The sequence below is a fragment of the Erythrolamprus reginae genome, chromosome 9 (assembly GCF_031021105.1).
Source record: "Erythrolamprus reginae isolate rEryReg1 chromosome 9, rEryReg1.hap1, whole genome shotgun sequence".
NCBI lineage: Eukaryota > Metazoa > Chordata > Lepidosauria > Squamata > Dipsadidae > Erythrolamprus > Erythrolamprus reginae.
Genome location: NC_091958.1, coordinates 27,715,514 through 28,292,229, shown reverse-complemented (window position 1 = coordinate 28,292,229; position 576,716 = coordinate 27,715,514). Strand labels below are relative to the sequence as shown.

The window sequence follows — 576,716 nt, the reverse complement described above, 5'->3', positions numbered from 1 at the left end:
TCGCAGCCGATGAGGTTCGGCTTTCTTCGCTTCTCCTGCTGCTTCCTTTGCTTTTCCGCTGCTGACTAAGGCGACGCCAGCCGGGCAATTGGAAGGGACCCGATAGCCCTTTTCGTCGCCTTTCCTGCCGGGCAAGAGGCAAAGGCGGCGGCGGGGTCCAGCCCTCTAGCCGGCGCCTCGCCAGCTATCCGCCGCTTCTTTCTTCTCCGCCTCGCCTCCACTACTCCCGCCGCCGCCTTTGCTCTCCCCACCGGGAAAGGCGACGAAAAGGGCTATCGGGTACCTTCCAATTGCCCGGCCGGCGTCGCCTTAGTCAGCAGCGGAAAAGCAAAGGAAGCAGCAGGAGAAGCGAAGAAAGCCGATCCTCATCGGCTGCGATCAAGGGCCGCCGCCACCATTCAAGAACTTCTGCGAAAGACGCAGGAGCGGCGGCGACGGCAGAACGCTGCTTGAACCGCCCCCGCCTTCTGCTTAAAACCCTCGGTTCGTGCCTTTCCTGCCCGCCTCCACTCACCCGCGCTTCTGCCACTTCTAGATTTTATTTATTACATATTTTAAAATAAGAAATTAAAAAATTGCCCAGGACAATATAAGACATACCCCCAAAGTAAGACACAGTGGGGCTTTTGGGGGTAAAAAGATAGTAAGACACTGCCTTACTATCGGGGAAACACGGTAGCGCCTGCCATTTGAGCACCAACAATTTGGCCTCTTTGAAAGTCTGAAAGGTCTGCCATTTCTAGAAGGTTATAACCAATTTCCTTAAATTTCTGTAAAAAAAAAGGTAGTTTAAAAAAACATCAAATAACAGAATTTTAAAAAACATTAAAATATGTCAAGTTTTGATTGATTTGAACATGTTCACAAATTATGATGCCAAAAAGTCAAGTGTTTCCATTTTTGTCCACACCCTGTATATTACTACATGTTTATTCTCTTCAATGTCTATGGTGTATTGAACAAAATAAATAAATAAAGTAAAATACTTAATTTGTTTCTTTTCTCTTTTTTTGCGTCAAATTATCAAAAACAGCAGCACAAAAACCAGATTAGGAACACAAGTAAAAATAGGGAAGAAAATGGTACGGGAGCAACTGTTTTAGGGACCCATCGCATGCCTCCTCTGCCAGCCCAAGTGGGACGGGATGGTGACAAGAAAAGCTAACTAGGAAAAGAAGATTGAAGTAGGGGGGCATCCAAGAAAGACAGACTGGAAGCACAATTCATACAATTCCAATAAGGGAGAAAAAATGGGAGGACAACCAAAGACACAACATGGTTATCTATAAATTTCAGTGGTTCATATAGGAAGTCTAAAGAGGTTAATCCAGGATGTTTACAGAGAAATAATGTGGAACTTTAGAACTTTGGGGAAATGAAACTTACAGCCAGCCAGGTTGGTGAAGAATACATTAAACATTAAAAAGACAATTTGCACTTATGTTGAATTAAGATGCATTGATATTTTAACTAAAAAGAAGAAATAATAGTGGCTTAGTGAGATTAGAAAATGCTAACAAGAAGTAACCCCCCCCCCCCCCCCAATCCTCAACTTTGGCTTAGATTCCTTGGAGAAGAGGATTCATGTTTTATCCAACAATGAGCAATAAATATGACAAAAGAATATTTGTTTATTGTGAATAAGATATGAATATTTTCTAGCAACCCCAGAGCTGCAATTGATTTAAATATTTCTTTCTATATACTGTCGGATGTATACTGGTAGCAGCAATGTTTTATATGTACAGTGGTACCTCTACTTAAGAACGCCTCTACTTAAGAACTTTTCTAGATAAGAACTGGGTGTTCAAGATTTTTTTGCCTCTTCTCAAGAACCATTTTCTACTTAAGAACCTGAGCCCGGAAACATTTGAGAGCGACACGAAGGCCCAGCCAGTTTCCTGCCAGTTTCCCTTTAATCCCGGCCATCTGGGCTGCCAGAGGAGCCTTTCAGTGGCACTTAAGGAGGTTTTGGCAGTCCAGAGCAAACAAAGCATTTTCCTTTCTCTGGGTGCTTGGAGAGGGAATAAACCACTTCCAGCGCTCAGAGAAAATAAATGCTCCCTTCGCTCTGGGCAACCGAGGAGTCACCACAGTGAAGGAAAGGCGCCGGCTACAAAGCGAGCGAGCAAGAGGAGAGGGGAGGCCTTCAGCATGGGAAGGAAGAGGCAGCAGGTAGCAGCAGCAGCAGCCAGTGTATGGGAAGCAGTGTATGGGAGGCGGCCTCACACCAGGTGTAAAGGAGGCGCATGTTCCTCCTCGCCGCCTCAGAGACCTTCTTTTTTTTTTTAAGCCTTAAAGTTTTGGATTTTTTTGATTCCCCTCACCTTACCTTCTTCCTTCGGCAGCAAGTCTCTTTCTCCTCCTCCTCCTCCCACCCAAATTCCGAGGTTTTTATTATTTTTCTAATGGGTTTGCATGCATTATTTGCTTTTACATTGATTCCTATGGGAAAAATTGCTTCTACTTAAGAATTAAGTTCTTAAGTAGAGGTAACACTGTATATGAACATTTATATATGTATGTATGTATGTATGTATGTATGTATGTATGTATGTACGTACGTACGTATGCATCCAAGTATGTATGTACATACACAGACACAAATATAAAGCCCAAAAATGGGAGCCATTTTGTGTTCCAAGTTTAGATCTTTGTGATTATAAATTATTATAAATAGTTTTTTGGAAAGGATTATAATATGGAATGCAAGAAATTAGGCAAAGCATTTTTTAAATCTAACTTGGAAAGGCTTTGTTCAGTTTGCTAAAAATTAGAACCAATTAAAACCTGCCAGAACCAATTAAATGTCAGAACTAAGTTGAGAAAGAGATTAGGGGGATGAAGATAAGTGAAAATTTTGAAGGGAGGATCAAAAAAGGAATCAAATATTATCCACAAAGTTTGGCCTTGGTATATGTTTTATAATTTTTTTTCATTTTTACTCAGGTTTTGAATCTTATTATTCTAATCTGTTAATTGCAAATGCTGCAATTTTAAGGGTTGCAGTATCCATAATAAAAAAAATAGTTCACAATATCAGCATTTCAGAAACTTAGAAGCTCTAAATGTTAGTAAAATCAGAAATGCAGAGTTACTAGGCAAGTGCACAACTTCAAGTGAGGCCTGAAGAAATCTGTGCTCCACAGCTTGGCTAACTTACAATTTTCAACTTTCTACCTCTTAATGGCTACCATGTTATTTCTCCAAGAGCTGAACTTTCATGATATCACTCTTGTGTGTTTTCGCCCCGTGTTGCTCATACCAGAAAGGAAGTCCCAAAGGTAGCTGAATAATGGAACCTATTTGATACTGAAGCTATCAATTTTCCATGAACAATAACCCATCACAATATTTCTAGAGAACACAGATAATTTTGATTTAGCAAATTGACCTAGAGCAGTGATGGCGAAGCTATGGTGCGGGTGCCACAGGTAGCACATGGAGCCATATCTGCTGGCATGCGAGCCGTTGCCCTAGTTCAGCTCCAATGTGCATGTGTGTGCCAGCCAGCTGATTTTTTGGTTTGCACAGAGGCTCTTGAAGGAGTTTAGGTGAGATTCCTGAAGCTCTAAAGTGCAAAAAAGCCCCCCAGCACAATGGGCAAACCGGAAGTTTGGAAAATGCACTCCCGGTTTGCCCATTGTGCTGTTTTTTGCACTCTGGGGCTTTCAGGAAACTTCTCTGAACCCTCCGGAGTGCAAAAAACAGCACAATGGCAAACAGGAAGTGTGCTTTTCCGAACTTCCGATTTGACCATTGGAGGATTTTTTTGGCTCCGGGCTTCAGGGAAGCCTCCCTGAGGTGTCCATAGGATGAAACAGCCTATCTGAAGGCTGAAAAACAGCTGGTCAGCACACACATGTGCTGCAGCTGATACAGGGCAAAGTCCTGCGTCCCCTCTGACATGGCTCCATGTGCCACCAGTGGCACGCCTGCCATAGATTCGCTATCATGGCACTAAGGGATTTATTCAAAAATTAAATAATAATAATAATAATTATTATTATTTATTAGATTTGTATGCCACCCCTCTCCACAGACTCGGGGTGGCTCACAACAATAACAATAACAATGTGACAATGTAACAAATCTAATATTTAAAAGAAAGCATCTATTAAAAAAAGCATCTATTTAAAAAAGCATCATTTAAAACCATACAACACAAGCATACCATACATAAAACTATATAAGCCTCAATTCCCCCATTCCTGGCGATACAGGTGGGCGTTCACCGATTTATGAAAGACAAGGAAGGTGGGGGCAGTTCTGATCTCTGGGGGGAGTTGATTCCAGAGGGCCAGGGCCGCCACAGAGAAGGTTCTTCCCCTGGGGCTCACCAGACAACATTGTTTAGTCGATGGGACCCGGAGAAGGCCAACTCTGTGCCGCTGGGATTCGTGCAGCAGAAGGCGGTCCCAGAGGTATTCTGGTCCGATGCCATGTAGGGCTTTATAGGTCATTACCAACACTATGAATTGTGACCGGAAACTGATCAGCAGCCAATGTTGGAGAGACGTGGGTGAATCTAGGAGTAAGAGCCCTCATAGAAGCAACAAATATGAGGAACCCTTGGAAGCTGGCGTGAACCTACATAGCTCTATCTGACAGGCTTACACCTCCTCATTTCTGATTTTATCAACCCAATTTATACATTACAGCCGCTTGTAAATCCACATTTCAAAAATCTCCTAGTCTCTTTCAGTGGCTTTCTGTCAGACCTACTCTCTAGTGCGGAGAGCAGGATAGAAAAGATGTAACATCTGAGAAGTGTCTGATTTTGGTTAGTTATCATCAAACCTTTTTAGAGGATAATTCTACAGCCTTCCTCTGAAGAAGCATATTTTCCTTTGCTTCACTCATATTATTAATTCCTTTTGGTACAAAGATCTCATCTCATCTTTTGGCCAATCTGTCACAGAAATCGAAAAGACAAGGACCCCATTCTTTGCCTTTCAGCATGTGTGAACCACACAATCCTTTGGAGATTACAGCCAGATTGCACTTGATCTAATAACCATATAATGACAGCTTAGTACAGCTTCTCACATTTAAGGTAGGGATAAAATCTTAACCACCTTTATGGAATCTTTATCTTTTATCTAGGATGGTTTCTCAACTTGCTTAATGTTTTTGCAGCTATTAAATCAACACTGTAGTATCTCCACAGCTTAACATTCAGGATCTAATTGTATTTAGTTAATAGTTAAATAACTCTGTAATTTTAACTCCTTCAGGTAAGTTAGATCTTTTGTGTTCTGGCCACAAAATATAACAGACAAACACCTTCAAATACATGGAGGCGGTCATTCAGACTGTCACTGCATGTGAATTGCCAAGCTTCATCTCCTTCTGGATGGCAAAGAAGAAGAAGAAGAAGAAGAAGAAGAAGAAGAAGAAGAAGAAGAAGAAGAAGAAGAAGAAGAAGAAGAAGAAGAAAGTATCTAGGTAGGAACAAAATTGGAAAGAAGGACATGCCCAATTAAGAGGAGCAGGCTACTGAAACCATCCTGCCCTTCAAAGTTATGGTCAACTCTGAGAAGATCAATTAAACTCAAGGATTAAGATGGACTTTAACCAGTTCATTCAAGTAGCAATGCAATGTTACAGCCTCTCACTCCTTTTTTCTTTTCCTTCCCTTCCCTTTCCTTTTCCTTTCCTTCCCTCTCCTCCTCTCCTTTCATTCACTTTTTCCTTTCTTTTCCTTCCCTTCCCTTTCCCTCCCCTCCCCTCTCCTCCTCTCCTCTCACTACTTTTTCCTTTTCTTTCCTTCCCTTCCTTTCTCATTTCCCTTCTCTTTTCTACCCTTCTCTTCCTTCATATGTTCCCCTTCCATGGGTGGCACTTCTATGTCTGCAAACATGGCTTTGTGCATCATTCTTAAGCATGATGTGGCCGAACTTGTCAAATTTTGGCAGCACGCAAAGCATAGAGTCAGCATAAACTGAGGCACATAACATTGGGAATTTTAGATTGCCAATAAATTTGTTCTACATTCCAAATCAGAACATACTTTAAAACAACCTATGACACAGTTCCTAACCACAAGAGTGCAAAGGTTGGGAAGACAAAATTAGAGGCCAAAAATAGAGCTGAACTGAGAAAGGCATGAAATTGGGTGAATTCTGAATCATCAGCATATTTTTCTGCAGAAATCTGTTTGGTGTCAACAGTTTAACCCTGTACAGTATAATACATTTCTCCCCCGATTTATAACACACAAAAGGTATCTCTTTTTTAACCATCTCAAGTTTATCTCTCAGGCTAATCTGGTTTCAGCTTTGTACTAACCACTATTTTAGGAGGAAAAAGAAGGCTTAGGTGCTTTATTGCAGTGAGGAATAGTGGTGGGAGCCTGACTGTTCATCTCCAATGGATGGATAAGTCAAATTGCCAATAAAACCTGGTGTTTTTCACAGAGTGTTGTATTGTCTGACCCAACTTTTGTGCCCAAATCAACAGTTTTGTGGGGAAGCAGGGGACCACAATGTGAATGGAACATCTGGACAAGCAAGTGTCCTCCAGAGGTTTGGGCATTTGGGCTTTTGTCTTCTAATCGTTATTTGACCTTTTTAACCGTTTTTGTTTTGTGTTTTGCGTTATTTGCCTACAGAGATTGCCCATCTCTAAAATGGAAATTGGGCCATCGATTTTCAGTAGAAGGCAGCATGAATTGCCATGAAGGAGATTTGAAGGCTTGATGCAGCCGTGGGAACACATTTGACCCCTCTTGATTTGGTATATTGCATAAAATGAACTTATTGTGGTTTATTCCATTGATCCTGAGAAAACGTGGCTTAGAATTATGAACCTAGCCTGGGTTTGCCTTCCCCTCAAATGAGTGGTTCCAGATGGTGAACAGGAAGATGGACTTTTCAAAGGGTTCTACCCCAATTGTGAAGCATTTGATCCAGTATGATCCAAGTATTTGTTGTTATTATTTACTTCCTTGTCTACCCCTGTGGGTTCCTGGGGGTTGCTCATGTATCTTTTCTTTTATGTACACGGAGAGCATCTGCACCAAAGACAAATTCCTTGTGTGTCCAATCACACTTGGCCAATAAAGATTTCTATTCTATTCTATTATTCTATGGACCATCCAGGCTCAACATTTGGTTGGGTTGCTCCTGCCGCCGTGATATTTGAACACTGAGATATAAATAGTCAATGGAGGAAAAGATTGGTAGCTCTACATTGATTCACAATGTGCCTTCTGTAACTGAATAGGCTACTCTTGGTGTTGCCCTTCAGAGCCCAAACTAAAATGTTTAGCAACACATTCTATTCATTCAGAATAGAATAGAATAGGAGTGCAGTAGGCATGGCAGAACAGAACAGAACAAGGAAGAATGGAGTGGAGTAGAACAGAGCAGAACAGAACAGAACAAGGAAGAATGGAGTGGAGTGGGGTGGAGTGGAACAGAGCAGAACAGAACAGAACAAGGAAGAATGGAGTGGAGTGGGGTGGATTGGAACAGAGCAGAACAGAACAGAACAAGGAAGAATGGAGTGGGGTGGGGTGGAGAGGAGCAGAACAGAACAGAATAGAACAGAACAAGGAAGAATGGAGTGGAGTGGAGTAGAACAGAACGAGGATGAATAGAATGGAGAGGAGTGGAGTAGAACAGAACAGAACAAAACAAAACACAACAAAACAAAACAAGGAAGAGTGGAGTGGAGTAGAGTGGAGTGGAGTGGAGTAGAACAGAACAGAACAGAACAGAATGGGGATGAGTAGAATGGAGTGGAGTGAAGTAGAGTGGAGTAGAACAGAACAGAACAAAGGATGGGATGGGATAGAATAGAATAGGAATGGAATAGCATAGAATAGAATAGAATAGAATAGAATAGAAGAATAGAATAGAAGAGGCATGCAATGTCCTAGAGTGGGAGAAGTGGACAAGTTTATGTCCAGGAGTTGTGGGGTCTGCAGATATTTTCTTAGCCCTCTTTCTAGATCATGCAATGTAGAAATCCTCAAAGAAAGACAGGCTGGTTGGGATTGTTTTTTCTGCAGTGCTAACTATCCTTTGAAGGCTGTACCTGTTCTCAGCACCAGACCGGGACTGAGGCACAAATGACAGACTCAGTAATTCCTTTGTAGAACTGAATCAGCAGATCCTTGGGCATCTCTACATGGAGAACTTCAATGGGTATGCGTGCAACTCTTCCCACTTTTCCTCTTTATGGTAACGACCCAGCAAAGAAACGATTGTCAAAGAAATCGAGGAATTCTTGGGCTGTTTATGAAGGGAGGACATGGCTATTTGGGTGCTTTATCAAATTCTGAGGATGTCTGGACAATGGAAGAGCCATCTGGAGGTTCAATTGGGTCATGGATTCCAGTACGCTATGCCACCAAAAAGGGTCCTATTCATTTGGAATATTGTGTGAAGAACCTGCTTAATTAGAAGCACGGGAGAGCTAAAGGTGCAGATTTCTTTCCTCGTTTTTGATATCTGAAAAATATTAGTACAAATCACAAATCCATCCATTCCTAAGTCAATTTTTAAAAGGGCAGTTACCAAGCGATCCAATCAAGTGACTTGCTTACAATGAGCAATGCCGTTCAATTTATATTACAGCGATATATTACACATTTTCCAGCTTGTCTTCAGTAGCTTTTTCATCTAACTTTAAAATGCATTTTTTAAGATGCATTTTATCTTGGGGAAATAAGAACAAGTTCACCGTTAAATCTAAGGGGCTTTGATTAGAACCAGAACTTCTAGCATCTCAATGCCAGGAGTATTTTAAATGCTAAAGGTGAAACCATTTTGCGCTGCCAAAAAAGCTGTTTCTGGAGGCAAAAAACAAGCCCACTGGATCTCAGCATGGAGGCATTCCACAGTCATTCGGAGTGACGTGCTTTGCGCAGCTGGAATGGCTCCCCAGAGGCTGTGGCCCAGAGTTAGGGATTGTGGTAGAGGTTGGGCTACAGGGGAACAATGGGGCTTTTATGAGGAAGTCAGCTATATGTGGCCTCAAGGGATTATGGGACGAGTAGTTCCTGCGTTTGAAAAATCTGGGACATTTTTCACATACCTCCGTCCTAGGATTTGAGGGTATTCTCCAATATGCTGGAGACGTGCATTGCTAAACAGTTTGACCCTGGTGAGACCTTGGTGAGACTTCCTTTTCAAGACAAGAGTCAAGTCAACATTTAGAACAGTCAGAAATCAGAGACTAAGAAGGAGGAAGAGTAAAGATGAGACAACTGAAGACAGGGGGCAGTGTGAAGACTCACCAGTGTGACCCACAATTCAGTTGTCTGGTTACGCATCTCCCCCCTCCCAAAAAAACACTAGTGTCCTCCATGTACATTGTGTTTTTAATCCTATAAACCCCAGGGAGACTATTGGTGTTTGAATTTGTAGCTCTTGACTATAATAAACACAAATAGTTTTGTAGATCAAGCATTATCTTAAAAGTGATGCTTGTTTCTTTTGCAAAGAATTTTTTTGATGGTAAATTGCTTAATATATCCATCTTTAGAAGTTCATTCAGACACACTGTTGCAAAGAAATTAATCACCCCGTTTTTTTGCAATACAAATTCTGCCTTGTATTTTGTGTCAAAACAATCAGCTGCCTATCCAAATGTTACATGGGTTGCTTGCAATTTTTTCAAGGTATTGATCTATTAGAGGGTTGGAGTTTTTTTTAATCTTCTCTATAGCTCTACTTGGGGAGCAACCATATAATAGAAGTATGGTCTATTTTATTGTCCATATTTCTCATAGGGTTACTGTTGTGGGGACCATAAAAGGTTTGCCACTAAATGAATAAATTAATTGGACACTGTATGGATAGACTTTGTCCATAATGATTTGTCACTAACCAAATCCCTCAGATCTTCTAAAGTTGGTCCCATCACCACTGTAACGGAGTCCCTCCATCTTGCTACTGGTCCCCTTTGTCTCGTTCCTCCCACCTGCCAATCTTCCCAACTTGGTCAATCAGAAAAGAAAGACTCATGGCTCATGGTTAGTCAAAGGTACGTACATTTCATTAAACCACTTCATATGGTTACAGAAGAAGCAAAGAATTCAATTTCATTGAATTGGATTTTCTTCTCTGTCAAAGATCAGAGCAGAAAGACTGGAGAAAAAGGAAAACAAACAATACTCATATTAAAGCAACCAAGGGGGATAAAATGTGCAAAAAAAGAGATATGCTTAAACAATGAAGCAAATTAATGAAGCAAATCAATCAATATTGCAGGAACTGGGCCTGGCTAGTCTAGTGAAGAGAAGGACCAGGAGAGACATGATCTTCCAACGTTCAAGGGGCTGCCACAGAGGGGAGGGGAACCAGGCTATTTTCCAATACCTGAAAGCCAGAAAAGGAACAATGGATGGAAACTAACCAAGGAGAGATTCAACCTGGAAATGAGGAGGAATTTCCTGGCAGTAATCAATGGAATAGAAGTTGCCTTCAGAAGTTGTGGGAGCTTCATCCCTGGAGGCTTTCAAGAAGAGACTGGACTGCCATCTATCAGAAATGGTGTAGTGTTGTGGTTCGCTCGCATCCTGCACAAATAATCATGGACTCTTAGGACGCATAGACGGAGGAGGCGCGTTTCATTTTGGCTTTTAGTTTCATGATCTTCCATCTTGTGTTTGAAAGAACATTCTTGGCTTTCAGAAAAACTCTGAGCTTCAAGATTATTCCTGTGCATCTCTGCTTCTGACTATTTACAGCTGGATAATTATATTTGTGCTTATCTCTCTTTCTGGGACTCTTGCCAGCTGATAATACTCTCCCTGCTCATTACGGCAAAGACATTTATAGACTTTTACTTTATTCAAAAGACTTTCCTTGTAAATATATATTCCCCGTACAAAGTAAACTCTTTATTATCTACACGGTGGTCTGCATTTGATTCCTGTGGGGCTCAGGGCTAGAACATAACATGTAGTCTCCTGCTTGGGCGGGGGTTGGACTAGATGACATACAGGCCCCATCCCACTCAATCTGTTAAATGTCTTTCTCTTCTGTTAGACAGTCATCTCGCCAGAGCTCTGCAGCCTTCATGCCGTCCCACACGCCAAAGAAATTGTAAGGGGAGACACCAGGATTCTTTCCATGGAACTGAACTCCAAACTCAACCCCAACAAGACAGAGTGGCTGTGGGTTCCACCTTCCAGGGACACTTCCATCTGTCTGTTCCCCTGGGGGGGGACTTTTGTAACTTGGTCCGCAACTTGGGCGTCCTCCTCAATCCACAACTGACTTTACAACAGTGTTTCCCAACCTTGGCAACTTGAAGATATTTGGACTTCAACTCCCAGAATTCCCCAGCCAGCAAATGTTGCCAAGGTTGGAAAACACTGCTTTAGAACATCATCTTTCGACTGTGGTGAGGTGGCCGTTTGCCCAGGTTTGCTTGGTGCACCAGTTGTGGCCCTATCTGGAGTCTCTACAAGGAGTCTCTACTCACAGTCGCTCATGCCCTCATCACTTTGAGGTTTAACTACTGCAATGCTCTCTACATGAGGCTACCTTTGAAGAACGTTCAGAAACTGCAAATTGCAGCCATGCGAGCAGTCCTAGACATGCCCATATTTCTCCAGCACTCCACGAACTGCATTGGCTGCCAATTGGTTTCCGGACACAATTCAAACTGTTGGTTATGACCTATAAAGCCCTACATGGTATTGGACCAGAATACTTGCGGGACTACCTTCTGCTGCATGAATCCTAGTGACCAGTCTGGTCCCACAGAATTGGCCTTCTCCAGGTCCCATCAACTAGATAATCTCGTTTGGTGGGGCCTAGGGAAAGAGCCTTTTCTGTGGGGGCTCCGGCCCTCTGGAATCATACTGCCCCTACCTTCCTCGCCTTCCGCAAGAGTCTTAATACTCATTTATGCCACCACTAGACTCTAGCCCCCAGGCCAATGAATGTGTTGAGAATAAGTCATCTGAATGGGAATAGCTGTCTTTTTATGGTTTGGGGTTTTTTTAGATTTTAAATTTAATTAATTGTATTTAAGATGTTATATTTTGTTCTGTTATATGTTGTAAGCCCCCCTGAGTCCTTGGAGAGGGGCGGCATAAAAGTCCAATCATTCAATCAATCAATACAAAAATGTGGAATAGGAACAAACATCACTTGTTATTGCCCCTCCTAGCACCTCCACCACAAGCAGAAAGAGACATTTGGAAAAAGATTTCAAACACCCTGAAAATCAACTGAAAAAACACACCCCAGGGACGACATTTTGCTTCCTTAGATGTCAACGTCACAGATGTTCACATGAGTGCATTTGAGTTCATCCTGGTACTTTCCCTACATAGCAAGGTGAACTATTAAAGAGGAGCCAATCCTTGCATTGTTCTTTGGAAGGCACAGCAGTTACGGCTTCTCTCTTTTGATGTGGAATTACATCACTCAGAAATTAGTCAGGACATTATGAGCTGCATTTTATAACCTCCTCTGCCAAGGACTTTCTTGCTTTCATGTTATTAATTTTTATACTTTGTCTGTAATCTTATACACGCTTGACAAAATTAAATGAAATGAAATGTAATATAATAATATAATGTAATGTAATGTAAGGTAACGTAATGTAACGTAACATGATGTTATGTTGTCATCCTTAATAATATTGGGACTGAAAATCTGGTCCGGCATATGACAGCTTTCTTGATGTGACGAAATATGTTTTTATCTGGTTTTATTGTTGGTTGTTCCTTTTTTGGACTAAGCATGAATTACTAACAACTACTTTGGAAGAGAAATAGAAGACAGTGAAAATCATATATAGAATGTGCTCTCTTGAAACAATAGTCTATTTTCCTTTGCAATGTTTGCTCTGTGGAAACATTAATACTCATTATATAATTAACAATAATTATTAAACTTGTGTGCCATGGACTCTTACCTTCTTAAGATGGATTGAAATAATCAAAGAAATTACATTCAAGTGTAAAAAATTAAAGAAAAATAATAGCTATTTTTTATTTAATGGCTATTAATAAAATAATGATACCATTAATAGTTAATTATTCAGTACCCTCAATGTATTCTGCTTTCAGTACTTATGATTTAATCTCTCTAAGTGTTCAAAATTTTGTTATAATGCTTGTAGAATTTGGAATTGACTGCCTAGAATTCATATGGCAACCTTGTTTATTCCTTTCCCTAATACTATCAAACTAATAGTATCAAATAGTATGAATATAGACCTCACAGCTTATGGATTGTAATTTTTGTAATATTGACAATGCATAATTGATAGATTGGATTTTATCATGGATTTTATCTGTTATTTATAATTTTATCCTACAACTTTTGATTGTGTATCCACTAAGTGTTTTTTATTTGTTTTGGTCTATCACTGTACTAATAAATTTGACTTTGACTTTGATTCATGATTTATTTGTTATATGGCTTGTGTAATTTTGGTTTTGAATTTAAGAATGCCATTGAGTGAGTAATAAGAAAAGTTTATATATGATTGATTTTAAGCATTGTTGTTGTGTTTGTAACTATATATTGTTATATTTTATGGTGGGGAAAATAAAAAAAATTATACGGGGGGGGGCAGGAGAGAAGAACTGAAGTACAGTGATACCTCGTCTTACAAACGCCTCATCATACAAACTTTTCAAGATACAAACCCGGGATTTAAGATATTTTTGCCTCTTCTTACAAACTATTTTCACCTTACAAACCCACCGCCGCAGCTGGGATGCCCCGCCTCCAGACTTCCATTGCCAGCGAAGCACCCGTTTTTGTGCTGCTAGGATTCCCCTGAGACTCCCCTCCATGGGAAACCCTACCTCCGGACTTCCGTGTTTTTGTGATGCTGCAGGGGAATCACAGCAGGGGAATCACAGCAGCGCAAAAATGGGCGCTTCGCTGGCAATGGAAGTCCGTAGGTGGGGTTTCCCAGTGAGGGGAGCCCCAGTGAAATTGCAGCATCGCAAAAACTTGGAAGTCCGTAGGTGGGGTTTCCCATGGAGGGGAGCCTCAGGGGAATCCCAGCAGCACAAAAACGGGCGCTTAGGCTGGCAAAAGGGGTGAATTTTGGGCTTGCACGCATTAATCACTTTTCCATTGATTCCTATGAGAAACATAGTTTTGTCTTACAAACTTTTCACCTTAAGAACCTCGTCCCGGAACCAATTAAGTTTGTAAGACAAGGTATCACTGTATTTTAAACATTTGCACCGGTTTAGTGAGAGAAATAAACTTGCCCAAGTACTGTAGTTTCTTTTAAGCAGAAAGCAATCCCTTAACTATAAATAAAGCTCCACACAAGGTAAAGGTATCCTATACAACATTCCTTGACTGGGTTACCACAACAATTATGTTTACTCTCTTATTCAATAATAAACCCTTAACATAGGAACAAGTGTGAGCTTGACTGGCTAATTAAAAAAAAACCTTCAATTATTTGCAGAGCAGGGTATGGAAGGTCACCACAAAGAGTTGCCCAAGAGTTAAGCCCTGTGCCCATAACTCACAACCTATTGTGTTGCTTGAATTCTTTGAGGTTCCAGCCTTCGTGGCACACATAAATGGGTCACCAGCATGTTTGAGAAGGCTATGAGTTGAGGAATCATAGTTATGTAACTGGGGGCAGGTAACATTTGAAGTGCAATATAAGTATGCCTTTTCTTCCATTGGCCAAACAGACATTCAGCAAACTGCTCACTCCCCATTCCAAATTGTTTTTTTCAGTATAATATTTTTTATTTTTCTCCACCTTAAAGGCATACATACATACAGGGGTGGGCAGCAGGCAGGATGGGGTGGAACGCCGTTCTTCCGGCGGAAATGAAGATGTGTGCACAGCTCCAGCTGATCGGCAGCTGTCACTTCCTGGATTGCTGGTCTCGGCTCGGCTCTCCTTTTTCCCCCTGCTGCTGCTGCTGTATCTGCGCTCCTTGCTTTTTTCCTCTTTCCTCCTTCCTGGCCTCGGACGAGCTTCCCTCCCTCCTGCCCGGCTACCCTCCAGCCTCCTGCACCCGTTCGCCTAGCTACTCAGCCGGAGGTGGGGGGGGTGGCCCAGGAAGGAGAACGCAGGAAACGCGAAGCAAATTGTTGCGAGCGACACTGGTAAGGTTGTAAGTCAGGGAATTAGCAGTTCACTTGAATGATGATGATTGTTCAAGCCACTCGCACCTGGTCACACGGCCGGCAAGCCACTCCTACCCAGTTGCATGACCATTAAGCCATACCCACAAAATAAGCCACACCCATATTGTGGCAGAAAATTTTTTGGCTGCCCATTACTGCATACATACATAACAACACCTATACCTTCAATGAATAACAATATATTTAAGAGAAATACAAATAGGCCCAAATAAGCCATTAGTAGAAAAATACAACATAAATTACAACTATCTAAAAGGCTATAAATGTAAAATAGTTTTGTAGGGTTTTTTTTGCTCTTTCTCTCTTTGATTTTTCTGTATGTGTTATATGTTTATATGTATTCATGTATGTTTTTGTCTTTCATGTTTATTGTATATATTTTATAAAGATTATTTTAAAAAACAATATATTTATGAAGTTTCTTAAATATAAAGATTAATAAAATATCCTAAATCACGTTTCAAATCACTAACTATGCAGTCTGACTAAGAAAAAACAAACTGAAAGAAAACTTTATATAAAAAAAGCTAAAATTAATTTCAATAGCTAATTTTAATCTAAAAAGCGATTGGCTAAGCAAATTTTCTTCATTTTTTAATTCTAATAAGCGTTTCCTTGGGTTCCATTTCAAATCTATTCTAGTTTACACTTATTTATACGTCATATATTTTTCTAATGCTGCCTCTTTTTCTCTTTTTGTCCACCGGGTTCTCTCAATCATATTTCTCATTCCTTTATCTCTTTTACATTAAATTTACATTAACTATTTTATCCATTTTTATTTTCAATCCACTCATAAAATTCCCCAAAATTTTTATAAAACTCTGAATCTTCTCCATCCTTAATTTTCATTGTAAGTCTATTCATTTCTGCACAGTCCATAATCTTTCTTAGTACTTCTCTTTCTGTTGGTAACTTCCAATTTTGTGCATACACAATTCTGGAGGCAGTCACTATGGAAAAATTAAATATATTTCTTCTTTGTTAATGTTTTCTGGCAGGATGCCTAATAAAAATATTTCAGGTTCAATACTTTGTTTCAATATCTTCTCGATCCATGTTTGGACCTCTAACCAATATTTTTGGCTTCAGTGCATGTCCACCACATATGATAAAAGGAGCCAGGTGTAGTATTACATTTCCAAAATTTCATTGATTTATTCTTAAACATTTCTGCTAGTCTCTCTGGTGACATATGCTGCCTATAACACATTTTGTACATATTTTCTTTAAATGCTGTTGCCTCTCCCCATTCCAGATTGTTGGTTTGCCTGGCTCATGGTTATCCACTCTATGCTTATCAATGGTGCCTTCCTCAAGGGACAGAGAATTATGAGAGTTAATGTCTAATTTATTTGGTAAGGGCTAGAAAGTGGTATAAATTCCAAAACTTGTTGGAACTGTTGAAACTACCTTGGGAGTGATAGAAAAAAGTGATAGAACTAAGACGCCTTAAACATGATCTAAGTATAGCCCACAAGATCATATGCTGCAACGTCCTGCCTGTCGGCAACTACTTCAGCTTCAACCACAACAACACAAGAGCACACAACAGATTTAAACTTAATATTAACTGCTCCAAACATGACTGTAAAAAATACGATTTCAGTAACCGAGTTGTTGAAGCGTGGAACTCATTACCGGACTCCGTAGTGTCATCCCCTAACCCCCCAACACTTTAACCTTAGACTATCCATAGTTGACCTCTCCCGATTCCTAAGAGGTCGGTAAGGGGTGTGCATAAGTGCACTAGAGTGCCTTTTGTCCCCTATCCTATTGCTCTCCTATATCTCCTATACCTTTCTTCTATTCGTAGATCTTTTCTTATATTCTTTCATTGATACATTTTATTCCTATATCTTCTCTTCTATTCTTTCTTAGACATATTTTACTATGAGTATATCATCTATAACCTTCATTGTGTATTTTACTACGAGTATATCCTCTATAGCCTTCATTGTGCAATGGACAAAATCAATCAATCAATCATCAATCAAATGCTGAGGGTGCTTGGGAACTGTGAGAATGCATGAGTCACATCTGAAGTTCACTAAGGAGGAAGGAAGTATTTCTCGGAGAATAAAACTTTGCCCTTATGAGTTAGCTGAGGGCCAGGATTTTAATTTCATTTTATTGAAATGAATACTAGTACAGAAGACCCCAAAACTCGATTGATGGATTATGTACTATGAAGTAATAGTTCACTTTTAGGGACCGTTAAGGATAGGTTTTAATTTAATTTAATTCAATTTAATTGACTTCTATGCCGCCGAATCCCAGTGGAACTCAGGGCAGTTTACAACAATAAATAGTACATGTCAGGATTAGCAATACTGGGTGATATTTCATTGTGTTACCATATAAGGTAAAAGGTAGAATGTAAGCATGCTAATGCTGAGTCATTGGGTGTGAACTGCAATGTGATTGGGCCAGAGTATTATAAGATGCAAATCAACTTCACCATGAATCTGTGGTTGTCTGTTGTTGTATGCTGTTGATGGTGGTGGTTGTTAGTTGGCTGGCTGGAGCAGTTTGAGCATGAGTTAGATATTGAGTAGAGTAGTAGCAGTTATATGAAGAAACCTGGATTGTTTAGTATCTACTAGAAACCTGGATTGATTTAGCATCTACTTGTAACCTGGATTGGTTGAGCATGTACTTGTAAGTAAGCTGAATATAGCTGATATAAAAGACTGAAGATATTTTGCACTGAAGAGTAAGCTATTGTTTTCTACAAACTAGTCTTCATTATTTATCTGGTTCATTAAATTGTCACAATATATTCTGATATCTTATCTAGTCCTCCTGTGTTACTCTGCATATATATATATATCCAGACAGTACATTCAATAAACAAAGTCAAATACTATTAGTAAAAGAACAGTAAAAACCATAATAGATCCTAATGAACTATCCAATCAAACCCACATATATATACAGAATCAGTTACAGATTGAGCATGATAAGATGTTATATTCACAGTCCTCAGGCTTGCCAGCAAAGCCAGGTCTTCACAGCCTTTCGGAAAGACAGAAGGGTGGGAACAGTACATAGTTGGTTCCATAAGGTGGGGGCAGCCACAGAGAAGGCTCTCCCCTGCAGGCCCGTCAACCTGCATTGTTTAGTCAACTCTCTGGGAGGTATGTGGCAGGAGATGGTCTTGTAGATAGACTGGTCCAAAGCTATGTAGGACTTTATAGGTAATAACCAACACCTTGAATTGTGGCCAGAGACCAATTGGCAGCTAGTGCAGCAAGCGGAGCATTGGTGTTATTTGGGTGTATCAAAGAACACCCATAACAGCTCGTGCGGCTGCACTCTGGACTATCTGTAGTCTCCGAACACTCTTCAAGGGTAGCCCCACGTAGAGTGTGTTTTCTATGTCCCTTACTTGGTCCTTCAGCTCTTCCAACAGTGACTCACCAAATGTCCACTTTGGAAAACCGGGGTAGCAAGGCCAAAGAAACTGCGCCCTTATCTTTCTCATATCGTGAATGGAACCTGAAGGTTTGGGTTGCTCCCAAGTTCTCAACGTTACCATTCCTAAACAAGGAAGACTGTGAGCGTTTAGCATCTAAGATAAAAGAGAACTGTGGGGTCAACCCAACACCACAAACCAACCAAAGGTAAGTGGCTCCCACAACAAATTCCAGGAAAAAAAGAAGAAGCAAGTATTAACATTCAACAAGCTGGTCTTTTGTAGGACTGTCACCACTGCATCCTGAACAGACCAGGTTCAGCATGTTGAATTCAGTCTTGGCTAAGGTGACCAGATTGTAACATTGCTAAAGAGGGACACCACTGACCGGGGCGGGAGGGAGGTGGGGGGGCATGTATTGATTAAAAATTTGGTGTATATGGAGCAAAAAAAAATTCTTTCTTTTTCTCTCTCTTTCTCCCTCCCTTTCTCTCTCTTTCTTTTTCTCTCCTTTCCTCTCTCTCTCCCTTCCTTCCTCTCTGTCTTTCTCTCCCTCCCTCTTCCTTTCTCTCTCTTTTTCTCTCTCTTTCTCTCTCCTTCCCTCCTTCCCTCCTTCCCCCCTCTCGCTCTCTTTCTCTCTTCCCTTCCTTTCTCTCTCTTCCTCCATCTTTCTTTCTCTCTGTCTTTTCCTTCCTTTCTATCTTTTCTCTCTCTCTCTTCCTTTCTCCCTCTTTTTTCTCTCTCTTTCTCCCTCTGTCTCTATTTCTCTTTCTTTCTCTTTCTCCCTCCTTCCCTCCCTCTTGCTCTGTTTATCTCACCGGAATCTCTCATTTCTCAACATGTGATTCAATTCTCACCAGTTTAATTCTCAGCTAGTTCCAAGGAGGTGATTTAAATGCCCCAATTCCTGAGGCAAAACTCCGACTGGCCAACGCAGCCACCCCATGGCAGGCTTTGCGTGTGAGGAGAAGCAGGCTGAGCACGTGTCCTCTTTCCCAAGACCAGTGTGCGACCGAGGAAGGTGCCCCAGGCACTACTTGAAGGCGCTGCCCCCCAGCCGTGAATGAGCAAGTGATGGTGGTCGGGAAAGAGGGGGCATGGCGACCCAGAGTTGGAGCTCCCTTCTGTCCTGGTCCGGAGGGGGCGAGGAGGAGGGGAGGCTGGCGGCATCGGCATCACATGGACCCCACTCCCATCTTCTCTCCCTCCCCCTGCCTCCATCTCCCCCTCCCTTCCCTTGTAGCCTGAGTGGTAGTGGCAGCAATGCCGGCAGCAGCAGTATCAACCATGACAGCAGGAGCAGTGCACAAAGGGCAGCGCGGGAAGATGGAGGAAGAAGGGGAACTTCCTGAGCTGTGGAGGCTTGTCAAATGCTGCTCAGGGCTGCTTCAGTTTTCTCCTAAAACATCTGGGCGGAGGTCTGTTAATATGGACCTCTGTTAAAATTGGACAAATGATTGAAAAGCGGGACTGTCCCACGGAAAGCGGGACGTTTGGTCACCTTAGTCTTGCCGTATTCTTTTACTAACCCAAAAGTTCTAGTGAAGTTTTGACAAGCTCTACTGAAGAAATGGGAGGGGGAAGAAATGAGGAAAAGAAAATCCCAACGCTCTTCTAGAAATTGTATGGTTGTTGGTTTTTAAAAAAACCCAATGCTGGGTATCTTGCCTTTCCTCAGAAAAACAGCCCTTTGTTTATTCCTTCTGTTCAGGTGGCAACTTGCCCATGTAAACATGATGCTACATAAATACCAGAGATCACTATTTATGATATTTCATAAACTTCCCCAGATTGACAGGACTTGTTACAAATAATAAGGACACTGACCTCATAAATTAGGAACCCATCTAGCGTTTCCTGAGAGAAACATTGGGCGCAGTCCAGCTTAAACAAATAAGAAAATGAAGCCAATGATGAACATGAAGGTGCTCTTTAAAATCTCCAAGCCACAATTCCTCTCCATTTCTTGGAAAGATCTTGGATACACCAAAAATAAACTGTGCAAGAAACCCCAGGGTGCATGTGGAGGAGGGAATGGGGGAAAAGTGTGAGAAAAAAAGTCAAGATGGAAGTTATGGCTGTGTGATTGATGCCCTGGAGGTGGGGCTTCCACCACGTGACCTTGGCCAACATGTTGACTTGTTTGATGGTCCCCAATTGACGTGTGAAGAAGCGAAGGGATTTAAACACAGCCAGCCCACCCAGAATCCATGCTACATCACCTCTATCACAAATGATGTGATATACAGAATAACGGAAGGAACCCTGGAGGTCTTCTTGACCAATCCCCTGCTCAAGCGAGAGACCTTATATCATTCCAGTCAGTCTCTTCTTAAAATACCTCCGTTGATGGAGCATACATAACTTCTAAAGCAGTGATGGCGAACCTCTTTTCCTTGGGTGCCAAAAGAGTGTGTTTGTGCTCTTGTGCATGCACGAGTGCCTACACCCATAATCCAATGCTTGGGGAGGGTGAAAACAGCTTCCCCCACCCCCAGAGGCCCCCTGGAGGCTGGAAACGGCTTGTTTCCCAACTTCTTGTGGGCCCAGTAGGCTCGTGTTTCACCCTCCCCAGGCTCCAAAGGCTTCCCTGGATCCAGGGGAGGGTAAAAACACCCTCTCCCATCCCTCCAGAGGCTCTCTGGAAACCAAAAACACCCTCCCAGGGCCTCTGTGCGAGCCAAAAACCAGCTGGCCGGCACACACATGCATGTTAGAACTGAGGAATGGCAACATCTCGTGTACCAGCAGATACGGCTCCGTGTGGCACATGTGGCACCTGTGCCATAGGTTCATCATCATTGTTCTAAGTCATCTGTCCATGCAGGAGACCCTCCACCATTTCTGACAGATGGCAGTCCAGTCTCTTCTTGAATGCTTCCAGTGATGAAGCTTCCACAACTTCATAGAAACATAGACTTCCAAAGACTTCATAGAAACCTAAACTTCCAAAGGCAACTTCCGTTCCACAGGTTGATTGTTCTTGCTTGTCAGGAAATTTCTCCTTGTTCCTGGGATGAATCTCTCCTTGATCAGTTACTCTCCATTATTCCTTGTCTGCCCTTCAGTTGCTTTGGAAAATAGCTTGGCCCTGTCTTCTCTGTTGGCAGCCCCTCAAATATTGGAAGATTGCTATCCTGTCTCCCCTGGTCCTTCTCTTTGTTAGACTTGCCATTGTTCTTTTCTGATTATGTTGTGGCCCATTTGCATCCTGTGCAACTAGCAATGGATCCAGAGGACCCAGAGGCAGTGATGTCGTGGTACAAGCGGCCTGTGTTCCTGGTACCCGAGCCCGATACCAAAGAGAACGTGGTGTCAGAGGCTGAAGAGCAACCAAGACCTTCTGCATCTCCTGGAATGACTCAGGAGAAGAGGAGGAGCCTCTTCCTGATGCTAGGACTTGCAGGGCCTATAGGAGGCAAGAGTGGTTACTCAGAAGAAGGCTTCCTTGTGAGTAGCACTGCTGGCTACTGGGCCACACCCTCAGGCTGTTAACTTTTGCAGAGCCCCTTTTCCTGAAAGCAACAAAAATACTTGTAGCTTAATCAATATCTAAGCTTGGTTGTTTGATGTGAACAATTTCCCATCAACACTGATTACCTCAAATTATGGAACTTGGGCACAATAAACCCTGGACAGACAATTTGACTGCAAAATTTATTTATTAAATGCATATGCTGGCGTCTTGCAGTCAATGAGTCTTTGTGGCTTGCAAAACATCTTGAAAGAATTGTTAACCTAATCTTGCGAAGTTTTTTTCTCCAGTAATATTGTATTGCAAACTAGGACATATAAAACCTTTGCTAGACCAATTCTCGAATGCAGGTCATCTGTCTGCAACTTGCACTGCATGTTGGACATTAATACAATTGAGCAAGTCCAGAGATATTTCACGAGGAGAGTCTTCCACCCCTCTACTCGCAACCGAAAACCTTACTTATTTATTTTATTTATTTATTTTTATTTATTCAATTTTTATGCTGCCCTTCTCCTTAGACTCAGGGTGGCTTACAACATGTTAGCAATAGCACTTTTTAACAGAGTCGGCATTTTGCCCCCACAGTCTGGGTCCTCATTTCAGAAGAATGGAAGGCTGAGTCAACCTTGAGCCGATGACGAGATTTGAACTACTGACCTACAGATCTACAGTCAGCTTCAGTGGCCTGCAGTACAGCACTCTACCTGCTGCGCCACCCCGGCTCATGCAACCAGACTTGAAATTTTGAGTTTAGACAACTTAGAACTTCGCTGTCTTCTGTCTGTCCTAAGCCTAGTACACAAAATCATCTGCCACAATGCCCTACCTGTCCATGACTACTTCAGCTTCAACTGCAACAATACATGAGCACACAATAGATACAAAGTTCAGCAACAGAGTGCTCAATGCCTGCAATTCACTACCTGACTCTGTGGTTTCTTCCCCAAACCCCCAAAAACTTTAACCTAAGACTGTCTACAGTCGACCTCACCCCATTCCTAAGAGATCTGTAAGGGGTGTACATAAGCGCACCAGCGTGCCTACCATCTCTGTCTTACTGTCCTATTGTCCACATTTAACTGTACTTACTTTGCTTATGTTTATACCTACTGTATACCTGCTATCTTGTACATGTTTGACAAACCTATAAATAAAATAAATAAAAAGAAGGGTTCAAAACCCTGAAACATGAAGTGTTAAAATGAGCAAAGATTAAACACATTAAATGGAGAGGAATCCCTCTTTGCCTGACATTCCTAAGATTTGCACATAACGTCAAATGGCACATTATAAGCTGCCAAGGGCCTGGAGGTCAATGGCTCAGCACCTTAGAAAAGCAGAAAAACATTTAGATTGGTTGACCACAAAGTTATAAGCATATACTTGGCTGGGATCATTGGTCTGCATTGTTTTCACATTAAAATAGACTATTTATGTATTTGATTCGGTTTTGTATATCTGTGGTTCTAACTAAAGATACTTTGCTCAGCTTAAATATTTGCAACTCCTCTAATCCAATTAAGCCCCATGCATCCTACACGGGCAGAGGTTACATCAGGGCATTCGTGCCCCATGTGGGACTCTGAGAATCCGTGAAATACTTTGGATCAAGGGCTGTACTTTTCTTCTTTTGAGTTTTTCAGCCTCCGAGGGCTTCTAAGGAAGAAAATGAAAACTCCACCAATTTAGTTAAATTGTTGGCTGCTGAACTTAGAGTTGAAGAGGTTCTGGAAAAGAAGCCAAGGGTTGTTCAAGGCCGACAATTGCCTGTTTCCAAGGCTCTTCTATACAACCACCTAACTCAGTGTATCTCAAACTGGGGAACTTTAAGATGCTTGGACTTCAACTCCCAGAATTCTCCAGCCAGATGGAGAATTTGCCAACTCTTTCTCATGGTGACTGCTTAGCTCCAAAAACTGGTTTCTGTTGGGGCCCTATGGAGCCTGGACAGGCAGGCAAAGAGTGGCTGGGAGGAGAGGGGCAAGTAAAGGCTTGTGAGTGACATGAATTTGGCAATGCCTCCCCAGTCACCTTGCCATGCTCGCCCAACTGATCATTAGGCTGACCATATTAGTGGTCTGCAGGATTTAAAGTTATGAATTTAGTGGTCCCTGATGTTCAAAAATGTTGGGGACCGCTGGTTTAGATCATGGATGTCAGGGTCCTTTTTAATTCTATTCCGATTAAAAAGCAAAGTCTCTTGAAGCCACGCTGGGCTCCTGATCGTTGCTCAGGAGGTTCTCTGCCAAAAATATGCAGATGGTTCTCACATCCAAGCTTTACTTATAACAGTGATGGTGAACCTATGGCAAGGGTGTCACAGGTGGCACGTGGAGCCATATCTCCTAGCACGTGAACCATTGCCCTAGCTCAGCTCCAACATGCGTGTGGCGGCCAGCTGATTTTTTAGCTTGCACAGAGGCTCTGGGAGGGCGTTTTTAGCTTCTAGAGAGCCTCCAGGGAAGCCTCTGGAGCTTGGGGAGGGCAAAAGGGGAGGGCAAAAGGTCGGGCAGTAGGAAAGGCAAGTAGGATGCTTGGCTGCATAGCTAGAGGTATAACAAGCAGGAAGAGGGAGATTGTGATCCCCTTATATAGAGCGCTGGTGAGACCACATTTGGAGTACTGTGTTCAGTTCTGGAGACCTCACCTACAAAAAGATATTGACAAAATTGAACGGGTCCAAAGACGGGCTACAAGAATGGTGGAAGGTCTGAAGTATAAAACGTATCAGGAAAGACTTAATGAACTCAATCTGTATAGTCTGGAAGACAGAAGGAAAAGGGGGGACATGATCGAAACATTTAAATATGTTAAAGGGTTAAATAGGGTTCAGGAGGGAAGTGTTTTTAACAGGAAAGTGAACACAAGAACAAGGGGACACAATCTGAAGTTAGTTGGGGGAAAGATCAAAGGCAACATGAGAAAGTATTATTTTACTGAAAGAGTAGTAGATCCTTGGAACAAACTTCCAGCAGACGTGGTTGGTAAATCCACAGTAACCGAATTTAAACATGCCTGGGATAAACATATATCCATTGTAAGATAAAATACAGGAAATAGTAAAAGGGCAGACTAGATGGACCATGGGGTCTTTTTCTGCCGTCAGTCTTCTATGTTTCTACGGTATGTTTCTATTATGATCCTGCTATATAGAATGCTGGTGAGACCACAGTTGGAATACTGTGTTCAGTTCTGGAGACCTCACCTACAAAAAGATATTGACAAAATTGAACAGGTCCAAAGACGGGCTACAAGAATGGTGGAAGGTCTTAAGCATAAAACTTATCAGGAAAGACTTAATGAACTCAATCTGTATAGTCTGGAGGACAGAAGGAAAAGGGGGGACATGATCAAAACATTTAAATATGTTAAAGGGTTAAATAAGGTCCAGGAGGGAACTGTTTTTAATAGGAAAGTGAACACAAGAACAAGGGGACACAATCTGAAGTTAGTTGGGGGTAAGATCAAAAGCAACATGAGAAAATATTATTTTACGTAGTAGATCCTTGGAACAAACTTCCAGCAGACGTGGTAGATAAATCCACAGTAACTGAATTTAAACATGCCTGGGATAAACATATATCCATTGTAAGATAAAATACAGGAAATAGTAAAAGGGCCTGGGATAAACATATATACCTCCTAAGATAAAATACAGAAAATAGTATAAGGGCAGACTAGATGGACCATGAGGTCTTTTTCTGCCGTCAGACTTCTATGTTTCTATATACAAATGAAAGCACAGGTCTATGTTTCTAAACAGGAGCCTACTGATCCCACCAGAAGTTGAGAGACAGGCTGTTTCTGGCCTCCAGAGGTTCTCCAGGGGGTGGGGAAAGCTGTTTTCCCCTTCCCCAGGTATTGAATTATGGGTGGGGGCATTCATGCATGTGTGATAGCACATGTTCTTTCAGCACTCAATGAAAAAAAGGTTCACCATCACTGACCTATAAGGTGATAAAAAAGAGTCTGTTTTGGAGTGAACAGCATATAAATGCAACAAATAAATACAAATTATCCTGGGTCCTGCTAGTTAGGAAATAGATGGCAAGCAAAATAAAAGTTGGGCCACAGCTTGAAGTCCAATTCTGCTGCAGCATTTCGTATCCAACATTTCAGCTATGTATTTTGCCATTTGCTATTGTTGCTTCCATCCTTGATTTGGGACCCAAAACTCTCATAGCTTTCCAGAACCATCAAATTCAGATGTCAGCTTGTGCCAACCATTCAAAGAGTAGCAATTTGCAGAGTATACTTAATCCTTGACGTACGGCCATTGTTCATTTAGCAACCATTCAAAGTTACAGCACTTAAAAAGTGGTCATGGAATCTCAATCTGGGCAACTGGAAGACATTTATGACAGTTGCAAGGTGCTGGGGACACATGACCGCCATTTGCAATCTCCCTAGTGGCTTCCTACAAAGTGAACTGGGAACCTGGATTGGGGAAGGTCACAATTGGAATCACGTGATGTCTCCCTCAATGACCGCAGCACAACAGTGGTTGAGGTCATGGGGTGCCCTTCTTAATGCCTTCGCTGTGTGTCAGCATTCCAAATAGCATAAGTGCACCTTCGTGCCTACCGTTCCTGTTCTAATGTCTTTTTTATCTTTTCTATCTCTACTTTATACTTATATTATGTTAAACCTACTACAATACAATGCTATACAGCATTTGTATGACAAAATAAAATAAAATAAAGTAAAGTAAAGTAAAGTAAAATAAAATAAAATAAAATAAATAAAATAAAATAAAATAAAATAAAATAAAATAAAATAATAAAAAAATAAACCTCAATCCAAGTCCGAGGCATGGCCTTCCTCCAAGTTCCAATTTATGAGCAGAGCCATGTTGCAAGGCTGATCCAGCCCAAGGTCCCCTGAAAGAATGTGGAGATGGAGCAGATGCTCCTAGAGCAGGGGTCCCCAAACTTTTTACACAGGGGGCCAGTTCACTGTCCCTCAGACTGTTGGAGGGCCGGACTATAAAAAAAACTATGAACAAATCCCTCTGCACACTGCACATACCTTATTTTAACATAAAAAAACAAAATGGGAATGTACTATTTAGAGGGGGGAAGAAGTCTGAAATTCATACATGTTTATGTTTTGTTTTTAATTTTCTTTTGTTAACATCTGATTGGCTATACAAGGTTTTATTGGTTTATAGAAAAATGTATAAAAATATTTATAGAAAAATATATAAAGAAGGAAGCACTTTGGCATAATGATTAATAACTTAGAAATATAATTGGTGGTGTACTTTTTGAAGGAACATTAAGAAGGGAATTTAATTAAAAGAAAAGTATGTACCTGGATGACAACATTAGAAAAAAAACTTTTGCAACTTTTTTGATGATTGATATTAGTTATTGACAAAATACCACATTTTATTCAGGGAAATAAAATTCAGCCCAGCTCAACGAGGACCGGGTGTTGGTCCCTTGAAGCTGCCACCGCTGCTGCCGCCCACTGCGGAGATCCCTTCACCCGAACGGAGGCGGCGGGCTCAAGGGACCAAGAGCCGGTCTTTCTTGGCGCTGAATTGTTGCAGCCTCAGCCTCCGGGCGAAGGGATCTCCTCAAGCAACGCAGCTCCGCAAAGGACCGGCTCTTGGTCCCTTGAACCCGCCGCTGCCGCCGCCTCCGTTCAGGCGAAGGGATCTCCGCAGTGGGCGGTGGAGGCGGTGGCGGCGGCAGCAGCTTCAAGGGACCAAGAGCCGGTCCTCGTTGAGCTGAGCTTCCTTTGAGGCGGCAGGTGAGCTTTGCAGCTTTGCCCCGAAGGAAGCCAAAGGAAGCTCAGCTCAGGGGCAGGCCTGAAGCAGCCACCGCCACCTACTCCGCCCCACGCTTCGGCCGCGCCAGGGCCAAGTAAGCCGAGGCTAGGCCCGTCGCCCCCGGCTCCAAGCGCGGGGCCTGGGCGGCGGGCAACCATAGGGAGGGCCTCCCCGTCGCCTGGCCAGGACGGTGTGCCCGTTAACAATTTAGTGCGCGGTGGTCCTGATGGCTTGTTTACTGCCCCCTCCAGACGCTCTTGCAGGGCTTCCAGGCTCCCTGCGGGGCAGCGAAGAAGCAAAAGAGCAGCACTCTCCGGTTCTCTCTCTCCCTCTCTTTCTTGCTTTATTTTTCTCTCTCAGTCCCTTTCTATGTCTCCCTCTTTCTCTCTCTCCCTCTCCGCAGCAGACCCCCTCAACACCAAAAGTGCCCAAATGCGCGCAAACCTCACCGGTGCAAAAAAAAAAAAGCAAAAAAGCGGCACTGGAGGGACCAAGACGGTCTGCAACTGAGTGTCTGGAGGAGGAGGCGGAAAGCCAGGGGGCGGGGAGGAAAGCAATTGGCTAATTTCTTTCTCGCCTTTAGGGAGAGGAACTGTTGCTGCTCTGCCATAGGGTGCTTTCCTCCCCGCCCCCTGGCTTTCCTCTTCCTTGCCGCCGCCAGACGCTCAGCAGCAGAGTGGAGGGGAGATTCGGGAACTTAGTATATTATATATGGTAAAATCTTGTACGCTGCTGCGGGCCGGGTAAATAGCCTCAGCGGGCCGTAGTTTGGGGACCGCTGTCCTAGAGGGTCCGTTATCCAAACGTGAAACCTTTTAGTTGCTCAAAGGCTGATAACAGGGGGAAGCCTGGGGGAAAAGGGAAAGTTAAGTACTGTATATTGTTTGTGTGTCAAATTGACAGATTCCTCTTCATTAATTCTGGAACCACTTGTGCGTTCAGCATAGTATATTCTTTGTTAACTAAAGAAAGTGGGACAGGTGACTGTCTTTGCTATGCCAATTTTTATTTTTATTTTTATTATTTTGGCTTTTATTGATTTCATTGTTTTTATTTTTATTTTCCTTCTCTTTCTCTTTTTTTCTTCTTCCTCCCCCCCCTCCTCCTCCTCTCCTCCTCTTCTTCTTCTTCTTCTTCTTCTTCTCTGTCTCTTTTTCTCTCTTCCACCTGATTTCTTTTATCTGCTACCTGGAACAGCAACACATTTGGAAATTTTAGTCTTGCAGGAGATGAAGCCTCTGTTCTTTCCTCTGATGGGATTTTACAAACCCCTGGAGATGAAATTGGCAGCCAGGTTGGGGGTTGACAGGTGATATAACCTGCTGATCTGGGCTATGACATTCATCAAGCCCTTTGATTTGTATTTTAAGGGAGGTGCCCAAAGAGAGGCCCAGGTGTTGCTGGGATCAGATTAAAGGAACAGATACTGTCATCAATTGATAAAAATCGAGAACTTAAGTTTAGCCCAAGAGGCAAGTCAGGCTCTTCACCTGCATGAACGAGACTCAGGTGGCCTCTGAGCATGGATGGGCACAAGGTCTTTTGGCTTTTCTTTAGTGGGCCAACTTTATATTTATTAGATGGACACTTCTTAGACGTGACTTTAAAATTGTGACTGCTATATGGCTATATGGTGATATTCAGTCTTCTGAAAATTAAGAAGATCAAACTATAGAGAGGAAGGAAGGAAGGAAGGAAGGAAGGAAGGAAGGAAGGAAGGAAGGAAGGAAGGAAGAAGGGAGGGAGGGAAAATTGATTTTGGATATCTAGGAAAGATGGTGGATATTTGTAAAAGGTTTTGCTTTTCTCTCCTAGAACCAGTTTTTTTTCCTGTTCTCATTTTGCTAAAGAGCCAAATCATTTGAGAGAGTTAGATTGGGCCTTCTGACAAATGTTTCTCTTGAAATATAAATACAGAGCATGAGTGGGTTCCACTTACCTTCCTTGCCAGTTCGGGGTCACATTGGAAGTGCATGTTTTGTGCTCCTGGGTTAAACTGATCTGTGCATGCACAAAGGGCTATTTTCACGTAAATTTGGCTCCAGTGGATGGATTTCAAGCTGGAGGACTGGTTCGGGGGTGTGTGTGTTCCAGCCGGCCATTGGTGGGTTCAGCGAGTGGAATGGGTGGGTGCAAATTCCTGCTACCGTTTCTAGAGAACCGGCTCAAATCGGCAGGAACCAAGTGCGGGTTGCAGCCCAGACGGGGGGACGGGACAGCAGTGGGGTAGCGAAAACTGAGCTCTCCCACAGAGCCCTCAATTTGCATTGAAAGATGTTGAAAGAAAATGCAGGGCGTCCTGCATAAGCCATGGTCACTGTGTGGTAGTAAAAAATTTGGTAGCTCTTCACTGGCAGGAAACCACCTCTGGTGCAGTGGTCAAGCTGTTTTAAACAGTTTTGTGATCACATCCCTGAGTTCTGTAGTTTACTTAGAGCTTAACTCTTTCGCTACAGTCAGTTTTGATAGCTGGAATGGAACAGTGACAGAATTTGTTGAATGTCAGCCAAGAGAAATGTTTGAAAGCAAAAAAAAAAAAAATCACCCTTGACCACCATGAGGCTTGCAGGTCATCTAGTCCAACCCTCCACCCAGGCAAGAGGCCCTACACCATTTCTTTGACAGACCCAGTCTCTTTTTGAAAGCTTCCAGTGATGAAGCTCTCACAACTTCCAAAGGCAACTTCTGTTCCATGGGTTGATTGTTCTCACTTTGAGGAAATTCCTCCTTATTTCCAGGTTGGAGCTCTCCTTGTTCAGTTTCCATCCACTATTCTTTGTCTGGCCTTCAGGTATTTTTGAAAACAGCCTGAGCCCCTCCTCTCTGTGGCAGCCTCTCAAACATTGGAAGACTGCTATCGTGTCTCCCCTGGTCTTCCCTAGACTAGCCATGCCCAGTTCCTGCAACCATTCATCATATAATTTCAGCCTCCAGTCCTTTAATCATCCTGGTTACTCTTCTCTGCACTTTTTCTAGAGCTTCATCCTCTTTTTTTATAGTGTGGTGACCAAAACGGGGTGCATTACTCTAGGTGTAGTCTTACTAAGGCTATATAGAATGCTTACAACTAGAGGTGTCTGCAGCCTGTAGTTAAAAAATTAAGATGTTGGATCATAACAATGTACCTTTTTAAAATGTGTTGCACCTAAACAACAGAACTAATTCATCATTAGCTGCCATCTTGACTTTTTTGAACAAATGCTGTGGATATTTGTGCTACCTCTGTTCTATAGGTATTTTTTTCTCAAATGTCCTAAAAGCTAAGCAAGAGCAAGAGCACTTATATACCACTTCATAGTGCTTTACAGCCCTCCCTAAGCAATTTACAGAGTCAGCCTCTTGCCCCCAACAATCCGGGTCCTCATTTTACCCATCTCGAACGGATGGAAGTCTGAATCAAGCTTGAGCCGGTGAGGATCGAACTGCTGGCAGTCGGCAAATGTTTCCAGAAAGCAAAGGGTGACAGAGCTCGGTGAACCTTAACAATTCATCTCCAACCACAGGAATCTCCTGAGCATTGTTTATATGCAATCCACAATGGGACATGTTCAGTCTTGCAGGAGGAGTAGACTGACCTTCCCTTTGTAATCGTTTACACTCCTTGGTTTCAAGCGCTCCACCTCAAACTTTCTCATGAGTCAGTTGAAGGAGAAAGAGAAAATAAAATCCAGAGGATATTTACAGGTTCCCAAATGTAGGGCTGGCCCTTTGGAAGGAAAGCAACTTGTCCTGGATCTTAAAAATTGGTTATCCCCACAAAAGGCCTGGGGCCATTGACCGAATGAGATGCCATCTAGATCAGGCCATGGACCCCATTTCCTTGAGCAGGAGTGGGAAATGTTGGCCCCTTTATGACTTGTGGACTTCAACTCCCAGAATTCCTGAACCAGCCATGCTGGCTCAGGAATTCTGGGAATGGAAGTCCACAGGAGATAAAGGGCCCATTGTTTCCACACCTCTCATCCAGAGGTTTTCAGCCCTCTTGACTAACAATTCCAACCACCAAGTAAAGACTTCTTTTATATCAACTATTCTTCTACATATTTTGCGGACAGTGCATTGACTGGGTCAAGTCTTTTTCAAACTACTCTAACAATAATAATACAGAGCAGAATGTATAGTCCAAATCTTCCAATTTCAACAATGCTATTCTCTTTTCATAATCCGTTATCATTTTCCCATTAATTAATTTAAGCATAATAACATTTATTTGTGCCATGTATTTCCCCCCCTACTAAATACTATTATTTAATATTTTAAAATTTTAAAATAATGAGGAATCATTATTCCTCCATAACTTCAATATTTCTAATGTGTAGGATTGCTAATAATGAGCCGAGGTGGTACAGCAGGTAGAGTGCAGTACTGCAGGCCACTAAAACTGACTGTAGATCTGCAGGTCAGCGGTTCAAATCTCATCACCGGCTCAAGGTTGACTCAACCTTTCATCCTTCTGAGGTGGATCAAATGAGGACCAAGATTGCTGGCTCTGAGTTAAAAAGTGCTATTGCTAACATGTTGAAAGCCGCCCTGAGTCTGAGAAGAAGGGCGGCATAAAAAATTGAATAAATAAATACATAAATAAATAAACACCAAATATTAACAATATTTAACCAATCCCGAGAGTTTATCTCAAGGTCCCCACAATTTCCAATCTTTAATATTTTAAATTCACAAGTAAAGATTTCTTTTGTCACCAGCCCCACCTCAGACACCTCCCCATCAAACACACACTCAGCCACAAATGCACACACACACACAGCTCCTGTGACTTAGAAGCCCCGTCAACAAACTGGCAGCCGATCTCAGCCCCCAGCAGCCTCAAAACATCTTCTAATCCAAGGCTGGCTGAGGAATTCTGAGCAATCATGGGCTTTCCCAGATATGCCCATGTCTTGTCAACAGTCCACAGCCTGCACTGGCTGCCGATCAGTTTCCGGTCACAATTCAAAGTGTTGGTTATGACCTATAAAGCCCTACATGGCATCGGACCAGAATACCTTCGAGACTGCCTTCTGCCGCACGAATCCCAGCGACTGATTAGATCCCACAGAGTTGGCTTTCTCCGGGTCCCGTCGACTAAACAATGTTGTCTGGCGAGCCCCAGGGGAAGAGCCTTCTCTGTGCCAGCCCCGGCCCGCTGGAATCAGCTCCCCCCAGAGATTAGAATTGCCCCCACCCTCCTTGCCTTTCGTAAACTCCTGAAAAATCATCTATGTTGCCAGGCATGGGGAAATTAATATACCCCTTAGCTATTATCAGTTATGTATGGTTTGTTTGAGCTGTATGATTATTTTTATAAGGGTTTTTAAAATTGTTTTTAACTATTGGATTTGTATATTGTGTATTGTCCTGTTGTGAGCCACTCTGAGTCCTCAGCGAGGGGCGGCATACAAATCTAAATAATAATAATAATAATAATAATAATAATAATAATAATAATAATAACAACAATGTTGTTATTGTTATTGTTATTGTTATTGTTGTTGTTGTTGTTGTTGTTATTGTTATTGTTATTGTTACTGTTACTGTTATTGTTATTGTTATTAATCCTGGGAGTTAAGGTGCACAAGTCTTAAAGTCACCAAGGTTGGAGACATCTGTATCTTTAATTTAATAAAAAAAGAGGATTGTGAAATGCAGGCAGTCCTGGATATTTCATTTAGTGATGGATCCAAGTTAGAACGGCACTGAACAAAAGGGACGTACGACTGTTTTTCACATTGACGACCTTTCTAGCATCCTCATGATCATGTGATCCACATTCAGATGCTTGGCAACCAGTTCTTATTTAGGACCACTATTGTGTCCTAATGTCACATGATCAGTCTTGGGTTGCTATCGATACGGATAAGGACAGCGCACTGGTAGCGAAAACTGAGCTGCATGCACAGCTTTGCTTCTGCTGGGGGTGCATGCATCCCAGCGAGATTTTGCTTCTGTGCATGCACAGGAAGCAAAATCTCACGAGGGGCCACGCACGCAAGAAAGTCTTTGGCATTTTTTTTTGCTTCTGTGCATTTTTGCTACCCCGCTGCATTCCCCCCCATCCAGGCAATAGCCCACCCCTAATTTTCTACTATATAAAGTGTATGTACACACACGCACGCAAAACTCTTTTAAAATTATACACATTTAAACTCATTTACTGTGATAAGAAAAATATACCCAGAGCCCAGAAGGGAAAAATTTCCACCAAAATTTTGCAACCGGTTCTGCGTACCCGACCGTACTCGTAGGAGCCCACCACTGCCTAGTGGGCGTGGCAGGGGAAGGATACTGCGAAATCCCCATGCCCTCCCCACTTTGGGGCCAGCCAGAGGTGGTATTTGTCGGCTCTCCAAACTACTCAAAATTTTCTCTACCAGTTCTCCAGAACCTGTTGGAACCTGCTGAAATTCACCCCTGCATGCTCATCTGTGCACATCAGGGTGTCTGGGGGGCGTGGCCAAGAGGCGGTAACTGGAACAGTTCAGTGCCTCATTCTTACTGTTGAATCCTATGTAAATAGTTGGTTCCATGAGAAACGCTGTCTGAGCTGGAAACAGGAAGTCGCACCTGATTGGCTCAGACGCTGGCTGCTCTCTTTTGGCGGGAGCCGCAAATGTATAAAAGAGCGGCTTTTCTACAGGTTAAGTCAGACGTGTTCCCGCTGATTGTCACTTCCCTTTTAAGAGCTGAATAAAGGAATCGTCTTTACTTAAGCCTGTCTCTGGACTTTTCACTGGCGACGACGGACGGAAGAACCACGCGTGCAAGATGAACAACCTTCAAATCGGCCGGGCTCCTGAGTTCTTCGATCCGGAGAAATCCTCCTGGGACGCCTACATGGCCAAGTTCAAGATCTTCCTCGAAGCTGCCGGAATAAGGGACGCCGACGCCAAATGAAAGCGGGCAATCTTCCTGAATTACTGCGGCCCAGAAATATTCGATCTCGCCCAGACTCTCACCGATCCGCTTCCAGCCAAATCCGTCGCTTGGGACATCCTGCAAACCAAGCTCGCGAGCCATTTCAAGCCTACGAAACCAGCCGTCGTTTTCCGGCACCAGTTTTCAAGAATGGCCCAGCTCGAATCCGAATCCATTAATCAGTTCGCTACGCGTCTTCAAACGGTGCTTTCAAAATGTAAGTTTGATAGCCCGGAAGCTCGCCTCACTGACGCCTTAATCTTCGGCATGAGAAATGCCAGGGGCCGAAACAAGCTCCTCACCGAGGACGAGCCGTCTCTCCAGGCAGTAATCAAGCTGGCACAAACCGCAGAGGTCGCCGACGCTGCTGCCAAGGAGCTGAAGAAGCACGACAAGCGGGAAGTCATCGCCGAAATTGACTCCACATTTTCCTGCGCAGAGGCTCCAGACGACCTCAGCCCACCAGCCCTCAACGAGGACAGCTGTTTTCTGCTGCAACAGGACCAGCCGAGACAACCCAGATACCCTCGCCCCTTCGCCCCCTGTGCCGGCTGCCGAAGAAACCATCCGCGCCAACGCTGCCCTTTCCGGGACGCCATTTGCCGCCGCTGCAACCGACGCGGCCATATCGCCGAAGCCTGCAGAGCACCCTTGCCTGAGGAATCTTTCTCCACTACTCATCCTCCTCGTTTCCAGACCCAAACACCTCAACCGCGCGAAAACCGGTTTCCTCGGTTTTCCGGCCGCAAGAACTACTCAACCGCTAACCGCGACTACTCAAGAGGTAACAATCAATTTTCCGTAAATAGCACGGCAACAAAAAATGGGGGCAAGATTGTAATCTCACTGCTCCTAAACAACAAGCTATGCTCTATGGAACTTGATACGGGGTCTAAATACACCATTATGCCGTGGGAAAAGCTTATAATGTACATGCCTAGCCTCTCAAAGTCTGACCTTTTACAAACCTCATTGGTAATTAGAGATTTTCAAGGGGGAATAATACCTCTTCTAGGCCAAGTGAATGTACCTATTATGTTTAAGACTGTTAAATGTACCCTTCCTATGATTGTTGTTGCAGGGGCTAGACACTCTCTTCTGGGTTTGGCTTGGATGGAACCATTGGGAATTGAAATTTCTGGTATCTGTACTGTTAACTCTGATAGCATGCCTAACTTCTTACAGGAATTCCCAGAAGTGTTTAGCCCCACCTTGGGATCGTATAAAGGGCCCCCTATCTCCTTTTCTATTGACCCCAAGGTCCCTCCTGTCCGGCTCAAACCACACAGGGTACCCCTCCCGCTCCTTCCCAAGCTTGACCTACAGCTAGATAAGCTCATAAGCCAGGGCATTTTAGTTCCTGTAGAGCAGGGGCCATGGGAAACACCCATAGTCACACCTCTTAAACCGGATGGCTCTTTGAGGGTTTGCGCTGACTATAAATCAACGCTCAACAAAGCCCTCCAACATCACCCTTACCCCATTCCAGTGGTACAACAGCTCCTTCACTCTCTGGGGGAAGGGGAAGTGTTCGCAAAAAAATGAAAATCGATTTAGCCCAAGCTTACCAGCAACTCCCTGTCGATGAACTGACAGCACTCGCACAGACGATTGTCACCCACAGGGGTGCGTTTAAATGTACCAGATTACAATTTGGAGTAAGCATAGCTCCCGGGATTTTTCAAAGCATAATGGAACGTTTGTTGTCAGGAATTAAAGGGACCATTCCCTATTTTGATGACATTTTAATTTCAGGAGAAAACCAAAATCAACTCAACAAAAGAATAAGAGAAGTATTACATAGACTACAAGATAAAGGGTTAAGGATCAAACCTGACAAATGTGTGTGGGGAACCAGCAGTGTAGAATTCTTAGGATATAGAATCGATGGGGAAGGCATCCACCCCACTACTGAAAAATTAAAAGCCATCAGGGAAGCCCCAGAGCCCCAGAATAAAACAGAATTGCAGGCATTCTTAGGCCTTCTAAACTTTTACTCTGTCTTTTTAAAACAGAAGGCAACAGCAGCAGAGCCTCTACACCGGCTACTTCAGAAAGGAACCCTTTGGACATGGGGGAGAACTGAGCACGAAGCCTTTTTGCAAATAAAGCAGTTGTTAACTTCCGCAAGTATAGTAGTCCAGTATAGCACTTTACTACCCGTCAGGCTTACGTGCGATGCGTCCCCATGTGGGGTGGGAGGGGTCTTGGCACATGTGTTGCCAAATAATACAGAGGCCCCAATTGCTTTCTTTTCCAGGACAATGACCAATACTGAGAGAAATTACAGCCAACTAGATAAGGAGGCTCTAGCGTTAGTGGCTGGGGTGAAGAAGTTTCATAATTATCTCTTTGGCAGGAGTTTTGAATTGGTTACCGACCACAAGCCTTTACTAGGCCTCTTAGCCCCCAACAAACCAACTCCCCCATTTATGTCTCCAAGATTAATTAGGTGGGCCTTGTTTCTCTCAGGATACCAGTACGAGCTCATTCACAAAGGGGGTAAAACCATCAACCACGCAGATGGTCTTAGTAGGTGCCCAATGGCAGAGTTAGTAGAGGACCCTGCCCCATCTGCTGATGTTTTAATGATAGAACTCGAAGATAACCCACTAACAACAGCAAGGGAGGTGGCTGCGCACACGCAGCAAGACCCAATTTTGAAAAAGGTGGTAAACTGTGTACTTAAGGGGTGGCAGAATGACTCTGTAGAAACTAACTTAAGTAAATTTAAAACCAAAAGATTGGAATTGTCATATGTTAAAGGTTGCCTGTTGTGGGGTGATAGAGTAATCATTCCTGAAAGTCTAAAGACCAAAGTACTCAAAATGTTACATGTGGGCCACCCTGGTATTGTCAGGATGAAGGGTCTAGCTAGGGGGCACTTATGGTGGCCAGGTCTGGATACTGATATTGAAAAGTGGGTAGCCAAGTGTGATCCATGCCAAGAGTCTCAGCCAAACCCCCCCAAAACAACTCCAGCAGAGTGGGAACAACCTGCAGGGCCTTGGTCCAGGGTCCATATTGATTTTGCAGGGCCAGTGGGGTCACAATATTTGTTAATAGTGGTAGATGCATTTTCCAAGTTGGTGGAAATCATTGCAATGAATAATATAACCACTAGTGCCACAATTAAGGTTCTGCGCCATTTGTTTGCCACCCATGGCTGTCCTGACATCTTAGTGTCAGACAACGGACCCCAATTGACAGCCAGGCAATTTGAATTATTTTTAGATAACTTGGGGGTCAGACATGCTCTCATCTCGCCTTACTCGCCCTGGGCTAACGGGTTGGTAGAACGATACGTTCGGGTTGCAAAAGAAGCATTGTGCAGGTCAGGCCCTGGAGATGTACAACAGCATCTGGACCAATTTTTATTAACACAACATATTACACCAAATTCCCCCACACACATAAGCCCTGTTGAAATACTAATGGGAAGGAAACTTAGATCCTCACTGGATAGATTACACCCAAGGTATTGTACTCCTAATCCTATGTATGTAAATCCTGAAAGACAATTGTACTTGGGTCAAAGTGTGTTTGCAAAGAATTTTGATGGGGGTTTGAATTGGATGAAGGGAACAATTGTACAACAAACTGCTCCTAAAACATATATTGTAAAATTGGAAGATGGTCGAATGTGGAAGCGGCACATTGACCATGTACGAAAGCGCATTGAAGCCTCCCCTGAGTAAACCACTAAAACAGACTCTCCCACTCTAATAGACTGTAATGCGCAACCCGCCTTAATGGACATTCAAATGGACTTATCGAGCCAGGAAGGGTCCTCCAGCGACGCCGAGCCATTTTCGTCCTCAGAGGTCGGTGTTGTGCCTGCCCAATCGACTCAGCGGGCCGGAGCCCAAACTAGGCCTCAGCCGCACTGGGGAAGTACAGGCGAACCGACCTCCACCGTTGGAAGCGAGGACTTAAATGAACTGCGCAGGTCGGAGCGAGCCCTGCGTAGACCGAGCAGATTGGAGGATTTCGTCACGTGGCTTACTTGATTGATGTATTCTGACTAAGGAGGGAGGGGTGTTGAATCCTATGTAAATAGTTGGTTCCATGAGAAACACTGTCTGAGCTGGAAACAGGAAGTCGCACCTGATTGGCTCAGACGCTGGCTGCTCTCTTTTGGCGGGAGCCGCAAATGTATAAAAGAGCGGCTTTTCTCCAGGTAAAGTCAGACGTGTTCCCGCTGATTGTCACTTCCCTTTTAAGAGCTGAATAAAGGAACCGTCTTTACTTAAGCCTGTCTCTGGACTTTTCACTTACATGTTTCGATCCCGCCATCGCAGCCATGCCAGGGGGACATCCTGTGCAGGGGGGTTTTTCTAACTTACTTGGCTGAAGTTCGCTTCCTCTTGCGCCGCGTGGGCATACCTCGTGGGCACGCACAAGTGCTTCACGTGCACCCATGTTCACAGTGCTGAAGACACACACCCCAAAGGCAAAAACAAGAGGGTGACGCATATGCAGTGCAGGAAACATAACTTCTCACATACTCAGAAGAATTTTTTTTTTAAAAAAAATATTAAAAAATGTTTTAATTTTTTTAAATTTTTTTTAATTTTTTAAATTTTTTTTAATTTTTTTAAAGAAAAGATGGTGGTGCCCATGGACCAGCACTGGCCGAAGCGGTTCCACGACATCACCAGCAGGTTGCTATCAGTTCAGCCAAATTGGTCTGAACTGGGGGGAGCCCACCTTTGATCCTATGTGTATGTTGTCTTGCAAAAACAAGGTTTTTTTTCCTTGTCCTCGCTTATTTTTCCTCTCTCTTAAGATGACTTTTTCATCCCTATGTTTGCACTCGGGGTCAAGGGCAGGTCTTGATGCTCAAAAGTCGTTCCTAGAAGGTCTGTGGCTACGGTCATTTTATTCCTGCCTATTACAGATATTCAGGGAGGTCTGTCTGAGAAAGGAGCCCTTGTTTCATAGTCTGGCTGGACGGCACTGTTCAGATTTCACTTCAGCTGGGCAGCCTTTGGAAACTCATAGGAAGAAATGTTTTTGAAGGCTTCCCTCCATGACATTAACCTCTCTCATAGAAACGTAGAAGTTTGACAGCAGAAAAAGACCTCCTGGTCCATCTAGTCTGCCCTTATACTATTTCCTGTATTTTATCTTAGGATGGATATGTGTTTATCCCAGGCATGTTTACATTCAGTTATTGTGGATTTACCAACCACGTCGGCTGGAAGTTTGTTCTTTCAGTAAAATAATATTTTCTCATGTTACTTCTAATCTTTCCCCCAACTAACCTGGTGATTTTGTGTTGTTCAAACAGCACAATTTCTTTAAAATATATTCATAAACTAACAGTTTCCACCACAATTAGTTGGATTGATGTCTTTCTTGCTGTGTTCCTTTTGTCAGAACAAAAATAGCTCAAGAATTAGCCGAATGATGATCAGAATGTGCTCAGAAATGAAGGGGGAAAGCTGTTTTTTCTTTGTATTGCATCATTTATGTACGTATAAATTCAAGAAAGCACCTGGAAGAATGCAAACAAGTTATTATTTGAATCTTGCATATGCAGTTCATTTACGACTGAAAATGTGAATTTGAAGGGAGATGCAATGGGCAAATACAGTGACACAATAGTGTAATTTTTCAACACACAATAAAGCCAGCAAAGAGAGAGAGAGAAACCATTAATTTAAAGCCCATTTGGCTGTTAGTAGCGCATGCAATGATCTTGCTCTGATGATGGGAAGGCACCAAAATTTGGCAAACTCCTCCTCCGCCTCCAAAGGAAGATTCCGCTGTGAGAACTGTGGGATAACCGGGGGTGTCTTTCTTCTAGATCGTCAATCATCAAACATTTTAAATGAACATTTATTCAGAGAAGGCCCTCAGCTCCCTTGCATGGCTCGTTTCAGGTTCCAAACTTTACTGGCACAGCAGTATTGTGATTTGTAACCTATTATAGTCTGATCACTCTTGGAACTCTTTAAGAATGTGTGCAATACAATTTTTATCAGTGGCCCCTTTTGCAGCTTAGATGCAACGTTCCAAACAAATCCATTTTGTGGTTGAAGACTGTGCCATGTTTGATATCTTTAATTTCAAGAAGGAGGAGGCAAGAGCTGATGGGTGAGAAGAAATTGTGCCCTGTGACTTTGCAACATGAACTCATCCCTTTCCCACTGCACTTGGGAGCGATGACATCATGGTGCCCCTACAAAGGGGTGGAGCTTGTCCTATGATGTCATGATGGCCATTTGGCTCTCTGTGGGTAGGAATGGATGCTTTTGTTCATATATGCCGGTGATGGTGAACCTATGGCACAGGTGCCACAGGTGGCACATGGAGCCATATCTGCTGGCACACGAGTCAGCTGATTTTTGGCTCACACAGGCTCTGGGAGGGTGTTTTTGGCTTCCAGAGAGCCTCCGGGGGGATGGGAGAAGGCATTTTTACCCTCCCCTGGCTTCAGGAAACCTTTGGAGCCTGGGGAGGGCAAGACACTAGCCAACTGGGCTCATCAGGAGTTGGGAAATAGGCCATTTCCGACCTCCAAAGGTCCTCCGGGAGGGCGGGGAAAATGGGTATGGGCACTCGCGCATGCACAATAGTGCACGCCCAGACTCTTTTGGCACCCGAGGAAAAAAAGGTTCGCCATCACTGCTGGAGGCCAACAGAGAGTGGCCAATGAAATTTTCAATTTAAAGAGAAGAAAAATGGCATAGGAAACTCATCATGAAATAAATGAAAAGCAATGAAGTGATGAATCCAGGCTCCGCTTCTTGAAATGATTGTAACAACCTGGTGCAAGAGCTTTTATTCCATTGAACTGAATTTTTTTTTTTTCAGTACCGTACTTCTGATGCAGAAAGCATTTCAGAATATTTATGAGCCTTCTATTTGCTCAGAAAGACTAAAAGTACAGAAACTAAACACCAACAATTATGGGAAGTGATAAAACAAAGAAGTGAACAGGTATCACCTTTGGGGCTGGATATTTGCTCATTGGGGATATAGTATTTTGTAGGGCTGGCTCACTGGTTGGCGAGGAATAAATATCATGTGTGAATAATAGTATATTTGTAAGAATTCTCCATGCAGTTTCCTATAAAATACTTCTAGCTAAACTGTCCTTAGAGTTGGACGGTAGAGAATTCAAAATGCAACAGCTATATTTTTCTCCCTAAAATTCTTCCCTTAACCAGCTGAAAGAGATGGATGCCTTTGCCACAGAAAGAGGCAAAAATTTGGGTGGAAAGAGCCCTTTGCTCAGTGTGGATTTTTGGTTTCCGATGACCTTCCCCAACGATTTGCTCCTTGAACTTAGTCTTGGTAAGTATAGGCTGGGGAATGTTAAGACAAATAGGCTGGGGAATTATCTCAAAATTCTGTGTGGTCAATTGACTTTCTCCTACTTTCTTTTTCTTTTGTTTTCTTTTTGCCTCTTTGACACAGCTTTAGACAAATATTCTTGGTGTGCAAAGGATCCCGTTTTGAGGCAGAAAGAAGGACTTTCTACAAAAGCTGGGAGAAACTGTACGATTGGTTGGACAAGAAAAATGAAACAAAACAAGGTAAGTAATATAGAGGTAAATGAGAATGTATAGACAATAGCCTTCTACCGTACGAATCCCAGCGGCCGATAAGGTCCCACAGAGTTGGCCTTCTCCAGGTCCTGTCAACCAAACAATGTTGTTTGGCAGGCCCCAGGGGAAGAGCCTTCTCTGTGGCGGCCCCAGCCCTCTGGAATCAACTCCCCCCAGAGATTAGAACGGCCCCCACCCTCCTTATCTTTCACAAATTACTCAAGACCCACCTTTATCGCCAAGCATTGGGGGAGTTAAGATATTCTTTCCCCCTAAGCCATTACAAGTTATGCATGGTATGTTTGTGTGTATGTTTGGTTTTACTATAAGGGTTTTTAGTCGTTTTATTAATTGGATGGTTACATGCTGTTTTTGTTTTTTGTTTATCATTGTTGTTAGCCACCCCGAGTCTGCGGAGAGGGGCGGCATACAAATCTAATAAATAATAATAAAATAATAATAATATATTTGTTCTGATTCAGGCTAGTCAGATGATAGTTGAATAATTTGCTTCGGACACTTAATGTTCAAACAGTAACACTTCTATTTATTTCTTCTACTTCATTCAGTACAATACACTTCTGTGACGCAGCAGAATTACTTTTGGTTTTTCCCATGATAAACTAGACCATATATCTCTATAATTGCTTCACTGGCTGCTAGGAGGCATACTTTAATTATCTAGCAGATTTCGGCTGATTTGAAAGGCAATAAACTCACAGAATAAAATAAAAACTTCACATTCCACAGCTTTTCTGGCAGCGTCCATATTGGCTGGATGTCAGATTGATGCAAGCAGCTACTGTTTCCGTCCAACTCTGGATGTGATGTAATTAATTAATTAACTAACTACACTCTAAACTGCATCTTAAAATCTCTTCCCAGTAACTTCTTCTGACCTTTTCTGCCCCCTTCTGAATTTTGGATCTAACATCTCAAATCCTGACAGCTGGAAGCATCTGAAAACACATCTGTCTGCAAGCTTTCATTCGAAAGCTCTTCTCCCATTTCAACTTTTTCCTTGCAAAAATTCTCTTCATCTCATATTCAGGTAAATTGACAGGTTCCATTTCACCTTCCCCCTCTGAATCTGAGCATTCCAATGGCTGACAGGGAGCACACACAACAATATTGGAGGAAAGATTTTAGTAATAAGAAGTGAAGGGAGGATTATAATCGATAATTGCCATTGTTTTTGGGATATATTACTACCACTATTATTATTACTCTCAAGCAGGGGTTGCACTTACTGGCCGCTATGGTATGCTCTCCAGTACTGTCGCGGGTGCACACACGTCCGGTAGGTGCACATGCACCCATTGGCATGAGATTTGGCTTCTGCCCATGTGCAGCAAGCAAAATCTCACATGAGGATGCTATTGTGCATGAGATTTTGCCGAGTTTTGGTGATTTCTTTGCTTCTGCACATGCGCAAAAGCAAAAAAATGCGAAATCTTGCAAGCGAGAGCATCCTTGTGTGAGATTTCGCTTGCTGTGCATATGCAGAAGCCAAATCCCATGCAAGAACATCACAGTTTTCGCTACCAGAACCCCGATCCCAGGCGTACAGGCTGCAATCTGCTACTGATTACTATGATGAATGAGAAGTTAAATTTTTGAAGTAGAAAAAGAAACAGTATGTATAACTGCATAAGTTAGACAATGAATACTGAGGTATGAAAGGAGGCTATGACAAAACTGTGATGTTTTTCTCTTTCTGGTTTAAGTATGCAGAATTGTAAGGTGCTGTAATTATATATGCGTATATTTGTGTATATGTGTATAATTCTCTGCTTTGCAAGGCAAAGGCTGCAAGTTCAAATCCCAATGAGGATAGGGCTAGCTGATGAGGCCAGAACAAAGCTGAAATAGTTCTATCCTAGTCTCTTTTAATTTTCAAATTCAGAAAAAAACATGTTACATACATACATACAGATGTAACATATTGTTGCTGATAATGAAAAGAAATATATATACAGTGATACCTCTACTTAAGAACTTAATTCGTTCTGTGACCTGGGTCTCATAGGAATCAGTGTAAAAGCAAATAATGTGCGCAAAACCATTAGGAAAGAAACAAAAGCTCGGAATTTGTGTGGGAGGAGGAGGAAGAAGAGGAGGAGGAGGACAGTCGCTGCTGAAGGAACAAGGTGAGGTGAGGGGAATCAAAAAAATCCAAAACTTTGAGGCTTAAAAAAAAAAGGGACTTTGAGGCATAAGGCGTGAGACTACCTCTCATACACTGGGCCAGAGAGAGAAACCCAAGCAGGCGAGAGGGGGGAACCTCCTGCTCCTTTGACCAAAAGGTGGTTGCTGCTGCTGCTACCTGCTTCCTCTTCCTTCCCATGCTGAAGGGCTTCCCTCTCCTCTCGCTCACTCTCTTTGTAGCCGGTGCCTTTCCTTTACTGTTGTGACTCCTTGGTTTGGCTGAAGCCAAGTTGATCCGGCCAGGGCAAAGCACTTCCTTTAATCTTTCCGCACCCAGACATTCCGGGGGGCAACCTCGTGCCAGGTGTGTGGGGGGTAGCGCGAGGGAGTCACCACAGCAAAGTGGTTTATTCCCTCTCCAAGTGCCCAGAGAAAGGAAAATGCTCCGTTCGCTCTGGGCTGCCCGCTGGCAGAGGTTTATTCCCTCACCAGAGAAAGGAAAATGCTTCTGAATGCCACTGAAAGGCTCCTCTGGCAGCCCAGAAAAGCCCAAGATGGCTGGGATTAAAGGGGGAATGGCAGGAAACTGGCCGGGCCTTTGTGCTGCTCTCAAATTTCCTGGGAAATTTTTCTGGGCTCAGGTTCTTAAGTAGAAAATGGTAAAAAAAATCTTGAACACCCGGTTCTTATCTAGAAAAGTTCTTAAGCAGAGGCATTCTTAGGTAGAGGTACCGCTGTATATGTTTGCTTTTTTCCCTTTTTGTTGTTCTGTTTTTGTTTACTATGTATTGTTTTCTTTTTTGTATATGTCATAAGCATCAGCTTTTTAAAAAACTTTCAATAAAAATCTTTTAAAAAAGAAAGAAGAAAAAAGAAGTACTGCCAAGGTTGAAAGTGTGCTCGGTTCACAAAGAAGAAATGTGGGCGTAATGCCAGGGTTTGGCAAACAGAGAAATTTATGGATTTTCATGTGTAAACAAGAACGAATTCTTTAAAAAATTAAACTAATATAATTCTGAAAAGGCAATAATTTCTGGCTTGCCAAAGAGAGAAGGTGTCCTTTTTACCATCAAAATCCACAGCTGAATTTCTCCCACAACAAAAGTTAACAAAGGTTGCTTTAAATGTAAGGCCAATATATTTATTGAGACAAATTCTACAATTGGTTAAAACAAAGAAATAGCTAATTAAGTGAAATGCAAGGTTCAAAAGATCAATAGTTGATATATTTATCTTTTTAATTGGAATTAGATTTTTCTATGTCTTTTTTTTCTCTTTAAATGTACAGTATTTACAGTAAATATAGACAAACATCTAAAAAAACCCCACCTCCGTATGTGCTCCTGGTGAAAATTGGGATGTAAACCATCCTGGATGTGTGTGTTTTTCTTTTATGTTTGTGTGTTTTCATGTGTTTTGTTTTAAATGATTTTTTTTAAGTGTAAGTCCAATTTAACAAAGAAGGGGAGACTTTCAGGCTTTTGAAGAAATCCTTCCCCTCCCTTCCCTTTTATACAATCATGAGCCATGGTGGCACAGTGGTTAGAATGCAGTACTGCAGGCTATTTCTACTGACTGCTGGCTTGTCAACAGTTTGGCAGTTCGATTCTCATCAGCTCAAGGTTGACTCAGCTTTCCAAGGTGGGTAATGAGGGCCCAAATCAGGGGTAGGCAAAGTTGGCTTTTCTATGACTTATGGACTCCAACTCCCAGAATTCCTGAGCCAATCAGGAATTCTGGGAGTTGAAGTCCACATGTCAGAGAAGAGCCAACTTTGCCTACCCCTGGCCCAGATGATTATTAGGGGCAATATGCTGACTCTATAAACCACTTAGAGAGGGCTGAGAAGCACTGTCAAGCGGTCTATAAGTCTAAATGTTATTGCTATAAACACATTTACTGAACTCAGGGTGCACAACTGGCCCTGGTTTTTTTTAATTTCCAGAAAGTGTGACAGTGTTGGAGTAAAGAAGATGATACAGATCAGGGTTTAACGTTTACCAGTATTGAACTTTCCATTCAGTCTGGATTGGAGCCCTCAAAAATGTTAATTTGTTTGTTTTGAAAACTGGGAATTGTAACCAGACAAAAGGTTACTCCACTACAGATAAGACTGCCTTGATCAATCCATTGGATCCATTTTCTTTTCTAAGCCATGACTATTTCGCCCTAAATTGAGGAAGTCATGTGATTTGATCAGGTTTTGTGTATCCTGTCCCCCCCCGCCACCACCGCCAGCCATGAAAAGACTCTCAGTGCCCACGTCAGAAGAATTAAACAGCTGAGGTAATATCTCCAGGGTTGGAATTGGAAAAAAAAATAAAGTAATAATAATAACAATCCCCCCAACGAGGCCCGACTTTGACAAGGTTGTGGGGCTTATGTGCTCTGCGGGAGATTAGAGCTTTGCCAGAGATTCAACCACAGAGGAAAGGATTCATTAGAGGATCTAGACTGGTGACGGCTAACATCTCTGCAATTGAGTGCCGAAATCAGAGCACACATGTGCCTGCTGGAGCATCGGGACGTGGAAGAGAGCAGCTGTTTGGTGCGTATGTGTGTGGCGGCCAGCTGTTCTTCCAGGTTCCGTCATGCACACATGTGCTGGACAGCTGGTCTGGCGTGCATGCACACCAGCCAGTGCTCTCTTCTATGTTACAGCCTGTATGAGTGCACCAGAACCCAGAAGAGAGCATCTAGCTGGTGCCCACAGAGAGATCTGCGTGCCATAGGTCCACCATGATGGGGATGGATGAAGAGTGTCTTTCCCATAAAGCCCCACATGGCACAGGGGCAGATGACTTGCAGGAGTGCCTTCTGCCCTATCAGTCTCAGCGAGTAGTGAGGTCCCACAGAGTCGGCCTTCTCCAGGTCCCATCAACCAGACAATGTCGCTTGGCAGGGCCTAGGGGAAGAGCCTTCTCTGTGGGGGGGCCCGGCCCTCTGGATTCGTACTCCCCCCACTCTCCTTGCTTTCTGCAAGAGTCTCAAGACTCATTTATGTCATCAGGCCTGGGCCAATTAGATCTTGGCCCCTGGTCAACGAATGATTGTATGATTGCTGTACGAATGCGTGTGATTGATTCTTAATATAATTAGGAATTTTAGATAGCTATGCAGTTTAATTGGATTGATTTTATGGTAATTTACTGTTTTTTATATGTGGTAAGCTGCCCCGAGTCTTCGGAGAGGGGTGGCATAGAAATCGAATAAATAAATAAGTAAATAAACTAAATTGAATTGAATAAATAAATCGAATAAATAAATGGTGAGATGTAAACTACACAAATCCATACCATGTTTTAATTGTTGTCTGGGTCAAGAAGGACCAGGGTGGTTGTTGGATGTCTGATGACACATGGGATACAAGCAGTGAAGGGCTACCAAAATTTTTGCTACCACACTGTGGGCGTGTCTTATGCAGGACACCCTGCATTTTCTTTCAACATCTTTTAGTGCAAATTGGCTGCTCTGGGGTGGAGCTCCATTCTCGCTACCCCACTGCTTCCCCCCCCCCCCGGTCCGGGCAGTAGTCCACCCCTGGATACAAGATTCAGGGCTGCTGACTGAGCAACCGAATATAGCAGCTGCAGGACTCACTGGAAGAAAACGTGTTTAAGATAACTGCATGGTGTTTTTTTAAAATATGTATTTATTGATTTTTTAAAATAATAATAATAATAATAATAATAATAATAATAATAATAATAATAATAATAATAATATTTATTAGATTTGTATGCTGCCCCTCTCCGAGGTGGATCAACATCATATATTTACATTCGTCTCAATATTTTCTACAATTATTTTCTACAATTATATATTTGTGCATATGATATACTATTTCATCTTATTCACATTCCTTTTTTGTATCCATGTGGACCACTTTGTCCAGATTGAATAATAGTCCGAGTCTTTTTAATCATTTAATTCCATAGTTAGTCTTTCCATTTCTGCACATTCGTATATTTTTTTTTATTACTTTCTTATCGTCGGGTATTTGTGAGTTCTTCCATTTTTGCACGTACGCAATTCTTGCAGCTGTTACAATGTGTAGTATTAAGTATCTTACACTTTTAACATATGATCCTCTAATAATACCTAATAAAAAAAGATTCTGGCATGAATTCAATTGTTTGTATCTGTTATTTCTTGTAACCAATTTCTTAATTTCCTCTAGTATTTTTTCACTTGGTTTTTGTTTGGAACATCTGTGTAGTCTGCACCAACTTGTTGCCAAGCAGTTTAGCAACATACCAAACCCCATGGAAGATGTTACCTAGTTTGGTGGATGGAACTGGAAAAGGTGCCAAAAAGGGCAACAAGTGTGATCAAGGAAATGGAGCCCCTCCCTTATGAAACCAGGTTGCAACGCCTTGGTCTCTTTAGCCTTGAAAGACGATGTTTAAGGGGTGACTTGATCGAAGTGTATAAAATCATGCATGGGATAGAAAAGGTGGATAGAGAAAAAATCTCTTCTATATCACACAATACTAGGACGAGGGGGCCCTCCCTCAAGCTCATAGGTAAGAAAGTGAGGACAAATCAAGGGAAATATTTCTTCACCCAGAGGGTCGTTGGTTGATGGAATTCACTTCCAGAAGAGGTTGTGACAGCTGTCAGTCTGGATAGCTTCAAGACAGGATTAGACAGATTCATGGATGCCAAGTGTATTGGTGATTATTGAAACGGATGTCCATGTGCTGCCTCTATGTTGGTTGAGGCAGGCAGGGTTCCCTTGAGTACCATTTGTTGGGGGTCAAGGGAAAGGGAGGGTGTTGCCTTCTCTTTCTGCTCAAGATCCCCATGGACAATTGGTGGGCCACTGTGGGATACAGAATGCTGGACTCGATGGGCTTTGGCCTGATTCAGCAGGGCTCTTCTTATGTTCTTATGTTCTTGTGGTAACAAAACATCCAGGACAGGCAGAGGTTACCAATCCCGCTGCTACTGGTGAGCTGTGCATGCAACTCCACATCTCTGGTGCGCATGCGAGATTTTGGTGATGTTTTTGCTTGAAGAAAAAAATCGCCAAAATCTTGCATGTCCCCTCAACAGATTTTATTTCCTGCACATGCGCAGAAGCAAAATCTCGCTTGGACACGCACGCATGCATGCATACTGGAGAAATGGAGCTGCGCACACAGCTCAATTTAATTACTGGTGCAAAGGCGTTGACTGTACTGGTAGGAACCCACTACTTGTCCAGGAGGCAAGCAGCAAGGTTGGAGGACAAACCTCTGCCTAAACTTCCTCAAATACTGGAAGTCTGCTATCCTGTCTCCCCTGGTCCTTCCCTTCACTAGACTAGCCATGCCCAGTTCTCGCATACAGGGCAGGGGTGGGCAGCAGGCAGGACAGGGTGGAATGCAGTTCCACCAGCGGAAAGGAAGTGTGCAACTCCAGCTGATCGGCAGTTGTCACTTCCTGGATTACTGGTCTCGGCTCGGCTCTCCTTTTTTTCCCTGCTGCTGCTGCTGCATCTGCGCTCTTTGCTTTTTTCCTCTTTCCTCCTTCCTGGCCTCGGACGAGCTTCCCTCTCTCCTGCCCGGCTCCCCTCCAGCCTCCCGCATCCACCTCCTGCCTGAGGTGCAAGCAGAAGGCGTGGGGGGAAGTGGCGCTGGCAGCATTTATGCTTCTGGCAGCACCCATTCGCCCAGCTACCCAGCCTGAGGTGGGGGGGGGGGGTGTGACCCAGGAAGGAGAGCGTGGGAAACGCGAAGCAAATTGTCACCCCAGCGAGGGACAATGGTAAGGTTCTAAGTTGAGGATTTAACAGTTCACTTGAACGATGATGATCGTTTAAGCCACTCCCATCTGATCCCATGACCAGTAAGCCACACCCACAAAATAAGCCACACCCACAATGTGATAGCAAAAACTTTAGCTGCCCATTACAGATACAGGGAAGTATGTTTCATCGTATGTTTCAACCTCTAGTCCCTTCATCATCCTGGTTGCTCTTCTCTGCACTCTTTCTAGAGTCTCAACATCTTTTTTTATAGTCCGGTGACCAAAATTGAATGCAGTATTCTAGGTGCCGTCTAACTAAGACTTTATAGCAGTATCGCGTTGCTCCCCGGTATGTGCCACACTGCGCAGCGGGAGCGAAAATGGAGCTGAGTGCACAGTTCTGCATTGCTAGCATGCGCGCGCACATGTCCTGGTGAGATTTTACTTCTGCACATGCCCAGGAAGCAAAATCTCATGATTTTGCTTGCCTGGCTCCCTAACTCCAAAGCCCAGGAGCTCAGTGGAACTGTAAGCCTGAGCGTTTTCTGCTGCTTGCTAGTCGTTGGAGGCCCTTCAGGAAATGCTTCTAAGCACAGCAGCTGAAATCTGAGCACCAAGCCCAGAATTCCCCACTCATTGTTTGTTTGGGGTTGTGGTTTACAATCACTGACAACCAACAATCTATGGTAAAGTCTGAATGCCATCCCTGTTGATGGATTTTCTTTAGGGGGGGGGGAGAAGGCACCATAATTTCTTCCAATTATCTCAATTTTAGGATTACAGGCGTGGGTGACTCATGGGAAGAGCAGACTATAATATCTTTGTTTGAGTCAATTGTTCGTACCTGAGGAATGCAAAATATTGCATCAATTGGCTACGAGGTCTGCCTGCAAAGAACTGCCAGAATCTGAGGGGGCTTCGTGATAACAGCAAGTACAGCTTTGCACATTCCTGAAAAGAAAATGTGCTACCCCAGTTCTGTATCCTTTGATAATATTTTTTTTTTATTCCATTCTTTTGACAATGACTTCCCACTTTGCAGGAACAAAACTTGGAGGCAGCCTTAAAAATCCAACCAGTGGCTCAAGTTTATACAGTAAAACTCCTGGAATTTAGGATCTGTGAACCTAGAGAACCTACTTCATTTGGAGAGAGAGAGAGAGAGAGAGCGCTGTATATATGCTGTATACAGTGATGGGTAGAACCTGGAACGGGGGTTCCGGTGGTGGCAACAGAGCATGTAGGCTCGCTCCGTTGTCGCTGAGCATGCATGCGCGTGTATGTGCAACCTGAGCGATTCCGGAAAAAAATACCGTTTTTTTGCTTCCGCTCATGCATGGAAGCCAAGAAACTGGAATTTTTTGATCCCGGAAGGAAGTCCAAACCTCGCTGCGGCTCCTAGCGCAGCAGCTGGCAAAAGTGGCCAGCCCAAACTCCGGCTGCACGCCTGCTCTCTCGCACCACAGGAGAGAGATGCCTGCGGTGCAGGAGAGCACAGAGAAGGCCGCGTGGCCAGAGCTCGGTGCCACCCAGCCTGTTCCTCATGCCATGCTCTCAGTGCCCCAGAGCAAGGTAAGGTGGCGGTGTGGCAGAGCAGGTGGTCATGGGGAGCTGCTGCCACAAGAAGCGCGGGGGGCAGGCTGGGCAAAAGGCAGTTGGCAGCTGCAGGAAGCCGCTGCTGCAAGAGGCCTGATGGGTGAGCAGGGAAAAAGGTGGCTGGCACTTTGCAGGCTCTTTCATTGTTACTCTGCGAAGAATGTTTTCCAAGCCCTAAGCCTTTGCAGGGTGTTTTTTTCATTGCTCTAACTTGCTCTGAATAAGTTTCTTTCCAGCCCTAACCAGGTGCTAGTGATGTTTCAGGCTTGCAAGCTCCTTCATTTTTACTCTCTGCTAAGAATGTTTTCCAAGCCTTGTCTTTGTAGGGTTTTTTTTAAGTTCTCTACTTGCTCCAAATGTTTCTTTCCAGCCATAACCAGGTGCTAATAATTTTTCCAGCTCCTACTGGCTTGCAAGCTCTTTCATTGTTACTCTCTGCAAAGAATGTTTTCCAAGCCCTAAGTCTTTGCAAGGTTTTTTTTCATTGATCTTACTTGCTCCTAACCATTACCTTTAAAGTCCTAACCAGGGGATAAAATAATGTACTGAAACTGACCAGACTAAGGATGCTAGCCAGATGAATATCTGGTAAGCAGATTCTTTTCCCTATTTTCCTCCCTAAATCTAAGGTGTGTGAAAGCTGAGTATTTTTTTTAGTAGTTTTAAATAATTTTTAAAAACATTCTGGAGATTGTGATGTCTGTTACTTCTCTGTCTCTATCTCTCTGTCTCTGTCTGTCTGTCTGTCTCTCTCTCTCTGTCTCAAACTGTATCACCCAGAGATGAAGACAAACTATTCAGCATGTACGTAACAAACCATGCCAATCTGTTTGCCATTACCTTATGCTAATTGACATACCCGGCTTTATGAATTACTGTTATTATGGTAGGTGATAAGAGGCACCCTGGGCAGAGTCCAGAAAGAAGAAAGAAAATAATAAGCTTTTCGTTTATAAGGCTGCATAATAAACATTTGTTTGCAATAAATGTTAGCTGAAACAAAGATTCCCACTACAAAAGCTTTATTCTCTTTCCTGCATGTGGGCTCCAATGTTGAATTTAATTTCCTTTTCTATAGAATTTGAAAGCTGTATCTCTCCCCAAACAGCTAATGATTGCAGTTACCCACACCATGGCTGGTATTTTTGTAAACCGGGCTTCACGTGTCAAGCCTCCTGAGGTTTTTGTTTCAAGATAAGATTTGTTTTTAATTATCCTTTGCAAAATTGATGTATCTCTCAAAGGGGAGAGCGTAACCAGGTACTTTTATGTTAGAAAATCCAGAGGCAAAATCAGTATCTTACAAGGAAAATTACTATAAAATGTGTTATTGATGGTATTTGGCACTGACCCAATTGGCTAAAATATATCCAAAACTGAGCCCAAATTGTTGACAGTGTAAAAAAAATAATGGCACCTCCTTCCACATGTGGTGATTATGCTCTGAGACAAAAACATTCTGGATGAAAATCCACAAATGGTTGCAAGAGATGATACAAACAAAGATAGGAGTCTCACCAGAATTCTTCTTATTGGGAATATTCAAAAAGGAGTACAGTAAACCAAAAAAATACTTAATATTACGCATTACAACTGCAGCCAGAATTACCTTCGCCCAATTTTGGAAAAACACAGAACCCACCCCCAGAAAAAGCAATAATCAATAAAATATATAACTGTTCCGAAATGGACAAACTGACAATGGAATTAAGGGGCCAAAAAGATTCCGAGGTATGGGCACGATGGCAGAGATGGATTGAGTTAAGAAATATAGAAATAAGAAAATCAGAAATGATACGTAAAAGCTAGTGAAACACAGGATGTAAGTATGTAAATATTAATGTTTTGAATAAGTATTTTGTGATTGTATGTATTAATGAAATATCTGATGCAGCAATGCAGAAATACTGATTGTATGTAGATATTAGTTTTTCTTTTTTGTTTGTTTCTTTGTCTGTTTTAAAAAATTGTTTGAAAATCAATCAAATTTATTTTTAAAAAAGAAAGAAAGAAAACCTAGAGGCTGCCTTTTCCTATGTCAGCAATGGGAGGAAGAGGGCCAGGGAAAGTGCCCCAGAAGACACAGGGGTCAGTGAGACCTTGGATCTGATAGCTGGTTCCTACCAGAACAGTTGACACCATCGTACCAGTCGCGAAAATTGAACTGTGTGGAAGCAAAATCTTATGAGTGGACGCACACGAAAGAGATTTCAGCGTGCATGCGCAGAAGCAAAAAATCACCAAAATCTCTTTCTCATGCGCAACCCTCATGGGATTTTGCTTCATGCAGTGTGCAGAAGCAAAATCTTGCGGGACGTGCAGAGACCCAAAGCTGTACGAGCGGTTCCAGTTTTGGTAATCACCTATAAAGCCCTACATGGCATCGGAACAGAATACCTATGAGACCGCCTTCTGCCACACGAATCCCAGCGGCCAATTAGGTCCCACAGAGTTGGCCTTCTCCGGGTCCCGCCGACAAAACAATGCCATCTGGTGGGACCCAGGGGAAGAACTCCCCCCAGAGATTCGAACTGCCCCTACCCTCCTCGCCTTCCGTAAAATGTTGAAGACTCACCTTTGCTGCCAGGCGTGGGGGGATTAATCTCCCCCCTCCTTTTTGGCTGACCTTATTATGTTTATTATGTTTTTTTATTTAGTTGGACTGAGTGTGTATGTTTGTGTAGTAGATAAGTTTTTATAATGTATTTTTAAATTAGTTTTTTCAATTTTTTAACATTAGATTTGTATCTATATTGTATTGTTATTGTGTTGTGAGCTGCCCCGAGTCTTTGGAGATGGGCAGCATACAAATCTAATAAATTATTATTAATTATTATTATTGTTGTTGTTGTTGATGATGTTGTTGTTGTTGTTACTACTACTACTACTACTACTACTACTACTACTACTACTACTACTATCGGTCCTTATCCGTACCGGTAGGAGCCTGATACTGCTACTGGCCCTCAACATGTATTGCTCTGCATTCTCCCTTTTCTGGATCTCTTTCTTAACAGCCCTCCTCTCTCTCTCCAGGATCAGACGTGGGGCGAAGGGAACCTGCTGCCCCATTCTTTGGCATGTGCAAATATCCCCTGGGCTTTCAGGCTAGTATAGAAAAAACCAAGATACCAAAGGTGCTTGAACTATGACTCAGGAAGGATGGCTCCTGTCCAATGGTTGCAGATCTGGGGCTCTGTGTGCATGGGAGTTTTGGGAGGGAAATGGGAGGGAGGGAAGGTCAGGGAAGGCGATGGAGATTCGTGGAGCTGCTGGTGGGAATTGGAAGCCAAGCGAATGAGATTCAAAGTCGGTAATTATGTATGATTAATTGACTGAGTAATGATTGCACCTGGTACAGAGACTTTATGAATTTTCATGCCGGAGCATGTGAGTCAAAACAAACCCGGTCAATGTTCCTTAACAAGCCGTTGTTTATTTTGGAATCCCGGGGAGGCAAGGAGGCAGATGCTACCCCTGTCGTTTGTCCATCTTTGGTTTCCTACTTTCACAGGCATTTAAACTGTGAGCAAAAACCAGGCAACGAATGTGCCAAAGAAGAAGTCCTCTATCCAGAGTGAAGAATATCAGTTCCAAACACTTTGGGTGGGGATGACCTTGTCTAAAATGACAAGACCTGGAAGTTTTGTGCACCAGTACAAACTTGAGGTCACCCTCCACAATCCATAACCATGGATTAAATTTGCAGAATTTAATTTCTGAATGCAAACTCAGAGGGGAAAACATTTCCTGTCTGTATTGATGGCAAAATTCCCTGTTCCCGACTCAGCATTTGGAGGCCAACACGTAAGTCAGCTAAGTATTCAGCTTTTGCTATTGATTTATACTACATTGTGGAATCTGCCTTCATGTGAAAAATGGTTCATTTTGATTGGAAATAGTCTCAAATAGTAGAGCCAGGCCTGGAGAATGAAGGAAGCGCCAGAGGACTAGGGAAGGGCATATATAATCTTCCTTTCAAGAAAGGGAAAAAAAAGATAATCCTAGTAATTATTAACAATTAACATTAATTGTTGGAAAGACATAAGAGTAGATAATGAAGCAGGCCAGCTGTAATTAACTCGAAGACAATGCCATGATTGCTAAGAAGTACAAATAAGACATATGACACTAACCTTTCCTTTGATAAGATAACTACTTTAGTGGACTAACAAACTCTTCTGTTTTTTTAAACTGCTTTGGATATAATCTACCACAATACCTTTGACTATCATGACATCATCAGTGGCTCGTTACTGGTTCGGGTGAATCGGTCCGAACAGGGAGGAACCCACCTCTGGTTATAAAGCCCTATGGCATGGGACCAGGTTACTTACGGGACCGCCTCCTGCCGCATGAATCCCAGCAACCAGTCAAGTCCCAGAGAGTTGGCCTTCTACAGGTCCTATCAACTAGACAATGTCGCCTAGTGAGCCCTAGGAGAAGAGCCTTCTCTGTGGGGGGGCGGCCTTCTGGAATCAACTCCCCCTGGAGATTCGTACTGCCCCCACCCTCCTTGCCTTCTATAAGAGTCTAAAGACTCATCTATGCCGCCAAGCTTGGGGTCATTAGATTCTGCCCCCTGGCCGATGAATGTATAGTGGGTTTGTGGATTGAATGGACATGTGTGTATTTTAATTGGCTCTTTAGTATTTAGATGTAACTTTTAGTTAATTAATTCGATTTTGTTGTATATTGTCTTTTTATACATTGTAAGCCATCGCCAGTCCTCGGAGAGGAGTGGCATATAAATCCAATAAAACTTAAATTTAAATTATAAGTTGCTGTAACTTAGTGTCATTAGCAATAGCATTAACACTTAGACTATAAGATGCACCAGTGTGTAAGACGCACCAAGATTTCAAAGGGGTAAGTAAGAAAAAAAGGTTTTGTCCTCCCTGGCCCCCAGGAGCACACTGCAGGCCTCCCAAACCCTCTGCCTACCCTGGCTTCGAGAGGCCAAAAATGGCTGTACTCAGTGTATAAGACGCAGCAACCTTTCCACCCTCTTTTAGGAGAGGAAACAGTGCATCTTATACTCTGAAAAATACGGTATATACCACTCAGGGGCAGGCCACCATTCCTGGCATGGGATTTCCGGGGTTTTTAGCTCCTATGCATGCGCAGAAGCAAAAGGGCCTGGAAATAGACCAGAATAGGTGACTGCTGCTGCTTGCCCTGCTGCTCACTGCCACCCCCCTTGCTTGCCACCGCTCCCCCCGCTGCTCACTGCCCCACCCCCTGCCGCTCCACCATGAGTGGCCGCTCCGCCACCAGAGACCCGTCCACCATCCACTCTGCCACTCCACCCAACCCTCACCTTGCTCCAGAGTGTGACCTCCTGCAGGGGCCCTGAGAAGATGGGCATGGCACAGGGAGCTCACCAGGTAGCCTCGAGCTCCAGCCGCGTGGCCTCTCTGTGCTCTCCCGTGCCGCAGGCATCTCTCTCCTGTGGCGTGGGAGAACAGAGAGCAGGCCACATGGCCGGAGCTTGGGAAGGCCACTTTTGCTGCTGGCCCCAGCTGACACTCTAGTCACCGCAGTGAAATTTGGCTGCTGCGCATGTGCGGCAGCCAAAATCTCACATGTGGGCATCCTTCTGGCAACAAAAATTGCCGGTTTCTTTGCTTCCGCACATGCACGGCATCAAAAACCCTGGAATTGCGCCAGTTTGGCATGCATGGCATGTTCACGCCCGGCGGCAATGGAACTAACCTACATGCTCCATTGCTGCCACTGGAACGGCATTCCCACCGTTCCAGTGGCATATAGCCCATCCCTGATACCTCTTAACAGGGCTTTACAGCCCTCTCTAAGCAGTTTACAGAGCCAAAGTCAGGCCGAAGCCATCATCTGGAGTTAGAGATTTTGGCCTGCCACAGTAAAATAGTATTACGGGAACTGGGAGGATTGGTTGCATGAGAGGGAAAGTTACTAGCCACAACAAATTCCTTTCTTGGAGTCCAAGGTCATCCTTTGTTCTGCACCAGCAGATGTAAGGAGAAGGTTGGTGGAATCCCTGCACTCGGACTGGTCCTCGTGATGAACTTGTGGGGGTGGGGACAAAGGATGAACCTTAACCTGGTGGGGGGGGACTGGAAGGAAGTTAGTATTGGGATGGCAATGGCGTGACTGACATGGCTCTATTAATAAATCCAACCTTGGAGGAGAGAATTTATCTGATTTATTTCTCAGATGCTATTTGGAGCACTGACATTATCCCTCTGTCCATAACTTGAAACGGAAATTACCGCCTTCTAGGAATTGCCTCCAAGTCAAGAGGGCAATGTTTACAGTCAGCCTATTTTCCCCAACAATCTGGGTCCTCATTTTACCAACCTTGGAAGGATGGAAGGCTGAGTCAACCTTGAGCCTGGTGAGATATGAACTGCCAAATTACTGGCAGCCGACAGTCAGCAGAAGTAGCCTGCAGTACTGCATTCTAACCACAGCACTACCACTAAGTGAACTGTTGTAAGTCGGGGACTATTTGTACCTTGGCATTTACAAGGGGCTTTTTTTAAGATAAATTGAACTTGGTTGTGACCTTGCAATCTCTTGCACTTTTTTCCACTGAAGTTGTCCTCTTTCTTATTTCTTGCTCCCAGTTTTTCCATTTGCCAGACAAAATATAAAGCCAGGGTTCATGTTGATTGGGGTGGGAGGGGATGGGGTGTGAGCAGTAATGGGCAGCCAAAATTTTTACTGCCACACTGTGGGTGTGGCTTATTTTGTGGGTGTGGCTTAATGGTCATGTGACTGGGTAGGAGTGGCTTGCCAGCCATGTGATCAGGTGGGAGTGGCTTGAGCGATCATCATCATTCAAGTGAACTGTTAAGTCCTCGATTTACAACCTGACCAATGTTGCTCGCCCCCCCCGCCTCAGGCTGGGTAGTTAGGCGAACAGGTGCTGCCAGAAGCATAAATGCTGCCAGGGCCGCTTCCACCCACACATTCTGCATGCACCTCAGGCGGGAGGTGGCCGCGCAAGGCTGGAGGAGAGCCGGGCAGGAGAGACGGAAGCTCGTCTGAGGCCAGGAAGGAGGAAAGAGGAAAAAAGCAGGAGCACAGATACAGCAGCAGGGGGGAAAAGGTGAGCGAAACCCAGTAATCCAGAAAGTGACAGTCACCAATTAGCTGGAGCTGCGCACGCATCTTCATTTCCACCAATGGAACTGCGTTCCACCCCATCCTGCCTGCTGCCCACCCCTGGGTGTGAGGGACGGGACAGGGAGGGCTCCAAGGACTTGGAGATGTTGTCAAGTCAACTTCACAACATTTGTGGCTCACTTTAACCTCTCTTCTGTTAGAAGTTTCTTCTGCCATGGGTTACTTTCCAGCCTGCAGCCACGAAAGTATTAAATAAATAGATGGGTGTTGAGAGTTTGAAGTGGGTAAAAGCAGCCAGAGGGATAATGGTTTGCTGTATAATTGCAGCGGGGAGAAAAAAATCCACACTCCAAACTAGCAAAGGTGTAAAGTAAACTTAGCTGTCTGAGCCAACTTGGAGATCCTGAGAAAACAATGAATTTGTTCTGCCATTAATCATCACAACAAGCCATTCCAGACAAAATCTATCATGGGAGTCAACAACCCGTAATAATCACTTAATTGCCTGTGGCTGGAGATGAGTCAGAGGTTTTGGGAACAACAACAACACCCCCCAAAAAAACCCTTCAGAAGAGAACCTTTCCAGCCTCAGGTAGGAGCCATGGGGTGGGACTCTCCAGGCTGGAGACCATCCGACTGATAATCTTCACCGTTTGTGGTGAACGCAAACCTCCACACCCATGGCCATGCAGAAATAACTAGGGCATGGGTGTGTGAACTCATGCACCCTCCTCCACTTGAAGCAGGAACGGTCAGTGGTGGAACATCAACCCACCTTTTTTCACTTCCTTCAGCCGGGTGAATTTCAGTTTCCCAGAGGTGGTTGAGGGACAAATATGCCCAAGGCAGTCACTCATACTTCTAATTCCACCTTGCTGCTCCAAAACAAGTTTAACAAGGGCCAAGTCAGCACCTGCTTATCTCTACACCAACCCATAAAAAAAATCCATGGTCGAAGTGAAGCATTCCTCAACAAGCATGCCCTGTGACCTAAAGACCACGTCTCATAGCGGTGGATAGCAAAAATAAAAAACAAAAATCCTCTGATTCCATTTTTTGTAATATGGATCCTGTGAGCCTCAACGGTAAGTGTTGATTTCAAAGAAAATTGAAAAATCAGTTCAAAATACATAAAATGATTTAAAAAAAAGATCTCAAGAGTTTGTCGACCTTAAGTAAGGTCGTCATTCTTATAGGGGGGAAAAATCCAGAGTGTGGAGCACAGACCTCTGGAAAATTATGAGATTTTGCAATCTCAAAAGAGATCAAGTATTTTATTAAACAGCTGAAGTAGTGTAAAAAAATCACACTACAGTGGCACTTGCTGCTGAAAAGATTACCAACCTCTGCTTTGAACTGGGAAGGTGGGTTCAAAGTCTTCAGAGAATCACCCCCCCCCCAAAAAAAAACCCCCTAAGGATCTATCACCAGATACTGGTGGACTATACAATAGAACCTCTGGTCACGACCATAATTCATTCCCTAAGTTTGGCTGCAACCCGATGTGGTCATTGTCAGAAGAGTTTGTGACCTGAGGTCCTATTGTACTGTAAAATATCTTCTGAATCAAGAATATTCTTGTCTATGTAGGAGGGTTATCCGGAAAGTAAGGATACAAGATTTTTTTTTAATACAAAGAATGAAAATATCGTAATAAAACTTACATGGGTTGTAGCAGAAGCTCTGCTAAATAAGCGTCATGGTCTTTATTGCCAAGGGGTCTCAGGAGACTGCCGAAGAGAGGCAGTTGAAGAGAGGTAAGTGTTGGTCCCTGCTATTGAACAGAGAGGATAATATTCATTATTATGTAATATAATAACATAATATTCATCCCCAAACCCTTATAACTTTAACCTTAGACCAGTGATGGAGAATCTTTTTTACCTCGGGTGCCGAAATAGTGTGGGTGCACATTATTGTGCATGCGTGAGAGCCAACACCCATAATTCAATGCCTGGGGAGGGTGAAAACAGCTTCCCCTGCCCCCCGGAGGCCCTCTGGAAGCCGGAAACGGCCTGTTTCCCAACTTCTGATGGGCCCAATAGGCTCGTGTTTTGCCCTTCCCAGGCTCCAAAGGCTTCCCTGGAGCCAAGGGAGGGTAGAAATGCCCTGCTCCACCCCCGGAGGCTCTCTGGAAGCCATAAACGCCCTCCCAGAGCCTCTGTGCAAGCCCAAAATCAGCTGGCCGGCACACACATGCACGCTGGAGCTGAGCTAGGGCAACGGCTTGCGTGCCAGCAGATATGGCTCCACGTGTCACCTGTGGTACCTGTGCCATAGGTTCGCCATCACTGCCTTAGACTGTCTACTGCTGGCCTCACTCCATTGCTAAGAGGTCTCTAAGGAGGCGTGCATAATTGTGCCAAAGTGCCCACTGTCCCTATCCTACAGTCATGTTTATACTTATTTATTTATTCAACTTCTATGCCTCCCAATCCCGGAGGACTTATATCTGTTATCTTACACATGCTTGACAAAAATAAATAAAAATAAATATTGCAGGATCCAATTGGGGTTTGTCACTGGGAGCAGAGATTTTGTCTTCTGAGCTTTCAGACCTGTGTTGGAGCCCATCTTCAGGGACTTCTCTGTGGAGAGGATAATGGATTGGGATTTGGGGTTCTTAGAGATTAATGGAATTGGGAGGGATATTGTAGTTCATATAGTCCAACCCCCCACCCCACCTACCCTACCCAAGCAGGAGACCCTACACCATTTCATACAAATGGCCAACCTATTCTTGAAAGCCTCCAGTGATGAAACTCCCATAATTCCTGAAGATAAGTTCTGTTCCACTGGTTGATAGTTCTCTCTGTCGGGAAATTTTTCCTTATTTCCAGGTTGAATCTCTCCTTGATCATTTTTTATCCATTGTTCCTTGTCTGGCCTTCAGGTGCTTTGGGGAAAAGCTTGACCCCCTTCTTCTCTGTGGCAGCCTTTCAAATATTGGAAGAGTGCTATCATGTCTCTCCTGGTCCTTCTCTTCACTAGACTGGCCAGGTTCAATTCCTGCAACTGTTCTTTCTATGTTTCAACCTAATCATCCTGGTCCTTTGCACTTTTCAACATTTTTTTATAGGTGACCAAAACTAGATGCAGTACTCTAGGTGTGGTCTTACACATAGGTGTACTCTAGGGTCTGTGCACCTATGATTTACTATAATCTATTTAGCCACTTGAACAATTCTACCTACAGTTTGACTATCAATCTTGAACCACAAATATTTTGTGTGTTTGATTTTTAAACATTTTGGGCTTCTATTTGATAAGTGAACTAAGCGTATTTTCCAATGAGTAAATGATGGACTGTGATGAGGACATTGGGTATATTACAAAAGGGCTCCCTCTTCCCCCAGATTGCCATAGCAGTTTTGCTGAATCGCTTCAATATTTTGCAGAAGTCCAGCAGATGTGGCCCAGTTTGCAAAGAGAACTGTGAACCTAAACTTCAATGGTCTAGAATTAGGCAAGAAAACCCCAAAGTCCACATATAAACTGGGTGAACCCAGGCTTAATAGCAGTGACTGTGAGAGGGATCTTGGAGTCTTAGTGGACAGCCAGCTAAACATGAGCCAGCAGTGTGCAGCGGCAGCCAAAAAAGTCAATGCAATCCTAAATTGCATTAAAAGAAGGAGACAATCAAGATCAAGGGAGGTATTAATACCACTCTGTAAAGCCTTAGTAAGACCACACTTAGAGTACTGCATCCACCACACTCTAAAAATGATGCTGAGACTTTAGAAAAGGTGCAGAGGAGAGCAACCAAGATGATAAGGGGACTGTAGGCTAAAACATACAGAGAACGGTTGTAGGAACTGGGCCTGGCTAGTCTAATGAAGAGAAGGACCAGGGAAGACATGATAGCAGGGTTCTAATATTTGAGGGGTTGTCACAGAGAGGTGAGAGGTCAAGCTGTTTTCCAAGGCACCTGAAGGCCAGACAAGGAACAATGGATGGAAGCTTAACATGGAGAGATTCAACCTGGCATAAGGAGGAATTTCTGACAGCGAGAGCAATCAACCAATGGACGAGCTGGCCTTCAGGAGTTGTGGGAGCTTCATCACTGGAGGATTTCAAGAAGAAATCCCATCCCATCCCAAATAAATGTAATGTTCAATAGAGTGTTATATATCCTTAGATTTCTATAAGAACCCTTTTCTTCCTTGTTCTTTTCTTCTTCTTAATCAGACCAAATACAGCCCCCAAAGTCAGCCACCCTCCCCATCTGCACCTTCTTGGCAGTTGCATTTCATGCCCTATAAGTTCTTCTTAGAATAGCCACTGTCTACAAGGATGGGGAGAGCTGTAGCCCAAGGGGCTGGGGAAGACAGAGAAGGTAGTCCTATCATATTTAATACAATAGTAACACAAATTATCCATCCGACTGTACTTAATAGTTGCAGGCTCATTTAGGACCACTGGGCATGTATCCATGCATACCAACTTGCAGCATGGCTGGCACATGTAGTGGCCCATACGTGTCCTGCGCAGCTGAACATGGATGCCAAGGATCGAGAGACGGGTGTGGGTTGGTCCCCTAGGGCAGTGTACATGGCACCCAAGTCTGATAGCAAGGAGGTCAGAGAGGATGTTGGGCAGAGGCTGAAAGCCAACCAGGGCCTGGTGCACCTCCGGAGGTGCCCATGAGTGACTCAGGAGGAGCCTCTTTGATGCTAGAGTATGCATGAGTGTTAGAAGGCACGAGTGGCTGAGCAGGAGGAGGTCTCTGCATGAATACCTCTATAGAACACGTGGCCATGCCTTTTGGCTATTAAGGGTGAGCCTCGTGAACCGTCTTCTGCCGCACGAATCCCAGTGACCGATTAGGTCCCACAGAATTGGCCTTCTCCAGGTCCCATCGACTAAACAATGTCGTCTGGTGGGCCCCAGGGAATGATCCTTCTCTGTGGTGGCCCCAGCCCTCTGGAATCAGCTCCCCCCAAAGATCAGAACTGCCCCCACCCTCCTTGCCTTTTATAAGCTATTGAAGACCCACCTATGTCGTCAGGCATGGAGATATTAAGATACTCCCGGGCTTATATTGTTTATGTAAGGTATGATTGTGTTGCATGGTTTTAATAATGGGTTTTTAGATATCTTTTAATATATTGGATTTGTCACATTGTTTTTTTTGTTGTGAGCCGCTCCGAGTCTACAGAGAGGGGCGGCATACAAATCTAATAAATAATAATAACAGTTAACTTGAATGATGATGATCATTCAAGCCACTCCCACTTGGTCACATGGCCAGAAAGCCACTCCTACCCAGTCACATGACTATTGAGCCACACCCACACTGCCACAGTGTGGCAGTAAAAATCTTTGCTGCCCATTACTGGATAGAACATACACACACGCTTTTGGCACATGAGGAAAAAAAGATTCACTATCAGTGGCCTAGATTTTCTGCACTTTCTGGAGAGGCGTGTGGGGAAACAGAGCCTCATCCATGACACTGTCACATGCACATTGATGCTTCAGACATGGCGATGCCACCTTTGAGTCCTGAGGCTTGGTTCCCCAGCTGTGGAGAACAGCTGCCTTGGAAATGGCCCACTCCCTTTCCCACAGTCAACAAAGCAAGAGCAACCTGGGCAAGGCAAAACCACAGCAACCACAGCAACTGATGGGATCCAAGAATCCACCAAAGGAAAGAATGGCCAAGGAGATAATTTACTCATGGAGCATAAGAGCAGAATTTCACCCAGAGATTTCATTGCTACAACAGGAGTTCTATTGTTTGTTTGTTTGTTTGTTTGTTTGTTTGCTGATCAGATTTCTATGCTGCCCTTCTCCTCAGGGCAGCTCACAGTAAACAAATACAAAACATGAAGAAATTTAATATGAAAATCCTCTAAAGTCCTCAATAATAATAATAATTTAATAATAATTTATTAAATTTGTATGCCGCCGCTCTCCGAAGATTCGGGGCAGCTCACATCACAATAGCAATACAAATACATCAATATTAAAGACTCATTGAAATCTAACTTACGTTGTATTCTAAAACCCCTATATATTAAAAAAAAAACAATTATTCACATTCACCCTATCATTCTTCACTCATAGGCCAGGGTAGATGTTAACATTTCAGTGGCCCCAGGCTTCTCGGCAGAAATGTGTTTTCAAGGCCTTACTGAGAGGGTGGGGGTGGCACGAATCTCCGGGGGGAGTTGATTCCAGAGGGCTGGGGCCACCACAGAGAAGGCTCTTTCCCTAGGCCCCGCCAAATGACATTGCCTGGCTGAAGGGAGCTGGAGAAGGCTGCTGGGATACATAAGGCAGAAGAGGGTCCCATAGGTAATCTGGTCCCATGCCATGTAGAGCTTTACAAGTTTGCAAGTTCATGGGTGTTTCTCCAGCTGCTTTGGTTATAAAGAGTTGTTTCAGTACAAGATGGGCTGCAAATGAATTTAATATATAAATAGCACATACCCAGAGAAACAATGCCCATGGTTTCCTTAAGGATGGCCAGAGGACCAAGGACCTCTAACAAGACTACACTTCCCTTTGGGAAGGATATCAAAACAAGGAAGACTTTATCTCCTCTCCCTTCAAATACATGCTGTAAATAAATAAATAAAATTTTTGAATTTCACCCCAGGTCCGAAGGTGTCCCCCATCCCAGAGTTTCTTAAATAATATTCTGCGGAACACCAGCATTCCCGTTGTGTCTTGGAGATGTTAGACGAGGAATTACCTTGTCCTTCAACATCTCTTGGTAAAAAGCAGGTTTTCAGCAACAGCTACAGCCAAGAACCAATTCTGAAATAAGTTGAACGCTCGACGCCTCTTAGATTTATTTGAACAAATCTCACTCCAGAAGTTGATGAAATATGTCCACAATATGAGAACACCTCCATCCCATTAAGTTTTAGAATTAGCCTCTTAAGTGCAAAGGGAAAGGAAGAATATTGTTCCCCCCTTTTTTGTTTCACCATTCTTACTGTTATTTTTTTTTCTTTTAAAGAAATAGGTATTTGGGAGGAGGGGGAGGAGGAAGAGAGGGAGGGGGCAGACAGACTTTTAAAAAAGGACTTAAAAATGTTTTGTGGTCTTCAAATCTTTAGGAAATCCAGTCAAGGCCAGAATCCAAAGCAGGTAGGAATTTTTTTTAAAACATACTCTTGACAGCCGGCACCTTCAGCTTCTTTCTTATGGGGAAAAATACCAAATTTCTTTTTCATTGATAACCATTATTTCCCCATTTGGAGGAATGGGGAACCTGGAAGTGAGATGCCATGTTCCCCCCCCCCCAAGCTGTTCTGTGTCCTCTTTTGTCCTCTGATGCCAATGATGAGGTTTTACCTACTAAGCTGTGACTAAGAGCCAGCTTAATCCATTTTATAAGGCAGGCATGTCAGGATCCACCCCCCAACCTCCCATATTGCACAGCCTTCAATTCACAGGCTAATTATGTGCTCTGAGAGTGATATGTCCTCCTGCAGTTGCAACCTCAGTGCATAAAAAGGATCTGTCCATAATCCACATTCCCACTGATAATCTCATCACCACGCAGAGGAGGAGGAGGAGGAGGAGGAGGAGGAGGAGGAGGAGGAGGAGGAAGTGAAAGAAGGCAGAAGGGTTCTGTTTCAGTTACAATGATCTTGTTGACCAAATCAGCCCACCTATCCTTGACACTCTCCCAGAAGGAGAGACTAGGAAGAAAAGCAGGAACAACAGTCCCAGCACAATCAAAAATAATTTCTTGTTAAAATACATGGACTGAAAGTCAAGATTTAATGTAAATATATTAGTTAGGAGATTTTGAAAAAAGAGAGATGATTATGATGGCTAGGAGCTAGCGAAGCTATCCATTTAGGAAAGGATTTAGAGGGTGGATGGGAAGTAGGAAGGAAGCAGAGAAAGGGGAGAGAGTGGAGAAAGAATAGAGCAGTAATAAGTCCCTGATATCATTTTGCACTTCCAAGACATCGGTGAGAGATTTGGGTTACCTGAATGCTACCTTAATAATAATAATAATAATAATAATAATAATAATAATAATAATAATAATTACAACAACGACAACAACAACAACAAACAACAACAATAACAACAACAACAATATCATCTATGCTGATTGCTGTTTGTTGGGAGGCAGACACCCCCCCCCCCCCGTTTTCCTCCCCCAAAACTAAGGTGCGTCTTATACTTGAAAAATACGGTACCTGCCTCTGGTTGTCTCTGCTTGTCTCACCAGAGAGGGCAGCTCCAAGTCCCTTCCATTAAGAGGTATCATCTGGTGGAACCCAGCAGTTGTGCCACAATTATATAGATGTATGTGTACTTTAATGGATTTTAGTTTTAAACTGGTTTAGTTTTAACTTCGATTTCTACTGTGTTATGTTATGTACAGTATTTATTTTTTACATTGTAAAACATAAAAAATAAATACATAAGCCTGAGTCTCCGGAGAAGGGCAGCCTAGAAATTGAAATAATTAATAAGTAAGTGATAAAAGGATGAACAAATCCAAAACCACAAAACTTTAACCCAAGTTTAGAATCCTAAAACTTTTATCTATATTGATAGTAAAGTTCTTAAATGCTGTAGAGTAATCGGGTCAACAGACAAGTTGACACTATTTACGACATTTGATAAACTCATAGATGAACTTCTTTCTTCTTTCTTTCTTCTTCTTTTTTATTTTTTATTTTTCTTCTTCTTTCTTTCTCCCCCTTTTTCTCTCTTTTCCTTTCTCTCTCTTTAGCTTTTCCTGTTTATTTTCTTTCCTTATGTAAGCGTGTATTTTGTTTTATAACTGCATACTCTAAATTCACATAGATTTGTACTAATATTTGCATAGTCCTTTTGCTTTCTGTATCCCTTCCCCCATTTACCTTCAATAAAGATGATACTTTATTAAAAAAAATAAGTAAGTAAACAAATAAACAAACTTCTGAAGAACTCCTTTGACCCTGGAGTTTGCAGGTGGAGAGTTGAGTGTTAGTTGATGGTAGTCAAAATTCAGGTGACTGGCAGTATCTTTCCCAAGTAAAAAAATCATCATATCTATTTTTGAAAAAGAAATAGTTTTTATTGAACAGTTTTAAAAACAACATTCAAATGCAAATATATATATCGACACAAAATGTAACCCTTCCCTGGTACAGAGCTGAAGGGATTGGATACTGTAGCCTAGAGGATAATTCTCTGCCTTACAAGGCAAAGGTTGCAGGTTCAAGTCCCAGTGGGTATGGCTAGCTGATGAGGCCAAAATAAGGCCGAAATAGATCTATCCTAGTCTCCCTTAATTTTCAAATTCAGCTTAAACATGTGACACACATACACACACACACACACACACACACACACACACACACACACACACACATATATATATATATATATATATATATATATAAATCAAACATTCAGAAAAATACTACAAGACATAAACGTAACATAACATAACAAAACATATCATCTTATTATATCCGATTAGATCACATCATATCTTTTCAGCTTCTGGCAGGGAAGAAAGCTGCTCCTGGACTTCTGATGTTTAATTTTTAAAACAAAACAAAGCCAAAAATACAAACAAAAAATACCCCAAACCCACAGAACTAAAATATGAATGGAAATATCTCTTGGGTATAGCAGGCAACAATAAACAGAACGTAGAATAATAGAGTTAGAAAGAACCTAAGAGGTCTTCTAGTCCAACCCTCTGCTTGAGCAGGAGACCCTGTATCATTTCAGACAAATGGTTGTCCAATCTCTTCTTAAAAACTTCCAGTGCACATTGGTGGCTCATGTTTAGTTGGTTGTCCACCAAGACTCCAAGATCCCTCTCGCAGTCGCTGTTATTGAGTGTGGTTCCACCCAGTTTATATGTATAACTTTGGTTTCTCTTACCTAGGCGTAGGATTTTATTTTTCTACTTTCTTTAACTTTCTCTCCCGCTTCCCATTTATGAGGATCTGATGTGAACCCCACTCTCCATTGATCGGCAGAGGAAGGACCTGCCCTAGGAAGGTTGAAAAGGGGTGCGGAGTGGCAACCCAAGGCTCTTGTTGGGTCTGCGATTGCCTGATGCATCCAGATAGCAGAGGCAGGTGGGGCGTTGAATGTCCCAATAGGAGGGTGGTGTTGGCAGTCCAGACAAAGCAACACCCCGGCTTAAAAAGAGGACACATCGCGCAGGGAGAAGAAGCCGTGGAAAAGTTTGTACAGAAAGAGGTTAGGTGAGGTAATTGCCCGAGGCAGTTTGAAATTGCAGGTTGCTCTTGATTCTCGTGCAGCCCTTGGCAAAGGCTCAGAAGCAGCCCACGTTTGCACGAAAGTCCAACAGAAGAATCCTCACTCTGTTGGAAAGCCCTCAGGGCCTGCCAGGCCGAGCGTGATCCTCTGTAATCCAGTGGATTACATTCCTTTGCCAGGCTCTGGGAAGGAAGAAGAAGAAGCAACCTTTGTGTGGGTGGTTCACTGAAGGGGATCCAGGGGGATCTCTGGTGGTTTTTTCTCTGGTTGGGGCTTCCTTCAAAGGTTCTCTAAAACAGGGGAGCAGGGAAAGACCATGAAATCAACCCACTCGAAGGGAGGGAAAGGTGGCCAAGCAGCCAGGAGTATCTTTCCGTTGGATAATCCCCTACCCCAAGGCGAATGAGCAAGGGATCCCGTGGGAATTTCCCCAGGGAATGCTTGGAGGTTTGGTCAGCGACCTTTCTGGATGTGTCCTTGGAGGGGTATCAGAGGCTGGGAGGGGGCTTTGCAAAAAAACAACTGCAGGGATTACAGATTACAGATTATTAGAGTTGGAAGGGACCTTGTAGGTCATCTAGTGTAGCTCAAGTAGGAGGGAGAGAGGGCTGGGATTAAAAGAAGAGGGACATGATTTCATGAAGATGTAAACTCAGTTTAGATTGTTCAATGAATTTACTTACTTTCTTATTCGGATTTGTATGCCACCCAACTCCCAAGGGACTCTGGGCATCTTATAATTAAAAACAACAACAACACATACAATGTAATATTAAAACCACTTAAAAACAGTTCAAGACCATTTAAAACCAACAATTAAAAACAATTAAAACAGTTAAAACAACCACGCATGTCATTGATGTCCGGATCCTGATGGTATACTATCAGATCCACGACCCCAAGCCTGCCAGAAAAGCCACGTCTTTACGGCTTTCTGGAAGGCCAATAGGGTTGGGGCAGTCTGGATCTTGGGAGGTAGCAGTTTCCAAAGAGATGGAGCAGTCACAGAGAAGGCCCTCCCCCATGGGCCTGCCAGCCGACACTGTTTAGCTGACAGGACCCGGAGAAGATCAACTCTGTGGACCCTTATCCGTCGCTGGGAGCTATGTGGTAGACGGCAATCTCGAAGACAGTCTGGCCCTAAGCCATGTAGAATTGTACAATTCATTTAAGCACAGGTAGTTCTCGATTTACAAACGCCGCTTAGTGACTGTTCAAAGTTACATCAGACCTCCTGTTGCAATTATGGCAGGTTTATGACTTAGATTTGTAGTTCTAATGGCCACAGTCACATGACCACATTTAAGATTCTCGGCAATCTTTACAATCAATTTCAGTGCTCCAGAGTCATAAGTCATGAGCCACACCCACAGTGTGGTAGTAAAAAATTTGGTAGCCCTTCACTGGTTTCATGGATGCTTTTGAACAAGTGAGATCCATTCTATGACCACTTTGGTTCACCTACAATCAATTCTTCTTGCTCTGTTACCAGCCCAGTTCCATCTCAATTCTTTTTTTTTTTTTAGAATAGAATTCTTTATTGGCCAAGTATGATTGAGTACACAAGGAATTTGTCTTGGTGCAGATGATCTCAGTGTACATAAAAGAAAAGACACAAGAATCAGGAGGTAAAAAACACTTGATAATTGTCATAGGGGTCAAATAAGCAATGAGGAAGCAAACAATATTAATAAAAATCTTAGGATACAAGCAACAAGTTACAGTCATAAGTGGGAGGAAATGGGTGATAGGAATGATGAGAAAAACCTAGTAGTAATAGTACTGCAGACTTAGTAAATAGTTAGACAGTGTTGAGGGAATTATTTGTTTAGCAGAGTGATGGCGTTCAGAAAAATGCTGTTCTTGTGTCTGGTTGTCTTGGTGTGCAGAGTTTTGTAGCAACATTTTGAGGGAAGGAGTTGAAACAGTTTATGTCCAGGGTGCAAGGGGTCAGTAAATATTTTCACTGCCCTCTTTTTGACTGGTGCAGTATACAGGTCCTCAAGGGAAGGCATGTTGGCAGCAATTGTTTTTTCTGCAGTTCTGATTCTCCTCTGAAGTCTGTGTCGGTCTTGTTGGGTTGCAGAACCAAACCAGACAGTTACAGAGGTGCAGATGACAGACTCAGTGATTCCTCTGTAGAATTTTACTCTCCTGATGATATCCTATACTTTTGTTTGTTCTCTATTCCACATGCAGGTCTTTATATCTTATCTTGTGATTCCATGGCTCTTTGTGACACTCATAGGTTTTGTATCAATTGTGGGGTCAGTGTCCATGTTTCACTGGCATATGCTAGAGCAGGTAACAGGGATGGGCTACTGGGGGTTCTCAGGGGTTCAGGAGAATCTCTAGCTAAGAATCTGTGCAGCTCGTAGAACCCCCAAATTCCACTCCCACACGGCCCGTTTTGGATGGAGGTAAGTGCAGGATGTGCATGGAAGCTCAGGGATGGAGAAAAATAGGCCTGGCACAATAGAATTGAATTTATTAAATTTAGACTTCTATGTTTCTATGTTTCTATAAGCCATCAAACTTCTGCCAGACTCTGGGTGGTGTACAACAAGTAAAAAACAATGTAAAACCCCTGAGATAAAAGCATTCATTACTTCTAGGAAGGAGCGGGATGCTATTACTCAACAGCCCCAGGCCTGCCAGCAGCACCAGGTTTTCACGGTTTCCCGGAAGGCCCAGAGGGTGCGGGCGGGACAAATCTCCAGGGGTAGCTGGTTCCAGAGAGCCGGCACCACCACAGAGAAGGCCCTCCCACGTGGTTCTGCTAGTCGGCATTGTTTGGACGATGGAACCCAGAGAAGGCCAACCCTGTGGGCCCTAATAGGTCGCTGGGAGGTATGTGGCAAAAAGCGGTCCTGTAAATAGGCTGGCCCTAAGCCAGAAGTTCAGGAAGGCCAGAAATGGGTTCATTTCTGGCCTCTGAAGCCTGGGGAGGCCATTTTTGCCCTCCTGGAGGCTTGAGGAAAGCCTCTGGAGCCCAGGGAGGGCAAAAATACCCCACTCCCATGATACACACCTATCATGGCAACCCACCCAGCAACTAGGCAAAACGTTTGAAGCCCACCCCTGTGGTAGCACACGGTGATCCAAAAATTTTCTCTTCAGGCACAGGGGGAGGTCATTCTTGAAACTTACACATCGCTTGTCGAACGCCTGCCAGCTCATTTAAAAACAGAGCAAACACATCAGTGTGATGATAGTATAACTTTTTTTTGGCAGGCCCAATTCAGAAGTGATGCAAGTATGGAACCTTCTGAGGCGTTACGACGTCAGTGCATCTGACCATGTTCCAGGTTGAACTTTGGCTGAGATGAAATGTGACGACGTTGTTTGCTCAAAGCTTTACCTCTGCCTCCACAGATAAGCTTTTTGTGTATGATGCACGGGGGGAGGGGGTGATTTAATTTCCATTTCAGGGGAGTGGAGCGAAAAAGACCAATAGTTTCCCCTCTTGCTTTGCCTCCTCATCATACATATCCCCCTGACTGGCTCATTTATGACCCCTGAAGATGGTGGAGGAGCCTCCCTTTTAATATTAAAATCAGACCCTTTGACCCCTTGACATCGATGTCTCCCAACCCTGGCAACTTTAAGATAGATGGAATTCTGGGAGTTGAAATCCACCTGCTTTCAAGTTGCCAAGATTGAGTAACAATCTTCTAGAGAACGGGGATGCTTCACAGGTCTATATTTATTTACTTAAATATTTAAATATTAAATTAAATATTAAATATATTACGGGGAAATATTTACTGACCCCTCACATCCTGGACATAAACTGTTTCAATTCCTACCCTCAAAACATCACTACAGAGCCCTGCACACCAAGACAACTAGACACAAGAACAGTTTTTTCCCCGAACGCCCTCACTCTGCTAAACAAACAATTCCCACAACACTGTCAGACTTATTACTAAATCTGCACTTCTATTTCTACTAGTTTTTCTCCTCATTCCTATCATTCTTTTCCTCCCGCGTAGCACTGTATGTAACTTGTTGCTTGTATCCTAAGATTTATATTAATATTGATTGCTTCTTTATTGCTTATTTGGCCTCTAAGGCAATCATTAAATGCTGTACCATATGATTCTTGACAAATGTATCTTTTTATTTTATGTACGCTGAGAGCATGTGCACCAAGACAAATTCCTTGTGTGTCCAATCACACTTGGCCAATAAATAAAAAATTCTATTCTATTAGGAAGGATGCCATTGTTAGACTAAGTAGCGGCTGATTTTGACCAAAGGAATCAGTTTCTGACAGGAAGAGCAGTCGATAATGGAACAGAAGTTGCCTTCGGAAGTTGTGGGAGCTTCATCACTGGAGGCTTTCAAGAAGAGACTGGAATGCCACCTGTCAGAATGGTGTAGGGTGCACAGACCCCTATCTGCTGGCACATGAGCCGTTGCCCTAGCTCAGCTCCAAGGTGCATGTGTGCTGGTCAACTGATTTTTCGCTTGCACAGAGGCTCTGGGAGGGCGTTTGTGGCTTCCAGAGAGCCTCCAGGACAAGGGTGGGCAATTAATTTTGCCATGGGGCCGCATGAGAAATTGGGATGGTTTTAGAGGGCTGGACCCTGGCCTGACCTAAACACCCAGACCCACTCTACAGACCCCCTAATTGTTTACTTTACGGCAACACGGTGCACCACAGTCCCTGCGCTGGAGTGTTTGTGTGGTTTCTGTGCTCGGCCGCTCTCAGCAGGAGGTCAGGGTCTGCTCCAGTGCGAGGATGAAGGAGCTCAACGCGTCTGCCGGGACTCCTCCGGTCCCTGCTTTCCTGATGAATCCATGAGGAAAGCAGGAAATGGAGGAGACCTGGCAGATACGGTGAGCTCTTTCATCCTTGCACTGGAGCGGATCTTCCAACTTCCACGGACCGGTCACAGACAGCAGGCGGGACAGATGCGACCTGCAGGCCACCCCTTGCCCAGGTCTGCTCCAGGGGGATGGGGGAGGGCATTTTACCCTCCCCCGGCTCCAGGGAAACCTTTGGAGCCTGGGGAAGGTGAAATAAGAGCCAACTGGCTCCACCAGAAGTTGGGAAACAGGCCATTTCCATCGCCAGAGGGCCTCCGGGGGGTCGGGAGAACTTGCTTTCACCCTCCCCAGGCATTGAATTATGGGTGCGGGCACTTGCGCATGTGTGATAGTGCATGCGCATGCTCTTTCAGCACCCGAGGGAAAAAAGGTTCACCATCGCTGGTGTATGGTCTACTTAGGCGGGTGGGTGAGTGGGTGGACTAGATGACCTACAAGGTCCCTTCCAACTCTGTTAATCTGTTAAATCTAAAACTGTTCAAACGGTCAAAACACTTCAGCATGAGCTTCTCTGGAAATGAGGGGAAAAACAGAACCTTTAAACCAGGGGTCCTCAAACTTGGTAACTTTAAGACTTGTGGACTTCAACTCCCAGAATTCTCCAGCCAGCTATGCCCTCCTTGGCCTTCAATCCCATCCCCATGATCGGCTGCATAATGTTTTAAACATTATGCACTCTGCTTTAAACAGTACTGTTGGGCCTTCTAAACTGGTAACAATGGCGATGGACATGTAGAATTCATAAAAAGGCTTTATAGGGAGATTCCAGTTACTGATTAACAAAAGAGCCACTGGGCTCCCTACTTTGACCTTTATTTTCATTTGAGCAAGCAGACCTATCCTGACATTTGTAAATAGTGCATGTTGCAAACCCTTCACTTTGTTGAGTCGTCCCCCCTCTTTTGCTTCAGATCAAAGATGGTTGGGATAGAGTTTAGATGTAGATCAAGGTCAACTCAGCCTTCTGTCCTTCCAAGGTGGTTAAAATGAGGACCCAGACTGTTGAGGGCAACACACTGACACTATAAACCGCTTAGAGAGGGCTGTAAAAAACACAATGAAGCGGTATATAAGTACTATTGAATTGTTATTGTGAAAGCCAGGGTCTGCTTCTATTACACATTTTTTCTGTATCTGCCTTATTTCATCTGAGCCCATACCTGAATTCCGTCCATGGATAAAATATGAAAAACCCTCAGCCATCATCTTTCACAGATCCTCTTGGAACAAATGGAAATAAGGAGCATTTTGCATTCATAATGCCTGGACTAGAATCTCCTACTTTATAAAATTAAGAAGAAATAAATTTATCTTCCAGTTCTAGAGATATACTCAAATGCAAAGCGCAAAGGAAGAAAGGCAGACCCAGAATTCACAGGCGGAGCCAAAATATAATTGAAACTTTTCCAGAGGAGCTCTGAAACTGCAAACAAATTTATTTGTATCTAGAACTAAAGAGAAATTTCCTGGTGGTTGGAATAATTGATCAGAGAATAGAAAAATAGAACACAACAGACAAGTAGAGTAGAGTAGAGTAGAGTAGAGTAGAGTAGAGTAGAGTAGAGTAGAGTAGAGTAGAGTAGACCTTGAAGGTCTACTAGTCCTGCACCCTATTCAAGCAGGAGAACCTATATCAATTCAGATAAGTGAAACAAGATGCCTCCAGCAGTTGATGATGCTCTAATACTGGTATTATACTCCAGCATTTGAGAGGTTCCCACAAAGAGGAGGGAGTTAATTTATTTTCAAAACAGCAGAAGGCAGAACACAAGAAACAATGGATGGAAATTAATCAAAGAGAGAAGCAACCTGGAATTAAGGAATAACATCCTAAAAATGAGGACAATTAACCAGTGGAACAGCTTCCCACCAGAAGTTGTGGGTGCTTCATCAAGAAGAGACTGGACAGTCACTTTTCTGGAATGCTTGAACAGGAGGCTGGACTAGAAGACCTCCAAGGTCCCTCCCAACTCATTTATGCTGTTATTCTTCTATTTCCTTTTGCCAATAAACGGGAGTATGATGATCAGTTGCTATTTATATTCTGCTTCCTGATCAACACAATGTAAAACCCAACGTCTGAATGTGATGGAAGGGCTTCCCTTTCTTCAAAGGAGCACAACTAAGCCTCGAGCATGTTGGGAGAAAAGAGATCTTTGGATCATTTCCCTCTTTTTGGCAGAGGCAAGAGATTATTTATTTGTCTGTGGAACAAAGTCCAGGACCCTGAAGGAGGAACTTCCAGAAACAGAACATCTGGATCCAATAGAAATAGGTCCGTAGCCTCTTCCAACACAGGATGGCCTCTGCAAACCAATTTCAGAAGGTCAAACGGGGAAAAAACCCCAGTGGACTATGGCCTTAACTTTTCTCCTTATCCATGACATCTTGTCCTTTTCAGATTCATCAGAGGGGAAGTTAATCTCTGAGATGTGAGAAAATAGTATCTTGAATGAGATGATCAAACCCATTCCATTCAGATATGACTTAATGGGATTAATCAGAATAGAGCTGGAAGGGACCCTGGAGGTCTTCTAGTCCAGCCCCCTACTCAAGCAGGAGACCCTGCACCATTTTAGACAATTGGCTGTCCAGTCTCTTCTTAAAATCCCTCCGATGTTGGAGCACCCACAATTTCTAGAGACAAGCCGTTCTGTTGGTTAATTGCTCTGTTAAGAAGTTCCTCCTCAATTCCAAGTTGTGTCATGCCATCATTTGAGTTAGAGACTTTGGCCTGCCACAATTAGAGTACTATGGTGGGAATTGGGGAGGGGTGGTTGCATGAGGGGAAAACCAGTCACAACAAATTCCTTCTTGAAGATTCAAGGTCATCCTTTGTTCAGCACCAACTGGAAGTAAAGGAGAGGTCCGTGGACATGCAGAAAACTGGACTGGTTCACACGATGAACTTGTGGGTGTGGGGATGAGGGATGAAACTTAACCTGGGTAGGGAATTGCAGGAAAAGTTAGAATTGGTTTGACTACAGTTCATAACGCACATAGCTCTGTTAATAAATTGGAACTTGAAAGAAGGCCAAGGTTTGGTCTCTGATTTATTTAATTAATTAATTTAATTTACTTTATTTGACTTATATACCGCCCATTTATCGGATGTTTATTATTTATTTATTTATTGGATTTATTGGATTTATTGGATTAACTGGATTTTATTGATTGATTGATTGATTGATTGGACTGTGGGCAGCTTACAACATATTAAAAAAAACAATATACAGTACAAAGCCTGTTCAATCACACCCCCAGTCTCATGTCTCTTCCATTGAAGGATGTTGCATCTCCACACCCAATCCTCCTCGATCCACAGCTGATTTTAGAACAACCATCTTTGGGATGTGGAGAGGGAGACATTTGCCCAGGTCCACCTGGTGCCCCAGTTGCAGCCCTATCTGGACAAAGAGTCTTTGCTCATGGTCACTCATGCCCTTATCACCTCAAGGTTCGACTACTGCAATGATCTCTACGTGGGGCTACATTTGAAGAGCGTTCGGAAACTTCAAATTGTCCAAAATGCAGCCATACGAGCGGTTTTGGGCCTTCCAAGGCATACCCTTATTTCACCATCAATCCGCAGACTGCATTGGCTGCCGATTAGTTTCCGGACACAATTCAAAGTGTTGGTCATGACCTACAAAGCCCACCATGACATCGGACCAGATTACCTCCTGTTGTGATTCAGCTTGAGGCTCCTCAGGGACTGGCTGCGTCTCTGCTGGATCCATGCCCAGAGGAGGAGGACAGTGAACAGGAGGGGGAGGAACAGGCAGACGGGGGAGAGGAAAGTCAGGAAGAGGATGAGGGAGAGCAGCCTGAGAGCCCCGTGGGGGGCTCTCCCCAGCCAGTAGCCTGGACTCATTGGATGAGGAAGCACAGGCTATAATTGACATGAGACAGCGACGTGCAGCTCAGAGACGGGACCAATTAGAGAGGTATTTGCACCACTGAATTGGCAACAGCTGGGTTTGGGTGTGGTTCTCCTCAGCAGGGTTTAAAAGGCAGGCCAGCCCTTGAAGCCATGTGGAGCGTTATCAACTGGAAGTTCTGTGACCCTGCTTCGCTTCTCGGCGTCTCTGATCTTGGCTTGTGGCCTAGAAGTCTGGAAGACTTGGGGGAGGCGTGGGTTTGTTATCTCCAGCATTGTTTTTGACAGCAAGAATCCTGTCTTATTTCATGGCCTTCGTGAAACCTCTGTGAAGTTCCAGCGTGTTCCTGTCTGTAAGAACAGTTTCTGTTACCTGTGTTTGCTTTGAATTATATAAACTGCCTTGGCTTTTTACCAGTGTGTCTGGCTTCTCTTTTTGGTTGGTGTTGGCTTCTGGAGGGACCCAGACAGAACACCTCTGAGACCGCTTTCTGCCGCACAAATCCCAGCATCCGGTCAGGAGAGAGTTGGACTCCTCAGGGTCCCATCAGCCAGACAATGTCAGTTGGCGGGACATAGGGGAAGAGCCTTCTCTGTCGGGGGCCTCTCCCTCTGGAATCAGCTCCCCCCCCCAGAGATTTGCACTGCCCCCAGCCTCCTTGCCTACCGTTCCTGTCCTTCTGTCTTATTATCCTTTTTATCACTTCTTTATATACAGTGGTACCTCTACCTAAGAATGCCTCCACTTAAGAATTTTTCTAGATAAGAACCGGGTGTTCAAAAAAAAATTGCCTCTTCTTAAGAACCATTTTCTACTTAAGAACCCGAGCCCGGAAAAATTTCCCAGGAAATTTGAGAGTGGCACGAAGGCCCAGCCAGTTTCCTGCCATTCCCCCTGGGTGTCTCTCTCTGGCGCAGTGTATGGGAGGCAGCCTTGTGCCGGGTGTACGGGAGGCATGTGCTCCTTCTCGCTGCCTCAGAGTCCCTCTTTTTTTTTAAGCCTTAAAGTTTTGGATTTTTTTGATTCCCCTCCCCTTCTTCCTTCGGCAGCGACTGTCCTCCTTCTCTTCTTCTTCCTCCTCCTCCTCCCACCCAAATTCGGAGCTTTTATTTATTTCCTAATTTGCACGCTTTTACATTGATTCCTATGGGAAAAAATGGCTTCTACTTACAAACTTTTCTACAGAATGAATTAAGTTCGTAAGTAGAGGTACCACTGTACTTTATTATGTTAACACAAACTATGACGCTATACTTGTTTGACAAATAATACATAAATAAATAAATAAAAATGTTTTTTTTCCAGAATTTGTCCAGGCAGATTTTTTTTCTTTTAAATGTACGATCCGGCAGATGCTCACAGTGATCATGTCACAGAGTTTACACTGCTGATGGGGTCGTAGCTTCGCTGCTTCCTTCTTTCTCTTGCAAATGAATGATCAGCTGAAACTCTGCAGGTGAGTCACGAACACCTCAGGTGCAGATCAACAAGGGGAAAGTGTTGGCCTTTGCCAGCCAATGCTGGGATTCTTGATCATAAATGGTAATTGTTTGTATTAATTAGAAACTCCTCGAGGGTGTTATTACATCATTGCATAAATGGGTCGAGAGCATTTGGGGGAGAGACTCTGGTTTTTCTTGTTTCTTTCTTTTCTTGGTTTGAAAAGCTTCAGCGTTCGCAGACACCTGCCTTTGCTCAACTCAGGGCTGAGCCAAACAAAGCTGGCGCTCTCATTTATCCAGTCATTGTTCCCTACAATTCTCTCTAAGGATGTTGAAATGAAAGGCAGACGCTTACATCTAATTTATGATAAAGCATTGTTAATGCTAGCGCTGGTGGAATTCTCTTGTATGGGACTTTGGAGAGGCTATGCAAGAGACGCCAGACGGCCTGACAGGCAGAACGATATGTCGGAGAAAAGAGAGCTGTGGGTGAAGGAAAACGGGCCAAGGTTAGGCAGAACGGAACGGAATAGAATAACAGGAAGGGACCTTGGAGGTCTTCAAGTCCAGCCGCCTCCTCAAGCATGAGAAACTATACTCTTTCAGATAAGTGACTGCCTAATCTCTTTTAAAAACCTCCAGTGATGGAGAGCCCATGATTTCTGGAGGCCAGCTGTTCCACTGGTTAATTGTTCTCACTGTTAGGAAGTTTCTCCTTCATTCCACGTTGTCTCTCTCCTTGATTAGTTTCCAACCGTTGTCCTGCCTTCTGGTGCTTTGACATCCTCTTCTTTGGGGCAGCCTTTCAAATACTGGAATACTGCTATCATGTCACCCCTAATTCTTCTTTGCACTCCTAACAGTGAGGACAATTAACCAGAGGAACAGCTCACCTCCAGAAATCATGGGTGCTCCATGACGGGAGGTTTTTAAGAAAAGACTGGACAGACACTTGTCTGAGATGGTATAGGTCAGGGGTCGGCCTTTGGACCCATTTGCCACAGAAAAGAAAACACCAGGAGCCAAAAATTATTCCCGTGCCTGACTACTTCGTGAGCGGCCACAAACTGGCATATATAGTTGAATTAAAGATTCTGTTTTCTTCTGAAATGTTTCTTTTCTTTGATTTATCCAAGGTTGCTCTACTGGAGGTAAAAAAGCTTAATAAATTGTGCATCAGTGGATATCGCACATTGACAGTTATGATGCATATTTTGAGTGACAGACCACAGCAGAGGGATGAAAGAGCCACATGTGGCTCCAGAGCCGTGGGTTGCTGACCCCTGGTATAGGTTCTCCTGCTTGAGCAGAGGCTTGGACTAGAAGACTTCCAAGATCCTCTTCTCTTCTCTTCTCCTATTCTATCCTATCCTATATTCTATTCTATTCTATCCTATATTCTATTCTATTCTATTCTATCTTCTAACCTATCCTATTCAATTCTATACTATCCCATTCCATTCCATTCTATTTTCTATTCTATTCTATTCTATTCTATTTATTCTATTCTATCTTTGATCCTATTCCATTCCATTCTATTCTCTTTGATTTTATTTTTGTGCTGTGGTCCTCGACTTATTACCACAATTGAGCCCAAGATTTCTGGTGTTGAGATCACATGATCTTGGGACATAGCAACGGTCATAAGCATGAACCAGTTGCCAAGAGTTTGAAGTTTCACTATGTGATCTTGGGGGTGCCTCAAAGGTCGTAACCCACAAGTCACATTTTTCTGAGCCATTGTAACTTTGAACGGTCCCTAGATGAACTGTTTTGTATTTCAGCTTTCATACATGAGGCCTTGGCCCTGAACAGTGCCCATCTCTTGTTATTGTAAATAAATAAATAAGTAAATATTATTTATCTTGTTATTGTAAAGTATAATGACTCCCACCCTCTACCCACGTGGGACATTGCCTTTGAATGAATTTCCTCTCTTTTCATGAAATGGATCAGGGATTGGATTGGGTGGAAAAACGTAGGAGTATTTCTTGCTCCAACATCTATCCATTTTGGTTTGTGTGTGAATGTGTCTTTATGTGTATGCCAAGGGAAGAACTTCCAGCACTCCATTCCCCTTTCTGAGTTTTGGAACTCTGTTTGCCATGTATACAATTTATAATGCACTAATATTAATTTATTATTTCATTAAACAAATGTATATAGCTCCCCAATTCATGCCTAGGACACTCCGGGCGGCTAATGAAGGTTTTTTTAAATCCACTTTAGAGTTTCCAAATGTACAATAATGCACTTGGGGAAAAGGAATCCTCAATCTGAGTCTTGTATTGGTAGTTCTGTGTTAACAAAAACTTCAGAAGAGAAGGATTTAGGGGTAGTGATTTCTGACACTCTCAAAATGGGTGAACAGTGCAGTCAGGCAGTAGGGAAAGTGAGTTGGATGCTTGGCTGTATAGTTAGAGGTATAACAAGCAGGAAGAGGGAGATTGTGATTCCACTGTATAGAGCGCTGGTGAGACCCCATTTGGAACACTGTGTTCAGTTCTGGAGACCTCACCTACAAAAAGATATGGATAAAATTGAACGGGTCCAAAGACAGGCTACAAAAATGGTGGAAGGTCTTAAGCATAAAACTTATCAGGAAAGACTTCATGAACTCAATTTGTACAGTCTGGAGGACAGAAGGGAAAGGGGGGACGTGATTGAAACATTTAAATATGCTAAAGGGTTCAATAAGGTTCAGGAGGGAAGCATTTTTGATAGGAAAGTGAACACAAGAACAAGGGGGCATGATCTGAGGTTAGTTGGGGGAAGATCAGAAGCCACATGAGAAAATATTATTTTACCAAAAGAGTGGTAGATGCTTGGAACAAACTTCCAGCAGACGTGGTTGTTAAATCAGCAGTAACTGAATTTAAACATGCCTGGGATAAACATAGATCCATCCTGGGATAAAATACAGGAAATAGAATAAGGGCAGACTAGGTGGACCAGGAGGTCTTTTTCTGCCATCAATCTTCTATGTTTCTAGAATAGAAATCCACTAAAATGCCTTCATCCAGGTAACCCACCTGATTGAGCACTCAAACCACTTGCAAAGCACCTTTTCTGTTATCAGCAGAAACCCAATTCAGGGATGCTGAGTGAGCGCTTATTTCTGGGAATCCCTGAACTGCAGGGAGATTCCTTCATAATCAGCCTGCAGGGCTCAAAGTCATCCTCCCCATCGCACTGGTACTCATTGGTCCCACCTACAGATGGTTCATCCAAGCAGGCAACATGCCAGGTTCCATCGCAAACCAGAATCCGGCTGCTGCAGTTAGCAACAGGACAAGCCAGTAGCTGTTTGCAGCACCTGGTCTGCCCTTCCTTTAATAAACCCATCAGGTCATTTTAAACAGTAAGGAAGACCAGATAAAATTCAACGGTTCCTTTTTAGTTGAAGGATAACTCAATGGCATAGTTATTCCCAGTGAAGGGCTGCAAAAAAAATTTACTACCGCATTGTGGACCTGGCTTATTGTGTGGGTGTGACTTGATGGTCATGTGACCGGGTAGCAGTGGTTTGGCAATCATGTGACCAGGGGGTGGCTTAAAGATCATGTGACTGGGTGGGAGTGGCTTGTCTACCAAGATCAGTTGTCATATAGGTGCTTGGACTCTTTTTCAGTTGATTAAGAACATAAAAACGTAAGAAGAGCCCTGCGGAATCGGGCCAAAGCCCATCGAATCCAGCGTTCTGTGTCACACAGTGGCCCACCAATTGTCCATGGGGATCTTGAGCAGAAGGAGAAGGCAAGACCCTCCCTTTCCATGGACCCCCAACAAATGGTACAACCAACATAGAGGCGGCACATGGACATCCGTTTCAATAACCACCGATACACTTGGCATCCATGAATCTGTCTAATCCTGCCTTGAGGCTATCAAGGCTGATAGCTGTCACAATCTCTTCTTGAAGTGAATTCCATCAACCAAGGACCTTCTGGGTGAAGAAATATTTCCCTTGATTTGTCCTCACTTTCCTACCTATGAGCTTGAGGGAGGGCCCCCTCTTCCTAGCATTGTGTGATAGAGAAAATAATTTTTCTCCATCCACCTTTTCTATCCCATGCATGATTTTATACACTTCGATCAAGTCACCCCTTAAACGCCGTCTTTCAAGGCTGAAGAGACCGAGGCGTTCCAACCTGGTTTCATAAGGGAGGAGTTCCATTTCCTTGATTATTCTTGTTGCCCTTTTTTTGCATCTTTTCCAGTTCCATTATATCCTTCTTGAGGTGCGGTGACCAGATTAAATCACATTATTTGAATAGCCACAAAAAGGACCAATCATAGACATAATTATTTGTTGAGGAGCAGTCACATTTTAAGGTTTTGTACTGAACCCACAAGGTTTGGTATGATAACAGATTAGGCAAGTAGCTCGATTTTCTTTAATTGCTATAAAAGTTCAGTTCTAGATCATGATAAAAATGATTAAAGTGTTTATGGGTAAAAAAATACTATTTAATTATTTCCTATTTTAAAAGTAATTAAGGATCATACTAAAGTACTAGAGAAGGAAGCACAATAAAAAAAACTATTAAGTATTCAATAAATAGTGCATAAATTTACTATCCCCACTGCGTTGCCCCCCCCCCCCCTACGTAGGGGCAGCAGCCCATTACTGGTTCTTCCAATCAAAGATGACAGTTAGGAATACAGGGAGTTAGTTTGCTGTTACGACAACAACAGAGCCCCAGATTTTTGTTGCTACCGGAGACATTTGTTGATTGAGTTTTCCCCCCAAAAGAGGATTATGTGACTGGCGGGACATTGCAGTCCCTTAATCTCAAAGGCAGAGTTTCTTGAGCTTTTTAATCGCAGGACTCTTCCATGCTTTCTTTCTTTCTTTCTTTCTTTCTTTCTTTCTTTCTTTCTTTCTTTCATTTATTTAATTTGTATGCCGGCCCTCTCCGTAGACTCGGGGCGGCTTACAGCAGTAATAGAAAACAATATACAATGCAAATCTAATATTTAAAAACTAAAAACCCATAATTTAAAAAACATGCACACAACATACCATACATAAACAATATAGGCCTGGGGAAGCTATCTCAGTTCCCCCATGCCTGATGGCAGAGGTGGGTTTTAAGGAGTTTATGAAAGGCAAGGAGGGTGGGGGCAATCCTAATCTCCAGGGGGAGCTGGTTCTAGAGGGTTGGGGCCACCACAGAGAAGGCTCTTCCCCTGGGTCCCACCAGATGACATTGTTTAGTCGACAGGTCCCGGAGAAGGCCAACTCTGTGAGACCTAACTGGTCGCTGGGATTCGTGCAGCAGAAGGTGGTCCCTGAGATAATCTGGTCCGATGCTATGAAGGGCTTTATAGGTCATAACCAACACTTTGTGACCGGAAACTGATCGGCAACCAATGCAGACTGTGGAGTGTTGGTGACACATAGGCATACCTAGGGAAGCTCATGTTTGCTCTTGCAGCTGCATTCTGCACGATCTGAAATTTCCGAACACTCTCCAAAGGTAGCCCCATAGAGAGAGCATTACAGTAGTCGAACCTCGAGGTGATGAGGGCATGAGTGACTGTGAACAGTGACTCCCAGTCCAGATAGGGCTGTAACTGGTGCACCAGGTGAACCTGGGCAAACACCCTCCTCGCCACAGCTGAAAGATGGTTCTCTAATGTAAGCTGTGGATCGAGGAGGACGCCCAAGTTGTGGACCCTCTATGAGGGGGTCAGTAATTCCCCCCCCAGGGTGATGGATGGACAGATGGAATTATCCTTGGGAGGCAAAACCCACAGCCACTATGTCTTATCAGGGTTGAGTCTGTGACTGTTGACACCCCTCCAGACCCCAACAGCCTCCAGGAGATGTACAACTGGGTATCATCAGTGTACTGATGATATCTCACCCCATGCCCCTGGATGATCTCACCCAGCGGATTCATGTAGATATTAAATAGCAGGGGGGAGAGGACCGAACCCTGAGGCACCCCACAAGGGAGAAGCCCAGAGGTCGACCTATGACCCCCCACTAACACTGACTGCGACCAACCGGAGAGGTAAGAGGAGAACCACTGAAGGACTGTGCCTCCCACTCCCAACCCCTCCAGCTGGTGCAGAAGGATACCATGGTCGATAGTATCGAAAGCCGCTGAGAGGTCAAGAAGCACCAGGACAGAGGATAAACCCCTGTCCCAGGCCCGCCAGAGATCATCCATCAACGTGACCAAAGCAGTTTCTGTGCTGTAGCCAGGCCTGAATCCTGACTGTTGAGGGCCTAGATAATTGGCTTCTTCCAAGGACCATTGGAACTGGAGCACCACCGCCTTCTCAACAACCTTCCCCATAAAGGGAAGGTTGGAGACTGGATGATAGTTATTGAGAATGGCTGGGTCCAGGGAAGGCTTCTTGAGGAGGGGGCGCACAAATGCCTCCTTGTAGGGATCTGGAAAGGACCCTCTCCCCAAAGAAGCATTGACAATCTCCTGGACCCAGCTCCGTGTTACCTCCCTGCTGGCCGAAACCAGCCAGGAGGGACACGGATCCAGTAAACAGGTGGTGGAACTCAGAGCTCCAAACTCTTCCCAGACAGGTGGACAAGTGCGGACCCCAGTCACCTCAACTGACTCATTGTCAGTCAACTCTGTTATCCAATCGGAGTCGAGGTCCACCCGGATCTGAGCGACTTTATCAGTGAAAAATGTGTTAAAATCCTCGGCACTACTCTGCAAGGGCTCCCCAACTCCCCCCTGGTTAAGAAGGGAGCGGGTCACCCTAAACAGAGCGGCTGGGTGAGATTCTGCTGATGCAATCAAGGCGGCATGATACGCGCATCTTGCCACCTTGAGCACCACTTCTTAATATGAGCTCTTACAAGTGTTCGATCGGATTCAGATTTAATCTTCCTCCATCGCTTCTCTAGACGTCTCTTCTGGCATTTCAACTCCCGGAGCTCCTCGTTGAACCATGGAGCTCTACGGGGTCTAGTGCCGCGGAGAGGTTGCAATGGCGCAATTCGGTCAAGAACAATGATGGATGTCCCTCCCAAAATGACAACATCCAACAGTCCCATGGGATTGGGCGGCATATATAAGTCAAATAAAATAAACAAATGAATAAATAAATTTATTGCAAAACTGGAAGTTGTTCTGCAATAGAACCAGACCAGTCATATTTGGAGTTTTCTTACGATTGAAGGCCTGGCCAGGACCTCCCAGGCTTTAAATGCCTCTCTCCTGGGTTTATTTCAATGGCATTCGACACCACTATCCTGATTGACATGGTTTAGTTTGATTCTTGCAAATAGCTCAGATGGTGATTGATGGGAAGATATCCAGCTTCATTTGGGAGTTTGCCTCCCCAGAGGGAAGCAGAACAAGTGGAGTGACAATCTGAGAAGAGACTAAAATGTTCCCTTGACTTTTGCAGGGAATGCGTTCCAAGACCAACTGCAAAAGTCAAATTTCCGCAAAGTAGAGATGCGGAAGTAATAACACTATTTTTGGCCATAAACAGTATCGCAGGACATCCCCTAACACTTTAAACCCTTAAATTACAATTTCCTATTCCCTTAACAACCTTTAGATTATTACTCCCCATTATTACTGGTACTCACCATTGATCCTGATAATTATTAACATAATTATTTATTAACAATAATTTGGCAATGATGTATGATGTCACGGGTGGGGAAAACCATGGTGTAGAAAAAAACCCAGCAAAATATTTTTTAATTAATATTTTTTTAAAAACCGTGGTATAGACTTTTCGCGAATGTCGGACCCGCGAAAGTCAAGGGAACAGTGTGGCTAGAAAATAGCAGTGTCTGGTTCTGTGAAGGAGAGATGATTGCATAATAAATGAAGCCTACGCTTGTGCCAGGTTTGTGGTTTTTAATAGATGTATGCATTACATTATTACTGCTGTTCTTTTGTTGGTTGGAAGCAGCCTAGAATTTGATATATAAATGTTAATACACGCTTATATAAATAAATAAAACAAGTGCCTTCTCTGGAAACCACTAAAACAGGGAGACTTTTGTTCAGTGTTCATGGACAGAGGATCAAGAAGAAGAAAACAGGACCATCTCAGAAAAAAAGAGAGAACTTGTTCCATTGGTTAATTGCTTTCACTGTTAGGAACTTTCCTTTTAATTCCAGGTTGCTTGTCTCCTTGATTAGTCTCCATCCATTATTTTTTTTCCTGCCTTCTGCTGCTTTGGAAAATAAGTTGAACCCCCACTTTTTGTGGCAGCCTCTTAAATACTGGAATGCTGCTGTTAGGCTTGGCGTGATCTGTTTTTAACAGTCCGGGGCTGACTTTTAGTTTCTAGATTTGTTTCTAGATATTTGCAGACCTGTTTTTTGATTATATTTCCCAGTATCTTCCCAGGTATTGGCCTTTCTGAATGTCTCCTGTGAGATAATACAAACTCAATTTACAAACCCATGCCCTGCTGATGAACAATGCAGGCCCAGTGACAATCAAGACTGGACTGTGTGCATTAGGAATCAAATTTGGGTCAACATAATCATACATTTCCAGCTTCCAGTCACATCAGCTCAACCGTTGAGGCACAAATCACAATCAAAGAATTCGGTCATACCAAGAGACAGCTCTACTGTTGACAAATTTTCTGTTATATTTATTGAGCTGGGTATATGCTTTGGAGAGTCTTAGAATGGAATGGAATAGAATGGAATAGAATGGAATAGAAATAGAATAGAAATAGAATAGAAATAGAATAGAAATAGAATAGAAATAGAATAGAAATAGAATAGAAATAGAATAGAAATAGAATAGAAATAGAATAGAAATAGAATAGAAATAGAATAGAAATAGAATAGAAATAGAATAGAATAGAATAGAATAGATTGAGTGATTGGACACACAAGGAATTTGTCTTTGGTGCAGATGCTCTCAGCGTACATAAAAGAAAAAATACATTTGTCAAGAATCATGAGATACAACACTTAATGATTGTCATAGGGGTCAAATCAGCAATCAGGAAACAATCAATATTAATAAAAAATCTTAAGGATACAAACAACAAGTTTCAGCCATACAGTCATAAGTTGGAGGAAATGGATGATAGGAATGATGAGAAAAAACTGGTAGTAAGAATAGTGCAGACTTAGTAAATACTTTGACAGTGGTGAGGAAATTATTTGTTTAGCAGAGTGGTGGCATTCGGGGAAAAACTGTTAGTGTCTATTGTCTTGGTGTGCAGTGTTCTGTAGCGACATTTTGAGGGTAGGAGTTGAAACAGTTAAAAGGAGTTGAAAGTTAAATTATTATTATTATTATTATTATTATTATTATTATTATTATTATTATATTATAATTTGAGACTCTCCAATGTATATGTTCCCAGTTTCGAACAAAGCATCTTCTTCAAGGTGAGTTTGTGATGTACTCTTCAGAGCCCAACCTTGGCAATTTTATGACTTGTGGACTTCACCTTCTAGAATTCCTCAGCCAGTGTATGCTGGCTGAGGAATTCTGGGAATTGAAGTCCACAAGTCGCAAAGTTGCCAAGGTTGGAGACCATCCCTATGACTGGGCCACAAGTATCAGTGTAGCTCAGTGAAGGTGAATGAATAAATAAGATGAGCACCCAGAATGAATTGAGGTTCCACTGCTCAGACTGATAGACATGAGAATAACCTTTGCAAAACCTCAAGCAACAATCCCAGTCCAAAGCTTCACTTAGCTACAAGATACATCAAGTTGAGAGGGCTGGGCCAAGATAAATATTTGTCATTCTGTGTAGAAGTATGTCAGGCACCGTGGGCGTGTCACTCAGGCTCAGCTTCAATCCATTAAGAATATTTATTCATCCATAGCACCATAAAAGAAATGCAAAGGCAGCAGAAAATAAGTATACGTAATGCAACAACAAACAAATTAATATTATTATTATTATTTATTAGATTTGTATGCCGCCCCTCTCTGAAGACTCGGAGCGGCTCACAACAAGCAATATACAGAGTACAAATCCAATATTAAAAACAGTATTTAAAACCCTTATAGTAAAAAACAATCATACAACCGAAATAGACCATACATAAATCATAATAGCTGAGGGGTATATCAATTTCCCCATGCCTGGTGACATAGGTGGGTTTTCAGGAGCTTACGAAATGCAAGGAGGGTGGGGGCAGTCCTAATCTCTGGGGAGAGTTGATTCCAGAGGGCCGGGGCTGCCATAGAGAAGGCTCTTCCCCTGGGTCCCGCCAGATGACATTGTTTAGTCAATGAGACCTGGAAAAGGCTGACTCTGTGGGACCTAATCGGTCGCTGGGATTATTTTTTGGAATAAATTTAGAATTAAAAAATCAATTACTTTGGTAGCTAAAGAGATACATTTTAATTGTTCTTTGAGGCACAACGTAGGAAGAATATCTCCAAAGTTTGGGGAAAGGAAAGGGTCACACCTTAAGCCAGTGATGACAAACTTATGGCACCGGTGACCACAGGTGGAATGCGGAGTCATATCTGTTGGCAAGCGAGCCGTTGCCCTAGCTCAGCTCCAACATGCATGTGTGTGCCGGCCAGCTGATTTTTGGCTTGTGCAGAGGCTCTGGAAGGGCATTTTTGTCTTCCAGAGAGTCTCCGGGGGATGGGGGAGGGCGTTTTTATCCTCCCCTGGATCCAGGGAAGCCTTTGGAGCCTGGGGAGGGCGAAACACGAGCCTACTGGGCCCACCAGAGGTTGGGAAACAGGCCGTTTCAGGCCTCCATAGGGCCTCTGGGGGATGGGGGAAGCTGTTTTTGCCCTCCCCAGGCATTGAATTATTTATTTATTATTTATTTATTATTTGGATTTGTATGTCGCCCCTCTCCGAAGACTTGGGGCGGCTCACAGCAAGTAGTACAAATCATAAATAATCCAATCAGTTAAAATATTTAAAGCTTTAAAAAACCCCATATACTAACAGACACACACACAAGCATACCATGTATAAATTAAACATGCCCAGGGGGAGATGATTCAATTCCCCCATGCCTGATGGCAAAGGTGGGTTTTGAGGAGTTTATGGAAGGCAGGAAGAGTAGGGGCAGTTCTAATCTCCGGGGGCAGTTGGTTCCAGAGAGCCGGCGCCGCCACAGAGAAGGCTCTTCCCCTGGGGCCCGCCAACCGACATTGTTTAGTTGACGGGACCCGGAGAAGGCCCACTCTGTGGGACCTAATTGGTCGCTGGGATTCGTGCGGCAGGAGGCGGTCTCGGAGATATTCTGGCCCAATGCCATGAAGGGCTTTAAAGGTCATAACCAACACTTTGAATTGTGACCGGAAATTGATCGGCAGCCAATGCAGACTTATGGGTGTGGACACTCACGCACGCGTGATAGTGTGCACACATGCTCTTTTGGCACCCGAGGAAGAAAAGGCTCAGCAGCCTTCCGTAAACTCCTGAAAACCCACCTATGTCGCCAGGCATGCGGAAATTGATATACAGTGATCCCCCGATCATTGCGAGGGTTCCGTTCCAGAACCCCCCGCAATGATCGGTTTTTCGCGAAGTAGCGTTGCGGAAGTAAAAACACCATCTGCGCATGTGCAGATGGTGTTTTTACTTCCGCAGCGCTAGCGAGGAGCTGAAGATTGGGGTTCCTGGGAAGGGGACTCAGCTGGGAAGCGGCGCTGGGGTTTCCCCACCGCCCACGCAAACTCCTCGCTGCCGCTCGCCCGCCCTTCGCCCGCCCACGCCGCTTGCTCACGCCGCTTCCCAGCTGAGTCCTGAAGCCAATTTGCTTCAGGACTCAGCTGGGAAGTGGCGCGAGCGAACGGCGTGGGCGGGCGAAGGGCGGGCGAGCGGCAGTGAAGAGTTTGCGTGGGCGGTGGGGAAACTCCTTGCTGATGCCCGCCGCTCGCCCTCCCGCCAGCAAGAGGGGGAAGACCCAGGGAAGCCGCCCAGCAGCTGATCTGCCCAGCACCATCTACGCATGCGTGCCCATAGAAAAAAGGGTGCGCATGCGCAGATGGTGTTTTTACTTCCGGGTTGAAAAATCGCCATATAGCCGTTTCACAATGATCGGGATCGCAATACCCGGGGGATCACTGTACCCTTAGCTGTTCCGGTTTATGTATGGTTTGTTTGGCCAGTATGATGGTTTTTTATAAGGTTTTTTAAAAATTGTTTTTAATATTGGATTTGTATACTATGTATTGTTTGTTGTGAGCTGCTCCGAGTCCTTGGAGAAGGGCAGCATACAAATCTAATAAATTATTATTATTATTATTATTATTATTATTATTATTATCATCATCATCATCATCATCATCATCACCGCCTTAAGCCATGCAGATCAGGTGATTCAACTCAGGTTACTAGCATATTGGCAGATATCTGTGACAAATGCATTGATTCCAGAGCCGTTGAAACAACAGCCCATATTTTAACTGGCTGAAATTTGATTTTATTCATTGAGGATGTGCCATGACTCAAAGGCACATGTGTGCCAAAATATGGTGACATCTTCAGATTTAAAAAATTGAAAAAAAATTGAATAATGCAAATTTGGAAAAAAAAGGCACTAGTGCAGATATGGTTCATCAAGTGCGTGCATTCTTGGAAATATGAAATCGTCATAAGAAATCCACAGAGAAAAATAAATCTTCAAAATTTGAAAGTGGCACTGAACCTATGCGAGATTCAATGGTCTCTGTACTCGACTTAACAACTCGCACATTTGTTTTACATTTCACTAGGGAGAACAAGGATGTGGAGATTGTTAGGAGACCTGTTTCACCTAACGACTGCCACAACCTACAACAGCAATGGGTGGGCCCCATTACGGTGTATCTCGAGGATTACATGTATAGTGGTACCTCTACTTACGAACTTAATTCATTCCGTGACCAGGTTCTTAAGTAGAAAAGTTTGTAAGAAGAAGCAATTTTTCCCATAGAAATCAATGTAAAAGAAAATAAGGTGTGCGATTGGGGAAACCACAGGGAGGGTGGAGGCCCTGTTTCCTCCCAGGAGATTCATAGAGAGGCCCCACGGAGGCTTCTCCCTGCCTTTTCCAGCCCTGTTTCCTCCCAGAAGATTCCTAGAGAGGTCCCATGGAGACTTCTCCCCACCTTTTCTGGCCCTGTTTCCTCTCAGAAGATTCCTAGCGAGGCCTCACAGAGGCTTCTCCACGCCTTTTCCGGCCCTGTTTCCTCCCAGGAGATTTCTAGAGAGGCCCCACAGAGGCTTCTCCCCACATTTTCTGGCCCTGTTTCCTCTCAGAAGATTCCTAGCGAGGCCCCACGGAGGCTTCTCCCTGCCTTTTCCGGCCCTGTTTCCTCCCAGGAGATTTCTAGAGAGGCCCCACAGAGGCTTCTCCCCACATTTTCCGACCCTATTTCCTCCCAGGAGATTCCTAGAGGCTTCTCCTTGCCTTTTCCGATTACAGTTTCGGGGGCTCAGGTTTGTAAGTAGAAAATGGTTCTTGAGAAGAGGCAAAAAAATATTGAACACCCGGTTCTTATCTAGAACAGTTCTTAGGTAGAGGACCACTGTACAGTATTTACACTGTACAGTCTGCGGAGAGGGGCGGCATACAAATCTAAATAATAAATAAATAAATAAATAAATTTAGTTCCAGCAGGGAAATGGTGCTGGACAGCAGCTTTTTAGGTGAGTAATTCTGGCATTACAATTCATTGCAATACAATTGGCAATGCAATTAATTTTGAGGGAGGGGTTTTTTAAAAAAAAAAAAACAAAGCATTTTTAAAAATTGAAAATTGAAAGCAAAATTTTCCTGGGCGGTTTACCGACATTTTTAGCATCACACTTTCAAAATTTAAAACTAAATACAGAAGACTACAAATGCAGGAGCTCTAAGCTGCAATGGACATAAAAATATGCAGAAATCAAAAGAATCAACATGTAGATCTATTGCAGTACAGAGAAGTTAGTGTTAAAGTATTCAGGTTTAAATATGAATGGAAGAAGCAGCATAAAAGTGAGGCCCAGTGGACTTCACTGAGGAGTGATTCCATATCTATGAGGACTACTATATCTGTGAGGACACCTTCTTCAGGGAGCAATGAGTCTGTCTTTCTTTCTTTCTTTCTTTCTTTCTTTCCTTCCTTCTTTCCTTCCTTTTTTCTTTTTTCCCCTTCCTTCTTTCCTCCTTCCTTCTTTCTTTCTTTCTTTCTGTCTTTCGTTCTTTCCTTCCTTCCTTCCTTCTTTCTTCCTTTCCTTCCTTCTTCCTTTCCTTCCTTCCTTTTTTCTTTCTTTTTCCTTCCTTCCTTCCTTCCTTCCATTCATTCATTCATTCATTTATTATTATTATTTATTATTTATTCTTTGTCCAATATACAATACATATGAAAGAGAATCGACATTAAGTAATATATAAAAGATAGGAAGTAAAGAGGAAGAGAGGTAGGTGGGAAGGAGAGAATATATATGATAAAAGGGATAAGGAAAGACAATTGGACAGGGGACGAAAGGCACATCAGTGCACTTATGTACGCCCCTTACTGGCCTCTTAGGAACCTGGAGAGGTCAATCATGGAGAGTCTGAGGGAGAAATGTTGGGGGTTGGGGGTTGACACTATTGAGTCCGGTAATGAGTTCCACGCTTCGATGACTCGATTGCTAAAGTCATATTTTTTACAGTCAAGTTTGGAGTGATTAACATTGAGTTTGAAGCTGTTGCATGCTCTTGTGTTGTTGCGGTTGAAGCTGAAGTAGTCGTTGACCGGAAGGACATTACAGCGTATGATCTTGTGGGCAATACTTAAATCATGTTTTAGGCGCCGCAGTTCTAAGCTTTCAAGATCCAGGATAGTTAGTCTGTTTTCGTAGGGTATTCTGTTTTGGGTGGAGGAGTAGAGGGCTCTTCTGGCGAAATATCTTTGGACGTTTTCGAGAGTGTTGATGTCTGAGATGTGGTGAGGGTTCCAGACAGATGAGCTGTATTCGAGGATGGGTCTGGCATAGGTTTTGTAGGCTCTGGTCAGTAGTGTGAGATTGCCAGAGCAGAAGCTACGTAGGATCAGGTTTACAACTCTGGAAGCCTTTTTGGCGATATTGTTGCAGTGGGCTTTAGCACTTAGATCATTTGATATTAGTATTCCGAGGTCTTTTACCGAGTGTGGGTTTGCTGTGAGAATTTGTTTGTTCAGTTCATATATGAGGTTTGGGTTCTTTTTGCTGATGTGGAGGGTAGAGCATTTGTTGGTTGAGATTCGAAGTTGCCAGATGTTAGACCAATCTGAAACATAGTCAAGGTCTTTTTGGAGAGTGAGTGTGTTGTCAGTGGTGTTGAAAAGTTTCACATCATCCGCAAAGAGCACACAGTTGCTTGCGATATTATCGCAGAGGTCGTTGATGTATAGGATGAAAAGAGTAGACCTAGTACGCTGCCTTGGGGAACGCCGCTTTTGACAGGGACAGGGGAGGAAATGGCGCTTCCGATTTTGACAACTTGTTGCCTGTTTGACAGGAATGCAGAAATCCAGTTGTGGAGGAGTCCTGAGATGCCATAGGATTTGAGTTTTAGGAGAAGTTTGTCGTGAACCACTGAGTCAAAGGCTTTGCAGAAGTCGATATAAATTGCATCGATGGATTTTCCTTGATCAAGGTGGGTAGTCCAGATGTTTTTGCAGTGAAGTAGTTGTAGGTTGCAGGATAGTTTCTTTCTGAATCCAAATTGTTTTTTTGATAGTAGGTTATTAGATTCTAAGTAAAGGGTAATTGATCGATTTATGATTGATTCCATGATTTTACAAGGAACGCAGCATAGGGATATTGGCCTGTAGTTGTCAACTAGTGATGGGTCTCCTTTTTTGAAAATGGGGATGACTACTGCTTTTGACCACAGCTTGGGGAGAGTACTGGTCCTGAAGGATTTTTGGAAGAAAATGCTTAAGGGCTCAGCTATGGCAGAAGAAAGTTTTCTTAAGAAGTATGCACAAAGACCATCTGGTCCAACAGATAGGGAAGGTTTGAGATCATGGATTGCTTTTTCAATGTAGTCTATAGTGAAGATGATTTGGGTTAGGTTTTTTAATGAGTTTGGAGTGCGGTTTGCGAAGAGGGGGGATGAGCCATTACTGTTAACAAAAACGGAGCCAAAAAAGGAGTTGAAGAGATTAGCTTTGGATGGGTCATTCATTCATTCATTCATTCATTCATTCATTCATTCATTCATTCATTTATTTATTTATTTATTTATTTATTTATTTATTTATTCGACTTCTATGCCGCCCAGTCCTGACAGACTCAGGGCGGCTTACAAACAATATAAAAAGTACAGTTAACTATAAAAAAGTCATGTACGAATTAAAACAATAACTCCAGTTAAAACCCACAATTCAGCAATCCAATGAAAACATAGGCCTGCCGACAGAGCCAGGTCTTTATAGCCTTTCTGAAGGCCAGCAGGGTGGGAGCAGTACAGACATCGGGGGGAGAATTGGTTCCATAGAGCCGGGGCAGCCACAGAGAAGGCCCTCCCCCATGGCCCCACCAACCTGTATTGCTTAGTTGACAGGACCTGGAGAAGGCCAGTCCTGTGCAATCTTATTGGTCTGGAGATATACGGCAGGAGACGGTCCCGTAAAAAGTCTGGCCCTGAGCCACATAGGACTTTATAGATAATAACCACTGTACCTTGAATTGTGACGGGAAACCAATCGGTAGCCAGTGCAGCTTGCGTAGCATATGTGTTATATGGGTGTACCGAAATGCACCCATGACAGACACCCATGGCAGCATTCTGGACTATTTGCAGTCTCCGAATACTCTTCAAGGGTAGCCCCATGTAGAGCGCATTGCAATAGTCAAGATGGGAGGTGATGAGGGCCTGAGTGACTGTGCGTAGAACCTCCTGATCCAAATAGTGCCACAACTGGTATATCAGGTGAACCTGGGCAAAGGTCCCCCTGGCCACAGCCAAGAGGTGGTGATCAAGGCTCAGCTGTGGATTCAGGACCTTATCTGAGTTGTGGACCTTATCTGAGGGGATCAAAGTCCCTCCTCCAGAATGATGGATGGACAGCTAGAATGGTCCTTAGGAGGAAATGCCCAGAGCCATTCGGTCTTGTCTGGGTTGAGCTTGAGCCTGTTGGCCCCCATCCAGACCCTTACAGCTTCAAGGCACCGGCCCATCACATCCACCACTTCACTGAATTGGCAGGGGGTGGAGATGTATCACTGGATATCATCAGTGTCCTGATGATGTCTCACCCCATGCCCAGCGGCTTCATGTAAATGTTAAATAGTAGGGAGGAGGGAACAGACCCCTGTGGCACCCCACAATATAGGGGCCTAGGGGAGGATGCCTTATCATCCTTTACTGGGCAGGCTCTTATAACCAATTGGAGAAGCATCTTTCATAGGTCTGGTTCACGCAGGTTGCTCTCATTTTCCTCCTCCTGGATTATTTAACAGATTCACACAGTTGGAAAGGACCTTGTAGGTCATCTAGTCCAACCACCCACCCAAGCAAGAGATCCCACATCATTTCTGGCAGAAGGCCGTCCAGGTCGCCAGCTTTACAAATCCTTCAGCTTCTGCTCAAAGCGGTAGATGATAATTCACCCAAAGAAATCCAAGGTTTTTATGAAAAGTATTTTTTAGCTTATGCAGTGGTTCTGCTTTGGATGGGAAGTTCTGGAGAGACTTGCTATCTTATTTACTGATGGTGCCGAATGTGAGAACTGGGAAAGCTTGTCCTTGGTGTAATAGGGAATATTGAGCTGAATATTGAATGAGCCGGGGTGGCACAACAGATAGAGTGCTGTACTGCAGGCCACGGAGATGACTGTAGATCCGTAGGTCAATGGTTCAAATCTCATCACCAGTTCAAGGTTGACTCAGCCCTCCATCCTTCCAAGGTGGGTCAAATGTTGGGGGCAATATGTTGGCTCTGTTAAGAAGTGCTATTGCTAACATGTTGTAAGCCGCCCTGAGTCGGGCACTTCCCAAGCACCTAGGATTGCGTGATGTAGCGGCGAATTATGTGTGCTGATCCCAGTAAATCGGCCTTTTGCAATTGACAGGTGGAGATTTTGTCAATTCCGATGCTTTTCAAATGTCCGCTGAGATCCTTTGGCACTGCGCCCAGCCTGCCAAGTACCCCTAGGACCACTTTCACTGGCTTATGCCAGAGTCGTTGCAGCTCGATTTTTAGATCTTCGTATTTCACTAATTTCTCTAGCTGCTTCTCCTCAATTCTGCTGTCTCCTGGGATTGCAATGGCGATGATCCATACCTTCTTTTTCTCCACAATCAGGATGTCTGGTATGTTATGCTTTAGAATTTGGTCAGTCTGAAGTTGGAAGTCCCACAGTAGTTTTGCTTGCTCATTTTCGACCACTTTTTTGGGCTTATGATCCCACCAGTTCTTTGCCACTGGTAGATGGTAGTTCTGGCACAAGTTCCAGTGGATCATCTGTGCCACAGCATCGTGTCTATGCTTGTGGTCAGTCTGTGTGATCTTTTTGCAGCAGCTGAGTATGTGACCGATTGTTTACAATCGATCACATACTCAGCTGCTGCAGGATGTCTGGCATGTTGTGTTTCAAAATTCGGTTATTATTATTATTATTACTATCATCATCATCATCATCATCATCATCATCATCATCACTGTGGATATTTGAAATGTGAGGAGAGAAATCTCCCCATGATAACAATATTCAGATATTTGAGGGGCTGCCATAGAGAGGAGGGGGCCAAGCTATTTTCCAAAGCACCTGAAGGCCAAACAAGGAATAATGGATGGAAACTGTCCAAGGAGAGATTCATCCTGGAAATAAGGAAGGTTTTTCTGACAGAACAATCAACCAATGGAACAGAACTTGCTGTCAAGTCTGCTTTGCTCAGGATTTAGGAAAGTAAAACTCAGAGTCCATTTTGAAGTTCAAAGGTCACTTTTACTAAATCAGAAGTGAATGCAACCAAAAAAAAGCAAAGTCTGAAGAAAAAGGCGCACAAGATGCCCATGACAAAGTAACCGCAACACCCCCCCCCCCCCTTTGGCAGTCCACACAATCCAAAATGTGCATAAGCATCAGGTGGGTGCATCTTCGGTGGCATGTCATGCTTTTGGAATGCACAGGCTGTCAACCTTGAGTTGGTGATATGGAGGCCTGCTCTGCGCATTTTGTGCTAGGCTGCAATTCCCCCCCCCCGCCTCCCTCTTTCTCATGCAAAATCAAAACTCCTATGGGCTCCTCCAGCTTGCCCCCCCCAAATGCCAAGTGCCTCCCCCACCCCCGTTTCCTTATGACAGCCGATGCAGTGAAGATCGGAAGAAGAACAAGGCAGAGGGGCTGACACTTGCCCTCAGGTGTTGTGGGAGCTCCATCGCTGGAGGCTTTCAAGAAGAGACTGGACTGCCACCTGTCAGAAATGGTGTAAGGCTGTGATGGCAAAGCTATGGCACAGGTGCCACAAGTGGCATGCAGAGCTGTATCTACCAGCACGTGAGCCGTTGCCCTAGCTCAGCTCCAGCACACATGAGCGCCCCAGCCAGCTGATTGTCAGCTTGTGCAGAGACTCTGGGAGGGTGTTTTCAGGGCCTCCAGGGTGGGAGGGGGGCATTTTCGTCCTCCCCAGGCTCCAAAAACGTCTCTGGAGGGTGGGGAGGGTGATAAACAGACATACCAGCTCCACCAGAAGTCAGGAAATGGGGCAGTGGGTGGAAGGAGGTCGTGCGTTCATGCGCAGGGGACAGCACATCATGGGGCCATGCACACATACAGGTGGGATGCAGGGGGCATGGAATTATGTGTGTGGGCATACCTGCGCCTGTGCTTTTGGTACCCGAGGGAAAGAAAGGTTTGCCATCACAGGTGTAGGGTCTCCTGTTTGGGTGGGGGTTTGGACTAGATGACCTATAAGAGAGAGGGCGGACCTTTTTTCCCTCGGGTGGTGAAAGAGCATGCACACATGTTATCGCACATGCGCAAGTGCCCACACCCATAATCCAATGCCTGGGGGAGGCGAAAACAGGTCCCCCACCCCCTGGAGGCCAGAAACGGTCTGTTTTCCAACTTTTGGTGGGTCCAGTAGGCTCGTGTTTCACCCTCTCCAGGCTCCAAAGGCTTCCCTGGAGCTGGAGGAGGGTAAAATAATAATAATAATAATAATAATAATAATAATAATAATAATAATAATAATAATTATTATTATTATTATTATTATTATTATTATTATTATTATTATTATTTATTAGATTTGTATGCCGCCCCTCTCCCTGGAAGCTCTCTGGAAGCCAACAACGCCCTCCCAGAACCTCTGTGCGAGCCCAAAATCAGCTGGCCGGCACACACATGCATGTTGGAGCTGCGCTAGGGCAACGGATCGCATGCCAGCAAATATGGCTCCATGTGCCACCTCTGGCACCCGTACCATGGGTTCGCCATCCCTGGCCTACAAGCTCCCTTCCAACTCTGTTAAACACAAACAATACCTTCCATCATTACAGGTGCATCATCAGTCCTAAGCAAAAACCTGTCATATCTAATACGCCCTGATTACTTTGGAATTAAAACGTGGCACTCAAGTTATGCTCCTGAGCCTGTGAACGGTTTCCAAAGAGAAACTAATTGAAAACTGATTATGCACAGGGACTGAGCTTCTGCAGTTTCGACGCATGGAGGGATTCTGTTCGGGGAAGCTTTTGATTTCAGGTCCAAGGCTTCCCTGGGAATAATTAGGAGATTTTGCAACCATTTGTAATCACTTTGCATGAATTAATAAGGAAAAGCAGACTACTCGCGTTGACGACAGTTCTCATGGCATCGGCCCGAGTGAAATTACTGTCTCTCCTTGCTATGATTCACGCAAGGTGTTGACTCTGGAGAGAATATTTTGATTGACTTGGTTTCTCAATAGCTTCTGAGCATAACAAGGAGGCATCCTGCCAATTCTCTGCCTGAGTGAAACTCCACTCCATTCAGTCGGGTAGGATAAAGGGGAGAAGACTTTCAGGAAGTATATTTTGGCAAAGATCAAGGACACATCCCGAGGAGGATCAATCCCGATATTTGTGAATGTATCACTTAGATCAAGTAGAAGGGAAAGATAATAATTGTTACAATGGGAATTTGGCTATTTGGAGGTGGGGGGCAACCTTCCAGCAGGCCAGCCATGATTAAATGGGACTAGCTAGGACTGGGGTGGCTTTCCTCTCTACTCCAAGCGGAGAAGCTCCATGGAGCTTCTGAAGCAAGAGGATGTCTGGTGTAGCTGGCAAAGGGTAGTGAAACCTGAATGTTATCTTACACTAGCTCATAGAATAGGGGTCACAGCAATTGCCAGACTTCAACTCCTGTGAATATGAATATGAATCCCAGCGACCAGTTAGGTCCCACAGAGTTGGCCTTCTCCGGGTCCTGTCGACTAAACAATGTCGTTTGGTGGGACCCAGGGGAATAGCCTTCTCTGTGGCGGCCCTGACCCTCTAGAACCAACTCCCCCCAGAGATCAGAGTTGCCCCCACTCTCCTTGCCTTTCGTAAGCTCCTTAAAACCCACCTCTGTCGTCAGGCATGGCAGAATTGAGATAATCCCTTCCTCCTAGGCTTATAAAATTTATGCATGGTATGTCTGTATGTATGATTGGTTTCTTAAACTGGGGGGGGGGGGTTACAAATCCAATAAATAAATAAATAAATAAATAAATAAATAAATAAATAAATAAAAGAAAAGAAAATATTGTCTTCTTGCTGTTGTTAGCCGCCCCGCGTCTACGGAGAGGGGCAGCATACAAATCTAATAAACAAACAAACAAACAAGCAAACAAATAAATTCCCCATTTTGGGAGTTGAAGTCCTCCAGGCTTAAAGTTATCAAGGCTGGAGACCCGGTCATGGAACATAGAATAATAGAGTTGGAAGTGACTTCTATTATTTGTTTGCTTGTTTGTTTTAGAATAGAATAGAATAGGATGGGATGGGATGGGATGGGATAGAGTAGAGTAGAGTAGTGTGGGATGGGGTGGGGTGGAGTGAAGTAGAGTGGACTGGAGTGGAATGGAATAGGATGGGATGGGATAGGATGGAGTAGAGTAGAGTAGTGTGGGATGGGATGGGGTGAAGTGGAGTGGAATGGAATGGAATGGAATAGAATAGAAGCTGAAAGGGATCTTGGAGGTCTTCTAATCTAGCCCCCTGGTCAGTCAGGAGAACCTATATCATTTCAGATATGTGGCTATCTAGTCCAGTGATGGAGTGCCCATGATTTCTAGAGGCCAGCTGTTCCACTGATTAATAGTTCTCACTGTTAGGATGTTTCTCCTCAGTTTCAGGTGGCTTCTCTCCTTGATTAGTTTCCAACCACTGTTTCTTGTGGTGCTTTGGAAAATAGGTTGTCCCCTTCATCTTTGTGGCAGCCACGCAAATACTGGAACATTGCCATCCTGCCTTATCACGATAAGACAGGTCTTGGTTACATCATCACCTTCATGGCAGGCCTCCATGTTTTTCTCATGCTGGTTTGGGCATCCTTTGAGATGACTGCAACACAACTAGAAGCTGCCATCTAAAGACTGTAAATGCTGTGAAGAGACTACAGATGAGATATTATGAAGGACCTCTTGACAGTAACAGCCATTGGTCAACAGAATGGGCTTGTTGCATGGATTGACTTCTTCCCTTTTAGTGGAAGCTTTCAAAGAGAGGCTGGCTTATCACCAGTTGGGGCTGGTGTATTGTGATGACTTCTGAAGTGTACAGGAGATTGGATGATGACCTTGTAATTCTATGATTTTTATGACTGATAAGGCTAGGTTACTTAGGCCTAGGCCAGGGGTAGGCAAAGTTGGCTATTCTATGACATGTGGACTTCAACACCCAGAATTCCTGAACTAGCATGATTAGCTCAGGAATTCTGGGAGCTGAAGTCCACAAGTCACAGAAGAGCCAAGTTTGCCTATCTCTGGCCTAGACTGACAAAAGGCAGAGGACACCCCCCCCCCCCGAATTACTGTTCAGTAGCCCTGTTACATCACTTCCCAAGGCTTTGCTTCATGGATTCCATCCATCAGCAGATTCTGCCAATTCTTCCACATATTTTCTTAAATGCTCAGAACATGAGAACAAAATAGCAATAATATTTGATTTATATAATGCTCCATGGTGAATATTGCCACCAACAATCTGGATCCTCATTTTACCCACCTTTTTACCCACAAGGATGGAAGGCCGCGTCAACCTTGAGCCTATTGAGCAAGTTTAGAATGCCTTCTAAAACTTCAACCTGTTATCTCAATGCACAGGGAAAAAATCTAGGGCAGAAAAAGAACAGAATTGAATGGGAATATAATACACTGCTCAAAAAAAAAAAAATAAAGGGAACACTCAAAGAACACATCCCAGATCTGAATGAATGAAATATTGAATACTACATAGTTCAATGTGCACAGCAACATGTGAAATTGATTGTCAATCAGTGTTGCTTCCTAAGTGGACAGTTTGATTTCACAGAAGTTTGATTTACTTGGAGTTATATTGTGTTGTTTAAGCGTTCCCTTTCTTTTTTTTAAGCAGTATATAAGTGTATGGAGATATCTTAATGGAAATTATATTTGGTTGTTTGTCCACTCAGATCAGAGGTCTTCAAACTTGGCAACTTTAAGACTTGTGGACTTCAGCTCCCAGAATTCTCCAGCCAGCTATGCCCTCCCTGGCCTTCAAACTCATCCCCATGATCAGCTGCATAATGTTTTTCTGCCTAAACCCAGATCTTGGCCTTTGAGTTGCCTACCTGGAGATAGGAGTTTCAAAACCATTTTCCAGGTCTTCTGGATGAAGAAGTCTAATAACACCTTGGTAAGTAGTTGTACGATGAAGTCATTGGTTAGGGGTGTTATTTGAATCCCAAACAAAGCCAGATCTATCTGAAGATAAATCTCCTGGGTTGATTAAGGGGCCATTATGGGTAGTTCAACTGACGGGCTCACACCTTACAAACTTGGCAGCTAATTCAAACTTGGCTCTCTGAATCATCAAGAAACCAAGGATAAGACAGGAATTGGTGGTTGCTTATCACAAAGGGGAAAAAAACCAGGAGGAAGGGATTCAAACTGCTTAAAGAGACATGACCTTGGAAATTCGGTAAGAAAAGGAGACTAGACATTCCAATTGTGGTTTCACTTATTGTCTATCTTACCCATAATTCTTGTGTTGAAACTCTTTATTGGATTCTGTATTAACAGTTGAACAGAGTTGGAAGGGGTCTTGTAGGTCTTCTAGTCCAACCCCCCACTCAAGCAGGAGATCCTACACCAGTGATGGCAAATCTTTTTTTCCTCAGGTGCTGAAAAAGCTTGTGTGTGTGTTATTGCACATGTGTGAGTGCCCACACCCATAATTCAATGCCTGGGGAGGATGTAAACAGCTCCCCCCCCCCGGAGGCCCTCTGGAGGCTGGAAATGACCTGTTTTCCAACTTCTGGTGGGCCCAGTAGGCTCATGTTTCACCCTCCCAAGGCTCCAAAGGCTTTCCCCATCCCCCAGAGGCTCTCTGGAAACCAAAAGCGCCCTCCCGGAACCTCTGTGTGCGCCAAAAATCAGCTGGCCGGCATACACATGCACGTTGGAGCTGAGCTAGGGCAATGGCTCACACGCCAGCAGATATGGCTCCATATACCACCTGTGGCACCCGTGCCATAGGTTCACCATCACTGCCCTATACCATTTGAGACAGATGCCTGTCCAGTCTCTTCTTTAAAATCTCCAGTGGTGAAGCTCCCACAACTTCTGAAGGCAACTTCTGTTCCACGGGTTGATTGTTCTGACTGTTGAGTCTCTATGTAAATAGTTGTCTCCATGTAAAAATGGTTACATACTTGCCGGTCCACGCGCGCCTGGATGAGCGGTCCCGCATGGCCCCAGCGCCGGACTCCGCCGCTGATCTCCACCCCCGATCCACTCTGCAGCTGAGAGGCGCGTCCACTCCTTCGCCCTCCCCGGCACCCAGCCGCCTCCACCTCCCAGTAAAGTGCCCGATCTCTTCCTGCAGGAACGGGTGGTGGGGCGCCGCGAAGGGCCGCGCTTGAAGGCCACCACGGCGCCGCAGTGCCAGAAAGTGGCGTGCTTTTTAAATGTGATGCTTTCCTTTCCTGCATCAGCCAGCAAAGCCGGGCAGTCGGCTTTGCTGGCTGGAGAAGCGAGCGATCTGGGGCTGCGTAGTTTTGCGCAGGGGGGACAGGGCAGTCCCCACCGCCTGTGTCAGCAGCGAGGTGTGCTTGCCTTGTGCCGTGGGGGGGGGGAGGCGATGGAGGTCAGGGGTTTTCAAGCAGCCGCCTCCCCCCCACACAGAGATAAGAGAGAGAAAGAAAGAGAGGAACAGAGAGAAAGAAAGAGAGGGACAGAGAGAAAGAAAGAGACAGAGAGAAAGAAAGAGGGACAGAGAGAAAGAAAGAGGGACAGAGAGAAAGAAAGAGACAGAGAGAAAGAAAGAGGGACAGAGAGTAAGAAAGAGAGGGACAGAGAGTAAGAAAGAGAGGGACAGAGAAAGAAAGAGGGACAGAGAGAAAGAAAGAGAGGGACAGAGAGAAAGAAAGAGAGGGACAGAGAGAAAGAAAGAGACAGAGAGAAAGAAAGAAAGAGAGAGAGAGAGTAAGAAAGAGAGGGACAGAGAGAAAGAAAGAGGGACAGAGAGAAAGATAGAGAGGGACAGAGAGAAAGAAAGAGGGACAGAGAAAAAGAAAGAGAGGGACAGAGAAAAGAAAGAGAGGGACAGAGAAAAAGAAAGAGAGGGACAGAGAGAAAGAAAGAGGGACAGAGAAAGGGAGAGAGAGAAAGAGAAAGAAAGGTAGAGAGAAAGAGGCAGAGAGAAAGAGAGTGAGTGAGAGAAAGAGAAGAGAGAGAGAAAAAAGAGAGAGGGGGGAGTGAAAGAGGGAAAGATAGAGAGGGAGAGAGAAAGGAAGAGGAGAGATAGAAAGGGAGAGAGAGAGAAAGGAGGATACAGAGAGAGGGAGAGAGAAAGAGGGAGAGATATAAAGAGAGTGAGTGAGAGAAAGAGAGAAGAGAGAGAAAGAAAGAGAGAGAGAGGACAGAGAGAAAGAGAGTGAACTAGAAAGACAGAAGGACAGAGAGAAAAGGAGAGAGAGAAAGGAGGAGACAGAGAGAGGGAGAGAGAAAGAGTGAGAGATATAAAGAGAGAGAGTGAGAGAAAGAGAGAAGAGAGAGAAAGAAAGAGAGAGAGAGGACAGAGAGAAAGAGAGAGAACCAGAAAGACAGAAGGACAGAGAGAAAGGGAGAGAGAGAGAAAGAGGAAGAATAAATATTAAATATTGTATTTGTTCCCATTTTGTTTTTTACTTTAAATAATGTATGTGCAGTGTGCATAGGGATTTGTTCACACGTTTTTTTAATAGTCCGGCCCTCCAACAGTCTGAGGGACAGTGAACTGGCCCCCTGTGTAAAAAGTTTGGGGACCCCTGCCTAAGAGGGTGTCTGTTGTGGGGAGACAGAGTTATAATTCCTGCAAGTTTGAGAAACAAGGTCTTAAAGTTGTTACATGTGGGGCATCCGGGAATCGTAAGAATGAAACGTTTGGCCAGGGGACACTTATGGTGGCCAGGTTTGGATACTGCAATTGAACATTGGGTAGCCCATTGTGACCCTTGCCAGGAGTCCAGCCCAAACCCCCCCAGAACCACACCAATGGTTTGGGAACAGCCAAAGGGGCCATGGTCAAGAGTCCATATTGATTTTGCGGGCCCAGTGGGGTCACAATACTTCTTAATAGTTGTTGATGCATATTCTAAGTGGGTTGAGATTATTGTCATGAATAACATCACCACGAGTGCTACCATTAAGGCCCTGCGCCATCTCTTTGCCACGCATGGATGTCCTGACTTATTGGTGTCAGATAATGGTCCACAACTGACAGCCAGGCAATTTGAATTGTTTTTGGATCAGTTAGGGGTTAGGCATGCCCTCATTTCACCCTACTCCCCATGAGCTAACGGATTGGCAGAGAGGTATGTGCGCGTGGCAAAAGAAGCCTTGTGCAGGTCAGGTCCTGGGGAGGTGCAAGAACACCTTGATCAATTCTTGTTAACTCAGCACATCACCCCAAACGCTTCAACTCAAAAAAGTCCTGCTGAGATCCTGGTGGGAAGAAAACTGAGATCCCCACTAGATAGATTACATCCTTTGTATTGTACAGATGAAAATATTGTAATAAATCCTGAATGAAATATGTATTTAGGACAAAATGTATATGCTAAAAATTTTGATGGGGGAATGAACTGGCTTAAAGGAACCATTGTACAACAAACAGTGCCAAAGACTTATTTTTTCCGTTTGGACGATGGCCGAGTGTGGAAAAGGCACATCGACCACTTACGAAGGTGCCAAGAGGCCACATCTGTTCCCAACGCTGGAACGACCTATGACACTAACAAGGATTATTCCCCCTCGATAGACTACAGCACACAACCAACTTTAATGGACTTCCAAATTGACAACGTCAACTGGACATTTATAAAAATGCAATTAAACAAAATGAGATTTGGACCAAAATTTGTTAATTTAATAGATACTATATATTCAAAACAAACGACTAAGATAATACTAAATAATAACCAATTACAAACACTTGATATAAATAAGGGAGTTCGTCAAGGGTGTCCTATATCACCATTGCTATTTATTATGACACTTGAAACTTTATTAATTAAAATAAGAGCGAATTCTGAAATAAAAGGTTTAACTATAGGAGGCGAAACTTATAAACTCCAAGCTTTTGCAGATGATTTAACGTTTATAATTGAAGAACCGGTAACAACAGTTCCTTCGTTATTGCAAACTATTGAACAATACGGAAAGGTAGCAGGTTTAAAGATAAATAAAAGCAAAACTTTTTTCTTAACTAAAAATATGAATAAAATACAAGAAACTAAATTAGAAAATATTTTTGGAATAAAAACCGTAAAGAAAGTAAAATATCTAGGAATAAATTTAACAGCGAAAACAATAACATTAAAAAATGATAACTACATAAAATTATTATCAGAAATTAAAAAAGATTTAGAAACGTGGAATAGCCTGAAAATATCATTTTTAGGAAGAATTGCTACAATCAAGATGAATATTTTGCCTAAGGTTTTATTTATTTATTTCTTTTCCAGGTAATTCCAATAAATCCAGGGGGAACTTTTTTTAGAACTTTGACAAACTTAGTTAAAAAATTTATATGGCAAGGGAAAAAAGCAAGGATAAAAATAAACTGTTTAGAAGACAATAAAGAAAGAGGAGGATTTGGTCTTCCAAACTGGAAATTATATTACCAGGCCGCCGCCTTAACATGGATTAAAGATTGGATAACTTTAGAGAATAAAAGGATATTAAATTTAGAAGGACATGATCTCATGTTGGGTTGGCATGCATTCATATGGTATGACAGGGGAAAAAATCACTCATATTTTAAAAGACACACATTAAGGAAGTATTTATTAGAGGTTTGGAAAGACATAAAGAAAAATCACTTCTTAAACGTTCCAGAATGGATAGCCCCCCTAGAAGCAATAACACATCCAAAGTCTATAAAAGACACGAAAATATTTTATAGATATAAAGAACTATTAAATGACCAGATGAAGTTAAAACCTAGGAATAAATTACAAGAAGAAGGAATAATAATAGACTGGTGGCATTATGCCCAGATTCGATCCAGATACCAGAAGGATAAAACTCTTTACATTTTTAATAAAAGTAAGAATTTGCTAAGTAATTTAATTATCACCAATTCAGTAAAAATGATAGGGAAACTATATAAATTTCTTATCGCTCACAAAAATATTGAGTTGACTTTAAAAGATACTATGATAAGATGGTGCAGAAATATAGGTAAGGAAATAGACATAGATACTTGGGAAAAAGTTTGGATTAATAATTGGAAAATGACCAAGTCAGTTTCATTAAAAGAAAACCAAATTAAAATGTTTTATAGATGGCACCTCCCACCAAACAGGATAGCAAAAATGTTTCCTAAAACATCCCCACTATGTTGGAAATGCAAGAAAGATATAGGAACTTATTACCATCAATGGTGGACATGTGGTAAAGCTAAAATCTATTGGAAGATGATTGAGAAGATATTAAAAGAAATATTAAAGCATGATATAGATAATACCCCGGAATTTTACTTATTAGGAATTACCAAACAGACTTATAAGAAAGAAACTCTTTATTTAATCATACACATATTAACCGCGGCTAGAATAATATACGCGCAAAACTGGAAGGGGGAGGAAATCCCCAAGAAAGAAGATGTTATAGCTAAAATATTAGATTGCGCCAAAATGGATATGATGACAAGACGATTAAACGATCAAGAAGACACTAAATTTTATGAAACATGGAATAATGTATATAGATGGTTAGATAAGAAAAAATAAGAGATAGATCTGTTTTTATTTAGGTAATAACAATATTAATATTAGTTCAAATGTATTTGTTGATGACTTTGATATAATAGTTTACTCACAAGCAACATATTAAGAATTTTGTTTTATGTATGTTTAGTAACTGAGATTTGTTTAAATGTTTGATTAGATGATTATATTACACATAAACAACATATTAAGAATTTTTACTTATACCGTGCTAACATTGCATTTAAGATTTGAAAATTTTTTACTAGACTTTTTAACATTTAACAAATGTTTGATTATGTATTCTTTTTTCTATTTGAATGTATACTTTCAAAAGAAGCGGGGAAATACATCCCCATTTTATGTTTAATGTTTGTATGTCTGTATGTCTATAAAAAAAAAAACAAACAGAGAGTAAGAAAGAGAGGGACAGAGAGTAAGAAAGAGAGGGACAGAGAAAGAAAGAGGGACAGAGAGAAAGAAAGAGAGGGACAGAGAGAAAGAAAGAGAGGGACAGAGAGAAAGAAAGAGACAGAGAGAAAGAAAGAGAGACAGAGAGTAAGAAAGAGAGGGACAGAGAGAAAGCACATCGACCACTTACGAAGGTGCCAAGAGGCCACATCTGTTCCCAACGCTGGAACGACCTATGACACTAACAAGGATTATTCCCCCTCGATAGACTACAGCACACAACCAACTTTAATGGACTTCCAAATTGACTCACCGAGCCTGCGGTCTCCCTCCAGCGATGGCGAGCCTTCTTCTTCATCAGAGGTTGGTGTTGTGCCTGCCGACTCAACACTGGGGGCCGGGGTGCTGCCTCGGCCCTGGACAGCCAGTGGAGGTACTAGCGAACCGACCTCCTCTTCGGCCGAGTGCGAGAACTCAACTGAGCTGCGCAGGTCCGAAAGGACTGCACGCAGGCCAAGCCAATTGGAGGACTATGTCACATGGCTTTCAGAGTGAACTGGGGTTTTTTTCTAACTAAGGAGGGAGGGGTGTTGAGTCTCTATGTAAATAGTTGTCTCCATGTAAAAATGGTTAAAAATAGAAGTCACGCCTGATTGGCTAAGACGCTGACAGTTCAGTTTTTGGCGGGAGCCTAAAATGTATAAAAGGAGCGTCTCTCCTCTGTAACAGAGACGCGTTCCAGCTGAAGTCACTTTCACTAGAGCTGAATAAAGGAACCGTCAGTTTACCCCGCTGCCTCCGGACTTTTCACTGACTGTCAGGAAATGTCTCCTTATTTCCAGGTTGAATCCCTTCTTGATCAGTTTCCATCCAGTATTCCCTAGTTGTGTTCTGCATCACACACTTTTTCAGGGTTCCAAATAATAGACCCATAGCTAGCAAGCAGGTTGATTCCTCAAAGAATACTCTTATTGGAATTATCACATTGGCACAAATCTGATGAAAACTGACTCTGAGGGCTCCTGTGGTTTTCACCTATTTAAAGGCAAACATTTTTCACTTTCTCAAAACAATCAGTCACATGATCCAATCATGGCTTCATCTGGTTGCCCGGCAACATCACTCCTCCTTCCTCTGACCAGATGTGAGAATGTTCTTGGTTCCCAAGAGAAAGTATTTTATTTTTCCTACAAAATCCCAACTATCTCAATTCTCCCCCCCTCATCCACCCTTCCTCAGCTCCAGTGTGTCAGCTCTGAACCTCCAAGATGGCTTTGGCCAGGCCAGCTTCAGGGTTGACACACCTGATATTTAAAATAGCCACTGAATCAACCTATTCACAGACTAGACCAAATAAAGCAGAAGAAAATGTGTAGAATGGAATGGAGTGGAGTGGAGTAGAATAGACTGGAAGGGAGCTTGGAGGTCTTCTAGTCCAGCCCTCTGCTCAAGAAATGTGATGGCACACCTATGGCACAGGTGGCATGCGGAGTTATATCGGAAGGCACCTGAGGTGTTGCCCTATGTCAGCTCCCGCGTGCATGCGTGCATTAGCCAGCTGATTTTCAACCTTGGGGAAGTCCATTTTGCCCTCTGGAAGCTTCAGGGATGCTTTCCTGAAGCCCTGGAGTGCAAAAAACCACACAATGGGCAAACCAGAAGTTCGGAAAAACAGACTTCCGGTTTGCCTGTTGTTGTGGTTGGCTCACAGCCAGGCTCTCTGGCCACGGACTTTGAGCTTGATGAGCCAGGGCCCTCTGGGCATGGCCAGCCTGTATGGCTGCCAGGGGAGTCAGAGAGCGAGCCCGAGGAAGAGAGAGAGTCTGGGGGTGAGGAACCTACAGAGGCTATAGATCTCCCAATTGGGAATTGCAGCCCCCAACTGGGGCTTTGTCAGCGTCTGAGGATGAAGAAATAAGGGACCCGATCCTGAATGCTCGGGTCAGAAGAATGAGGGACAGAGAGGAGCAGTTGAGGAAGATCAGGAAAAAGAAGTAAGCACAGCTGTGCATAGTCAGCACTCCCCGAGAGTATGTAACGTTGGAGACTTCGGAAGAGACACAGCCTGTGAAGAGTATTCTGTCTGACAAACTTGGATTAATTACTGGTCAGTTACAGGGTTAAATTTTTGTGATTGACTGTCAGCTGAGAAGCAAGAGTGTAGGAGTCCTTTTCTTATCAATTTGGCCTCACGCCTGGACTTTGGCAAAGGCTGAGACTTTGTTTAATGCAGCATTTGTGAAGGAACAGACATCTCATAAAAATAACTTGGTTTTGTGTAAAAGAACAGTGTGTTTGAGTTTACATTTTGGGGGCTAATAATCGGCTGCTGCTGTGTAGGACAGAATATCTGTTGTGCTGTTTTTTGAGTTCCGGAACTTCCTGAACCCCTGGAGTGTCAAAAACAGCCCAATGGGAAAATCGAACGTTTGGAAAAACAGAAGCCTCTGGAGCTTGGGGAGGGCAAAAAACCCCAGGCCTAACGGGCCAACTAGAGCAGTGTTTCCCAACCTTGGCCACTTGAAGATATCTGGACTTCAACTCCCAGAATTCCCCAGCCAGCATTTGCTGGCTGAGGTATTCTGGGAGTTGAAGTCCAAATATCTTCAAGTTGCCAAAGTTGGGAAACACTGAACTAGAGGTTGGGAAATGGGCTGTTTAAGGCCTCCAGAGGGTCTCTAAGGGGGAGGGGATGTCATTTTTGCCATCCCCAGGCATTGAATTATGGGTATGGGCACTCACGCATGAGCGATAGCATACGCACACACGCTTTTGGCACCACTGGTCTAGTCTGTTCTTTAAAGCATTGTTTCCCAACCTTGGCAACTTGAAGATATCTGGACTTCAACTCCCAGAGTTCCCAGCCAGCATTCTGGGAGTTAAAGTCCAGATATCTTCAAGTTGTCAAGGTTGGGAAACACTGCTTTAAAGCATCCAGTGATGGGTGGGTTCCTCCAGGTTTGGACCGGTTCACCCAAAACGGTAGCCGCCCACTGGTGACAGATTCCATGATATCATGGAATTGTTTCTGTTAGTACCAGTCCATCTTTTTAAAAAGGAAAAAAAAATCCCCAGTTTTTTTTCTTCTTTTTAGCACTCTGCATGCAGTTGTCGTTTTGTTTACAGCTTTTGGGGGGAGGTCTTTTTTATTTTTTCAAATTTTTTGGATTATTTTTATTTTGGGGGGCTGCATGGCTACGTGGTGTGGGAGGAAGTGAACCAGCAGCAAGATAAATTAGAAGCCCCCCCCCTTGGAGCACCCATGATTTCTGGTGGCAAGCTGTTCCACTGGTTAGTTGTCCACATTGTTAGGAAATTTCTCCTTAATTCCAGGTTGCTTCTCTCCTTGATTAGTTTCCAGCCATTGTTTCTGCCCTCTGGTGCTTTGGAGAACAACTTGACCTCTTCTTCTTTGTGGCAGCCCCTTAAATACTAAGGACAGAGGAGGCCCTTGCAACAATGTAGTCCTCCACAATTGACTTCTTTCTGACATCCTTTCCCCTACAATTTTGGTTTCTTCGGCAATGTTTTCAATGTGCGGCCTCTCCTGACCTCCTCTTTCACTGACCCTGCCCTGATGAGCCTCCCAGCGAACATGCCACTTCAGCATCATTCAGCGTTGGCCACCTGGGAGAGGCAAGGCATAATTTTTGTGGCCAGAAAAATGACTTTTTTTGTCTCCAAATCACATACTGATTATGCCACAATGACACAAGATGGGATGATGTCCCCAGGACTTTTTGCATTTACCCTCCAAAAAAAAGATTAAAAAAATTAAAACTTTGCAGAAGTTTAGACTCCTTCAAAGCAAACCAACAAAGAAATTGTTTCAAATCCTTCACACACCTGTTAATGTTTAATGACCCCATGGCTAAATTCTAGATCGATCTAGATCAGTGTTTCCCAATCTTGGCAACTTGAAGATATCTGGACTTCAACTCCCAGAATTCCCCAGCCAGCATTCGCTGGCTGGGGAATTCTGGGAGTTGAAGTCCAAATATCTTCAAGTTGCCAAGGTTGGGAAACACTGATCTAGAAAATATGTATGTATGTATGTATATGTATAAAGCCCTACATGGCATTGGGCCAAATTACTTGCGGGACTGCCTTCTGCTGTGTAAGTCCCAGGAACCAGTTAGGTCCCACAGAGTCAGCCTTCTCCAGGTCCTGTCAGTCAGACTAAGTCATTTGGCAGGGCCTAGGGGAAAAGCCTTCTCTGTGGTGGCCCCGGCCCTCTGGAATCTGCTCCCCCTGGAGATTTGCACTGCCCCCACCCTCTTCGCCTTCTGAAAGAGTCTTAAGACTCACCTATGTCACCAAGCTTGGAGCAATAAGGTCTCAGCCCCCTTGGCCAACGAAATGAGATATATGTTGTATGATTGAACTGGTATGATTGTTTTTAAATATTGGATTTTCAGATTGTAATTTTAAATTTATTAGATTTGCCGTTGCACTGTATTGTTATATTATATGCTGTGAGCCGCCCCGAGTCTTCGGAGAATGGCAGCATACAAATCTAATAAATAAATAAATGAATGAATATGTGTGTCTGTGTGTATATATATATTCAAGATGTTGCAAGGTGTCTATCTTGAAAGAGTGAGTGAGTGCCATATTGAGAGCATGATCTGCCAAAGCTGAGTCAACTTTGAGCCTGGTGTGATTCGAACTATTGGCAGTGGGTAGAGTTAGCCTGCAATACTGCATTCTGAAAGGAAGGAAGGAAGGAAGGAGGGAGGGAGGGAGGGAGGACTGACTCTCTAAGTGGACTCACTGACGGGCCCCTGAAGAACTATCGATTGGCCATCATGGTTTGAGGAGCCAAAGAAGGAAGGAAGGAAGGAAGGAAGGAAGGAAGGAAGGAAGGAAGGAAGGAAGGAAGGAAGGAAGGAAGGAAGGAAGGACTGACTCTCTAAGTGGTTTACAGAGTCAGTCTTTTGCCCCCAACAATCTGGGTCCTCATTTTAGCCCCCTCGGAAAGATGGACAGCTTGAATGGTGAGGTTCAAACTGCCAAACTGCAGGCAGTCAACAGTCAGCAGAAGTGCTGCATTCTAACCACTGTGATTTTGTATGTAGGAAACATGTCCCAATAGTAATGGGGGACTTTAATTACTCTGATATCAACTGGAAAATAAACTCTGCTTCTCATACAAAGGTTCCTTAAGAGCCGAGCTGAGTGAGCCAGAGTGACATGATGACAGCGTTCCAGTATTTGAGGGGCTGCCACAAAGAAGAGAGTGTGGGGTGTTAAGGAGTGTGAAGAACCTTTGAGTTATCAAGGACCTGCGCAGAGGAAAACATGAGACTCCAGCAGATTTGTCTTTGTCTTACATATCAGACATACATTACATCCAGTGAAGGGTTGCAAAGTTTTTTACTACCACACTATGCGCGTGGCTTATTTTGTGGGTATGGCTTGCTGGCCATATGACCAGGTGGGAGTGGCTTGACAATCATGTGACCGGGGGTGGCTTAAAGGTCATGTGACTGGCTTAAAGGTGGCCAACTTGATGTCACTCATGTCAAAGGTTAGGGTCAGGGTGCCTGGCCTTTCCTCTCCTCAAAGAGAGACAATCTTCCTATCTATTTACTATTACTGAACATCCAAAATATACTATTTAATTCTATGTATATATGCCATATGTGAACATACATATTACACAAAGGCACACAAAATTATACATTATCTACTATTTAAACTGTATGTGTATGTACACACACACACACACACACACCTCTTCTAAAATTATATACAGTGATACCTCATTTTACGAACTGAATTGGTTCTGGGAGGAGGTTCGTAAGGCAAAACGTTTGTAAGATGAAACAATGTTTCCTATAGGAAACAATGTAAAACCAATTAATGCGTACAAGGGAAAAAAATCACAAAAACGGCGCTCCGCTGGGCGCCGCCACCCAGCTATCACCTTTTGAAACAGCCGGGCGCTTCTCTGCATTCTCCCGAACGCCGAACCCGAAAGGTTTGGTAAAAGTTCGGGTTCGGGAGGCCATCGAGAAGCGCCACTGCCCGGCTGTCACCTTTGCAGAAGAGCCGCGGAGCTGTCGGCCAGTCGGGAGGCTCAAATGGAGGTGGGGAATCCCAATAGGGAATTCCATGGACGGAGCTTTGACGTCATGAAGACGTCCTTCCTGGAGTCCATTGCTGGAGTCCAGCGGCGCTTCTCGGTGGCCTCTCAAACCCGAACGCCGAACCCAAACTTTTGACGAACTTCTGGGTTCGGCGTTCGTGGTGGCGGGTTCGTAAGGCGAAAAAAAGTTTGTAAGAAGAGGCACAAAAATCCCGAACCCCAGGTTCCTATCTTGAAAAGTTCGTAAGACGAGGGGTTTGTATCACGAGGTACTACTGTACATTGAACCTCATTTACTCTGATAGGAAAAACATACCCAGAGCCCAGAAGGGAAAAAAAGAAAAAATATTCCAAATTTTTCTACCTGTTCTGCATACCTAACCATTCCCATTGGCGCCCATCACTGATTACAACTTACAAATACATCAAGCTACCATCGAACACACAGACTTAGTACATCAGTCACAGTGAATCAGCAGAAAAAAGGGAGATAGCAGAGAGAGAGAATCATGCTTTCTGGCTCACTCTTATGGCCATTTGCAACACTACCTCTTAAAGCTATAATACTTCAATACAATACAATACAATACAATAACAACATTCATTGTTAGCTTGTTTATATATTGCCAACCTAGCTGTTTTGTACATAGTACTAACATGGGGTCAACTTATTTTCCAAAGCACCAGAAAGCAGGACAAAAAAAGATGGATGAGAACTAATTAAGGAACCCAGAACTAAGGAGAAATTTCCTGAAGTGAAAACAATTAATTAGTTGCACAGCTTGCCTCCAGTAATTGTGGGACTCCAGAAGTTGTGGGACTTCAAAAGTTGTGGGAGCAGTGGAATTGTCTTCAGAGGTTGTGGGTGCACCATAAAAACTGAATGTTTTCAATAAGAGATTGGACAGCCATTTGTCCAGAATGGTGTAGAGCAGTGACGGTGAATCTTTTTTGGCTCAGGTGCCAAAATGGTGTGCGTGTGTACGCATACCCATGGGCATTATGCCCATAACGCAATGCCCTTCGCATGCACACAACCCCCAGCACCACGCTGCTCCCCTGCGGATGTGTACAGGCTTCATTGAAACCTCCGAACTTCCAGCAGGCCCATTGGGCTGTTTTGACCTCCTGAAGCCTGTGGATGGCGAAAAATGGCCCAACCGGCCAATTGGAAGTTCAGTAACGAAAGGAAGTGGAGCTGTCCTACTACTTACCTTCAGATAGTTGCAGCCAGGCCTCGTACACCTCGGCCCATTTCTTCTGCGGACTGTTATTGGCTACACAGGCCTTCAGGAAAGCTTTCCTGGCTGCAGAAGAAATGGGCCGAGGTGTGCGAGGCCTGGCTGCAACTGTCCAAAGCCGAAGAAGTTCCTGAAGACCTCTGACAGGGAAAAGGAGGCCGGGGGTTGTTGTGAGTGCTTCTTGTCCACATCAGGTCATGTCAGATTCTGAGGAGGATGAGCCAGGCTCCTCTGGATACCCTGGGCCAGGGGGTTTGCCTGTTGAAGCAGAGAGCGAGAGTGAGGGAGAAAGTGACCTGTATGAACCTGAGGAACCACTAGAGGGGGCTGATGTGACAATGGGGGAGTGGTCCCAGTCGGAGGATGAGGAAGACACGAGAGTGGAAAGTCAGTGGATAGACCCTCACTATAGGAGATTTCTGAGAAGGCGAGAGGAGTTGCAGAGTAAAGGGTATTAGCTTACAGCCTTAGCGTCTTTGCGTTGTGATGTCACTTTCAGCCAGTATAAAGGCAAAGTATCTTGGGAAATTGGGTGTGTGGTTTCAACGTCGTTCAATGGAAGAGATGTTAGACTGGGAGCATAATTGAACAAGGCACCATGATTTCTGCCTCAATAAAAGACATTCTCTGCTGGATGATTTTTTGCCTGGAACTTCGATGAGCTAATTCATACAGTATGTTTAAATGATAAATGGACTTATTATCTAAGGCAGTGTTTCCCAACCTTGGCAACTTGAAGATATTTGGACTTCAACTCCCAGAATTTCCCAGCCAGAGTTTGCTTTTATCATAGAAAAAGGGATTTTTTGAGTCAGGGGGTTTACTCTGAGGGCCATGCCCAGAACAGGAGTGATGAACATCTATTTGGTCCATTGGGCTGTTTTCACCGTGAGAAGAGTGAAAACACCCAAAGAGAATGCCAAAAATCAGCTGATGTGCACAGGAGCTGACACAGGACAATGCCTTGAGTGCCTTCAGATAGGGCTCTGCATGCCACCTGTGGCACGTGTGCCATAGGTTCACCATCACTGGTGTAGAATCTCCTGCTTGAGCAGGGATTGGACTAGAAGCCTTCCAAGATGGCTTCCAACTTTGATATTTTGATATCTGTTAAATAAAACAGAGGAAAAAACCAATGAAAATATAATTCAGTGGTTTTGCAGCTGGATGAAGCGTAGATATCAGAGGGTTGTTGTTAATGGCGCAGAGACTGGTTACAAGCGGAAAGACTGGTTGCAAGCGGTGTGCCACAAGGGTCTGTTTTGGGTCCCAGGGCTGCCGATAGACCGGTACTACTGGGAGTGGCATCAGGGGCCCGGCCAAATTGAATAACGGGGGGGGGGCCGGCGCCTGCCAAAAACTCTCCAACCCCGATTGCGACGAACTCTGCCTCTGTGGAGCTTCTCCGACCACGGCCCGCACCTTCTTCCCACCCCCACGAGGAAAGAAGGCAGGGAGGCCGGCAGACGGGCAGGGAGCCCCGATGGCAGCCGCGGAAGGAGCTCGGCCCTCCGGAAGCCAAGCCGCGCTGCTGGGGAAGCGGAATTGGGGAAACCGGGAGAGGGCTGAGCCTGGCTGGCTTCTCCGCCGGCCTCGAATCCCCCCAAGGATTGCGACTCGAGGGCAAGAGAACCGCGCCTTTCGGCCTCCGGAGGTGCTGGGCCGGGGGTTCGGGGGGGCCGTGAACACCGCCCGCCGCCCGGAGCCAATGGCTTCTTACTCACTCGAATTCCTGCTGCTGGCGCTGGGAGCAGGTAAGCGCGTGCGGGCGGCCGGGTGGGAAGGGCGAGGCGCGAGGGGGAGGCAAGTGGAGATCTCGGTCTCTCTTTTCATGCTCAGTGAGCCTTTCTTTGGAGTTGCCTGTCTGTATGTCTTTCTTTCTTTCTTTCTTCCTTCCTTCCCTCCTTCCTTCCTTTCTTTCTCTCTTGCTCTCTTGCTCTTTCATTCTTTTTTTCTTTCTCTTGCTTTCTTTCTTTCTCTTGCTTTCTCTCCTTCCTTCCCTCCTTCCATTTCTTTCATTCCCCTTCTCTATTTTTATTTCTCTTTCATTCTCTTTCTTTCTTTTCTCTTTCCTTCTTTCGTTCCTTCTTTCTTTCTTTCCTTCTTTCTTTTGTTTCTCTTTCTTTCTTTTTTTCTTTCTCTTGCTTTCTTTCTTTCTCTTTCTTTCTTTCTCTTTCTTTCTCTCCTTCCTTCCCTCCTTCCATTTCTTTCATTCCCCCTCTCTATTTTTATTTCTCTTTCATTCTCTTTCTTTTCTCTTTCTTTCCTTCTTTCTTTCGTTTCTTTTTCTTTCTCTCTCTCTTTCTCTTTCTCTCTTGCTCTTTCATTCTTTTTTTCTTTCTCTTGCTTTCTCTCCTTCCTTCCCTCCTTCCATTTCTTTCATTCCCCCTCTCTCTTTTTATTTCTCTTTCATTCTCTTTCTTTATTTCTTTATTTCTTTTTCTTTCTTTCTCTCTTTCTCTCTTGCTCTTTCATTCTTTTTTCTTTCTCTTGCTTTCTCTCCTTCCTTCCCTCCTTCCATTTCTTTCATTCCCCCTCTCTCTTTTTATTTCTCTTTCATTCTCTTTCTTTCTTTCTTTTTCTTTCTTTCTTTCTCTCTTTCTCTCTTGCTCTTTCATTCTTTTTTTCTTTCTCTTGCTTTCTCTCCTTCCTTCCCTCCTTCCATTTCTTTCATTCCCCCTCTCTCTTTTTATTTCTCTTTCATTCTCTTTCTTTCTTTCTCTTTCTTTCTTTCCTTCTTTCTTTCTTTCTTTCTTTCTTTCCTTCTTTCTTTTGTTTCTTTTTCTTTCTTTCTCTCTTTCTCTCTTGCTCTTTCATTCTTTTTTCTTTCTCTTTCTTTCTTTCTTTCTCTTTCTTTCTCTCCTTCCTTCCCTCCTTCCATTTCTTTCATTCCCCCTCTCTCTTTTTATTTCTCTTTCATTCTCTTTCTTTCTCTTTCTTTCTTTCTTTCCTTCTTTCTTTCTTTCTTTCCTTCTTTCTTTTGTTTCTTTTTCTTTCTTTCTCTCTTTCTCTCTTTCTCTCTTGCTCTTTCATTCTTTTTTCTTTCTCTTTCTTTCTTTCTTTCTCTTGCTTTCTCTCCTTCCTTCCCTCCTTCCATTTCTTTCATTCCCCCTCTCTTTTTATTTCTCTTTCATTCTCTTTCTTTCTCTTTCTTTTTCTTTCCTTCTTTCTTTCTTTCTTTCATTTCTTTTTATTTCTTTCTCTCTTTCTCTCTTGCTCTTTCATTCTTTTTTTCTTTCTCTTGCTTTCTTTCTTCCTCTTTCTTTCTCTCCTATCTTCCCTCCTTCCATTTCTTTCATTCCCCCTCTCTCTTTTTATTTCTCTTTCATTCCCTTTCTTTCTTTCTCTTTCTTTCTCTTTTTCTTTTTCTGTCTTTTACCTTCCCTTCCTCTATTTCTTCTTTTCTTTCTCCTTCCTACCTTCTTCCCTCCTTCCCTTCCTTCAGTCCTTCCTCTCTTACTCTCCCCTTTCACACCTTTCCTTCCTTCCTTCCTCTGTTCCTGTCCCTTCCCCTTTTCTTTCTTTCCTTCCCTCCCTCCATTTCTTTCTTTCCTTCTCCTTCCTCCCTTCTTTCCTCCCTCACTCCCTTCTTTCACTCCTTCCTCTCTTACTCTCCCCTTTCACACCTTTGCTTGCTTGCTTTGCACCCTTCCTCTGTTCCTGTCCCTTCCCTCTTTCCTTCCTTCCTTCCCACCCTCCGTCCATTCATTCACCCATTCCTCTCTTGATCGCCCCTTTTACCATTCCTTCCTTCCTTCCTTCCTTCCTTCCTTCCTTCCTTCATAGCTCGCCCTCGCCTTTCTTCCCTTCCTTCCAGATGGGAGTGCCCTCTCAAGATACCCGCCCGACTGCTGGTACCCTGCTTTTTCTCTCCCCTCGTCCTTTCCAGCTCCTCGCCGGTGGCTGCCGGGTGTGGGATCCCCCTCCCCTCTCCCCTCGCTAGAAAGCACATGGTTTTGTCAACAAGGCCTCTTCCAAGAAGGGAGAAGTGCCAAGGAGCCGTAAATAAGCCTTGCTCCGCCTGACCGATGCCAGGAGGATCTTTCTTTCCCTCGCCGCTCCTGCTTCTTTCTTTCTCCTGGACGAGTCCACACAATCGGCTTAACCCAGTTCCTGAAATAGCCTATAGCAGTGCTTCCCAACCTTGACAACTTGAAGATATCTGGACTTCAACTCCCAGAATTCCCCAGCCAGTGTTCGCTGGCTGGGGAATTCTGGGAGTTGAAGTCCAGATATCTTCAAGTTGCCAAGGTTGGGAAACACTGGCCTATGGGACCGCCTCGTTTGGCATGAAGCGGGAAATGATCCCCGGGGGATGGAGTGGCTTGGCGACTTAAAATAGTTTTAAAATGGCGGGGGGCAGACACTTAGGCTGTATGGGGCCCCAAAATTCCTGATGGCGGCCCTGCTGGGTCCTATTCTTTTTAATATCTTTGTGAGTGACATGGGGAAGATTTGGTAGGGAAGGTTTGCCTATTTGCCGATGACTCTAAAGTGGGCAATAGGGTTGATATTCCTGGAGGCATCTGTAATATGGAAAATGATTTAACTTTACTAGATAAGTGGTGAAAGCAATGGAAACTGCATTTAATGTTTCCAAATATAAAATAATGCACTTGGGCAAAAGGAATCCTCAATCTGAGTATTGTATTGGCAGTTCCTTGCTAGCAAAAACTTCAGAAGAGAAGGATTTAGGGGTAGTTATTTCTGACAGTGTCTCAAAATGGTTGAACAGTGCGGTCAGGCAGTAGGGAAAGCAAATAGAATGCTTGGCTGCATAGCTACAAGTATAACAAGCAGGAAGAGGGAGATTGTGATCCCGCTGTATAGAGTGCTGGTGAGACCGCATTTGGAATATTGTGTTCAGTTCTAGAGACCTCACCTACAAAAAGATATTGATAGAATTGAACGGATCCAAAGAAGGGCTACAAAAATGGTGGAAGGTCTTAAGGATAAAACTTACCAGGAAAGACTTAATGAACTCAATCTGTGTAGTCTGGAGGACAGAAGGGAAAAGGTTCAGGAGAGAAGTATTTTAAATAGGAAAGTGAACACAAGAACAAGGGGACACAATCTGAGGTTAGTTGGGGGAAAGATTAGAAGTAACGTGAGAAAATATTATTTTACCAAAACAGTAGTAGATGCTTGGAACAAACTTCCAGCAGACGTGGTTGATAAATCCACAGTAACTGAATTTAAACATGCCTGGGGTAAACATATATCCATCCTAAGATAAAATACAGGAAATAGACTAGATGGACCATGAGATCTTTTTCTGCTGTCAATCTTCTATGTTTCTATAATTCATCACGCTGCTGTTAATCTCCATGGTGACCTTGGGACAATTGGAAAGGTTGGAGTAGATTCCTGAAACTCCTGGGCAACCCGCTGTCCGGGAACTAGTTATACTAGTTTCCACCTCACAGCTTCTTCCCACAAGCCCCTGGGAACTATTGTGTTGCGCTGAGATTGTCTGATCCAGAATAACAATGGTTAGAACTAGTTAAGGCTGCTTTCAGGCAGGCCTTTACATATTCCTTGGCCACAATTCATTTCTGGTATGACAGCATTGTCATTCTTTGGATATTATTTCACATTTCATCTCCTTGTTCCATCTTTCCCCTTTCCCTTTCTTTGGATATTGTTTCACATTTTATCTCCTTTCCATCTTTCCCCTTTCCCTTTCTTAATCTATTTATGGAAATAGTGGATTTAAACCCACAGGAGAAGCACAATATTGGAAGATGGTCTTTTCAAATAGGTCTTCTACATAATATACAAACGTATGTACACAAAAAAAGAAAGTTATGAAATGAAATAAAAATAAGATATAAACGTAAATAAAAACAACTAACTGTGGTTATGTACACATGAAAAACATTACTCTATCTCCATGTACGTTTTATGTGTTTTATATGTTTACATGTTTATTTGTCTATTTCTGGTGTTTTTTCTTTTCTTTTAATTTATATACTCAATAAAGTTTTTTTTTTTTTAAAGGAAGGTGGCATTTTCCCCTAACCTTTCGCCTTCATAGCTTTTTTCTGAAAAGGAAGTCCGGCTTTTCTCTTTCTCTCTGCATCCTGGGTCATCTATCAATTGTCACCTGCAAGTGGATCCAAGGATGAAAGATCCTTCAGCAACATAAAATCCTGCATTTCTGGTCTGCTGCCGTTCAGCAAGGAAGCATGGGAAAAAACTGGTGTTGGAAGAAATATCCATGTGGTTCAGTTACAATTGAGGAGAAAGACACTGGACACACGGAGGCTGATTGGAAAGATGGTTTGTTGATAGACAGGATCACAATGGGTTTGAGGTTTTAGGCGGCTGAACATAAGAACATCAGAAGAGCCCTGCTGAATGGCCCAAAGCCCATCGAGTCCAGCATTCTGTGTCCCACAGTGTCCCACCAATTGTCCATGGGGATCCTGAGCAGAAAGAGAAGGCAAGACCCTCCATTTCCCCGGACCCCCAACAAATGGTACTCAAGGGAATCCTGCCTGCCTCAACCAACATAGAGGTGGCACATGGGCATCAGTTTCAATAACCACCGATACACTTGGCATCCATGAATCTGTCTAATCCTGCCTTAAAGCTATCAAGGCTGACAGCTGCCACGACCTCTTCTGGAAGTGAATTCCATAAACCAACGACTCTCTGGGTGAAGAAATATTTCCCTTTATTTGTCCTCACTTTCTTACCAATGAGCTTGAGGGAGTGCCACCTTGTCCTAGTATTGTGTGATAGAGAAAATAATTTTTCTCTATCCACCTTTTCTATCCCATGCACGATTTTATACTCTTCGATCAAGTCACCCCTTAAATGCCGTCTTTCAAGGTTGAAGAGACTGAGGCGTTGCAACCTGGTTTCATAAGGGAGGGGCTCCCTTTCCTTGATCATTCTTGTTGCCCTTTTTTGCACCTTTTCCAGTTCCATTCTATCCTTCTTGAGGTGCAGTGGCCAGAACTGTACACAGGACTCCAAGTGTGGTCTCACCTTCGATTTGTACAGAGGCAATACAACACTTACTGACTTATTTTCAATTCCTAATCATGCCAAGCATGGAATTTGCTCTTTTTTTTTACTGCTGCTGCACACTGTGTTGACATATTCATTGAGCTGTCCACGAAAACCCCAAGATCCCTTTCTTGGGTTGTCTCAGAAAGCTTGGGCCCCTGAACACATGGAGTGAGGGTTATTTATACCTTCTCTTGGGCCTTGCCCTTGAGCTTCCTGTTCCTGTGTAAGAATATGTATTCTATTTGTTGGTATAGAGGTCACTGCTAACTTTGTAAGCTGTCTGAGTCCCAGGCTTGGTTGAGACTTGCTGAGTGATGCAATGAAGAGGCTTGTTGTGCCCTGTGGTGAACTCTGCAGCTCTCTGATGATAGAGGGCTAAGAGCAATGGCACTTATGTACCACTTCACAGTGCTTTATAGTCTTCTCTAAGCAGTTTACAGAGTCAGTCTATCTCCACCAACAATCTGGGTCCTCATTTGACCCACCTCAGAAGGATGGAAGGATGAGTGAACCTTGAGCTGGTGGTGAGATTCGATCTGCCAAACTGCTGGCAGCCGGTGAACAGCAGAGGTAACCTGCAGTACTGCACTCTAACCACTGCGCCATCACGGCTCATAATCCTATTATAGAATAGAATAGAATTCCTTGTTGGCCAAGTGAGATTGGACACAGAGGAATTTGTCTTGATGCAGATGCTCTCAGCGTACATAAAAGAAAATATAGATTTGTCAAGAATCATGAGGTGCAACACTTAATGATTGTCATAAGGGTCAAATAAACAATGAAGAAACAATATTAATTAAAATTTTAAGGATACAAGGAACAAATTACAGTCACACAGTCCTAAGTGGGAGGACATGGGTGATAGGAATGATGAGAAAAAACTAGTAGAAACCGAAGTGCAGACTTAGTAAAAAGTTTGACAGTGTTGAGGGAATTATTTGTTTAGTAGAATGATGGCGTTCGGGGAAATAACTGTTCTGGTGTCTAGTTGCCTTGGTGTGCAGTGTTCTGTAGCGACGTTTTGAGGATAGAGTTGAAACAGTTTGTGTCCAGGATGCGAGGGGTTAGTCAATATTTTCACAGCCCTCTTTTTGACTCGTGCAGTATACAGGTTCTCAATGGAAGGCAGGTTGGCAGCCATTGTTTTTTCTGCAGTTCTGATTCTCCTCTGAAGGATCACGTCTTAATCCCATTACTCTAGAGCTGAAGATCTTTTGTCTTGTAGAGAGGCTGGCCCAATCCTGCTGGGGCAGTGAAGGCCTACCGAAATTTTTACTACCACAACCTGTATTCCGTCTTTTTAAATATTTCCTAAAATATTTCACTCTTCTAGGAGAGGGGTGGCTGCTAACTTTGTACACTGGCAGAGTGCAAATTAAGGTTCCAGTCTGGTTCAAAGTCTCATCCACAATGGCAACATGACCTTGAGCTTGACCTTTTCATTTCCACATCAACGGTCTAAAACAGTGGACAACTGCAGACGGGAAGCGGAAGAGGAAACTCGAGTTGAGAACAATTTCAATTTTTTTACGTGCAATTTATTTTTGTATACAGTAGTTATTTTGGCAAAGTTGGATTGCTTAAGAACTGTGGTTTGGTGGACACAATTTTAGGAAAGATCAACAGAGGAAAAAGCAGAACTCGGGGCCACTGCAGAATAAAAAATGTGTTAAGTCTTCCTTGAAGTGAGAAAGGTAATGTTGTTAAATGAATGAAACTTACAGAGAAAATTAATCTTTGATGTCATAAATTCCATAATGATCAACTTTGCAAGAGTTCATAGGATTCCCAATGCTTTTGTTCTTGTTGTTTGAACTGACCTAATTTGCTAAAGTCACCATCACCATAGGCAGCAAAAACCAAATAACACGCTATAAATGGTTTATTGCAGCCTAACCAGTGAAGCCAGGGTGGCGCAGCAGATAGAGTACAATACTGTAGGCCACTGAAGCTGACTATAGATCTGCAGGTCAGCGGTTCAAATCTCATCACCGGCTCAAGGTTGACTCAGCCTTCCATCCTTCCCAGGTGGGTCAAATGAGGACCCGGATTGTGGGGGCAATAGGCTGGCTCTGTTAAAAAGTGCTATTGCTAATATGTTGTAAGTCACCCAGAGTCCAAGAAGGGCAGCATAAAAATCGAATAAATAAATAAAATAAAACAAGGGCTGCTCGTCTTCAGTGCTACCAAGGCAGTCACGCGCATGCCCATTGGCGCAAGATTCGGCTTCTGTGCATGTGCAGAAAGAAAAACATTGTGTGAGGATTCACATATGGGTGAGATTTCAGCAATTTTCATCAATATTTTTGCTTCTGCATATGCCGGAAGCAAAAAAATCAGCGAAAATCACCGAAATCTCACTTGCATGAGCACCCTCACGTGAGAGTTTGCTTGCTGTGCATGCACAGGAGCCAAATCTTGCATGGGAGTGCACGGGCATGTGTCAAGGATGCACAGCTGTGCGCGCAACTTCCATTTTTCCAACTGGAGCTGCGTGCCGGTCCATGTAACCAGCAGCCCATTCCTGAGCCTGACATGATTTTGAGAAGTCTTGCCTTCCATGTACAATTGGCCCACTGGAAACCCCCAACCAACCTCAGAGGCTTCCATAATACTACACGGCTCAAAAAAAAGATAAAGGGAACTCTTAAACAATGCAATATAACTCCAAGTAAATTAAACTTCTATGAAATCAAATGGTCCACTTAGGAAGCAACACTGACTGACAATCCATTTCACCTGCTGTTGTGCACATTCATCTTTGTACAGAACGAAGTATTCAATGGAAATATTTCATTCATTCAGATCTAGGAGGTGTTCTTTGAGTGTTCCCTTCATTTTTTTTGAACAGTATACAGTGGTACCTCTACTTAAGAAAGCCTCTATTTAAGAATTTTTCTAGATAAGAACCGGGTGTTCAAGATTTTTTTGCTCCTTCTTCAGAACCATTTTCTACTTAAGAACCCAAGGCCGGAAAAATTTCCCAGGAAATTTGAGAGCGGCATGAAGGCCCAGCCAGTTTCCTGCCATTCCCCCTGGGTTTCTCTCTCTGGCCCAGTGTATGGGAGGCAGCCTCGTGCCGGGTGTATGGGAGGCACATGCTCCTCCTCGCCGCCTCAGAGTCCCTCTTTTTTTTTTTAAGCCTTAAAGTTTTGGATTTTTTTGATTTCCCTCACCTCACCTTCTTCTTTCGGCAGCGACTGTCCCCCTCCTCTTCTACCTCCTCCTCCTCCCACCCAAATTTGGAGCTTTTATTTCTTTCCTAATGGATTTGTACACATTATTTGCTTTTACATTGATTCCTATGGGAAAAAATGCTTCTACTTTCAAACTTTTCTACTTAAGAATCTGGTCACGGAACGAATTAAGTTCTTAAGTAGAGGTACCACTGTACTTCCAAATATTGCCTACAACAGATCTCAAACTTACAAATTACAAATTACAGCTCCTAATCCTCCACATCAGCTGTTCCTGATGTGAATACCATTTACTAAGGAAGCCTTTCCATAGTCTAAAACCCTGTCAGAAAATTTCTCCTTATTTCCAGGTCTAAAACCCTGAGTGCAGAAATGTTCAGAAAAATTCCTAAAATGCATTAACAGAGGGATGCAATCAAGATCAAGGGAGGAACTAATACCCCTCTATAAAGCCTTAGTAAGACCACACTTAAAGTACTGGATCCAGTTTTGGTCACCACATTATAAAAAGGATGTTGAGACTCTAGAAAGAAAGTGCACAAGAGGACAACCAGGATGATTAGGGGACTGAAGGCTAAAACTTATGAAGAACTGGGCCTGGCCAGTCTAGTGAAGGACGAGGGGAGACAGGAGAGCTGTCTTCCAATATTTGAGAGGCTGCCACAGAAAAGAGGGGGGTCAAGCTATTCTCCAAAACACCTGAAGGCCAGACAAAGAATAATGGAGGGAAACTGGACAAGGAGATTCAACCTGGAAATAAGGAGAAATTTTCTGACAGTGAGAACTATCAATCAGTGGAACAGAAGTTGCCTGCAGAAGTTGTGGGAGCTTCATCACTGGAAGCTTTCCAGAAGAGACTGGACTGCCATTTGTCAGAAATGGTGTCGGGTCTGGTTGGGTGGGGGATTGGACTAGATAACCTACGAGGTCTCTTCCGACTTGGTTAATCTGTATCTGTATCTAAAACCATCTTGGTGTCCTTGGCACCTTGAACTGGAAGTTGCCAGTGGAAAGTCCAAATGGTGCCATCATTTTCACATGCCCAGGCCCCCTTCACCTTGGCTGTTTTCACACAAGAGTCTTGGCTCAGTTAAAATGGGTTTGATACGTTATGAGAAACTCAGATGGTTTGTGTGTGGTCTTCTGAAGCAGGCCAATGCGTAAGCCACAATCTGCAAAAATGTCTCTCAGTACAGCATTGTGATTTCAGCATAGCAGTTGTGTTTTGTTAACTGAGATTTAGGGCTTAGAGTCTTGTATAAATGGAGTCATAATATATTAACTGGATTTAATTGGTTGAATATAATCCAAATTTAAGCAGGCAAAGGTTTGAGCCCTCCTGCTTGGCTCAAGGTTTGACTTAACTTCCTTGCTTGCTTAAACAAGCTCAACTAGTTTGTGGCTCTTTTCAGATGCTCTAAAGCAGAAGGAACCTCTGGAGATAGCACACTGTGAAGGACCAAGGTATCGTTTTGCTTGTCCTCTGAAAAATCCAATATTTTCAGGCCAGCAAGGAGAATGGGCTCTACTTGGGGCTACCCTTAAATAATGTTCAGGGACTCTAATTAGTCCAGAATTATTATTATTTATTAGATTTGTATGCCGCCTGTTGTATCCTGTAATGGCTACCTTGTAACTCCTGTAAATAGTTTGTTCCTCTTTCCAGCGCTGTCTGAGCCGAAGCAGGAAGTCGCTCCTGATTGGCTCAGACGCGGCCGGCTCTAGCTTTGGCGGGAACCGCAAATGTATAAAAGGAGCGGTTTCTCCAGGCAGAGTCAGTCGGTACTCGCTGAATTGTCACTTTGCCTTGCTGAGCTGTCACTTGTTCTCTGAGCTGAATAAAAGTACCGATTGCTCAAAACCCTGCCTCTGGGTCTACTTCACTGGCGACGAACGGACGGAAGAAACATCGCGTGCAATATGAACAAAGTCCAGATCGGCCAGGCTCCGGAACTCTTCGATCCCGAGAAGACAACCTGGGACGAGTATATGGCCACCTTCGAGATCTTCCTCGAGGCGGCGGGAATAGAGGACGCCGAAGCCGATCGCAGACGGGCTATTTTCCTTAATTACTGCGGCCCAGAAATCCGTGGGCTGGCCCAGACTCTCACCGAACCGCAGCAAGCAAGAACCGTAGCGTGGGACGTCCTACAGGAAAAGCTAGCGAGCCATTTCAAACCGACCAAACCGGCCATGGTTTTTCGGCATCAATTTTCCATGATGGCTCAGAAGGAAACCGAGTCAATCAACCAGTTTACAACGCGGCTTCGAACGGTACTTGCTCAATGCAAGTTTAAAGACCCGGAAGCTCGCCTCACCGACGCCCTGGTTTTTGGCATGAGAAGCGCTACAGTGAGAAATAAACTCCTCACCGAAGAAGAGCCGACTCTACAAACCGTGATTAAACTAGCGCAAACCGCAGAAGCAGCCGACGCAGCGGCGAGAGAATTGAAAGAGCACGGAAGGCGAGAACTCATTGCCAAAATCGACTCCGCGTCTCCCAGCGCCGTGGAAACAGACGACCTCAGCCAACCAACTCTCAGCGGGGACAACTGCCTCCTGGTGAAAGACCAGCCGAGACACCTTAGAGCTACTCATCCAGCCCCCTGCGCGGGCTGCCGGGGAAATCACCAGCGCCATCGATGCCCTTTCCGAGACGCTACATGCCGCCGCTGCAACCGGAGAGGCCACATCGCCATCGCATGCAGAGCAACAGCACCAGAAGAAACATTCGCCACACCGCAATACCAGCGACCACAAAACCAGACCCCCCAATCGCGAGAAAGGAGACCGTTCCGCAACTCGGGTCAAAGGTACTACTCAACCGCTAACCGCGACTACTATAGAGGTAACTCTCAATTTTCCGTGAATAACACGGCAACCAAAAAGGGGGCTAAAATTGTTATCTCACTGTTACTGAATAACCAGCCTTGCTCAATGGAGCTGGATACGGGCTCTAGATATACCATCATGCCCTGGGAGAAGTTTAAACTGTATATGCCTAATGTGTCTAAGGCTGACCTAAATCAAACCTCTTTGGTGATCAGAGACTTTCAGGGGGGAGTAATCTCGGTCCTGGGAACAGCAAATGTACCTATTGCATTCAAGAATGTTAAGTGTACCCTTCCCATGCTTATTGTAACGGGGGCCAAGCACTCTCTTCTGGGTTTAGCATGGATGGAACCGTTGGGGATCGAAATTTCGGGTGTGTGTAATGTAAACTGTGATAATATGCCTAACTTTGTGAAAGAGTTCCCTGAAGTGTTCAGCCCCACTTTGGGATTGTATAAGGGGCCCCCTATATCATTCTCTATTGACCCCAAGGTCCCACCGATCAGACTAAAACCTCGCAGGGTCCCCCTTCCGCTTCTCCCCAAACTAGACATACAGCTGGATAAACTCATTAGCCAAGGTATTTTGGTCCCTGTGGAACAGGGGCCATGGGAAACTCCCATAGTTACACCTCTGAAGCCAGATGGTTCTTTAAGAGTTTGCGCTGATTACAAATCGACCCTGAATAAGGCACTCCAACACCACCCCTACCCCATTCCGGTTGTGCAACAACTTCTACACTCCCTGGGGGAGGGGAAAAGGTTCGCAAAGATCGACCTGGCGCAAGCTTACCAGCAACTTCCGGTCGATGAACAAACAGCAAACGCCCAAACAATTGTAACGCACAGGGGGGCTTTCAAATGCACGAGGTTACAGTTTGGGGTAAGCATAGCCCCAGGAATATTCCAGAGCATTATGGAACGCCTATTGTCAGGGGTAAATGGGGCCATTCCATACTTTGATGACATCTTAATTGCAGGGGAAAACCAGGAACAAGTAAACAAAAGAATAAGGGAAGTACTTAAGAGGTTACAGGACAAAGGATTAAGAATCAAGCCTGATAAATGTGTCTGGGGAACCAACAGTATAGAATTCTTAGGTTATAAAATAGATAAAGAAGGCATCCACCCAACAACAGAAAAGCTGAGAGCAATTAGAGAAGCCCCAGAACCACGAGATAAGAATGAGCTGCAGGCATTTTTAGGCCTCCTTAATTTTTATTCCGTTTTCTTAAAGCAGAAGGCAACAGTAGCAGAGCCTCTCCATCGTTTACTCCAGAAGGAGGCCCGCTGGACATGGGGGAAAACTGAACGTGAAGCTTTTTCACAAGTAAAGAATTTATTAACTTCTAAAAGCGTAGTAGTCCAATATAGTGCTTCTCTACCCATAAGGCTCACGTGCGACGCTTCGCCGTACGGCATAGGAGGAGTCCTAGCTCACGTTCTACCAAATAAGACAGAGGCACCAATAGCATTTTTCTCAAGAACCATGACCAGCACAGAGAGGAATTATAGTCAGTTAGACAAGGAGGCTCTAGCTTTAGTGGCAGGAGTAAAGAAGTTTCACAATTATATCTTTGGAAGAAGTTTTGAACTAGTCACTGACCACAAGCCCCTACTAGGTCTGCTAGCCCCCAACAAGCCCACTCCACCTTTTATGTCTCCAAGACTAATCAGATGGGCTCTTTTCCTCTCAGGGTACCAGTATGAGCTCACCCACAAGGGGGGAAAGGAAATCAATCACGCAGACGGCCTCAGCAGGTGCCCCATAACAGACTTAGTGGAAGACCCTGTCCCTTCCACAGATGTGCTAATGATAGAACTCGAGGATAACCCACTAACCACGGCCAAAGAGGTAGCGGCACACACGCAGCAAGATCAAATCCTTAAACAAGTGGTGAACTGTGTTCTAAAGGGATGGCAAAATGATGTTGTGAAACCTGAATTGTGTGATTTTAAAAACAAAAGACTTGAGTTATCTTATGTAAAGGGTTGTCTGCTGTGGGGGGATAGAGTGATCATTCCCAAAAGCCTGAGGGAAAAGGTACTCAAAATGTTACATGTGGGTCATCCTGGGATTGTCAGGATGAAGAGCCTGGCAAGGGGGCATTTATGGTGGCCAGGGCTGGATGCTGACATTGAAAGTTGGGTCTCAAAATGTGAACCGTGCCAGGAGTCACGGCCTAATCCCCCCAAAACAACTCCAGCTGAGTGGGAACAGCCTGCTGGTCCTTGGTCTAGAATCCACATTGATTTTGCTGGCCCAGTGGGGTCCCAGTATTTTTTAATAGTGGTTGATGCCTTCTCCAAATGGTTGGAAATAATAGCAATGAACAACATAACCACAAGTGCCACCATCAAGGTATTGAGTAGACTGTTTGCATCCCATGGTTGCCCAGATCTCTTAGTGTCTGACAATGGGCCACAGCTAACAGCCAGGCAATTCGAATTGTTCCTAGATGGCCTAGGGGTCAGGCATGCCCTCATCTCGCCTTATTCGCCCTGGGCTAACGGGTTGGCAGAACGTTACGTGCGGGTGGCAAAGGAGGCATTGCGCAGGTCAGGCCCTGGGGATGTGCAACAAAACTTGGACCAATTCTTACTCACCCAACACATCACCCCTAACTCGCACACACATGCAAGCCCTGCAGAGTTATTGATGGGAAGAAAATTGAGGTCACCACTAGACAGGTTAAACCCAAGGTTCTGTGTTAATAATAACCAAATGTGTGTAAACCCTGAAAGAGAAATGTATTTGGGACAAAATGTATATGTAAAAAGTTTTGATGGAAATGTAAACTGGATGAAAGGAGTTGTTGTTAAGCAAAATGCACCAAAAACTTATATTGTAAAACTAGAGGATGGTCGTTTGTGGAAACGACACATAGACCACATTCGAAAGCGAACAGAAAATCAATTGCCACAAACCGCTGACATGGACGCTCCCCCTTCAACAGACTTTAGTACATTGCCCGAATTAAGAAACACGCAAAGAGACTTATCGGGCCAGGGGGAACCATCCAGCGACGCCGAGCCATCCTCGTCCTCCGAAGCCTTCGTGGGGCCCGCAAGACCAAGTCCGCCGCGCCGGGAGAACAGCGGCGAGCCATCCTCCACAGTCGGTGTCGAAGGAGAAATTGAACTGCGCAGGTCAGCGCGAGCTCCTCGGAGGCCCCACCGATTGGACGACTTTGTCACATGGCTTTCATGATGGATGTGTCCAACTATGAGGGGAGGGGTGTTGTATCCTGTAATGGCTACCTTGTAACTCCTGTAAATAGTTTGTTCCTCTTTCCAGCGCTGTCTGAGCCGAAGCAGGAAGTCGCTCCTGATTGGCTCAGACGCGGCCGGCTCTAGCTTTGGCGGGAACCGCAAATGTATAAAAGGAGCGGTTTCTCCAGGCAGAGTCAGTCGGTACTCGCTGAATTGTCACTTTGCCTTGCTGAGCTGTCACTTGTTCTCTGAGCTGAATAAAAGTACTGATTGCTCAAAACCCTGCCTCTGGGTCTACTTCACCGCCCCTCTCCGTAGACTCGGAGAATGCAGTTGTGCGAGCCATTATGGGTGTATCCAGATACATTCATATTAGTCCAGCACTCTGCGAGCTGCACTGGCTTCCAACTGGTCTCCGAACGCAATTCAAGGTGTTGGTTATCACCTATAAAGCCCTAGATGGCTTAGGGCCAGATTATTTACACAGGACCATCTTCTGCCTCACATGTCCCAGCAATCGATTAGATTGCATAGAGTTGGTTTCCTTAGAGTCCTGTTGGCCAAACAATGCCGACTGGCAGGACTGTGGGGAAGGGCCTTCTTTGTGGCAGCTCTGGTCCTCTGGAACCAACTCCCTCCCGAGATTCACATGGCCCCCAGTCCTCCTCGCCTTCCCAAAGGCTTTGAAAACACATTTGTGCTGGCAGGCCTGAGGCCTTTGAGCAATAATATTTTGCTCCGGCCTGTAGTATCAATGTGTGATGGTTGTATGCTTGTTTTATATTGAGTTTTAAATTTTGTATTTGTTTTTATTTTATGCACTTTGGTATATTTTTAACCTTTGTAGTCACCTACGGGACTGCCTTCTGCCGCACGAATCCCAGTGGCTGATTAGGTCCCACAGAGTTGGCCTTCTCTGGGTCCCTTCAACTAAGCAATGTTGTCTGGCGGGGTCCAGGGGAAGAGCCTTCTCTGAGGCGGCCCCGGCCCTCTGGAACCAACTCCCTCTGGAGATCAGAACTGCCCCCACCCTCCTCGCCTTTCACAAGTTGTTGAAAACTCACCTTTGTTGCCAGGCTGGGGAAACTGACATATCCCCTAACTATCTTGGTTTATGTATGGTTTGATTGGGTTGTGTGATTATTTTATTATAAGGGTTTTTAAATTGTTTTTAAATATTGGATTTGTACATTTTTTATCATTGTTGTGAGATGGATGGATGGATGGATGGATGGATGGATGGATGGATGGATAGATAGATAGATAGATAGATAGATAGATAGATAGAATAAGATAAAATAAAATAAAATAAAATAATAAATTAGTGGAGGAAGAAGCATTGAAAGAGCCTTGGTGGTGCAGTGGTTAGAGTGCAGTATTGCAGGCTACTTCTGCTGATCACTGGCTGTCAGCAGTTTGTCAGGTCAAATCTCACCAGCCTCAAGATGGACTCAGCCTTCCATCCTTTCAAGGGGGGTCAAATGGGGATCCAGATTGTTGGGGGCGATATGCTGACTCTCTGTAAACCGCTTAGAGAGGGCTGTAAAGCACTGTGAAGCAGTATATAAGTCCAAGTGCTATTGTTATCATACCAAGCTGTCCCAGGAGGCCAAGAATTTTGTTCACCCAGGCAGAACCACGAGGAGTTCCGATCCCCTTCCCGGGCTAAAGGAAGGCGTCACATGAAATATGGATTAAGCACAAACACACCCCAATTGGCCCGGAGCGAAACAGAACAAGTGTCTGCTGGCTGGGATTGCCTGGTGGGTAATTCTCAACCCGTGAATCAAAAGCAGCAGTATGGAAATATCCCAGGATTGCCTGAAGGCAGAGTAGAAGTTTCTCCTGCTGGAAACACTTTGTCTTTTTTCTCCCTTTTCTTTTCCTGACACCACCAGCTCCAGCTCACAAGGGACTCATCGCAACAACAACACCCACGTATTTGTCTCCCTTGGTTTCACTCCTGTTTCAATTTCAGCAAACTCTGAGCTGAAGGGTGGAGAACTGGGGCTGCAGGCCTGCTGTGTGGGGTCTGGTCATGAAGACCAGACCAGAACTGGCCCTGTGGCAATTTTGCAGCATTGCCAACCTGGGGTGACTGGGTTTTCCTGAATCCTCCGGAGTGCAAAAAACAGCACAACGGCAAACCAGAAGTTCAGAAAATGAATATCCGGTTTGCCCATTGTGCTGTTTTTTTGCACTCTGGGGCTTCAAGAAGCTTCCCTGAATCCTCCAGAGTGCAAAAACCAGCACAACAGCAAACAGGACTTGTGTTTTTCCAAACTTCTGGTTTGTACTCTGGGGCTTCAGGGAAGAGAGAGAGAAAAAGAAAGAGAATTTTTTTTGCTCCATATAGACCAGATTTTTAATCAAGACACCACCAATCCCATCAACCCTCCCTCCCCATCAATGCTTTCCCTCTTTACCAATGTTAAAATCTGGTCACTTTACTCTACACCATTTTGGACAAATGGCAGCCTAATCTCCCCTTGAAAGTCTCAAGTGTTGGAGTTCTTTTTAAGAGTTTTTAAGTTTTTAAGAACAGACTGGACAGTTACTTGTCTGTAAAACTAGCTTCTCCTGCTTAAGCAGGGGGATGGACTAGAAGACCTCCAGCTGTATTTCAACCGGTATTTATTTATTTATTTACTTACTTACTTACTTACTTATTTACTTACTTACTTACTTACTTATTAGATTTGTATGCCGCCCCTCTCCGCAGACTCGAGGCGACTCACAGCAATAATAAACAATATATAACAAATCTAATCTGAAAGATACTCGAGATAGGCAGGTTCAAAGACGGTTCCTTTATTTAGCTCTTTTTGGAAAGTGACATTTGCGGCTCGCGCCAAAAGGAACTGTCATGCGTCTGAACCAATCAGACGCGACCTCTTGTTATTTACATTTTCTGCCCGGAGACAGCTTTGTACAAGGATTTAACTATTTACATAGGATTCAATACCCCTCCCTCCTTAGTTCAGAATATGTCAATCAGTTAACCATGTGATATAGTCCTCCAATCTGCTTGGTCTACGCGAGGCTCTCTCCGACCTGCGCAGATCAGTTAAGTCCTCGCTTTCAATGGTGGAGGTCGGTTCGCCTGTACCTCCCCAGTGCGGCTGGGGCCGAGTTTGAGCTCCGGCCTGCTGAGTTGAGTGGGCAGGCACAACACCGACCTCTGAGGACGAAGATGGCTCTGCGTCGCTGGAGGACCGTTCCTGGCTCGGTAAGTCCATTTGTAATTCCAGTAAATCAGGTTGTGAGTAAAAGTCTGATAGGGGGGAAGAGTTTTCATTAGCGGTTTGTCCCTGGGAGGATTCAATGCATCCTCTCAAGTGATCAATGTGCCGCTTCCACATGCGGCCATCTTCTAATTGTACATAATATGTTTTGGGAGCAGTTTGCTGCACAATCTTTCCCTTAATCCAGTTTAACCCCCCATTAAAATTTTTAGAAAAAACATTTTGTCCCAGGTACAAATTCCTTTCAGGATTTACAGACATATAATCAAGACATTTATTATTACAATATCATGGGTGTAACCTGTCCAGAGGTGATCTGAGTTTTCTACCCATTAGAATTTCTGCAGGACTCTTGTGTGTAAGGGAATTGGGTGTAATATGCTGTACTAACAAGAATTGGTCCAAATGTTGCTGAATTTCTCCAGGGCCTGCTCTGCGCAATGCTTTTTTGGCCACCCTTACGTACCGTTCCGCCAAACCATTAACCCATGGCGAGTAAGGTGATGTGAGTGCGTGTCTGACCCCCAAGTTACTGAGGAATATTTCAAATTGCCTGGCTGTCAATTGGGGCCTATTGTCTGACACTAAGATGTCAGGACAGCCATGAGTGGCAAACAAATGGTGCAAAACCCTTATTGTAGCACAAGTGGTTATATTACTCATTGCAATTATCTCAACCCATTTGGAGAAAGCATCTACCACAATCAGAAAATACTGAGACCCTATTGGGCCTGCGAAATCAATGTGTATCCTGGACCAAGGCCCAGCAGGCTTTTCCCACTCTACTGGAGCTGTTTTGGGGGGATTAGGCCGTGACTCCTGGCATGGGTCACACTTGGCTATCCACCGTTCAATGTCTGCATCCAGACCTGGCCACCACAAGTGCCCCCGGGCTAGACTCTTCATTCTGACAATACCAGGATGGCCTACATGTAACATAGTGAGTACTTTGGTCTTCAGGCTTTCAGGAATGATTACTCTATCACCCCACAATAGACAATGCTTAATAAAAGATAATTCTAACCTTTTGGTTTTAAACTCACTTAATTTTACCTCCTCGGGGTCTCCGTGCCATCCCTTTAGTACACAGTTTATAACTTTTTGTAGAGTTGGGTCTTGCTGGGTGTGGGCCACCACCTCCTTTGCTGTTGTTATTGAATTTTCCTCAAAATCTATTATTAACACATCCTCATATGGGGCTGGGTCTTCAACTAAGTCTGACATAGGGCACCTACTTAGGCCATCAGCGTGGTTGATGGTTTTGCCCCCTTTGTGAATGAGCTCATACTGGTATCCTGAAAGAAATAAGGCCCACCTAATTAGTCTGGGGGACATAAATGGGGGTGTTGGTTTGTTAGAGGCCAGAAGGCCCAATAGAGGCTTGTGGTCAGTGATCAATTCAAACTTCCTTCCAAACAGATAGTTATGGAACTTTTTAACCCCAGCCACTAAGGCTAAAGCCTCCTTATCTAGTTGGCTATAATTTCTTTCAGTGCTGGTCATTGTTCTGGAAAAGAAAGTGATTGGGGCTTCAGTATTATTAGGCAGAACATGTGCCAATACCCCACCTACCCCATAAGGTGAAGCGTCGCATGTAAGCCTGATGGGTAGTAATGTACTATATTGAACCACCACGCTTTTAGAGGTTAATAATTGTTTAATTTGAAAAAAGGCTTCGTGCTCAGTTTTTCCCCAGGTCCAGGGAATTCCCTTCTGAAGCAGCCGGTGTAGGGGTTCTGCTGCCGTTGCCTTCTTTTTCAAAAAGATAGAGTAAAAATTAAGAAGGCCTAGAAAAGCCTGTAACTCTGTTTTATTTTTTGGTTCTGGCGCTTCTGTAATAGCTTTTAACTTTTCGGCAGTGGGGTGGATACCATTCCCATCTATTCTATATCCTAAGAATTCTACACTTTCAGTTCCCCACACACATTTGTCAGGTTTGATCCTCAAGCCCTTAGATTGCAGTCTATGCAAAACCTCCCTTATTCTTTGGTTTAGTTGTTCTTGGTTTTCCCCACAAATTAGTATATCATCAAAGTAGGGGATAGTCCCCTTAACCCCGGTCAATAAATGTTCCATTATGCTTTGAAAAATCCCAGGGGCTATGCTGACCCCAAATTGTAGTCTGGTGCATTTAAAAGCACCCCTGTGGGTAACGATAGTCTGTGCTAGAGATGTTGGTTCATCAACTGGGAGTTGTTGGTATGCCTGTGCGAGGTCGATCTTTGCAAATACCCTCCCTTCCCCCAGGGAGTGAAGGATTTGTTGCACTACTGGAATGGGGTATGGGTGATGTTGGAGGGCTTTGTTGAGTGTGGATTTATAGTCCGCACAGACTCTTAAGGAGCCATCTGGTTTTAGAGGTGTGACCATTGGCGTTTCCCAAGGCCCTTGTTCTACGGGGACCAGGATGCTCTGGGCTATGAGTTTGTCGAGCTGTAGGTCAAGCTTGGGGAGAAGAGGTAAAGGCACCCTTCGGGGCTTGAGTCTGACCGGGGGGACCTTAGGGTCAATAGAAAACGATATAGGGGGCCCTTTATAAGTTCCCAAGGTGGGGCTAAAAACCTCTGGAAATTCCTGTAAAAAATTGGGAATGTTATCAGAGTTAACAGTACAGACACCCGAAATTTCAATACCCAATGGATGCATCCAAGTTAATCCTAGAAGAGAGTGTTTAACCCCTGCAACCACAACCATAGGAAGGAGACATTTAACATTTTTAAAATCAACAGGTACATGTACTTTTCCTAACACAGGTATGATATTCCCTTGAAAATCCCTAATTACCAATGTAGTTTGCAATAGATCAGATTGTAAGAGGTTAGGCATGTACATCTTAAGTTTCTCCCATGGCATAATAGTATATTTAGACCCCGTGTCCAGTTCCAGATTGCATGGTTTGTTGTTTAGGAGCAGCGAGATTACGATTTTGCTCCCATTTTTTGTTGTTGTGCTATTTACAGAAAATTGTTCGTTACCTCTTGTGTAGTCGCGGTTAGCGGTTGGGTAGTTTCGGCGGCTGGAACCTCGGGAAAATCTGTTGTCTCGCGGTTGGGTTGTCTGGTTGGAAAATTGAGGAGGGCGAGGAGTGGAGAAGGATTCCTCAGGCAGAGGGGCTCTGCAGGCCTCGGCGATGTGGCTACGTCGGTTGCAGCGGCGGCAGATGGCGTCCCGGAAAGGGCAGCATTGGCGCGGATGGTTTCCTCGGCAGCCGGCGCAAGGAGCAGTGGGGCGAGGGTATCTGGGTTGTCTCAATTGGTCACTCTGGAGTAGGAGACAGTTGTCCTCGGCGATGGCAGGTGGGCTGAGGTCGTCTGGGGCCTCGGCGCGGGAAGGCGAAGAGACAATTTTGGAAACGGTTTCTCGTTTGTCATGTTCTTTTAGCTCTTTGGCGGCAGCGTCGGTGACCTCGGCGGTTTGTGCCAACTTGATTACCACCTGGAGAGTAGGCTCGTCTTCGGTGAGGAGCTTATTGCGGACTGTGGCATTTCTCATGCCGAAAATGAGGGCATCGGTGAGGCGAGCTTCTGGGCTGTCAAACTTGCATTTTGACAACACCGTTCGAAGTCGCGTGGCGAATTGGTTGATGGACTCGGAGTCGAGTTGTGTCATTCTAGAGAACTGGTGCCTGAACACGACGGCTGGTTTCGTGGGTTTGAAGTGGCTAGCGAGCCTTGCTTGTAGGTCGTCCCATGGAACGGATTTTGCTGGCAGCGGGTCGGTTAGAGTTTGTGCGAGGTCGAAGATTTCTGGGCCGCAGTAGTTTAAGAAAATTGCCCGCTTTCAGTCGGCGTCGGCGTCCCTCATCCCAGCGGCTTCGAGGAAGATTTTGAATTTTGCCATGTAGGTGTCCCAGGATGACTTCTCCGGATCGAAGTATTCAGGAGCCCGGCCAATTTGGAGGTTGTTCATCTTGCACACGTGGTTTCTCCGTCCGTCGTCGCCAGTGAAAGATACTCGAGACAGGCAGGTTCAAAGATGGTTCCTTTATTTAGCTCTTTTTGGAAAGTGACATTCAGCAGGGAACGCGTCTGCTGTCAATGAGAAAAGTTGCTCTATTTATACTTTTGCGGCTCGCGCCAAAAGGAACTGTCATGCGTCTGAACCAATCAGACGCGACCTCTTGTTATTTACATTTTCTGCCCGGAGACAGCTTTGTACAAGGATTTAACTATTTACATAGGATTCAACATAATCATTTAAGAAAAAAGCTAAAAAACCCATTATTAAAAGCAAACATACACACAAACATACCATACATAAACTGTATAGGCCTGGTGGAGATGTTTCAATTCCCCCATGCCTGACGGCAGAGGTGGGTTTTAAGGAGTTTACAAAAGGCGAGGAGGTTGGGGGCAATTCTACTCTCTGGGGGTAGCTGGTTCCAGAGGGTCAGGGCCGCCACAGAGAAGGCTCTTCCCCTGGGTCCCGCCAAACGGCATTGTTTAGTTGATGGGACCTGGAGAAGGCCAACTCTGTGGGACTGAATCGGTTGCTGGGATTCGTGCGACAGAAGGCGGTCCCGGAGATATTCTGGCCCGATATTCTATTTCTATTATTTCTATTTCTACTATTTCTATTATTTCTATTTCTATTCCTTCCAGCCCTATTCTGATTCTGATTCTAATTCAACCTATCCAAATGGGAGCTTCCTTTTGCTTTTCTATTCCTTTCTGGGGCTGGGCTGGGCCCAGACTCACTCATTCTGAGGAGGCCCGAGCATTGCCAAGTGACCTCACCAACCTCTCCCAAATGAGACCTTCCCAGATACCCCAGCCATCAACTCCCGTGACTCCCCAGCCAACACTGCCAAGGGGACAATGGAATTCGGAAACCCTGTAATTATGGATTTGTCTATGGATTTATGGATTTATGGATTTACTGATTTATAGTGCTGCCTATTTGCCCATGGCGATTCAAGGTGGCTTACAGAATAAAAGACCACATTTAAAACAATAAAAACTAACAAAAATAATCAAATAAATTAATATAGTACAATACTGTATAACATCATACAGCTCAATTTTCGCTACTAGTGCAATGGTGTCTACTGTAATGGTAAGAACCTGCTATTGGTATGCCCAAAACTACGTAGGTTGCTGCATTTTGCACCAACTGGTGCTTCCCGATGCTTGTCAAGGGCAGACCCATGTAGATCATGTAGCAATAGTCAAGACGGGAAGTGGTTGGGCATGTGACTATGAGTAGGGACTGTTTGTCCAGGAACGGGCATAACTGGCACACAACCCACAGTTGTGCAAAGGCCCTCCTGGTCATGACCACCACCTACACTTTGAGCAGAAATCATGAGTCCAGGAAAACCCCTAAATTGCACCCAGGTAGTGTTTGGGGTCGTGCCATCCCATCCAAGACCCAAAATGGAAATTCTCCCTGAACAACAAACCCCAAACCCAGAGCCCCCCAGTCTTGCCAGGGTTTAGTTCCAACCCGTTGCTCCCCATCCAGCCCCAAACAACCTGAAGGTAGTTGTGAGAAGGACACTACATCTCTTAATACACCACCAAATATGGGAGATGATAGGTGGAAATGCCTGAGTCCTGGAACAGATTCTGGACTTTGCAAACAAGGCGATGTGGAAGTACTTTTAATGGACAACTAAATATATAGTAAGCAGTTATTCTGAGTTGTTTTTCTGACCTTTATCAAGCTCCCACAAATATGTCAAAAACCTTTTTTAGTCTTTTCAGTCTGATGGGAAACAACCTTGTATGTTCTTAGAAAAATAGAATAGAATAGAATAGAATAAAAAATAGAATAGAATAGGAAATAGAATAGAATAGGGACTAGAATAGGAAATAGAATAGAATAAGGAATAGAATAGAATAAGAGAAGGAATAGAATAGAATAAAAAATAGAATAGAATAGGAAATAGAATAGAATAGAATAGGGAATAGAATAGAATAGGAAATAGAATAGAATAAGGAATAGAATAGAATAAGAGAAGGAATAGAATAGAATAAAATAGAACAGAACAGAATAGAATAGAAAATATTGAAATGAAGAATAGAGTAGAGTAGAGTAGAATAGAATGGGAATGGAAATGGAGTGGAGTGGAATGGGGTGGGGTGGGGTGGGGTGGGATAGGAAAGGAATAGAATTCTTTATTGGCCAAGTGTGATTGTACACACAAGGAATTTGTCTTTGGTGCGTAGGCTCTCAGTCTACATAAAAGAAAAGATAAACCAGATCTATTGTCCATTATAGGTGACCACCTGAAGGGACAGGTGAAACCTCATTTCCCCAACTCTGATGCCTTCAGGAGAAACACACTCCCCATTTGTAAACTGTCGAACAAATCAACGAAGAAAAACTACTGACAGAGTTATGTATTCGTGAGAAAGCCATGACCCGAATAGCTCGTAGTTAAACAAATGCACCGTTGTATCCTGGCCTAATGTTCCGCATGTGCCTGAACCATGTTCCCTTGGGGAAATGCCACTCACTCTCTCGCTCACTCTCTTTGCTCACTCACTTTCTGCCTCGGGCAAGCACGAGTGACTCAGGCCACTTCACCAAATGACTCAGGCCGCACAACAGTCTGGCAAAGGCCCATGTGACCTCTCACCAAACAGTGGGAGGGTGTGACGAAGCCCATTATGGCATCCTGTGTGGCTGGTCACAATTTAATCATAAAGTCAAAGGGCTGGAAGGGACCTTGGAGGCCGGGGATTTACACCATCCAGGACAGCAATAGCTTTTTAAGGACTTCATTTGAGGCTTCTCCCACCCTGAAGAATCTGCAATCTGCTCCTAGGTGGCAAAACACAGTCAGGTCTTCATCTATTGATAAGGTGACCGATTTTTAAAGAAAAAAGTACAACATAAATAAATGAAACATTTGTGTCATTATGAATACATAAAATTAATAATTAAAAGTAAAACTTTAATAACAAAAGCGATAAAACTTTACTAAATCTATATTTAAATTATTTTACACTTGTCTTGAAAACAGGTTTGTATAAAATTGAATTAATAAAACGTGAATTGTACTTACCTGAGTATAATATTCACTGAGAAAGAAATAATTTTGTATTTCTGTTAGAAGTAAACACGAAGTATAACATAGAGGCCATGGTGAGAGACAAATGCAAGACACGTGAAGTTCTCCTGTGCCCTGCGCATGCGTTTCATAATCACATCTTTCCGAACTGTACCATCATATGACACGTAACGGTTCGGCAAAGCATCTCTGAATACAGAGATTAAATACAGAGATTAGTTTTAAAATATCGAGAAGGAGGACAGGTAGGGGGACACCTTTCGCGGAAGGACAGAACAAACAAAAGAAGGACTGTCCTCCCTTAAGGAGGACAATTGGTCACCTTATTATTGAGTAAATGGGGCCATAAATGTAACTTTCCAACGATGCAATATCAGTGTTTTGGCTGTAATAAGGGCAATGAGAATGCACTTACTCAAACCACGACTTAGTGTAATGCATGAACTAGGACAGTGATGGCGAACCTTTTTTTCCTCGGGTGCCAAAAGAGCGTGCGGGTGTGCTATCTCGCAGGTACGAGTGCCTGCACCTATAATTCAGTGCCTGGGGAGGGCAAAAACAGCTGCCCCCGACTCACTGTAGGCCTTGTGGAGGCTGGAAATGGCCTGTATCCCAACTTCTGGTGGGCCCCATAGGCTTGTGTTTTGCCCTTCCCAGGCTCCAAAGCCTTCCCTGGTAGGGTAAAAACACCTTCCCCCATCCCCCTGGAGGGTCTCTGGAAGCCAAAAATGCCCTCCCAGAGCCTCTGTGCAAGCCAAAAATCAAATGGCCAGCACACACATGCATGTTGGAGCTCAGATAGGGCAGTGACTTGTGTGCCAGCAGATATGGCTCCATGTGCCACCCATGGCACCCGTGCCATAGGTTCGCCATAACTGAACTAGGACAAAAACTGGAACAAAATCTGAGATATGGCTGAACAGGGACTTGAATTGAAGTTCCTATAACTTCTAAAGGCAACCCTGGAGATTCCTCCTTATTTCTATGTTGAGTCTCTCCTTGGTCAGCTTCCATCCATTGTTTCTTGCCTAGCCTTCAGGTGGAAAATAGCTTGACCCCCACCTCTCTGTGGCAGCCCCTCAAGTCTTGGTTTCAACCACTGCACCACACTTCTGACTCACAAATCCTTCCTTCCTTCCTTCCTTCTTCCCACCCTCTTTATTTTTCTTCTTTCTTTCTCTCTTTTTCTCTCTTTCTTTTTCTTCTCTCTTTTTTCTCTTTTCTTTCTTTCTTTTTTCCTCTATTTTTTCTTTTTTTCTCTTCTTTCTTTCTTTCTTTCTTTGCCTCCCTCCACCCCTCCCTCCCTCCCTTCCTTCTTTTTTTCTTTTCTTTCTTTTGAAGTTGCTTAATAGAAGAAACTTATCCTTAATGATTTCATGGGTTGCACAGACCTCAGTAGGGTATTTTTAAATCTATTTTTCTCCACATGAAAAACATACATAACATCACAATCTACGTACATATATTATCTCTAACTTTCAATTTGCAACTGGTTTTCCCTCTTCAGATAAGATCACCCCCTAACGAACTCTGCAAACCTGATCCAAACTGGGTCCTTATTTATCTTGCCTTTGGCTGTTATCCATTCCCTTTCTCTGGAATTGACTGCAAGTTATTGTTTTTCTTCTCTTCCTTCTAAAGCGTGTCTCTCAATCCCGGATCCCAGGCTGCCCGTCTTCCCTTCGCCCAGCCTTCTTTACCCATCTTACAAGAAGAACAAAAATAATCATGACAGATGGGGTGTTTTCTAGGTAAAAGAATAAGCTCCTTGATAAATAAAAGGTTGAAAATCTTCAGGGGCCACCCTACAACAGAGCAATAGCTCAGTGGCTGTCTCAGAGCCAAGATACGTTATGAACAACTACAAACCAGAGAACTGCAACTAGAGACAGTTGAGACGGAAATATATCTTCCACTTACAATATCAGGGAGTCCCAAACCAGCCTACCAATCTGAAAAATGCACTTTCCTGGAGCCTGAAATATTTATTTATTTTATTTATTTATTTATTCGATTTTTATGTCGCCCTTCAGGACGGTTTACAACATGTTAGCAATAGCATTTTTGAACAGAGCCATCCAATTGCCCCCACAATCCAGGTCCTCCTTTTACCCACCTCGGAAGGATGGAAGGCTGAGTCAACTGTGAGCTGTGGATGAGATTCTAGCAGTCAGTTTTAGTGGCCTGCAGTACTGCACTCTACCTGCTGCGCCACCCTGGCTCTATAACATCACCTATAGGAAATACACCCTTTTGCAAGCAGTCCTCTTATAAACTGACATCAAAGACGCTGGTTTGACTGAGCTCTCCTGATATCCATCCATGTACCAGGAGAGGCAGTCCTTGAAATTACGACCCCAATTGAGCCTCCAAATTTCTGTTGCTACGTGAAACATTGACTAGCTGCGTTTGTCCCATTTGATGACCTACTTTTGCCACAGGGATTAAGTGAATCGCTGCAGGTGTTAAATTAGTCAAACCGTTGTTAAGTGAATTTTCCTTCCCTATTGACTTTGCTTGTCAGGTGGTCACAGAAGGGGGGTCATGTGACTCTGGGACATGGCAACAGTCATAAATATGAGTCAGTGGCCAAGCGGCTGAATTTTGACCACATCACCATGGGAATGATATGAGCCGAGGTGGCGCAGTGGGTAGAGTGCCACTAAAGCTGACTACTAGATCTGTAGGTCAGCGGTTCAAATCTCCCCACCGGCTCAAGGTTGACTCAGCCTTCCGTCCTTCTGCGGTGGGTCAAACGAGGACCTGGATTGTGGGGGAAATAGACTGGCTCTGTTCAAAAGTGCTGTTGCTAACATGCTGTAAGCCGCCCTGAGTCTAAGGAGAAGGGCGGCATTAAAAAAAAGAATAAATAAATAAAATAAATAAATGCTACAATGGTCATAAGTCCCTTTTTTCAGTAACTTAAATGAATGAGAGCTACCCTGTTTCCCCGATAGTAAGACACCCTCGATTGTAAGACGTATCGGGGGTTTCAGGGGGGTCGGCTAATATAAGCCGTACCCCGAAAGTAAGACATATGTCTTACTTTCGGGGAAACACGGGGGTATTGCCGCCTCCCTCTCATCTAGCTGCGCGCCGCCTCCTGCCCACGTCCGCACCGTCCCCCTCTCCATACGTAGCCGCGTCTGCCACCTCCCTCTGATCTTAATGAGCGCCGCCTCCTGCCCACTTCCGCGCCGCCCCCCCTCCATACGTCACCGCGCCGTCCCCCTCTCCATACGTCACCGCGCCGTCCCCTGCACTTGTCACTGCTGCCTCCTGCTTAAAATACGGTAATGCACACAGTATTAATCATACATCAGTAAAACATACACACTGGCATACTGTGGTATCATCTGCTGTTTTGTGGTGAATACAATACTGTTCAGGTTGTTAATAAATGTTAATTTTATGGTTAAAACAAAAAATTTGACAATTTTTTTCCAATATAAGACATACCCCGAAAGTAAGACATAGTGGGGCTTTTGGGGATAAAAAGAAAGTAAGACACTGTCTTACTTTCGGGGAAACACGGTATCTATAGGTGTGTTTGTATCTCTAGGACAAATTATTGCCGAAACCAGGCAGATCTCCAGTACAAACAAAATCCCAGCTGAAATTGTTCCACTGAGCCACTGAGGTAGGCTCAGATTCAGATTAATAGAGTTGGAAAGGACTTTGTAGGTCATCTAGTCCAACCCCCACCCAAGTAGACCTACACCCTTTCTGACAGATGGCAGTCCAGTCTCTTCTTGAAAGCTTCCAATGATGAAGCTCCCACAACTTCCTGGTTGCTCTTCTCTGCACTCTTTCTAGAGTCTCAACATCTTTTTTATAGTGTGGGGACCAAAACTGGATGCAGGACTCTAGGTATGTTCTTCTTACTAAGGCTTTATAGAGTGGTATTAGTACCTGCCTTGATGTCGATTGTATCCTACTGTTCAAGCAATTTAGAATTGCATTGGATTTTTTTGACTGTTACCACATACTATGGATTCACATTCAATTGGTTGTCCACTAAGGTTCCAAATCCCTCTCACAAATGAATGCTGGCTGCCAATCAGTTGGGTCAGAATGAATTTGTGCCACCAAAAACATTGATAGGATTGAAACAGGCAAAGCTGACCCCTTTTTTCTCAAGGTTTGTCCTTGGTTTGAGCAACTGGAATTGAAGATCATAAAATCTTCAGCAGAGCCCAACATATAAGGGATGAAAGGTAATATGGCTGATGAATTCCCTCTGCCCGTTCACTCCAAGTTTGACACAATCTGCTTTGCAAGTCCTGAGCAATCAAAAACCTTTTTTATCCTTGGTTTATTTATTTATTATTACTCTCTTACTTTTTTACTTATGTGTCAAAACATTTACAAGACAGCAGAAATTCGTATAAACATAAACAAAAGCGAAGAAGGTACAGGTAAATTTGGACAACAGGACAAAGGCAAAATAGTCTTTGCCAAGGCTGAAAATCAGCTGGCCAGCACATAGAACATAAGAACCTAAGAAGAGCTATGCTGAATCAAGCCAAAGCCCATTGAGTCCAGCATTCTGTGTCCCACAGTGGCCCACCAATTGTCCATGGGGATCTTGAACAGAAGGAGAAGGCAAAACCCTCCCTTTCCCTTGACCCCCAATAAATGGTCCTCAAGGGAATCCTGCCTGCCTCAACCAACATAGAGGCAGCACTTGGACATCTGTTTCAATAACCACCTACGATACACTTGGCATCCATGAATCTGTCTAATCCTGTCTTGAAGCTATCCAGGCTGACAGTTGTCACGACATCTTTTGGAAGTAAATCCCATCAACCAAGGACCCTCTGAGTGAAGAAATATTTCCCTTGATTTATCCTCACTTTTTTACCTATGAGCTTGAGGGGGGGCCCCTTCGTCCTAGTATTGTGTGATATAGAAGAGATTTTTTCTCTATCCACCTTTTCTATCCCATGCATGATTTTATACACTTCGATCAAGTCACCCCTTAAACGCCGTCTTTCAAGGCTGAAGAGACCAACCTGGTTTCATAAGGGAGGGGGGCTCCATTTACTTGATCATACTTGTTGCCCTTTTTTGTACCTTTTCCAGTTCCATTATATCCTTCTTGCGGTGGGGTGACCAGAACTGTACACAGTACTCCAAGTGTGGTCTCACCATCGTGCTGGAGATGATGTGGCAAAGTTTCGTGTGCCCTCCGATATGGCTCCATGTACTACCTTTACGGGTATAGGGCCTCCTGCTTGAGCGGGGGGGGGGGGTGTTGGACTAGATGGCCTGCAAAACCCCTTCCAACTCTAATAAATACATAAATAATCAAATAAATTATTAATAAGCATTTGTGAGCCTTATAATAAAACCCATCAGCTAGCAAAAGCGTCGCCAAACTTCTTTCCGATTTGGGGCTGCCATAGAGTAACCCAGCTCTCCTCCTGCAGCGTCTGTGAGTTGCAGAAGGACACACGCTGACGGGCCCCTGAAGAACTATCGATTGGCCATCATGGTTTGAGGAGCCCAAGAAGGAAGGAAGGAAGGAAGGAAGGAAGGAAGGAAGGAAGGAAGGGACAACATGCCCTGGAATCATTCTGCAGCTGTGAAGATCTCCGTCGTCTCATCCTTGTTGACGTCGGCAGTTTTGCCAGATTTGCGTCACTTTTGCAAAGACCTCTGTCGTCGGTTCCTCTGTGGATCTCCTGCTGCCTGCAGTGCAATTTCCAGAGAGCTCTTCCTTTCAGACTGTCTGGGGCCAGGAAAACCCGCTGGGCTAACTAGTTATGAAAATCAAGGCAATCGTAAGAGCTGAGATGCATCTTGTGGGCCCTTGTATAGCTAACCCAAAGGAAAGGAAGCGCTCGCATAACGCCACTCAGATCCCTGACTCCAGGCCTTAATTAAACTCCAGGTTCCTGGGCCTGAATCAGCGCGTCAGCTGATATGGAAACCACAGCCTTCGAAAGAGACCGCTGGAGGGGGGGGGAACCTATGACACGGCGAAAGCAGGCATGCCGACGTTAACAGGGCAGGGAGGGGGAGGTTAACTCTTTCTTCCCCAGCTGGTCTCTCAGGAAAACACCTTCCCAAGCCACGCTGGAACATGAGCAACAGGTAGCCCAGTCCCAACGGCATCAGGGGTAATATCAGTGAATATCGTCTTCAGAGCCGCCAGTGTGACCTTTGAGGCCATCGGAGGAGTCTGGGCATCCGATGGGTGTGGGCCGGTCTCTTTTTTTCCCCTTCTGGGCTCAGGGTATGTTTTTATTTATTGATTATTTAATTTATTTTATTTGACTTCTATGCTGCCCAATCCCAAAGGACACAGGGCGGTTTACAACAACAATAAAAATACAGTATGAATAAACACAAAGCGATAAAACGAAGTCAAACATTATCAAAAAGAAAACATTGTCTAAAACTAAAACCCCATGAAAAGGGATAGGGGGGAACATGATCAAAACATTTAAATATGTTAAAGGGTTAAATAAGGTTCAGGAGGGAAGTGTTTTTAATAGGAAATAACACAAGAACAAGGGGGCACAATCTGAGGTTAGTTGGGGGGAAGATCAGAAGCAACGTGAGAAAATATTAAGTTTAGGTTTAAGTTTAATCAGATTTGTATGCCGCCCCTCTCCGCAGACTCGGGGCGGCTCACAGCAATAACAATACAATGTAAAACAAATCTAATATTTAAGTTAATTTAAAAAACACCACAAATTAAAACCAATCATACACACTAGCGTACCATGCATAAATTTTATAAGCCTAGGGGGAGGGAACATGTCAATTCCCCCATGCCTGACGACAGAGGTGGGTTTTAAGGAGCTTACGAAAGGCTAGGAGGGTGGGGGCAACTCTGATATCTGGGGGGAGTTGGTTCCAAAGGGTCGGGGCCGCCACAGAGAAGGCTCTTCCCCTGGGTCCCGCCAAACGACATTGTTTAGTTGACGGGACCCGGAGAAGGCCAACTCTGTGGGACCTAACTGGTCGCTGGGATTCGTGCGGCAGAAGGCGGTCCTGGAGATATTCTGGTCCGGTGCCATGAAGGGCTTTATAGGTCATAACCAACACTTTGAATTGTGACCGGAAACTGATCGGCAACCAATGCAGACTGCGGTGTGTTGGTGTGACATGGGCATATTTAGGAAAGCCCATGATAGCTCTTGCAGCTGCATTCTGCACGATCTGAAGTTTCCGAACACTTTTCAAAGGTAGCCCCATGTAGAGAGCATTACAGTAGTTGAGCCTCGAGGTGATGAGGGCATGAGTGACTGTGAGCAGTGACTCCCGGTCCAAATAGGGCTGCAACTGGTGCACCAGGCAAACCTGGGCTCAAAATACAGAAAGACCTAGACAGATTAACAATGTGGGCCCACACTAACAAAGTGATGTTCAACGTTGACAAGAGCAAAGTCCTTCATCTAGGGGGAAAAAAAACCTAGACAAACATACAGCCTAGGAAAAATCCCACTTAGCAGTAGTGAGTCTTGGTGGATAATCAACTAAACATGAGCCAGCAATGTGCAGCAGCGGCCAAAAAAGCCAACACAATACTAAACTGCATCAACAGGGGAATATACTCCAAAACCAGGGAAGTATTAATACCACTTTACCACACCCTGGTCAGACCACATCTGGAGTACTGCATCCAGTTCTGGTCACCACACTTCAAAAGAGACATTGAAACTCTGGAGAAGGTGCAGAAAAGAGCAGCCAAAATGATTAGGGGACTTGAAACCAAGAGAGATTGCGGGAACTGGGCATGGATAGCCTTGAGAAAAGGAGGCCCAGAGGGGACATGATAGCAGTATACAGGTATATGAGGGGTTGCCACAGAGAGGAGGGGGTCAGTCTATTCTCCAGGGCACCAGAGGGCTGGACTAGGAACAACAGCTGGAAGCTGACCAAGGAGAGATTCAACCTAGAAATAAGGAAGAAGTTCCTGACGGTCAGAGCGATCAACCAGTGGAACGGCCTCCCTGCGGTGGTTGTGAACTCCCCAACACTGGACACTTTCAAGATTGGACTGCCATTTGGCTCGGGTACTAAAGGGTTTCCTGCTCAGGCAGAGGGTTGGATTTGATGACCTGCAAGATCTCTTTCAACTCTAACAATAAATAAATAAATAAAATAAATGTACAGTGGTACCTCTACTTAAGAATGCCTCTGCTTAAGAACTTTTCTAGATAAGAACCGGGTGTTCAAGATTTTTTTTGCTTCTTCTTAAGAACCATTTTCTACTTAAGAACCTGAGCCTGGAAAAACTTCCCAGGAAAACTTCCCCCTGGGTGTCTCTCTCTGGCGCAGTGAATGGGAGGCAGCCTCGCGCCGGGTGTATGGGAGACGCGTGCTCCTCCTCGCTGCCTCAAAGTCCCTCTTTTTTGTTTAAGCCTTAAAGTTTTGTATTTTTTAAATTCCCTCACCTTCTTCCTTCGGCAGCGACTGTCCTCCTCCTCCTCCTCTTCTTCCTCCTCCTCGTCCCACCCAAATTCCGAGCTTTCATTTCTTTCCCAATGGGTTTGCACGCATTATTAAGGGGCGCGCATGTGCACTAGTGTGCCTTCCGTCCCCTGTCCAATTGTCTTTCTTATATATCCTATATCTTTTCTTACATTCATATGTCTTTCCCTCTTTTCTTCATTGATGTATTTTATTCTCATATCTCTTCTTATTTGTTTGTTTGTTTGTTTGTTTGTTTATATATTTATATATTTATTTATTTATTCATTCATTCATTTATTTATTTATTTATTTATTAGATTTGTATGCCGCCCCTCTCTGAAGACTCGGGGCAGCTAACAACAATATAAAAACACAATGTAAATAAATCTAATATTAAAAATAATTTTTAAAACCCCAATTTAAAGAACCACTCATACATACAAGCATACCATGTATAAATTCTATAAGCCTAGGGGGAAGGGAAATTTCAATTCCCCCATGCCTGACGACACAGGTGGGTTTTAAGGAGCTTGCAAAAGGCAAGGAGGGTGGGGGCAACTCTGATAGCTGGGGGGAGCCGGTTCCAGAGGGTCCTTATATCCTTTCCTTGATATATTTTACTACATGTCTATTCTCTTCAACCTTCATTTTGCATTGGACAAAATAAAATAAATAAATAAAAATAAACAAATAAATAAATAATTTGCTTTTACACTGATCCTTATGGGAAAAATTGCTTCTACTTAAGAACGTTTCTCCTTAAGAACCTGGTCACAGAACGAATTAAGTTCTTAAGTAGAGGAACCACTGTATTCCTAATCAAGTTTATATTTATATCTATTATCTAATACATACTTGACTAAATAAAATGAAATGAAATGAAATAAACTAAAATAAAATAAAATAAATGTCTGTTTCCAGGACATGGTTACCCTGAGGTAGGTTTGTCCAAGAAAGGCTTCTATCTGAAACCATAGATTCCTCCTGCCCATATTAACTAAAACACATAATTCTCTGATTTGATACCACCCTGCCCTCTTCCTAGGCTGGAGAGAGAAAGACTGGCTCAAATCAGCCAGCTGACTCCCATGCCTGCAAAAAGGACTAGAACTCACAGCTCCTCGGTTTCTATCCAGGCCTTTAACCATCATACCAAAAATGGCCCACTCATCTGAGTCATCTTAATTCCTGGTAACTACACAGATGAGTTTCTGCAGCTTTCCTGGCAATCTTTGCAGAAGTGATTTGCCCTTGCCTTCTTCCTAAGGTTGAGAAAAGGCTGGCCCAAGGTCATCCAACTGGATTGGTGCCTTAAGGCAGGATTCCAACTCGCAGCCTGATTCACAGATTTCTCCCCTGCTTTTGAATGGACCGGCTCTGTAAAAGAGAGGCAGAGGTTTGTTTTGGGAGCCTTTAACGCAGTGTGGACACGTGGTAACAGTAATGGGAAGCCAAAATATTTACTGCCACACTATGGGTGTGGTTTATTTTGTGGGTGTGGCTTAATGGTCATGTGACTCGGTAGGAGTGGCTTGCCGACCATGTGACCAGGTAGGAGTGGCTTGAATGATCATGATCGTTCAAGTGAACTGTTAAGTCCTCGACTTACAACCTTACCAGTGTCGCTCGCTGGGGTGACAATTTGCTTTGTGTTTCCCACGCTCTCCTTCCTGGGTCGCTCCCCCACCTCAGGCTGGGTAGCTGGGTGGACGGGTGCTGCCAGAAACATGAATGCTGCCAGCACCGCTTCCATCCAAACCTTCTGCTTGCACCTCAGGCGGGAGGTGGCCGCAGGAGGCTGGAGGGGAGCCTGGCAGGAGAGAGGGAAGCTCATCCGAGGCCAGGAAGGAGGAAAGAGGGAAAAAACAAGGAGCGCAGATGCAGCAGGGGAAAAAAGGAGAGCCAAACCGAGACCAGTAATCCAGGAAGTGACAGCCGCCAATCAGCTGGAGCTGTGCACGCATCTTCATTTCTGCCGGTGGAACTGCGTTCCATCCCATCCTTCCTGTTGCCCACCCCTGCCTGGTAACTGCCAGGAGAAATTCCTGAAGTTTTCTTGGCAAGGTTTCTCAAGAGTGGTTTATCGTCGGATCATTCCCAGGGTGAGAGAGAGAGTGACTGGTCCATAGTCATCCAGATGGCTTTGCACTCAAAGTGAAACTAGAACTGACTCTTCAATATCTTCATAAATTACTTAGATGAGGGAATAAAAGGGGAAATTATCAAATTTGCAGATGACACTAGGCTGGTAGGAATAGCCAATACCCTAGATGGGGGGCTCGAGATCCAGATGGATCTTGACAGACTTGAACACTGCGCCCAAAATGAAATTCATTGTAGAGAAAAGTAAAGTCTTATACCTAGACAAGAAACACCAACAGTAGACCTGTAGACTGGGTGAAACCAGGCTTAATAGCAGTCACTGTGAATGGGATCTTGGAGTCTTAGTGGACAACACGTTAAATGTAAGCTAACAGTGTGTGACACAATTCAAAAAATGGACTAGATGTGCAGAAGATGAAAATGCGAACCATTAGAGAAGGTAAGTACATAAGAACATAAGAAGAGCCCTGCTGAATCAGGCCAAAGCCCACCGAGTCCAGCATTCTGTGTCATACAGTGGCCCACCAATTGTCCATGGGGATCTTGAGCAGAAAGAGAAAGCAAGACCCTCCCCTTCCCTTGACCCCCAACAAATGGGACCCAAGGGAATCCTGCCTACCTCAACCAACACAGAGGTGGTAATTTCACCACTGCCATACACTGCAAGCAGAATAAAGTTTATTAAAATAAAACATCCCCTACCCTCTGAGTTCTTGGTTTTAACTTTGACTTGTTTGTTTATTAAATTTATAGGCCTCCCATTGTATCGCAAGGTGGATTGTTGTTAAATTATGCTAATTGTTGTTAAACTTAATATTAATGCTTTCGTATGTCTGCTTGATGCTACTGTGAGCTACCCATAGTCACCCAAGATAGCGCGAGAGGCAGGAGATGCATTTAATACATTAATCAATAATGGGGGGAAAATGTTACCAGATTCCCCCAAAATGTACGTTCTTCTGAATGAAATGAAACACAATATAGTTACTAGCCTGGTCCACTTATAAAGAACAAGTATTAAGGTCAGTGGTGCAATGGTTAGAGTGCAGCACTGCAGGTTACGTCTGCTGATCACCGGCTGCCAGCAGTTTGGCAGATCGAATCTCAGTAGGCTCAATGTTGGATTCAGCCTTCCATTCTTCTGAGGTCAGTAAAATGAGGAACCAGATTGTTGGGGGCAAGAGGCTGACTCTCTGTAAACCGTTTAGAGAGGGCCGCAAATAAGATGACCAATCGTCCTTCTTTAGGGAGGACAGTCCTTCTTTTGTAGGTTCTGTCCTTCCTCGAGAAGTGTCCTTCTACCTGTCTTCTTTCTTGATATTTTAAAATTAATCTGTTAATCTCTGCATTCAGAGACGCCGTGCCGAACTGTTACTCGTCATGTTCGGAAAGAGGCGATTATGAAACACATGCGCAGGGAGAACTTCATGCATCTCGCACTTGCCTCCTGCCATTTCCTCTATGTTATACTTTGTGTTTACTTCTAACAGAAATAGGAAATAATTTCTTTCTCAGTGAACATTATAGCTGCAGCACTTACTGTAAAATTCAATATGAAGGATATTTCTTGCTCCGAAATTTCCAACATATTGTTAGAAAATAATATATTGACAGAAAATATTCATTCAATGGAAAAATACTCATTTAATTAAATAATTAGAAGAGATGTAAGGATAATTAGTGTATTTTTGTTTGAATTAATAAAATGTTTCATTTGTTTACATTGTATTTTTTTCTTAAATTTTTTCGTCCTCCTTTTCATTGTAAAAAAAATTGGTCACCTTACTGTAAAGCCCTGTGAAGCGGTAGTGAAGAGAGTTATTGTTAATGGCGAGTATTCTGAGCAAAGACAGGTTACAAGCGGTGTGCCACAAGGGTCTGTTCTGGGTCCTATTATTTTTAATATGTTTGTGAGTGACATAGGGGAAGGTTTGCCTGTTTGCCGATGACTCTAAAGTGTGCAATAGGGTTGATATTCCTGGAGGGGTCTGTAATATGGTAAATGATTTAGCTTTACTAGATAAATGGTCAAAGCAATGGAAACTGCAGTTTAATGTTTCCAAATGTAAAATAATGCACTTGGGGAAAAGGAATCCTCAATCTGAGTATTGCATTGGCAGTTCTGTGTTAGCAAAAACTTCAGAAGAGAAGGATTTAGGGGTAGTGATTTCTGACAGTCTCATAATGGGTGAGCAGTGTGGTCGGGCAGTAGGAAAAGCAAGTAGGATGCTTGGCTGCATAGCTAGAGGTATAACAAGCAGGAAGAGGGAGATTGTGATCCTGCTGTATAGAGTGCTGGTGAGACCCCATTTGGAATACTGTGTTCAGTTCTGGAGATCTCACCTACAAAAAGATATTGATAAAATTTAACGGGTCCAAAGATGGGCTACAAGAATGGTGGAAGGTCTTAAGCATAAAACGTATCAGGAAAGACTTAATGAACTCAATCTGTATAGTCTGGAGGACAGAAGGAAAAGGGGGGACATGATCAAAACATTTAAATATGTCAAAGGGTTAAATAAGGTCCAGGAGGGAAGTGTTTTTAATAGGAAAGTGAACACAAGAACAAGGGGACACAATCTGAGGTTAGTTGGGGAAAAGATCAGAAGCAACATGAGAAAGTATTATTTTACTGAAAGAGTAGTAGATGCAGCAGACGTGGTTGGTAAATCCACAGGAACTGAATTGAAACATGCCTGGGATAAACATAGATCCATCCTAAATTAAAATATAGGAAATAGTATAAGGGCAGACTAGATGGACCAGGAGGTCTTTTTCTGCTGTCAATCTTCTATGTTTCTATATAAGTCAAAATTCTATTGCTATTGCTAAGCTATGATGGGAGTGAACATTGTTTATAAAGTGATCTTAAGGACACAAGTGGAGGCTTGTCAGAAATTATTATTGTAGTTTTCCTCCTCCTGCAACTCTTTGTTGAACCTTGCCCTATAAACTTTTAAGTCTCCTTTGCTTTCATAGAAACATAGAAACATAGAAGATTGACGGCAGAAAAAGACCTCCTGGTCCACCTAGTCTGCCCTTATACTATTTCCTGTATTTTATCTTAGGATGAATCTACGTTTATCCCAGGCATGCTTAAATTCAGTCACTGTGGATTTACCGCTGGAAGTTTGTTCCAAGCATCTACTACTCTTTCAGTAAAATAATATTTTCTCATGTCATTTCTAATCTTTTCCCCAACTAATCTCAGATTGTGACCCCTTGTTCTTATGTTCACTTTCTTGTTAAAAACAGTTCCCTCCTGAACCTTATTGAACCCTTGAATATATTTAAATATTTCGATCATGTCCTGCCTTTCCTTTCTGTCCTCCAGACTATACAGATTGAGTTCATGAAGTCTTTCCTGATAGGTTTTATGCTTAAGACCTTCCACCATTCTTGTAGCCCTTCTTTGGACCCGTTCAATTGTATCCATATCTTTTTATAGGTGAGGTCTCCAGAACTGAACACAGTATTCCAAATGGGGTCTCACCAGCGCTCTATACAGCGGGATCACAATCTCCCGCTGGTGAGACCACATTTCCTTTCAAGGAGCAGAAGCCAAGGACCTGGGTTTTTGGTTTTTTTTAATTATTCTTTTTCTTGCTGTCTGCAATGACAAAACACACAGCAAAAGCATGATTGTGTGGAGCCTTTCTCCTCCTCGGAAGGCAGGAGGGAGAGTGACAGAAGAGGAACAGCACAAAGTATTACACAACACAGGGCAGGGGAAGACCGTATTTCGACCCTTCAGTCATGAACCTTCAGGGCTCTTGCAGGATTAGACCAGCCAGTTTGCGTGTCCCTTTTGGAACATGACAGTGTGTCTCTGTTTATGCAAACATGTGTGCCTCAGGATAGGGCATTGGGGCAGTTACATACACGCATAGCTTGAAGCTCCGCGCTGGCACTACCAGGAAACACAGGGAGAAGCGAAGTTGCAGAACCCGAGAAGATGAAAGTCATTCGGAGCTGCTGGCTCAACTCCGTGTTCTCTCTCCCTGCTCGTAACCACTTCTCCCTCTTCCCCCATCCAGAAGCACCGTGAGAGATAAGATAACTTCTCCTTTTTCTATCTTCTTCAGGGGGCTATTTATCAGTCCTGCCTCCATTCAGAGTTGGGACCTGCTGGCAGAGTGGAAAACACACCCCGGAGAGCCGAAGCTTGGAAGGAAGGAGAGAGAAGGAAACCTCGTGTCTCCCGGGAGAAGTCTCGCATGCCAGAAGAAGCTCGGGTTGAATGGGACGGACCCAGAGGTGGGCTGCTAAGGGGGAACGGTGACATGTGCTCGCCCACGTGGCTCTGAGTGCTAGCGGAGTCCAGCACAATTTTGCCATGGCACCTGGACAGGTAGCGAAATCGCACGTGGACACGCAGGTGCCCCCGTGTTTTGGCGCAGTATCCATGGAGTCCAGCGCAATTATGTTACTGCACCTGGGCAGGTAGCAAAATCACATGTGGACACACAGGTGTGCCTGTGTTTTGGCACGATAACTGTGGAGTCCAGCGCACTTATGCTACTGCACCTGGGCAGGTAGGGAAATCACATGCAGACACGCAGGTGTGCTTGTGTTTTGGCGTGATAACGGTGGAGTCCAGCACAATTATGAGGTGCACCTGTCCAGGTGCAGGTAGCACTCAGAGCCACGAGGGCGAGCACACGTCACCGTTCCACCTTAGCAGCCCACCTCTGGACAGACCTGGCTGGAAACGGCGGCTGAGGAAGACCTCCCGCTTGCGAGGGTGATGATGGTGGCTTTTGTTGTTGCTGCATCAGGTGGATGAAGATCTCCTGTCTCATAAAGTTGGACATAATCTTGGCAGGAAGCCAGCCTGTAATCCTTGCAAAGTTCTCCAAGACATTCGTGATTCCTGCTGGGGGAAGCCGTTCCTTGTTTCCTCTCCTGCCAGGTCTGATGAGTTTCCCAGAGGCAAATTATTAATTTTGGGGGAAACAAGGTTAAAAATATGATAAAAAGAAATGCAAGCATGCATCCGGGAACTTCTCTGTCACGTGCGTCTCGGTGGTTTTCCTACTCATTCATCCTGGTTCCCCCTCCCTTTTGCTGGCTGGGGAGCACTATTGGGTTCCTACTGGTACGGATGAGAATGCCGCACTGATAGTAAAACTGGAGCTGCATGCACACCTTCAAGTCTCTGTCATGTGTGCATGCGCATGTCCCAGAGAGTTTCTTTCTGGGCATGTGCTGGAAGCAAAATCTTGTGAGGGGACATGCGCATGAGATATTTCAGCAATATTTTTTTTCTGCGCATGCACGGAAGCAAAAAAATTGCCAAAATCTCTCTCTTACATGCGCAATCTCACAAGATTTTGCAGAAACAAAATCTCTCTGGGATGTGCATGTGCGCATGCCAGAGATTCAAAACTATGTGTGCAAGGCAACCCCTGCCTGCTGGGGAGGTCTGTCCCTGGCCCCCTCCTCCCCACTGAAGACCAGACCCCTTTTGACTAAGCAACCCTCATGCAGGACAGTTCGGAACAGGGAGGGCAGGGACAGAGAACAGATTAAACATATCTGCTAAGTGAGTTGCAAAGGACCTTGTAGGTCATCTAGTCCAGCCCCCCTAGCTCAAGCAGGGGGAAGAGAAGGTCCTTATCAGGCTCCAATGTCTCATAAACACTGAGTTCATTTTAAAAGCTACAAGTATAAACCAGTGAAGGGCTGCACTTACCTTTCCCTGCCGGATCGGTCCCGGAGGCCAGCGCATGCACAGAAGCAAAGAAAGGCTGAAAATCGCCAAAATCTCACACATGCAAGCGAGATTTCATCAATTTTTGCCAATTTCTTATCTTCAACACGTGTGCGGAAGCAACATCTACACGGGGGGGAGGGGGGGTGGGGGGGATGCACAGACACACATGCATCATCGTTTCTGCTACCGGGACAGCGATCCCAGGCGTACCGGGAACAGCCCACCGCTTGTAAGACCACACCTGGAATCCTGCATACAGTTTTGGTCCCCACACTATAAAAAAGCACAACAAAGAATGTTCTTTCAGCACCAACTCAGGAAGCTCAAACTGCCCAAAGAGCTGCTGATCCAGTTCTACAGAGGAATCATTGAGTCTGTCATCTGCGCCTCTATAACTGTCTGGTTTAGTGCTGCAACCCATCAGGACCGACACAGACTTCAGAGGAGAATCAGAACTGCAGAAAAAACAATTGCTGCCGACCTGCCTTCTATTGAGGACCTGTATACTGCACGAGTCAAAAAGAGGGTGGGGAAAATATTTACTGACCCCTCACATCCTGGACACAAATTGTTTCAACTCCTACCCTCAAAACATCGCTACAGAGCACTGCACACCAAGACAACTAGACACAAGAACAGTTTTTTCCCAAACGCCATCACTCTACTAAACAAATAATTCTCTCAACACTGTCAAACTATTTACTAAGTCCACACTACTATTTCCACTAGGTTTTTTTTCCTCATCATTCCTATCATCCTTTTCCTCCCACTTAGGATTGTATGACTGTAGCTTGTTGCTTGTATCCTAAGATTTTTATTAATATTGATTGTTTCTTCATTGCTTATTTGACCCCTACAACAATCATTAAGTGTTGTACCTCCTGATTCTGGACAAATGTATGTTTTTATTTTATGTACGCTGAGAGCATATTCACCAAAGAAAAATCCCTTTTGTGTCTTATCACACTTGGCCAATAAAGAATTGAATTCTATTCTATTCTATTATATTCCATTCCATTCCATTATATGTTGAGAGACTAGAAAAAGTGCAGAGTAGAGCAACCAGGATGTTTAGGGGACTGGAGGCTAAAACATATGAAGAACTGGGCATGGCCAGTCTAGTGAAGAGGAGGACCAGGGAATACATGAGAGCAGTCTTCCAATATTTGAGGGGCTGCCACAGAGAGGAGGGGGTCAGGCTGTACCTGAAGGCCAGACTAAGAATAGTGGATGGAAACTGATCAAGGAGAGATTCAACCTGGAAATAAGGAGGAATTTCCTGGCAGTGAAAGCAATGAATCAATGGAACAGAAGTTGCGGGAGCTTCATAGCTGGAGGCTTTCAAGAAGAGACTGGACTGCCATCTGTCAGAAATGGTGTAGTGTTTCCTGATTGCTGGCAGGGCTGGACTAGATGACCTTCCAACTTTGTTAATCTGTGTCATCTTGTAAGATGCCTTTGCCAAATAGGTCTGGGTGAAACAAACAAAACCTTGAAAAATTATGCTATTTATGGAGTTACTTACCAAGCACTGTGTTATATATATTATATAATAACCACAGCATCTTTGCAATCCTCAAAGCATGTCACAACTTTTGAGCAGCCCAAATGCTTGGAAATCGAACATTGAAAAATGTGCCCCGAACGTTGAAAAACGTCACCCACTACGCTCAAAGTACCCAACTCAGTTGTTGCCCAGGAAGTCCACACCAAGCAGGACAACACAAGATCCACAATGCTTTTAATGTGAGAATTGGACATGACAGGAAAACTCTGCAGCAGGCTTGCGCAAGGGACTGGGACTGGACCTTGTCAAGACTAAGAGGCCAGGGGAGATGTCCTTTGCTCACCAGCTCCTTCTCACCTTTGACCTCCTCCAGCGCTTGCAAACAATGGAAACACCTTCCCCAGAGGTGCTTTCTTTCTTTCTTTCTTTCTTTCTTTCTTTCTTTCTTTCTTTATTTATTTATTTATTTATTTATTTGTTTGTTTGTTTGTTTGTTTGTTTGTTTGTTTGTTTATTTATTTATTTATTTATTTATTTATTTATTTAAAAAAATTATTGGTTTTTGTCATATAAAGAATACACACAACACAAAACAGTGCCCAGTGAAATGTGCTCCCAACATTCATTCAGTCCCTCCACCAAATGAAGATGTGCTAATTTATTATTTTTAACAACCAGGAACATCAACGTATTTACAAAGTGTAGAGTGATTCCAATTTATTCTTTATGGCTTGGTCTTGAATTCTACTAGCCATAAAACCTCTGACCCTGTCCCGTCTTCCCATCAGTTTTTCCACTTTGTTTTCATTGGTTGTACAGTGGTACCTCGAGATACGAGTTTAATTCGTTCCGGACCTGGGCTCTTAAGTCGAGCAGCTCTTATCTCGAACGACTTTTCCCCATAGGAATTAATGTAAATAATTTTAATTGGTTCCAGCCCTCAAAAAACTCACAAAGTTAGTCTAAATTATGCAGAAAGACATGTTTTTAATGAAGAAATGTACATGTACATATAAATGAATAATGAAGTTTCTTTCACTTAACTTGTAAACTTTCTTAAACTTTTAAATTTACATATGTTCAACTTCTCTGCCACCCAATCCTGTAGGACAGAGGTCCCCAACCCCTTTTGCACCAGGGACCGGCTTTAAGCGATCAAGAGAGGAATGGGTGAATGAATGGACGGAGGGTGGGAAGGAAGGAAGGAAAGAGGGAAGGGACAGGAACAGAGGAAGGAAGCAAGGAAACTTATGAAAGGGGAGAGTAAGAGAGGAATGAGTGAAGGGAGGGAGGGAGGGAAGAAGGTGGGAAGGAGAAAGAAAAGAAGAAATAGAGGAAGGGAAGGTAAAAGAGAGAAAGAAAAAGAGCAAGCAAGCAAGCAAGCAAGCAAGCAAGCAAGAAAGAAAGAGAAAGAAAGAAAGAAAGAAAGAAAGAAAGGGGGGAGGGACAGGAACAGAGGAAGGAAGCAAGGAAACTTATGAAAGGGGAGAGTAAGAGAGGAATGAGTGAAGGGAGGGAGGGAGGGAAGAAGGTGGGAAGGAGAAAGAAAAGAAGAAATAGAGGAATGGAAGGTAAAACAGAGAAAGAAAGAAAGCAAGAAAGAAAGGGGGAAGGGACAGGAACAGAGGAAGGAAGCAAGGAAACTTATGAAAGGGGAGAGTAAGAGAGGAATGAGTGAAGGGAGGGAGGGAGGGAAGAAGGTGGGAAGGAGAAAGAAAAGAAGAAATAGAAGGGAAGGTAAAAGAGAGAAAGAAAAAGAGCAAGAAAGAAAGCTGCAAGCACCCCCCCGAGCCCCCCAGGCCGGCTGCAACCTTTTAAAACACACGCGCCGCTTCGCAGCTGTCTCCTGAAGCCGAACGCGGAAGTTAGCGTTTGGCTTCAGGAGACAGCTCCTTGGCGCTTGTATCTCGAATTTGGGCTTGTAAGTAGAACAAAAATATCTCTCCCCTCCCAGCTCTTATCTCGAGTTGCTCTTAAGTAGAGCAGCTCTTATGTCGGGGTTCCACTGTATTCATTTTAATTTCCGTAATTTCAAATTGAATGTGTTCCACTATGTACCGATACTAGTTTTGTAATGTCCACTTTGTTGTGTCTTTCCAACCTAAAACTATTGCCGCTTGGGCACTTTCTATAGCTGCTTCTTTAATTTCTCTAAACTCGCCCATGTCTCTCCTCATTATTAATAATGCCATCTCCTTTGTAATCACTCATTTTATTTTCAGAATCCTATTAAATCTCATCTTGCATCTCTTTCCAAAATTTCTGCACTACCGGACACAGAAAATTTATTTGCCACCCATCTCACAGTGGGACTCTTCTGGGCAGCTTATGACAATAAAACAGAAAAAAAGAAATAACAAAAAATGTAGACAGAAAATTAGAATAGAAATAAACAATAGAAATACAATTTCTCACTCCATGAGCTGTATTGGCTGCCGATTGGTCTTTGAACATAATTCAAAGTGTTGCTAATGACCTATAAAGCCCTACATGGCTTAGGACCAGAATAGAATAGAATAGAATAGAACAGAATAGAATAGAATAGAACAGAACAGAATAGAATTCTTTATTGGCCAACTGTGATTGCCCACACAAGGAATTTGTCTTTGGTGCAGATGCTCTGAGTGTACATAAAAGAAAGGATACATTTGTCGAGAATCAGGAGGTACAACACTTAATGATTGTCATACTGTGGTTAATTTTCAGCTTTATGGTTCAAGTATTGTTCGTATCTAATGAGTTGTTTCTGCAATTTGGCTGTTTGTACAGTCAATCTGTGTCGCAAATGGGATTGCCAGAAACCTGCTGTGCAATAGGAAGAACATTTAATCTCAGCGATGCTCTCCGTTTGTGTTTTCTTTAGGAAAGTCAGTTGCAATGCTACATGCTCCACCCGGGCCAAATTCCAGGAATTCATGAGATTCTGTAGGACTTTTTATTGGAATTCAAGCCTGTTGCAGAGGCTGATAAATAAAAGTTAAGATACAAACACAGCACTGTCAGCTAGCTAGGCTCAAGTTCTAATTTCCACAAATGGTGGGGGGTTTAAATAAACCAGCCGCAGCTATGCTGTCCAAGGATTGTTAAGAACTGTGCAAGCCTCACCTTGGGAATTACATTTAAATTACAGTGCATTTTGCTTAATGTAGCCATGGAAAAGAAAATGATGCAGAAAGAAAGCTGAAAAAACCCCTCTCCAGATTCCATTCTTCTTGTTTTTCCTTGTTTCTTATTTTCAAAACTGTAACTGTAAGAGGAACCTTGGAGTCCCATTGGATGACCATTTGAATATGAGCCAGCCTTGTGCAGCAACAGCCAAAAAACCTAATACAATCCTTGGTTATATAAACAGAGCCATAGAATCAAAATCATACAAAGTATTGGTTCTGCTTTTTAAAGCCTTAGTAAGGCCACAACTGGCATCCTGTATCCAGCTTTGGTTTACAAAATATATGCTGAGACTTTGGGGAAAGTGCAGAGAAGAGCAACTAAGATTTTTTTTTAAAAGTTTAATTTTATTTGTTTTGTCACATATTAGATTAGATTAGATTAGATTTATTGGATTTATATGCCGCCCCTCTCCGCAAACTCGGGGCGGCTCACAACAACAATAAAACAGTACATAATAACAAATCCAATGCCCACCAATCTAATTACAGTTTAAAATTAATAAATTTATAAAACAATCCCAATGTATATAAAAACAGACACACAGTCAATCAATCAATGGCAAAACAACATGGGCAAGGGGGAGATGTTTAGTTCCCCCATGCCTGACGGCAGAGGTGGGTCTTAAGGAGTTTACGAAAGGCAGGGAGGGTGGGGGCAATCCTAATCTCAGGGGGGAGCTGGTTCCAGAGGGTCGGGGCCCCCACAGAGAAGGCTCTTCCCCTGGGTCCCGCCAGACGGCATTGTTTGGTCGACGGGACCCGGAGAAGGCCGACTCTGTGGGACCTAACCGGTCGCTGGGATTCGTGCGGCAGGAGGCGGTCCCGAAGATATTCTGGTCCGGTGCCATGAAGGGCTTTATAGGTCATAACCAACACTTTGAATTGTGACCGGAAACTGATCGGCAACCAATGCAGACTGCGGAGTGTTGGAGTGATATGGGCATACTTAGAGACGCCCATGATTGCTCTTGCAGCTGCGTTCTGCACGATCTGAAGTTTCCGAACACTTTTCAAAGGTAGCCCCTTGTAGAGAGCGTTACAGTAGTCGAGCCTCGAGGTGATGAGGGCATGAGTGACTGTGAGCAATGACTCCCGGTCCAAATAGGGCCGCAACTGTCGCACCAGGCGAACCTGGGCAAACGCCCCCCTCGCCACAGCTGAAAGATGTTTCTCTAATGAGAGCTGTGGATCGAGGAGGACGCCCAAGTTGCGGACCCTCTCTGAGGGGGTCAATAATTCCCCCCCCAGGGTAATGGACGGACAGATAGAATTGTCCTTGGGAGGCAAAACCCACAGCCACTCCGTCTTGTCTGGGTTGAGTTTGAGTTTGTTGACACCCATCCAGGCCCCAACAGCCTCCAGGCACCGGCACATCACTTCCACTGCTTCGTTGACTATTGGTGGTATACAAAGATATAAGGTGTATGTGTATATATATATACATGTTTAATTTATTTGTTTTGTCACATATTGGTGGTATACAAAGATATAGGGTGTATGTGTATATATATACATGTTTTTTTGCTGAATTTGAAAATTAAGGGAGACTAGGATAGATCTATTTTGGCCTTATTTTGGCCTCATCAGCTAGCCATACCCACTGGGACTTGAACCTGCAATCTTTGCCTTGTAAGGCAGAGAATTATCCTCTAAGCCAGTGATTTTCAACCTTTTTTGAGCCGCAGCACATTTTTTACATTTACAAAACCATGGGGCACATTGGGGGGGGGGGGGCGCTAAAAAAAGTTTGGACAAAAAAATTTCTCTCTCTCTTTTCCTCCCTTTCACTCTATTTCTCTCTCCCTCACTCTTTCTCGCCCTTCCTCTTTTTTCTCTCTATCTCCATCCCTCTTTCTTTCTCCCTTCCTTCCTCTTTTTTGCTCTCTTTCTCTCTCCCACCTTCCCTCCCTCTCTTTCTCTCTCTCTTTCTCTCTTTCTTTCTTTCTTTCTCTTGCTCTCTTGCGCTCTCTCTTGCTTTCTTTCTCTCTCTCTTGTTCTCTTTCTCTCTCTCTCTCTCTCTTTCTTTCTTTCTTTCTCTGTCTCTCGTTCTCTTTCTTTTTCTCTCCCTTGCTTTCTTTCCCTCTCTCTTGTTCGCTTTCTCTTTCTTTCTTTCTCTGTCTCTCGTTCTCTTTCTTTTTCTCTCCCTTGCTTTCTTTCTCTCTCTCTTGCTTGCTTTCTCTCTCTCTTGCTTGCTTTCTCTCTCTCTTGCTCTTTCTTTCTCTCTTTCTCTCTTTCTTTCTCTCTCTCTCTTGCTTTCTTTCTCTCTCTTTCTTTCTTTCTCTCTCTCTCGGTTTTTTTTCTCTCTCTGAGCTTCACGGCACACCTGACCATGTCTCACAGCACACTAGTGAGCCGTGGCACACTGGTTGAAAAACACTGCCCTAAGCTACAGTATCCAATCCCTTCAGCTCTGCACAGGGAAGGGTTACATATTTTTGTGTCGAATCACACATATATATACCTTATATCTTTGTATACCACCAATACATACGTATCATATATATATCACATGTTTTTTTGCTGAAATTTTAAAATTAAGGGAGACTAGAATGGCACCATTTTGGCCTTGTTCTGGCCTCATCAGCTAGCCACACCCTTACTGGGATTTGATCCAGCAGCTTCTGCCTTGTAAGGCAGAGAATTAACCTCTAGGCCACCAGACCTGATCCCTTCAGCTCTGGACCAGGGAGGGGCTATATGTTTTTTTATGTCAGATCACCCTGGTATATTGAAGGAACGTCACAGCTCCTTTTTGCCTCTAGCCAACTAGTATCATATATATGATACTAGTAAAAGAGAAACATTAGGAGATGGAAGGCACTCTGGTGCACTTATGCATGCCTGTTAGGAATCAGGAGAGGTCAACAGTGGACAATCTAAGGGTAAAGTTTTTGGGGTTAAGTGATGATACTATAGAGTCTGGTAGTGAGTTCCATGCATCAACTACTCGGTTAATAAAGTTGCATTTCCTGCATTCGAGTTTAGAGCAGTTTACTTTAAGTTTGAATCTATTGTGTGCTCGTGTGTTGTTGTGACTGAAGCTGAACAGAGAACAGAATAGCATGGAATGGAACGAAATGGAACAGAATAGAATAATAACTTTATTGTCACTTTGAATGTACACTAATTGCCATACATTAACATAAAAGTCATGAAAGACCAGGACTTCCACATCCTCAATCTGTACTTTGAACTGGCCTTAGTTCCGTGGTGTGAATATGGTCAAGGAGGCCCAGCAGCATCTCCTGATCCTTCACAGATGGTCTTGCCAAGTTGTTTACTTTAGGAGTTGGGCTCTAAATCCCCTGAGCAGCTTCATTTGGATCAACCGTGCTTCCTTGTCTCCTCATCTGCCTTCAAAACAAGGAGTGTTGAATTTCAAGAACGCATTAATGAAATTCCACATCGTCTGGGTGCTTCTAAACACAGCAATAATTTCACCCCCTTATCAAACTCCAGGAGGAAGGAGGCAGGCTGATTCTCCTCTTGGGGGCGAGGGAAATATACGTGGAATGTGTTTGTGTACCTGTGTGGCTCTCGGCCTCCATTCCTTTGTGGTCCCACCCAGAGGTGGGCTGCTAAGGTGGAATGGGGACATGTGCTCCCCCCCCCCTGTGGCTCTAAGTGCTAGCGGAGTCCAGCACAATTATGCTACTGCATGCGGGCAGGGAGCAAAATTGCATATGGACACGAAGGGGCGCCCGTATTTCGGCAGTTTTTTGCTACTGTGTGTGTCGAAACACGGGTGCACCTGCATGTCCGTATGCAATTTCGCTCCTGCCCAGGTGCAGTCGCATAATTGCACTGGACTCCACTAGAACTCAGACCCACAGGGGCAAGCACACATCACCGTCCCACCTTAGCAGCCCACCTCTGGTCCCACCCCGATTTGCCATTTTACCTGACAAGCCACCAAAAAGGCAAAAGGTGGCACTTTGAAGCTTTCACCCAACAACTCCTTCCTTGCAAGTTTTCTCGCCAACCCTACTAAGGCAAAATAATCCAAATTTATTTATTTATTTATTTATTTATTTGTTTGTTTGTTTGTTTATATATTTATTCTCTCTTTCTTTCCTTCCATCCCTCCTCCTCCCTCCCTCCATCCCTACCACCTTCCTTCCTTCCTTCCTTCTGTCCTTCCCTCCCTCCTTCCCTCCCTTCCTTTCATTCTCCCCCCCTCCTTCCATCCTTTCCTGAGTGCCTCCCTCTGAGTTGTGTGTTGGGAGGGGGTTTGCCCTCTCATTCTCCCACTGCTCTGATCCGAGACGGAGTCCCCTGTTGGGAAGATGGCATCATGCAATCGCGAAGGGAACCAAGTCAAGAGAACTTCATATCCGTAGTCATAAATCTGACTAAAGAAAAATGAGAAAGACTTGAATCTCCAGATCAAACACTTGGCAGGAGGAGTGGCTGGGAGGGGTGGGGGGTGATGAAAGAAGAGGGCTCAACACCAAGAACGAGCAAAGCAGAGCTAGGGACACCCCTCCCCACCCACACCCTGAGAAGGGGGCCAGCAGAAAGTTCATCAGGGACCCTCTCACTGCACCTCCAAGCGCACAGAATTGGACGCCTGCTTTCTCCCCATTTCCGCATCGAGGGCAACAGAAGCAACATCCATGGTGCAGACGGCGGCTCATTCCTCGACTTGATTTATGCCTGACTTTCCTTCAAGAGAGCCTCCCTGGCGTTTCTGTCCCCTGGTTTTTGGCAACAACACCTTCACAAAGGTGGCTAAGCAACGTTTCCCAACCGTGGCATTGAAGCTCAGGCATCTTCAAGTTGCCCAGATTGAGGGACTCTGGGCAAAAAGGAAGGGAGGGCCCAAAGCCCCCCCAGCAAGCCTCTTTTTTTGGGGGGGGATTGAAACTTGAATCTCCCCAGGCAAGCTCCAACCCCAGACCTATTGCTTCACAGATGGGGAGAACCAGTGGTGGGTTGTAAGTGATTTTGCTACCGATTCGTGCGTGTGTTCGTGCACAATGATTCTGCGCATGTGTAGAAGTGTCCCTGGGAAGGTGGGAGGAGATTCCCACCACCAGCGCTACTGGTTCTAAGAACCAGTCTGAATCGCGAGTAACCCACCACTGGGCAGAAGGGGGAAAAGGAAGAGATCCAGGAGCGCAAGAGGAATTATTGACCACATGCAGTGGGGGTTGTAAGTTTATGCACTATTTCTTGAACACTTAATAGGTTTTTATTGTCCTTCCTTCTCTAGTACCTTAATATGATCCCTAATTACTTTTAAAATAGGAAATAATTAAGTTGTATGTTTTTATCCATGAACTGTTTAATCTTTTTAATCATGATCTAGAACTGAACTTTTATAGGAATTTAAAAAAAATGAGCTACTTGCCTAATCTGTTATCATACTGAACCTTGTGGGTTCAGTTCAAAACCTTCAAATGTTACTGTTCTGCTCAACAAATAATGCTGTCTATCATTTATCCTTTTGGTGGTTATTCAAATAATGGGATTTAATCACCAGAAAAAGAATCCAAGCATTGATTTGAAAACTTATTTTGGTCAGTAAGCCACTCGCACCCAGTCACATGACCTTTAAGCCACCTCTGGTCACATGATTGTCAAGCCACTCCCACCTGGGCACATGGCCAGCAAACCACTCCTACCCAGTCACATGTCCACCAAGCCACACCCACAAAATAAGGCAAGCCCACAGTGTGGCAGTAAAATTTTTGGCAGTCCATAACTGACTACAAGTGGACTGTAGCCAATACAAAATATCTCATCTGGGATGAGATGAGGCCTGGGGTGGCGCAGTGGCTAGAGTGCAGCTAGTAACTGCTAGGTGTAGTGCAGAAGTTCAGATCTCATCACTGGCTTAATATTGACTCAGCCTTCCATCCTTCCGAGGTGGGTGAAATGAGGACCCAGATTGTTGGGGGCAAGAGGCTGGTTCTGTAAACTATTTAGAGAAGGCTGTAAAAGCACTAGGAAGCTGTAGATAAGTCTAAATGCTATTGCAAGAAAGAAGAAAAAGAAAGAAAGAAAGAAAGAGAAAGAGAGAGAAAGAGACAGAGAAGAAGGGAAAGGAAGGGAGGGAGGGAGCCAGGTTAGCACAGTGGTTAGAGTGCAGCCCTGCAGGCTGCTTCAGCTAACTGCTAGCTGTAGTTCAGCAGTTCTGATCTCACCACCGGCTCCAGGTTGACTCAGCCTTCCGTCCTTCTGAGGTGGGTCAAATGAGGACCCGGATTGTTGGGGGCAAGAGGCTGGCTCTGTAAACTGATCCGAGAGGGCTGCAAAAGGACTATGGAGCAGTAGATAAATCTAAATGCTATTGATATTGATATTCCTCCTTTCGTCCAGTCTTTTCCTGAGCTGGATTTCTTTTGGGGAGCCTCACTTTGAGGGGGGCTTGGTCTCTACCCCCCCTCCTTTGCAGCACTTCCTAGTCAATCTTCTTCCTGGCTCATGGTGGGGGAACTTCCTTCTCTCCTCAGGCACGCACGCGCACACACACACACACACACAAACACACACAGCAATGAGCAAAGATCAGCAGACCAACTGCCACCTTTGCTCCTGTTCCTGCCACACAACTCTCCTTTCCAGGCTACACAATACCTGCGCTGTGCAACCTGACTTGCTCTACTAAGCTGTGTTTAACGTCCCTTGCCAGACTTCCCGTGGAAAACTCCCCATCTCTCTTTGGGAAAAGCTCAGTGGAAGAACAGAGCTGGACAGACCACAGCAGGTGGAACCCCGCCCTCCCTTTCCGCAGTCTGTTTAGGATTGCAGAAATCCCAGCGGCCCCTAGATGGCAGGGGGGAGCGTGTTATCTGAATTGTTGGGCTGCCCCCCACTGACTGACTAGGTTTTTGCAGTTTGGATCAGCTACGCAGGCCCCTGCGTAGGGCGGGGATGGCAAACCTTTTTGGGCTCAAGTGCTGAAAGGAGGTGCACGAGCGCGATAGCATGCCCACGGATGCCCACACCCATAATGCAATGCCCTCCCCGCGCACACATGCACACAACTCCCATGCTCCCCACCCCCTGCACGCATATGCACAGGCCTCACTGGAGCTGTGGAGCTGCCCTACTATTTAACTTCAGTGGAGCTGGCTTCTACTACTTACCTTCAGGTAGTTGCAGCCAGGCCTGTCACTCCTCAGCCCATTTCTTCTGCAGCATGCAAGGTTTTCCTGAAGGCCTCTCTAGCCGATAACAGAGCTCCAGCCAGCATATGCATGCATGCTGGAGCTGACATAGGACAATGCCTTGCCTGCCCTCAGATATGGCTCCGTGTGCCACCTGTGGCACATGTGTCATAGGTTCGCCATCACTGTTCTATTCTGTTCTGTTCCGTTCCTTTCCATTCCATATTCCTATTATTCTATTCTATTCTATTCTATTCTATTCTATTCTATTCTATTCTGTTCTATTCTATTCTGTTCTGTTCCATTCCATTCTTATTATTATTCAATTCCATTCTTATTATTCTATTCCATTCCATTCTTATTATTCTATTCTGTTCCGTTCCATTATTATTATTATTATTATTATTATTATTATTAATATTATTATTATTAATATTATTATTATTATTATTATTTTCCTGTCCATTCCATTCTTATTATTCTATTCTGTTCTGTTCCATTCCTTTCCTTTCCATTCTTATTATTATTATTCCATTCCGTTCCATTCTTATTATTCTATTCTATTCTATTCTATTTCTAGTCTAGTCTAGTCTAGTACAGTGTATTCTTCTGATGTGCTCAGTCTTCTATTCTTTTCAGGGCAAAGTTTGAGTCCTTTTCAAAAAGGCGACTGTCCCATTGAATGACAGCAATGACAACTCTCCTCTTTGGCCAATTTTGATCCTTGAACAATCATCAGGGAACTCCCAGGACATTTTTCCAAAATAGCAGTATAATACAACGCACATGCTGAAATTAAGCTTCCATGTCTAGGAACAGCCTATAAGACAAAGGCCTTGGAAGAGCCATTGGCTTCATTCCATGGAGAGAAAAGACAGGAGGAAGAAATGTTGCTGTTTTTGTCTCTCCTGAATTCCTGAAATATGAATGAGTGGAGCTTGCGCTTGTCTGGGCTATGATGCCTTCTCCCCCCTCCCAACTCACCCCAGCTGGTTGTGGACTGCCTGTGGTTGCATGGCAAAGGGGAAGACGCTCGGCACATTCTAGGAGACACGTCTCTTTTCTCTTAGTCACCTCTGGCCCAAAGTGGTTCTCGAGAGCTTTATTTATGCACTTGCCTTGGTCCTCACCCCGGCTACTCTAAGAGCAAAAACCAGGCCGTCAATATTCACAGTTCAGCTTTGCATCTCCAGTGCAATTATCTGTGCTTTCTAACAGGGAGGCAGAGGTGGGCTGCTAAGGTGGGACGGTGACGTGTGCTCGCCCCCGTGGCTCTGAGTGCTAGCGGAGTCCAGCGCAATTCTGCTACTGCACCTGGGCAGCGAGCGAAATTGTGCACGGACACACAGATCTATCCCCTTTACATGGCTCTGTGTGCCACCTTTGGCACATGAGTCCATAGGCTCACCATCACTGGTATAAGTCTCTTCTTAAAAGCTTCCAGTGATGGAGCACCCACAATTTCTGGTGGCAAGCTGTTCCACTGGTTAATTGTCCTCACGGTTAGGAAGTTTCTCCTGAATCCCAGGTTGCTGCCCTCTTTGATCAGTTTCCATCCACTGGTTCTTGTCTTGGCTTCTGGCATTTCTGCACATGAGCAGCGCATGGGAGACACGTCAATGAACTGAGGTTGGGGTGAAACCTGCTTTCATGAGTTGAAACATCTGTTTGAGAAGGGCTGGACTCACCTCTGTAACAACTGTCTGCCTCTGCTGCTTTGGGTTTGGTTGGGTGGGGGATTGGACTAGATCACCTAACAAGGTCCCTTGCAACTCTGTTAAACTGTTTTAATCGGTTTTTACACTGGTATCTGAGGCAGACGGGGCTTCTTGTAAAGTGTGCACCTTGGCAACTAGTGCCAGCTACAGTGATGCCATGTGTATTATGATAACAGCACACGACGGGTGCAACACATATAATTGGCATGATGCAAATGACTTAATCTGTGTCATTATCCATGTGACGTCACTTGTCCCTTGCCTCCTGCACAGATGCCCCTTGTATGCCATGTAGGTGTTTTAAACTCTTCAGCTCTCAATTTCTTCCAGAAAGGCTTTTCTTTCAAATTCTGGGCAACATCTGGAAGACCTGAGCATTGGCTGTTTTCTCTCTCAGCTTCTCAAAACAGTCCAGTGGCTCTGACCTTTGGGGGCAAATGAGTGCCTTTGCTTGCAGCTGTTCCAGATATCCCCACCAAAGACTGCTTACCTGAAATGGGAAGATCCTATCACTTAAAGCAGTGCTTCTGAAATAGTGGGGCGGGGGGGGGACACACAGAGTGATGCTGGGGGGGCGTGTGACCCTGAGGAACGTGCTTTCTTTTTCCTGCATGGAATAGAGTTTTTTAGTACCGAACAATAGCACAGAGCACAGAGTAGGAGATATGAAGTGCAGATAACAAACCCTTAAGGTTTGACAATCATTAAGTGTTGTATCTCGTGATTCTTGACAAATGTATCTTTTTCTTTTATGTACACTGAGAGCATCTGCACCGAAGACAAATTCCTTGTGTGTCCAATCACACTTGCCAATAAAGAATTCTATTCTGTTCTGTTCTATTCTATTCTATTCTATTCTGTTCTGCTGTTCTATTCTATTCTTAAGAGACACCAGGGGAAAATATTTAACAGGGATGAAAAGAAAGGAGGAGAGAAACGGAGATCATGAGACAAACGTAAGTTTCCCGAAAGCTAAGATGAGGAAATAGGATGAAGTGTATGTAGCGCTTGGTTTCACTGTGACTATGGTGGGAGATGAGGAAAGACCAGGATGTTTAATGTGTCTAAAAATGTTGGCAGTGGACAGCATGAAGCCAAATAAATTAAGGTGTCACTTAAACACATTACACCCCAATCACACTGATAAGCTGCTTCACTTTTTTCAGTGAAAACATGCCAAATATTGCAAACAATCATCCTGGTGGAGAGTTGGAGAGGGTGTAAAATGTTTACTTCTTCCTGGCCACTTTAAGACTTATGACTTTATAACTCCAGCTGGCTGGAGAATTCTGGGAGCGGAAGTCCACAAGTCTTAATGTTGCCAAATTTGAAGGCCTCTGTTCTAAAGGACTGATAAGTCTCTTCCTCCTCGTGGAAAGTTGGCCACGTCCATGAACTCACCAGCTAGGAAAAGGAAGCTTCTCACCTTGGACCCATTGACCAAGCTTTGTTCCCACTTTTACAGGGATGTGTGGTATGTGATCGGGAAATCTTAGCATTGGTACAAGAGAGGAAAGAAAGTTGAACCGAAACACATAAAGCTTTGGCTGAAAATCTGGGGCATGATTTTGGGACAACACCAATAGCATTTAGCAATAGCTAAATGACTATCTTGACTATTGCAATGTGATCTACATGGGTCTACCCTTGAAGAGTGTTCAGAGACTTCAGCTGGTGCAAAATGCAGCAGTGTGTGCAATAACGGTTGTACCAAGGCATGCCTGTATCACTCCATCTTTACAAGAGCTGCATTGGTTGCCAGTCGGTCTCCGAACCCAATTCAAGGTGTATCCTAAGATTTTTATTAATGTTGTTTCTTCATTGCTTATTTCACCCCTATGACAATCATTAAGTGTTGTACCACGATTCTTGACAAATGTATCTTTTTCTTTTATGTACGTTGAGAGCATATGCACCAAGACAATATGCACCAATAAAATTCTATTCTATTCTATTCTATTCTTAAAGCCCTAAATGGCTCAGGGCCAGACTATTTATGGGACCTCCAACCTCATACCTCATTGTGACCAGTAAGGGCCCAGTCAGCCTTCTCCAGGTCTCGTCTGCTAAGCAATGTCGGTTGGCGGGACCTTGGGGAAGAGCCTTCTCTGTGGTGGCTCCAACCCTATGGAATCAACTGCCTCCCTACCAGTCTTCCAGAAAGCCATTAAGACTTTTCCAGCAAGCCTGGAATTAGATTGACTGCTATGTGTGTATGATTCTTTTTTATGATATTATTTTATTGTTATTATATTACTGGTTTTATTATGTATTTTGATTATATCTGGGGAATCCAGAGCATGATGCCATGGTCTTTTGAGACTGAAGGATGCCAATGCAATGATTATATCTTAGTACTATTGTATCCCATTTGTTATCCCATTTGTTAACCACTCTCAGTCCACTTTGGAATGAGCAGCATATAAGTACAATAAATAAATAATAGCATTGACTTATATACCGCTTCATAGTGCTTTTTACTGCCCTCCCTAAGCAGTTTACAGAATCAACATACTGCCCCCAACAATCCGGGTCCTCATTTTACCCACCTCGGAAGGACAGAAGGCTGAGTCAACCTTGAGCTGGTGGTGAGATTTGAACTGCTGAACTACAGCTAGCAGTTAGCTGAAGTAGCCTGCAGGGCTTCACTCTAACCACTGTGCCACCCCATTACAGTAAGGAGCCAGGAGGGGGGTGACCCAGGATAAGCTCAATAAAGGAGGATGGAGGGGAGATTTCTTATTCTACACAAAGCAAAATGCAGGGCTTTCATCAGAGAACATGCCAAATCCGAGTGGGGAAAGAGGCAAATAATTGTAAGGTTAAATAAAAAGTGTGGATTTGTTTCTAAAGGTTTAAAAATTGGAAAAGACACAGAAGTTACAAAAGCAATATTGTTTTCCAAAAATCCACCTGGAAAGGTCTTTCTCTCTCTCTCTCTCTCTCTCTCTCTCTCTCTTTTAGGTGCCTCAAGCAGAACAATGTGTTGACTTTGTTAGAAGCAAATTAAAATGCTTATCAAATCAGAATTGGGTCGTAAGCAGCAATTCAGCAGCTCTCTCTTCCACACATATCCTCACAATTGCAAAACTACTTATTCACACATGCATTGTACTCCTAAACCAGCTACCAATAGGTAGCTTAGTGCAGGGTCAAATTGTTGGGGGCAAGAGGCTGACTCTGTAAACAACTTCAAGAGGGCGATGAAAGCACTGGTGAAGCTGTATATAAGTCTAACTGGTATTGCTATTATGAACTTTAAATAGCCACTTTTGGCAAAAAAAAAAAAGAGAGAGAGAAAACAATTGCAGAAGAATAAGCAAAGCAAAAGCAGTTAACATAATTTAAAAATACTGTATGTAACAGAAGCCTGCAAAAAACTGACTTTTGGACAGTAAAACATAGCAAAAGTTTATTTTTGCTGTATCCATCTATCCTCTGCTGGCACCTTCTGAAACAGTTAACAATAGGCAGTGATGGGCTACCAAAATTTGTGGGCATGGCTTATGCATTTTGTTCCAACATCTTTCAGTGCAAATTGGGTGCTCTGGGGTGGAGCTCCAAATTTTGCTACCGGTACTGTGCTCCTGACCGTACCCGTACGAGCGCATCACTGACAATAGGACACCTATGAATCCCAGGCCAAGGAGGAGAAGATCCAGACCTGGAGTATCTTTTTAAATAGTGCAGGGCAAGGCAGTTTGTATAAGCCTTTGATCAGCAAACCAGCTATCCAAGGGGTAGGCAAAGTTGGCTCTTCTGTGACACGTGGACTTCAACTCCCAGAATTCCTGAGCTTGCATGATTGGCTCAGTAATTCTGGGAATTGAAGTCCACAAGTTATAGAAGGGTCAACTTTGCCTACCCCTGAGCTATCCTAGAAAACCCCCTTTCTCAGCAGCCAATCACAATTGCACGTACAACTTTATCCAAAAGAAGTAAGGATAAGCTTAAATACCTTGAATAATATAAACTGAGTTTACCGACCAGCCCAGTCCCATTCAACACCATTGGGCCTTCATTCACAGCTTCCCTGTACTGCAGCAAACCACTGACTGCTTCATTTGGGGCCTGCTTTCTTGTCAGCAACATTTACCTCAGAATCTTCTATTTCAAGTAATATTCTCAATCTTACCTTCTCCTGAATATTCTTATATTCAGCACTTTAAATTCTTTTCTTTTCTTTTTTCTCTCTCAGATTACTGTTTTTCTTAAATTTCACCCTTTACTTTCTGAGACCTCGCAAATTTCCTTCCTGGGCCTGCTCTTTTTGCTTGCTCTCCCACAAGTTACTTTATTTCACTCTCTGTCCATCTTTCTATTTATTTGGATTTTTAACAATACAAGCTGTATATAAAAATGTCTTTATGCTTTTTTAAAAAAAATAATTGATTTTTTTGAAATTACTTTTTGTATGTGTTTGTTTTTTGTTTAAAAAAATTCAATAAAAATAAATATATATCTTTATGCTCTGCCTATGAATGTGGCAAGATATCTGTGAAAAAATTCAAAGCACAATAATTACTTTTACAGGTACAGTAAGTCAATATTTTAGCAAGAAAATTGACATCAGGTGAATTTCCTCAGATCACCAGTGCTTAGAGCAGATAGTGGTCCAGATAGTGGGTATACTTATTTTATAAATAATTTTAAATTAATTATATGAACTTTCTTATATATATTTGATACACTGAATTCAATAATTTGTTTCATTCATTCAAAGAAAACATGCTAATAATTTTATAGTCCACAGTTAAATTGATATATTAAATTAATTTTAACAGGTATTTTTGTCCTTGTCTGGGGATCAGTAAGAGCATTGGAGAGGTTGGGAATGTTTTAATAATTTTTATGTTTTTTTGTTAGCTGTGCTTTTGCTAAGTGTATAACTAATGAATGTTACTGCCTGTCTTTTTCAATTGTATATGGCCTGTTGTTATGCCCTTTGTTAAAAGGGCATTATAAATAAACATTATTATTATTATTCAGGCTCAGACTTCAACCAAAGGCATTTTGCATTGTACATAAAACTCAAGGAAAACTTTAGGTTCCCAGGGGACAAACAGTAGACAGGAAAATAAAGGCTTATCACAGAATATTTGCATTTTATTTAGGGATTTTAAACCAGCATTTTAAAAATGGTCTTGCATCTTTGTTTAATCCCCCAAAATACATTTTACAAAGGGAGCGTTCCCGGGTCTTAATTCTTAGGAAGAGGGAGGTAATGTCGGCACCCGGTACAAGGAATATTAAAAAATTGGCACTTAAGGTGAAGATAGTTGTCCATCCTTTGCTGCGCTGAGCAACTTGAAAAGTGCTGACTGGGACATGGAGTCCAAAGCAGTGTCCGTGAACTGTGACCCCTTTAAAAAGGAGCTCAGCATTCTCCCCCAAATAACCAGTGTGTGTGTGTGAGTATGTGGGCACACACATGCCTACAACCCTTTCAAGGGCCCATCCTACCCGGGTGAAGTTCCGTTCAAACTTCTGTACCGATTCCAAGCCAGGTCAAGGAAATCGGCTGTACAACAAGAGAAAAAAGTTTTGCAAAGGTTTTTTTTTCCCTCCTATGGCTGAAAGAGAGTTCCGTGCATGGCATTCGTCCCAGCTGGTGAGATGGTGGCAAGGCTCCGAGCAATAAAATAATAAAAATAATATTAATAACAAAGACGACGACGTTGAAAAAGTCCAAGAGATGGCTTTCACAGTACAGGGGGACCGGGCCGAAATCCCGAGCGGAGGGTTCAGTCCAGGCTGGCCGGTGCCCACCTCTCTTTCCCGGCCAAGATTCAAGGGGGCCAACACCGTGGATCTGCGCTCCCCAGGGCCGCTCCTTCCTGTCCACAGCTACCCAGTGGAAGAGAAGAATGACGGCGAGGAAGAGGTGGCAGTCTGGCAAGGGAAGCGAACAGTGTTCAGAGGTGGGCTGCTAAGATGGAACGGTGATGTGTGCTTGCCCCCGTGGCTCTGAGTGCTAGCGGAGTCCAGTGCAATTCTGCTATTGCACCTGGGCAGGTAGCGAAGTCGCGCGCAGACACGTAGGTGTGCCATGCTAGCAGAGTCCAGTGCAATTCTGCTACTGCACCTGGGCAGGTAGAAAAATAGCATGTGGCAGAATTGCGCTGGACTCGGCTAGCGCCCAAAGCCACGGGGGCGAGCACAGGTCCCCAGTTCCCCCTTAGCAGCCCACCTCCGACGGCGTCCCCGACGAGCCGCGGCCGCTCCGTGACGGCGAACCCCGGTCCCGCGTCCCGGCGTGGCGCTCAGGAGCAGCCGCCCATGGCCTTGACCAGCGAGCTTTCGGGCAGCTGGCGGAAGATGCCGCGGAGGGTCTCCAGCTCGCGGCTGAGCTGCTCGACCCGCTTGCGGAGCCGGTCGTTGTCGCCGCTCAGCTCCAGCACCTTCTGCTGCGTCTCGGCGTTGCGCTGCTTGGCTTTGTCGCGGCTCTTGCGCACGGCGATGTTGTTGCGCTCGCGGCGCACCCGGTACTCGCTGCTGCCCTTGTCCAGCGCCTTCTTGCCTTTGCCCGACGGGGCAGCGGCGGGTAGACGGTGCGGGCTGGGCGCGGGCGTGGGCGGCGGCGTGGGCTGCCCGCCGGGCTGCAGGTGCACCGTGGTCTGGGCGCAGTGCGCCGCCTGGTACTGGAGGTGGCTGCAGGGCGCGCCGGCGGGCGGCGGCGGGTAGAGCGCGGCCAGCGCGGCCGCTTCGTCCTCCTCGTGCGGCTCCTGCTTGATTAGCAGCGGGCGCAGGCCGGGCAGAGGCAGCGGGGCCGCGGGACCCAGGCGCTCGTAGCCGCCGCCGCCGCCGTCCACCTTCTCGGCGTAGCAGTAGGGCGGGAAGCCTCCGCCGCCGCCCGCCAGTCCGGCCCCGCCGCACTCCAGCCCGGCTTTGGCGGCGCGCTCCTGCTGCTGCTTGCTGTGCTGGAAGAGGTCGGCCAGGAACTCGTCGTTGAAGGCACCCGGGTCGATGTAGGCGCTCAGGTCGATGGAGGTCTCGTGCTCGCAGATCTCGGCCGCCTCCGAGTAGCCGAAGGGGCCTGCCGGCGGGGCCAACGCCAGCGAGGCCGAGGGAACCGGCGGACGCTGCTGCGGGTGCGGGTGGAAGGCGCCGGGCATCGGGGGCCGCGCGTCCGCCTCGTAGAAGTGGCCCGGCTCCATGGAGTAGCTAAAGCGCGCCGCGGCGGCGCATGGTCGAGGGTCGGTCCGGGGACGGCGTCTGCAACGGCGGCGCTGGAGGTCGAGCCGGGCTGGTTCTGGGCTGGCCGCGTCGGGCCGGAGCTGCCTGTTTTATACCTGCCCGCCGATCGACGCCCTCTAGCGCCTCCTCCCGGGGCCCGACCGGCCCTCCCCGTCCCGCCTCCGGGCCGGCTGGCTGGCTGGACGGGCCCTTGGGAAGGGGGACGCCCCTGCCTATTGGCAGCGCCGCGGGGAGCCCCGCGCGCTTAAAAAGTAGCAATAGCATTATAGCAATAGCATTTAAACTTATAGATCGCTTCCTAGTGCTTTTACAGCCCTCTCTAAGCAATTTACAGAATCAGCCTCTTGCCCACAACAACCTGGCTTCTCCTTTGACCTACCCCCAAAGGATGGAAGGCTGAGTCCACCTTGAAAAAAGCCTCTGCCCACCCTCGCTGCCCCCAGCAAGCCGGCCTCCCCCTTGGCCCTCCGGTTCGGACTTGATCGCCCCAAGGGAGGCCCGCGGGCGTTCTTGAAGCTTCCTTCCCTAACAACAACCCCCCCCCCCGCCGGACCCTCCCCAGAATGCTGCTCCGTTCCCAGCCTCCCTCCCTGCCCCCTCCGAGGCTTTTCCTGCCAATTGCCGGGTGGGGGTGGGGCAGGGGTGTGTATGGGCACGAACTTCAGATCCTCTCCCAGTTGGAGAGCAGCCAGAAGCACCGTTTCCCCCTTCCTGCCAGATGAAGGCTGTCCAAAAGGCTTTGGAACACCTGGAAGCAGAGATAAGGCGCTTGGCAAAGGGCTCCTGCGAGTCCAAGGTACCTTTTGAGCGAGGAGGGAGGTGCGTTCAGAGGCAACTTTTCCAACATTCCCCCTCCCTCTCCTTTCATTGCAAACTGCAGGCACTCCTCGACTTAATGACTACAATGGAACCTGAAATTTCCGTTGCTAAGTAAGATAGCATTAGCAATAGTGTTTAGACTTATTTATTTATTTATTATTAATTGGACTTTAATGCCGCCCCTTTCTGAGGACGCGTGATGGTTTATAACGTATAATAGAACAATATATAACATCTTAAATGCAATTAATTAAATTTAAAATCTAAAAAACCCCAAACCATAAAAAGACAGTCATTCCCATTTGGTCAACTTACTCTCAACACATTCATCGGCCAGGGGGCTAGAGTAATGGTCCCAAGCCTGGGGGCATAAATGAGTCTTAAGACTCATACAGAAGGTGAGGTGGGTGGGGGCAGTGCAGATCTCCGGGGGGGGGGAGCTGATTCCAGAGAACCTTCCCCCCCCCCAGAGAAGACTCTTCCCCCGGGCCCCACCAAGTGACATTGTCTAGTTGATGGGACCTGGAGAAGGCCGACTCTGTGGGACCTGACCAGTCAGTGGGACCCATGCGGCAGAATATATACCACTTCAGAGTGCTTTACAGCCCTCTCTAAGCGGTTTACAGACAGTCAGCATATTGCCCCAACAATCTGGGTCCTCATTTTACCGACCTTGGAAGGATGGAAGGCTGAGTCAACCTTGAGCCTACTGAGATTCGATCTACCCAACTGCTGGCAGTTGGTGATCAGCAGAAGTAGCTTGCAGTACTGCACTCTAACCACTGTGCCACTGAGGCACTCAGATGGCCATTGAGTGAGCTGTGTCCTGTTTTACGACCTTTCTTGCCACCATTGTTAAGCAAATCATTGCAGTGGATAAGTTAGTAACCTGGTTGTTAAGTGAATTTGGCTTTTCCTGTTGTGTGCCCGGGACATGGTGATGGTCAGAAATATTAGTTTGTTGCTAAGCATCTAATTTTTAATCAAGTGCCCATGGGAATGCTGCAATGGTCATAAGTGTGAAAAACAGTCATAAGTCACGTTTCAATTATGTGAGTTAGAACAGTCACTAAGCACACTGTGGTAAACCGAGGACCACCTCCCTGTATATTCCTGGCCAACATCTCTCTCAGCACAGTAAAAGTAATAGAGTTAAAAATGACACAAAGATTAACAGGTCTACTTTTCATAAGTATATACATCCCCAAATACAATCACTATTCTATTCAATATTATATTATGTAATTCCCATCATGTTCAGTCACATTTTCTCCAAGGAACAGCCCAACTCGATTTTTTTGGCTACCTGGAGGTTGTTGGAATTTTGGACCAGCCAAATTTTGGACTCAATTGTCCAGAGATTTTCTACTTCTCTTTTGGTGGCTTCACCCTTCCACCACCATTAGAATGGGAACTTGGAAACTGGAGGAGCCGAGACACCAGTGTGGCTTCTGTGTGGCATTTGCACCCCAAGTTGGAGGGTTTTTTGGAAACGAAACAGTGCCCTCTGTCAGCTGATGAGAACACTTTCCTCTAAGAGAAAATATACACTTCCCAGCACTCAGGTCATCAGCAGCTGGAATGGAAAGTCTAATCACGAAGTGGAAAAAATTGAGGTGGACTTTTTTGATTGCTGGACCTTTGTGGTCTGGGAGGGTCCACAACTTGGGCGTCCTCCTCGATCCACAGCTCACATTAGAGAAACATCTTTCAGCTGTGGCGAGGGGGGCGTTTGCCCAGGTTCGCCTGGTGCACCAGTTGTGGTCCTATTTGGACCGGGGGGTCACTGCTCACAGTCACTCATGCCCTCATCACCTCGAGGTTCAACTACTATAACGCTCTCTACATGGGGCTACCTTTGAAGGGTGTTCGGAAACTTCAGATTGTGCAGAATGCAGCTGCGAGAGCAATCATGGGCTTCCCTAGGTATGCCCATGTTACTCCAACACTCCACAGTCTGCATTGGTTGCCAATCAGTTTCCAGTCACAATTCAAAGTGTTGGTTATCACCTATAAAGCCCTTCATGGCACCGGATCAGGCTATCTGCGAGACCACCTTCTGCCGCACGAATCCCAGCGGCCGGTTATGTCCCACAGAGTTGGCCTTCTCCGGGTCCCGTCGACTAAACAATGTTGGCTGGCGGGACCCAGGAGAAGAGTCTTCTCTGTGGCGGCCCCAACCCTCTGGAATCAGCTCCCCCCAGAGACTAGGACTACCCCCACCCTCCTTGCCTTTCATAACTTCTTAAAACCCATCTATGTCGCCAGGCATGGGGGAACTGAGACATCTCCCCCTTGCCTATGTAGTTTTATGTATGATATGTTTGTGTGTATGTTTTTTATATACTGGGCTTTTTAGGCTTTTTAATGTTAAATTGTTATTTTAGATTTTAATATTAGATTTGTTACTATATATTGTTCTTATCGTTGCTGTGAGCTGCCCCGAGTCTGCGGAGAGGGGCGGCATACAAATCTAATAAATAATAATAATAATAATAATAATAATAATAATAATAATAATGCATTGAGAAGAGCAAAACTAAGATGATCAAAGGTCTGGACTCTGGACATGGAGAACGGCTGCAGGATTTGGGTCTGGCTCATCTAAAGAAAAGAAGAATTAGCGATAACACAATAGTAGTATTCCAGTATTTGAGAGGCTGTCACAAATAAGAAAGGATCAAATTATTCTCCAAAGCATCAAAAAAGGCAGGACAAAAAACAATGGATGGAAACTAATCAAAGAGAGAAGCAACCTGGAATTCAAGAGAAACTTCCTAACAGTGAGGACAATTAATCAGAGGAACAGCTTGCTACCGGAAATGGTGGGCACTCCATCCCTGGAGGTTTTTAAGAGACTGGGCAGTCACTTGTCTGAAATGGTATATGGTCTCCTGCTTAAGCAGACAGTTGGACTAGAAGACCTCCAAGGTCCCTTCCAGCTCTATTCTGATTGATTTGTTTGGGCAAGGGCTATGTTGATATTAGTGCAAGAAGTCCTTGACTTATGATCAGAATTGAATCCTCATTTCTTTTGTTAAGTGAAACACTTGTTAAGTAAACTTTGCTCCATTTTATGACCATTCTTACCTCGGTTGTTAAGTGAATCACAGAAGTTGTTAAATTAGTAACCTGGTTGTTAATCTGTCTTCCTCTATTGACTTTGCCTGTCAGAAGGTCGGAAAAGGGATGGCGTGACCTTGCAACATTGCAAACGTCATAAACGTGAGTCAGTTGCCAAGCATCTAACTTTTGATGACATGATCCTAGGTTCCACTTATGTTCGCCACCGGTTCACATCTCAATGTTTCGTATGCGTGTCCCCTCGTTCAATGCTCCTTCTGCCCATGCTCAGGAGTTAGAGTCAGCCGGAAACAAAGCAGAGGAGCTGATAAGCTGTGCTTCAGGTGAAGGAATACTGTAAAGGTAAGTATAAGCCCATCTTGGGGTGGGCAGGAGGGCTCTTTTTCAAGCAGAGGAAAAAATTTCCAAAAAGTAAAAAATTGAAAAAAAAATCCCCCCCCCCACCAAAAGATGCCAGTGCCCATGGACTGGCACTGACCAAATCAGATCCGTGATGCCATTGTGACATCACCAGTGGGTCGCTACCATTTTGGGCGGTCCAGTCCCACCCTTGATGGAGATGCTGGAAAGATCATAACTGTGAAAAACAAAAAAACTCTAAGTCATTTTTTGCCCTCTTTGTCATAACTTTTTTCATCATTAAAAAAACTGTTGTAAGTTGAAGACCACCTATACTGTGGTTGCTGGCAAATGGAAAGTTAGCGATGAATCAGGAAGAGCTGAAATGTGTGATCAAGAACTCAACTGGACAATCTTTAACAGCAGCTGAGTTTTACAAAGGAAGATCAATGAACTGATTAAGGACAATTGGCAGATCACTCAAGGGGAAATTGCTGCCAATTTTGGGACTGCACCGGAATATTTGGGTAACATTATTGGTGCTCTTTAATATCAGGTTTCTGCAAGATGGGCTTCTTGCATATTGACAACAGAAATGAAAACTTCTGAGTTGATATAGATTTCTCACATTTTGACAATGCAGGTGGGAATTTTCTAAGCATTGTGACAAATATGAGCTCGTTGTTATGACTCAAAAATGTAGTGTTGACCACAGTTTTACTGCAAAAGCATGTCAAAATCTGAACGCTGGCGGGGAAAACCCATGGTTACAGTTTGGGGTGGTGGTGTAGATGGCTTTATTCTTAGGTCTCTCCTTGAACTTGGCATCGCTATCAGCTTGAAGCATCTTAACCCACCTGGGGTCCAATTTAGCACCACGCACTTCTATCATTTCCCAGAACTGAAGGAATACCTTCATGCTGATTCAGATGAAATGACGGAAAGGACTATCAGGATTTGGTTGAGATGAAATTTAGTATTATTTTGTGATGGCTTTAAGAAGCTTGTCTATCATTGGCAGAACAGAGTGGAAAATGATGTCATAGAATAGAATAGAATGTGATTGGACACAAGGAATTTGTCTTGGTGCATATGCTCTCAGCATACATAAAAGAAAAAGATACATTTGTCAAGAATCATGTGGTACAACACTTAATGATTGTCATAGGGGTCAAATAAGCAATGAAAAAACAATCAATATTAATAAAAATCTTAGGGTACAAGCAACAAGTTACAGTCATAAGTGGGAGGAAATGGGTGATAGGAATGATGAAAAAAAACTAGTAGAAATTATATAGAGAAGTACATGCATGTAATGGAAGAGTTCATTTCAAATATTTTTTGTTTCATTTATCAAAACATCGCTATTTAAATTAAAGTTATGGAGATGGGGTATTGTTTTTCACTCCCCCCTCATAGACTCCTCCAGAGAGCTAGGCCTTTGCACAGTGTATCTAAACTGCAGGGCTATTCAGAAAGAATGAATTGATTGCATGACTCAATATTTTCTTAAGGAAAAGTAATACAAAGCTCCAGCCAAGTCACAAGTATTCTACTCACAATCAATTTTTATTTCCTCTCTTACAAGTGTTCAATGTGGCCATTACCTGCAGCACGGACAACATCAATGCGATAAGAGAATTCCTCTTAAATGCAGCACCGCTTCTCTCCACTTGTTCCTCTAAAACCCGTGGTCATCCTGGACTTTTTCCTTTTCACAGACCCCCATTCTCTCTTGAAACTGTCGAAACCACCTTTGAATGTTCTTAGGAGAGGGCAGGTTAATGTCAAATCGCCTTCGAAAAACACGCTGCACCTTGACAATTGAATTTGTTTCCATGAACTTGAGAATGTAGAACGCCTTTTCCTGAGGACTCGCCATTCCAAGGATAAACAAACAACTGAATGTTACCAGAAAAACGATGTGACTACATCGCCCCTGTGGCGGCCATTCAGAACTTAGATAACTCCTCTTTCAAATGGTCACTGACTCATTACATGACGGTGCTTGAGAACTGAAGCAATGCGTCAGGAAATCGGTTCGTTCTTTTGGAATAACCCTGTACAATAATTTGAGCCTGATCGTTTACTCCTTGAATGAGAATTCTGCTTTTTTGGGGACATATTACCTGTATCAATTTTTTCAATTTTCAATTTTCAAACATTAAAAGGTAAAGGTTCCCCCACACGGTTTTTTTTTCTACTTGCATTTCTTACGTGCTTTCGAACTGCTAGGTTGGCAGGAGCTGGGACAAGTAGCGGGAGCTTACTCCGTTATGTGGCACTAGGGATTTGAACCTAAGGGATTATAAAGATATTTTGGTTACACTAATATAATCTAGATGTGCTTGGTAAATAACTACATAAACATTGTAACTTTCTAACATTTTGTTTGTGTCATTTGCATCTGAATATATTTTCCAAGGCCTTCACAGCTGCGGTATCAAGTGCTGTAATATATTTGTTATACTGTAATATATTTCTTGACTGCTTGTTCCATTGTTATTGATGGTTGATCCTAAAGGGATGAAGCTTTTCAGCAGTTCAATATCTTCATCGTTGAAGGAGATATTTGGACTTCAGTTGTTCTTAGAGAATCAGAGTGATGGGGTTGACTACCTGCCCCATGCAAATTGGGGTGGAAAGGAGCATCCTAAGCGAGGAAGCTATAGTGTTGGTGAACAAACCTGTGAGAGCAAATTTATCAGGTAGGCTTAAGCTCTTAAAATTGCATATTTGCCACTGACTATGAAATGCTGCCTATTTCTATGCCTGTGGAGTTTCTCTTTAAAAAAAAATGGAAACGTTTGGAATGATAAAAGCATGAAGGTGTGGCACCAGTATGAAAATAGGCCGCTTTGTATGGTTGAAAGGTTAAACCTACCTGCGGAATCTCAACCCTGGCATTTGGACTGTTTCCCAAGATCAGCCAGGAGAGCAGTTATCAGAAGCACCGGCTGCTCTTCTTACTCTTCCTATGGCATCTCCACTGAGAACACGACTCAGCATTATTTTGTTCCATGCTGGGACATGTAGATAACTACGTGGGTCCAAAGTCACAGCTGAACCAGTATCTTTATGGCGGCCAAGCAAATGTCATAAAATTGGCTGTTAAGCTTTTCAAAGCCCTTTGTCAGATTAGAAGCTGGAGGCAGAGGAAATTGGAAAAAGTACTAAAAATAATGGCTACAGGTTATGGCTCTGAGGTTGCACCCTGGACCTCAGGCTGAGGCTACAGGTTTAATGAGGGTGCTACATCATTCAGACGGTGAAGAACTGTTGGGTAGTACCAGTAGGTGTAAATCGGGGTCTCCAAACTTGGCAAACCAGATTAGCCATTCCGTTTCATGCATCTGAGCATCCTCCCCAGCCTCCCTTTGATTCCCTTTTTCCCAGGGATGTGGCAGGATCCATGCCAGCCAGGGAAGATTGCATTGAGGAGTTTGACAAATATGCTGAATGGGATTTAAGAGATATAGATTTTGTGGAGGATGACTCATATCTTTTACATGCCTTGAAGATTACAGTTGTAGATATCTATCACTCTCGGTTAAAGGAAAGGCAAAGATGGGGGGGGGATCATAAAAGACCACCAACTAATCAATCTCAGAAAGTTTCAAATTCTGGAAAGAAGACACCCAAAGAAAGTTCAAGATTTCTATGAAACCATGAGGGGCTTTGGAAGAATATTAGAACTGACGGAACATGATCAATTCATAGAGAGCCATGCGCTGGTGTTTGAGCTGCGAACTGAAAGCAAACACCTGAAGGCATACAGGGTAGAAGGAATCGCCAATTTCTGCAGCATGAGGACATAGGATTGTCTCAAGAAGCCGAGGGAAAAGCTGCAACTAAAATGCACCATGCTTTCCGAAGTTCTGCCATACATCCAGGAGAGCAACGCCTGCCAGCAGTGGCTCAGCATGCAAGCTGACATCGATTCCGGCCTGAGTCTCACAGTACCAATTATGCCAAATTCAGGTGGAAGGAGCTCTGTTGAGCCTCACCTCTTTCCCTGGAACAGAAAAGCTGAATGAGAAGAAAAAGCTGATGCTCTGTCAAATTGTATAGTTGGTCCCGGGAGCATACTTAGAATACAAAGTCTAGCCCAGGCCCAAGCCCTGATCAAGAGCAAGGTGAACAAGACTAAGAAGATCTACAACTTCCTCATCCTATAAGGATCCATCACCAAAGCCTACCCAAGTAGTAGTAGTAGTAGTAGTAGTAGTAGTAGTAGTAGTAGTAATAATAATAATAATAATAATAATAATAATAATCATCATCATCATCATCATCATCATCAGGAACTTTTGGGGGGGTGACTGGGGGAACCTTTACACCTTGTGCTCTTGAAGCAAAGATTGGGGCTTCACCTTGGCATGGGTCAAGGCTACTTGAAGGACCATCTCATCCCACTAGGATTGGCCTGTCCCACCTGTACCAGCAGAGGGGATGCTGGTGCAGGTGCTCTCAGCCTGATTATTCCAGCTACTGGGGTCCAAGAGAAGGGCCTTCTCTGCCCTGTGGAACATCTTGCCCCCTCCAGCGATGCAAATCAGCCTCAAGCCTGCTGACCATTTCTAAGACCCTAAAGACCTGGTTCTGCCCATTACTTTGGGGGCCAAATGGGGGAATATCACTGGGGAGGAGGTTGATTGATTAACAATAGATTCATCTCCCTCCCACTCCTGCCCTCCCTCTCTATAATTGGATCATAGCATTTGCAAGTGTTAATTTATTTATGAATATAATCCCAATCTAATCTAACCTAATCTAATCTATTTTTTAGGATTGTAAACTGCCAGTTACCTTAATGATAAGATGGATTGGTAATACATTTTATAAATAGCAAAGCAACAGAACTTAGACTTACATACCACTTCTTAGTGCTTTACAGCCAGTGAAGGGCTACCAAAAGTTTTACTACCACACTGTGGGTGTGGCTTATTTTCTTTCAACATCTTTCAGTGCAAATTGGGTGGTCTGGGGTGGAGCTCCATTTTTGCTAATCCACTGCGTTCCCCCCTCCCGCCAATCTGGACAGTAGCCCACCTCTGTTTACAGCCTTCTCTAAGCAGTTTACAGAGGCAGCACATTGCCTCTAACAGTCTGGGACCTTGGAGGGATAGAAGGCTGAGTCAACTTTGAATGAATGAATGAATGAATGAATGAATGAATGAATGAATGAATGAATGAATGTATGTATGTATGTATGTATGTATGTATGTATGTATGTATGAATGTAGATTTTCTGCATGACAGTCTAGAGCCATGGAGGTGAACCTATGGCACGTGTGCCAGAGACAGCACGCAGTGCTCTCTTTGTGTGTGCATGAGCCGTTGCTCCAGTTTTGATGCACCATGCATGTGTGTGCACCCTCTACCAGCCAGCTGGTCTTCAGGTCTCTGCCATGCATGCGGGAGTGGTGTGGTGGTGCGTGTGCATGGAGAGGGATGGAGTGCATGTGGGGGTTGGCTGCATGTGCAGGATGCACACGGGGGCACACAGGGCATATGCAGAGGCATGCGCAGATGCTTGGAGTGTGGAGTACATGCACGGGGGCTGCGCCCACATTGCATTTTGGCGATTTGGTCAGGAAAAGCTTAGCCATCACTGGTCTATGGAGTGGAGTCTTAACATAATGTGTCTAAATTAGGATAATCTGAGCCTGAACATTTGTGCCTTGAGATGTGGTTTGAGATCATTCGTGTCTCAAATCAATGCTAGATTGATTTGTTTGATGACACATTTGTGGGGGGGGGTTTTCCCCCCAGGAGTCTTCTCCAAGTTCACAAACATCAGCAATTTTGATACCTTCATTGTTAAGGCTTTTGTTCTTCCTGTTGTCTTTATAGTTAATTTTAGTAGCATTTTTTCACTATGTTCCTTGACTTTTCTTATTAGGATTTGCTGACCGTTGTATTTTTGACCATCAGCAGAGTACAGGTTACTGATGTCTACTGCTCCAATTTTCCTTAATATATATTTGGCATATAGTTTGAATAAAAAATGGGAGATAATTCAGTCTTTTCTCACTCCATTACCAACGTGGAGTCAATTTGTTTTCTTCCCCACTCATGTTCTGTCAGCCCCACTAATAGACCAGACCAGAAAAATCAACTCAATTTTTTAATTGATATTGGCTATAACCACAGAAATCTGATTGCCACCACCACCACCTCCTCCTCCTCCTCCAAACTTTATCTTGCTACCCAGAACTGAAAGAATGCTTCAGCCCCCTTTGCTTATCTTTGCAATAATTCTTGCATATTTCTGTCAAGGTCATCTCCCAAACTTGCTCTATCTACCTTACCCAACAGAATTACTACCCCTTATTGAATGTCTCACACTAACAACTGGGCGCTTAACAAGATTCTTTCATGGAGAAATCATGGACTGCTGGAGAGTGAGAAATTGGCTTCAAGTACATGTTTTGCACATAGTCGTATACACATAAAGCCAGCCAAATTTCAGGAACAGAGCTTTTGCATGTGATGGCACTTGCTAGTTTTACATAGCTTTTAGGGAATTTTAGGGGAGGTGGGAGTTACTGGTTGCTACATCTACAGTAACAGGAACAAAGATGAGAAATACAAATTATCTGGCACTTGGCCCTTCATTTCTCTTCCTCACATCTGCCTATTCAGATAATAATTGTTGCTCAGTTTCTGGCTGAGATGTAGGGATTCTGAAGTGAATACAGCTAGATTCCTGGGAGATTAAACATTCTGTTAAATATTTTTAAAAGTTAATTGTTATGGTCAGTTTAAGATACAGCAGGCTATAATTGTCGTCCAGCCACAGGCTATAGTATAAAGGTAGCTTGTGTTTTTCACCTTTTGAGGCCCAGAACTGGACAAAAAATGAAAGTAGCGGGAGAAAACCTGCCAAAATGGTGCTGTACAAAGTTAAAGGGTGGAGATTGGAGGCATAATAACTGTCACCATTTTGCAATGGTGCAAAATTGCAGGAATTTACAAAGCTTCAACTTATTTTCCAGCATGTTCCTAAGAACCTTTCAAAGTCCAAGAGGCCACATGCAGCAGAATGTAGAAACCATTGCACACAAAAAAAGATTTGGTATTTTAGAAAAATTATCTTAGTTGTGGATCTCTCAGCAGTTTCCTTTGCTGTGAATCCCCTTCCCCATGGTGTTCTTCAATTAGCCATGGATATCTCCAATGGGTCAAGGGCTTCTGTTTGGCCTTCTTGTTAAGAGGAGGAAATAAAGGTTGCTAATGGGTCAGCACCCATCTTTGAAATGTGGCTGCCAACCTGCCTGCCTTCCAAAGGGAAAACTAAATTGGGGATTTGGGAGAGATGGTAAGGGTTCTTTGGGATTTACTTTCTGACCAATTAGGCTGAATTCAGATAAGATACTAAAGTAGGCTAAAACTAGATTGTTACTCCATGTCTTGGTCCACCCAATTAAATATTTTTTTGTTTTTAGTTTTACTGCTGTTAGTTTTATATTGGTTTATATTGTTGTATGGGTTATTTTTAAGATGAGCGGCTATATAAATATTTTTAATGAATAAGCAAAATAAAAAATATCTTGGGTATTTGAACATTGGGCTTCAATAAAGCACTGTTAAAGTGGCAGGAAATGTAAAACTCTGCATATGTCAACCCAGGGTCACTAGGAATTTAGTACTGTATAAATATAATGATCTGTTATGGTTTATCACAGTCAGCCAGATCTTCAGATTTGTTGACATTTTTATCCATCCACCAAGTCCTTCCCAAGGACCTGAGATAGATCTTAATGTTTGATGGTATTAAAATATTCTCAAAGTATGCAAGCTGTTCTGAGTAAGGCTACTTTTTTACAATTGACTGGTGGTGAATTTGTCAGTGCCGCTCATGTTTAAGTGGTGCTTCAGTTGCACTAAGGCACCTATTACTTCTGGCACCACCTTTGCTTTCTTTTGGCACAGTTGTTCTATATCTATTTGAGTCACACACTCAGCCTGATACTCAGACTGGATTTGGCATTTTTGTCTGCACATAGCCCTTCCAATGAAATGGGAAAGGCAGATATGGATTTTTGATGGTATTACAGATATCATCACAGGATGTAAACTGTTCAAAGTAAAGCTGCCCTTTTCATTTCTTGATGGTGAATTTGTCAATGCTGATGACATTCTAATGGTGCTCCAGATACTTTGGGATTGCACCCAACCACACATCATTATTGGCACTATTTTTGCTTTCTTTTGACACAATCATTCTACTTCCATTTGCAGATCTTTGTATTTAGTGATTTTCTCCAGTTTTTTTCTTCTTTGTGTTGTTTTTATTTTTCTTACTGACAGTTGTCTCCCTGCCCTGTCTGGAAGAGTTAAGTGGCAAGTGCTTGCCTGCTTCAATTGTAAAATCCCCGAGCTTCTTCATTTCCTATTCTTTTGTCTATTTTGTGGTCCGAGTAGTTTCTGTTTGCAGGCAAATAATTCTTGCAAATAATCCAATGTATTATTGTTACTTCTTTGTCATAGTATTATTTCTGCTATGTTTATGCATTCTTCTTGCAGCAGCTAACTAGGTAGTCCACTGTTTCTTCAGCCTCTTTGCAGAGATGTCATTTCATTTGCTATCTTTGCAGTTCTCAAATCTGGCTTCCTGTACATTTGTTATTAAGACTTGGTCGTGTAGTCATAATTATAATCTCTTTCTTAAATTTTCCTGCTCTTAGCCATTGCCTGTCTTGTTATCTGCTTTGCCTGCTATTTTCTTAACATACTAACCTTATTATGTGTCTTTTCTATTCTTCCTTTGGACTTTCTTGCCCCCTTTTCTTCTTCAACTTTCTGGTGTACTTGCATCATTGACTGCCCACTTGTTTTCCTTGGTAGGTAGAGTCTGTCAACATTGCTGTGTCTCTGAAGGACATGATTTGTTGTCATTATTTTTCTGGTCTTCCTGTTCACAGTTCACAATTCCAGTGGTGTAATTGCCTTGATGATATTTCTACCACTGAATTTGGATTTTAAGATCTTCTTCACTTCTGATGTAGTCTACTAACCCTTCTTGATTTAACGTTGTCAGTTTGCCAATATTTGAAGTGAGTGTCTTCATCCAGATTCTTGAGTTCACTTCCATAGGTCAGCTTGATTCCTTTAGTTTCTACTGTTTTCCCCTATTGATGTTGGGGGTGGCACATCTATCCAGTCCAAAGTCCATTACAAAATCTTGCTGTGAATACGGGCAGTATTTGAGCACTTTCAAATGGTGTTTCTCAAAAAAAAAATTTCATGTAAAGCAGATAAGATAGCCTGGCAGATATTCTTGATGTTTGATCAATGCAATAATAGTAGTGAGTCTCCTCAAAATATTCCTCTCCAGATATTAACTTCTCCCAATAGATCACCACTAACAACTGTGTCTCCCATTGTGCACAAAAGTTTTGCCCAAAGCTTGTGATGGTTTTACTGACTCACATTATTTCTATATGTTTGATTATCCAATCATATGTCAGAAATTGAATGCCTCCTTGTAATCAATCCAAGCTACATTCAAATTGGTTTCTCTTCTGCATTTTTTCCAAAATCAACTTCTCAGTTAGGGACTGTTCTTTTCTTCTTCTACTGTTTGGACAGTTTCATTTCTGTCAAGTGGAAAGAGATTAGATGTTCCAATTAGATGTTGTTGGACTCCATGAACTACCATACCAGCTGGCAATTTGAAAGTTGCTAATAAGCAGATAATTGAGTGGTAGTTGCCTGGTGCTTTCCCTTTTGCTGGATCTTTCATCATCAGATAGGTTTTGCCAGATAATAACCAATCTTCAGTTTCATTTCCTTGCAGTATGTTGTGTTAAACTGCTTGGCAACAATTGGGTGACAGATCTTCCAAGCAAAAACCATGCTGGCCCTGGTTCCTCAGCCAATAGTTCTGAGTCCTAGAGCCCATTTGTGACCAGATGTCCAACATCCATCCTGGACCTTGTTGACAGCAATAAACGTGGTATGGGTTTGTACAGTTTACATCTCATCATATAGTAAATCAGCCATTCCCAAACTTTCCTGTTCGGTAGACTGGCAGCAATGGCAAGGACGGAGGTGGTTTCATGCACACACCCATTAGCTAACTGCTAGCTGTAGTTCAGCAGTTCAAATCTCACCACCGGCTCATGGTTGACTCAGTTTTCTGTTATGTATTCATGTAAATAAGTGTATGTAAATAGTTTATGCTAATATCTGTTTAAACTAATTCATCTGCATACCCGGTCACTGATTGGCTAAACAGCGTGCGGGAAAATCCAAATGGCTGTCAAAGCCACGCCTACAGTAAGGAAGCCCTTTAATTAGGGAAACCATGCCTCCTGCCTTGTCTTTTAGCCAATAATTGGAAAGTGTATCACTTAAGCTGTTACATTGTTATACAGGCCGGTTCCTAATAAAAATGAATCAGGCTAAATGTGTCCTTTCAATTGTATTCTGATTTAACACTTTCCATCCTTCTGATAATCAAGTGGTAGTTGCTTGGTTCTGTCCCTTTTGCTGGATCTGGGCAAAATGAGGATCCAGATTGTGGTGGCAATATGCTGTTTCTGTAAGAGAGGGCTGTAAAAGCACTAAGTAGCTGTATATTAGTATAACTGCTATTGCTATTTGTGAAAACAGAGCTTTGCAAACTTGCCTACTGCTTGTGCGGACCAGTTCCCTGTAGTAAACTACAGAAAGACATTCTTCCTCTGGTTCTTCTGACAAGACCTGTCCTCCAAGGTTGAATCTCTGGCAGTTAGTTCTCATTTTCCTCAGAGTGTGTGAGCCCCACAACTGTAATTACTGGAAAGAAGTTTAAAGAGCCTCAGAGGCCTGGAAAAAAAACCACACAAAAAATGGGGGAGGGGAGAAGTATTTTTCCCCCATAAAGCCATTTGGGGAGGAAAAAAGAGTCCCCTCCCCAATTTTTCTGCCTCCCACTTACAGCCTTTTGAATTTGTAAATTCTGACTATCCTAAATTGGGAACCAGTTGTAACCCAGTCTTTGTATGTTGTGTAAATTGGGTTATCACGTGAAGACTCCTTCACTGTATTGTCACATGCATTAGCACACGTGAGCACAGATTTTTTAGGGGGGGTGTTTTCTGACTCGCCTCACGAGGGTCGTGTAGACGCGGCCTGAGACGGCCATCCCATCGGAGCACAAAGGACGCCCCCTTCCCCCATTCCCGCCCAGCAATCTCGCCTGATTCTCCCATTGGCGGTCAGGAAGGCGCATTCTTGGGCAGCCGATCTGCGATTGGGGGAGGCGCCTGCCAGTCGCAGGCGAGCAGGGCGATTGCATCACCCTTGAGGTAATCCGTCACGCGATTGGCTGGCGGACATTTCGCAACTGCTGGGCTCCCGCCTCTCCGGAGAAAGGACGGCGGCGGCTGCGAGCCGAGTCGGGACTGGTGAGGCCCGCGCCTTCCTCCCGGGCCAGGTGAGTGATTGGTCGCAACCTCCCTGCCGGCCAAGGCTTCGTTCGGTGGGGCTTTGGCGGCCTCCGCCCGAAGGGGCCTGGTGTGTGTGTGTGAGAGAGACCTGGGACTGGGCCTAGCAGCCCATTCCCCGCGCGCGAGAGAAGCCGGCCTAGGACTCTGAGGCACAACTCCCCCTCAGGACCAGCTGCCGCCGGAGCGCGGCTCCCCTCAGCCCTCGCGCTCCCCCCTCCCCTCCGGCGCCCCTCGCGCGCTCCCCCCGCCCCTCTGCGAGCGGCGCGGCTGTTCCCGTGACCGTCCTCTCCCCCGCCCCCGCCCCCGCCCCCGCCCCGCGCTCCCCTTGGCCCGAGGGGTCCCGGCAGGTAGGGAAGAGGGGAGTGCGCATGCGCGTGCGCCTGGCTGGATGATGCAACCTCGCAGCAACCCGCGGCCCGGCCCTGCCAGGATGAAGTCATGCTTGGGCAGGCGGGGAAAGGCTGGGCCGGCTGGCTGGCGGGAGGGAGGGGAGCAGGAGAATGGGATGGGATCCCTTCTCCGGAGGGGCGGAAGTGGTTTTATTATTATTATTTTTCTCTCTCTCTCGGCATCAAGCGGGTCCCAGGTGGATTCGAACCCCTTCCCCTTTGGGTTGCCTTGCTGGTGCTTGTTGGAGGCTTGGAGTGCGGAATTTTTAATCGTTTCGGTTGCTTGGAAAGGGTCTAATGTCCCTTCCAACTATTCCATTCCCATTATTATTCCCATTCCTATCCTTATTCTCAGAGAGGGAGAGGGCTGTAAAAGCACTATGAAGCCATATATAAGTCTAAATGCAATTGCTATGCTATCCCTGGCGGCTTCCCGATAAGTTTACATTCCATTTGTGGAGTTTGTAGGAGGTGGATCATTTCTTAAGTAAACAGGAGCGTTTTCCAGGTTTTCAAGAATAGTTTGGATGCAGGGGGGGGGGGGCTTAGATTAAAGAATAGAATATAATTCTTTATTGGCCAAGTGTGATTGGACACACAAGGAATTTGTCTTGGTGCATATGCTCTCAGTCAACATACAAGAAAAGAGGCAGGTTGGTAGCAATTGTTAGTTTTGCAGTTCTGAGCCTTCCAAGGTACCTTCCAGCCAAATCACATTTTTGGAGTCGTAGAAAAGCAGAATCATTAAACCATACTAATAAAGGAAGTAATAAAATGGGGCTGTTAAAAAGTTCATATACCATAGAACTGTGATGGCGAACCTGTGGCACAGGTGGCACCCAGAGCCATATCTCCCAGCACATGAGCTGTTGCCTTAGCTCAGCTCCAGTGCACATCTTTGCGTCCGGCAGTTGATTTTTGGTTTACATGGAGGATCTGGGAGAGCATTTTCGGCCTGGGTGGGGGGGGGAGCAGGAGAGAGCATTTTCACCCTCCCCAAGCTCCAGGGAAGCCTCTGGAACCTGGCAAGGGTGATAAACAGATGTACCAGGCCCACCAGAAGTCGGTACATGGGGGACATCATGCGTGTATGCGCAGAGGACGAGGCAGCTCAAAGTGGGTCGTACACACATGCACAGGGGGCCACACATACATGCATGGATGGATTGAATTATGAGTGTGGGCACGTGGGCGTTTCAGTACCCAAGGGAAAAAGGTTTGCCATCACTACCATAGGGTGTTGGACTGATAATTCAGGTGCACAGTTTGAGATGTCAGTGAAGGGTGGGTATCCATACCTGTGACTTGTTGATGCCCGTGTACATAGTTCCCTCTAAGCTGAGCAGTGAGCAATCGCTCACTTAAAAATCATAATCAACTCAGAGTTTTCCAAACCTGCCCAGAAGCCGAGAGGGAAAGAGTGAGAGGGAAGGAGAGAGAGAGGAAGAGAAACAGATAGAAAAAAGAGAGGAAGGAAAAGAGAAAGAAAAAGAATGGGAGTAAGGAAGAGAGAAAGAAAATCAAAATCTAGTTTGAAACTAGCTCAACTATTTAAGTGGCATTTTGATATTGATAGAGTTGCCCTATTATGAGCTCACTGTTATAGACACACAGTACAGTATTTTATTTTGAAATTCTCTGAGGCAAAACAGGGTGGGTTTTTTATTTATTTGTTTGTTTGCTTGTTTGTTTGTTTGCTTATTTATTTATTTATTTATTATTTCTGTGCCGCCCAGTCCCAAAGAGACTGCCGCTCAGACACTATACTTTTCCGCCCACCCCCCCAAAAAATTAGAGGGAACACTGCCCGTGTATAGTCACTGAGTTTCTTAGCTGTTTGATAAACTTGTGCATTTCACCCAGGCTACACTGACTGCTGGTTACTGAAGCATAGTGAAAGCAAAAAATCTGGAAGCAAATGTAGTTCAACTTTATAACTCGGGAGAAGAGATATAAAAATGTATCCAAATATTTGAAAATGCCAAAAAGTACTGTTCAAATACTGAGCAGGATGTGTAAAAGTAGGGTTCTATTAATATCAAGCCCTAGTCAGGTAGACCAAGAAGGATGTCAGACATAAAAATTGTTGGGATATAAAGAAAAAATATTGGGATATAAAGAAAAATCAGTAGTGTGACTATTTCAGCAGACACAATAAGGAGATGTTTGAACAGCTCCTAAAGAAGCCTCAAAACTTCAGGGATAAAATCATTTGGAGTGCTAAGGTCAAAATTAGTATTTTATGCTCACAACCATAAACACCATATCTGGAGAGTAAAGAGGGCTGTGAAGGGAAGCACATCAAGCTTGAAGCATGCAGGTGGAAGCTGTGCGTGTGTGAGCTGTAGCGTTACAGGGACATTGATGGCAACATCCGTTCAACATATTAGTGTAAAGTTCAGGTGGAAAATTTGCATTCATCAGCCTGGGAGCTGCTCCTGGAGAGCACTTGAACTTCTCAGCATGATCAGAAACATAAGGCCAAGGTGATCTCTGGGTGGCTATAATAGAACAAAGTGAAGATTCCAGAGTGGCCCTCACAGTCCCCTCACGTCAGCATCGTTGAGATCTTAAACATGCAGGCCATTCCGTATAGCCAAATAATACATAGGCCATGGAGGCTTTTTGCCAAGTAGCAGGGAAATTTACTATGTGAGAGGGGGGAAAGGCTTTAGTCACAATTATCATGAAAGACTACCAGCCATTATTGATGCTAGAAGAGCAGTGCATAATATTAAGAGCTAAGAGCATGGAAATCTTTAAACAGGTCCATTTTATTTCCTTGACTGCTATGTTTTGTTTATTGATTGTGCTATTGTTAGATGCCTAATAAGTTAAATTCCATTAAAATGTGATTTATCTGATTGCTCATGTTTATGTGTAAATTCTTACAAATTTTGCAAGGGATGTGTCCTTGGAGAGGGGCGGCATATAAATCCAATACAGTGATCCCCCGTTTATTGCGTCCCCAACCATTGCGAACAGGGTACTTCGCTATTTTTCAACCCGGAAGTCAAAATACCATCTACGCATGCGTGCCTGTTTTTTCTATGGGCACGCATGCGTAGATGGCAACCGGGAGATCAGCTGCTGGGCGGCTTCCCTGGGTCTTCCCCCTCTTGCTGGCGTCAGCGAGGAGTTTCCCCACCGCCCACGCAAACTCCTCGCTGCCGCCCGCCCTTCGCCCGCCCACGCCGTTCATTCTCGCCGCTTTCGAGCTGAGTCCTGAAGCGAATTCGCTCCCGGACTCAGCTCGAAAGCGCCGAGAGCCAGCGTGGACAAGCCGTTCGCTGGCGCTGGCTATCGGCGCTTTTGAGCTGAGTCCGGAAGCGAATTCGCTCCCGGACTCAGCTCGAAAGCGCCGAGAGCCAGCGTGGACAAGCCGTTCGTTGGCGCTGGCTATCGGCGCTTTTGAGCTGAGTCCGGAAGCGAATTCGCTCCCGGACTCAGCTCGAAAGCGCCGAGAGCCAGCGTGGACAAGCCGTTCGTTGGCGCTGGCTATCGGCGCTTTTGAGCTGAGTCCGGAAGCGAATTCGCTCCCGGACTCAGCTCGAAAGCGCCGAGAGCCAGCGCCCCCCGGACCCCCAACCCGGGTTTGGGGGGCTGCTAGGAAGCCCCCCATGCCGGCGGCAAACAGCCGCGCCGCCCCCAATCTTCGGCTCCTCGCTAGCGCTGTGGGAGTAAAAACACCATCTGCGCATGTGCTACTTCGCGAAAACCCGCTCGTTGCGGGGGGTCCTGGAACGGAACCCTCGCAACGAGCGGGGGATCACTGTAAATAAATAAATAAAATAAGTACAGTGGTACCTCTACCTAAGAACACCTCTACTTATGAACTTTTCTAGATAAGAACCAGGTGTTCAAGATTTTTTTGCCTTTTTTCAAGAGCCATTTTACACTTATAAACCTGAGCCTCCGAAACTGTAACTGAAAAAGGTGACGAGAAGGCCTCCGTGGGGCCTCTCTAGAAATCTCCTGGGAGGAAACAGGGCCTCCACCTTCCCTGTGGTTTTCCCAATTGCACACATTATTTGCTTTTACATTGGTTCCTTTGGGAAAAATTGCTTCTTCTTACAAACATTTCTGCTTAAGAATCTGGTCATGCAATGAATTCGTAAGTAGAGGTACCACTGTACTTTTAGGAGCAAAACTATATAGAAGATTATTGGTTCTAAAGAACTTCAGTGCTATGGCTTGTGTTAGAAATATCAGCAATCAAAGTATTCAGAGTAAAAACACATTGACATTGGAATTTAAGCCGTTCACATATACAGTATTGTAATTCCACAGTTTGAGCTGAGGAATCTGATCCTAACAGATTGTGTTAGCAGTAGCTGGTGTTCCAAGATACAGCTTCTATGTACAATACTGTAATTTGGATTTTGGCACTAAAAAGTGCCCCTTCCAACCAAAGCATTCTGTCTTAGTGCTCTTTATGGTAACACTTGCAATATTATGGTTTGTAAAACAAAATTATTGCAAGCTCAAAAGATAAACAAGGTCATGGCTGCCCAGGGTTTGAATGGGAGGCCTTGGGGAATCCCAAGGTGGTAGACTAGACTGAGAAGTCAACATCCCAGAAGGAAGGCAGTGATCACTTCTGTGCTGTTGATAAGGAAATAAGATCATGAAGTCCCAGGAGTTGAGTTCAATTTGGAAACTTATTTTTACATTTTAATAGATTCTCAAAAAAATTCTGATTATTCCTTTAGATTTTAAGTTCTAAACAATACTTTCAAAGACATGTGGAAAACTATAATACAATATTTTAAACCTACTCCTCATGATATGGTATTACCTATTTTTCATTGTGTATAATTTTAAAATTTAGTAATTTAAAAAACCTAGGGGAAGAGTATTGGTGTCATTGATTATAATGAAGTTATTGCCTTGTATATTCTCAGGGGGTCAGACTATTCTCCAGGTAGTGGTCCTCAGCTGGAAATGTGTGCAGACACAATAGTTACCTCTTTACTATAATAAGGACTTTGTCTTGGAAGGCAAAGATGTAAACATAACACCAATGTTTCCTTACAATTTCCTCAGGTTGTGCTGATGAAATTTAGTAGCAAATCATAGATATAAGGTTTCCCAGCTGTTTTCAGTGAACGAAAGACGAAGGTATGTAAGCTGTTAGATAAGCTTCAAACGAAGTAACAAAATCCATAGATGACAAGATTGCATCATCTTAAACATTTTAAACACGTTTTTAACAGCTGAATTGGAGCTACCGTAATCTCATGTAGAATAAGGCTTTTTGGTCTCACATATGTTTGGAAGTTCAGGTGCTTTTGTGCTGTGCATTGCTTCTTACAACTGGAAACAATGCAGGTAGCTTTTATCAGTCCTTGCTTTTTTTTTGGTAGACTCGAGAAGATAGCCTTGCATGCAGGTTGCCATGTGGACTGAGGGCAGGGGTCCCCAAACTTGGCAACTTTAAGACTTGTGGACTTCAACTCCCAGAATTCTCCAGCCAGGATAGCGTGAGTCTTAAAGTTGCCAGGTTTGAAGACCTCTGACTAAGGGTATCACCAAATTTGCATACCAACTCCATTTCTATTGTTAATACAAAAAAAGCAACCTACCAAGCTGACTACTGAAATGCATAGTTTTAGGGGGGAAGTCTGAATAAAACCTTAAGATAAAGAAATGCAGGTCTAGCTATGCAAACTGTAAAAGTTATATGAAGTACTGTAATTCTAAAAAAGAACTTTTTAAGCAAGCTGTATTTAATATTTTAAAATATTGAATATTTTAGAGAAAACAAAGAGCAAAGAGGTGACTGAATGGTAGGCTATGAGTACCACAGAAAGTTTACTTGGACTTTCTTAAGATTTAGGATGCGAGTTTATATACGTTAACCTACTGTGTTTAAAAATACATTACAAGCATTTGTATAGGAAATGTCATGATCGAGGCAAGAGGTATATTAACTAGTGTACAAAATTGCTTATCGTTAGACTAATATAAAGATAAAACAAATTAGTAGAGTGAAAAGAAGCTGTGTCTGCATTCTGTCAACGGTTTTTATGATGGGGTAGGATGACAGAGCACTTTATTTCAGCATAATAACCATGCTATATATGATTTGCATGAAATTAAGTTTAGCTCTTCTGAAAAATGATTGTGGGATAGACAGCATCACCACCAGATGAATTTGCAAATGTTTGACTAACTTCATTCAATGCGTAGTCCTCAATGGAACCACAGCTAAAGGGATGGGAGCATCCAGTCTAGAATTAAAGGAAAAAATTTCTGGCAGCAAGAATAATGTACATGTTTCATTTTTAATAATAAAACTTAATTTTTTTTTTTTAAAGAATAATCAGTAGAATAGTTTCCAGAAGGGGTGGGGCTCCGACACTGGAGGTTCTCAAGAAGAGATTGGATAGCCATTGGTCCAGGGTGGTCTAGGGCAGGGGTCCCCGACCGCCAATCCAGTGGCACAAGCAGCGGGTTAGCATGCGTAGCTCCATTTGCGCACACAAAACCACCCCCTGGCCTGAGGTGGGCTGCTAAGGTGGAACGGGGATGTGTGCTCGGCCCTGTGGCTCTGAGTGCTCACAGAGTCCAGCGCAATTCTGCTCCTGCACCTGGGCAGGGAGGGAAATCACGCACGGCCATGCAGAGGCGCCTGTGGCATAATGCTGCTGATACCCGGTTGTGCATCTTTGTCCCACATGAACTAAGCAGGGCTGCTGTTGTTTGGAGCCTGTGGGAGTCTGGATGGGGAAACAGCTTGCTTCAGCAGAATCCTGGCAATATGGAGTCGTTTGGGCTTTTGTAGGCTTCCAGATTTTGTAGTTTATCATCTTTGGTGCTGGATGGGGCTTGCTCTGCCCCCAATAGGCCATGTGCTCAATCTGGGGCTCTTCTTAGATTCGCGACTTCAGATCTGCCCATTTATACCTTTGCTTCATGAGATGCATTAATTGCCAGTGTCCTCCCTCTGTATTTGACCTTTAAAGTCCTACTTAGTGGGGCTTCAGGCCGAATTACTTGAAGGACCCCCTCTCTCCAATTTCATCTGCCTATCCCATCTGCTCAGGTGAGCTATGTGGCCCTGATTATTGATTTTCTGGAAATCTCTTAAAACTTAGACTTGTTAGCAGACTTAATATAGGCTGAAATAGAGAGCTGGCAAAATCATTATATTATATGCAAAAACTTACATGCACTTTCCTGTGGTTTTGTTTGCATTTGTTTCTGTAATGGTTTTTAAGGCTTTATTTAAACTGAATGCTACTTAGCACCAGCAGTGGGTAGTTATATAAACTTACTTAAATAAATATAACACTGTTTTCCCACAACCGTGGAATACAGACTATTCCATGCTTAAAAAGCCAGTATATGGAGATATGTGTGTTTCATCCCCCCTCCCCCAAGTCCTTAAACATGGCATCACAGTCTGTTTAATTCCTTTGAAAGGAATCAATTCTTAGACAGCTTGACGTTAAACAGCATCTCTTACCTGTTAGTGACATAGTACTGGAGCCATATTGGATGCCAAATTTTAGGCTGCCAAATAGCCTTGTTCTTGCTCCTCCCCACTCCCCCCCCCCAAAAAAAATTCCTCCTTCACATTCAGCTGGAAAGAATTCGGTGAAGATCTTTAAAATAGAGCAGAGGTTAGACAGTCAGCACCTTTGCCAAGAAAAGGTTGTGAAATTGGGAGCCAGACGTTCATCCACCAGGGATCCCTTTGTGATGGCTGAAACCACCCCGGTGTGTTGCAGAGAGGTTGCCTAAGAGGGGAGCAGCAATGAGATTAAGCGGCTAACATGACCACTTGTAATCAGAGCAGTTACATTTGAGAGTTAATAAAGTTGCAGTTTTCAATAGGAAAATCATATTCACTGTATAACTGTATAGCTGTCAAAATATAATACCATTGAAATAATTTAAGCAAATTAAGATGGAATGCAGAAAAAATACTTTGCATATGGTTTTTGAATATGCTTGCAACTGGAGGCCAAAATATGTGCATTCATAGAAGAACATTGCACTCCATACTGATTTGTTCACTTCAGAAAAGTAAAACCTTAAGCTCTGTTGCTAAATATCCAGTTTATGGGATTCAATTATAGGTGGTTAACAGCTCTTAATATGTTTGAAATTTGCCCATTGGGTGAGGGGAATATGGTCTTTTTTGGTTTGAGTGTAATAAAAATATTGGGACTTTGGACTGAATAATATTTTAAAAATAAATTCCAAAAGGCATAGGCCTATGGGAGATAGATGAGGTCTAAGAATGGCATTCCTGGACTCCTGCTTTATCACTGTTGCAGTGTAGCACTCATTCCACTGGAACCCAAGAGGAGGCGAGTCAGTCCCGCGTGTCGTGCGCAACCCCACGGCAGAGGGAGTTGGTAGAACTACCTCTCGCTTGTGCGCTCCCTCTGCCTCTCTCTCTTTCTGCTGGGAACCGCTCTTTTTGCGGTGGGAGAGAGAGAAAGAGAGCGCAAGGGACAAGTTGCCCAGGCTTTTAGGTTTTCCCAGGCTGCTTTTGGAAATGCCACTGCCATGCCTGCTGCCACAGAAGCCACAGCCGCTTAGACGCACATCTCGCAGCCCCTCCACCCGACCCTGCTGCACCTGCTACCCCCAAATTGCATCCCGCCACAAGATGTGCGTCCTACGTGACATTTGTAGCTCCATCGTGTTCCTTGACATTGTGTCCAGGGAAGGAAGCCCATTGTAAAGAAAACTTTTTGTGAGTTCACTTCTCAAACTTGTGGGAAGTTTTCTTTCACAATGGGCTTCCATGGACATCATGCTGAGGAATGCGATGGAGCTACAAGTGTCAGGTAGGAACCTGCAGCCCAGCGCATCCCACCTGCTAGAAATAAGTCTCTGTGAGACTCATCAGGCCATCACCACTGCTTTGTCGAGGATTCTGCAAAGCTTGTTGTGCTGTTGCATACACGAACAGCAATACTACCGCAAGCTTCGACACACCGGCACAGCCATGAATGGCAGTCCTGCAGTTTGGGTGTGCAACAGCACAAAAAGTCTTGCAAGGTCCTCCTCCACAAGGCAGTGGCCGTGGGCCATCCGCTCGGCCGGCGCCAAGAACAGGGAGGGGAGGCGGCGGCGATAGGACATCCAGTCTCACAATGGGCTCCTACTGCACCCCCAAAATAATAAGCTCCCCTCCTGATAACAAGGCCAAGGCCATATTTCAGGGGTCAAAATATAATAAGACCCTGTCTTATTTTTGGGAGACAAACGGCGAAGGTGATTGTAAATGGGGACGTGACAGAGAATTTCAATATTAAAAAAGGCACAAGATCATGTGCCCACCCACAGACCTACTTAAGATGCTAGCCTAGCAGGAGCAGCAATAATTTTGTATTAGAATGGATGTTTGTATTCATCTTATGCTGGTATGCAACCAGTGATGGGCTCCTACGGGAACGGTCAGGAACGCAATTCTGGTAGCAAAATTTGGAGCTCCACCCCAGAGCACCCAATTTGCACTGAAAGATGTTGAAACAAAATGCATAAGCCACGCCCACAGTGTAGTAGTAAAAATTTTGGTAGCCCATCACTGTATGCAACCTACGATCAAGTCACAGTTAAGCTAATGCTGGTTTCACCATGTATCATAACATAATGAATTAATGCTAGGCCATCATTGGGCAAAATGTCCATCTAATATCTGGCAACACGTCATTCCAGGTACGGTTGGTACAACTGTGAATGAATTACAATCCAAACATGTTACTGTATATAATATAAAAGCAGAAAGCAACACCTATGACATTTGTCAGGGCAGGCGTCCACTGTAGATGTTGATGGAAAACTATATTGAGGGGATGTTGCCTTACACATTTTGAAAGAAAATCAAAGCAAAACTCTTTTTCTTTCTAGATTCCGCATGACAGCCTGTGGAAAGCCATTCCAGGAATACCCTGAAATTGCGGAATATATCTTTTCTTATAGCTCGCACTGGGTCTGCAGGAGAGCTTGTCCAAATGAGCAAGACATCACAACAGAACACAGCTGCAGAAACCAATGGAGTAAGTGTCATCTATACCCAAGCGCAGAGCAGTGGGTTGCAACAAGTGCCTCAGCTGGTGCCCGTTAGTCCTGGAGGTGGGGGCAAAGCGACACCTCCCAGCAAGCAGGGCAAAAAGAATTCCCTTGTCGACAGGAACAGTGATGAATACCGCCAGCGCAGGGAACGTAATAACATGGCGGTGAAAAAGAGCCGCTTGAAAAGCAAGCAGAAAGCCCAGGATACCCTCCAGAGGGTGAACCAGCTGAAAGAGGAAAATGAACGCTTGGAGGCCAAAATCAAGCTCCTGACGAAGGAGCTGAGTGTACTGAAAGATTTGTTTCTTGAGCACGCTCACAACTTCACAGACAGTGCGCAGCCTATGGGCACAGAAAACTCTGCAGCACAATCGGATGCATCGGGACAATAGATAAACTGGATGGACTTCCCTTGGCCAGGTGGAGAATAGAATGGAGACGAATCTGCTCTAAATTTCATATCATCTCTCATTTTCGACATCATTTTTCAGTAGACCTATCCCTCTGTCCGATGCCAGGAAATTGAACATTTGTGTTAAGTATTTGTTTTAAATTAAGTGTTAATGTATTTTCTTGTTGGTTTTTTTTTTTGATAAATGAAAGGAATAGGGAAACATCCTCATTATTGTCATTAAAATTAGGACTGTGTCACTTATTAAATTATTTTAATCTTTTCTGGGCATGATGATTGGGCAATACTTTTTTTCAAAATAATAAATTGTTGTTAACGTAAGAATTTACAGACATTCTCCTCAATCTCCAGTTTATCTTGCCCAGGAAGAGGTGCCTCTTTCAAAATGATTTCCGTGAGGCAAGTGTGCATCAAAGAAATTAAAAGAATCCTCAGATATTCATGTGCAAATTTACATACTTCACCAAATGATCTTTATGAAATGGTTGAAAGCCTTAAATTATTTGTTTGGTTGACAGCTTTTTTTCCAGCAGGGTAACAGTATCCGTATACTGATAATCAGCTAAAGAGTTGATTAAATAAGCTTTAAAACTTCCCTTTTTCACTTATTTTGGTAGTGCATGGCTTATTTTGTAAGATAGGTTGGGATTTTCAAATATGTAGCCCCAATACCTGCTGTGTACAGCTCCTGTAGTTGAGGTTTGCTCAGTAGTGGTACCTAACAAATTGTTCAGTTGAGGGAAAAGCAGGACAGCTGGCTAACACACAAGGGCTGGGGTCTTCTCCAAGCCCCACCTTCTCTGTGGCTTGAAAATGGCCCTGTTCCAAGTGGGAGCTTCTTCCACCGTCATCCCTGTGGCCAAATGGAATTGAGTAACGGGAGGGACTAGCTGCAAACATCTGCAATGTCCACACAGGAATTTTTTGGGGGTGGGGGTAGGACGGAGGAGGCAGGATTTTCCCAGCTGCGGCCGCTTTCCAGCAACCCCTAAATGAGTTGCCTAGAGAGCACGGGTCTCCAGCCTTGGCAACTTTAAGATTTGTGGACTTCAGAGTCCTGGGAGTTGAAGTCCAGAAGTCTTCAAGTTGCCAAGGTTTGAGTCCCCTGGCCCAGAGTGTGGATGGACATTGGGGCCTGCATACAGGTGCAAGGCTGCCACTTCATTCCTGGATGGGTTCACGTAGCTTTAAGCTGTCGTTTTTTGAACACGCTACTGGGGCAGAGTTCCCACAAAGGCATACATGACCCTAACAATCCATGTAATGAGATACCTAGACTTGTTCTTGATAAATGAGTGGCATAAATTTAATAAATGAAATGAATAAATGTATAAATGCCACAAGAGAAGAACATATCATGCCCTTCTCCCATCTTCAGCAAGATCTTCACTCCTGTAACCGTCCATAGGAGACTTGCTTTTCTTTTGAGACTCGAGGAAGATTCCTGACCAGAAGAAATTCCTTGTCTGAGAAGTGGGGGGTTAAGTAATCAAGACCTTAACTATTACCCAGGATCAAATTTAATTCCACAGTGAACCAAAAATATGCGATCACCTTTCCAACAAGAGTCCATAAAATCCATCTTTTGCTTTGTGGCAATCTTATGGCCACAAACATGAGGCTTTTTGATGCTTCAAATGCTGGTAGTATATATATTTTTTAATTTGAGTAGAAGAAAACACATTTAACAGAGCAGGGAAGTTCATGAAACATTAATTTATTTTCTTTCACAATCTCTCCATAGTATGTTTGCATATGACTGGACTAGTGAAAATGACTTTTATACCTCCCCTTTTTCGAAGTTACTGTGTTTGTACATGTATTCAGAAAAACTCGATTGTGGTAGAAAATATTAATAAAAAACCTTGAATAACATGCTGACCTATATTTCTGTAAAGCTGTAATAATTTGAATTTGAAGCCTAATTGTTTCAGGCTGCAGTTCCAATAATACTGAATTTGGAGAGACTAGGAAGGAGACTGGGGCTGGGGTGAGAAGATTACCCTGGAGCAGTGTTTCCCAACCTTGGCAACTTGAAGATATTTGGACTTCAACTCCCAGAATTTCCCAGCCAGCAAATGCTGGCTGGGGAATTCTGGGAGTTGAAGTCCAGATATCTTCAAGTTGCAAGGTTGGGAAACACTCCCCTGGAGAGAGATAAAAATATAGCTGAGTACACTATGCAAGAAGCATTGCATGCAGAAGAGTTTTAAAAACCTACAGAAGCCTCTCATCCAATAAACATCCTTTATATATAAAATTTCTTACTATATAAATCATTTATGCATTTGTAGAGTAAATATGACATTTAAGAATGTAAAATGCATTTAAGAAATTATTTTCCAATTCATATCCGTAATTTCCTTAAAAGCCAAACATCAAGTTTTCAAATACTTTTTCAAATTGCTTTTTTTAAAGCACTTGCAACATACTTTTATTTTACTTGGATTTTACATTTTACTTGAAGCTTCATATTGTGGTGGAGTAACTATTTCTTTCATGCTAGGAGAAAAAATCATTAATTTGGGGAATCCCAACTTTTAAATGAGCTTGTTTGTTAAAGCTTGTTTGCTCCCCTTCTTCCAATTTTGACTTTCATTCAACTTTAAATGTATTTATTTGTGTACTTGGTTTTTCATATTAACCATTCTTATTGAATTCTTAGCATCACTTTTAAAATTTATCCTTAATAAACATTTATCTACGACTACATCAGAAGCTAAAAAGCTATTTGCATCTATCCATCTTTTACAACACAGAGCAGCAGACTCACATTTTGCTTCTTTTAATTAGTATTTTAATACCTTGGCATTTTATTTTCCTCCTCTGTAAATATTTTTGAAAGTCTTGTACATACTCAAGGTGCTTGTGATTTATTCCTCTTGTATAATTTTCTAATTTTACAGATTCCATACTTTGTGATTTCTCTGCTTTTTAAAGGACTATTCTTCAGATTTTTGTTTGCAGGTTTATCATTTAAAAGGTATAACAAAAAGAAATTATGTTAAAGTATGTACATAAGGCAGTGCCATACTGTTTTGAAGTAAAACTTTACAGGAAACCCTTGACTTACGACAGACAGCCCATTAACAATAGGTCAACATTATGATGAGACCAGAATGGGCACCTTATGGCCCATAAAGCACTTCTGACCATTGTAAAATGTCAGGTGACCCACCAGCCCTGCAGTCAGGTGGCCACATTTTGGACACTTGGTAACCGGTTCACCTTTGCATCCACTTGCAGCATCCTGTGGCCATGTGACTACAATTGGCGATATTTTTTGCCAGTTTCCAGCCCCCTTAAAAAAACCCAGCCACAGAGATTAATTTAAACAACTCCAGTCACAAAAGGTGCCACATCTTAGGTCTATAACTGGAAATCTGGTCACAAGTCAAGGACTACCATACTATTCAAGACAAAACGAACGTGAATTTTGTTTCTCCATTGCCAAGGACAGTTGGGCAGAATGTGAAATCGGGAGGTCTTTTCTCAAGGAAATAAATGTTGGGAGTCACACGCTGAAGAACAGAGGTCTTCAAACTTGGCAACTTTAAGATTTGTGGACGTCAACTTCCAGAGCTGGCTGGAAAATTCTGGGAATTGACGTCCACAAATCTTCAACTCTTAACTTTAAGGCTTTAACACAAGTCCACAAGTCTTAACACGGCCAAGTTTGGGGACCCTTGCTTAACCCTGCTGTTCTGTTTGAGTCTGTGCAACACGAAATCGAAATTTGAGAACCTGTAAAAAATTTTCCCTGCATTTCTGAAACTTGAAATTTCATGACTTTTCATCATTTCAGGGGTTCTCTCTATGATAATTTTTTGGGGGGAATGGGGGGGGGGGCTTAGTTTTTGCTGGGCAAAAAAAGTCACACTTGTACTATTTACGAGTCTGTGTGATTCGCACCGAAAATTCTTTATTTTAAGTGCTTATATTTGGTCAATTTGAAAACTCCTTTCCCTTGGAAACTAGATTGAACATTTCTGCACACAATGAACTGAAAATTGAAATAAAAAAATAATGCTTATTAGTTTATTTTGTTCATAAAAGCCCACCCACCCCCTTTTTTGTGAATTTCTTTTCAATTTATAGATAGCTTAGCCTGCAAAATGTGTACAATTTTACTAAATTTGGTGTGGGGTTACTAGTTAACATTTCTGATCATAAGAAAAATATAAATGAACTGAAAAAAATTATGCTTTTTGGTTTTTTAAAATCAGAAATAACTCTCCCCCCCCCCCCCCCCGGCTGCTTGCAACCATTTTCACATTAATTTTTTTTAGGCTCCAAATCCAAAATATTTTTAATATCTTAGGCATTGATTTACTCAATTTAACATTGTTGATCATCATAAAAATATTGGTGGGGGTGTGGGGGCTAACTTTTTTCTGGGCAAAAAATACTCACAATGAGTCTTGTTTCTGGTCGTATATGACCCGGACCAAAAAGATTTTTTACGTACTTAATTTTGGTCTTTTTGAAAACATTTTTCACTGGGAAACTAGTTTGAACATTTCTGAACATAATGATATGAAAATTGAACTGAAAAAAATTGATGCTTATATTTTTATTTTGATCAAAAAGCCCCCCCCCTTTTTTGAGCATTTCGTGTCAGTTTATATTTTTTTAGGCTACAAATCTCTAAGGAATTTCCCCCAAAAAGTTTTGATATACTAAATTGAACATTCCTGATCATAAGAAAAATAGAAATGAACTGGAAAAAATTATGCTTATTTGTTTATTTTGCTCACAAAAGGCCCCCCCCCCCGGCATTGCTGTGTGCCATTTTTTTCCACTTTTTATATAGAAATATTGGGAATATTCTTTTGAAAAGCAAGCCCATGATAGCCAGACCACTAATTTTATGAAAGAAATCCAGTTTACTAAAAACAAGTATGTAATTTTGAAATTAACAGCATAATTTTTATATAAATTGAAATAATCGAACACAGCGAGGGGGACTTTTATGTGCAAAATAAACAAAAGCATCAATGTTTTCAGTTCAATTTTCATTTCATTATGTTCAGAAATGTTTAAACTGGTAACCCAATGCCAAGGTTATTGGAAATATTTGGAATTAGGGGCCTAGAAAAATTTATAAAGTGACATGCTTGAAAAAACGGGGGGGCGGCCCTTTTATGAGTAAAATAAACAAATAAGCATCATTTTTTTCAGTTCAATTTTCATATTATGTTCAGAAATGTTCAAACTAGTAATTCCACACCAAATTTAGTAATATTGTACGTTGTTTGCAGGCAAAACTATCTATAAATTGAAAAAAAAATTCACAATAAGGGGGGGGGGGCTTTTATGAGCAAAATAAACCAATAAGCATTATTTTTTTATTTCAATTTTCATTTCATTGTGCGCAGAAATGTTCAACCTAGTTTCCAAGGGAAAGAAGTTTTCAAATTGACCAAATATAAGGACTTAAAATAAAGAATTTTCAGTGCGAGTCACACAGACCCGTAAACAGTACAAGTGTACAGTGGTTTTGAATAGAGCAGCAGGGTTAAGAACAACCCAACATAGTCACTAAGCCACTCTGATGAGCAGGATGAGGGCAATCCTTGGCTGGAAACTGAGTGGCGAGTTGCTTTCTCCTGGGCTAAAGGTGACCTAGGGTGGTGGGGAAATGGGGGAGCAGAGCAGATCAGACCCCTCGCCTTTAAGGCGACGGACTGAGAGTCAAAGCTTTCAAAACCTGAATGTTGAAAAGAGGATCTTGGAAAAAGATACAGAAGGCCAAAGCAATCTTCCAACACTTTTTTATTCATTCATTTCTTCCAACACTTTTTTATTCATTCATTTCATTGGCAGAACTTGTGTTCTTGGCTATTAAGAAGAAGATTCGGTTGCACTGATTCTTGTATTTGCTTAGCAGCAGCTACACCGGATCACTCGGGGCAAATTGAGTCAAGCATAATCAGATTTGGTCATTGGTACCCTCACTTTTTCCCCCCTGTACCTTATCTCATGGGGGGGGGGGGAAAGGAGTTTGATTTGGAAGGCTTCTTTCCTTTACAAGCGGGTTTTTCTTGAGGTGCTGGGCAGGCTGCAAGGAGCCCGCAAACTGCAAGGGGGGAAGTGAGCACCTAGCCAGAGGCCGAAGCAAAAGATTTTGGGCTGCCCTGAGACTCTGAGAGGAATGCCTCGATTTCCTCAACCGTACGAGGGACACAAGTCAGCAGTTCCATTCCACTGGCTGTCACCACAATGTCGTCCTCGATCCGTACCTGGGAAAAGACAAGACACACCTGATCGGGGTAGTGATGGAACAAAATTGACGTGGCTCTGTTTTAACCTGGCTTACCGCATTTTTCGGAGTATAAGATGCACCTTCGTTTTGGGGGAGGAAAATAGGGAAAAGAATCTTACCAGATTTTCATTTGGCTAGCATCTTTAGTCTGGTCAGCTTCAGCGCATTATATTATCCCATGGGTAGGGCTTTTAAAAAAAACTTATTTGGAAAGAGTAACAATGAAAGAACTTGCAAGCCAGTAAGAGCTGGGAACATTGTTAGAACCTGCTTAGGGCTGGAAAGAAACATTCAGAGCAAGTAGAGCAATGTAAAAAAAACCCTGCAAAGACTTGGAGCTGGGAAAACATTCTTCGCAAAGAGTAACAATGAAAGATCTTGCAAGCCAGTAAGAGCTGGGAACATTGTTAGAACCTGGTTAGGGCTGGAAAGAAACATTCAGAGCAAGTAGAAAATTGGAAAAAAACTGCAAAGACTTGGAACTTGGAAAACGTTCTTTGCAAAGAATAACAATGAAAGATCTTGCAAGCCAGTAAGAACTGGGAACATTGTTAGAACCTGGTTAGGGGTCCAAAGAAACATTTAGAGCAAGTTAGGGCAATGAAGAAACCCTGCAAAGACTTAGGGGTTGGAAAACATTCTTCCCCGGGAGTAACAATGAAAGATCTTGCAAGATAGTAGCTGGGAAGATCGTTAGCACCTGGTTAGGGCTGGGGGGAAAATCTTCCCAAAAAACCTGCTTTCAGAGTATATGACACAGCTGAATTTTCAGTCTCTTTTAGGGAGGAAAAAGGTGCGTCTTATACTCTGAAAATATGGCACTTAAGACTAGGCAACTGTTTACCACGCTCAAAATAATTCTGTTGTTAATGTTTCATCTTCATATCATAGCCAATGGAACAGCTGGCCCCCAGAAATCACTTGGTCACTGGAAGTTTTTAAGAAGAGACTGGACAGTTGCTTATTTGAAATGGTAGAGATCCTCCTGCTTGATCAGGAGGGTGGACTAGATGACCTTCAGGATTCTATTCCCATTCCCTCCCTTCCATGCCCATTCCATCTTCTCTAAAAATACCCTTCCCTTTAGAGGTAAGTAGGGTGGGGGGGAGACAAGTTCTTCGCCACCAGTACAAGTACTCTTCAACTTACAACACTTCATGAACATTCAAAGTTACGCCAGCACTGAAAAAAGTGACTTATCACCATTTTTCACTCTTACAACCACTGCAGCATTTCCACGATTATGTGATCAAAATTGAGGCCCTTGGCAACTGACATTTATGGTGGGTTGCAGGGTCTTGGAAAGGGGGGGATAGGTGTCATGTCAATCACCTTTCGTCTTTCGCCACCTTCTGACAACCAAAATCAAATAGAACCAGATTCAGTTAACAACCGTGTTACCAACTTCACAACTGCAGGGATTCACTTAACAACTGTGGCAGGAAAGGTTGCTAAAATGGAGCCAAATTCACTTGAGCAAATGTCTCGCATAGCCTCATGTGAGGCTCATGTCCGCGCGCAATTTCGCTCCCTGCCCAGATGCAGTAGCAGAATTGTGCTGGACTCCACTAGTTCTCACAGCACACGTCACAGTCCCACCTTAGCAGCCCCTCTCTGGGCACATTGACATTGACAGAATTCCCACCCAGCTCAAAGGAAGCAGTGAGAAGACGGTTCTTTTACAAAGTCCTCTTCCGTTCTGAGATTGTATCGCATGCTTGTTGATCACTATTTAAAATAACCAACAGAAATTATGGGCTCCACATTGAAAATATGCTGCCTGCATAACAGATTCACAGAGTTGGAAGAGACTTGGAGAGTATCCAGTCCAAGCCCCCCCCCCCCCCAAATAAGAGACTTAACCTTTTTGTCACGGAGTGCTGAAACAGGAACACGCCGAAGCACTGAAATTGAGAACAGCTGGCCGGTGCGCATGTGTGTGGCAGCCAGCCGCACTTCTAGGTTCCATTACGCACATGTGCACTGGCCAGCTGTTCTTCATGCATCCACATAACAGAACTCAGACGAGAGCGGCTGGTCACGCATCATGCACACCTTCACTAGCTGCACTTCTGGGCTCCCTCACGCACATGTGCAAAGAGCAGTTGGCAGGTGCACAGGCACGTGACAGAATCCGCAAAAGAGCGGCTGGCTGCATGGGTGCGAAGGAACCTGGAAATTTTCTGGTGATGGTGCCCATGCCCACTGAGAGGGCTCTAAGTGCCCCCTCTGGCATACATGCCATAGGTTCACCACAGCCCTGCACCCTTTCTGACAGATGGCAGTCGAGTCTCTTCTTGAAAGCCTCCAGTGATGGAGCCCCCACAACTTATAATGTTTTCTGTATTTTATCTTAGGATGGGTATATGTTTAATCCAGGCATGTTTAAATTCAGTTACCACGTCTGCTGGAAGTTTGTTCCAAGCATCTACTACTCTTTCAGTCAAATAATCTTTTCTCACGTTGCTTCTGATCTTTCCCCCCAACTCTCCATCAGTTTCCATCCATTATTCCTTATCTGGCCTTCAGGTGCCTTGGAGAATAGCTTGACACACACACACACACACACACCTGTGGTATAAAATGTGATCAGCTCCAATTGGATCAACCGCCTCAAATGAAGATCCAGCATTAGGACAATTTTAGGGCTTCAGCATAAATACGTTTCTCCTTCCCATTATTATCTCCTTGTCACGATCTTTTTACCCCTTTGCATTTTGAAAAGGAGCCATGAGACAGGATGCTTTGTAGCTGATACTGTTACTAAGATCTTTGGAAACCTCTCCTATTCTCATTGGGTGTGAATGGAAAGGCCACACCGTTCTGCGCCCAGTCTCTGCGCCCAGAGTTAATCTCTCCTGGTTAAATATGCAGACTCCGTCATTATCCCTTATCTTATCAGAAATGTGCTAGTGAGTCTCTGAGCTGCAATAAAAGCAATTTTATCCAAGCCTCAAAGCCAAAGGTACACAAACCTTGCTGATTCCCACTATACACTGCCTGTAATTGTTTCTGACCTCTTCACATTTTGATCTAAAAATAATGCTAGTTTAACATTTGTCCTGCTTGCAAAATAACCCATTTATTCAAACAAAGCAAGTCCTTATTAAAGTGCTCAGTGAAGCTGACTGTCAAATTATCTCCGTTGTTTAAGATTAATTTAAGTGTTATTATGGACCAGAATTAAATAAGCTTGGCAGAATGTGTCCACCAGGCAGCTGACAGGTGCTCAGTATAAATCTACAAGTTCTCACTCTTTACTATCCAGGAAACACAACTGCTCTCCTTTCATTGACAAAAAGAGGCCTTCTGCCTGGGCCAAAGTTGGAATAGGTTGACTCGTCCGTCCGTCCTACTGAGGTGGCTAAAATGAGGACCCAGATTGTTGGGGGCAAATATGTTGACTCTGTAAACGGCTTAGAGAGGGCTGTGAAAGCATTGTGAAGTGGAATATAAGTCTAAGGGCTATTGAATTGCTATTTAGATCCCATGTAAAACCTTTTAAGAAAATAATAATAATCATAATAATCATAATAATCATAATAATCATAATAATCATAATAATCATAATAATCATAATAATCATAATAATCATAATAATCATAATAATCATAATAATATAGGATAGGATTAGGGTAGGTGAATGGAGTGGAATAGAATATTTGCTGTCTTCCAATCCTTGAAGGGCTGTCATGGAAAAGGGCATTGATTTTCCACAGCACTTGATGGCAAGACAAGAAGCTGAGTGGGCGAAGGAGACCCAGCATTTATTTATTTATTCAATTTTTTAATGCCGCCCTTCTCCTTAGACTCAGGGCAGCTTACAACACGTTAGCAATAGCACATCTTTTTAACAGAGCCGGCCTATTGCCCCCACAATCCAGGTCCTCATTTTACCCACCTTGGAAGGATGGAAGGCTGAGTCAACCTTGAGCCAATGATGAGATCTGAACTGCTGAAGTGCAGATCTAGCAGTTAGCTTTAGTGGCCTGCAGTACTGCTCTCTACCCACTGCGCCACCTCGGCTCTTAACATGCAACTAAGGAGGAATTTCTTGACAGTGAGAAGAATTAATCACTGGGGCAACTTGCTTCCTGGAGTAAGTGGTGCTCTATCACTGTAGGTTTATATTAAAAATGCCTGGATAACCATTTGTCTCAGAAGTGGGCTTCAGCAGTTCTGACCAGTTCTGGAGAACCGGCAGCAGACATCTTGAGAACTGTTAAATACCCCCTCTGACTGCCCCCGCTCCCATCTATTCTCTGCCTCCCCAGTCCCAGCTGATCTGGGAGGAAATGGGGATTTTGCAGGAAGGGAGATTTTGCAGTATCTTTCCTCTGCCACGCCCACCAAGCCACACCCACAGAACCAGTAGTAAAAAACAATATTTTTTTTTGAAACCCACCACTGATTTGTCTGGGATGTTCTGAGGACCCCCTCCATTAGTCAACGGGTTGGACTAGAAAACTTTTGAGATCCCATTTTTTAACCTACAAGGTTCCTGACTAGAAATCTGTCAGCATTCTGATTTTTCCCTTTTAGAGAACCAGCTATGGAGGAATCTGGCGCTTGCTGCTTCTTGTATTCAAAGAGAGATCGATTATCCAGCCATTGCTTGAAGCAGGTATTTGGGGCAGTTCTGCCCCAGACACATGGGGGGGGGGCTTCAGAAGGAAGAGCCCCTGTGCAGAGGATGCCCCAGGACAGCTGTCTCCTTGGGCAACCTCTAGGGCAGTGATGGCAAATCATTTTTTCCTCAGGTGCCAAAAGAGCGTGGGCATGCATTATTGCACATGCGCAAGTGCTCACACCCATAATTCAATGCCTGGGGAGGGCAAAAACAGCTTCCCCCACCCCCAAAGCCCTCTGGAGGCTGGAAACGGCCTGTTTTCCAACTTCTGGTGGGCCCAGCGGGCTTGTGTTTCACCCTCCCCAGGCTCCAAAGGCTTCTCTGGAGCCAGGGAGGGTAAAAACGCCCTCCCCATCCCCTCCGAGGCTCTCTGGAAGCCAGAAACGCCCTCCCAGAGTCTCTGTGAGAGCCAAAAACCAGCTGACTGGTACACACATGCATGTTGGAGCTGAGCTGGGGCAACGGCTCACATGCTGGCAGATATGGCTCTGTGTGCCACCTGTGCCATAGGTTTGCTATCACTACTCTAGGGAGTCCCTTGCTCCTTGCCAGGAAGGGAGGAAAGCAACTCGGGGCAAAGGGCCGCTGGGATGGCCGATTCAGCAAAGTCTGCTGGAGCCCCCAAGCACCCCTCGAAACAGAGAAACAGCCGCAGGCGACACTGACTGTTCAGCCCCAGAATCCTGGTTGGCTCAAACACACTGATAAAGGAAGAGCACAGGGCCGAGATAACCTCTCCAACCTGTGGAGGGAATTCAGCAGCAGAAGGTAAAGTCCCACCTGGCCTGATAAGACTGTATACTCTGCACACACACACACACACACACACACACACACACACACACCGACACACACACATCTTTTGAGCCCTGGAGGGGAAGCCAAGACGGAATGACTCAGAGAACCAGCACTGAGGGATCCCGTCCTGGTGCAAAGCCTCCACCGAGAACCCGGATCCCGCCCTTTGACACAGTGAGACTCGGATGGAGATGTCTGACCAGTGATCCCTGCGGGAGATGACACGTCTTTTGGACAGTGTTGGGGAATTCAACTCTTAAGGGCTCGTCCACAAACTTGCCAAAGCCTGTGAGACTTGCCCGAGACGGCTGCAAGAGCTCCGTGTGGGGAGAGGTAGGGAGGGGAACAAAACCCACTTTGCTATCCTGCTCTCAGCTGGTCCCCTCCTTCTGGGTCCGGCTGCTGCTCTGATGCCTGCCTGCCTGCCTTCCTGCGCTTTCCTCCTTTTTTCCTCCAGCAGGGGACAGAAGTACCTGGAGTTGCACGAAGACGCTGCTGCTGCTTTCGCAACAAGAACCAGAGAGTTCTAAGCCTGGAGTTTCCAAAACTTCATCCACCTTGTCCAGTTGCTGCAAACTACTTCCCTATTGCACTGATGTTGCTTAGGTCAGTGTTTCCCAACCTTGGCAACTTGAAGATATTTGGACTTCAACTCCAGGAATTCCCCAGCCAGCGAATGCTGACTGGGGAATTCTGGGAGTTGAAGTCCTGATCTCTTCAAGTTGCCAAGGTTGGGAAACACTGGCTTAGGTGACCGGTTGATGAAAAGAAAATGTCCCATAAAGGCAGAGCGTTTAAAATCACTTTCTAGAACCGCAAAGAGGCCAAGCTTTGTACCCTCACAAGTTCCAGATTTAAATTCCAGTCGGGCACAAACCCTCTGGGTATTTTTAGGGCCATTCCTTGTCTCATTCCACCTAAACCTGCCCTCTCCACAAGACTGTGGTGCATCTTTATGGCATTCTGCAGGTGAATAGAATGAATGAGCTGGTTCTGTTAAAGGAGGAGAACCTATACCAGTGATGGGGAACCTTTTTTTCCATTCCTCGCACATGTGTGAGTGCCCACAGCCATAATTCAATGTCTGGGGAGGTTGAAAACAGTTTCCCCTACCCCTCTGGAGACCAGAAACAGCCTGTTTTCAAACTTTTGGTGGGCCCAGTAGGCTTGTGTTTCACTCTTCCCAGGCTCCAAAGGCTTCCCTGGATCTGGGGGAGCGTAAAATCACCCTCCCGCATCCTCCTTGGAGGCTCTCTGGAAGCCAAAAACACCCTCCCAGAGCCTCTGTGCAAGCCAGTCAACATACACGTTGGAGCTGAGCTAGGGCAACGCCTCGTGTGCCAGCAAATATGGCTCTGTGTGCCACCTGTGGCATATGTGCCATAGGTTCACCATCACTGACCTATACCATCTCAGATAAATGACTGTCTAGACCAGGGGTGGTGAACCTTTTTTTCCTTGGGTGCTGAAAGAGCGTGCGTGCATGCTATTGTACATGCGTTAGTGCCCACATCCATAATTCAGTGCCTGGGGAGGTCAAAAACAGCTTCCCCCACCCCCCTGGAGACCATCTGAAGGCTAGAAATGGCCTGTTTCCCAATGTCTGGTGGGCCCAGTAGGCACATGCTTCGCCCTCCCCAGGCCCTAAAGGCTTCCTGGAGCCGGGGGAGGGTAAAAATGCCCTCCTGCAGCTCCAAAATCAGCTGGCTGGCACACACGTGCACTTTGGAGCTGAGCTAGGGCAACCGCTCATGTGCCAGCAGATATGGCTCCGCGTGCCATCTGTGGAACACTAGACTCTTCTTAAAAACCTCCAGTGTTGGAGCACAATGATTTATGGAGGCAAGTTGTTCCACTGGTTAATTGTCCAAACTTCCAGTTTCTCCTTAATTCCAGGTTGCTTCTCTCTTTGAAGAGAAGTCTTTCTCTCAAGGCCATCTGAGTTGCCCTTCTCTGAACTTTTTCCAAAGTCTGAACATCTTTTTTGTAGTATGGTGAGCAAAATTGGTTGCACTATTCCAGGTGTGGCCTTACTAAGGTTTTATACAGCACTACTAATACTTTGCATTATACAACCCCTTAGCTTTTTTTGGCTGCTGCTGCTCCACACGGCTGGCTCAAATTCAAGGGATCATCCACTGGGACTCCAAGGTCCCTCTCCCGGTTCCTGTTTTTGAGTCAGGTACTGGCACCTTTGATTTTTGAGTTTGATGCCCCATGTTTTGAAATAGCCAGCCCCCCTTTGCACCCTGACAAAGTTACTCACCCCGCCAAAATTTCGGAAACGTGCCAGCACTTCATTGTTGATGAAACAGGCCTGCGCCGGATTAGCCAAGGCCTGGTCCAAGACGTGGTCAATGAAATAGATGCCAGGCTCCACTGTCAGCACCATGCCTTCGAGAAGGGTGCGGGCGGTTCTCAAACTTCGGAGACCCGGCAGGTCAATGCGATCCACTCCCTGGGAAAGGAAAGGGCACATAAATTATGTGAGAAGCTTGTGGCATCTTTCAGCCCTGCAGCCACAAGAGGCCACGCTGACACCAGGCAGAAAATAACCGGGAAGGGCACCACAAAGGCCACTAATGGGTTGGGCAGCATGTTCCCTATTGCTCTGACTTCATGCTGTGTGCTCAGAGGTTCCTGGGAGGGATGCTGATCTGTGCTTCCCCCACCCCCAAAATATGCTACAGCCATACTTACCGCCGCTTCCGGAACTATACATACGCAGCTCCGCGTCACCAGTGTGCACAAGCATGTGCCCCATTGAGATCTTGCTTCTGCGCATGTGCAGGAAGCAACATCTTGTGAGAGGATGTGCGTGCATGAGATTTTGGTGGGGGTTTTTTGCTTCCGTGCATGTGCAGAAGGAAAGAAAATGCCAAAATCTCTCACGTGCATGCGTCCTCTCACAAGATTTTACTTCCTGTGCATGCACAGAAGCAAGAGCACAATGGGGCGCATGCACGCCGGTGATGCAGAGTTGCATGCAGAGCTCCATTTTCACTACCGGAATGCAGTGTGGCATGTACCAGCTAACAACCCAATACTGCCTAGAGCAGTGATGGCAAACTTTTTTTGCCTCAGGTGCTGAAAGAGCATGCATGCACACTATTGTCCATGCATGAGTGCCCACACCCATAAGTCAATGCCTGAAGAGGGCGAAAATAGCTACCCCCGCCCCCTGGAGGCTGGAAACAGCCTGTTTCCCAACTTCTGGTGGGCCCAGTAGGCTTGTGTTTTGCCTTCCACAGGCTCCAAAGGCTTTCCTGGATCCAGGGGAGGGTAAAAATGCCCTCCCCCATCCCCCTAGGCAACGGCTGCTAGGCAACGGCTCACGTGCCAGCAGATACGGCTCCACATGCCAGCTGTGGCACCCGTGCCATAGGTTCGCCATCACTGGCCTAGAGGTTATGAAGCCTGAATGGTTTCAGGATCCCGTCTGGTCTGTGAAAGTCCCCTTGCGGCCTCATGGTTTTCCTGCAGCTCCCCCACAAGGCTACTTGTTAGGACACGGCTACTGAGTGCATCAAATGCTTCCGTAATAGATCGGTTTTGGGTCGGCTGCACAGCGGGGAGGGTTCAGAACTGACCTCTGGGTAGCCGCCTACGTCATGGACGTCAATGCCCAGAAAGTGTCCCAGCCCGTGAGGCATAAACACAGCGCCCAGGTGGACCTTCACCATGTCCTCAATGTTGCCGCGGAGAAGGCCAATTTTGGTAAGCTCTTCCAGATGGACTCGGTCTGCCAGACGGTGCATGTCAGGCCAGGCCACTCCTGAGGGAGAGAGAGAGAGATAAAAAAAGAAGTCCTATTATTTTGTTGTTCTTCTAAACAGACATTGTCTTATTATGCAGGTCCATTGTCTGAATTCTCCCCCAGAGAGGATTCTCCACCCAACAATAGAGGGTCCGTCTGGAGAAAGCAGGCAGGGGCCCAGGCCGAATGCCTCATCCTGCGGAGATGGGATTGAATTGTTCTACCACACCTACATTGTCCTTTCAAAGTAAAGTTACTGAAAAGAGATGGAGGTGGGCAAATATTCTCTCCTGGGCTAGTTAAAGCCCTAGCACAGTTGTGTCTTGTGCTAGTGGAGTCCAGCGCAATTCTGCGACTACACCTGGGCAGGGACCGAAATCACACACTGACGCGTAGGGGCGCTAGACTCCGCTAGCACTCAGAGCCACGGGGACGAGCAAGCATCACCGTCCCACTTAGCAGCCCACCTCTGCACATATCCATCACATGCTCAAATCAATGCACCGCCCCAACTGGAGATGCCTCCCAGTCACACCCCTCCAGATGGAGGGGAGCATGGCCTTGACTCTCGGACACAGGAATGTTATTATGGCTACATATCTCCCCAACTCCGTGCAATCCCCTCTCCCAGTTTCCCAGAGCACCAAATGTGGCAGATGGAAGATTTTATTTTATTATTTATTTATTACTTAGATTTGTATGCCGCCCCTCTCCGAAGACCCAACGCCCAAGATGTTTCTGCTTCCAGACCTGACAGCTAGAAGGTCCACCTTTAACACTTTCTTCCATCCGCAGCTGCAGCTGCAATAGTGTCAAAATGGGAGGTGAGACATGTCCTCTCCCAGGAGGCACCATCCAAGGTGAGTCCCTGCTCACTAGTTCCAGGAGGAAGCCTCCAGGACACTCCAGGGATCGTATCTCAGTATCTTCTAATATCAAGTTAATATCAACGGGAGAAGGAGAGCCACTAATTTGGCGACATCATGGCTAGAAGATATATTAAAGAGAAATATAGAAAAAAAGCCTGGATTATTTTTGTTAGGTATAGCCCATGTGAAATTTGACATAGACCAATTGTATTTAACCCTTCACATAACAACAGCAGTGTGAATAGTGATTGCACAATATTGAAGAAATGAAACCATACCCATGGAGGAAGATCTTGAGAAAATAACACTATGTGCGGAAATGGACAGTCTAACTAAGGAAATAAAAAATAGAGATGAGGAAGAATTTATTAATTGTCATGGATAACTTTTATGATTGGATGGGAAAAAGAAAAAAGAAAAAGAGAGTCAATAAGTGGTAGGAAACTTGGAGAATAAAGGTTGGAGCTTCGGATATAAAAGGGAATAAAAAGAAAGATATACTTGATTAATATCGTTGCTAAGATTTGATGTATATTATGTAAATATGACTTATATAATAGAAAAGAAGCACTATCAGAATTGTATTACAAGCACCTCACAAATTGTCCAACTTCTTTGTTTTTATTGTTTTGTTTGTCTTGATGTATATGTTCTGTTTATAAAAAAAGTTTATTTTATTAAATAATAATAATAATTTGGCAGCATTTGCAAAGCAGAAGCATCATTTCCACTTCCAGCCAGCAACTCACGTTCATTTTTAGACAAAATCCAGAGTATGAAGACATCCTAAGAAGACACCCCGCAGAAATGCCAATAAGACTATTATTTCAGACATCTGGGTGAACTGTGGCACGCTGCTCTTTCCTCTTGGACACATTGAGGTTTCACTTTGCACCCCCAGGGGCTTTGCCCCACAGCAGAATGACTTCGCTCCGTCGTCTTTTGTGGAGGGTGGATTGCTGAATTCATGTCTGGTTGCTGAACCAAGACCAGGAGCCAAGAGGTTTAGCTGTTCCTTGTTGAGGTTTGGCAGAATCACCAACGGTCGGCAATTTTTCAGCCACAGAAGTCCCGCACATTTTCAATTTGGTTTATGTCCCCCTCAGTAAAGAAGGCAGCTTCTGGAGAGGGGTGGGGAAGCACCACCCCACTTAAACAAGGAATATACTGGGAGCTCAGGCAGTGAGAGGGCCTTCCTCCAGCAAGACACAAGGGTGTGTATGCCCTGTCAGTACCACTCCTTGTTCTGCTCACAAAGTCATTTCTGCACTATGCCAATCACCTCTGATGGCCTCACCCTCTGTGCCCAGCGACTAACCGTACTTCTGTCGACTACAGATTCTCCATAAACTGAACACAAACATTTGTGAATGTTCCCAACAGTTTCTTTCTCCGCAGTGAGAAATTCAGTGACAACACACTACTTGTAACATCCATCACTTATAGACGCCATTTCAAAACACTGCTGCGGCTACGCTATCTGTCTGAAGAAATGCAAAATTTACACACGCACTCCTGACAATTCAAATAATGTATATCTAAAGTTTCGCATTTGTACCATTACTGTAGACTGAGAAAAAAAAAATCTGGTGCATTACTTTCTGGGCGACCCTCATAGAATGGACCCCAAACTACCCAGTTGGCTTCATGCCCAAGGCAGAGCTAGAAGCCAGGGTCTCCTAGCATCTAATTCAGCACCATCACTTCTAGTACAGCAATTCTTGTTGAGGGCAGAGGGAGGCAGTTGTATTGTTCACCATTCATTATCCACCATTGACATCAACAGATTGAATCAATACACTTGACCTGTTTCCTAATCAACTTTTCCATGCATCATCATCATCATCATAAATTATTATTATTATTATTATTATTATTATTATTATTATTATTATTATTATTATTATTTGTATGCCGCCCCTCTCCAAAGACTCAGGATGCCTCACAGCATATAATATAAAACAATACAAAGACAAATCTAATTAATTAAAAAACTACATAAGCTAAAAAACCCGATCTATTAAAAATCAATCAAACAAATTCAAATCACAGCCATATATCACATTTATTGGCCAGAGGTCAAGATCTACTCCAAGCCTGGCGACATAAGTGAGTCTTAAGACTCTTGTGAAAATTGCTAAAGTTTCTCTACCAAACGCCCATCTGACACCTCACGGATTCACTAAAAGAGCTGTAAGCCCACCTTTTGGTTAACTGTAGGTGTCGAAGATCAAAATCAAAAAGCACAATAAAACATTGTGAAGATCAGCAATAATAATAAAAACAATAAGGAAGTCTCACTAAATAACGCCGTATACATAATGGCACCATAAACGCCTTATCTCTTTGGATGGGAGACCAAGGTGAATAGATAAACGTTTAAGGGCAAGAGCCTTGGGGTCACATGGGACCTTCCTGGTCTCCTCCAAACCATAATTGCTGAAGACTCACCAGTTTGAGATGGACATAAAAAAACCCGGTGCTGTAACCCATAAAGAGAATCGCCTGAAGATTATTCCTGAACCCAGAAAAAATCCTGGCCCTACATGGACACCATCCAGTTGCAATCCATGGGAATTGTAGTCCAAGCCAAGGGGACCCTTGCATAATGGGCCTTAGCAACTAGAGCAAAGCTGCTACAGCAGGAGGAAACTCCTAAGAGCCGCTTAGGGTTAGTTCTAAGAAAGGAGAGCTTTGTTTTCCAGATGGAGGCAGGAGAAGGGTCCCCAAACTTGGCAACTTTAAGACTCTGGGAGTTGAAGTCCACACGTCTCAAAGTTGCCAGGTTTGAAGACCTCTGAGGTAGAGAATCATATTTCTTTAAAAAAAAAAAATCTTTATTAAATTTCTACATATAAAAATAGAAAGAAAAGAAAAAAATTAAACAAACAGAACATTTAAAAAAAGAGAAAAAAACAAGATAAACTGATAAATGAACATACAGTATAAACTTATAGAACGTATTCAGTTTCAGCAGTGTTCTTTATATGCACATAGATAATTATTTGCTTATCATCAAATAATATTTTCTTTCACTATGTACATATATTTACTTGTTATATAGAACAGTGTTTCCCAACCTTGGCAACTTGAAGCTATTTGGACTTCAACTCCCAGAATTCCCCAGCCCAGCATCTGCTGGCTGGGGAATTCTGGGAGTTGAAGTCCAAATACCTTCAAGGTTCCAAGGTTGGGAAACACTGATATAGAAGACATAATTTGTCAACCATATTGTATTTCAATAAATAAAACCTTAGCAAGAAATATCCTTTCTTAACAGTCAACCAAGAAAATTGCACGTCCCACTTTTCAACCAGACAACTGTCTAACGGCTGGTGTGGACAGGACACCCTGGGATTAATTAGCAGCACACACACACACACACATGCGCACACACACAAACCTTGCCAATGCCAAGTCAATTGCAACTTCACATACAGCTTGCAGTATTAGCAGAAATTTGCACAGGTGCTAGACTTTATCTTTCTGAAGGTTTCTTTTCGGCATTTTTGGAAAGCTTTGATTTCTTGTTGTAATTATATCACTGATAATGTACAAGTGGTCCAAAAGGAGATTTTTAAGGGCAGTTTCTGAATCAACTGCTTCAAATGACCAGAATACAATCTAGGAAATCCTAGCATTGCCTAGAATTAATGACGAGAGAACCTCACTTCTCTGTCAGTCTCGGAGGGCCATGGATTGTCCTGCATTAGCAAGCTCCTCTCCAAAAGGAGCATCCCCAGTCAGACCCAATGGCCAGACCAGGCCACAACTCAGAACAGGTGGACCGTTAGCAGAGGTGGGCTGCTAAGGTGGAATGGTGACGTGTGCTCGACCCCATGGCTCTGAGTGCTAGCAGAGTCCAGCGCAATTCTGCTATTGCACCTGGGCAGGTAGCAGAATCGCGCTGGACTCCACAGTTACCGCGCCAAAACACGAGCGCCCCTCTGTGTCTGCGTGCAATTTCACTACCTGCCCAGATGCAGTAGCAGAATCGTGCTGGACTCAACAGTTACCACGCTGAAATAGAGGCTCCCCTACGTGTCCACACGCCCAGGTGCAGTAGCATAATTGCACATAATTGCACGGTTACTGCACCAAAACACGGGCTCCCCTGCGTGTCTGCATGCAATTTCGCTCCCTGCCCAGGTGCAGTAGCAGAATAGCACTGGACTCCACGGGGGTGAGCACATGTCACCGTTCCCCCTTAGCAGCCCACCTCAGCCGTATGGAACCGAAGAGAAAGAAACTTTTGTTGTAGAGATCAGCTTGCCAGAATTTGTAAAGCTAATTGAACGTCCAGATACTGGTCAGAGTCTACGGAGAGGGGCGGCATACAAATCCAATAAATAAATAAACAAATAAATAAAACAGCTGGATCGCTCACGGAGGTGGCATTGGAGGTGGCCAGAACTGCCAGCCTTCTCTCAAGGAGACTCAGCTAAATGAGATTTTCAAGCTGGGAAGCATCCCTTCTTCCATCATTAATCACATCACAGCATAAAACACCAGTTAGGTGTAATAAACGCTAATGACTCCAGGAGGGATCAAAGAGGATGGAAGTTTTTTTGTTTCTCCAAAGGAAGAGAGGAAAGGCTACAGGGGGGGAAATAAAGATGGAGAAAAGCCCTTCATGGCATCGGACCAGAATATCTCCAGGACCGCCTTCTGCCGCACGAATCCCAGCGACCTATTAGGTCCCACAGAGTTGGCCTTCTCCGGGTCCAGTCGACTAAACAATGTCGTTTGGCGGGTCCCAGGGGAAGAGCCTTCTCTGTGGCGGCCCCGACCCTCTGGAACCAGCTCCCCCCTGAGATTAGAACTGCCCCTACCCTCCTTGCCTTTCGTAAACTCCTTAAAACCCACCTCTGCCGTCAGGCATGGGGGAATTGAAACATCTCCCCCAGGCCTATACAATTCATGTATGGTATGTTTGTGTGTATGTCTGCTTTAATAACGGGTTTTTTAAAATGTTTTTAAATTATTAGATTTGTCTTGAATTGTTTTATTGTTGCTGTGAGCCGCCCCGAGTCTATGGAGAGGGGTGGCATACAAATCTAATAAATAAATAAATAAACAAATAAATAACTAAGACCGTTATGGAAGCAAGCAGAGATTCAGCACGAGCATTTCAAGCATTTGGCACATCTTCATTAAAGAGAATGCCAGAACATCAATGCCTCTTGAATCTCCCATTCTTTCTGGGACAACAACATACAATTTTTTAAAAGGTTTTTAGTATCCTACAGTCAATCAATCCTACAGTCAATCAATCAATCCTAAAAAATCAAGCAAGCAAGCAAGCAAGCAAGCAAGCAAGCAAGCAAGCAAGCAAGCAAGCAAGCAAGCAAGCAAGCAAGCAAGCAAGCAAGCAAGCAAGCAAGCAAGCAAGCAAGCAAGCAAGCAAGCAAGCAAGCAAGCAAGCACGCACGCACGCACGCACGCACGCACGCAAGCACGCAAGCAAGCAATAATCAATCAGTATAGAGCTGGAAGGGACCTTGAAGGTCTTCTAGTCCAACCCCATGCTCCAGCACAATTTCAGACAAGTCTCTTTCTGAAAACCTCCAGTGATGGAGCACCCACAACTTCTGGAGGGAAGCTGTTCCACTAGTTAATTTCCTTATTGTTAGGAAATTTGTTAGGACTCTGTTCATAATGGTCGGGTTGACAATATATAAACCAACAATATGTATTATAACTGAGCCATATCTGTTTAGTGGAGGTGTTGCAGACTACCAGTAGAGGGAGCTAGCGTTCATAGCTTATTTCTCTGAGTCGCCCTCTCTGTTTCTCAGTGTTAATGGCTACTCACTGTATATATGTTCTGCAACTCTCTGCAATCTCTCTGTATTGTAGTTATGTATATCAGCTAAAATGTGTTTAGGCTTGATATACAAGGCTTGATATTGTATTTGTTTATGACAAAGACAACTGGTAAGAAAGACTATGTACATGGTTGGATTGTTATTCTAATTTATTATGTGTATGACTATAGACTGTTTATCTGAAGATGTCATTTCTCAAAATAAACTTTAATTCAAGTTAGTATATCTGTGTGTAGCTGAGTAGTTATTCACAACTAATCTCAATCTAAATGTTTCTGTGTGTGCACAACCTTGATAAACCACGATTGCTCTGCTCATACATTTCTGCTCATACAGTTTCTTCTTAATTCTCTCCTTGATTAGTTTCCAACCATTATTGCTTGTCCTGTCTTTGGGTTCTTTGGAGAATAGGTTGACCCCCTCCTCTTTGTGGCAGCCCCTCAAATACTGGACATGGCTATTTTGTTCTCCCAGTGCTTCTTTTCTCTAGATGGGCCATACCCACTTCTTGCAACTGTTCTCCAGGTGTTTTTACAATTATAATATGGCCTCCTGTATCCAATCATCACCGTGTTGGACAACAAAAGCCATCACGAACTATTTGGGCTGGAAACGATGGCAACGGTGGTCACAGAATTGGAGAAAGTACCAAGGAATGCGGGGGAGGGGGGATTCCCCATACAGAGCTCCCGTAAAAGGGATCATTTGTTCTTTTATGACAGATGTTTTTATTAGAAAAAGAGAGGAAATGGAACATTGTTTACCTTAATTGCTCCATATATTTCAGTCCTCTGGGTGATTGGTGAATTTTCTTAAGGAATCCTGCCTCCCACTTTTGTCCCTACATTTCTGCACCAACTGACACACACACACACACACACACACCCCAATCAATCATGGTGGCTGGCCATTTGGAAGCTGTTCTTAAGACCAAGGCACTCCAGGCTCTCCCGGGAAGCATCTGGGGTTGGCACAGTGGTTAGAATGCAGCACAGCAAGCTGACTCTGCCAACTGCCAGGTGTTCGATCCTGACTTGCTCAAGGGAGAGCCTGAAGTTTACTCAGCCTTCTGTCCTTCCGAAGTAGGTAAAATGAGGACCCAGGTTGTTGGGGGTAAGAGGCTGACTCTGTAAACTGCTTAGAGAGGGCTGGAAAGCACTGTGAAGCGGTACATAATAGCATTTAGACTTACATACCGCTTTGCAGTGCTTTTACAGTCTCTCTAAGCCGTTTACAGAGTCAACATATATTGCCCCCGACAATCTGGGTCCTCATTTTACCCACCTCGGAAAGATGGAAGGATGAGTCAACCTTGAGCCTGGTGAGATTCAAACTGCCAAACTGCTGGCAGCTGGTGATCAGCAGGCCTAGCCGGCAGTACTGCACTCTAACCACTGTGCCATCATCGCTCTTAAGTTTAAGTGCTTCCTTCCTTCCTTCCTTCCTTCCTTCCTTCCCTCCCTCCTTCCTTCCTTCATACATTCCCCTTCCCTCCTTTCTTTTTGAATGCAGCATTGTAGGCTAACTCTGTGGACTGACAGGAATTCGATCCTGCCTGGCCCAAGGTTGACTCAGCCTTCCATCCTTCTGAAATGGGTCAAATGAGAACCCAGATTGTTGGGGGCAAGAGGCTGACTCTGTAAACTGCTTAGAAGAGGCTATAAAGCACTGTGAAGTAGTCTATAAGTCTTAAGTGCTATTGCTATCTGCCCATCCCATCCCAGTCGAGGGGGCCAAGGTTAATTGCCTGGGATTGGAGGGGGGGGGGAGATGGATTTATAAATAATCCTATCAATAAATCATGTGTGGGTAGGATCATTCCAGGTGCAGGTTGGCACCTGGATATGGGCATTCTTTGTGCAGTGGGAGGAGGAAGGAGAGAGAGGGGGAGAGAGAAAGGAAGAGGGAGAGAGGGAAGGAAGGAAGGAAGAGAAAGAAAAGAACAGAAAATAAAGAAAAAAAGGGAAGGGAGGAAGGAAGGAAAGGAAGGAAGGAAGGAAGGAAGGAAAGAAAGGAAAGAAGGAAGGAGTTGTAAGCAAGCTCCTTCCTTCCTTTTTCCTCCCTCCCTCTCTCCCTCCCTTTCTTCCTTCCTCCCTTCTTTCTTTTTTCTTTCTTTCTTTTCATTCCTTCCTTCCTTCCCTCTTTCTTTCTATCTCTCTCCCTCTCTCTCTCCTTCCTTCTCTCTCCTCCTCCCACGGCACAAAGACTGCCCATATCCAGGTGCCAACCTGCACCTGGAATGATCCTACCCATACATGATTTATTGATAGGGTTATTTATAAATCCATCTCCCCCTCCCCTCCAATCCCGGGCAATTAACCTTGGCCCCCTCGACTCTTGTTCGAAGCCAGCCAACTGTCCGCTCGGTTTGCACAGCCTGACTGGTCAACCTTTGGACTTTGCACCCGGGTGCCTGAGACATCTCTATTCTGCAGAATCTGCTGATGAGGCGTCTGCTTCTCCACTCTCTGCCAAGAGAGATGCAGTGCAGGCCAGAGAGCCAAGGGGCGGGTGGCCTCCTTGCTGGAGCCAGAAAGAGACCCAGTCTTGCTTTATTGGTGAGCTTTGGTGGCTCAGCCGCTACAGAAGCACAAGTCCAGAGCTGGCACATTGCCCACGGCCTCTCTCTCTCTCTTTCTTAGTCACTTCGTATATGTGGAGTTGGAGAAACGAAGCCTGCTCTGCTGCATTTAATGTTAGCTGTATAAATAAAACAAATAACAGATGAACAGAGTTGGGAGGGACCTTGCAGGCCATCTAGTCCAACCTCCTACCCAAGCAGAAGACCCTACACCAGTGATGGCGAACCTTTTTTTCCTTGGTTGCTGAGCGTGCTATTCCACACCCATAATTCAATGCCTGGGAAGGGTGAAAACAGATACCACTGGCCCCCGGAAGCCCTCTGGAGGCTTCCCTGGATCCAGGGGAGGGTAAAAATAACCTCCCCCACCCCCCGGAAGCTCTCTGGAAGCCAAAAACGCCCTCCCAGAGCCTCTGTGCAAACCAAATATCAGCTGGCTGGCACACACATGCAGGTTGGAGGTGAGCTAGGGCAGCGGCTCGCGTGCCAGCAGATATGGCTCCATGTGCCACCTGTGGGACCCATGCCGTAGCTTCGCCATCACTGCCCTACACCATTTCTGACAGATGGCATTCCCGTCTCTTCTTGAAAGCCTCCAATGATGAAGCTCCCACAACCTCCGAAGGCAACTTCTGTTCCATGGGTTGACTGTTCTGACTGTCAAAAAATTTCTCCTTATTATTTAAGAAGAGACTGGACAGTCACTTGTCTGAAATGTTATTTTTAGCAAGGGGCTGGACTAGAGGATCACCAAGGTCCTGTCCAACTCTACTCTAATTCTATGCTATCCCAATCCTTATCCTAATCTCTTTCTCTCTCTCATTTTTATCTCTAATTCTAACTCTATATCCTAGCCTATCCTACTCTCTCTCTCTCTAACTTATTCCACCCATCCATAAGGAGGGCCAGGGCTGGTCAAAGCATGTGAGTCCTTCGGGATTGGGTGGCGTAGAAATTGAATTAATAAATAATTGTGAACCAATTAGCAGAGAAATCCCAGCATTAGAGGCTCCATCCATTGCATACCCAGCAGCTTCCCTCAAATGTGAAAAACATTGTCTGCACTGCCCCTGCATTGTTCCATCCAATGGAATGGGTTTTCAAAATCCGCCTTTTTCCTCAAAGAGGATCCAACCGTCATTTCAAGTTTCACTTTTTTCAATCCAAGCTTTCAACATTCCTTCCTTTTCGATTTATTTATTTCACGCAGTCTTCTTTTTGGATAGACTTGGCTTTAGGAAAGAGAATGGGTGTACGTGCCACCGCAAATAAATAGCTCTTATTTTTCCCTGGAGAAGCCACACTAATCTAGTAAAAACTGCAGTTAGTTTGTTTCAACACATTTGGAAAAGCTTCCCATTTTCAACCTGGATGGAAGCTACTCACAAAGGTCAGGACCCAGTCAGTCAACCAGCCTCTCATTTGCCACGTCAGGAGGACACAGAGGAGGGGGGGGGCGGGGGGAGGGAGGGAGGGGGGGGCTTCATTTCTCGCCAGACAAAAGGTTTATAATGAGGACCATGATGTCTACTGGAAGAAGAGCATTAAAAGTCAGGGAGCCAGTTTGGTTTAGTGGTGAAAGCCACGAAACCAGGGGACCATGAGTTCAAGTCCTGCCTTAGCCATGAAAAGCAGCTGGCTGACTTTGGACCAGTCACTCTCTCTCAACCGGGCCCACCTCACAGGGTTGTGGTTGTGAGGAAAATGAAAGAGGAAGATGTGTTGGAAATGTGTTAAGTTTATGTTTTGCCGACATAGAAATAAAGGGAGGCTAGCATCTGTTTCAAGCTATTTAGCTCTCATCAGCTAGATAAATTTCAAGCTAAATAGCTGGAAATAGATGCTACTCGGTAAACTGCTAAGAGGGCTGTGAAGCGGTACATTAAGCGCTAGTGCTATTGCCCTTCCTTGTTATCCTTCCTTCATTTTTCCTTCCTTCTCTGCTTTCCTTCCTTCCTTCCTTCCCTCCCTCCCTCCCTCCCTTTTCAGAATGTAGTATTGTAGGCTAACTCTGCTGACTGCCAGGAGTTCGATCCTAACAGGGTTCAAGGCTGACTCAGACTTCCATCCTTCCGAGGTTGGTAAAATGAGGACCCAGCTTGTTGGGGGTGATATGCTGACATTGTAAACCACCCAGAGACTACTGGAAGAGCACTGTGAACCTTGCTGTTTTGGTATCAGGAGAGCAGAGATATTGCCAGAGGCAAAATGCTATCAAAAGGTTATGAGAAAATGCACCTCAGGTAGGATCCCAAACATGGTCAAAAAAATCAAGGTGGCAATCCCAGTGGGGCAATTGAAGTTTTTCCCTCTTTTGATTTTTTTTACCATGCCTCGGACCCCTCCAACTTCAGAGATGGGTCAAGAATAGACAGACAGGATGGGCCAGTGGCAAAGTATGGCAGGCGCTGGAATATCCCTGCCCACAACTTCTAAGAGGCAAGAACACACTCCTCTCTCCCCACATTTTTGTTCGCAGGCTTTTTGGTGGTTGTCGTTGTATTACCTGGCTTGATGCCACTGAAGACTGCCCGGGAGGATCTGAGCACAGCCTCGTAGATGGCCTTCTGGTCAGGCGTGAATTTTCCATTGGCAGGAAAGGTGCAGGTGATGTCTGACCCGTAGCAGTAATACTCTCCTCCCATGTCAAAGAGGCTGCAGAAAAGGAAAAAGAAAAGAAAAAAGGCTGTTTGGGTCTGAATTCGAATTGCAGCAGGATCACAAAGTTGTCTGACTTAAAGATGGTAGATCAGAACGGACACCATTGCAAAGCTGAAGCCGGGAGAGAGATCCATGGTCATCCAGCCCAGCCTTCGGTGACCTGCAGAGGCCCACCCTTTGAGGGAAGCCGGCTCAAGAAACAGACCCTGAAGAATTCCAGGGATGTCGGAAACGCTACTTTATCGTAATGTGTAATAACAGACTCTTGAAAAACAGCTCACCTCCGTTTCACCTTGTACCAGGGGAGAGCCATGGGTTTTTGTTTCCTGTTGAATCACCCTGGTATACCCAAATATGGGAAGAAGCATGCTGCTTTCCTTTCGGCCTCTCGGTCCCATCAGGGACCACATCCAAGGCAGGTAATTAAAAAAAAACCCTTTATAGCCAACAAACTATGATCTACATGTGTAACATATATATTCATATTCATATACATATATACATACATACATATACATATATATATGATTTTTTTGTCAAATTGTTTATATTTATAAATAAATATTTAATACGTTTACATATTCTTCCTGAATTTGAAAATGACGGGATATTGGGATTTGATAGGATTCAACAGAGAAAACACACACACACACACACACACACACACACACACACACATGCAGATTGTTCTGAGTTCGGGTTTTGCCCCGTGTAATATTTTGAGTGTCTATGCGATGTTTCGGTGAAATCACATTCACCATCATCAGGCTAAAGTTGTAAGCTTCGTGCTGCTGTAGATATTGTTTGTTTGCAACTGCAAACATTATATATATATATATATATATATATATATATATATATATATATATATATATGTCACATGTTTAAGCTGAATTTGAAAATTAAGGGAGACTAGGATAGATCTATTTCGGCCTTATTTTGGCCTCATCAGCTAGCCATACCCACTGGGACTTGAACCTGCAACCTTTGCCTTGTAAGGCAGAGAATTATCCTCTAGGCTACAGTATCCAAACCCTTCAGCTCTGTACCAGGGAAGGGTTACATTTTGTGTCGAATCACCCTGGTATATTGAAGGAACATCACAGCTCCTTTTTTGCCTCTCGGCCCAACCCAGGGCCATTTCCAAGGCAGTTAATTTTATTGATAGCCGACAATTCTATATATATACAGTATATATATACACACACACACACACACACACACACACACATACATATACACATACATACACACACACACACACACACACACACACACACACACACACACACAGTATATATATATATGAAGGCATATTCGGGTTTTTTCCGTGTATGTTTCAGAGATTCCTGGTGACGTTTTGACGAGGTCTCACTTGTCACCTTCAGGCTGGTGCCTTTGGCCAGCACTCCACATTCGCCCACCAGTATTTATAGATGGAAGGCAGCTCAGACCTCGCTTTGCTCGCCCAAGCACAAAGCCAAAAACACCAGCCTGAAGATGACAAGTGGAACCTTGTTGAAACGTTGCCAGGAATCTATGAAACATTTTGGACATTTCTGGTGACGTTTCAACGAGGTCCCACTCGTCATCTTCAGGCTGGTGCTTCTGTCCTTATTCTAGGGCAAACACAGCGAGACCTGAGCTGCCTTCCCTCTATAAATACTGGTGGCTGGATGTGGTTTGATGGCTCAGCAATTGCCTGCTGTGTAGAAACTTCCTGGTGAGTCACTGGGGTAACACCTGGGGTCATTGATGTAACGGAGGTATGCTGATTAGTTAATGATTGTGGATTAGGAGTGATATCCTGAGTAGTGGGAGCTTGCAGGCTACTTAGTTATTTTGCAATGTGTGTTCTGAGTCTAGTTTCAGTTTGTATTGCTGGGATACGTTTGTAAATGATGGCTGGTTTCCAGATGTCTGGTAGGCGGGAGGTATCATCATGCTTGTTCCTATTTTGGGGATGCTTTTCTATCTCAATGGCTTCCATGATTATTCTTTTGCTGTAGTGTTCTGTTTTGGAAATTAATTAATTAAACGAAAACACACACACACACACACACACACACACACACACACACATATATATATATATATATATATGACATTTATATATTATTATTATTATTATTATTATTATTATTATTATTATTATATTTATTAGATTCATATTCCACCCCTCTCTGAAGACATACCGGTATGTATGTATATGTGTGTAAGTGTGTGTGCGTGTGTATACAGTGAAGGGCTACCAAATTTTTTACTACCACACTGTGGCCGTGGCTTATGCAGGACGCCCTGCAATTTCTTTCAACATGTTTCAGTGCAAATTGGGGGCTCTGGGGTGGATCTCCATTTTCGCTACTCCACTGCGTCCCCCCCCCCGTCCGGGCAGCAGCCCACCCCTGTATGTATATATGTATATATGAATGAATGAAGAAGTGATAGACATCATGATCTCTGGAACAATTTTTTTAATATGCTAAGCATAGTTCCCTCTAAGCTGAGCAGTGAGCAATCGCTCACTTAAAAATCATCATCAACTCAGAGTTTTCCAAACCTGCCCAGAAGCCGAGAGGGACAGAGTGAGAGGGAAGGAGAGAGAGAGGAAGAGAGGAAGAGAGAGAAACAGATAGAAAAAAGAGAGGAAGGAAAAGAGAAAGAAAAAGAATGGGAGTAAGGAAGAGAGAAAGAAAATCAAAATCTAGTTTGAAACTAGCTCAACTATTTAAGTGGCATTTTGATATTGATAGAGTTGCCCTATTATGAGTTCACTGTTATAGACACACAGTACAGTATTTTATTTTGAAATTCTCTAAGGCAAAACAGGGTGGGTTTTTTATTTATTTGTTTGTTGTTTGTTTGTTTGTTGTTTATTTATTTATTTGTTTGTTTGTTTTTTTTATTTAATATTTCTGTGCCGCCCAGTCCCAAAGGGACTGCCGCTCAGACACTATACTTTTCCGCCCACCCCCCCAAAAAATTAGAGGGAACACTGATGCTAAGCTTTCATCAGCCCCTGATGACATTGTCAGAGTGTAAAATCCCCATTGAAGAGATGTTGCTTTTATGTGATGCCGATCAATTTAGTCATTTAATCAAAAGGACAACACAGACCTATCACAAGATCATGGGCAAACCAGATGAATTTAGAGGAGGTAGTGTGTGCCTGAAAGGGAGAGTAGTAACAATAAGGAGGAGGGAGCTGGGAGAAATACCTTCAAAGCAATGCCTGATAGCCCTGCTGAAACCGCACCCACCACCACCACCACAGGGAGAGAAAGAGGCAATACACAATGGGGAAAGAGACAACAGAAATTGTATTGCCATCTATCAGCATGACTAAGGCAAAAACAACAAAGCCAATTACAAGAGGGAGGAAAGGGTGTGGGCCTATTACCTGTGCATTGACTAAATCAATCGGCATCACATAAAAGCAAGCATCTTTTCAATGAGGATTTTACACTCTGACAATATCAGCAGGGCCTGACAAAAGCTTAATATATATTTTTTAAAAAATATAACGTTCTTTCTTTCTTTCTTTCTTTCTTTCTTTCTTTCTTTCTTTCTTTCTTTCTTTCTTTCTTTCTTTCTTTTAGTTTCTTTCTCCTGCTTTCCAGGACTGAGTTGCCATTTCTCCTTCTTGAAGGAACAAAGTTCTTTCCCAAGGCCAACTCCACATTCCTTCACAGCTGGAAAACTAATGAAATATGTCTGAGATGTGGGGGTTTCCAATCACCCAAAGATGGAGAACCCCTAACTATACATAGATGTTTCATAGGCTGCATTTTCACAACACACTCAGCCTGGTTACTGATTTAATCCATTTTTTTCTGAATATAACTTGCAGGCTGATTCTACATAAAAAATAACTGAATGTCTAATGCAGAAGTCTTCCAGCTTGGCAACTTTAAGACTTGTGGATTCTCTAGCCAACATAGCTTTGGGAATGTTTTGGGAACTCAGATGTTGCCCCCCGCTATCTCCGCACTTTTAATATCACAATTAGAAGATAAAACGTGACTGAGCAATAGAATTGCTGCAGAATTTAATTTAGTCTTCCAACTCCAAGTTTTACCTGCAGCCTGATTAAGGAAAGGAAAAAGTGGTTCTCTGACCTGGTCACCTTGATGCCATTTCATTGTGCCACCTAAATCTAACTGTCCGCAAGCCAAGTTTAATATTCGTTTGTTTGTTCAAGAAAACATTGCGGGGAAAATAATCATTCTTTTTTTCTTGGCTGCAGTCTTTCTGACACAACATCTTACCCAGCCTTGGTTACAAAACGCCTGTCAGTCTCTTGACAGAAACACAAACTGTCTGTTTCTATGGCGAAAGTGCTCATAAGCCAAAGTTGTTACGAGTCTCTCCCGCAACTGCCTCCTCCCTCAGGAATCCCTGCCAGCCAAAGAATCAATCAATCAATCAATCAATCAGAGGAGAGTTCAAAGGGACCTTGGAGGTCTTCTAGGGCAACCCTCTGCTCAAGCAGGAGACCCAATGCCAGGGGTCAGCAACCCGCGGCTCCAGAGCCACATGTGACTCTTTGGGCCCCCTGTCACATTGCTGGTTGGCCTCACCATCCCCTCCCTCACCTGGCTTGAGAAGGTAAGGGTGACGACGGGAATGGAGAAGGGGCCGTGGCTGTGGTGGTTGAGGAACACAGCCACTCTGGCAAAGCTTTCTCTTCGGGCAACCCTCCCCCCTCTCGTGACTCTCTGCCTGGCTGTGGAGGGGCCAGGAGGGTGCGCATGCACGGGCAGACCCTCAAGGGAGTGCAAAAGTGCAGCAAAGCGGTGCGCAGAGGGCGGGGGGCTGCTCGCTTAAGGAGGGTCTTTGGATGCAGCTTCTCTCCTGCCCTATGGGTCTCCCCATTGCCTTGCCATGTCCCCTCCTGCCTCCTCCTCCTGTAGCTCTTTGGCTGAGCAGGGTAGGCGTCAGCTCCAGCCCGAAGCGGCAGGAAGCAAAGGTTGCCTTCGCTCCAGCCACCCTCCTCCCCCCCTTCTCCTCTCCTGTGAGGTGGGGGGCACAGCAAAGCAATGGCCATATCTTTAGGATTGAAGTCTGCTCAGCTCCAGCGATCATGGCCAACTATTGTGCGGGGGGGGGGGGGGAGGCGGCAGGGCTGCAACACTACAGACCCCCCCAAATTCCTATAAGAGTGACATTTATCTGGTGACTCAATAATTGGGGGAATTCCTGCAGTGGCAAGGGATTCCCCAAAGCATCCACACTAGCCAAGAATTACTCCAAAGGTAGGAAAAGGAGTTAAGAGTTGAAATGGGCCGGTGCTCTCCAACCCCCACATGCCTCTAAAAAGGCCTGCACCTTTGGCCTCTCTTTCTCTGAGGTACCCCTGCCCCATAGCCCAAATAACCATTTGGTGTATTGTGTGAACCCAACTTATATTATCTGATGGTTCTGTTAAACTCAGCCTTAAATGCTGCTCTACTGATTCAGTCAGAACAGGGCTGTCAAACTCCATTTCACTGACAGACGCATCAGGGGTGGGTGTGACCAAAAGGGGCGTGGCCTGCTTGATGTCACTGTCAGGGGCGCCTGTGGGGGCCTGAGCCTTCTGTCAGCAAAAACAGGCTCCTCAGCTCTGTTTCCGGCTGCAACGGCCTCCTGCAACCCTCTGCCAGTGAAAACCACGCTCGGGAGTCCGTTTCGCTGGCAGAGGCACCGTGGGCCGCCCCCTCACTGTTTCCAGATCTAAGCGCCCAGCAGATCAGATTCTGCTTGCGGGCCTTGAGTTTGACACCCCTGAGTTAGAAAACCAGAGGCCCCACTCCAGTGACTATTTTCATTGCTGTGCAGGTGGAATATCGACTCGGTTGTCTTCAATGCAACACTGCTGCAACCACTACAAATTCCAGCTAGAATGGTAACTTGCCCTTTAAAGATCGGAAGGTGCCCAGCAGGAAGGGCTGGTGGACGTCTTTTGCTCATGGTGAATATTTCAGCAGCCTAGAGTGATCTGTGTGCAACTGACCTCCACGGCTTGATTATTTCCCCATGTGCGTTTACGTCCCGGGCAAACGCATAGGTGGTGTGGAACTCCCTAAGTTACGAAACTCTTGCAGCCCTCCACCCGTCAGCCTTAGGTGACAGATGGGATGCCACAAGGGTTTACCAGTTTTGCAAGCAAAACCTCTCTGCATAGCAGAGAGAGTTAAAATTAAAAATGAAATCGGTGTTGAAATACTGCCTGATCCGAAAAGGCTAGGGAGCCAAGTGGGGCCACTGTATCAACGGCTTTCATTCGTTCCAGGGACTTTCTGGAGCTGGCCTGGGAGTGGCAACCAGTTTGGCCTATCTTTGCTCTGGGCATCTGTGCTGGAGTCCCGTCACCCAGCTAGAACATTTTGCTCCCAGTGCACTGATCAAACAGTTGGAGATTAAAGTCCCAGGGCAAAAGTCATTCTTTTGATGATTGCCTCTTACTGTAAATAGCACCATGCCTACACCGTGTATGCAAAAGGTCATCGCTTCCATTCCTGCCATGAATGGGAGACACGGCACACAAAGCATTGAATTCCACTCTGGGAACGAGTTGTCTTTGGCGCTGGACCAAGCTATGATGTGCTGTGACTTAAACAGGGCAGTTTCCAAAGGCAAAGGTGCTTATTGGCAGAGGTGGGCTGCTAAGGTGGAACGGTGACGTGTGCTCACCCCTGTGGTTCTGAGTGCTAGCAGAGTCCAGCGCAATTCTGCTACTGTGCTGGACTCCACAATATTGTGCTGGACTCCACAATTACCGTGCCAAAATACCAGTGCACCTGCGTCTCCATGCGCAATTTTGCTCCCTGCCCAGGTGCAGTAGCAGAATTGCGCTGGACTCCACAATTATCATGCCGAAACATGGGCGCACTTGTGTGTCTGTGTGCGATTTTGCTACGTGCTCAGGTGCAGTAGCAGAATTGCGCTGGACTCCACAATTATCATGCCGAAACATGGGCGCACTTGTGTGTCCGTGTGCGATTTTGCTACGTGCTCAGGTGCAGTAGCAGAATTGCTCTGGACTCCACGGTTGCCACGCCGAAATACGCCCCTGCTTGTCCATGCATGATTTTGCTACCTGCCCAGATGCAGTAGCAGAATTGCGCTAGACTCCGCTAGCACTCGGAGCCACGAGGACGAGCACACGTCACCATCCCACCTTAACAGCCCAGCTCTGCTTATTGAACTCCTGAAACCAAGGAGGATGTCAACTCTGAAGCTGGCCTGACTGAGGCCATCTTTCAGGCTTCAGTGTTACCACAATGGAGATGAGAGTTAGGGAGAGGGGAAGAGAGATAGCTGGCTGGGAGTAGGGGGGTTTCATATCCAAAACAAAATAGTTTCCTCCTCTGGAAACCAAGGACATTCCCATAGGTGGCTGGAGAGACATGGAGTGAAATTGCCAAGTAACCGGACAGCACGCTGATCAGACCTTGTGACTGATAGTTTGGAAAAAAGGGGGAAACATTTAACTTTGATTAGGTGAAAACTGCGGAAACAGTCAGTTTTCACCAGTCTGTGCCAATATGATGAATCCAATAAAACTGTTCTTTAAGGAATCTACCTTCTTTGGAGTTCGGTTTGCTATGGGTATATTACTTGGAATCCTGATAGGGGAAAGGCTCCAACAAGCCTCTTTCCACTGCCTTTGAGAGGAGGATCCAGACATCTGGTCCCCAGGGAAGGTGGGTTTCACAAGCCAACTTTTGGCCAACAGAGAGAGCAAGTCTGGTTTTCTGAGACAATCTCAGACAACATCCATGTTTTCCAATGGCGTTTGCTCCTAAACTGGAAGCTCTTTGCAAAATCCTTTGGGCTCAGCCCTTTCCAAGCTATTCAAGGTGGGATGTAAGCCCAAGTACCTAGAATGGAGGAGGGGGAGAAAGCTGTTGCTGGTTTTTTTCAGGAGCCATTGTTTTGGCCGTTCTGCCTTTCAGTTAGACCAGAAATGGGGAACAATGGCCCCTTTATGACTTGTGGACTTCAACTCCCAGAATTCCTGAGCCAGCATGGCTGGCTCATGGATTCTGGGACTTCAAGTCCACAAATCATAAATGGTCATTATTCACAACCATTTATGTAGTTGGTGTTGAGTTGCACCTATGTTGCCTAGAAGCAACACATCACTTTCATGTCCTCATTGTATCAGTGGGCTGCCATGGAAATGGGGGAAGGGGAGTTTTTAAGAGGAAAAAACAACTCTTGCAATGCTTCCGAACAGGAGCATTTCAGGGTCTAACTGTAAAATGCAGGGGGTAGGGGCAGTTCCATAAGAAATTGCACTGGGTTGTGGAGAAAACTTGAACTCCCTGCTGCAAATTCAAAGCGGGGGGTGGGGGCTGCACTTTCAAGCAGATCATTTCAGTGGGCACCCTGAACAGAGCTAATATATCTTGTCCTTTGACAGGGGGTGCCATGAGGGTGGGGTGTTGGGAGGGGGGAGAAAAAAGCCCAATGTGGACTCCTGAGGAGAGAAGAGAAACGATCTGAGAGAGTGATGGATTTTATGCTTTTAAAACACAGGAGGAGAAAGAAAGAGAATTGGGACAAGTTTCTCCTAACATGCTGGTTTTGGAAACAGGGACCTGTAAAGCCCGTGGAAAGTATCTGTTTCCTGGGCAATACAATGATTTATTCCATTCTAGGCATCAGTGTCTTTTAACATATCTTTATGTTAAAGAAAGCGTGGGAGCAGCTCTAGAGTGGATAAAAAAGCTCTACAGAAAATTATTAAAACTGCCCAGAATATCATTGGATGGTATCTTCACATCTCGGTGTTCTAGGAAGGTGCACAACCTTCTCAGAGACTCTTCTCATCCTGCTCACAATCTTTTTGAACTGTTGCCTCCTGGCAGAAGAATACAGAACAATTAAAACTTGGACCACACGTTTTCTGAATCGTTTTTATCCCAGAGCTAGACTCGCACTTAACAATGAACTAAGGGGTCACCATCAGTGAGCTGTTGGGCAGCATTACTTGGGCTGTTGTGTAGATGTTTGGGTGGCTCAGGGTGGGGAATTTGTGGTGAGTGGAGCATGGGTTTTGGGGGATTGTTATGTGTGTTGGGACTGGTCTTTAGGCGTCACGTGAATTTTGCTGTATGGGTAAACTATGTATATACATACAATGATAATAAAGTATTCATTCCTTCATTCTATGTTGTAAGCTGCCCCGAGTCTTCGGAGTGGGGTGGCATATAAATTTAATAAAAAAATAAAAATAAAATAAATAATTCATTTATCATTCCTGTCTGCATCTTTAAATACCTGTTTCATCAGCATTCTCTCAATTTTGTTTTGATCCCAAATCATTTCCTTCCTTTTATTCTCAACTCCATTCACACTTCCAGAGGGTTTTTCTATAGCCTGCTTCCAAAATGAGGCTTTATTTCCATCCTGACTGTTCTGCAGCCGGGTGGATTTGCAGCTGAAAGAGGGCTGCCCAAAGGGACCTGTTAACAGCTCCGCGTTTCCCTGGAGTAAAATACGGAGCCCAGGGCTCAGCCCTTCCTGCATGCAGTGCTATTTAATGCCTTTATAAATAGAGGATGGAGTGGAATGGGTCCTTATCCAATTTGCACATATTAAGCTGGGATTAGCTAATGCCTTACAGACAAGCAGGAGACTGACCCTCACTGGACAGGGCAGTTATTAAAATGAGGTACGATTCTAGGAATCATTTGATTTCTGAGTTGTGAGATACTGGGGGATTTTTTAAAAAACTTGAAAATTATTGGGGGACAAATGAAATTTACCAATCCCCCCCCCCAAAAAAAATGCAGCAGAGAAAAATGTAGAAAGGGAATAGATAAAGGGATATGGCAAAGGTAAAAAGGTCCCGTTGTAGATGCGTGCTAGTCGTTCCCGGCTCAAGGGGGTGGTGCTCATATCCGTTTCTAAGCCGAAGAACCAGCGCTGTTCGAAGATTTCTCTGTAGTCATGTGACCGGCATAACTATAAATGACAAAGGCTCATGTAACGCTGTCACCTTCCCACCAAAGTGGTCCCTATTTTTCTAGTTGCACTTTTTACATGCTTTCGAACTGCTAGGTTGGCAGAAGCTGGGACAAGTAACGGGAGGTCACCCTGTTATGCGATGCTAGGGATTTGAACTGCTGAATTGCCAACGTGATGGATAAGGTGGCGGTCTTTGCCACTGAGCTACCATGCCCATTCAGATAGGGATAAAAACACATAAAAGCAGCAAATCAGCTTTCCTTTAAAATGGATTGGACTACAACATTCATAATCTCCATCTTTAAAGCAATAGCATTTAGACTTATATACCGCTTCTCAGTGCTTTTGCAGCCCTCTCTGAGTGGTTTGCAGTCTCAGCCTCTTGCCCCCAACAATCTGGGTCCCCATTTTACCCACCTTGGAAGGACGGAAGGCTTGAGTCAACCTTGAGCCAGTGATGAGATTTGAACAGCTGAACTACAGATCTACAGTCAGGTTCAGTGGCCTGCAATGCTGCACTCTAACCACTGCACCACCCCAGCTCTATGAAGGGTAAATATTAGATTTGTTCATCAAATGTTTTTTTTCCTCCTTGAATTTAAACTTCCCAGATGAGAGGAAGTTGCAGCATTTATTCCAAGAAAGTAAAACCACACCATTTTAATATGTGTGTGTGTGTTTTCAAAAGAGGAAAGAGAGGAAAATATTTGAAGAACCCGTTGCTAAGTAGTTGAAAACCCGAATAAAAATAGGCAGCATTATTGTAGAGGGAAAAAAGCTGCTTTGAAAGGAAACCTTTTAAAAGGAATGGGAGTTATTGTATGCTGACCACCAGATGGCAGAATGCACTTGGAAAGTTTATCTTGGAGCTTTTCTCAGGAAATTCTATTCCTTTTGCCCAGAAACAGAAAAACGGCACGCTTTTGGGAACAAAATGCCAGAGAGCCTCACCCGGAGCATTGCCTCCCTCCATTTATCATAAGGACAAGACTGTCAAAATCTCAGCATCCATTTATTTTTTCTTTTCTTTTTTTTTAACAAAATCCCAGCACAGAACCCTGGTTGCACCTTTTCCAAAAGTAATGTACAGTGGTACCTCTACCTAAGAACGCCTGTACTTACAAACTTTTCTAGATAAGAACCGGGTGTTCAAGACGTTTTGGGCTCTTCTCAAGAACCATTTTCCACTTACAAACCCGAGCCTCCGAAACTGTAACCGGAAAAGGCAGGGAGAAGCCTCCATGGGGCCTCTCTAGGAATCTCCTGGGAGAATACAGGGCCAGAAAAGGTGGGGAGAAGCATCCATGGAGCCTCTCTAGGAATCTCCTGGGAGGAAATGGCTGGAAAAGGCAGGGAGAAGCCTCAGTGGGGCCTCTCTAGGAATCTCCAGGGAGGAAACAGGGCTTCCACCCTCCCTGTTGTTTCCTCAATGGCACACATTATTTACTTTTACATTGATTCCTATGGGGAAAATTGCTTCTTCTTACAAACTTTTCTACTTAAAACCTGGTCACAGAACAAATTAAGTTCATAAGTAGTGTTTTATTTGAAGGCAGCAGCTTTTTTGGAGATGCCTCCCCATTCCCCAAAAGTCAAACTCCTCCATGCATCTGATGGAGGGAGCATCTCTGGTAGTGGGCAACTTTCCGGCAGGGCCCCTTTTCTCATGAACGGAGTGGAACAGCTTCAGGCTTTAATTAGTGATATGGCCAGCTGCTTGTATTTAGATGGCTCGTTTCCTCCAATTCATGGGTTGAAGGAAATGGGGAAGGAAAGATGATGGCAGAAGCCCCACTAGAGAGGGCTTTTCGGCAGGGGTGAAATGCCACCGGTTCAGCCCGATTTGAGCATACGGTAGTAGCAGCCATCAGTGGTTCAGAGAAGCAGTAGCAGCAGCAGCAGCACAAGGCTCCACCAACCCACCCAGACGCCGCCATTTTCTCCTTTTTTAATGCTCTGCGCTTGTGCAAAGTCTTCTGCACATGTGCAGAGAGTGAAAAAGTGCACGCTTCCAAATCGGTGGGGAGAATAAGTAAATTTCACCGCTGCTTTTTGGGCTAGGACAACAAGATAATCCATTAGACCAGCATTTCTCAACCTTGGCTACTTTTAAGATATGTGGAATTCTGGGAGTTGAAGTCCACATATATATTTTTTGTTTTTATTTTTTATTTTATTTTATTTTTTAAAATTATTATTATTATTATTATTATTATTATATTTATATTAGCCGCTTTGAGCGGCATATAAATACAATAAATAAATAAATTTATAAAACATTTTAAAAATGTAATATAGACATAACAATGTAACACAATACAGACAGGTAACAAAAAGAAAAGAAAAGCCATTCAGTATATACAGTGGTTATTCCCTCCCCCCCTCTATTAATTTTTAAATATCTGTTTAAGTTTCAATTGATTTAGAACTTCTCCATCATACTTTCTAGCCTTTAATCTTGGTTTATCTCTCAATGCAATTATATAATTTATTCCAGGTTTCAAAGTAATCTGTATCTAATTTGTCCTTTAACTCTAACATCAGTCTGTCCATCTCTGCATATGTTAGAATTTTAAATAAGATTTCTTCTTCTGAAGGAGCATCTTTATTTTTCCATTTCTGGGCATATGCTATTCCTGCCACAGTTAAAATATGTAACATTAAATATACTTTATTTGTGGAATGCCACAAAGCAAGGGATTATTTGGAGAAAATTAGACAATGGCTGGAAGAGATCTTAAGAGATGAAACCCAATCTGAAACCTGAATTATTTTTGTTAGGAATAACTATAGACGAATACGAGAAAAATAAAGTCCACATATTTTAAAGTTGCTAAGTTGAGAAATGTTGCAATAGAGTAGACCACACTTCGTTGGCCCAGCTTGCCTCCTCGGATTTATCTGTGAAGAACGTGTAACTCTGGACGGGAAAATAGATGTTGGTTTTCTACAATCACCGAGCAGAGAGGGAAATCCTCTCGGAAGAGAACTACACAGGGTTGGCAGGTGCTAGGAACAGGCGAGCCCATCGGATCTGGCGCAGCATAACCAAGCCAGATATGTCAATCAATGTTTCTTAGCTCTTATGATGAGTCAGCTTGTGGACAGAAAGGAAACGTTTTTCCCAAGGCAACGCTGCCCTCGTCTGGTGAAAGGAATCACAGCATGGGGAGTGTAGAGCCCTCTTGTGTGCAATGTGAGGATGTGTGTGTGTGTTTGTGTGTGTGTGTTGCTTTCAAGGATTTTTGCAGCCGTTGATGTGCTTGAACTCCGCCAAGTCAGCAAACTGGCTCACGCTCTCCAGACTTGGAACCTCTCTGACCCAGGGAAAAAAAGCTGCATGGTTCTAACAAAAACCTTTTGGAAAGTTTAATAGCTTGTAAATCAATTTCAGCTGCAGAGGGATATCCTGCGTACTCCTCAGCCCAGTGATTTTCAACCTGGGGATCGGGACCCCTTCGGGAGTCGAACGGCCATTTCACATGGATCGCCTAAGCCAGAGGTGGGTTGCTAAGGTGGAACAGTGATGTGTGCTTTAAATGTGTTTTTAAAGTTAAAACACAGAAGTGCATATAAATTGACCTGGATGATTTGGAACTTAAGCCATATGGGTGCAGTAGCAAAATCGTGCTGGACTCCGCTAATTGTAATTTTAATTGTAATTTTTATAATATGAATGGGTGCGGTGAGTGGGATTGTATGTATGGGAATAATAGGGTCAGTATGAATGCAGAATTTAGCCTACCTGGCGGTAGAGGGACAGGAGGGATGGGGGTACCTTTCTCCGGGGTGACAGAGGGCCAGAATATTCCGGTCCTGCTGGGGAGAGGTAGATATGGCGGGAGCCACGGGGCTAGCCGTTCTGGAGGAAAAAAAGATTGCTGCTTAATAGCGATCCTTTGTTCCGGTTCCGTGAGCTCAAACCGGAGCCCTGGTGACGAGTGCAATCCGGGCCCTGGGCTCAAGCTGCTGCTGCTCAATGCCAGATTGGTAGTTAACAAAGCTCTCCTCATCCAGGATTTAATCCTGGATGAGGAGGCCGATCTGGCATGTGTGACTGAAACCTGGCTGGGCCCAGAGGGAGGAGTTCCTCTCTCGGAATTATGCCCAGCTGGGTTTCAGATATGGCATCAGCCTCGACCCCAGGGAAGGAGGGGGGAGTGGCTATTGTAGCCAGGGAGAACCTTTGCCTGCATAGACTCATTGCCCCTGAGATTGCGGGTTGTGAGTCACTCCTTGTGAAGTTGGATTCAGGGGTTCAGGTGGGCTTGTTACTCACGTACCTGCCTCCCAGCTGCGTGTCAACAGCCCTGCCTGTGCTGCTCGAGGAGGTGGCCAGGTTGGCGGTGGAGTTCTCCAGACTTATTGTCCTGGGGGACTTCAATCTACCGTCACTCGGCGGTTCCTCTGGATTGGCACAGGAGTTCATGGCCACCATGACAGCCATGGACCTGACTCAAGTAGTTCAGGGTCCGACTCACGAGGGTGGACACCCCCCCAATATGATATTCCTCTCGGGGCAATTGAATAATGGTCTGAGACTAAGGGGCTTAGAAGCACTGCCTTTGTCATGGTCAGACCATTTTCTACTGCGGCTTGATTTCCTGGCTCTAATCCTCCCCCGCAGGGAGGCGGAACCAATTAGGAAGTTCCGCCCCAGACGCCTGATGGACCCTGAGGGCTTTCAGAGGGCACTTGGGGTTTTACCAGATTCACTTGTCCACAGCTCGGTGGAGTCTCTTGCTGAGGCCTGGAACAAGGCTGCAGCGGAGGCTCTTGACCGAATTGCACCTTTGCGGCTTCTCTGTGGCACTAGACCCCGTAGAGCTCCATGGTTCAACGAGGAGCTCCGGGAGTAGAAACGCCAGAAGAGACGTCTAGAGAAGCGATGGAGGAAGAGTAAGTCTGAATCCGACCAAACACTTGTAAGAGCTTTTATTAAGACCTACAAAATGGCGCTCAAGGTGGCAAGATGTGCGTATCATGCCGCCTTGATTGCATCAGCGGAATCCCGCCCGGCCGCCCTGCTTAGGGTGACCCGCTCCCTTCTAAATCAGGGGGGAGTTGGGGAGCCCTTGCAGGGTAGTGCCGAGGAATTTAACTCATTTTTCGCTGATAAAGTCGCTCGGATCCGGGCTGATCCAATTGCATAGCAGTATCGGCTGACAACAAGTCAGTCGAAGTGACTGGGGCTAAACGTCTTTGTCCATCAGTCTGGGGGGAGTTTGACTTGGTGACACCTGATGAAGTGGACAAGGCCATTGGAGCTGTGAGTTCCGCCACCTGTTTGCTGGATCCGTGTCCCTCTTGGTTGCTTTCGGCCAGTCGAGAGGTGACACGGAGCTGGGTCCAGGAGATTGTCAACGCCTCCTTGGGGAGGGGGTCCTTTCCGGCCCTTTATAAGGAGTCACTTGTGCGCCCCCTCCTCAAGAAGCCTTCCCTGGACCCAGCCGTGCTTAATAACTACCGTCCAGTCTCCAACCTTCCCTTTATGGGGAAGGTTGTTGAGAAGGTGGTGGCGCTCCAACTCCAGTGGTCCTTGGAAGAAGCCGATTATCTAGGTCCTCAGCAGTCTGGATTCAGGCCCGGCTACAGCACGGAAACTGCTTTGGTCGCGTTTATGGATGATCTCTGGAGGGCCTGGGACAGGGGCTTGTCCTCTGTCCTGGTGCTTCTTGACCTCTCTGTGGTTTTCGATACCATCGACCATGGTATCCTTCTGCGCCGGCTGGAGGAGTTGGGAGTGGGAGGCACTGTTCTTCAGTGGTTCTCCTCCTACCTCTCCGGTCGGTCGCAGTCGGTGTTAGTGGGGGGTCAGAAGTCGACCCCTAGGTCCCTCCCTTGTGGGGTGCCTCAGGGGTCGGTCCTCTCCCCCCTGCTATTCAATATCTTCATGAAACCGCTGGGTGAGATCATCCAAGGGCATGGGGTGAGGTATCATCAATACGCCGATGATACCCAGTTATACATCTCCACCCCATGTCCAGTCAACGAAGCAGTGGAAGTGATGTGCCGGTGCCTGGAGGCTGTTGGGGCCTGGATGGGTGTCAACAAACTCAAACTCAACCCAGACAAGACGGAGAGGCTGTGGGTCTTGCCTCCCAAGGAAAATTCCATCTGTCTGTCCATTACACTGGGGGGGGGAACTACTGACCCCCTCAGAGAGGGTTCGCAACTTGGGCGTCCTCCTCGATCCACAGCTGACATTGGAACATCATCTTTCGGCTGTGGCGAGGAGGGCGTTTGCCCAGGTTCGCCTGGTGCACCAGTTGCGGCCCTATTTGGACAGGGAGTCATTGCTCACAGTCACTCATGCCCTCATCACTTCGAGGTTCGATTACTGCAATGCTCTCTACATGGGGCTACCTCTGAAAAGTGTTCGGAAACTTCAGATCGTGCAGAACGCAGCCGCGAGAGCCATCGTGGGGCTTCCAAGATTCGCTCACGTTTCTTCAACACTCCGTGGCTTGCATTGGCTGCCGATCAGTTTCCGGTCACAATTCAAAGTGTTGGTTATGACCTCTAAAACCCTACATGGCAATGGACCAGATTACCTCCGGAACCGCCTGCTACCGCATGAATCCCAGTGACCGATAAGATCCCACAGAGTTGGCCTTCTCCAGGTCCCGTCGACTAAACAATGTCGTTTGGCGGGCCCCGGGGGAAGAGCCTTCTCTGTGGCGGCCCTGGCCCTCTGGAATCAACTCCCCCCGGAGATTAGAACTGCCCCCACTCTCCCTGTCTTTCGTAAACTACTCAAGACTCATTTATACCGCCAGGCATGGGGGAGTTGAGATAGTTCTTACCCCTAGGCCATTACAAGTTATGCATGGTATGTTTGTTTGTATGTTTGGTTTTATAATAGGGGTTTTTAGTTGTTTTTATTATTGGATTGTACATGTTGTTTTTATTATTGTTGTTAGCCGCCCTGAGTCTATGGAGAGGGGCGGCATACAAATCCAATAAATTATTATTATTAAATTATTATTGTTACCACTCAGAGCCACAGAGGTGAGCAAACGTCACTGTTCCACCTTAGCAGCTCACCTCTGGCCTAAGACCATGGGGGGAAAGATAAATTTTCCATGGTGTTAGGAACTGAAGCTTCTATTCTGGCACCTTGGAACATATTTTTACAATACGACCAATCAGGCGTTTACAGTGGGGGTGCCCCTCTGACCTTCCGGCCAATCAGCTTCAAGCTCTGTTGGGAGAATTGGTGCTAGACTTATGGTTGGAGGTCACCACCACAGGAGGAACTGTATTAAGGGGTCGCAGCATTAGAAACGTTGAGAACCACTTCCTTAGGGCCATTCTGTTGCCACCAATCTTTGATTCTTGTGGCAAGCTACCCCTTGAGAATATGCAGTGTTAGAACTGGATTCCTATTTGCCTTCTGAGGCTGCCTGGAGCCATCCTCGTCTCTGCCAGCCCTCCAGGATTGGGCTGTGTGTGCCTGGAGGGAAGGGGACTGACCCAAGAGGAACTGGTGAGGCTTGACCCAGAACGATGGGAGGAAGCCCTCTTCTTGGATTAATTGCGGCAACTGTGTTGAGAGGCGTGCAGGTAACACACAGCATGGTCCCTGTCTCAAGTACGTTGTGCTCAGTGATGGGTTCCTACGGGTACGGTCAGGAACGTAGAACCGGTAGAAAAATTTTGATTTTTTTTTCTTTTTTCCCTTCTGAGCTCTATGTTTTTCCTATTGCAGTAAATGAGGTTGAATGTGTATAATTTTAGAAGAGCTGTGCATGTGTGTGTGTTTGTACAAACACTTTATATAGTAGATAATGTATATTTTTGTGTTCCTGTGTGTAATATGTAATATGGCATATATACATAGAATTAAAGAGTATATTTTGGATGTTCAATAATTGTAAATAGAGAGGGAAAGTGTATCTCTTTGAGACGAGGTGAGGTCAGCCACCCTACCCTAACCCTTGATGCGAGTGGCATCAAGTTAGCAACCTTTAAGCCAGTCACATGACCTTTAAGCCACCACCACCCCGGTCACATCATCGTCAAGCTACTCCCAACTGGTCACACGGCGAGCTGGGGAATTCTGGGAGTTGAAGTCCTCCAGGCTTAAAGTTGCCAAGGTTGGAGACCCCTGCTCTAAAGCAACGTGGATTAAATGCCACTTCATAATTGACCTCTCAAAATGTGCAGAACCTGCTGAGAACCACACACACTGCATCCCATAATGAGTAATAACGCTAATAAAAAGCCTGCTGAGCACCGAGACCCGAGGCGGCAATGAACAGTTCTTTTAAAAGCCAAAGCCTAAATAAAACTGGAACGTTGCTTTCCCAGCAATATTAATATCCTGCGACAAAAAGCAAATGGTTGTGAATGGCGGTGGCGGCAAAAGACTCCCGGCTCCAGATCAGGAAAAGCGACCAAAGCTAGCCAACACGAGGTTGAATGCATCGATCAGAAGCAAACACAGGACAGGAATGGCAGAAGAAAAAGTCAGGCTGGGCATCTAGAAAGAGTTCCCCTGGTGCACTTTCGAAATGTGCCTCATTTCATCTCCTTCTGTATTGCCGACAGCTCTGTGCAAAAAGCAAGCTATCTTGGGAGTGGAAGAATCATTGGCTCCCTCTGGGCAGAGGGGGAACTCGGTTGATCCATTTGGAAAGATGCAAACAAAGAATCAGTTGTGAGGGGTCCACGTCTGGCTCTCGAAGACCAGGAGACGGAGGAATACTGGCATCACAGAGTAGTGTTCTTGTTGGGAGTGCTCCTCGTCCACCACTGGTAATTATATGAGGGTCGCCCAGAAAGCAATGCACCACATTTTTTTCTCAGGCTACAGTCATGGTACGAATGCAAAACTTTAGATATACATTATTTGAATTGTCAGGAGTGAGTGCGTAAGTTTTGCGTTTCTTCAGACAGATAGCGTAGCTGCAGCAGTGTTTCGAAATGGCGTCTGTAAGTGATGGATGTTACAAGTAGCGTGTCGTCCTTGAATTTCTCACTGCGGAGAAAGAAACTGTTGGGAACATTCACAAATGTTTGTGTTCAGTTTATGGAGAATCTGCAGTCAACAGAAGTATGGTTAGTCGCTGGGCACAGGGGGTGAGGCCATTAGAGATGATTCGCACAGTGCAGAAATGGCTTCACGACCAGAGCAAGGAGTGGTGCCGACAGGGCAAACAAGCTCTTGTGTCTTGCTGGAGGAAGGCCATAGAACGGGACGGAGATGACGTGGAAAAATAGGGAATGTAGAAGAAACATCATTCTTTCTTGTGTGTAAGTTTCATTGTGTTCAATAAATAATTGCCTTGTAGATTCTGAGAATGAGCCAGGCCCATCTTAGTACGGTGGGCCAGTGGTGTTGCCAGCTGATGCAGAGAGTGAGAGTGAGGGAGAGATGGACCTGGCGAACCTGAAGGGCCACAAGAGGTGGCAGAGATGCCAATGACAATGGAGTCTGACTTAGAGGAGGAAGATCTGGAGCCTTTGCTAGATGCCCGCTTTAGAAGACTAAGAAAAAGACAAGAATACTTGTATGGAAAAAGGAGGTAGTCTGTAGTTTGTTAACTCTAGGGAATTGTTGACCACTCCCTTTAGGTATTTAAGGGTGGCGTATGGGTAATTTGGGGTGGAGTTTAAACGTTTTGCAATGGATGATGATTTGAGGTCTTAGCCAGGTTATGGTAGCCACCCGTTATTTATTTCCCTGCTAATGGAGAAAAAGTGCCCTGTCTGCTGAGATGCTGGGCAGCTGTAATTAGCAAGTCTGTGAAACTGTAGACTTCTTATCTCATGAAGGAATTTACACGTAGCTTTGATCTTTGACAGCAGCCTCACCACAGAACTGACATCTCTTAATTACCCTCACTGAGAAACTTGCCAAGGTTATATCACAGGCATGTGGCTTGTAAAAAAGGGACTTTTTATATATAAAGACTGATTTGAAAATATCAATGCGTGGATTCCTCCTTTGTTTTCAAGCAGCATAGGCCGGGATAGAACAGTTCTTGCCATCCGAGTCTGAGGGTGAAGGAGAATTGGAGACTGGGGAACCACCAGAGACTGCAGAACCCCCAGTTGGGGTATTGTCTGAGTCAGAGAACGATGGGGACTTTGAGGACCCTCTCTTAGATGCAAGAATCAGAAGAATGAGAGTCAGGCATGAATATCTCTCTAGTAGAGGTTCTAGACATTGATTAGATCAATAGGACATTTAGCCACACCTTGTCAGTATACTGTGTATAGGACAGGCTGGTGGGAGAAGAGGTGTGGCAAGCAACGTTCCTCATGAAGACGGTGCCTCGAGAAACTGCTTCTCATTCCATGGATTTTGATTCCTGGTTTTCAGAAGCTGGTTAAGCCTTGAACAGTGAGTGGAGTGAAAAATACCAGATACACCTCATTAGGGAAGATATATGCTTCTAGCTGGCTTGCATCCTGGATGGTTATCTATGCTCCGTAGGCAGAAACGCTTAGAATTCACTTATTTCTTGCTGGACTTTGTGTAAATAATAATCCTTTTGCTTTGATCAATATTTCAAGTGTGCGTGGGTTTGCTTTTGTTGTGGTTGGCTCTGGCCCAGCTCCTGCCCCAGAGAATGGGGAGATGGGTGCAGGGGAAAATTCAACATATCATAGGCCTGTGTTATTGCCGACAGAATCAGTTCAGAGTTTATTTTCCTTGGACGAAGAAGAAGATGGGAGTGACTCGGCAGAGGAGGGCTTGGCACACACCCCAGGCAGTCAATCTCCATTATCTTCCCTTGATTCAGATGATGACATTTTGGACCCATGCAAGCGCAGAATTATACATAGAAGAGACCAAGTAAGAACATATTACAGGAAATAAGTTATGCCACCTGTGTTTGGGTGGGGTTCCAGTAATTAGGGCGGCTGCTATAAATAGCAGCATGTGGGTTTGGCCATTGTGGAAGAATATCTGATCGGAGTTCATCGGGAATCCTGTGTTTTCTGGACTTTGTTGCTTTTTCATGCCTTGGAAAACAAAGCAGAGCAACATGTGTGTGGGCGTCTCACTTCGTTGGAAGAAGAAGGGGTGTGAAGTTTCTTCACAGCTGCTAGCTAAGTACTTAATGACTGCTTAAGGGAAATTGTACAGACTACCCAGTTGTTTTGGGAAGATTGCTCTTTGCAATACAAAAAGGGTGCTTCGTTTCTTTTGAATTTTGTGATAAAGAACATTGTTTTGAATTTTCAAACGTGTATGTGTCTGAAATTTGTACCCTTGAATTTTCGGGAGGCTCCTATCAGAGAGCCCGGCAGAACAGCTTTCTAATAATAATTTGATCTGGCTAGACAGAACCATCATCCACGCTCAAACCACCAGCCTGAAATGATACACAGCATGAAATGCCCCAGTGTTGGACCTGCCATCCCGCTGCAATGGCTCTGGTCTTCTAGTCCAGCTCCCTGCTCCAGCAGGAGATCCTATACTCGTGATGGCGAACCTATGGCATGCGTGCTGCAGGTGGCACACTGCGTTATACCGGAGGAAATGCAAGGCGTTGCCCTATGTCAGTGATGGTGAACCTATGGCATGGATGCCACAGGTGGCACATGGAGCCATATCTGCTGGCACACAAGCCATTGCTCTAGCTCAGCTCCAATGTGCAGCTGATTTTTGGATTGCACAGAGGCTTTGGGAGGGCATTTTTGGCCTCCAGAGAGCCCCCAAGGGCATGGGGGTGGGCGTTTGTACCCTCCCCTGGCTCCAGGGAAGCCTTTGGAGCCTGGGTAGGGCAAAACACGAGTCTACAGGGCCCACCAGAAGTTGGAAAATAGGCCATTTTCAACGTCCAGAGGGCCTCCGGGGTGGTGGTGGAGGAAGCTGTTTTTGCTCTCCCCAGGCATTGAGTTATGGGTGGGGGCACTCATGGGTGCACAATAGCGCACGCACACACTCTTTTGGCACCCAAAGAAAAAAGGTTTGCCATCACTGCCCTATGTCACCTGCAGCGCACATGCATGTGCTAGCCAACTGATTTTTGGCTTTGGGGAAGGCCGTTTCGTCCTCCGTAGGCTGCAGGGAGTGCAAAAACTGCCCAACAGGAAAACCAGAAGTTTGATTTTCTGAACATCTGGTTTGCCCGTTTGGCCATTTTTTTCACCATCCCTGGCTTCAGTGAGGCCTGTGTGCATGCGCGGGATGGGGGGATTGTGCGCCTGTGCCAGCAGTGTGGGGGGTGCTAACACATGCACACACACCCTTTTGGCATGCGAACCAAAAAAGGTTTGCCTGTTCTATAACATTTCAAATAAGTCCAGTCTCTTCTTAAAAACCTCCAGTGATGGAGTGCCCATGATTTCTGGTGGGCAAGCTGTTCCATTGATGAATTGTCCTCACTTTCTCTATAATTTCAGGTTGCTTTTCTATGACTACCTAATGGAATGCAAGCCCGGGCAACTGGGGAATGTTTGCAAAATAAGTAGTTTGAATACTACTGGACACCTACTGGTAACCAAGGGGAGCATGGGACCTAAAGAAGAATATTAACTCTATGCTTTGGGCGCAAAACACAAGATTCAGTTTTGCTGCATTGTAACCAGTATCAGGTTCCTACCGGAAAGGGGGCGGGAGGATGGCGTTCTGGTAGCAAAAATGGAGCTGCGTGCGCCACTCCGGTTGACTGGCGGACGGACGTCTCCTCTCATTGGATTAGGCTTCTGCGCATAGGCAAGAAGCAAAATCTTACAAGAGGATGTGCGGGCACACAAGATTTTGGTGATTTTCTGAGATTTTTTGCTTCTGCACATGCGCAGAAGCAAAAAAAATTGCCAAAATCTTGTGTGCCTGCACGCCCTTTCACAACAAGATTTACTTCCTGTATATGTGCAGAAGTCAAATCCTGCAGCAATGTGTGTGTGCCCACGCCGGACGTCCACGCCTACCTGTCACCCAGAGCTGCGGGCACATTAGCACTGGTAGCAGAGGTAAGTTGCAAACCTCGCCTGATTCTAAATAAGCTTGACTTAAATAAAGTAGACTTTTGCTAGCTATGAGTTAAAGAACCGTTCTTTCCTAATTGACCAAGTGGGGATGGCTGACACCCAGAGTAAATTATTGTTGGGAGAGCAGCCGTCATGCAATCCCTCAGCAAACCCCAAAGGTACCAGTCCCTGTTGGGTTTGAACTTAGGATGCATCCAAAAATCCCTGTAAGTCTTAGAATGTTTCTCCTTACTTCCAGGTGGCTTCTCTCTTTGATTATTTCCCAACCATTGTTTCTTGTCCTGCCTTCAGGTGCTTTGTAGAATAATTTGACCCCCTCCTCTTTGTGGCAGCCCCTCAAGTATTGGATGACTGCTATCATATTGCCCTTCATTCTTCTTTTCTTCCGAAGAAAAATTAAAATAGAAGAACTTGAGAGCCTCCTCCAGCCAAATCGGTATAACAGACACACTAGACATCAGCTATTGTCTTTTATGAAAGGGCCGGGGGTAGTGGTGTAGTGAGGGGGGGGGCAAGGGAACATGCAAGCCACCAGCTCTAACAATTCATAATTTCAAAAAGTGACAAGCTCTGGTTTTTGCAGTTGAAACAAAAAAAAACACATTTCTGACCTGAGAAGTTTTGATATTCAGAGGATCATAAAGAGAACAAGGAGAGATGCTGCGAAAGGTTGGTGTGTTTTCTAGCTGGGCACAAAGTGACACTCTTTTGTGTTCCTTTGCTTTGCTTTGGGAAGCCCCTTCCCTAAACAGATGACCCTGATGTTGGTGGGAGGAATTTGTGACCCCGGCCGGGAGGAAGACCAGACAAGGGAAGGCAGCTGCAGAAATGGATGTGCAGGTGCAGAAAACATAGAATTAACCTGTCTTTCTGCAGCTGCCCCCAATTTCTATTGGGGAGTCAGTGATTTGGCCATAGAAGAGGAGGAGGAGGAAGAGGAAGAGGAAGAGGAGGAGGAGGAAGCTTCCAGGAATAATTCTTCACAAACGCAACTAATCAAATCTGCAGACGACACCAAGCTGGCGGGAGTGGCCAACACCCCAGAGGATAGGCTCAGGATACAGAGGGATCTGGACAGACTAGCGCAATGGGCTCAAACAAACAAAATGAAGTTCAATGCAGAGAAAAGTAGGATTCTACACCTAGGTAAGAAAAACCCAAAATATACATACAAACTGGGTGAAAACACTCTCAACAGCAGTGAATGTGAGAGAGATCTCGGAGTCTTAGTAGACAACAAACTAAACATGAGCCAACAACGTGCAGTGGTGGCTAAAAAAGCCAACACAATCTTGAGCTGCATAAACAGAGGAATACACTCCAAGACAAGGGAGGTGCTAATACCACTCCATAATGCCCTAGTTAGATCACACCTAGAGGACTGCACTCAGTTTTGGTCACCACACTACAAGAGACATTGAAACTCTAGAAAAGGTGCAGAAGAGAGCAACCAGAGTGATAAAGGGACTAGAACCTAAAACATACGAGGAAAGGTTGCAGGAATTGGACATGGATCGTCTAGCAAAGAGGAGGTCCAGGGGGACATGATAGCAGTCTTCATATACTTGAGAGGCTACTACAGGGAGGAGGGGAACACATTATTTTCCAAAGCGCCCGAGACCCAGGCAAGGAGCGTGTGAAAGCTGTCCAAGGAGTGATTCAACCTGGAAATAAGGAGAGCGATCAACCAGTGATGAACGCTCCAACACTAGTGACCTTCAAGAAAAGACTGGACTGCTATTGGACTAGTGTGATGTAAGATCTCCTGCACCAGCAGGGGGTTGAACTAGATGACATAGAAACATAGAAGACTGACGGCAGAAAAAGACCTCATGGTCCATCTAGTCTGCCCTTATACTATTTCCTGTATTTTATCTTAGGATGGATCTATGTTTATCCCAGGCATGTTTAAATTCAGTGACTGTGGATTTACCAACCACGTCTGCTGGAAGTTTGTTCCAAGGATCTACTACTCTTTCAGTGAAATAATATTTCCTCAGGTTGCTTTTGATCTTTCCCCCAACTAACTTCAGATTGTGTCCCCTTGTTCTTGTGTTCACTTTCCTATTAAAAACACTTCCCTCCTGGACCTTATTTAACCCTTTAACATATTTAAATGTTTCGATCATGTCCCCCCTTTTCCTTCTGTCCTCCAGACTGTACAGATTGAGTTCATTAAGTCCTTCCTGATACATTTTATGCTTAAGACCATTCTTGTAGCCCGTCTTTGGAATGGTGGAAGGTCTTAAGCATAAAACGTATCAGGAAAGACTTAATGAACTCAATGGACCCAGAAAGGATAAAGAAGGAGGAGGGAAGGAGGGGGCTGAAAAATAACCCCCCCAAATCCGATATGCTAGGTGACAATTCCAAAAGGTTTTTTTTTAAGGGGGGGGGATTTACTAAATTGCAAGCATTAAGAACTCGGGAACCCTGACATGCAAGATGTTTGACTCAAAAGACATGCAAGAAGGGTGTTCTCTCGAGGGGTTCTTTTGGGCCCACGAAAAGGACAGAACTACCTACCACTAAGTAGTAAGGAGGCATGGTTTTTATGTAGCTCTCCAATGCCTGTCGCCACTTCAGGTTTGGGTTCAGTTTGTGAAACTTGAAAAGGTCATCGAGCAGAGGGAGCAGGACGGGGTAGTTGTAAGGCATCACATAGAGATTGACACAGGTCAGACTGGTGCTGGTCTTTAAATAACCAAAGGGGTGTCCAAGCTCGCTGTATTTTGCGCTGCTGCTCACAAAGACCTGCCAACACACGTGAGACAACTTCCGTTCCAAGATGTATTGCATTAAAGGTGATGGTTCCAGTTCGTACTTGTCAAACGGCAGCTTATCGATCACCATGGGTTCGCAATCCATGCAGGAGAACCTCACCACCGGATGAGCTGTGCGAGGGGGCAGTGTTGGTGAATTCTGATCGGGCCAAAAGGATTCCGGAATTGGCCAGTGGCCAACAGGCACCCCCGTTTTAGGGTTTGGACGCACGTAGATGAGTTTATGGCAGCTGTGCCACGTCTGAGAACCAAAGGAATTGACAGGCCTTGGGGTATCCGCCGGGCCATCTTCCCCAATGTGAGGAGGATCTGGTCCCGATTTTTCAAAATTAATCACCACACCACTCTGAACCTTCTGAGCGAGGGATTCTAAGCACTGATTCAACATGCGCTGAGTCCGAACACAATACGAGCGCCCTCCGATGACTTCACACATCTGCGTGATGGCAGACTCATCAGTGGGGACGCTCCCTAACTGCTCGGGTTCCACTGAAGAGGCTCCGGGCAAGTGTAGCACGAGGGCAAACAGCCGTTGATCCCAGCGGAATGGTTCTTTGGTTAGCTCGCTACCAGGCAGGGGGGAATTCAGAGGCAGGTGTAGCTCCTCTTGAACCGAAGAAGTATTTGTCAGCTTGTTTCCATCTGTGATGGTTATTAAAATCGACGGCTCTAAAAAAAAAGGATTCCTCCCCTGCCCATAGTTGTCTATTCCAGAGACTAATCTGTTGAGGTTCAGCAGGTCGAAGGACGATCGCAGAGCCTGGCCGAGGGTGGTCAATCCTGACGCCTGCAGGTTTTTTAGTTCATTCATGAAAGTGGCAGTTTTCCTTCCATCCGGCCTTGATGCAATAAGGCGCCTCATTGAAGGTGACCAGCATGTACCTGTTGCCGCGGCTGGCCGGGTCTCGGGCCCTCAGCTTCATGAAGAGCTCGACGGCGCCCTTGGCCACGTCCAGGTAGCTGGTGCCCAGATACGCTCGCTGGTTCATGGAGGCGGACGTGTCTATGCAAGTTCCCTTCCAACTCAAATAAGTAAGTAAGTAAGTAAGTAAGTAAGTAAGTAAGTAAGTAAGTAAGTAAGTGAAAGCTGCATCCCAGACTGCATCCCGTGACTGTGGGAACGTCGGGAACATCACGAGCAAGCTGGAGAAGGAGCAGCCATTTATCTCCCAGAAGAAAAGCCTGACCTCAGTGGAGACCAGACAACCTGTGATCCTTGAGTCATCCTTTCAGAGATATGTCCTCATCTAAACAGATAAAGCTGAATGACCAGGCAAAAGAAGCAGAAGAAGCAGGAACGACTTCCAGTCAGCTTCCCCCACTGACTTCGCTTGTGGGAAGCTGGCAAGGACGGGTCAACGACAAGTCGCCACAACAAACTAGCCGTGGCCACCTTAACGCAACCCTCTTACCACCGCCAACTTACTGCGGCCAACTCGCCGCAGGTCGAGAGTTACACTAATATCAAAGAAATAGTCAAATAGAGTCATTAAAGGAAGGATACCAAAGAAGAGACAAAACGCGAGTGACAAAAATTAAAATTATGATTAAAAGTATTTTAAATCAGGGGTGTCAAACTCAAGTCCTGCAGGCTGAATCCGCCCTGTGGGTGCTTACACGTGACACGTGGGACCACCTTGGACCGGCCCAAGAGGGACACTGAGTTGGCCACACCCTCTGACCATGCCTCATGCCCCCAAGGTCAAACACAACCCACAATCGAGTTTGACACACCTGTTTTAAATAATTAAATAAAATTGCTGAATTGTTCCGCAGCGAGTTGACTGAGGCAAGTTGTCCCATTCCGGGCCGGGAGTATTGGAAATACAATATCAAAGGCACAAGCTCAAAAAACAAGATTTTTGGTTTGATTGCAAAAATACACTTCATCATATACAGGCCTAAATATCCGCAAAAACATTAATACCTGAACATGATTTTCTGTAGAAAGACCAGGGAAGGAAAACGGTCGATAAATTAGAAAATATAAACTAAAAATCATGAACAGTTAAAATCTGTACAGCTGCTTAGAGAGGACTGTATTGAATTCCTTGCAAGATTCTCTTCTAAATATGGATTGAAAGGTTAGGACAAAAGGGTTTTTTCACTCACCAGAGGTCTCCATCTTCAATGGTTTTATCGTTGGGAGCGCCAGCATGGCCATAGTGCAAAACCGAGCTGTTATCTCCACTGAAATAACAATACACATAATTTTCAATGTTATGCACATTATCAATGTAGAATGAAAAAGTTATTGCATACTAAAAATCTATTAAAAATTACATACTGCAAAAAATAAATAGAGTTCATGCCTTTTCTCCAGCTTTTGGTGAAATTATTAGTCCTAAATTGTACAACTGGATCTGGATTAAATGGACAATCTCGACATTGAAACAACGGGAAAACAAAAACAAAAACAAAAAACAAAACAAAAAAATCTTAAAGATTTTGTTTGTTGTTGTGATAAAAATTTAATTAAAAAAAATTAAAAAAAGAAAAAAAAAGAAACAACGGGAAAAGAGGGGAGGAGGGAAATACCAGGAAACCTTCCTTTAGGTCATGTGACCAGCATGATGTCATGGAATGCTGTTACTCCCAAGGGGTACCTATTTATCTACTCGCATTGGCATGCTTTCAAGCTGCCAGTTGGGTAGGACCTAGGCCCTCCCCGCTGAGCTAGGTGAAGACTGGCATTCAACTCATTGTGTCTCGAGCCCAGCCAACAAGCTAAGTGTCTTTTTTGATGGTTTGTTTGGCGTTTCCACTCCATCAACTGAAGAACTGGGCAAACTCGGTGCATGGAAAGCTGGGACAGAATGAGAGCGATTGAGCCCTGCCAAAGGCTCTTGCTTGGGTAAATATTATTAGAGAACCAAATTATGTACTATTATACTGGGGCTGATTACTTGCCAGAGAATAAACAGGTTGGAAGCGAAGGGTCTTGTATGTAAGAGACTGTTGCAACAGGACCCTGAGTTACAAAGGCGAAATGCTCGCGTGGCCTGGGACTTAGGACTTCCTCCAAAGCCTAGTTTTTATCCCAACGGGAAACAGATAGTTGCTTGTGGGCCGCTCACAAGGATGTCACATTGCTTTTCTTGGTCTAATCACCAAGTTCTACCATTCTCCTCCCTGCCGACAGCGGGGCTAAATCAGGAATGCACAACCTGTCACTCTTCAGAAACGGTGGCCGGGAGCAAAATCCCCTGCTGCTTGAGGACGTGAGACACGGCAAATTGGGTGTTAGCCCCAAATAGACTTACATTATGTGAGTAAGCTATACATTTAAGGAGAATAGGGTGCTGGACTCTGAAGTATAAAACCAACACTTATTTTAAGGGCAAAATCTTATTTTAAATTGTTCTGTACTTCTTAAAAAAATATATGGAAGTCAAATAGCTGGCATAAGAACGGAAATATTTGTGATTGAATCTCCCTGTACCTGTTAGTTTTTTATGTACAAGAAGAAGAGCTTTTGTTTCTTAAGAATGCAGTCTCCCAACTCCCTCAGCACCATGGCCTTACTCTTACCCCATGAGCCGCATCTAAGAGAATACCAGCCTACTTTGGAGAAGGACTTTTCTGCAAAAGAGCTCAGTTGTAGGAGTCCCCAGATGATGGGGATCTTAAACAGGAAAGATAGCAATATCATTTAGATTTATGCACTGCTTCACAGGGCTTTACAGCCCTCTCTAAGCAGTTTACAGAGTCAGCCTTTTGCCCCCAACAATTTGGGTTCTCATTTTACCTACCTCGGAAGGATGGAAGGCTGAGTCAACCTTGAGCCTGGTGAGACTTGAACTGCCAAATTGAAGTCAGACAGCAGTCAGCAGAAGTAGCCTGCAGTACTGCTTTCTAACCACTGTGCCACCTGAGCTCTTGCTTTCAATCTGGCACAGGCCCACAATCTCTGCTTGGACAAGCACACTGAGTAAGCACACCCCAAATCTGAAGCATTTGTTCAACCTTTGTTCAAGGCTGACTCAGCCTTCCATCCTTCTGAAGTGAGTAAAACAAGGACCCAAATTATTGGGAGTAATAGGCTAAACTGCTTAGAGAGGGCTGGAAAGCACTGAAGCGGTATATGTCTTAAGTGTTCTTGCTATTGCTATTGAATCTGGATACTGCACCATTTTAACCTCATATTTTCTGTGTAAAAGTCTTAACAATCTTTCCCAAGACTTACTGCCATTGGCAGCCCTTTCATCCCCAATTAAATCCAGAGAAAACTAGGAGCCACTCTTTTCCCCGCCCTTAAAGAGCTCAACAGCAGGAGGGAAATGGATGCTGCTCATTTCACAAGCCATTAATTAGGAAGCATCATTGGCCAGTTAACAGTACAACAGACACATTGGCATCTCAATTAAAGGCACCTTTTTCCAGATTGCTTCTATTTGGGACAAAGAAGTTCTAAAACAAAGGGCTTAAGGAAAAACAGTTAAGGGGGTTTTACAGATAACTAGTTTACAGTTTACAAATTAACTTTCCAAGAAAAGTGGGAGAACTTGTGTGCTGCATAAGACAAACTCCAAAGGTTTAATTGCTCCCCAAGATCCACATTTCCTGAACAAACAAGCAAAACGTCTCTGCCGCTGTTTTCCTCATGCATTTTTCATCCAGGATCCACTGAGAAATATTATTTTGCTGCTTTGTCTGGGTTGGCTTTAAAAAAAATCATTTAGATTGCCTCCCTAAAGCAAACGCATGTGCGTCTGTCAGCAAGCCCACGATAAATGCCAAGACAATTCAGCAGAGAAGGAGGACTGCAGAGGTATGCTAATGGAGAAGAAAAGCCCCATGTATTTTAGAGAGGAAGTAAACTTTGGAGAATCTGAACTATGCGCCCTGCAGAAGGTAAAATCCCACTACGGAGATGGAATGATCGAAATGTTTAGAAAATAATTCAATACATTAATATGCCAATAAAGTTTAAAAGTCTGTGAGATGGAAGTCAGTTGCAGAATCAATCAGAACAGAACTGGAAGAGACCTTGGAGGTCTTCTAGTCCAACCCCTTGCTCAAGCAGGAAATCCTGTATCATTTCAGACCAATGACTGTCCCGTGTTGTCTTAAAAGCCTCCAGTGATGAAGCACCCACAACTTCTGGTGGGAAGCTGTTCCGTTGGTTAATTGTCCTTCCTGTTAGGAAGTTTCTCCTTATTTCTGGAATGCTTCTTTCCTTGATTATTTTCCATCCATTGCATCTTGTCCTGCCCACTGGGGCTTTGGAGAATAATTTGATCCCTACATCTTTGTGGTAGCTGCTCAAATACTGGATTACTGCAATCATGTCACCTCTTATTCTTCTTTTCTTTAGACTAGCCAAACCCAAATCCTGCAGCCGTTCTTCATATGATTTGGTCTCCAGGCCTTTGATCATCTTAGTTGCTCTTCTCTGAACTTTTTCCACCAAAGTCTCAACATCTTTTTTTGTAGTATGGCGACCAAAATGGGTTGCACTATTCCAGGTGTGGTCTTACTAAGGTTTTATACAGCACTACTAATACTTTGCCTGATGTTGATTCTATGTCTCATCTTTTTTGTAATATGGTGACCAAAACAGGATGCACGTTCAATTAATCAGTCAATTGATTGAATCCAATCAATCAATTCAATCAGTCACCCACAACTTCTGAAGGCAAGCCTGGTTCATTGTTCTCACTGTTAGGAAATGTATCTTTAATTCCAGGTTGCTTCTCTCTTTGATTAGTTTCCATCCATTGTTTCTTGTCTTGCCTTGGGGCTTTGGAAAATAGGCTGACTCTTTCCCCTTTGTGTCAGCCTCTCAAATATTAGAATATTTAACACGGTTCTTTTTTTTCTGTACACTAGCTAAATCCAAATCCTGCAAGCATTCTTCCTACGCTTTTTCTCCAGGTCCTTAATCATCATCTTAGTTGCTCTTCTCTGCACTTTTTCCAAAGTCTCCATTGTTTTTATAATGTAGACCAAAACTGGATTCAGCATCCCAGGTATGGTTTTACTAAGGTTTTATACAGCACTACTAATACTTCACATGATGATGATTCTATGCCTCTGTTTATACAATCAAGGATTGTATTAGCTCATAGGAAGATTTTTCATTCCTAAGAAGCATCTACTGTTGACAAAAAGAACACAATTCTTTCATTAATATGCCTGATTTGATCTTCTGAATATTGTGGCCTTTGATTCACAACAGACCTCTCTTTATCCACTTTTTAAATTTGCAATGGGCCAACACACTCAAAATTCTGAGCTAGCTGGAGTTATTAAAGAATGAAAGATCACGCTCCCTGCTTGGTAGCAAGACCTCTTGCAAATTAAAGAATGGCGGGAGGAGGAAATTGAGAGGGAAAAATCCTCCTTCGTGAAACACTGAGAAATGAAGGCTTTGGAGGCACATTAATTTTTAAAAAGGGGAATCTATGTTGTGAACAAAACCATATTTAGCCTGACTCATATGGTGGCAGAAGCAAGGTTAAAATGAAAAGAAAATGTATTTTACCAAGCGTCTTTGAAATAGGAAGAGAAAGCAATATACTTTTTAAGAAAATCCACATGTACCCAGAATTAATTCACGAACAAGATGATTAGGGGGCTGGAGGCTAAAATATACGATGAACGGTTGCAGGAACTTTGCATGGCTATTCTAGTGAAGAGAAGGAACAGGGGAGACATGATGGTATTATTCCAATATTTGAGGGGCTGCCACAGAGAGGAGGGGGTCAAGCTATTTTTCAAAACACCTGAAGGCCACACAAGGAATAATGGGTAGAAACTGATCCAGGAGAGATTCAACCTGGAAATAAGGAAACATTTTCTGATAGTGAGAACAATCAATCAATGGAACAGAAGCTGCCTTTGGAAGTTGTGGGAGCTTCATCACTGGAGGCTTTCAAGAAGAGACTGGACTGTCAGAAATTGTGCAGTGTCTTCTGTTTGGGTGAAGTAGTTGGACTAAATGATCTACAAGGAACCTTTCAACTACAGTGGTACCTCTACTTAAGAACTTTTCTAGATAGGAACCAGATGTTCAAGATTTTTTTGCCTCTTCTTAAGAACCATTTTCAACTTAAGAACCCAAGTCCGGAAAAATTTCCCAGGAAATTTGAGAGTGGCACAAAGGCCCGGCCAGTTTCCTGCCATTCCGCCTTTAATCCTGGCCATCTCTGGCTTTTCTGGGCTGCCAGAGGAGCCTTTTGATGGTGCTTAAGGAGGCCTTGGCAGTACAGAGCGAACAGAGCGTTTTCCTTTCTCTGGCCGCTTGGAGAGGTAATAAACCACTTCACTGTGGTGACTCCCTCACGCTGCCTACCACACACCCGATGCGAGGTTGCCTCATGGAGCATCTGAGCGCGGAAAGACAAAAGGGGGCGCTTTGTCCCGGCCGGATTAGCTCGGCTTCAGCCAAACCGAGGAGTTACCACAGTGAAGGAAAGGCACTGGCTACAAATGAGTGAGCGACAGGAGAGGGGAGCCCATCAGCATGGGAAAGAAGAGGAAGCAGGTAGCAGCAGCAGGCTGGAGAATTCTGGGAGTTGAAGTCCACAGGTGTTAAAGTTGCCATGTTTGAGGACCCCTGCTCTTTGTAAAGACCTGGACACTGTTCTGGTTTCTGGTAGAAATTCAGCAATTACAAATAACTCTTATTAAATGCAGTATTTCATGAATAAAGAAACTCCATTTATTTCTCTGCTCTTCTGGAATTCAAACACATTTCATACAGGCACTTATCTGTTGGTCCATTATCTCCCTTAACTGCATTTCTCACATCCCTTCTCCATCTCCACTTAACAAGATTTATTTTCCTAACAGCATGATTTCTAAAACAGCATCCCTGACTGTTAATCAACACAGAATACTTTTGCTTACTTGGGAGCGGCAAGAAAAACCTCAATTTTTCTCTTTGGCAATGTTGAAACTCCACCCTTCTTCCCCACTGACCCTCTGACATGCCAAATACATCATTACAGTATTTAACCCATTCCTCTCCTTAATATCTTCTTCCAGACACCTGTTCTCTATGTTTTGGGGCCCTTCTGAATTTAGGGTTAACCCAGCGAGCGTCTGATTCTCCCTCGCTAGATCCTGAACTCATAGCCCCATCCTGTGGCTGGCCTCCCACCTGTTCTACTACCTGTAACCCCGGGCCCCCCACTAATTCATAAACACTATCTGAATCCGAGTCCTCAATATCTTCATCATCCTCCAACTGACTAGGAGTATGTACAACAGACGCAGAGACACATTTTCAAAGAAGGCAGAAATTGTTTACTGCATCATTATTAATGAAGTGAGAATGGAGAAATGGTGCTCCTTTCTCTTTTACTGGTTTTATTTATTTCTTTACACCCCTCTTTAAGCTGTCTATAGAGTCAGCAACTTTCCCCCAACAATCTGGGCCCTCATTTTATCCCCTTCAGAAGGAAAACCAAGCTAATCTGGTGAGACTCAAACTGCTGGAAGTCAGCAGAATTAGCATTCTAACCACTGCACCACCACAGCTCTTTCCAAATCTGCTACAATGTCCATTTTTAAATGGCAGGATAAATCAAAGGCTTAATGCTATCTGTATTGGTGGACTTTTTTTGTAGACGAGTGCTGAAACAACAGAGGAGAAACCTTTGGGGTTGTGTAGCTAAAACCGTAGTGTCAAGAGTTGCTGCAGCTCTTAAATATGCCAGCAATCACCCCAGGGTCAACCCTGAAGCTGACCTGGAGCCGAGGGATAGGGAGGGGGCAATAGAGATAGCTGAAGTTGTGCAGCCAAAGCAAAATACTTTCTCCTGGGAACCAAGGACATATCCACAGGTGGCTGGAGAGAGGAGGAGTGAAGTTACCAGGCAACTGGGCGACACCTTGATTGGGGCATGTGACTGTTTGGAAAAAGGGGGAAAACCTTTGCTTTTGATTAGGTGAAAACCATGGGAATATTCAGAGTTGTTTTCATCAGATTTGTGCCAATATGACATGTCCAATAAAACTATTCTTTGAGGAACCTGCCTGCCTCAGAATTCTGTTTGCTATGGAAGTATTACTTGCAGTGAAGGGCTGCAAAAGGTTTTACTATCACACTGTGGATGTGGCTTATTTTGTGCGTTTGGCTTTCCAGCCATATGACCAGGTAGGAGTGGCTTGATGATCATGTGACTGGAGGGTGGCTTAAAGATGGCCAACTTGATGTCACTCATGTCAAGGGTTAGGTTTAGGGTGCCTGACCTCACCTCACCTCAGAGAAACAATTTCCCTCTATATTTACTATTAATGAACATCCAAAATATACTCTTTAATTCTATGTATATATGCCATGTGTATACATACATACACACAAGCACACAAAAATATACATTAACTACTATATAAACGGCATGTGTATGCACACACACACACACAAACAAACTCTTCTAAAATTATACATTCAACCTCATTTACTGCGATAGGAAAAACATACCCAGAACCCAAAAGGGAAAAAAAGAAAAAAAATCAATTTTTTTCTACCAGTTCTGCGAACCTGACCATACCCATAGGAGCCCATCACTGATTACTTGGAACCCACTATGTAGTGTTAGCATTACTATGTAATGTTAATTAGTTAATTGGATTATATTGTGTATTGTATATTTTATATGTTGTGAGCCGCCCTGAGTCCTTGGAGAGGGTTGGCATAGAAATTCAATAAATAAATAATAAATAAAATAAATAAAATGTCACGTAATATATAATACTCTATCTAGTATTAGTATTACATAGTATTACTATGCTCCATGTTTGCATTGTCGCAGCCACCCACCCAGGAGAGTTGGGGCTATAATTCTCAAATTCCTTAACATGTTGGGGGAAGAGACCGACGGAGGAAAGCTGAGTGCAGAGCAGGCAATGGGAAGGTCAGGTGGGGGGGGGGGGGCGCAGGTGGACACACTATTCTTCCTCTCGGCTCCTCCCTGGGAAGGTGACAGGTAAGAGAAACAGCTTCTCCTTCTCCAAAGGAAGCTTGGAAGCTCCTTGTGTAGGGTCAGCTCTAAAAGAAGTCAAGCTGTTTCGCATCATTTGAGAGAAAATGTGGCTTCTCCTGCAGCCAATCCAGTGCAGGCCAAGCAAAGCCACCCACTCCCCAATTTGCACTTAACGGGATGCTTTATACAGGATTCGGCTAATCAATTAACCCCGGATTAAATATGCATGAAAGGATTTCAGCGGCTGATGGCTTGCTCAGCCATCTCGGCACTCTCTCCTAATTTTGCCAGCACGACTTCTTTTCTATTTTTAATGAAGACTCCTTAAGTCCCATTTCCTTCTTGCTGGAAATATTGATCAGCGAGATGTTATTTTTATTGAGCCAACTTAGCAGCTTTATGACGGCACAAGTTCGTTCAGCTCAGCTCCCTGCTAGGAACCAGGGCAACAATTAAAATGGTGCCCCTCCCCAGCCCCCCAGCCCAAATCTGCTCAGTGGATGGACGGCTTTTTGTTTTCCTGGAAGACAGGTTGGGGTTGAATTCACCCCCCCATCCCATATTTTAGAAAGGTAATCCTCCGTCCCCAAAGAAGAGCCGAGTATGCTGATTGAACACACCCAGAGAAAAAGCATTCAATGTGTTGGTTATGACCTATAAAGCCCTACATGGCATTGGACCAGAATACCACCGGGACTGTCTTCTGCCGCACAAATCCCAGCGGCTGATTAGGTCCCACAGAGTTGGCCTTCTCCGGGTCCCGTTGACTAAACAATGTCGTCTGGGGGCCCAGGGGAAGAGCCTTCTCTGTGGTGGCCCCGGCCCTCTGGAACCAACTCCCCCTGGAGATCAGAACTGCCTCCACCCTCCTTGCCTTTCGTAAGTTGTTGAAAACTCACTTGTGCCACCAGGGGAAAAAAGTATTGACACCTCCCTAACTATCTTGGTTTATGTATGGTTTGATTGAGTTGTGTTATTATTTTATTACAAGGGTTTTTAAATTGTGTTTTAAACATTGGATTTGTACATTGTTTATGACTGTGGTGAGCTGCCCCGAGTTTTCGGAGAGGGACGGCATACTAATCAAATAAATTATTATTATTATTAAACCTTCCCTTGTTTTCGTTTTTCACCAAAGTATTCGATCTAGGCATGCTAAATAACCTATTTTGTAACAGGAGAGGGGGCAAAAAGCTTTCTAGAAAGGCAAAAATAGTAACATTTCTGGATTCTGGTCCTAAGCATATTCTTGTTGCTATCCCTCAGAGCAGGGATCCCCACCCCCTGCCCACTATGGGGCCTTGAACCTTTCAGAACCATCCGAAGTGGCGGGCGAGTGCACACATCTTGTGCAAGCAATGGGTGAGCATATGCATTCGTGCTCGGTTTGTGTGAGTGGCGTGCGTGCTTCTCCAACACTTGTGCAAATAGAGTTAGTTGTGCATGTGAACTAGCCTGCCAATGTGTGCAGAACCAACGCCTCTTTCCCCGGCAAGGCTGGTCTGAACAGCCAAAAAGGTTGGGGAATTCTACAGTAGTGTCAAGAGTTGCAGCAGCTGTCAAATATGCCAGCAATCATCCCAGGGTCAACCATGAAGCTGACATGGAGCCGAGGGGTAGGGAGGGGGCATAGAGGTACCTGGGGTTGTGCAGCCAAAGCAAAATACTTTCTCCTGGGAACCAAGGACATATCCACAGGTGGCTGGAGAGAGGAGGAGTGAAGTTACCAGGCAACCGGGCGACACCTTGATTGGGCCATGTGACTGATTGTTTGGAAAAAAGGGGGAAAGTTTTACTTTTGATTAGGTGAAAACCACGGGAACATGCAGAGTAATTTTCACCAGATGATATGTCTAAAAAACCTATTCTTTAAAGAACCTACCAGCCTCAGAGTTCTGTTTGCTATGGATGTGTTACTGTACTTTTCGGAGTATAAGACACAGTTTCTCTCCCTAAAAGAGGGTGGAAATGTTGATGCGTTTTATACACCGAATACAGCCATTTCTGCTGTCCTGAAGCCCCGGCCCTGCATCCCATTTTTGGGCAGAGCATCTGGGGAGCCTGCAGAAAGCTCCTGGGGACTGGGGGAAGGCAAAAATGCCTCCATTTGAAAGAATAAACGGGCAAAAAAGACCCTTTTTCAAAAAAACGGGGCCCTTTCTTGCCATCCCCTGGCATCCAGGAACTCCCTACCGGCTTCCCAGAGCCTTTGTCCACCCCATTTTTATGAAAAGACAGGTGGAAAATGGCCCTTTTTATGCAAAAACAAGGATTTTTTGCCTTCTAATTATCCCATCTAGCATGACTGGAGGAGGAATTCTGGGAGTTGAAATCCACTAGTCTTAAAGTTGTCAAGTTGTAAAAGTATACATGATTGTAAAAAGTATTTTGCTACACTGGTATTTTATTAAGTGATATACTGCTCAAAAAAATAAAGGGAACACTCAAATAACACATCCTAGATCTGAATGAATGAAATATTCTTATTGAAGACTTTGTTCTGTACAAAGTTGAATGTGCTGTCAACAAAATGAAATTGATGGTCAATCAGTGTTGCTTCCTAAACGGACAGTTTGATTTTACAGAAGTTTGATTTACTTGGAGTTATTTGTGTTGCTTAAGTGTTCCCTTTGTTTTTTTGAGCAGTGTATATTACTACACCATTTAGTTCAGAATACTTTTTTCCTTGTTTTCCACCTCTAAAATCTAAATGCATCTTATACTCTGAAAAATATGGTACTTGGAACCCTGACACCAGCTCTTTGCATGGCCAGGCCAGACCCATTTTTATGGGTCTCACTCAATAAACCTTCCCTTGTTTTCATTTTTCGCCAAAGTATTTGATCTAGGCATGCTAAATAACCTGCACTTGATTGAAAAGCTTCCTTATTTATTTATTTATTTATTTGTTTGTTTGTTTGTTTGTTTATGCTGCCCTTCTTCTTAGATTCAGGGCAGCTTACAACATGTTTATTTATTTATTTTATTTATTCAATTTTTATGCCACCCTTCTCCTTAGACTCAGGGCGGCTTACAACATGTTAGCAATAGCACCTTTTAACAGAGCCAGCATATTGCCCCCACAATCCGGGCCCTCATTTCACCCACCTCGGAAGGATGGAAGGCTGAGTCAACCTTGAGCCGGTGATGAGATTTGAACCGCTGACCTACAGATCTACAGTCAGCTTCAGTGGCCTGCGGTACAGCACTCTACCCACTGTGCCACCCCGGCTCCATTGTAGTGTAGAAGCTCCACATTAATCCCACGTTTTAGGAAACCAATGCCCCCCCCCCCAATGCTTTACCTGCCACAGATGCAGGTGTAGGAAGTGTGGCGCATGCCTCCTTTCTTGTAGCAGTAGTGCTGGAACAGGCTGAAAAACCAAGAAAGCAGAGAATTAATCATTTGTCCCGAAGCGGCAGAGCACGATCTCAAGACTGGCAGCCCCCATTTATCTTGAGCTACTCAGGTTTTTAGCACAAACTCCCCGTCTCCTCCATTCAGATTTTAACTCATATAAAGAAAACACACACCAAACACACACACGCACTCACACAAAACAACACCAGGGAGCAAAAAGCCTCAGGCACTTAATTCTTAAGGCTTATTATGTGGCTCGAACTTGACTTACAAGAGTTCACTTAGGGACCGTTCGAAGTTACCCTGAAAAAAACCTGAGTTACGACCATTTTTCACACCACCAACTGTTGCAGCATCTCAACATTCAAGGGATCAAAATTCAAACATTTGCCAACTGTTTCATATTTCCTGGGGGTCATGCGATCCCTTTTTGTGACCTTCGGACAGGCAAAGTCCATGGATTCACTTAACAACTGTGTGACTAATTTAACAACTGCAATGATTCACTTAACAATCGTGGCAAGAAAGGTTGTAAAATGGGGCAACATTCAGTTAACAAATGTTTCACTTAGCTAACTGAAATTTGGGGCTCCACAAAGGTGGGCTGCTAAGGTGGAACGGTGACGTGTGCTCACCCCTATGGCTCCAAGTGCTGCTACACCAAAGTAAGGTGCAGTAGCAGAATTGCGCTGGACTCCACGGTTACTGCACCAAAACGCCCCTGTGTCCGCGTGTGATTTCGCTCCCTGCCCAGCTGCACTAGCGGAATTGCACTGGACTCCGCCAGCACTCAGAGCCACGGGGGCGAGCAAACCTCACTGTTCCACCTTAGCAGCCCACCTCTGGGGCTCAAATGTCCTAAATTGAGGACAACCTCGATTTACAACCACAATTAATCCACTTGACTTTGTGACACTTTTCATAGCAGAAGCAAAACATCATCTAAGTCAGGGGTCTCCAATCTTGGCAACTTTAAGCCTGGAGGACTTCAATTCCCAGAATTCCACAGCCAACAAAGCAAAGCTGGTTGAGGAATTCTGGGAACTGAAGTCCTCCAGGCTTAAAGTTGCCAAGGTTGGAGACTGCTGAGCTAAACATTAAAAGCAAAATGCCCCCCAAACCAAAAACCCCCCAAGCCCAATGCAGAGACCACCGCCACCGCCAAGGCCAGGCCAGAAACAGGAGCACACGGTCACTGTTGCTGGCACAGCATCTTCTGGGAAGCCAGCTGTTATCTTAGCAGGTTGTGCAAAGCACAGGATTTATTTTAAGGGTTCTGTTCACACGTTGCGTGTGATGTGACCGTGGCTCTTGTGTTTTTCAAGCTCAGGATCAGAATTCAGTGAGTTTCTTGAACCCGGGCAGGGGGAAAAAAAGTCTTTCATCTTTGAAAGTCTGAGAAGCAACGTTTACTAAAGAAGAAACCTCCGTTCTCAGCATGAAAATTTATGCATGGAATTACTTGCTACCACATGCTGGGGTGGGAAAACAGCATACATTGGTTAACAAGATAGATATATAGTCCAACCATAACTTTCACACCCATCAAACATAAATAGATATAAGTAGGACTTAGATTGTTTGTTTGTTTTCCAGTCCAAGATGAATGATCACGTTTTCACCTAACCACGGAGCTTCCTGGGTGACACAACCTACCTCCCAAGGTAGACAGGGGTGTCAAACTCAAGGCCCAGGGGCCAAATCCAGCCCACGGAGTATTTACATCTGGCCCACAGGGGCTGCTCTGGAAATAGTGAAGGACCGTCCTGCAGCGCTTCTGCCAGAGCTTGGGAGGGCCCCCACCACAGTCTCCTTTTTTGCTAGCAGAGGATTGCAGGAGGCCGTCCCGGCCAAAAAGCGAAGCAGAGGATTGCATGAGGCCGTTGCAGCCTCCCAAGTTCCATTTACACTGGCAGAGCGCTCAGGCCACCACTAGCGTCCTGAACACAAATGATATTGAGCTGGCCCCACCCACCATGACACACGCTTCCCCCCCCCCAGGTAAATAGCTATAGCTCTTAGACTTATATACTGCTTCCCAGTGTTTTACAGCCTTCTCTAAGCAGTTTACAGTCTCAGCCTCTTGCCCCCAACAGTCTGGGTCCTCATTTGACCCACCTTGGAAGGATGGAAGGCTGAGTCAACTTGGAGCCGGTGGTGAGATTTGAATTGCTGAAGTAGTTCAGTTAGCTGAAGTAGCTTGCAGTGCTGCACTCTAACCACTGCACCACCCCGGCTCTTACAAACACAACCTTGATGTGGCCCTCAATGAAATTGGGAGTGAATCACAAATTGGAAGGGCTAGTGAGTCCATGGAGGGCAGCTATAGGGTTAACTGCTGAAGCATCTTGGCTAGACCACTGTCTACCCTCCATTGGAAGGAAGAATATTCCACCATCTTTCCGGGAAATATCATTCCCTGTCAAAGTAAGGAATCTGTAGTTGATGCCAGATTGTCGTTCCCTACTATGAGCTCTGGGAGGATAGGGGGAGCAAACCTTGATCCCCTTCAGTGCACTTATGTTTGATAAGTGAAATCCACTCCGGCAGGAGAGTCTTCTCTTCTCAACTCCTTCCATTCCTTTTCACTGAGCGTTGTCCCTGATCCCCGATTCTGAACCCAGAACAGAACAGGTAGGATCAAAGCAAAATAAAAAGGGAATGAAATGACAGCTCTTAAGAGGAAAATGTAGGATACAGATGTACTAAATATATACACGGTATCAAGGTTCCAGGTAACATCTGAACTAAATCAGAGCCCAAGTCAAAATACTCCTCAAAGTTCCAATTTATTACCAGAGCCATCCTGGCACCCACACTGGGAAGCCTGAATCTGAGTTTCCCACCCAGTTGAAAGTTCACATCCCACAAACTTATCAGGTTGCCCACTCAGGTTGTGCCAGCATGGCCAGTCCTCCTTCCGCTTCCGCCCAGGTGGGTGGGCATAGGGGGGCCTTGAACCACTCAGAAGAATGCTTTGTGGCTGCATCTGCTCCCTCATGAAAATCCCCCCTCCCAAGTTCCCATAATCATCAAGCCTCCTATAGACAGTGGCAAGCCGTTGATTGATCACCAACTTCTGCACCGGCTTGACACACGGCTTCATAGAGAAAGACATTAAGTAAGTTTTCCATCCTGGTTCTGAGAATCCCATGGGAAAACAACCTATAGGTCTTCAGACACTATGGGATGGCAACTTCTGGTATCTCTTGCTTGCTGTACATGGTGAGAGTTGAGTTCCAGCACATCTGGAGAGCCATGAGCTCCTAAAGAGCAGAAAAAGTCCTAATCTGCTTGGCTCAGATTTAGGAAAGCACCTACATTATGTGCTTTCACAGCTGGCCTTGAAATATTGAGCTGAGTCAACCAGTCACCTTCAATATAGATGCTATGACAGTGGGGGGGGGGGGGAAATCCAGATGTATCTGTTAGCATATTTTCTGATGAGCAAATGTTATGTTAGGCATATGTTTTTGAGAGTTCCAGTGAATAAATAACCCTCACCAAGAAACTGACTGGGAGCCAATGCAGTTCAGGGAGTAGTGGAGTCACATGGGGTGCACCCATATCTGCCTGTGCTGACACATTCTGGACCAATGGCTGCTTTCTAGTAATCTTGTTTTAAAAATTAAAAGTTTCTTTTATTTACACAAACAAACATTAAACAAACATGCAAAACATTGGACAATTGGTGAGCATCCTGTTTTTGTCATCCCATTATATAATATTTTCATAACAATAACTACCATTATTATTCAACACACATTACTTTTGGATCTTACCTATGCATCCCTCGTCACTATTCATTGACATCCAAACCTTCTTTTAATTTCCCCGTTTCAATTCTTACTCTCAACTTTTTCAACTGTTTTTTTCTTTCTGTCCGTTGATAAAATGAACCCTATGTTGCATAGTATTCTATTTCTCTTTTGTCTTTCATTTCCAGTGTTAATCTATCCATTTCTGCACATATCAATATTTTTTCTATTATTTCTTGTTCTGGTGGAGGTTTTTTTTTTCATTTTTCCAATATTGTATGTACAGTATATCAGTCTTGCCACAGTTGTTTCATGTAGAATTAGATATACCTGTCCTTTTCTGTATTTCTCATGAATACAGTATCTCTTCTAGCCACGTCTTCACCTGGTTCCAAAACACCCTTGCTTGTTTACATAGCCACCACATATGCTTTCTATGTGGTCTTCAGTAGCAGTCTCGTGTAAGGCACATGGCAGCCATCCATTTGGGAGGGGACCAAGGCATGAGTGATTGTGATTGGCATTTCCTGATCCAGGAACAGGCGCAACTGGCCACAAGGCAAATCCAGCAAAAGACCTCCTGGCTACTGAGAATGGAGGATGAAAAATCCCTGCTTCCGTGGGGACCTAAAACCCAAAGCGAGGAATGAGGTGAAGCCCCCTCCTCCTCACTTGGATCATCCTCTTCCCGCCCCCTTCCTCTTTATCTAGAATGCTTTGCCCCATTGGGAAAAGAACCGCATAGAAATAAATAAACAAATGATTGGCGGTTTTACGCATCAGACTAAATCAGACTCTTGATATTAGCAAAAACGTTCCTTGGTGCCTTGTGCCCTGCATCCCAATCAATATACTCAGATTAGCACACCCATCCAATTGCAATGATCAAATTCAGAAGTAAGCGAGATGCTCACACATTTTTGCCAAAACCAAACAAGTTGTAATGATAGTTTATAATTATAAACTTTGTAATTTATAAAATTTTGTAAAGTTTGTAATTAGGGTTTAGTATAATTTGCAAACTCATTTGCCCTTTGAGTTTGGACTCTAGAACGAATGTGCTATGGGAGAGCTTCGGTGGTGCAGTGGTCAGAGTACAGTACTACAAGCTACTTCTGCTGATCACTGACTGCCAGCAGTTTGGCAGATCGAATCTCAGTGGGCTCAAGGTTGACTCAGCCTTCCATCCTTCCGAGATGGGTAAAATGAGGACCCAGATTGCTGGGGGCAAGAGGCTGAATCTGTAAACCGCTTAGAGAGGGCTGTAAAGCACTGTGAAGCAGTATATAAGTCTTAATGCTAATACTATTACTATTCTGTGGGTTAGGTCCCACAGAGTTGGCCTTCTCCGAGTCCCATCAGCCAGACAATACCGTCTGGTGGGGCCTAGGGGAAGAGCCTTCTCTGTGGCGGCCCCAGTCCTCTGGAATCAGCTCCTTCCAGAGATTCACATTGCCCCCACCCTCCTCGCCTTTCACAAGAGTCTTAAGACTCATTTAAGTTGCCGGGCATCGGACCATTAGATCAAGCCCTCCCCCCCCCATTTAATAAATGTGATGAGTGGTTGTGAATGAATTGGCTGACTGATTTTAATATATTGGGATTAATTAGATTTGTTGTTCCATTGTTCATATTGTATCTTGTGAGCCGTCTTCGAAGAAGGGTGGCATACAAATCTAATAAATAATAATAATAATTACATCCCTCCAGTTACATCCCTTCCTAGGAAGAAGTAAACATTTCTCTCCCCCCCCAACTCTCTGAGCAATGGCCCCAATGGAATTTTAGTGTTTTGACATGGGGCCAGGCCAGCTTAATCAAGCCGATGTTTTGGGGTTTCCGGCCTGGCCCAAAAGCGCCACCTCTGCAGTACACTCTCAGCGAATGGTGTGGAAGGAGGCTTTAGGGTGCTGTTCAAAGCTTTCGCCCAGCTCAGAGGATGCTCCTCCTTGTCCAGCAGCAGGTTTGCCATGTCATTCATGGCTACTGGGGTGCCTGCCGAGAACAAGAACCCATCCAGCTGCCCCGTCCCGCCTGGCCACCTTCTTTCCGGGCTCGGAGCAGCGTGAAACTGGAAAAACACTCCCTGTCCTGGGGAATCAACCAAGAAGGACCACGCATGTTCCCCAGGTTCACACATGCCCCCATGGCATCACTTAGCGCCCCCTAGGGGGGTGCGCCCCACTATTTGAGAAGCACTATGCTATGGGAGCAGATATCCATCACATACATACACCCTCAGGAGACTCCATTCTCAACCAGTGAAAATGGAAATAACTGCCAGTACTAAATTCTCCCTCCTGGGCAGAAAGTGAACCAACACATTCCATGATTAGGAGTAACTCCGTCAGTTCAACTCAATTAGTTTTTATTATTCAGCCTTTATTATTCACAAAGCTTCCAGAGGAAAAATATGATGGAGTTATTCAAAAATCTAAAACCGAGCCAGTAAAAGTAACCGAAAATTTTAAATTAATTCCGCCTCTGTAATCAACCACAGATTACTTGGCTAATATCATTAGAAACGCAGGAGCTTGATTAGATCCCGAAGCCATTATTATCAAGCCAACAAATACATATCTTCCCCTCCTGGAAATCACACCAATTAGTAGTTTTCCTTAATGCCTCAGTTGGTATTTTTCCTCTAGAGAATGAGAGGGTAGCGAGATGTATGTCCTGTTTCAACAACTCTCAGACTGGCCCATTCTGGGCTCTTAGGAAAGAAACACTCCCGACTCCATTCTTAGGGAAAAGGTTTTACTAAAACCCAAGTGGTTACGGTAGCAAAGCCAGATCTAAGAGTTTGCGTGCAAAGATTCCCTAGTTGACTTTCCCTTTTCCATTCCACCAACACCACCCGTTATCTCCCAATCGTCCAGTCACATTAGAACAGACACTTGGTGATTGACTCACATTTATGACGGTCGCAGTATCCACGGGATCATGTGATCCCCTTTTGCGAACTTTTGATTCATTTAGAGTCACACAGATTCACTTAACAACCATGCTATTAGTTTAACAACTGCAGCGATTTGCTTAAGAAAGGTGGCAAGGAAAGTCGTAAAATGGAGCAAAAATTCACTTAACAAATGTCTCACTTAGCAACAGAGATTTTGGATCCAATTGCAGTCATAAGTTGAGGGGACCCTGTATAGGGGAAATAATACAGTGGTGCCTCTACTTACGAACTTTTCTAGCTAAGAACTGGGTGTTCAAGATTTTTTTGCCTCTTCTCAAGAACCATTTTCTACTTACAAACCCGAGCCTCCCAAACTGTAACCAGAACAGGCAGGGAGAAGCCTCCACGGGGCCTCTCTAGGAATCTCCTCGGAGGAAACAGGGCCGGAAAAGGCAGAGAGAAGCTTCCATGAGGCCTCCCTAGGAATCTCCTGGGAGGAAACAGGGCCGGAAAATGCGGGGAGAAGCCTCCGTGGGGCCTCTCTAGGAATATCCTGGGAGGAAACAGGACTGGAAAAGGCAAGGAGAAGCCTCCGTGGGGCCTCTTTAGAAATCTCCTGGGAGGAAATAGGGCCAGAAAAGGTGGGGAGAAGCCTCCGTGAAGCCTCTCTAGGAATCTCCTGGGAGGAAACAGGGCCTTCACCCTCTCTGTGGTTTCTCCAATTGCACGCATAATTTGCTTTTACATTGAATCCTATGGGAAAAATTGCTTCTTCTTACAAACTTGGTTACGGAACAAATTAAGCTCATAAGCAGAACTCCCACTCTATTAGGTTTTCTGCTCGGATTTTTCCCCTTCAATCCAACATCAATCTCAGTTGGTTTCAGAGATGTCCTCCAGGGGGAGCTCTTCCGCCTTCAGAGCCGCTCCAGCCTGCCTTGGGTGATGAATGCTTTGCCACCAGATAAGGACAAATGGATCCCAACTACAATTAATATAGGATTAACTGCTTTAAGAGTCAAGCACATATTAGAGCTCCTTTCCATCTTTGTGAAATATGCTCTAATAACAATCCAATTCCCTTTAATATGGAAAGGATTGTGGGGAGGGGGACCTCATTTATTGTAATATTAAAATCGTTTCATTAACATAGGAGTGGTAATGGAATAATGGTAACAGGCTTTTTTTCACTAACATTCGCGACTGTCTTTCGGCAGTAGCTACTACCAGGGAAGCTATCAGGAGCACATTTAATAACAACAGCAATAGTGCTTAGATGTATATACCGCTTCAGGGTGCTTTACAGCCCCCTCTAAGCAGATTTCAGTCAGCTTCTTGCCCCCCAACAATCTGGGCCCTCGTTTTACCCACCTCGGAAGGACAGAAGGGTGAGTCAACCTTGAGCCTGGTGAGATTCGAACTATTGGCAATAGGTAGAGTTAGCCTGCAATACTGCACTCTAACTGGGAGGGAGGGAGGGCGGAAATAAGGAAGGAAGGAAGGAAGGAAGGAAGGAAATAAGGAAGGAAGGAAGGAAGGAAGGAAGAAAAAAAAGGAAGTTGTGAGTTTAATCCTAGGTAGTGACAGAGGTAGGTCTCCTACTTGGGCAGGGGATTAATAATAATAATAATAATAATAATAATAATAATAATAATAATAATAATAATAATAATAATTATTATTATTATTATTTATTAGATTTGTATGCCGCCCCTCTCTGAAGACTCAGGGCAGCTCACAACAATAATAAAACAGTGTGACAATGTAAACAAATCTAATATTAAAAAAGCATCTAAAAACCCATCATTTAAAAACCATGCAACATACATAAAACTATAAAAGCCTGGGGGAGTTGTCTCAATTCCCCCATGCCTGGTGATATAGGTGGGTCTTAAGTAGTTTGCGAAAGACAAGAAGGGTGGGGGCAGTTCTGATCTCTGGGTGGAATTGATTCCAGAGGGCTGGGGCCGCCACAGAGAAGGCTCTTCCCCTGGAGCCCACCAGATGACATTGTTTAGTCGATGGGACCTGGAGAAGGCCAAGTCTATGGGACCTCATCGGCTACTGGGATTCGTGCAGCAGAAGACGGTTCCGGAGGCATTCTGGTCCGATGCCATGTTGGGCTTTAAAGGTCATTATCAACACTTTGAATTGCGACCGGAAACTAATCGGCAGCCAATGCAAGTCACAGAGTGTTGACGAGACATGGGCGAACCTAGGTAACCCCACGATTGCTCTCGCGGTCGCATTCTGCACAATCTGAAGTTTCCGAACATTCTTCAAAGGTAGCCCCATGTAGAGAGCGTTGCAGCAGTCGAACCTCGTGGTGATGAGGACATGAGCGACTGTGAGCAATGACTCCCTGTCCAAATAGGGCCGCAACTGGTGCACCAGGCAAACCTGGGCAAACGCCCTCCTCGCCACAGACGAAAGATGATGATTGGACTAGATCAGTGGTCCCCAACGTTTTTTCCACCAGGGACCAGTTTCAGAAAGACAATTTTTCTATGGCCCAGTGGGGGCGGAAAGGGGCGTGGTTGGGGACAGGATTAAGCATGGGGGTTCTGGTCCTCCCCGCCACTCTTTCCCGCCATCGTCCTGTGGCCGGCAGAACCTGTATCCCAAACCCTCTTTCCCAGCGGGAGCTAAGAGCTGGAGAGAGGGGGTCAGGCTGGGCCTCCTGCCTCCCCCCAGCCAAAAACGCAAAAGCGCCCTGTGGCAGAAGCCAAAAGAGGCTTGAGCCTCTCGGTCCTTCCCGCCCCTCTGTCCCATCCATCGTCCTGTGGCCGGCAGAACCTGCCTCCCGAGGCCTCTTGCCCGGCGGGAGGCGAAGCGCTGGAGGGAGGGGGTGGCGGCATGAGGGCCGGCAGCTGCTGACTCCACGGACCGGTGCAACATGCCCCGCGGCCCGGTACTGGTCCGCGGCCCGGTGGTTGGGGACCCCTGGACTAGATGACCTCTAAAGTCCCTCCCAACTCTGTTAATCTGTGGAAGGAAGGAAGGAAGGAAGGAAGGAAGGAAGGAAGGAAGGAAGGAAGGAAGGAAGGAAGGAAGGAAGGAAAATAGCAATAGCACATACCACTTTCCAGCCCTCTCTAAGCAGTTAGAGAGTCAGCCTGTTGCCCCCAACCTTGAGTCAAACACTGAACTTCTAGATGAGCAGTGAGTTAGCCTGTAGTAGCTGTATTAAGGTCTAGTTTTATTGCACATAAAACTAGATACAGCCAAACCCTTCCAGCCATGAGATGGGGGAGGCATGGCAGTTATAGCTTTGGACCAGGTTATTATTGAACAGGCACCTTCAACTCTGGAAATTCACTAGGTCAGAGTTTCTTAACCTTGGCTACTTGAAGATATGTGGACTTCAACTCCAAGAATTTCTCAACTATGCTATGCTGGCTGGGGAATTCTGGGAGTTGAAGTCATCATACCTTCAAGCAACCAAGTTTGAGAAACACTGCTAGGAGACACTGGGGGCAGAATTATTTTTCTGAGGGCATCAAAAGAAGAGAGGTTGCCATTGAAATCTCTGAGTTCTAGAGAAAATGTGAGAAAATATCACAGCAAATACTCAACACTTGTTGATTAGACTTTCATCTAGAACAGTGATGGCGAACCTATGGTACGGGTGCCACAGGCGGCACGCAGAGCCATATCTGATGGCACAGAAGCCATTGCTCTAGCTCAGCTCCAATGTGAATGTATATGCTGGCCAGTTAATTTTTGGCTCACAAAGAGGCTATGGGAGTGTGTTTTCGGCTTACAGAGCCTCTAGAGCAGTGATGGTGAACCTATGGCACGGGTGCTACAGGTAGCACATGGAGCCATATCTGCTGGCACGCAAGTTGTTGACCTAGCTCAGCTCCAATGTGCATTGTGTGCTGGCCAGCTGATTTTTGGCTTGCACAAAGGCTCTGGAAGAGCATTTTTGGCTTCCAGAAAGCCTCTGGGGGAATGGGGGAGGGCATTTTTACCCTTTCCTGGCTCCAGGGAAGCCTTTGGAGCCCTGGGCAGGGTGAAACATGAGCCCACTGGGTCCACCAGAAGTTGGGAAACAGGCCGTTTCTGGCCTCTGGAGGGAAGCTGTTTTCGCACTCCCCAGGCATTGAATTATGGGTGTGGGCACTTGCGCATGCGTGATAGTGCATGCCCACACTCTTTCCGCACCAAAAGGAAAAAAAGTTCACCATCACTGCTCTAGAGCCTGGGGGGGGGGGGCAAAAACGGGCCTACAGGGCCCACCAGAATTTGGGGGGATGGGCCATTTCTGGCCTCCAGAGGGCCTCCCGGGAAGGGGGAGGCCGTTTTCACCCTTCGAAGGCTTTGAATTATGGGTGTGGGCACTCATGCATGCACACAGCATGTGTGCATGCACTTTCGGCACCCATGGGAAAAAAGGTTCGCCATCACTGATCTAGGATCTGTATCTGTATTTGAATCATTTTCTTGGAAATGATTGTGGCAGGAAGACAGAGTATATATTTCACATGAGCTTCCGAGATGCATTCCAACCTGAAAAGCACTTGATTATAATAAATGACCTAAACTGGATAATAGGGCGGAAATGGGAAGAATATCACAGTCAGAGAAATACACCAGGGATCAATTTAGAGTTAGCGTGTCTACAAGTTAAGCTCTAAGCAAGGATGGGAGCTGACAACACAAGAGCTTCAAAAACTGGCAGTCACGTGAAGCATCACATTTTTCGGAAAGGCTGCAACGTTCAGAGTTATTACTGATGGTAAATGAAATCATTTCTAAAGGCGCTTTCATGGTTTATATGGTAAATGCAACTGCAGTCTAAGACGGAAGGTCTCCCTGCCCTGAAGGGATGCTCATAAACCATGCTGCCATTGCTTTCAATGGGCATCCCCCCCTTCGTTGGCCGGAGGGCTTGCTTTTGCAACTGGGGCCCCCTTGGAAAGCAAGTAGAGGACATTCACAAATGCCTTTTATGGGGGACTCGGCTCATCCGGGAATGCCCACTGATCAGCAACCAAAGATGTCTGCACTGTGGCATCACAGTGGATCTTAGCAAGGATGGCATAGGAATAGGAATAGGAATGGACTGGAATGAGACTGGACTAGACTACATTAGATGGAATGGGAATAGAATAGAACAGAATAGAATAAGGAATAGAATGGAATAGAATAGAAATTTAGAATAGATTAGGATAGGAAATATAGAATAAGGAATAGAATAGAATAGGGAATAGAATAGAATACGGGATAGAATAGAATAGAATAGAATAGAATAAGGAATAGAATAGAATAGAATGAAATTTAGAATAAAATAGAATAGAAACTTAGAATAGATTGGAATAGGAAATAGAATAGAATGAGGAATAATAATAATAATAATAATAATAATAATAATAATAATAATAATAATTTATTAGATTTGTATGCCGCCCCTCTCCGAAGACTCGGGGCAGCTCACAACAATAATAAAAAACAATATTATAGAGAAACAAATCTAATAACCCTAGCATATTTAAAAACCAAACAACACATACATACCAAACATAAAATATAAAGAGCCTGGGGGAAAGGTGTCTCAACTCCCCCATGCCTGGCGGTATAGGTGAGTCTTGAGTAAATAAAATAGAATAGAATAGAATTGAATAGAATAGAACAGAATAGAACAGAATAAGGAATAGAATGGAATAGAATTAAATAGAATAGAATAGAATAAGGAATAGAATAGGGAATAGAATAGAATAGAATATGGGATAGAATAGAATAAAATAGAATAGAATAGATGGCATGGTAGAGTTGGAAGGGACCTTCAAGGTCTTCTACTCCAACCCTCTGCTTAGGGAGGAAATCCTACAGCAGACAAATGGTTATCTAATCTCTTCTTTAAAACTTCAATGTTGGAGCATTTACAATTTCTGGAGGCAAGTTGTCCTACTTATCGATTGTTCTAACTACAGAAGCACCCCTAGATATGAGCATAATTCATTCCAGAAGGGAGCTTGTATATCGAGGCAACTCGTATCTGGAACAAATAACTTTTTTCCCCTCCAAGATAACCAAAAGCAAGGATTTTTGCGCCACCTAGTGGACGCTCGGCTCGTATCCCAAATTTGAGCTCGGGACTAGAACAGAAATGTCTCTCCCCTTGTGGCTCGTATCTTGAAATACTCGCATGTAGAGCAGCTCGTATCTAGAGGTACTACTGTATTAGGAAATTTCTCCTTAGCTCTAAGGAGTCTAAGGCTATTAAGGTTACGTTACAATGAAGCTGTCATGGCTGCCATTCTGCTAAGCCACACATTGCAAGTTGATAGCCTGACATCAGTAAGCGAAGGGGGGAAGGGGCGAAGGGAGGAAACCAGTCCTTTCTTCAAAACTGAACAATAGATTCCCACACAGGCCTCTGTAACCCTCCCTTTTTTCAAGATTGCAGCAGCATCATTAATTCTTATCACCTGTGACCTATTATCTGTTTCTGCGTTTGCACAGCTGCTCTTGTCTTCCCAGCATTCTCTGAGTCCTGACCCGAACATTCAGAATAGGATTGTTCATCAACTCTTCCGCTTCTGAGTCAGATGAAACTCTGGCTGGAGATCTGACTGACTCCATTCCCCTCTCTGTCTCTCCAGTCCCTTTCTGCTCCCTGTCTCTCCCTGTCTCTGCTTCTGGTTTACTGTCTGATTCATCCTCCAGCCAGACGGGTCTTCTGTGAACAGACGGCTCCCACTCCTCTGCGTCAAAATCAGCAGCCACAAGAGCTGGCCTGAAGCCCACCACAACAAATAGTATTGTGGATAGTTTGTTATAGTGGTTAAAAGTAAAGGTGATAGTTTATTTAGGGAAGCATTTTGATAGGAAGAAAAGTAACACTTATTTTTACAAGGAAGCCTGCTTCTGTATTTTTCATTGAAGACTTCAATTAGGCACAGTGGTTAACTGTGGCTAGTGGGTTACCTTCCGCATGCACAAAGCTCTCCCAGCAGTAACCTCTTTGGCTTTAGTAAAGTATACTTTTGGCTAATTGTGGACCAGGAGTCTTTCTTTCCCAATTGATCAAGTTGGGATGGTCTTTCTTTCCTAATTGACCATCGATTGAATGATCTTCACCTCCAAATTTCTCTGACAAACTACATCATGGGCACAATGTGATTGTTATGTAAATGATATGCAATCAATGAACTGAGCTGCACCCAATTGAGGCAACTTGTATTGTTTAAGAACTGACAGCATTATGCAAATGTTGTCAATGGGTGCAAATGACATAAATCACCACCGTGCAAGTACTTCTGCACTTAATGGACGCTTGTCAATAACAGGCTCCCAATTAATCTGTTAGAATGAATCTTCCTTTCCGAGCTGAGCTTTGCAAATTGGATCTTTTGTCAATCCCATCTTCATCCAAGTATAGTTAGCACTGTTCCTCAGAAAAGAGGAAAAGAGGAAACGAAGAAGATACCAGACTGTATTCCCTGCCTTAAAACACATTTAGGAGATCTGTGATATTATGTCTCTGCAGGCCAAATGTTGGGAAATTATCCCTGAACATATACATCCAGCCGACTACAAATTAAAAACATTTCCTTTCCTTTCTGAGACTGCACAGCTGCAGTGATAGATGCTAACAAAGCTTAATTAGGAAATCGGCAGATGCCCTCCAAAAAAATTAAAAAAATCTATAAAGGCAGCGCATGGTTCATAAATTAAAAGGAAAATAAAACACATCCAACAACATTCATCACTGGTGATTTACAGGAAAGAAAAACAACAGATCTTTCAGGTTAAAGAGCAGAGAGAGCTGGCTAAACCATAATTGGCATTTTAATTGTATACCAGAGAATTACAAATCTTTTGGCTGATCTGAGCTGCAAATAAAACCCCATCAAATAACATATAGTTGATCTGGTGCTTCTGGTACCCACCAGATACGTTGCATTGCAGGTCCCATCATCCTGAGCTGATATGGGAAGACTGCATTTCCTGTGCATCACCATGTTTCCTCTCCAAACAGATAGGTGAGCAAAGCAAGTGGGTTATTTGCTTTTTTTTTTTTTAAAAAAGGTGTTTATAATTTTTTTTCTTTAGAAACACATAGAATTTTCTGGCCATATTTAATATGCAAGTAAAAACAATATAAGGTACAAAATTTTAAAAACCCCAAAGATTTCATAAAACAAGGCAAAATATAGGCAATACAGTGGTACCTCAAGATACGAACCCCTCATCTTACGAACAACTTGTGATACGAACCCGGGGTTCAGAAAAATTTTGCCTCTTCTTACGAACTTTTTTCGAGTTACGAACCGGCGTTCGGAGACTGCTGGGAAGCCGCGCGGCTGTTTTAAAAGGTGACAGCCGGGCGGCGGGGCTTCTCAGAAGCCTCCCGAACGCCGGTTCGTAACTCGAACAAAGTTTGTAAGAAGAGGCAAAATTTTGCTGAACCCCGGGTTCGGTTCGGGAGGTTGCTGGGAAGCCCCCCAGGCCGGCTGCGACCTTTTAAAACAGGCACGCCGCTTCCCAGCTGTCTCCCGAAGCCGAACGCGGAAGTTCAGCTTTAGCGTTCGGCTTCAGGAGACAGCTGGGAAGCGGCGCGGGTGTTTTAAAAGGTCGCAGCCGGCCTGGGGGGCTTCCCAGCACCCCCCGAACCCATGTTGGATATTTACTATAAGGTCCTACATAGAAACATAGAAGACTGATGGCAGAAAAAGACCTCATGGTCCATCTAGTCTGCCCTTATACTATTTCCTGTATTTTATCTTACAATGGATATATGTTTATCCCAGGCATGTTTAAATTCAGTTACTGTGGATTTACCAACCACGTCTGCTGGAAGTTTGTTCCAAGGATCTACTACTCTTTCAGTGAAATAATATTTTCTCACGTTGCTTTTGATCTTTCCTCCAACAAACTTCAGATTGTGTCCCCTTGTTATTGTGTTCACTTTCCTATTAAAAACACTTCCCTCCTGAACCTTATTTAACCCTTTAACATATTTAAATGTTTCGATCATGTCCCCCCTTTTCCTTCTGTCCTCCAGACTATACAGATTGAGTTCATTAAGTCTTTCCCGATACGTTTTACGCTTAAGACCTTCCACCATTCTTGTAGCCCGTCTTTGGACCCGTTCAATTTTGTCAATATATTTTTTGTAGGTGAGGTCTCCAGAACTGAACACAGTATTCCAAATGTGGTCTCACCAGCGCTCTATATAAGGGGATCACAATCTCCCTCTTCCTGCTTCTTATACCTCTAGCTATGCAGCCAAGCATCCTACTTGCTTTTCCTACTGCCTGACCACACTGCTCACCCATTTTGAGACTGTCAGAAATCACTACCCCTAAATCCTTCTCTTCTGAAGTTTTTGCTAACACAGAACTGCCAATGCAATTCTCAGATTCCTTTTCCCCAAGTGCATTATTTTACATTTGGAAACATTAAACTGCAGTTTCCATTGCTTTGACCATTTATCTAGTAAAGCTAAATCATTTACCATATTACAGACCCCTCCAGGAATATCAACCCTATTGCACACTTTAGAGCCATTGGCAAATAGGCAAACCTTCCCTACCAAACCTTCCCCTATGTCACTCACAAACATATTAAAAAGAATAGGACCCAGAACAGACCCTTGTGGCACACCGCTTGTAACCTGTCTCTGGTCAGAATACTCGCCATTAACAATAACTCTCTGATGTCTATGCTTCAGCCAGCTTGAAATCCACTGAACTATCCAGGGATTAAGTCCAATCTTCACTAATTTATCTATCAGCTCTTTATGTGGAACCGTATCAAAGGCTTTGCTGAAGTCCAGATAGGCAATATCCACGGCACCACCTTCATCCAACACCTTTGTGACATGGTCAAAGAAATCATTGAGATTAGTCTGACATGATTTGCCTTCAGTAAAGCCATGCTGATTTGGGTCCAATAAGTTATTGGTTTTTAGGTGCTGATTTATCCTCTTTTTGAGTAGAGTCTCCATCATTTTAACTATAACTGATGTCAAGCTAACTGGCCTGTAGTTACCAGCTTCTTCTCTACTGCCCTTCTTGTGGATAGGCAGGGCCAGGCTATTTACAGGGCCGTCTCTTGCCACACATCTCCCAGAGATCTCTAAGAGCTCACAGAGTCGGCCTCCTCTGGGTCCTATCGATTAAGCAATGCACGTTGGCAGGACCATGGGGGAGGGCCTCCTCTGTGGCTGCCCCGGGTGTATTGAATCAACTCCCCCCTGATGTCCATACTGCTCCCACCCTACTGGCCTTCCTAAAGGCCGCATAAACTAACAACTAGCATGGCCAAATTGTATGAATGGTATGTATGCATGCATGTTGTTGTGACTGTTTTATCATGGGTTTTTTAATAAGGGTTTTATTGTTTTAGATTTTATATTCAACTTCTTTTTATTGTATTGTATTGTATTTACAAAATGATGCAATAAAATACAATGAGTTCTGTGTGACTTGCTCCCAGGTAAGTGGATAGAGCAGCCTTCCCCAGCCAATAGTTTGTTTGCAGCTTATAATAAGTAAAGTAATAAATATTAACGCTAAAATTCCACTGGGGCTTAACAGAAAATAATTGAGAAGCCCTGGGTTAAGGGAACTCCAGCAGCCTTCTTGGATGTTCCACCAAGTATCATTTCCTCCTCCTTCAAGAACAGTCTTTACATCTTCCCTTCCCCTTCGGAAGGTTCTCCTGTGTTTCCTCTTGTAGGTATTGGCAGTGAGAAAAAAACTCAAAGGATTAGCACAGCATCACTAATTTCACGCTCAATTTAACACTGAATAAAAGAGAGCCAGCACCTAGTCTGAAGACCTATTATTCTCCTGATCATATTATAATTCTGGATCTCAAACAGCCCTTTTTATTTATGACTATTTATTAACATCTAATTAATGAGGGCTAAATCCTTCAGTGACACAATGATTAAGCGGTATTTTAAGTAATCCTTCTTTTTAATTATGAGTCTGTCAGAAAGGAGCCCAGCTTTCGATGCATAAATAGGAGACATTTACAAGCACCCAATCTTTAACTATGCATTCACGTAAAACCAATAATAAAGAAAAAGTCAAAAATGTAATTATGCTTTAATGGCTAACACACATTAAAAAGCTTTAACGCCTGTATACCAATACATACTTTTCATAAATTATCACTGATTCGTGAGACAAAAGTTTAATAAAGGCACTGCTTCACGCCCACTCAAAAGTCAAGTCAGCTTTGAGAGGAGCTGAGCACGGCAACGCTGTGTGTATATAAGGAAGAGGCTTGCAAGGGGCCTTAGGCTTGGATGCTTCAGAAACTTCCCAATCTTTCCTACTTCTCTGGTCCTTTTGCAGGTAAAAATAAAAAAATACAAAAGTTAATTTACTTAGCTATGTGGCCTGGTTTGCTTAGGTATTGATACCTAACACCAGAGGTCTTCAAACTTGGCAACTTTAAGACTTGTGGACTTCCAACTCCCAGAATTCTCCAGCCAACATAGCTGGCAGGAGAATTCTGGGAGTTGAAGTCTACAAGTCTTAAAGTTGCCAAGTTTGGGGACCCCTGCCTTGCACACACACAGGCACGTACTATTTCTTCCTGGGGGTGAGGGGAAGAATCATTTTTAGGTCTTCCTGCCTGCAGAGGAAGTTCAACACATAATATCTCCCTGACATCAAGGAATGAAATTTTGGGGGGGGGGGGGGGAGCAGGTCAGATGAGGTCATGTTGTGGATCCCATCCCCTAAGAAGATACATCTGGCAGGACCGAGAAGAAGGGCCTTCTCCGTGGCGGCTCTCTCCTTCTGGAACATCATCCCTCGGGAAGTTATATTGGCCCCCACTCTGTCGCTCTTTTGGGAAGCCCATAAAGACCTGGGTTTGCCAGCAGGCCTGGGGTTCGCAGAGTGGGATGGAGCCCATGAAATGGTTCATTTGACTGGGTGTTGTTGCCAGGGGTGGGGGGATAGGAGGTTATTTTATTTGTTTTATGTTTTATTTTTATTTCATCTACATTGTGTTTCCCAAGGCAGGAGTCCTTCTAGCATTCCGGATAAATCCCTGTCCAATCTTTTATTGAAAAGTTCCAGGAACAGAGTACACAACAACTCTGGGCGTCAGCTGTTTAAGCATTCTCACTGTCAGGAAATTTGTCTGAAATGGTGTAGGACCAGGATGGCGAACCCATGGAGCCACATTTGAGGGCACTCGAGGCTTTGCTCTATGTCAGCTCCAATGCTGGCCACCTCGTTTTTGGCCTTCTGTGGGGTGGGGGAGGCTGTTTTTGCCCCCCCGGGCTTCAGGAAAGCCTCTGGAGCCCATCCAAGGCCTGGGGAGGGTGGAAAATGCCTTCAATTGGGACTGTGCACATGCGCAGGATAGGGGCAGCATGGTGTGTGTGTGCATGCATGAATGGGGGCATTGCATTATGGGTTTGCCCTTTTGGCAACCGAGCAAAAAAAGGTTCGCTATCACGGGTGTAGGGACTCCTGCTTTAATGGGGTGAGGTGGGGGTGGGTTGGACTAGATGACCTACAAGCTCCCTTCCAACTCTAGTGGTAATCTAATCTAAATTAAGAGTTATCACAATAAGCAAAATACACCACCTGCTTCCTGCAATGCTAAGCCATGATTTTCCAGTCGTTCAACAACAATCCTATTGGAAGGGGGGGGGACTGGAAGTATCGCGGTGATACCGGCTGGAAAATAGCCATGCTCCAATGACAAAGAATTCAGCCAGACAAACTGCTGTTGGGAGGTCTTTGGACCAGAACCGTCCTGGAAAGAAAGGGCGTTTCAGAGATCATGGGCAGCAACGCAAACTCCCCAGAAGGTCAGAAACAAGTTCTTCAAACTGGCGGAGTGGGGTGTGTGTGTGCTGTGGCCATTTTTAATGACCGCTCTGAAGCTGGGACAAACGGACTAAAGGACTAAAGGTGTTTGAGAGAAGTGTTGGAGCCAGAGAGAGATTGGCCATTTTATGAGAAGAAGAAATTTAAAATATGGATTCAAATTGAATATAGTATAAAAATTGATAAATTCAAAATTGAATGTTGAATGTATAAAGAACTGCTTGGGATGTTATAAAGTGTACAAATAACATTAAAAGACATCATAGAGCCGGAAAAACCAAGGGAGCACATAGAACAAGAGAGAGAAGGGGAAAAAATGGTAAAAGAGAATGAGAATCAGGAAGTGGGAAAAGAGCAGAAAGAAGATAGAAAGGAAGATCAGACAGACAATTTCACTGAAATTTACAAGGTTATGGAAAGAGCAGAGAGGAAAAGGGAAATGCATTTCAAAAAAGAAACAGATTAAAAAATGAAGAGGGAAACAACAACAAGAAGAAAAATGCTGGAGAGGGATATAAACACATAAACTATCAAAAGGTGATCAGAAAGGTCCAGAAGAGAAAATACAATATAGATAATATTTTTAAAAGGGGGGAAAAAATGTCAAAAGAAAGGGATAAAAGAGTAAGCAGAAAATTAATGCAAAATGGAATAGGAGAGAGATAATGGTTAAAAAGAGAAGATTAAGAAGGAAGGAAGGAAACTATAGGAGTTAGGGTTTAATAGAATTGTACAGTGATCCCCCGTTTATTGCGTCCCCAACCATTGCGAACAGGGTACTTCGCTATTTTTCAACCCGGAAGTCAAAATACCATCTACACATGCGTGCCCGTGGGCACGCATGCGTAGATGGCAACCGGGAGATCAGCTGCTGGGCGGCTTCCCTGAGTCTTCCCCCTCTTGCTGGCGTCAGCGAGGAGTTTCCCCACCGCCCACGCAAACTCCTCGCTGCCGCTCGCCCTTCGCCCGCCCACGCCGTTCATTCTCGGCGCTTTTGAGCTGAATCCGGGAGCGAATTTGCTCCCGGATTCAGCTCGAAAGCGGCGAGAATGAACGGCGTGGAAAAGCCGTTCCTTGCCGTTCGTTCTCGGCGCTTTCGAGCTGAGTCCGGGAGCGAATTCGCTCCCGGATTCAGCTCGAAAGCGGCGAGAATGAACGGCGTGGAAAAGCCGTTCCTTGCCGTTCGTTCTCGGCGCTTTCGAGCTGAGTCCGGGAGCGAATTCGCTCCCGGATTCAGCTCGAAAGCGGCGAGAATGAACGGCGTGGAAAAGCCGTTCCTTGCCGTTCGTTCTCGGCGCTTTCGAGCTGAGTCCGGGAGCGAATTCGCTCCCGGATTCAGCTCGAAAGCGGCGAGAATGAACGGCGTGGAAAAGCCGTTCCTTGCCGTTCGTTCTCGGCGCTTTCGAGCTGAGTCCGGGAGCGAATTCGCTCCCGGATTCAGCTCGAAAGCGGCGAGAATGAACGGCGTGGAAAAGCCGTTCCTTGCCGTTCGTTCTCGGCGCTTTCGAGCTGAGTCCGGGAGCGAATTTGCTCCCGGACTCAGCTCGAAAGCACCGAGAGCCAGCGCCCCCCGGACCCCCAACCCGGGTTTGGGGGGCTGCTAGGAAGCCCTCCATGCCGGCGGCAAACAGCCGCGCCGCCCCCAATCTTCGGCTCCTCGCTAGCGCTGTGGGAGTAAAAACACCATCTGCACATGCGCAGATGGTGTTTTTACTTCCGCAGCGCTACTTCGCGAAAACCCGCTCGTTGCGGGGGGTCCTGGAACGGAACCCTCGCAACGAGCGGGGGATCACTGTATTAGTACTAAAAATCTTTGAATGTTAATTATTAAAAAAATGTTTTTTCTTATGTATGTTAAATTGAAAATAAATAAAAAACGCTGAATGTTATAAACAGAAAAATATTTTAAAGACAAAATTGAAAAAGAAAATGGGATTAATTTTGCCTGTAAAATGAAGTAAGCTAATATTGAAAAATGGGTGAATAAATGGGATGTTAAAGAAATTAAGGGTATATAATGGGGAAAATGTTGATTTTGAATATATTTGAAAAGGAAAAGAAGAAAATTAATTGTACTAGTACTGACAATGTGGAAAAATGGTTTTATGTATATGTAAAAGTGAAATAAGATTAATTATATTGTAGATGATGGAAAACTTCAGTAGATGAAATTGGACTGAAATTAACATTAGTGTTTAATATAAAATTAATTAAAGACTTAAATGTGGAGAGCTGAAGAATTAGAAGGGAAACTAATTAGTGTTTAAGTTATGCCCCTATAATAATGGGCCATATAATGATATGGGTTGAAAATTATGTATAAGAAAAAAATGAATAAGGATAACAAATTGTGGAGAGGAAGAAGAATATGGCTGAAACTGAAAATAAGACATATTATTGATTAGAAATGATGTAAAAGAAAGGATCTGGAAAACATTTTCTTCATAAAAGATGTATATGTTTTGTGTTAAAAATAAAAAAACCTTATTTACAAAAAACAAAAAAAACCAGTTGTATTTGAAGATGTCAAAAAAAAAGTACTTCATCATTGGAAGCTTTCAAGAAGTGACTGACTGGACTGCCATCTGTCAGAAAGGCTGTAGGATCTCCTGTTGGCCAGGGGGTTGGACTAGATGACTTGCAAGGTCCCTTCCAACTCTATTAATCTGTTAAAAGTTCATTTTCTCTTACAAATCAGTCTGTGGCCTGCCATTTTCCAAGAGTACTGATAATTTTCTGACTTAGGAACCCATAGAATACTGAAATAGACAGAGATTTTGTGGCTTACCAATTTTATTATCTTGGCTGCTTTTCTGGCCAGTTTCCATTTCAAGCAACCTCTTTCCCCCGTCTCTATACCGTCTCTTGAGTACCATTTTCCATTTCTGTTCTCCAATCATTTTTTCCTCTACTTCTACATTAAATTATCAGAAACATCATGGGTGGTCTGCTTGGGTTTATTAAAATACACTCATTGAAAATTTAAATAGTTTCTTGGGGTATATATTCTCCAATTTCAAAGTAGCTATTCTCTACTGTTGCAGGCCACGATTATTAGAAGAAAACTTTAAAATATTTTTAGTATCCATCTGCAAATCTATGTATATTCCAGGAGATGTATGTGTGGTCATCTGAATAAGTGACCCCAGGAAATTGATAAAATTATAGGATAGATTGCGCAGTTTAAAAACATCTCATGGAAAAAGGAAAACAGAAGACGCTTCCATATTGTTGCCAAGAAAAATGTTCATGTATGATAAGAAGCAGGAAGTCTTTACCATGAAAGAAAGTGTGGAAACCTGGAAGATTATGGCAAAGATTACAACAAATGTAAGTATTATTTCAAAGTTAGTTTGCAAAATCCTGGGGATGTACCACTAACTCATTAGCAGGTAAATCCTGGGGAAATGCTAGCCATGTGGTAATTAATAATCACCATCATCTCAATGGCACCTAATCAGATCAGAAGTTTCTTTCTGAAAGAAGATCCTTTTGAAACGATGAAGGCAGAAAGCAGGGGTAGGCTGCTGCCCGGATGGGTGGGGGGAACGCAGTTGGGTAGTGAAAATGGAGTTCCACCACAGAGCACCCAGTTTGCACTGAAAGATGTTGAAAGAAAATGCAGGGCGTCCTCTTTGGGTAGCTTCTGTGTTCTTCCCAAAAGCCTTTAAAAACCCCAAAGCAGGCGATTCTGCTAGAAACAAAAGTGTTGAGGAAAAGTATTAGGAGATCAGATCTGGAATTAATTCTATGTGATCGGGGTTTCTGCCTCCCCCTCCTTTCCGAACGGCCATAGAATTCTCTAGAACAGAGGTCTGCATAGCTGTCTGGAGAATTCTGGGAGTTGAAATTCAAGTCTTAAAGTTGCCAAGTTTGGGGACCCCTGCTCTAGAAAAATAAACGGAATAATGCTTGAAACTGAATGTTTTGCCAGAAACCAGATTTTGTTTGGTAGTCTGCAGGAAGGAGGGTTAAGACTGTTATGTGGAATGGAGCATTCTGAGATGTTCACTTAGGATGTGAAAGTAGCAAGGGACACTTTAGATTGTTGCCTTTGAGTAAGTGATTATTAGGTGAGTGGCCATTTTAATCATGAAGGCCCCTTTATGACAATGCTCAAAATGGGCTTTCCAAATTCTAAGTGAGATGTTTCTGCCATTTCACTGTTCTGCTCACTTCTAGGATGTGGTGCTTGTTTTGAATCCATTGATATGGGGATTGTTTGGTGGCTCTTGGAAAATCCTTGGTCAAGTCAAATGATTGCCAAGCCACTCCCATGTGGTCACATGGCAGGCAAGCCACTCCTACCTGGTCACATGTCCATCAAGCCACACCCACAAAATAAGCCACACTCACAGTGTGGTAGTAAACATTTTGGTAACCCTTCATTGGCAGAAAGTATTACATGGCTATGCAGGAACAGAAATGGGTGCCTTGGCCTGAGTAGATCACATTCTCAAGAGCAGGGGTGTCAAACTTGATTATATTGAAGGCCACATCAGGATTGTGTTTGATCTCGGTTGGCAGAGATTGACCAGAGTAAGCATGGTCAGCTTAATGTCATTCAGACCGCCTGGGCTCCATTTTTGGTTGTGATGGCCTCCTGAAGCCTTCTGCCAGCAAAAACAAGCTCAGGGAGGTTGTGCGTGGCTCATCCTGGCTAAATTTTCAGCCACAACTGCCTCTTCAGCCCTCTGCCAGCAAAAACAGAACTCAGGGAGGCTGTGTGCAGCCCACCCTGACTCCATTTTCACCCGTGACAGCTTCCTGCAGCTCTCTGCCAGCAAAAACAGAGCATGGGGAAGCTGTGCACTTGCCCATCCCGGCTCCATTTCTGGCTGCAGTGATCTCCTGCAGCCCTCTGCCAGCAAAAACAGAGCTCGGGAAGACCATCAGAGGTCCACCGTGTGTCCATTTTTGGCCGCGACTGCCTCCTGAAGCCCCCCCCCAAAGCTCTGTTTTTGCTGGCAGAGGGCTGCAGGAGGATTTCACAGCTGAAAATAGAACCTCTGAGGGCCACACATGACCATCCTGAGCTCTGTTTTCACTGGCAGAGGTTAGGGCAATCCTTTGCTGTTTCTAGGGTGACCCTGCAGGCCAGATCTAAGCACCCCCGGGACCACATCCAGCCCACAGGCCTTGAGTTGGACATCCCTGCTAAAGAGGGATCTAAGAGGCATTCCTTTTTAAGGTTCCTTCAGCTGATATGAACCATGAAGGTCCTTGAAAAACTCGGCGGAATATAAGCAAAAGCCTATGAAAATCATCTCATGAGATGTTAGGACAATGCAGAAAGTAAAAAAGACTACAGGTAGTCCTCGACTTACAACCGTTCATTTAGTGACCATTCAGAGTTACGACAGCACTGGAAAAAAGTGACTTATTACAGTTTTTCAAACAACCATTGCAGCCTCAATGGTTACATTTATAATATTTATGAGGATTGCAGTGCCTTGGGGTCATGAGATCAGATTCTGTGACTTTCTGACAACCAAAGTCAAAATGGAGAAAATAGATTCACTTAACAACCATGCAAATAACTTAATTGCTTAAGTAGTTCACATAAGAAGTGTGGCAAGACAGGCTGTAAAATTGGGCAAAATTCAGTTAACAAGTGTTTCACTTAGCAACAGAAACATCGGGCCCAATTGTGGTCATAAGTTGAGGATTCTCCTCTCCCACTCTCACCCCCTTCAACCAAACTGTCTGGCTATCCTGAACATTGCAGGGTCATCACAGCTGGAGGATGTCCCATTATGGAAAATCTCTTTGCCCTAGTCTGAGAGAATGCAGGTGATTCTTTGGATCAATGTCTCTCCACCGTAGCAACTTAAGACCTGTGGACTTCAATTCCCACAGTGCTGACTGGGGAATTCTGGGAATTGAAAGTCCACAGATCTTACAAGTTGCCAAAATTGGGAAACATTGTTTTAAACCAGGGTTGTCAAACTCGATTTCATTGAGAGCCACATCAAGGCTGTGGTTGATCTGGGGGGAGGGGGAGGGCTGACTGGGTGGGTTAGTGAACTGGGTGGGCGTGGCCAGCTTGACCCCACTCCTTGGGCGTGGCCATCTTGATGCTAATTCCCAAACCACTGTCATGTTTCCTCTTCACATTGGGTAGACCAGGCCATAACAATGTGGGTCGGCCACTTACATTTTCCAGTCTGGCCCCGTGGACTGAATCTGACCACATTGCAGGCCAGATTTGGCACATGGGCCTTGTGTTTGGCACCCCTGCATTAGACTGTTCATCCCTCTGGAATATTATTGGTGGTAGAATGAGTGACAGCTTTATTTAGTTTCCAAAACAGAAACTTTTTCCCAATCAGAACCAGAATGGACGACTTTGAGACTCCTTCCTTCCATCCCTACGAGTAATAACGTTCATTTTAACCTTGATGAGAGAAGTATCTAATTTATGAATTCATTTAGGTAATAACTAGGCATTAATTTTATATCTCCTTTTCTGCTGGTTGGGCCTCTTGGAATTATGTAAAGTTACACAATGGGCTGCTAGGGATTTCCAGTGAGTAATGCGCTGCGTTTAAAATCTTTCAGTCAAATTAATAATACGCAGAGCTATGCAGTGTGTAATTGGTTCTAATATATTCAGATTTAGAAGTCAGCATTAATAGACTGTAGAGTGTAGACGGTATTTTTTTTTCCTTTAGGAAATTATACTGGTTTAATTTCACATTCCAACTATAAATTTCCAGTCAGTATAGCCTCTCAGCTATCTGTGGGTCACGATCGGACATCAACATTTCATGAACAGAGTCTTCATAATAATTTTATAAAGTCGTTCCTCACACTTGGGCTACTGAAATTATGAGGGCAGAAAGGACTAGGTCGTTAAGGAGGAAGAAAGATGTATACTCACCATTGCACATAAATGGCGAGGAGGGGGAGAGTGTTGGTAGTTTCAAATTTCTGGGCACTTATATCTCAGAGGACCACTCATGGGCTGTGAATGTCAACGTGCTTGTGAAGAAGGCACAAAATAGGCTGTACTTCCTGAGAATGATGAGGAAGATAAATCTACCTCAGCATCTACTGCTGCCCTACTATCGCGGCACCATTGAGAATGTCCTGACATGCGGTATTCTTGCATGATATGTGTTGTAAGTGTTCCCTGTCAGCCTTTGGAAATGTCAGATTCAAAGAGGACGAAGACGTAGAAGCTGTCAATTGCCCTGATTTAAGAGATGTGGAGGAGGAGAGTGGTGATGAGAACTTAATACTTCTTCAGATAATGGGGGTGTAGAGAATAGTCCTTGGTTAAGTGCCAAATTTAGGAGGTCAGAGAAAAGAAAAGACAAACTTGGGGGAAAGAGGTTTTGAATACGCTATTCTGAGTGTATAAATTAATTAATTACCTCACATCCGGAATTGACCGGAAATGATGGATGTTTTTCTGCAAAGTGAAAAAGACAAGATGGATGCTTCTGCCATTTCTCCGGAGAAGTGAGGTTTTATATTGCATGATAAAACTATTTGAAAGTAGCATGAACCTGACCCAGAGATAAGGAGATGTTTGAAGTCGACAACCTGCTCATTTAGAAAGAATTTATGACTCTGTAGTTTAGCCTGTGAGTTTGGAATGCAATCTGCATGCTGGTGATGTACTTTGACAAATTCCAATGTGGAAGAAAGTAAATAAAGAAGTGTTATTTTGAAAATACAAGCCTGTAAAGAGAGTATTCTTGGAGCAGCCAGCCAGACCAGAACAGTATGGGAGCAGCTCTGTAGCAGATAAAAAAGCTCTACAGAAAATTATTAAAACTGCCCAGAATATCATTGGGCTCCAGTTACCCGCCCTGGATGGTATCTTCACATCTCATTGTTCTAGGAAGGTGCACAACCTTCTCAGAGACACTTCTCATCGTGCTCACAATCTTTTTGAACTGTTGCCTCCTGGCAGAAGAATACAGAACAATTAAAACTTGGACCACACATTTTCTGAATAGTTTTTATTCTAGAAATATACTTGTACTTAACAATGAACTAAGGGATCACCATCAGTGAGCTGTCGGGTAGTATTACTTGGTCTGTTGTGGGTGGTTCAGGGTGGAGAATTTGTGGAGGATGGGACTTTTTTTTTTTTTACAAAAGTTATTTTATTTTTATTTTTTGGATTGTTATGTGTGTTGGGACTGGTTTCTAGCTTCATGTGACTTTCATTGTATGTGTATACTGTGTATATTGTATACACAGTATACAATGTGTGCACATTGTATACACATACAATGACAACAAAGTATTTATTTAGTTAAGTAGGAATAGAAAGGGGTTTCTTGGACAGAAGGTATCACACAATCAAGGAGAATCCTAGACGTGGCATGGCTGATAGACAAGATGCCATCTGCCTGCATGATGACCAAAAGTAGCTTCTGGAAATGGAACAATGCTCTCTTGGTCACCGACTGGCTAAGGAATAGCAGAGTCATCACCACACAGGTGTCTATCCCCCCCCCGTTTGCAAGATGACTTGAAGTTGCTTTCCTTTGCTTCATTGAAAAGCTGGATGCAGAAGAGTGCGGAGGATTAGGAGAGACAAAGGGTCAGGCCCCACCCTCCAGTTTGCAATTACCACAAACTGCGACATTTTTTTCCAAGCGCAGAAGCAGGTACAGTCGATAGATCAGGAAGTACACCCACAACCCCCGTCTTCATTTCTTTGAGAATTATCTTTTAATTTTTTTTTATTCTGCCATCTATTTCAAACCACATGCCAGGGTTCCACTAAGTTGGCCTTCTCCCGTCAGTCAAACAATGTCTGCTGGCTGGGCCACGGGGGAGGACCTTCACTGTGGTGGCTCCGGCACTCTGGAACCAGCTTCCCCTGGAGAGTTACACCGCCCAAACACCCTCCTGGCTTTCCGAAAGGCTCTAAAAACACAACTTTTCCAGCAGGCCTGGGAGGGCTGTTGAGCACCAACACCTTGCCCTGGCCTAATTGTTGAATGATAGATGGATGAACTTTTTTTACTCTGGGGTTTTAACTTTTGTACAGTGATTCCTCGATTATCGCGAGGGTTCCGTTCCAAGACCCCTCGCGATAACTGATTTTTCGCGATGTAGGGTTGCGGAAGTAAAAACACCATCTGCGCATGCGCGCCCTTTTTTCATGGCCGCGCATGCGCAGATGGTGGAGTTTGCGTGGGCGGAGGGGAAGACCCAGGGAAGGTTCCTTCGGCCGCCCAGCAGCTGATCTGCTCGGCAGCGCAGCGAGGAGCCGAATCGGGGTTTCCCCTTTGCGTGGGCGGCGGGGAAACCCCGATCTTCGTCTGCTCGCTGCTGCTGCGGCCGCCCAGCAGCTGATCTGCTCGGCAGCGCAGCAGCAGCGAGCAGACGAAGATCGGGGTTTCCCCGCTGCCCACGCAAAGGGGAAACCCCGATTCGGCTCCTCGCTGCGCTGCCGAGCAGATCAGCTGCTGGGCGGCCGAAGGAACCTTCCCTGGGTCTTCCTCGCTGATGCCCCCGCTCGCCCGCCCGCCCGCCCACCCGCCACCCGCCAGCAAGAGGGGGAGAGATAGAGAAAGAGAGAGAAGGAAAGAAAGAGATGAGAGAGGGAGGAAGAGAGTGTGAGAGAGGAAGAAGCAAGATAAAGAGAGAGAGAAAGAAAGATGAGGAAGGAAGGAAGAGAGTGACGTCATCGGGTGGGAAAAATCGCGATATAGCGTTTCGCGAAGAACGAGATCGCGAAAATCGAGGAATCACTGTATCTTATTTTATTGTTGTTCATTGCCCTGAGTCCGCGAGGATATGGGCGGCCTGTAAATGCAAACGAACAAATAAATAAGCAAGCAAGCAAGCAAGCAAGCAAGCAAGCAAGCAAGCAAGCAAGCAAGCAAGCAAGCAAGCAAGCAAGCAAGCAAGCAAGCAAGCAAGCAAGCAAGCAAGAAAGAAAGAAAGAAAGAAAGAAAGAAAGAATTAATTCTGAAACTTAAAAACTTCCTCAAAGAACTTATTTACTGAATACATTGTATCGGCACTCCGATACAATATTTCCCATGGGTTCAATATAATTAAAATAGGTCACATTGGCCATTCAGGTCAATTGGTGGGCTCTTCAGGTACTGCTTCCCCAATCTTATCCATTGCCAGCAAAGATGACCTTGGTTCTCATGAGAAAGTTTTCTGTTGTGCCTAGTGAGGCTCCTTGCCCCCTCCCCCCTTGTGTGACAACTGAGGAACAGGTAAGTGGCTGCTACCAGGTTTGGTTCGAAGTTGACGCCACACATGATAAATGCCTGAAACTAGAGAGAATAAACGATGTTCAAGTAATCCTCGAGTTATGACCATAACAGAGCCTGCTTGTCATAGTTGTAACTTGTGAGGGTCATAAATAAGATCACCCCTGGACTCAAGCTTTTTTTTTTTTTGCAGTGCTTGTTTAGCAAATAGCAAATGCAACACTTGTTTTGGGTCCAATTTTGCCAAAAACTGAGAGTTTATTTATTTATTTATTTATTACTTAGATTTGTATGCCGCCCCTCTCCGAAGACTCTGGGCGGCTCACAACACGTGGAAACAAATCATAAATAATCTAAACAAATTTAAAATATTTAACGATTTAAAAAAGACCCCATATACTAACAGACATACACTCAGGCATACCATATATAAATTAAACATGCCCAGGGGAAGATGTTTCAGTTCCCCCATGCCTGACGGCAAAGGTGGGTTTTAAGGAGTTTTCGGAAGGCAGGAAGAGTAGGGGCAGTCCTAATCTCCGGGGGGAGTTGGTTCCAGAGGGCCGGTGCCGCCACAGAGAAGGCTCTTCCCCTGGGGCCCACCAACCGACATTGTTTAGTTGACGGGACCCGGAGAAGGCCCACTCTGTGGGACCTAATCGGTCGCTGGGATTCGTGCGGCAGCAGGCGGTCTCGGAGATATTCTGGTCCAGTGCCAGTTTTCGGTAAAACTGTTTATAAAACTCAACCATGTGACTGAAGGTAAATGCAAGGTGTATGTGTGTGTCAGAACTTTGAATCTGAGTCGTAAGCACCCTCCAGGGAAGTCTGTCTTAACTTTGAATAGTTGTTAAGTGATCAGTCATAATTCGAGGGCTACCTGTGCCATCAGGTTTTAATCAGTATTTTTGGAGCCCAGCCTCTTATGTCCTTCCTTTCTTCAGGACTGAAAAATTAACATCAACATTAATATTTTCTAAAGAATCCTCATCAAAGTACTCAATTCCGAAATCCTACTCTTCCTACCTTCCTTTCTCTGTAGGAACAAAACCTCTATGGCAGGGGTGTCAAACTTGATTTCATTGAGGGCTGCATCAGGGTTGTGTTTGGCCTTGGAGGGGGCGGGAGGGGCATGGCCAGCTCAATGTCACTTGTGTCGGGGGCGCCTGTGGTGGCCCGAGTGCTCTGCCAGCGAATATGGGCTCCCAGACTCCATTTTGTGCCGAGGTGGCGCAGCAGATAGATTGCAGTACTGCAGGCCACTAAAGCTGATTGTAGATCTGTAGGTCAGTAGTTCAAATCTCATCACCAGCTCAAGGTTGACTCAGCCTTCCATCCTTCTGAGGTGGGTGAAATGAGGACCTGGATTGTGGGGGCAATAGGCTGGCTCTGTTAAAAAAGTGCTATTGCTAACATGTTGTAAGCTGCCCTGAGTCTAAGGAGAAGGGCGGCATAAAAAAAAATTTGAACAAATAGCCTCCTGCCACTTTCTACCAGCAAAACGGAGCTTGGCAGGGCCATAGGCCACCCTCCTGAGCTCTGTTTTCACTGGTAGAGTGCGCTACAGTCCAGTCCATTGCTATTCCTGGGAGGCCCCCCAGGCCAGATCTAAGCACTCCACAGCCTGGATGTGGTCCCTGGGCTTTGAGTTTGACACCCTTGCTCTAAGACATTATGATGAGACTCCGTGGAGGTATGTCAGGTGCAATCACTCGCGTGAACATGATTCACCTGGGGCTCTGATGCATCATCCTTTATTGGAGGGAGAAAAAACACACAAGACAAATTGCCAATTGTCTCAGATTTCACAGACTGTTCAATTGTTCCCCTTTACATCAGAAGTCAGGGAGCTCCAGCGTATTCAGGCACCATTGAACATATGGCAAACTGCAACTCACATCTGGTGAACAGATGGAAAGAGGGCATGCCAATCACAATGCCTTCCTGGGGCTCTTCCACAGGCCGCTGATGGAGCTATTCCTCTGGAAGGACAATCAGTAGAGAACCTTCAAACATTCAGCCTAAGGAAGGCAAGACTACAAACTGATTGCTTAACAGGTGCAGGATTGACCTCCTCCCGCAGTAAATTCTTATTAAAATAAAGGACACTCCAGTGCTTCATGGTGGCACAATGGTTAGAATAACCATTATAAGCTACCTCTGCCCACTGCCAGGAGTTCAGGTCTCACTGGCTCCAGGTTGACTCAGCCTTCCATCCTTGTGAGGTCGGTAAAATGAGGGCCCAGATTGTTGGGGGCAAGAGGCTGACTGTAAACCGCTTAGAGTGGGCTGGAAAGCACTGTGAAGCAATATATAAGTCTAAGAGCTATTGCTATTTTCCTTCCTTCGTTCCTTCCTTCCTTTCCTTCCCTCCCTCCCTCCCTTCCTTGTTTAAAAACAACTTTTATCCATGGCTTGTCACACTCCTAAATACAACTACAATCACTTTATGCGTATATGAAAACATATGACTGGTCCACCATATCTCATATGAAAACATAGGACCATTTTCTATATTATTCATGTTGTTTTGTATTTTGTTATGGATTGCACCAGTAGAGACTAAATCATTTCTGTTGTATGCATGTACAATAAAGGTTATTCTTATTCCTTCCTTCCTTCTGGTTAGAATGCAGCATTGCAGGCTAGGTTTGCCCACTGCCAGTGGTTTGATCCTGACCGGCTCAATGTTGACTCAGCCTTCTGTACTTCCAAGTTTAGTAAAATGGGGACCCAAATTGTTGGGGGGAAGAGGCAGACTCTGTAAACCGCTTAGAGACGGCTAGGAAGCACTGTGAAGTGGTATATCAGTCTAAGGGCTTTTGCTTTTGTTCCTCTCTTTATCATTATCAGCATTGACTGCCAATCAGTTTCCGGTCACAATTCAAAGTGTTGGTTATGACCTTTAAAGCCCTACATGGCATTGGAACAGAGTACCTCCGGAACCGCCTGCTACTGCACAAATCCCAGCGACCGATAAGGTCCCACAGAGTTGGCCTTCTCTGGGTCCCGTTGACTAAACAATGTCGTTTGGCAGCCCCAGGGGAAGAGCCTTCTCTATGGTGGCCCCAGCCCTCTGGAATCAACTCCCCCCAGAGGTTAGAACTGCCCCCACCCTCCTTGTCTTTCGTAAATTACTCAAAACCCATCTATACCACCAGGCATGGGGGAGCTGAGACACCTTTCCCCCAGGCTTTTTTATATTTATGTTTGGGTATGTATGTGTTGTTTGCTTTTTAAATATGATAGGGTTTTTATGTGCTTTTAATATTAGATTTGTTTTCGCTATAATATTGTTTTTATTATTGTTGTGAGCCGCCCCGAGTCTTCGGAGAGGGGCGGCATACAAATCTAATAAATAAATAAATAATTAATAAATAAATTATCAAGATTATTGCAAAGATGAGATGGGGAGAACTCTACTCTGTCCCATTACATGTAATATTGTTGACTGGATGTCTTGATATGTAATCAAATATTTTGCAATGTCTTGATTAAAAAACTTCACAAGAAAATTCAAGGAAATGTGATGAGTAACGAAGTGGGATCCAAATATTAGTCCAGGAGGGATGGTGGGTGCAGTCAATTGAGATCAAGATTCACAAACTCCCTTTGCTCCAAAAGTTGATGAGATGTAAATAGGCCCCTGCAATTCTGCCTTCACAACAGCTATGTTGGCACAGTGCACGCTAACCTCTAGTTACTCTCCTGCCCTATCCACTCGACAAGCTTACAATACCTAACTCAGTGTGACACGGTGCCCGTAATTACACTGAGCACGCATATTCTGGGCCGTCTATCTTCTCCGATGCGCTGAACCCAGGAAACCAGCCCTGCACAAAACCTGTTCCTCTACAATTCATCTTTTAAAAAGTAAACACTTACTATTATGGGCATTTTAGCTTCCTGAGACAGTTTGATAAACTTGATAAATTATAGTTACTAAATGTGTTGCCCGATGCTGCCTGCCCCAGCAGAGTCCTCTGCATTACAGCATTTGCAATGTTGAGACATTACTGCATTCCGCGATTGCAGACCTGGCAAGAGGCAGCCGGAATCTGCAGGCCTACAGCAGAATACCGTTACAGGCCATCTTTTGCAATGCATTTGGCAACACGTCAGAAGAGACGCTGGAGGTGTCACAACAGGATCCTTCCTTTGCTTCATGCAGTTTGGGGAAAGAAGGGAGCGAGCATGTTCTTCTGGTGCGAACGGAAGAGATTCTTCAGAACTGAGGATTCTTCTTGGATGAGAAGCCAAATGTTTTCAAGGGAGGGCAGGGGGGAAGGGAATCAAGAAAGTCCAGTTGCCTTTTGGAAAAGCATCTTTGGGATGAAGAGAGAAGTGCCTTCCACCAAAGCTCTGTTGGGTGCATCTCGTTCACATGCTCTAGGACCGTGAACCTATTTGGACAAATCAGTAGCGGCGACTTCCCTGGCTGGGGAATTCTGGGAGTTGAAGTCCACCAGGCTGAAGGTTGTCAATGTTGGAGACCTCTGAGCTAGAGGTTCCTGACAATGGTGGCTTTAGGGAAACTCCTAGAGCAATGGTTCTCAACCTTTCTGTTGTAGCGACCCCTTAATTCAGTTCCTCTTGTTGTGGTGACCCCCAACCATAAGTCTAGCACCAATTCTCCCAACAGAGCTTTAAGCTGATTGGCAGGAAGGTCGGAGGGACACCCCCACTGTCAACACCTGATTGGCTGGATTGTAATATGTTCCAAAGCTCCAGAATAGAAGCTTGGTTCCTAACCCCATGGGAAAATTGTCTTTTCCCGTGGTCTTAGGCGGCCCCTGTGAAACAGTTGTTCAACCCCCAAAGGGGTCCTGACCCCCAGGTGGAGAACCACTGCCCTAGAGAAAAAACAACCGAATTCTGATAAGAAGTATCAGAACAACAGAAACTAACCAACCTATGGATTGTGCAACAACTGTGATTGCCCTTTTTTTCAAACTGGAAACATTCATGACAACTTTTTATTTAAAACTGAAGAGGTACAGTTGGAAAGCCAATGTCTACTTCTGGGACATAATTATAAAAAGGATAAACTTTTAAGCAACTTGGCTTTTAAAAGTTTGAAAGTCTCTAACAAAAGGAGCCCCAAGTCACTAAAAATAATCAAGAACCTGTTATTTGTAGATCTAATACAATTCCAAAAATGCAATAGAGAGACTTTAGAAGATTTCTTAACTTATTTCCATACGATGTGCAGTAGTCCTAATGGCTAAATATGTATTTCCACGGTTTCACTTATTGCTCAAGTTAATGTAACACAATTAACCTTTCCATGAAGACAAGCAGAAGAATTCTAGTCCAGAGTTGGCTCCACAGGGATTTAGTAAATCACAGTCCCACTGACATAACCAAACAGTTAAGGGTTTAAAGTTTAATGAATATTTGATTTCTTTTCATAACTGGTAGCAGAGGTACTGTAGAGGTTTAGGATAGCCAACACAAACTAGGGAAAATGTTTTTAAAGGAGATATGCACCATTCCTTCTCCAGACAATGCCATCTTTGGGGGCATCAGATGGAACTTGTTTGAATTCTAAATAATTAAAGGCAAGAATGCTGTTTAATCATTGGAGAAATAATTCAAGATGATTGTTAGGTTTTATATTTGTTTATTGTTTGCCCTTAATCTCCTTTGATTTCTTCTTTTGTATGCCACCCACAGTCACAAATTTTGAGCTTCATAATCTTTTAAATAATTAATGGTGAACACTCATATTTACATGAATATGTGATATACCCATATTTACAACTGTCAACTTAGAAAATCCGCCTGCTTATACTATATATTATGATTTCATTAGACCAGTACACTTGGTGTTCAGGAACACCCCCCCCCCAATAATTACTATTTTAAAATAAGCATAATATCGCTCTGTGTAAACAGTAATTATTGTGTTTGCCAATTAAGTTTTCTGTGCTCAAGCAGCAATTTCTTCAAAATAAATTACAGAAATGGATTTAAGGAATCAGACATTTCGAAAAGGGATAAACAGTAATAATGAATTAGCATACTTCCTAATCCACAACAAGGGTTCTCAACTTTTGCATTTTGAACTGTCCCAGTTATTCTATGAAGATCTGCAACGTAACAGAAACAAAATGGTTGGGGTTTTTTCTGCTTTGAGAAAGACATTTCCATGTTTGAATCTTAAAAGGTTCAATCAGGGCAACTGAACCAAAGTTTATTGAAACTGAGACATTTCGTTGCTCATCCGGGTAACGGCTTCAGTCAAAAGGAAGATCTGGGGAGTCGGAGGGTCATTTTGCGGAGAAAGCCCTGCAGTCTGTAAGCCAAGACTAAACTGACTCCTGAATTTCCTCTCTGCTGCCTTGGGGCCAAAGCCAGAGGTCCCCACCTTTTCCGGCTTTGCAAACCAGCAAGAGATGGAAGGGGGGGGGGGACGGTTTCATGCAAACGGTGGGCACACATGCTCGCGTGCATCCTTCCATTTGTGTGAGTGGCTAGCATAGATGGAGCTGCATACACGGGCTTGTTCCAAATGGGTCATGGCCCAGTCCGGGGCCAGAACTCGGGTGTTGGGGACTCCTGCCTTAAGTGACCCTAAGCAAACCAAGACTTATTTACCAAAAGTGATGATGAGGGTTTGTAAACTTTTATTTATGGTCAACAAGCAGCACAGAGATGAGGGCTTATAAGTGGATGGGCTCTGTCCAGCACAAGGGGTGCATCCGTTCAGAACCAGGTAATGGTTCTTGCACTGGCTACATGGAAAATGCAGCAGTGGAAAAAGGATCCCTTGATTTGGTCTAGCTTAAGACTTGCCAGAAAGCCTTCTCTAGGCACAAGTCATGGCAAGATCCAGTCTACAGAAACATAGATGATTGACGGCAGAAAAAGACCTCATGGTCCATCTGGTATGCCCTTATACTATTTCCTGTATTTTATCTTAGGATGGATCTATTTATCCCAGGCATGTTTAAATTCAGTTACTGTGGATTTACCAACCACGCCTGCTGGAAGTTTGTTCCAAGCATCTACTACTCTTTCAGTAAAATAATGTTTTATCACGTTGCTTCTTATCTTTCCCCCAACTGACCTCAGATTATGCCCCCATGTTCTTGGGTTTTCTTTCCTATTAAAAACACTTCCCTCCTGAACCTTATTCAACCCTTTAACATATTTAAATCATGCCCCCCCTTTCCCTTCTGTCCTCCAGACTATACAGATTGAGTTCACGAAGTCTTTCCTGATCAATTTTATGCTTAAGACCTTCCACCATTTTTGTAGCCCGTCTTTGGACCCGTTCAATTTTGTCAATATCTTTTTGTAGGTGAGGTCTCCAGAACTGAACACAGTATTCCAAATGTGATCTCACCAGCACTCTATATAGCGGGATCACAATCTCCCTCTTCCTGCTTGTTATACCTCTATCTATGCAGCCAAGCATTCTACTTGCTTTCCCTACCGCCTGACCGCACTGTTCACCCATTTGAAGACTGTCAGAAATCACTACCCCTAAATCCTTCTCTTCTGAAGTTTTTGCTAAGACAGAACTGCCAATACAATACTCAGATTGAGGATTCCTAAAGTAAAATGTCTATGGAGTTTCTCAGTCCTCCGGGTCATGGATGTCCCAAAGGGGCTTTTTCAAGAGGCAACTGGACTTTCTGGTTTTTCTTTGAAGACATTTCACTTCTCATCCAAGAAGCTTCTTCAGCTCTGACTGGAAGGGTGAGCAATGGAAGGATTGATATCCCTTTCAGACAGCTGTTCGTTTGCATCCTTTTAGTTAGTCATTGAGGCCACCTGGAGGTTTTCTGTGTCATCATGGCCACCTGAGTGCGCAAAGCATATTTCCTTTTCCTCTCAGTCAGTTGGACAAAGTCATAAGACTGCTATGACCCTTTTGGCTAGATACATTATATAGGCAGATATTGATCCATCCAATGAATAAAGCCAAAAAGACCAAAACTGCTGCTTACAAAACAGTCAATAGAAACAGTCCCTGGAAAGGAGTGATTAGAATAATCAGAAAATCGCTGGTAACCATAGGAGCTACGGAGACAGATGTGCCAATTCAATTGGAGGAGAACATCTGAGGGGGGGAAATGAGTCAAAGAAGGGAGATAAACTCTGTAAACCCTAACCTTGAGAAGCCTGCAGGATAAAATCTTAATAAAATGGAATAAAGCAAAAGAATAAAAAGAAATGCATAGACATTCTATTACCCAAGTTGTAAGATATTATCTGACCTCTGTAGGACTCACAGTTAATCTTAAAATGCTTTCTTGATTAAAAAAGAGAAAATGAAGTGGAGCATTTCTCATCCGGGTGAGACTTCAATCTTGTTTCTACAAATCCAAAATCTTCACTCTCAACTACCCAACGAGCTTAGTATTCCTGCCATGATTCTTCTCAATGACATTCACAAAGACAGCTAGGAAAGAGGCCACCTGATCTCGAGTCTTCTGTCGATATTTACTTAGGCAAATCTGATTAACAGCCTTGTGACTTTGACAAAACTACATGCTCCACAGCACCTGCGATTCCCGCTAGGTCCCAGTGTAAATTATCTTCTTTCCCTTGGCAGGACAACTCATCAAACACCTTGACATGCAACTCTGATGCACTTTCACCTGGTTCCTATCTCGCAGATAAAGGAGGACAGAAACATGAATTAAGGCTGTTGGGATTAATGTGGGACTTTTTGAGAACTGGAGCTCCATTCCTGGAAGAAAGGTTCAACTGGGACTGCAAAGTAGTTTAGACACCAAAAATGCTCTTAGTGAGCAATTTTTGTCACGATATCCTGGAGATTTTTTGATATTCTCTGACAGAGGGATTGTGGAATTCTACAGGAACGTCTATATTTTGTGCACCAGGGTTTTTCAATGGCCCATGTCATCCTTGGTTGACCTGAAATTCCCAAAGTAGATCACTCTGAGAGTCAGTTTGGACCACTGGTTAAGGCATTAGCCTAGAAATGAAGAGATCATGATTTCTAGTCCTGTCGTACAAAGACATCCAGGTGGTCATCAGCCAATCTCTCCTCTTAGCCCTAGATCAGAGGTCTTCAAACTTGGCAACTTTAAGACTTGTGGACTTCCATTCCCAGAATAGAGAATTCTGGGAGTTGAAGCCCACAAGTCTTAAAGTTGCCAAGTTTGGGGACCCCTGCCCTGGGTAAAAGAAGGCAAGGGCAAAATACTTATTCAACAGTTAGAACTGGATGGACTTACTCAGATATTTATCAAGTCAAGACTCACTCAAATAAGGGGCCCATTTTGGTGTCATGGTGAAAGCACCAGGCTGGAAACTGGGAGACGGTGAGTTCTAATCCCACCTGTGGCACAAAGGTAGCTAGGTGACCTTGTGCCAGTCGTTCTCTCTCAGCCCTAGGAAAGCGGCAATGGCAATCCGCATCTGAAAAAGCTTGCCCAAAAAGGTTTACAGTCTTACTCAGGCAACTGCAGGAATCTAAACTGACTTGAAGGAACAGCCACAGAAAACAAGTTGCTCGGAGATGCAGTCCCTGCCAGTATGTTGACGGAATACAGAGCTTCCTTCTTCATTGCTTTGCACTGATGGATTGTATTTATATTCTGCCATAATCAAAAGTGACTCTTTTTCTGGGGGGAGGGATTTCCCCCCTTTTTTTCCTTCTGCACATGCGTAGAAGCCGAGTTTCCAGCACTGCACATGTGTTACCATTTAATTTTTTGCTTTTTTGGGGGGGGGGGGGGGGTTAAAAAAATTGCGACTGTGCATGCATGTGGGTGCCCACGAGGCAAAGCCACGTGGCATGGGAGGAAGCGAACCGGAAGTGAGGTAAGTTAGAACCCACCCCTGCGTTAATCCCCAAATAATATCTGGGTAAGCTAAGATTCTTTAAAAAGATAGTTCCATATAAATATGCCACACATATTTTTTTCTTTTTTCTTTTTTTAGAGAGAGATCAGTTATTTATTTGGTTGTTTCGAACATTTTTATTCCTATTTCCTACTCTATTTTTTTTTTAATTATTAATTTTTTATACATACACAAACATTACAATGACAAACAAAACAAAGAAAAAAACATAAAACATACATTTCAAACATTTAAGAAGATAAAGTGGAACTAGGAGATATTACATGTGAAAATTAGTAACACTGATTTAAATTACTTGGAAATCTTATTTTACGAAATCTTATTTTACGAAACAAGTGGTATCAACACATTTGAACAACCATGAAAGGAAATATCTATAAGAAAAGAAGATGAATTGGGAGCTACCAGCCAAGAGAAGGAGGAAGCCCTAGGTGCAAGAAGGAAACAACCACAATGTGAAACTAAGGAAACCAAGAAATATTATAAATAGACATATCGGAGGATATGAAAATATTCTCTGTTAATGTGAATGGATTAAATGAACCAAGAAAAAGAAATCAAATATTTTCCAAACTTAAAAAATAAAGAGCACAAATAATCATATTACAGGAAGTGCATATTAAAAAAACCAATAGAAAACTATTATGCAGTCCAAAACTAGGGAATATATTTAGTAGTTTAGCAGATCAAAAAAAAAGAGGCATTGCAATGTATATAGATAATTCAACAGACTCCAAACAACTTTATAGTGACCAGAACGGTAGAATTTTAATTGTACAATTAAACAAAGATCAAAAACCTCTCGTTATTGTTTCCATCTACGCACCGAATGATAATCAGAAAAAGATTTTTACAAACAATTACATGAAAAGATAAATGAATTAGCTATTGAGAATATGATTATAATAGGTGATTTTAATGCAATTTCAAATAGATCAATGGATCATTCAGGCAAAAAGAAAAATAAGAAAAAGAAAACAATTTTACCAATTACTTTTCAGAAAATTAGGTCAGAACTATTACTAAATGACATTTGGTGGGAGCGACATCCCCAAACTAGACAGTATACCTTTTATTCGAATCCTCACAAAATTTGGACAAGGATAGATATGGCTTGGGCCCCGAAATCAACTGCTGAACATATCAAAGATATATAGATACAAACACATGGGCTGACCATAATCCCTTAGTAATTCATTGGAAAGGATGCAGGAAACAAATTAAATGGCAGATGAATAGGAATGTTTTGAGAAATCCACAATATAGGGAATGGATAGAAAAATAATTAGAAATTTTCTTTAAAATTAATAAAAATTCAGAAACATCCCCACAAAACCTATGGGATACTACTAAGGCATATATCTGGGGCCTAACGATCTCTTATATGACAAGGAAAAATAAAGGAAAAAAGAAACAATATGAACAATTAGAAAAAGAATAAAAAGATCTAGAAATAGTACTACAAAACAATTCATATGATGAAAAGATAAAAAGAAAAAGAGAGCTAGTTAAACATAAAATAAATCTTATAGAACAAGAACAAATAGCTGAAAAAATTAAAAGAGCTAGACAGGAATACTTTGAACACGCTAATAAACCGGGACGATGGCTAGCATTCAAATTAAGAAAACATAGACAATCAAAAATGATAAAGAAATTAGTAGATAAGAAAGGAATGATAAAATTTAGAACAGGGGAAAAAACAAAAATAGTTGAGGAATTCTATAAGGATCTATATAGGACAGAAGAAATAAAAGAAGAGATTTTTAAATATTTAAATTCCTTAGACCTACCATTTCTGTAAGAAGAACAACAAAGAATGTTAAATAGTCCATTTACTATGGCTGAACTACAGATGACTTAAAAAAAAACAAACCCAAAGCTACAGGCCCTGATGCTATACCGGCAGAAAGTAACGTATTGATGGTGAATATGTTAGAGATTTTTAATAGGATTATAATGGACGGTAAAATTCCTAGTTCCTGATCTGAATCATTAATACCTTTAATACATAAGACAGGTACAGACAAAGATAAAATACAAAACTACAGACCAATATCCTTATTAAACGTTGATTATAAAATTTTTACTTCTACTTATGCATTAAGACTTAAAAAGATTTTAAATGAAATAATATATGAAGATCAAAATGGCTTCCTACTGGATAGACAAATAAAAAATAATTTAAGAACGATCATTAATATATTAGAATTTTACAAACAACACCCAGAAAGACAGATGTCATTGGTATTTTTGGATGCGAAAAAAGCGTTTGATAATGTCGACTGGACATTTATTAAAATGCAACTAAACAAAATGAGATTTGGGACAAAATTTGTTAACATAATAGATATGCAGCAGGTAGAGTGCTGTACTGCAGGCAACTGAAGCTGACTGTTCAAATCTCATCACCGGCTCAAGGTTGACTCAGCCTTCCATCCTTCCGAGGTGGGTAAAATGAGGACCCGAATTGTGGGGGCAATAGCCTAGCTCTGTTAAAAAGTGCTATTGCTAACATGTTGTAAGCCGCCCTGAGTCTAAGGAGAAGGGCAGCATAAAAATTGAATAAATAAATAAAAATAAATAAAATAAATATACTCAAATTAAACAGCTAAAATTATATTGAATAATGAACAAATAGAAAGTTTTGAGATTTTTAAAGGTGTAAGACAGGGCTGTCCTCTTTCGCCTTTACTATTTATATTAACTGTGGAAGTTTTATTGATTAAAATAAGGACAAAAAATAAAATTAAAGGATTAGATATAGGAAAAGAAACCTACAGAGTTCAAGCTTTTGCTGACGATGTGCTTTTTACAGTAGAAAATCCTTTAACTTCAATTCCAAATTTAATAGAAATGATAGAATACGGAGGTGTCCCAGGTTTAAAAATTAACAGAAACAAGACACAATTATTAATTAAGAACATGACAGAATTATAAATAAGAAAATTAGAAAAATTGATGGATATGAAGATAGTTAAGAAACTGAAGTATCTAGGTATTTGGATCACAGCTAAAACAATGTCTTTAAAAAATGACAACTATATGAAACTCATTAGCGAAATGAAAAAAGATTTAGAAATATGGAATAATTTACAATTATCCTTCTTAGGGAGAATTTCAACAATCAAGATGAATATTTTACCTAAAATATTGTTTTTATTTCAGCTTATACCTATAAATGCTGGAGGAAATTTCTTTAAAGAATTATGGCAAGGGAAAAGGGTGACAATAAAATTAAGTACTTTAGAACAGAGGTCCCCAACCGCCAGTCCGCGGACCGGCACCGGGCCGTTGGGGGTTTTCAGCCGGTCCGCGGCGCCAGGGCCCCCTCGGCCTTTCCGCACCACCAGCGGCGCTCCCCCCGCCAGCCAGCCAAGCCCCGTGCCCGCCGGAACCGGCTCCTCGCTCTCCCCCCGCCGCCCGCCGCGTTTGCAGGAGGTGGGGAAGGTCGGGCGGCCCGCCAAGGCCAGGAGGGACGCCGCTGCCCCCCCCTTCCCTCTCTCCGCCCGCCGCTGCGCCTCCTTGACGCCGAGAGGAAATGCCGGCAAAGGCTTTTCTCAGCGGAGGTCTTCAATGTCGGGGGCGCACGGGTGGTTGCACGCACTCCCTATCTCCCTGCTAGCCCACTCGGAGTATTCAAAATAAGAAAAACCTTTGCCGGCGAAGGCTTTTCTTATTTTGAATATTCCGAGTGGGCTAGCAGGGAGATAGGGAGCGCGTGCAACCACCCGTGCGCCCCCGACATTGAATATCACCTTCGCCGGCCCCACCTCTCCTGCAAACCCCCTTGCTGAGAGCCCGGGGCGAAAGTGCTCTCGCAAAGGTGAGGCGGGCAGGGCGTGCGCGCATCACCGCTGAGAAGAACGGAGAACGAGAGTGAGTGAGAGCAACAGACAGCAAGATAGAGAGAAAGTGAGAAAGAGAGAGTGAGAGAAAGGGGGGGAGAAAGAGATAGCAAGAGAGAGAACAAGAGAAAGAGCGTGAGAAAGAAAACAAGAAAGAGTGAGAGAGAGAGAAAGCAAAAGAGACAGAAAGAAAACAAGAGAGAGAAAGTGAGAAGAAGAGAGAGAAAGAGGGGGAGAGAGAGAGAGGGAGAGGGAGAAAGAAAGAGGGAGAGGGGGGAGAGATAGCAAGAGAGGGAGAGAGAGAAAGAGAGAGGGAAAGGGGGGAGAGATAGCAAGAGAGGGAGAGAGAGAAAGAGAGAAGGAAAGGGGAGAGAGGGGGGAGAGAAAGAGAGAGGGAGAGAGAGAGGAGAGAAAGGAAGAGGAGAGAAAGGAAGAGAAAGAAAGAAAGAGGGATAGAAAGAGAGAGAGAGTGAGAGATGCTCAGTGAGCCTTTCTTTGAAGTTGCCTTTCTTTCTTTCTTTCTCTTTCTTGCTTTCTTGCTCTTTTTCTTTCTCTCTTTTACCTTCCCTTCCTCTATTTCTTCTTTTCTTTCTCCTTCCTACCTTCTTCCCTTACTTTCCCCTTTCATAAGTTTCCTTGCTTCCTTCCTCTGTTCCTGTCCCTTCCCCCCTTCTTTCTTTCTTTCCTTCCTTTCCTCCCTCCATTTCTTGCTTTCCTTTTCCTTCCTCCCTTCTTTCCTCCCTCATTCCCTTCTTTCACTCCTTCCTCTCTTACTCTCCCCTTTCACACCTTTCCTTGCTTCCTTTGCACCCTTCTTCTGTTCCTGTCCCTTCCCTCTTTCCTTCCTTCCTTCCCACCCTCCGTCCATTCATTCACCCATTCCTCTCTTGATCGCCCCTTTTACGGCGCCGCTGACAGCTAGCTCCCCCCCCCCCCACCGGGCCATGGAAAACTGGTCTAGCTTAAAGCCGGTCCCTGGTGCAAAAAAGGTTGGGGACCTCTGCTTTAGAAGATATCAACAAAAGAGGAAGAACAAGCCTGGTTGATCCTCACTTTCCCAGTAGAAAATACACAAATGCAGACACACATATGCAGGAAAATGCAGGAAAACTTGCAGTCACTTGTTTCTCCCATATAAATAAATAGCCTTCAAACTGTCTGAATATTTTATTTTATTGATTGATTATTAAACAAATCTAAAGTCACCCAGCTTACACATTGGTGAGTCTGGGGAGGTTGCAATATTTAAAAACCTACCACATAAAAGCCCTGCCCCACTATTTATGCTTTAGGGGTGAATTTACTTCTGCACAAAATCAATGTCAATACACTAGACGCTTCCAGACTTCATGTTTTGTGAATCAACTACTTTATTGCAAGAGTAAAATAACAGGCAGTGTTGGGAAATTACATTTTGTTTGGACACTGCTGACATGCAGAAAAATAAAAAAGCGAGTTGGAGCAGGAAAGGGGAAAACCTCAGCCACAAACAATCGTAGGCAGTGGAAATTCCCGCTGGAATGGACTTGTCCTGAAATAGAGATGAGGATGCTAATCCTCACTTCAGCATTCATGGAATTCAGTGGAAGAACAAATAACCCAACCAGCTCCCCTCTGTTACGAAGAACAAAATCAGTCTCTGATTCAAAGCAAATCCATTATTACCATGCTCAGCTGCTAAAAACTTGCCAAAGATTAATGCTTATGGCATTAGAAGCATTTCACCTAGGCTAAAGCTAGTTCAGGAAGCTAGGACTGCAACACATGTACCCATGCACAAGCTCACACATTCATTTTATTCAGGCCATCTTCTTTTCCTAAACTAGTCTTTGATCCCCCGGAGGGAAGAAGATTCCAATAAGTATTGGAAGGCATTTCTGCAGATACCCAATGGGCTCACTTACTGCAAAGGGAAGGCAATATTGGGCTTATAAACCTAGAACAGGGGAATGGCAAACCCAAAGTCCTCAGTTTTAAGCGTCTGACAAGCCACCTTGTGAAGAGGCTGCCAGATGCACTCCTAAAAGGAAGGTAGAAAGTGACAGATGATGGAACACCTGGCAAGACAGGGGTTTTATCATCCATGGCTCCATATCCCCACAATTATTTGCAACTGCTCTAGTATAAGAACTTTCGGGGATGTTGATTTGGTTCCTTTTTCACCTTCCATTGCCGGTCAATGGTTTTCTATTGCAAAGACAGTAACCAGTTTGAGCGTGCAGGTCATTGTTTCCTAAATGAACATTCACCAAAGTTCCCAAGAACAAATGGAGCTCTGCAAATAGAAAAATCAGTTTGATGGGAACAAACATAAATTTTCCTTATGGATTTATTCATGTTATTTATTTCCCTTGCTGATCACCAAATCCTGGGCAGTCTGACTCCCTCAGCAGTCTGTCTCAAAATTGACACCCTTTGGAGGTGTCAGACTCGAGTTACATTGTCCAGGGAGCATGGCCCTTCTGCTCTTCCCTTTCACAGTGCAGAGTTTAGAAACTAAGCTCTGTCAAATGGGACAGCCGGGGCGAGGAGAGTTACATACAGTTTTTCTTGTGTTTTGTCTATGGTTTTCTCTTTCATTTACTGGGTTTTTTTGCTTATGATGAATGTAAAGATGTTATCATCGAGAAAATGTCCCACAGAGTTGGCCTTCTCCAGGTCCCGTCGACTAAACAATGTTGTCTGGCGGGACCCAGGGGAAGAGCCTTCTCTGTGGCGGTCCCGACACTCTGGAATCAACTCCCCCCAGAAATTAAAATTGCCCCCACCCTCCTCGCCTTTCGTAAGTTGTTGAAAACTCATCTTTGTAGCCAGGCATAACATATCCCCCAACTATCTTGGTTTGTGTATGGTTTAAATGGATTGTGTGATTATTTTACTATAAGGGTTTTTAAATTGTTTTTTAAATATTGGATTTGTAGACTGTTATTATTGTTGTGAGCTACCCCGAGTCTTCGGAGAGAGATGGCATACAAATCTATTATTATTATTATTATTATTATTATTATTATTATTATTATTATTATTATTATTTTAAATGTATATATTTGAAATAAAAATTATTTTTAGAAATAAAAAAAATAGAAACTGAAACATACAAGGAAAGGCTGCAGGAATTGGGCATGGATAGTCCAGCAAAGAGGAGGTCCAGTGGGGACATGATAGCAGTCTTCCAATACTTGAGAGGCTGCCACAGGGAGGAGGGGGTCACATTATTTTCCAAAGCACCAGAGAGCCAGACAAGGAGTAATGGTTGGAAGCTGTCCAAGGAGAGCTTCAACCTGGAAATAAGGAGGAACTTTCTGACTGCGAGAGCGCTCAGCCAGTGGAATGGCTTGCCCGCAGGGGTGGTGAATGTTCCAACACTAGTGACCCTCAAGAAAAGATTAGACTGCTATTGGACTAGTGTGATGTAGGGTCTCCTGCACCAGCAGGGGGGTGGACTAGGTGACCTGCAAGGTCCCTTCCAACTCTAATAATAAATAGATAAGAGAAACATAGAAACATAGAAGATTGATGGCAGAAAAAGACCTCATGGTCCATCTAGTCTGCCCTTATACTATTTCCTGTATTTTATCTTAGGATGGATCTATGTTTATCCCAGGCATGTTTAAATTCATTTACCGTGGATTTACCAACCACGTCTGCTGGAAGTTTGTTCCAAGTAGATGTGGTTGGTAAATCCACAGTAACTGAATTTAAACATGCCTGGGATAAACATATATATATAAATAACAAACAAACAAACAAACAAACAAACAATTTTTTTTAAAAAACATAACTAAGAGAGGCCTTGAGCTTCAGGTCCATTCATGATATGACGCAATGGAGGAGCCCAAAAGCTCTGAAGAGACAGGATGAAGTACAGTGCTGATTTAATTATAGGGGAATTTCATCACTGAACAATTTGATTTAAATGTCAATCGTTGTAAAATATGATTAGGGATAATCGAAGGGAGTTGAGTCCACTTGTTAAGCTGGCTGGGAGATGTCCTGATTGCTTGATTGGTAATATACAGATCAGGACAATAAAAATTTAACTTAAGACCACAAGGAAACAATGAATACAAAGTTAGCATTGATTTCTACTTCAGGAAGTGCTTTCAAGATTGCTCTGGAAGACTGAATGGTGCATGATCTAGTTAAAGACTGCAATTAAAAACTGTAAGAGGACATTGTTGGAATATGTGTGTATTTAGTTCACCTGACACATCTCTCTCTCTCTCTCCCTCCCTCCCCCCCTCTCTCTGGAAAGGAAAAGTACAGGGAGTCCTTGAATTATGACCACTAATGGAGCCCCACATTTTTGTTACTAAGTGAAACAATTTGTTAAGTGCATTCTGTCCCATTTAACGACCTATTGTGCCACAGTTGTTAAATGGATCGCTGCAGTTGTTAAGTCAGTAACATGGTTGCTAAGTGAATCAGACTTTCCCTTTGATTTTGATAGTCAGAAGGTCACAAAGGGGGATCACGTGACCCAGGGACATGAATATGAGTCAGCTGTCAAGCATCCGAATTTTGATCACGTAACTGTGGGGATACTGCAACGGCCATAAGTGTGAAAAATGATCATAAGTCACTTTTCCCCACTGCCGTTGTAAATTTTAATGGTCATTAAATGAACTGTTCATAAATCAAGGACTGCCTGCACATTTCTTTTCTCACTCTGCTTTCCCGAACTTCTCTCCCTTCTCCCTACGTGAAGCTGTCTATAAAAGAAACTGCCCCGATTCAAGGCCTAGCACTTCTGGTGGAGAAGACCTGAATATTTTTCAAAAAATTAAAAAAAAAAACCTAACCACGGGAAAGAATTCATTCAACAGCATTCGTTGGATTAGACAAAATCAGCTGTGACAGAATAGTTTCTCCCAAGAATCTGTCAAATGCAAAAGAGATTTCTTGATATTCCCATAGGCAAAAAGGTCACTTGCTTCATTCTCTACTGACAGGAGGAGGAGGAAGGAGCAGAAGAGGAGGAGGAGGAGATGGAGAGGAGGAGCAGAGGAGGAGGAGCAGAAGAGGAGGAGGAGATGAAGAGGAGGTGGAGGAGAAGAGGAGAAGGAGGAGAGGAGGAGGAGAAGGAGCAGAAGAGGAGGAGGAGGAGAGGAGGAGGAGGAGCAGAAGAGGAGGAAGAGGAGAGGAAGAGAGGAGAAGAGGAGAAGGAGGAGAGGAGGAGGAGGAGCAGAAGAGGAGGAAGAGGAGAGGAAGAGAGGAGAAGAGGAGAAGGAGGAGAGGAGGAGGAGGAGCAGAAGAGGAGGAAGAGGAGAGGAAGAGAGGAGAAGAGGAGAAGGAGGAGAGGAGGAGGAGGAGCAGAAGAGGAGGAAGAGGAGAGGAAGAGAGGAAGAGAGGAGAAGAGGAGGAGGAGGAGAGGAGGAGGAGCAGAAGAGGAGGAAGAGGAGAGGAAGAGAGAAGAGGAGAAGGAGGAGAGGAGGAGGAGGAGCAGAAGAGGAGGAAGAGGAGAGGAAGAGAGGAGAAGAGGAGGAGGAGGAGGAGAGGAGGAGGAGGAGGAAGTCAGAAAAACAACACAGAAGCTTCCAAGCACAGAAAGGGAGGAACAGGTGGATGCAGCTCCCCTTGGGGTTACCAAAGAACCCTCAAAGGATTTAACCATCTTTATTTACTTTGGGGGGGAGGAGGAAATGCATTGCCATTACTGCCATCTCAAGGAAAATGCAGCCCCTAACAGAAAGGAGCCCCCCTGGGATGTCTGAATCTGAACCCATGCTGGGCGCAAAACCACCCACCTCTTGCCTTCTCATCACCAGCCACTGATAGGTGTGTTTGGGAGCTTTAATGAATATCATTCTGCATTTCATTCACCTTTCCCTCACCCCCCCAGGCTCCACAGCTCTCTGCTTCCTTCCAATCCTTTCCCTTCAGGTTTTCTTGCAAGCAGCATGCACTATTTTGCAAACCCAAATGTGGTACTTGCAATTTTATGAACAGCTTTGCTTTTTTAAATTTTGTTTCAAAATGTCCATAGATTTCTGTTTAACTCTTTTATAATGACTGGTAAGTTATATATGTAAATACTAATCAAACAATACTTACTCTTGATGGATTTGAATATTGGGCCATAGTATGCAGCTGCGAGAGCAATCATGGCCATGTAACACCAACACTCTGCAGTCTGCATTGGTTGCCGATCAATTTCCGGTCACAATTCAAAATGTTGGTTATGACCTATAAAGCCCTTCATGGCATCGGACCAGAATATCTCCGGGACCGCCTTCTGCCGGACGAATCCCAGCGACCCATTAGGTCCCACAGAATTAGTCTCCTCCGGGTCCTGTCAACTAAACAATGTTGTCTGGCAGGACCCAGGGGAAGAGCCTTCTCTGTTGCGGCCCCGACCCTCTGGAACAAGCTCCCCCCCGAGATTAGGATTGCCCCCACCCTCCTTGCCTTTTGCAAACTTCTTAAAACCCACCTCTGCTGTCAGGCATGGGGGAATTGAGACATCTCCCCCAGGCTTATATAGTTTTATGTATGTTATGCTTGTGTTGCATGTTTTTAAAATAATGGGTTTTTAGATATTGTTAAATATTAGATTTGTTTATTATATACTGTTTTATTGTTGTTGTGAGCTGCCCCGAGTCTGCAGAGAGGGGCGGCATACAAATCTAATAAATAAATAAATAAAATAAATAAATAGTAAGGTGTTACACTTAAGCAAGAAAAACAAAATGCACAGGTATAGGAAGGAGGTGATACCTGGGCCAACAGTAATAATTCTGAGAGGGATCATGGAGTCCTAGTGGATAATCATTTAAATATGAGCCAGCAGTGTGGAACAGCTGCCAAAAAGCCAACATAGTTCTAGGCTGCATCAACAGAGGGATAGAATCAAGACCACGTGAAGTGTTACTACCACTTTATACTGCCTTGTATGGCCACACTTGTAATCCTGCATTCAGTTTTGGTTGCCACAATGTAAAAAAGATGCAGAGAAGAGCAACAAAGATGATTAGGGGACTGGAGGCTAAAACATATAAAGAACGGTTACAGGAAATGGATATGTCTATCTTAATGAAAAAAAGGACTAGGGGAGACATGATAGCAGTCTTCAAAGCTATTTGGCTATTTTCCAAAGCATTGAAAGGCAGGACAAGAAGCAACAGATGGAAACTAACCAAGGGAAGAAGCAACCTGGAACTAAGGAGAAATTTGCTGTCAGCGAGAACAATTAATCAGTGGAACAACTTGCCTCCAGAGGTTGTGAATACTTCAACACTGGAAGTTTTTAAGAGACTGGCCAGCCACTTGTATGAAATGGTATAGGGGTCTCCTGCTTGAGCAGGGGGTTGAACTAGAAGACCTCCAAGCTCCCTTCCAACTCTGTTACTCTGTCACCCACATTGTGAAGGAAAAAGATTCGATAGGAGAAAATATTTGTAATCGAAGGTACCCAAGTGTAAAACACTAGAAACTTGCAAAAGGCAACACAATCAACAGTGCTGTGATATTTATCATTTATCTGAGTTACCAGAATGAAAGAAGGGCTTAGAATGGCGCTCCCTCGTTGTTGCACACAAAAAACAGTTTCAAAAGGATGACCTTCAATTGCACTAATGCAGCTGCCATCTTGACTTTTTCGCCACACCCTGCAGATGAGGCTGGTTGCAGTAATGTTCAAAAAGGTTTTCGGGCTTTTGAGTCAAAATAAACTGATGGTGATTTTTCAGATGTACAACAACCCTCCAAGCCAGGGGTCTCCAACCTTGGCACAAGTTTAAGACACTGTCTGAGGAATTCTGGGAGTTGAAGTCCACAAGTCTTTAAAGTTGCCAAGGTTAGAGACCCCTGCAAGCCACAAGTCAGCAGGAGGGTTGTCCAGCAACCTCTGCACAGACACATTTTTTCCTATTCCAGCCCACAAGGCAAGTTGGACAGCAAGGTAATTGTCCCTGCTACCTAAAATGGATTTTCTCATGGACCTGGAAGGCCTGTGGCTGGTCAAAGCAGGCCCCACGCTCCCCGTGTATGACTCAGAAAAACATTAATTGTGCCAGCAGCTGTGGAAATGCTCTTTTTAAAGAAATGAGGGTGGAAACGTGGTCCTGACATTTATACTACCTGGAGCTAAAAAGATGTTAGAATAATTCTGAAAAGAATAATTGCTCCCAGAGGGACCAATCCAGAGGTCATGAGGTTAAGGGGCTGGGGGGGAGGAGGAGAGATTTGGGCTGGGATTTGTGGCACATGACCACAAGGGAGCCTTGAAGTAATTTGGAAGGGGGAAAAATAGAACTGAAGTTTGTAGCATAATCCAGGTTTGCCCTAGTTCAGAAAGTTGAAGGGGAAAAATATAAAACAAACCTTATTTCAGGAGTTTGGAACAGATGTTCCCATAAACTGGGGGAATGTTTTACTATTTAAAAAAATCATAATAAATAGAGTGGAAACAAATGGCTTTTTAATTTAACCATTTTTAATAAGACAGATTAATTTTCATGTTTCTCATGTTTCATTAGGAGACACCGAAGGAGAGAGTTTTGCCCCTAAGAAATAATTAATTACTGAAAAGTTCATTAGTTATGCCTATTAGTACATGCAGAATTTTAAGCTCATAATGCACACAAACATTTAAACTACACTATCAACAAAAGCAGTGCAACCAGGCAAAGTTCTTCAAGCTAAATTATGCAACTTAAACCAAGCATTTCTCTAGATATTTCACAAACCATCCATGCAAACCCTACTGAAATTAGCAGGAAATGGTTCAGGAATTGCCAAAGGTATTTCATCCTTTGCCTTCCTTTGTTACAGAATTCAAGAGATAGGATGGTGCCAATAAGGGAAACTTTAGCTTCAGGCCAGAGGGCTCAGGCCTGCAAGATTTGTCAACCCTGAAGCTGATCTGACTGAAGCCGTTTTAACTGTTCAGCGTTGCCACATTAGAGCTGAGGGAGGGGGGAATTGAGATAGAGGGGAACATATAGCCAAAACAACATAATTTTCTCTTGAGAACCAAGGACGTTCCCACCCCTGGTCGGAAGAAGGAGGAATGGGGACAACCGGCTGCCAGGCCATTCTGTGATTGGACCGTGTGGTTGATTGTTTTGAGAAAGTGGGGAAAGATTTTGCTTTTAATTAGGTGAAAACTGTGGGAGACTTCAGAGTCGGTTTTCACCAGATATGTATTATGATAATTCCAAATAAAAGTATTATTTGAGGAATCCACATACCTCAGAGTCTTGCTTGCTGTGACACCATTATTGACACAATTGGATCCCTGCCTCTTGAGCTGGGGCTTCAAACACAGAACGATGTCCACCATCTTTTAAAGTCTCAGATTATAGATCAACAGAGTTGGAAAAGACCTTGTAGGTCATCTAGTCCAATTCCCCGCCCAAGCAGGAGGCCCTACACCATTTCTGATAGATGGCAGTCCAGTCTCTTCTTGAAATCCTCCAGTCATGAAGCTCCCACAACTTCTGAAGGCAACTTCTGTTCCACTGATTGATTGTTCTCAGTGTCAGAAAATTTCCTCTTATGTCCAGCTTGAACCTCTCCTTGATCAGTTTCCATCCTTATTCCATTAGTCTCAATCCCTCTAACACACACACACCCTTGTGTGTAGAGGAGCATGGACTTGGCCTGAAGAAAGTATGCAGCAGCTGTTACAGAAACATCATTTTACCCCAGGAAGACAGGATTGGGTGAGGAAGAAACTCAAGATTGTCCACCTTGGTTTAAGAGGGAAGGATGGTGCTTCCCCATCTGGACTCTATCAACAAAGTCCACCTTTTCCATTTCCAGGAAAGCCTACTCCTCGTTTTCCAAGGACGTCTTCTGGGTGGAATGGGAGAACTTGCCACAGCCAATTTGCCACAAACTCACTATGGGACAAGAATTATACTAATATCGAAGAAATATTGAAATAGAATCATTAAAGAAAAGATCTTGAAGGATGGATAAAAGGAAATGTGAATGACAAAAATTAAAATAATTTTTAATTATTTTAAATGACGGTTGTATCTTATGATTTATGATGAATGTATTTTTATGATGAGTGTGAACATGATTTATCATGTCTACCTTTTATGTACAATGAGAGCTTATATACCGAAGACAAATTCCGTGTGTGTCTAATCACAGTTCGCCAATAAAGAATTCTAGCCTATTCCTACTCCTATCCCTACTCTTAGTCCTATTCCTATTCCATTCCATTCTTGAATTGTTCCACGGTAGCAAGATGCCCATGGCGAGGTGTCCTGTGGCAAACTGGTCATGGCGAGTTGACCCTGGCATGTAGACTGTGGCGAATCGCCATAGACCCCTTCTGGAACCAGAGGTGGGATTTGCCAGCATAATGATTATGCTGGAGGAGGCAGCTTTCATTGGCAGCATGCCAGCATTCCCATTTTAATATCATCTAATTAAAACTATTCTTAAAACTGCAGGGGTCATCTCTGCATCTGCTGCCGCAGCTTCCCCTTCCCTGGTTCCAAACTGTGGGATGCTTGAAGAACAGCCATGTGACTGCGCCGCCTGCAAACTTTCTTGCTCTCTGCTAATGCAGGCTTGACAAAAAGGGCCAGCGTCCTCAAGTAAGTTTCCCCTCTGCAGTCAAGTGAAAGTTGGGCGGAGAACAGAAGATCTTATGAAGAGAGATTGCTGGAACCGGGCATGGATAGCCTAGAGAAAAGAAGGGCCAGGGGGGACACGATAGCAGTCTACAGGTACTTGAGGTTTTGTCACGGAGGGGAAGGGGTCACACTGTTTTACAGGGCACCAGAGGGCCAGACGAGGAACAACGGTTGAAAGTTGACCAAGGAGAGATTCAACCTAGAAATAAGGAAGAACTTCCTGACGGTCAGAGCGATCAACCAGTGGAACGGCCTGCCAGTGGAGGTTGTGAACTCCCCAACTCTGGACATTTTCAAGAGGAGATTGGACTGTCATTTGGCTGGGGTGCTGTAGGATTTCCTGCTTAAACAAGGGGTTGGACTTTCAACTCTAATAAAAAGTAAATAAATAATAAAATCTCCCACAGCCAGACATCTGCGTGGTTGACTTTAGTGGTCCTGGGCCTGGCTTGCCACGGGGCGCTGTTGGGACAATATGGAGTCCAACCACATGTGACCATCTCTGAGTGTGTCATGGCTGCTACTCTGCTATCCAAGCTTCACAGGCTAACAGTCTGTCAGCTCCAGCGAACCTGCTGGCCCGGAGCTGTCATTCGCACTAGAGAGCAGGCTGCAACTTGATATCTGGACTGTGAGAGCTTGCTGCTGTGATTGGTTGTCAGTGCGGGTGCATACCGATGACATCAGACAGCCTTGCAGCTTTCTGGAACAGCTGAGAAACACCTATTCACAAGCCTCTACTAATTTTTCTTGGAGGATAACCAACTAAATATGAGCCAACAATGTGCAGCTGATGGAGGAGTGCCGCTCGTGCCAGGGGAGGTGGCAGGTGGGCAAACAGGCAGGACAGGTGGGGGGGATTACTTACCTGCTTTTCACCGTTTTTGGCTTCTTTTGCTTCTGCGCATTTGCAGAAATTGTGTGTCCTCGCACGAACTTCTGCTTCTGCTTATGAGCAGAAGCTGAATCACGTGCCGTGCACATGCACGCTCCCAGCCCCTTTCTGGTGGCACCGGGAATGGTAGCCCGTCGCTGGTGGTGGGGTGTATGGAATAGGCAGCTCTGACAAAAGTGACACTTTGCCATTAACAGTGTTTGGCAGTTCGTGCTAGAGGAGGAGTAAAGGAACTTGTTACAAGCCAGGATTGCCTGTGTTTATTTCTCTACCAGAACCTGACACTGACATTAGCAACGGGGTGGTGGGGGTGGTGTGTGGATAGGATTGGAATATAGAGGGGGGAGGGTAATGGAAGCCATGTTGTGCCAACCTGAGCCCTGAGAGGCTCCAGCCCGCCAAGGTAACCATCTGGAAAGCTGGGGAAAAGGGGAAATTAATTGCATCGTTTGAGCATGAAAATGCCAGAACCAACTTCACTACTTCTGTAAACCACTTAAGCTTCAGCAAAGTATACTCTTGGCAAAAACAAATGGCCAGGGGTCTTTCTTTGCTAGATGACTCAATGTGATGGTTGACATAATGATGTTTTTTCTTTCTCTGTTTTTGAAAAGTTATATGTATCTAATTTGGGAAGGTTTGATTTCTTTTTCTATATTTAGAAAATATATTTATATTTCTATATTTTAATTAAAATTTACAAAGAAGAAAGGAATGAAGACAAAGTAGTTAAAAGCAAAAAAGAAAAGAAAAAGCAAAAAAAGAGAAACGAATGAAGCGGCTTTCAATTTCCTTTGCAGCAAATGCAAGTATAATTAAAAAGTTATCGCTTCCTATCTGGTTATAAAAAGAGCTCATTCTTTTCTACAATTCAGGTTTCTTTAAAAAAAACCATCAAAACCACCAATCCATTTTATGCACCCCCTCCAAAAAAAAAGCCTATTAAGGGGTTTCCAGCCAGCCATAAATGTAGATATTGTCTTCTCTCTAAGCAACGAAGCTAATTTAGCCATCTCTGCAAGTTCCACCATCTTCACCATCCTTTCCTCTTCCATTGTGGGAGTTAGAAAGATTTGGATCCTATAAGATCTCATAAACCCGGCAGGACAAAACCTCAGCTTGCACCCTTTTCTCTAAGTGGCAAGGCGGATGGTGATGCCCCCCAGTGACATGGTACAAATGGAATTCCGCTTCGCTGCCTCTTAGGCAAACCCTGAGAACCAGAGAAGTGGGGAGGAAAAGCACTGCAGGAGTGAAATGCTTTAGTAGAGCGGTGCAGATACATTCCACTAAGAACTCTTTAGTGGCTGTGAGTGGAGTTTTAAAGCTTGCAATATCCGCTTCATTCCGCTTGGACCTGAAGTCTTCGCCATTCGAGAGTGACATTTCCAAGAGTAAATGTTCGATACTCCATTAAAACCGAGGAAATGACACTAACGGAACTACAGTGTTGGAAACCAGGCACTCCATGACGGAACTAAACCAGTTCTCAGTAATTGCGATCTAATGCAATTCTTATAAAAGCCCATCATCTGGCTCATTGTTACAGCTTCATTGACACGATCTGTGATGAGAGTATTTTCCACAGAGCTTTTGAGTAGACGGAAGTCACGAGGATGTTTAGACCTGGATTTGCTGCACTGGCCCATAAGGGATACGCCAACAGCTCTGCAGGCTGGTAAGAGATTCAGAAGAGCCTGCGAAAGGCATGGAGAAGACAAGGAGGAGTAATTTGGCCAAAAATGGAAAGCGAGTCTGTTGGCAGCTCAGTCCAGGCGGGAAGAAATCTGGGAAGAAGCATTTCCAAGACTTACTGAAGTCTTAAGGGTTGGCGTTTAAATTCTCAAGGTTCTCAATTGGACCTTATTGAATTCTGTGTAGTTTTTCAGTCCCAGACTTTGCCTAGCTTTTGGGGAAAGGGGTGGGCGAGTGGGGTTTGAATGGCAGGTTCCATAAATGTGGGCTTCAGGCCAATGTTCCCTCTAATTTTTTTCCGGTGTGAGCGGAAATGTATAGTGTCTGAGCAGCAGTCCCTTTGGGACTGGGCGGCATAGAAGTATAAATAAACAAATAAACAAATAAACAAACAAACAAATAAATAAATAAATAAATAAATAAATAAAAATAAATAATGAATAAATTAGAAAAAAAATCCCTTTTTTATTAAAAGAAATTAATAATAAAACAAAACAAAAATCTATTACTATTAAAACTAAAACAGCCAGCAAAACCAAAAACACAACTATTAATAAATCCATGCTTTAAAATCTTCATTTCTTAAATATTTATCATAGAATTATAGTAATCTAGTAATACTATGGAAATCTATCTGAACACCAATGCATCAATTAATATATTTCCATAAATTATACTTTTCTATAATTTCATTCAACATTTATTTATTTTATTTATTTATTACTTGGATTTGTATGCCGCCCCTCTCCGAAGACTCGGGGCGGCTCACAGCATGTAAAACAAATCATAGTAATCAGACAGATTTAAGATATTTAAATATTTAAAAAAAACCAGATACTAACAGACACACACACAGACACACCATGCATAAGTTAAACGTGCCCGGGGGAGATGTTTCAGTTCCCCCATGCCTGACGGCAGAGGTGGGTTTTAAGGAGTTTACGGAAGGCAGGAAGAGTAGGGGCAGTTCTAATCTCCGGGGGGAGTTGGTTCCAGAGGGCCGGTGCCGCCACAGAGAAGGCTCTTCCCCTGGGGCCCGCCAACCGACATTGTTTAGTTGACGGGACCCGGAGTAGGCCCACTCTGTGGGACCTAATCGGTCGCTGGGATTCGTGCGGCAGGAGGCGGTCTCGGAGATATTCTGGTCCAATGCCATGAAGGGCTTTAAAGGTCATAACCAACACTTTGAATTGTGACCGGAAACTGATCGGCAGCCAATGCAGACTGCGGAGTGATGGTGAAACATGGGCATACCTAGGTAAGCCCATGACTGCTCTCGCAGCTGCATTTTGCACGATCTGAAGTTTCCGAACACTTTTCAAAGGTAGCCCCATGTAGAGAGCATTACAGTAGTCGAACCAAGCTCAATTAATTTTCAGGCACTTAGCATTTACTATTATTAACTTTCATCAATCTTCTACATTTCCAAGTATATTTTAAATTCATAATGCAAACTCATAAAACCATACATTACATATCATAAACCCCTTATTTATCATATGTATCTCCCATTAATTTTACCTATGTAATTCTATATACTGTAGTTTTAAAATTCTAATCCAATTTTTTAAATTAATACATCCTAATATTAAACAACACCTAAATATATCTTTTACCAATATTCCGTAGTCAATCCATAATTAATAATCAATCATCCCTCCTCAAATTTCTACCACTGTTCTCATTTCTGGGTACCTCTCCTGTCTCTCTCCCTTTTCTGTCTCATTTGTTTCTCATTTCTCCCTCTTCCTCCCTTTTTCTCTAATGCCTTCCCCCTCTCACTTCTCCTCTCTTTTTCCATCCCTGTCTCCTCCCCCCTTGTTTGTGTTTGTGTGTGAACTCTTGAAACATTTCCAATAACAGGTGAGGGCTGGGGTTTTTTCCCTGTTATTATTTGGGTGCTTTTTACCATATGCTTTAAATCAAGAGTCATTTATCTCTCTGTTTCTCTCTCTTTCCTCTCATTCTCTGCCTCAATCATTTCCTCATTTCTCTTTTTTCTCCTCTTTTTTCTATCATTTTTTTCTCTTTCTCTTCTTTCCTCTCTTCTCTCTCCCTCTCTTGCTTTTTCTTCTCTCTCTCTTGCTTTTTCTCTCTCTCTGTCTCTTTCTTTCTTTCTTTCTCTCTCTCTCTCTTTTTTTCTTTCTCTCTCTCTTGCTATCTCTCTTTCTCTCTCTCTTTCTCTCCCCCCTCTTTCTCTCTCTCTTTTTCTCACTTACTTTCTCTCTCCCTCTCTCTGTCTTGCTCTGTCTGTTGCTCTCTCTCTCTCTCTCTCTGTCAGCAAGGGGACTGCAAGAGCGCTTTCTCCGAGCGCTTTGGGAACACCTGCCCTGCCTCTACTGCAGCCCCCTTGCTGACAGCCCGGGACAAAAGCGCTCCCAGCAAAGGGGCTGCGAGAGGGGCAGGGCGGGCATTCCCGAAGCGCGCAGAGAAAACCCTCTCGCAGCCCCCTGGCAGGGAGCATGGATGAGGAGGAGAAGCCGCAGCTGCCACCACCAATGCAGCCACCGCCACAGGAGAAGTCGCGCCACAAGGCGGGAGGCGGAGGAGGAGAAAGCCAGAGAGGGGGTGGATCGGGCGAGCGGGGGGCAGCGGCGAGAGGCCAAGGGTGCGAGGGGGCCGTAGGCACTGTGGGGAGACGGGGGCGGCCGCGGCTCCCTTTCCTTCCACCTATTTCTACTGCCAGTGCCTCTCTAACCCCCCCCCCGCGAGCTGGCAGGGGGATAGGGAGCGCGCGCAGCACCTCCGTACTTTCGGTGCTCCCCGCCCCCAACTCCAATGCCCGGCTCCTTACACGGCCTTGGAAAAGAATGTGCGGGGGGTTATTTTTGGACGTGCGGCCTTGCGGCCGCGCACCTTAGAGTAAACAGTGCTTCAGGCAAGCTCCTGTGGCTGCTGATTTTGACACAGAGGAGTGGGAGCCATCTGTTCACAGAAGACCAGTCTGGCTGCAGGACAAATCAGAGAGTGAACCAGAAGCAGAGACAGGGAGAGACAGGGAGCAGGAAGGGACAGGAGAGACATAGAGGGAAATGGATTCAGTCAGCTCTCCAGCCAAGGTTCATTTGAATCAGAGGGGAAGAGTTAATGAGTAATGCTATTTTGAATGCTCAGGTCCAGAGAATGCTGAGAAGACAAGAGCAGCTGCGCAAATACAGAAACAAATTATAGGGCACAGGTGATAAGACTTAATGATGCTGCTGTAACCTTGAAAAAAGGGGAAGGTTGGAGAGATCTGTATGGGAGATTATCGTTCAGGGTTGAGGAATGTTTGATGAATTGTGGTTTGGTGCTTGCTGTGGATTTCTGGACATTCTGACATTCCAATTGTGAGTTATTGCTGGCTGCTGTAAGCCTGGAAGGCTCCTGCACTGACTGGAGTAATTAACTCTGATCTATTGACTACTTAAACTCACATTGCTCTGAAACTTCATGGTTTACAGTTTTCTGAACATAAAGAACAATCCTTGTTTGATTTTTACAAAACTGAGTGTGTGTGTTTGATTCATTACTTCGTTCTTGGGTGGCTTGAGGCCAGGCAGAACAATAAATATAGCAAGAAAGATGGAAAATCATTTTCATTTAAGCTCACCTTAGTTGAGGGTTTAATTATTTGCTATTGTTTTCACTTTGTTTTGATTCTGTTTGCTGCCCAGGTCACTCATTGGATGGATGGATGGATGGATCTGGTATTATTAGCATTTAATATTGTCCCCTGCCTCAGTCCAAATTTTATGAAAATATGACCCTTTTGCATTCTCAGTGAACAGCTTTACCTTTAGATTGTACATCAAGGTGCCAAACTGATTTAGAAGGATCTCAGTGTAGCTCTTTTTCCTTAAATGACGTAGTGATTTTGATTAAACTGTCACTCATCCTTGAAATGAATGTCCATTTCATTGTGTAATACACAAGAGTAGCAGGTGTCAAAAAACCTCAGATTCACAAAAAGGGGTGAAATCCAAAGGAAGGGATTTTGTCAAAACTTTTGAGAACTCGAAGAGACAATTTGGAAGAAAAGAGTATTAGAGATGTCAAGAAAATTGAGCCTGTAGACCCTTCTTTTGCAGATGATCAAGATTTTAATCTGGAGTTTAGAGGATAAAAGAATGTTATTTCTGCGCCAACTCAGGAAGCTCAAACTTCCGAAGGAGCTGCTGATCCAGTTCTACAGAGGAATCACTGAATCTGTCATCTGCACCTCTATAACTGTCTGGTTTGGTTCTGCTACCCAACAAGACCAACACAGACTTCAGAGGAGAATCAGAACTGCAGAAAAAACAATTGCTGCCAACCTGCCTTCCATCATGTATACTGCATGAGTCAAAAAGAGGGCTGGGAAAATATTTATTGACCCCTCACATCCTGGACACAAATTGTTTCAACTCCTACCCTCAAAACCTCGCCACAGAGCACTGCACACCAAGACAACTAGACACAAGGACAGTTTTTTCCCGAACGCCATCACTCTGCTAAATAAATAATACCCTCAACACTGTCAAACTATTTACTAAGTCTGCATTACTATTACTACTAGATTTTCCCATCATTCCTACCACCCATCTCCTCCCACTTATGACAGTATGATTGTAACTTGTTGCTTACATCCTTAATATTCCTATTAATATTGATTGTTTATTCATTGCTTATTTGATCCCCATGACAATCATTGTGTGTTTTACCTCATGATTCTTGACAAATGTATCTTTTCTTTTATGTATACTGAGAGCATAGGCACCAAAGACAAATTCCTTGTGTGTGCAATCACACTTGGCCAATAAAGAGTAAAGAAAGAATTCTAAAGAAACCTTTTTCATACACATAGATTGTGCAATTCTAACCCCTATTTCTGGATAGGTCTTACAAGTCCCAATCTTATTGAACCGTGAAACGCTGATCCAGATTGGCTTCTCTGGGTTCCTTAACACTTGTTTTTGAAGATGGCTGAACCCCAGCTTGCTAACTCCGTTCCTCTCCCCCTCCCCCTCTAAGACTGCAAACGGGGTGTCAAACTCAGGGTCCAAGGGCCAGATCTGGCCCACAAGGTGCTTAGATGTGGGCCATGGTGCCTCTACCAGGGAAAATGGAACCCCGTTTTTGCTGGCAGAGGGTTCCGGGAGGCCATCGCAGCCCATTACGGAGCTCATGAACCCATTTTCGCTGGCAAAGCACTCAGGCCACCCCCATAGGCCCCAACACAAGTGACATGGAGCTGGCCACGGCTACCCAGCCACCCAAGCTCAAATGCAATCTTGATGCAGAACTCAATGAAATCGAGTTTGACACCCTCATCTACCAGATGGGGCAGACCCCCTATATTTCTCTGAGACTGCCTATATATCGAATAAATAAAATAAATTTCCAATGTAGCCTCTTTCTGTGATACTCCTGAAAAGAGAGTAACTCCACCAACTCCACTCCACTCTCCCACATGAACACACTATTTCCAATTTTTGTAATTTTGACTTGGATTTGTAACATTTCAAATGAATAGGCTGTATCAAAGATGAAGATGTTTACTTTCCAACTGAATGAAACCATAAACTGAATAAGCCTCCCCTCCCAAGTGAAATCACTGCATCAGATAACAACACAGAGACAAGAAAACAATGCACATTCTTTTGGGTGGTTGCAATCTTCTTTTTCTCTTTGCGCCCTTGAAAAGGAAATGGAATCGAGGGAAGGTGTGAGTCACAATCACAAGGGAGCTCCAGAGATACGGCAACGTAATACCAGCCCATATTTGATGGCCCGAGGCCCATTTTGGGAACCAGGGTGGCAACGAACAGAATCGGCCGACCTCTCAAACTGTCAAGATGCTGTGTGGGCAGCAGCGGGAAGAAGGGAAGGTACACAATCAATATCCAAAGTGAAAGAACAACAACAGACAAAGCAAGGCTGTGCGCTGACATCGCTGCTATTCTGAACAAGTCACCAAGGAGCCCTCACCGCTTCTGGCTTCCTGTCTCTTATTTTGGCTATTGATTTTTCAGAAAGCTGGGATGCACTTTTGTCCTGGAAGCTGAAAAGAGGGGGAACGGAAAGAAAATATTCAGGCAGGCTGAAGGGGCAACTCTGGAAAGGGGGGAGAGGGGGAGTTTTGCCCCTGGGAGGGGGGGAGGGAAGCAAGTTGGGTGCTGATGCTGCACCCAGGGCCAGGATTTCAATGCTGCATCTTTGAAGGAGCTCCCTGGACAGTGTGATGCTTCTTTGACACCTCATTTGCCAAGGTGCCTCTTATTAATTTCCAAGGTGTGATTCAAAGCACAAGATAAAAGCTGAATTGGCTACGCTGCTCGTCTTCATCAATCATTCTGATTCCCAGCTACCGTTGAATAGTCACTCCAAGGACAATTCGGAATATATGAGAAGCAGAAGAATGCAAATCACTAAACCGGTTGGTTTCCTACCTGGAGGCCATCCAATTATGTTTAGACTGCAACTCCTGGAATTCCCAAGTAACTGGCTAAGAATTCTGGGAATTGCAGACCTGAGATAGCTGGAGAGTGCTGGGTGCCAAGCCTTAAACAGCTTGAGAGTAGCAAGAGCATTTGGACTTATATATCGCTTCAGAGTGCTTCCCAGCCTCCTCTACACGATTTAAAGAGTCGGCATCTTGCCACCAACAATCTGGGTCTTCATTTTACCTACCTTGGAAGGGTGGAAGGCTGAGTCGACATGGAGCTGGTCAGGATCGAACTGCTGGCTTTGGGCAGAATTCCTTCCTTCCTTCCTTCCTTCCTTCCCTCCCTCCCTCCCTAGCTCGCTCACTCACTCACTCCTCCCTTCCTTCCTTCCTCCCTTCCTGTTCCTTCCTCCCCTTGTTTTCCTCCCTCCCTCCCTCCTTCTTTCCTCCTTTCCTGGTCCTTCCTCCCCTCGTTTTACTCTCTTCCCCCTTCCCTCCTTTCTTGCCAAGGTTCAAAAGCAATTGTTAAAGTAACACCCATAAGTAGGCTTAGGCTGTTGGTCTGAGCTCCTAGCAATTTGGTTGCAAACGTTTCATCATCATTCGAGAACACATCGTCAGTGTGTTTTGAATTGAATGGTATAGTAATTCAAAGCGCAGTGACAAAGTCTCCTCAAATGGTAACACGGCATTTGCAACCAAACTGCCAACCTCGGAGCTCAAACCAACAGCCTAACTACCAGTCTGAGCTGCTAATGTTCAAAGACATTTCAATAAGTAGGCTTCTTTGACCATTATTCTGTACTTATTAAATTTATCCTGGCTAATAATGAGATTTTTGAAGATTAGCATGTCCAAATCAAAGCTGAATGATTCACTGTGCAAAAAAACAGAAAATAGCTAAATAAAGTTGCTACCTTTTTTTTAAGGTGTATGCATTGTACAAAGGCAGCCAATCCGTCAGTTCTTAACAGCCGAGCAAACCTCTCCCTAACACCAGCTTGGAAAAACAACATTTAATAAATGAGGACTATTTGCACAGCCAGTTCAACTTTGTGACATCCGTCTCTTTTATTGATCGGCCGTTATTTATGGCAATTTAACGACAGGCCATATTGGCTTCTTCCCCAACAAGGTTTCTGAGTCTATAATAGAAAGAGCAATCATCTCAGAAGGGATCTTGGAGGATTTAGCTGTGCCACAGGGTCACAAAGAGTTGTGGCTGGGTTTGGAAGCATCCAGATGCAGACAAAGGAAACAAACAAGGGCAGCAGAAACGGAGCAGATGTTCTCCCCAAGTGAGGGGACCTCAAACTCTGCTTCTGACTTCCACTTCCTTGAAGAAAGCTTTTTCTGCCTCAGCCAGCTCCAACACAGATTGGTGTCTTAATTTTCATGATATCTAAGTTGGCCATAAAATGTTTGCAGAGTCTCCAAACCAGAGATTATCTCCAAAATACCAAAGGGTAAAATGAAATTTTTTTTAAAAAAAAAAAGTTATTAAATTTAACAGTCTGTCAACCTCTGTAACAATTCTGGGGAATGAATAGTGAAATCAATCCTAAAATACAGTGGAAAACTCACATGCCTGGTAGAACAAATTCAGTTCAAAGTGATCCAACACAGAGGACTCATTCTGACCCAGGGGTGTCAAACACAAGGCCTGGGGGCAGCATTTGGCCCATGGTGTGGCCGGATACGGCCCACGGGATCATCCTGCAAAATGTAAGGGGCCAGCGCAAAAAGGAAGCATGCCAGCAGTTTGGGGAGAGGCGTCAAACTAGCCACACCCACCCAGTCAGCCAAGCCCAGTGAGTGACATCAAGAAGGCCTCACCCACCCAGTAAACCATGCCCCCCGCGGTGAACCACAGTCCTGATATGGCCCTCAAGGAAATTGAGTTTGACACCCCCCCTGCTAACCCAAGGCCTGGGATGGGAAGGGGGGAAAGGTCAGGTTTTCATGGGTCTTGTAAATAATGTGTGGGAGTGGGACAGCAAATGTATCCCAGGGAGGGGTGCTGTAAGAGAAACGGTCTTAAGGGAAGAGCTGGATGTTTAGCTTTGCAGTATCGAAGAAGCACATTGCATTGTTTCCTTCACAAGAAGGAAACACATTAAGCAGGAATATCACTCCCCCAAAACTGAAGGGTGTGTGTTTGTGCACATCGATTGTTTGGTGCAATATCCTTCCAATAGTGAGGCCTCTGACAAGGAGATGCATCTGGTAGGTGTTTCATCATCTGTATAATATTTGGCACACCAGAACAGTTTTTCTTTCACTAACTCAAGCTGGGAAGAATCTATTAAAAATCATGCAGCCATTTTGTCTCTTAAGAGCTATTAGGATGCCTCCCTCCCTCTGTTCCTTCCTTCCTTCCTTTTCCTCCCTCCCTCTCTCTCTCTTATACACACACACATACAGACACAAATATTTTGCATCACCTACAACAAATGCTTTATTCATATACAGATACAGTGGTACCTTTACTTACGAACTTAATTTGTTACGTGACCAGGTTCTTGAGTAGAAAGGTTTGTAAGAAGAAGCTATTTTCCCATAGGAATCAATGTAAAAGTAAATAATGTGTGCGATTGGGGAAACCACAGGGAGGGTGGAGCCTTGTTTCCTCCCAGGAGATTCTTAGAGAGGTCCCATCGAGACTTCCGCCTAGGAGATTCCTAGAAAGGACTTGCGGAGGCTTCTCCCCGCCTTTTCTGGCCCTGTCTCCTCTCAGGAGATTCCTAGAGAGGCCCCACGGAGGCTTCTCTCTGCCTTTTCCAGTTATAGTTTCAGAGGCTCGGATTTATAAGTGGAAAATTGTTCTTGAGAAGAGACAAAAAAATCTTGAACACCTGGTTCTTATCCAGAAAAGTTTGTAAGCAAAGGCATTTGTTGGTAAAGGTATCACTGTACATACAGATCTCATGCAGAGGCAGGAAGGTCAGAAGGACACTCCCAAACACCTGATTAGTCGGATTGTAAAAATATATTCTAGGGCGCTAAAATAGAAGCTTTAGTTCCTAACACCAGGGGAAATTTGTCTTTTTCTATGGTTTTAGGCAACCCCTGTGATATGGTCATTTGACCCCCAAAGGTGTCCCGACCCCCAGGTTGAGAACCACTGCTCTATGGTATACGACAAAGGGAAGAATGCAACCATGTGCTGGGTATTACAGTGGCATCAGTGTGACTGCACACATGCTTGTCCTATTAAGTAAAGCAGAGGGGTTCAAGACAAGGTAGGCCATCTTCAATTTCATTAGGAAAACTAACACTGTAGATTGGGATAGAAATACATCAGCAGAACCAGCAACATTTGCTCCAGTTTTAAAAGATAATGAAACAATCCTCCAGCCTATTTTATGGCCGCAATAAATATTTGTGTAACATAACAGGAATAGCCATGATATTCTCACCTATAAAAGATGGTTTATTGAACACCATCAAACACTAATAACAGCTATTAGGGACTGTTTCTGTAAATTACATAAAACTCAGCAAAGAGAATTATATGGCTTTTAAGACATACCTAAAAGCAATTGTCATCTAATAAAATAAAAAGAATTGATGGAATGCCTTTTCTGTATAACAGAGTAATACACCAAGCACCACCTCAAAATAGTTCCTATAATTGTCATTAAATCAATGTCATTTGCCCTTATCTGAAGACTTTCCTGTTAACCTAGAAATGCCTTTCCCTCGTTTTTGCCATAAATGTCAAAAATGCACTTACCTCTCCAACTCATATTCTTTCATGCCAGGTTTTACGGCCTTCATTACCTATAGTCACAAAAGTAGATCTACGGTAAGAAATTTGGCCATTCTTCAGAAGTAAGAATGCAGTAGCTACCATCCCTCCACCCTAGAATAATGTTTGCCACAAAGCCTGGAGTAAACAGGACTATATATGAGTAGTGGTGAAGATATTCATCAGCTACAGTAAAAATTACAGCCATATCAGCAGCGGAAAAAGACCAAGAACTCTCGTTTGCATCTCAGGAGGTTTCATTCCAGGGATCCCAACAGAGATCTGAATAAGGAGGAGCTTTCAAGACAGCTCATTCCTGGACGTTCTGAATCAACTGCTTGTACATCTTCAGTGTCTAATTCAAAAATCTGAATTCCAGGTCAAACAAAAATGTTGGATAACCATCTGTCTGAAATAGTGTAGGGTTTCCTGCCTAAGCAGGGGGTTGGACTAGAAGACCCCCAAGGTCCCTTCCAATTCTGTTGTTGTTGTTGTTGTGATGATGATGATGATGATGATGATGATGATGATGATGATGATGATGATTATTATTATTATTATTATTATTATTATTATTATTATAGAGAGAACAGCTGCAGAAAAAAGAAGCCAGAGTGCGGCATTCACTGGCATCCTGGAAAAGCTTCCTGTGGTGCTAAGTAAAGCCAACTCTCTCTCGCTTTCTCTGATTTCACAAGTGGAGCCATTTTGTTCTCCACACATCAACAGGGAGTTCAAGGGCAATGTAGGATGTATTGCGTGGTTCTATTAAGACGAACATTATCTCCCGATTTTTATCCAAGCTCTTCGTTACTCTGTTACTAAGCAATTCAAGTAGATGAGAACATTTTTCTGGAGAGAAAGAAAAAGTGACATTACACAAAGAAGCAAAAAATTATTACTGCAAGAGATCCATTACCTCTTTATGAGCTTCACTGGAAATTTTATTGGTGTAGCGGAGGACTTCCAACTCCATGTCCGTCTTAATCACGCGGCTTCAAAAAGAAAGAGGGAAGAGGGAAATCAGGTTAACAGTTTCCCCTACAGCTCACAAGTGATTAACGGGAAAGTACAAAGAACAGCCTGGCAACTGAACTTGCAAAGGAATAAAATTATTATATCAAATAAAAGACATTAGGAAACAGAATGTTGATCAGACATTAGTTTACCCAGTACAGTAATCCCTCGCTACTTCGCGGTTCATCTTTTGCGGTTTCGCTACTTCAAGGGAGGGGGGCAGGGGGCGCATGCGTGAGGGGCAGCGTGGGAGTTGTGCACATGTGCGGGGGGAGGATATGGCATTATGGGTGTGGGCACGCGCAGGTGTGCTATCACTATCACACTTTTGGCACCTGAGCCAAAAAAAGTTCGCCATCACTGGACTATGCCAAGCCATCCAAATTCTAGCACAGGATAGGACTTTGGTTATTTTGAAGAAGAGACTGGGCTGCCCACTTGTCTGACGTGATATAGGGCGGTGATGGCGAACGTTTTTTGGTTGGTGTACCAAAAGGTGTGGGTGTGCTAGCATGCGTGCACGTGTCCACACCCCTTCCCTCCCCCCGACACATGCGCACCCCCCTGCACTGCCCCCTGAGCATGCGCACAGTCCTTTCTGAAGCCTGGCAGGTGAAAATAATGCCCAAACGGGCAAACCGGAAGTTTGGGGAAATGCACTTCTGGTTTGCTGTTAAAAAATAGCACAACGGGCAAACTGGAAATTCGGAAAACACATTTCTGGTTTGCCCATTTTGCTGTTTTTTGCACTCCGGGGCTTTCAGGCAACTTCCCTGAACCCCCTGGAGTGCATTTCCCCAAACTTCTGGTTGGTCAGTTTTTGAATATTTTTGCTGCCGGGGCTTCTGGGAAACTTCCCTGTAGCGTCCGGTGGACAAAAATCCTTTCCCAAGATGAAAAATCAGCTGGCGGTTTGGGGCGCTGGAGCTGAAACATGACAAAGTCTCATGTGCCCTCTGACATGGGTTCACATGCCCCCTTAAATATAATGTTTTGAAAGCAGATTTTCCCTGCAGATTTTACTCATAGTCGTTGCCAACTATGGAGGTCTCCTGCTTGAGCAAGGGGTTGGACGAGAAAACCTCCCAAGCCCTTCTGATATTCTATGTTCTATGTTCTCTCTTTTTGGAACAGCATTTCTTAGGTTCCAAAGCAAGAATGCATCCTTAGGCTTTCTAATATTTTCCAGGCATGTCAGATTACAATTCTCATCATTTTACTCTCAAACCTGGGAACTACAGCAGTCTGGAAGATGCCATCTGGGAAATGCTTGCAATTGATGGGATGCACAGACCTGCAAGCACTGTTCTTAAATCCAGACCAGGGGCAAGACCAAAGAGTTACCTGGGCACACCTGATTGGACATATGCACTGCCATGAATGCTGGGGCTCATTAAACTCAATTCAGTTTTAAAGAAAGATGGAGAAAAAATATTATACATGGAAAACCTAAAGACTTCAGGAAAGCAAGAGAGAAGGATGCATTTTGTATACTATGTACTCATTTATTGAAAGAATGGGAGAAAAGACATACAGGATCATACAGAATCTAGTGCCGTCAAAAAGCATTCAAACAAATGTGTGGAGTAATTTTTAAACAGTTTACAAAAATAGACAAGCCCCTCCTTTCTTCTCTTGCATGAACTATGATCCCCAATTAGAATAAGCAGAGATTTTTGGTCTGTCTGCTACCTTTTATTATGAAACTGGTACACAATGCTCAATAAAAATCACTGCAACATCCTCTGATTTTTCTATGAGAAGTCATCACTTCTCTGCCAAAGCAGACTCAAGGCCCCCATCTTAAATGATGCAGGAGACGTTTATAAAGCAATCCCTCACATTTGCTGCAGAAACAAGGCAGCTAAAAACAATATCAGTTTATCACAGTTAAGAAAAGGCCCAATATTGGCAGGGAGGAAAACCCTGCAGAATTCCTTTGATGCATTTCAAACCTGGCAAAATGGGAGTTCTCAGATTTAAGAAACATTTTCTGACGTATTATTCCCTGACAAAATAGATCCCAGGTAACCTACCCACTCAGATTGAAACTATTGTTTTTGCATAAATTTTTCTATGTACTAATTAGATACCTATAATAATTTTTTTAATCGAAATGTTTCCTAGAAAAAGAGTGTTTTAAAAGTACAATTCCTTTTTTGATAATGCAAAAATTAGAGCTCAGTGATGCCAAAACCCCACACCTTTAAATCAAGGCCCAGAAGAAAAGGTTGGTTTGAAAAATGTGCAGAACTTGGTGATTTCTCACAAACTATAGTAATCTTATCTAGATCTCAGTAATAGTGGGGCTTGCCTTCCTGGGCAGATTTGTTGCAGGGATAGAAAGAATTTGATAAATGTTTACAGGTAGTCCTCAACTTACAACTATTATGGTGCCTAGCCATTACGATGGTCAATCATGACAGTCAAAAAAATGGGTCGCTCTTATGACCAATCTGCAGAATCCACATTGCTCTCAACAGCAAAGTTATATAATCACAAGTAGTATGGTAATAACAGAAGGATAGCTGAGTCATGCAGAAACCATACTGAATCAATCAAACGCTTCTATATTTTCAGAGGCATAACAGTTGAGCCCTCAATTGAATTTGGGATAAGGATTTTCTCTTTATACCCCAGAATGATCTGCCTTAATTCCTTTCAGATGTGTGTACCAACTCCCAAAATTCCTAGGAATTCTGAAAACATCAGGAGTCTACCAGATTGGGGACGTTTCTGTTGTGTTCCGCCAACAGCCTGTGAAGCTGGCAGCAGAGTTGGAGAGCGAGGAGGCTGAGGAGGACCATGGACCAGGCCTGGAGTCTGGAGAAGGCTCAGTGCCAGAGCCAAAGATGGGGCCCGGGCCGTCTGGGAGGTCTGTGCTGCATCCAGAGGCTGAAGTGACCGAGGCAGAGGAACAGGGGGAGGCATGCGCAGAGCTGCCAGAAGTCAAAAATAGTTGAGGAAGAATAGGACTACTCGGGAGTAAGGCTTGGAGATGAATGGCCCCTTCCACAGGACATAAAAGAGGGGCAAACAGATGTGATCGTTGTAGAAAGCAACTCAGTTCAATTCTGTTTAGTGTAACTCAGCAACTCCATTTGGACTCCATGCTCTGTTTGGCCTTGCAAAGCTCCTTGCCAATTAGATCTTTGGCAGCGGGTCGAGAGAGATAAAGATTGGTGCTTATCAGCCTTCTCCCGAAAGACTTATTACTGTTGTGGTTGGATCACAGCCAGCTCCTCTGGTGACAGACTTTGAGTCAGAAGAGCCGGGTTAGTCTGAGAATCGGAGAGCTGTGTGACAGTGAGGGGGAAGGAGAGATGGAAGCTGAAGGTTCTGGAGAGTTAGAGATGGAGGCCCCTGCAATGCCTATGGAACCCCCAGCTAGACCCTTGTCTGGGTCGGATGAGGAGGGGGTGATTATATGAGTGGCCCCCGACCAGCTGAGTTAGTCACAGATTCTGAGGAAGATGAATCAGGTCCATCTTGGTACCCTAGGCCAGTGTTCAGAGAGTGAGAGTGAGGGAGAATTGGAACCTGAGAAACACCATTTTCAATCTGCTTTTGATGCCAGAGACTGTAGAGACCCCAAGCCCTTATTAGATGCCAGGATCAGAAGGTCACGAAGCAGGCAGCAATATCTTTATGGGAGAAGTTCTTGAAGGTGAATATATATGAAAGAAAGTCTAGACAGTGAATATCTCTAGGAAACAGTTGACCACACCCAGACAGTATATAAATGAGGTTTTATGGGCAAAGACGTGTGGAGATTTGTTATGGTGGACATCCTAGATCTGGGGTTCCAGAAATGCTTTGCTGGCAAATTGCTATTATCCCTTTAAGTTCATCGTGCAAAGATGCAGTTGTCTGAGGAAAACCTGAAGATTTGTTAGACATTAAAACACTGAGCTCCTTATCTATTAAACAATTTGGTTTCTGGTTCCGGTGGGGGAAGCAGGAAGGAGAGGTGGAATTATCACTCCACCAGACTACGGTTTAACACCGAAAATATAGGAAATTTCTGTCTGAGTCAGTAAACCTGTTTGGAAGTTTGTGGAGGCGAAGTATCCCTGCCGCTGGAAATCCTTGATTCGGCGGTGTTCATGGCAGTGGAGAGCTGTTTGGCCATGAACACGCCTGGAGTCGGATCAGCTGAGACGCGGTAGAATGGCGGCCGTCATTCACAGCAGAGTTGTGCTGCCGGGGGTGAGTTGGATAATGGAAGAATGAAAGACCGTGACAGCCAGGGAGAGGGAGTCAGCCAAGTAGCCAAAAACAACCGGCCTGCGACCTAGACTTCGGGGGAGGTTTTTGGAGGAGGTCTCCTTTAATTGAGGACCCCCTGGAGAAGCCTCGAGCGCACGACGAAGGACGGATGATGGGAGGAGAAAGTGTGTGCCGGGGGAGAGGCGAGAGAGGAACAACGAAGGAGAGGGGGCGAGAGAAGAACGACGCCCGAGATTGCCCTGCCCCCACTACATGGACCCGAGATGCCAAGGAGCTGTATGGTGGGAGCACTCGGCACCGGAGGGCCTGTGGAAGAATAAACTAGTGGGAGGAAGGAGAAGAAAGAGGAAGGAGGGGGCCAGAACGGAGATTGAGGCTCGCCCTATTGAGACCACATGGAGCCTGCATTAAAATCATATAAGACTGCAGAGGGACTGGAGACTTGGAAATACTGCAAGAGCAGAGGAGTGAAAGTGATTCTGGACCCATAGAAAGACCTGAGAGTGCCAGCCAGTGGCAGTGGCTGGCACTAAAGACCCTGAAGATCAATATGCTAGGACTTCTCCCTGAACAATGATCCCTTTTTCCCAGAACTTACCTTTTAGATCTGGTGCTGTATTACTGACTTGATGGACAATTGAATTTTAATTATTTCCTATATTTTCAGCACTTTATAATCCTGCACTTTATAAATTTATTAATTTTTGATAATGTTATTCTTTTAAGACCTTAAGAATAATTTAGTGTAATTTGGTATTCTAGTTTTAAGCTAATTTGATGTTTATATTAATTATTATAAGATTTTATATAGAGTTTTTAGTTATTTATGTTTTCTTTATTTTTTGTTTTAATAATAAATTCAATCTATATTTTAATTAAATTAGTGGGGGGGTTAATTAATGAATAATTGGGGTGAGTTTGGGAACATATATGGAATGAATGACTGGTATGGATGGGATGGATGGGCTGGGGGAGAATATTGCATGGATGAGGTGAATGGAAATCATATGACTGATATAATTGGCCTACCTGACGCTGGAGAGGCAGGAGGGGAGAGGGCATCTATCTCTGGGGTGGAAGAGGGTCGTAATATCCCGGTGTTGCTCGGGAGAGGCAGATATGGCGGGGGCCATGGAGTTAGCCGTTCCATGGGAACGAGGGATCGTTGCTTAATAACGATACCTTGTTCTGGCTCCGTGAGCTCAATCTTGGGCACTGGTGATGAGTGTAATTCTGGCCCTGGGCTCAGGTTGCTGCTGCTCAATGCCAGGTCGGTGGTAAATAAAGCTCTCCTCATCCGGGATTTGATCCTGGATGAGGAGGCCGACCTGGCATGTATTACTGAAACCTGGCTGGGCCCAGAGGGAGGAGTTCCTCTCTCTGAAATTTGCCCAGCCGGGTTTCAGATATGGCATCAACCTCGACCCCAGGGAAAGGGGGGAGGAGTGGCTATTATAGCCAGGGAGAGCCTTTGCCTACATAGACTCATTGCTCCAGAGATTGCGGGTTGCGAGTCTCTCTTGATGAAGTTGGACTTAGGGGTTCAGGTGGGCTTGTTTCTCACGTACCTGCCTTCCAGCTGCGTGTCAAAAGCCCTGCCTTTGCTGCTCGAGGAGATAGCCGGGTTGGCGGTGGAGTTCCCCGGACTTATTGTCTTGGGGGACTTCAACCTGCCGTCACTCGGCAAAGCCTCTGGACTGGCACAGGAGTTCATGGCCACCATGACAGCCATGGACCTGACTCAAGTAGTACAGGGTCCAACTCATGAGAGAGGGCACGCACCCAACATGGTATTCCTCTCTGAGCAATTGAGTAATGGTCTGAGACTAAGGGGTTTAGAAGCATTGCCTTTGTCATGGTCAGACCATTTTCTACTACGGCTTGACTTCCTGGCTCCAATCCTTCCCCGCAGGGAGGCGGAACCGATTAAGTTGTTCCGCCCCAGATGCCTGATGGACCCAGAGGGCTTTCAGATGGCGCTTGGGGTTATTCCAGATGCACTCGTCCACAATTCGGCGGAGTCTCTTGCGGAGGCCTGGAAAAGACTGCAGCGGAGGCTCTTGATCGGATTACGCCTTTGCAACCTCTCCGTGGCGCTAGACCCCGTAGAGCTCCATGGTTCAACTAGGAGCTCCGGGAGCTGAAACGCCAGAAGAGACGTCTAGAGAAGCGATGGAGGAAGAGTAAGTCTGAATCCGATCGAACACTTGTAAGAGCTTTTATTAAGACTTACAAAGTGGGGCTCAAGGCGGCAAGATGCGCGTATCATGCCGCCTTGATTGCATCAGCGGAATCCCGCCCGGCCGCTCTGTTTAGGGTTACCCACTCCCTTCTTAACCAGGGGGGAGTTGGGGAGCCCTTACAGAGTAGTGCTGAGGATTTTAACACGTTTTTCGCTGATAAAATCGCTCGGATCCGGGCGGACCTCGACTCTAATTGTAAAACAGAGTCATCTGACAACGAGTCAGTCGAGGTGACTGGGGCCCGTACTTGTCCACCTGTCTGGGAAGAGTTTGATCTGGTGACACCTGATGAAGTGGACAAGGCCATTGGAGCTGTGAGTTCCGCCACCTGCTTACTGGATCCGTGTCCCTCCTGGCTGGTTTTGGCCAGCAGGGAGGTGACACAGAGCTGGGTCCAGGAGATTGTCAACGCTTCCTTGGGGAGGGGGTCTTTTCCATCACCCTATAAAGAGGCGCTTGTGCACCCCCTCGTCAAGAAGCCTTCCCTGGAATCAGCCGTACTTAACAACTATCGTCCAGTCTCCAACCTTCCCTTTATGGGGAAGGTTGTTGAGAAGGTGGTGGCGCTCCAGCTCCAGCGGTCCTTGGAAGAAGCCGATTATCTAGGTCCCCAGCAGTCGGGTTTCAGGCCCGGTTACAGCACGGAAACTGCTTTGGTCGCATTGATGGATGATCTCTGGCGGGCCCGGGCAGGGCCGCCGATAGACGGGTATTACGGGGAGCGGCGTCCCGGGCCCCGGCCAAATTGGAAAATGGGGGGGGCCCGGGCCCGGTGCCCGCCAAAAACTCCCCAACTCCAATTGAGACAAACTCTGCCTCTGCAGCCCGCACCTTCTTCCCACCCCCAACGAGGAAAGAAGGCAGGGAGGCCGGCAGGGAGGCAGGGAGCCCCGATGGCAGCCGCGGAAGGAGGAAAGACCACGGGGTTGGCTCAGCCCTCTGGAAGCCAAGCCGCGCTGTTGGGGAAGCGGAATTGGGGAAGCCGGGAGAGGGCTGAGCCCGGCCGGCTTCTCCGCCGGCCTTGTGTCCCCCCGAGGATTGCAAGGGCAAGAGAGCCGCGCCTTTCTGCTTCCGGAAGTGCTGGGCCGGGGGTTTGGGGGGGCCATGAACGCCGCCCGGAGCCAATGGCTTCTTTTGGGCTTACAGTACCTGTACTCGAATTCCTGCTGCTGGTAAGCGCGCGCGGGTGGCCGGGTGGGAAGGGCGAGGCGCGAGGGGGAGGCAAGTGGAGAAGCGGAGAGAGAGAGAAGTGGACCAAAAGAAAGAAAAGGGAAAGAGAGGGAGGGAAAGAGAAATGGAGAGGAAGGAGGGAGGGAGGGGAGGGAGGGAGAGAAGGAAGGAAGAGAAAGGAGGGTAGAAAGAGAGGGAGAGAGAGAGGAGAGAGAAAGGAAGAGGAGAGATAGAAAGGAAGAGAGAGAAAGAAAGAGGGATAGAAAGAGAGTGAGAGATGCTCAGTGAGCCTTTCTTTGAAGTTGCCTTTCTTTCTTTCTTTCTCTTTCTCTCTTGCTCTTTCATTCTTTTTTCTTTCTCTTGCTTTCTTTCTTTCTCTTGCTTTCTCTCCTTCCTTCCCTCCTTCCATTTCTTTCATCCCCCCTCTCTATTTTTATTTCTCTTTCATTCTTTCTTTCTCTCTTTCTTGCTTTCTTTCTTGCTCTTTTTCTTTCTCTCTTTTACCTTCCCTTCCTCTATTTCTTCTTTTCTTTCTCCTTCCTACCTTCTTCCCTCCCTCCCTTCCTTCAGTCCTTCCTCTCTTACTCTCCCCTTTCATAAGTTTCCTTGCTTCCTTCCTCTGTTCCTGTCCCTTCCCCCTTTCTTTCTTTCTTTCTTTCCTTCCCTCTCTCCATTTCTTGCTTTCCTTCTCCTTCCTCCCTTGTTTCCTCCCTCATTCCCTTCTTTCACTCCTTCCTCTCTTACTCTCCCCTTTCACACCTTTCCTTGCTTCCTTTGCACCCTTCCTCTGTTCCTGTCCCTTCCCTCCCTCCTTCCTTCCTTCCCACCCTCCGTCCATTCATTCACCCATTCCTCTCTTGATCGCCCCTTTTACCCTTCCTTCCTTCCTTCCGATGTGGGCCCGGGCCAGCAGAGTAGTTTGCTTTTGCACCCCGTCTCGAGCTCCCTTGGTGCCAACCCGGCCCTCCCCACTTCAGAGAGAAGGGGGAGAAAGAGAGAGAGAGAAAGAGAAAGAGAGAGATAAAAAGAGAAAGATAGAGGGAGGGAGGGAGAGAAAGAGATAGAAAGAGACAAAGAGAGGGGGAGAGAAAGAGAGAGAGAAAGAGAGAAAGGGAGATAAAAGAGAAAAAAGAGAGAAAGAGAGATAAAAAGAGGAAGAGAAAGAGAGAGGGGGAGGGAGAGAAAGAGAAAGAAAGAAAGAAAGAAGGGGAGAGAGGGAGAGAAAGAGGTAGAGAAAGTGAAAGAGAGAGGGAGGGAGAGAAAGAGATAGAAAGAGAAAGAGAGAGGTTGGGAGAGAGAAAAAAGAGAGAAAGAGATATAAAGAGAAAGAGAGAGAAAGGGAGAGAAAAAGAGAAAAAGAGAGAGAAAGGGAGAGAAAAGGAGAAAAAGAAAGAAAAGTAGAGAGAGAAAGAGAGACAAAAAGAGAGGGAGAGAAAGAGAGAGAGAGAGATAGAAAAGCAGGTGGGGGGGGCACACCTCTTTTGCCAGCCCTCGGATGGGCCATAGGGATCCGGTGTATGTGGAGGGAGGGGTCCCCAGCTTCTGTTCTGCAGAGGGGAAGCCAAAGCCCCCGCATGGGTTATGCAGAGTGCCAGTGTTTGGGGCAAGGTGGGGGGTGGGGGTCTTCCTTAACCCCCATTTCTTTGGTGGGGCTAAGAGGCCTGCCCAGCAGGGCTGATGTGTTGCGGAAGGTCTTGTCGAGGGAGACCAGTGGAGCCCCCCCCACTCCCATCCCCAGGGAAGGGGGTTCTGGCATCACTGCCACTGGCTTTGGAAAGAAGCCCCCAGCCTCTTCAGGGGGTGGAGGGAGGGGTCCGTAGCACAGGGCTGGACAATGGCTGAAGACAGTTGACTGCAGCCTTCAGAATTCCTCAGCCAGGAATATGAAGAAGACAGTTTGAAAATTTAAAAGGGAAGGAAGGAAGGAAGGAAGGAAGGAAGGAGGGAGGGAAAAGAAAAAGAAGAGAAAAAAGGAAAGAAAGAAAAAGAAGAAAGAAAGAAAGAGGAAGGAAGGAAGGGGAAAAAAACCAAAAGAGAAAAAAGAAAGAAAAAGGGAAGGAAGGAAGGAAGGAAGGAAGGAAGGAAGGAAGGAAGGAAGGAAGGAAGGAAGGAAGGAAGGAAGGAAGAAGGGAGGGGGGCCCCAGACACTTAGGCTGTATGGGCCCCCAAAATTCCTGATGGCGGCCCTGGGCCCGGGACAGGGGTTTATCCTCTGTCCTGGTGCTTCTTGACCTCTCAGCAGCTTTCGATACCATTGACCATGGTATCCTTCTGTGCCGGCTGGAGGGGTTGGGAGTGGGAGGCACTGTTCTTCAGTGGTTCTCCTTCTACCTCTCTGGTCGGTCGCAGTCGGTGTTAGTGGGGGGTTAGAGGTCGACCCCTAGGTCCCTCCCTTCTGGGGTGCCTCAGGGGTTGGTCCTCTCCCCCCTGCTATTCAATATCTACATGAAACCGCTGGGTGAGACCATCCAAGGGCATGGGGTGAGGTATCATCAGTACGCTGATGATACCCAGCTTTACATCTCCACCCCATGTCCAATCAACAAAGCAGTGGAAGTGATGTGCCGGTGCCTGAAGGCTGTTGGGGCCTGGATGGGTGTCAACAAACTCAAACTCAACCCAGACAAGACGGAGTGGCTGTGGGTTTTGCCTCCCAAGGACAATTCCATCTGTCCGTCCATCACCCTGGGGTGGGGGAATTATTGACCCCCCTCAGAGAGGGTCCGCAACTTGGGCATCCTCCTCGATCCACAGCTCACATTAGAGAACCATCTTTCAGCTGTGGCGAGGGGGGCGTTTGCCCAGGTTCGCCTGGTGCACCAGTTGCGGCCCTATTTGGACCGGGAGTCACTGCTCACAGTCACTCATGCCCTCATCACCTCGATGTTCGACTACTGTAACGCTCTCTACATGGGGCTACCTTTGAAAAGTGTTCGGAAACTTCAGATCATGCAGAATGCAGCTGCGAGAGCAGTCATGGGCTTCCCCAGGTATGCCCATGTTACACCAACACTCCGCAGTCTGCATTGGTTGCCGATCAATTTCTGGTCACAATTCAAAGTGTTGGTTATGACCTATAAAGCCCTTCATGGCATTGGACCAGAATATCTCCAAGACCACCTTCTGCTGCACGAATCCCAGCAACCGATTAGGTCCCACAGAGTGGGCCTTCTCCGGGTCCTGTCAACTAAACAATGTCGGTTGGCGGGCCCCAGGGGAAGAGCCTTCTCTGTGGCGGCCCCGACTCTCTGGAACCAGCTCCCCCCAGAGATTAGAACTGCCCCTACCCTCCTTGCCTTTCGCAAACTCCTTAAAACCCACCTTTGTCGTCAGGCATGGGGGAACTGAGATATCTCCCCGGGCCTATATAATTTATGTATGGTATGTTTTAGGTATGTCTGCTTAAAAATGGGTTTTTTTAACTATTTTAAATTTTAAATTGTAAATTATTAGATTTGTCAGGAACTGTTTTTATTGTATTGTGAGCCGCCCCTAGTCTACGGAGAGGGGTGGCATACAAATCTAATAAATAAATAAATAAAATAAATAAATTTGACCGAGAATGCTGCCAACATGGACTAAAAGCCTGACTTTGTTTTGTATAAATCATTGTTAAATATTGATGTGTTTGGGTTGGATTTTCTGCGAGTGGGTGCTCCTCTATTCTGATCCAATCAGTCCCAAAGCAAAACAGGAACCAGTGCATCAGTAGGGAGACTCATACTTGGAATACAGACAGAATGCAAAAAAAAGTCTGGTCTTTTATGGGAAACAGTTGTAAACAGCAGTAATTTTTATATGCTGCTTAAAGAAAGTGCTTGCTTGCTGAAGGACATGCTCCTCATCTTTCTCTCTTGTTCTGGTTGTTTGGAAGCAGCAGAAGCTAGCATGGATTGATGAGCTCAGAGTCTGACTTGGGGATTGGCTTCACTGAGCCACATTATTGCTTAGCATCATGCTTGAGCCTGGTGCCTGAGCATAATCATATTCTATGCTCAGATAAAATAACACATGCCATGCCAAGTCAATACCCACCCGTTAATTGGGATACTAAGTTTGTTATCCATACCTGAAGTTCCTGCCATTCCCCAATTTAACCAGAATTTGAAACCCAAGAGGAAGCCTTGATTTCAGTGGTGAGAAAAGCCAGGATTTGCACTTCTGAAGGAGAAACCAAATGCATGGGGGTAGAATTGCCAGCTCCTGACACAACAGCAGTTACTGCCAGAATAATCCATTGGTCCTAGTGGACGGCCATTTTAATACGAGCCTTTTGGCAGCTTTTGAGAGCATTACAGTCCTGATCAGAATGTCGGATATAGAAAGTTAAACTCCTTCCGAAGCCTACAACCATCTATGGTTATTTCTTTGAAACTCTTCTGACCTAGGCTTCCTGATAAATCATAAAACACCAATGTAGTCCCAAAAAGCCTCTTTTTATTTCAATGGCTGTTAATTCTGTTCATTCACAGCCGTAATTGCTCTGCCTGGCATGACAGCTGAGCAGTAATTAAAGTCAAAATCAAACACACAGACTGGAGTTTCAGAAACACCAAAATATTTTTCCTTAACAAGTTGGCTGAGAGCCGCAATTATGGCAAAATAATGTTTGTTTACTGCTAAAGAGCCTGATAACAAATGTCCCAAAAACCCCAAGGTCTGTAAAAAATGTCTCTGAACTGAAGCAAGGGTACCCACTCTTTTTTGCAATAGCTACAGTCTTTCATAAAACAATTGTCCAAAAGCTGGGTTTCTCCAAAGAAGCAGGGATGTTGGTTTAGAGAAAACTATGGATCTGTTTCTGTTTCTCTGTTAAACCACTGCTGCAAAGAACACTCCTACAAACCTCCCCTTTTATGCATGCTGCGGATTTTCCTTTTCCTCTCAGGTGTGATCAAGATCTTCTCCTGCGTCTGCACAACTGTTCCTGTCTCCCCCTAATCCTTCACACACACACACTCAGGATTGGATCGTACTGATTCCAAATGGAACCATAAATTCTTCAAAGTCTTGGCATTTTCAATTTGGAGAAAACCTCTGTTCCTTCTGCACAACCTCTGGGCTCAAGCCATATATCAAGGGTTACAAGCCTTAATGGGCACCTTCAGAATTTTGAAAGGTGCCCTCCCAAAATGAATATCAGGCAGAGCATGGACACAAACTTGGTGAGATTATCCACATAATCTCTTCCAGGTGCTTCCTTTCATCTCAGCTCACCTTTCTCTTTTTTCCCCAGACCATGGGGAAAAGCATCACCTATATTCGCCAACTATTTCCTATTTGAATGAAGGCATATTGGGAGAGGGGAATCCCAAATAACCTGTTCCTGCTAAAAGCTGAATGTCAGGCCTGTCCCAGCTTGAGCATTCAGGAAAGAAAGACCCCGGATTCCATTTGTAATTAAGGTACACTCTGACTAAGAGCCAAATGGGTACATCTTAAGCACAGCCAGATGTGAGGATTCCGATGAAAACTCAGTAACTTTCTTTACCCCAAGACCCTCCCCACTCGGTCCCGTTGTTTCAGTGTTGGGCTGGTACCGGAACGGGGGAGGGGGACTCTCCATCCCTGTAGCGAAAACGGAGCTGTGTATGCAGCTCCAGCTGACTGGTGGGCGGGTCGGTGCGAGATTCGGCTTCTGCGCATGCGCCAGAAGCCACATTTCATGCGAGGACACGCACACAAGCGAGATTTCAGCAATTTTCAGTGAGAGAGAAACATTTTGCCGTGGCTACCGTCACTTCTAATAAAGGAATCTTTGAGTTAACTTTAGTGGGTTTATTGTGTCTGAGGAGCTGGGCCAGAACGTCTGGAAAGTGAATAGAGTTAGCCCAACAACCTCATCCAGAAATTGTTGGCAGAACACAAGAAGACCACAGATGATGAAACAGTGGAGAACAGAGGATTCCGTTTATTATAAAATTTGGAACTCTTTCTACGACTGGTTTAAGAGAAGAAAAGAAAGTTTAAATTAAAATATGACAATAATAATTTGATTAGATTTTTGGTACAACAAACTTGGTATGATATTTGTGTAATACATATATAGAAGCAAAGATTTTTAGGGAGTTAAGTATCGAATAAAGAGTTCATGCAAGGCAGCTAGGAAATAATTTACTATAGATAAAATATGGATAACCAAAATGATTAACTGTCGATACCGGTTGTATTTGCCAGAATATAAAGATATTCAATAATAGAAGAAGTTATATTTTCCCTCCTCTTATCATGTTGTAAGTTATACATATATTGTTATTTGTAATTGTGTTTTTTTTCTTTTGTTGTTTTGTTTTTGTAATTTGTAAATGTTTTGTTTGTTTATTTTTGGTTGTTATTGTTTTTTAAAGAACCACAATAAAATTTATTTTTTAAAAAAGAAGAAACAGTGGAAAGCCATGGCTTGTTTCACTTTTGCTCCCTGTGAACTCCATGGGGTCTTTTGCTTCTCCCTCAACTGTGCTACATTGTCATCCATGTACTACAAGGGAGGGGTTGGGGAACAGAGATTCAAAGAAGCCCACAATAATTATCCTGCATCAACAGATGGGACAATATACTTAGATTGTCTTTTTCTTTGTCACTTCAAGTATCCTCCTTTGAGCCACGTGAAACTGACCAGTTTGAACAAAAGGGCCTTTATTTTCCAACAGCGGAAAGCTGTTTAATAAGGTGAGTCTTTCAACAAAGAATTAAAAATTAAGCAATATCACCGCTGGGCCACCCTTTAAGACTCTTGATTCTTCTAGGTGGCATCTGCTAATGTCAGACGCCACTGACATTCAAGTGTAATTAAAGAGAACGTCGATAAATTTGCCAGCGGAATGCATCAGAATTAATGCCTTTAAAATGAATCCCCAAAGAAAGCAATAATAGGCTGACATTTATATAACATTACCCATTCTGCCAGACATTCAATTAATACTTCCTTGGGTAGTCAGCGAAAGAACATTAATTATAGTGAATCTATTTGTATTTGTACCTACACAACAGCTAACACTAATGAATTTTACAGCAAATTAACAAGAATCGTTAAGTAGTATTTCATTTTTCTTCCTGAGCTACTATATAATGATCGTTGTCATGAGCTGGGCAAGCAAAATACTTCCTTATAGGTACCAGAAGCGCTCAGGAGACCTTGAGAACCTGCCAGACATGAAATTCTTTTCTCAAAGAGCTCTTTCAGTAGAAGCTGCCATCCAAAATTCCTTGGCCTTTGATAACCCAGCCATTGTATTCTCTCCCCTTTCTCACTTAATGGTAACTGTAATTGGATGCTGCCTTTCAGTATTTATATTGCAGTATTTATCACTGCAATGGAATTTTTTAAAATCTTTTTTTTAAATCAATTTTAAAACTGAAAGCAGCAATTCAATGTACAGCAAGCAATTTTGCTTATTTATTTATGTTCGCAGACTAAAACCATTAGACACAGACTTTTCTGGAAAGCTCCGCTGTTACGTACAAATTTGAAATGTTAACGACCGCCGTGTTAATGAACTGAAGCCTGATGGCCAGGTGTCCCAGGTAGAGAGGAGGGGAGAGACCTTCCTTAAAAGAGGCTTTGCTATCACAAACAGGGGAAGAGCATTTGACATTTCCAGGGCTCCATAGGTTGCATTCCTGCCTGATGGAATCCCTGGCAGAAATCACACATATAACATTATCAAAAGATCAAGAATGTTTTTACACAGGACATTTCTGGGATATTTGGTTATGACCTTTAAAGCCCTACATGGCATTGGACCAGAGTACCTCCGGAACCGCCTGCTACCGCACGAATCCCAGCGACCAATAAGAGTTGGCTTCTCCGGGTCCCGTCGACTAAACAATGTCATTTGGCAGGCCCCAGGGGAAGAGCCTTCTCTGTGGCGGCCCCAGCCCTCTGGAATCAACTCCCCCCGGAGATTAGAACTGCCCCCACCCTCCTCGTCTTTTGCAAACTACTCAAGACCCATCTTTATCTCCAGGCATGGGGGAGTTGAGACACCTTCCCCCAGGCTTTTATATTTTATGTTTGGTATGTATGTGTTGTTTGGTTTTTAAATATGATAGGGTTTTATATGCTTTCTTTTTTAATATTAGATTTGTTTCGCTATAACATTGTTTTTATTATTGTTGTGAGCCGCCCCGAGTCTTCGGAGAGGGGCGGCATACAAATCTAATCAATTATTATTATTATTATTATTATTATTATTATTATTATTATTATTATTACTATTACTATTTCAAACATAAACGAATGAGCTGGAATTTCTGACACAACTGCAGCAATGGCTTCCAGTCCTTTCTTAAAATGTGGAAATGGTATCAACAGACCGGAGGTTGATATGTCAAAAAATTATATTGAGGAGGTATTGGACTCCACACAAAATGGCAACATCAGATGCTCAAGGTTAAGGAATTTGAGAGATCCCTGATACAGAGAATATGGACATGTGATCGTTTAATCTCTTTTGGGGATAATATATTAAAGTAGATTAATATATTTATGGGAAATCTTTAAATGTTAAAGTTGTTAGTGTAATGTTGAATTATATAGCAAAACTATGGAATTTGATTGTTTTATCAGGAATTATGGCTGTATCAAGCAGGCAAAAAGAAATTGGAAAATATCTTATTATTTCATATATCAAGGAAGGGCTGTCAAAAATGTGACATAAATATTGCCCAAAAATGATGTTTTCAACTAATCAACAGATGCAGTAATATGTGTTATTATGGCAAGCATTCTGTCCTATTTTACAATAACATCTTGTATTGTTCATATTATAGTATTGAATTCATCGCTAAAACAGTAATTGTTGATGAATATAAAATATTAGCTATATTTTTGTTTTCCTTCTTAGTCTGTATTTCTAGTTTATATTTTAAATAAATTGAAGGGGTTTTTTTTCTTTTTAAGATTAAACATTGCCTTGTTACAAAAATAAAACGGGGATGGGGAGGCTGATGCTCTATTCCTCCCCTCTCCTTAGGACTCGTCTCCTATGAAAATAGAGGCCCAGTAGTTCTCTGCTCAAAAACAGAGACATCAAGGCAGGGGTCCCCAAACTTGGCAACTTTAAGACTTGTGGACTTTAATTCTCAGAATTCTCCAGCCAGCAATGTTATGCTGAAATTGAAGTCCATGAGTCTTAAAATTGCTAAGTTTGAAGACCTCTGCATCAAGGAATCAACTGGAATATTAATGTGTGGAATGACTTACCATTCTGCAATCTCAGGATGGAGAATTGTATTGTTTACTGTAAACCTACAGGAGGAAAAAAAAAGAAGGTAAGAGAGAAATAAAAATTAATTCTATGAGTGGCTCATCTGGAATTTATTTCTGATCAGGAATTCATACAAGACTTGTACTAAAATATAACTCTGGTTTCAACATATGAAGAGTAACTGCCATGGATAGGATAGATTTTCATTTAATGCAAAGAAGGACTAGGGGTGACAGGATAGCAGTCTTCCAGCATCTCAGGGGTTGCCACAAAGAAGAAAGAGTCACATTACTCTCCAAAGCACATGAGGGCAGGACAAGAAGCAATGGGTGGAAACTAGTCAAGAAGAGAAGCAACCTAGAACTAAAAAGAAATTTTGTGACAGTAAGAACAATTAAGCAATGGAACAACTTGCATTCAGAAGTTGCAAATGCTCCAACACTGGAAGTTTTTAAGAAGAGACTGGATAAACATTTGTCTGAAATGGTATAGAGTCTCCTGCTTGAGCAGGGGGCTGGATTAGAAGACCTCCAAGGTCCCTTCCAATTGTGTTATACTGTTAGATCTCCAAATAAATCCCCCTTCCCAGAATAATTTATAATGTTAGAGATACAACAAGGCAAGAAAAGAGAAAACCAGAAAATGCTGCACAGAGAAAACATTCATGTTCCCTCAGCACCAAGAGTGAAAAAGGCTTTAAATTTTTTTTTAATTCAGGAAGTGACGATGCTGGGGAGGGTGGGTGAAACCCAGGGGTGGGCTCCAGCCAGAACGCTAAATTGGGCTCGTCTCCGTGGCTCGTGAGTGCTTGCGGGCCCAGTGTGATTTTGCTTCTGCACCTGTGGAGATAGCAAAATACAGTGACAGGTGTGCCCATGTTTCGGCGAGGGTATTTTTTTGTTCCGCGCATGCCGAAACACGGGCGCACCTGTGGCTCCGTGTGCGATTTTGCTAAAATTTTGCAGAAGCAAAATTGCGCTGGCCCCATAAGCACTCACGAGCCGCAGCAGCGAGCCCAATTTAGCGTTCCGGGCTAGCAGCCCACCCCTGGTGAAACCTCACACTGCCATCTCTACTGGTTATCCGAGGCAGCCTCCAGAAACTGCTACCTACTCACCAAATCGGGCTGAACCAGGAGGATTTAATCCCTGGACCCCACTCCGGAGTCCTCCCGCTGTTATGGCAATGGTGAGAGATTTATACTTTCAGATTTGCAAGAGTCAGGTAACCCAGCCTTACCACGAAGTAGAATTAGGTCATCTGCTCCTGCTTCTTGCTGGTTTAAACAACATTTACTTGAAGGCAAATGGGTGAGGTAATTGCCCATCACTCCTACCAGTTCTGTGAATAAATTTATTGCTCTGTTTGGAACAGGCGGGTGTTTTCCTATACAAAGGATGTCTTTCCCCATTGATTCTTTCTTTCTGAGGCTGCTGTGGATGGAAGGCTTAACCAAGGAAAACAGCTCTCAAAGCTATCCCGTTGTCTCTGTGGTGCCAGGCTACTGTTACTTATTCTTTTTTCAACTGAAGAGCCTCAGATACGTAGTGAGGAGAAGAAGCAGCTGGAACAACTGTTCGGAGAAATGCCGAGGGAAATCACTTTTCTCTGCAAGATCTTGCAGTAGAATAGTGGGAGAACTGGGGCAGTTTGGCTGGGAATGTTCGAGCATGTAGGAATGTGTAGTAGGCTGTGGTATTCTCACCACTTCTCTTCTCTCTATATACAAATGACTGCATCTCAAACGATCCATCTGATAAACTACTGAAGTTTGCAGATGATACAACAGTGATATGAAAGTGCATGCAAATGGGAAGTTGAACAACTAGCCCCGTGGTGTGACCGGAACAATCTGGAACTGAACACTCAAAACTATAGAAATGGTGGTAGACTTTAGGAGAAACCCTCCCACCTCTTACAATACTAGACAACACAACACAGTATCAACAGTAGAGACCTTAAAATTTCTAGGTTCTATCATATCTCAAAACCTAAAATGGTCACCTAACATCAAAAACATCATCAAAAAAGCACAACAAAGAATGTTCTTTCTGCACCGGTTCAGGAAGCTCAAACTGCCCAAGGAGCTGATGATACAGTTCTAGAGAGGAATCATTCAGTCTGCCATCTGCACCTCTATAACTGTCTGGTTTGGTTCTGCAACCCAACAAGACTGACACAGACTTCAGAGGAGAATCAGAACTGCAGAAAAACCAATGGCTGCCAACCTGCCTTCCATTGAAGATCTGTATACTGCACAAGTCAAAAAGAGGGCGGGGAAAATATTGACTGACCACCCCCCTCGCATCTTGGACATAAAATGTTACAACTTCTTCCCTCAAAATGTCTCTACAGAGCACTGCACACCAAGACAACTAGACATAAGAAAAGTTTTTTCCCCGAACACCATCACTCTGCTAAATAAATGATTTCCTCAACACTGTCTAACTATTCACTAAGGCTGCATTACTATTGCTATTAGTTTTTCTCATGGTTCCCATCACCTATCTCCTCCCACTTATGACTGTATGACTGTAATCTGTTGCTTGCATTCTTACGATTTATATTAATATTGTTTCCTGATTGCTTATTTGAATCCTACGACAATCATTAAGGGTTTTTTTAATCTCATAATTCTTGATGAATGTATCTTTTCTTTTATGTACACTGAGAGCATCTGAAAGACAAATTCATTGTGTGTCCAATCACACTTGGCCAATAAAGAATTATGTTCTATTCTATTCTATTCTATTCTCAGTATTTAGGCACCCAAGGCACAAATTACCAGGCTCAAATAATCCTATTTTATGTAAACACCTTGTCTTTGGGAAACAGGTTCTAACATAGGAAGTCCTCGACTTATAACCACAGCTGAGCCCAACATTTCCCAGCAAGACATTTCTTAAGTGAGTTTTGCCCCACTTAAACCTTTCTTGTTAAGTGAATGCCTGCAGTTCTTAAGTTAGTTAACACGGTTGTTAAGTGAATTTGGCTTCCCCATTGACTTTGCTTGTCAGAAGGTTGCAAAAGATAATCACATGACCTCAGGACATTGGAACCGTCATAAATACAAGTCCATTGCCAAGCATCTGAATTTGGAGCACATGATTGCCTACAACAGTCGTAAGTGTGTAAAACGGTCACAGGTCACTTTTTTCAGTGGCATTTTAACTTTGAGTGTTCACTAAATGAACTGTTGTAAGTCAAGGACCATCTGTACTGGGAAAAGTAGAAGGAAAGAGAAGAAGAGGACAGACAACAGCAAGGTTGGACTCTGTTATGATGGGGATGAATGCACCATTGGGAGACTTGAAAAAAAGATTGGAGATATATTGCTATTTACTTACTTACTTACTTACTTACTTACTTACTTACTTACTTACTTACTTACTTACTTACTTACTTACTTATGCCACCCTTCTCCTTAGACTCAGGGCGGCTTACAACATGTTAGCAACAGCACTTTTTTGCCCCCACAATCCGGGTCCTCATTTTACCCACCTCAGAAGGATGGAAGGCTGAGTCAACCTTGAGCCGGTGATGAGATTTGAACCGCTGACCTGCAGATCTAAAATCAGCTTTAGTGGCCTGAAGTATTGCACTCTATCTGCTGTGCCATCTCAGCTCTATATTCGTATGATGAATGTATTATATTCATCTGTCTATATCAGGGGTCTTCAAACTTGGCAACTTCAAGACTTATGGACTTCCCCAGCATAGCTGACTGGAGAATGTTAGGAGTTGAAGTTCACAAGTCTTAAAGTTGCCAAGTTTGAAGACCTCTGCTCTATTGATCGCTTAACATCTTAATAGAGGAAAAAAATCAATCCAGATTCAAACTGGTGCACATACATTTTGTCTAGAGCAGTGGTTCTCAACCTTTCTAGTGCCGCAACCCTGTAATACAGTTCCTCATGTTGTGGTGACCCCGAATCATAAGTCTAGTGCCAATTCTCCCAACAGAGCTTTAAGCTGATTGGCAGAAAGGTCAGAGGGACATCCCCACAGTAAATGCCTGATTGGTTGGATTGTAAAAATATGTTCCAAGGTGCCATGGGAAATTTGTTTTTTTCCATGGTCTTAGGCGATCCCTGCAAAATGGTCACTCGACCCCCAAAGGGGTCCCAACCCCTAGGTTGAGAACCACTGATCTAGAGGTGAGGAAGCAAGAGATCTCTGTTCTATTATGCAGGAAAGTGTTAGTGTATGTTTCTTCTCAAGACCATAGCAGGATTTTTATTTATGTATTTATTGTATTAGAGTTGAAAGGGATCTTGCAGGTCATCAAGTGCAACCCCCTGCTCAAGCAGGAAACCCTACACCACCCCAACCAGATGGTAGTCCAATTTTCTTTTGAATGTGTCAAGTGTTGGGGCATTCACAACTTCCGCTGGCAGGCCATTCAACTGGTTGATCGCTCTGGCCACCAGGAAATTCTTCCTTATCTCCAGGTTGAATCACTCCTTAGTCAGTTTCCATCCGTTGCTCCTGGTCTGGCCCACTGATGCTCTGGAAAATGGTGTGACTCCCTCTATGGCAACTGCTCAAGTACCTGTACACTGCTATCATGTTCCCCCCTGGCCATCCTTTTCGCTAACTATCCATTCCCAGTTCCAGTAACCTCTCTTTGTATATCTTGGTTTCTAGTCCCTTTATCATTTTGGTTGCTCTCTTCTGTACCTTTTTCAGAGTTTCTATGTCCCTTTTGTAGTGAGGTGACCAGAATTGAATGCAGTACTCCAGATGTGGTCTGACTAGGGCATTGTATTGTGGTATTAGTACTTCCCTAGTCTTGAAGTGTATCCCTCTGTTGATGCAGCTTAATATTGTGTTGGCTTTTTTAGCCACCACTGCACATTGCTGGCTCATATTTAGACCAAGACAGGAAGATGGAACTTGAGAGATGGAAGAAGAGAGGAAGTGTGATGGAATGCAATCTGGATTCCAGGAGGGAGGGAGGGCCTTCCAAGGAGCAAGAGACAATCGCTTTCAACTCAATCTGTAGGAGAGAAAGAGGAAGAAAACGCTCCTCTCTAATAGTTCCCAGAGTATATGTTTTACAGGCGTATCAGCAATTTTTGGTAACAGAATATTACCAAAACAACAACAAAAAATGCTGATATACCTGCCACCTATTTTCCAAAGCACCAGAAGGCAAGAGAAGAAACAATGTATGGAAACTAACCTAGAAAAACCTAGAACAGTGATGGCGAACATATGGCACAGGTGCCACAGGTGGCAGGCGGAGCCATATCTGCTGGCACACGAACCGTTGACCTAGCTAAGCTCCAACCCACATGTGTGTGCTGGCCAGCTGATTTTTGGCTCACACAGAGGCTCTAGGAGGGTGTTTTTTGTTTCCAGAGAGCATCCGGTGGGATGGGGGAGGGTGCTTTTATCCTCCCCTAGCTCCAGGGAAGCCTTTGGAGCCTGGGGAGGGCGAAACACAAGCATACTGGGCCCACCAGAAGTTGGGAACAGGCCCTCTGAGGGGGGTCGGGGGAAGCTGTTTTCGCCCTCCTCAGGCACTGAATTATGGGTGTGGGCACTCATGCAGGCGCGATGGCACACGCCCACACTCTTTTGGCACCTGAGGAAAAAAAGGTTCACTATCACTGACCTAGAACTAAGGAGAACTTTCCTGACAATGAGGACAGTTAAACAGCTTGCCTCCAGAAGTTGTGGGTGCCTTATCACTGGAGGTTTTAAAGAGGAGACTGGACAGCCACTTGTCTGAAAGGGTATAGAGTCTCTTGTCTCCCTCTTGCAGAGGGTTGGACTAGAAGACCTCCAAGGTCCCTTCCAGTTCTATTCTAATTGACTAGATGAGGAACAATGAAAACATCTGCCGGGAAGAAATATGTGTCTGTCTTAGTTTTGGGAGCCTGACAGAAAGGCTGAATAATACTGTATACAATAATCCATAGGTGATGTCTCTGTCTCATCAGAAATGAAAAGGAATTCCTCTAAAGCCAGAAAAAACTCAGTTATGAATCAATATCTTCAAGAATGCCAGCTAAGAAACTAACTACTTCTGGTAGCATTCAACATTTGAGATTTTCTTCTGCCAACTGGGCTAGAGAAATAGGTTTGATTACTAATGCATGATCTTGCTCCATGCTTTGGCTACAATCCCACAGGTTTTGGAGACCTTCTACCAATGCTTAAAAGGCAACATTCAATTTCAAGAAGAGAGCCAGATCTGCCCAGCCATGCTCTTAACACGCCTCTGGAAGCTGAATAAAATTGAGTAATTTTAGCCAATAATCACTTGAGCTCCTCAAGGCCATGTAATTCTGGCACTCCGCGGAAGAGAGTCACCATAGGGTGACAAAAAGAAGCGAATCTAATGAGATTTGCCTTCTGTGAACATCAAGGTATCCTTTTTTTGCAAGGGCTTAAGGCCATTATATCTCCGGCAAATAAAAAGATATAGTTTAGCACAAAGGCAAAAAATGAAAATGTGAAAAACATTCAACAGGCAGCCACACACAATCGACTGATGAGAGAGCTGGTACACGGAACAATATTGAGCAAAAGGAGGGATCTTTGTTTTGACTCCCAGCATCCCACTATGTTCCTCACAAGCGGAGAAGGAGGGGTGCCAGAAAGGCTGGCAAGCTGCATCATGAGGATCAGAAAATAATTGTGGAATTGAGATCAACAGAGAGAACAGAACATTTAAAGAGTGTGTTGGGAGAACAGCCTGCTGGGAGCAAGAATGATGGGAAACAGCCATGGCCACTGAGTCAGCAGGAAAAGTCAGCCTTGTTGAGGAAAAGCCGGGAAGCATCCATCTTCAGCTTCAATCCTGAGGTCGTAGTAACATTAACAACAAGACGACACAAACTTCAGAGGAGAATCAGAACTGCAGAAGAAACAATGGCTGCCAACCTGCCTTCCATTGAGGACCTGTAGACTGCAGGAGTCAAAAAGAGGGCCGTGAAAATATTTACTGACCTCTCGCATCCTGGACATAAACTGTTTCAACTCCTACCCTCAAAACGACACTACAGAGCACTGCACACCAAGACAACTAGACACAAGGAGTTTTTTTCTGAACGCCATCACTCTGCTAAACCAATAATCCCCTCAACACTGTCAAACTATTTACTAAGTCTGCACTAATTTTTTCTCATGATTCCTATCACCTATCTCCTCCCACTTATGACTGTATTTGTGTATTGTGATTGTAACTTGTTGCTTGTATCCTTAAGATTTTTTATTAATATTGTTTCCTCATTGCTTCTTTGACCCCTATGACAATCATTAAGTGTTGTACCTCATGATTCTGGACAAATGTATCTTTTTCTTTTGTGTACACTGAGAGCATATGTGCCAAAGACAAATTACTTGTGTGTGCAATCACACTTAGCCAATAACGAATTCTATTCCATTTCTCTAATTCCTACAAGGCTGAAAATGGATCCTTTTCTGCAAAGGGCTGATGAACGGGAGCCCACTAGAGCAAGGATCTCCAACCTCGTCAACTATAAAGACTTGTGGGCTTCAAATCCCAGAGTTCCTCAGCCTCCTTGCTGGCTGAGGAATTCTGGGAGTTGAAGTCCACAAGTCTTAAAGTGGTCAAGGTTGGAGATCCCTGCCCTAGAGCCCCTTCCCCTGGTGGAGGACAGGATTTTGCCACCAGTGGGGTCTCATCTGTGACATAACTCCCACATGCATTAGCTAATCCTTGCTATACTGGCTACGGAATGGGATCACTCGCCTCAGGAAACTCCCATGACAAGGGGCAACTCGCTGAGGAACAATTCCAGAATTCAATATAATTATTTCAAATAGTTAAAAAAATAATTTAATTTCTGTTATTCACATTTCATTTTGTCCCTCTTTGAAATCCTTTTAATGATTCTATTCCACTCATTCTTCAATATTAATGTAACTACTGACCCACAGCGAGTTGGCCACAGCAAGTTGTTATAGACTCTATTGGCTATCTCTTTTTATAAATTTATACATTTTTATAAATTCATTTCACTTATATTTTTGGTGCATTTTTTCCCGTTAGGTTTTTATAAAAATCATACAAGTCCCCAACTACAACTTTTTAGAAATTTATAAATATTGAAGCTTAAGTGAATTGTAGTTTTGCACAGCAGTTTGGGAAATGCAAACGAAGTCATTAACAATGCAAAATAACCCTCCCACCAAAAATTACCCACTGACCAGAATAGTGATAACCCTGCCATCAAATTCCTCCCAATAGAGAACGGAGCCACGGTTTTCCTTTTGAAAAACCCAAAGCAGCCTTTGTTATCTTTTCCTAAGTATGGATCAGTGAGCAGCTGTTTGCCTGTAGATGAGTCATAAAGATTCTTTAAGGATGCAGAAACTGAGAAGAGACTGGGAAGGTTTTTCCCTTTCTAGCCCAATTAGGGGCCAGCACTCCCTATCGAAGTCCCCCACCCGCAATGTGGAGACAGGATCGGAAGACTGGCCCTCAGCCAAGAGTTTGGAAGAAGTCCAGTGAGAGACTGAGGGTGGGAGCCGTGACATGTGAGAAACTGCCAGCTGTTCTACACCACAGATGATCCATAGCTGTCAAAAGGCAGCAGGAGGATGATCCAGTTGATGCCCCGTGATTAGAATGCAAGGAAGCCTCTGCTAATCCAGACAGACAAAACTGCCAGAGTAACTGGAGATCTCTTTGCAAGAAATGAGAAAGCCGCAAGAGACCCTTTTTACTTTTTTAAACTTTTTCTTCTTAAAAAAACAAAAGAAACGGAGGCTCTTGTATGTCTGTTAGTGCGATGTGCATAACTAGTTGGGTTTGGCAATATATAGAATAAACCAACAATCTATGCTTACATGTATTAGAACGCTATTGCTTTAAGAGTTAGTGTTACGGATTGCCACAAGAGGGAGCCCGGAGCCTCTCTCGGCTACTTTCGGCTATTTCTGTTTTGTCTTTGTGACTATGCTGTAGTGAGAATTGTCTGTTCAAATGATGGTTTATGTATCTGTAAGCTGGAGAAGCTTGTAGTATTGTATATTGATTAAGATGTATTGACTGATTTAACTGTGTAGAGCTAGGACCGTACTTGACTAAGGTATCTGCCAAAGTAAGTAGTATTTTATACACTTAACGTATTTGGATTGTATTACTGAACTATTGCTCCCATCTCTGGTCTATCAGCTGGATATCTGCAAGACCTCCATGTTTCCTCTGTGTACCTGTATCTTTGACCACTCAGAGATAACTCTGCTCACTCCTTAACAATATCTGCGTGTGTGTGCAGGGGACTTTTAATGTAGCATGTGGTCCAAAACAGATGTAGAACTGAGATGTATTTCTGCCTTCCAAGTCATTCTGCACAAAATTGGGAGACAGTTTCGTATACAGATAGTCCACAGCTGACAACAGTTCATTCAGTGACTGTTCAAAGTTACCAAGCACTGAAAAATGTGACTTATCACCATTTTTCGCACCTACGGCCATTGCAGCCTCCCCGTGGTCATGTGATCAAAACTCAGATGCTTGGCAATTGACTCACATTTATGACGGCTCCAGTACCCCAGGGTCATCTGATTTATTAATTTGACTTCTATGCTGCTCAATCCTGAAGGATCTCGTTTGCAAACCTCAGTCCAGTGAAGTCAGTGGGGGAAGCCAGATTCACTTAACAACCACTTAACAACCACATTACTAATTGAAAAACTGTGGTGATTCACTTAATAACTGTGGCAAGAAGTCATGAAATAGGCAGACTCACTTGACAACTGTCTCACTTAACAACAGAAATGTGGGGCTCAATTGTGGTAGTAAGTTGAGGGCTACCTGTATTGGGGAAATAATCCTCTACATTTCTAATATTTGAGATACTGACTCTCCTCCATTGCATCACCCCATCCCATTAGAACTGGCAGAGAAGGCATGTCACAGGGACCCTCAGACAGAGACCCACATTTGGTTGGTCCCAGGAACGCCACCTTCTCTACTATGGGACCCACCAGTGGAATATTTCCTCCACCCAAGTCAGGTTAGTTCTAACCCTGTCATCATTTTCTGAAAGCCCATCAAGACCTGGTTGATCTTGGGATCATGTATTCTCAAGACCCCATGGGTTATGGCATCCCAGGGAGCTGGAGGCAGTCTTAGATGGTTTCATTCTGGTTGATCTTTTGCTCTGATTACAGATTAACGAAGTTGGAAGGGACCATGTAGGTCATTTAATCCAACGCCCTGTTCATGCAGGAGACCCTACACCATTTCTGAGAGAGGGCAGTCCAGTCTCTTCTTGAAAGCTTCCAGTGATGAAGCTCCCACAACTTCCGAATGCAGCTTCTGTTCCACTGGTTGATTCTTCTCACTGTCAGGAAAGTTCCTCCTTAATTCCAGGTTGACTCTCTCCTTGGTCAGTTTCCACTCATTATTCCTTGTCTGGCCTTCAGGTGCTTTGACCCCATTCCTTCTCTTGTGACAGCCCCTAAAATATTTGAAGACTGCTATCATGTCTCCCCTGGTCCTTCTCTTCACTAGACTAGCCAAGTCCAGCTCTCTTCATATGATTTATATATTTTAATTTTTGCAGTGTTTTTTTATTTTAATATGACTTTTCCTATTTTTATAATGATTGTTTATGTACAGTATATATGTTGTTTTATTTATTGTTGCACAGTGCCCAGAATCACTGTTTATGAGATGGGTGGCACATAAATGTGATTGATAAATTAATAAATAAAGCCATGGCATTCAAAGCAAGTTGGGCAGTGCAAGGGAGGAAAGCAGTTGGCACACAAAAATGGAGGCAACAAAGCAGACAGACACACACACACACATACACTCATGGCTACAGCAGCACAATATAGAGAAATAGAGAAGCCAGGGAGCAGCTTCACCCTGGACTCAGGGCTAATTAATAAGTTTTCCACCGGCATGTTGTTCTTTGCACTGCAATGTAACTCATTTATCTTACAAAGGATTCTCCTCTGGAATGCTTCAATGTGCTTCAAATAGACTGCAATCCATCACATAACATTAAATGCTCTTTTGGAATAAAGTGATTTGATTCAACAATTTTTGTTATGGTTTTATACACAGAACTGGGCTTCTTTTTCCTTCCGTTTTCTGCTACCATGGAAAAGAAATACAATCAAAGTGACATCTTCTGAACTGGAACGGTGGGCTTCTATTTTTGTTTATTAGATATTTCAAATAATTAGTCAACTGGGGGAATGCATCTGAACATTGCAAACCCAGAAGGTAACTTACTGGCTGATTTTGTCAAAAGAGGCTTCCCTGGTCACGCTTCCACTGTCGGTGTTAATTCCTCGCTGGAAAAAATAGAGCAAAATACAAGTTCTAGGCTCTAAAAGCATCCAAGACAAGACGTTCACCCAAGCACTTTTCTCCCTTCCCAGGAGCTGAACTTCCACTCTGGTCATTTCCCCCCATATGCTTCTTCTTGGTGCCAGGCTGGGATAGACGAATAGATACAGCATGTCACAGAAGTGAGTGCAACCCCTCACATTTTGTAAATATTTAAGTATATCTTTTCATTTGACAACGAATAACACTTCGCTACAACAGTGTAAATGTGCTGTCCCGTCAAAATAATGCAACACACAGCCATCAATGTCTAAACCTCTGGCAACAAAAGTCAGTACACACCCCTAAGTGATAATGCCCCATTACGTTACATTGCAGCTACGTATTGTTTTTGTCAGTGTTGCCACATGAAAAGATATATTTAAATATTTACAAAATGTGACAGGTGGGGGGGGGGGGTGTACTCACTTCTCTTACATGCTGTATAATTCCTACTGACCTAAAAGGAAGACAGCCATGTATGTTAGACAACCTGCCGCCTCTCTGTTAAACTTAAAACACAAACATGTCTAATTAGAGCATCCTTTGTTTTATCATATTTTTAATGAACCTATCATGACTCTGCAGTTTTTAAAGTGAATCATATGGGAGGAAAAGCTACTCTCCTTTTTCAAACAAAGACCTCTCCCGTGGCTTTCTCTGCAGGCTCCAGATGGCACAAACACCTCCCCACTCCAAGGGCTAATAATAGGACCAAGGAGTCCCAGGTGTGTCACCTTCATCCAGATCGGTGCTTCTCAATTATTTTCTGTTATTGCCCCCACCCCGCCAGGAAGAAATAAATATTTCACCCACCCACCCCAATTCTGCACCAGGACGATTATTTGCAATATTCAGCACGTGGCTTATCAGCGTGATTGGGGTGTAATGTGTTTAAGGAACGCCTTAATTTATTTGGCTTCATGCTGTCCACTGCCAACATTTTTAGACACAGTAAACATACCGGTCTTTCCTTGTCTCCCACCGTAGTCACAGTGAAGCCAAGAGCTACATACGCTTCATCGTATTTCCTTGTCTTAGCTTTTGGGAGACTTCCGTTTGCCTCATGATTTCCATCTGTCTCCTTTCTTTTCATCCCTGTTAAATATTTTTCCATGGTGTCTCTTAAGGGCTTGTTATCTGTGTCAGGATCAGGGCCTACCTGATGCAATATTCCAAATTGCAGAGAGAAGAATTGTAATGACTTCAACAATGTTAAAACCACTTATTCACGGTGAATATGCAGTTTGTAATGTAATCTGATTGGCTGACAAAAGTATGTATACATAATGCACCTTTGCATAGGTGTGGCTTGTGGCTTGGCTTGAAGGTATTGTGGCTTAGTATGGTTTATAGTGGCTTATGAATTAGTGTGGCTTGTGATGGCTGAAGACTTGTAGCTGAATATTGTAACTGAGAATAGACTGTAACTGAGAATATTGTAACATAGAGAATTGTGAGTGCTTTGTATGGTAACTGCTAGACAGATAGCTACAATGTAAATAATTAGTGTAGGTTTTCTATAAATATTTTCCTAAGAAACTCTGCAGTAAGTCTTCAATTATCTTCAAGACAAAGGTTCCCGATATCCTGGTCTGAGGCAGGCTGTTTAGCTGATTTGGCTATCTGGGTGGGCTAGCTACTCCAAAACTTTATTCATATCTCCTGCTCTCTGCTGTATGCTATTGTTTGGTGCAAAAAAAAAAATCCTATTCCCTGCGGGGGGGGGGGGGAGCACATTCCCCAGGGTCACGACCCTCCCTCCAGCACTGCTCCGTGCTCCCCTAGGGGGGCCTGCCCCACTATTTGAGAAGCACTGATCTAAATCAAGGGTCCTCAAACTTGGCAACTTTAAGACTTGTGGACTTCAACTCCCAGAATTCTGCAGCCAGCATAGTTTGGGGATCCATGATCTAGATGGAAAGAACCTAAGAGACTTCTATACAAAATGCAAAGTGCACAGATGTTAAGTCTTCTGTCTTCTGCAGTTCAAATACATTAATCAGGCTGTTTTGATTCAATCTTGCTTTGCAAGGCAACTGATAAAGCCAAGGAAAGAAGAAAGGAAATGGGTTTTTTCTCTTCACAGCTGGTTCTCTGGCACAATGGATGAGGAGGGCTTAAGCAGGCAGAACTCTTTCACCCTAAACAAAGGAGCAAGGAAATATCTCTTCTGCTTTGCAGCCCACATCCATGAAGATGGCTTGCCTCTGGAAGTGGTGGGTGCTCCATCCCCAGAGGCTTTCAATGAGAGACCAGAGGGCTATCTGTCCAGAATGGTACAGGGTCTTCTGCTCGAGAAGGAGGCTGGACTAGAAGACTTCCAAGGTCCCTTTCCATCTCTGATATTCAGTAACTATTAAGGAGCAAATCCAGGGATTGCAGCCATTCTTTGCCACTATTATTATTAATAATATGTCTATGAACAGTGATATTTATGCAGTTTGCCAATACTAGTCACTGTATCCTCAAAGGCTACAATATGAAGATCCTAAGACAACTTGACTAGGGCCTTGAATTTGCCCCCAAGCAATTTTGCAAAGGGCCAGAAATCTACAAGCATTCAGAAACTATTGTGTTTCCAGGATAAACTAGAGGTAGAATTGCACTTGCTTTTTCACAATTTAGACACAGTGTGAGAAGGACATCCTGTTACACCCACTGCCTTCAGCGCTATAGGAGTTCTTCCTAAGAAGCAGACTCTTGTTAATCTCTTGGCATCGGATTAACAAGGCAGGTCAGCCCACATTCAAAACACCCTTTGTGGGAAGGGATGTCATTTTTCAAATCAATCTTCTATCTCCTGGTAGAATACGGGTAGTCCTTGACTTACAAATGAGCCCAAAACCTATGTTGCTAAGGGAAAAATTTGCCAGGTGAGTTTTGCCCCATTTTATGACTTTTCTTGCTACAGTTGTAAGTGAATCACTGCAGCTGTTAGCCGTTATTAAGTGAATGTGGCTTCCCCACTGACTTTACTTGTCAAAAGGTCGCAAAAGGGGTGGGATCCCATGACAACAGGACACTGTAACGGTCATAAAAGTGAGTCAGTTGTCAAGCATCCAAATGTAAATCATGCGACCATGGGGGTGTGTTGCAAGGGTCATAAGTGTGAAAAACGCTCATATGTCACTTTTTTCAGAGCTGTTGTGACTTCGAACCATCCCTAAACAAACTGTTGTAAATCAAGGACTACCTGTACCTATCAGTGTTTCTCAAATAGTGGGGCAGGCCCCCCTGGAGGGGCACGGAGCGATGCCGGGGGGGGCGTGTGACCCTGGGGAACATTCTTTTTTTGTTATAGGGAGTAGGGGGGGGTTCACTAAACAATAGCACACAGCACAGAATAAGAGATATGAAGTGTATATAAGAGTGATGGCGAACTTATGGCACAGATGCCACAGGTGACACACGGAGCAATATCTGCTGGCACGTGAGCCGTTGCCTTAGCTCAGCTCCAACCTGCATGTGTGTGCTGACCAGCTGATTTTTGGCTCAGACAGAGGCTCTGGGAGAGCGTGAAACACAAGCCTACTGGGCCCACCAGAAGTTGGGAAACAGGCCATTTCAGGCCTCCAGAGGATCTCCGGGGGGGGGGGGGGGGGGGGAAGCTGTTTTCATCCTCCCTAGGCATTGAATTGTGGGTGTGGGCACTCACACATGTGTGACAGTGTGCATGCACACTCTTTTGGCACCCGAGGAAAAAAAGGTTCACCATCACTAGTATATAACAAACCCTTAAGAGACAATGTGGAAAAATACACTGCTCAAAAAAATAAAGGGAACACTTAAACAACACAATAACTCCAAGTAAATATCCAACTTCTGTGAAATCAAACTGTCCACTTAGGAAGCAACACTGATTGACAATCAATTTCACCTGCTGTTGTGCACATTCAACTTTGTACAGAACAAAGTATTCAATGAGAATATTTCATTCATTCAGATCTAGGATGTGTTATTTGAGTGTTCCCTTTATTTATTTATTTATTTATTTATTTATTTATTTTTGAGCAATATATTTAACAGGGATGAAAAGAAAGGAGGAGAGAGTCAGAGATAATGTGACAAACATATGTCTCCCAAAAGATAACATGAGGAAATAGGACGGAGCGAATGTAGCACTTGGCTTCACTGTGACTATGGTGGGAGGAAAGACCGGTATGTTTACTGTGTCTAAAATTGTTGGCAGTGGACAGCATGAAGCCAAATAAATTAAGGCGTCATTTAAACACATTACACCCCAATCATGCTGATAAACTGCTTGAGCTTTTTCAGTGAAAACGTGCTGAATATTGCAAATAATCATCCCGGCAAAGAGTTGGTGTGTGTGCGTGTGCGAAATGTTTACTTCTTCATGGGGGGGGGGAAGACACAACAGAAAATAATTGAGAAACACTGACCTACATATGCAAAGGAATCCATTTTATCTGCTTTGCAAACAATGTTTTAAATCATAGCAACAAACAATAAAGAGGTATTGGTTCAGCTAGGAAAAAAAGTGACCATTTTTATTGTCTCTGGTGGTTCTCAGTCTTCCAGGTTATGGTTCTCCCAAAGGTGCTTTTTTTCCAAGACTTTCTGGTTTTTCTTTGAAGACGTTTCACTTTCCCTCCAAGAAGCATCTTCAGCTCTGACTGGATGGTGGGGAAGAGCAGAAGAAGCTACTTGGATGAGAAGCGAAACATCTTCAAAGAAAAACCAGAAAGCTCGGTTGCCTCTTGAAAAAATAACTTTGGGACACCGTTTTTATTGCAAAGCTTAGCCAGGCTTTTTTTTCCTGACAAGGTCTACACAACAGGGCTGGAGTGGAGTGAGGTGAGGTTAGGGCTGGGTGGGACCAGTGCCAGCAGTAACCCTGTGCAATCCACCTGCATTCAGACAGCCACCTCTTTTTCCTCTTCCCACATCAAATCGCCAGGGAAGGAGCAGGTGGCTTTTTTTCAGATTATTTGCAAAGGAAACTGGATGGAAGGCTTCAGTGGAGGCCAGGGGAGCACACTGGGTATGGCTAATTTATTGCAAAAGTAAAATAAAAAGAAGGGACTACAGCATTTAGTAAAATTGCACTGGAGAAGCATCCCTCTAAGCCGTATCTCGGCACCAGGGAAATGCATCCTAGCACTTACCAGAGTCAGAAGGACGGGAGGGTTTTTCAAAGCCAAAACACTGGCAATCTGACAAAATAAATGAAAAGAAAATCATCTTCGCTCTGTTCCATCAACTTGCAAATAGCCCTGGGATCCAGGCTCTGCTATTCTGAACTGTTTCCCCACTCACACACTCACCCACACTCTCCATTTAAATACTCCCTTTGACATTAATAAGGACAACCCTGTTTCCATTTCCTTTTCCCAAAGATGCCAACTCTTTGGGCCCGGTCTGCATTCTGCCTTTTCTCTAGGGCAGAGGTCCCCAACCGCCGGTCCGCGGACCGGGACCGGGCCGTTGGAGCTTTTCAGCCGGTCCGCGGCGCCAGGGCCCCCTCGGCCTTTCCGCATCACCAGTGGCGCTCCCCCCGCCAGCCAGCCAAGCCCCGCGCCCGCCGGAACCGGCTCCTCGCTCTCCCCCCGCCGCCCGCCGCGTTTGCAGGAGGTGGGGAGGGTTGGGCGGCCCGCCAAGGCCAGGAGGGACGCCGCTGCCCCCCCCCTCCTTCCCTCTCTCCGCCCGCCGCTGCGCCTCCTTGACAACGAGAGGAAATGCCGGCAAAGGCTTTCCTCAGCGGAGGCCGGCGAAGGTGATATTGAATGTCGGGGGAGAACGGGTGGTTGCACGCGCTTCCTATCTTCCTGCTAGCCCACTCGGAATATTCAAAATAAGAAAAACCTTTGCCGGCGAAGGCTTTTCTTATTTTGAATATTCCGAGTGGGCTAGCAGGGGGATAGGGAGCGCGCGCGCAACCACCCGTTCTCCCCCGACATTCAATATCACCTTCGCCGGCCCCGCCTCTCCTGCAAACCCCCTTGCTGAGAGCCCGGGGCGAAAGTGCTCTCGCAAAGGTGAGGCGGGCAGGGCGTGCGCGCGTCATCGCTGAGAAGAACGGAGAGAGAACGAGAGTGAGTGAGAGCAACAGACAGCAAGATAGAGAGAAAGTGAGAAAGAGAGAGTGAGAAAGGGGGGGGAGAGAAAGAGATAGCAAGAGAGAGAACAAGAGAGAGAAAGAGCGTGAGAAAGAAAACAAGAAAGAGTGAGAGAGTGAGAAAGCAAAAGAGACAGAAAGAAAACAAGAGAGAGAAAGTGAGAAGAAGAGAGAGAAAGAGGGGGAGAGAGAGAGAAAGAGAGAGGGGGGAGAGAGAGAAAGAGAGGGAGAGGGAGAAAGAGAGAGGGAGAGGGGGGAGAGATAGCAAGAGAGGGAGAGAGGGAAAGGTGGAGAGAGGGGGAGAGAAAGAGAGAGGGAGAGAGAGAGGAGATAAAGGAAGAGGAGAGAGAGAAAGGAAGAGAAAGAAAGAAAGAGGGATAGAAAGAGAGAGAGAGTGAGAGATGCTCAGTGAGCCTTTCTTTGAAGTTGCCTTTCTTTCTTTCTCTTTCTTGCTTTCTTTCTTGCTCTTTTTCTTTCTCTCTTTTACCTTCCCTTCCTCTATTTCTTCTTTTCTTTCTCCTTCCTACCTTCTTCCCTTACTCTCCCCTTTCATAAGTTTCCTTGCTTCCTTCCTCTGTTCCTGTCCCTTCCCCCTTTCTTTCTTTCTTTCTTTCTTTCTTTCTTTCCTTCCTTTCCTCCCTCCATTTCTTGCTTTCCTTTTCCTTCCTCCCTTCCTTCCTCCCTCATTCCCTTCTTTCACTCCTTCCTCTCTTACTCTCCCCTTTCACACCTTTCCTTGCTTCCTTTGCACCCTTCTTTTGTTCCTGTCCCTTCCCTCTTTCCTTCCTTCCTTCCCACCCTCCGTCCATTCATTCACCCATTCCTCTCTTGATCGCCCCTTTTACGGCGCCGCTGACAGCTAGCTCCCCCCCCCCCACCGGACCATGGAAAACTGGTCTAGCTTAAAGCCGGTCCCTGGTGCAAAAAAGGTTGGGGACCTCTGCTCTAGGGGGTTTAGAATTATTTTATCATATGAGCATGTCATAATAAAGCATCATATTGGGCTACAATTTGTAATTTTCTCTTCTGCTTGTGTCTCCCGCCACCCACCAAAAATTATGACTAGTTCGTAATATCCATTCAGGTTTTACTTGCATGAAGGCTTGTTAAATACCTGCCAGTGGCATCAGTTCATATCTAATCAAATCATCAAATACAATTACAAATTACAGGGAAAGTTGTCAAAATCAAACCTCTTGTCAAAAACAAACCTCATTATTGTGAAAATCAAATCTCAAAATCAAACCTTATCAAAATCAAACCTCATTATGATTTAGATGTGTTAGGGCAGAGATCTTCAAACTTGGCAACTTTAAGACTTGTAGACTTCAACTCCTAGAATTCCCCAGTCAGCTATGCTGGATGGAGAATTCTGAGAGTTGAAGTCCACAAGTCTTAAAATTGCCAAGTTTGAAGACCTCTGGTGTTAGGGTTACAACCCACAACTGGATTGAACACATCTTTGGCCCACAAAAAGTAATTATAGTACTTAGAGAAGTACTATACCCACATTGGGGAAGTTGGCTTCTTGAATTGCAGGAATCCCATCCATGTATACTTCATAATTCTAAGAAATTCCTCTAATTTATCAAGCCTTCATTCTTGCATGTAAATATCTGTTATTCCTAATGAATTCACTATGAGTGAGATGGAAATTGTGAAGATTTCTACACACAGGAAGACATTAAAATATTGCATTAAAAGTTTATACTATACTCTAATTCAGTGTTTCTCAACCTTGGCCGCTGGAAGATGTGTGGACTTCAACTCCCAGGAGTTGAAGTCCACACATCTTCCAGCGGCCAAGGTTGAGAAACACTGCTCTAATTTGTCTCAAATCACAATAAAGTTTTGGGTTGAAAAAAAAAAGGTGGCCCGATTAAAAAAATACTACTGCCTATTTGACTTAACCAAGTCTTATTAATAAAACTATTTGGTGCCATAAATGGACTTCCCTATTGCAGGGGCTTCCAAAAGGAGCTACAGAAATCTGAAAAGTATCTATTGATTCACCACCATTTATATACAACTGCAAGGTTAAAGAAAATCAATCAGTGGAAACTCAGACAAAGTATTGACTAAAATTTTGCTAATCTGAGTGCAATTCTATTTATAACTTGTCCATCAATGTAAAAATTTCCAAGCTGGGTGGGGAGGGGAGAGGGGCGGAAAAGGCAATTTAATATAGCAGTCAATTCTGCAAAAGGAATAGTAAGCAGAAAAACAAATAGTCTCCTATTCAACAAGAAGAAATCTATTAGGTGCATTAAATGCAAAGGCCTCTGTCTATTTAAGAAGAGCTGCTTTTAAGAAGAGGTGAAACACAGAGGATCCCAAGAGAAAAGCATCTGGAAATCTCTCCTGTTTCCAAGGAATTAAATGATGTTTCGATTTAACAATATTTGAACTCAGGACATGCACATGGATTTGTCCACTAGGGCAGCGGCCCCCAACATTTGGGACTTGGAGGGGGAGAACTGGACTGTGCAAGTGGTGGGCTGGCACAAACATGCATGCCCAAAGAGCTCCATTTATGCAAGTTGAGTTGTGTGCATGCGTGCTCCACCACTCGCACATCGAGCTACGGACCCATGAATGAGAGCTTGCCCAGTGCCCGTGCAGTCCAGCTCTGAATAGCCCATAAAGGTGGGCTACGGCCTGGGAATTGGAGACCCTTGCATTAGGGATTCCAAGGGATGGGAAAAGCAATGGAAGAAGTGATGAAATGGACAACGTCTCTCTTATGAATTACTTCTGCCCACAAAATCTGGTGGCAGGATAGAGCCACAAGGTCCCACTCCTCTAAAAAGGCAGCAGATTGGGAAAGAAAAGTGGTTTCCTTATTTCCACATGTTGGAGGAAAATTACCTGCCTTACATTTTCTAAAAAGGAAGCACCATGCTTGTGGACAGCACTTCTGACAATTTGCCAAGAGTTGTGATACGAAGCACAAATTCCTGGTTGTCATCCCCTCTTGCAGATAAAGCAATCCTTAACTAGCACTTTGGTGTCTGACACCTGAAGTCAGATAAGGAGAACTACTCTCGATTCCAATCCAGATAGGCTGCCAGCTGCTTCCGCAGACAGCACAGGAGATGATCAGATTAGAAAGAGAGTATTTCACAAGCCTATTCGTTTGAAGGATCAAACTGCATTTGGGATGTCAGCTGGAAAGTGGAATTTTTCAGACAGATAGCCAATTAAAGATAATTGTTTTAGAAATATTTCTATTTATAAACGGTCTCTCTGCCCAGTTGCCAAACATGGGAAACTTTGACTTGTTAAGGAAAAACTATATGCTATAAAATGGGATAGAGATGGGAAAAACAAAGGCTTCTTTATTTGAAGAACGAAGGAAGGAAGAAAGGAAGGAAGAAGAAAGAAAGAAAGAAAGAAAGAAAGAAAGATTGATTAACTATTAACAGCCCAGCAAAATCTCATCAGGGTCCTTTTCTGGGAGGGAGGAAACTTATCCCCTCAAAATTAGACCCGTCTTTATTTGGCCATTCAGTTCAAGCAACATAGAAAAAACAATATTGCCAGTGGAGAGATACTATAAAATATAAAAAAGAATTAACAAGCAAATCCCACTGATGCCATTTCATTTTGGCTTTTAAAAGTATACCGGCTTGTGATGTGGGAGGAAAGGGGAGGTCAAACACATAAACACTTGGGGCTAAAGCCTCTCAGACCTTGGCTGAATTGTCTTAGACAATGAGGTATCGGCTGATCTAACCTTCCTGCAAAGGGAGTTGATGGAATCAGCACCAATTTGAATGACTCTCCTGATGGCCTTGCAACCCCATTGTGCACATGGAGAGGAGGAGACTGTCAGAGGGCAGCCAGAGCCCGTGGATCCAAACCCTTGAAGAACTGGCCTGAGTTGACCTATTCCTCTCTTCGCTCCTTCTCATCGTGTGGCCTTCTGTGTCATGTCATTGCAAGGTATGTCATTCATGGACCACTGTTTTCATTCTCTTTAACCTGCAGTTAGCAACCTGAAAATTACTTACCTCCCACCCAGGTAGCAAAATCACATGCGGACACACAGGAATGCCCATGGCACCTGCGTGTCCGTGCACCTGTGTGTCCACGTGCGATTTTGCTACCTGCCCAGGTGCACTGGACTCCGCTAGCACTCAGAGCCACTCCGCTAGCACTCAGAGCCACGGGTGCACTGGACTCCGCTAGCACTCAGAGCCACGGGGGCGAGCACACATCACCATTCCACCTAAGCAGCCCACCTATGCTCCCGCCCATCTCCAATTATTGTTTTAACTTAGCAAAATGTGGGAAACTCACCTCATCTGTATAGTGTACTTCGTTCATGCCATATTTCTTCTTGTAGTACTCAGGAGGTTGGATCCTTTAAAAAAAAGTAAGCATATGGGCATTGGTTATTTTGCAATTAAGAGCACTTTTATGCCCTGCTCTCTCTCCTTTTTGTATTCCCATTTTATGCAGGTGGGCTCTGACTTGGCCCACTCTTTCAGAAGGTCTCTCCACATCTCCCTACCCCAATTCCACACACAACCTTTTAAATTTCAACTTATAGCCCCTTAAATATAAAGAAAGAAGCATGGTGTACAAATTGTAAAGAACAGCAAAGCCATAAAAGTCAAGTCGGCGCTACTGCTGGCAGGCCCTCCGAAGCCCCACAAATCATCCATTTCAAATCACTGCTTACACATTGCTGCAGAGGTTCCAAACTCAGCATGAAGGAATTGTCCACTATTTCATTCCAAACCTGCCTCCCCTGCCCCTATTTCTGATAGTTCAGGTAAATTTATCTCAGAGTCTGAATTCATCCTTATTGCCCTGTGCGCATATAGCTGAATATTTTTCTCTTTAGCATAGGCAGTGTGTGTGGGTCAGACTTGCCCCAGTTTGGAAAGAAAGAAAGTCCCTCAATTCCATTTGTTTAAGATATAATTTTACTAAAGTCAAGTGGTAGATATACTTTTACTAAAGTATTTGCATAAGCAAAGATGGATCTGAATATTCCTGCACAAAGCTTGCCTTTTCCCCTTCTCCCAGGCTCTCCCCACTTGACCAGTCCAGAAGTGCCCATATCAGCGTTCCAAATAGCATCCAAAATTAAATCAGAGTCCAAGGCAAAAAAGTTCCAATTTATTAAGAGAGCCATGTTGGCACGTTTGTGAGAAACCCGAACCTGAAGTCCCGTGGGTTTCTCCAACCAGTTTAAAATTCATTCCCTTGTCCACACACCCACAACTCCACCACATTGACCAGTCTCCTTCTGCCAACATGTCCATTCCTCCTCAACAACTTCCAGGCAGGTGCTGGACAAAGGATGACCCTGAATCTAAAAGGAATTTGTTATGCCTACATCTCTACTTCTCTCATGCAACAGCCCCTCTCAAATTCACACATTAAGAATATGTTCTACGTCCACAGTGTGTGATGGCTTCGCCCTGGCAGCCCATTAGTATTCATAACTGGTGTTTTGGTGACAGCCTTAAGGTCTCTTTGGTGGAGTTTCGCATTCCGTTCTCACACTCGTTGTCCTTGGATGTACCGGTCGGTTTTGGACTGGCACCTCTGGTTCCTGTCACCCTGTCATCACTCCTCCCTACATCCCCATTCTCCCCACTCCCCATGTTTTATGACAGGTAGCCGGTGAAGCAAAGCAGGCTGGAGTATTTACAATGGCACACCTGACAGTGTGAGCCCTCCTTGACTTTGCTTGGCCTCTGTCTTGCCCTTCTGCTGGAGATTGGATTGTCTCTGGATAGATGATGGCAAAGTCTGGGCAGCAACTTCTCTTGAGAACCTCCACTGAAATGTGTCCCTTGGGAGTATTTCAATGACTCAATTACCCCAACATGCCAACTCCAGGCAAGGTAAGGACCAGAATTATGTGCTAGAGCAGTGATGGCAAACCTTTTTTTCCTCGTGTACCAAAATAGTGTGTGTGCATGCTATTGCACACGCGTGAGTGCCCATACCCATAATTCAATGCCTGGAGAGGGCGAAAACAGCTTCCCCTGCCCCCCCGGAGGCCCTCTGGACAGTGTTCCCTCTAATTTTTTTTTGGGGGGGGGCGGAAAAGTATAGTGTCTGAGCGGCAGTCCCTTTGGGACTGGGCGGCACAGAAATAATAAATAAATAAACAAACAAACAAACAAACAAATAACCCCCCCCCCTGTTTTGCCTCAGAGAATTTCAAAATAAAATACTGTGTGTCTATAACAGTGAGCTCATAATAGGGCAACTCTATCAATATCAAAATGCCACTTAAATAGTTGAGCTAGTTTCAAACTAGATTTTGATTTTCTTTCTCTCTTCCTTACTCCCATTCTTTTTCTTTTTCTTTTTCTTCCTCTATTTTTTCTATCTTTTTCTCTCTCTTCCTCTCTTCCTCTCTCTCTCCTTCCCTCTCACTCTTTCCCTCTCGGCTTCTGGGCAGGTTTGGAAAACTCTGAGTTGATGATGATTTTTAAGTGAGCGATTGCTCACTGCTCAGCTTAGAGGGAACTATGCCTCTGGATGCTGCAAACGTCCTCTTTCCCAACTTCTGATGGGCCTAGTAGGCTCATATTTCTCCCTTCCCAGGCTCCAAAGGCTTCCCTGGAGCCAGGAGAGGGTAAAAATGCCCTTCCCCATCCTAACAGAAGCTCTTTGGAAGCCAAAACGCCCTCCCAGAGCCTCTGTATGAGGCAAAAATCAGCTGGCTAGCACACACATGCATGTTGGAGCTGAGCTAGGGCAATGGCTCACATGCCAGCAAATATGGCTCCGTGTGCCACCTAGGCCATAGGGTCAGCATCACTGTGCTAGAACAATGGTGTCATACCCTACTTCAGTGATGGCAAACCTTTTTTCCCTTGGGTGCCGAAAGACTGTGGGTGCACACTATCATGCATGCCCGAGACTGTGGAGGCCTGAGCACTCTGCCAGTGAATATGGGCTCCTGAGGTTCGTTTTCGGCTACAACAGCCTACTGTAACCCTCTGCCAGCAAAAACAGAGCTCGGAGGGCTGCACAAATTGGCAAGGAAATCATTTTTAAAATCTCCTTTTCCAAACCCCACAGCAACTAATTTCACATTGTATGGAGGAGGAAATCAAAAAAGAACCAAACAAACCCCCTGAAAGGCCATAACTACAAACTTAAAAGAATTATTTAATGTGAAAGAAACTTCTTCATGTATCCTCATTCTAAGCATAGAATGTAATTTTAATAAAATTCTAAAATTTCATTTTATGACATTTATGAGCAAGGATTAAAGAAAAAGATCGAGCATAATAAAGTTTCTTCTAAGTGCTAATTGTAAAAATGGCATTTAAATGTCACCTCATCAGCCAAAGAAGAGACGGGTGCGTTCTATCAAAATGGAAGCAATACAATACATTCACAACTGGAGAAATGTTGAAATGAAAGAAAACCTAAAACAAATGATTAGCCTTTCTTGTTTTGTTCCGCTACCAGTATTCTGAATTGTACCTAATCTCCATTGACAAAAATGAGCAGCCTCTGATTAATGGAGCTGGACCGACCGAAACCATTTGGAAGCTTCCGTGTTGCCACACTGGAGCTGAGAGATAGAGACCGCCTTCACAAGAAGAGTCCTCCACTCCTCCTCACGCAACAAATTACCTTACTCTTCCAGACTTCAATTACTACGTTTAGAAAATTTACAGCTACACCGCCTCTGAACTGATTTAACTGTTGTTCATAAAATAATGCATCACAATGTACTCCTTTAACAACAACAACACAAGAGCACGCAATAGATACAAACTAAATGTAAATCGCTCCAAACTAGACTGCAGAAAATACGATTTCAGCAGTAGAGTGGTCAACGCCTGGAATTCACTACCGGACTCTGTTGTTTCCTCCCCCAATCCCAAAATCTTCAACCTTCCATTATCTACAGTAGACCTCTCCCCTTTTCTAAGAGGTCTGTAAAGGGTGTGCATAAGTGCACCTTCGTGCCTACCGTCCCTGTCCTAATGTCTTTTTGTCTTTTCTATCTCTACTTTATACTTAAATTATGTTAAAAATACTACAATACTATAGTTGTATGACAAAACAAACAAACAAACAAATGCATGAATAAATAAAATATAATCTTAACCTGGTGCTCAGCCATGCTTGCTGGGGGTGACAGGAATCGCAGCCCACTACCTCTAGAACAGGGGTGTCAAAATCGATTTCATGGGAGACCGCATCAGGAATGTGTTTGATCTCGGGGGGAGGGGCATGGCCATGGTGGGTGTGGCCAGCTCGATGTCACTCGTGTCGGGGGCACCTGTGATGGGCTGAGTGCTCTGCCAGTGAAAACGGAACTTGGGAAGATGCAACTGCCTCCGGCAACCCTCTGCCAGCAAATATGGGCTCTCGATCTCCGTTTTCAGCTGCAACGGCCTCCAACAACCCTCTGACAGTGAAAACGGAGCTCAGGAGGGCCCCGCTAAGCTCCATTTTCATTGGCAGAGGCACCGCCTGCTGGCCTTTCGCTGTTTCCGCAGTAGCCCCGCAGGCCAGATCTAAGCACCCTGCAGGCCAGAACCAGCCTCTAGGTCTTGACATTCTTTCTTTGGAGAAGTGGTTCTCAACCTTTCTAATACCGCGACCCTTTAATACAGTTCCTCATGTTGTGGTTACTCCGCAACCATATGCCTAGCACCAATTCTCCCAACAGAGCTTTAAGCTGATTGGCAGGAAGGTCAGAGGGAAACCCACATTGTAGAAACATAGAAGATTGACGGCAGAAAAAGACCTCCTGGTCCATCTAGTCTGCTCTTATACTATTTCCTGTATTTTAATTTAGGATGGATCTATGTTTATCCCAGGCATGTTTACATTCTGTTACTGTGGATTTACCAACCACGTCTCCTGCATCTACTCCTCTTTCAGTAAAATAATACTTTCTCATGTTGCTTCTGATCTTTCCCCCAACTAACCTCAGATTGTGCCCCTTGTTCTTGTGTTCACTTTCCTATTAAAAACATTTCCCTCCTGAACCTTATTTAACCCTCTGACATATTTAAATGTTTTGATCATGTCCCCCCTTTCCCTTCTGTCCTCCAGACTATACAGATTGAGTTCATTGTCTTTCCAGATAAGTTTGATGCTTAAGACCTTCCACCATTTTTGTAGCCCGTCTTTGGACCTGTTCAATTTTATCAATATCTTTTTGTAGGTGAGGTCTCCAGAACTGAACACAGTATTCCAAATGGGGTCTCACCAGCGCTCTACACAGCAGGATCACAATCTCCCTCTTCCTGTTTGTTATACCTCTAGCTATGCAGCCAAGCATTCTACTTGCTTTCCCTACCGCCTGACCGCACTGTTCATCCATTTTGAGACTGTTGGAAATCATGAACCCTAAATCCTTCTCTTCTGAAGTTTTTGCTAATACAGAACTGCCAATACAATACCCAGATTGAGGATTCCTTTTCCCCAAGTGTATTATTTTATATTTGGAAACATTAAACTGTAAACTGTAAATGTCTGACTGGTTGGATTGTAAAAATATGTTCCAAGGCACCAGAATAGGCGTTGATTGCTTACCTGAACGCCTCTTCTCGTACGCTGAGTGGGTACAGCAGTCACGTGGATTGCTCGCTGTCCAATCCACAGAGGACCGAGCCTAGTCTTTAAAAAGCCTGCTGGATCAGCCCCTTCCCCAGAATTCGCGAATCCGTAGACTTAGGCTCAAGTGTGGTGGCTCAAATAGTGTTCAACTCTCATGATAGGAAAAATACAGGTTAAGATATAACCACAGTTAGAATAGAAGAAAAGGGAGTGAAGTGACTGCTGTACCCGCTCAGCGTACGAGAAGAGGCATTCAGGTAAGCAATCAACGCCTATTTTCCGTACTGAAGGAGCGGGTCCAGCAGTCACGTGGAACATACCCAATAGATGAGTCCCTAGGGAGGGATTAGTTCGCTATCGTGAGAGATAACGGATTGGAGGACTCTTCTGTCGAAGGCAGCATCCGCTGAAGCATAAGAGTCAATTTTATAATGCCTTATGAAAGAGTTCGGACAGGCCCAAGTGGCTGCTATGCATACTTCTTCCAATGGAGCTTGAGTTGCCCATGCGGCAGATGCGGCTGCACTTCTTGTGGAGTGTGCTGTGATACCTCTGAGGGAAACTGACTCATAAGCCTTTGAGATAGTCCCTCGGATCCAACGGCCTATTACAGTTGAGGATACCTTGGATCCCAGGGATCTGGGATGGTAGGCCACGAATAGGGCTTCTGACCTCCGAATGGGTCTCGTCCGTTGGATATAGATTCTCAGTGCTCTGGCGAGATCTAAGGTGTGCCATCCGACCACAAGCTGATGGTTCTGATTGAAACAAAATGAAGGCAACACAATGTCCTGGGATCTGTGGAACATGGAACTGACCTTGGGTAGAAAGGTGGGGTCCAGGAGCAGGACTACTTTGTCCGTATGGAACTGGCATAGATCCTGCCGAATGGATAGGGCTGCCAATTCTGAGATGCGTCGGGCTGATGTTATCGCCACCAGGAATGCTACCTTGTAGATAGATACCTGAAGGACGCTTAGGGGTTCATATGGTGACTGAGTGAGGGAATGGAGAACCCATGGTAAGTCCCAGGACGGATATCTGTGAACCTTGGAAGGCCTGAGGTTCGAAATACCTCTTAAAAATTCTTGAATTTCTGGGAAAGAGCGGAGTGGTTGTCTGCAAGGTCCTGCTAGGACCGAAGATAGAGCGGCTAGATGACAGCGAATGGTGCTAGTTGAGAGGCCTTGATGGAAACCTTTCATGAGGAATGCTACGATTCTGTGAATGGAAATGCACAGGGGGGATAGGTCTTCCTGTGAGCACCATTGGTGAAATTTGGACCAGGTGTGGTCATAAATTCTATTGGTGGAGACTCTCCTGGCTTTCAGAATTATTTCTATAGTGTCCGGGTCGTAGCCTCGCAGATCTAGGTCACGCCGGATAATAGCCAAGCGGTGAGGTGGAACCGCTCCGGATCTGGATGGTGAGAGGCCCCCTGCTGCAACATATCCTCCAAAACGGGGATTCACCAGGGGTCCTGGATGGACAGACATTGTAGGTCCGCGAACCAAGGCTGGTGTGGCCAGTAAGGAGCTATCAGTATCACCTGGGCCTTCTCGAGGATGATCTTGTGGATCACGTCTGGGAAAATTGGAATTGGAGGGAAAGCGTAAAGCAGCCCTCAAGGCCAGGGGACTCTGAGTGCATTTGTCACCTCCGCTCCCGGGAATGGAAATCTGGAGTAGAATCAAGGGAGTTGAGTGTTGGTCGCGGTCGCAAATAGGTCTGGCGATGGGTGACCAAATTTGAGGCAGGTTTGCCAGAACAGAGCCAGATGAAGGCTCCACTCTCCTGGATCCAGAGCCGAGCCAATCTGCCTGCACATTGAGAACTCCTGATATGTGATCGGCCCATAGGGACTGTAGATGTCTCTCTGCCCAGAGACCCAGTTTCAGGGCTTCCCTCATCAGGGCCTTGGACCTGGTACCCCCTTATCTGCAAATATGGCTCTTTATCTGCAAATATTGTCCGTGAGAATGAGTACATGTTGATTGAAGATGTGAGGTTTGAATTGTTTGAGGGCTAATGACACTGCTCTCAATTCCAGCCACTTGATAGGTCTGGAAGCCTCCTCCGCTGACCACGTGCCCTGGGCTATCAAGCCCTGAGCATGGGCTTCCCAGCCCGTTAAGCTGGCATCTGTGGTGATGATAAATTGATCTGGACACCCTTGTCCAGAGCGGGGGAGGTCCATCATGTAAGGGATCTTAGGACTGTGGTCGGAATGGTGATGAGGCGTGCCGAGTTGCTGTTCCCCGATCTCTGAAACTGTAACAGAAGCCAGTGGAAATCCCTGGCGTGAAGACGAGCCCATGGGATAATACCAATGCAGGACACCATCTTTCCCAATAGGGAAGACAGGGTAACGATGGTAGTCCTTTTCTGAGACCTTATCTGGGAGATAAGCTCCTTGATACTGATCTTTCTCTCAGTAGAGAGAAAGACCTGAGAGAGATCTGAATTAATAATAGCTCCCAGGTGTTGAATAGAAGTAGACGGAAGGAGCTGACTTTTTTTGAAATTAATGGAAAAACCATGATCCTGTAGGATAGACATGGCAATATTGAGGTCTGAACAGGTGCCTTCTTTAGAGGAGCCGTGAATTAATATGTCATCCAAATAGCATAAAATATGAATGGGCGTGGCTCGGATATGAGCCGCCAGGGTGCCTAGGAGCTTGGTAAAGACTCGAGGAGCTGAGGACAGCCCACAGGGCATGGCCCTATACTGATAATGTTTGCCCTGGAAGGTGAAACGTAGGAATTGCCTGTGGCCCTTAGCAATAGGGATGTGGAGGTAGGCTTCTGTCAGATCCAAGGAGACCATAAAGTCTCCAGGATGGATAGAGGCTAGGATGGATGACAAGGAATGCATCTTAAATTTCCTATATTTAATGAACTGGTTTAAACTTTTGAGGTCTAAGATTGCCCTCCATCCTCCAGATGTCTTAGGGACCATGAAGAGGATGGAGTAGGAGCCAAGACCTCTTTGGGAAGAGGGAACTGGTTCGATAGCTCTGATAGCCAACAGATGTTGAATAGCTTCCTCCATTCGGAGACGAGATGGAGAAGATCTGGGGAATGGGCATGAAATGAAAGGTTTAGGAGGTATGGAAATAAACTCCAACTGGAGCCCCTGTTCCACAGTGGAAATAACCCAGGGGTCCTTACAGGAATGGCGCCAGCTGGAGGAGAACCAAGCCAGGCCCCCCCAATGGGAGTAGAATGGAGATCACCATCTGGGCTTTCTGGAAGCTCTGGTCGAGGAGGAACCTCTTTGAAAACGGGATCCTCTACCCCTGGTGTTTCTGCTAGCTTGGGAGCGAAAACGAGGGGAATACTGACCAGAGTTTCTCTGCAAAGCGAATCTTTGATCTTGTTGACGACTGGGACATTGAAAAGGTTGCGTTTTGATGGTCTTCTTGTTGGTGGGCCCCAAAACTTTCTTTTTGTCAGCGGTTTCAGTGAGAAGGGGGTCCAAGAGGTCGCCAAATAGAAGGTCGCGCTTCAAAGGACCCATGGCTAGCTGCCATTTTTGCCTCACTCCCGCCTGCCAAGGGCGAGGCCATAGAAGTCTTCTGGCTGTCGTTGAGGCTGCTACTGACCTTGCTGCAAATCTTGATGATTGCAAGGTAGCATCCGCTACATATTAGGCCACTGCAAAAACCTTATTGAAATCCTGTTGGCCCCGTAGATCATCAGGGGGAATATGCTGCTGGAGCTGTTGAAGCCATAAGAGAATAGCTCTAGAGAAGAAAGATGCTGCTGCTGCACTCTTGATAGCACAGGTATCCACAAAGCAACACCTTTTGAGCATTTGCTCTAGGTGCTTGTCTTCAGGTTTTAACACCTCCTCTGCTTCACCAGGCACAGCAGCCACAGAGTGTAGAGTTTTTACCGGTTCATCAGGTTTGGGACAGACAAGAAGGTCTTCATAAGATGGAGAAAGCTTATATAACTTCTTGTCCTTAGTTGTGAGATTGAAGCCGAAAGCCAGGTGGTCCCACTGCTTGAGCAGAGCATCTTTGAACAATTTTGGCATGGGGATGACCTCATTGTCTTCCTGTTCCTCCATGAAGTATGGCAGATTTTCCTCAGGTGGATCTGTGGGAGGAACAGATCTTGACCAGCTAAGCCTGTGGCAACTCTTGCCTTGAATAGAAGTGATTTGAAGAGTTGGGCTGGAAAAGCTACTTTTCACTTTGTAAAATCCTAAGAAGAAAGTCCAAAACCCAACACCATTCATTCCCAATAAGTTATGTGGACAAGAAGTATGGCCAATTCCAGGTTTCTGTGACAAGTGGGAACAGTAAATGACTCATTTAAAAAATTAGAAACTTGGGTTGGGTTTCTAATATTTGGGGTTTCTAATAAAAATTGGGTTTCTAATATTTTTGTATAGTTAATATGTCCTTCTAATTTAACTAATCTTAAGAGAGGGAAAGAAGCAATGAAGAAGTGACAATTTCTATTTCCACCCATCTATGAGGTTTTTGGAAGCTCAGAGGTTTGGTAGTCAAAAACTTTACTAGTTGACAGCATTTTTGGATAAACAAACAAATGCATGTTATGGTGCAGTGCAAATGTAAAAGTAGCCTAGCATACTATTTTATGAGAGAGACTAGAACATCAGCAAATGTGTTTTAGATACGAGGATAATTTAAATAGGCCCAAGCAGAAGAAGAAAAGCACAGCGACTCATCTGAGGAGAGCTTTAGAATAGGAAGTGATTAAATTAATGTCCTATTGGATAGGTTCAAATGCGAAAGTTCCCAGCTTGTCTACTTCTCAGCATGCACTTTATTAACAGACACCCAGCAAGGCCAACATACAAGTATCTCTTACAAGGATCGTTTGCCAAAGGATCTGCAGGGCTAAACAAGCGCCTTGACGTCTTTGGGGCACCTTTAAATGCAAAGCTTGAAAAGTCACTTTGGATGTCAGCAGCAATTCTTGGATGATAGTTGAATGTCAGCATGACAGTGAAAGCATTCCAGACAGTTTCAACTGGACTTGTTTTGAACTACTATTTAATAAGAATGGGACAATGCTGGGTATCTTCGGGATGTGGTCAGAAGAGTCCAGATGGCAACCATGAACATCCACTCAGACAACCCTTGGCCTGTTTCTAAAGCGTATCCCATATGCACCATGTTTAAAGATATTTAGTAAGAGAGAAAGCTTGGAATGTATTTGTACTTGTAACTGCTGTGAAGAATAGTGGAAGCCACTTCTTCATATCTTTTTGCTTGCGTTTCCATTTTTCTTGAACATTTTTCCTCTTTTCGTGCACTTTGCTTACTGCTTCTAGTTTCTTCTTTACATTAGTTTGTGTTCATTTTAGCTTTTTAAAAGTTTGAATAGTTATAAACAAAAAATTAAAAAGATCTAGTTTATGAAGTGTAAAATGCATCATGGAGTATGCAGGGAAACTCTGGGACTGCAGCTTGCCTGAGCTGGGCAAGTCCAGTTGTGGGTGTCCCATAACAGATTCACAGAGTTGGAAGGGACCTTGTAGGTCATCTAGTCCATCCCCATGCAGGAGACCCCACACCATTTCTAACAGTTGGCAGTCCAGTCTCTTCTTGAAAGCCTCCAGTGATGAAGCTTCCACAATTTCCGAAGGCAACTTCTGTACCATCGATTGACTGTTCTCACTGTCAGAAAATTTCTCCTAATTTCTAGGTTGAATCTCTCCTTGATCAGTTTCCATCCATTGTTCCTTGTCTGGCCTTCAGGTGCTTTGGAAAATAGCTTGACCTCCACCTCTTTGTGAAAGCCCTGAAATATTGGAAGATGCTATCATGTCTCCCCTGGTCCTTCTCTTCACTAGACTAGCCAAGCCCAGTTCCCGTAACTGTACTTCACATGTTTCAGCCTCCAGTCCCCTAATCATCTTGGTTGCTCTTCTCTGCACTCTTTCTAAAGTCTCAACCTCTTTTTTATAGTGGGGTGACCAAGACTGGATGCAGTATTCTGGGTGTGGTCTTACTAAGGCTTTGTAGAGGGATATTAGTAACTCCCTTGATCTTGACTGGATCCCTTTGTTAATGGAATCTGGGATTGCATTGGCTTTTTTGGCTGCTGCTGCACACTGCTGGCTCGTGTTTAGCTGGTTGTCTACTAAGACTGCAAGATCCCTCTCACAATGTCCCCAGAATCAAGTAAGAGCCAAGCAATTGGAGACTATGTACCCTTTTGGAAATGAGTCCACAAAATGATGGCTAGATTCACACACACAGCCTCTGTCTTTATTAGTTAAACAAGCACCCTCTCCCAGAGCCCACTGTGTCATTCTCCTATGCCTGTTCACTGGGAAAAAAATTAAATTAGAGGTATCAAGTGAGCAGTGATTGTGTAGCCTGTTTGTGCATACGCGCAGAATAACGATGGACAACTTGTTCTGCTTCCTTGCCTGTCACACAACAGTCAGATTCAAATCAGGCATGCCTCAAATTGCAATACTACACCAATGATTGGGGGGGGCAGAGGTGGGCTGCTAAGGTGGAACGGTGATGTGTGCTCGCCCCCGGGGCTCTGCGTGCGAGCGGAGTCCAGCGCAATTCTGCAACTGCACCTGAGTAGCCACGAGTGCTTCTGCATGTCCACGCGTGATTTCACTCCCTGCCCAGGTGCAGTAGCAGAATTGCACTGGACTCCTCTAGCATTCAGAGCCACAGGTGCGAGCACATGTCACCCTTCCCCCTTAGCAGCCCACCTCAGGGGGGGGGGGGAGAAATACACAGATAAATAGGATCACAATGATATCACTTATAATTCTTTTAGATTATCCATTTCTGTAAAGCAGGGTGCATGTCATGTCTTTATTATGAGGACTAGCTACTTTTCAGCATTTTTCTTTGGGAAAAATAGATAAAGCTTTATATTTTGAGCAGCAGAAACATTTCTGTATCTGCATTAATCCCACAGACCAGCTTGGAATAACTTTGGCCCATTCCTCATTACAGAGCCGCTTCAATTCACCGATTTTTTTAAAGCAGGGTCTTGGATTAGGAGACTTAACTGAGTGTATAAATACTTTGAATTTACGTCTAGCAAATAATGTTTAGGACTGACCAGTGAAGATTCAAATTCTATATGGAATAAAGGGACGGCTGATGTCCAAAGGACCAAGGCATACAAGACATTATCAACAGATGCCTGCTGAGTAATTGAAAAAGCCAAGAATGCCAAAAATATGTCACTACAAAATTGTCCTCACTTAATGACCGTTTGGTCAGAACTGCTTGAAGTTATGCACCACTGGATATATGATACTTACACCCATCCTCACAACAAAGTTACGACTGTTGCAATGGCCCCCAAGTCATGTGATCAAAATTTGGGTGCTTGGCAACAAATGCCAGGGTGTATCAAATCCCACCCCCACCCCCATCTATATACCCTTTTGTCTTCCCTGCACCATGGCAGTCTTTGCCAGCCTCTCACATTCACTTGATGGTAACCTCATTAACTGGAGCATCTAATTCAATTAATGATCGCAGGGCCTCCTCACTTTTGTCCAACACAGACAGCAAACGTTGGGTCGGTGTGCTCAATTAACACAAGACGGGTTGCACGCTTTGATGTGTTCTTTGTTTAACCAGATTCTTACTTATGTATTCATAATATGTAGATTAAGCCCTGATCCCATTATAGACTGATTATGAATATCTCCTGGGGGTTTTAATGACTGGCAGCCCAACCTGAACGAAGACACTGTCCCCACTGGCTGAAAACTAACTTAAAACAGCTACTAAACAACAGCAACAATGCATCATAAAGCAGCGAGGCAGAGTGCAACCAAATGTGCCAATTCCCCTCTGTATCTATGCCAACGATGCTATCCTGGTGACTCCACACATCAGACGAACATCAACTAGCTCATTCTTCAAAGTGTTATGTCCCTTTCTATGCTAGCAGTGTTCCATCAAAATCTAAATGAATCTGCATCTCTATATGAAACAAGAGACCAAGTTAACACCAGGAAAGGTACTACTGTATCTAAAAAATAGAGGGGAAGATAAAAGAGGGAGGAAGAAGAAGTAGAAAGTGAAGGGAGAGGAGGACTTCCGGTTTGGTGGAGATCGCGGCGGGACATCTCTGGCAGGGCTCTGCCAGGCGATCCTTTCTACCCCCTCCGAAGGTCGCATTTGCGATCGGATCGGGCTCGGATGGCCCGATCCCAGAACAGGGGGCTCCCCTCTGCCCGAGGAGCCATCGCTGAGACTCCGGAGGCAGCGGTTCGCCCCGCAGCTTCGAAGACGGGAGAACCGATCCTCTTTGTCTAAGAGGACCGGCCAGCGCTTTCTCCCCTCACCCAGCGGGAAGCTGAGAAAAATTCCTGAAGCGAAAGTTTTACATTTAACCGACTGAAAAAGAATACATTCGATAAAGGACTCAAGGTAAAAAATTTCCTCTTTGTTTCAAGACTAGAATTAGAAGATTTGATCGTACTGAAGCCTCAAGGGAAAGCTTTCTTTAACAAGGCGAAAGCGAAAGTTTTTTTTCTCTTTGAGACTCATCCGCAAACAACAGCCGAGACTAATTCTTCTCATTTTCATTGTTTCCATTTTCCATTTGAACTTTGGAACCTATAAAATATCTTTTCTACCTTATGCTCTAATAAAAGAACTTAAACTGGAAATGACTATTTAGAAAATTTTAATGGCTAAAAGAAATCAGAAATGATGAGTAAAATCTCTTTTTTATAGTCTGCTAAAAACATTGTGTTCCGGGCTGACATTTCAACAGCGGAGGAATACAACTTTGTTGCCTTATTTTTTTTCCTCATCCTGCTGTCTTTGCAACATAATAACATAATATAACAATTTGAAAATAAAAGGGAAATAGAAGAAATTGACACCTTTCCTTTGGAATATTTACCCTTGGATTAACCTAGCTGGATTATCTGCTGACTGCCTTTGGATTACTTTGGATTACTTGCTGATTGCCTTTTTCTTGGGATTATTTTTTTCTTTTTTGAGAACTTTTTCACATCTGCCTGGCCATATGAACCTCTAACCTGACTCCATCTTGGGATCTACTTTTTTTTTGCCTCTGTCTTGAATTTGGAAAAGAACATAGACTCCATTTTAATCACAAGAAAACTATTAATTTGACTTTCTTTTTGAGACCTGCAACTGGGATTAAGTATAACTGTATCTTCTGACATTTGGATCTACATTCTTCATTTATTTAGTATAATTTCTTAATTTATAAGAAGACTATAAGTACATATACTGTGTTTTCTTTTTGATTAATTAATCCTCTTTTGATCCCCTTCTGATTTTCCTTCTTTTTACTCCTATCTGTAAAAGAAGTTTGAATTGAAGACTATGCACTGTTAACAAACCTTGGCTTCCTGCTCTATTCTAATTATTTGAATTGAAATATTCCCCCTTTTTTCTTTCTCTCCCCTTCTTTCTCCCTCTTTCCACTTTCCTATTAAGTCTCTTTTCTCTTCTTTTTATTTTCTTTCTTCACCTTTTTATAATCTCCCTTTTTAAAATAGTTATTATTTTTTCTTTGCTGTTATTTACTCTGCCTTCTTATTAGACCATCTATTTTTAACTTTTACTTTCTTTTATTCCTAAAAGTCTCACATTTGTTTTCTTTGGTATTATATTTTTAAATTTTTAAATTTTTAAAATAATAACAATAATAATAACAATAATATATATTGGATTTTGAATTTTGAATTTTCCTGACAACTGAAAAGTTATATTTTAAGGGTAATTGTTAATAAAACAGATTGAACAGATTTGGAATTTATAGAAATTTTCTCCCTTTCACTACATACAAATTTAGATTGATTTAAATTAATTTGAATTTTAAATAGTGGATTCAAAATTGATAATGTCAAGTTCTTCAACTTTTGTTAAAACGGTTAAAAAACAAACTACTGCAACAATCTCTTCTCCGCAAGCGTCGCCGCGTCCTTCCCCGACGCATCAGACGTCAGCTATGTCTTCCAAGGATAAAGAAAAAGACAAAACAATGCAGTCCAACTTTGCAACACTACAAGAAACTTTAAACACTATGCAGGACTTTATGTTCAAATCTCAAGAAGATGCTACCCAACAAAGAGAGGCTATAAAAGAGGACGCAACACAACAAAGAGAAGCTATAAAAGCAGGCTTGACAGAATTTAAAAAGGAGATGGCCCAATTGAAAGTTGATATGGGCGAGGTGAAAGACCAGATAAGGGAGATTCAACAAACACTACAAGAAAGTGATGATCGAGTGAAAAAAGTTGAAGAGAAATCTGACAAAAATGAAAAAAGAATAGAATATCTTGAAGGGAGAGCTGATGCAAGACATAGAAGGCATGATGAATCAATCATTCAGTTGGAGATGCAACGTGCTTCGTATGGACTACGATTTCAGAATATGAAAGAGGAAAAAGATGAAGATTTAAAAATGACTATGGCGGAAACTATTGGAGGAATACTCCAGGAGGATCCTGCTGCGCTAGCGAAAGAAATCGATGAAGTTTACAGAACTTCGAATAGTTACATCCGTCGCCACAACCTCCCAAGAGAGATTCATATTAAATTTACCAGGAAAACTTTGCGAGATGACATACTCCAATGGGCAAGAAACTCCAAACTCCAACATCAAGGAGTTGAAATAAAAATATTAAAACAAGTTCCAAGAAGTGTCAGAGAGAGCAGAAGAGATTACCATTTTCTTACCAAAATTTTGATCAAAGAAAATATAACTTATCGTTGGTTAATCCCACAAGGTCTTTCTCTGACATGGCGCTCTACAAGATACAAGTTGGAAAACGTAGAACAAGCTAGGTATTTCTTTGAAAATAGTGGCATCAGTCACCTGGACCTTTCAAATAAGCAACAAGAGGCTCAACAACAACCAGCACAAAAGCAACTAGGGGAAAAATCAGTAATCCAACAAGAAGAACTTTTGGGGGCCACTGCTCAGGCAATAGAGCAGGACCAAGGTGCTAGAAGAGTTCAACCTCAGCGAGAAACCAAAAAACCTACTAAATGACAACAAGTAAAGATCTAAAGATCTTTTCGGTAAATGTTAATGGACTTAACGAACCAAGGAAAAGGAAACAAATCTTTTCTAAAATCAGAAGTCAAAATGCTCAAATTGCAATATTACAAGAAGTACATATTAAAAAAGATAACCAAAAATTATTGTTGAATCCCAAAATTGGAAAAATGTATGCTGCATTAGCAGATCAAAAAAAAAGAGGTGTGGTGATGTATGTTGAGAATTCTATAAATTCCAAACAAATATTCAAGGATAATGACGGTAGAATACTGATTGTACAAGTTGATATTGAACCTAGACCTATAGTGGTTGTTTCTATCTACGCCCCTAATGAAGATCAAATGACATTTTATAAAAATTTACATCAAATAATAATAGATTTAGCTATTGAGAATGTATTAATAATAGGTGATTTTAATGCTATTGTGAACAGGCAACTAGACCATTCAGGGGGGGGAAGTAATAATAAAAGGAAAAAAAGTAAAAAAACAAGAAATTTACTACCTAGAACTTTTCAAATAATGAAAGCAGAATTACTGTTAAATAATATATGGAGGGAAAGACACCCCCATAAAAGACAATTTACGTTTTATTCTAATCCCCACAAAATCTGGACAAGAATAGATATGGTATGGACACCAAAAATGGTCGCAGAACAAATAAGGGAGGTAGAGATAGATGTTAATACATGGGCCGACCACAATCCAATAGTGGTTTATATAAGAATGAATAATAAACAGAATATTTGGCGGATGAATAGAAATATATTAAACGATAAGAACTATAAGGATTGGATCGAAAAGGAACTAAAAATATTTCTTGAAATTAATAAAACTTCAGACACCACTCCACAGAATTTATGGGATACACTCAAAGCTTATATAAGAGGGTTAACAATATCCTATATAGCAAAATACAACAAGGAAAATAAATTAAAGTATGTACAATTAATAAATGAATTAAAACAATTGGAATTTGCATCGCAGCAACACATCAAGAACAGAGATTTTAAAACAGAAATAAATGTAATTAAACATAAAATCAGAATTATAGAACAAAATCAAATAACTGAAAAAATTAAAAGAGCAAAACAACATTATTTTGAACACGCAAATAAACCAGGCAGATGGCTAGCATATAAACTTAGAAAGCAGAGTCAATCCAAATTGATAAAAAAATTAGAAGATAAAGATGGTACAATAAAATATGATACAGAAGGAAAGGCGGACATTGTGTATAATTTTTATAAAGATCTCTATACCAAAGATAATGTTAGCGAAGATGAAGTTTTTAATTACTTACAGGCTTCAAAATTACCACAAATAACAGAAGACCAACAGACTACATTGGATGGACCAATAACAATGGAAGAACTCCTAACTATAATTAAAAAACAGAAAAACAACAAGGCCACCGGTCCAGATGCTATACCGGCAGAATGGTACAAGATAGAAAATGAAATAATAAGAAACCATATGTTAGAAACTTTTAATTTATGTAGACTTGAGGGTAAAATTCCGAAATCTTGGTCAGAATCGTTGACAACTTTAATACACAAACCAGGCACTGACCCAGGAAAAATCAAAAATTATAGACCCATATCATTATTAAATGTAGATTATAAAATATTTATTGCCATCTATGCAGATAGACTTAAAAGAATTATAAATGGAATAATACACCAAGACCAAAATGGATTTCTACCAGGGAGACAAATTAAAAACAATCTTAGAACTGTAATAAATACATTAGAATACTATGAACAACATTCAGGTAAGACAGCATCTTTAATGTTCTTAGATGCTCAAAAGGCCTTTGACAACGTTAACTGGACATTTATAAAAATGCAATTAAACAGAATGAGATTTGGCCCAAAATTTGTTAATTTAATAGATACTATATACTCAAAACAAACGACTAAGATAATATTAAATAATAATCAATTACCAACACTTGATATAAATAAGGGAGTTCGTCAAGGATGTCCTATATCACCATTGTTATTCATTATGACTCTTGAAACTTTATTAATTAAAATAAGAGCGGATTCTGAAATAAAAGGTTTAACTATAGGAGACGAAACTTACAAACTTCAAGCCTTTGCAGACGATTTAACGTTTATAATCGAAGAACCGATAACAACAGTTCCTTCTTTATTGCAAACTATTGAACAATACGGAAAGGTAGCAGGTCTAAAGATAAATAAAAGCAAAACTTTTTTCTTAACTAAAAATATGAATAAAATACAAGAAACTAAATTAGAAAATATTTCTGGAATAAAAACCGTAAAGAAAGTAAAATACTTAGGAATAAATTTAACAGCGAAAACAATAACATTAAAAAATGATAATTATATAAAATTATTATCAGAAATTAAAAAAGATTTAGAAACGTGGAACAACCTGAAAATATCATTTTTAGGAAGAATTGCCACAATTAAGATGAATATTTTACCTAAGGTTTTATTTCTTTTTCAGGTAATTCCAATAAATCCAGGGGGAACTTTTTTTAGAACTTTGACAAATTTAGTTAAAAAATTTATATGGCAAGGGAAAAAAGCAAGGATAAAAATAAACTGTTTAGAAGATATTAAAGAAAGAGGAGGATTTGGCCTTCCAAACTGGAAATTATATTACCAGGCTGCCGCCTTAACATGGATTAAGGATTGGATAACTTTAGAGAATAAAAGAATATTAAATTTAGAAGGACATGATCTCATGCTGGGTTGGCACGCATTTATATGGTATGACAAGGAAAAAAATCACTCATATTTTAAAAGACACACATTAAGGAAGTATTTATTAGAGGTTTGGAAAGACATAAAGAAAAATCACTTCTTAAATGTTCCAGAATGGATAGCCCCCCTAGAAGCAATAACACATCCAAAGTCTATAAAAGATACGAAAATATTTTATAGATATAAAGAACTATTAAATGACCAGATGAAGCTAAAGCCTAGGAATAAATTACAAGAAGAAGGGATAATAATAGACTGGTGGCATTATGCCCAGATTCGATCCAGATACCAGAAGGATAAAACTCTTTACATTTTTAATAAAAGTAAGAATTTGCTAAGCAATTTAATTACCACCAATTCAGTAAAAATGATAGGGAAAATATATAAATTTCTTATCGCTCATAAAAATATAGAGTTGACTCTAAAAGATACTATGATAAGATGGTGCAGAAATATAGGTAAGGAAATAGATATAGATACATGGGAAAAAGTTTGGATTAATAATTGGAAAATGACCAAGTCAGTTTCATTAAAAGAAAACCAAATTAAAATGTTTTATAGATGGCATCTCCCACCAAATAGGATAGCAAAAATGTTTCCCAAAACATCCCCATTATGTTGGAAATGCAAGAAAGATATAGGAACTTATTACCATCAATGGTGGACATGTGGTAAAGCTAAAATTTATTGGAAGATGATTGAGAAGATATTAAAAGAAATATTAAAGCATGATATAGATAACACCCCGGAATTTTACTTATTAGGAATTACCAATCAGACTTATAAGAAAGAAACTCTTTATTTAATCATACACATATTAACTGCGGCTAGAATAATATATGCGCAAAATTGGAAGGGGGAGGAAATCCCCAAGAAAGAAGAAGTTATAGCTAAAATATTAGATTGCGCTGAAATGGATATGATGACAAGACGATTAAATGATCAAGAAGATACTAAATTTTATGAAACATGGAATAATATATATAAATGGCTAGATAAGAAAAAATAAGAGATGTATTTGTTTTTATTTAGGTAATAACAATATTAATATTAGCTCAAATGTATTTGTTGATGATCATGATATAATAGTTTATTCACAAGCAACATATTAAGAATTTTGGTTTATGTATGTTTAGTAGTAGTAGCAGTTGAGAGTAGTTGAGAGTTGTTTAAATGTTTGATTAGATGAATATATTATACATAAGCAACATATTAAGAATTTTTACTTATACCGTATTTACATTGCATTTAAGATTTGAAAATTTTTTACTAGACCTTTTAACATTTAACAAATATTTGATTATGTATTCTTTTTTCTATTTGAATGTATACTTTCAAAAGAAGCGGGGAAATACATCCCCACTCTATGTTTAATGTTTGTATGTCTGTATGTCTATTTTATGAAAAACAATAAAAAAAATTTAAAAAAAAAAAGAAAGTGAAGGGAGAGGAAAGGAGAAGTGGAAGGAAGTAGAAAGGCAAGAGAAGAAAAGAGAAAATAAAGATGGAAACAGAGGGTAGATGAAGGAAGACAGGTAGCAGAGAGATGAATGAGCGGTGGAAAGTAAGAGGAGGAGAGAAGGAGTAAGAAAGTAGGTAGAGGAGATGAAGGTAGAGGGAAGGGAGTGCAAGAGACAGACTGATAAATAGGAGTTGAAAATTGATGTAAAATAAGATACTGGTTTATGATTGACTGATTTAAAATATATGTACCAGTATATCTATGCTTTTGATATATTTAAGGGAGGTGTGTATTGATATAGAAATGAAATTTGTAGAGAAAAATAATAACATTTTCAATAAAAATAAAAATTAGAGGCGTGTTAAGATATTCATGAACTGGGGAAGCCATTTTAACAAGGGCAGCTAATTAACAGGCATAGCAAGTAAGTCAGCCAACGGGAGTTAAATACTTCTGAGGCTGTGCAGAGAATCAAAACTGAAAACTTAAGCTGAAGGCTGGGCATGGCTCCAGGTCCACACTCTGTACTCTCCGACTCTGAACTCTGCTGAAATGAAACTAACTGTTCTCTGCAGTCTGTAATTGCTTGAAGAAGAGCTCTGCTAATGGTATTGTAAATTCATATGTTACTATGTTTATAAAGACGTTTCTGAATCCAGCTGAATCAGTCATCTGTTTGTGCTTCTGGTTTTGATTTTTTTTCAACAAGGGGGGGGGGAGAACTTTCCCCACTTCAGGACACCTTTGAGAAAAGAATATAGTGTTTCAAGTGCAAGATTGGACCTAGTATTTGTTATAGATGTTTCTTAGGAATTTAACAAAGATCAAGGTTTCTTAACAATGGGGAAATCATGTCACATGAAATACCTGCTTTGTTCAAGAACATTAGTGTAAGTAATTCTACCTGCCTTCTAGCTCCCCCATCTTCCAATCACTTAAACACTCCCTCCCCCAAAATAGTACAGATAATTCTCTATCCTCCAGGCATTTGATCTAGTGAACTGTGAGCTTACACAATAACACTTTTGTTAATCCTTAAAGTGCCTGCAAGTCTCTTGCTAGAATCTATCTGGGTCTTACTCCCTCACAAGCCTGCTCAAATCTTTGCAGTCCCTTCTCAACATTATTGATTTTAGTTTAAGGAACATGTATTCAAATGCATATTTTCATCTACATATCCCCTGAAAGTAGAGACTTTTAGCATCTGCATCAAGAAGGCTACTGAAACTTTTGAAAGAGCAAAAGTTATTAAGTTTAACAAAACTTAGGCACTGATCTGTGTCTCACAGATGAGATAATAGGTTCAAGGGGGAATTCAAAGACTGAATTCATTAAATATCTGTAATGAAGAGCCAATTTGATTAAAAACAGAGATTATGCACCCTTCATAAACCCAATCTTCCCTTCCATCCACTTGTAGCAGAAACCTGACAGTGCTCATAATTATCGGCAAAATAATCCCATAATCATAAAAAATTTTCATACATTTCATTACCAGTAGCTCCTTCTCATCTTCATATACTCATAGACAACTCACCAGTGCTAACTCACTGTGGGACACGAGTTACCCTGATATCCAACAAATGGTAGAATAAAATAATTAAAGAAAGGATGCCAAAAGAGGGCCAGAATGAAATGTTTGAATAAATTAAAATATTTATTTATTATAAACAATTAAACTGAATTATTTAATTCTACCTGTAGCAGGTTATCCCGTAATGAGTTGTCCCAAAGCAAGTTAGCTAAGGTGAGTTGACCACAGCAAGTTGGCTGCGGTGAGTTATCCCATTCCACCCCAATTCGCTAAACTGGCTTTCTTCTGGACAGTGTCAGGGTTCCAACCGATGCCCTAATGAAACCTTGAGCCAAGTTTCAAAAGAAATCCAGTTATTTATTAGGAGCTTCATGTTAGCACGTTGCAAGTGTAAGCTAATTCTGACCTCATTCAATTGATGGCCTGGCTTTGAACCTGTTTCCTCCCCACAAGGTGTGCCATTAGTCCCATTCCCCAACGAAGCAATTTTGCTGTGGGTGTCTGTGGAGATGGCCTTGACACAGGGATAGCTGGCATGTGCTTTTGTTTTGACTGAAGTGTGATTCCCTCACTGCAGCTGCAAGGTTCGGTTCCTCATCCCCTTGTTTATGGCAACTTGAGAGCAGGTCAGGAAAGCTTTGCGAGTTGACAGGCAGATGGCAAAGACTGGCTTCATGAAACTTTCCCATCATTCCTCTGCAAAGATTTACAAGAGGTGAAGTCACTGCAAATCAGACAACACCAGTTCGGAGGCAAAAAGTTGCCAGATATAATTTGCAGAATCCCAATATATCTAGGGTGGTCGGACCACGGTTTTGCAGATGCAGACAGCTGCCTGCAAGTTGACAGGATCCTGCAAAGCCAATGCAATTTGTGAGTGCCAATGCAATTTGTGATCTCCAGCATCCCCCAATAGATGCTCCTCAGCTTTCCTACACCTTGCCCCTGTCCCATCTGGGAAACATGGGGGGGGGGAGGGAAGTAGCATAGAATGGTTGACCTCTCCAGATTCCTAAGGAAGGAAGGGGCGTACATAAGCGCACTAGAGTGCCTTCCATCCCCTATCCTATAGTTTCTCCTATATCTCGTATTTCTTCTCTACTATATCCTCTATAACCTTCATTGTGTATTATTGTGTATTGGACAAAATAAATAAATAAAATAAAATAAATAAACAAAGATGGCTGAAGACCCATCAGCAACAGACGGAGGCTGGCCAGGGAACGGGGAAAGAAGAGATCAGGCCAGGTTCAAGATGACTACACCCAATCCAGGCCCAGGAAGAAGCAAGGGAATGACAAACCCTGGGAAGAGCAACAAAGCAGATGTTTTAAATTGGAGCCCCCACCCCCCTCCAAGCACAGAACTCTTCCAGCTCCACCAGCTTATAACCCGGCCAGGCTCCAGGCCACAGATGGTGATATTCATGGGATAAAGAGAGAAAAGCTATTGTCATCCAATTGAATTTTAAAATGTTGAAATATTTGCAAGTACACATTTTGTTATTTAAACACTTTCTCAAAACTCTCCCCAAAAATAATGTATTCCTAAGATGTTTTTAATGATTAAATATTTAGATAATACACAAGAATCTGCATTACCCAACACAAACACAGGAGGAAATCCCACTTGTATTTTTTAAAAATACATATGCAGATCTTAAAATGCATTTATTAAGAAAATACACAATTCAGCCTTTGTTTGTTATTTTTATTTTCTTTAGCTAAAATATTCATAAGCTGATTAGTGCAACTCAAACTTCTACCATATGGTACCCTTCCAATGTTTGGAGAAAGAAACATCAAGAATTCCCAGTCAATTTGGCTGGGTGTTGCAGTTAATAGGAATTGTAGTCCAACACATTTGCACTGGATCTCTCTGTCAATGACATCTAGGTAGGATAGGAAACATCCTTCTCAGACTGCAAATATAACACACATACAGTATTTGGGGGTGGGGTGGATGGAAGAGTGAGGCATGCAAGTTACCTAAAGCACCAAGCAGTTTTTCTTTGTGAAAAGCTACAAAAAAGGAGTTTTGATAAAAGGGTAAGATGAAAACAATATTGGAAGCCAGGAACAAAGCATGAAAAATTGGAGTGTGGCGGAGAGGGACATCCAGGGGCTATCCCTGGCTTGCCAACCTACCCACACCTCCTTATACTAACATCAGATGCACAGATGGCAAAGTGTTAACTAAACAAGTGGGTGTCAAGACCAGCTAGGGGAACAATACCAGAGATTTTAGGAGGCACTAACAGATGTTTCTGACAGAGCCAAGGTTATGGGTATTTTTTAAAATAAACTCTTCTATGTGCAGCCAAGGCAGCTTTTCAAATTTGCCAAGAACAAGAAAGCAAAGAATACTGCAGAACAAAAAAAAAAGGAGTCCAAGGGAAATTTCCACCTAGAAATATTCAATACCCAACCATAAATAAACCACACATATATGCACAAAGGAATACTCAATACATACCATGGATGGATGGATGGATGGAGAGAGAGATATGATAGACGGTAGGTAGGTAGGTAGGTGGGTGGGTGGGCGGGTGGTGTGGTTGGATGGATGGATGGAAGGATGGATGGATGGATGGATAGATAGATAGATAGGACAAAAAGACAGACAGACAGATAAGGAAAGACAGATAGATAGAAAACACAGACAGAAGATAGATAGAGAGGTGATAGATAGACAGACAGACAGACAAAGATAGATAGACAGACATAGAAGATAGATAGACAGACAGACAGACAGACAGATAGACAGACATAGGAGAGAGAAAGAGAAATGATAGATGGTAGAGACAGACAGACAGATAAATAGGAGACAGACAGACAGACAAATGCCTGCAGTGTTAATCTGCTAGAAGCCAAAATACAAATGTAAATGCGATTTCACCACATTAATAGTTTACAATCATGGGCACAGAAATATTCAGGATCCCGGGGGGAGGGGGAGTTCACAGTAGCAAAATGTGTTATTTCAGGTAGCAAATTTTTCATCTTTTTTTTAGAAACTAGCAAAACTATGCCCAGATGGTGCGCATGGACTGAGGAATTCTCCAAAGAGGAACACAAGACTCAGTGGCACAGCTGAAATATGATTATGAGATTCGTTTTATCAGATCATGGAACATCAGGAAAGCAGTAGCCAAGAATTGCTAAAGATGGCATTCTTGGCATCCCAAATCCCCTTACCTCAAATTCTATAGCTGGTATTTTTCTGCTCTCCAGTTGTGCTTAAATCAGCTGAGTGCTTTTCAAAAGCCAGTGTAGTTCAGAAAGGAAACAAGTGCCAAGAAACAACACTGAAGTTTTTACTTCTGTCTGAACTCAGTTTGTGCCCGTAGAATTTTAGATTCTTTCATCCAGAGTATCTGCCTATGAAGGGCAGGTGTCACTTGCTGGGCTGTGCAAGGTCAGATATGCAACGGTCTTGGTTTATGCACCAGCACTTAAGTTCAACATGGGTCACTGGCTAAGATTCTGCTTTCTGCAACATAACCACCACCAAGAGATCTGCAGTGCTGAGTTGATTCTGGCCTAATGATGGAGACATTTAACTTCCTTTTCGGGGTCTGAGAGCAAAATCTATATGAGGATAAAATGTTGTGCTTACACAAGTGACGGATCTTGCTATTCACTTCCTTTTTGGACCCACCTGAGGTCACCAAAAACATATGTTGTCAAAGTTCCAGGAAATATCCAAACTAAATCAGAGTCCAAGTCAAAATACTCCTCAAAGTTTCAATTTATTGCCCACCTACACCAGGAAACCTGAATCTGAGTTTCCCACCCAGTTGAAAGTTCACATCCCTTGTCCCACACCCACAAACTTGTCACGTTGCCTACTCAGATTGTGCCAGCGTGGGCAGTCCTCCTTCCGTTTCCACCCAGGTGGGAGGGGATAGGATGTCCTTGAACCCCTCGAAAGAATGCTTTGTGGCTGCATCTGCTCCCTCCTGAAAATCACCCCTTCCAAGTTCCCATAAACATCAGCCCTTCTATAGATAGTGTGGCAAGCCGTTGATTTATCACCAACCTCTGCACCGGCTTGACACCTGCATTCTAGCACTGATTGCAGACTAGCACTGATGAGGTTACCTGCTTAGGGTCATGAAACCTCTGCAAGAAACCAAACAAGCTCAGAGAGCACCAAAGACCCCACACCTACATTCTGAAGAATGATTGCAGGAACTGGGTATATTTGGTTTAATGAAAGGAAGGGCCAGGGAAGACATGATAGCAGTGTTCCAATATCTCAGGGGTTGCCACAAAGAAGAAGGAGTTAAGCTGTTCTCCAAAGCACCTGAAGGTAGAACAAGAAGCAATGGGTGGAAACTAAACAAGGAGAGAAGCAACTTAGACCTAAGGAAAAATTTCCTGATAGTTAGAATCATTAATCAGTGGAACCGCTTGCCTCCAGAAGTTGTGAATGCTCCAACACTGGAGGTTTTTAAGAAGATTTTGGATAACCATCTGTCTGAAGTGGTGTAGGGTTTTCTGCCCAAGCAGGAAATTGGACATGAAGACCTCCAAGGTCCTTTCCAACTCCTTCATCATCATCATCATTATCATCATCATCATCATTATTATTATTTGTTTGTTTATTTATTTTTATTATTTTGCCCACTGAATTTCAACAGCATCCACAGCAGAAACCAACTCTGGCTTTTCGAGGTCCCAGGATAGGAAACACACTTTAACGAGACGTTGCAGAATTTTACTGGGATACAACATGAGAATATAAAAACTTTTTACTCTGAGCAACTTTTCTGGTGAAATGAAAACCTCAAGCTTCTCTCCACTCTGATGCAGAACAAAATATTCTGGGCAGAATGGACAGAAAATTCAGCACTTGCCACATTTTCAACTTCTTACTTCAAAGTTCCTCAAAAGGGTCATTTGACTGCACTCTAGAAACATCTTTTGAAAAGCAGTTTCTGGGGGAAAAAACTAGAGAGAGGACAATGGGCAGACAGCCTGTCCTTTTAAAAATATGCAAATTTGGATGCAGATATTCACAAGCTCCAGGACATTGCCAGGCCAAAGATAATTCTCTGCAAGCAATTACATTGTTTTGCCATATGTGATACACAGACCAGCTGTTGTACATTATGTTTTGATTCAGCAAATAACTTTAATCAATACACTGACTCGTTCTGTCAGTTATAATTAAACTGAGGTAAACGGCAGGTGCAGCATTAATTAGCAAAATGGAAGTCTGCAATATAATATATTGCAGGTATGTGGTCTTAAACCCTAAATTGTGCAATTACACCTACTGTCCATCTAATCCAAAAAGATTGGCAGCAAGGAGAGAAGTGAATGGATTCCAAGCCTGATGATCTGCTCCAAGGGTAGACACAGCCTCTCCGTGGATTTCCAACAAAGGAACCTTTCCATTTGGACCCAACGCTCAATTGTACTGTGCTGTTTCTTAATAAACCTTGGATATCTACCCAGCCCACCAGGCATGATAGCAAACAGGGATTAAAAGGTTGTGTTGTGGCCTGTCGGCTGCCCACCCCTCCAGCAGCCAAGTCAGAAGAGGAGAAGGAGGCGTGGGAAGTCAGGGTCAGCATCAAGGCATCCTGAAACCTCCGAGGGAGAAGAGGGCATGGAGCTGGCTGAGTGACAGACAGAGGTGGGAGCCTGGGCCATCCATCAGCCCTCAAATGGAGAGTCAACAGCCCCCAGGTGGCTGATGAGGAAGAGGAGGAACCACTTACCTGATGCACAGAAGGCAGAGGAGAGGAGAGGGACAGAAGAGTGACCATTGTTAGCAAAACCCCACCCGAGTTCTGGGGATCAAAGGCAGGGGGCGGAGGTGAATAGATGTGGCAGACAAGAGAATAAACATTTTGCCGGGGCTGCTGGCGCTCCTAATAAAGGAATCATTGCTTCAACTACGGAGGATTTGTCGTATTTGGGGAGTTGGGTCAGAACAGTTTGTTTCTATTTTTAACAGACCACAAGGTTTATCTTTTTTCCCGCAAAAACCTGAGCAGGTCAGCTCAGGTTGGGTGTCAGTTTTTTCATTCTCTCTTTCCAAGGTCTTCTGACCAAGAAGCGGAAGAATAAGGGATGGCGAGGTGACCCATATTTTCTGCCCTCCTTGAGTAGGTTTCTACTTCAAGAAGAAAATTTGAAACAGATCGCTAAAAGAGCCAAGTCATAAAACATCGCAACTTCAAAGTGTCAGGCCGAAGCCATCATTTGAATTGAAGACTTTGGCCTTCCACATATTATTTAGTTAGTTAGTTAGTTATTGGATTTATATGTCACAAACATTATAAAAAAGAAACAGTAGTATACAGTAAAACTTATCCAATTAATTAAACTAAATAAACCAGTCTAAAATCCCCAGTTATAATAAAAATCAGTCATACTATTCAGACTGCAATCATACATACCATTCATCGGCCAGGGGCTAAAATCTAATCACCCCAAGCCTGGCGGCATAAATAGAATAGAATAGAATTTTACTGGCCAAGTGTGATTGGACACACAAGAAATTTGTCTTGGTCTTAAAATGAGTTTTAAGACTCTTGTGGAAGGTGAGGAGGGTGGGGACAATGGGAATCTTTGGCAGGAAGCTGATTCCAGAGGGCCAGGCCCCCCACAAAGAAGGCTCTTCCCATAGGGCCCGCCAAGCAACATTGTCTAGTTGATGGGGCCTGGAGAAGGCCGATTTTGTGGGACCTCACCAGTTGCTGGGTCTTATATGGCAGAAGGTGGTCCTGCAAGTAAACTGATCCCATGCCATGTAGGGCTTTATAGATCATTACCAACACTTTGAATTGTGTCCAGAAACCAATTGGCAGCATTTTAATGTAGAATGTGTTAGTGCTGTGGGAATTTAGGGAGGGCTGCTGCATGAATAAATGAGAGATATAGCCATAGCAAATTCCTTCTAGATTATCAAGGTCATCCTTTATTCAACACCTGCCCAGAAGCTGATGGGAGTAATGGACACATTGGCAGAAGGAAACTGGTCAACGTGGTGAACTTGTGGGTGTGGGAACAAGGGAATTAACTTTCAACTGAGTGGAGAGACCCATGGGACTTCAGATTCGGATTTCTCACAGATATGCCAACATGGCTATGCTAATAAATGGGAACTTTGAGGAATGCTATGCCTTGGACTCTAATTTCAGATCCTATTTGGAACCCTGACACAAAGCTTGGCTTATAATCTTGGCTTCTTCCCATGAACAGTAGTTAACTATAGTTTGTAATTTAGGCACAACAGACCACTTTTATTTAAGTGAAAGACAGAAAAGGAGGGAAATTCAAAACTCTACTTGAAGAGCTCCACATATCCCGCCCCAGACCACAGTTAACTGAAAACAGAAGTCTGAGAACACAAATATCCACAAATAACATACCTATATTTTCTTTCACATGCACAAACTAGCTTACTACAAAGTCACTAGCATTAACTCACATTTGACATTTTCTAGATTATAAATCTAATAAATTAAATTAAACTAGATGTGCTCCCCTAAGAACAGATGATGTGCAGAGGGCTAGCCACACTTCATGTAAAATACAGGTGCAGTTTTAACTGAACAAATGGTGGGTGCAATCTTATACACTGCTCAAAAAAATAAAGAGAACACTTAAACAACACAAAATAACTCCAAGCAAATCAAACTTCTGTAAAATAAAACTGTCCACTTAGGAAGCAACACCGATTGACAATCAATTTCACACGCTGTTGTGCACATTCAACTTTGTACAGAACAAAGTATTCAATGGGAATATTTCATTCATTCAGATTTAGGATGTGTTCTTTGAGTGTTCCCTTTATTTTTTTGAGCAGTATATTTTGATCCCACTCTGAAGTTACTCTATTCTAAAAGTAACTTAGTAAGAGTAAGTATAGAAAGATACACGAGAAAAATTTCCAAGGGATTCTGAATGGAAAAAGGTAAGGATGTTGATGAGAAGAGGTTTACCGGTATTGTGTAGTCACTTTCATCTTTTCTTCCCTAGCAGTCCTTACATATTAATGCCTATATGGTTCAGAATTCATGTTTCATGCTGCATTTTGTCTCATCAGTCGGCCATTCCACCTCTTTGATGTCAAAAATTCTTGAGAAGGTTTTAGATAATTGTCTTCACTGGATATTTGCTTCCAAAACAAACTGTTCCCCCCAAAACCTGAAGAAATTGCATATTGGCTGTGACAAGCTCTGAACATTTAATCATTCACAAAAAGTACTCATTGCCTAACCAGGACACAGCAACTCTGATAGGCTTTCCTCAATTGTTCTGCCAATGTACTTTTTATTCACCAGTTATAAAAAGTAAGCTTTTGTCTAGATTGGCCTTTAAAAAACCACTTAGATTATCTGTATATGCGGCAAGGGCTGAACTTTCCACTAGAACCTATATCCTATTTTCAATTGTCAGTCTTTGTAATATGCATCCCTTTCACAGGTGCTATTAGCATTATTATTTCAATTGTTATTTTTTTATCACATTCATCTCACAAAGACTAACTCAACTGGAGACAGAATGATGCCCAAAATGAAATGCAATACAGCTGGTAAGAGCAAGATAATTGCAATACCCATAATAAAATCTGCAATCTACCTCTGCGTCCATCAGTAGCCAAGTTCTATTTTAATATAGTTAACTGCCTTTCAGAAGCGGCAGGGCACAGTGGGGGGGGGGGGGGAAGGAGGGAGCAAAACTTAACACCCATTGCTGGTCATGAAGCAACAATGGAATAAACAGCTTCCTTAGCATAAAATCCCACAGTAAGATGTGAGCGTTTATTGCTTCTGATAGATTAAAGAACAGCACATATGTTCAATTGTGAAGAGAATGTTAAACAACTGGAAATAACATTTTAAACTGCCTAAGAATGAACTAGATCTATATAACTAAATGTCAACATTCAGGCCTGATGGGAGCAGCTTAAAGATTTATTTATTTTATTTTATTTTTGCCAAGATATTAATTGGTGAGCTCTGCTCAAAACCAACTTGTTCTTATATACACAGAATCATGGAGTTTGGAGGGACCTTGAAGGTCTTTAGGTCTAATCCCCTGCCCAAGGGAGGAGTCCTCATAATATCTTATCCAATCTTTTCTTTAAAACCTCCAATGATGGAGCACCCACAATCCAGGGTGGATTTGATTTAAATCTGATCGATTTAAATCACTAGTAAAAAGGCTTGATTTAAATCAACTCAATTTAAATCATAATTTTTAAGGAGCAACTGTCATCTCTGTCCCACAGTGGCTCCACTTTTGATAGCAATAGCATTTAGACTTATATATTGCTTCACAGGGCTTTTCAGCCCTCTCTAAGCGGTTTACAGAGAGTCAGCCTATTGTCCCCAATAATCTGGGTCCTCATTTTACCAACCTTGGAAGGTTGAGAGGCTGAATCAATCTTGAGCCTACTGAGATTTGAACAGCCAAACCGCTGACAGCTGGTAATCCGCAGAAGTAGTTTACAGTACTGCACTCTAACCACTGTGCCAACAAGGCTCACTGATCCGCTGTTGACTCAACGACAGTCCCAATATTGCAGTATATAGAGCCTCATGCTATATAACTAAATTCCATTTCATGCTGAATAAATTAAATTATTAATGTATCTTATATAGAAAACTATCTTTAAATAGATTTTTTTATTCCAAAAACATTTTATTAAAATAAATTTGATTTTAAAAATCCTATTTAAATTTTTAAAATCTAATTATTTATTTTTTTAAAACCATCAATTTTTATCCACTCTGCCCACAATTCTGAGAGGCCATTGGTTCCAATGCTTAAGAGTTCTGTCAGGAAATTCCTCCTTATTTCCTGGTTGGATCTTCTTCTGACAAGCTTCCACCCATTGCTTCTTGTCCCGACAGTGGTATTCTTTAGCCTGAATGATTTCGTCTCACCAAGAAGTAGAGTGTAGTCGACATTATCAAACGCCTTACTGAAATCTAAGTATTCTATATCCAGAGCACTTCCACGGTCCACTAATTTAGTCACTTTATCAAAGAAGGTAACAAGGTTTGTCATGAACTTCTCACAGGAATTGTTCGCATGGCATCTGCAAGTGAGGCATCTTTAGACTCAAAAGTAAATGTTCTTCACAAGAATTAAACCTTTATTACAATGAAAGCAAGAATGTGATATAAATCCCACCAAGTGATCTACAGTCTTTTCTTTTTAAGATCAGGCTACAGCAATAACAGATAGGAGAAGATTTTCCGACCCAAGACCCAACAGCGAAGTTGTTGGTCTTTTCTCAAAAATACTGTGGGTGTCTGCATGTCTGCTAACTTATGAGCCTACACACACCTTTACACGCAAGGCGGCTACTTTTTCCATTCAGATTGTGAGAACTCTTAAGCACAACTTTATACACTACAAGGCCCCATTTAACAGGATATAGTTATAGTTACTACCAAAAAAGGAACCCCACTTTACCTTCCTCTTTCATTTGTGCAAAATTGACCAGCTCATTAGATCCTTCTTCTGCAAAATTATGAGGAAAGCATCATGCGCTTCAGATAAGCACTTTAAAGAAATCTGCCTTTTAAAGAAATCTGTGTCCAAGCCTCCTTAGATCTCGTTGGTGAGGAGAAAACTCCTCCTCAGGTTATCATGAAAGGAAACCTTCCTATCTTCTTTTATTTCATTTTGAAGAAAAAATTGCCTTCCATCCAGTTGATGGCGGGAACAAAATAGATGCCTGACACAAAAATATTTCTAGGTTATGAAAGTTGCAGCAAGAACAATGGGTTGTGGAAGAATTTGAGGATGGTATCTTGCATTTCAATGCCTCTGTAACTTAGAAAAATAGAAACATAGAAGATTGATGGCAGAAAAAGACTTCATGGTCCATCTAGTCTGCCCTTAAACTATTTCCTGTATTTTATCTTAGGATGGCTATATGTTTATCCCAGGCATTTTTAAATTCAGTTACTGTGGATTAACCAACCACTTAGGCTTATACAGAGCTTCACAGCCCTCTCTAAGTGGTTCACAAATATCAGTGTCTTACCCCCAACAATCTGGGTCCTCATTTTACCCACCCTGGAAGGATGGCTGAGTCAGCCTCGAGCTGGCAGCCAGCATAATTAGCCGGCAATAGTGCACCACCACTGCTCTTTAGCTATGCACCAAAGAAGGGAGCCAGCATGTTCAAAAAGCACATTCTCATTTGCATATTTCTCCCCACAATCAAATTTCCATCCTTTTTCATTAAGGAAAGTGCAGCTCTCCACCACTCTGGCACATAAACACAGAAGGTGATGGTGGGACCCCAGATAACCAACTCCTTTACTCCTTGGTTTCAAGGCACAGAATTGTTCTGCTCTTTTTGGAAATGTGTCTGCAGATGGCACAGAGGTGACGTGAGAGGCACAAAGGACAGCCATGGCTGAGGATGCCACAAGATTGTTCAGGGCCCCAAATAAAGCACTGAGCAGCTGAAGGCTTTGCAACGAACCACAAGACACCAGAAGAACATTTTCAAAAGTTGGATGACTTTCTCCTTGTTAATTTAAGATCGGGTTCTAATCCAAGAAAGACGGTCTTAATTTCATTCCTCCACTGAAGACATTAGCTAGACCTTTCTGTTTGGCATCTTTCCCATGTTTGATAAGGATTGGATTCCCTTCTCTCTCTTTTACAAGAAGAAAAAGAGAGAGATGCCTCAGCTTTGGAAACCACCTGAGGGCAACTTGTCCCACATTCCTGGGCATCCTTCTTAGTTCTGTCACCAATTTCCAGCACCTCTAAAGGCCTGCTTGCTTTTCTTCCATAACCCTTTCTCTCCTTTCCCCTCTATTATTTTTTTCTTACTGACCTAAAACATAACAGAGATACTTAACTTCTGCACAGTTCCATTTATTATATTTCCCAATGCTAATTTATTTATTTTTAATGTGCAAGTTTCCAATATAAAGTTTCCCCTCGGAGAGGGATGGCATATACATCTTTAAAAAATGATGATGATGATGATGATGATGATGATGATGATGATGATGATGTGTTAGCTCTAATTCCAGTAAACTGGTTTTGCTAAATTACAGCATTCCATTCCAGCTGAATTTCTGAGATCGATACCAGTCTTCTCAGGTAATTTCTTCCAAGAGACCAGAGAACATTAAACTTATGCCCAATGGACACCCAATTCACCACTCCTCATGTATGAAACCAGCAGAAGCAAAACAAAAATATAGCTGAGATTCCTTCTAGCAAACATGGATTAAAAATAAATAAAATAAACCAGGGGTTCCCAAACTTGGCAAATTTAAGACTTGTAGCCTTCACCTCCCAGAATTCTCCAGCCAGCATAGCTGGAGTTGAAGTCCAGAAGTCTTTAAATTCCACAAGTCTTTAAAGTTTGAAGACCTATGCAATAAACAATATTGTTCCAAAAAGGAAATGCTAGTGATTTCCCAAGATTATAGAACATTTATTTTCAAAACTGTTCAGCCCATTACAGAAACATGTTTGAAAAGCTTCAGTTTTGGAGAAAAAAAGCATCTTACTTCCCCATCCAAACGGCATAGCTCTCTGGAAGCCTCGGGATGAAGAGGATGGTGTTTCCATTGTCAACCTCAATGGCTCCATAGCAGTCAGCCTCTGTTACCCCAAAAGTCCAATGAAAATAGGATTCCTAGAAAAACAGAAGGAAAGAACCACGTCACTGATCCAAATCACCATTTTCTGACATGCTGGCAGAACTATTCGTTAATTTTAACGAAATGAGTAGAAATGAAATGCCTACATCATCATCACAGCATGGATTTGAACAAGCTATTTAAATATAAATGTTTTCAGACAGTAAAAAGTATCTTGATATGATTATAATGTCCAAAACCTGAACCTGAAAGTTAATCTTGGTGCCCAGCATAATTACCCCACACTGAAGCAGACTATTTTCTCTGTCCAGTGTGTTTTCTCCATTATCAATGCAATTAAAAATAACATTTATACATTTCATTTAGTGTGAATACCAAAAATACTGGACAAAATAACAGCAGGGATGACACTATCAGGTACTGTAATACTGGTATAGCTATGGTGGCGCAGTGGTTAAAATGCAGTATTGCAGGCTAATTCAGCTCACTGCCAGCAGTTCGATCTTGACCAGCTCAAGGTTGACTCACCTTCCATCCTTCTGAGGTCAGTAAAATGTTGGGAGCAATAGGCTATGTGAACTGCTTAGAAAGGGCCATTTGCAGCCCTACTAGAACACTCTGGGGGGAAAGCGCGTGCATGCGTGCACCCCCTTCGCCTTCCTGCGCATGTGGAGGATGGATCAGCTGCTGCTCGGAGGGTGAGGGTGGATCTCAGGGGGTAACTGATTCCAGAGAGTCAGAGCAGCCACAGAGCAGGCCCTCCCCTGTGGATCCACCAGCCAACGCTGTTTAGCTGACAGGACCCGGAGAAGACCAACTCTGTGGTTCCTTATCATCCGAAGATAGTCTGGCCCTAAGCCATGTAATGCTATGACCACCACCTTGAATTGCATCCGGAGACGAAACAGGAGCCAGTGCAGTTTGTGGTGGACATGTGCAGAGGCCAAAGAATATTGGAGTTGGATTCAAATATCGATAGAAAAAATGATGAAACAATGTATAGAATTAAAACCAGACATATTCCTGTTGGGTGACTGATAAATAGTAGCATAAAATATGTGCAAAATAGGATATTTATTTATTTATTTCTTATTTAGATTTGTATGCCGCCCCTCTCCGCAGACTCGGGGCGGCTCACAACAAAATGAAACAATTCATAACAAATCTACATTATAGTTTAAAAATATTTTAAAAACCCATTTACTAAACAAACATACATACAAACATACCATTCATAAATTGTATATGCCCGGGGGAGATGTCTCAGTTCCCCCATGCCTGACGACAAAGGTGGGTTTTAAGGTGCTTACGAAAGGCAAGGAGAGTAGGGGCAGTTCTAATCTCTGGGGGGAGTTGGTTCCAGAGGGCCGGGGCCGCCACAGAGAAGGCTCTTCCCCTGGGGCCCGCAAACCGACATTGTTTAGTTGTCGGGACCCGGAGAAGGCCCACTCTGTGGGACCTAATCGGTCGCTGGGATTCGTGCGGCAGCAGGCGGTCTCGGAGATATTCTGGTCCAGTGCCATGAAGGGCTTTAAAGGTCATAATCAACACTTTGAATTGTGACCGGAAATTGATCGGCAACCAATGCAGACTGTGGAGTGTTGGTGAAACATGGGCATACCTAGGTAAGCCCATGACTGCTCTCGCAGCTGCATTCTGCACGATCTGGAGTTTCCGAACACTTTTCAAAGGTAGCCCCATGTAGAGAGCATTACAGTAGTCGAACCTCGAGGTGATGAGGGCATGAGTGACTGTGAGCAGTGAGTCCCGGTCCAGATAGGGCCGCAACTGGTGCACCAGGCGAACCTGGGCAAACGCCCCCCTCGCCACAGCTGAAAGGTGGTTCTCTAATGTGAGCTGTGGATCGAGGAGGACGCCCAAGTTGCGGACCCTCTCCGAGGGGGTCAATAATTCCTCCCCCAGGGTAATGGAAGGACAGATGGAATTGTCCTTGGGAGGCAAAACCCACAGCCACTCCGTCTTATCGGGGTTGAGTTTGAGTCTGTTGACACCCATCCAGGCCCCAACAGCCTCCAGACACCAGCACATCACTTCCACTGCTTCGTTGACTGGACATGGGGTGGAGATGTAAAGCTGGGTATCATCAGCGTACTGATGATACCTCACCCCATGCCCTTGGATGATCTCACCCAGTGGTTTCATGTGGATATTAAATAGCAGGGGGGAGAGGACCGACCCCTGAGGCACCCCACAAGGGAGAGACCTCGGAGCCGACATCTGACCCCCCACTAACACCGACTGCGACTGACCGGAGAGGTAGGAGGAGAAACACTGGAGAACAGTGCCTCCCACCCCCAACCCCTCCAGTCAATGCAGAAGAATACCATGGTTGATGGTATCGAAAGCCGCTGAGAGGTCAAGAAGCACCAGGACAGAGGATAAACCCATGTCCCGGGCCCGCCAAAGATCATCCATCAACACGACCAAAGCAGTTTCCGTGCTGTAACCGGGCCTGAAACCCGACTGCTGGGGACCTAGATAATCGGCTTCTTCCAAGGACCGTTGGAGCTGGAGTGCCACCACCTTCTCAACAACCTTCCCCATAAAGGGAAGGTTGGAGACTGGACGATAGATATTGAGTACGGCTGGGTCCAGGGAAGGCTTCTTGAGGGGGGGGGCGCACGAGCGCCTCTTTATAGGGTGATGGAAAGGATCCCCTCCCCAAGGAAGCATTGACAATCTCCTGGACCCAGCTCCGTGTCACCTCCCTGCTGGCCGAAACCAGCCAGGAGGGACACAGATCCAGTAAACAGGTGGCGGAACTCACAGCTCCAATGGCCTTGTCCACTTCATCAGGTGTCACCAGGTCAAACTCTTCCCAGACAGGTGGACAAGTACAGGCCCCAGTCCTGTAAAACGGCCATTCGACCCCCAAAGGGGTCCCAATCCCCAAGTCCAAAAGAAGTGAAATGGCTGGGAGAACATGCAAACACACTCTATCCCAGGAAGGTCTTTTGGTTTGGCCCAGGTGGTCAATTCTTAAGGACAAAAATGTCCTCTGGGAGAGCAGTGGGATTCCAGGCTGTAGATTTTTCCAAGGGAGCAGAAGGAAGGGGAGAAGCAGTCCCTTCCCAGGGCTAAAGCCCAGAGGGGGAGGTTCAGAGGTCCTGCAATGCTGAACTTTGAATACTATTTGTTGATGCCACGCAAGGACAAGTGAGTGAAACTCCAGGAGAGCAGAGAGACCTTGGACTGATAAAGCCTCAGCAGATCTGATGGAAAGAACAAAGAGCAAAGATAGAAAGGGGAGGAAAGTCCACAACCGCACCTCAGCCCCGGCTCTTTCTTAGTCCTGCCAGGAGATACCAGGAGCTGAATCTGGCACGCAAAGCCACTGCCCAACTGTTACGCCAGGCCTGAAGGACTGCTACCGTCACGGGAGAAATCCATATAAATCAATCTATAAAACCTATCAGGGCAAAAGCTGCATCAAAGGGCCTTTGGCCCTTAATATTCACCTAACATTCCCCCCACACAGTGATGGTTTTGCAGTCTATGGTACCTATAGAGTCAGTATAGCAACTCCTATTGTGGGAGATCTGCATTGGGCTCACCTCCTCCAAACTTGCAAATTCAGTTAGAATATGCCCAGGTGGATGGTTTTAGCAGCAATGTGGCACAGAACAATGATCACCAAGTAAACAAATTTGTAAGCTCAGTGGCCAATGATTACAGAAGCCACACATGCGGTCCCTCCGCACTCCCCATGCACTCCCCATGCCCCCCTGTGCATGTGCACATGACTACCACCACCACCCCACACACACACATGACCCCCTCATTCTCCGTCTTTGAGGAAAGCCTCTGTAGCCTGGGGAAGGTAAAAATCAGGCCTCCCAGAAGGTCACACAGAGTCAGTTTCCAACCTCAGGAAGGTCTCCAGAGCCTGGGGGAGGCCATTTTCACCCTCCTGGAGACTTGAGGAAAGCTTCCAGAGCCTTGGGATGGACCCCGCCCTCCACGCATGCGTGGCAGAATCCTGAAATATCTGCTGGCCGGAGGGAGGCACATGCGCAGGCGCAGTGGAACTGAGCTGGGTGATGGCTCGCATGCCCGGAGAGAGAGCTCTGTGTGCCACCTGTGGCATGCCTGCCATAGGTTCGCCATCACGGTATTAGCAGCAGACGTACATTGCTGGCTGGTCTCAAGACAAACTGCTATAGTCCAGTCGATGGATTCGTAAACCATGCTTATCCCAGTTTCTACCTTAGCTAATTCTTAGGCTTTGGGCAATATCTTCCACTATAAACATGAGCTCCTCTTTCACGTAAGGCACTAAACTTCAAAAATTAACCAAGATTAAAGGTAAAGCAAACTTTGTGTGGTATGGAAATCCATCTGCTTCACCTTTAATGGACCTTATTACAAGTGCTACAACTGCTAAAAACGTAGCTAAAATGAATTAGAAATGTGGACAGGACAGAGACTCTGAGAGGACAGTCCTCTCGCACACTCAGACAACTCAGCTGCAAACTCAGGGAACCATGGAAGAGAAGGAGCCAGGTTTATGTCTGTCCTCCTGTTCTGAATGCTGACCGATAAACTGCAATTCTCTCCATACTGAAGGGTCTCCAAAGACTCTTTCCTCTTGGTTTGGCCAAACAGCCGTTTCCCTTCCCTGCTACTGGGGGAACACGAAGGAAATGCAAGAGAGAGGGCTGTTCACTATGAGCCGGCATGAAGCCTGACAAAATACTGCACTGACAGAACATTTGTGTTCTGATCCAGCTCTTCAAATCCTCTGACAAACCTTCTGAAGTGGACTCAAAGATTCCTTTATTAGGAGCACTAGCAGCCCCGGCAAAAAGTTTCTCTCTCACTGCAGGCTAACAAATCTGTCCGGCAGGGGGATGGATAATTGTCTGCCACATCTATTCACCATGACCCCCTGCCTTTTAACCCCAGAACCAGGGTGGGGCTTCACTAGCAGCTGTGGCTCTTCTATCCCAAGGACCAGCCCATAGATTTCCTCTGCTCTCCTCTCCTCTGCCTTCTGCGCATCAGGCACTGGACCCTCTGATTCAGCTGTTGGAGGTGTCAGCAGCCAAAAGGCCAGAACAGTTTGGAAACAGGGAGGTCAGAACCTGACAAAAGTCTTACAAACTTGGACAAAATGTCACTTTTTCCATGTTTGGTACAGCTGAACATCTTCGGAGAGTCATCGGAGTGGAGTCTTTGGAGAGGGGTGGCAAACAAATTATTATTAAATTATTATATAAGTTTTTATAGTGTGGTTTTGTTTAAACTTAATCACTGAGAGTGGCAAGAGGGCAACTATGCCAACTGAAATAAATAAATGCTAATTAACAAAGTTAAAAATGTTTCCTTAAGCATCATGAATACAATACACCTCTACTCTGACTTTCAATCCTCTTGAGAAGTTTCAAAGCTTTCATGTTAAGGGAAGAAAGCTAAATCTTTTATTAATTTACATACAGACAAAACTACCATTCATATATACGTTGGTGAAGGCGGAAAGATTCTTATCAAGGGCAGGTCTTTACCAAATGCAACATAGTTTCATGCTGAATAAATGATGGTGAATTACATCAATAATAATGTACATCTATGACCCCAGCAAAAATAGGGTCAGTTATTTAATGTGATTATCAGAGGCTTTAAACTGCAAAAACCTTGTTTAATGTTGCCAGAATTTACTAAGGAATCTGGTAAAATCCAATTCTTCAGACTTGAAAAGTCAATGTATTATTGAATTTGTATGCTTCAGAATCATTCCAAAATAATTATCAAAGCAATGTTAGTATATATTAAAATTATTCTCCTTAAAATGATACACAGGGCTATTTATGACCATCGCTGTGTCCTGAGGTCATGTCTGCTACTAAATTATTAATGGTGAGAAAAAATGGTTTGATGCATTTTATGCACATCCTTCAGGACATGCGCTTTTAGGACAGGTGCTCAAAATAAGTGCTTCTGAGTATAAACAAGGATTGGAAAGTCACAAAGAATGCAAAAGAGAGAGAGATAGAGACAGGTAGAAACTGAAAGAGAGAAACAGAGAGAGAGAAAGAGAGAGAGGGAGAGAAACAGACAGACACAGAGAGACAGAGAGAGATACACAGAGAGACAAAGACAGAGAGAAACAGACAGACAGACAGAGAGAGAGAGAGACAGAGACAGAGAGAGACGCACAGAGACCCAGAGAGAAACAGACAGGCACAGAGAGAACCAAGACAGAGAGACACACACAGAGAGACAGAGATAAGAGCTGCAAAAATAGAAACAAAAGGTTATGTTTGTCACAAAGCTCACCTGGCGAAAAACAATGCCTGTATCGGTACAGTAGCGGTTGGTCTGCTCTCCACCTTGCAGGACGACAATGGCATTTTTAGGAACGGCCTTGTTTGCTGTCAGCCGATCACACAATCGGGTTCTATTCAAGGCAAAAAGTGCTGCCGAGACTCTCAAGGTTTCATTCCCCAGCCAAAATGTTGCCCTGGAAAGAGGAACCAAAATTAACATTGGTGTACTCGACAACACTCGCGGACAAAACAGAGGCAGAGAAATGCCACCTTCTACCAGGAGTCCAGGACCTAAGGGCAGTTGTGGAGGAAGGTTCCAGTCCTGGCTGTGGCAGCTGCATCACACAAGCCTGCAGTTGCCTGGTGCAGAAGTCAACCAGGGCCCCAAAGAAAAATGATATCCAGAAGTTTGCCGTTTTCTGAGTGCATTTAACTTCAAAAATCAATTCTTCCAAGACCTGAAGAAGTCACAAGTCCCAAACAAAGTTCAACCCAGTCCTATCAAAGGTCTTTCAGAAGTCTAGAAGGACCAAGACAGATACATTTTCCCAGGTCAGCCCACCCATCCACCCCACTCAAAAATGCTCAATTTTAAACTTCTCTTTAAAAACTGAATCTAAATCTGAGGTCTAGAGAGCAGGGTGTCCAGGGGGAAAGCATTTTGAAATTCCCTGATATTTCCCTGTAACTTGAGATCTAGTTAAGGCGTGGTCGTAGATGATGTCATACAAAACAGCTAAGCCATGGAGAAACATCGGTAGCTGAGGAAGCAAGTTGTGGCCACAGTTATGCTCATTTTTGCTTGACTCTGCCAGGCAGCATGATCTGTTGTTTTTTTTTAACATGATTTTCCCCCGACTTTTAAACGTTTTAATAGTTTGGTTTTTTTCCTTGATTTATTCCATTTTTTTCATGAATTCCCTGATAATTCCCAGATATATCCCAAACTGCTGATTTCCCTGATAATTCCATTTTCCCTGTTTACCAGGTTTGCTGAACCCCCTGAGAGAGAGATTCAACCTAGAACTAAGGAGAGATTTCCCGATAGTGAGGACAATTAGCCTGTGGAGCGACTTGCCTCTAGAAGTTGTGAATGCTCCAACACTGGAAGTTTTTAATAAGAGACTGGATAAACATTTGTCTGAAATGGGATGGGGCCCTGGAGGCAAATCTGTGGCACGTGTGTTGGAGGTAGCACGCAGACTCCTCTCTGTGGGCACATGCGCCATCGTCCCAGCCCAGCTCCATCGCATTTCTCGCCGTCGTTTGCAGGATTTTAAAAAATGCACAAAACAGCATTCTGCCTTTGCAGTGATGCATTTGCTGTTGCTGCCTCCTTGGCCCTCTCCTTGTGCAGCACAGTGAAATTTAGCACAATTTGCAATGGGGGAGGACAGGGTCACCTCTTCCTCCTCCTCCTCCTGGAGCCCAGTACGATGCAGAGCCACAATGTGACCCTGCATCATGTCCTGCGTCATCTCGGTTTGTTCTGCCCCCACCCCCACCCCGAACATCAGTTGCTTTTCTTGCAGAGCTGCCTGTGTTGGGATGCCCTGCCCCCCCCCTCCCCAGCCACGTGATCTTTGGTGCGCTGCTCCTAGGCTCATTGGCCTCTGGAAGTCAGATTCCCACCACCCAGCACCAGTTCTGGGGCTTCTTCCCACCACCCCCAGAGGTGAGGGAGAGGTGAAGGAGAGGCAGAGAGAGGGAGGGAGGGAGGGAAGGAAAGAGAAAGATAGAGACAGAGAGATAGGGAGGGGGGAAGACAGAAAGAGGAGGGGAGAGCCAGAGATGGGGGAAAGAAGGAGATGGAGGGAGGGAGGGAAAGAAAGAGGGGGAAACGGAGAGAGAGAGAAACAGAGAGAGAAACACAGAAGGGAGAAATAGGCAGAGAGAGGGAGGGAAAGAAAGGGAGAGAGAGACAGGGAGAGAGGAAGGAGGAAAGAGAAAGAAACAGAGATGGAGGGAGGGAGGAAAAAAGAGAAATATATTACAAAAGTTTTTCTTTTTTATTGTTGCTAAACATAATATTTCAAAAGCAGAAAAATGAAGGGTTAGGGTGCATTTATCACATTTTTGTTAGAACAATTAGCTGAGCTCTGCATTGTTTATCATTTTAGGTAATAAAACCTCATTATTCAGGTTTAATTGCTGTGTTGGCACTGTGCGATAAATAAGTGGTTCTTGGGTTGCAGTTTGGGCACTCAGTCTCTCAAAGGTTCGCCATCACAGGTGGAGGGTTTCCTATCTGATCAGGGGGTTAAAATAGAAGACCTTTTATTTAATTCAACAGAGGAAACCAAATGATCTACAGGTAGTCTTCAACTTATGACCACGATTGAGCCCAAAATGTATGTTGTTAAGTGACAAAATCTGTTAAATGCACTTTGCCTCATTTTACGGCTTTTCTTGCCTCATTTCTTAAGTGAATCAGTGCAGCTGTTAAATTAGTAACACGGTTGTTAAGTGAAATCTGGCTTCCACACAGACTTTGCTTATCAGAAGATAGCGAAACGGCAGCCATCATAAATGTGAATCAGTTGTCAACCATCCAGATGTAAATCACATGACAACGAGGATGTTGCAATAGTCCCAAGTGTGGGAAATGGTCACGACTCACTTTTTTCATTGTCGTTCTAAGCAAACTGTTGCATGTCCAGGACTAGCTGTATTTCCAACTAGTTTTCCTCTAACACTTTAGGTGAAAAGTGACACGTGATGAATCAAAAGGAGCAGAATCCATCCAGGGATGCTGGTTAAGAGGGGGAGCCAATTATGAGGGTCTGCCTTCAGTAATGGGCTGCCAAAAATTTTACTGCCACACTGTGGGCGTGGCTTGTTTTGTGAGTGTAGCTTGATGGTCATGTAACCAGGTAGGAGTGGCTTGCTGGCCATGTGACCATGTGGGAGTGGCTTGACAATCATGTGACTGGGGTGACTTAAAGGTCATGTGATTGAGTGGGAGTGGCTTACTGACCAAGATAAATTCTCAAATAGGTGCTTGGACTCTTTTTCTGGTGATTAAGTCCCATTATTTGAACAGCCACAAAAAAGGACAAATGATAGACAGCATTATTAGTTGAGCAGAACAGTATTTTAAGGTTTTGTACTGAACCCACAAGGTTCGGTATGATAACAGATTAGGCAATCTTTAATTGCTATAAAAGTTCAGTTCTAGTTAATGATTAAAATTATTAAAGAGTTTATGGGTAAAAACATACTATTCAATTATTTCCTATTTTAAAAGTAATTAATGATCATACTAGGGTATTAGAGAAGGAAGGACAATTAAAAAACCTATTAAGTATTCAATAAATATTGCATAAACTTACTACCTTCACTGCGCCCCTCCCCCATGGGGGAAGCAGCCCATTACTATCTGCCTCCCATCCCATTCAACGGTTTTACTGCCTGTTTATAACCCACAAAGGCAGATCCCACAAAGGAAATACCAGATACAGACATTTCCAAATTTGGTGGAATAATATTACCAAGAAATAAAAGAGAAATTGGCCAATTGATATGTACAGTGGTACCTCTACCTAAGAACGCTTCTACTTACGAACTGTTCTAGCTAAGAACCAGGTGTTCAAGATTTTTTTTACCTCTTCTCAAAAACCATTTTCCACTTACAAACCCAAGCCTCCAAAATTGTAACCGGAAAAGGCAGGGAAAAGCCTCCGTGGGGCCTCCCTAGGAATCTCCTGGGAGGAAACAGGGCCGGAAAAGCCAGAGAGAAGCCTCCATGGGGCCTCTCAAGAAATCTCCTAGGAGGAAACAGGGCCTCCACCCTCCCTGTGGTTTCCCCAATTACACACCTTATTTGCTTTTCCATTGATTCCTATGGGAAAAATTGCTTCTTCTTACACACTTTTCTACTTAAGAACCTGGTCACAGAACGAATTAAGTTCGTAAGTAGAGGTACCACTGTATTTGTTTACCAAATAGCAATAGCATTTAGACTTCACTGCTTCACAGCCCTATCTAAGCAGTTTACAGATGAGCATATTTTCCCCAACAATCTGAGTCCCCATTTGACCCATCTCAGAAGGATGTAAGGCTGAGTCAACCTTGAGCTGGTGGTAAGATTTGAACTGCTGAACTACAGCTAGCAGTTAGCTGAAGTAGATTGCAGTACTGCACTCTAACCACTGCACCATCCTGGCACATCAAATGTGTACCCCACCAAATGTTCTTGGCATCTTACACTAACACACACTAAAATAAGGAAATATTGGCTTGAAGAGATCAAATGTTTCTTTCTTTGTATCGCAGGCCCCACACTGAAGTCAGAGGGAAGAGAAAGAAGGAAAATAGAAGCATTTCCAAACTTTAGCCAGCTTCCCAGATTTCAGTGTTTCAGAGTTGTGGACTGCAACTCAGCCAGCCACTGAGGAATTCTGGGAGTTGAAGTCCACAAGTCTTAAAGTTGCCAAGGTTGGAGACCCCTGAACTAAATAAAGCACACTACTGTATCTGTCAGAAGTACCTTCTGGAGGAAACAACAGCTGCACTCTTAAAGGTTTTTTTGTTGTTGTTGTTCCTATATGCTGAGCTGTTAAAAAATCAGAGAAAATTAGGACCAAGCCCATTAATCTGAGCATAAATACTCCCTGATGTATTAATTATTATATTTATAGCTTTCTTGGAATACAATCCTGCAGATAACCTTTGTTTTATAGCAGCAATGAGGAAGCTTCAGTTTCTGAAGTCCAAAACACATATTTTAAATACTGTATCAGACAAACACTATAACAAAAAAGCAACCTGTTAATCCCACTGAGTTTGCAAAACCTGCCAAGGCAAAGGCTGGGTTTTAAACAAATCCTGCAATGTTGCATGAATTATACAATTAAGGCAATGAACTAGGATGAATTATGGCTTACTGTGTGGTATACCACAGTCAGAGGTGGGTTCCTCGCGGTTCGGACTGGTTCGCCCCAACCAGTAGCGACCCACTGGTGATGTCATGATGACATCATTGAAACAGATCGGGCGGTGCCAGTCTGTGGGCGCAGCCATTTTTTTAAAAAAAAATTCAGGGTTTTTTTTTCTATGTATGTGTAGAAGCCGATTTTCAGACACTTCCTTTGCCGCCACTCCGAGGCTCGCCTAGATGGAGAAGCTCACCAGTGCTCTCAGTAGTTTCGCCCACAGCGTTTTCCAGACTGGGAGGACCCCAAATGATCATAATCGAAGGCGGGAAGCCTGCCAAGGTCACGAGCACTGAAGGGCCACTCTTCTTCAGCACTACCGATGCGGACTCCAAGACTGGCGGGCGGGGACATCTAGCAGGTGTGTGCGTGCCTGTCGGTGTGAGATTTGGCTTCTGGGCATGCGAAATCTCATGTGAACACATACATACAAGCGAGATTTCGGTGACTTTCGCTGATATTTTTGCTTCCGTCCATCTGCAGAAGCAGAAAACTGGCAAAAATCACTGAAATCTCACTCACGCAAGCGTCCTCGTACAAGACTTTGTTTGCTGCGCACGTGCAGAAGCCCAATCCTGCACAGAGGTGCAAATGCGCACATCAGGGACGCACAGCTGTGTGCGCATTCCGGAATTTCCTACCGGTATGGAGCACCGGACCGTGGAAGCAGCAGCCTATCCCTGGTCGAGAAGGATGGCAGTGGGGTGGCCTGGAACTCCTGGGGAGTTTCCCTACATGGGTTTCAGTGGCATGTGTGTGTGTGTGTGTGTGTGTGTGTGTGTGTGTGTGTGTGTAAAGCGATCTGCAGGCAGTGGCTGGGCAGTATAAAAGATGTTTTAAAAAGATATTTTTTAAAAAAAAGCCTGCCTACTTGGTATCCCAAAAACATTGGTTTGAATGCTACAGTCTTTGACTTAAACCACAATTGAGCGAGACATTTGTTAAGTGAATTTTGCCCCATTTTTTGACCTTTCTTGGCACGGTTGTTAAGTGAATCACTGCGGTTGTTAAATTGTTTGCTAGGTGAATCTGGCTTCCGCATTGATTCTGTTTTGTCAGAAGGTCTCGGAAGGGGATCACGTGATCCTGCAACCTTCCTAAATATGATTTGGTGGCCAAGGGTCTGAATTTTGATCACGTGACCATGGTGGGTCTGTAATCGTTGTAAGTGTGAAAGTGGCTATAAGTCACTTTTTCAGTGCCCTGAGTGGTCACTAGATGAGTCATTGTTAAATCTAGGATTAGCTGTACCTAAAGCGATTAAAACTATAAAGAAAGCAGCAATTCCTGGCTGAGAAATGATATTGTGTTGCATTTCACAACCTGCTACAATTGGTTTCTTTTCTGCAAACTCTATTAGACTTAGAATAACTTTATTTTCACTTTTAATGTACACTAATAGTCATGCATTGAAATGAAATCACCACCTCCAACATAAATCGCTACTTGAACTTAATGGGATTCAAGCTCAGGTACCGTATTTTTCGGAGTACAGTATACCTTTTTCCTCCCTAAAAGAGGCTGAAAATGTGGATAGGAAAGAGGGTATTTTCATGAAATACCCAGCCTCAAAATGGCAGGAAGGCACATTGAAGCATAATCGTAACCATAAGGAGTTTTGCAAGCTCCCAAAGAGGCACCACCGGAAGCCCGAGACTCCCAGCACAATTTCTTGACTAAAGCAAGAGGGGAAACGGGAAAAGCAAGGTCAGAATTGGGCTGGCTGAGTGCAAGATCTTGCCCCAGCCCAGACCAGAGGGGTCAAAAGTTCTCAGTACCAGTAAGAGAATCAAAGAGACAAGGGCTGTGCAGGTAGCCAAGTGTAATTGTGTGTGCGTCCATCAGCTGTCAGGTCGCACAAAAAAACAGCACAAAGGGTAATGGGTGTGCTACCCAGAAGGATAAGCCTAAATGACAGAAATTTATCCCTTCCCTGCAATCAATAGTGCATAGAGCGTGTTTATACACAGCCCATCACTCACAAGTAGAAGCACAACGATTTCTCATCCCAAAGACTGCTAGCACAGTTTTATTTCCTTTTCAAGGGGCCAACAGGTAATCTACCTACCCATTAATGGGTATTTTTGCAGGGAACCTCAGGGACTGCTTCAGGAGTTTTGAAGGGCCTTTAAAATATTGACCTGCGGTTGTGGTCTCCCCACTGCAGAATCACCCCAGTTCAAAATACATTTAAGAGTATCGATATGGGGAGTTCTGACAGACAGCAAAGGAGCACCCCAGCTTTTACAGTCAAGGTTACAGGTCAACCCATCTCTCTAGGTAAGAGCTTGGAAAGGGCAGAACCCTGAAGCACTCTGCTACAAAACTTGTTCACCAACATTTTACAAAAAGACACACCCCAAATTTCCCATGGAAGCAAGGCTCGGATAGTTAAGGGCTCTCTAAAATCTTCCAGTGGTTTTAAAGTCAGAAAATTAAAGCCTTAATTATATATAGAAAACAAGAAGGTTTTTCCTAAAGTGTGTTCAGAGGACATGGGGAGGGGTCACCCAAGCCCCTCACCGGGGACTGCAAAATCAAAATTATTTATGAACAATATTTGTAAAAAAATTAAACAATGCCATTATTTTTCATTAAAAGTACAGGATTTGTAAAGAAAAAATAGGTTATTACCTACATTAATACCTAGTGAACTAAATATTTAATATTTTACACAATTCAATACATAAACATTCTATGAATGTGTCCATTTGGGTTTTTAATATGGGATATGTTGATAAAATATACCCCATATAAATAGAAGTTCTTTAGGGTCCTTCCTCAAAAGTTTTAAAAGTGCCAAGGAGTCCTGAGAGCAAAGCATTTAAGAAATGCTACCCATAGAAAATAGTTTTTAATGGTATTTATTTAATTTATAGGACACCCAATTTTACTATCCGAAATTACTCAGGGCAGTTTACAATGCAATAAGCACATGAAAATAATTATCACAATTAAAATTAACAATTAAATAACAAAGTGGTGAAAGTTGAATCCTAAACTTACCCCACCAGACAGACTGGCCTTGAATTAGTTAGGACAGGCAGGTCCTTCTTTGAAAGTTGCCAATAAGACAGAAACAAACAAGATTTTACTCCTGTGCAAATAGTCCTCTACTTACAACAGTTCATTCAGTGACCATTCAGAGTTTCAACTGCACTGAAAAATGCGACAGGGTCACGTTTCACTCTTTAAGGCCATTGTAGCATCTCTGGGGTCACACGATTTACATTCGGATGCCTGACAACGGATTCACATTTATGATGGTTGACGTGTTTTGTGACCTTCTGACAATCAAAGTCCATGTGGAAGCCAGATTCACTTAACAACCGCGGGACTATCTCAAAAAGGTGTTGGTTTTTTTCCAAGAGGCAGCTGGACTTTCTTGGGTTTTTTTCTTTGAAGACGTTTTGCTTCTCATCCAAGAATCTTCTTCAAGCTCTGACTGGATGGTGGGAAACGGCAGGATTCAATCAGTCAACCCTGCTTCTAGTCAGAGCTGAGGAAGTTTCTTGGATGAGAAGTGAAATGTCTTCAAAGAAAAAAACCCAAGAAAGACTTACGAAGAGAGATTGCGGGAACTGGGCATGGATAGCCTAGAGAAAAGGAGGGCCAGAGGGGACATGATAGCTGTATACAGGTATATGAGGGGTTGCCACAGAGAGGAGGGGGCCCCTCTATTCTCCAGAGCACCAGAGGGCCGGACGAGGAACAAGGGCTGGAAGCTGTCAAGAAAAGATACTACTAAGGGAAAGAAATATATAAATAAAAGAGAAATACGTAAGGTATATAAACTGCATTAGTATTAATCGTTGGTATGAATTGCCGCAAGAGAACCCCAAGGGGTATGTATGTATGTATGTATGTATGTATGTATGTATGTATTTATTTATTTATTTATTTATTACTAAACAAATAATTCCCTCAACACTGTCAAACTTTTTACTAAGTCTGCACTTCTATTTCTACTAGTTTTCTCATCATTCCTACCACTCATTTCCTCTCACTTAGGACTGTATGAGTGTAACTTGTTTCCTGTATCCTAAGATTTTTATTAACATTGATTGTTTCTTCATTGCTTATTTGACCCTTATAACAATCATTAAGTGAATCTTGACAAAAGTGTCTTTTCTTTTATGTACACTGAGAGCATCTGCACCAAGACAAATTCCTTGTGTTTCCAATCACACTTGGCCAATAAAGAATTCTATCTATTCTATTTATTTATTTATTTATTGTATTTATATGCCGCTCATTCCGAAATGGACTCAGAGCAGCTGACAAAAGTTATAAATACAACAATAGTGGAAAAAACAGTAAGAAACAATAAAATCAGCAGTATGTTTAAAAACAATACGTTAGTGTGTTGCTTAATGTTTGTGTATCAGTGTTTTCTATTTTGAGTGTGTGTGTATGTTGTATTTTTCTTTTGTTTCTCTTTTTAATGTGCATAATTTAATAAAAACTATTTTTAAAAAGTAATATTTTTTAAAAAACCAGAAAGACCAGTTTGCCTCTTGAAAAAAAAAGCACCTTTGGGGACAACCCCGACCTGGATGAGGGTGAATCTCCACAGACAACCTTGTGACTAACTTCACAAACTGCAGCAATTCACTTCACAAATGAGGCGAAACCCACTCAAATGTCTCGCTTAGCGACAGAAATGCTGGGCTCCGTTGTGGCCATAAGTCGAGGACGACCCGGGGCCGGGAGCTCTCCTTCCAGCCAAGGGCGAGCCAGGAGACACGGCCAGCCCAGAAAAGAAGAGCCACCCTCCAGCCCCGTGTCGGTCGGTCGGCCGGCCGCCGGCCGGCCAAGCTGCCTCAAACCAGGGGAGCCAAGCCAAGCAGCGGCCCCGCCACCCGGAGGCGCCCGGCTTTCCACAGCAACCCCAGCCCAGAACGCAGGTCTCAGACGCCTCAGCAGCCCCGCTTCTCCCGGCCTTGCCTTACCGCAGGGACTCAGCCATGCTGCCCTCAGGAGACCCGCCTGTCAACTGAGGCCGCGCAGCCCCGGCGCCGCGTAGAAAAGGGGCGACCCCGCCCGGAGGCGCGCCCGGCCTGCGCGCGCAAATTGGGGGCGGTGGGGGGGCGCTGTCCCGGAGGAAGCGGGAAGGAAGGGAGAGGCGGAAGGCGGCGCGCGATCTCTCTCTCCATCTCTCTCTCAGCGCCGGCGACTCCAACTCCCAGGATTCTGCAGACGGATTTGCTGCGGAGAGAATTCTGGGAGTTGAAGTCCGGACGGCTTGAGGAAGTGACTGGCCGCTCTTGAAGGGTCTCTTTTGAGACACCTGAGCGGGCAGCCCTGAGCGAGCGGTCCTTTCATCCGTCCGTACCAGGAAAGCATGCATATCTGCATGAATGAATTTGTTTGTTTGTTTGTTTAGTCAAACCTGTTACAGCCCCACCCCCACCCCATTCCAGAGGACTCCTTTCCACTTTAAATACAGTATTTTGCAATATTATAAAATTAAAATGTAATATATAATAATAATATATAATATGTAAAACAGTTGCAAAATGTAAATATAACAAAAACATGTAGAAATTCTGGATAGCGTCTAATTTGGAAAGTCACAAACTAGCAGTCCACAGTATAGTTGACAAATTTTGTTGTTTATGTCCATGTGAAATGTTTTGTCAGTCTTTGCTTGTCTTGCTGTTATATTGTTTCTTCTTTTCTTACAATATGTTGCTATTTTTCTTTGTTGTTTTTAATGTATTTAATCAATAAAAACTATTTTTAAAATAAATTATAATATGTAAAATTATAATATTATTTATTATAATTATTATAATTAATTAAAAGTAAAAGTTTAAAAAGTATTTTGCAATATTATCAAATTATGTAAAATTATAAAATTAATTATTATAATTAATTAAAATTTAAAGTATTTTGCATAATAATAGTATAAAATTATAATATTAATTATTACTGTAATTATTATAATTAATTAAAATTTAAAGTATTTGAAATTGCAATCCTATACTGCTTTATACTGTAGAAAGACATATTTGAAATACTGCATCAAATCCTCACCAGAATAGCACAAAAAAGTTGCTGAATTCCTGGAACAAAACAACAGAATTGGAGGCGTTCTAGTCCAACCCCCTGCTTAAGCAGGACACCCTAAACCAGGAGTGTCAAACTACGCTTGTCACATTGTCGTCTATCTATCTATCTATCTATCTATCTATCTATCTATCTATCTATCTATCTATCTATCTATACCTGTATATTTGGTTTTTCTTGCCCAAATGTAGAACTTTACTTTTTTCATCATTGAATTTCATTTTCTTGGGGTTCAGTGTTCAAGTCTAATAAGACCCTCTTTGAGGGTCTTGAGCAGGGGTCCCCAAACTTTTTACACAGGGGGCCAGTTCACTGTCCCTCAGACTGTTGGAGGGCCGGACTATTAAAAAAACGTGTGAACAAATCCCTATGCACACTGCACATACATTATTTAAAGTAAAAAACAAAATGGGAACAAATACAATATTTAATATTTATTCTTCCTCTTTCTCTCTCTCTCCCTTTCTCTCTGTCCTTCTGTCTTTCTAGTTCTCTCTCTTTCTCTCTGTCCTCTCTCTCTCTTTCTCTCTTCTCTCTTTCTCTCACTCACTCTCTTTATATCTCTCCCTCTTTCTCTCTCCCTCTCTCTGTCTCCTCCTTTCTCTCTCTCTCCCTTTCTATCTCTCCTCTTCCTTTCTCTCTCCCTCTCTATCTTTCCCTCTTTCTCTCCCCCTCTCTCTTTCTTTCTCTCTCTCTTATCTTTCTCTCACTCACTATCTTTCTCTCTCCCTCTTTCTCTCTACCTTTCTTTCTCTTTCTCTCCCTTTCTCTGTCCCTCTTTCTTTCTCTCTGTCCCTCTCTTTCTTTTTCTCTGTCCCTCTCTTTCTTTTTCTCTGTCCCTCTCTTTCTTTCTCTCTGTCCCTTTCTTTCTCTCTGTCCCTCTCTATCTTTCTCTCTGTCCCTCTTTCTTTCTCTCTGTCCCTCTCTTTCTTACTCTCTGTCCCTCTTTCTTTCTCTCTGTCTCTTTCTTTCTCTCTGTCCCTCTCTTTCTTTCTCTCTGTCCCTCTCTTTCTTTCTCTCTGTCCCTCTTTCTTTCTCTCTGTCCCTCTCTTTCTTTCTCTCTGTCCCTCTCTTTCTTTTTCTCTGTCCCTCTCTTTCTTTTTCTCTGTCCCTCTCTTTCTTTCTCTCTGTCCCTTTCTTTCTCTCTGTCCCTCTCTATCTTTCTCTCTGTCCCTCTTTCTTTCTCTCTGTCCCTCTCTTTCTTTCTTTCTCTCTCTCTGTCCCTCTTTCTTTCTCTCTGTCTCTTTCTTTCTCTCTGTCCCTCTCTTTCTTTCTCTCTGTCCTTCTCTTTCTTTCTCTCTGTCCCTCTTTCTTTCTCTCTGTCCCTCTCTTTCTTTCTCTCTCTTATCTCTGTGGGGGGGGAGGCGGCTGCTTGAAAACCCCTGACCTCCATCGCCTCCCCCCCCACGGCACAAGGCGAGCACACCTTGCCGCTGACACAGGCGGCGGGGACTGCCCTGTCCCCCTGTCCCCCCTGCGCAAAACTACGCAGCCCCAGATAGCTCGCTTCTCCAGCCAGCAAAGCCGACTGCCCGGCTTTGCTGGCTGATGCAGGAAAGGAAAACGTCACATTTAAAAAGCATGCCACTTTCTGGGACTGCGGCGCCATGGTGGCCTTCAAGCGCGGCCCTTCGCGGCGCCCCACCACCCGTTCCTGCAGGAAGAGATCGGGCACTTTACCGGGAGGTGGAGGCGGCGTGGGGCCGGACGCTGGGTGCCGGGGAGGGCAAAGGAGTGGACGCGCCTCTCAGCTGCAGAGCGGAACGGGGGTGGAGATCAGCGGCAGAGTTCGGCGTTGGGGGCCTGGGGCCATGCGGGACCGCTCATCCAGGCTTGCCGGACTCCGCCGCTGATCTCCACCCCCATTCCGCTCTGCAGCTGAGAGGCGCGTCCACTCCTTCGCCCTCCCCGGCACCCAGCGTCTGGCCCCACGCCGCCTCCACCTCCCGGTAAAGTGCCCGATCTCTTCCTGCAGGAACGGGTGGTGGGGCGCCGCGAAGGGCCGCACTTGAAGGCCACCACGGCACCGCAGTCCCAGAAAGTGGCGTGCTTTTTAAATGTGACGCTTTCCTTTCCTGCATCAGCCAGCAAAGCCGGGCAGTCGGCTTTGCTGGCTGGAGAAGCGAGCGATCTGGGGCTGCGTAGTTTTGCGCAGGGGGGACAGGGGGACAGGGCAGTCCCCGCCTCCTGTGTCAGCGGCGAGGTGTGCTTGCCTTGTGCCGTGGGGGGAGGCGATGGAGGTCAGGGGTTTTCAAGCAGCCGCCTCCTCCACACACACAAACTTAGCCATGGTGCACTTAGCTGTGACTTTCAGTGGACAGTTTTTCAATTGCCAATCGCCTTTTCATGAATTTCGCGTCCACTCACCACGGAGGAGGAGGGGAGGAGGAGGTGGAGAGGCAAGGGGGCAGGGAGGAAAGCGGGCCTGCAATTGGCCAATTTCTTTCTCGCCTTTAGGGAGAGGAACTGTTGCTGCTCTGCCATAGGGCAGCAACAGTTTCTCTCCCTAAAGGCGACAAAGGAAGGGGCCAATTGCAGTCCCGCTTTCCTCCCCGCCCCCTTGCCTCTCCACCTTCTCCTCGCTGAGCAGCCGACCGTGGTGAGTTGACAGGAGATTCGGGAGCTTATTTTATTGACCAGTAAAATCTCGTGAGCTTGCCACGGGCCGGTTAAAAGACCTCGTTGGGCCGCATCCGGCCCGCGGGCCGTAGTTTGGGGACCGCTGGTCTTGAGCCTATCTTCCAAAGTGTTGACTATTCCTGCCACCTTGGTATTGTTTATAAATATGATGAGTTCCCCTTCTATTTTTTCATCTAAATTGTTTATAAAGATATTAATAGTACTGGGCCTAAGATAGAACTCTGTGGTGCCCCACTATTTATTTTCCTCTCTATGTAGATGTAGTTCGATTAAGACTACACGTTGAGTGCAGTTTGTCAGCCCATTACAAATCCATCTGGTGGTGATGCCCTCTAATTTGATAAGGTAGAAAAACATGGGATAAACAGCATTGGCACCAGATAGAAGAAGGAGATTCTGGTCTACTTTGTCAAATGCCTTATTGAAATCTAAGTATAGTATGTCTGTAGAATAGAATAGAATAGAATTTTATTGGCCAAGTGTGATTGGACACACAAGGAATTTGTCTTGGTGCATATGCTCCAATATGTAGCATTTTGCTGGTTCATCAGTTTAATCACTTTGTTGATGAATGAAATAAGATTTTTTTGGCATGATGTTCCTGACAAACCATGTTGGTTTAGTTGTAACTTTGCTTATATTTTTTGCTTATAGAAAGAATGCAAAAAAGAGAAACAAAGTACTGTAGATTAGGGGCTAGAGGCCAAAACATATGAAAAATGGTGAGTGATATGACAGCAGTTTGTCACTGAGAGGAAAGGATCAACCTATTAATTACACTGTATATTGTTTTGTTGTTATTGTGGGCCGCCCCGAGTCTGCGGAGAGGGGCGGCATACAAATCTAATAAATAGATAGATAGATAGATAGATAGATAGATAGATAGATAGATAGATAGATAGATAGATAGATAGATAAATAAAATAATAATAACAATGGCAACTGGAAAAGTCTTCTCTATTGAGATTATATTATAGAATGCATGCCTCTTACTGAACTCTTAGGAATTGGGTGAGGTCAACAGTGGACAGTCTAAGGGTAAATTTTGGGGGGGGGGTTGGTGATGAAACCACAGAGTCAGGTAGTGAGTTCCAGGCATTAACCACTCTGTTGTTAAAATCATACTTTCTGCAGTTAAATTTGTTGAACCCTGAGTGTGAGGTGGGGGTCTTTTTCTGTTCTGGCACCTGCATTGTAGGGTTTTCTCCCTCCAGAGATGAGATCTGACTCATATCATTTCTGAGTTTTCAAAGGTCTCAAGGCCTGGTTACACTAGCAGCCCTGGTGGACTCGTGAAGTGGCTCCCCAATTATTAACATCCCTCCATCTATTATTTTCTCTTCTTCCTTAGTTCTGGTTTTATGTTTTTAATGTCCCATTTATTTATTTATTTATTTGTTTGTTTGTTTGTTTGTTTGTTTGTTTGATTGATTTTTATGCTGCCCTTCTCCTTAGACTCTGGGTGGCTTACAACATGTTAGCAATAGCACTTTTTAACAGAGCCAGCATATTGCCCCCACAATCCAGGTCCTCATTTTACCCACCTTGGAAGGATGGAAGGCTGAATCAACCTTGAGCCAGTGATGAGATTTGAACCGCTGACCTACAGATCTACAGTCGGCTTCGGTGGCCTATATATATATATAGGTTTAGGCCAGAGATCCTCAGAAGTCTTATGCTGGCTGAAGAATTCTGGGAGTTGAAGTCCTCAAGTCTTAAAGTTGCCAAGTTGGTGGACTCCTGGTTTGGGCAGTGATTATTTTGTGTTTTTTGATTTATTGGATTGCTGTACTCTGCGTAGAATCATTTTATGTGAGATGGACAGCCATATAAATTTAATTAATAAATAAATAAAAATAAATATTTGTCTTCACAGAAGTGCTAATGAACTTAGTGATCCTTCACCATGTAGAATTTACTGTTTGGAACCACAGACACTTTCCTTCGTTCCCCAGAAAAATGCCCTGCATGTCTGGATTTGATAAATAATTATGGGGGGGGGGGGTGTTTGTCTCAAGGCCCAGGAATGAGTTGGCAAGTCCCTTCTTTGGCAAGCGTCTCCCGTGACGGACATAAAAGAAGCCTTTGATCAAGACAGATGCTTCCCCTGAATAATCCAGGGGTAACGAGAGGCAGCACCTTCACAATTAAAGTGCAAAGAGAATCCGGCATAGGCTACACAGAGATTAAACTGTTATTCATGTTGTGTCAGTTTTGAGGCTGTTTGGCAATCAAGTGAGGGGAATTAATTCCAGAAACTCTGTATAAATCAAAGGAAATAGAACATTCAAGCGATAATAATGCAACATGGTATATTTATACATTGCTGTTTTTCCTAAGCTTGCACAGCAGGCCATATATAAATTGTAGTAGTAATTCTTACCACGGTCACTTCCTGGCTGGTGCAGAGGGCACATGTTTGCCACCTGGGAACTCTGGCGTGCTCTGGCAGGTAAGTAAATTCATCGAGAGAAATTCCAGGGTTGTCTGTCTTCAAAAGAAAGAGCAAGGAGTGAAGCCTATCTCCATAAGTTATAGCTCTGCCATGTTTCTGCTCCTGGTGCAGTTAATTCAAGGAAGGCAGGGCTGTCTCTCCCAGGAGGCTGGCTTCCGCGACTCTGCCTGAAGTGCTGCATTGTTACAACCTCGCTTTGTTCCGTACATCATCGGAATTGTGTTTGCACCCCCTAGTTCGGTGTTTCCAAACCAAGCCAGCGTTCAAATGTGCAGAGCTCAGCTCCTCAAATTCCCCAGCCAACATGGCCCTTGCTGAGAACTCTGGGACGTGAAAGCTATATGTTTTGACCAGGGACGGATTCCAATTTCTGCTGCTACCAGTAGTGGATTGCTACCAGTACAGTTAGTAATGGGCAGCCAAAATTTTTACTGCCACACTACAAGTGTGGCTTATTTTGTGGGCGTGGCTTAATGGTCATATGACTGGGTAGGAGCGGCTTGCTAGCCATGCAACCAGGTGGGAGTGGCTTGAATGATCATCATTCAAGTGAACTGTTAAGTCCTCGACTTACAACCTTGTCAGTTGTAAGCGTCACTCGCTGGGGTGACAATTTGCTTCGTGTTTCCAATGCTCTCAGGCTGGGTAGGTAGGCGAACAGGGGCTGCCAGAAGCATAAATGCTGCCAGTACCGCTTCCACCCACGCCTTCTGCTTGCACCTCAGGTGGGAGGTGGCCACGTGAGGCTGGAGGGAGCCGGGCAGGAGGGAGGGAAGCTCGTCTGAGGCCAGGAAGGAGGAAAGAGGAAAAAAGTGAGGAGTGCAGACGCAGCAGCAGGGGAAAAAAGGAGAGCCGAGCCGAGGCCAGTAATCCAGGAAGTGACAGCCGCCGATCAGCTGGAGCTGCACACCCATCTTCATTTCTGCCAGTGGAACTGCGTTCCACCCGGTCCTGCCTGCTGTCCACCCCTGAGTATGGTAAAGAACAGCGCGCTGGTAGCGTTTGCTCTTCGGCTCTCTTGCGTGTGCACACGTGTCCCAGCATGTTTTTGCTTCTGTGCACAAAGCAAAATCCCGCGAGGGGACCCGTTCATGTGTGAGATTTTTGGCAAGATTTCGCTTCCTGCGCCTGCACGGAAGCAAAAACACGCTGGGACACACACAGAGACATGCGTGTGCACAGTTTCGGGTCTATTGTGTGTGCGCATGTGTGTCCCAGCATGTTTTGTTTCTGCGCAGGCGCAGGAAGCGAAATCTTGCCAAAATCTCAAACATGCACCCATCCCCTTGCGGGATTTTACTTCATGCGTAGAAGCAAAAACATGCTGGGACACGTGTGTGCACTTAAGAGAACCAAAGCTGCACGCACAGTGCAGCAAACGCTACCGGCGCACTGTCCTTTACCATATTGGTGACAACCCACTACTGGTTTTAACAAAGCAGTCCAGACAAGAAGAACACCTAGCAGTAGTAGTGCTATCTTTATTGTGCATTTATGTCAACAGACTCTCGCAAACCAGAAAGTACTTCTCATTTCATTTACATTTACAGTCCATGACACCGGGGAGGGTCCCTTCCAGACGTGGTATTCAGCCGATTCTGACCAGTTCACATGGACTGGTAGCGGAAATTTTAACTGGTTCGCCAGACCGGCAAATACCACCTCTGGTTGACCTCATCCCCACTCACCTGGTCACTGCTCTCCCCCACCTGCCACGCTCTCTGCCTGCCCATTTGCCACTCTGCCCACCCACCTACTAGTTGCTCATCCTGCCTGCTTGCCGCTAACTCTGCCTGCCCACTCACTGCTCATCTGACCCTGCAATGGTATGTGGGAATGGGAAGCTGGGTGAAGGGAAACTGACTAGTGAGTGATCAGATAAGAGAGAGCAGAGCCCACACTTCCATCATTGGCAGAGGAAGAGGCTCAGAAAGGACCCTCTAAGTTCTTAGGCTGCACCAGGAGACTTGCAAAATTCTGTCAATGTAAGCTTTACAGTAAAGCAAGATTAGCTGATCTGCTATGTTTCCTGCCCAGATGGTAAGGCTTCACCTTACGAGCCCCAATTAAGTCTGAGGTGTAAATTCAAACACACACACTGTTATAAAGTAAACAAAGAGTCGGTTTATCAAAAGAAAAATATTGTACAAACCCACTTTAATCAGCCAAAGTGCTCTCCCACAAGCCTTGAATGCTGTGAAAAGCAAAAACAAAAGCAGAGGAGATAAGGCAGCTGTGAAGACGTTACAGCCCCCCCCCCCCCTTTCAAGAGTCCTCAAGCTGTACTTAACTCTGAAATAGTCAAAGAGTTCTGGTAAAATCCTGAAGCCTTCCAAAAATCAAACAGCATTCATCTCTCACCAAACAGATAATCTTCCACATTGAGAGGCAATGACGCTGGCAATTTATCAGCAACCCCATTAGCCAAATTGCCCCAGCCACAGGTGTTCTCCCTTATTTTCTATAATAATTGCACAGCTGTTCCCTTCTCGTCATAAATCTGCGCCTGCAGGTATCTATGAATTCCTCTTCCTCCAAATCTAAAGACGATTCACTAATGGGGTCATTATCTAATGGGCTGCCTGTAACTACCCCATCATCCGATCCTGTTTCACTCCCAGAACCTGCCCTTGACACCGAGTCCTCGCTGTCCGAAGCTGTTGGCAGCAAAACCGGCCTCTGATAATGTGAGAATTCTCCCAAACCAACCCACACAGTCCTCGGAGCAGGAGCTGGCCCAGAGCCAACCACGTTATATCCTTTTAAAGTTGGCCAGAGATCCGAAATACTCTGCCCTATTGGCCTTCCGCAAAGCAGAAGACCTGCCTCTTCCAGCAGGCCTGGGGCCATTGAGCTCACCATTATATCCTTATAAGATCCAGCCAGAAATGAATGATGTATGTTTCTTAATTCTCTTTAATAGATGTTTTGATGGTTTCCCTATTTACGATGCTTTTATCTTTGTTGTGAGCTGCCCAGAGTCCTCCGGGCGTTGGGCGGCATACAAGTTTAATAAATAAACCCTCTGCCCAAGCAGCAGATCCTACACCATTTTTAAAAAAAAAATAATGATAGGGTTTTATATGTTTTTTTAATATTAGATTTGTTCCACTACTATATTGTTTTTATTACTGTTGTGAGCTGTCCTGAGTCTGCGGAGAGGGGCTGCATACAAATCTAATAAATAAATAAATTTCTGACAGATGGCAGTCCGGTCTCTTCTTGAAAGCCTCCAGGGATGAAGCTCCCACAACTTCTGAAGGCAACTTCTATTCCATGGGTTGATTGTTCTTCACTGTAGAAAACCTCCTCCTTATTTCCAGGTTGAATCTTTCCTTGATCAGTTTCCATCCGTTATTCCTTGTCTGGCCTTTGTGTACCTTGGAAAATAGCTTGGCCCCTTCCTCTCTGTGTTAGCCATTTGCAGAGATGTCTATAGATATGATAGAAAAGTCAAGATGGCAGCCATGACGGTGGGGTCAAAGCTCAGCCTGTTTCTTATTCCTGGTTTACTATACCCTGTCAGTTATTTTGAGACAGGTCCAGTCCAAGAACAACAAACAACAATCCAGCCAAATTGCAGATCTTTAATTGCTCACACCATATAGACAGAATCTTGCCAGACTAAACCAGTACTACTCTCACCCCAATGGAGATTCTAGGAGTGGCTGTTCTAAATCTCTTTCTCTGTTCCTATCCAGCTCTGGATTGTGTTACCTCTTTTTCCTTCCTTCCTTCCTTCCTTCCTTCCTTCCTTCCTTCCTTCCTTCCTTCCTTCTTTCCTTCCTTCCTTCCTTCCTTCCTTCCTTCTTTATTTATTCCAAAACACATTAATACACAATGAAGGTTATAGAGGATACACTCAAAGTAAAATATGTCAAAGAAAGAAGAGAAGAGAAAATATAGGACTAAAATATGTCAATGAGAGAATAGAAGAAAAATATACCTGTAGGGATAGAAGAGAAGATATAGGAGATATAGGAGAGACAATAGGACAGGGGACAGAAGGCACGCCAGTGCGCTTATGCACGCCCCTTACTGACCTCTTAGGAATCTGGAGAGGTCAACCGTGGACAGTCTAAGGGTAAAATGTTGGGGGTTAGGGGATGACACTACAGAGTCCAGTAATGAGTTCCATGCTTCAACAACTTGATTACTAAAGTCATATTTTTTACAGTCAAGTTTGCAGCAGTTAATATTAAGTTTGAATCTGTTGTGTGCTCTTGTGTTGTTGTGATTGAAGCTGACGTAGTCGTTGACAGGCAGGACATTGCAGCATATGATCTTGTGGGCAATACTTAGGTCGTATTTAAAGTGTCGTAGTTCTAAGCTTTCTAGGCCCAGGATGGTAACTAGTTTCGTAGGGTATTCTGTCGATGCTTTATTGTGGTCCGTCATACAGCCACCCCTTTGTAGACCTCATCCATCACACGTGAGATCAAAACAGATTAGCTTGGGAAACCGCCCCTCTGATTGCAAGTGACTTACAAGGTCAGGAGTTTGAAATAGAATGCAAACGTTTCTTTATTCAGACGGATTGAATAAAAGCCCTTGCCCTTGGCCTTTTAATCTTACATAAAACGTATTCCCTTAAATTGATGTCTAGGGGAACACAATCATGCTTCCTTCAATGTCTAGAGATGATCATAAATGGAGAGAGAAAATAGCATTTGTGTTGTCATATTATTCACCAGGTTGAGCTTAAGATAGATTCAGAAATCGAACTGTTTCTCCTCCGGCCAAAGTTTGTATGCTTAAAACTGATTCTCACCCACTGATTGTTTATTCTGAATTTTCCCCTTTATTGGAACTCTTTAAAATTACTTCCCTTGAGGTATTATATCAAGATATTTCATACATGATTTTTCAAACCGGTTTGGAAATCTATATAAAAAGAATATTCTGGTAGAGGCTATATTGATGTTTATGTATCATCCCAGATAGCTTTTGGAAATCTATCTTATTTCAGTTACAAGAGACCTGCAATGATTTTCATTCTTTTTCCCAAGGACCGATGCTTCCCTTCTCTGCCTACAAAACAGAGAATTTGTGCTTCATAAAGAGGGTACAAAAGATTGGGGTGGCTCTAATCAAAGGAGGAGTTGCTTTCCAGTTTCTTCTGCTTTTAGCAGAGCTTCATTTGAGTGGCCCACTTCATACATCGCCTAAGCCAGTGATGGCGAACCTATGTCATGGATGCCACAGGTGGCACGCGGAGCCATATTTGCTGGCCTGCGAGCCATTGCCTTAGTTCAGCTCCAATGTGCATGTGTGTGCTGGCCAGCTGATTTTTGGCTTGCACAGAGACTCTGGGAGGGCATTTTTGGCTTCCAGAGAGCCTCCAGGTGGGTGGGGAGGGCATTTTTAACCTTCCCCAGCTCCAGGAACCTGGGGACGGTGAAATACAAGCCTACTGGGCCCACAAGAAGTTGAGAAACAGGCTCTGACTGACCTCCAGAGGGCCTCCGGGGGTTAGGGGAAGCTGCTTTCACCCTCCCCAGGCATTGAATTATGGGTGTGGGCACTCGTGTATACGCGATAGCACATACACACACTCTTTCGGCACACGAGGAAAAAAAGGTTCACCATCACTGGCCGAAGCCATGTGGACTGGTGGGAACATTGGACATTTTGAAATGTCATGGAGGCAGGGGGGGCTCCCAAAATTTTAGCAAGGGTTCTCTGCCTGGTTGTTGGGGTGTGTGGCCCTGGTGGGGGTGACCTAGTCAGACTCCTGCACCACGGCAGTGGGGGGGGGGCTTTTCTGCCCTCTCTGGACTCTAGAGGCTTTCCTCAAGCCTCTGGTAGGGCAAAAATGGCCTCCCCAGGCTCCAGAGGTCCTCTGGACCATTTTTGGCCTTCCTGAACTTTTGGTAGACCCGTTTTTCTCCCTCCGTGAGCCTCCACACATGCCCTGCCCTTACCTGCATCCAAAACAGGTCATGTGGGGTCTACTGGTAGGGGCAGGGTGGGTGGAACCAGCCAGGAGTGGGATTTGGGGGGTTCTCCAAACCTTACTGAATCTTAGCTAGAGGTTCTCCCGACCACCTGCGGACCCCCACAGCCCACCCCTGTATGGAGGCTGTTGCGAAATGGCTTTTGAAGGATGTTCTAATTCATAAGTTCATGGTGTCAGTAGTGTAACTAGATTGGCAAGCCACTCCCTGACCTTTAAGCCCCCTGGGTCACATGACAAATAATGCTGTCTATCATTTGTCCTTTTTGTGGCTTTTCAAATAATGTGACTTAATCAACTGAAAAAAGAGTCGAAGGACCTATTTGAAAACTTATCTTGGTCGGTAAGCCCCTCCCTCCCAGTCATATAACCTTTAAGCCACCTTCAATCACATGATTGTCAAGCCACTCCTACCTGGTCACATGGTTGGGAAGCCACTCCTGCCCAGTCACATGACTCTCAAGTCACACCCACAAAATAAGCCACACCCACAGTATGGTAGTAAAAATTTTGGCAGCCCATCACTGGCTGCAAAGCACTGTGAAGCAGTACAGTATATAAACCTAAAGGCTACTGACATTGATATTGTTTGACTTCCCGCCCTTGGACTCACCAGGCAGCATCCCATCCAAGAATGCACCAGGACCAATCCTGCTCAGCGTCCAAGCCTAGACAAGGTCGCCTCCCATCGAGACTCATCTTGGAAAGAAGCAATTAAGAACTGGCCCAGGAGCTGAAGCCAGAGGTTGGAGTATGGAGCGACAGCTGGTTGCCATGGATCCTTGATTGCTAGGGCACGTGTGTGCCTCGAGTACATCTGCTCCTCACCCAAAGCCACGCATGCCCTCGGCTGTGAGGAATAGAAGGGCTCGTTTCTCAGCTCTGACTGTCACATATTAGAACACAACTTCTCATTAATGGGAATTGAACACCTAATCCCCTTTTTTCATCTGATGGGAAATTTCAGCCCAGCTGCCTCCTGGTTTCAATTTAGAAACAAAGTGGGAAGGAACTGCCTGTAAAATGGTCTGATAATATTTTATCTTTTTCTGACTGGATCGCATTCTACTTTGATCCAAAACAATTATGTACTCCCATATCTCTCTGCAGCCGTCCCTTGAGAGAGAGCGTAATGCTGGAAGGGAGGGGGAGGGGGAGGAGGGGGGGAAGGGGGAGGGGAGGGGGAGGAGAGTGCAAAGCATCTGGTGCAAGGTGTGCTGATTAATAGAACGCTCCTGGATCAGAAAGTCTCCTTCGAGAATTCTCTTGGATAATGGAAGGAGCTAAATCTTGAAAGGACAGCAGCCAAATATCCCTGGGATTCAATTCCAAAGCAAGTTACCTAGTTTGTCAAGTTTTTAAAAAATGTACTCGTTGTCAGCTGATCCCAGATTACATTACATTTCAGTCATAAAGAAGGCAGCTCTGTTCACTTTGGAACCTTCCCTGAGACCTTCGGTGCCCTATCGGCAAGAGACCAGGGACTTGGAGAGCTGCAGTGGTTTGAAACACTTGGTTAAGTTTCTACACTCTTGCTTTGAGACCGATTTCTCATTTCCCACCAAGTCATAATGTAATTGGTTTGGTTCGGGCTTAGCTTTTCATGTGACCCCATCAGTGTGATTTGCAAGTCATCAGCAATGTTATTTATTCTTTAGATTTTAGCTTGCCTTCCTTCCAAGAGCTTACATTAGCTCCCATTCTCCTTCAGTTTAGCTGTACAACAACGACCCTGCGTGGTAGACTGGTCTGAGAGATGGTCATTAGCGAAGCTCGCCCGGTGAACTGCGACAACTGAGGTCTGTGAGTGCTTAAACTTTTTCCAGTGAAAAGAATAGAATAGAATAGAATTGGCCAAGTGTGATTGGACACACAAGGAATTTGTCTTGGTGCATATGCTCTCAGTGTACATAAAAGGAAAAGATACATTTGTCAAGAATCATCTGGTACAAAATGATTGTCATAGGGGTCAAATAAGCAATGAAGAAACAATCAATATTAATAAAAATCTTAGGATACAAGCAACAAGCTAAAGTCATACATACATCCCATAAGTGGGAGAAAAAGGATGATAGGAATAATGAGAAAAACTAGTAGAAATAGAAGTGCAGGACTAGGGCAGTGATGGTGAACCTATGGCACGGGTGGCCACAGGTGGCACGTGGAGCCATATCTGCTGGTACATGAGCCACTGTCCTGGCTCAGCTCCAACGTGCATGTGTGTGCCGGCCAGCTGATTTTTGGATCACTCAGAGGCTCTGGGAGGGCATTGTTGGCTTCCAGAGAGCCTCCAGAGGGATGGGAGAGGGCGTTTTTACCCTTCCCTGGCTCCAGGGAAGTCTTTGGAGCCTGGGGAGGGTGAAACACGAGCCTACTGGGCCCACCAGAAGTTGGGAATCAAGCTGTTTCCCACCTCCAGAGAGTGCCGGGAGGTGAGGGAAGCTGTTTTCGCCCTCCCAGGGCAATGAATTGTGGGTGTGGGCACTCACGCATGTGCGATAGTGCGCACACATGCTCTTTTGGCACCTAAGGAAAAAAAGGTTCGCCATCACTGGACTAGGGGATGTATGATAGCAGTGTTCCAATATCTCAGGGGCTGCAACAAAGAAGAGGGAGTCAGGCTATTCTCCAAAGCACTTGAGGGCAGAACCAAAAGCAATGGGTGGAAACTAATCAAGGCAAGAAGTTACCTAATGGAAACTTCGTGATGAGTCGGTTCAGAAGTCAATTTTCAAATGGGCCGCTAGATGGACGATCGGATCGTGGTCTTGAACTATTTATTACAAATTACAAATTGAGAAATCTTTGTCTCCAGGCTTCCTGCCAACTCAGAGTGAGTCATGTTAGTGAGAGACGGGTGATCAAAGAGAAATATTTGGGAGTTTGATTTACTTTTTGAGACTATAATGAACAGCTGAGACCGAACAGACTTATTTCTTGCTTTGCTGATGCATTTTAAAACCTTCAAACCTCCCTGCTATTAAATTATTAGCATTACATACTTAAATCTTATCAAAGCCGTGTTTGTAGAACTATTCCTTCAGGGGCTCATCGCTGGGACAGAACAATAGGAAGATAGTGAAGGGCCAGCAGATGGCTTTGATAGACACCTGGAGTGGTTTTCATTGTTGTTGGACCCAGAAGACAATGGTGACAATCTAGTCTGCTGGGAAAAAAGAAAAAGGGGAGAGATAGGGGAGGGAGGAGGGAAGGTGTTGGGTTGTGAAGATGGTAGCTGTTGTTGATTGGGTTTAGGCTTGCAGTGGGGCACAGTTGGGGAGCCCCAAGGTCAAACATCCCCCACATTTGATTCATAGAGTCCTCAGGATGACCTTGGGCCTTTTTCCCCCCCAGCTCAATAAATCTGACAGGGTGCAGATCAGGGTGATAGGAATAATTAGAAATATTGTTTGGGTACTTGGTACTCCCAGGGAAAAAAATGAATAAAAGTCTAAATTAAGACAAGAGAGGTGCTAATACCTTTCCAAAATGCCCTAGTTAGACCTCACCTAGAGGACTGCATTCGGTTTTGGTCACCACACTACAAAAGAGACATTGATACTCTAGAAAATGTGCAGAAGAGAGCAAAAGGGACTAGAAACATACGAGGAAAGGTTGCAGGAACTGGGCATGAAGACTGCTATCATGTCCCCCCTGGACCTCCTAGCGAAGAGGAGGTCCAGGGGGGACATGATAGCAGTCTTCATATACTTGAGAGGCTGCCACGGGGAGGAGGGGGGTCACATTATTTTCCAAAGCACCTGAGAGCCAGACAAGGAGCAACGATTGGAAGCTGTCCAAGAAGAGATTCAATCAGGAAATAAGGAGGAACTTTGTGATTGTGAGAGCCATCAACCAGTGGGACAGCTTGCCCAAAGAGGTGGTGAACGCTTCAACACCACTGACCTTCAAGAAAAGACTGGACTGCTATTGGACTAGTGTGATGTAGGGTCTCCTGCACCAGCAAGGGGTGGGACTAGATGACCTGCAAGGTCCCTTCCAACTCTAATAATAAATAAATACATTAATTAAAATAATGAAACTTTCGAAAATGATTTAGCATAATATATGAGCTCAGTCCCAGAGTGAAGGGATACAAAAAGCCTGTATTTGGGGTGCATCCAGTTCATTGATATTTCATCTGTAGGAACTCAACTGCAAAAGAGTTCTTGTCCATTTTATTCCAAAACTCACCTTCATTTGCCGGATCAGGATAACTGCGTCAGAAATATTCTGCTGGTAATTTCAGTCAATGGCTCCCCAATGAAACAACTGGTATTCCTTTAAACGTTCATATCAAATATGCAACATCTGTTCAGTTTAAGTAAATTAAATGCAATGTGCGTTTGAATTACCATGAACAGAAGCAAAGCAAAATCTTGGTACATATTAACAAGACTGTTTTGTTTTAGACCAGAGACTCCTTAAAGGTGCTGCAATTAGAGAAAATGTGTTATGCTTGCATTTTGGGGTTTTTTTTGCATTCATGGGTCATTTGTATCAAAACCTGAATAATATTTGTAGATTGTGGCTACTGGAGTTGGAATTTTTTTTAAATTCTAAAAGAATAAGGTGAGTAGTTTCTTAAAATATATTTTCAGATTCCGCAGAAAACCCGATAGCATTTCCAACAAATGGTCATCCAATTTCTTCATTAAAACTTCCAGTGTTGGAGCATCACAACTTATGGAGGCAAGTCGTTCCACTGATTAATTGTTCTAACTGTCAGGCAAGTAGCAAGCCATTGTTATCCTTTTGCCAAAAAAACTACCCAGAGGCATCTTTACCTACAGTACTATGAAGCAGTAAATGCTTTGCATTTTTGTATTTTTTGCATTTTTTGATATTTCTGCCACTAAATGTTATCACAACTTCATGGAGATATTACAAATGGGTAGAGTTTGAGGGAAGAAATAAGGCATTTATTTCATAAACAAAGTCATCCAATCTGCAATATACTGTGGAAAAAGTAATTAGCTAACTCCATTCAATCAATTCAATTACAGTAAGCACTTTAATTGGGCAATCCCAGCTGATTGGTACCAAAATTTGTCTATATAAGTTTCACAAAGAGTGGCTGTCCTGGTCTCCATGATATTCTCATTCAAAAGTTGTTTCAAAAGACATCTATAAAAAGTCAAACGTATATGTTTGAAAAAGACTGTAAAACCATTTGTAAAACTCTGGAGCTCAGTCTGTTCAGCTGTAGAGACAGACCTAAAATGGAGAAACTCTTGGTTACTGTTGTAAGGCCCATACAGCTAAAATTATTCCAAGAGGAATAAAATTGTTCAGAAAATTGCCAAGAACCCCCGGACCACATTCAGAAACCGCACACTTCCTTTGCTTTTATTGAAGTCAATGTTCATGATACTATCATCAGAAAAATGGGATTGTTAGGGTAGTAGGGAATCAATATTATTCCCTAAAATGAGTTTATGTTTGCCAAAAAGCATCTGGAGGGACCATTGACTTTTAAGCAGAATAAGCAAGTAGAAAGAAGCCTTGCCATTGTTTTTTCTGCAGTTCTAACTATCTGTTGAAGCCTCTACCCATCTTCTTTGAACTTAGAATAACAGAGTTGGGAAGGACCTTGTAGGTCATCTAATCATCCAAAGCTTTCACTTCAATCATGGGGATGACAGTCCTTCCTTCCTATGAGACCAAGTTGGGACAAGCATGGCAGAATTCTTTAATACATATGTGGGCATATTAAAATATTTATAACAATCTGTCTCAGTCCACATAGCATTATATAACACCTGAAACCTCAGGTTGTGACACCTGTGATGTAAAAAGACAGTGATGTTGACTGTTACCTGGGACTTTCTTTGCTGCTTGTAAATGTGGCATTCTCTATGCATAATTCAGTGCCTGCGAGTGAATGCCCTCCAAAGCCATTTCTCTCTTCAACTCTTGAAGGAGCCGTTTCCATCACGGACTGACGTCTGGCCTGGAAAACAGAACAGAGGGACCTCAAGGATGCAGGCCAGAGGGTTTCTGGGATGGCACAGGAGCTGGATTTCGAACCATCTCCCCCCTCCCACCCTGTGGGCCCATTTTGAGGGGAACTGGAGGGTGAGGCCAGTGGGAGAGGTGCCTAGGAATCAAAATTGAGAAGAGAGTTCTTGGTTCTTCATTAAAGCCCTGCCCAGGTCTTTCTTCCACCGCAGCAAATTAGCCAGAGGTGCCACGGAAATATTGCAATGGCTCATTGAGAAACAAAACATTTCTAAAGATCTAAACCTTCTTGGTTTACTTCAACGTTTCCTGCTGTGCTCTCTCAGTGTTGGTTTTGTAAGCCAATTAGCACATACAACCTGATTCTCCTCAAATGCTAAACAAGGGTTTAGTTAGTTTTAATGCCTCTAATGCTAGCCAGTTCTCTGGATTAAGTCATGTGTAGGAAGCTAGGAAGTTACCCCTCTCCTAGAAAAAGGGAATATCCTAGGAAATATTAAAAAGGCAGAATATCCCTTGCTGAGAAATGGAGAAACATGTTTTTAGGCAGGAAACAGACTCACTCTTAGTAGCCCCCACCTTTATCAATGTGCCATCAAGGAATGGCCCAGCTCACTCATCCCTTTTAGCCTGGAACAGTCTATTCTTCACAACAAAGATCTACCTCCTCCAGACAGAGCCACATTAGGAATAAGAGGGGGGGGGGGTGCAGCAGGTAGAGTGATGTACTGCAGGCCACTGAAGCTGACTGTAGAACTGTAGGTCAGCGGTTCAAATCTCATCACCAGCTCAAGGTCAACTCAGCCTTCCATCCTTCCGAGGCGGGTGAAATGAGGACCCGGATTGTGGGGGCAATTGGCTGGTTCTGTTTAAAAAAAGTGCTATTGCTAACATGTTGTAAGCTGCCCTGAGTTTAAGGAGAAGGGCAGCATACAAACCTAATAAATTATTAATTGCCCAAAGTTCTTTCATTACATCACATGGGACTGGGAAGATTGCATCAGCCAGTATGTAATGCACAGGAAGAGGGAACTAAGAGGTGGGACCCAACAGAAGTCATAAAAACCAAGGAACTCAGCATCTTTTCTGCCCTTTTCTCTTCACCCAACATCTGGAAGCATGTGATTTATCTTTTCTGTTCCGGAGCTCATGCCATGTGCTCCTATCCTCCATTAAACCTTATTTCCAAGCAACTTCCATGAATCCAGTTTCTTTTTCCCCATGTAGAACTGAACCCAGAAGGCAATTCCTTACAACACATGTGAAATGAGGTATACCCTAAGCGTGTTTCACTATAGATTTGTCTTTGGTTTATTTAACTCTGTCCTAGCTTATTGCATTGTCCATGGTTCTTCTGGCCCTCAGATATGGAATTCATATTCACACAACAAACAGACAAATGAAGGATTGTTTCAACTGACCAAGCACCAAATAGTTATGTTGAAATACTGGGCAAAAATAGAGGAGACTCTCAAATTTAGCTGGCTGCAGTTTGCTAAGCCACTAGTTGATTTTCCTTAACCAGGTTAATATTACCCTTCCCACAAACATTGGTGACAAGAATTTTAACAGCTGATCTTACTATCTGGTTTCATAGAGTGGGTGATTGATTTTAATAGTTTCCTCTCATTTCCTTGAATATTTTCTTTTTATAAATCAAAATTATAGCATTAGAGAAAAACAGAAACCATTAGTGGCCAGGTGGTTCAGAAGTGAAAAACAGAAGACTTCTAAATTCAACATCTCAATCAAATGTATCTGAAAAATAACAAAGAACAAAAGCAGGACTATTTTAATGTAATCTAATTGAATTGAATTTATTCAATTTCTATGCTGCCCAATCCTGGAGGACTCAGGGCGGCTTACAACAATAAAAACAATACAATGGTATAATAATTAAAAAACAAGTCGAACAACAACAATAAATAAAACTCCATGATCCTAACAAACCCAATTATAAACCCCCTCTCAAAAACCATCAAACAAGCATCCATACCAAACAAACATGAATTTGGGCACGTCTGGTGTTAAGTTCACGGCCCCCAGGCCAGTCGGCAAAGCCATGTTTTAACAGCTTTTCAAAAAGCCAGTAGAGTGGGAGCAGTGCGAACATCGGGCGTGTGTGGTTGGCTCTGGGCCAGCTTCTATAACAGGGAATTTGGATGTTGCTACAGAGGAATTCTTGGGTTCACAGAGAGCTGTGTTATTGTCAGAAGATTCTGATAGTGAAGATTCATTGCCATGGTCAGAAAGTGGGAGAGGGGAATCAGATGGAGAGGGGTGCAGCCAGCCCATCAGTTAATGCTCCCATTAGTGAGATGTCAGACTCAGAGGAGGATCTGCTGGTAGACGCTCGTATGTGCAGGCTCATGGCAAGAAGGGACCAGCTGCACAAGTATTGTCAACAGACTCAAACTCAACCCTGATAAGACGGAGTGGCTGTGGGTTTTGCCTCCCAAGGACAATTCCATCTGTCCATCCATCACCCTGGGGGGGGAATTATTGACCCCCTCAGAGAGGGTCCGCAACTTGGGCATCCTCCTCGATCCACAGCTCACATTAGAGAACCATCTTTCAGCTGTGGCGAGGGGGACGTTTGCCCAGGTTCGCCTGGTGCACCAGTTACAGCCCTATTTGGACCAGGACTCACTGCTCACAGTCACTCATGCCCTCATCACCTCGAGGTTCGACTACTGTAACGCTCTCTACATGGGGCTACCTTTGAAAAGTGTTCGGAAACTTCAGATCGTGCAGAATGCAGCTGCGAGAGCAGTCATGGGCTTCCCCAGGTATGGTTAGGTTTAGGTTAGGTTTATTGGATTTATATGCCGCCCCTCTCCGCAAACTCGGGGCGGCTCACAACAATAATAAAAAACAGTACAGTACACAATACCAAATCCAATGCCCACCCATCCAGTTCCAATTTAAATTAATAATCTCATAAAAAACAGTATATATAAAAAACAGGCACACAGTCAATCAATCAACAAAACAACATGGGCAAGGGGGAGGTGTTTTAGTTCCCCCATGCCTGACCGCAAAGGTGGGTCTTAAGGAGTTTACGAAAGGCAGGGAGGGTGGGGGCAATCCTAATCTCAGGGGGGAGCTGGTTCCAGAGGGTCGGGGCCCCCACAGAGAAGGCTCTTCCCCTGGGTCCCGCCAGACGACATTGTTTAGTCGATGGGACCCGGAGAAGGCCAACTCTGTGGGACCTAACCGGTCGCTGGGATTCGTGCGGCAGGAGGCGGTCCCGAAGATATTCTGGTCCGGTGCCATGAAGGGCTTTATAGGTCATAACCAATACTTTGAATTGTGACCGGAAACTGATCGGCAGCCAATGCAGGCTGTGGAGTGTTGGAGTGATATGGGCATACTTGGAGAAGCCCATAATTGCTCTCGCAGCTGCATTCTGCACGACCTGAAGTTTCCGAACACTTTTCAAAGGTAGCCCCATGTAGAGAGCGTTACAGTAGTCGAGCCTTGAGGTGATGAGGGCATGAGTGACTGTGAGCAATGACTCCCGGTCCAAATAGGGCCGCAACTGGCGCACCAGGTGAACCTCGGCAAACGCCCCCCTCGCCACAGCTGAAAGGTGTTTTTGTAATGTGAGCTGTGGATCGAGGAGGATGCCCAAGTTGCGGACCCTCTCTGAGGGGGTCAATAATTCCCCCCCAGGGTAATGGACGGACAGATAGAATTGTCCTTGGGAGGCAAAACCCACAGCCACTCCGTCTTGTCTGGATTGAGTTTGAGTATGCCCATGTTACACCAACACTCCGCAGTCTGCATTGGTTGCCAATCAATTTCCGGTCACAATTCAAAGTGTTGGTTATGACCTATAAAGCCCTTCATGGCACCGGACCAGAATATCTCCGAGACCGCCTTCTGCTGCACAAATCCCAGCGACCGATTAGGTCCCACAGAGTGGGCCTTCTCCGGGTCCCGTCAACTAAACAATGTCGGTTGGTGGGCCCCAGGGGAAGAGCCTTCTCTGTGGCGGCCCCAACTCTCTGGAACCAGCTCCCCCCAGAGATTAGGAACTACACCTACCCTCGCCTTCGTAAACTTCTCAAAACCACCTTTGTCGTCAGGCATGGGGGAACTGAGATAATTTATATATGGTATGTTTGTATGTATGTCTTTTTAATAATGGGTTTTTAAAAATATTTTAAATTGTAAATTATTAGATTTGTCATGAACTGTTGGGAGAATACCTGTTGCTGAGGCAAATGTTTGGTGATAAATGACGGGCATTGGGGAGTGCGCGTGTGGGTGTTTATCCATTTGGAGAAAGACATTGCTAATGTTTGGATTCTTCCAGGACTTTTACTGACTTTTTGGACACTTCATCGTTAACTACCTCTTGTGGACTCATAGAAGGGGGGTGACTGAGGATTCACAGCTGCCTTAATTGCTCTTTTTTTTTGCTTTTGCCCGCATTCCAGGACTGTTATCTGGGTGAGAGAAATTTGGCTCTTCTTAAAATGTGTGCTTTCAAAACTTTTTCGGATAAACTATTTCCATTTTTCTTCTGTGCTGGTGTGAGTGTGTTTGAATTTGCATTCCTAACTCACTGAGGGGCTATTAGCGAAGAGCCCAGCATAACGGGAGGGAGTTGGTTCCATAGAGCTGGGGATGCAACAGAAAAGGCCCTCCCCTGTGGTCCTGCCAACCGACATTGTTTAGACCTGGAGGAGGCCAATTCTGTACGATCTAATAGGCCTCTGGGAGGAGACAGTCCTGTAGATAGTCTGGCCCTGAACCAGGTAGGGCTTTATGGGTGATAACCAACACCTTGAATTGTGGCTGGAGACTAATCGGGAGCCAGTTCAGCACGTGGAGTGTTGGTGTTATATGGAAAGAAAAGGCCCCTCAACTGTGTTTTGTCGGGTTATGATACACACCACAATGATTTTAATGTTTTTTAAAGTTATGAATCCTATTCGATAGAAATAAAATAAGGCTAGTGCAGAAATAGGAAATTAAAGTACAGTGTTCCTTTGACTTTCGCGGGGGATACGTTCCAAGACCTCCCGCAAAAGTCAAATTTCCACGAAGTAGAGCTGCTCCCTTTCTTTCTTTCCTTCCTTCCTCCCCCTCCTTCCTCCATTCCTGGTTTTACTTACCCCCAGAACCCGCAGGGGCAATGGGGCAGCAAGCAGGGGGCTTTGCTGTGCTCGCTCCGGCTGGCAGTAAAGTTCGGCTTCAATTGGAGCGTACCAATGCTCCGAGAATTAAAGGGGTGGGATCGGAAGGCTGGGGTGGAAACAGAGCTTTTATTTAAAGAAGCAGGATGGCTGAGGTGGAGGGGGAGGAGGAGAGTTAAAACACACAGTATTGTACATCGGGCAGCCCCAGAAAACCCTTGGTGTGCAAAAAAAACCACGGAGTATTTTTTAAATAATATTTTTTTAAAAACCGTGGTTTAGACTTTTCGCAAAGTTTGGACCTGCGGAAATCGAGGGAACACTGTATCGCAATTTTGAGTCTTTCTTGCCAGGTTCTGAGGAAATAGACTATTTTGTTTAGTGTTTCGAAAAATACACTTCCTTGAAAAAAAAAACATTAAGAGAAAAATAAATGGCCTTGGTGATTTTTTCCAGAACAGGAATAGGATCAAATCTGAAATGAAACGTTGGTGCACTTTAAACCAAGGTGGGAAAGACTGTATTTTTCTTCAGAGGTGAATCACGCGTATATACATATGGAGATACACAGACACCTGTCCGTTGTCTGTTGCCCATCTCTAAAAGGATACAAGTTGTAATTGTGAAAGCTTCCTCTCCAAAGGGGAGGCTGCGCCTTTCCATATCCAAGGTGTCCTTATCCTCTGAGATCAGGTTTTGGCAACTGAGACAAATGAAGCCGTAACCATCCCTGAGCTAGAAGCAACCGAAGAAATGGCCATTATGCAGACCGCCACAGCCGCCTCTTTTCCGAGAAGATGAATGAGGGTCTCGGTGGAAATGCTGTGCTGGCTTCGCCTGTGTGCATTCAAAGATGAAAAATGCAAACAAGATCATGTTGCTGAAGGTATGGTAAATAAGGATAAACGTAGCTGCAATTTCACTAGAGGCCGCCGGCTAAATGTCACTGATGTGCCAAGAGAAAGATATTTTTAAGGTGGGGAGAGAGCAGAAAGATTGTTTATGTCTTCTGAATGGAGGGATTTTGTTTTCTCTTCCTTGTAAAGCTGTGTGAGGAAGGGGGGACACCCAGAGAGGGGCTCTTTTGCTTCAAGTACCATCTTTCTTGTTAAAAAAGAAGCGCGAGAGGTTTGGCTTCTGATTAAAAAAAACACAGTCTGCACCTTTATGCACCTTATGTCAGAAGAAGGTCCCATTCATTTCCATCAAGGTCACTGCTAATATAAAGCATTATATTTGTTTTTAACAGTGGAGTATGGAAAACTACAACACAAGAGAGTTATACGGTGAAGGTAAACAGAAACCTTAGTACGTGTTATTATTGTGATGGGATGTAGACCCGATATGCAGGAGGGAGGGAGGGAGCATACTTCAAAGGAGCAAGAGACAACTTGGTTTTGTTTCAGTATGTATGAGAGAAAGAGGGTGAAGATGGCTCTTCCTTCATACTTCCCAATGTACAATATACTGTATGTGTTCTGCCGGGCTCTATGGTATGAGTCTCCCGAAAATTCAAGGGTATAAATTTCAGACACACACACACACACACACTTGAAAGTTCAAAAACAATGTTCTTTATCACAAAAATTCAAAAGAAACAAAAAGCACCCTTTTTGTATTGCAAAGAGCACTTGTCCCAAAACAACCTGGTAGTCTGTACAATCTCCTTAATCAGTCCTTACATACTTAGCTAGCAGCTGTGAAGGAACTGCACAGCCCTCCTTCTTCCACAAAGTGAGACACACACACTTTGCTGTGCTTTGGTTTCAAAGTCATGAAAAATCAACAAACAAAGTCTGGAAACAGCAAGGCATGGTCCTGAAGAACAACGATCAGATAATCTTCCACAATGGCCAAGCCAGCACGCTGCTATTTATATCAGCAGCTCTAATTACTGGAGCCCCATCCAAACACAGGTGGCCTCTCTTATCTCCTGTAATATTTCTTCAATTGATCTCTTCGATGCATAAGTTTGTGCATGTGTGGATCTAACACTTCCTCATCCAAATCGACTGAAGATAATGGAAATTTGGCTTCCTGGGCTGTGTGCCAAGCCCCCCTCTTCCAAGTCACCCCCACCTTCTTCTTCATCTGAGAAAACTGCACTACCTGACTCTGTTGGCAATAAAACAGGCCTATGACATGTTGATGTTTCCCCTGCATCCACCTCCACATTCCTTGGGGCAGGAGCTGGGTCAGAGCCAACCACAACAATATGCTTGATGGGAATGGAACCTGTTTAGTTTGGCAAGATTCCATCTATGGGTGGGGAACACTGATGAATGTGATGCTTGGAAGAATCACAATGCATCTTTCTTGGTTTTTGGAGCCTGACGATGGTGACCAAAGCATTTAATTTAGTCACCAATTATGGGAATTATAGACACCCAGAGTACTTTAAAAACAACAGCAACAACTCTCTAAGAGGGTCAATATATCAGGGGTGGCGATGGTGGTGGAAGAGGAATAGATAAAAATTTAATGTAAGCTTTGTCAATAAATGACTTCATGCAGGTCAACTTTGCATCTGAGAGTAGGCTAGAGTAAGGTGACCAGATGTCCCGCTTTTGGCGGGATAGTTCCAATTTTTAATACAGTGGTACCTCATCTTACGAACTTAATTCGTTCCGTAATGAGGTTCGTAAAAAGAAAGGTTCGTAAGGTGAAACAATGTTTCCCATATGAATCAATGTAAAAGCGAATAATGTGTGCAATCCCAAAACTCACCCCTTTTGCCTTCTTCCCAGCCGCATTCGGATCCTTGTTCTGAGGTGGGTGGAGGGGGAGGGGGAAAACAACGCAGGCTGCCTGGTGGATTGTCTTTGGTGGATTGACACATGTGGGAAGCTGCCTGGTGGATTGTCAACGACAGTGTTTCCACCCTAGAGAGAGGGCAGGAGGGAGGGAGAGAGAGAGAGGGGCAGCGACTGCCTCTCCTTTGCAATGAGCTGAGCCAGCCCCTCCCCACCGCCAAATTTGTCCTGAGAGGCGCTGCGGCCGCCTTTTTCTCCAGGCTGAGGCAGTGCCTCTCCTCAAGAGCCCCGAGATAGGGTTGCTGGGCTCCGACAACCCCTGGATACACCCGGCGGCTTTGCCTGAGGAGAAGAGAGTGGCTGAGGGACAGGCGAACGCGGGTTTCTCCATCCGTCATACACACAAAGAGGAGAAGGAGGGCAAAATAGGTGGAGAGGGGGGGGAAAGAAATGGGGGGAAAGAGAGGAAGGGAAAGAGAGAGGGGAGTGAGTGTGTGTGTGTGAGAGAGAGAGCCAAACCACAGTTCTCTGCTCCCCACCCGCGTGCCAGGGTCTAGCACCTGAGGGGAGGATGCGAAATTTAACGTCCGAGGTGGAAGGGGGGAAGGAAGGACTGAAAGGCAACTGACTGAGGCTCATGAGGTAAACTCCAGTTTCTCAGCATGGACCAGCAAAAGATGGCGGCGGAAGGGAATACAAAGAACAACTGGAGATGGAGCCACACTCGGCTACCCAGGCTTTCTGAGAAAGAGAGAAAGAAAGGCAAATGGAGAGGAAGGAGGACAGAGAGAGCCCAATTTTCAAGAGGGGAGAAAGAGAGAAAGGAGTCCGTTTTCCAAAGAGAGAAAGAGAGGCAAATGGGTATGAGAGGGGAAAGAAAGAGTCCCGTTTTCCAAGAGGGGAGAAAGAGAGAAATTTTAGAAGAGTTGTGCATACGTGGTTGTGTATACATACACGTACAGTTTATATACTGTAGTACAGTGATGGGCAACCTTTTGAGCTTGGTGTGTCAAAATTCGCCAAAAAACCAAGCATAACTCGGGTGGTGTGTCACCTTGAGAAAAAAACATAATTTTGTTATATTTATAGTTTAAATCAGTGTTCCCAACCTTTTTTGAGCCACGGCACATTATTCACATTTACAAAATCCTGGGGAACATTGAGCGGTGGGGGGGGGGGGGAAAGTTTGGTCAAAAAAAATATCTCTCTTCCTCCCTTTCGCTATATTTCTCTCTCTCCCTCATTCTCTCTCCCTTCCTTCCTCTTTCTTTCCCCTCTCTATCCATCTCTCTTTGTTTCTCCCTTCCTTCCTCCCTTTTTTTGCCCTCCCTTCTCTCTCCCTCCTTCCCTCCCTCAATGTCTTTCCCTCACCCTCCTACCCCCCTCTTTCTCTCTCTCTCTTGCTTTCTCTCTCTCTCTTGCTGTCTTTCTCTCTTTCTCTCTCCCCCTCTCTCTCCCTCTCTTTCTCTCTTGCTATCTCTTTCTCTCTCTTTTTTTTTGCTTTCTCTCTTTCTCTCCCCCTCTCTCTCCTTCTCTTACTATCTCTTTCTCTCTCTCCCTCTCTTGCTATCTCTTTCTCTCTCTTTCTCTCCCCCCTCTCCCTCTCTCTTTCTCTCTCTCCCTCTCTTGCTATCTCTTTCTCTCTTTCTTTCCCCCCTCTCTCCCTCTCTCTTTCTCTCTCTCCCTCTCTTGCTATCTCTTTCTCTCTTTCTTTCCCCCTCTCTCCCTCTCTCTTTCTCTCTGTCCCTCTGTTGCTATCCCCCCTCTCTCTTTCTCTCTCTTCCTCTCTTGCTATCTCTTTCTCTCTTTCTTTCCCCCTCTCTCCCTCTTTCTTTCTCTCTCTCCCTCTGTTGCTATCCCCCTCTCTCTTCTCTCTCCCTCTCTTTCAATCTCTTTCTTTCTCTTTCTCTCCCCTCTCTCCCCTCTCTCTTTCTCTCTCTCTCTCCCCCCTCTTTCTCTCTCTCCCTCTGTTGCTATCCCCCTCTCTCTTTCTCTCTCTCCCTCTCTTGCTAACCCCCTCTCTCCCCTCTCTCCCTCTCTTGCTATCTCTTTCTCTCCCCCCTCTCCCTCTCTTTCTCTCTCCCTCTCTTGCTATCTTTCTTTCTCTTTCTCTCCCCCCTCTCCCTCTCCCTTTCTCTCTCTCTCCCCTCTCTCTCTTTCTCTCTCTCCCTCTGTTGCTATCCCCCCTCTCTCTTTCTCTCTCTCCCTCTCTTGCTAACCCCCTCTCTCCCTCTCTTGCTATCTCTTTCTCTCCCCCCTCTCCCTCTCTTTCTCTCTCCCTCTCTTGCAATCTCTTTCTTTCTCTTTCTCTCCCCCCTCCCTCTCTCTTTCTCTCTCTCCCCCCCTCTCTTTCTCTCTCTCTCCCCTCTGTTGCAATCCCCCCTCTCTCTTTCTCTCTGTCCCTCTCTTGCTAACCCCCCTCTCTCTCCCTCTCTTGCTATCTCTTTCTCTCCCCCCTCTCCCTCTCTCTCCCTCTCTTGCTATCTTTCTTTCTCTTTCTCTCCCCCCTCTCCCTCTCTTTCTCTCTCTCTCTCTTTCTCTCTGTCCCTCTGTTGCTATCCCCCCTCTCTCTTTCTCTCTGTCCCTCTGTTGCTAACCCCCCTCTCTCTCCCTCTCTTGCTATCTCTTTCTCTCCCCCCCTCCCTCTCTTTCTCTCCCCCTCTCCCCCTCTCTCTTTCTCTCTCTTCCTCTCTTGCTATCTTTCTTTCTCTCTCCCCCCTCTCTCTTTCTCTCTCTCCCTCTGTTGCTATCCCCCCCTCTCTCTTTCTCTGTCCCTCTCTTGCTATCTCTTTCTCTCCCCCCCTCTCTCCTTCTCTTTTTCTCTCAGCAGCGGCAGCAGGGGTGATCAACTGTGAGGCAGAGCTCCGGAACCGAGGCACCGACGGCGGCGGCTAGACATGTTGCTAGACGCCGTACATGCTGGCGTTGCGCTGGGCATGGACGTGGGGCTGGAGCCTCCGTCCCAGCCCAGCCAGCAGGTAAGTGCCAGGCACGCAATTCCAGCATGTCCAGCCCCCGGCGTCGGTGCCTCTGTTCCGGAGCTCCGCCTCACAGCTGACCACCATGGCGCCTCCCCACGGGTACTGCCCGCTGCCGCCACCCTCCCACCAGCTGAAACGTCCGGCCGGGGCGATTCTTCCCCCGGCCGAACAGGCATGCCTGTGCTGCCAAAGGGCAGCGTGTGGGCGAGCCTGCGCTCTGCGCAGACGCGCCCAGCTAGGTAGGCGGTGTTCTCACGCGCCCCCCCAGCTGAAACTGACGTCCGGCCGGGGCGATTCTTCCCCCGGCCGGACAGGCATGCGCGCGCCCAGCTGGGAGGCGGTGTTCTCGGGCCCCCCCAGCTGAAACTGAAGTCCCGGCCGGGGCGATTCTTCCCCCGGCCGGACAGGCATGCCTGTGCTGCCAAAGGCATCGTGTCGGCGAGCCTGCGCTCTGCGCAGACGCGCCCAGCTAGGAGGCGGTGTTCTCACGTGCCCCCCAGCTGAAACTGACGTCCGGCCGGGGCGATTCTTCCCCCGGCCGGACAGGCATGCGCGCGCCCAGCTGGGAGGCGGTGTTCTCGGGCCGCCCCAGCTGAAACTGACGTCCGGCCGGGGCGATTCTTCCCCTGGCCGGACAGGTATGCTTGTGCTGCCAAAGGCAGCGTGTGGGCGAGCCTGCGCTCTGCTCTCCCCGCGTGTCACCTAAAATGGCTACGCGTGTCAGTGCTGACACGCGTGTCATAGGTTCGCCATCACTGCTGTAGTAGATAAGGTATATTTTTGTGTGCTTGTGTGTAATATGTATGTACACCTATGGCATATATACATAGAATTAAATAGTACATTTTGGATGTTCGGTAATAATAAATAGATGGGGAAATTGTATCTCTTTGAGGCCAGGAGAGACCAGGCACCCTAACCCTAACCCAAATCCTTGACATGAGCGACATCAAGTTTGCCAGCTTTAAGCCAGTCACATGACCTTTAAATCATGATCACATGATCACCAAGCTACTCCTATCTGGTCACATGGCCTACAAGCCACACCCACAAAATAAGCCACACCCACAGTGTGGTAGTAAAAATTTTTGTAGCCCTTCACTGAGCAAAACCCAGCAAAGTTTAGAAAGTTTGTGTGGGAGAAAGAGGGTGAAGACAGCTCCTCCTTAGGAGTTCTCAGAGTGTATGTTTCGTGATGCAAGTAGTCTGCTTTAGTTTGGCAAGATTTCTTTATATAGGTAAGGAACAATTAAAAAACCAGCTTTGAAGAACCTCATCATGTCCCTTCTTAGTTTGTGGAGCCTGACACCTGGAATTCCCACTTACGTTTTGTAATTTCTGCCTCCAGATTTATCATAACAAAAACTGCAATGGCGGCTGAAGAGTAATTATGCGCTAGCTAATAGCTTTCCTTCTTTATTGAACTATTAAGAGTATTACACTCACTTAATGACGATAAATGTATGGTCTGCAGAATAGAATATAGAAACTTAGATCAACGATTTTGTATGTTTGCAAAAGATGGATGGGTAAGGAAAAGAAGAGGGGCCCATGTTCCACTTGGCTCATACATGATCTTATCGAAACCATCAGAAAGGGAAATATTTGAGGGGTTCTCAACCTCTGGGCTGCAACCGGGTGCTGTGCTGTGGCCCACTGGAAATGGGGCCATCTAAGCGGGCAAGCAGTGAGCAGGGATGGGCAGCAGGCAGGACGGGGTGGAGCGTAGTTCCACCAGAGGAAATAAAGCTGTGTGCCCCCATTCCATCCTCCTCCTCCTCCTCGGAAAGCAGCAGGGAAACCAGCACTGGCAGGAGTTGCAGGGGGCCCATTTCCTGCCTCCCCTTTTCTCAACAGCTAATCAGCAGCCATTCACCTAGCTACCCAGCCTGAGGCAGGGGGTGATCCAGGAAGGAGAGCGTGGGAAACACAAAGCAAATTGTCACCCCAGAGAGCGACACTGGTGAGGTTGTAAGTCGAAGACTTAATAGTTCACTTGCACAATGATGATCGTTCAAGCCACTCCCACCTGGTCACATGGCCAGCAAGCCAGTCCTACCCAGTCACATGACCAGCAAGCCACACCCACAAAATAAGCCACACCCACAGTGTGGCAATAAAACGGTGAGCATGCAAAGCTGCCTTTGTGCAAGTGGTATGTGTGTCCATGCAAAACAATAATCTCCCACTGCCATCGGTCTATAGAGATGAAAAAGTTGACTGCATTTAAAAAAAGTTGCATTGTCAGTCATGGAAACCCTGACATAATTTAAAGATTGTTCAATTTTAACTTAGTTAGCTTTTGTTCAGATTGTACAAATCCAACCATTTGGTCAATTCAAGGTATTATTGCAAACCTGTTCATTAACAAAGTCAAGTGTGTTGTGCAAATACCATCTCAGTGGTTTAGCATGGAGCATACATCAGGTCATTGTGCAATTCTGTCCTTAACAAAGCAGAATGTAGCACAAGGAACCACAGGTCCAATTAACCGAATAGGTCACTGAATAGGGATCATCAGTTCAGATAACGGGGCTAAAGAAACTCGAGCAGAATGTTTCTATTCAAAATCATAAAATCTAAAGACTGGTCTGGCTCACCTCCACCACACCACATGGGACAATTTGATGCAGGACAATTCAACAATTCAATTTAATTAATTAAAATTATTTTAAAAATTATTTTAATGTTGGCCATTCACATTTTATTTTTCCCCTTCTTTGGCATCCTTTCTTTAATTATTCTGTTTGACTATTTCTTCAATATTAGAATATAACTAATAATATAACTCTTGTGACACAGCGAGTTGGCAGTGGTGAGTTGGCTGTGGCAAGTGAATAGAATAGAATAGGATAGGAAGAATGGAAAGGAGTAGAATAGAATGGAATAGCATAGCATAGCATAGCATTGCATTGCACTGCACGGCACGGAACGGAACAGAATAGCAGAATTGGAAGGACCTTGGAGGTCCAAGCCCCTGCTTAGGCAGGAAACCCTATACCAGCAATGGCGAACCTTTCTTGGGTGCCAAACGTGTGTGTGTGTGCTGGCATGTGCGTACATGCCCACACCCCCTTCCCTCCCCCCCCCACGTGTGCCTTACTGAAGCCTGGTACATGAAAAAAAGTGCCCAAATGGGCAAACCGGAAGTTCGGGAAAATGCACTTGTGGTTTGCTATTGTGCTGTTTTTTGCATTCCAGAGGGTTCAGGGAAGGTTCCTGAAGAGTGCAAAAGACAGCACAACAGGCAAACTAGAAGTACATTTTCCCAAACTTCCGGTTTGCCCGTTGTGCTGTTTTTTGCCCTCCATTGCTTAAGGAATCTTCCCTGAACCCTCCAGAGTGCAAAAACAGCACAACGGCAAACGGGAAGTGCGTTTCTCTGAACTTCCGGTTTGTCCATTGGAGGATTTTGTTTCCATCCGGGGCTTCAGGGAAGCTGCCCTGAAGCATCTGGAGGGAATAATGGCCTTTCCCAAGGCCGAAAATCACCTGGCCAGCGTGCACATGCATGCCGAAGCTAACATAGGGCAAAGTCTCACGTGCCCTGCGATATGGTTCCGCTTGCCACCTGTGGCACCCGCACCATAGGTTTGCCATCACAGCATACCACTTCAGACAACTGGGTATCCAACATCTTCTTAAGAACTTCCAGTGTTGGAGCATTCACAACTTCTGGAGGCAAGCTGTTCCACTGATTAATTGTTCTAACTGTCAGGACATTTCTAAGTTGCTTCTCTCCTTGTTTAGTTTCCACCCATTGCTTCTTGTTCTACCCTCAGGTGCTTTGGAGAATAGGTTGACTCCCTCTTCTCTGTGGCAGCCCCTGCTATCATGTCACCCTCAGTCCTTCTTTTCACCAAACTAGACATGCCCAATTCCTGTAATCATTCTTCATATGTTTCAGTCTCCAGTCCTCTAATACAGGGGTCCCCAACCACCGGGCCGCGGACCAGTACTGGGCCGCGGGGCATGTTGCACCGGTCCGTGGAGTCAGCAGCTGCCGGCCCTCATGCCGCCACCCCCCTCCCTCCAGCGCTTCGCCTCCCGCCGGGCAAGAGGCCTCGGGAGGCAGGTTCTGCCGGCCACAGGACGACGGATGGGACAGAGGGGCGGGAAGGACCGAGAGGCTCAAGCCTCTTTTGGCTTCTGCCGCGGGGCGCTTTTGCGTTTTTGGCTGGGGGGAGGCAGGAGGGCCAGCCTGACCCCCTCTCTCCAGCGCTTAGCTCCCGCTGGGCAAGAGGGCTTGGGAGGCAGGTTCTGCCGGCCACAGGACGATGGCGGGAAAGAGGGGCAGGGAGGACCAGCACCCCCATGCTTAATCCCGCCCCCAACCACGCCCCTTTCCGCCCCCACTGGGCCATAGAAAAATTGTCTTGCTGAAACTGGTCCCTGGTGGAAAAAACGTTGGGGACCTCTGCTCTAATACAGTGTTTCCCAACCTTGGCAACTTGAAGATATTTGGACTTCAACTCCCAGAATTCCCCAGCCAGCGAATGGGAAACACTGCTCTAATAATCTTAGTTGCTCTTCTCTGCATTCTTTCTAGAGCCTCAACATCTTTTTTATACCATGGCGACCAAAACTGGATGCAGCATTCCAAGTGTGGCAAGAAATCCATATGCTTTTCTTTGTATTGTCGCAAAGAGTGGTGTTGACAATCCTGGTGGAAATGTGTTGCAGATACTTAGCTTTTTACTTATTCCAAAGTCTCCTAAGTACTATACTTTTGAATAGGTTGAAGTACCCATGACAACAACCCACTGCATGCGCAGGGTCTTGGAAAGAATAGTTGCTGAAAGCAGTTGGGGGGGAAACAGTGGCATAGAACATCCACACAATGTTAGACTTTTTAAATGCCAGGCAACAAAGCATCTGCCTTTGATGCATAAAGAATAACCTTGCCATTCCACTCCGCACAGCAACTCTCTTCCATAAAATGCCTTTCCATTCTCCTATAAATAAACCCACGCAAAATAACCAGGTTCCCACCCTGTCAGAAGGAGAGGAGTATTGTTGCAACTAGTTGGGAGGAAACTAAGGACTGTTGTAAAGGACAATAGTACAGGGAGTCCATATCTTACGACCATTTGTTTAGCGACCGTTTAAAATGTATTTATTTATTTAATCTATTTATTTATTTGATTTTTTTATGCTGCCCTTCTCCTTAGACTCAGGGCAGCTTACAGCATGTTAGCAATAGCACTTTTTTAACAGCAATAGCATTTTTTTTGCCCCCACAATTCGGGTCCTCATTTTACCTACCTCAGAAGGATGGAAGGCCTTGAGCCGGTGGTGAGATTTCAAGTGCTGACCTGCAGATCTGCAGCCAGCTTCAATGGCCTGCAGTATAGCACTCTACCCACTGCGCCACCTCGGCTCTTAGGAAGGATTCTGAAAAAAGTGACTTATGATCAGTTGTGGGTTTCTACCGAAATGGTAAAGGACGCAACACCAGTAGCACAATTGAGCTGGGTGGCAGCTTCGCTTCTCCTGCCTGCGTGCGCACGTCCCAGAGTGTTTTTTGCTTTTGCACATGCGCAGGAAGCAAAATCTTGTCAGGGGACACGCGCACAAGATTTCGGTAGTTTTTTGGCTTCGACGTGTGTGCAAAAAACCCACCAAAATCTTGCTCTCACACATGTCCCCTTGTGAGATTTTGCTTACTGGGCATGCGCAGGAGCAAAAACATGCTGGGACGCCTGCACACATGCACATGCAGGAGAAGCAAAGCTGCACCACAGCACACCGCTAGCAGCGGAAATATGAGACGGCCCCACTTATGACCATTTTTCGCCTTTACAATCATGGAAGTGTCCCCATGGTCACATGATCAAATTTCAGACGCCTGGCAACTGACTGGTATTTCTGACAGTTGCAGCGTCCCAGGCTCATGTGATTCCCTCCTGACAAGCAAAGTCAATTGGAAAGCCAAGTTCCCCTAACCATCTTATTATTTACTACCTCATTGCAGCAATTCATTTAACAACTGCGTCGGGAAAGGTGGTAAAAGGGGACAAAACTCACTTAACAAAGTCATAAAATAGGTTAAAACTCATTTAACTATCTTGTCTTCGTATTTACTTATGTATTTTGTCGCAAATATGTGCCTTCATCATAGCGAGATATGTATATGTATGTATGTATATGTGTATATGTGTATATATGTATATGTATTTGTATAGTATATGTATTTATGTATATGTATGTATGTGTGTATATGTGTATATATATGTGTGTGTGTGTATATGTGTGTATATATGTATATGTGTGTATGCATATACTGTATGTGTGTATGTATGTATGTATACCATTTATGGCCAGCTTTTAAGTGCCTAATCCACCTTAGCTAATTTATACAACAAATGTGACAACCTTGTTTATTCCTTTCCCTAATAGTATCAAACTGAGTATAGACCTCACAGGTTATGGATTGTAATTTTAGTAGTATTGACAATGCATAATTGATAGACTGGATTTTATCATGGATTTTATCTGCTTTTTATCATTTTATCCTACAACTTTTGATTGTGTATTCACTAAGTGTTTTTATTTGTTTTGGTCTATGACTGTAATAATAAAAATTTGATTTGATTTGTCATGTTTATGTAGTAACGGGGGTGGTTTCTAACTTGCCTCGTTGCTGGTTCGCTTCCTCCCGCGCTGCATGGGTATGCCTCAGAGCATGTATGTGCATGGGCAGTGCTGAAAAATCCTTTTATTTTTAAAGGAGAAAAACAAGATGGTGATGCATGTGCAGTGTCAGAAACTCGGCTTTGGCACATGCGCAAAAGAGGGGGAAAACCAGGAAAAAAATTCAATTTTTTTAAAAATCCAAAAGAATCCCAAAAAATTCCCAAAAAAAGATGGTAGCATGGACCGGCACTGACAGAACTTGTTCTGTGATGTCATTGCAACATCACCAGCGGGTTGCTATCAGTTCACAGAAACTGGTCCAAACCGGGAGGAACCCACCTCTGTGTAGCATATACTGGAGGTGCTGACCCTTTGAGAACTGAATGCAATGAAATTTCATTTTAATGTATGTTGATTAGTATACAGTCAAAGTGACAATAAAGTTATTCTTAAAGTCTTAAAAGTAAAAGTTGCTTAGTGTTAATAGGATATTCTATTTAATAACTGGAACCATAAAGTGTATGACAAGGCAGAACACGCAGTTGTAGTTGATTGGTTGGAGAGTGCGGCTCCTGCATGAGGCAATCTACAATATGATTGGTTGCTGTAGATAAAGGGGGAGTTTCCTTTTCCCCCGCCTTTTTCTTCTGTGGGCTCTGCATGCTGTTTAGATGTTCATGATGTTCCTCTCTTCCTGACCATCTTCTCTGATATAAATGTGGCTTTTTTAACAGCTGAGGGAAGGGGCAGCCTACAAATCTAATAAATTATTATTATTATTATTATGTGCGCACAAGAGAGATTTTAAATGTGCAGAAGTAAAAAAAAATACTGAAATCTCTCTCACCCGCATGTCCTCTCACGATATTTTGCTTCCTGTGCATGTGCAGAAGCAAAATCTTGCTGGGATGAGCGCGCTTGCACACTAGCGACCCAAAGCTGTGCACGCATTGCACCAGTAGCAGCGGTAAGTAGCAACCCCCGCCTGATCCTCGGTATGCCATACACAAATGTGTTAAGCCGCCCGTCAATTCCAGCACTGAGGAATAGGTTTAATAATATTGGTCCACAAATTTTTTTAGGTGTATTAAATCCCTTAATAGCAGTAGCACCAGGGGAGGGTTCTACTTACTTTCCTTACTGGTTCGTATTGTTATTATTGTTATTATTGTTGTTGTTGTTATTATTATTGTTATTATTATTATTATTATTATTATTATCATCATCATCATCATTATTTTATTTATTAGATTTGTATGCCACCCCTCTCACGTCAGAAGTATGTGCTTTGCACTTATGCACTTGCTTCTCTCATGCATGCCCCGTCATGTTGTGCAAAAGACCCTCTTGTGCATGCAAAAGGGTCTGTTCTTTGCAAGCCAATTTCACAGAGTGACAACTGGAGAAAACGGCTGGGAACATGGCCAGCTGGTCATCACTGCCAGTTCGGTGAGCGGGGGCAAATTCCCGCCACCAGAATGGGAGAACCTGTCCAAACTGGCAGCAACCCACCACTGAGTAGCACTTAAGACTTAAATACCGCTTCATAGTGTTTTACAGCCAGGGGCAGTTTGCACTTACCGCTGCTACTGGTGCACTGATCGTAGAGCTCCATGTCCCCAGCATGCGCAAGTGTGCGTCCAGTATATGTGTGCATGTCCAGCGTGCATGCGCATTAGAGGTAGATTTGGCTTCTGTGCATTTACAGAAAGCAAATTATTGAGAGGATGCGCGGGCAGGCAAGATTTCAGCGATTTTCTGCGTATGCGAGGAAGCAAAAAATCTCTGAAAATCACCAAAATCTCACACGCATGCATGTCCTCTTGCAAGATTTTGCTTCCTGTGCATGGGAGAGGGGCAGCATACAAATCTAATTAATAATAATAATAATAATAATAATAATAATAATTATTATTATTATTATTATTATTATTATTATTATTATTATTATTAGCCAAATCTCGCTTGGATGTGCACGCGCAGGCCAGGGATGTGAAGCTGCGCACTCAGCTCTATTTTCCCTACTGGAGCGCCATCCCCTCTGTCCCCCCAGGAACCCAATACTGTTTACAGCCCTTCCAGTAATTTACAGAATCAGCCTCTTGCCCCCAAAAATCTTACCCACCTTGGGAGGTTGGAAGTGCTGAGTCAATCTTGAACCGGTGAGAATCAATTTGCTGGCAGTCAGCAGAATTGGCCTGCAATACTGCATTTTAACCACTGAAAATCCATGAAAAATTGCCCCTGAATATGATACACAGAATGTTTCTCTTTTTTTAATTTAATTTTTATTGATTTTTATAATGACAATATATCACTAAAACATTCACACAAGACATAACAGTGTGCTCAATGCTCAAAGTGCCCACCACCAAACAACATTTAGTGCCTCCACTAAAATGGGGGCATATTTTCTGTAGCTGCCCCGAGTCTTCAGAGAGGGCGGCATACAAATCTAATACATTATTATTATTATTATTATTATTATTATTATTATTATTATTATATACCATTTAAACTCAAGAGCAATATATCTATCTACATATTATAAAGTAATTCTAATTTATTCTTTATAGCTTGGTCTCGAATTCTACTAGCCACATGTCCTCTTACTTTGTCCCATCATCCCATCAGTTCCCGCTGGTTAGTTTCATTGGCCGAATTCATCCTCTTATCCATAATCTCAAACTGAATGTGATCCACCATGTACCGATACCAATTTTGCAGTGTTCATTTTGTCGCATTCTTCCAGCCTAGGACTATTACTGCCTGAGCGCTTCTATCACTGCTTCTTTTATTTCTCTACTTAAAATCTCGTTCCTTTTGACTAATACCACCATTTCCTTTGTCCATCGTATATTTAACATCCTATTAGTGTCCTCTTGCACTTCTTTTCCAAAAGTTCTGCACTACCGGGCATTCCCAAACCATATGCATAAACACCCCCTTATCTTGACACCCATGCCAACAAGTATTCTTAACATTCTGCTGAAGGGATGCAAGTTGAGTGGGTGTGTGATACCACTTACGTAGTATTTTCCTTCTCATTTCCCTGACCCTTGCGTTCTTAATTTTCCTTATATTCTCCATTAACACAGAATGTTTCTTGATTACACAACATTTAATTCTTCCATCCTGACCTGAAAGAGGAATTCTGTGTGGTATCCTGACCTCAAACCAAGGTATTCTTGCTTCTCCCAAAATTGCTTTTCTTCTGATGTGAAGCTATGCTAATTGATTATCATGGGAGTTGGACTCCATCCCATAAATCCCTTGGCACGGGTACATTTCTTTACCACCCTTTGTCTGTTGGAATGACTGATTGGCATGTCCATCTGAAGCCTGTCAGTTAAGTTTAAGAGAAAAGGCTACGTGGCGGGAGAGAAATTTTGTTTTGAAATTGAGGGATACCCATTCCCTGAAACAATCAGAAATGCAAACCATCTCAATGGTTTCTGAAAAGTAATTTTCATCAATATTGAGCTAGCTGTTTATCAGCACACTTGTTTACAGTTTTCTATACTACCATCCCTAGCTTAATAAATAAGGCGAAAGAAGTACGTGCATTTGCATGAACATTTGTCTTTCTTTCTTGAAACAAAATTCTCTGTTTTTTAAAGATCTGTCGTGAGTATGCATTAAACCAGAGACTTTAGGAATAAAATGTAATACAAATGACATGTATCTTGTTGAAGGATGGCAGAAACAGTAGATCAAACTGATATATTTTAATGCAAACATAGCTAAACAATTTGCACTGTTGAAGCTGAAATTGTAAGTGATCACAAAATGCTTCTTTGCATCAGAAATAGCAGAATGGAATCGCATAACCTACATGCTCTTGAGGAATTATGCTGCTGCACAATCCCATCTTCTAAAAAAGTTGGACGGACAATTCCGTAAATATGGATAGCTTATTTTTCTTTTCTTTTTGGGGGGTAAAGGTTTTTTATTTTTCTCCACTTGAAGACAGTGCAATATCATATACCTTCAATCTTCAATACAATACAATGAATGTCAGCATTCTAAATAGCATCTGAGAAATAAAACAAGTCCCTGTCCAATTCTCTCAATCAGAGCTTGATTTATTAACAGAACCATGTTAGCTACGCCATTGTCATTCCGATTCTGAATCCTTCCCAGAATCCCACCTAGGTTAAGGTTCATCTTACATCCCCCACACCCACAAGTTCATCACGAGAGCCAGTCCGTGTGCAGGGGCTTAGCAACTTCCTCTTCTCTTCAGTTGAGGCAGAACAAACGGTGGCCTTGACCTGGAGAAATGAATCTTTGGTTGTGTCTAGTAACTTTCCCCTCTGACTACTCACTACCCCTCCCATCCCCCCTTGTGTTGTGTCAGGATGAACTCTCTAACTCTACATGAAGACTTCGGCCTGACAATGAATTTATATTTACATTCTGTATTTATCATCCAACAAAATGCTGCCTTCTTACTTTTATCATCTGGAAAACTTTCATATAAACTTTTTCAATATCATTATACAAACTTACAATATTATCTGTGATTACATCTCATCTATTTGCTTTCACTTAGCTATTAAATTTTATTCCATTTAGGTCAAAATGATTATTTTCAATTGTCATACATCCTTATTTACTTCTTAAAAATTCCTTTACCCATATCTTATACTAATTGCCCTTCATAAAGAAAAATTATTTAGTCTTAAATATTAATTATCCATACATCATCATCCAAATCTTACAAGATATTATCATAACCATGTCATTCCCAAGAAAAGAAAGAAAACCAAATTATATCAATTAAATCTACTTAATTTCTATCATTATATCAACACAGTCAATTTAACAGGACATTATTCAATTCCTAATTAAAATATAGTATTCAGCTATCAATCTGCCTAATCAGTGCAAATTTCCTTTATTCAAAAATATTTAACAAAGTATTCCCAACCCTGAGTGCCAAACCTAAGTGCCCACTGCAACAACATTGCCAAGAAGGCTTCAAGAGTTGTTAATCTAATCCTACACTACCAGAGCTTACAAAACTTTCACCAGACCCATCCTCAAATACAGCTCATCTGTTTGGAACCCATACCGCATCTCGGGCATTAACACCCTAGAAAATATCCAGAGATACTTCACCAGAAAAACCCTTCACTCCTCCACTCGAAAAAGAATACCTACGAAACTAGATTTACAATCCTGGGTCTAGAAAGCTTAGAACTATGATGCCTTAAACATGATCTAAGTAATAACCACAAGATCATATGCTGCAATGTCCTGCCTGTCAGCTTCAACCACAACAACACAAGAGCACACAACAGATTCAAACCGCTATTAACCACTACAAACTTGACTGTAAAAAAATATGACTTTAGTAATCGAGTTGTAGAAGTGTGGAACTCATTACCGGACTCCGTAGTGTCATCCCCTAACCCCCAACATTTTACCCTTAGACTATCCACAAAGAAAATATATATGAGATATAGGAGAGACAATAGGACAGGGGACGGCACACTAGTGCACTTATCCATGGTTGACCTCTCCAGATTCCTAAGAGGTCAGTAAGGGGCGTGCATAAGTGCACTAGTGTGCCATCCCTTGTTCTATTGTTTCTCCTATATCTCATATATATTTTCTTCTATTCCTATATCCCTTCTCTATTCTTTCATTGATATATTTTATTCCTATATCTTCTCTTCTATTCTTTGTCTGATATATTTTACTACATGTATATCCTCTATAACCTTCATTGTGTATTGGACAAAATAAATATATATATATATATATATATATATATATATAAAATCTACAATTTTATCTATTCTCACAGTGTTCCTACTCAATTTGTACTTTCACTGCAAACCCAGTGTAATTGTCATGCCCTATTCTATTTGTACTCCACTGTATACCTGATATAGGTTTCACTGCAAACCCAGTGTAATCATCTTTCCTACTCTATTTTTTCACTGTATACCCAGTGTAATCATCTTCCCTAATCTATTTAAATTTTCCATTGTCTTCTCTTAGTCCATTTATTCCATAGTTGCTATATCTCGATATTTCATCATCATCATCATCATCATCATCATCATCATCATCATCAATAAATTGATTATAATAATTTAATTTACCTTTGTGAACTTTTAACTTTAGTTAGCACTGTCTATATCATATAATTCCCAAGAATAGGATTTAATTCATCGTTCTTCTTTTTTGTCCTTCCTTTCTCCCCATTAATTCATGCAATATAACAAATTAATATAAGAATAAAGAATAGTAACATTATAAATCAAGCATAGATTCATCTCAAGAAACAATTATGCTGCTCAATTTATAGGTTTCTAAATCCTAGTCTTATTCACCCTGTGTATTTCCTATCCCTTTACCCTTCCTTCCATTGTATTTCCCAACTGCATAACAACATATTATAATAGCCATATAATTTCATATAGACATTGATCATAAATTCATTCATTTATCAAATCAATTATTCTTTTGTAGTTTCTTCATTATCCAAATCTTCTTTCCTCAGTTCTTCTTCTTTCTTTACCACATCTGTTCATTCTGTCCCTTGTATAATAGCATACTTAGCATAATTAGATGCTCTCTCGTCATATTTGGTCAATTTGCCCTACTCAGACCCTAGGTTTTTTTCCATCATCCAACAATAACAACTGATATACAGTGATCCCCCGGTTATTGCGTCCCCGACCATTGCGAATGGGCTACATCGCGATTTTTCAACCCGGAAGTAAAAACACCATCTGCGCATGTGCGCCCTTTTTTCCTATGGCCACACATGCGTAGATGGTGTTCCCCGCCGGGCAGATCAGCTGCTGGGCGGCTTCCCTGGGTCTTTCCCCTCTTGCTGGCGGGAGGGCGAGAAGCCCCCCCCAGCACCCGCTCGCCCTCCGTTCGCCCGCCCTTCGCCCGGCCACCCGCCATTTGCTCGCTGCTCGCCCGGCCACCCGGGTTCGTTTGGCTTCGGGACTCAGTTGGGAAGCGGCACGGGTGTTTTAAAAGATCTCCGCCGGCATGGGGGGCTTCTTAGCACCCCCCCAAACCCGGGTTGGGGGTTCGGGGGGGGGTAGGAAGCCCCCCATGCCGGCGGAGACCTTTTAAAACACCCGTGCCGCTTCCCAGCTGAGTCCTCAAACCAAGCGCAGAAGTTAGCCTTGAATCCCTTTGAATCCCGCCGCTTCTGCTGGATACGGGCGATGGGGGGGCGAGCTGCCACAGCCCCTGGCTTCCGCGCCGCTCGTCCCACCCACCGCCCGTATCCAGCAGAAGCTGCTGGATTCAAACTGCTGGGGTGGGGGGCTGTCGGGACACCCCCCACCCCAGCACTTTGAATCCCGCCGCTTCTGCTGGATACGGGCGATGGGGGGGCGAGCTGCCACAGCCCCTGGCTTCCGCGCCGCTCGTCCCACCCACCGCCCGTATCCAGCAGAAGCTGCTGGATTCAAAGTGCTGGGGTGGGGGGCTGTCGGGACAAGCCGCGCACAAAGGCCGAGGCGAGGCTGAGCAGGAGGAGAAGCCAACCAGCGAGGCGGTGGGCTGGGAGCCGCAGGTGAAAGGAGCTCGGGCATCGGAGCGCGGCACCAGGCATTGTTCTCCGGACCCCGCCCGCTCAGCCCCGCGGCGGCCCTTTCCCTCTCCAGGCTGCGGGCGGGGTCCGGAGAACAATGCCCGAGCTCCTTTCGCCTGCGGCTCCCAGCCCACCGCCTGTCTCCTGCTGCCCGGTTTAGCCAGGACACGAGCGGCGAAATGACTTGGAGGAATGTGAAGCTGAAACCAGCCGGTTTCAGCTTCACATTCCTCCAAGTCATTTCGCCGCTCGTGTCCTGGCTAAACCGGGCAGCAGGAGACAGGCTTTGAGTTTTTGGCTGCGGGGGGAGAAGTAGGACTTTCCTAACTCCCTCGCCCCGCAGCCAAAACTCAAAGCCTGTCTCCTGCTGCCCGGTTTAGCCAGGACACGAGCGGCGAAGTGACTTGGAGGAATGGGAAGTCCAAATCGGCCGGTTTCAGCTTCACATTCCTCCAAGTCATTTCGCACCCCGCTTTAGGAGTCAGCGGAGAACGGCGCAACTGTTTTAAAACGATCGGAGCTTTCCAATGAGTCCCGAAGACAAACGTGTCTTCGGGACTCATTGGAAAGCCGCGCGGGTGTTTTAAAAGGTCCCCGCCGACATGGGGGGCTCGCTAGCACCCCCCCAAACCTGGGTTGGGGGTTCGGGGGGTGCTAGCGAGCCCCCCATGTCGGCGGCGACGTTTTAAAACAGCCCCGCCGCCCCAATCTTCGGCTCCTCGCTAGCGCTGCGGAAGTTAAAAACATCATCTGCACATGCGCAGATGGTGTTTTTACTTCCGCAGCGCTACTTCGCGAAAACCCGCTCGTTGCGGGGGGTCCTGGAACGGAACCCTCGCAACGAGCGGGGGATCACTGTAATCCTTTCCCCCCTCATAGATAAAGAAATAAGGTTCTTTGCATCTTCACCATAGTAGATAAGGTGTTCCAAAACCAAGGTCAACATTTGTTAGAAAATAAATCCAAAATTTCTCTTGTAATAACTCCTCCAACCAGCAGGTTGGAGGGAGGAAGAAATGATGGAAGGAAGGAAAAGACAGAGAGAGAGAGAAAGAAGAAAGAGAGAGAGAGAGAGAGAGACAGAGGGAGGGAGGAAGGAAAGAAGAGAGAGAGAAATGAAAGAAGGAAAGAAAGAAAGAGAAAAATAAAAGAGAGGAAGGGAGGGAGGAAAAGAGAGAGAGAGAGGAGGAGGGAGGGAGGAAGGAAGGATGGAAGGAAGGAAGGAAGACAGAAAGAAAGACAGAAAGAAAGAAAGAAAGAGAAAGAAGAGAGAGAGGGAGGGAAGAAGGAGAGAAGTAAGGAAGGAAGGAGAGGGAGGGAGGGAGGGAGGAAGGAAATTGCCATGACTCAATTTCTAGACAACTCTACCTGGATAACTGAGAATCTTCATCAAACCCATGAAGGGGGTGAAATCCTGTATCTCAAGGAAAAAAAAGGATGATCCCATTTTGCCTTTTCTCCCCCAAGCCCCTCTCACCGCCCCCAATCCAATCCTATTAACTTCCTTCTCTCTTCCTCTGGGCAGCCTCTGAGAAATGAATTGTCCTGGATGGTTTGATGTTTCTGAATGTCTTCATTAGACTGTAAAGTTAAATGCTGACTGCTAAATCTTTCTAAGATTCTTGCTTTATGTCTCCAGTCATATCAGTCTCTATCATCAGATCCCATTTATTGAAGTGATCCATTTAAAAGCTGGAAATAATTTCCCCTCTTGGTTGCTATCACATTTAGTACTGCAGGTTGTGAGCTGTCCACGGAGCTGCAGCATAAATTTCTCATTGAATTCCAGAGTGGAGCTTGGCTGTCCCCAGAAGGGAAAACACGTCCACTTGAGTTCTTCTCCCCTTCTTCAAATCCAAATCCAACCTTTTTATAAGCCATCTGCATGCCTGCTATATCCGACCTCAGGGCTGATATAGGAGGAAAGTAGATAATTGGAGGCCCAAGCAGAGCTGGGCTGATAAGGTGGAGCGGTGACGTGTGCTTGGCCCCGTGGCTTTGAGTGCTAGCGGAGTCCAGTGCAATTCTGCTACTGCCCCTGGGCAGGGAGCAAAATCGCCCACGGAGACACAGGGGAGCCCGAGGTATGCAGACTAGGGAGGTATTAATACCACTGTATAATGCCCTGGTCAGACCTCACCTGGAGTACTGCATCCAGTTCTGGTCACCACACTTCAAAAAAGACATTGAAACTCTGGAGAAGGTGCAGAAAAGAGCAACCAAAGTGATAAAGGGACTAGAAATCAAGACACACGAAGAGAGGTTGTAGGAACTGGGCATGGATAGCCTAGTGAAAAAAAGGGCCAGGGGGGACATGATAGCAGTCTACAAGTACTTGAGGGGTTGCCACAGAGAGGATGGGGTCACGCTGTTTTCCAGGGCACCAGAGGGACGGATGAGGAACAACGGATGGAATCTGACCAAGGAGAGATTCAACCTGGAAATAAGGAAGAACTTCCTGACGGTCAGAACGATCAACCAGTGGAACGGCCTGCCTGCGGAGATTGTGAACGCCCCAACTTTCGACATTTTCAAGAGGAGATTGGACTATCATTTGGCTGGGGAGGTGTAGGGTTCCTGCAGGGGGTTGGACTGGATGACCTGCAAGGTCCCTTTCAACTCTAATACAATAAATACATACATACATAAATAAATATCTTGCCTGTTTCCAATGGGTTCAATAATCTGAGCAGAGGCAGAAATGTAGCAGAAAAACTAAATTCTGCTGTATCTCTGGCCAGGGCTTTTTAATCTGCAAATTCTTTCTCTCCCAAACTGCTTAAATTCTATATTTTCAGAAGGAAATCCAGAGTGGGGCTGGCTGTTCAGAGCCAGAATTTCTTCACCATCTCCTCCTGGCCCCAACCACCCTGAAGTTGCTAGGAGAGATGGCATATTTCAATGATAAACATTACATTTTAATATTGGGATCTGTTGTTTCTGGTATAAGAAGTTACCTTTGCTCATGAATAAAAGACTTTCTTGCTGGTTTCACATGTTAATGCAGCTCTTTGTCCCAGAGCAGCTCCTGATACTTTACCTTTCTAATAAACAGCTGTGCCATTTTGAGTGGATGCTTGTTTTCTGATTTGAGCGAGCTTTGCAAATCCTCCATTTCCCAAAAGTCAGTCTGTCTGTCCGTCCGTCCGTCCATCCATCCATCCATCCATCCATCCATCCATCCATCCATCCATCCATCCATCCATCAACAGTTGTGTCATTTTGAGTAGATGCTTGTTTTCTGATCTGAGCAAGCTTTGCAAAGCCTCCATTTCCCAAAAGTCAGTCAGTCTGTCTGTCTGTCTGTCTGTCTGTCTGTCTGTCTGTCTGTCTGTCTGTGTGTCTGTCTGTCTATCTATCTATCTAATCTTTCTATCTATCTAATCTTTCTATCTAATCTTTCTATCTATCTATCTATCTATCTATCTATCTATCTATCTATCTATCATCCATCCATCCATCCATCCATCTATTTTGTCAAACAATTATAGGGTGATAATTTGTGCAACTAAAACGTTAGATAAGTAATGATAAAAAGTAACGATAGAAGACAATAGGACAGGGACGGTAGGCACGTCCCTTACAGACCTCTCAGAAAGGGGGAGTACCACATATACTGTACCTGTGCATTTTTTTCCTTGCCTAAAGTAGAACTTTACTTTTTTCACAATTGAAAATTTTGTTTCATTTGTTAGAAAAAAGATGATTAAAGGCCTAGAGACTAAGACATATGAAGAACAGTTGCAGGAACTGGATTTGGGTAGTCTTGAGAAAAGAAGAATTAAGGGTGACATGACAGCAGTCTTCCAGTATTTGAGGGGCTGCGCCAAAGAAGGGGGGGTTACCTTATTTTCCAAAGCACCAGAAGACAAGAAAAGAAACAATGGATGGAAACTAATCAAGGAGAGACGCAACCTGGAAATAAGGAGGAATTTCCTGACAGTGAGAACAAGAGAACAATTATTATTATTATTATTATTATTATTATTATTATTATTATTATTATTATTATTACGTCAATACAACACAGCAAACGAGATCACTATGCTAGATTTCGTATTTTATCATCAGTCGGGCACTTTCCAAGCACCTAGGACTACTTGATGTAGGGGTGAGACTCAAATTCAACCCTGATAAGATGGAGTGGCTGTGGGTTTTGCCTCCCAGGGACAATTCCATCTGTCCATCCATCACCCTGGGGGGGGAATCATTGACCCCCTCAGAGAGGGTCCGCAACTTGGGCGTCCTCCTCGATCCATAGCTCACATTAGAGAAACATCTTTCAGCTGTGGCGAGGGGGGCGTTTGCCCAGGTTCGCCTGGTGCACCAGTTGCGGCCCTATTTGGACCGGGAGTCACTGCTCACAGTCACTCATGCCCTCATCACCTCGAGTCTCGATTACTGTAATGCTCTCTACATGGAGCTACCTTTGAAGAGTGTTCAGAAACTTCAGATCATGCAGAATGCAGCTGCGAGAGCAATCATGGGCTTCCCTAAGTCTGCATTGGTTGCCGATCACTCTGCAATCTGCATTGGTTGCCGATCAGTTTCCAGTCACAATTCAAGTGTTGGTTATGACCGATAAAGCCCTTCATGGCATTGGACCAGAATATCTCCAGGACTGTCTTCTGCCGCACGAATCCCAGCGACCAGTTAGGTCCCACAGAGTTGGCCTTCTCCGGGTCCCGACGACTAAACAATGTCATTTGGTGGGACCCAGGGGAAAAGCCTTCTCTGTGGCGGCCCCGACCCTCTGGAACCAGCTCCCTCCAGAGATTAGCATTGCCCCCACCCTCCTCGCCTTTTGTAAGCTCCTTAAAACCCACCTCTGTCATCAAGCATGGGGGAATTGAGATATTCCTTTCCACCCAGGCCTATACAATTTATGCATGGTATATTTGTGTGTATGTTTGGTTTTTTAAGTTTTTTAGCTATTTAAAATATTAGATTTGTTATATGCTATTTTATTATTGTTGTTAGCCGCCCAGAGTCTACAGAGAGGGACGGCATACAAATCTAATAAATAAAATAATAATAATAATAATAATAATAATAATAATTATTATTATTATTATTATTAATTTGGATGCCACCCTTCTCCGAAGACTCAGGGCAGCTTAATTAACCAGAGGAACAACTTGCCTCCAGTTGTTGTGGGTCCTTCATCACTCGACGTTTTTAAGGAGAGACTGCACAGCTACTTGTCTCAAATTGTAGGGTCTCCTGCTTGAGCTGGGGATTGAACTTGAAGATCTCCAAGGTCCCTTCCAGCTCTGTTCTGATTGACTGATGAGATTGTTAGGTCCCAATACTGAAGAGGCAGGTTGAGTGATTTCAGCTCTTTATTGGTTACAGTGAGCAACTCCAGCTGGGAGACCCCAGTTTAAATAGAGTGTCGAGCAGGGAGATGACCAATCAGGTTGTCATCTGAGTGACAACAGCTTAGCTAACATGCAAATCCAAGGACACAACAGAGATGGTGGTTTCTAAGTGGGATGAATAGAGCAAAGAAATAAACAAACCCTTCCAGTTTCACTTGACTAGTAGACTCCAAGCCTAATGTTTCTTTGATCCTCAGGTGTGTTTTTCCCTCGAAGCACACAATGCTACTGACCTCTGTAGGCTTGTTTGGGATGGAGGAATTTCTCAGCATGTTTGTTGTGTATGCAAATGATGTGTATGTAAATATTATAAATGTAAATATAGCAATATACATACCGGCTGCGGATTGGTTGAATCCACGGGCGGGGAATTCAAACGGCTGTCTAAGGCACGCCTTTATATGGAGAAGGGTTTAAAAGAGGCAGCTCGACCGCACGCCTCCCAGTCTCCTTGCGTTACTCGCTCAGAGTTCAGCTAGCTCTTTCGTTCCAGCCAGTTCTCAATTAACAAAGAATTAGGCTACAACAAGTCAGACGTTATTTCAATTTTAACAATGTTCACTTTCGTTTCTGTCTGCACCCAGGATCTGCAAACAAGCCCAATAAAGGTTCCTCTTAATAAGGGGCTTTTTCATGGAGCTGCGTTGTCTTATCATTGTGCATCCCAGCTACTCTCCTCACAGGAAGTTCTGAATGCTGGTTTATCGCCACACTGGAACAGCTGCAGTTGTGAAAAGGCTTTTATATTACAGCTATATTAATGCTGAATTGCTGTGTCCAGAAACATTTATTCGCATGTTTTATAACCATCATATTTCTTAAAGCATTTTTTTTTCAACCAAGAAGAGACAACAGTAGATAAAAGAAGATTATGAGAGTGGGTAGAATTGGAAAATGTTAGCAAATTATATTTTCTTTTTGTAGAAAGGAAAGGAATTTCATGGCACTGGGCCCCTGAGCAAAGAATCTCAGTTACTAGCTAACTTGAAGGGATTGAGGGCAAATACCAACTACTAGATCATATTTTTTGGAGGCTGTAAAATTGCAAAGAATAGAATAGAACAAAACAAAACAGAACAGAATACAACACAATATAATACAATACACGTAGTGGTAATTTTTTATTTTTATCCAAATTCTAAACAATGAGTCCCTAATCATGTGTCTTTGGAAATATGAACCGTATATTTTGGAGTATAAGATACACTGGTGTATAAGACGCACCTAGATTTTAGAGGTGGAAAACAAGGAAAAAAATATTCTGAACTAAATGGTGTAGCAATATATTATTTAATAAAATATCAGTGCAGCAGAAAACCTTTTACAACATTCAAATATGACAATTTTTGGACTTGTGGGTCTTAAGTTTGTAGAACCTTAAGACTAGTGCATTTTAACTTCCAGAATTCCTCTTCCAGTCATGCTAGATGTGGTAATTAGAAGGCAAAACCAGACCCATTTTTCCAAAAAAGGGGGCATTTTTCACCCATTTTTTCACAAAAATTGGGTAGGCAAAGGTTCTGGGGAGGTTGCAGAGAGCTCTTGGGGACTGGGGAAAGGCAAAAATGCCTCCATTTTTCACCAGCACCCAGGAGCTCCCTGCCGGTTTCCCAGATTCTCTGTCCAAAAGTGGGGCACAGGCGTGGGGCTTCAGGACAGCAGAAATGGCTGTATTTAGTGTATAAGATGCACCGACACTTCTCCCATGCCTCCTGGAAGGAGAGTCCAGCATGGGTTTAGCTCAAGTCTTATTGGTAGGACTGAGTTTCAAATTAACATAAATATATAATAATTAGGTACCGCCCCCTTGCTGCCCCAAGTACCCAGTTTTAAAAAACTCAGTCGAGGTTAAGGACATGAGTTTTATTTCTCCCTCTAGGTTGAGTATGTTTAAATATTAATAAATAATGTGTTGAACTTTGTAATTTTTTCCCTTTGTCGTTTTTGCAGGTTTGCGGTTCAACTAGGGGTCATATTCAAAAGCCCAGGTTTCATCACCAGTGATGACGTTGTCCATATATTCAGGCTCAATTTCTATACATTGCAAAAGTTCAATTGAAATTTCTAATTCCATTTTTTCCGTGACATGGTCGGCGCACAGAGGTTTACAATAACTGACGTCCTGCTGCTTCCACAACTTGGAGAGCACTGAGACTAGTTTCGCGGCAAAGCTTACCGTCCCCCCCACACCTACTCCAAGTGCTTCGGTCCCACTCCAACCAATAGGAGCAGCGCAGGAAATTCAATTGCATTACTTTTGGAACGCACCCTGTAAGCCTTCATTGTATCCCATAAATTCTGGGTGGTTGTTTCATCATTCCAATTTTCTTCCAAAGAGAATATTAATTCTTTTTCAATATAGTGGGTATATTTTTCCCTTTACTACTCTTTGATTCAAGGTACACCTCTTTTCTCTTGCAGTGTAATTGCTAGGGCGTTTATGGTCTGTCAAGGTGTTTGGTTTTATTTCAATTTCTTCTATATTATTTCCTATTCCTACATCCATCCAGACCATGTCTATTCTAGACCATGAATTTTGGGTATTCGAATAGTATGTATCGTATTTTTCAGAGCATAGGATGCACACTTTTCCTCCCTAAAAGAGGCTGATAATTTGGGTGTGCTTTATACTCTGAATGTAGCTCCCCCCAGCCCTAACTAGCTACTAACAATCTTCTCAGCTCTTACCTTGCAGGCTCTTTTACTGTTACTCTCTGTAAATAATGTTTTCCGAACTCTCTTTGCAGATTTTTTTATTGTTCTACTTGCTCCAGCCCTAACCATGTGCTAACAATGTTCCCAGCTCTTCCAGATTGCAAGGTCTTTCATTGTTACTCTTTGCAAAGAATGTTTTCAAAGCCCTAAGTCTTTGCAAGGTTTTTTCCCCTCATTTATCTAACTTGCTCTGAATAAGTTTCTTCCCGGCCCTAACCATGTGCTAATGATGTTCCCAGCTCTTCCAGATTGCAAGGTCTTTCATTGTTTCTCTCTGCGAAGAATGTTTTCCAAGCTCTAAGTCTTTGCAGGTTTTTTTCATTGCTCTACTTGTTCTGAATGTTTCTTTCCAGGTGCTAATGATGTTCCCAGCTCTTTACTGCCTTGCAAGCTCTTCCATTGTTACTTTCTCCAAATAAGGTTTTTTTAAAAAGCTCTTAACCAGGGGATAAAATGATGTGAAAATGACCAGACTAAGGACACCAGTCAGATGAATACCTATTGGGCAGATTCTTTCCCCTATTTTCCTTCCCAAAAACTAAGGTGCATCTTATACTCCGAAAAAATATGGTCTATTGATTTTTTAGTGGGTGTCTTTCTCTCCATACATTTCTCAATCTTAATTCTCAAGCCATGTTTTTAAAAAAAAAAAAACTTTTGCTAGTACTGTATTCTCCTTTCATAGTTCTTTTTATTTCCTCATCTCTTTGATAAGTTTCCATCTGTTTTTATTTTTTGTGTCTTCTCCAAACTAGCTGAAGTTGTGCTCTCCTTTTTTGTGACAGCCTCTCAAATATTGGAATGCCATCATGTCACCCGCTAGTCCTACTCTTTGTTGGATTAGACACAAAGATGGGCATCACATACTATAAAAACTGGTTCACCCAGCACCAGAAATGTGAGTGGGTGCCATCTGAGCATGGCATGCAGCGTCACAAAACATGGGGATTTGCTGGCATGCACCATCCACCCATGTGTGCAATGTCAAAAAACACAACAATATAGGATGGGATTGTGTCCAGGTGGGTGAGCTTGCCCACCCGCAGTTTGCAACTACCAATTTGCTCAAATTGGTCTGAACTGCCACCACTGACTAGACATATTTATTTATTTTATTTGTTTTGTCAAGTCCGTATTGGTGGTATACAAAGATATAATGTTTATATACATGATACTTGTAAAAGAGAAACATTAGGATAGTGGACGGAAGGCATTCTGGTGCACTTATGCACGCTCCTTACTGACCCCTTAGGAATCTGGAGAGGTCAACAGTGGAGAGTCTAAGAGTAAAGTTTTGGGGGTTAGGAGATGACACTACAGAGTCTGGTAGTGAGTTCCATGCATCAACTATTCGGTTACTGAAGTCATATTTCCTGCAGTTGAGTTTAGAGTGGTTTACTTTATGTTTGTATCTGTTGTGTGCTTGTGTGTTGTTGTGGTTGAAGCTGAAGTAGTCGTTGACAGGAAGGATGCTGTAGCAGATGATTTTATGGGCTATGCTTAGGTTGTATTTAAGATGATGTAGTTCTAAGCTTTCTAAACCTAGGATTGTAAGTCTAGTTGCGCAGGGAATTATGTTGCGAGTGGAGGAGTGGGGGGCTCTTTTCTTAAAGTATCTCTGAACATTTTCTAAAGTGTTTTTGTCCAAAATGCAGTGTGGGTTCCAGACAGATAAGTTGTATTCAAGGATTGGTCTGGCGAAAGTTTTGTACGCTTTGATTAGTAGTGTGAGATTACCGGAGAAGAAGCTACATAGGATTAGGTTAACTCCACTTGAAATTTGGTGAATTTTGTTGCAGTGGGCTTTGGCACTTAGGTCATTTGATATGAGTATTCCCAGGTCTTTTACGGAGTGAGGTGTCTGCAAGGTCTTGTTTATTCAGCTTGTATGTCGTGTTCTGATTCTTTTTGCCAATGTGTAGAACAGAGCGTTTTTTGGTTGAGACTCAGTTCCTGCAACCATTCAATATATATTTAGCCTCCAGCCCCCTAATCATCTTTGGTGCTGTTTTCTGCAATCTTCCCAAAACCTTAATATCTTTTTGGTATCATGGTGACCAGAACTGGATGTAGTATTTCAGGTGTAGCTTTACCAAGGCAGTATGCAGTGGTATTATTAATACTTTACATGATCTTGATTCCTCTGTTGAGAGCATACTGGCTGAGGAATGCTAGGAGTTGAAGTCTTAAAGCTGAGAAACATTGCAACACAAAATGGTGAGGCTCATGATACAAATGGTCCACATCCATTTTTCAGTGAGAGTTCATGGAGAGATTAGGAAAATGACAGGAAAAATGTCAGACAAACAACTAAGAGAGGCATTCATCAGTAGTTGATCTCATAAACTATAACTCAATCCAGGTTGCCAAACCCCAGAAGAAATTCTCTCTTAATGACCTCAGCAATAAGTAAGGAATTCATCCTTAAAAAGTCCGTATCTAACCCTAATACTTGTAGCAAAAAATCTCATGGAAATCTGCATATTTTTTCTCTATTTGTATGAATTGTGTTAGGTGCACTACTCCTACTGTAGTTAGCCAATCAGCCTGCAGCTATAAAATTGTTTATCTACAAAACTTTAATCCAGTTCAGTCAGAACACTTTAATTGCACAAATGTTTTACAACATACTGTTAAAACAATGGTGCAAGAAGCTTCTGCAAGAGCTTTTTCCAAAGAACTAACATTTCCAGAGCACATCTTTCTAAATATCTTTCTAACACAAGAGTACACAACAGATTCAAGCTTAATATTAACCGCTCCAAACTTGACTGTAAAAAATATGACTTTAGTAATCGGGTTGTCGAAGTGTGGAACTCATTACCGGACTCCGTAGTATCATCCCCTAACCCCCAACATTTTACCCTTGGACTATCCACGGTTGACCTCTCCAGATTCCTAAAAGGTCAGTAAGGGGCGTATATAAGCACACTAGAGTGCCTTCCATCCCCTGTCCTATACAGTAGTCTCTCCTATATCTCATATTTCTTCTCTACTATATCCTCTATAACCTTCATTGTGTATTATTGTGTATTGGACAAAATAAATAAATAAATAAATAAATACATACATAAATAAATAAGGTCTTCTCAAACAGCTGTTCTTAGCAAGTTACGAGACTGCATGAGAAGATAATTCTCTTGCCTCTGGTGGCACCCTGGGCCCTTTGAGAATCTCCACTTCTGCACCAACACTCACCAGCCACCTCAACAAACTCCGTTTGCCGACCCTGGGCAGGCAGAATCTCCCAGAACAAATAGTCTCAAAGAGTGAGTGACAGAAAGCGCTCAAGAAGTAATAGTTCGAGGTTGGAAGGATGCGACAAAATGGACAATACAAAACTGTATAACGGTATATGGTGGATCATATTCAATTTGAGATTATGGATAAGAGGATGAACTCGGCCAATGAAACTGATCTGTGGGAACTGATGGGATGATGGGACAAGGTGAGAGGATACATGGTCAATAGAATCTGAGACCAAGCTACAAAGAATAAATTGGAATCACTTTATAATATGTAAATAGATATACAGGGTGCATTCCAAAAGTAATGCAATTGAATTTCCCGCGCCACTTCTATTGGTCGGAGTGGGATCGAAGCACTCGGAGTAGGTGGGGGGGATGCTAAGCTTTACCATGAAATGGGTCTCAGTGCTCTCCAAGCAGTGGAAGCAGCAGGATGTCAGTTATTGTAAACCTCTGAGCGCCGACCGTGTCACAAAAAAAATGGAATTGATGATCGAGCAACGTTACGTGATTAAGTTTTGTGCTAAACTGAAAAAATCTCTTGAGGAGACTAACAAAATGATTTGTGAGGCTTACGGGAACTCTACTCTGTCCTACTCACAAGTTTTGAGGTGGTTAAAGGCCTTTAAGGAGGGTCGGGAAGAGGTTCACGATCAACAATGTTCTTGGCAGTCGTCAACCAGCAAAAGCGACAGCAATGTTGCTCGTGTTCGACAATTGTTGGACTCTGACCATCGATTGAGTACCAAGATGGTTGCCAATGAACTGAACTTGTTGTCTACTGTTGTTTTTCGCCTTGTTACTGAAGATTTAGCGATGGGGAAAGTGCACCAAGCTCGTGCCCAAGGTCTTGTCAGACGACCAAAAGACCAACCGAGTGGAAATTTCAAGTCAACTTTTGCAACATATAGAAATTGAACCTGATTATTTGGACAATATCATCACTGGTGACGAAACCTGGGTTTTGGAATATGAACCAGAAACAAAACGGCAAGGCTCTGAGTGGCACACCAACCAGTCCCCCAAGCCCAAAAAGGCAAGAATGAGCAAATCAAAAGTGAAAACAATGCTCATTGTCTATTTCAACAGTAAAGGAGTGGTCCATAAGGAGTTTGTTCCTCAAGGACAGACAATTAACGCTACCTACTATGTGGATGTGCTGGAAAGACTCAGAAAAAGGGTCATCAGGATGAGAAAAGACATCTCCGCTACCTGGCAACTCCATCACAACAATGCGCCTTGCCACAATGCACTACGAGTCCGCGAGTTCCTGGCCAAACACCAGGTGCCAATGCTGCCCCTCTACCGCCATAGTCCTGTTGTCACCCCAGCAGACTTCTTTTTCTTCCCTCGGATTAAGGCAGCCCTGAAAGGAACCCGTTTTTCGTCCATAGAAGAGATCCAATCAGCCGTGATGAAGATCCAATCAGCCCATTTCCCCCAACCGTCTGGGTTGCCAGTTTACTGACCTCGGAAGAATGGAAGACAAGATCAACTTTGAGCCAGACAGGATTGAACTGGCAAGGAGCTGAATCAACCTGCTATATTACTTACTAACCACTGTGCCACTACGGCTCTATCCAAGTATTACAACAATTAGCCAGCATGGTTTTGCCTTACAGATCAGGCACTCGGCATGGGGTTGACCCCTCATTTTGCTGGGATCATTTATTCGCACCTTTTTGGTAACAGGATGTTTTGTGTGTGTGCGTGTGTTGATCATTTGAATCAGGAAACAAGCCCATCTAGTGCAAACATTTGGTTCCGCAGTTCTCAACTAGATGCTATTGTACTTGGAAGGCTCCCCAACTGAGTAGAATTCTAAAGCACAGTTAAACAGAATACACAATTATTTGTAAGAGCTGGGTTGATTTGTACCTACAGTATGTTATTTTGATCTACATATTCAACATTTACAGAGTCTGGAGTGTAATCCTGATTTATGTTTTACCCATTTACATAGCAGTATATCTCAGTAATTGGTTATAAACGTATAATATATAAACTGCTGCTGTGGATGTTATGACCAATTCTCACTCAGTTTCCTCTATTTCCACCTACCTAGAAAGCACCATAGCCTCGGACACAACTGAAGAGTTGCAGACGTTGCAAACACTACACAAGAGCAGAAGAGACGCTGTGGAGCAAGCCAGGAAATTAGCGTTTGCTGTTTAAATTTCAAGAAGTCAAGCTGTGATTTTCTCATGGGAGGGGAGATTGGTGGTCATTCATCTGCCATTCCTTAATTGTTATGAGGATTAATGTCTTGTATCCACTTTGGGAAAGGAAATGGTTAGACAGTTCATGAATCATGTCGGGCTATTGAAGGAAACCACAATTATCTAGACACACACATCATGCAACGGTAGAACTAAACAAGCAGCATTCTGGTGAACACAAAGTGTGAACTCAGGCAAATTAATGACACTGATCATCTCCTTCCCCAAAGAAGCTATTAGTGGGAAGAGAGAAGAGATCTTAAGAACCAAGGCATTTGGACACCATTGAGGTAAAGGCCATTATAGACTAGACTAGAATAGAATGAAATTTAGAATAGACTGGAATAGAATGAAATTTAGAATAGAATAGAATGAAATTTAGAATAACAGAGCATAGCATAGCATAGAATAGAATTCTTTATTGGCCAAGTGTGATTTGACACACATGGAATTTGTCTTTGGTGCAGATGCTCTCAGTGTACATAAAAGAAAAGATACATTTCTCAAGAATCAGGAGGTACAACACTTAATGATTGTCATGGGGTCAAATCAGCAATCAGGAAACAATCAACATTAATAAAAATCTCAAGGATACAAGCAACAGGTTACAGTCAAACAGTCATAAGTGGGAGGAGATGGGTAATAGGAATGGTGAGAAAAAACTAGCAGTAATACTAGTGTAGACTTAATAAATAGTTTGACATGTTGAGGGAATTATTTGTTTAGCAGAGTGATGGTGTTCAGGAAAAAACTGTTCTTGTGTCTAGTTGTCTTGGTGTGCAGTGCTCGGTAGTGACGTTTTGAGGTAGGAGTTGAAACAGTTTATGTGCAGGATGTGAGGGGTCAGTAAATATTTTCACTGCCCTCTTTTTGACTGCTGCAGTATACAGGTCCTCAATGGAAGGCAGGTGGGCAGCCATTGTTTTTTCTGCAGTTCTGATTTTCCTCTGAAGTCTGTGTCGGTCTTGTTGGATTGCAGAACCAAACCAAACAGTGATAGAAGTGTAGATGACAGACTCAATGATTCCTCTGTAGAATTGGATCAGTAGCTCCTTGGGCAGTTTGAGCTTCCTGAGTTGGCGCAGAAGAAGAAGATTCTTTGTTGTGTTTTTTTTATGACGTTTTTGACATTAAGTGACCATTTTAGGTCTTGAGATATGATAGAACCTAGAAATTTGAAGGTCTCTACTGTTGATACTGTGTTGTCTAGTATTGTAAGAGGTGGTAGGATGGGAGGGTTCCTCCTAAAATCTACCACCATTTCTATGGTTTTGAGTGTGTTCAGTTCCAGAATGTTCCGGTCGCACCAAAAGGCTAGTTGTTCAACCTCCTGTCTGTATGCAGTTTCATCATTGTCTCAAAAGACACCAATCACTGTTGTATCATCTGCCAACTTCAATAGTTTAACAGGTGGATCATTTGAGATGCAGTCATTATCTAACTGGATCAAAGCAGCCTTCGGTGACTGATGTGCTTTGCTCCATCAGAAGCATGCAGCTGCAGCAATCAGGGCTGAGGAAGAGGAACTGCCTTCTGCAGCTGATCCACGAACACGTAGGGCAGAGAAAAGACAGGAACAGCCAGATTACTCGTGAGGAGGCAGCCTCGCCCTGCTTGATGGGCTACACCAGAAACTGGCTATTTAGCACTGCGACAGAGGAAGGTTAATAGGCAAGGATTGCCTTCACACAAAACTGGAAAGAGACAAATACTCCCTTCAATGAAATGGTAATTAGGAAGATGCTTGCGTGTGTAGAACTGGATATGATGACCATGGAGTTAAAAGAAAGAGAAGAATCAAACTATTATAACATTTGGAGTAGAATGTATAAGAGACAGAAGCCAAAACAAGAAAAAGGAGAAATAAATTATTGATTATGATAGAAATACTATGTATATATGTATAACCAGTATTGTAGAATTGTGAACTCCAAAAGCAAAACATATATGCTGATACAGAAAACAATAAAATTGTGTTACTTTGTTGTGTTTGTGTTGTTTTCTTATTTTTTTCTTTGTTCTTGTTTTTAAAGTTGGAAATTGTTTACTAAAAACTATTTTTTGGAATGTACACAGCATGTTAGATCTTAAACTCGGTTTAACAAAAGCAATTTATTAAAATTAGCCATTTCTCTTTTCTGGAAATTTTCACAGACTAGCAATGCCCCAACTGATCAATAATCATGGTTTAATATTTCACTTTGTTGAATTAAGATGAGAAGACAACGGTTGGGTTTTTCTGTACATTCTAAAGAGATCTGGCAGACTTTTTGAAGGCCAACATTTGAATAGCCTCACTTTCCACAACCAACAATATTTCCTCAGGAGTTTCTTCTCTGAGTAGCAACTCAGACAAACGTGGTTGCCATAGGGAAGGGTCCTTAGATCTCACAACCGAGAAATCAATCCTGGGTCACATAGGTGGGAGAGAGTCATCTAATCCTAAAGGCACAAATTTCCAATCCATTTTCTACCCCTGGCCACTTTCCTCCCATGACAGAGGGAGCACGAGGCATAGGTGAATAATGTATAGGCATGTATAAAAGGCCGGGCTTTGCCTCCGTAAAATTCAGCTACATCTTTTTTCCCCCCTGCTAAAGGAAACAGACAATGACACGGCATCTTTACTGGCTATTTCAAAAGCACACACACACACAAATCAGTGTGTGTGTTGTGAATATGCAGAAGCTATTTACGGTCTCTCTCTGGTAGCTGATAGAAGCCACAGAAGAAGTGGGGGGGGGGGTTTCCTCCCAATTCGGACCAGATCACTCAAACCGTTAGTGACCCACTGGTGATGTAATTGTGGCATTGTGGATCCAGTTTTGTCTGTGCTGGTCCTTGTTCGCCACCATCTTTTTTAAAAAAAATTAAATTAAACAATTCTCCCCCCCCCCTGAATTTTCAGCTGATTTTTCTGTGTTTTGCTGGCTTTCCCTCATTCTGTGCTTTGAAAAAAGCTCTCCCACCCAACCGGGGTTAATACTGATCTTTATTTCTTCTCCCAAAGCACAGCTGATCAGCTCCTCAGCTGTGTTCCTGGCTGAATTCACTGTCTGAGCATGCACAGAATAGAAACATAGAAGACTGACGGCAGAAAAAGACCTCCTGGTCCATCTAGTCTGCCCTTATACTATTTTCTGTATTTTATCTTAGGGTGGATTTATGTTTATCCTAGGCATGTTTAAATTCAGTTCCTGTGGATTGACCAACCACGCCTGCTGGAAGTTTGTTCCAAGCATCTACGACTTTTTCCTTAAAATCATATTTTCTCACGTTGCTTCTGATCTTCCCCCCAACTAACCTCAGATTGTGCCCCCTTGTTCTTGTGTTCACTTTCCTATTAAAAACTCTTCCCTCCCTCCTGAATTCGCAAGGGGGACGTACGCGTGTGTGCGAGCAGAGATATCGCATCGCGTGCAAAACGTCGCGATGTGAAACAGTGGCGAAGGCAAGTGGAGCACACCCTTGAACAGAAGGGATTTCTGTGAGTGTGCTGTTCCTCTCAAATCTGCAAGTAATGGTGGTTTAGTATTTTATTAATATCCCCCAGCAGTTCCCTTCACTAAAAATCCAGAAATCATCCCTGCACCAGAAATGATTGGGATGATTACGCTTGTTGTGGTCTAGCCAAGCTTCCTCCTCCTGTAACAGGGACAAGGTGACTTTCTTCTGAACATTGGATTGTCCTCCACATCTACATCGGGAAAGGTGAACATTTGAAAAAGCATCTTACATTGCACAGGATTATTTCTCAGATTATGAATGTTTCCTGGTCCTTCCCAATGATGCAGGACATCATTTTCAGCCCCAGTAATAATTTAACATAATTTCACATCACTATTAATGTGAAACACCTGGAAGAATAAAAATGGCTGAAAAATTGATTTTGGAGTGGTGGGGGTTTTTTTGGAGATGGAAGAGAACCTCTTCCTAATGAACCTGTTTTATCTGCAAAATGGGTTGTTCTGTTGCTGGAAATGTGTTATTAACTATCTATTGTTGCTTAATAACTTTGCAATTCAGCTGCTCCCCTCTCTTAAAAGCACGGACAATAGAAAATATTTTCAATAAAACAAGCAAACACACCAGTGCATATATATATGGGATTTGTTTGAAAAATTTCCTTCTACATTTTTCAGTGTTTTCAGTTCTTCCCTGCTTCTTGTCCAATAACTCAAAGTAGTGTGTGGATTTTTAATTTATTATTTTCACCATGGAGACTCATCACATAGCTGACCTTTCCGTTTCTAATAAAAGTAGATTTTCTTCATGCACATCTCGTGTCATTGACTGTGCCTGCAGTAAGAACTGGGGGAGCCTCATGCCCAGAGTTTCATTTTGTCCACGCGTTTAGAAGAACACACCTGAGTGGTGTGGAAAACTATGACAAAACTGGCTTTGTAAGCATTTACATGAGGCCAGAGTTGAAAAGTGAGCCACATTTACATAGGGAAAAAATCCGGACAGGAAAGGGTGAATTATGGCAAGCCTGCATGGGGCCACAACATGTGTGCTGAGAGGGTGTGGCTGTGCTTGCCCAAATCCCTCTTCTCTTGTCTAATTGCCCCCCTCCCTGCACATGTGGAAGAGAAAAGTATGTCAGAAATAAGTTTATTTCTTGAGATAATACAAGAAAATGGTTTCCGACCAAAGGAAAGGCTGATGTAAGGCATACTCAGTATGTTATCATGGGTTTGCTAATTGTGCTGCAGCCTGATTGGCTGTAACCTGTATAAGGAGTAACACCCTTGCATGGGGGTGGTTTGTGCTTAGGGGTTTGTTATAGTGGTTTTGTAGTGAGTAGTTTGTGACTTGGTGGCTTAGTGCTTAGTAGTTTGTGGGTGGTTGCAGTGGTGGATGTAACAGTATTGTGAAACATTTTGCTAAGAAGAAAAGTAAAATATATTTTTACAAGAAACCCTGCTGCAGTGTTTTCCATTGAAGACTTCAATTAGGCATAGTTGTGAACTGTGGTTAGTTGGGGAGATTACTTTCCGCGTGTGCAAAACTCTCCCCCAACAAAGTAGAGGTAGCCTTGACTTACAATAACAACTGAGCTGAAAACTTACTTTGTTAAGTGAGAGCTTGGTTTCATGAGTTTTTTAGCTTTGCATTTTATGACTTTTCTTGCCTCTGTTATTAAGTGAATCACTGCAGTTGTTAAGTTAGCACTGCAGCATGGTCGTTTAACAAATCGGCTTCCCCTGTTTGTCAGAAGGTTGCAAAAGTTAACCTAATGATCTCCCCAGCATACTGTAACCATCATAATATTATAAGATGTTATAAGTGTGAAAAATAGCCCTTTTTCAGGGCAGACGTAACTTTGAATGGTCACTAAATGAAAAGTTGTAAGTCAAGGACTATTTGTACTGAAGGGGGAAGGGCTATGTGCAGCCGACCTAATCAGGTTCCTCCTACTGCTGCTATTATTGCGCTGCGTATCCAGCTTCAGGTGTTTTGCGTGAGCATGTGCACATCCCAGCAAGATTTTGCTTCTGAGCATGCGCAGGAAGCAAAATCTCATGAGGGTAGGTGCACGCTTGTGAGATTTTGGCATGCACAAAAAATCATTGAAATTTCACACGCGTGCACATGAGAAGCAAAATCTCGCTGGGATGTGCGCGCATGCACGCAACACACCCGAAGTTGCGTGCACAGCTTAATTTTTAGTACCGGTACAGCGGCCTTTTCCGTTCCAGTAGCAACCCACTACAGGACCTAATGCTGTTCAGAAAAAATTTCTAAACACACACTGGCAACTTGGGCGTATGAATGCAATTATTCTGTCTTAGTAACTTCAGTTCAGGGTTAGGTGAATTTATACAAACCAATCTCAGAAATGATTGTCACAAATGTAGATTTCTGTTGTGTGTTAAATACAATGGTGGGTTGCTGCCGAATCGGACTGGTTCTTTAGAACCGGTAGCAAAAATTTCCCGCTGCTTGCTGAACCAACAGCGATGACTAGCGGTCCACACTCCCAAACCAGTCCTTTGGTCTCCATGGATTGCCAAAATCCACTCTGTGCATGCACAGAGGGTCATTTCTGGGAAGGGATTTGCACGCATGAGCGAAGCGATAGCACACATGGAAATTTGTGCACTTCCGTCGCGATGCGAACCGGCAAAGAAGGTAAGTAGAATACACCCTTGATTGAATTTTTATAGTTGTGTTAAGCCCTGCTAAAGTGAAACTAACCTTTAGTTGACCCTAACTGTTAACTCCAACTGTTTTGGAGGGAAACCTGGAACATTCATATTTTGGCGGGCTTTCTCAAGTGTTATGATTGGTTAAGGCACCTGTGGGCCCAGAGTATAAATTACAGGGAATTACCTGCAGTTTCTCAGTTCCAGTTTTGAGTCAAGGATGATGTTTATCCATCATTTTCGAAGAGGACCTTGACATCTTGCGAGGGATGTCAAGACATGCGCGTGAGTTAGATTAAAGTGATGGAGAGGTGAGCATGGTCAGGAGAAGAATTGAGAGATGGGCTGGGCGCAGGGGTTCACCAGGGTATCTTTCATGCCTTGCCATGCTCTTAGCGTACCACATCGCTTGCAGAGACCGCCTTCATGACTGTTGTCCTACTCTAGATTTCATCCGCTCAGTCCGTCGGAATCTGTCTTCACATGCTCGGGATAGACAAGTCTCTATCTCACCGAAGGTCAATGACCCAATGGCTACTCTCAACCTGGTTTGGACAGCCTGTCAAAGCTGTTGCCTGGGGATTGGCCACTGCAAATGGTACAGCTACTGGGAGCCACAGGTGGGAGTTGAGTGACAGGTGACGACCAAAGGTGAACAAGCTGCCCTAAAAGCTGCCCTAAAATGAGCTGCGGTAAAAGGACATGACATGCCCCTACGCCAGAGGTGCTACCCTACCCTGAACAACCCATATACCCCATTTTGCCGTAATGGGCAGCCAAAATTTTTACTGCCACACTGTGGGTGTGGCTTATTTTGTGGGTGTGGCTTAATGATCATGTGACTGGGTAGGAGTGGCTTGCTGGCCATGTGACCAGGTGGGAGTGGCTTGAACGATCATCATCGTTCAAGTGAACTGTTAAGTCCTCGACTTACAACCTTACCAGTGGGGTGAGGTGTCACTGGGGTGATAATTTAGTTTGCATTTCCCGTGCTCTGCTTCCTGGGTCACTCTCCCCGCCTCAGGCTGGGTAGCTAGGTGAACGGGTGCTGCCAGAAGCATAAATGCTGCCAGCACCGCCTCCACCCACGCGGGAGATGGCCGCATGAGGCTGGAGGGAAGCCAGGCAGGAGAGAGGGAAGCTTGTCCGAGGCCAGGAAGGAGGAAAGAGGAGAAAAGCAAGGAGCGCAGATGCAGCAGCAGCAGCAGGGAAAAAAGGCGAGCCAAGCCAAGACCAGTAATCCAGGAAGTGACAGCCGCCGATCAGCTGGAGCATGCATCTTCATTTCCGCCAGTGGAACTGTGTTCCACCCCGTCCTACCTGCTGCCCACCCCTGCCTACACCAGAGGTGCTACCCCTCCCTGAGCAACAGATACACCCCTTTGAGTCCATAAATGCTGTTGTAGCTATGCTGGTCCGCGTCTTGCCCACTAAAGCCCGCTACACAATGATTTCTGCATCTGATTTTTTCCCTTTTTTTTTGTTTCTTTTTCCAATAACAGCCCTTCAGGATACATCAGGTCTGGAAACAGACTGCACAAGTACTATAATACAAAGAAAAATGCCAAGGCCCTAGAATGAATGTAGAGAAAAGGAACAAAGATTAATAGAAGTCTGGCGATTAAACCATGCTATGAATGGTTGCGAGGAATAGGTATGGTTAACCTTTTGAAGGAAAAACTTAGGGGAGACAGGAGAGCTGCTGTTTGAGAGAGGAGGGCTTTGATTTATTTCCCATAGCACTTGAAAGCACGATAAGAAGCAATGGGTAGAAACTCACTAGAGAGATCCAACCTAGACCTAAAGGGACATTTTCTGACTGTGAGAACAATTAAACCATGCAACAGCTTATTTCCTGAAGTTGTGGATGTTGCATCATTGCAGGTTTCTAAGAAAAGATTGGACAATCATTTGTTTGGTATGGCATAAGGACTTTTGGGCAGGTGTTTGGACTAGAAGACCTTCAAGCCTTATAACACTATGATTCTATCAGAACTTTCCTTTATTATTTGACATAAGAAAAGGATCTGGCATTCCCAATAGAGATACCGATTAACAGAGTTGTAGTTTATGCAATATTTCTTAATAGTTTTTTTATTGTTCTCCCTTCTCTAGTACCTTAGTATAATCCAGTGTTTCTCAAATAGTGGGACGGGGGCCCCTGGGGGGTGCAGAGTAATGCCAGGGGGCACATGACCCTGGGGAACATTTTTTTTGCCACAGGGAGTAGGGGATATGAAGTGCAGATAACAAACCCTTAAGAGACACCATGGAAACATATTGAACAGGGATGAAAAGAAAGGAGAAGAGAGACGGAGATGATGAGACAAGCGTAAGTCTCCCGAAAGCTAAGATGAGGAAATATGAGGAAGCGTATGTAGTGCTTGGTTTCACTGTGACTATGGTGGGAGACGAGGAAAGACCAGGATGTTTACCATGTTTAAAAATGTTGGCAGTGAACAGCATGAAGCCAAATAAATTAAGGAATCACTTAAACACATTACATACCAATCACGCTGATAAGCCACTTGATTTTTTTCAGTGAAAATGTGCTGAATATTGCAATTGTCCTGGCAAAGAATTGGAGAGGCGCGAAATGTTTACTTCTTCCTAGAGGGGGGCGAAACAGAAAATAATTGAGAAACACTGGTATAATGCTTAATTACTTTTAAAATGGAAAATAATTAAATAGTATGTATGTACATAGTATGTACTATGTATATACATACATGTATGTATGTATGTATGTATGGATTGATTGATTGATTGATTGATTTGTATGCCGCCCCTCTCCGTTTTCCCCAGAAACGCTTTAATCATATAAATCATTATCTGGAACTGAACTTTTATAGTGATTTAAGAAAATTGAGCAACTTGCCTAATCTCTTAAAAACCTTCAAATGTTACTGTGCTCCTCAACAAATAATGCTGTCTATCATTGTTCCTTTTTGTGGCTATTCAAATAATGTGACTTAATCAACTGAAAAAGAGCCAAGGACCTGTTTGAAAACTTATCTGGGTTGGTAAGCCACCCACACAGTCACATGACCTTTAAGCCACCCTTGGTCACATGATTGTCAAGCCACTCCTACCTAGTCACATGGCTGGCAAGCCACTCCTACCCGGTCACATGACCACTAAGCCACACCCATACAATAAGCCACGCCAACAATGTGGCAGTAAAATTTTTGGCAGCCCATCACTGCCTTTAGGTCATCTAGCGCAGCTCCCCTGCCCAAGCAAGAGACCCTACACCATTTACTAAATCTGCACTTCTATTTCTACTAGTTTTTCCCATCATTCCTGTCATCCTTTATTTATTTATTTATTTATTTATTTGATTTTTATGCCGCCCTTCTCCTTAGACTCAGGGTGGCTTACAACATGTTAGCAATAGCACTTTTTAACAGAGCCAGGATATTGCCCCCACAATCCTGGTCCTCATTTGACCCACCTCGGAAGGATGGAAGGCTGAGTCAACCTTGAGCCGGTGATGAGATTTGAACCGCTGACCTGCAGATCTACAATCAGATTTAGTGGCCTGCAATACAGCATTCTACCTGCTAGACCACCCCGGCTCATTTTCCTCCCGCTTAGGACTGTATGACTGTAACTTGTTGCTTGTATGGTAAGATTTCTATTAATATTGATTGTTTCTTCATTGCTTATTTGGCCCCTATGACAATCATTAAGTGTTGCACCTCATGATTCTTGACAAATGTATCTTTTTCGTTTATGTACACTGAGAGCATCTGCACCAAAGACAAATTCCTTGTGTGTCCAATCACACTTGGCCAATAAAATTCTATTCTATTCATTTCTGACAGATGGCAGTCCAGTCTCTTCTTGAAAGCCTGCAGTGATGAAGCTCCCACAACTTCCAAAGGCAAATTCTGTCCCATGGGCTGAAAAAATAATAATAATTGGGTTGATTGTTCTCACTGTCAGAATATTTCTCCTTATTTCCAGGTTGAATCTCTCCTGGATCAGTTTCCATCCATTATTCCTTGTCGGACCTTCAGCTGCCTTGGAAAACAGCGTGACCACCTCCTCTCTGTGGCAGCCCCTCAAATACTGGAAGATGCTCTCACATCTCTCCTGGTCCTTCTCTTCACTAGACTGGACATGTCCAGTTCCTGCAACCGTTCTTTGGATGTTTTAGCCTCCAGTCCCCTAATCACCTTTGTTGCTCAGCCTAATATCCTTTCTCTCCACCCTCTTATACTAAAAAGTCGAGGCAAAATAATCTTTGATTTCTTTCTCATTTCTTCCTGTCCATCTAGGTGAAGAGATTTACCTAACAGTCACTGGATTTCTTTTTGAAGGCTATCTCTGTGGTCCTCGATACTCACAGTATCATGATTTTATGATATTGACTATGTTATATTAATATTTTTTAATTGACTTTAAAATTTTAATATTCGATTTGTAATGTATTGTACTATTGCTATGTTGTGAGCCACCCCGAGTCTTCGGAGAGGGGCAGCATACAAATCTAATAAATAATAATAAAATAACAAAAATAAAAAGTATATCTGGTGAGGTCTGGATAGCACCACCTTTGATCTGATGGGGTTTAATTCTTTTCATTGGACATGGGTTTATTTGAATGGCAAAGTTTTCTTCTAGCAAACTTTCAGGAAGTAGATTTGTGATTGAAATGAATGAGACTCAGACAGGAGTACAAGATGGTTCCGTTTATTCAGCTCTCTCGAAAGTGACTTCAGCAAGGAACGCATCTGAGCTGTCAGTGTCAGAACAGCCCTTTTTATACCTTTGAGGTTCGCGCCTAAAAGAAACGGCCGTGCGTCTTAGCCAATCAGACGCGGCCAAGGTTTATTCATAGTTTAAACAGTATTTACAAGGCATTTTCTTTTACAGATTTTACATTGGTTATATACAGACTTAACACCCCTCCCTCATTAGTTGAGACAACTGTCACTCAGTGAGCCAAGTGACGTAGTCCTCCAATCGATTGGGTCGGCGTGACGTGCGCTCAGACCTGCGCAGATCATTACCGGCTGGTATGTCTATGGTGGAGGTTGGTTCGTCGTTGTCTCCTGTCCGCGGCTGGGCCCAAGTTGGGGCTCTGGCCTGCGGAGATAAGTATGCTGATGGTGCACCGTGCCCAGAAGAGGAGGAAGGCTCGGCATCGCTGGAGGAGGCATCTGGCCGTGGTAAGTCCTTTTGTAATTCCAAAAGTTCGAGTTGCGAATTAATGTCTGCTTGGGGGGAAGAATTTCCGTTAGCGGCCGGCAATCCATTTGATGCTATGCGCCCCCTTAAATGATCGATGTGCCGCCTCCATGTGCGGCCATCTTCCAGTTGTACCACATAAGACTTTGGGGCTGTTTGTTGCAATATTTTTCCTTTCAGCCAACTCAACCCCCCATCAAAATTTCTAGCAAAAACAAGTTGCCCTAAGTACATATTTCTTTCAGGTGTTATACATGTTTCATTATTTACATTTTGAGTACAATAACGAGGGTGCAACCTGTCCAGGGGGGACCTTATTTTTCGACCCATTAAAATCTCTGCTGGGCTTTTATTTGTGATAGAATTTGGGGTGATATGCTGCATTAATAGAAACTGATCTAATTTGTGTTGTATTTCCCCTGGGCCTGCCCTGCGCAAGGCTTCTTTGGCCACACGTACATAACGTTCTGCAAGGCCATTAACCCATGGCGAGTAAGGGGATGTGAGTGCGTGTCTGACCCCCAAGTTGCTCAAAAAACACTCAAATTGTCTGGCAGTCAATTGTGGCCCGTTATCTGAAACTAGGATGTCTGGGCACCCATGTGTGGCAAACAAATGGTATAGTGCCTTGATGGTGGCACAAGTAGTAATGTTTTGCATAGCAATGATTTCCACCCATCTGGAGAATGCGTCTACCACAATTAGAAAGTTTTGGGTTCCAATAGGCCCTGCGAAGTCAATATGAATGCGGGACCATGGCCCAGTGGGTCTTTCCCATTCCAGAGGTGTTGTTTTCGGGGGATTGGGCCGTGACTCCTGGCAAGGGTCACAGTTTGCTACCCATTGCTCAATGTCCCTATCTAGACCTGGCCACCACAAATAGCCCCTGGCCAACCCTTTCATTCTGACAATGCCTGGGTGGCCTGCATGCAACATACTTAGTACCTTCTGTTTTAAGGTATTGGGAATGACCACCCTGTCACCCCATAACACGCATCCCTTCAAGTAGGATAATTCCAACCTTTTAGATTTGAATTCTGACAGCCCAGTTTCCTCAGAGTCTCCCAACCATCCTTTTAGAATACAATTGATTACTTTTAACAATAGTAAATCCTTCTTGGTGTGCTCAGCCACCTCTTTGGCAGTGGTCAGGCAGTTTTCCTCAAGGTCAATTAGTAAGACATCCTCTGTGGGGGTTGGATCTGAGACTAACTCGGGCATGGGGCATCTACTTAACCCGTCAGCATGATTTATTGATTTTCCCCCCTTATGTGTTAGATGGTATTGGTATCCTGACAGGAAAAGGGCCCATCTTATTAATCTGGGGGACATGAAGGGAGGAGTTGGTTTATTGGCAGCTAGAAGACCAAGCAGGGGTTTGTGATCTGTTATTAGTTCAAAACTCCTCCCACAGAGATAATAATGGAATTTCTTAACGCTAGAGACTAGGGCCAATGCCTCTTTGTCTAATTGGCTGTAGTTTCTCTCTGCCATGGACAATGTTTTAGAAAAGAAGGCGATGGGGGCCTCTGTATTGTTTGGCATTATGTGAGCTAATACCCCACCTACCCCATACGCCGAAGCATCGCACGTGAGCCTTATTGGCAAAGTTGAGCTATATTGAACCACTACGCTTTTAGAGGTCAATAACTGTTTTATTTTATGAAAAGCTTCGCGCTCCATTGTGCCCCAGGTCCAGGGAACTCCCTTCTGCAGCAGTCGGTGTAGTGGTTCTGCGGCCGTTGCCTTCTGTTTAAGGAAGACAGAATAAAAATTAAGGAGGCCCAGAAATGCTTGGAGTTCTGTCTTATTATTTGGCTCGGGTGCTTTGGTTATGGCCTCTAGTTTGTCTGCTGTGGGGTGTATTCCCTCACTGTCTATTCTATAGCCCAGAAATTCTATGCTGCTTGCTCCCCACACACACTTGTCTGGTTTTACTTTTAACCCCTTAGCTTGCAGTCTAGCCAATACTTCTCTTATGCGCATGTTTAATTCTGCTTGGTTTTTTCCTGATATAAATATATCGTCAAAATATGGGGAGGTTCCTTTTATACCTGCCAATAATCGTTCCATGAAACTTTGGAAAATACCTGGGGCGGTACTGACCCCAAATTGCAGGCGGGTGCACCTAAAAGCACCCCTATGGGTTACTATGGTCTGGGCCAGGGATGTGGCCTCATCGACCGGAAGCTGTTGGTATGCCTGTGCCAGGTCGATTTTCGAAAATACTCTCCCTTCCCCCAAAGAATGAAGCAATTGTTGGACCACTGGGATCGGGTATGGATGGTGTTGAAGGGCCTTATTGATAGTGGCTTTGTAGTCTGCACAGACCCTTAAGGAGCCATCAGGTTTAACTGGAGTGACAATGGGGGTTTCCCATGGCGCTTGTTCTACAGGGACTAAGATGCCCTGGGCAATCAATTTGTCCAATTGGATGTCTAGTTTAGGCAATAGTGGTAGGGGTACCCTACGAGGCTTAAGTCTGACTGGGGGTACCTTGGGATCTAGAGAGAAGGAGATAGGGGCCCCATTATAGGTGCCCAAAGTAGGGCTGAAAACCTCAGGAAATTCTTGGATAAAGTTAGGAATATCAGGTTCAGCATTTACATGACAAAGACCCAGTATTTCAATTCCCAAAGGAGACATCCATGTTAACCCCAGGAGGGAGTGTTTGGCTCCCTCAACCACAATCAGAGGAAGAAAATATTCACAATTTTTAAATTTCACAGGCACATCTACTTTCCCCAAAACAGGTATGACATTACCTTGAAAATCTCTTATTATTAAAGTTGAGTTAACAAAATCAGTTTTAAGAAAATTTGGCATATACATTTTGAATTTGTCCCAAGGCATAATAGAATGCTTAGAGCCTGTATCTAATTCTAGGTTACAAGGTTTGTTATTTAAAAGTAGTGAGATGATAATCTTGTTCCCTCCTTTAGCAGTTGCGCAATTTACGTAAGTTTGTGCTTTACCTCGTGCGTAGTCACGGTTAGCGGTAGAGTCGTGTCTGCGATTGAAGCCTCTGGAAAATTTGTTGTCTCGCGGTTGTTGTGCCTGGTTGTTGAAACGTTGTTGGCGGGGTGTAAAGAAGGACTCCTCTGGAAGGGGCGCTCTGCAAGCCTCGGCGATGTGCCCGCGTCGATTGCAGCGGCGGCAAATGGCGTCCCTGAAGGGGCAGCGCTGTCGTGGGTGATTTCCTCGGCAACCGGGGCATGGGTTGGAGGGGCGTTGGTATCTGGGTTGTCTGGCTTGCTCGGAAGGCAGCAGGAGACAGGTGTCGTCGTCCGTGGCAGCTGGGCTGAGGTCATCTGTGGTTTCGGCGCGGGAAACAGCAACGGAGATTTTGGAGACGGTGTCTTTCTTTTCGTGTTCCTTGAGTTCTTTGGCGGCCGCGTCAGCTACTTCGGCTGTTTGAGCCAGCTTGATGACTGACTGAAGTGTTGGGTCGTCCTCTGTTAGGATTTTGTTCCGGACGGTCGCGTTCTTCATCCCAAAGATCAGAGCGTCTGTGAGGCGAGCTTCTGGGCTGTCAAATTTGCACTTTGACAGCACCGTGCGAAGTCTCGTGGCGAATTGATTGATTGTCTCAGACTCACGCTGGGTCATCCTGGAAAATTGATGTCTGTAGACTACGGCAGGCTTCGTTGGTTTGAAGTGGTTTGCCAGTCTTGCTTGGAGGTCGTCCCACGGAACGGATTTAGCTGGAAGCGGGTCGGTAAGCGTTTGGACGAGGTCAAAAATCTCAGTCCCGCAATAGTTCAAGAAGATCGCCCGCTTCCTGTCGTCTTCAGCTTCTCCCATTCCTGCCGCTTCCAGGAAGATTTCAAATTTCGCCATGTAGGCGTCCCAAGACGACTTCTCGGGGTCGAAGTAGTCGGGAGCCCGGCCGATCTGGAGGTGATTCATGCTTGACTCGTGGATTCTTCGTTCTCTCGTCGCCAGTGAAATGAATGAGACTCAGACAGGAGTACAAGATGGTTCCGTTTATTCAGCTCTCTCGAAAGTGACTTCAGCAAGGAACGCATCTGAGCTGTCAGTGTCAGAACAGCCCTTTTTATACCTTTGAGGCTCGCGCCTAAAAGAAACGGCCGTGCGTCTTAGCCTATCAGACGCGGCCAAGGTTTATTCATAGTTTAAACAGTATTTACAAGGCATTTTCTTTTACAGATTTTACATTGGTTATATACAGACTTAACAGTGATTGGGCTGAAGTTTTCTGCATATGCAGAATCAGGAAAACTGAATTAAGTAGACCTGACTGAATACTTCAGTTGGAATGTTAAATCAACACAATTTTTCATGAATATCTGAATCATCAAAATGAATTCCAATTAATGTGCTGTTTTCATTTTCTGAATGAAATTTTAAAAGGGTTAACATTGAAAGGATGTGCAGGTGTTTTGATTTGATTTGATGACTTGGACCAAAAGATTTCTCAGTTTGATTTGAAAATTTGATTGGCAGATTCACTCAAATTGACTTTAATTCTAATTTCCAAAACTCTCTCCCTGCCTCTCTTTCACACCCAAGCACTTTCACATGGAAACAATGAAAGCCAAATCTGGCCCTAGTTTACCTTCCCAATAAGCAAATGATTTGGAAGAACATTTAAAAGCAGTTTATGAAAGACCACTTAATGCAAAAGGAAGAAAGGGAACCCCAAACCCCATGTTTCTCTCCTTTTTATAGTTAATGTTAAAGACTCCGCAAGATGTTAAAGACTCACCTATGCCGCCAGGCATGGGGGGATTAATTCCTCCCTCTCTTCTGACTATAGCACTTGAGAATGGTATGACTGTGTCGCATTGATTGTTTTTAATATTAAGGGGTTTTATTTTTACTTTTTATTAATTGGATTTGTATCATCGTTACTGTATATGTTGTTGTTGTGAGCCGCCCCAAGTCTTTGGAGAGGGGTGGCATACAAATCTAATAAATTATTATTATTATTATTATTATTATTATTAGTAGTAGTAGTAGTAGTATTTATTAATTACTATTATTATTATTATTATTATTATTAATACAACAAAGAAAAATAGGCAAACATGTTACATATTTGCATATCATAATATGACACATTAAAATGAGATCTGATGTCACAAGGGGCGTAAGTAAAAAGGTTGTTTGTAGTTTATAAAAGAGATAAACCAGAACTTTTTCTGATCTGGAGTTAGTCTCCAGCTTGTTTATGAGTTTAGAAATGCTAAAAGCTAATAAACCTCAACATCATTTTAACAGAGACAAAATAAATCAAATTGACATGCAAAGTAACTATGTTAGACAAAACCCATGTCATTTGTCCTTCAACATCCACCCACAAACACACATAAACATCCGAATGGAATAGAATAGAATAATGGAATAGAATAGAATAATGGAATAGAATAGAATAGCAGAGTTGGAAGGGACCTTGGAGGTCTTCTAGTCAAACCCCCTGCTTAGGCAGGAAACCCTACACTACTTCAGACAGATGGTTATCCAATCTCTTCTTTAAAACTTCCAGTGTTGGAACATTTACAAATTCTTGAGGCAAGCTGTTCCACTGATTAATTTGTTTTAACTATCCAGAAATTTCTCCCTAGTTCTAAGCTTCTTCTCTCCTTGTTTATTTTCCACCCATTGCTTCTTGTTCTACCCTCGGGTGCTTTGGAGAATAGCTTGATTCCTTTTTCTTTTTGGCAACCCCTGAGATATTGGAACACTGCTATCATGCCCCCCTCCCGGTCCTTTCCCCCCCATTAAACTAGCCGTGCCCAGTTCCTGCAACTGTTCTTCAAATGTTTTCGTCTCCAGTCCCCCGATCCTCTTTGTTGCTCTTCTCTGCACTCTTTTTAGAGTCTCAACATCCTTTTTGCATCGCGGCGACCAAAACTGCTCTTCACCACCTAGTTATCATCTAGACCAGCTGAAGTATGGAAGGAGCTTCATTTTGCAGTCTGGGCATTTTATTGTCTGCAGGAGCATCCTCTGCAAAGAAAGAATTGTAACCCTGAGCTCATTTTTTTCTCCCTTACAATTTATTTCTTACTGAACTGATATCACACCTCTTCTCCACAAATGCAAGTTAGTCATGAACATATTCCGCAGCCAGGTCTCACCACTGAACGTCCAAGCCTTAAGCCTCGCACAACCTTGATTCCAATGGGACAAGCAGAAATAATTTTCTTCACTATAACTACAAATAGTAATAGGGAGACCTAAGAGGGAGACAGCTTTTTAATCATGCCGAAATGCTCAGAGATTGATTCTTGTTTTGAGATGCGGTTTTGGCAGCTTGTCAAAAGAGAGACAGAGAGAGAGAGACAGAGAGAGAGAGAGAGAACAGGGCATCCTCCATCATAAAAAAATATTACGAGTTTCTCAGCACTTGGCAGCATAATGAGCAGGAAACTGAACGTGCACAAGACCCCAAACCACGGATGGTGCTGGATTTTGTAGTAGCATCCAAAAGTCTTCTCAGATGAAGATGGAAAATAGGAGGCGCTTCGGGTTTTGCTAAATACCAAACACTGTCACAATGCAAATAGTGTGATTCTCTCTCTCCTCCAAAAAAAAAGGATAAAAATGGGAGCTCAGAGCCATATGTAGCTGTTGGAAGAAATATCCACCTGCATCACTCCCAAGCGTGGAGAAAGATACTGGAAACATGGAGGCTCATTGGAAAGATGGTCTATTGATAGACCACATGGGTTTGAGATCCTGGGCAGCTGAACACACAAAGAGGAGAGTGAGGATTATTTATACCCTAAGGACTCTAAAATACTAGGAGATTTAAATATAACTAGAAACAAAATCAATCTGATAACACAGGCGGAATTGGCTTGAAAATTAAAATTTGCAAATCAGAACTATTTTTAACCAATAAACCTGGAAGGCGGCTGGCTCACAAACTTGCAAAGGAAAAAAGTAGATAGAACCATAGAAACCTTACAAGACCAAAATGGAGAAATACTTTGTAAGGTTATTGAAAAAAATATATAATCCAAACCTTCTATACTGAACTTTATAAGGGAGAATTAAAAGAAGGAGCAAGATTCCTTAGGTATTGGCCCTCATTGGTATCCTCATTAAGGAAATTGAAAAGTTTGGAAAGGAAAAAAAGAAAATAATAATTAAAAACATGATATCGAAACAAAATACTGAATTGGAGAAGTTATTAGGTATAAAGACTGTTTAACAAGTTAAGTATCTAGGGCTATGGCTTTCCGCGAAATGTAGTTCCTTAAAGAAGGACAACTATGAAAAGCAAATTCACAACATAAGTAAGGAACTTGATAGATTGTCAAAATTTCAATTATCACTTATAGGCAAAATTGCAGTAATTAAAATGAACCTCCTACCCAAGATTTTATTCCTATTTCAGATTGCTCCAATAAAATTGAACAAAGCCTTTTTTATTAATCTAAATAAAATGATCCATAAATTTATATGGGCAAAAAGAAAAACGAGAATTAAAACAAAGCTATTACAAGACCATAGGAAGAGTTGAGTCCTCGGAGAGGAGCGGCATATAAATCCAACAAACAAACAAACAAACAAACAAACAAACAAACAAACAAACAAACAAACAAACAATTCAGCCTTCCCAATTGGGAACTATATCACCAATCTGCAACACTTAATTGGATGAAGGAGTGGATTATTAGAAATAGAAGGTTATTAACTTTAGAGGGGTTCGACCTGAAAATTGGTTGGCATGTCTTCCTATAGGAAGAAAACTATAAACCACATACCTATTTTTGGTGACATTATATAAGAAAAAAATTTGTTAGACATATGGATAAAACAAGGAAGCATCATTACTGTAGAATCCCTTGATGGATATCAATAACTGAGGCAGTAATATATCTGAACCTCTTAGATGTCCACCAAATAGTGACATATGAACATTTACTAGATGAGTATGATGAGCTGATGCCGAAACAAGAACTTAAAGAAAAAGGAATTAATTTTGACTGGTTGCACTATTTACAGGTGCAATCAAATATAATGAGGACAAAACAAAATATGGATTTCGAAAAAATAGCAACCTAGATAAGATCCTCTTGGGTACTGATGAAAAAATGATTTTTAAATTATATAACTTTTTCCTCCAATACGATATACTTGACAAGGTGGTAAAGGCTCAATGATTGCATGGGCTCAAAATTTTGGCTACCCAATAAATTTAACCAAATGGGGGAAAATCTGGAATGTCTTTTACAAACTAACATTGGCAACATCATACAAAATAAAATTTGTATAAAATGTTCTACCTATGGCATCTTCCTCCAGCACAATTGGCCAGAATGTTTCTGAAACTCTTCCCTAACTGTTGGAAATACATTGCATGCATTTCTAATCTCTTGAGGTAGGTCAGGAGTCAGCAACCTTAAATACTTAAAGAGCTATTTGGACTAGTTTCTCACAGAAAAGAAAACCCCGGGAGCCACAAAAACCTTTTGACATTTAAAATGAAGATAACATTGCATATATCATTTTTTTACCTTTATGTTATGTTAAAAAAAAAACATAGTGTGTTGCATTTATGTAATCAATGACCTGCTCCAGAGAAAACACATTTTTATTTCTACATGCAACAAAAACATTTTGAACTCCTCCCCCCAAAGATTTGTCAAAACACTCAATAAATTGTGTGCCAACGGGTGTCACATATTGGCAGTTGTGATGCATGCTTTGAGAGACAGGGAGCTGCTGCAGAGGGATGAAAGAGCCACATTTGGCTCCAGAACTGCAGGTGGCTGCTCCCTGAGCTAGGTTGAAGCTTGAGGATTGTGTGTAGAGCTGGCATCAGAGGCCTCTGCCACTAGAAACCAGCCTTAACCAGGATTTACTGATATGATAGTTTGAGCCTGGTGAGATTTGAACTGGTAATCTACAGCCAGCAGTCAGCAGAAGCAGAAGCAGCTTGCAGTACTCCACTCTAACCATTGTGCCACCAAGACGCATACTGATGACTTAAGGTATGTTCACTGTACCTGTGTGTGTGTGAGTGGGGCACCCTCTTTGCAAAGTAGTAAAACAGATTACCAGTGTTTTCTTTTGGAAGTTTTGGCTGCTGGTGGTTTATTTCAAAACTAGATTAAAAAATCCCACAAAATGTGGGATCGGTCCAGAGGAGAAAATAATATCAAACATTTACAAATATTTAATAGAGCATGAAAAACCTGAGAAAATAGTCAAATTTGGAAGAGAAATGTTAAATTGACTAAATCTACAACCTATAAAGAAAACCAATATAAAATGCTATACCAATGGCATTTACCACCAAAAGATTGGCTAAGATTTATCAAAATAGCAATTCGGCATGTTGGAAATGTAAAGATAATCAGGGCACCTTTTTCCACCTACGGTGGCTGTGTCCAGAAGCGAAAAAATGCTGGGGGAAATTGAGAAATTGGTTACAACAAATAACAGATACAACAATTGAATTCACGCCAGAATTTTTTCTATTAGGAATTATTAGAGGATCATATGTTAAAAATGTAAGATACCTAATATTGCATATTGTAACAGCTGCAAGAATTGCATTCACGCAGAAATGGAAGGACTCAACGATACCTGACCATAAGGAAATAATCAAAAAATATATACGAATGCGCAGAAATTGACAGATTAAATATGGAGTTAAATAACCAAAAAACCTCTGACTTTTATTCAATCTGGACAAAGTGGTACACATGGATACAAAAAGTGGAATGTGAATGTACAACAAGAGTTGGAACAGGATTTTATAAACACAAATATAATTATAGAAAATATAGAGACAAATATAAATATATGATGTCGATTCACCTGTAAGTATTAATATGTAATGCTTGGTAACTGACTCACATTCATGATGGGCTGCAATGGTGGCTTTTGTGACCTTTCGATAAGCAAAGCCAATGAGAAGGCAGATTCACTTAGTGTAACAACTGCAGTGATTCATTTAACAGCTATGGCAAGGAAGATCGCAAAATGGGGCAAAATTCACTTAATAAATGTCTCGCTTAGCGACAAAAAAATTGAGGCTCAATTGAGGTTGTAAGTGGAGGACTACTTGTGTTTCCTAATACTTGAGCATCACTCTCCCTCTGCTTAAGAATGGGAAATTTTGAGTTCGTTATTTCATATTTTTCCTCTTGTGTTTTTTTAAAAAGGAGAGTTCTGGACCTGCAGGCACATCTTGTTTGTTTTGCCAACCATCAAATATTTCCAGCCACTTTAAACTCTGCATAGCAATTCAGGGATAAACAGAATTCACATATAACAAGTATGAAATCAGGAAATGCATCAACTCTCAAAGGTTCAGAATCATCCATTTCAAGTGTGACTTATTTGTGAAATCCAAATATCACTCTAATGTTACTAAATGTAGGCAAGGTCTGCTTTCCATTATATGCCAGCCCTGAAAGGAAAGTTTGCCTAGACCATTTTAATGGCCCTATGGCCAAGCTTTTCATCTAATTAATCTACAATGAGGACAATCAACCAGGTGGAATAGCCCACTTTCAAAAATTGTGGGCACTCCATCAGTGGAGGTTTTTAAGAAGAGACTGGACAGTCACTTATTTGAAAATATTATTTCATATTTCTATTCTATTCTATTATTTCATATTTCTATTCTTTCATAATGCTATTCCATTCTATTTTCTATTCTATTCTATTCCATTTTATTTCTATTTTATTCTTTTCTATTCTTTCATTTTTCTATTCGTTCATAATTATGTTTTGTTCTATTTTGTTCTATTCTGTTCTGTCTTGTTCTATTTTATTCTATTATTTTATATTTCTATTCTTTCATAATTCTGTCCTGTCCCGTCCCATCCCATCCTATCCTATTCCATTCCTCTGGATGCCTCTGACAACTTGTGTCAGGATGGTCAAGATTGGTCATACCCTGGAGAGCACCCTTGGAGTGCGATAGACTCCAATCAGGAAATGAGGAGGAAAAATTTACACAAGTGGTTTCCTTACACCTGCACAACTTGCATACTTTTATCAGAATGTTAAGGGGGGCTGTTGGCATGGATGCCAGGAGAGAGGGGTGTTTATGCACATGTTTTGGGAGTGTTTGGTAGTGCAGAAATTTTGGAAAGAGGTACAAGATGAAATTAACAGAATGTTAAATATACTGCTCAAAAAAATAAAGGGAACACGCAAATAACACCTCCCAGATCTGCATGAATGACATATTCTCATTGAATACTTTGTTTTGTATGAAGTTGAATGTGCACAACAGCATGTGAAATCGATTGTCAATCGGTGTTACTTCTTAAGTGGACAGTTTGATTTCACTGAAGTTTGATTTACTCAGAGTTATATTGAGTTGTTTAAGTGTTCCCTTTATTTTTTTTGACCAGTGTATAAAATGGGCAATTATAAAGGAAATGGCAGTATTAGTAATGAGGAGTGATATGGGTGAATTCAGAGAAATTAAGGAAACAGCTATAGAAAATGCCCAAACGGTAATAGTCTTAGGTTGGAAGGATGCAACAAAATGGACAATACAAAACTGGTAACGGTACATAGTGGAACACATTCAGTTTGAAATTATGGATATAAAGATAAATATGATTAATGAAAATAAATTGCAGGAACTGATGGGACAGGGTTAGAGGTAATATGGTTAGTAGAATTCGAGACCAAAGTATAAAGAAAAAATTGGAATTGCTCTATAATTTATAAATATTATAATGTTCTTGGTTTAAAATGCTATAAATAAGGTGCACCCTCATTTTGGTGGAGGGGTTTGAATGTTGTTGGGTGGCGTGAGCATGCATAACTGTGTTTTATGCAGAGTGCATGGGTTACTATTATAAAAAAACCAATAAAAATATTATTTTTTAAAAAGGAGTCTTTAATCTAGAACAGGAGCTCCAATCTTCCATGAAGGAGTTATGGTGAATGTCAACTGCAGAGAGACTCAGTTGGAAGCAAGTAGGAGAAAGGTTCCTTCGTGGTGGCCCCAATCATATGAAGTGCCCTCCTTCTCTAAAGTTGTGAAGAATTTCCTGTCTGACTTGTTTTAAGAAAAGGCTAAACTCCTTTTTTTTTTTACCTCAACTTCCTCCTTGCGGAAGAGATTGATGCTTTCATGGATTTGATAGGGCGTTTTTATGTTTTATTGTTTTCTGTGATAACTGGCCCTCATTAATGATGGTTTATATCTTGTTAAACAACTAAAGGCTCCTTACAGCATATAGTTTCTGAAATCCAGAGAGAGATCCTTGGTCAGTTGTCAATCACTGTCCTAAGTTTGGAATTCTGACACTTTCCTGGACCGTTTTTTGTTTAGCCTCACTTGAGTTTTCAGATCTTCTCCCCATGAAAATAATTTGGGTAGATAGAATAGAATAGAATAGAATAGAATTCTTTATTGGACAAGTGTGATTGGACACACAAGGAATTTGTCTTGGTGCATATGTTCTCAGTGTACATAAAAGAAAAAACACATTTGTCAAGAAACACTTAATAATTGTCATAGGGATCAAATAAGCAATGAAGAAACAATATTAATAAAAATCTTAAGCATGCAAGCAACAAGTTACAGTCCTATAGTCATAAGTGGGAGGAAATAGGTGAGAGAAATGATGAGAAAAAACTAGTAGTAATAGTAGTGCAGACTTAGTAAATAGTTGAGGGAATTATTTGCTTAGCAGAGTGATGGCGTTGGGGAAAAAACTGTTCTTGTGTCTAGTTGTCTTGGTGCGCAGTGCTCTGTAGCGATGTTTTGAGGGTAGGAGTTGAAACAACCACAACAATATCCAGGATGCGAGGGGTCAGTAAATATTTTCACTGCCCTCTTTTTGACTCGTGCAGTCTACAGGTCCTCAATGGAAGGCAGGTCAGCAGCAATTGTTTTTTCTTCAGTTCTGATTCTCCTCTGAAGTCTGTGTCGGTCCTGTTGGGTTGCAGCACTAAACTGTTGTGATTCAGTCTGAGGCTCCTCAGGGAACGGCTGGAACTCTGCCGGCTCCATGCTCAGAGGGGGAGGACGAGGAACAGGAGGAGGAGGAGGACCAGGCAGACGGGGAAGAGGAATGTCAGGACAAGGAGGAGGGAGAACAGCCTGAGACCCCGGGGGGGAACTCTCCCCAGCGAGTAGCCTGGAGTCATTAGATGAGAACGCACAAGCCATCATAGATATGAGGCAGAGAAGGGCAGCACAACGAAGGGGACAATTAGCCAGGTATTTCCATTCCTAATAGGCAACAGCTGGGTTTGGGTGTGGTTCTCCTCAGAAAGGTTGAAAAGGCAGGCCCGCCCTTCCTGTATTGTGGAGAGTTATCTTTTGGGAGTCCTGTGACCTTGCTTCGATCCTTGGCGTCTCTGATTCTGGCTTGTGGCCTCGAAGGCTGAAAACTTGGGGGAGGTGTGGGTTTTATTATCTACAGTGGTGTGTGTGCCAGCAAGAAGCCTGTTGTATTGTCTGGCCGTCGTGACTCTTCTGTGAAGCTTCATAGCATTCCAGTTTGTAAGAACAGTTTTTGTTATCTGTGTTTGTTTTCAAAGATATAAAATGACTTTGCTTTTTACTAGCGTGTCTGCCTACTCTTTTTAGTTGGTGTTGACGTCTGGGGGAACCCAGACAGAACATAAACCAGACAGTTATAGAGGTGCAGATGACAGACTCAATGATTCCTCTGTAGAACTGGATCAGCAGCTCTTTGGGCAGTTTGAGCTTCCTGAGCTGGCGCAGAAAGAACATTCTTTGTTGTGCTTTTTTAATGATGTTTTTGATGTTAGGTGACCATTTTAGGTCTTGAGATATGATAGAACCTAGAAATTTGAAGGTCTCTACTGTTGATCCTGTGTTGTCTAGTATTGTGAGAGGTGGAAGGATGGGTTTCTCCTAAAGTCTACCACCATTTCTACAGTTTTGAGTGTGTTCAGTTCTAGATTGTTCTGGTCGCACCACGAGGCTAGTTGTTCAACTTCCTGTCTGTATGTGGTTTCATCATTGTCTCAAATGAGTCCGATCACTTTTGTATCATCTGCAAACTTCAGTAGTTTAACAGGTGGATGGTTTGAGATGCAGTCATTGGTGTATGAAGAGAAGTGGTGAGAGTACACAGCCTTTGAGGGGGGCTGTGCTAATTGTACAGGTATCTGATGTGATTTTGTTTAGCTTCACCTGCTACTTCCTGTCTGTTAGGAAGCTTGTGATCCACTTACAACTGTGTTCAGGTACCGTTAGCTGATTTAGTTTAGATCCCTGTCTGAATGTCATAGAGTAAGACAATTATTTGGACAAAGTGAAGAGTAACATTCTATCTGTCCAGGGCTGCTAAAATATCACACCTCAAAGTAAGGCATCGTGGATAACAATTTAGAGGCTGCTGAAAAAAAATAAAGTGACAGATTGACACGAAAGTTGCTTAAGAAAAATTTGAGGAGATTAGTAGCTTTTCTGCTTTCAAGGGAATGTGTTTAAATCAATCTTCTGCAAGTATATTCATTACGCTGTCACGCACAACTATACACAGTTATTGCTATCTGTTTATTACACAGAGAGATCACAATTTGATGCCAGTTAACATTCTGTTTAGTTAACGGTTCTCTCCAGCAAAAACAGATTCCGAAGTGGAAGGAACAAAGCAGGGCTTTGAGAGATGCCACTCAAACCTTGAATTGGCAGGTTGGCAAAAGTCTCCTGCTGCCAGCTCGGTATGAGCAGAAAGGAGCAGGGCCAGGCTTTTACCCTCTTTTAATCAATCGTCAGAAAGAATACAATGGTCTGGATTTGAAAAGATGGCTTTTGATTGAAGATGGCTGGACGCCCAACATAAATGGGATGAGTCCTATCTGAAAGGACAGATTGAGAAGTAAATCAAAAAGTATAGAAAGAGAGGGAGAGAAGGACTCCAACATGTGTGTGTGAGTGAGTGTGTGTGTGTGTGTTATTGTAACATTGCAATCAGACAATGGTGCCCACAAGCCAGTGAAGGGCTACCAAAAATTTTACTACCACACTGTGGGCGTGGCTTATTTTGTGGTGTGGCTTGATGGTCATGTGACCGGGTAGGAATGGCTTGCCTGCCATGTGACCAGGTGGGAGTGGCTTGACAATCATGTGACTTGACCAAGGATTTTCCAAGAACCCCAGAACAATCCCCATATCAATGGACTGAAAACAAGCAGGTCATCGAATTCACCCACATCCTAAAAGTGGGCAGCTATAGAAGTGAAACAGTAACATCTCACTTAGAATTTGGAAAACACATTTTGAGTATTGTCATAAAGGGGCCTTCATGATTAAAATGGCCACTCACAAAAGAATCACTTACTCAAAGGCAACAATCTAGAGTGTCTCTTGCTACTTTCACAGCATAAGTGAACATCCCAAAATGCTCCATTCCACATAGCAGTCTTAACCCTCCTTCCTGCAGACTACCAAACAAAATCAAGGTTTCTAGCAAAACATTTGGTTTCAAGCATTATTCCTTTTATTTTTCTAGAGCAGAGGTCCCCAAAATTGGCAACTTTAAGACTTGTGAATTTCAACTCCCAGAATTCTCCAGCCAGCTATGAAGACCTCTGTTCTAGAGAATACTAGAGCCATTCGGAAAGGAGGGGGAGGCAGAAACCCAGATCACATAGAATCAATTCCAGATCTGATCTCCTGATATTTTTCCTTGACACTTTTGTTTGTAGCAGAATCACCAATTTGGGGTTTTTAAATGCTTTCGGGAAGAACGCAGAGGCTGCCCAAATAGGAAGCCCTGCATTTTCTTTCAATATCTTTTGGTGCAAATTGATTGCTCTGGGGTGGAGCTCCATTTTCGCTACCCCACTATGTTCCCCGCCGTCAGGGCAGCAGCCCACCCCTGGTTCCAAGGCACCAGAACAGAAGGTTTAGTTGCTTCTCCCATTTGTCTTTCCCCCTGGTCTTAGGCAACCCCTGTGAAACGATCATTCAACTCCGAAAGGGGTTTTGACTCTCAGGTTGAGAACCATTGTTTTATACCAAGAGTTCGTGTTTTGGTAATGCTTTTCATATAACTTTCTCCAAGGTCATCTCTGTAGTTCTCTACAGTAACAGGAAGAAATTTTGGAGAAAAGTGAGGGAAGTATTCTATGTGTCTGGCCAGTTCTCTCTCCCTCTCTCTCTCTCTGTGTTAATATCAATCCCAGCAAGTCCCGGAAGTAGGGGAGAAATGAGAAGGACAGACAGGGTTAGCAGTAAGAAGCTGAAAGCCCAGGGAAACCAACAGGCTGGTTAGACATCAGAAAGCAACATTTTCATTCTGCCTTCTTTGGGAATGGGCTATGATGCCAAAATTGAACCCAACCCAGCTGGAGAAAGAGTGCTGAGGAGCAGTGTAACAGAAAAAGAAAGAATTACAATAAAAGAAAAAATAATCTCTGCAGCTGAAATTCCAGTAAGACTAGTGTGCTTCTTATCCCCTGTCCTAATGTCTCTCCTATATCTCCTATATCGTAACTACTATTCTTCTATTCTATTCTTCTTATACTATCTCATAATATCCTTCTATTCTCTTATTGATATATTCTACTCCTAAATTTTCACTTCTATTCTTGCTCTAGTATATTTTACTTGAGTATAACCTCTATAACCTCCATTGTGTATTATTGTGCATTGGATAAAATAAGTAAGTAAGTAAGAGACAGAACATGGATGGACATGGTGTGGAGTAGATGATCCTGTGGCTGTTTAGTAGGTCCCTTCAGCCACATTCCCTGGACAGAACAATGTCAACAGCAATAGTGAAGCACAATATTGTCTGTTCACAGGGAGATTGTCCCCTCTAATAGCGATCTCGCTCAGTAAGAAAGGGGCCCATTTTTCTTCCCGGGAATGGTTGGCTGGTGAGAAGAACATCAAACCCGGGCCTTGAGACAAGTTGGATGGGAACAGCTCCTAGGACTTATTCCTGCTTTGACCAAAGGCTTTGGCATCCCCTTTTCTCTTCCCTTGGCTGAGAAGCCTGTTATTTGCTACATGCCTGCATTAAGAGACCTTCAAGGGAAATACAAATAACCCATCCCAGCAGCTTGCAATTTAGAAACATAGAAAAATAGAAGATTGACAGCAGAAAAAGACCTCATGGTCCATCTACTCTGCCCTTATAATATTTCCTGTATTTTATCTTAAGATGGATCTATGTTTATCCCAGGAATGTTTCAATTCAGTGACTGTGGATTTACCAACCAGGTCTGCTGGAAGTTTGTTCCAAGCATCTACTACTCTTAGTAAAATAATATTTTCTCATGTTGCTTCTGATCTTTCCCACAACCCCCTTGTTCTTGGGTTAACTTCCCTCCTGAACCTTATTTAACCCTTTAACGTATTTAAATGTTTCGATCGTGTCCCCCCTTTCCCTTCTATCCTCCAGGCTAGACAGATGGAGTTCATGAAGTCTTTCCTGATCAGTTTTATGCTTAAGACCTTCCACCATTTTTTGTAGCCTGTTTTTGGACCCATTTAATTTTTTTTCAAAGGAGAAAGTGTCACTCCCCCATCTTTAAATCACAGAAGCCGCTGATGCTTCCTCCACCATGGAGTGTTTTCTAAATCTCTGCCATGTTAAGACATTCACTCTGCAATTGATGTGTAAGGTCCACCAAAAAAAAGGAAGGACCTGGAGCCATCATGATGTTCCTCAACTATGAGTTCTAGGAGTCTCAGCCTGGATGACACACCTTGAAATGGCCTGGGATCTGTTGTTCAAACCTATCTGGAGGACACAGGTTCCCCATCCTGACTAAGATATAGGGGACCCATTGCCTCCTGCCTTGAGTCAGGATCGGGGGCAGAAAAGAAGCAGAAGCAAAACCAGGTCCCCAGTGTTAATTTGTGAGATTTGTTGGGGACAGTTGGGGATAGGAAAGACAATTGGGGGATAGAAGAGAAAGTTTGGGGGGAGGGTTAATAAAACTTTGTCATCTACGTACAATAAGATTTTGAAACAGGTCTTGTGCTCATGTAAATTCCAACTACGGATGGAATAATTAGCAGTGATTAATAATTAACAGCATATAAATTTGACTTAATATTTTAATGGAAGAGTTTTCCAAATCGGGAGGCATTAGTGTATCTCCACACAAAAGTGCTAAGAATTTTTGGATACATTACAAGAGTCTGTTAAATATAGATTTAGTTGGCCAGGATTCAGCCAGCTACTATGGGCTTGTCCTGAGGGAGCCCCAATTATTTTTTTTTGAGGGGGGGGATAAACAGTTTCTGGAGCCAGCCTGTCTTGGAAATCCCTCCACTGCCGAGAAACCACTGAGACATGGAATAAAAAATGTCTTGTTTGAAGAATGGAGACGTTTGCCATCTTATCATCATATGCCCTGCACATTTAAGATTCATGTTTAAACACACACATAAGTCCTCTTAAATCCAATAGGGTTCCTTTCTGAGGAGTCATGACCAGGATTAGACAATTAGCTGCTTTGGATCTTGTCATCTCTCTCAAAATGGCTCTGCTGGCTGAGGATTCTGGGTGCTGGAATCTCATCTGGATAAAATTGACTGTAATGCCTACAAGGTAAATACCGTATTTTTTGGTGTATAAGATGCACTTTTTTCCTTCCTAAAAGAGGCTGAGAATTTGGGTGTATCTTATACTCTGAATGTAACTCCCCCCCCCAGCCCTAACCAGGTGCTAACAACCTTCCCAACTCTTACCTTGCAGGATCTTTCATTGTGTCTATCTGTGAAGAATGTTTTCCAAGCCCTAAGCCTTTGCAGGTTTTTTTCATTACTCTAACTTGCTCTGAGTAAGTTTCTTTCCATCCCTAACCAGGTGTTAACAATGTTCCCAGCTTTTACCAGCTTGCAAGCTCTTTCATTGTCACACTCTGCCAAGAATGTATTCCAAACTCTGTCTTTGTGTGGGGGTTTCCTCATTGTTTTACTTGCTCCAGATATTTCTTTCCAGTCCTAACCAAGTGCCATTAATGTACCCAAGCTCTTTCAGAGAGGGGCGGCATACAAATCTAATTAATAATAATAATAATAATAATAATAATAATAATAATTGTTACTCTCTGTGAAGAATGTTTTCCAAGCCCTAAGTCTTTGCATTACTCTAACTTGCTCTGAGTAAGTTTCTTTCCAGACCTAACCAGCTGCTAACAATGTTCCCAGCTCTTACTGGCTTCCAAGCTCTTTCATTGTTACTCTCTGCAAAGAAGAATGTTTTCCAAGCCATAAGTCTTTGCAGGGTTTTTTTCCATTGCTCTACTTGCTCAGACTGTTTCTTTCCAGAAGCTAATGATGTTCCCAGCTCTTACTGGCTTGCAAGCTCTTTCATTGTTACTCTCTCAGAATAATTTTTAAGTCCTTAACCAGGGGATAAAATAATGTGCTGAAGCTGACCAGACTAAGGATGCCGGCCAGACTAAGGACGCTGGCCTGGTAAGCAGATTCTTTCCCATATTTTCCTCCCCAAAAACTAAGGTGCGTATTATATTCCAGTGCATCTTATACTCTGAAAAATATGGTACTCCAGAAATACTCCAGTTCTGCTCCAGTCACCATCCTTGTGCCTCCTCTGTTTCTGCTACCTAATTCATTTCTATAAACTTCTCCAGGTACAATTTTTATCATTGTAAGAGAGCAGGAAAATTTATAATGAAACAAAGATAAAGTTAATTATTCAGGAGCGTAAAATTCCAAGATGTAAATTTCATGATTTGATTTGATTTTTTAAAAAAGAAAAGAAAATTGAAGCATGTTCATTTGCCAATATTAGTGTTCTCTGGCCATTCAAAACAGATAAAGTATTAATACAATTAGGAAAGCAATCATCCAAAACCACAACAAATTTCAGCTTAAAATGTGTTGTGCAGAGCAATGAGGGGGGAAAAAACTGAGCTGTCTAAAAATGGTAGTTTAAAATTCATAGCACTAAAACGTCAGTTTAAAAACATTGGTGTATAGAGACTCCTGCCTTGGGCAGAGAGTTGGAGTAGAAAACCTCCAAGGTCTCTTCCAGCCCTAGGTCTCCATATCTGAAAGATTAAAAACAACCGCTGGAGGGGGTCTCATTCCAATCACTAGGGGAAATCAAATTGTCAGGAGAATAAAGACCAATGTTTTCCACTCGGTATCTCAAGCAGTCGTTTGCACAAGTTCATATGTTGGCCAGAATTTGCTGAATAGGCCATATATCACCTTCAATTTGTTAAATCAGCTTGCATGAGTTAGTACTCTGTACAAAACAGTTGGGTTTGCAATATATAAACAAGCTAACCATGAATGTTTATTTGCATTGAAGTGTTATAGGGAAGGGAGGGGGAGGGTTAAGGCGAAAAAGTATGAAAATTATAATATATGTATATATATATGTATATATATATATATATGTCACATGATTTTTTTGCTGAATTTGAAAATTAAGGGAGACTAGGATAGATCTATTTAGGCGTTATTTTGGCTTCATCAGCTAACCATACCCTCAGTGGGACTTGAACCTGCAACCTTTGCCTTGTAAAGGCAGAGAATTAACCTCTAGGCTAAAGTATCCAATCCGTTCAGATATATATATATATATATATATATATATATATATATATATATATATATATATAGATTGTTACGAAAACAAATATATATATATATATATATGTGTGTGTGTGTGTGTGTGTAATGTAATGTTGCAAATTGCCAAAAGGCTAAAGTATCCAATCCGTTCAGATATATATATGTGTGTGTGTGTGTGTGTATAATGTAATGTTGCAAATTGCCAAAAGAGGGAGCCAGAAACATGATTCTCTCTCTCTCTGTTCTTTCTGCTGATTCACCGTGACTGATGTAGTAAGTTCTGGGATAGTTTGATGTATTTGTAAGCTGTGATATATCTCTGATATGTAAGACAGAGAGAGGCTTGTAATATTATTATTGTGTTGACTGCTATTTCTAGGGCGGCTTACAACATGTTAGCAATAGCACTTTTTAACAGAGCCAGCATATTGCCTCCACAATCCGGGTCCTCATTTTGCCCACCTCGGAAGGATGGAAGGCTGAGTCAACCTTGAGCTGGGGATGAGATTTGAACCGCTGACCTGTAGATCTATCAGTCAGCTTCAGTGGCCTGCAGTAGAGCACTCTACCAGCTGCGCCACCCCGGCTCTTATGACTGAATAATTACTCATATTTCTTGGATATCTTCTGGAATCCCACTTTTTCCTCTATGCATGTCCTTGATAACTCAAGGGTTCTGCACACACCTTAACACTGTGCCTGAGGTTGTCTACCCCAGGCGTCTCCAGCTTTAAGACTTGTGGACTTCAATTCCAAGAATTCCTCAGTCAGAATTCTGGAAGTGGAAGTCCACAAGTCTTAAAGTTGCCAAGGTTGGAGACTCCTGGTCTATCCTATGGGCCATCAGTGGGGCTGGTAATTCACAGGGGCTGAGTTCTCACAACAAGGAGCAAACAAACACCCGCCTAGTGAACAAACACAACCTTGAGTTAATTGTTGTTTGAACACACTGGAGGTGGAGGGAGGGAAGGTCTGCAAAGGGCAAATCCTGGATTGATGGTCAATTTGTTCAGGGGGGCAGGAAATCTGAGACTGAAACCACATAGGAGCGTTACACGACTCAGCATTTTTCAATCTTGGCAGGTTTAAAAAGGTGGTGGTCTTCATCACCCAAAATCCCAGGCTTTTTATGAAATAACAGCTGCATTTCAAATGCAAAAGGAGACAATGGTGCCAGGGCTGGACTAGTAGACCTCCAAGGTCCCCTTCTACTCTACCATATTCTTCATTCCAATATTCTATTCTATTCCATTCCAGCCCATTCCATATTTTCTACTCTACTCTACCCTACCCTTTCCCAATCCTACCCTGCCCTACCCTATCCTATTCTACTCCATTCCATTTTATTATATTCCACTCCACTCCATATTTTCTACTCTACTCTACCCTAACCTACCCTACCCTTCCCCAACCCTATCCTACCCTACCCTACTCTACTCCATTCCATTCCATTCTATTCTATTCACTCTACCCTACTCCTGTTCCTATTTCTATTCTTCTACCCTACCCTACTCTATTCTTCATTCCAATATCTAATCCTATCCTATCCTTTACTCTCCTCTCCTTATTTGAGTCTCGGTGGGGAGGGGGAATATCAGAATGGTGGAGGGCACAATTGAAGGCCCACTCTGTACATACTCACAAAAAGGATTCAGATTTTGATCCTGATATTGCATACCCTCCTTGCCTTTCGCAAACTCCTCAAAACCCACCTTTGTCGTCAGGCATGGGGAAATTGACTCATCTGGGCCGTTTCCGCTTTATGTATGGTCTGTATGAGATGAATGATTGTTTTTATATTAGGGGTTTTAAATTGTTTTTAACTATTGGATTTGTACTATGTTCTATTGTTGTGAGCCGCTCCGAGTCTCCGGAGAGGGGTGGCATTCAAATCAAATCAGATCAGATCAAATCAAATCAAATCAAATCAAATCAAATCAAATCAAAATCTTGCAGAATTTGATTTCTGCAATGGATGTTCCTGGATAGTGTCAAGAGGCATACAAAACACATACACATATACTTGTTACAAACGCAGATTGGCTACTGATAAATCAGGTAAAACTACTGATTTCAGTACTATTTAAGAGCTGATAGATACGTTAGTGAAGATTGGACTTAAACCCTGGATAGGTCAGTGGATTTGCAGCTGGCTAAAGCGTAGACATCAGAGAGTTGTTATTAATGGCGAGTATTCTGAGCAGAGACAGGTTACAAGCGGTGTGCCACAAGGGTCTGTTCTGGGTCCTATTCTTTTTAATATGTTTGTGAGTGACATAGGGGAAGGTTTGGTAGGGAAGGTTTGCCTATTTGCCGATGACTCTAAAGTGTGCAATAGGGTTGATATTCCTGGAGACGTCTGTAATATGGTAAATGATTTAGCTTTACTAGATAAATGGTCAAAGCAATGGAAACTGCAGTTTAATGTTTCCAACTGTAAAATAATGCACTTGGGGAAAAGGAATCATCAATCTGACTATTGTATTGGCAGTTCTGTGTTAGCAAAAACTTCAGAAGAGAAGGATTTAGGGGTAGTGATTTCTGACAGTATCAAAATGGGTGAACAGTGTGGTCGGGTGGTAGGAAAAGCAAGTAGGATGCTTGGCTGCATAGCTAGAGGTATAACAAGCAGGAAGAGGGAGATTGTGATCCCGCTATATAGAGCGCTGGTGAGACCACATTTGGAATACTGTGTTCAGTTCTGGAGACCTCACCTACAAAAAGGTATTGACAAAATTGAACGGGTTCAAAGACGGGCTACAAGAATGGTGGAAGGTCTTAAGCATAAAACTTATCAGGAATGACTTCATGAACTCAATCTGTATAGTCTGGAGGACAGAAGGAAAAGGGGGGACATGATCAAAACATTTAAATATGTCAAAGGGTTAAATAAGGTTCAGGAGGGAAGTGTTTTTAATAGGAAAGTGAACACAAGAACAAGGGGACACAAAGTGAGGTTAGTTGGGGAAAAGATCAAAAGCAACATGAGAAAATATTATTTTACTTAAAGAATAGTAGATGCTTGGAACAAACTTCCAGCAGACGTGGTTGGTCAATCCACAGGAACTGAATTTAAAGATGCCTGGCATAATCATATATCCATCCTAAGATAATATACAGGAAATAGTATAAGGGCAGACTAGATGGATCATGAGGTCTTTTTCTGCCATCAATCTTCTATGTTTCTATGTTTCTATTTCTATACAAAAATAGAGGGTGGGAGGGAGGGAGGGAAAAAGGAAGGAAAGATGGAAGGAAGGAAGGAAGGAAGGAAGGAAAGATGGAAGGAAGGAAGGAAAGATGGAAGGAAGGAAGGAAAGATGGAAGGAAGGAAAGAAGGAAAAATGGAAGGAAGGAAGGAAAGATGGAAGGAAGGAAGGAAAGATGGAAGGAAGGAAGAAAGGAAGGAAAAATGGAAGGAAGGAAAGATGGAAGGAAGGAAGGAAAGATGGAAGGAAGGAAGGAAGGAAGGAAAAATGGAAGGAAAGATGGAAGGAAGGAAAGATGGAAGGAAGGAAGGAAAGATGGAAGGAAGGAAAAATGGAAGGAAGGAAGGAAGGAAAGATGGAAGGAAGGAAGGAAAGATGGAAGGAAGGAGGGAGGGAGGGAATAAGGAAAGTAGTGAAGAAATGGAATATAACGGAACAGCTTCTAATCCATTTTGACTGCTTAACTGATCCTTCTCCTGTTTAGCACTTGCAAACCAGAAGGGTAAAAAAGCAGGAAATCCATTCTTAGTGTCTCGTGTAGGCATCAAACATTTCCCCTATCACATTTAAGTCCCTTCCTGGTTCAGAGTTTGGTTAACAAGTTCATTTTCTTTCTTTCTTTTTTTGAAGTTGATCTCTTATAGTGGGATTTCTATTTCATTAGGCATTTTCTCCTTTCGGGAATAATGGCTAACGGGCTGTCTGCCCCCCCTCTCTCTGTCATCACACAACGAAAGGAATCTTGAGGAGGGGATTAAAAGGGTCTTCACTCTTCTCAAATGTGTCAAACAGGAAATGCTCAGGCAGACTGCAGTGCAATGGAAGAGAATCTCAGCTGAAATTGCACATATCAACAAGGCATCAACACCAGGAGCAAAGGTGATGGAAACACCTGTCTAGGGTTAAGCAGCATTGATGAGAAATGTTAACCAAAGGGAAAATAAAATAAAAATAAAAAGAGAGAAAGACCTCTATAACAGCTTAAGAAAAAAGGTATAAAAACCCACATCAGCCAAAATACTTAGAATTTACTGAGGTTCCAAGTATTAAATTTGTATGCCACTCAGAGTCCTTGGGGAGTGGGTGGCATACAAATTAAATAAGTAAGTAAGTAAATAAATAAATCACCCCCCCCAAGCTTGGCAACTTTAAGACTTGTGGACTTTGACTCCCAGAATTCTCCAGCCAGCTATGTTGGCTTTTGCTTCTGCGCATGCTTGCCCTGCCTGAACTTTGCCATGTGCATCCAAAGAACTTCCTTCTCTTGCCTACACACAAGCCTACCCTCCCTCTCCACTGGCCCAGCATCTCCCGAAGGCTATGGGGATGGGGGGGCAGTGAAGGGTTGCCAAAAGTTTTACTAGCACACTGTGGGCGTGGCTTATTTTGTGGGTATGGCTTGATGGTCATGTGACTGGGTAGGAGTGGCTTGCTACCCATGTTACCTGGTGGGAGTGGCTTGACAATCATGTGACTTGACCAAGGATTTTCCAAGAACCTCAAAACAATCATGTCATCGAATTCACCCACATCCTAGAGGTGAGCAGCTATAGAACAGTGAAATGAGAGAAACCTCTCACTTAGAATTTGGAAAGCCCATTTTGAGCATTGTCATAAAGGGGCCTTCATGATTAAAATGGCCACTCACAAAATAATCACTTACTCAAAGGCAACAATCTAGAGTGTCCCTTGCTACTTTCACAGCCTAAGTGAACATCCCAAAATGCTCCATTCCACACAGCAGTCTTAACCCTCCTTCCTGCAGACTACCAAACAAAATCAAGGTTTCTGGCAAAACATTCGGGTTCAAGCATTATTCCTTTTATTTTTCCAGAGCAGGGGTCCCCAAACTTGGCAACTTTAAGACTTGTGAATTTCAACTCCCAGAATTCTCCAGCCAGCTATGCAGACCTCCGTTCTAGAGAATTCTATGGCTGTTCGGAAAGGAGGGGGAGTCAGAAACCCCGATCACACAGAATCAATTCCAGATTTGATCTCCTGATACTTTTCCTCGACACTTTTATTTGTAGCAGAATCTACAAACACACAGAGCTTACTACATTGGTCACAGTGAATCAGTGAATCAGCAGAAATGAACAGAGAGAGCAGAGAGAGAAAATCATGCTTTCTGGCTCCCTCTTATGGCAACCTGCCACACTACCTCTTAAAGCTATAGCACTTCAATACATGCAAGCCTCCATTGTTAGCTTGTTTATATATTGCAAATCCAACTGTCTTGCACAGAGTACTAACAGAGTATATATTGACTGAGATGAGATTAATTAAAATGTAACCTTTTTTTGACCTTCTCTCAACAATATGTTCCTTTCTTTTGTATTTTTCCCCCTCAGCAGATTTACGCACTAATAAATTGCACTTTTCTAAGAGGGAAGAAATTCCACAATATAGAAAATACTTTTTTTTAAATAAAGTTTACTAAAAGTTTTACATGGGACATAGAAAAGTAACACAAACTAATGCAGAAGGAAAGAAGAAAATAGATAAGAAAGAAAAATAGAAAAGGGTAGTAAGAAAGAATAAAAATAATAGAAGAATCCAATATCCTTGGCAGCGAATATAAATATAATTAGAAAACTATGTCTTATTCTATGATTGTTGTATCCTGTAATGGCTACCTTGTAACTCTGTAAATAGTTTGTTCCTCTTTCCAGCGCTGTCTGAGCCCAAGCAGGAAGTCGCTCCTGATTGGCTCAGACGCGGCCGGCTCTAGCTTTGGCGGGAACCGCAAAAGTATAAAAGAAGCGGTTTCTCCAGGCAGAGTCAGTCGGTACTCGCTGAATTGTCACTTTACCTTGCTGAGCTGTCACTTGTTCTCTGAGCTGAATAAAAGTACCGATTGCTCAAAACCCTGTCTCTGGGTCTACTTCACTGGCGACGAACGAACGGAAGAAACTTCGCGTGCAACATGGACAAAATCCAGATCGGCCAGGCTCCGGAACTCTTCGATTCCGAGAAAATGACATGGGACGAGTACATGGCCACCTTCGAGATCTTCCTCGAGGCGGCGGGAATGCAGGACGCCGGAGCCGATCGCAGACGGGCTATTTTTCTCAACTACTGCGGCGCAGAGATCCGTAGACTTGCCCAAACTCTCACCGAACCAGAGCAAGCAAGAACCACAGCGTGGGACGTACTTCAACAGAAACTAGCGAGCCATTTCAAACCAACCAGACCAGCCATGGTTTACCGGCATCAATTCCACATGATGGCTCAGAGAGAAACCGAGTCGATCAGCCAATTCACAACGCGGCTTCGAACGGTACTTGCCCAATGCAAGTTTAAAGACCCGGAAGCTCGCCTCACTGACGCCTTGGTTTTCGGCATGAAGAGCAACACGGTGAGAAATAAACTCCTCACCGAAGAAGAGCCGACTCTACAAACCGTAATTAAATTAGCGCAGACCGCGGAAGCAGCCGACGCAGCGGCAAGAGAATTAAAAGAGCACGGAAGGCGAGAAATCATTGCCAAAATCGACGCCGAGTCTCCCAGCGCCGTGGGAACAGACGACCTCAGCCAGCCAACTAGCAACGGGGACAACTGCCTCCTCCTACAAGACCAGCCGAGACATCCTAGAGCTACTCACCCAGCCCCCTGCGCGGGCTGCCGGGGAAATCACCAGCGCCATCGATGCCCCTTCCGAGACGCTACTTGCCGCCGTTGCAACCGGAGAGGCCACATCGCCATCGCATGCAGGGCAACGGCACCAGAGGAAACTTTTGCCACACAACGATACCAGCGACCTCAAAACCACCCCCCCCAATCGCGAGAAAGGAGACCGTTCCGCAACTCGGGTCAAAGGAACTACTCAAGCGCTAACCGCGACTACAATAGAGGTAACTCTAAATTTTCCGTGAATAACACGGCAACCAAAAAGGGGGCTAAAATTGTTATCTCATTGTTACTAAATAACCAGCCTTGCTCAATGGAGCTGGATACGGGCTCGAGATATACCATCATGCCCTGGGAAAAATTTAAACTATACATGCCTAATGTGTCTAAGGCTGACCTAACTCAAACCTCTTTGGTGATCAGAGACTTCCAAGGGGGGGTAATCTCGGTCCTGGGAACAGCAAATGTACCTATTGCATTTAAGAATGTTAAATGTACCCTTCCCATGCTTATTGTGACGGGGGCCAAACACTCCCTGCTGGGTCTAGCGTGGATGGAACCGTTGGGGATCGAAATTTCGGGTGTGTGTAATGTAAACTGTGATAATATGCCTAACTTTGTGAAAGAGTTCCCTGAAGTGTTCAGCCCCACCTTGGGATTGTATAAGGGACCCCCTATATCTTTCTCTATTGACCCCAAGGTCCCACCGGTCAGACTGAAACCTCGCAGGGTTCCCCTTCCGCTTCTCCCCAAGCTGGACATGCAGCTGGACAAACTCATTAGTCAAGGTATTTTGGTCCCTGTGGAACAGGGGCCATGGGAAACTCCCATAGTGACACCACTGAAGCCAGATGGCTCTTTAAGAGTTTGCGCTGATTACAAATCAACCTTGAATAAGGCACTCCAACACCACCCCTACCCCATCCCGGTCGTGCAACAACTCTTACACTCCCTGGGGGAGGGGAAAAGGTTCGCAAAGATCGACCTGGCCCAGGCTTACCAGCAACTTCCGGTCGATGAACAAACAGCAAACGCCCAAACGATTGTAACACACAGGGGGGCTTTCAAATGCACGAGGTTACAGTTTGGGGTAAGCATAGCCCCAGGAATATTCCAGAGCATCATGGAACGCCTATTGTCAGGGGTAAATGGGGCAATTCCATATTTTGATGACATCTTAATTGCAGGGGAAAACCAGGGACAAGTGAACAAAAGAATAAGGGAAGTACTTAAGAGGCTACAGGACAAAGGGTTACGAATCAAGCCTGATAAATGTGTCTGGGGAACTGACAGTGTTGAATTCCTTGGGTATAAAATAGATAAAGAAGGTATCCACCCCACAACAGAGAAGCTGAGAGCAATTAGAGAAGCCCCAGAGCCACAAGATAAGAATGAGTTGCAGGCATTTTTGGGCCTCCTTAATTTTTATTCCGTTTTTTTAAAGCAGAAGGCAACAGTAGCAGAGCCTCTCCATCGTTTACTCCAGAAGGAAGCCCGCTGGACATGGGGGAAAACTGAACGTGAAGCTTTTTCTCAAATAAAAAATTTATTAACTTCTAAAAGTGTAGTAGTCCAATATAGTGCTTCACTACCCATTAGGCTCACGTGCGACGCTTCGCCGTACGGCATAGGAGGAGTCTTAGCTCACGTTCTACCTAATAAGACAGAGGCCCCAATAGCATTTTTTTCAAGAACCATGACCAGCACAGAGAGGAATTATAGCCAGTTAGACAAGGAGGCTCTAGCATTAGTGGCAGGAGTAAAGAAGTTTCACAATTACATTTTTGGGAGAAGCTTTGAGCTAGTCACTGACCACAAACCCCTACTAGGCCTGCTAGCCCCCAACAAGCCCACTCCACCTTTTATGTCTCCAAGACTAATCAGATGGGCTCTTTTCCTCTCAGGGTATCAGTATGAGCTCACCCACAAGGGGGGGAAGGAAATCAATCATGCAGACGGCCTCAGCAGATGCCCCATAGCAGACGTAGTAGAAGACCCTGTTCCTTCCACAGATGTGCTAATGATAGAACTCGAGGAAAACCCACTAACCACAGCAAAAGAGGTAGCTGCACACACGCAGCAAGATCAAATCCTTAAACAAGTGGTGAACTGTGTTCTAAAGGGATGGCAAAATGATATTGTTAAACCTGAATTGTGTGATTTTAAAAACAAAAGGCTTGAATTATCATATGTAAAAGGTTGTTTGCTGTGGGGGGATAGAGTGATCATCCCCAAACGCCTAAGGGAAAAGGTACTCAAAACGTTACACGTGGGCCATCCTGGGATTGTCAGGATGAAGAGCCTAGCAAGGGGGCACTTATGGTGGCCAGGGCTAGATGCTGATATTGAAAGTTGGGTTTCAAAGTGTGACCCGTGCCAAGAGTCAAGGCCCAGTCCCCCCAAAACAACTCCGGCTGAGTGGGAACAGCCTGCTGGTCCTTGGTCTAGGATCCACATTGATTTTGCTGGCCCAGTGGGGTCTCAATATTTTTTAATAGTGGTTGATGCCTTCTCCAAATGGTTGGAAATAATAGCAATGAACAACATAACCACAAGTGCCACTATCAAGGTATTGAGCAGACTGTTTGCATCCCATGGTTGCCCTGATCTCTTAGTGTCTGACAATGGGCCACAGCTAACAGCCAGACAATTCGAATTATTCCTAGATGGCCTAGGGGTCAGGCATGCCCTCATCTCGCCTTACTCGCCCTGGGCTAACGGGTTGGCAGAACGTTACGTACGGGTGGCAAAGGAGGCATTGCACAGGTCAGGCCCTGGGGATGTGCAACAAAACTTGGACCAATTCCTTCTAACCCAGCACATCACCCCTAACTCGCACACACATGTAAGCCCTGCTGAGTTATTGATGGGAAGGAAGTTGAGGTCACCATTAGACAGGTTAAATCCAAGGTTCTGTGTCAATAATAACCAAATGTGTATGAAACCAGAAAGAGAAATGTATCTGGGACAAAATGTATATGTAAAATGTTTTGATGGAAATGTAAACTGGATGAAGGGAATTATTGTTAAGCAAAATGCACCCAAGACTTATGTTGTTAAACTAGAGGATGGTCGTTTGTGGAAACGACACATAGACCACATTCGGAAACGAGCTGAAAATCAATTACCACAACCCGCTGACATGGACTCTCCCCCTTCAACAGACTTTAGTACATTGCCCGAACTAACAAACACGCAAAGAGACTTATCGGGCCAGGGGGAACCATCCAGCGACGCCGAGCCATCCTCGTCCTCCGAAGCCTTCGTTGGGCCTGCCAGGCCAAGTCCGCCGCACCGGGAGAACAGCGGCGAGCCATCCTCCACAGTCAGTGGCGAAGGAGAAATTGAACTGCGCAGGTCAGCGCGAGAGCCTCGGAGGCCTCACCGATTGGACGACTTCGTCACATGGCTTTCTTGATGGATGAGTCCAACTATGAGGGGAGGGGTGTTGTATCCTGTAATGGCTACCTTGTAACTCTGTAAATAGTTTGTTCCTCTTTCCAGCGCTGTCTGAGCCCAAGCAGGAAGTCGCTCCTGATTGGCTCAGACGCGGCCGGCTCTAGCTTTGGCGGGAACCGCAAAAGTATAAAAGAAGCGGTTTCTCCAGGCAGAGTCAGTCGGTACTCGCTGAATTGTCACTTTACCTTGCTGAGCTGTCACTTGTTCTCTGAGCTGAATAAAAGTACCGATTGCTCAAAACCCTGTCTCTGGGTCTACTTCAATGATTACAGAAAAAAATCCACTTTTTTCTATTATCCATTTCTTCTAAAAAAAAAAATCTAATAAAACTATAAACTATGGGGTTTTTCTGCTTCATGGACAAACTCTTATTAGAAATTTCCCAACATAAATTTTCACTAGCAGCTTTTCCGCAATTGCAACCTCCAGATGTTCTTCAAATGCAGCCTATTTTGCTGTGCTCTCTCTCTCTCTATGAAAGATGACATGGATGTGAATCACAATTATGACCTGCAACTTTGGTGCTAAATTGTGGTCAATGTTGGGTTCACACCTATCCTTTCCCCCCCATTTCTCTGCCCAGAGGAAATAAGAACGTTTTCATACAGCGTGCAACCAATACACAGCACCCCGCTTGGTCTGTGCTTTGTGGAGACCAGAGTTTGCAATGAAAGATTAGTTGGTTTTGATTTGCTGGTGTGGTTTGAAGAAATCACAGCTAGGCTTTTGGCAGAAGAGGGCAGGAGAAGCTTCTGCCCCATTTCCACGTGTGAAAATTGGGAGACAGAAGGAAAGTTGCCTCCCAGGGCCCAATAATTTAATCTTGCCATGACAAATTGTTGCTATAGTAGTAGTGGTGGTTTTTTTTAACAAAAACATTTATTTCCTTCTTGGTCCCTCTTAGCCAACTGTAGCTTCTTGTCACATGGAGAAATATTCACAAAGACTCCAGAGATAGCTGGAGGTGATAAAATGCAGCAGGCGTTTTGAAAATAATCTTGGAGACAGGCCGGTTTTCACACCCAGATGTGATGCAGAAACTGCCCTCACGGTCCCCTCAAGCGCAGAAGGATGGGAGGAAACAGCTTCCATCTGGTCCTCTTCATCGGGGGTGGGGGAGTGTTGGTGCTTCAAAATACAGCTACCTATTAGCAGTCCACTCCAAGCGAAATAAATGGCATTCTATTTTGGATTGTATTATAGAACAAGACAACTATATGGAAGAAAAAAGCACGCAAAATCAGTACCTCAAATATGGGAGGGAGGGAGGGAGAGGGAGGGAGGGAAGAAAGGGAGGAAGAATGGAGGAGTGAAGGAGAGAGGGAGAGGAAGAGGGAGGAAAAAAAGAAAGAAGGAAGGAAGGGAGGAAGGGAGGAGAGGAGAGGGGGAGGGAAGGATGGAAGAAAGAATGGGGGAAGGGTGGGGAGTGAGGAAAGAAGGAAGGAAGGAAGGAAGGAAGGAGAGGAAGAAGGAGAGAGGAAGGGGAGGGAGGAAGAGAGGGAGGGAGCAAGGAAAGAAGGAAAGAAAATCAACAATATAATAGTAGAATAATAATGGCAGGTGAACTGGAGATGAGTAAATCTGTTAATCTGGGGTGGGGTTTTTGCATTTCTCATTTTTGCAACTGTGCCATGTTCAAATTGATATTTTAAAAACAAGTTTCCATTAAATTGGTTTATTTTGTGCACATTTCTGTAAACGTGTTACTGCTTATAATATTGCTTAATCTACTGCTTTTGCTTTACAGTTTTCCATTATATAATCAATGCTAAAAATTGATACCATGAAAGTGTCCACCTATTTTTGTTCTACAATACTATATTTTGGAAATGGCTTCCCAAGCTCAGAGAAAAGAACCCATCTTTATTTACCACCTCTCAAGTCTGAACTCTGGGAAACCCCAGCACATACTGTGTTTTTAGAAGGGGTAAATATTTAAACATTAACATCTTAAAAGACAATAATAAACGTTTTTGGTATTAAAAAAGATAATAAACAGGGAAAAGTCCTCAGATGTGCTCTATACTGGACTTTACATGTTAACATAAATATAATTCCATTATATTGAGGATATAAATAATATAATGCGCATAAAATTATCCTGAATTTTTTATTCATTTTGTCATTTAAATCTGATTAAATAATTCACATCTGAAATTGCAAAGGAGAAGAGGATGTTTGAAGAATGGCCCCTCAGCTGCATGTGGAATTATTTAGTGTAGTGTTTCTCAACCTAAGGAGGTTGAGGTTAAGTGATGGCTTGAACTGTGCTTCCAACGATTGGTCAACATCCAATATGGGAACAAAGAATTTTAGACATGAGCCACTGTTCATGTTTGTGGTGCCACAAAGAGAACGTCAAACTCCTAGATCCATGATGGCAAACAGGTAGCACATGGAGCCATTTCGGAGGGCACGCGAGACTTTGCCATGTTTCAGCTCTAGTGCGCATGCCGGCCAGCTGATTTTCAGCCTTGGGAAAGGCCATTTCATCCACCAGACACTTCAAAGAAACTTCCCTGAAGCCCTGGAGGCAATAAAAGTATCTCCAAATGGACAAACCGGAAGTTCGGGATAACGCACATCCAGTTTGCCGTTGTGCTATTTTTTGCATCTACCAGGCTTCAGAAAGGTCTTTGCGCATACATGGTGGGCACACGCATAGAAGCATAGAAAATAGAAGATTGACAGCAGAAAAATACCTCATGGTCCATATAATAATAATAATAATAATAATAACAACAACAATAATAATAATAATAATTTATTAAATTTGTATGCCATCCTTCTTCGAAGACTTGGGGCAGCTCACAGCAACAATAAACAATGCACAACAAATCCAATAATTTAAAACTATGGCTAAAAACCCCTATCATTAAAATACAGACAATACTACTCTGTCATAACCATACATAAATCTTACTAGCCAAGGGGTACGTCAATTACTCCGTGCCTGGCGACATAGATGGGTTTTCAGAGTCTTGCGGAAGGTGAGGGTGGAGGCAGTTCGAATCTCCGGGGGGAGTTGATTCCAGAGGGCCGGGGACTCCACAGAGAAGGCTCTTTCCCTGGGTCCCGCCAGACGACATTGTTTAGTCGACGGGACCCAGAGAAGGCCAACTCTGTGGGACCTACTCTACATCTCTGGGACCTACATTTAGTCTGCCTTTATACTATTTCCTGTATATTATCTTAGGATGGATGGATGTTTATCCCAGGCATGTTTAAATTCAGTTCCTGTGGATTTACCAATCATGTCTGCTGGAAGTTTGTTCCAAGCATCTACTACTCTTTCATTAAAATAATATTTTCCCACGTTGCTTCTGATCTTTCCCCCAACTAACCTTTTCCCCAATATGTTTAAGTCTTCCGAGAAATCAGAACACACCCCGAACCCTTGTAATAACATCCAATGAAAATAGGTTGAGATCTAAAGTCTCCTTCGCATCTCTGTCCTCCTTTCTCCGCTTGGGGGAGTATGTGCTGTTAAGTATTTAGGTAGCCCTTTCTGAAGTAGACCCAGAGACAGGGTTCAAACAAATCGGTACTTTTTATTCAGCTCAGAGAACAAGTGACAGCTCAGCAAGGCAAGTGACAATTCAGCTAGTACCGACTGACTCTGCTTGGAGAAACCGCTTCTTTTATACTTTTGCGGCTCCCGCCAAAGCCAGAGCCAGCCGCGTCTGAGCCAATCAGGAGCGACTTCCTGCTTTAGCTCAGACAGCGCTGGAAGACGGAACAAACTATCTACAGGAAATACAAGGTAGCCATTTCAAGATACAACACCCCTCCCCTCATAGTTGGACACATCCATCACGATAGCCATGTGACAAAGTCGTCCAATCGGTGGGGTCTCCGTGGTTTTGAAATCACACAATTCAGGTTTCACAGAGTCATTTTGCCATCCCTTAAGTACACAGTTGACCACTTGTTTCAGGATTTGATCTTGCTGCGTGTGTGCAGCTACCTCTTTGGCCGTGGTTAGTGGGTTATCCTCGAGCTCTATCATTAATACATCTGTGGAAGGAGCAGGGTCCTCCACTAAGTCTGTTATGGGGCACCTACTGAGGCCATCTGCATGATTGATTTCCTTCCCCCCCTTGTGGGTGAGTTCATACTGGTACCCTGAGAGGAAAAGGGCCCACCTGATCAGTCTTGGAGACATAAATGGCGGAGTGGGCTTGTTGGGGGCTAGCAGGCCTAGTAAGGGCTTGTGGTCTGTAACCAATTCAAAACTTCTTCCAAAAATGTAATTGTGAAATTTCTTCACCCCTGCCACTAAAGCTAGAGCCTCTTTATCTAACTGGCTATAATTCCTCTCTGTGCTGGTCATGGTTCTGGAAAAGAATGCGATTGGGGCCTCTGTATTATTAGGCAGAACGTGAGCTAGGACTCCTCCTACGCCGTACGGTGAAGCGTCGCACGTGAGCCTAATGGGTAGTGAAGTACTGTATTGGACTACCACACTTTTAGAAATTAATAATTGTTTTATTTGGAAAAAGGCTTCACGTTCAGTTTTCCCCCAGGTCCAAGGGGTTTCCTTCTGGAGTAAACGATGTAGAGGCTCTGCTACTGTTGCCTTCTGCTTCAAAAAAACGGAATAAAAATTAAGGAGGCCTAAAAATGCCTGCAGTTCATTCTTATCTTGTGGCTCTGGGGCTTCCCTAATGGCCCTCAGTTTCTCTGTTGTGGGGTGGATACCTTCTTTGTCTACTTTATATCCCAGGAATTCTATACTGTTGGTTCCCCAGACACATTTGTCAGGCTTGATCCTTAAGCCTTTATCCTGTAACCTCTTAAGTACTTCCCTTATTCTTTTGTTTACTTGTTCTTGGTTTTCCCCTGCAATTAAGATGTCATCAAAATATGGGATGGCCCCATTTACCCCTGACAATAGGCGTTCCATAATACTCTGGAATATCCCTGGGGCTATGCTTACCCCAAACTGTAACCTTGTGCATTTGAAAGCTCCCGTGTGTTACAATCGTTTGTGCGTTTGCTGTTTGTTCATCGACCGGAAGCTGCTGGTAAGCCTGCGCGAGGTCGATTTTTGCAAACCTTTTTCCTTCCCCCAGGGAGTGTAGGAGTTATTGTACCACCGGGATCGGGTAGGGGTGATGTTGGAGAGCCTTATTAAGGGTGGATTTATAGTCAGCGCAAACCCTTAAAGAACCATCTGGCTTTAGAGGCGTAACTATGGGCGTTTCCCATGGCCCTTGTTCCACAGGGACCAAAATACCTTGGCTTATAAGTTTATCTAGCTGCAGGTCTAGCTTGGGGAGAAGCGGGAGGGGTACCCTGCGAGGTTTGAGCCGGACTGATGGGACCTTGGGGTCAATAGAAAATGATATAGGGGGCCCCTTATACGATCCCAAGGTGGGGCTGAACACTTCAGGGAACTCTTGCACGAAGTTAGGCATATTATCACAGTTTACAGTACAAACACCAGAAATTTCAATCCCCAAAGGTTCCATCCAAGCCAAACCCAGGAGAGAGTGCTTAGCCCCTGTGACAATGAGCATGGGTATGGTACATTTGACATTCTTGAATACAATAGGTACATTTGCTGTTCCCAGGACCGAGATTACCCCCCCTTGAAAATCTCTGATTACTAAAGAGGTTTGCCTTAGATCAGATTTAGACAGGTTAGGCATGTACAGTTTAAACTTCTCCCATGGCATAATGGTATACTTAGACCCTGTATCAAGCTCCATCGAGCATGGTTGGTTGTTAAGTAACAGCGAGATAACAATTTTGCCCCCTTTTTTGGTTGCCGTGTTATTCACGGAAAATTGAGTGTTACCTTTTGAGTAGTCGCGGTTAGCGGCTGAGTAGTTCCTTTGACCCGAATAGCGGAACGGTCGGTTTTCTCGCGGCTGGGGTGTTTGGTTTTGTGGCCATTGGTGGCGCGGTGTGGAGAATGTTTCCTCTGGTGCCGATGCTCTGCATGCGATGGCGATGTGGCCTCGACGGTTGCAGCGGTGGCATGTGGCGTCCCGGAAGGGGCATCGATGGCGCTGGTGGTTCCCTCGGCAGCCGGCGCAGGGGGTTGGGGGGTGAGTAGCTCTGTGGTGTCTTGGCTGGTCTTGTACCAGGAAGCAGTTGTCCACGTTGTGAGCTGGTTGGCTGAGGTCGTCTGATCCCTCGGCGTGGGGAGACGCGGAGTCAATCTTGGCGATGAGTTCTCGCCTTCCGTGTTCTTTTAATTCCTTAGCCGCTGCGTCGGCGGCTTCTGCGGTTTGCGCTAGTTTAATCACGGTTTGTAGAGTCGGTTCGTCTTCGGTGAGGAGTTTGTTTCTCACCGTGGCGCTTCTCATGCCGAAAACCAAGGCATCGGTGAGGCGAGCTTCCGGGTCTTTAAACTTGCATTGTGCAAGTACCGTCCGAAGTCGCGTTGTAAACTGGTTGATTGATTCTGTTTCCTTCTGAGCCATCATGGAGAACTGATGCCGAAAAACCATGGCTGGTTTGGTCGGCTTGAAGTGGCTCGCTAGCTTGGCTTGTAGGACGTCCCAAGCGACGGTTCTTGCTGGCTGCGGGTCGGTGAGAGTCTGGGCAAGGCCACGGATTTCTGGGCCGCAGTAATTTAAGAAAATAGCCCGTCTGCGATCGGCGTCGGCGTCCTGTATTCCTGCCGCCTCGAGGAAGATCTCGAAGGTAGCCAGGTATTCGTCCCAGGACGTTTTTTCGGGGTCGAAGAATTCTGGAGCCCGGCCGATCTGGACGTTGCTCATGTTGCACGCGAGGTTTCTTCCGTCCGTCGTCGCCAGTGAAGTAGACCCAGAGACAGGGTTCAAACAAATCGGTACTTTTTATTCAGCTCAGAGAACAAGTGACAGCTCAGCAAGGCAAGTGACAATTCAGCTAGTACCGACTGACTCTGCTTGGAGAAACCGCTTCTTTTATACTTTTGCGGCTCCCGCCAAAGCCAGAGCCAGCCGCGTCTGAGCCAATCAGGAGCGACTTCCTGCTTTAGCTCAGACAGCGCTGGAAGACGGAACAAACTATCTACAGGAAATACAAGGTAGCCATTTCAAGATACAACACTTTCCCCCACGTCTTAATGGACCATCTTCAGGGATCTTTTTCAAGCTGTGCGGGACTTCAAGCCCAGTGGCGAAAAAGTTGCCTCGGAATCACACACAAGACTTCGCCCCTTTCCTTCTCCAATGAACAGGCTTGCAGGGGAAAGGACTCTAATGTTAGTTTGAAAATAATAACAGTAAAAGTTTTGGCAAGACTACAGAAAGAAACTGCCAATCTGTTTCAATGACTGTTAGGATTTGAAGTATTTCACTCAGGGGAAGGTAAAGAAAGACGGAGAGGAAGAAGGAAGGTCAGAGGAGATAGAGAGTGGAGAAGGAAGGGGTAGAGAAAGTCAAAGTAGATGGGAGGGAAGAAGAGGAAGGGAAAGGAAGATTGAGTGAAAAGATAATGGAAGCTCAGACTGACAGACATTGATAGTAATGATTAAGATTGAAGCCAAAGCAAGGTTTTGTGGGGGGTTTTGGTGACTTTTTATTAGGCTTTGTTTATGGTGATGCAATTACTTGATGTATAGAGGAGAAAAATAAAAAATAAAACTTGAAAAAAAAGGTGAGCAAATGTGCAATCCTATCTTAGTATCCAGGTATCTTTGACACACTTCATTTAAGCAAGTTACAATTAACCTTGTAAAATGTGCTGCCATATGTGTTAGCCAGTAACATCATTAATTATATTGCATTTTATGGCTCTAGAGTGATAAATGGGGTTTAATACCCCAGTCGTAGGAGACCACTGAACAGGGATAAAAGCCCCTTTCAATGTATTCATCATTGGTTTAATTGGATTGCGTTAATTGAGGGATGTATATACTGTTCAAAAAAAATAAAATAAAGGGAACACTCAAAGAACACATCCTAGATCTGAATGAATGAAATATTCTCATTGAATACTTTGTTCTGTACAAAGTTGAATGTGCACAACAGCATGTGAAATTGAGTGTCAATCAGTGTTGCTTCCTAACTGGACAGTTTGATTTCACAAAAGTTTGATTTACTTGGAGTTATATTGTGTTGTTTAACTGTTCCCTTTATTTTTTTGAGCAGTGTACAGTAGATAGCAGGATCTGTCAAAGAGGGTATTGTAAACCTTGACATGTCAAAACTGTGATCTCAACAGAAGGTGAAAAAGCCTGGCTTCAAATTGCACAAATTGCCAAATTGTTGGGTTGTTTGTTTAAAACATGCATGCCACTCTTTACAAACAAACTCTCAAGAGTTTGAGTTGAGGGCAGCTCATACTCCAGAAAGAAAACATATGTATGCCATGATATAACACAAGAACCGATTAAAACACAACATAAAAACTTGGTGCCACAATCACACTTCGCTGATGTGACTCGCTACATTCTCACTATGATTGTTATCATAGGAATATGGAATTATAGATGTGGAAGGGACTTAGAAGGATGGCAGTAGTTCAACTCCCTACAATGTTTATTTATTTTTATTTATTTGTTTTGTCAAGTACATATTGGTGGTATACAAAGATAAAATAATATTTATATACATGATACTAATCAGAGAGAAACATTAGGACAGGGGACCAAAGGCACGCTGGTGCATTTATGCACGCCCTTTACTGACCTCTTAGGAATTGGGAGTGATCAACAGTGGATAGTCTAAGGATAAAGTTTTGGGGGTTAGGTGATGACACCACAAAGTCAGGTAGTGAGTTCCATGCACCAACTACTCGGTTACTAAAGTCACATTTCCTGCAGTCGAGCTTAGAGCAGTTTACTTTAAGTTTGTATCTGTTATGTATTCCTGTGTTGTTGTGGTTGAAGCTGAAGTAGTCGTTGACAGGAAGGACGTTGTAGCAGATGATTTTATGGGCTATGCTTAGGTCGTGTTTAAGGCGACGTAGTTCTAAGCTTTCTAAATTCAGGATTGTAAGTCTAGCTGCGTAAGGTATTCTGTTGCGAGTGGAAATGTGCAAGAAACTCTGTAAAATTGTCCTGATGAAAAAGTCATGCACCTTTTTTCTTTATTTCCTTGGACACGCAGTAGCAGGTTACTAATGGTACAGTCGACGCCATCGTACCGCTAGTGAAAATTGAGCTGTGTGCACAGTTCCACATCTCCGGTGTGCATATGTGCATGTCCAAGTGATATTTTACTTCTGAGCATGCGCAGGAAGCAAAATCTCGTGAGGGGATGAGCATGTGCGAGATTTCAGCATTTTTTTTGCTTCTGTGCATGCGTGGAAGCAAAAAAAAAATCACCAAAATCTCTCACGTGTGTGCATCCCCTTGCAAGATTGTGCTTCCTGTGCATTGGCAGAAGCAAAATCTCACTCGGATACAATCAGTATGAAAACATTTCACTTTAAAATAATTGCAGCCATCCATACATTCATGGGCTGATCTCGCTAGTAGCCCCCCCTCCCCGAGGTCAATGGCCCCAGGCCTGAAGTAAAATACAGTGGTACCTCTACTTAAAAACGTAATTCCTTCCGTGACCAGGTTCTTAAGTAGAAAAGTTTGTAAGTAGAAGCAATTTTTCCCATAGGAATCAATGTAAGAGCAAATAATGCATGCAAACCTATTAGGAAAGAAATAAAAGCTTGGAATTTGGGCAGGAGGAGGAGGAAGAAGAAGAGGAGGACAGTCGCTGCTGAAGGAAGAAGGTGAGGGAATAAAAAAAATCCAAAACTTTATGGCTTTAAGAAAAAAGAGGGACTCCTAGGTGGCGAGGAGGAGCACGCGCCTCCCATACACCCAGTGCGAGGCTGCCTCCCATACACTACGCCAGAGAGAAACCCAGGTAAGTGAGAGGGGGGAACCTCCCGTTCCTTTGGCCGAAAGGCGGTGGCTGCTGCTAACTGCTTGCTCTTCCTTCCCATGCTGAAGGGCTCCCCTCTCCTCTCGCTCGCTCACTTTGTAGCTGGCACTTTTCCTTCACTGTAGTGACTCCTCATTTTGGCTGAAGCTGAGTTGATTCAGCCAGGGCGAAATGCCCCCTTTTGCCTTTCCACGCTCAGACGTGGAAAGGCAACCTCGTGACACGGGAGGCAACCTTGTGCCGGATTTGTAGGAGGCAGCACGAGGGAGTCACCACAGTGAAGTGGTTTATTCCCTCTCCAAGCGCCCAGAGAAAGGAAAATGCTTTTTTCACTCTGGGCTGCCAAAGCCTCCTTAAGCACCACCGAAAGGCTCCTCTGGCAGCCCAGAAAAGCCAGAGATGGCCGGAATTAAAGGGGGAATGGCAGGAAACTGGCCGGGCCTTCGTGCCACTCTCAAATGCCCTGGGAAATTTTTCCAGGCTCGGGTTCTTAAGTAGAAAATGGTTCTTAAGAGGCAAAAAAATCTTGAACACCCAGTTCTTATCTAGAAAAGTTCTTAAGTAGAAGCGTTCTTAAGTAGAGGTACCACTGTATACTGAGAGATTGAAATGACTGGAATAGTCAGCAGTCTTCTTGGCTGCTATAATGGTTTGTTTATTTATTTAATTAGCTATTATTTATTTATTTATTAATTAAATTTGTATGCCATTCAACTCCCAAAGGACTTTGGGTGGTTACAACAACTAAAAAGCAATGTAAAATATAAAAACCAATATAAAAGCATTTAAAACGCAATTCATACAATCTTATGATGGCCGGATCTAAAGGTGTATCAATTAATCATGGCCTCCAAGCTTGCCAGCAGAGCCAGGTTTTTAAGGCTTTCTGGAAAGCTCGTAGAGTGGGGATAGTACATATCTCAGGGGATAGTTGGTTCCAGAGAGCCGGGGCAGCCACAGAGAAGGCCCTCCCCCATGGCCCTGCCAAGTCAAACTCCTTAGTCAATGGGACTAACTCTTATTGGTGTCTGGGAGCTATGTGGCAGAAGACGGTCCCGAAGGTAGTCTGGCTCATTCATTCATTCATATTTATTTGTTTGTCAAAATACAAGATAGCAGGCATTGGTATGAACATAAACAAAAGCAAAGTACGTACAGATAAATTTGGACAATAGGACAGTAGGACAGGGATGGTAGGCACGATGGTGCGCTTATGCACGCCCCTTTCAGACCTCTTAGGAAAGAGGGGAGGTTGACAATAGACAGTCTGAGGCTAACATTTATGTGGGAACAGCCTTGGGAGACAGGCCAATGAGACAGTCACAGAGAAAAGTCAAGTAAAAGACAGCTGAGCCCAAAGCAGTGCGAGAGGCACAGAAGGGACCCTTCCCAGTTTTGAGATTGTAAAAGGACAAATATTTTCAGACTAGCAAGATTCTGTTAATGTAATCTTACAATAATGCAGACTTCGCTGATCTACTTGTGTTTCCTATCTGTTCTACCCCATAAGCCTGACAGCTGCACGGGGATTTTAACTTGGCTGTCTCAAATCTGAGTCCAGTTCTCAAATCAATATCTCATGTATGGTTTCCACTTGGAGTCATTCTAGCAGGTCTATAATAATTGCATTTTCTCCCCATTGGTTCAAAGACTCATTTCATAGCCCCGTTTTGTTAATCTGAGCCCTAAGTGCAAGCATGTGAAACTACAATGTGACCCTCCAGATGTTGCAAAAATATAAGTCCAGCAACTCCAGACATTACAGACAGTGGCACAGATTGACACAACTGTTGTGCTTGTGCTCTGCTCTCGCTTGGTGTCAGTCTGCCATGAACTCTGTGGAGACCGGAGGGGGGGAGGAAGGGAAGGATTTGGGGGGTAACGAAGGGTTCACTGCATCTGCCAGATGTTCTGCCAGAAGGGGCCGGATGATCAGCAAGGAACGACAAAAACACACACACGAAGTGGAAGTTTCCGAAACACAAAATATATTGCTTTACAAATTGGCTGAGAGTCGCAATGATAGTGGAAGAATGTCTGTTTAGAACCAAAAGGCCGGGGTTATCTGCCAAGCCAATAACGAAAGTCTCAACCCCCCTACAGTTTATAAAGAATGCCTCCAAACTGGGCTGCAGCAAAGCTACTCACTCTATTGTTCAAGAGCTACAGTCTTTCGAAACACAATTGTCCAAAAGCTGAGGTTTTTACAAGGACGCAAGATGTTGGTTTAGAGACGAAACTCCAGGTCTGTTTCTTTCTTCTCTGTTAAACCACAAACGATAACTCCTGCAAAGCACCCTCCCACAAAACCTCCCCCTTTAAGCCTGCTGCAGAGTTCCTTAATTAGTCCCAGCTATGATTAGGATCCTCTTCTGCGTCTGTGCAGCTGCTCCTGTCATCCCATCATCCTTTGCACCCAGACGTTGAGGATGGGGTCATGAATCACCCCCTCCTCATCTGACCCAGACGAGGCTGTAACTGGGGGTTCCACAGGCACTGCAGGGGCCCCCACCTCTACCTCTCCAGCACCTTCAGCTTCCATCTCTCCTTTCCCCTCACTGTCTGAACCCTCCGAGAGCCACACAGGTCTCTGATGCTCTGACGGATTGGGCTCATCCAGTTCAAAATCTGTTACCAGAGGAGCTGGCCGTGAGCCAACCACAGCACCAGAGACACAACTTCAAGGTTGGATGGCTGAGAACAGACCGCAGTTGCATTCCAATCTACCTGTGATGCAACCATTCCAAAATCATCCTCTCTGAATGTGATTGGACAATGGGGCTCAGCAGCGGGATGCCCCTAAGGGAAGGAAAGTTAGACTTGAGATTTTGGGTGTGTGCTTTTCATTTCTGGCTTTGCTCTAATGCATTTCACTTGACCTTTAGTAAACTATACCTTTCTCAACAAATGGAGGTAAGGGTTGTTCTTGCTTAAAGGTTGAAGTTGAGGAGGGTCTGACACAGATTCTGGGGAACGGATGGGATTCCACGTCTAAGACTTGAGAAAGTGGCTGCCTTGGTCATTGATTTTCTCTGCTCAGATATTCATGCCATCGTATGGACTGCAAGAGCCCCTTTAAGGGCCTAGTAGGGATAGTTGTAATTCTGATCTATTGCTAATTTATTTTAATTCAATTCAATTCAATTCAATTCAATTCAATTGATATAAATCCGCCCAATCCCATGAACTCAGGGTGACTTACAACAGTAAAATAATACAATACAATTGCAAACAAAGCCTGCCACTCCGAGTCTCTGGAGAGGGGCGGCATACAAATCTTTTTCTAAATAATAATAATAATAATAATAATAATAATAATTATTATTATTAAATTAAAGTCAAATATTAAATAGTAAAAACAATAAAATCCCCATTAACTAATGATAAAAAACCCTAACTAAACTAAACAACCATACACACATAAAAACAAAGCAAATCGTATTGCCCAGCCCATATTTTACCACTTGATGAAGGAGTCGACCAGGGGGCATTCTGTCAAAGGCTTTGTGAGATCCAGACATAGGAGGCCTGCAACAGGGCCCTGATCTAGTGAGCTAGTCATCTTATCAAAGCAGGTGACAAGGTTAATCTGGTATGACAGGTTTACAACACACTCATCCTGGCGGCCCCTTTCATCATTCATGCCTCTCCATGTCTAAGTGGAGGCTGTGCTGGAGCTCCTCTTTCTACTGATCTGCTTTGCCCATTTAAGGCAGAGAACATGCATGAAACGTAGTTACAAAGGGTTTTCCTTCATGTCTAAGGCTTGAATATTTATATATATATTTATTTATTATTTGAGTTGGAAGGGACCTTGCAGGTCATCTAGTCCAACCCCCTGCCGGTGCAGGAGACCCTACATGACACTAGTCCAAAGGCAGTCCAGTCTTTTCTTGAAGGTCTCCAGTGTTGGAGCATTCACCACCTTTGCGGGCAAGCCATTCCACTGGCTGAGCGCTCTCACAGTCAGAAAGTTCCTCCTTATTTCCAGGTTGAATCTCTCCTTGGACAGCTTCCAACCATTACTCCTTGTAACGTTGTAAGTTGTATTTAAATCTTCTTTCACTAGGGATTAAAGGAAACGCACCGGATGTTTTCTGATTTGTTGAGCCAAAAGTTCCTGATAGCTGAATGTGGTTAACAAGAAGTATCTGAATTTAGTTTTCCTTTCCAAAGTGTCAACCATGGTCCAAGCAAGATAGAACCACAGAATTATAGGATTTGGAGGGATTTTGAAATCATGGGTGTCAAACTCATGTTGTCACAGCAGCACCAAGTATGTATTGGGTCTGGGTGTGGCCAGCACATTACACATTCGGCCCATGTGCTGGGAATTTGACATCCCTGTTCTAGTTCAATCCCCTTTCCAAGGCAGGAATCCTCAAACTATCTTGAAGAAATGGTTGTCCAATTTTTTTCTTGAAAACCTCCAGGGATGAAGCATCCACAGCTCCAGGAGACATGGCTAACGTCTGTCAATTGTTTGTTGTCCTACCTTCAGGTGCTAGGAAAAATAAATTGACCCCCTTCCCTATTCAGATTATTTAGAGGACCATCTTCAGCAACTGATTAGGAGGCACAGAGTTGGCCTTCTCCGGATCCCATCGGCCAAGCAATGCCGGCCGGCGGGACCACGGGGTAGGGCCTTCTCTGTTGCATCCCCAGTACCCTGGAACCAACTCCCCCCAGAGATTTGTACTGCCCCCACTCTCCTCGCCTTCTGGAAGGCATTAAAAACACACTTATGCCAGCAGGCCTGAGGCCATGAGCGAGTTTTCACTCTGGCCAGTAGTATGAATGAATGCTGCATGAATCCCAGCGACCGATTAGAGTTGGCCTTCTCCAGGTCCTGTCAGCCAGACAATGTCGCTTGGCAGGGCCTGTTCTGTCTGGGTGCCCCCAGACTTCAACACCAACTGGAAAAAACAGCCAGACACGCTGGTAAAAGCAAAGGCACTTTATAGTTTGAAAAATAAACACAGAGAAAAACCTGTTCTTCCCAACAGGCAGGCTATGAGACTTCACAGCAGAGTCCTGACGGCCAGACAATACAGCAGACTTCTTGCTGGCACACACACCACTGTAGAGAATAAGACCCACGCCTTTTCCCCCAAGGTTTCAGCCTTCAAGGCCACAAGCCAGAATCAGAGACGCCAAAGATCACAGCCAGGTCCCAGGACTCCCAAAGATAATACTCCACAATACAGGAAGGGTGGGTCTGCCTTTTCAGCCTTTCTGGGGAGAACCACACCCAAACCCAGCTGTTGCCTATTTAGGGCTGGAAATACCTGGCTAATTGTCCCCTTCGTTGTTCTGCTCTTCTCTGCCTGAGATCGATTATGGCTTGTGCATTTTCATCTAAGGACTCCAGGCTGCTTGCTGGGGAGAGCTCCACCCCGGGGGACTCAGGCTGTTCTCCCTCTCCCTCAGCCTGATATTCCTCCTCCCCGTCTGCCTGGGCCTCCTCCTCCTCCTGCTGTTCCTCATCCTCCCCCTCTGAGCATGGAGCCGGCAGAGGGTCAGCCGTTCCCTGAGGAGCCTCAGACGGAATCACAACAGGGCCTAGGGGAAGAGCCTTCTCTGTGGGGGGCCTGGCCCTCTGGAATCAGCTCCCCGCAAAGATTCGCACTGCCCGCACCCTTTTTGCCTTCCATAAGAGTCTTCAGACTCACCTATGTTGCCAGGCTTGGGGCAATTAGGTCTCAGCCGCCTGGCCAATGAAATGAGATGCATGATGTATGATTGAATCGGTATGATTGTTTTTTAAACATTTGATGTTTAGATTGTAATTTTAAATTTAATTAGATTTGCCTTCTGTGTTGTATTGTTATATGACATGCAGTGAGCCACCCAGAGTCCTTGGAGAGGGGAGGCATACAAATCTAATAAATAAATAAATAAAATAAGAAAGAAAAATTTGACTACTCACTGCATGCTTCCTTCGGTGTAGATGTAATTCCATTGAGGACTACATGTCGAGTGTCAGCCACTTGCAAATCCATCTGGTGGTGATGCTGTTGAACCCACACTTATCTATTATCCATCAATCTCTTAAGAAATACAATAGGTTGTGGTCTACTTTGTCAAATGCTTCAATGAATCTAAGTAAACTATGTCCATAACATTTTCCGGATCCATTATTTTGGTCAATTTGTTGACCAAATTAAAAGTTTGTGTGTCATGATCTGTTTTTAACAAACCTTTGTTGGCTTCCGGTCATCGTTTAGCTCATTTCTAGGTGGTAACAATTTGATTTGATAATCGTTTCCATTGTCATTGAAAATGATTTCAATACCTGGATCATTTCCCCAGGTATTGATGTCAGGCTGATTGATCTGTAGTTGCCTGGATCATCCCCCCCCCCCCTTTTTGAAGATTGGAAGCACATCGGTTGTTTTCCAGTCCTCTGGCAGCACCTCAATGTTCCAGGAAAAAAGCTTTTTGATTTTCAAAATCATAGCTAGTTGCCAAAAATTCCTCTAAAAATATCAGCAAGCACTTCCAGATATGAGAGAGACCTTTTAAGGCTTGGGCACACAGTATGTCATTCAAGATGGGTGTTTTGCAGGTTAGCTTTGCAGGAAAATCCAGATGGGGCTTGTTGGTCAAAGTTGTGAATGGCAATTTTTGCAGCAGTGGGAATAACAAGACATGGAGTCTGATAAGTGAATGTCTTCTTTCTCGGTTTAAATGAGGCTAAAACAGAGAATCCAGCATTTCCCATATACCCCAGGGACAACTGATTGTATTCAGCCCATCAATTTCTGTTGCCTTAGTGAAGAATTCTTCACACGGAAGGAATTAAAGATTGCGCCTATCAATACTTTAAGTTTGCTTATTACAGTCAAAGGAGCACAAGATTTTGTGTTGCAGTTTTGCATTTTGAGGTGTTGGATATTCTGTTTTGACAGTTGAGACTATTTCTATATGTTTCCAGGTACCTAAATATTTTATTAAGGGCTCCATCACACAGATTGGTACTTTCATATTTATTAATTTTATGAAAAACTAACCAGTTTTCTTCTTTCCGCTCCTTTTTTCTTTAGAATAAAGTCATACTCCTTTACTATTGGTAGACTGCCAACTGGATATTTATGATGAGAGAAGAAGGCAGCAGATGTTCTGGCTCCCTTTTTTCTTTTCACACTGTGTTTTAGAGGTGAGCAAAGACACAAATAAGACAAACGGCTTTGTCATTCATTAAAAATGTCCTCCATTTTATGCAAATCATATGGGAAGAGAAAAACACAAGAGTATTGATTTACTACCAAATACATTTACATGATCTTTATGAGCCAAGATTTAAAAAAAAACAGGTTGGGTACCCATGCTTTTAAAATGTTAACCTCTTGCTAGGCTAGGATGATATGCATCACTCAATAAGTTTATGTTTGTGACCAGTGATCACAACAACATTACACAGGATAAAAAAATAAAGGTTAGTAATAAAAAGAGAAATAGGGAAAGGAAGAAAATCAAGAGAATTAAGGTGGAAGCAATACTAAAGTTGAGACCTGAAAAATCTCTAAATCTAAAAGAAAGCATGGCAAAGGTAGCAACTTAGCTATCAACAGCTGGAATTACACCTGGAAGATTAGCTGGAAACTAATCAAAGAAAGAAGCAGTCTGGAATTAAGGAGAAACTTCCTAATGGTGAGGACAATTAACCAGTGGAACAGCTTGCCTCCAGAAATTGTGGGCGTTCCATGACTGGAGGTTTTTAAGAAGAGACTGGACAGTCACTTATCTTAAATGGTAGAGGGTTTCCTGCTTGAGGAGGCTGGACTAGAAGACCTCCAAGGTCCCTTCCAGCTCTATTCTACTCTAAAGCTGTTCAATCATTCAGATTATAGATTAACAGAGTTGGAAAGGACCTTGTAGGTCATGTGATCCAACCCCGCACCCAAGCAAGGGACCCTACACCATTTCTGACAGATGGCAGTCCAACCTTTTCTTGAAAGTGTCTAATGATGAAGCTCCTACAACTTCCGAATGCAACTTCAGTTCTATTGGCTGATTGTTCTCACTATTTATTATTTATTTATTTATTTTATTTATTTTATTGGATTTGTATGCCGCCCCTCTCCAAGGATTTGGGGCAGCTCACAGCATGTACAGAAAAATAAGAAACAATAATTAGCAATCCAATTAATACATTAAAAAACAGTCTCTAAAATTCTAATTAAAAAAACCCCCATCAATATCATTCATTCAACAATCAAACTAAAGCATTCATTGGTCAGGGGGGAAGATCTAAGGAAAGCCAGGCCTGGCGGCAAAGATGATTTTTTAAACTCTTCCGGAAGGCAAGGAGGGTGGGGGCAGTGCAAATCTCTGGAGGGAGCTGATTCCAGAGGGCCGGCCCCCCCACAGAGAAGGCTCTTCCCCTAGGTCCTGCCAGCCGACATTGTTTGGTCGACGGGACCCTAAGGAGACCAACTCTGTGGGACCTCACCCGTCGCTGGGATTCTTGTGGCAGAAAGTTCCTCCTTATTTCCAGGTTGAATCTCTCCTGGATCAGTTTCCATCTGTGACTCCTTGTCTAGCCTTCAGCAGCTGAGCCTTTTGCTTTCCCCCTGATTTCATGGTAGACAGGGTGGGAATAACATATTCAAACTCATTTGCTTAGCTGGCTTACAGATCACCCAGTACCCAAATGTGGAGAATGTGGTTGTGAATTCATATTGGTAGTGCCTGGAAGCATTTACATATTGTTTACGTATTGTTGCATTTACCTGCTGCACTGGGGTGGCGCAGCAGGTAGAGTGCTGTACTGCAGGCCACTGAAGCTGACTGTAGATCTGTAGGTCAGCAGTTCAAATCTCATCACTGGCTCAAGGTCGACTCAGCCTTCCATCCTTCCAAGGTGGGTAAATTGAGGACCCGGATTGTGGGGCAATATGCTGGTTCTGTTAAAAAGAAGTGCTATTGCTAACATGTTGTAAGCCGCCCTGAGTCTAAGAAGGGTGGCATTAAAAAATCGAATAAATAAAAATTGAATAAATAATAACGTTGTACACTGCCCTGAGTCGCCTCGAGAAGGGTGGCATAGAAATCTAATTAATAAATAATAATAATAAATAAATCTGGTGCCCATTTGAAGGTCCCCCCTGGATCAGTATCGGGTTCCTACCTAGACGGGGGGGGGGGGGGGGGAGAGACACACGCACCAGTACCAGAAGTGGACCTGAATGCACAGCTCTGGGTGACCAGTGGGCACATCATGCGTCAGAGCGAGATTTGGCTTCTTTGCATGTTCAGGAAGCAAAATCTCATGAGAGGATGTGTGCGTGAAAGAGATTTAGGTGATTTTTGGCAATTTTTTGCTTCCGGGCATGTGCAGAAGTAAAAAATGCGGCTGAAATCTCGTGCGCCTGCCCATCTTTTTGCAAGATTTTCTTCCTGCGCTTGCAAAGAAGCCAAATCTTGTTCCAATCGCATGTGCCACTCATCCGGAGCTGCATGTGCATTAGCACCAGTAGCGGTGGTGAGTTGGAATCCCCGCCTGCCCTGGATTATGTTGTGGTTGACTCGCAGCCAGGCCATCTGGCCACGGACTTTGAGCCTGATGAACTGGGGCCATCTGGGCATGGCTGGCCTGTGTGGCTGCCGGAGGAGTCAGAGAGGGAGCCAGAGGAAGAGTCTGGGGGTGAGGAGCCTACAGAGGCCATACGTCCCCCAGCTGGAGATGGGTAGCCCCTCACTGGGGCTTTGCCAGGAGATCTGAGGATGGGGACATCAGGGACCCGATCCTGAATGCTCGTGTGAGAAGGAAATGGGGCCGGCAGGAGCAGTTGAGAAAGATCAGAAAGAAGAAGTGAGCACAACTGTGCATAGTCAGCACTCCCCGAGAGTATATAAGGGGAGGCATTTGGAGGGTGCTCTTTGCAAGAAGTCAACGTTTGTGCCTCCAGAGGAGAAAAGCCTGGGAAGAGTGTTTTGCCTGAGAAACCTGGATTCAGTACTGGACCTTTATAGGGTTAACTTTGTGAGTAGACCTTTGACTGGGAAGCAAGTGTGTGTGCCGTTACTTATCAATTTGGCCTTGAGGCCAGATTTTGGCAAAGGAAGAGACATTGCTTTAATTTGGCGTTTGTGAAGTAATAACCATCTAGTAAAAAGGACTTTTGCTTTATTTTGAAACCTGTGTGTATGTATTTGAGCTTTCATTTTGGGATAATTATTGACCGGCTGCCAGCCAAGATGGAACAGATTATGGGCCAAACCCTTCCGTAGTATCCATTTTGCTAACTAGAAGTTTCTTCCAGGTTCACTCCAGAAAACCTCTTTCTCATGCCCATCCCACGGCCGCCAAGAGAAAATAATTGCCACCCGAGCTCTCTTTCCTCCTTCCGTCCTTGAGAAAAGTGGGTCCCCATCATTATTTAAACCCAGGGCGATTTTAATGGGATGATGCTAGAGACGAAAGGAATCCCAGGAGGCAGTCAGGGAGAGACTGTAGCATGTTGAGAGGACTTTTGTTCTGCTCCCGTCTTTGCCCTTCTGCAGGCTGCTCCACCAGGCTTCCCTTTTGGAAGTAAATGCAAACCCAGCAGAGGTGGAGATGGGGAAGTCAACAGGAAGCAAATTAGGGATCGATGGGCAATTATGGCTGCTGTGGAGGCAAGACTAAAGCAGCAAAGATGAAGGCAAAAATGGGGCCTTTGCAGAGGAAAACAGAGTAAGAGAGATAACAGAATAACAGACTTGAAAAAGACATTGGATGTTGTCTAGTCCAACCCACTGCTCAAGCAGGAGGGCCCAGTTCAGACAGGGGGATGTCCAGTCTCTTCTTAAAAACCTCCAGTGATGGGAGCAGCCACGACTTCTGGAGGCAAGCCGTTCCACTGGTTAATTGTTCTCATGGTTAGGAAGACGATATATGGCGAGTAGAATCCGAGACCAAGCTACAGGAAACAAATTGGAATCACTTCATAATATGTAAATAAATACTTTGCTCTTGGGTTAAAATGATTTATACAAGAAACACCCCCGATTTGGTGGTGGGGTATGAATGTTTGTCTGCTGGTGGGCACAGTACACAAAACACTTGCTTTATGTTGTGTGAGTCTTTATATTGTAAAAAAATCAATAAAAATATTTTTTTTTAAAAAGGAAGTTTCTCCTCAATTCCAGTGTCCAGCTGATACAGTGGTTTGGGGGGTGGGGTGACATCTGCTATCCACACTATCATTAGAAGGCCTTGTTGACTGTGAGAATCTGGGAGGGGTGTCTTCAAGAGGGAGCAGATGTATCCACAACAACACATTCAAGGTCATCCTTCATGTCATCCAGAAACTAGGAGGAACTGCCACGTTGGAAAAACCTGAGGGGGCAATGTGACAATTTTGAGGGTGGGAGAATGAGGGGTGTGAACTTTCAACTGGGTGGGAAACTGTGGGAGAATCAGATTCGGTTTTCCCACGGTGGTGCCAGAATGGCTCCAGCAATAAATTAAAACTCTGAGGAATACTTTGTCTTGGATTCTAATTTAATTTTGGGTGCTATCTGGAACCCTTCTCTCCTTGGTTAGTTTCCATCCATTGTTCCTTGTCCTGCAGTCCGGTGCTTTGGAGAATAATTTGACACCCTATTCTTCATGGCAGTCCTTCAAATACTAAAATACTGCTGTCATGCCCCCCCCCCCAGTTCTCCTTCTCTTTAGATTAGCCAGACCCAAAATCTGCAGCTGTTCTTCGTATGGTTTATATGGGAGTTGAAGAAACGGCTTTTTCTTTCTTTCTTTTTCTTTCTTTCTTTCTTTCTTTCTTTTTTACAAACGTTCATTCTTCCTATTACAAATCTACTCTGCATCTCCAGATCCTGAATATTTTTAAGAATTGCATCAGTGGATCTGAAATAACTTTTCCCATTATCGAAGAGCTGGAGGGAAGTTCCATTTGATACCTTTTTTTTCATGTCTAACAAAATGTTGCAGAGGAGATCTTGATCTCCAGGCTAAAATGAAACCTCCCTTGAAAGGAAAGGAAAAAAACAAGGAATGGTTGTCTTCAATTATACTACCTGTGTGAAATTCCCAGGAGCAACCTGCTGGTTTATGCCAGAGAAGATTGAACTGCAGTTCACATGGACCTTTGTTTGATAGAAAAAATAATTAGAAGTCAGGTGGGCCTTCAGTATGATGGGCCGAGAAGAGAAAAAAACCTGATTCCCCCAGAATGCAAACTAGTAGCAACATGGACAATGTCAGTGATGGTGAACCTATGGCATGGGTGCCACAGGTGGCATGCGGAGCCATATCTGCTGGCACACAAGCAGTTGCCCAGCTCAGTTCCAACCTGCAGTGTGTGTCGGCCAGATAATTTTTGACTTGCAAAGAGGCTCTGGGAGGGCGTTTTTTGGCTTCCAGAAAGCCTCCGGGGGGATGGGGGAGAACGTTTTTATCCTCCCCCAGCGCCAGGAAAGCCTTTGGAGCTCTGTTGGCATGGGTGCCAAGATAAAGGCGTGTTTGTGCATATGTTTTGGGAATGCCCGGAAGTGCAGAATTTTTGGCAAAACGTGCAAGAGGATATTAATAGGATGTTAAATATAAGATGGATAATCACTAAGGAAATGGCAGTATTAGTCAAAAGTAATGCGATGGGAGAATTTAGAGAAATAAAACAAGCAGTGATAGAAAGCACTCAGGCGGTAATAGTCTTGGGTTGGAAGGATGCGACAAAATGGACAATGCAAAATTGGTACCGGTACACAGTGGACCACATTCAATTTGAGATTATGGATAAAAGGATGAATTTGGTTAATGAAACTGACTTGCGATAACTGATGGGACAATAGGACAAGGTAAGACGATATATGGCGAGTAGAATCCGAGACCAAGCTACAAGGAATAAATTGGAATCACTCTATAATATGTAAATAGATACTTTGCTCTTCGGTTAAATGGTTTGTTTGTTTGTTTGTTTGTTTGTTTAATTTGTATGCCGCCCATCTCCTCAGACTTGGGGCGGCTCACAACAATAATAAAACAGTGTACAATGAACAAATCTAATATTTAAAAGAAAATATCTAAAAACCCATTATTTAAAAAACATACAACACAAGCGTCCCCAGAACTTTTGCTTCATCCCACTGCCAGCCCTTGAGTAAGCAGCCATAAGAGTACCAGTCCTAAAAGTGGTTTTCCCCAACACTGTCAAAGAAAGCCTCAAGATACATAAAAACTATTATCCTGGAGGAACTGTGGTGACTACCAAATTTTTTGGAGTATAAGACACATCTTTTTACCCCCCAAAAGAGAGTGAAATTTGGGGTGCATCTTATACATGGAATGTAGCCCCCCCCACCCTTTGGCCTCTGCCTGCCAGCAATTTACTTCCTTGCAGCAAATAGCAGCAGAGCCTGCTTAGCACAAGCCACTGATTATCTACCTCCTGACACTAGATATTCATTGAAGTTGCTGGCTAGCCCACTGCTAAAATGAAAGTGAAACTAAACCTGCATGGAGACAAATTGGAGGGATTAGACTGTGCTGAAACTGGCTGTTTGTTTGTTTTGCTGCAAGGAGGTACAGTAAGTCAATAATTATAAATGCCTATACTATAGACTCTATAGAATGTTCAAATTATTAGACTCATTTTTAAAGACTGCTTTAGTATTAACTTAACAAAATGAAGAAGATTTTTAAAATAAATGCTTGATCTAGAGAGGCCCAGTGCTATTGTATCTTCTTTTAAATAGCAGAGAATACTTCCAGAAAGCCACATCAATTTTAAAGATCTGTAAATGTATTTTTTATAATTGTTGATTTTTAATAATAATAATAAAAGTATAATATGAAATGTTAGTGTTATTACATTTAACAAAGCTTTCTGGGATTAATATACTGCCATAATGTACATTTCTCCAATTCTTTGCTATTTCTATGGGTCAGGCACATATGCACAGAAATACATAGAAAGACTGTTTATCATCTACTGTTTGCTGGGAAGCAGAGGACTTTTTTCCTTGTTTTCCTTACCCAAAACTAAGGTGCTTCTTATATTCCGAAAAATATGGTAGTTACGGAGGCACAGGTGTGAGGGGAAGGAGGATCAACAATGGAGACAGCAAATGCCAAGGTGGTAGAGTTTCGGGTGAGCCTGATCTTGTCAGATTTCTAACAATCCTGGCGCTATGTTGATCTCATTTACTGGGAAGATAGTTGGTTTTGTCAATTTTTTGCTCCATTCCACATGGTGTTTTAAAATGGCTTTAAACTGTCAATGTCATTGTTTTATTGTTTAGCTGCCCTGAATTGTGTGTTAATTGGGTAGCCACATCAATCCAATCAAGAAATGGACAGTGTTGTTTTAATGGACTTTGTACAATTTTATTCTGGTTTTAGTTAGATCTTGAGTACTCTTCCGTAAAAGAAAAAGAAGTAGTTGGCTTTTCTTGTCTTGTCTTTCTTCTGCAGACATTTTAATTTTTGTTAGATTTTGGATATATAAAATCTAATGCCTTGTTCCAATCTCGTTTTGTGAGCAACCCAAAGAGTTCCTGCTTTTCAGAAGTTTAAAAATCCAATTGCATCTCAACGCAGTGGAAAAATAATTAATATAATCACCATGTTATAGATTATTAATAGGTTGCATACTGTATCGCATGCTAATTGCCCATATTCCCACCTGCAGTTGCCATTAACATTTAATGAGAAAATTTTGCAGAGATTTTTGTAGGCAGCTTTATTTTCCCCATTCCTTGGGAGGCAATAATTATCTCCTGCTCCTTGCTGCAAAAGGCAAAGTCCCTTTGCTTTGCAGAAGACCAAAGAGGCTGCATCCCCAGCCATTGCTGCCTGGCTGCCCTTCCAGTTAGGGGAGCTGATAGCTGCCCCTCATGAGCAGACGGTGGCTGGGCTGCAATGGTGGTTTGGGGGTTGCTTCAGAATAGAGATTGAACAGATCAATCAGGAAGAGTCGAAGAGGAAGCAGCTCACCATAAGAAGAATTAAAGAAAGGAACCCACTCAGGAGACAAGAGTGACCTTGTGCATGTTCAGTTCTCATTACACGTTAGGCTTTGTGCAGCTCAACCTGCAGCTAAACACACCTATCTTCCAATAAAACAGACCATGTGTGTAGATCTGTATGACTTATTGAAAGAACAGGATATGGTGAAACGAGGGGAAATAGGGATACATACAATGAGAACCAAATACAGTATTGGGTTATTGTTAAACATAACAATTAATAAATATAGTTGTACCTCTACTTAAAAACTTAATTCATTCCATGACCAGGTTCTTAAGCAGAAAAGTTTGTAAGTAGAAGCAATTTCTCCCATAAGAAGCAATGTAAAAGCAAATAATGCATGAAAACCCATTAGGAAAGAAATAAAAGCTCGGAATTTGGGTGGGAGGCGGAGGAAGAAGAAGAGGAGGACAGTTGCTGCCGAAGGAAGAAGGTGAGGTATGGGGAATCAAAAAAATCCAAAACTTTAAGGTTTTTTTTAAAAAGAGGGACTCTGAGGCGACGAGGAGGAGCACACACCTCCATTTCACCCGGTGCGAGGCTGCCTCCCATACACTGCACCAGAGAGAGAAACCCAGGCAGGTGAGAGGGGGGAACCTCCCGCTCCTTTGACCAAAAGACGGCTGCTGCTGCTACCTGCTGCCTCCTCCTTCCCATGCTGAAGGGCTCCCCTCTCCTCTCGCTCGCTTGCTTTGTAGCCGGCGCCTTTCCTTCACTGTAGTGACTCTTCGGTTTGGCTGAAGCCGAGTTGTTCCAGCCGGGGCAAAGTGTCCCCTTTTGCCTTTCCACACCCAGACGCTCCAGGAGGCAACCTCACACTGGGTGTATGGGAGGCAGCACGAGGGAGTCACCACAGTGAAGTGGTTTATTCACTCTCCAAAGCGCCTACAGAAAGGAAAATGCTTTGTTTGCTCTGGACTGCCAAAGCTTCCTTAAGTGCCACCAAGAGGCTCCTCTGGCAGCCCAGAAAAGCCCAAGATGGCCCGGATTAAAGGGGGAATGGCAGGGAACTGGCCGGGCCTTCGTGCCACTCTCAGATTTCCGGGGAAATTTTTCCGGGCTCGGGTTCTTAAGTAGAAAATGGTTCTTAAGAAGAGGCAAATAAATCTTGCCTACCATCCCTATTCTACTGTTCTCATTATTTGTACTCATTTCTTATGCATACACTTTAGCTATTTATACTGACATATTTATATGTTATGTTCATACGTATAATTGTTTATCATGCATGCTTGATAAACTAACTAACTAAATAATAGTCCCTGAGGATCGTATGACTTCTATCTCCTTCTGAAGCCCAGCTAAGCAGCTCTCTACTCCTGAAGGATTTGATTCCCCTTTAGCAAATGTCCTGGTTGGTTGTTGTGTGAACTGACCTCAAATATTATCTGCAAAATGCATAAAAGGAGAAAAATCATCCATTTATTTGAAACATCCTGAATAATCAACCCACTTGCTCCTGGCTGAATTGATCCTACAGGGCATATTTCATCCACCGAGGCCTTCTATTAAGGATCAGACATGAATCAAAGTCTTCTTTAAACAACACATTTTACTTTATGGCATGTTTTCCTAAACCATCCCCAGCCATTAAAATAGATGGGCTCCTTCATGCCCACCTCCCCCTCTCGATCTCGGTTGTCAAGGCTGCTGGGACGGGAAGGGTAAAAAGAAAGCAGCCTCAGGGAATGCAAACAATTCAAACTCTCTTATCAGATGTCTATGGAGATTAGAATAGAATAAGAGTTGGAAGGGACCGTGCTTGTAGGTCATCTAGTCCAACCCCCCACCTAAGCAGGAGACCCTACATCATTTCTGACAGATGGCAGTGCAGTCTCTTCTTGAAAGCTTCCAGTGTTGAAGCTCCCACAACCTCTGAAGGCAACTTCTGTTCCATCGGTTGATTGTTCCCACTGTCAGAAAATTCCTCCTTATTTCCAGTTTGAATTCCTCCTTATTCAATTTCCATCCATTATTCCTTGTGTGGCCTTCAGGGGCTTTGGAAAATAGCTTGACCCTCTTTTCTCTGTGGCAGCCTCTCAAATATTGGAAGACTGCTATCTTGTCTCCCCTGGCCCTTCTCTTCACTAGATTAGATGCAAACTTCATTCTTCATATGTTTTAGTGCAGAAATCTTCATCAAAGCACCTGACAGGTGACTTTGATCTTTAGCCAGTGGAGACACCTCCCCCTTCTCTTGGTATGAGTGCCACTACCAAGACAAATTCCTTGTGTGTCCAATCACACTTGGCCAATAAAGAATTCTATTCTATTCTATTCTATTCTACTCTACTCTTATTCAAGTGTTCTTAGTTTTAAGATGTTGATCCTGACTTGCTACCAAACGTGTGTGAAGGGGAGCTATTGCTTAATGGGCTATGAAAACGGCACTTTTATTCGCATTCTATAAAATGAGATTGGCCCGCATGGCGACATGGACTGAGGTTCAGTTTTGCGATCAGCTATAAATCCAAAATATTCCCAACTGCTTTTACCAAGTCAGGAATCCTTTTTCTCTTTGCATTCGATTTCTGCTCCTTGGTGGAGTGCTGCACAGTCATGTTTCTAGGTTTCATTCTGCTATTTCAGAAGACACGTTCCTTATGTTGTCTCCCCAGCCAATGATCCTCCCAAGGCCACCCCAGTGAGGCAGTCTGGACCAGGGGACTCCAACCTTGGCAACGTTAAACCTGGCGGACTGAAACTCCCAGGATTCCCCAGCCAGCAAAGCTTTCTGGAAGTTGAAGTCCGCCAGGCTTAAAGTTGCCAAGGCTGGAGATCCCTGGGCTTGGGCCTTGCAGGATGGGGGCTCCTTCTGGTTGCAGAAGCAGTTTGGTCTCCAGTTTGCAGACCCTCGGAAGAGGCTCATTTGGGAAACATCATTTGGGTCCATCCGGCTTCAGCTGAACCCCTTTTTATTCTGTTCTTTAAAAAAACGGAAAGGCAGGCAAAACATTCAGAATGCTTTTTCAGCTTCTTGCCATTTTATTACCTGCTTTATTGAGCTTTTATGGGCTGTATTTATTGATACTCTTATTGCTTCTGATTGCATCTTGATGACCATCCTGTTTTCTGTCTTGATTTCAAGGCACTGTACTTTGTATCATATATTTTTATTATCCAGCTGAGGTTATTTGGCAATTTAAAGCCTAACAAACAAGCAGATCAATAAAGGACCCTGCTGAGCCAGGGAGTCAATGTGGAGTTTTGAAGATTTTGAAGAGGTTTTTGGGGGAGAAGCACATCAACTGGAGGGTTGCAACCCAATTCATACTATCTCTTGGCCTCTGCTTACAGATCAGCTCAAAGGCTTTGGGGAAAGTTTCAACAAGTTCCCAGGAAAGAATGAAAAACTGCCAAGGGTCTTGCATAGCAACAGAAGGCAAGACAAGAAACAATCGATAGAAAATGATCAAGGAGGTAAGCAAAAGTGAGGACAATTAACCAGTGGAACAGAAGTTGCCTTCAGAAGTTATAGGTGTTCCATCATTGGAGGTTTTTAAGAAGACTGGACAGCCACTTGTCTGGAATAGTGTAGGACAGTGGTTCTCAACCTTTCTAATGCTGCGACCCCTTAATACAGTTCCTCATTTTGTGGTGACCGCCAACCATAAATCTAGCGCCAATTCTCCCAACAGAGCTTGAAGCTGATTGGCAGGAAGGTCAGAGGGACACCCCCACTGTAAACGCCTGATAGGTCTGATTGGTTGTAGTGAATGGGGCTGAGCATACATTGTTGGGAGTGGAATGGAGGGGTCTGTTGGGAATCTAGGTAACCAGGCTTCATAAAATACAAGAAGCCAACGATACTGATTTTGTTAAGGAATTCCCAGAAGTGTTTACTGCAGAGTTGGGGACTTACAAGGGACCTCCAATATCCTTTAACTTAGACCCAATGGTACCCCTGCTGAGATTGAAATCCCGCAGAGTCCCCTTACCCCTCCTTCCAAAACTGGACGCTCAGCTGGACAAACTTATAGTCCAGGAGATCTTAGTACTTGTAGATTACACACCTTGGGAAACCCCTATCGTAACCCCACTTAAACCCGATGGATTCATAAGAGTGTGCGCTGATTATAAATCGACCCTTAACAGAGCATTCCGGCACAATGCCTACCCCATTCTGGTAGTGTAACACTTATTGCATAATAGGTAATAGGCACATTAAACAAAGGTCACCCAGGGATAGTTCGCATGAAAAGCCTAGCCAGAAGCCACTTATGGTGGCCAGGGTTAGACAAAGATAATAATAATTAATAATAATAATTTATTAGATATTGAACAGTGGGTCACCACTTGCACCCAATGCCAAGAATCAAGAGCAAGTCCTCCAAGGACAACACCAACAGAATGGGAAACTCCTAAGGGCCCCTGGTCAAGACTCCATATAGATTTTGCAGGACCCATCAATTCCTAGTCTTTCTTAATAGTAGTAGATGCATACTCCAAGTGGTTGGTAATAATACTAATGGGAGCCACTACCATGTTGCGGACGTTGTTCACCACACATGGATTCCCAGATGTGATTGCTTCAGATAATGGGCCACAATTCACTGCAAGACAAATGGAGGTATTTTTATCAGAACTGGATATTAGGCATGCACTGGTTTCGCCTTATTCTCCTTCTAGCAATGGGGAGGTTGAATGAATGGTTAGTGTAGTTAAAGAAGCTTTAAACTGCACAACATCTGGAGACTGGCAAGAAAGAATCGACCAGTTCCTATTAGTCCAGCACACAATGCCCAACACAACCACAAATAAAAGCCCTGAAGAACTTCTAATGGGATGGAAATTAAGATCACAACTAGACAAGCTTCACCCCTCATACATTACCTCACAAAAAAAAGGAAAACACAGTCCCAGAACAGAGTTTTGAGGTGGGGAAAACAATTTTTGCAAAGAACTTTGATGGGGGGGGGGGTAACCTGGCAGAAGGGGAAAATAATAGGTAAAAGGGGACCGAAATCATATGAAGTCCTAGATGCTGAATGAGAGTGGAGGAGGCACATAGACCATCTCCATTGGCGAATAGAGTTGGCCAGCCTCCGATCAGAAAATAATCAGACAATAAACAAGGACTATGAACATTCTCTCCCTATAAGGACCAACCCAAAGCAACATCGCCACCTCCAGGACACACAAGTACCCGAGGACTTAATGGAGTACCTACCTGATCTTCCCAGAGATTCAGCATGGGGACCCATGAACTCCTGGAGGCTGGCGTATGTATCACAGACTAAATGCAGGGAGACTCCACACAGGCTAGGCCTATGGAGATCTGCAAAACCGCGAGCGAGCCGACCTTCCCTCTCAGCGCCATTGATGCATCTGAAGTGCGCAGGTTCGAATGAAAAACCAGATGCCTAACCCGATTGGAGGATATACATCACATGGCTCAATGATTGACAGTTGTAACAGGACTTTGAGGGGTGGGGTGTTGTGTATGTAAATCAGTGTTTTTCAACCAGTGTGCCGTGGCACACTAGTGTGCCGCGAGACATGGTCAGGTGTGCCACGAAGAAGGAAGCTCAGGTTCCGGTCTCACAACTTTTTGCTGAGAGAGAGAGAGAAAGAAAGAGAGAGAAAGAGAGAGCAAGAAAGCAAGAGAGAGAGAAAGCGTGAGAGAGAGAAAGCAAGAGAGAGAAAGAAAAGAGAGAAAACAAGAGTGAGAGAGAAAGAAAGCAAGAGAGACAGAGAAAGAGTGAGAAAGAAAGAGAGAGAAATGAGCAAAAGGGAGGAAAAGAGAGAAATGAGAAAATGATTGAGACAGAGAATGAGAGGAAAGAGAAACAAAACAGAGAGAGAGAAGTGACTCTTGATTTAAAGCATATGATAAAAAGCACCCAAAGAATAAGAGAGAAAAAACCCCCAGCCCTCACCTGTTTATGGGAATGGTTCAAGAGTGTGTATATATATACACACACAAGTGGGGGAGGAGACAGGGATGGAAAAAGAGAGGAGAGTGTCTTAGGGTGTCATTTTGGTTGGTGGTGTGCCCCAGGATTTTGTAAATCTAAAAAATGTGCCGTGGGTCAAAATAGGTTGAAAATCACTGATGTAAATAGTCTGTATGCAAATTGATGGAATCTACATGCCAGCCGTGGATTGGCTAAGCTGCGGCCGGGAAATTCAAAGCCCCGCCTTTTTAAAAGGGACATCGCAGCTGTGCCGTTTCACTTTTGCCTTTAATAACTTGTATATATTCTGTTGCAAGATTGTTACCGTTCCTAATAAATATGAATCAGGCTACAATGTGTCTCATTCTTCTTTGAACTTATCAACCTCCAAGATACCTTCAACTTGATTCTGATTGACTGATTAACAGCATTGGAGTCCAGTCTCCTCTTGAAAGCCTCCAGTGATGAAGCTCTAAAGGCAACTTTTGTTCCATGGGTTGATTGTTCTCATTGTTGGAAAATTTCTCCTTATTTCCAGGTTGAATCTCTCCTGGGTCAGTTTTCATCCATGACTCCTTGTCTGGCCTTTGGGTATTTTTGAAAACAGGTGGACCGCATCCTCTTCTTTTTGGCAGCCCATCAAATATTGGAAGAGTGCTATCCTGTCTCCCCTGGTCCTTCTTTTCACTGGACTAGCCAGGCCCAGTTCCTGCCAACATTCATTGTATGTTTTAGTCCTTAGAGATTCGATCTGATTGCTTCCCATTGAATCTCTAGATCAGTAGCAATGGGTGGATTTCACTCCCCAAATTCCTCAACCGCCAAATGTAGAAGTCTGACAACAGACCCTTCCTGATCATTAACCCTTTCTTGTCAACGTGTGTGTGCATGTGCATGTGTACACCTTGGTGTTGTGTGAAGGCAGAACTCATTTTCAACCTTTTCCCCTGCCCAAAACATGCAACATGGCAGAGACCAACTGCTCTGGCAGGAGGCGGCTCAATTCATGCAGGAATAATTAAGGGGGGAGCAAACCCTCCTCCCAAGGTTTACAGCAGCTCTCTTTCTTCTCTTAGCACCAGTTTTTGACAGCACTCTCCACACATCCTGAAAATGCTTGTTTTACCTGCAAAAGGGGGGAGGGGAAGGAAGTATGTGGTCAGCATCTCTGTCCATGGGGCTCCCTAAATTCTGGGCAAAACACCCCCAGCCCCAGACACCCCCTTGCTTGTTTTTCAGTCTGCTTCCTCTGCATTTACCCCTCCAGCCATTCCTCACAATAACACACTCTGGGAGACAGATCTTGAGTTAGTCAGTTGCAAAATGATAAATCAAAATTTAGTTAACTGTTAAAGCGGGAGATGGAAGGAGAGTTATGTCTGGAGTAAAGTACTACCGGTGTGATGAGGTTTTCTGCTTTCTATCTAAGACGTATTTTTGTGCCCTGGTAACTAGAAACAAACTGCAATTCCACTTGGGAATTTCTGGCTTGGGGTTTGAAATGTGTTCCTTTGTCTGAACTCTTTTATCCTGAAGCCGAATGAAAGCAAAACGCCATGATGGGTTTGTTGCTTTTGTTTTAATATATATATAAATATAAATGATACCTCCTTCCCTAGAAATTAATTTCCTCTATAGGTGATGAATAATTCAGCAGTTTGTTATGTGGACTATGTCCTGTGGGGAGGAAATGCTACATTAGAAAAGATCCCTTCGAGCCAAATGCGCCTCTGGCTCCTGCGCAAATCCCTCTGACTGGCATCCCCAATGGTGAGAGCACCTCGGTGCTACTCACACAGCACCTATTGACAGAAGTCAGGCAGAGGCAGACCTGTCCATGGGTTGATGCAAAAAGAGACAAGTCGGCAACTGAGATGACAACCAAAACTCCATCTCTTTTGGATACTGTCTTGATTATATACCGGGGTGGTGCATTTAAAAAAAAAATAATTTACATAAATAAGTGCAATAACAATACAAGTGACAATGCAAACACATAAGAAAAAGAAAGAAAGACATAAGATATACAATAAACAATAAAAAGTGGGTGGTCAAATTAACACTAGAACTAAGAAACAATGACAAATCTCTATTTTATAACTGCTGGGACCCCTTCTACTGTTGGTTAGGGAAAAAAAAGAACAATCAGCCCAACAACTGTTAAAAAACTTTCAATATGGAAAAGATAATTATCTGGTGTCAAAGTTAATTCTATAAATGAGATATAGATATATGTAAAAATTAAGCTTATTTATTTAAATATTTCCTTTCTTTCATATTCTCTCTTTTCTTTCATTTATTTAACCTACTTATAATTTAGATTATTAAGCTATAGTGTAACTGGCTATAGAGAATACAGTATATATGGTTCATATTCTCAATACAGGTCTGTCGTGTGGCCACCTGCTTTTTATTGTTTATTATATATCTTATGTCTTTATTTTTCTTATGTGTTTGCATTGTCACTTGTATTGTTATTGCATTTATTTGATGGTGCAGTGTTTAGAGTGCAACACTGCGGGCTACTTCAACTAACTGCTAGCTGTAGTTCAGTGGTTAAAATCTCACCAACGGCTCAAGGTTGATTCAGCCTTTCATCTTTCTGAGGTGGCTCAAATGAGACCCAGATTGTTGGGGGAAAGAGGTTGATTCTGTAAACCACTTAGAGAGGGCTGTAAAAGTGCTGTGAAGCGGTATATAAGTCTAAATGTGATTGCTATTATGTCAGCGTTCCAATTAACATCCAAGAAATAAATCAGAGTACAGACCTTGGCCTTCTTCCAAGTTCCAATCTATTGACAAAGTTATGTTGGTTATGAACTGCAATCAACCCGATATTCCTACAGTTCTCCACCCAGGTTAAGGTTCATCCCTCGTCCCCACACCCACAAATGCATTACATGGACCACTCCTGTTCTATCATTCTCCACGATTCTCCCCCGTACTTCCGGTTGGTGCTGAACAAAAGATGACCTTGAATCTCTGGAAATAATTTGTTGTGGCTAGTATTTTCCTTCTCATGCAACTGACCCTCCCCAATTCCCACAGTGCTATTCTACTTGTGGCAGGCCAAAGTCTCCAACTCAAAACGATGGCTTTGGCCTGATACATATATAAAGGGCAATATGTGAATCTCACGTTCGTGATGCGCCCTTCACATTTCTGACCTGGGGGAGAGGAAGGGTCATATGATCACGCCTTCCTCCCTGCAGAAATGGCAAGCATGGGCGCCAGATGGGTCTTCCCCCCTTTGCTCTCTCTGAAAGCACCTTTTTCCCTCACCTCTCTTCTCCCATTTAGAACACAAACCGGCCCACATCACCATTCCCTCAAAACACCCCAAGCCCTCCTCTCTCAGATCTTCCCTAGTGAAGATGCAACATGCAAGTTCATTGCTAGGGGGCAGCGAAGAGTGTGAAGGCTTTGCTGCCATCTAGTGCAAAGGTAGTGCAACCCCCAATCCATGACGTGACATACTAGAAACCAGGCCATGCAAACATGCAAAGCCCCATCTGTAGGATGCAGGCAGCACACAAAACCATTCCCCGTCCAGTCCATGGAAAAACCTCTCTCCATGGAACCGGTCTCTGGTGCCCAAAAGATTGGTGGGGGGCACTGATCTAGGGAAACCCCAGAATGGAAGTCTCTCTCTCCCCCTTGAGTTCTACACAAGCAGAGGGGGGGGGGATTTGCAAGGGATGGCCTGAAAGATCCAGATACCTGGAGTCACAATGCTGTTTTTTTTATTTGAGCCACACTATCATGGCCACCAACATTTCCTGGAGCCGTGGTGATGCAGTGGTTAGAATGCAGTATAGCAGGGTAATTCAGTTCATTGCCAATAGTTTGAATCTCACCAGGCTCAAGGTTGACTCGGACTTCCATCCTTTCGAGGTGGGTAAAATGAGGACCCAAATTGTTGGGGGCAAGAGGCTGATTCTGTAAAACAGTGTGAATCGGTAGATAAGTCTAAATGCTATTGCTATATTCCTTCCTTCTTTCCTTCCTTCCTTCCTTCCTCCATTTATTTATTTATTAGATTTCTATGCTGCCCTTCTCAAGGTGACTCAGGGCAGCGTACAACATTAAATATAACAATATATACGAAATCTAATAACTATAAAATATGAAATTTTACTAAAACATTTTTAAAATGTCCTCACGAGGGAGGACACGCACCCGACATGGTATTCCTCTCTGAGCAATTGAGTAATGGTCTGAGACTAAGGGGCTTAGAAGTGTTGCCTTTGTCATGGTCAGACCATTTCTTACTACGGCTTGACTTCCTGGCTCCAATCCTTCCCCGCAGGGAGGCGGAACCAATCAAGATGCTCCGCCCCAAACGCCTGATGGACCCAGAGGGCTTTCAGACGGCGCTTGGGGTTATTCCAGATGCACTCATCCACAGTTCGGCAGAGTCTCTTGCGGAAGCCTGGAACAAGGCTGCAGCGGAGGCTCTTGATCGGATTGCGCCTTTGCGACCTCTCCATGGCGCTAGACCCCGTAGAGCTCCATGGTTCAACGAGGAGCTCCGGGAGTTGAAACGCCAGAAGAGACGTCTAGAGAAGTGATGGAGGAAGAGTAAGTCTGAATCTGATCGAACACTTGTAAGAGCGTTTATTAAGACTTACAAAGTGGCGCTCAAGGCGGCAAGATGCGCGTACCATGCCGCCTTGATTGCATCAGCGGAATCCCGCCCGGCCGCTCTGTTTAGGGTGACCCGCTCCCTTCTTAATCAGGGGGGAGTTGGGGAGCCCTTGCAGAGTAGTGCCGAGGATTTTAACACGTTTTTCGCTGATAAAATCACTCAGATCCGGGCGGACCTCGACTCCAATTAGAAAACAGAGTCGGCTGACAACGAGTCAGTTGAGGTGACTGGGGCCCGTACTTGTCCACCTGTCTGGGAAGAGTTTGATCTGGTGACACCTGATGAAGTGGACAAGGCCATTGGAGCTGTGAGTTCCGCCACCTGTTTACTGGATCCGTGTCCCTCCTGGCTGGTTTCGGCCAGCAGAGAGGTGACACGGAGCTGGGTCCAGGAGATTATCAACGCTTCCTTGGGGAGGGGATCTTTTCCATCATCCTATAAAGAGGCGCTCGTGCGCCCCCTCCTCAAGAAGCCTTCCCTGGACCCAGCCGTACTTAATAACTACCGGCCAGTCTCCAACCTTCCCTTTATGGGGAAGGTTGTCGAGAAGGTGGTGGCACTCCAGCTCCAGCGATCCTTGGAAGAAGCCGATTATCTAGGTTCCCAGCAGTCGGGTTTCAGGCCCGGTTACAGCACGGAAACTGCTTTGGTCGCGTTGATGGATGATCTCTGGCGGGCCCGGGACAGGGGTTTATCCTCTGTCCTGGTGCTTCTTGACCTCTCAGCGGCTTTCGATACCATCGACCATGGTATTCTTCTGCACCGGCTGGAGGGGTTGGGGGTGGGAGGCACTGTTCTTCAGTGGTTCTCCTCCTACCTCTCCGGTCGGTCGCAGTCGGTGTTAGTGGGGGGTCAGAGGTCGACTCCGAGGTCTCTCCCTTGTGGGGTGCCTCAGGGGTCGGTCCTCTCCCCCCTGCTATTCAATATCTACATGAAACCGCTGGGTGAGATCATCCAAGGGCATGGGGTGAGGTATCATCAGTACGCTGATGATACCCAGCTTTACATCTCCACCCCATGTCCAGTCAACAAAGCAGTGGAAGTGATGTGCCGGTGTCTGGAGGCTGTTGGGGCCTGGATGGGTGCCAACAGACTCAAACTCAACCCGGATAAGACGGAGTGGCTGTGGGTTTTGCCTCCCAAGGACAATTCCATCTGTCCTTCCATTACCCTGGGGGGGAAATTATTGACCCCCTCGGAGAGGGTCCGCAACTTGGGCGTCCTCCTCGATCCACAGCTCACATTAGAGAACCATCTTTCAGCTGTGGCGAGGGGGGCGTTTGCCCAGGTTCGCCTGGTGCACCAGTTGCGACCCTATCTGGACCGGGACTCACTGCTCACAGTCACTCATGCCCTCATCACCTCGAGGTTCGACTACTGTAATGCTCTCTACATGGGGCTACCTTTGAAAAGTGTTCGGAAACTTCAGATCGTGCAGAATGCAGCTGCGAGAGCAGTCATGGGCCTACCTAGGTATGCCCATGTTTCACCAACACTCCGCAGTCTGCATTGGTTGCCGATCAACTTCCAGTCACAATTCAAAGTGTTGGTTATGACCTTTAAAGCCCTTCATGGCACTGGACCAGAATATCTCCGAGACCGCCTGCTGCCGCACGAATCCCAGCGACCGATTAGGTCCCACAGAGTGGGCCTTCTCCGGGTCCCGTCAACTAAACAATGTCGGTTGGCGGGCCCCAGGGGAAGAGCCTTCTCTGTGGCGGCCCCAACCCTCTGGAACCAACTCCCCCCGGAGATTAGAACTGCCCCTACTCTCCTTGCCTTTCGTAAGCTCCTTAAGACCCACCTGTGTCGTCAGGCATGGGGGAACTGAGACATCTCCCCCGGGCATATACAATTTATGAATGGTATGTGTGTATGTATGTGTGTTTAGGAAATGGGGTTTTTAAAATGTTTTTTAGTAGAAATTTAGATTTGTTATAAATTGTTTTTCACTTTGTTGTGAGCCGCCCCGAGTCTGCGGAGAGGGGCGGCATACAAATCTAAATAAATAAATAAATAAATAAATAAATAAATAAATAAAAACCTCGTATACACTCACACACATTCATCCAATCTAATCGTATCTCGTATCGGCCGGAGACAGTCTCATCACTCACGGCTCCCATGCCCGCCAGTAAAGGTAGGTTTTTAAAGCTTTACGAAAGACCTACCTCCCTCCCTCCCTCCCTCCCTCCCTTCTTTCCTTCCTTCCTTCCTATGCAGTATTGCAGGCTGAGTCAGCCCACAATCAAGAGTTCAATCCTGAACGGCTCCAGGTTAACTCAGCCTTCCTTCTTTCCTTCTGAGGTCGGTAAAATGAGGACCCAGATTGTTGGGAGCAAGAGGCTGATTCTGTAAACCGCTTAGAGAGGACTGTGAAGCAATGTGAAGCAGTATGTATATCTAAGGGCTATTGCTATATTGACTTTTCTTACCATGTCCTGTGGACATCCAAAGGCAGAAAGGAAGTCAGCCATCAGAGCTCACAGGGGAAGTCTTCCCCCCCCACCCCCACCCTCTCTCTCTCTCGCACACACACACACACACAGCTTCCAAGTTGTGTTGCTGGGACTGGAGTGTGAAATGGATTTTCCGGAGGAGGGAGCCTGAGCAGCAAACAGGCAGCAGCTCCTCCTGCCTCCTTCTATTCCCTCTCTTGCCACAGTTCCTGCCAGAAAATCAGGAAAAAGCGACCAAAAAGGCCTGGAAAAATCTAGGTGGCCACTAGAGGGCCCCAAAAGCACACCGGCCATTCTCTTTCTCTCCAGTGCCATCTTTTGTTCACCTCAGGTATTGCAGTCAATCCTCCCTTCAGATTTCATCAGCTTTTGAAAAATCTGTGAAACTTGAGGCGTTAACTTCCATTGATTTAAAGTCTCAGTTGTGAGATGATGCAAATGACTTACATTGACAGTAAAGGCAAAATTCTTTTTCTCTTTTTTTGACAGATGTCATCCCAAAACACTGCCTGGAATTTTGCTGAGGTGTCTCCTGCGGAAGCTGCCAGAATGGTTTTTTAAAAAAATTATATACAGTATTTATTTATGCATTTGTCAAACAATTATAGGTTGGTCAATTTGTATAAATAAAACATTGCAAAAGTAATGATAGAACAGTTGGACAACGACGGTAGGCACAATGTGCCCTTATGCCCTTCTTTCCCCAGGGCTCTTTCCGCCTCCCCTCTCCAGCCCGGGCTGCTCCGTAAAGGCGCCGGGCCGGCAGCTGAGAGAGAGAAAAAAACCCCGACTCCTTCCCGCTTTGCCCCGCCAGAAGGGCCGCATCGGCCTCCCCTATTGCCCGTCGACGGGGCGCAGCGACGCAGGGCCACAAGGGCCGCCATCTTGTCTCAAGCCAATTCGGCCGTCGCGTCCTGATGTAAAGTTGCATCCTTTGAGTGAGGGGAGAAAACGGGCAGCTCCACACACACCGCGGGCCCTCATACCGGCCGCTCTCGGTTCTCCGTCGCCTCAGCCGCCCCACGAGCTCCTTGGCCTGGGATAGCGGAGCAAACGGGGCGCCTTTTTGTCCCGCCGTTGGCGGGGCGGAGAAACGTATCTAGAGCGGGCAGAGCTTTCCTGAGGTGGCGGGGCCGCCGGACGGCCGTCGAAGCGGGATACCGCTAACCTTGGCCGCGCTCCCGCGCCGGGACTCCCGAGCGCGCGCGCGTCCCGGCCGGAGTTGGCGGCGCAGAACTTGTGACTTCGGGCAACTTTGGGTCGTGTGAGGGGAGGGGGGAGAGCGACGGACTCGCTTGGCGCTGAGGGGCGCGGGAGAGCCACGGCAGGTGCTGCTCGGGAGGAGGGAGGGGGTGCCACACCTGCGCCTCAGCCGGGCTCCTCACACGCCCTCAGCCGGCGTTTCTTCTACCTTCCCCGCTGGCGCGCCGAGCGCGGGCGACCGGAAGGAGGGAGCCGGGGCGGAGGGCGCCGCCTCAGCCGTCCGCGTCTTGCCTAGCCTCGCGTGGGGGGGGGGGGGGGCGGGCGGCTTTCTCTGTGGGTTGCTATGGCGGAGGCGGAGGGAGGAGGAGGAGGCGGCCTCCTCGGTCTGCCTGCGGTGCGGAGAGCGGCGCTTCTTCGCCGGCAGCTTCCATGAAGGCGGCGGCGGCGGCGAGCCCAGCCAGCCCCGCCTAGCCCCGCCCAGCCAGTCCCGGCTCCGCTCGCGCGGCGTCCCCGCTCGCGCCTCGTCCGGCAGGCGAGGAAGCCGGGCGGCCGCCGCTGCCCAGACGGCGCCGGAGAAAGGAGGAAGAGGAGACAGCCCCGAGGACCGGCCAGATGCGCGGCTGAGGTTTTGCGCCAGCGCAGACGACGGTGCGCCCCGCCCAGGTCAGTAGCAGATCCGTTCCTAAGTCCGGGCCGGTTATGAGGGATGCTGGCCGGCTTGCGCTCGCTCTTCTGTCCCCGACGCCTTGCGCTGAGGCGGCCGGAGAGGTCCGTCCGCGCGGGGGCCTGCGGAACTCCCCGCCACCAGGGCTGAGGAAGGCTTCCCTCGGTGGGCGCAGTCGCGAGACTTGGCGCCGGTTGCTCCGAGGTCGGTGTCTCTTCTCCTCTCCCCCCCCCCCCCACGCGGTTCGTTTGGGCTGCAGGTTCGCGTCTGGAGTGAGTGAAGGGCGCAGGTGGAGGAAGCGAGGCGGGGAACCTTCGGAAGAAAGTTTTTCCCCCCCTCAGAAGAAGAAGAGTTGGGGGGGGGCAGGTGCCCCGCTGAGGCAGACCTGAACTCTCTTCCCTCGAAGGCGGCGAGGTTCCCGTGTCTCTTTTTGGCTCGACCCTGGTTTCGACGCCCGCCGGGTGGGTTCCACGCGGATCGTCGAGAACACTCGGGGGTGGCGGGAGGGGAGGGCTCCGTCCCCTGCTGGCCGGTTGCTTCGCTCCAACTTGTCTCTCAGCCTTGCTTGAACGGAGGAAGGGCTGAGGAGGGTATCGGGCGGGGTTCCTTGAGGTCATCGAGACGCTCTTCAGCATCCGCTCTCGGGCCTGGGGGAGAACGCATGGGAGTCCCCGATCTTCTCCGAAAGCAGTGGGTCCGGCAAGCCGATACAGGGCGCGGGACCTGCCCATTTCAGGTCCGGGATGCCTTCGCTTAAGTGAAGTTTGCCCGGTGAAGAGCTAGCAGATGCCGCCCGCTAAGTTTTTTTTTACAAAAATAATCTTTATTGAATATTTACATTAAAAAGGGATAAATATATATAATACATAATATAACAGTAATATAAATTAATGGAGAAGAAAAAAAGGAAAAAAGAAAAAGGTTAGAGATAGAGTGTATAAGGTAAAAAAATTAAAGAAAGAAGGGACTTTTATTTATTCTTAATGATCTTGTTCATTAGTAGTATTGTACATATACACTGCTCAAAAAAATAAAGGGAACACTTAAACAACACAATATAACTCCAAGTAAATCAAACTTCTGTGAAATCAAATTGTCCACTGAGGAAGCCACACTGATTGACAATCAATTTCACCTGCTGTTGTGCAGCTTCAACTTTGTACAGAACAAAGTATTCTATGAGAATATTTCATTCATTCAGATCTAGGAGGTGTTATTTGAGTGTTACCTTTATTTATTTGAGCAGTATATATAGTTCTTAAGTATTGTACATATTTTGTCTATGTGGTGCATAATTTGGGGGTTGGTTTGTAGGGTTTAGTAATTGTCTTCAGGTTGTCTCAATCTATGCCTTTAAGTAAGTTTGGGTGAAGAGCTAGCAGAAGCAACAGGCTAAATTGTTTGAACCTGGGCTGGTTGTCTGCAAATAGAGCTCAGTTTAGGGCACAAACTTAGAAAGTTGGGTCGACAGGATAACCAGTTTGAGGCTTGTCTGAATGCAGGGAATTCAATCGTGGATTTAAATTAGAAGTGGGAAGAATTGACTCTGTTTTTTCCTTTGCTATAAGGGGCTGGGCAGGAATGGGATTGCAACCAGTTGATGTCAGGAGTTGGTTGGGAAGTGAATTCTGGTCTGCTGCATTGGCCTTACTCCCGAGGAAGCCTCCTGCATTGCTTCAGAAACCCGAGGATCATTCTATGCAGATTGACGGTAGTTTCCAGGATTCGGTTTGTCATTCAGCCTCCTGAATCGGGTGCTGCATCTCCAGCCTCCCACTTGTTGAAGGCGATGCTTGGCCCCGATGGGTGCAGTGTTTTAATCAGCCTCTTGTTTTTTCTGCAGGGCACTTTATGAAAAGTGCATTCTGAATTGCCAGGACTAATGCCCAGCTGGGTGTGTGCCAGTGGGAAGTGCTCCTTTGCCAACTTTTGTGAAATTGATTAGGAACAAGGTGGATGTTTTTTTGTTTAAGTGCCACTCAGGGGCCTCCCTGTTTTTCCTTCATTTGACTTTATGCTGAGAGGTCTTTTGCAGAAAATGCAGCCTAATGGTTGCACACTCACCACACCTCGTTTTAGCCTTTTCTGTTCGGTACATCCAGCCCATATTTAATGTCACTCAACTTTCCACGTCAGCCCCAGAAAATGAGGTATTTTCATTAAACAGTGATTCTGTTAACTCCTAGTTTCTCAACTTTTAAGATGTGTAGATTTCAACTCCCCGAATGCTGGCTGGGTAATTCTGAGAGTTGAAGTTCACACATCTTAAAATTTTCTGAGGTTGAGAATCACTGAGTTAATAATCAAAAGCAGCTCAGGTTATTTACCGAATGATTATTTTAATAACCCTGTGCAATGTTCTACTTGACCACCTCCTGTTCCCCCTAAAAAGGTATATCAGGAGGCAGGAAGAGTATTTCTCCCATATTTGGTAGAAATCTGTGTGAGGTTTTTTACACAACTGGAGTGGAAAGAAAAATCTAAAGGCTAAGAAAAGAAAAAAACCTAAGGCCGCCTTTCTCTTTGATGTTTCTCCAAAAATCTTTGCATGATCTGATAGTGAGGGAATCAATGCTCACTGGCTAATCCAATTAGAGATTAACGGGTTGAGTGAAGGAGGTTTGCTCACCACTGGAAGTTCAAAGATGCTCAACAGGCTCCTTTGGGGAAAGTGTAGGGATGCGTACATGACCCAAATGCGTTTATCACAGGCTGCAGATTCTTGCAAGATTTATACCCATCAGGTCATAACAATGAAGTCATTGTTTGAACCAGAAAAGGGGCCTAGATATTTATCTGTCTGGAACAGAGGTTGGGTGTCTCTCCATAATCACCAGGAGACACACTGGCTAGTGACCATAATTTTAAATATCTTGCTACACCATCCGTGGTCTGTCTTGCCCCTTCCTATGTTGTCCTCAAAGCCGATTGTTACAATTTGTTGCATCATACACAGCATGTCATTGTTGGGAAAGGGTATTAGACTCTTAACAGGCCAAATTCAAACACAGTGGTACCTCTACCTAAGAACGCCTCTACTTAAGAACTTTTCTACATAAGAACCGGGTGTTCAAGATTTTTTTGCCTTTTCTTAAGAACCATTTTTCTACTTAAAAACCCGAGTCTGGAAAAAATTCCCAGGAAATTTGAGAGCGGCACGAAGGCCCGGCCAGTTTCCTGACATCCCCCCTTGGTTTCTCTCTCTGGCGCAGTGTATGGGAGGCAGCCTCACGCTGGGTGTATGGGAGGCGTGTGCTCCTCCTCACTGCCCCAGAGTCCCTCTTTTTTTTTTAAGCCTTAAAGTTTTGGATTTTTAAAAATTCCCCTCACCTCACCTTCTTAAGAATTAAGTTCTCTCCTTCCATATTGCACATTGATATGCGCTTTGATAAGATAAAAATTATATTTGTATCTGATGCATTATGGCCTTGTTTTGCAAATCAAAGTGATTGTGTTGCATTGGAAAATCCCCATGCTATTAAGGCTTGTTGCATTCTTGAATGATGTCAATGCTTCATTGGGATGTCAGAAGTCCATAAAGATGGAGACAGCATGAACTGAACCCAAAGATTTAGTGGCCTTTAGATAACCACGGGATAGAATTTCATTTTGAAGCAGACAATTTCTGCAGCATGGCAATCTTCAAGAAAATGGACTAAGTCCGCTATTGTTTACCGATGGCATATTCTGAATGCGCAGTGTATATAATAACCCTGCTCCTATGCTCGGGTCTATATGACCAGAAATGAAATTTGATACCCTGTGGATTATTAGTCACGTGGATCTAAAACTTGTGATCAATTGACTTTTCCTCATTTGAGGGGTTCTTACTATGAGTGTGGTTTTTTTTTTCATTTTGTTTACTTTTTGCTACACGCTGATTGTTACATTTCATTACACCCAAAACAGTACAACTGTATAGTAAATGCGAACACAACAGCAGAGTTAAACCTTGTATTCTCATGATTATAGAACTGAAATGGAATGCATATTGGTTGTTCTTAGTATAAATGAATTCATTAGGGAATTAGCACATTTTTTCTGTAGCCATAAAGGTTTAAAGTAAAAAGAATACAATTATGATCTATAACTGTTGAATGGCTATTTCATCAAGCCTCATTCTGAATTTTTTTAAAAAAACTCTTGAATGTCACTCAGCCCCCTCCCCTGGCACACTTGGAATAGTAATTTTAGTGTCCCAAATCATGGATGTCTGTCCAAGGTCCATCGGCAATACAGTAGACTGGGTGGATTGCAACAGAATAACTTCTTCCACCAGATTTGAAACTTTGGGCTTAGATAGCCTAAAACTTCATTGCCTTCGAGATGACCTAAATGTAATTCATAAAATGATCTACTACAATGTCCTACCCGTCAATGACTACTTCAGCTTCAACCACAACAATACATGAACACACAATAGATTAAAACTCAATGTAAACTGCTCAAAACTTGACTGCAGTAAATACAACTTCAGCAACAGAGTGGTTAATGCCTGGAATGCACTACCTGATTCTGTGGTTTCTTCCCCAAGCCCCAAAAGCTTTAACCTTAGACTGTCTACAGATGACCTCACCCATTCCTAAGAGGTCTGTAAGGGGCGTGCATAAGCGCACTATTGTGCCTACTGTCCCATTGCCTAATTTACCTGTATCTACTTTGCTTTTGTTTATGTTTATACCAATGCCTACTACATTGGTACCTCATCATACGAACTTAATTCGTTCCGTGACGAGGTTCGTAAGCAGAAAAGTTCATAAGATGAAACAATGTTTCCCATAGGAATCAATGTAAAAGCAAATAATGCGTGCAAGCCCAAAACTCACCCCTTTTGCCTTGCGCCACTGGGAATCCCCGCCTCCGGACTTCCCCTGCCAGCCGAAGCGCCCGTTCTTGTGCTGCTGGGATTTCCCTGAGGCTCCCCTCGCTGGGGTTCAAAGCAGCGCTGGTAAAAATGAAGGGAATCCCAGCAAAGGGAGCCTCAGAGAAATCCCAGCAGTGCAAGAACGGGTGCTTCGGGTGACAACAGAAGTCCGGAGGTGGGGTTTCCCAGTGAGGGGAGGCTCAGGAGAATCCCAGCAGTGCAAGAACGGGTGCTTTGGCTGGCAACGGAAGTCCGGAGGCAGGAATTACCAGCGAGGGGAGGCTCGGGAATCCCAGCGCTTCGGCTGGCAACGGAATTCCGGAGGTCTAGCATCCCAGCGGCAGCGGCTTGCGTTCGTAAGGTGAAAATAGTTCGGAAGAAAAGGCAAAAAATCTTAAACAAAGGGTTCGTATCGCGATAAGTTCGTTAGAAGAGGCGTTCGTATGACGAGGTACCACTGTACTTTGTACATGTTTGACAAATAAAATGAATGAATGAACGAACGAACGAACGAACGAACAAATGAATGAATGAATGAATAAATAAATAAATCACGATCCTTCTTTGTTTCTAGAGATCTTAACGGAAAGATATGTTGTAGCTGACTTTGAGATAAACGAAGAGGTTCCCACGTGGATTTGACTCACAACTCTTTTCCCTTTCAGTCATGCCCTTTTTGACTGATGTGGTTTTCTCTGATCTCAGTGTCCAAATGGGACTTGGACATGTCAGCTTGCAATTAGACCCAGTTGCATCTTGTTCTCCATCCCTCTGCCGAAAGGCATTAGCCAGAAGCTGCATTTGACTTCACTGGGTTTTGTGCACAGTATTTGTTCATAAAATCTTGCCTAAACCTGTGGACCAACAATCTATCCTGGCTGGGGAATTATAGGAATTGAAATCTACACATCTTAAAGTCTCTAGGACTGAATAACCCTAGTTTATTACAAATTGCCCAGACTTTAGGACTCCAGTTTATGCAGCTTATTTTGGCAGTGAAGTCCATGGATGGAGAAACACAGCAGGCCTGATTCATACTAGGGGTAGCCCAAATTATTGCCAGAAAAAGATACTTTTTGAAAGGTGCCTACATAGCTTCTGCTCCGGCAACCTCACACTACTCACCAGAGCCCTTCATTCCTCCACTCGAAACAGAATACCCTACGAAACTAGACTTGCAATCCTGGGTCTAGAAAGCTTAGAACTACGACGCCTTAAACATGATTTAAGTATTGCCCACAAGATCATATGCTGCAACATCCTACCTGTTAGTGACTACTTCAGCTTCAACCACAACAACACAAGAGCACGCAACAGATTCAAACTTAATATTAACCGCTCCAAACTTGAGTGTAAAAAATACGACTTTAGCAACCGAGTTGTCAAAGCGTGGAACTCATTATCTGACTCCGTAGTGTCAACCCCTACCCCCAACATTTTATCCTTCGACTAAGAGGCCAGTAAGGGGCGTGCATAAGTGCACCAGTGTGCCTCCCGTCCCCTGTCCAATTGTCTCTCCTTATTTCAGGAGAGCCATCTTTTCCTTGGGGATATTTGCTTCCATGTAATCTTAAGACTGAACTGGTTTTCTGGAGTGAAGGATTGATTTCCTCCAAAAGTGAATCGTACCTACCTCTTCTTTCCAGGGTGGACATTTTGCTCTATATCAGTGATGGTGAACCTATGGCATGTGTGCTACAGGTTGCATGCTGAGCCATATCTGAGGGCCTGCAAAGTGTTGCCCTAAGTCAACTCCAATGCGCATGTGCACGCTGGCCAGCTGATTTTTTAGTCTTTTTTTCAGCCGTTCCCTAGGCATCGGGAGACTTTCCTGAACCCTTCTGTGGAGAGCGAAAAACAGCCCAACGGGCCTTCTGAAAATTTGGAGGCTTCAGTAAGGCCTGTTCACATGTGCAGGGGGCAGGGTGGGGGGTTGTGCGCATGCACATGGGGAGGGCATTGTGTTATGGCTGTGGGCACACGCATGCGCTATATCGCATATGCACACACCCACAACATTTTCCACCGCTGCTCTATATTTTGCCTTGGTGTAAAGCTTTTCCCAAGCTTTGTCTAAAAATCGTGATTTTTGCAAGGTTTGCTCTTCTGGGATCCTTCCCTCTGGTTCCTTAGTGACCCGCTTGGACCTGTTCCAGCTGCTATTCCCCACCGAATTCCCTCCGGCCTCTGATTCCACAGCACCTGACCTGATGCAAGGCAAGCAGAGATAAATCTGGAAGGTGTGGATTTTGCATTGGTGCTTGATTTGCAACATAATCCATAATTCTTTATTTGGTTTCTTTCTATCCATTTATTACCCGTTAAGTCTTCTCAACCAGCCGCCTCCTGATCGAAGTTGCTGAAAGTGGAAGCTTTATTGGCAGCTTCCCAGAAAGCTTCCACCTGCAGATCCTCCTCCTGCTTTCTTTATATGTGGATTTATAGTACAGTGATCCCTCGTTTTTTGCGGGGGGTGCGTTACGGAGAGGGACGGCATACAAATCTAGTAGATAGATAGATAGATAGATAGATAGATAGATAGATAGATAGATAGATAGATAGTATTTGGACTTTTAAAACCCTCCCTGTATTGTTAACAATCCACCGCTGCTGACCGCTGAGACAGACCGGCTGTATAGGGGCCATAAGCCCCTTTTGGGCGCACAGCAATCGCCGGGCCCTCAGCTACCTCACGGGCTGAAGGAAGACGCCACTGCAGTTTACACACACACACATACACACACACAAACAGACTGCCCCAGCGTCCTAAGGCGCGAGGCCTCTGCCGGGAATGGGGATGGAGGGGGGGCACACCAATCGCCGTGAATATTTTGAATATTCATCTTTCACGGTTTTCCTGGATTTTCCTTCATTATCCGCGATACATGTATCAGGGCGGTTCACCCATCAATAAAAACAATATACCTAACCATATCTGATCCAATTAATATAAATAATTAATCTAAAAAACCCGCTTCTAAAAAGGCTAAAAAGTTAAAAATCATTCTTCCAGTTTCAAACCACAGACATACCACACATTCATTGGCCAGAGGCTGGGGTCTAGTGACCCCAAACCTAATGGCATAAATAGGTTTTCAGATTCTTGTGGAAGGTGAGGAGGGTGGGGGCAGTATGAATCTCCTGGGGGGGGGAAAGCTGGTTCCAGAGGGCTGGCCCCCTACAGAGAAGGCTCTTCCCCTAGGCCCCGCCAAGCGACATTGTCTAGTTGACGGGACCTACAGAAGGCCAACTCTGTGGGATCCAACCAGAGGCTGGAATATATGCAGATACTATTATTATTATTATTATTATTATTAATCAGATTTGTATGCTGCCCCTCTCTGAGGACTCAGAGCGGCTCACAACAAGAAATAGCACAAATCCAATACTTAAAACAATTTAAAACCCTTAATATAAAAACAATCATACATCTCATACAGACCATACTTAAAGCGGAAATGGCCCAGGGAATCAATTTCCCAATGCCTGACAACAAAGGTGGGTCTTGATGAGTTT

General features: G+C 43.9%; 4 protein-coding genes and 2 pseudogenes across 6 annotated transcripts in view; 3 read left to right on the top strand and 3 right to left on the bottom strand.

Annotated features, from left to right (window-relative positions):
• Positions 1-177,629: 177,629 nt before the first annotated feature.
• Positions 177,630-179,796, bottom strand: CEBPA (CCAAT enhancer binding protein alpha). Its single transcript, XM_070760677.1, has one exon. The coding sequence runs from the start codon at positions 179,699-179,701 to the stop codon at positions 178,808-178,810; it is 894 nt and encodes a 297-aa protein (XP_070616778.1). The 5' UTR covers positions 179,702-179,796; the 3' UTR covers positions 177,630-178,807.
• Positions 179,797-186,509: 6,713 nt separating this feature from the next.
• Positions 186,510-196,253, top strand: LOC139172504 (transcriptional adapter 2-alpha-like; annotated as a pseudogene).
• Positions 196,254-205,699: 9,446 nt separating this feature from the next.
• On the top strand, positions 205,700-208,138 carry CEBPG (CCAAT enhancer binding protein gamma). The gene has a single exon (XM_070760676.1). It carries the CDS (start codon positions 205,791-205,793, stop codon positions 206,241-206,243), a length of 453 nt encoding a protein of 150 aa, XP_070616777.1. The 5' UTR covers positions 205,700-205,790; the 3' UTR covers positions 206,244-208,138.
• A 3,883-nt stretch (positions 208,139-212,021) lies between these two features.
• PEPD (peptidase D) lies at positions 212,022-429,959 on the bottom strand. The gene is made up of 15 exons (XM_070760680.1): positions 429,731-429,959; positions 419,855-420,038; positions 413,465-413,592; positions 378,926-378,989; positions 373,674-373,721; positions 368,449-368,510; positions 357,215-357,259; positions 340,269-340,344; positions 339,335-339,381; positions 272,587-272,655; positions 261,459-261,536; positions 233,498-233,646; positions 221,547-221,731; positions 220,223-220,414; positions 212,022-212,505 (listed from the first exon to the last, which is right to left on the bottom strand). Exons 1-15 carry the CDS (start codon positions 429,745-429,747, stop codon positions 212,365-212,367), a joined length of 1,485 nt encoding a protein of 494 aa, XP_070616781.1. The 5' UTR covers positions 429,748-429,959; the 3' UTR covers positions 212,022-212,364.
• On the bottom strand, positions 259,018-260,348 carry LOC139172466 (integrator complex subunit 6-like pseudogene; annotated as a pseudogene).
• A 137,967-nt stretch (positions 429,960-567,926) lies between the features above and the next one.
• The window catches only part of CHST8 (carbohydrate sulfotransferase 8), a 449,531-nt gene continuing 440,741 nt past the window's right edge, over positions 567,927-576,716 (top strand). The window contains exon 1 of one of the 3 annotated variants that reach the window (XM_070760671.1): positions 567,927-568,335. The gene's annotated coding sequence lies outside the window, so the exon portion shown is untranslated. Of the gene's footprint in view, positions 568,336-568,362; positions 568,541-576,716 lie in introns of those variants that run through there. The other 2 variants (XM_070760673.1, XM_070760672.1) reach the window with 2 other exon arrangements.

Bases quoted from the DNA above. Each gene is read 5' to 3' on its own strand.
- CEBPA (XM_070760677.1), bottom strand. From the start codon at position 179,701: ATGGAGCCGGGCCACTTCTACGAGGCGGACGCGCGGCCCCCGATGCCC.
- CEBPG (XM_070760676.1), top strand. From the start codon at position 205,791: ATGAGCAAGACATCACAACAGAACACAGCTGCAGAAACCAATGGAGTA.
- PEPD (XM_070760680.1), bottom strand. The intron at 357,260-368,448 runs GTAAGTTACCTT...TTCCTCCTGTAG, and splicing joins TCTTTTGACAAAATCAGCCA to GTTTACAGTAAACAATACAA. The intron at 233,647-261,458 runs GTGAGTGAAAAA...CCTTTTCTGCAG, and splicing joins ATTGAAGATGGAGACCTCTG to CCTCTTTGACATGGGAGGAG.